This window comes from Lytechinus variegatus, chromosome 2, assembly GCF_018143015.1.
Source record: "Lytechinus variegatus isolate NC3 chromosome 2, Lvar_3.0, whole genome shotgun sequence".
In the NCBI taxonomy this organism is placed as follows: Eukaryota; Metazoa; Echinodermata; class Echinoidea; order Temnopleuroida; family Toxopneustidae; genus Lytechinus; species Lytechinus variegatus.
In genome coordinates this window covers 45,669,450-46,115,547 of record NC_054741.1, presented here as the reverse complement: position 1 = coordinate 46,115,547, position 446,098 = coordinate 45,669,450, and the positions used below count along the sequence as shown (strand labels likewise).

The 446,098-nt window shown below is 35.9% G+C and overlaps 13 protein-coding genes across 25 annotated transcripts; 6 read left to right on the top strand and 7 right to left on the bottom strand.

The window, feature by feature from the left end:
- Window positions 1-20,501: 20,501 nt before the first annotated feature.
- On the bottom strand, window positions 20,502-22,303 carry LOC121406832 (5-hydroxytryptamine receptor 1A-like). The gene is made up of 2 exons (XM_041597702.1): window positions 21,205-22,303; window positions 20,502-20,539 (listed from the first exon to the last, which is right to left on the bottom strand). The coding sequence occupies exons 1-2, from the start codon at window positions 22,301-22,303 to the stop codon at window positions 20,502-20,504; spliced, it is 1,137 nt and encodes a 378-aa protein (XP_041453636.1).
- Window positions 22,304-39,231: 16,928 nt separating this feature from the next.
- On the top strand, window positions 39,232-122,723 carry LOC121408157 (neurofibromin-like). Of its 2 annotated transcripts, none has more exons than XM_041599504.1 (57): window positions 39,232-39,368; window positions 54,407-54,550; window positions 55,736-55,819; window positions 57,449-57,636; window positions 64,009-64,115; window positions 64,556-64,623; window positions 65,251-65,326; window positions 65,977-66,122; window positions 67,516-67,755; window positions 69,669-69,857; window positions 71,576-71,695; window positions 72,302-72,433; window positions 73,203-73,399; window positions 74,082-74,265; window positions 74,874-75,060; window positions 75,519-75,592; window positions 76,361-76,522; window positions 77,183-77,256; window positions 78,677-78,772; window positions 79,045-79,102; window positions 85,006-85,119; window positions 85,624-85,769; window positions 86,736-86,817; window positions 87,510-87,643; window positions 87,965-88,081; window positions 89,273-89,454; window positions 90,128-90,339; window positions 90,826-90,909; window positions 93,358-93,635; window positions 94,462-94,586; window positions 95,237-95,408; window positions 95,897-96,040; window positions 96,351-96,449; window positions 97,092-97,259; window positions 97,667-97,790; window positions 98,597-98,731; window positions 100,555-100,725; window positions 101,392-101,493; window positions 101,886-102,020; window positions 102,733-102,798; window positions 104,381-104,584; window positions 105,477-105,574; window positions 106,468-106,642; window positions 107,133-107,249; window positions 107,622-107,739; window positions 108,722-108,862; window positions 109,382-109,587; window positions 110,219-110,280; window positions 112,615-112,852; window positions 113,428-113,568; window positions 114,139-114,265; window positions 114,786-114,873; window positions 115,441-116,044; window positions 116,463-116,560; window positions 117,047-117,183; window positions 117,781-117,827; window positions 118,250-122,723. In XM_041599504.1, exons 1-57 carry the CDS (start codon window positions 39,309-39,311, stop codon window positions 118,625-118,627), a joined length of 8,355 nt encoding a protein of 2,784 aa, XP_041455438.1. In that variant the 5' UTR covers window positions 39,232-39,308; the 3' UTR covers window positions 118,628-122,723. The 2 variants fall into 2 exon arrangements, with proteins under 2 accessions (XP_041455438.1, XP_041455437.1); XM_041599503.1 differs by having other exon boundaries at window positions 90,826-90,915.
- A 4,541-nt stretch (window positions 122,724-127,264) lies between these two features.
- On the bottom strand, window positions 127,265-135,222 carry LOC121408156. The gene is made up of 8 exons (XM_041599501.1): window positions 135,069-135,222; window positions 133,874-134,034; window positions 132,596-132,632; window positions 132,066-132,174; window positions 130,620-130,691; window positions 130,103-130,178; window positions 128,154-128,230; window positions 127,265-127,444 (listed from the first exon to the last, which is right to left on the bottom strand). The coding sequence occupies exons 2-8, from the start codon at window positions 133,985-133,987 to the stop codon at window positions 127,369-127,371; spliced, it is 561 nt and encodes a 186-aa protein (XP_041455435.1). The 5' UTR covers window positions 133,988-134,034; window positions 135,069-135,222; the 3' UTR covers window positions 127,265-127,368.
- Window positions 135,223-136,610: 1,388 nt separating this feature from the next.
- Window positions 136,611-140,163, top strand: LOC121406831. Its single transcript, XM_041597701.1, has 2 exons — window positions 136,611-138,649; window positions 140,031-140,163. Exons 1-2 carry the CDS (start codon window positions 136,611-136,613, stop codon window positions 140,161-140,163), a joined length of 2,172 nt encoding a protein of 723 aa, XP_041453635.1.
- A 222-nt stretch (window positions 140,164-140,385) lies between these two features.
- Window positions 140,386-149,853, top strand: LOC121408155 (protein FAM210A-like). 2 transcript variants are annotated; one of them, XM_041599499.1, is made up of 3 exons: window positions 140,386-140,431; window positions 147,297-147,793; window positions 149,011-149,853. In XM_041599499.1, the coding sequence occupies exons 2-3, from the start codon at window positions 147,315-147,317 to the stop codon at window positions 149,306-149,308; spliced, it is 777 nt and encodes a 258-aa protein (XP_041455433.1). In that variant the 5' UTR covers window positions 140,386-140,431; window positions 147,297-147,314; the 3' UTR covers window positions 149,309-149,853. The 2 variants fall into 2 exon arrangements, with proteins under 2 accessions (XP_041455433.1, XP_041455434.1); XM_041599500.1 differs by having other exon boundaries at window positions 140,392-140,431; window positions 147,302-147,793.
- A 2,880-nt stretch (window positions 149,854-152,733) lies between these two features.
- On the top strand, window positions 152,734-160,249 carry LOC121408154 (guanine nucleotide exchange factor MSS4-like). The gene is made up of 2 exons (XM_041599498.1): window positions 152,734-152,948; window positions 156,382-160,249. Exons 1-2 carry the CDS (start codon window positions 152,766-152,768, stop codon window positions 156,619-156,621), a joined length of 423 nt encoding a protein of 140 aa, XP_041455432.1. The 5' UTR covers window positions 152,734-152,765; the 3' UTR covers window positions 156,622-160,249.
- Window positions 160,250-162,667: 2,418 nt separating this feature from the next.
- On the bottom strand, window positions 162,668-240,429 carry LOC121408153 (dynein heavy chain 5, axonemal-like). The gene is made up of 74 exons (XM_041599497.1): window positions 240,128-240,429; window positions 230,878-231,012; window positions 230,469-230,556; window positions 227,664-227,696; window positions 226,622-226,779; window positions 226,128-226,268; window positions 225,256-225,471; window positions 224,631-224,807; window positions 224,012-224,128; window positions 223,414-223,521; window positions 221,571-221,880; window positions 221,068-221,204; window positions 220,354-220,439; window positions 216,903-217,224; window positions 215,769-215,975; window positions 215,316-215,487; window positions 214,401-214,546; window positions 213,949-214,108; window positions 213,319-213,597; window positions 212,752-212,936; window positions 212,219-212,336; window positions 210,974-211,110; window positions 210,171-210,372; window positions 208,871-209,106; window positions 208,143-208,361; window positions 207,509-207,810; window positions 204,435-204,675; window positions 203,372-203,571; window positions 202,707-202,860; window positions 202,159-202,322; window positions 201,608-201,815; window positions 201,103-201,264; window positions 200,397-200,621; window positions 199,499-199,671; window positions 198,607-198,785; window positions 197,468-197,655; window positions 196,862-197,056; window positions 195,931-196,065; window positions 194,750-195,158; window positions 193,651-193,892; window positions 193,288-193,428; window positions 192,352-192,595; window positions 191,534-191,676; window positions 191,123-191,257; window positions 190,496-190,618; window positions 189,876-190,089; window positions 189,272-189,381; window positions 187,965-188,251; window positions 187,372-187,564; window positions 186,950-187,080; window positions 186,180-186,333; window positions 185,274-185,438; window positions 184,616-184,842; window positions 184,087-184,309; window positions 183,462-183,563; window positions 182,886-183,128; window positions 182,322-182,450; window positions 181,395-181,481; window positions 180,559-180,696; window positions 178,315-178,442; window positions 176,964-177,132; window positions 176,523-176,678; window positions 175,950-176,105; window positions 175,268-175,450; window positions 174,504-174,747; window positions 174,134-174,248; window positions 172,084-172,274; window positions 171,055-171,342; window positions 170,423-170,652; window positions 169,522-169,674; window positions 168,585-168,827; window positions 167,903-168,195; window positions 166,980-167,502; window positions 162,668-166,087 (listed from the first exon to the last, which is right to left on the bottom strand). The coding sequence occupies exons 1-74, from the start codon at window positions 240,266-240,268 to the stop codon at window positions 165,701-165,703; spliced, it is 14,055 nt and encodes a 4,684-aa protein (XP_041455431.1). The 5' UTR covers window positions 240,269-240,429; the 3' UTR covers window positions 162,668-165,700.
- Window positions 240,430-253,253: 12,824 nt separating this feature from the next.
- Window positions 253,254-323,573, bottom strand: LOC121408151 (solute carrier family 12 member 4-like). 6 transcript variants are annotated; one of them, XM_041599490.1, is made up of 28 exons: window positions 323,407-323,573; window positions 317,264-317,308; window positions 302,395-302,436; window positions 296,970-297,046; window positions 296,518-296,631; window positions 288,992-289,006; window positions 287,292-287,441; window positions 286,584-286,769; window positions 285,098-285,333; window positions 284,531-284,754; window positions 283,045-283,176; window positions 281,695-281,793; window positions 280,118-280,175; window positions 277,984-278,277; window positions 277,359-277,577; window positions 276,756-276,860; window positions 275,891-275,979; window positions 272,306-272,385; window positions 270,534-270,566; window positions 265,521-265,609; window positions 262,839-262,945; window positions 261,245-261,364; window positions 260,312-260,401; window positions 259,189-259,280; window positions 258,479-258,586; window positions 257,327-257,634; window positions 256,190-256,323; window positions 253,254-255,048 (listed from the first exon to the last, which is right to left on the bottom strand). In XM_041599490.1, the coding sequence occupies exons 1-28, from the start codon at window positions 323,531-323,533 to the stop codon at window positions 254,957-254,959; spliced, it is 3,465 nt and encodes a 1,154-aa protein (XP_041455424.1). In that variant the 5' UTR covers window positions 323,534-323,573; the 3' UTR covers window positions 253,254-254,956. The 6 variants fall into 6 exon arrangements, with proteins under 6 accessions (XP_041455424.1, XP_041455425.1, XP_041455426.1 ...); XM_041599491.1 differs by lacking the exon at window positions 288,992-289,006; XM_041599492.1 differs by lacking the exon at window positions 302,395-302,436.
- A 12,348-nt stretch (window positions 323,574-335,921) lies between these two features.
- LOC121408149 lies at window positions 335,922-360,500 on the bottom strand. 4 transcript variants are annotated; one of them, XM_041599485.1, is made up of 14 exons: window positions 360,235-360,500; window positions 356,812-356,956; window positions 353,673-353,791; window positions 352,546-352,645; window positions 352,119-352,252; window positions 349,669-349,829; window positions 348,281-348,405; window positions 347,211-347,516; window positions 346,702-346,929; window positions 344,735-344,822; window positions 342,983-343,698; window positions 340,344-340,401; window positions 337,760-339,582; window positions 335,922-337,112 (listed from the first exon to the last, which is right to left on the bottom strand). In XM_041599485.1, the coding sequence occupies exons 2-14, from the start codon at window positions 356,953-356,955 to the stop codon at window positions 336,975-336,977; spliced, it is 4,140 nt and encodes a 1,379-aa protein (XP_041455419.1). In that variant the 5' UTR covers window position 356,956; window positions 360,235-360,500; the 3' UTR covers window positions 335,922-336,974. The 4 variants fall into 4 exon arrangements, with proteins under 4 accessions (XP_041455419.1, XP_041455421.1, XP_041455420.1 ...); XM_041599487.1 differs by having other exon boundaries at window positions 347,211-347,513; XM_041599486.1 differs by lacking the exon at window positions 360,235-360,500 and having other exon boundaries at window positions 356,812-357,930.
- A 219-nt stretch (window positions 360,501-360,719) lies between these two features.
- LOC121408150 (centrosomal protein of 290 kDa-like) lies at window positions 360,720-374,680 on the top strand. Its single transcript, XM_041599489.1, has 6 exons — window positions 360,720-360,851; window positions 362,162-362,409; window positions 365,512-365,602; window positions 368,763-368,964; window positions 369,394-369,476; window positions 373,850-374,680. The coding sequence occupies exons 1-6, from the start codon at window positions 360,807-360,809 to the stop codon at window positions 374,042-374,044; spliced, it is 864 nt and encodes a 287-aa protein (XP_041455423.1). The 5' UTR covers window positions 360,720-360,806; the 3' UTR covers window positions 374,045-374,680.
- A 3,664-nt stretch (window positions 374,681-378,344) lies between these two features.
- LOC121408148 lies at window positions 378,345-380,702 on the top strand. 3 transcript variants are annotated; one of them, XM_041599483.1, is made up of 3 exons: window positions 378,345-378,383; window positions 378,435-379,095; window positions 379,764-380,702. In XM_041599483.1, exons 1-3 carry the CDS (start codon window positions 378,345-378,347, stop codon window positions 380,045-380,047), a joined length of 984 nt encoding a protein of 327 aa, XP_041455417.1. In that variant the 3' UTR covers window positions 380,048-380,702. The 3 variants fall into 3 exon arrangements, with proteins under 3 accessions (XP_041455417.1, XP_041455416.1, XP_041455415.1); XM_041599482.1 differs by having other exon boundaries at window positions 378,345-378,638; window positions 378,690-379,095; window positions 379,764-380,701; XM_041599481.1 differs by having other exon boundaries at window positions 378,345-379,095; window positions 379,764-380,700.
- A 435-nt stretch (window positions 380,703-381,137) lies between these two features.
- On the bottom strand, window positions 381,138-401,507 carry LOC121408147 (ER degradation-enhancing alpha-mannosidase-like protein 2). Its single transcript, XM_041599480.1, has 11 exons — window positions 401,436-401,507; window positions 396,590-396,712; window positions 393,785-393,895; window positions 391,293-391,438; window positions 390,640-390,765; window positions 388,991-389,202; window positions 387,864-388,005; window positions 387,158-387,282; window positions 385,497-385,641; window positions 382,456-382,574; window positions 381,138-381,723 (listed from the first exon to the last, which is right to left on the bottom strand). The coding sequence occupies exons 2-11, from the start codon at window positions 396,694-396,696 to the stop codon at window positions 381,274-381,276; spliced, it is 1,683 nt and encodes a 560-aa protein (XP_041455414.1). The 5' UTR covers window positions 396,697-396,712; window positions 401,436-401,507; the 3' UTR covers window positions 381,138-381,273.
- Window positions 401,508-419,008: 17,501 nt separating this feature from the next.
- Window positions 419,009-443,773, bottom strand: LOC121408145 (aquaporin AQPAe.a-like). The gene is made up of 3 exons (XM_041599479.1): window positions 442,916-443,773; window positions 423,039-423,119; window positions 419,009-420,807 (listed from the first exon to the last, which is right to left on the bottom strand). Exons 1-3 carry the CDS (start codon window positions 443,534-443,536, stop codon window positions 420,616-420,618), a joined length of 894 nt encoding a protein of 297 aa, XP_041455413.1. The 5' UTR covers window positions 443,537-443,773; the 3' UTR covers window positions 419,009-420,615.
- Between the last annotated feature and the right edge of the window lie 2,325 nt (window positions 443,774-446,098).

Below are 446,098 nucleotides of genomic sequence, written 5' to 3'. Positions count from 1 at the left end.
ATTGAGTCCAGTAAGCCCTAAGGTGGCAACGACTGATGGCTTTGAATTTTCCAATGTAATATTTTTGGATGCTGGAACATTACTTCATATTGATAGGATTTTCACCAAAAGTATGTCAACACCATGAATTTTAATGTTTCCCAAACCCCTTGAGACCAACATTATGTCCTGTCCGAAGATGATCAAGCACCAAGGGCAATATACATTTCGTTTCCAATTAAACTTCGCGATCTGCATTACGACAGAGTTAACCTGCAAAATGTCATATCTCAATCCAAATAATTCCTCTGCCATTTTTGAGTTGGGGAATTCTTCTCTATTTACCCACTTAGATTATTTGTCAATGTAGAACACCTGCTCCCCGATCCATTGTGACGTTACATTTTTCAATAATAAGATACCTTGAAAGTTGTGGAGGTGACAAAATGTCAAGACATATTCCAGGGCCCCGTAATACAAAGATTAACGATGAATAGCAAACATGAGAGAAAACTTCTGATTGGTTCCTGGTCAGTATTTTGCGCCAAATGCGCGTGTAATGTTGATCTTGATTGGTCAGTTCATTTAGCAATTGATCGCTAATCTTTGTGTCACGGAGCCTAGGACGACTGTTTAATTCCTTGTTGATCTTGACCTTCAAAATCGTGTTATGTCCCTCGTTAGCAAAAGGAATTAAAAATGAAACATCAAACTAAATTTATTTTGAAATCAAATTCTATCCGTTTCTCAAAAATCAAGCTAAAATGTCCAAGACGTGAAGCAAAATCACAAATTAATGAAATAGTTTGATTTCTCCTGACGTGACAATTTCTTTCTTAAGAGCGTGTTATGTCACAATTTAGTTTAAAATTTGGAACATGAACAAAGCGTATAATGTTTACACTTCTCATTTTCTTGACCCAGTACGGACCGACAACACAATTAATAAACACAGATGTTACAAAATGCGGCCCCACAGCGAAAACCTTTACATATTGGTATTGGCTATATATCATATAGACATGGGAACAAAACAGAAGGTAGGTATCTATCCGCCAACAATAAGGTTACATCATCCGTTTTGTTGACATTCTTTGATCGAAACTACATGAAATTGCTTTATAATTTAATCACAAGAAACATTCATGTCAGCTTTAGCACATTGGAAAAAAATTGGGTTTTCTTCGTATTCCATATTGCATTTTAGGTCACAATTATATCGGGTTTGTTTAAGATCCTGTTAAACATTCATGATCATAGGGCGAAAGATCATCTCGAATGATCTCAGAGATGATATCGGGACTGAGTTGTTTTCCTCTAGCATGTCTAAGTATAAATCATGGCCCTGGATAGCGGGGGTGCTGCGTGTATAATTTACCATCACGTAGGTATGCTGAAAAGTAGAAATTGAACAAAAATCACTTCATTTTGCAGTGGAACTTTTTTTTTGCTTGATAAATATTCCTGACACAAATCCCAATGCACCTTTATTTGGGAGTGATTTTTTTTTTTTTTTGGGGGGGGCTTCTCAAATATTTCTTCCAAACCAGCACCTCCTATCAAAGTTCCCAAGTCATGCCCTGGTCATTTCCATCGATCCTGTACATTTACAGGTATACACTGCAGCTATCTTGGATTGGTAGTAGAATATGATCTTTACATCTAGAAACATAAGTCGTGATAATTATTGTCATCACCAAAAGTGATAAATGATAGTATCACGTGTATGTATTCTAGATAACGTGTTTTATGTATCCTGAAGTGCCCCCCGAAATTTGGAATTTTCAGGTCATTATGCTATACCCCCCCCCCCCTCGCTAGGACCGGAGTTACGCCACTGGATTAACCAAGGAGTTACAAAGAGGAGTGTTGTGGAGACTGCATGGAATAAGATGACATCACTTTTCTTTAAGAAAAATAGGTCCATAGGGCCTAAAGAGTATGAATGCACTCCTATATTATAAAATTAAATTGTATTTCTTTTGCTGAATGAAAAATAATCATCTTTTTTCATCACTTGACAAATAATAGGGCAATCGGTCCCATCTGTTATGCAAAGTAAGTTAAAAGTTTGGCACACTTCCTTGTTCTCACAATGCGAATGTTAGAATTTCCCATATTCTTCGCCTCCATAATACGTCAGCTGGTATACGTGAGAGTAATAAGACTGGGATTATCACGAGCGTGATTGGTTTGCCTCATCTTACCACTTGATCTACTGTAATGATTGCCGATTCGAAAAGTTAAGTGCCGGACTGGGTTACGTAATTCTACGTATATATTGGTTCGTTTGGTGGATAACTAAATCTGCGCTAAATTCGTGAAAGAATTTATAAATGGTTGTCTGGTTTGACTTCGGCTTAATTGAATGATATACAAGTACCATCGTTCGGTTTCAGCGTATGACTGTGATGTTTACAGGGTAAAACTAGACAAGGACATTTTGGGTATTTATATTATACAGTAACCCCCCCCCCTACACACACACACACACCTTCCATTAACCTCTTATATCATGTCATCGATTCTGTTCTGTCATTGATTTGGCGTCTACTTAAGCATGTTAAGTGAAATTGGACAACGTTAGTATTAAAAAAAGTTGATTGAAATTGTGATCTAGAAAATTACTATTTAATTACTTAACATAAAATAAATTGTAAGGTTTTAGGTGGTTTAAGCTTCCCCATCACCCTCGCCGATCCACCCCACCCCATTCCCAACCGTTCAATAGAGTTAATAGGAAAGCTGAAACCACATCAATTTGGAACATTGATCGATTGCAGACTTGCATCCATTATATAAAGGAAGCATGGAAGAGGCTCATATGCCCTTAAAAAGTGTCCGAAAAAACCTGGATGAAAGTATTACTTATTGGAAGTAAAAAGAAAAAAGGCAAAGGCCTCAAATTTTGCTGAGTGAGAGGGTAGGTAAGTTCGGCACGCATGCGATGGCCCATAAACCACTAAGTAATGACTGTCGCTCCCATTCCACTCAAAGCTTCGTCTTGGGATATTATCGGGGACTAATTCGTCTAATCTTGCGTTTTGATAATTTGGGGGAAGAAATGGTTCTTGACAATTTTCAAGTTGACAAATTAAAAGATTGACAAGCATGCACATGTTTCTGACATGTTAATGGAAATCACATCAACTCCATAATTCCAAACACATTTGATTAATTGGTGCGTGCAAGTATACACGCATACTGATATGAAGAGCAAGATATGACGCCATCATTCCTCTTTGTTTTCCTGATATTTTCACAAAATATTTTTTTGTATTCGTCGGGCACAATCCTTTCACTTTGGATGGAACCAGCGAATCGATATACATAGTGTTTCTAAAAAAAAGGGTAACCGTAGTTCAAAGGTCAGCTTTATCAGAATACATGATCTATTCTTGTGATTACATAATTAAGTAACTAATCAACTTTACTTTAACACCTCCCTTGCGTCACAATTGTCACGGGTCACAGAATTTATGGTCCATCGAAGGCGAAAGGTACAAATCCCACTTTTTCCAAGTTTTGGGTTTTAATCTACATAATTTACATGCACAAAACCCACCTTGTTGTAAGGTCTTTGTTTCATCGGTTTTCCCTTCCAAATTTCAGTCAAATGCTATCTCCTCTGTTATATTATTGTGATTTACTGGCATTTGCATATTAACTGCCTATCTTCAATATGTGTTGAACACGTCACTTCGTTCACCCGTAACTTTTGCACCGACACTATCAACATTTTCACAATACCTCACAGTCGATGCTGTATGTCTTGCATGCTCTTCTAACCATTGCTGGATTGTGGCGAAAAAAATTTATCTTATGCTGAACACGTACCTGTAAGCCACCAAGGATGTGCTGAACTAAATTTGAAGCTAGACACAAGTTTTGCAGCATTATTCGCAAAAAAAGTTTTAAGAATGGTAACTTTTCACTGAAATTTGCAGGGAAAATCTCTGATGAAACGGTTTCGTGCATGTAAATTAAAACCCAAAACTGGGAAAAAGTGGGATTCGTACCTTTCGTTTCGATGAACCATAACTTTGTGGCCCGTGACAATTGTGACGCAAGATAGGTGTCAAATTAAAGTTGATTAGTTACTTATTTACGTAGAATAGCAATCACAAGAATTAATTATGTATTTTTGATATAAGGAGCTTGAGAGTAAAATCATACGTTACTGGTCTTAAAACAGCAAAGATCATACACCCATACCCAAGCCCCTTATTTGCATCAGTGCTCTACTATACCCGGACTGCGGAATAGTTTTTGAAGTGGGGGTTGACCATACAAAACAAATCACAATTTACGATCATTTACGCTTTTGTACAGATTTATTGGGGAAAAAGGTTGCAGATGAAATGAAACTTCACCGCCTTTCTGGAAGCAAAAAAAAATCTGTCAACGAAAACATAAAGTCATCCAATTCTGTTGGGGACCTGTCATGCCCCCAACCCCGGTACGCTAGTAGTCGTGATTCCTCACTCACAATATTGCCGAATGCATCATTTTGGTTATGTAGCCTTATAGGATTACAGAATCATATTTTTTAGTTCCCTCTTCACAATATTTATTGCCCATTTTTGCAGGGGGGGGGGGCAAGATTGGATACAATTTTCTTTCCAAACATTTCCTTTTTCTTAATATAGATCAAATTAAGGGTATCGTACCTATCTTTTCTCAATACATTTTTTTATTGTTTACTAAAACATATACATACAAAGACTATCGTTACAATATACCTGCCCATAGATTGACAGATCGACCACTAATTTTTCTCAATAAATAATATTGTTGCATTGATATGAACAGATATTTTATATCAAGACTATCGCTGTAGCACACACGCCTATCAAAAAATATTTAATTGACCTCCTCAGCAGACGGTCTCATTTTAAATGACTCCGTGAACTTTGAATGTTCGACAAACCTCTTTTTTCTGAATATGACGAATATCTAGTGCTTATGCGCCAGTACTACATAGACAGAAGTCACTCGAAGAAAGAACTGGACCGGGAAATAGGAATGTACTTCCTGTAACATTTTGAAAATGTTAAGTAATTGGGGAAGACATTTTAAAAGAAATAAGAGGGAGAGGTGTAGACTGCGGAGAATATCAATGAAGGAAAGAATGAGAGAGCAGTGTAAAGTGAAAAACAAGAGAAACGAGTGAAAGAACAAAAAAGATCAAAGAGAGGTCTATTTCCGATTCGTCTAATGCCAATTCGTCTAACTGCCAACTCATCCACGTTCATTTGGTCTATCATCAGTTCGTCCACTATCCACATGGTCCAATAGCCATTTAGTCCATATACCACTTGGTCTAATTGTTCATTGTGCAAAATGGATGAAAATTAAATGGATATTAGACCAACTGGTTATTAGGCGAAATAGTTATAGACTAAATGGTGATTAGACGAAGTGATGATTGGACCAAATGGCTGTTCGACGAATGGACGGAATGGTATTAGACTAAATGAAAGTAGACCGTGTGGTGAGTGGACGAGTCGGCAGTAGACGAATTGGCATTTTACTAGTAGAAAGGGCATAGAAAGAGAGGGGAGGAGCAAACAGAAAGAGGGGAGGTGAGAAAAATTAACTCCTACTACGATGTAGTCGCTCTAGCTCGGAAAAAAGCAATCAGAAGATTGATACTATTCATGATCATAATGATGGGCAGACTTCAACACGGAAATTGATTATTGTATTGACATGGTAACATGACATTTGTTGAAGGGGGACAGGTGTAGCAACAAAAGAATGGGATAAAGAGAGAGAGAGAGAGAGCTAGACATGCTAGAGAGGGAGATAGGCAGACAGACAAACATACACAGACATACAGACAAATAGACAGATGAAGAGGAAATGGTAAGTTAAAGCTATACTTTGTATGATGTGGTCACCCCAGTCAGAAAGAGCAGACAGGCGATTGAAAAGATTATCATGATCAGTGAAGGGGCGGCGATACTGGGGACCGGGGGCACTGTGCCCCCTCCCCGTTTTTTGAACCACTGAAAAGTGCCCTTTTTACGCAAAGAAATGCCCCCTCGCGAACGTGTACAGTGCCCATTTCATCGGAAGAGATCCCGTTTTACGTGTTACCAAGTACCGTTTCTCATATAGGCCTAATAAGTGTCATTTTTCCCAAAAATGACCCTCACGGACATGTTCGGTGCCCTTTTCACCTGAGAAGGACCCCTTTTATGTGATAGCAGGTGCCATATCTCGGATCAGTGCCACATTTTAACAAAGAATTCCCTTTCACGAACGTGTTTTGTGCCCCTTTTACCAGGCATGATTGAAGAGGACCTGTTTTATGTCAGAGCAATTGCCCCCTTGTCTTCTCGCAAGTGCCTTTTCTCGGATCAGTGCCCCTTTTTACCAAGGAAAAGTGCCCCCACGAACTTATTCTGTGCTCATTTCACATGAAAAGGATCCTTTTTATGCCGTTAGCACGCGCCCTTTTTGTCAGCTTTTAGGTTCTCCTCTTCGTATCAGTGCCCACCTTTTACCAAGGAAAAGTGCCCCCACGAACTTATTCTGTGTCACTTTCACATTAAAAGGACCTTTTTTTCTCTTTGCCCCTCCCAAACTTTCAAATTCGCTCCACCGCCACTGATCATGATCATGAAGATGGCTAGACAGTCTTTAGCTCAGAAATTATTGTATTGTATTATTGTTACATGATATTCTGTATCATGAGACAAAAAGCAAGAGCATGTCGTATAACCCCCCCCCAAAAAAAAAAAAAATTCAGTCAGGTAATCGAAGTATAGAGCCCTCATCACCCTTCCCCGAAGGCTCTTCTTACCCCCACTCGTTGTCTAGTTCGTATCTTGGTATGTGGCATCTTTTGATTATCATTGTTGCTAGTTCTTCGGAGATGCAATCAAAATGGACATGAAATATCAAACGTAAAATGATACGAATGCCATCTGATAGTAAGAGTATAACTCCTCGTCGTGTCGGTGGATAATGTTTACTATTACCCGGAGGTAAAGAATGCAATATGACAGTTACGAAATTCCTCGCTATTCTTTCAATCGAAGAAGATGAAATTCGTCTTGGCATTGGTGTCGACATCTCTTTGGCTCCCAGAGAAAATCCTTAGCTCTTATTGCTCGCCTAATGATCAAGGGATGTGAAGGACGGTCGGGAAGAGGTGAGGGCAAACGACCTCTTCAGTGATGGGGTTGATTATGATCTATCTTTTATCATTTCTTCGATAAATATGAGTTAGAAAAGGACTGCAAGAGGGAAAACTTGTGCAACGATACAGGCGATGTCCAGACATTTACGCATTCTCTCAATTATACATTCCGCGGTAACCCTTTTCTTATCGTTTAAAAAAAAAACTCCAAACGCATGTTGTAAATGTTATTATCATTCATTTTGCTTTAGAGTATATAAATTATGTGTGGTATTGTTGTTAATCTCAAAATCTTATATCATCTAGTGGGAAGAACAGTATGTACTTTACTGAAAATATAAAACGTCGCGTGCTAAACCCAGGGGGGCCACTTACATTGACGAGTGAATACCATGCGCGACCAAAAAACACGTAAAAAAGATGTGTTTTTTTTTAGAGAGATAGGGCACGTTACGTACGTAACGTGATAAGGGTGTCAAAAACACAAAATTAATGAAAAAGGGTATCTATTTCGCTCGGAAAGTTACGTGCTTAGAGTCAAATTTGTGGGGATGATGAAAGAAAATTACAATGTTTTTAGAGAGGATGTCCTTTTTGCCCCAACACTACGTGTTTAGAGTCCGATTTTCGCGATCGAGGTATGGAAGGTGGGGTCGTACTAAACCAAATGATGTGTAAAGGTAAAACCGACGACCGAAGGACCCGTGACATAACAATAAAATATGACTGTACTTTTTAGAGGTTCAATTCAGGGAATACTTGCCAAGAGTATCGTTTCATGTTTCCAATATTTGTTAAGGGTAGGGTTTTACACGCCAATACTTGTTAAGGGGTGCATTTTCAGTATATGGAAAATACGCGTTTAGGGTGCTTTTCGAGACCCCATGGTCGCGCATGGCATCCACTCGTGAATGAAGTGCCCCCCGGGTGCTATATGAATATATGTGCACATTCATGTCCAGGCACGTGACAATGTATTTCATTGTCACATGTCTGTACATGACTCTTGGAAACAGTGTCATTTGCTTCTATACTACCAAGAAAGGACGTTATTTGGTTTCCAAATCAACCACAACAATCATCTCATCATTGCACAGATGAGATCTTGTTCTCTCCCAGAGCTTGAGGTTGAAAATTTTAAAGTACATATTCTACATGCAGCACTTATTAACACAGCGGTTCCTGGGTATTCGGAGAAAAGAGAGAACTGAAAATGAGCACGACAGATTGAGTAACAGCGCAACGATTATAAGAATTGATATGTTTGTTTTGGGCTCGACACTTGTATCTCCCCTGACATGAATGTGTCTGCTCTGTCGAGGTGATTCGAGTTATCTTATATCCTGATTCCACGTTTGAGTTATTTGAAGGTTAATCAAGTTCGGTCTCACTTTCAGGGTCAACCCTTGGTCACACGGCTAAAGGTCAAGGACATGATCATTGGGGACGATTGTTGTCAATCTCTTGTGATGGGTTCGTCAAAACACGCACCCGAGTCGAAAAACGGCCCGCAGTCCCGTCCAGCCCATGGTATCTCGACCTCTTTTCGAGAAAGTCCGGGTGCGTATAGGTTATTGTTTTCTCGTTCGTCACTACTTTCAGGGATGCCAAATTGCTATTACATCCAAAGTCAAAATAGTTGTCTCTTTATATTGCACTTATACCCTTTTTACACAGACTAAAATTTCCTTAATCCCGTACTATAGGTGGGGCTAAATTGCCATTTAGCCCCACCTATAGTACGGGGTTAAGCTTAGCCCACTTTCTTTTTACACAGCATTTTTGCAAAGTGGGCTAACCCCACCTTTAGTACGGGATTATTTGGCCCTGCAAAAAAGCAGGGTTATCCCAGCAATTGCGGTGCTAAGAGCGATAGTACGGGGTTAAGATCGCTAGTGTAAAACAAAAGTGGGCTAAGCTTAACCCCGTACTATAGGTGGGGCTAAATAGCAATTTAGCCCCACCTATAGTACGGGGTTAAGGAAATTTTAGCGTGTGTAAAAAGTGTACGAGTGAAGTACTTGTACTACGAATGATCGACAAAAACCACTAGTCCGGGGTTAGCGAGTTTCGTGTGTAAAAAGCAAGCATTCCTTATCCGGGGTTAGCAATAACAATTTGGCATGTGTGAACAAAATTGTACGGGGTTAGCGATAGTCCGGGGTTAAGAAAATCCTGTGTAAAAGGGGTATTTGTCACTTTATCTCTGAAAAACTCAAGTGTCCTTGTGGCGTGAGTGCACATAACACGCCAAACATGAATGCGAAATTACAATCATTATTTAATTGTTGAGAAAAGAACTTAAAGATTTTGAGGCTAAAAGAATGATTATTAATCTCAGGACGAGAAATATGATGTGGCAATGACGCGCTAAACTATCTCATATTTTTTTATTTTGATAATATGATTGTTGGAGAAAACATAATCACCGAGTTGCCATGAATTATTTTAAAGCAACGATCGATAGGAAATTTTCGAGCTGCAAGCGTCGACAAATGACCCAAATTTAAGATTGTCTTAGACTAGCTTCTTCTTTCTTTCCTTCTTTTATTTTTCCCTCACAGGACTCATGCCAATCACAAGAAGAACTCTCAGAAGGAAGACTAAAACCACATCTTCCTCTTACTAAATCGGAATCCATAAATGAATACTGATTTTTTTTCCCTGTTCATTATTTTTCGTCAATATTCCATCCATATACTTTTTTTCCACTGAACTGATCACCTCGTATAGCCACCTTGCGATCAGTGACCTTCTGCTTGTTTTCCCGCCAAGATAACGATTCTACTATCTACTGTCTCTATAGTAATCGTCCTTTCAGAGCCAATCGCTTCTCCGCTTTGTTTCCCTCTCTATTATTGTTAACTTGGTCCCTCGTGCCGTCTCCATCCATATCGATATCACTTAAAGGCAGCATCACTTGTGAGTGTGCAATAACAACTACTTCTGATGACATAACTCTTCTAATCGATCACATTAAGTATCACTTTGTATCATCATTAGTCGTCTGACTCAGGAGAGGTCCTCGTGATCAGTATGTGACGTTAAAACTGATCGGCATGGATATTACTCTCCGACCGATCAGTTGGCGTTATAATTATTTTCAATGACATAAGGTAGTATTCACATTGTGACATACGGAGGATAAAAGAAAAGAGAAAATGTATTATTAAACGCCCTTCATAACAAAGTACATCCTAGAAGTCTTTGTCGAATTAAAAAACAACAATTGTAGTTCTTTTCTCGAGACAATCGACACTATTTGCAATTTTTCGTCAGCTCCAAAACTTAGGACGAAACTGGCATTCCGGTTCACCAATTTTCGACAAAATCTCCCAGCTGTTCTTTGTCATTTGAAGGGCATTTTCAGTACATTTAATATGTTGTGGAATGTTCAGAACGTCGTGGAGCAAATTCCCTATTGTTACATCGTCGAAACCGACTACGAACCGATCTATCCTATGTCTTAGGAAATAGTGCAATAGCTGCATTCGGTCTTGATTCGGTATCGTTGCAGTAGATAAGCTTGAAGTCATATAGCCATGAGAACATTGTGGCGGAGTTGATTTACTTCATTCAATGCTTTTGTTGATGTTGGCGATTTTTTTTTTTTTGGGGGGGTTTAGATTGTTTTTTGTAGGATGATAACAGGGGGCCTGATTAGAGGGAAGGCCAATCATTGGTTCAAGGTCCTATTCAAGATGATCCTACGTCATCACGACGTCATCTCTAACATGTCTAATGTAGGTCTGCGAATTTGAAAATTTAGTGGTGTTCAGGAAGACAAGATCACATTAACTCTTATAATATTTGACAATATATTCAAGGAGAAATGTCCTCTCACGGGATCAGTCGAGAAGTGGGCATCCTGTAAACCGATGTGTTATTCTTGATACATTTGTCTTCAAAATCAATTGGAAATCCATCTTTATTCCGCATCTCAGAATATCGATAACTTAGGCCTAAATCTTTTTTTTTAAACAGATTCTCTTCACACTCTTTATTGTGATGTATCATAAGATTAAATCAGATCAGAAAATGCAAAATATAAATATTTCTATTCTGTCGCTCACAACCACCGTCCGAATGTACATTCTGTCTTTAAGTATTGCGCTCGTTAATGAAGTCAGAAAAGATTACTGCAAGGCAGGCAACCGATAGGTGTTTTGAAGGAAGGAATGACAGATAGGCAGTTGAGAAAATGCGAAAAGGAGGATGGGAGAAAGAAGGAATGGAGTAAAGTGGAAAAGTGAGTGAGTGAGTGAGTGAGAGAGAAACAAATGAGAGAGAAAGAAAAATAAAGGCTTTATTAAACTGGGACAATATTACATTAACCGTCATAATTCACACATAAGTAATTTCTTATCACTGTGTCTATAAAAAATGTATACAAACTTAAAATTTTGGGCAACATACTGTCCAATGTTTTGGGTAATGTATGTTAGTGAAATATATATTCTGGGCAATTATTATCCAATCGAGCAAATTTATTAACCAATTATTAGTTTTTATTACCCACTTTGGGCAGATTTTAAACAGTAGTTGTGTAGACAGTATGTTGGACAGGGTTGATTAAAAGTTGGGCATTTTTTTTCCAACTATTTTAGGAGTGTACATATCTTGTGAACCATGAACCATGGAAATATGGGAATTTATTTAACTTATCGGTGTATTACATGACACAATTTGATTGGGCTGCTGGCATGTGACTGTGTTATTATGATCAAACCTAAGCCTATTTCAGGTTAATAATAATAATTATTATTATACTTGCTTTTATAGCGCTTTAGAATTATTATGTATTGTAGCGCCTTTTAAACAATGCAGCACACTTTCACTGGATTTTCGCAGAGCAGCTGTTATGCGTATAGAATAAATTCCTGCCTGGTCCCCATTTACCTCATCTGTTATGAGTGCAAAACAATTATGGATAAATTTCTTGCTGAAGAAAATTGACTACCGGAGTAGGATTTGTACCAATGACCCTTTGATTTAGAGTTGGGAGTCATACACCATCCACACACTCGTCCCTTTAAAAAATGTTTTCATGGGTATGTATGATGTATGAATGGAGACGGGGAGGGTCAATGCAGATGGAAGTATACATTACAAAAACAACAAATGAAATGTCAAATAAATACAAGTAGGGCCTATATTACCAAGTGCGAACTCACAATGATTAGAGGTCAATACTGAAGTTACTGCACAGGAAACATCGTAACGTTGTGTTCAGAATCTAAATGAGTTCATCGTTTATATAGATACTTGATAGTTTTTCAATAAAAATACAATCGGATGCAAAGTCACCTTTTCATGAATTACAAATGTTGTAACCAACTTCTTAGAAATCTTTAGGCACTAGTAAATAATCATCGAAACTTAATAAATAAACGAAGGAAGTAATGAAAGAATGATTGGATAAATTGATAAATCAAATGATGAATGAAGAAATAAAAGGGTAAAACAATGCGTATACCCATGTAAACATAAGCACACACCCTCACCCACATTTACATACACACACACTCATACACCCAGATAAAGAGGAATCATCGATATGAATACGTGTATGAATTAAACATATATACTAGAGATAAAGTGAATATATAAATATGTTTTGCAAATAAGTGAAGTGTAAATGAACAAATAAATGATAAAAATATGATACATAGTTTATCATAAATTGTTAAATGCATGATAAGGAAGAGGCTGTTAATGAAAATAAAATAGTGAAAGATAAAAAAATTTAAAAATATATATCATATCCAGAGCGGGTTTATATGAAAATCTATCATACATTTGAAATCATCTACTGTGATTCATGCGTCTGAGATGAATAAAACTTTCTGACCACCGAATCCGGCAAACACCGGAATTAAAAATAAGGAGAAAGAGAAGTCCTTCTCGAGTGGGGAGCAGATCCAAATATCACTTGAAATTGGACACGATATTGAACCTCCGAACACTCTGTTTTATGAGGAAAAAAAGTCAGTTTTCTGGCGAGATTTATCATGATTTTTTAAGGATTATTTGCATTGGCAGATAATGTACATGTACATGATGTAGTATACTACCAATGCAATCAACGGAGGAAAATTTGATTTCTTTTTCATTGATCAAAGAACGGGGACAAGATTATGTATTTCTTACAAATGATGTGGAAGAAAATTTAATAAAAGAAGTTTGTGATGATTCAGAATATTGAATCGGCTAAAATGAGGGTTTCATATTCCAGGTTCAAAATTAATCAAATATATTTACATCTACATACAACAACAACTGTATGAACTTTATGACCCTTCTTTTACTAAAACGAAAAAAAATGCATGTTTTATAGAAGCGATGAACATTTTAATCGGCAATCGTCCCCTACCTAGTCTAACATGAGATTTTTGTTAGTTTTACTTGTCAGGGAATGTGTTTGCATTTAACTTTTTCCCATGTTCATTTATATTTTGTTCCTCACCCTATTTTTACATCTTTTAAAACAACCTGCACAGTAAAAATGCTGTTTAAGATTTTAACGCTGTTAACTATATGAACCTTACAGAAGTTGTTTAACAGTTTAAACAATCATGTTTAATTTATTGAAGATTAGATATGGAAAATTAAACTTGGTTGTTTAAGATTTTAAACACTTGTTTAAACTGTTTAAACAATTACTGTAAGGTTCATATAGTAAACAGCGTTGTATAACAATTTTAAAAAGCGTTTTTACTGTGTGGAACCATACTCCTATGACAAGAACTGTGTATATAATAGCCTGTAGATTTGAGTACATTTTAGAGTATTTCAATAATTGACGCCTTGTGATCTCAAAAATCAACTCTGGAGAACTGGAAATTTGGTAAGTACATATGGGATCGACACTCGATTATTTTCGACGGTTCTTTATTCTTATTACTATAAACTATTTGGAGAATATTGCCAAACCCAAACAATCGCATGTAGCGGAATGTGCAAAGATGCACTCAGAAAGTGTGGAATGGTTTCACCTGATCGCACTGCCTACAGGTAAGAAATTAATATTATTTAAGAAACACTGATATTTGTAGTGAATGCAATAAGTTGAGGGATTTATTACATTTGTTTTGGTTGTGTAAAGAGGTTGATAAGTTTTGGAAATACGCCGAAGCACTTATAAGAAAATGTCTAATTCAAAATTTTCATTTCATTTATTTCATTTTCAACAAAATATAAATCAAATAAATACAGTCATAACAAGTCAACATTATAAAAAAATATATCAATGTCATAAAATCAACTTGAGAAAGACAAAAATTTCCGTTTGAAGCCTCAGCATATTGTTTAAGAAAAGAAAAAGAAAAAATAATAATTTAATGTATTCTATTTACAAATGTCACAAGATATCATAAGTTACAGTAGTATTATGATTTGGAAATTGTGTTCATATATGTTCTTGGAAAAAAGATATGATAATGAGAGACGTAAACGAAAGGGAAATTTGTATATGAATATGAACAAATTGAATTTAATACTGAATAACTTGTAAAACTTTTGTTTGTGTACATATATATGTATGTATATTTTTATTCAAATAAAGAAGACCAGTACTGGTTTAAAAGAAAAAAATGTTATATTGTAAATAATTTTTATGTAAGGTATTTAGTAAGCAAGTATGATGTTCAATTTGACGATTGACGGTGTAAGGTCATTTCCATGAGACTTCCTTATCAAACGAATAAAGACAGTGTAGCAAGTTGTTTTCGAACCCTTGCCGCTGGCCAGTATGACCGATCCAACTGAGTTACTACGTATCAGTCAATACTGAGGTACCCTATTTACCTCCAAACTTGATGTGGTTCCTCTTACTCTCCAGTTTGTCTATAGATAGCCTATAGCTTTGGTCTTGAAGATTGCGGATTCGCAGAGGGGTGACATAATGGACAAAGTTACAAAAAAACATTTTGTCAGGGGCAGAGAATAGACTAACTTGTATACAATAATAACCCCTTTCCACCCCTTCATTCCTCCTCTTCCTTCCTCACACTGATATTCTCTTTTTATTTATCACTCTCATTATGTCCCCCCCCCCCCCCCCCCCCTCTCTCTCCCTCTCTCTCTCCCTCGCTCTTTGGCTAATATCTCCATCGCTACTTCCCCGTTCTTCTTTTTAATGACCCCGTCCCTACTTTCTGATGCCCAATTCAATATTTATTTTGCTGTGCAAGGGCACGTTATAACAAAGTTCTCCTTTAATTACTTCAATGTTTTTCATTACACACAAGAAACATCATATTCGACGAGACAGACCTGCGATGCATTTGTTCGAAACATGTTCAAATAAAAAGGACATTAATCAAACATTTGAACACATCAATAATCCATCATTATCTTAGAAGCAATCACATCCGTCTTTTGTTTCAAGACAAGCAGTCGAAATCTCGAAATTAAGTGACCAAATCCAATTCATGTCAGAGCGTAAATACTCCATCTCTCTCTCTCTCGGTATTTCTACCTTCTTTCTTCCCACCCCTCTCTTTCTCTGTCTTACACACTATGCTAACACACACCCAAATCACACACACACACACTCACAAACTCTCTCACTCTCTTCTATTTCTTACTTCTTTCTCTCTCACATGCACACACACACCTTCACGCACCCATCCACTCTTTCAAGAAGACCTACACTCAAAGATATACATACATACCCCCCCTCTCTCTCTCTCTTTCTGTCTTTCACTCTTTGTTGGTTGTACAGGGTTTGTTTAGGAAGTTTGTCTCGAGAAGATAGCGATCAGAATGACGGTATTTTGAATAATGCTTGAATGACACAAACAACCATCTATTTTTCCCCCTGTGATAGACACGAAGACATTCTATAAAGGATCGACTACCAAGCAGAGCTAGCAGAACCAACTTCCTGCATACCAGTCAAGAGGGCAAATAAAAGAAGTTTACAAATTTCTGCAAGACCGATATCCTTACGAAGTAACAAGACCGAGTGGTATTTATAAATGGGTAATCCTAAGGCATTCTAAAAAAACAGAGTGATCCATCTATAACAGGCTCTAGAAAACGTCGTAAAAGCTCACCAAGTATTCATCTAGATAAATATAGTAAGCATCATGGAGGAATGGAATGATTCTAACGAAGATAAGTGTCCAATTCGTCCCTGCCATTCAATAAAGATGATAAAAGCTGCAAAAATGTAGATGGGTTTTTATTCCCCCAATAACAATGTCTGTCCGTGTCCATAGAATGATGAATTGGTTACTGGTATTGTTGTCACCGCCCCCATCCCTCCGCTATTTTTTGGGTGATATGGTGTATGTGTGTATGGTCGAGGATTTGAAAAAAGGGATAAATATCGTGAAAACCAACTCCCGCAATATCGAATGCATCTTTTATTCACTATCCTTCACGAAAATGAATTACCCCCCCCCCCCGTGCTTTCGCGCCGTCTGTGCGCTATGAAACATTTTGATAATTATAAATTTTCTACCATTTATCATAACTGCATTGCATTAGTTTATAGCTCTCGAACATGAGTTTTTTTTAACAAGTGTACACCAAGTTGCCAATGATGAATATAGCATTTCCACTTATTTGAAAGCAGGATAAAAGTGCATTGTACATTAAATGCTTTGCTCACGGGCATAGGTGCCGCGGCCGGGGATCGCCTATATAGACCACTCGGCCACGGCATCTCTGGGGTTATTTTGCATGACACGATAATACAGGCCTATATTTGTGATTTTTTCTTTCTTTCTTTTCCCTTGATTTTCTTTGATTTCGTGTATCACTTTTTCTTTACTTTTAAGATACTTGTAAAGACGTCTTAATCCTGATCATCATCCATCCATCTTGTACTGACAAATCTACAAACAATTGTATTCAAGGGTAACGAGTAGAAAAATACAATGAAATGCACAGGTAAATGAATATATAAAAAGATCAATAAATCAATGAATATATTCATGACATGAATACCTAAACAAAACGAATTTATGAAACTAAATTGATAGATAGAGAAGAAGTGCAAACAGTTTAGTTTTATTGTAGATTATAGGTCTATGGTGTGTGAATCGTTTCAAGTGCAAATCTCCGCAAATAACCAAGACAGTGTTCAAATTTGTTGAACCTAAAATATGACCCCATCGTGTGGGCCTTCCTCTACTAATGTTTCTTTTTTCATTTGGCTCGATATCAAAATCCATTATTCATTGCATACTATTTTGGTAGATCAAGTGTAATCCGAAGCTGTGTAGAATAGTATATGGCTTATGTGTATTTCCACGCATTAACATTCAGGTTAACGAGACAGCATATGGTGACAGTCTATGGTAATCACTACAGATCATGTAATGGATGAATGATTGTCCTCGTATACATTCATGATGTGAGGATTGATTCGAAAGCAGAGAGAGAGAGACCGAATCGTGGAGGAAATTAAGACGGGAAATGGATCAAGGATGTTAAACGAGAAGGCTAATTTATAATTCAAATATCATTAGACATAATGTTAGAAATATGTTGCAGCAGGCCCGTACCAGCAGCACCGGCGATTGTTTAGATTAGAATAAGCATATAGCAGAGGCGACATCACAGGGCCCCCGCAGGACGGAGATCATTCTCTGTGATTTCGAAGTGGTGGCAGAAAAACTAGGGGTAATATGAACACGGTGAATGGAGATGAAAGAAGTACAGAAATAACATAAGAAGAAAAAAAAGAATTCGCGGACATAATACTTCATTTCATCTAATTGGACCTTTACCGTTTTGAAGAAAAAAAGTGCGAATCCACATTATCAATGACCTTTCACCTCTTTTCTTCAGTAATCACTTTTATAATAACATTAAAGAGACAATCCAATGAAGGTTTTTTTCATTAATGTTTACGGACATTTCATTAATAGCCAATCAGGGCCAAGAGTTTCCGTAGCTTACAACAATTTTCAATGTATGATCGCCGATAAATCGCACCATGAAACAGTCCCTTGCTAACTTCAGTAGATATGAACTCATTATAAGTGTGTTTCGTAGATATGTCGTTATGTCATCATGCAAAAGCTTTGCAAAGTGATCATTTCTATTCTTAACGAATCTCCTATTCGAACCCACATTCCAAGGACTCAACCAATCTGCACTAATATTCCACGAGGCTTGGATTCAAGTTTTTAATGTAGGCTTGTGTTTTTAGTCTGTTAAAAGTCAGTTTTGTAGCAGCTAGTCTGAGTTATCTAAATGTATATTTGGTATGTTATGGTGGATCGCCCCCCCCCCCTCTCTCTCACACACATATACACCCTGCTCCTCTGTTTACCTATCTCTCTCTCTTACAGACACACACACTGGCACACAACGCACACTCTTTATCTACATATTTCACACACACACACACACACCCTCACCCATCTTCCTCTCTATCTCACTTTGGCCTGCAATTAAGAATTAAAACGGAAATAAAACCAGGTAACATAAGTAGGCATAACAGTTCACTTATCAAAGTCAAGTTAAAAAGCCTGCATATCTGTTATTTCTCAAACCGTCTCACATTCCAGACACTCTCACCATCATGACCATGATCATGTTTTCACACGCTCTAAGTTTAACCACATTTCCATCTAAATTTCCTAGCCTATATTGGCCGCAGATTAGGGCTGCGAGCCTCGCGGCAACCCCCTTATAATTCTTTAATCATAGTTTACGTGTTAAAAAGAAATCCGGTCGACTTGTCAACCGAAGCATGGTATGTCCTGGCGAATGTTTCGCATTTTGAATAGCATTAATTTTTAATTTAAAGTTGACCAGCTTTCTTGATGTATTCATCCCTACACTTGTGGCTCATATCAGGGTTACCACATGTCTCCGATTTCAAGGGACAGTCCCGTATTTCAAGAATGTGTCCCGCGTCTCTTATACGACCCTTCCCGGGGTCCTGTTTTGACCCGTATTCCACGATTTCGAACACATTTATGAGAGAATATTCAAACATTACCTTTTTAAAAAAAATATGAACAGTAGCAAAATGGGGAGAGGTGAAATATTAAAAAGCTTTAATAGTATATCAAATCTAACACAAATATTTGCTCGCTCGGTTCACTTTCTCGAATTTTATCTTTTTAATGATTTGTCAAATCTGGTCACCCTTGCTCATCAATCCAGTCTCTGGCTCATTTCGGTTAATCGATTAGATTAATCGTTTACTGTGCTATTCACCCCCACTGACATTTCTAGTTTGACACATGGCACAGCTCATTATAAGAGATAACGGGCATTCAAATAAACATGTTTGTTCATTAGTGAAAGCTCTAATGTTACGGATTTAATTCATACCATCGATTAGGAGGGACATTACTGTTACGACCCGCTGTTATTTATTTTCAATTGCATGCGAAGAGAGAAAAAAAGAAACCCTTGAGATGTTTTGATTTCGTTATCTAAATCAAACACTGTACAAAGTGTCGATAATGGGTTAGTGACGTATGTTCTCAAGAAGGGGCCTGGATAAATTGACCTGTTACACATTTTCCATTCTCTTCCCATTTTCCATGTATGAACGGTTCTCCTTCCTCCATATCACGATCTCCCCCCCCCCTCTGTTATATCGTATTCTCAGTCTCTCTCTATCCATCCCCTTTATCTTATACCCCCTCTCAACTTCTCTACATCTTTCATTCCTTTTACATAGGCCCACAAAGATAACAAACATTCCTTTCACTCTCTATCTCAGAAATGATTGAAAGAAAGCAATCATGGAAACGTTATCCTTCTTATTCGAATTGAGGTTTGGCTCCAAACTTGCTAACTTGCTAAGATAGTAAATCCTTTTTTTTGCAGGGATGTAAAAGAAATAGTGTAATGATATTTTTGACATTATAAAAACACTGAGAACCCTAAAGCTGTCCAAGCGTAATCTGGAATCAGTAACACACAGTTTACCAATTGTTAAATGGTATTTGTTTACTACTAGACTGGTAAATATTTAGATTTCCATATGTGTCAATCATAAATATGCCTTAAAACTAGTCTTGTCCTTCATGTCCTTGTTTGTCCAACATCAAGCAGAAGGATGAAGGATGGTGGTGTAATCTCGTGTGACAAAAGCCATAATAAATCAATGAAATTCGGATGATCCTTCATTACTTGGAATCAATTTCTACCTAATTTGACGTAGTTTCCATTGGCTTTCGATAAAAGCTCGCATTTTGTTATATTTATCTTGTTTTTAAGTGCATTGATGGGAATCCCCCAGCTTACCCCAGTGATCTTATTCAGAAATATCAACTCATTCAAAATCTTCGTTCACAATCAAAGGATCTTCTCTCTGAAATACGAGTAAATTCCAAGACTTTTTGTTATAGAGCTTTATGGGAAAATGGTAGCAAAATTGTGGAAACATGCCTTATAGAAGATCAATAACAGATTTCAACAGATTTAAATCTGTGTTAAAAAACACATTTTTTTATGAAGCACATGGATTAGCTCTATACAAAGTTAAAATAATTCTACCGCTCGCATAGAGACTATTCATAATTTCATATGCTATTACGCGTCTCTAAGAACTGATTATTAGTGCTATTATTAGAATAAGAATAAACTGGGAGTGTCTGAGGTACGATAATATCCACTTATAACAAAAGCAGCTATTTGTGTTATTTTTTCATGCGCATTCTTATACAAATCATCCTCAACTTGATGAAAATCGAGTATTTTATAATCACTGTATTTTCGGTGTCAGCGGTGGGATGACACTGTAGTTTTTCGCTGTTACCTTTTCCATTATATCACGTGTTTCGATCAACGATGAACTAGGAATTGTTGCATGTTTCTGCCGGATCACAATTCATACATTCTACAGTATACCTATGACTCTTGTCCGTTGATCATGCCAAAATGAGCACATTACTCATTGAAACGAGACCCTATTAACAAATAAATTTATAGACGTCATGTTAACTCTGAACGAACCAGATGAATTTCATCTACATGGAATTTCTCATGTTTATGTGTATTTATTTGGTGGCAATTGGAGACAATGGCATGCACGAATGTGAAAAGAAAGTGCTTTGAATAATAATAATCTAACAAATAAGATGAAGACTCACCGAGGGTTTTAACCGTCTTGACCTCTGTAAACCTCCTCTTTTCACATCTACCTGGTGGATGGAATGTAAATATCGAGGTTCTTATCCTCCTCAACACTGGTTTAGTGACGTGTGCCTCTGTGGCTTTCGGATATCCTTGGAACGCAGCCTCGGCAGATGCCGCTGCCGTCGAATTCACTCTTGCGGAACATCGTGAACTGTTTTCTAACCTGTACAAGTCGGTTCTCCTCCTTGAAGGTGGACAGGAATGTACCTGGTCGTAGTGGTTACGGGTTTGGTAGATAGACTGGTTGTTACCTTTTTGTTGATTATGGTGATGATGGTCATGTAGCTGAGGTGCAGAATTTCGCCTGAATTCGGCGCCTCTTCGAGAGACTTGGTAAATCCGAGTGTAAACTATCACCATGACGAGAAGGGGTATGAAGAACGATCCGCATGACGAGTACACTACGTACAGTTTGTCGATGTCGTACTCACAGAGTTGCGCCGATCTATTTCGGGAATGTGGCCAGCCGATCAGGGGTGGACAGGCGATTAGAAAAGATGCCATCCAGACCAAAACGATCATGACCGCCGCTCGGCGAAAGGTTTGTTTCCTGACGTAATGGAGCGGAGAAGTGATAGATCGACAGCGGTTGATTCCTATGGTACACAGATGTAAGATTGACGCTGTGCAACAAGCGACATCGGTGAAGATAAAGAGGTCGCAAACTTGAGGCCCAAGGTCCCATCTGCCCCCTGATAGCTCTACTCGGACAGACAACGGGAGCACCAACATGGCAATTGACAAATCAGCAATCGCAAGGGAAGCGAAAAAGAAGTTCTCAAAGGTCCTCAGCTTCTTTTCTAAACACACAGCTAGGACAACAAGAGAGTTTCCCAGCATGGTCAAGGCTATCATCAAGCATAAGATGGCTCCTTCGAAGATCTGTTCGGCCGTATCCAGTGAGGTCCATTCTGATCCAGTCTCATTATCGGAATTCACTGTGGTGATGTCAAGCGTGATGTCAGCCATGTCTGACCACAGTGCGTCGGTGTACGGCACCGCCAGGCCAGACTTATCGGTGATACCTAATAGGGTGGGCGAACTCATATCCATTATGCCCTATTAACTACGATCAAGGATGGTACATTCACTACAAGCATACACTTACATGTAGGTAATTGCTGAAAAATCCAAACAAAGATATTGATGAAGTAGTTTTACGAGAAGTATCAATCACTGCTCGTTCATGATCACAGTTGATTTGTGTCCAAAGACTAAGTCATATTGAGTGAGAAATGTTAATAAGGTAGGTGATCTCATCCTTCAAGGTCGATTTTTGCCAAGATTAACTTCCCTTATAAATGAACAAAATCCAGACCAGCTATGAAAATGCGACAATATGAGTTGGTCATGGAAACATTAATCCTCCTCGCTTGGCAAGGTATTAATTCGATCTCCTCTTCTTTCGATAAATAAGGTTTGATTGGATATAATTTCCACTTAAATCCAGTTTTTTTTCGATGTTACCGGTAATATACTTCAAATCCCAGTCAACCACAGAATAATTGATCTCCAGACCGTGCAACAATCTCTATTCCATTCCTTTTCTATACGGTCAAATACAATTGTGTAACCTTTTGTCACCTGAAGTGTAATAAAACGACAGGTACATCAAATGAAGATAGCACTCCTAAAATTAAGAAACTTTGACTTTGATGGACATTATGGCGCCAAGTAGAGTGTGACAATATAAATATTCACTTTCAGGACACTATTTGCCATGAAGTACTTTAGCGGACCTCGTTTCGCAAGATGAAGTTTGGATGATGTTGTTGTTCTGCTGCTCCTGTTTACATACAAGTAGTATGCCATGTACGTCTGGAGTGAGATTCTCACTAACGTACGTGGTTGGTCAGACATCTGGTTGGCATGGAAACTAGAAGATAGCCTCCTCCTCCTTCTCCTCCTAGTCACTTCACATCATTGATTAACATGAATGACACGGAATACCGCAGAGCAGACGACGAGAACGGTCCTTGATTGTGTTTCATGCTCGCACTGAAAATGCAGCAGATTAACCACGCTAGAACCTTTTTTGTGTTCAGAATTTCCTCAGCGCCCTCTTTTGCCAATATCAACATTCAGCGTTGGAAAGAATAATTGTTAAAGGCTCCTTATCTAAAATTCCTCGGTGATTTTTTTTCGTTTTATTGTTGGTTATTTGTGGTAAAGTTTTTTTGTTTCAGGTGTGTAGATTTGTGTCTGTCTCTCCTTATCGATTTTTTTTAAATTACATCACTCTTCGTCAATCTTAATTCCCGGAACCTTGGAGGGGACCAAACACAATTTTCTTTACGACTACAACCACACCTATACCACAATAAGCAGAGCACCAGCGTCTATATCAATTTGTCGTCTTTGTTGGACATCTATGCTGCCGATGTAATCATCATGATCGTCATCATTCATCATCATCATCATTATCATCATCGTCGTCATCATCACCATCAGCAGCAGCAGCATCATTATCCTCATCGTCATCATCATCATCAACGTAATATATATATATATATATATATATATATATATATATATATATATATATATATATAAAACCTAAACCCACCTGCCATGTCAGCTGCATTCAATGACTTCTCGTCCTCATCCTCTTCTTCATCACCATCATCGTCATTTTTATCATACAACCATCAGTCCACCATCGCCACCATCGTGAGAATCTCAGCCAAGGTTAACTTGCAACCAAAATCAGTATTATCTTTTCACATTTATTACATTATCATTATCACCATGTCATTAATAACTATCATCTTCATCATCATCATCATTATCATCATTTTAATGATAAGGATCATCATGATCATCATCATCATCAATATCATCATTATCAACATCATCTATCATCAATTATTGCTACTGACGCCATCATCGTCATTGCATAATAAACTTTGATGAAAGGTATGAGATTCAAGGCGATATTGAGAGCAAATTTATTAAGTCGTGTGGACATTCCCGGTCATCAAATGTAACCCTCATCTACGGACGGTTTCATTAAAATATTATTGTCAAGGAACCGAAATTGTAAACCTCTTTGCGAACTACTCGTTGTAATACCAGATTTAAAAAACCGGTGTCAATTCACCGTTCATAAGGACTATCATGGTATCAATCTTACAAAGATCTAACAATAATCACATCAATCTGCTGTGAGAACGTATTATGGTTACATTATCCAGTCACTGATCTTATAAAAATCGGTCCTTATGGATAGCGGATCAATAGGATCCTATCAATTATTTCAATTGCCAAACTAAAGAGGGAATCTATCCGATTTCTTACAACATGAATTTGTGCCAGAGACAATGTGAGAATGCCTGAACCAAACTTATGAGTTGCTTTGATGAAAATGAATCAGATTGTAAAATTTTCAAAACACACATCCAAGCTTTACACACTGATACCGAAGAGTGAATTATGATTATTTGAACATGGATTATTTTAATGACAGAATATTGTATGAATATGTTGGTAACGTATAAGGAAAAAGAGATGGGTTCGAGCAGAGATATATATTGTGGGATTTATTCATTTACTTCATTTTTGTGAACAACGTTTGGACTTAAGATGGCGGTATTTACCAAACATATCGGGGGCAATCAATCCGATACCCTACATGTTCTCTCCTCATGGCAGAGCAACACTTGAACCTTTTTCCAAACCTACTTTGATTGTCATTTGCATCATGGTTTATGAAATTTGGTGAAAATAAATGAACAAACCTAACAAAAAATTAGCAAATTAATGGCTACCCTACTCAATTGAAATGATAATCAACAATGTCATAAGTAAATCAAGGGAATCCACCATAGTGACTCAATTAAATAATGCGAGCGTAAAGTGCGAGCTATAAACTTTTCGTTATTCTGACCCCAAAACTGCGCATTCTAAGTACTTTTTTGCAACCATGAACATGATTGGTATCTTACTAAGCTTGATGAGAGTGTGATGTGAGTCTTGAAACATTGCAGACCTTTCATTTTTCATTTCATTTTCATACATAATATACCCGAACATTTTGAGCACTTGATGTAGTCATGAACAGGAAACATAATATCTTGTTGAAATAATGATAATATAAAAAAAATCGTATCGCGAGCAGAAAAATTTGTACCTGATACTTGAAAACGAGACGTGTTGCAGATTATTGTTATCTCACTCAACGTACAGACAATGATCTTTACAAGCGCGAAGCGCGAGCAAAATCGTACTGTTACATATAGGATATGCCTATATATTTTTCTTCCTCTCTTTCCCTTATTTCATTCACTTTCCTGCCTCATCTTATCTTTGCCCCCCTTTTTTCTTATTTCTTTTCTTTTCCCCCTTCGTTGTTTTCCTTTTTTGCGCCGCTATCGAGGGGAGTGGGGTCGTTTTGGTCCACCTAGATTGTCCAGTTAACCCTGATAAACCCCTTATGCATGCACCTTCACGGATGCAACAAGGATCATTGTCCGGGATTATCGTGAACTTACCGGCTACTCATTCGGCGTCATCCCTGATGTACAGGCATATCAGGAGAAAAATCGAACATTAAGTTTTTCATCCCGGAGTACACGGACGGATAATCATCTGCGTTCCTCCTCGTAGCCACCTTGTACATCCGTCTAGCTATACCGAATGCATCCCGAGGGCTCCGTGTAAGAATCAGAAAAATCTAGCAAGATGCCACCAAAAAGAAAAGGCAAAGTTCGGGCTCCACCCCAAAAGGTTTCCATTCCGAATCCATCTCCTCCTTCCAATGAACTTGAATCCAATGGCGTATCGTGGGTCACGGCACGGGGGGGGGGGCACGAGCGCGCGAAATGCGCTCAAAGCGGCTCAAAGCCTGTTATACTGACGTTAAAAGAGACGTTTTAAGGACTGTTTGTACGAATTTATGTCAATAATCAAACGATAAAGTTTGTTGTATATTAAGACTTGGACATTTAGCACTGCTTGGATCAAATGATGACATCACCACAGGAGTTTTTTTTATATAAGAAGAAGTTGTGTCAACCTGCACGACAGGCATCTCATTTCAGAGGAACAGGGGCAAAATGTATATCCGTTACAAAGAGGCTAAGCTTTTTTGGCCGTTCTATGGCTAAGAGAGGGGGGTGAACCTCCACCTCGCCAAAATCGCCATAAATCTTGTATTTCAGCAAAACGGTTTAAAAATCAATTACGCATGTATTTTAATTGTTTATGAATTTCGTGGTTCAGATTATGAAAGAAAAAAAAACATGTCTTTAATTAGGAATAAAATGATAAAACCCTGTCCTCTGTTCACGCTCTGTGGAGCGTTGTGGCCCAGTGGATAAGTCTTATGACTTTGAAACAGAGGGTCGTGGGCTCGAATCCCAGAGATGGCGTAATTTCCTTCAGCAAGAAATTTATCCACATTGTGCTGCACTCAACCCAGGTGAGGTGAATGGGTACCAGGTAGGAAGAAATTCCTTAAATGCTTGAGCGCTAAGGCAGCCCGGCTAAAGCCGGTGTAATAATAATAGCAGGGCCCACTGGGAGAACAGTTTTCAGAACTGAAGTGGATACCCTGGGTAAATATACTTACAGTGGCGTACCGTGGGTCACGGCATTGGGGGGCACCAGCAAAAATTTTGAGTCACTTAGGGAGCGCGCGAAGCGCGCTCAGGTGCCAGGTATACTGACCTAATAGAGAGATTTTAAGGACATGCAGTGCCATTAAACAGATATGTATCTCACTGATTAGATAATGCGAGCGCGGAGCGCGAGCTGAAAATTTTTTATTATAAGCAATTTTTTTGTTATCAAACAAACATTGTATATATTGACCCAAACAAGGACATTTTAAGGACTATATTTTAGGAATCCATTTAGAGTATAAATATCTCAGCATAGTCATCTAATGCTAGTGCCATCCTTTGCTGATTTTGTAAGAATTACATCTAAACACATTACGCACTTTTTGTAGTCATTGTAATCATGATTATCATACGTATCTCACTAATCAAATACTGCGAGCGCGAAGCACGAGCTGAAATATTTTTGAAATTCACACCTGAAGAGGGGCATTCTAAGGCTTGTTTGTAGGAATTCACTAAGACCTTACGTATTTCACTAACGAAATGATGCGAGTGCGAAGCGCGAGCTGAATATTTTTTATATTCAGATCAGAAAAATTGACATTTTAAGGACAGATTTTAGGAATTCATGCCGAGCAGACATCTCACCAATCAACTAATGCGAACGTTAGCACGGACAGGAAATGTTTTATATTAAGACCTTAAAATAGGGCAATCACTTTAACAAGTCATGAAAAAGAAGCAATTGTCACTTTATAAAACAATAATAACTCGAATTGCGAGGAAATATATTTGGTGTATATTGATTTCAAAACGGGAGGTTCTAGTACAACAGGATCATACATCCCGTTAAACAGTCTATGCGAGCACCAGGAACAATGAAGACATAGGCCCTGAGCAAATAATTTTTCATAACGTTAAGAAAAAAATGCTTCTTAATATAGCATTTTAATGAACAATAATTTCTTCGTTCCCCATTATGTTTCTCTTCTTTCTCCCTCTTTTTCTCCTTTTCCCCGTTTTTCTTTTTTTTCTTTTTTTTTGGCTAGCCGATTGGGGGGGGGGATTATGTGCCCCTCATGCCCCCCGTAGTTACGCCACTGTATACCTATACTATTATTATAAAGCCACATTTTGGAACAATTTGTGGTCTGACTTTTGTGCACTATAGACATGTAGCGTAATTAGAAATATGAAAAGGCCGTGTAAATATTTTCAGTATAGGTCCATTTCTTTTTTTTCTACCAAGGGTGGATGATGCTTTTATGGTCTATGAAAATACCAATTAAAAAGAGAGAACGGGGCATAGCATTTGCAGAGTTTAATGTTAAATTCATTATTATTAGGAAGACCTTTTCTTCAGATAGAATTTCTTTGAGAAGTAAATTTTAAAAAATCACTAAAAAAGTTTGCCGCCTTTGATTTTTTGAAAATTTTCGGAGAGAAGTAGATAATAGTTCTCATTTCTGAAAAAGTGCCTGAAAAATATTTTTAAGAAAGACATTCACAATAATTGGCTGTCAGAATATGTGCTGATCAGTTTCAATAGGTAGAAATGCATACGCAGCTCAACAAAATATTTTGAAGTTCACAGTAACAAAATCAAGAGAACAACAAACTTTGGGTTATACAAATCATTGGTACTCTCTGCGCTGTTACATGAATCTGAAACATTGAAAATGACAAAAGGAATCTCAATATGCCCTATATTTCAGACTAAGAAGAAGACGGAGAATAATGAAGATAAAATGGCAAGAACACATAAAGAGCTCTTAAACAAAAATGGAGAAATTGAACACGAAAATAATGATTACAAGATGGAAATTTATAGGGCACACATTAAGAGGGAGATCTGCAAGCATCTGCAACACAGCATTGACCTGGGCAAGAGAAGGGAAGAGGAAAGGGGGCAGGCCCAAAACAGCGGCGAACCGTGGAACTTTAAGAAAGGACCATGCATGGCTATGGATGGAGGTGGGCATGGACAGAAGCTAGAGCTGTGTGGCCTCTGATTATAGGCAAAGGTGGAGACGTTCGGTGGAGGCACCATGTGCCACAACATTGCGTATAAAAAAGGGACAGTTTTGAAAAGTCTATAAAAAAAATTGTTTCAAATTATGATATTTCATTTTGATGCTAATAGATGCTCTGGAATCTTATCTTTGAAATGCCATAAAAAAAAATTGTTCATGCTTGAGTGAACATGAGACGTTTTTGTAGGGAGTTCAAAAAGAGGCTTGCGCCAAAATGGCAGAAATGAGAAATTTGTTGATCAGACTTCTTGCTAATCAGCAGGTTTCCTTTCAACCTTTTCAGTATCTTTGCCATGATTTTCGAATTATGCTGTCAGATTTTATTTACAAAATTAATGTATTTATTTAATTGAATTATTTTTTTTTCATTAAAACTTCTTTAACCATTAAATTTTCCTTCATAAGTAAGAAAAGAAAACTCTTGTCAACCCAAGCAAGAAGATTTGCATTATCAATCATGTTAATTGGGAGAACTGGTAATTATTCAAATCGTATGTTATTATGTGAAAAATTATGTTATTGTACCTTGTTATGTTATGCATACGGGGTAAACCTCGAGCCCCCTCCAATCTGTATACCATTGTTTAAAGGCACCATAACCTTTTTAGCACACAATGAAAGGATTACAAAAAAATACACGCTCTCCCATACTTCGGTTTTGCTTAAAGAACGAATATTGAAAGCTAAAAGAAAACATAATATAAAGAAACAACAGAGCAATTCAGGCAAATAAACAGATTTAAAAATGAATTTTGACCGCATAATTTGAAAATTATGGCAAAGATAATTAAAAGGTTAAAAGAAAGTCTGCTGATTAACAAGAAGTCCGATCATCACATTTATCATGGCATGCCATTTTGGCGCAAGCCTCCTTTTTAAACCCAGACAAAAATATTCCGTGTTCGCTCTAGCATGAACAAAATTAATTTTTTTTAATGGCATTTGAAAGATAAGACCTCAGAGCACCTATTAACACCAAAATATAGATGTCATAATTTGAAACAAAAACTTTATAGACCTTTCAAATCTGTCCCGTTTTTTTATACGCACTAGGCATCTGGAGGATAGGTAACAGCTATTTATTTTAATTGATCGGAGCAAGGCCAATAAAACGATTCAGAAGCAAACCAGTGCAACGAAATGTATTTTTATACAGCCTTTTGTTGTGTGTCCGGACAGGATGTGCAGCATGGGTGTCGATCGGTATGCTTGATTGTGGGGGATGATTGACACAAATGTTCTTGTGGATGGGGATATTTCAACATTACCCCCACTAAAATCACAAGTTAGGACATTTGGGAGTGGTTGATATGCATGGTGTTCTTGGAAATTCCTTCATTGTTGTAGTGTACTATACTTGTATAATTTTTTTGAAAATTCAATTTGTGTTACAAGTAAGCCTATTCTAAACCCATACCCCATCCGGTAGCAGAGAGAAAAAATATTTGACAAAAATTGACTGGACCATGTACATAGTAATCTGTTTATTGAGCATGATGTATACATAGGGGCGTCGATCCATTTTTCAGATGGGGGGCAAAATTATGAATCAACGTTCCAAAGGCGCTCGATCACAATATATATATATATATATATAACTCATGAGAAAGAGACACATATCTCACCTTCACCAACAATGCGAGCGCGAATCGCGAGCTAAATTTTTTTAGTATGCCATGAAAACAGGAAAAATGTACCTGTTTAGGTTTGTTTGTATAACTCATGAGGAGGGTCGATACATGTATCTCACTAGAGAGCGAGCTGAAATTTCTTTATATTCTGACCTGAAAGCTTGATATTCTAAGCATTTCTGGTACCAATGATTAAGATGGGTATCTAGAAGAACAATAGATGCGAGCGCGAGCTGAAAATTTTGATATTTTGATCTGGAAAAAAGGACACTTTAATGGAAGATATATATCCAACAAAAGATTATTGCAAAATCAAAGTTCTTTTGAGCCTTAGAATTGAAAACGGGACATTATATTCACCTATATAATCATGAAAAGTATGGGTTTTTGGTACATGATGCGAGCGCGAAGCGCGAGCTGAAAATTTTTATATTCCAATCTGAAAAGCAGACATTTTGAGCACGATTTTAAATCAAAATCGAGTTGGTATCTCAATCTCGCTTGCTGATTTCAGTGTAGCATTACAATCTTATCTTATTTTGTAGTTGCACATGCGGAATTATTGGGGGGGGGCAAAACGATATGTTTGCCCCCCAACATTTTCATTGGTGGGGCGATCGCCCCCTGCCCCCACCCAGGATCGACGCCTCTGTGTATACAACTTCTCTCTTAAATCTAACCTGACTGGCAATATCTTTATTCTTCTTAATGCATGATGATAAAATGCAGATTCGGACCAATTAATACTAGCACATATTACAACCTGTGTGGCTTCTCGTGCGCTATCGGGCTTACCGTCATTCATTTATTTATCTTGCCACCCTTTTACTCCCGTTTATTTTTCCACCCTTTTGAGTTAATGATTTATTTAGATTAACCTATTCGGGGACATCCCGATAGACCGCGGGTCCGATAGTCCGCGGGTCCGATAGACCGCGGGTCCGATAGTCCGCGGGTCCGATAGACCGCGGGTCCGTTAGACCGCGGGTCCGATAGACCGCGGGTCCGATAGTCCGCAGTGCTTGTAAAATTATGATCAGATATATCAAATGTCATCGAGAGGTCCAAAGGTCAAATGATACGAGACCATGGGGTTCTATCAGGTGCGGATCCATGGGGGGCGAGGGGGAACTGCCTCATCCCCCCCCCCCCCGCTCAAAAAAAGAGGGGGAGAGGCCGCGGGGAAAAGGAGAGAATAAAAAGAGAGAGGAAGATGGGAAAAGAAGATAATAGAAAAGAGAGAGAGAGGGGGAAAGGAAAGACAAAGAAAAGGGAGTAGAACAGGGGGGAAGAAGAGATAAAAGAGAGGATTGGAAAAGGAAGAGAAGAAAAAAAAAGCTAGGAGAAAGGAAAAGGAGGAAAAAGAAGAAAAAAAGAGGAAGGAAGAGAAGAATATTTAAATAGAGAGGAAGATGGAAAGAAAAAAAAAGAAAAAGAAGAGATAGAGGAAGAGGGGAAAAGAAGAGAATAAAAAGAGAGAGAGAGTGGAAGGGGGAGGGAGAGAAGAAAAAAAATAAAAGAGAAAACGGGGAAAGGAAAAAAAAGAAAGAGGGATAAGTAATGGAGGAAAGAGGAAAAAAGAGGAAGAGGGAAAAGAAAGAAAGGAAAAGAATTAGAAAAAATAGGAAGAGAATAATATTAAAAAGAGAGAAAGATGGGAAGAAAGATAAGAAAAAGAGAGATGGAAATGGATGTCGAATGTCCCATTGGGGGATTTGAAATCTCATCTTTTCAGGTTGGAATATCAAATTTTTTTAGTTTAATCGTTTAAATATGTATCGTGTAAATGACTTACTTTTCGACCAGTCCATAATATTTAACATTTCTGCTCGCGCTTCGCGCTCGCATCAATCGTTAAATTACATAGCTATCCTGTTCATGATTACAAAAACTGATTGAAATTTTCCATTCTTTCTTTAAAAAAGTTCAAAAATGTTCAGCTCGCGCTTCGCGCTCGCATTTTTTGATTGTTGAAATATGTGACGCCTTCATGGCTAAGTGCAAGCAGTCCTTAACAGGTACCAGTTTAAAACGTATAATTTTTTTTTGCTCGCGCTTTGCGCTCGCATTATTAATACTCATATTTTTTAGGATTTACAAATTATGAATAGAGTGTCTCGTTCAGTAAATATTATAGGACTAAATCTAGAAATTTTCCGCTCGCGCTTCGCGCTTGCTTTAATTGTTTACTCATATACCTATTCTGCTTCAGTTAAAAAAACTGCTTAGAATTTCCTTTCTTTGGGTGAAAATTTCAAAAAGATTCAGCTCGCGCTTCGCGCTCGCATTATTTGATTGTTAAATGCTACTTTAACATGTATCTTTTTCATCAGTTCATTTCCCCTCGCGCTTTGCGTTCGTAGTAATTATTAAGTTGCATACATGTCTTTTTCAGGATAACAAACATTGCCCAGAATCAGTTCAAATTTTAGGAAAAAATACATAAAATTTTCCCCAAAATTAGCTCGCGCTTCGCGCTCGCATCATATAAATGAGGATTATGATATTATGTATTAATTTATAAGAATAAAGCCAAGAAGTGAATAATGAGGACTAGCCCTTTAAAGAAACAAACAAAAATTATCTTCGAGCTGCCGATCGGGGAAAATATGGCTGAAACAAATTTCCGCCCACCCCCCCCCCCCTATTAGCGAAGGCTGGAACCGCCCCTGTGTCCTCCCTACCTTTTGGTATTTATGTATTCATGGATTCTTTTTTCAAGAACACCCTTAAAAAGTGGTCTTTATTTTTTTAAATGTGATTATAAGATAATTTAAGTTAGCCTGGCCTGGAGGGAGTGGGCGCCATTTTCGAAAAGTACACATGGACGCCAAACATCAGGTCAAATTTGCTCCCCCTATCTCCGCTTGAAATCCTGAAATCCCAATTAGGGCAATAACCCCCTGACAACTACTTCAAGGAAAATATTATCCCCATATTTTTTACCGCCGGGGACTGTTAACCCCCCCCCCCCCCACCCCCCGGAAATTTACTCTTCAGACAATTACCCCAGATAATTATGAAAATAATAATTGTGAAAATGCCTTAACTCCGAGGCTCCTTATGGCGTCTAGAGTGCATTTTTCCGGGGGGGGGTGTAACAGTCCCCGACGATGAAAATATGGAGATAATATTTTCCTTGAAGAAAATGTCAGGGGGCGATTGTCCTGTGGGTCATCGTTATAAAACCCCATGGACTCGTATCAATGGCCTTTTGACTTCTTGATGACATGGATTTCACTATATTGTCCTGATCATAATTTTACACACACCGCGGACTATCGGACCCGCGGTCTATCGGCCCGCGGTCTATCGGGCTGTAACCAATTTATTCACCACTGGTGGGATGGAACACCCTATCAACAAAAGTTGATTTTCGTTTCGGTCTTTTTATGTCGTGTGCTAAAAAATATCAGATACATAAACATTTCATTCTTTTTCATCTTGAACCTCCACCCATCTGTTTAATAGTCCTGAAAAAGAATGTTTTTATTTAATAACAATACAAATTGCGAGGGAAACAAACTGATTGATGGCATACTATAATCATCATGATCAAACTTTTCATTTTTTCATCATCATTATTATAATTTTTCTACCCTAAATTATTGGGGGATAATAATACAGGCCATCCCCCCACGTGAAATATTGGGGGGGATATATCCCCCCATCCCCCCTGTGATCGACACCCATGATGTGCAGGCCGCGGAACGGTTTTCAAAGTGGGGGGGGGGCTGAAAATGCAAAAAATCACAATCATAATTATGGTCATTTTTACGTTTTTGTGCAAGGTTTTGGAAAAAAGTGAGGGGACTGAACAGGGGGTGGAAACTCCGCTTCTGCATCCGGTCAGAATTGAAGTAAATTTTGGAGGGTCAAAAGTGCACACTGCTCCCATTTTACATGTACAAGCCAATTGACACCGCCACTGTTTTGGTACACCAGCGAAATGGAGGCGTGGTCATGGAACGTCCTTCGCGCATAGCGTAAAAATATGTAAATGAGCATTTGGTCACTAATTAGCATAATGCGCGACCTAATTTAATATCGTTGGTGTCTGTGATTATAATACATCATGCCACTAGCTCATTCATTCTTAAGTTATCTTATTTTTATTTATTTATTTGTTCTTGCCTGTCACGATTATTACTGCACCTTTGATTTATTTTAGCTGCAAGTTGACAGTATCTTTGCTAAGGCAATAACTGGAAACTTTATGGGAGGGAATTTAATTGAGCTTGATTTGCCCTCTTTTCATACCATTTTCATTCTACTAATTACATTCACTTTTTATATTACAGAAGAGGTTCCCAAAGAAATTGTTGCCATTATATTTTTCCCTTAAATCTTGAAAGTGTTCCTTGCATGGTTGACAATAATGGTTGAATGTAATTACGATGACATCTCTTATGTTTATGAAACCCTTATTCATTTTTCAATCTTTTCTTTTTATACAGAAAACGAAATGAACCTTTATTTCATAATTTGAACAAAAATAATTAGAACAAATCAAATTCTTTTACACAATTATTGTACAGTCTCCAATATAGGTCCTATTATGAATAGCAGTGAGGAGCACTTAATTTTAAATGGCGACTCAGTTCTTTGTCATTATCATATATCAATAGGCAATGACCCAAGTACAATATTTTAGGGAGATTCTCAAAATTATCTAGGCAAGAGAGCAAACCGATCATAGGCTATTTCTTTTTTAATTTTCAACTGGAAATGAATCTGGTGTAATTTTTATAAGGAAAGAAAAATATGTTTAATATAAATGTTCCAATTTTTTTAGAATTAATTCCCCCGCTCCCGTATTCCCATCATGAACAGTAAGGTCTTGTAATTGCTTCTTCCAAAACAAAATGAACTTTCACTAACTGCCCCCCCCCCATCTGATCTCCTGCCCCTTTTCTCTCTCTCTCTCATTTTTCAGAAACTGACACACACAACTATGCATAAAGGCAAACAATTCTCCTGTCAATTTACTCCTTTCCCACTCTGATCCTTATTTCTGATCCTTATTTCTCTTGAAGAATATTTCAATTAACTGCTGTTTGCTCTCATGATGTCACAGTAGCATCATCACATTTCAGTACAGAGTGTAACATCTTGTGCCATTTGTGCATAAAACAATGCGGTAGCATTATATCATCACAATTTAAATGAATCAAAATGACCAAGATCAGATAATTCAATTCAAATTTAACATGTTTATTAAGGAATCCATTTTCTAAAACATTGAAAATAACATAACAATAATAATTAGAGTCTACCAAACATTTAAAAAAAAATAAAGGATTAAGTACATTTTTCTACACTTAAGTCAAAATGTACAATGTTCATTAAAATTTCATTCAAAAGATGTCGATGAGCCTAATAGTTAATATGAGGGATGCATCCAGGATTTCATAAAAAGAGCTTAAAAATCTGTGATATTCTGTTTACTTATTTTTCCACAAAAGTTTGTCACTCAAAAAAAATTGTAAATTCCTTCCAGATTTGCTGATGTGAAATATTCTACTGATGTGAGAGCACTCCTCATAAAAAGAGGGGGGGGGGGGGCATTCCAGATTCTCCCTAAAGAGTGCCTTTCCCAATCAATACATTAGTGAATCATTCACAAAATTTGATATTGTCTACTGTCACTGTGTTTAGAATTCAATCTATTTAAAAAATAGTTTATTTATACATAATTTTACTGAGGTAACCCATTTCAAAAACTTTTTAAAAAGTAAGATTACATTAAATGCAACTTAATATCCCTACATAATTATTCAAGCATTATGAAGACTTGCAATAACTTTGTCCAAGCCCGTTGCAGCTACCATAAAAACCTTGATTTCTTGCTCAGCCCTGTTACCATGGTAATTGTCATAGTGACAAGATTACAATAGTAATAACTTGTTTATGAAATGAGGTCCGGGAGTGATACTAAAATTATTTCTTAATCCTCTGATCACCTTTATTTACATTTATCTACACATGATTTTTATTTCAAAATATAAATTTTTGTCTTGTATACAATAGGCCTTTAAACTGGAAATTATATTTAATTTCACGAAAACTACTAAGAACTAGTAGAAGTATTAAATATCGATAAAAGGTGATACATTTGCCCATTGGAAAAAAAAATCTCTTACTTGTATTTTGTGTGAAATTGTGTATACATTAATGTCATTGCCCGCTGATGAACCTGAACTTGTACTGCATTCTTTTCTACAGATGTGCAGTTTAAAGAACATTCAATGCTTTGTTGATATATCTATTCAAATTAATTTGAAGTAACTACTTATTAACTTGGCCTTCATATTTCTTCCACCTTGGTACTTGTTGTGATACCAGTACTTAAACAGCTTGGGCAGTGGGAAACCTGCATTGTAAAAAATAGAGAAAGAACAAAATGAGCTGCTGATGTGAATTAATTTTACTCATCTAGTCAAGTTTTATTAAGAAGATTTAAACTCTCTTTAATACTTTTGTCACTTTTGTCCTACATCCAGATAAATTGATATATCAATATAACTATTTACTGTAGGTTTTGATAATGAAGAGTGCAAATTAATTCAAATATTCATCAGATGATAACTGTTAATATCATGGTTTTTTATGTACATAGACAGAAGGTATGGTTGGTGAAAATGGAAATACTGGTGAATCTGAATTCAAGCAAATATTAATGGAGCTTTAATTTTACATGATATCTTATCTTGATTCAGCTCAATTGGCCATACACCCCCTCCCCCCCAAAAGAGTGAATATTTATTTATTTACAGTAGACTATTTTTTTTGGGGGGGGGGATGAGCTTAGATACAGCCTGTATTTTTATTAAAACAACAAGCATACCTTGCAATTTTCCAATTCAGATGTCCTGTTCCTCATTAGAGTGTAACTCACACTTGCTGATCTGCATGGTTCTCAATTCTGTCCTTCTGACCGGGTGTGAACTGCTAAGATCTTTGTCCTATTGAATCTGCAATAAAAATTTTTTTGTTTGAGATTATTAGAGACAAATAAAACTACTCTTCTTAAACAATATTAAAAAAATTTCCAGCTGCCCATATCATTGGCCCATGAATATTCCAAACTAAATTATCTGGTCCAAAAACTTCATTCTCTCTATCATAAAGTTTCACAGAGAGGCATACGCATACCAGGTACCCGACTGTTTATTAAAGTAAAATGATTCTAACCACATATTGCTCCAGCTGTATAGCTGAATCAGGACCTGGTCTCTGTTGGTCCTGTATATAACTAAAGAATCACATCACATTTGAATGAAGTAAACACTAAGAACTTTTTCAGAATACCACACCAGGCCCTGCCCAGGGCATCCTGTTCGAATAGAAACTTAATTTACGTCTAAGTCATTTCATTCAAATCTAGCACAAAATCAATTGGATTTCATCATGATTACTCTGAAGTAAAAATTTCTGAATAAAAGAAGCTGCTGAGAATTATAATTATTCATATGAAGAGGAAATAGCGTGGACGGACTAGGCCTAAACTTCAACTTTCAAGCTTGAAGTTTGGGCCTAGGCCTAGTCCGTCCCCGCTATATTCATACCCCATGACTACATCGACAATCTAGCTATCCGGCTAGCACTGCACCGCCGATATCAAGGCCGGATCTCGCTCTGACCAAAATCACAATTTGTCGTTACTAAAAAAGGAGGTCGGAAACAAGTCCACATCTACCCCTGATAATTGACAATAAAACTGAAATACATATTTACTTTTTGCCTAAATGAAGCATTCCGATGAAGGTCTACGACAAAATGAAATGGTAAGTTAGGCCTATCTTTTTGAGAAACTCAGTTACAGATGATTTATTTGGAAGTCAGGCAAAAGACATGGGAGTGTATGGAAATGGGGTTTACGTAGTAAAGTAATACGGGATGGCCCGAACCCCGGCAAACACATCACCATTGCAAGTGAGATCAAAACATGAAAATGATCTTAACTTACTTTTATTCTTATGGAATGTCATTAAATTAATATTGATGTTCCCTCCAAGATTTTCTGCTCCAATGAAGTTCACCCAGAAATCACGATTTCAAACATCAATTCTATAAACAGATGATTAGTCGAGCTATTTCGTTGTAGAAACTGGAAATTCGCAGAGTCCAAAAGAACAACACTTCGCACAGATCTCGTGGGGAATTGTGGGAAGGAAAAATGTGTTTAATTCCTTAGGATATGAATAAAACATTAGCGTCTTAGCCAATCATAGAAGTGCATTTTGCGTAATTTGACGTCATTCTCATGAATTAAACATTGACCCTCCAAAATCACCCTTCAAATTGTCCGCCGGCAGCCATATTAGCTGTGTACAAAACCTATGGGAAATAAAAGCGCGCGAAAAGAGTTACCTCTCTAGCTCCCTTCGGGAGCTTACGTATACGTAAGATCGTATCTCTGTGGGACTGAAGCCTCCCAGCCCCCCCCCCCCCCCCCCGCTTCCCCGCTTGTGTGTCTGGACGATCCGCAATTTTCGGAAACAAGCGAAATTTTATAAATTTATGGTACTAAATGTGAGGAAATATTATAGACAACAAAATAGGAGATGAATACAACTATTGAATTCATATTTTATCCAAAGACAAAAAAGAAGGCTTCCAAAATGTAATGTTTCCGGACACCCGACCCCCCATCCTATATATTATCATCATCATTATCATCACAATGCATGGTCATCATCATCACCACCACCACCACCACAGTAACTAGAGAGGGCGCTTTGACCGAGGAAATTTTCTGAATGAAGTCATCACCGCTGTACGTCTGCCGTCGTCGGCAAGCCCATGTAAATTTGGTCAAAATTATCACAGAATGGCCGCCCAAAGGCCTATAGAATGGGTGGCACTGCTTATTCTACGCTTTGAAGATCAGGTAAGACATTTGATTTCATTCATTGTTTGATTCAACGGTAGAATGGAAAACAGATTTTATGTTAATTTAGTCGACATTTTTTTGCAGCTTCCATTTCCATTTGCATTGACTTTGCATTGCCATTGCCACTGTACACAATTCGCAAAGGGTTGTGCGTGCACATGCAGACACAGTCGCGCCATGGCATTGGCATTGCCAATTGCCATTCATTAGCGCAGCACTGGCGCTGGCTTGAGGCTAAAGTAATAGGGGCCTAGGGCTTAGACTCCCGGTGGGGTCACTCAATATGACTTGGGGACCGCATGACCGTTCCCAAAATCGCAGGAAAAGGGGTCAATTTCAAGGAACGTCTGCGGACAGAACACTCCTCGAAGCGCGAAGTAGTGAAAATATGGGTGCTCACCGTCCTCGATCTGATGAAAATAGGGGTCAGGAAAAAGGGGAGAAACACGATCACGGGAAGTAAAATCCGTCGCCGATGCACCAGCCACAGAGGGCACGCTCATATCAACATGATCAATGTAATCATTATTGCAGATACTATAATCTGTTTAAAAGTTTTCAGGATGTTACTCACTAAATGTTTCTCTGTATTGTTATCAAGTTACCTTGGTAATATTTCTGGTTCCCCATATTTCTCTGTATTTTTGTCAATGTCATCACCACCTCTCCTTGAAATATGGTAAATAGCACTCATTCAATGAACAAGGTTATGATATAACCTTGTTCTCAGTTATATCTCCATGTGTGGCAAAATAAGGGTGGCAATGTTTGGCTTATTTTCTCTTTTTTCTTTGGGGCAAACGCTTGATTTTTTTACACTGACAGTTTCCATTACACCTATTATTCATACAACTTGGCTAAATTTGATTCTTTAAATCATTTTTTTCTTAATTAAAAATAGAGATTAAAAAAATGAAAATTTTCTTGCCATATTACTTTCCACCAATAGAGGGAGTACACAAAAATATGCAAAAAATTCAAGTTTTTGAGCGCTCTGGTGAATACAAAAATTATTTCCAAGTTACTAATGAAAACTAAATTGCAACTGTATGGAAATACGTAATTTTGGTCACAAAAGTGATATTTTAATGAATTTTTAAAGTGTGTGCTCTGTACAACATTGTCATACCATAGTCCTACCTGTAGATTCCCCACAGGCCGGGTGGTAGCAGTGAACAAGTGGTAAATAGGGGTAAGTTTGCGAAATGGGCAAAATTGTCCTTTACCTTTACCCGAAATTCTGGAAGAGTGCTGTGGATCCCAGCAGTCAGGCTTCCAGTTCTGTGCCATTTTCATCCATCTCAATGATTGGTGTTGTGTCTGCTCGGTGTCATTTTGGCTCAGATCTCTACCTTAAAGGGGTTTGCTACTCATATGGTGAGCAGAACCGCTGGTCTGCCCACACCTTGTCCAGTCTGATCTTGAAGCTATTCACAGTCTGAGCTGTAACTACTTCTTCAGGGAGTGAGTTCCAGTCATTTATGACCCGCTAGCTGAATGAATCTTGCCTCAGTTTGGTCAGGCATCTGGGTTTAGAAAGCTTCAGACTGTGACCTCTTGTATTGCCTGCTGAAAGTTCAAAGAAGGCATCTCTTGGGATGCGTTCAAATCCATGAATAATTTTCATGGAGTACGTCTGCGGTACTGAAGGGATGGGAGGTTGAGTGCCTTCAGTTTCTTCAGTCCTTACAATCTTATAATTAGGGGTGTTTCAAGGTACCATTTTACCGCAATTTTGTCCTTGTTTTTCCTGAAAATAGGGGGGTAAATTTCACAAAATATCCTTGAAATTGACTGCAATAGGGGGTTACTTGCATTTGTGGTAACGGTCATACGCGTCCCCCCTCTGTGGGTGAGTGACCCCACCGGGCTTAGACTTAGTTTCTATCACCCATGGGTGCATTACTGCAGTCGTGTACAGGAAAATTGAAGGCACGGTGCATACAATTGCAAATTGTGGCATTATCGTGATATTGGGAACCACCGGCACCACGCCGTTCACTTCATAGTACAACAACAACAACAAGTCAATAGTACAGCAGCGCTTTATTTTCAGTCACACGCACGGTTCCCTATTTCCACCTCCATTCACTAAGTGTGCATATACAAATTGACAAGTGGTTCTCGAAACCACGTCCACGATTTAGCCCAAATTGCAATAAACTCCCGCGAATTTCACAAAAATTTAGGCCTAGTCAAATCAAGTACCGGTACTACAAGACTTACCGAACGATTACGATGTGAAGTCAATTCCCCATGATTTGAATATCCCACAGATTTAGCGTTTATTATTCTTCTAGTCGACAAAATACGGACCCTGCTTCCATCTCCCCAATTTTTCGTCTAATGAGCTAAAGAGGGGCGCGATTTATCTACATATCAAAGACAATACAAGGAAAAATTAGGCACAAAAACAATTTTTCGCGTTACGCAAATGTTACCCAAAACTCATTGCGCTACTCGCCAGGGTGTTTTCTGGTGAAAAGTGTTCCTTTTCCAATTTTACAAATATTTTTTTATACAAAAAGCACATAAAAAAGACCAAAATCGCTTACATTGCCTGGAAAGTTGCTTAGCATGTCTCTTCCACCAGTAGAGGCGCACGGCCAATATGGGAGACTCTCTCCAATATGGGAGATAATTTTCCCATATTAGAGACTTACTTTGCAAAAGAAACAACACCAACAAAAGCGAAATTATTTCCACCCAAATTTTGTCTCTCTGAGGTCAGAAGCCCATTTGCTTTGTGTGTGGATGACAACAAAAATCCTTATCAAAACAAAATAGATGGTGAAAAGGGGTATTTTTTTATGAGGAATCTGCTTATCACATTTTTATTTGCCGCCAGGTAATCCTTTTGAAGAAAATGTAAACAAAGGAAATTGGTCTCCCAAACTGGAGACTGTCTCTGAAATTGGATACCTAAATTCTTTGCAAAAGTCTCTGATATTGGAGATAATCTCTCTCATGGGAGACAGTTTTTCCATATTGGCCGTGCGCCTCTACTGTCCATGGAAATAAAAGGAAGGTCGTTGGTGGCGCTGAAATACAATTCACACCTTAATTCAGCCTGTTGGTATTTTGTAAATTAAATTCTTGATTCATTGTATGCACAATTCCAATGATTGTTTGATAAAATATAGGCACCAATTAAAAAAAACTAGCCTTGAGGTCTCCATGATGATGTTTTTAAAAATATTTTGACATATACTTCTTCATCATGGAGCCTTGAACCGCCTGCCATATTATGCATATATGCGAAACCTCCACATCCGGAGGGATTTTCTAGGCTAGGAAGTCCATATTTGGGCAAGTCCAAGAAAAGCTCACCCGAGAAGGCAAAATTTCATCTTTTATTTAAGAAGTTATGGTGGGGTGAGAAAGCCCAAATGTTGAATTTTAAAATTGTATTAAGAAAAAAATGATAATAAATTGATATGCATATTTATGCTAATTTGCATGATTGGTAAAATGGGCGTTACGTATGGGACAATAGAAAATAAAAAGGTGAAAATGTTATGGACATCATCGACTCTCTCATTTGCATATCGCTGAGTTGTGCATTTAACTTTCTTATTTTACATCTGATTTTGATGAAATTTGCAGTGTTATGTTTGTTTGATTTTTCTCCTTTTTTTCAAATCAACTTTTTGTTGGGGTGGACTTGTCCTTTAATATTAGTTAGCAAGAAGACAGATGCTTCAAAGATCATGAGCCTACCCCCCCCCCCCAACTGGCAAGTCAGCAAAAGAGCATGATTATCAAAGGTGCTCAGGAGCTTGATCTGGAGAGCAACTGATCAGAATGTCTCCCCTACAACTTGCCTCCTATGTATGGACGGGAAGTATAAGTTAGGAGGACACTCCTGTACCTGTTCGTAGCACATCAGACCTTCATTTTGAGGAGCGCGATCATGCTGGCGCTCCTACCGCACTCCTAAAAAAAAAAATAAGAACAGAAAATCGCGCTCAAAAAAAAAAAGCCTTCCCAAAACTTGCTGAAATTTCACATTTTACATCTTTATATTCACGAAATAGGCATCTGTTTTCCATATGTCCTTGAAATTATTTTGATTTAGTTGGAAATACCAAAAAAATGAATATTCACCTATTTCCCGACTCTGATTTGATTTCAAATTCGGTAAATATTGTAGTCCCATATCTAGATTTTCATGGCAACACCATGGAAGTCTACATGTGGGACTACAATATTTACCGAGTGTAAATTCAAATCAGAGTTAAAAAGAGGTGAATATTCTTCATTTTTCTGATAGTTTTCAACTAAATCAAAATAATTTCAAGGAATTATGGAAAATAGTTGGCCATTTCATGGATTTAAAGATGTCAAATGTGAAATTTTAGCAATTTCTTGTGTACAGTATTTTTTTTTTTAAGCAGGAGCGTGATATTTTGTAAACGTATTGACCCAGGCCTAGTTTCACAACAGATTAATTAATAGCTACACAGCTATTGCATATACGATGTTAAGAAAAATCTACAATTTATCGTACATGTATTTTATTGAATTGATTTGAGCTCCTCAAGGAGAGCAATTCTGAGGAGCTCAATTGAGCTTCTCAAGCTCCTCAAAAAAATAAGAAGAGCGATATATTGAGCTCCACAAAATTATAAACGTGAAGGACTGGCACATTAGTTACTCCCAAGGAATAATTATCAGAACTTGTTCCCTGTGGATTTAGATCGGGGCCACCATGCTCCAGGGTAAGCATTTGCCACTTGCCGTGTATCGTGTGTAAATAACATTGTGTCATTATAAATACAAGGAAAACTGAACATTCAGTTGAGACTAAAGAGGGGGACTTCAGTCTGGAAGATGAATGAGAGAACAAAATGTAGTGGAGTTAGGATGATGTAAAATATCAAATTTGTCTAATTGGATACTTGTCTAAAAATGTGAATTTGTGTTGTAGAAGTCATTTTCTTAGATGGCTCCAACATGATTGAGCTTAAACCAGAAATTGTGTGTATTACATTACTTTGTATGACTCTGTGTCCTTGATTATTATAATAGTCAATATGCTTTTACAGAAAACTAAAAAAAACAACACTGCAGTTTTATTTCATGTAGGAAAATTTGTGATATGATACCAAGCTTATGTTACATGTTTTGATTAAAGTCTTGTTACATTGCCTAACATCATTTGACTTAAGCATTAACATTACTGCACTTTAGGTGATCTTGTCATATTTAATCTCTTGTAACTCTTAAGATTGCATTTTACATGTACTTTCCACAAGCTTGAATTAGTTACCAAACACGTTATGTTTATTCTGTGAAGTGTCACTTTCTATCATAATTACTTATAGGCCATATGTACTAATTGCCAAAGGTTTAGGAGATAGAACTCGTCACATCCTTAATATACACACCCTCAATTAAACATGAGATATTCAAAACTATATGTTGCATTAATTACATTTGTGGCCCAGCCTTGACCTTTTATAACCTTAACTCTTCATGCGTTACGTTCGCATTATTGCACATCCGTAGGCGTTTTTCGTTCGCATTTTTGCACAACCACACATTTCCCATAGACATCCCCTGTCCCATTTTTTTTTGAACAATTGCATGCCCCAGAGCGTGCCTAGCTACTATGTATAGCCTGGTGTTTTTGTATACCGTACATGTGTACCGATCGATCGATCGCGCGTGCGACATTAGTTTAGCGTTCGACGGATTATCGTTCGACGGATTGTAGTTTACAAATTACAGAATCGTTGAGTTTTCCCAAAAAATCAATACATCCTGATCACAGCCAGGAAGTTCATTGAAAAAGGAGAGGAGAAAATCAATAAATCCCTCCTCACAAACAATATCATGGCCAGGTTTATTGTTAGGAGTCTGTGACTCTGGCACGAATGTGAATGAGACCCTTTCAATGGAGTACAGTACCTTGACCAGGCAAAAATTTACTCTCTTTTATTTTCCACTATATATGGGCTATTTTTATCAGATTATCATGATTTTGGTATCAATACAAAGCTTATGTAATGAACAGTCCAAGTGGATAAATAAAAATCATGCCACTAACACAAGAACAAAGTAAAAGGGGGGGCTAAATTTTGTTGGAAGTATTAGGAGAAAGCATTTAGAAAATGTAACTTACTATACATTTTTCCATAATTCATAATCCAATAAATTTATATACGATAAGAAAGCCCAGGAAACACTCTACAAGTTTGCTGCACAACATTTTCTTTCAAAATGATCAGATAAAAAGTTATGGCACTCTAAATAACAGAGTGTATTATACTGCGTAGAGGGGATCAGTGCTAAAATAATGCAACACACAGGGGTTTACAGGTGAACGCATGAAGAGTTATTAATGAACTTTAATTGTCCTGGAAAAGTTTTAAATGCCTAGTGATTCAAATATGGGGATTTTATTTCTAATTTGATTTAATTTGATACCAAACATGATATGTTTATGTCACTAAATAATTAAGAGGAATGTAAGAAAGCTGGTGTGGTTTATGATGTCACAAAAATATTCCTCAAGATGCCAAATAAAAGTACCGGTAGCACCAGTCGGATTCTTGATATGCACACCCTCAGCTTAACCTTTGCCAATAGATTCACATAATATCCAACTTATTTGTATTTGAAAATCTGCCTTATCCTCCCTCTCCTACATCTGCCCTATCCTCCCTCTCCCAACCTCCTACATCTGCCTTATCCTCCCTCTCCCAATCTCCTACATCTGCCTTATCCTCCCTCTCCCAACCTCCTACATCTGCCTTATCCTCCCTCTCCCAATCTCCTACATCTGCCCTATCCTCCCTCTCCCAACCTCCTACATCTGCCTTATCCTCCCTCTCCCAACCTCCTACATCTGCCTTATCCTCCCTCTCCCAATCTCCTGCATCTGCCTTATCCTCCCTTCTCCCAATCTCCTACATCTGCCCTATCCTCCCTCTCCCAACCTCCTACATCTGCCTTATCCTCCCTTTCCCAATCTCCTACATCTGATCTATCCTCCCTCTCCCAACCTCCTACATCTGCCTTATCCTCCGTCTCCCAATCTCCTACATCTGCCTTATCCTCCCTCTCCCAACCTCCTACATCTGCCTTATCCTCCCTCTCCCAACCTCCTACATCTGCCTTATCCTCCCTCTCTCAATCTCCTGCATCTGCCTTATCCTCCCTTCTCCCAATCTCCTACATCTGCCCTATCATCCCTCTCCCAACCTCCTACATCTGCCTTATCCTCCCTCTCCCAATCTCCTACATCTGCCTTATCCTCCCTCTCCCAATCTCCTACATCTGCCTTATCCTCCCTCTCCCAACCTCCTACATCTGCCTTATCCTTCCTCTCCCAATCTCCTACATCTGCCTTATCCTCCCTTCTCCCAATCTCCTACATCTGCCTTATCCTCCCTCTCCCAATCTCCTACATCTGCCTTATCCTCCCTTCTCCCAATCTCCTACATCTGCCTTATCCTCCCTCTCCCAATCTCCTACATCTGCCTTATCCTCCCTTCTCCCAATCTCCTACATCTGCCTTATCCTCCCTTCTCCCAATCTCCTACATCTGCCTTATCCTCCCTCTTCCAATCTCCTACATCTGCCTTATCCTTCCTCTCCCAATCTCCTACATCTGCCTTATCCTCCCTTCTCCCAATCTCCTACATCTGCCTTATCCTCCCTCTCCCAACCTACATCTGCCTTATCCTCCCTCTCCCAATCTCCTGCATCTACCTCATCCTCCCTTCTCCCCATCTCCTGCATCTGCCTTATTCTCCCTCTCCCAATCTCCTACACTTGCCTTATCCTTCCTCTCCCAATATCCTGAATAATACCTAATCCTCCCCTCTCCCGATCTTCTACATCTACAGTTCCTTATCTCCCTCCCCCAATCTCCTGCATCTGCCTTATCCCCCTCTCCCAGTCTCCTGCATCTATCTGATTCTCCCCTCTCCCAATCTCCTACATCTACAGTTCCTTATCCTCCCCTCTCCTAATCTCCTGCATGTACCTCATCTCCCGTCCAAATCTCCTGCATCTACCTTATCCTCCCTCTCCCAATCTCCTGCATCAACATGTACCTTCTCCCCTCTCCCAATCTCCAACATGTATTGTACCTGTACATCTACCTCCTCACTCCAAGTCTCCTGCATCTTCTTTATCCTCCCCTCCCCTGACCTCCTACATCTACATTAAATCCTCTTCCTTCCCCTCCCCTTTCCCTATCTCCTTTATAATTAAATACCCTCTCCCCTTTCCCAATCTCCTGTATCTAACTATACATTCTACATGTAGTTTCTAGATCTAGAATGTAGTGACAGTAGCCTAGTCTGTATGTGCATGTAGCTCAGCTCAACCCAAGCCTGAGATGTACATACATGTGCACCAGGCCTGATGTATACTATATTTAGTTATTCGGGCCATGGGTAAAATTGGCTTGCTAGCTTTGGACATTCACAAAGAATATACCTGAAAATTACATGGAACTCATCCAATCTTTATATCACAAGACAATTTCAATCTTCTATACTTCCTTTCCCTCTTTGTTACAATTCCTGCCCACTCCCCTCTTTAGTCTCCTCAATGTCCCTTCCATTTCCCCTCTTCATTCTCATTCTGTCTTCCAGTCATCTACTTTATCTCCTCCCCTCGTACATGTACCTTCTTTCAAAATTCCCTCCCTTTCCGTTTTAAGCTCATCCGGCCCGAAGGGCAAGATGAGCTTATGCCGTGGCGTCCGTCGTCTCTCATCCGTCCACAATTTCAAAATGCTACCACTTCGCCATTTCAATTCAGTTTGCTTTATATGATAGCACTAGGTGGGGGATTCAAAACTTCTACATAGAATTTTGAAATTCATTAAATATGATAATTTATGCGCATTTTTCAAAATTCACAAAAAATGCTTCTTTATTTATTGACCGATTTTGAAGTTTTTGCTTCCATCTGGTAGAGCTTCATGAGGTTCACCAAACTTCTACACAGAATTCTGAAATTTTGACCAGAACAATTTTTATGCTAATTTATGCATATTTTGAAAAATTCACATAAAGTGCTTCTTCTTTATTTGTTGACCAATTTTGATTTTTTTTCTTCCATCTGAAAGAGCTTCATGAGGTTCACCAATCTTCTACACAGAATTTTGAAATTTTGATTAGAACAATTTTTATGCTAATTTATGCAAAATTAATTTATGCATATTTTTGAAAATTCACATAAAATGCTTCTTTATTTGTTGGCCGATTTTGATTTTTTTTCTTCCATCTTGAAGAGCTTCATGAGGTTCACCAATCTTCTACACAGAATTTTGAAATTTTGATTAGAACAATTTTTATGCTAATTTACAGGTATGCAAAATTAATTTATGCATATTTTTGAAAATTCACATAAAATGCTTCTTTATTTGTTGACCGATTTTGATGTTTTTTCTTCCATCTGGAAGAGCTTCATGAGGTTCACCAATCTTCTTTACAGAATTTTGAAATTTTGACTAGAACAATTTTTATGCTAATTTATGGGAAATTAATTTATGCATATTTTGAAAAATTCACATAAAATGCTTCTTCTTTATTTGTTGACCGATTTTGATTTTTTTTCTTCCATCTGGAAGAGCTTCATGAGGTTCACCAATCTTCTACACAGAATTTTGAAATTTTGATTAGAACAATTTTTATGCTAATTTATGCATATTTTTGAAAATTCACATAAAATGCTTCTTTATATGTTGACCGATTTTGATTTTTTTTTCCATCTGGAAGAGCTTCATGAGGTTCACCAATCTTCTACACAGAATTTTGAAATTTTGATTAGAACAATTTTTATGCTAATTTATGCATATTTTTGAAAATTCACATAAAATGCTTCTTTATATGTTGACCGATTTTGATTTTTTTTCTTCCATCTGGAAGAGCTTCATGAGGTTCACCAATCTTCTTTACAGAAATTTGAAATTTTGACTAGAGCAATTTTTATGCTAATTTATGGGAAATTAATTAATTCTTCTTCCATTTTGTAGAACTTTATGAGGTTCACCAAACTTCTACACAGAATTAAGAAGAAATGTTTTTTTTTTTGTTGATCAATTTCAGTTTTGTTTGCTTTATATAATAGCTCGAGGTGGTGATACAAAATTTCAACATAGAATTTTGAAACTCATTAAATGTGCTAGTTTATTCATAATTCATATATTTTCAAAACTCACAAAAATTACTTATTTATTTGGTGATTGACTTTGGTTATTTTTGTTCCATCTGAGAGCTACATAAGGTTCACCAAGGTTCTACACAGATTTAAGAAACCTTGACTAGATAATTATTAATACTTAATTCATATGAAATTTATTCATAGATCACCAAAAAGTGCTTCTATGTCATTTCTTCATCAATTTCAATTTTATATCCTCATTTTATGTCACCAATATAATTCACTACAGTGTCAACTGGGCTGAAATTAAAATTGTGTTAAAATTTGTTGCAAGATGCCGGATGAGCTCCACATCATTGATGTGCTAGTTGTCTCCTTAATCTCCCTCCCCCTACCAACTATTGATCTCCATTTGCCCGTCTCTTGCCATCATTTCAGTCTCCTCAATCTCACTCCAATAAACCCATCCCCCCTTCCCATTTCCAATCTCCACATATCACCCCCTATACCTTCCCTTCCTTGGACTGTACATTTGCCACAGAGCCTGTCAGTTGACAGTCGTTAGCATTTGTGTAAACATCCGGCAAATGTCACGTATTGTCCTCTGTGACCCATTTCCGCTCTGTATTCCACCCACATGCATGTTCCAACATTTTGCTCGCTTGATAATATTAGACTTGATGGTATTGCATCCCTCTCATAAACATTCATTGTCACAGTGAATATCATTAAAATGCAGATTTTGCCAATTTTATTGTGTGCACTTCATCTTGCATACATACACATCTACAGTAATTACTGATATTTACATTTCTCTCTTTGTGGGCCATATTTCTCAAGAATTCTGTAATCGGATTGGTCGATGTGTTTGTTTTTGTACCTATTTTACTGGATCACAAAAATCAAACTCGTAATATGAGCCTGTTTTACCTGTTTGCTGTTTAGCTGAACATTGTTTAATGTTTTATTATGCCCATGCCCAGTGCTGCTTTCAACCACGTAAAATGAGGCCGTATTTACATGAACGTGCGTATTCAAGCAACTCGCTGCGCACTACCACATGTATTTGCGCATCAATTTTAATGGCAAAACACGCATCCTTTTTACTGATTCATTGTCATGTCAGGAAACACTTCTTACAATATCACTCTCAAAATGTAGGGTTTTGCATTTATTTTTAGTTCTACATGTACATGTATTCTATTGATTTCCCTTATTCTGCAATAATATAAGGATAAGCCTACACTAAAAGAGATAAAATCGTTACACCCCTGCTTGTTCTTGCGAAATATATGTACATGACTACATGTACATGTATGTTCTGGTTCTATTTTACGTGAACAAGCAGAGTGTATAGTATCATTTTCAATGGCTTGTTGAAAGCATACACTTCAATTCATAAGTGTTTGTACAAGTGTGTGTACACATACCATTGCCACTTTCATGTACTAAAATAATTTTGATAAATACTTTGAACACTAATTAAATAATCATTTAGGGAGGAAATTTATCATATACTGTACAATTTTGATAGTGATATTTGTGTAGATGGTGATGCTGCATACATTTTGCACTTTGAAAGTGCAATTGTTGTATGCCTGTTAACATGATATGCGCAAATAATTTTCATCTGTACTTTGCATATGTAACAGTGTGCAGTCAGTCCGCAGCACATCTAAAAGGCCTCTATTTTATTCAGTAGTATGCATGGACACGTAATGAGCTTTAATATGGTCTTTCAGATCGGAATTGTTTTTTTCCCTTAATATTGTTCAATTGTTATCGGTCTTATGTTACACATGAAACTAATTTTTTTTGTGTAAATAAATGAAATTCAGGTCTGTCATATTTTGGTGACTGATGTTTGAATTCATAGAGCTCTCATTATTGCATGGGTTGCGGTATGACTGTGTGAACTTGATCGCATGCCGTTTCATTGAGCTTGACTGAAAGAACATAAATAGCACACTTCCCTTTGCCTGGCCTTGGGGATGATGATGCTATGGGGGAGAGAGAGAGATAGAGAGGGGTGCTTCATGACAATACAGCACAACTGTTTTACCCCCTGTGGGAGCCGGAAAGCCACATCAATGGAATACCTTTATTGCAGCTGTATTATGCCAGGAATTTGAGCCATGATCACAAGCTGCATGTACATGTAGGTCAATGAACTCTTTCACCTCACCAGTACACATGAGCTCATTCACACCTTCCCAATCAGGAAAATTATTGGTAGGACAAAGGACTTATGTACCTGACCAAATCTAAATCATTTTAATTGCGATCTACCATATTAAACAAACCATATAAACCAAAATTGACAAGTTTTATATTGGGAAATCTCTTGTTTTACAATTTACATCACATACAGTAGAATACTGTAGAATACCGTAAGTAACGGTGTATTAACCGCACCTTTTTCTCGGCGGGGTAGAAGCAAAAGTCGGGGGTGCGGTTTATACACGGTGACGGGTCTGAGCCAGCCCGCCGTAACCCCTCCCGTACATGTACGATGTCTGCCAGTTCACAACACATCGAGTGGCCGGGCGTAGCCGCCCAGGCAATGTCGTTTAGAGGGGTATGAGCCGCGGGTAATGGGAAGCGATTATTGCAATATTACTTAAATGGTGTCCATAACAAACGCACTCACTTTCATGACACTAATTTTGACTTTATTCTCGATTCAAAGTAGTGAAGTTCCCTGACTAATTTAAAAGAGACGCCAAGCATACTCGGTAATATTTTGTCACCGCTGAGCGAGAGTTGAGTGAGCTTAGAGATTGCGTTGTAATGTGGTCACAGTGCGACTTAAGCTGGCGCTATTCAAAGTCCCGTTTCGCGCCAGCTTGTTTTTTTCTTTCCTGTTTGCTTTTCATAAGATACCATGTAAACCACGCACGAGAGAGACGGCACGAAGCCGTAAAAAACAACTGGAAAAAATGTCAATTTCTTTGTTTCTTAAACCTTCCTATAATCCCGTATCCAAAATTCATGCTAAGACATCAAATTTCTGAAAGTGATTGTGAGATTGTGATGCAAGAAATGTGAATGTTTCTTCCTCCTACGCTGGGAAAGACAGATCATAATTTGATAAGATGTACTGGCATGACTTGCCTGTACTGTATCGTAGTTTGCAATGTAATGGCAGTGCTGTGTGTGTAGACTGTGACTGTGAGGTGAGCGAGTGTGTAAGTTGCCAATATTGGCGGGACCGTTCTTTCTTTCTAACATTTGTAGATGAATTGATCAAGAACAGCATATTTCTGCATACCGGTAATCTCTTTGGATACTTTGAAATCTTAAAAGCTTAGATTTTGTTTCTCCGTACCTCAAATATGCATGTAAATGTGAGAAGATTTTTTTTTTTTTTTTTTTTTTAGTCCAAAGTTGGGGGTGCGGTTAATACACGGGTGCGGTTAATACACCGTTACTTACGGTACATACTGTAGAAACATGTTTGGATCATGAAGACTATCAGCCCAGGGGGGGGGGGGTGCAGACAAATATATTTCTGTACACATGTGTGACTAAAAAATTGTGTTTTTCAGTTTTGGATGCGGGCTGCTAATGCGTTAAGGGTATCAAAAACACTGATTTTCAATAAAAGGGGTAGTCGCAGGGTCAGACATATTTTGGGTCTGTTTTTTTCCAAAGCTTTTTTTTAAAGACTAGCCAAACGTGCTTGATTAGGGTAGTTTTTTTCCCCAAGCTGTTTCCCTGGGGTCCTATTCTGGCGACAACCTGTATAAGGGGCCAAAATGTGTAAAAGAAGCCCACAAAAAACTTGTTTAGGGGGTTATTTTGCACCCAGAGAAAAACTTGTTTAGGGGGTGTTTGAAGATAATTTGGCCACGCGTGTGTACATGTACAGCAATACATTTGACTGGCCCCCACTCCCCCCCCCCCCTCCGGACGTTGCACCTGCTGTGGTGAAAAAAGGTGCATTGCATGTGCCGTACATGACAATCTCTTAGTATAGGAGGTATTTTAGACATTGACAAATGAACAGTAAACACAGATAATCTACTTTATATGTATTCATGTATTGATATTCAGTCTCATTTTTTTGCTATTCATATGTGGGTTTTTTCTATGACAACAAATAGGGTGAGAATTGTAATAATACAAAGCCAATTGGTTTTGTTGGTGATATTTCCATTGGTAAGAATGCTTATGAGTTCTATAAAGCAAGCAACTAGAAGACTGACAGCTTCAGGTCCTTCCCAAGGGACCTCAGAATAATTATGATCATAAGGATGCAAATTTTTCTGCTCATTTTCTGTAAACCTCTGAAAGCTCTGAAAGAGCTATTAAATGATAGTTGACTCTAGTCTATATCAGGGATCCATATGAGAGTATTTGATTTTATCCAAAAGAAAATGCAACCTTCATACATGTATAGACCTGTATAACTTGCACTGATAGGGGATACATGTACAGGTATGTACCACAATTTTAATTGGGGAGGGGGGATGAAGTAGGTGAAAGGTATAGGCATAGGCCAACATGTAGTTCATTTATATGCATGTGTATTGTGCAACGGTTTTCCTGTGATATTAATTCACAATTTGTAAATTTAGGAATATGTACATGTTCTTCGCTGTGCACACTAAAAAAAGCATACAGGTCAAGTGTAAATTTGTAGTTTAGAGGTCTAGGATTGCAGCTCACTGTACATACTATTGGTTTCTATCACATGTTTGTGGAAGAATGTGTGTAATGTGGATATACCTTGTCTCTATGTACATGTAGCTGTATATGTACAATTTCTCTAATGATGACTGCAAACAAAAGTCGACAGTACACTCATTCAAATGTCATGAGTCTCAAACACATAACTGCACATGGACCATGTTTTTGACAGCTTAAATTTTTAAAACCCCTGTCCTGTATGTTTATCTCTACAGCTTCCAGGGCGTCCAGGTGGTCAGGCTAGTCATGCCAGACAGGACTTGGAACGCAACAAAGAATGTTTGATCAGAGTCAGCAAGAATCTGTTCTCTCAGGTCATCAGCGGCCTTGCAACTATTCTCAAGAACCTTGCATCTACTGTAAGTATTAAAATATACCTCTATATTAACATTCAGACATTCAAACTGCGTGTGTATACATGTACATATTCCTTTCTTGCGATAAAAGCCCCATTCTTTTTACACAATGAAGAAAAATATTTAGGGCTAAATTATGCCTGCAATGCTGCAAGCTTCATCAGACCCTAGTTATAGATGTCCTATGTTCTGATGCAGCATGATTTCAGGCCACATCACACTTTACGAATTAGATTTTTACCTGATTTTAAAGTTATGAATCATCATATTTGTACAGTAAAAATACAATAAATGGACATTTATGACTATTAAAGGGGAATGAAACCTTTGGAACAAATAGGCTTGTGTAGAAACAGAAAAATCAAAGAATGAGAATAAAGAAAGTTTGAGAAAAATCGGACAAATAGTGAGAAAGTTATGAGCATTTGAATATTGCAATCACTAATGCTATGGAGATCCTCACATTGGCAATGCGACAAGGATGTGTGATGTCACTGATGAACAACTTTCCCTTTGGTGGACTATAAAATACCCTAAAAATGTCTCTTTTTGCTTTTTCTTATGATGATACAAACTCTTTATCCATGATGCATTCTTAAAAAATATGTATTACATGCCCTCATGTAGAAAGAACAGTATGATTTATGGATAGATGTGATAAAAGAGGCAATTCAAGTGAAATATATACTAAAGTAATGGGGAGAGTTGTTCACAAGTGACATCACACATCTTTGTCGCATTGCCAATTTGCTATCTCCATAGCATTAGTGATTGCAATATTCAAATGCTCATAACTTTCTCATTATTTGTCCGATTTTTCTCAAACTTTCTTTATTCTTATTCTTTGATTTTTCTGTTTCTACACAAGCCTATTTGTTCCAAAGGTTTCATTCCCCTTTAAATTTCTCATCATACTGTTGGTATAAAAGCAAGTTGTATTCATACATGTAATCATAATTACTTCATAGCAACCAAAGAACAAGCTATAATTTTATTAGGCTAATTTGTTCAATTGTTAAAGTTAATTCGATAATTCTAGTAGTTATTGTGAGGTGAAATTGTTATATTTGTTTATAATTTGTTAATTATTTGTTTATTATTTTTTTATCATTAGAAGTAATGCAAAACACTGTTGAAATTGATTCAATGGTTTTTTTTTCATCCTGTTTAATACTTTTGAATTTACAGAAGGGGCTGAATCCAGATCAAGAGAAAAGTCTTTTTCAGTCTCAGCTCATCATTTTAGACACTCTAGAGAAATGTCTCTCAGCTGTAAGTCTTCTCTTACAATTATACCAAGGGACCGTAACACAAAGCATAGTCATTGATCAGACTGTTGATTTGTTTGTTTGATCGCATTTAAAGATCAATGTAATTTAGAGCAAATATCAGCCCTATGCCAAGCTCTGTGTACGGGCCTTCGGTGTTTCTTATCCTCTACCACCTTCCATCCTACACTCCCTTTCCCATTCCCTCTTTCCTTCTTTTGAGTACTAGATAACACAAAACCATTACCCTCATTATTTTATGGTTACACCATTCATGAGAGAGAAAAATGCAAAGTTATGAAAAAGAATAGATAGAACCAGTAAAACTTGAGGATAAAATACCCCCCCCACACATGTATTTAATCCATCATTCTGTGATTGTTTGATGGCCAATGATCCTTTTGGCGGCAATGTCAGTAATTGATCCTACGGGTATATTAGACACTTCAAAAATTCTAATATTGACATTGCAGTCTGTGAATATCATAAACTGATATTTGAAAACTAGATTTATGGGTGTCGCATCAAGTTCATTTCTTTAATTGCTTGTTGAAGTTATTGCCAATGCAGGAAGTAATGAAACTTATTATCAGTAATTCTGTCATTGATTAATTATTGTATTCCTGGCATTGGAGAGAATCATTCAATAAATAAATATGTTTACACTCTAGTTTTGCAAAGTGAAACTTGGGCTACTGGAAATTCCCCAATTGTTCAGTGGTACATCATGTTACCATTATGCAAGTAGATATAACAAAACAACACACTTAAGTCAAGAGGAAAAAGAAACTAATCATCACATTGTCAGATTTTTAGTCATCATTAGATTCTATAGTCAGAATACACCTTCTGTACATGGTTGCTTTCTTTTATGAAGTGATCATCTAAAGACCACATCTACCTACCACAAAATGTCATGGTATGTGTAGGAAATGAAACTAAAATTGCAGAATTTCATCTAGATTAGGACATCAGTAAATGTGTGAAGGGAAGACCCGTATAATAGGAAGTTACCATTTATTTTTAAGTTTGACATTGTTTCGTAGATCAGGAATGTGACATTAAATTTCAAATGCATTATTCCAAATGATAACCAGCTCTTCCATGCAACACATTATGTTATGGTAATATTGATTTTCCTTATTGTCTGTGTAACAAATTCCTACCCTTCTTTGTCATTATTAAGCTTTTGTTGAACAAAAATTATGATCAATTCCAATCACACCTTAAAGGTTTAAAGAATGAAATACTGTAGTGCATCCTTTGTAATCGAACCTACATTTTCATTAAAATATTCATAATACATTCAGACAAGACAATACTGGTCTAGTTCCTTCTGCATTTTCTTAAATATATCCATGTTTATGTATTGTGCAGTTAATAGAACATTTTGTTGTAATTTTTGTAAATTCTTATCAAAGACATGTTACATTCAGACAAATTATACTGGTCAAATCCTTTCATAACACTTCTTATTCACAATTGCATTTTGAATTTTTGACATCTATTCTTATCAAACATGTAGCAACACAAAGAAATTCATAGACTAGGTCATGCTGGTCAGATTCATTTATAATTTTGTGATTCATATAATGTCATTGTATTTTAAAATCAATTATGATCAAACCTGTAGCAACCCAAAGACACGTCTCGTTCCGACGAGACCATGTTGGTCAAATCTCTTCTGCCGGAAATCTGTCAGCTGCTGAACGTTATCTCTGAGAACCCTCTTACGCACCAACTTAGAACATCTGCTTCTAGAGTCCTGTTTGCACTGAGTCTGAACAACTTCAATGCAGTGTTCAGTAGGATATCAGCGAGGTAGGTAGCTCTTGATGAATATGATAGTGATGATGATGGTGGTGATGATCATGATGATGATGATGATGATGATAGGGATAGTGATGAATTAGGATGATTATGTTGGTGGTGGTGGTGGTGATGATGATGATGTTGATGATTGTAGTGATGAAGATGCTATCACAGTGATGGTGATGATATTTTATTGAAACATTAAAGAGATCTACAAACTGAGTGTGTACTACATACACTGTCAATGAATTGAATACATTTGTTATCTTAATGGACCCTCTAACATTATATCATACACATACAGTATTTCTTACGAATGTGGTGCATTTTTTAAAAACAGTATGTAAAAATTCATAATATACAGATTACAGAAATTTAAGTTGTTTTGAAAACAATTCACCCAGAGGAGGAAGGAAATAATGACAAGCATCAAGATCAAATTGCTAATATATATGCAGCAATATGATACTTTCAATGGATACTGATATTTATTATGAAATCCAATACTTCCTCTCTGCACCAGCTTGATTTCATAGTATGATTACTCACAATTGATGAATATATTGGAAACTGGCCCCATTACACGAAGCAAAGCTATTGGTTTTCAGACTGATTTTTTTGCTGCGAGTGACTGCATTTATCATTATGTGTAATCAGTTGTACAGGTCAAGTCGATCAGTTTCTAAGCTTTTTGATAAAGGGTCCTTTGGATAGTATACACAGCAATCACTTGACAAATTATGTTTGAAAGAAAATTTTGAAGACAGCATGATGTGTTTTCCATTTATTTTATAGGAAAGAATATTTGTTGAATTAAGAAACTGAAAGGAGAGAAACAAGAACTACTTCTCCTCGTGTCAAGTGTCCTGTTTATTGTACCCCCGTTATCATAGTTCTATTCACCTTTGATGCTGTGATAAGAAAGGCCCCATAAGTATTAAAAAAGCAATGAAATCAATCAATCAAACTAATAGAAGTATTGCTGAGCAGAGTGCATTTGAAGAAGGAAACTGAAACTAAGGCTTCTCTCATTTGAAGTGTTCTTGTCTCATATCGTATACCCCAAGGTCGTTGCCTTGGTTCTACTTTTAAATACATCTCCATCGAGATGGGTATGACAACTCACACTGCATGTAATAATTTTGTGTTTGGAATGTTGCAAGAATCTTCTTTTTTAATTAATTACAAATTCGATTGAAAAGTGATGGAGAAATTCTAAAGCTTAGTATTAAACTGTATCTGCAGCAAACTATGGTGTCATGATGAGTGGGTCTTTAAAAATCATGGATACTTGTCGTATCCTAAAAGTGTTGATCTGGTTCATAAATCTTGCTCTGTGAAATAAGCTGAAAAAATGATCACATGATTATCAACAAAGATAAGTAGATAAGCATGCATGTGTGGGAGTGTATTGCTATTGGCTAGAATATTTTGTCAAAATCTCAGCAGTAATACACATTTTCCATTAAATTTGGCACTTTGGTGTATACACTTTTCATAGATGCATAACACTTTAAAGAAACACATGGTGCATGTTCATTTATTGAATTATTTACATATTGTTTCCACAACTGCCATTTACGTTTAATGGGGGCAAGTCCACTTTTGTTGCAAGATACAGACTAACATTCAATTGAAAATTGGTAATTAATTGCAAGACTTAGTATTGATTTACATTGTAGGGATCTAAAACGGCCCTACAATTTATTGTAAATTAAATGCGATCTCCCTTTGACTAAAGTGTACATGTCTGGATTTGGAGGACAGATAATGAGATGCTCATTAACAATGAATGGGAGGGAAGCAGATTAACATTGCGAACAAGGTCTCAGAAACAGCTTTAGCAACATCATGTTTAGATATATATTTGGGTCTTCCTGGTGATGGAGACTTGATCGTCCACTTTTAGGAGCAGAATGATATTCTTAGAGGGCTTTTGGGGGTGCTCCACACTGTAGGCCTGTTACCATAAGCTCAATTTATCCTGCTAATCATGCACATAAAAGTTACAGTTAATTTAAGTTCAATGTTCACTTGAAACTTTCATGATTCTTTAATTGTGATTGAACACCTAATCTTGGTTGGGGTTTACATGTATGATGTCACTCTCATCTGGCTATGGGAGCCACACACCCCCTGAACAATCTGTTTGCTGCTTCAATCTCCAGCAGTGATTGCTCATTTAATACTGTTAAATGACAAAGTTACCACAATAATATTTTCTCTTCAACATGTTTGATCCAGATCCAGGAAAATTATGTAAATTATAAATGAGTTATTCGCATGCAATATTGTGTGTTTCTTCATTCGTGTACATATCCAATTGAAGTCAGCATAGGCTTTTTAAATAATGAATACGTGACTGCTATTTCTCAAGTGAAGGTGCACTCTGCTTTTGTCCAGGTCAGTTCATTCATGGTAGAAACACACATGCCATAACACGTGGAGTGGTGCACCCGCTTCGTACACATACATTGAGTATTTCAAATTCGTGTCTGTTCTGGTGTTAGTATTAGAAGAACAATTCAAAACTGCCTCTCCCCTCTAGCTTCAAAACAGAGCTTTTTGAAAATACAAAACTGATTCAAATCACATTATGGATGCATGGTGTAGCTTAAAACCTAGTGCCATTCTTCAGGGGGTTAAACTTCATATTGAGTTAGATGCTATGCTGACATAAAATTTGAACCAATATCAACAACGAAAGGTCCACACCGAACTCGAAATTACCTAACCATGTACATTTACATGTATGCTAAATTCATATCCCATGCTCGAGTGAGCATTTCCCTGCTTGGGCTGATTCAGATGAGGTTTTTTTTTTTTTATTGAGCTTGAGCAAACTTGGGCTGATGGAGACAGAGCCCATGGTTGATTTGGGAAGCTTTCATTTAATCACAGGAAGGAACTAATGACTGATGATGATGATTTTATGAGAATATCATGACAGTTTTTCGGATGTACACGTTAGAGCGATGTCAGTTCTCTTAGAATTTGGAATTGTGATGATCAGTTGCCCACACACATGTCCTTTGAGAATGATGTGTACTCTCTTATATTATAGTTTTTGATTATGATAACGGACAAGTCCACTTACTGTACATGTACAGTGTATTTGTGGACCTAGATCTGGGGCCCATTTCATAAAGGACTTACAACTGTTGTAACTTTTTGATAATGGCAATCGCCATGGCAACAGGGCTCAGCAGCCAATCATAATCAAGGTTACCATGGTAGTTGTCATAATGGCAAAGTTACAACAGTTGTAACTCTTTATGAAACAGGCCCCAGGATGTGAAGCATTAAAGTGTTGAAGTATAGATTTGTTCAATTTTGTACAGTATGAAACCCTTTTCAGGGGGGGGAGGGATGTTGTTTAGAAGGGAGAATAGGGAAAACCCCTACCCCCTCCCCCATGGAATTATTATGATCATGATGATAAAGTGATAAGAAATATGAATGTTGTAATGATAAATAGGATGATGGTGATAACGGTGACAATGATGATGTTGATGATGATAATTATAAAAGCCTGTTGATGTTGATGCTGCTAGTGATGATAAGTATCATGGCAATGGTCATGATGATGACAATGATCCTCCTCCTCCTCAATACTATCATCAAATTGAATGGTTTAAACCTTTTTAGGTGGTCTGTTTATGACAGATCACCTCTTGATTTCGTCAGAATTTTCTTTTATTTCTTTATTTATTCTTATCACTTATGTTTGTCGCCAAGTTTTCTCGGAATTGGCTACATCAATTTCGCTGATTTTTCTGTCATATATAGAGTCTATCATAGAGATGGCATACTAAGCTTTTCAAGGTCATCTGGTCAGGATGACGTCATCTACGCGCCATTTTGTAAAATTCTTAATTTGATCATTTCAACATAACAGATCATCAATAATCAACCATATTTACATCGAATAAACTTTAGGTCATTTTTGTCAAATAAACTTTACTACGCCATTTTGTAAAATTCTTAATTTGATCATTTCAACATAACAGATCATCAATAATCAACCATATTTACATCAAATAAACTTTAGGTCAAAGGTCATCTGTCAATGTCATCAAAGGTCATGTAAAGGTCATGACGCGTGCGTCAAAGCTAAAAAAATCATCAAAATGGCCTATAAAATTTTTTGGGTACGTCTCAGGTCATTTAAAGCATTTCAAAAATTTGCGTGCGCAAAGTATGCGCGCGCGTAACGCATTAACGCAAAGCAGAAACACCATTTTTTTTTTTATATCATTGCCTTGATAATATAATTCTGAGCAATTTGATACCATGATCAACCTTCTATGACCATTAATAACAAAATTAACACCCGTTGAAGTTTGCAGCACGTGTGCGAGCTCTCACTATAGGCCATATATGGGCAAAAACATGCCTATTGAAAATTCACTGTAGCTCTTTTAATAGTCCGTTGACCCCCAATTTTATTTCATATATCGATAGAGTATGAGTTTGTAGATTTGATTTCATGTCACCATTGTCCCTCAATTTGATCATGACATCAAAATTGCGCCTAAACTGAAAATTTAATTTTTTTTCAAAAATGATGTTATCAAATTTATGCAAATGTGATTATAATTCCATAAATATTGATCATTTTTCGCCCAGATTGTGTTTGGTTGTAGTTGAGAATGTACTCTTTCTCGTCAGTTAACATGAATTTTCATTGTGAGAAACTCGTCATGGCGTAAAACAGTGATGAAAAGAGGCATGTCATTTTTCCTCATTTTGCATGTAATCTCTATGGTACATGACTTTTTCTCAAAAACTAGATTCTACATTCCTCTATTTCGTGAGCTATATCTCCATTTCTTCTTGTTAGTTATCCCTGAGCTTTTAGTATGTTTTAGCTGAGATTCTTAGCTTTCGGAAGTGTTGCCTTCATTTTTCGATCAGAGATCATGCCCGTTTTTCGCTTGCAAAATTGGATTTGTAATTCTCAAATTTGCTTACGTGTAATCTCTATAGGAAAATATAATTACTATGGGGAATATCGTGGCTGAATGGATAACACACTTGACTTGCGTTTTCGGGGGCGCAGGTTTGAGTCCTGGGGTAAACAAGATGGGTTTTTTTTTAATTTTTTTTCTTTTTACCACCTCGTACATGATCCTTTATGACAATTAAAGGTATAAAAGTTAAAATTTAGCAAGATAAAACAGATTATAATTACTTTTTTTCATATCACAAGTATTGCCATATATTAAAGCGACCTTTTTCACAGTGCTTTATCATCTCCCGTCTTTCACAAGTATTCCATCCATAATGAACATTTCGTTGTCATCATGAAGATCATATTGATCTGCATGATCATGACGGTGAGAATAATGACAGACCACCTAATTTGTCCGCATGATAAATTTAAATCTTTTTTTTTTAATATGTGAAATAATGTTTTCATATGTGTTTTTCAATTGTATTCTAAACATCATGTACACAGAAACCATCTTTATTTCACAATTCAAGGGGGAAAAGATACACACAGTACTTTGCTTATTGGCATGTACGTGAATCTTGTCAATTATGCAGGCATGGAATTCAGTTTAGAGAATGAACAGATAAATGCCTCTAAATTGTGTTGTAAAAACCATTGTATGGGCTTTTGACGGAAGTGGTTTGTTGATGCATGGGAAGGAAAGAGTGCTTTCTTTTAAGGCATCAGGTTATTTATAAATCTTTCCAATCTAGTGGCCTGCATGGAAAATTGAAAGATGCGTAAGAGATGATCTCATAGATTTATACTTCCTCTTATATTGTAAACATTTTCATCAAGAGCATTCTTTGTTCTAATTATGCTGTGTATGAAGTTGTTCATTACATCTAGGGTTTGATAGATTTCTATAGCACCAGACTTCTGTTGCTAATTTTTGATTATTTGATTTCAGGGTTCACAATGATACTGTGTATTACAATAGAAATTACAAAACAAAATACGTCCATGATTTTTGACAAAGAAAAAAAATTTTTTTGTATATTTTTAACCCTCTCACAATTCATGGCATACATGTACTGCATGTATATTTGTAAAATGCCAAACATGTACCTTTTATGACATACATGTATATATTTTTTTCTGTTTTTGTTTCTATAAAAAAGGGACCTTTTAATGAATCTTATACAGGAGATAAAGCAATCGCTTTGCTTTAGTTTTATTTATTCTTTAAGTATTTGTTTCAAATGTTGTTTATTATTGATTTTGTTTAATTTGATAACATGCCAGTGGTATACTGAACCATAATAGGGGAAGTTATATATTTTTGATTGATTTTATTTGTTTGTATAGTAATACTAAATATTTGCTTATTTGTTATTTATTTAACCAATTGTTTTATATGATTTTTTTCTCTCTTATGTATGTAGACTCGATGCATTGAGCAAATCCAGTGATGAAACATGTGATGAGAGTGATATAGAGCTGATACAACACATCAATGTTGACTGTGCTAGACTTACAAGACTACTCAATGGTAAGGATATATTTTCTTTTATTTATTCATATTATGTAATAAAAAATGTACTTTAAGGGCCCTTTTTCGTGAAACATACTGCCTATTTTATGCTACAATTCTATTGCAACAATGTTGATATCATTAAAAACCTCTTTTTATGAAAGATATTATTTATTCCTATCATCCATTTTATGAAAGAGGCAGTAAACTGAGAAGTCATTAGGGGAAAGTAGGCATATTTGTGCTTTGTCCTATAGGTTCGACACAAGAATAATGTATGACAAGTGCCATGATTTATTGCTCATTCTTTGAAATTTTATGCAGTGAGAAATCAGTCAAGCAGTTGATGATACTGATCAAAACAAATTTGTTTCAGTCATTCATTCCAGTCATTCAGTCAGTCAGGCAGTCATTCATTCATGTCAGATAATGCAAAAACTGTCTTTCTTTCTCTCCAGAAATCATCAGTAAGTTCCACTCTTTGAAGAGAAATGCCATGACGGTGTTAGCACAAAGCCTAGAGAAGGTAAATTCATGGGTCATCTCTTACTTTCTACCTATACATATACTTAAGTAGAACATAAGAATAAATAATAAGGGTTCATTTCAGGACAGAGGAGTCACAGACCCTGTTTAGCTTCATTGTGGTAGTATGGAGGTGTCTGCAGAAAGTGCTGCACCTTTGCTGCATGTTAACTCTAACTGCATCTATCCATTACTAATAATTTTCCGGAATCCACTAATATTGATGTCATTATCAATGACTGGAACATGTTCTTGTGAGATAAATCAGATTCTCAGCCATTACATATGTAATGGGTCACAAACTCTACCTATTTCTTTGCAATACATGTATTTAAATACTTCCTGTTTTTTACAAGCCTTACATTATTCATGTAAATGTTGTAATAAGGTATTTGTTTGTACCACAATGTTTTTCAGAAGTGATCATCAGGAAAACAACAGTAGCATAGAAGAAAGTAAGAATAAAATAAAAAGTAATAAAATGAATGGTTAATTATTTTTTTCCCACAGCCATATGACTTACTACTTTGATACATTAAGTAAGAGAATGCACTTTTTTTTTAAATCCTCATCTGTTTCTGAGAAGCCTCTCTGTTCTATGTTATTTAATCGCTTTAATATTATCCAGGCAATCTGGAATTGGATGGACAACTACCCAGTAGAATTCATGCAACTTCAAAGATATCAACACAGAGACAGTGATGGTAAGCTAATAATCATTTATTGTGAATGTAATGATATGTAAGGAAAGAATTGATTTTAAGTATGACCCAAGCTCACAACAATCCTTTGAAGTAAATCAAGAAAAACAAACCTTTTTTGGGGGGGGGGGCTGTCAAATGAAAATTTGGCAAGTTGTTCATTCATTTTGATTGCTTCTGGAGTTTTAGGGGGAATTCTGGGATATAAACTACACACACAAAAAAAACATTTTTTTGTGTAACTCAAATTGCCCAGAGATGCTGTTAGTGTCATATTTTTAAAATATATTTACAGGCCTATTTTTGTATTTGTCATTAGCGATATTATAAATTCCTTTCAGTATATATATATATATATATATATATATATATATATATATATATATATCAATATGAACAGCCATATTTTCACCCATCAACATGATAAATAAATTCACTTATTTGAAATGAAATATTCTGATTTGTTTGTTGAAATTCATCATGATTTTTTTGTATTGTACATTCTGTATGTATGCAAACTACCAATGCAAACTGTAACTTTCTTTATTTTGTTGTTCATAGTCAGTTCTTTTTATTTGATATTTTCAAGAAAATGAATGAAATAGATACAGAAATAAATTCCCTTTAATTACTCTTTCAAACGTTTCATACAGGTGTGAATTCCCGTCTAGGACTAACCCCTCATCATTGTGCCGAGTGCTGTGAGAAACTCTTTGATCTTGCTGAAAGCCAACAGGAATCCACCAAACGAAAGAGCTCAATGCTTCTTCTACAGGTCATGCTGCTAGTCTTGTGTCCAGTAAGTCTATTTGATAAAGAGATCTCTAATGTGCATTACCTCCTAACATTTGCATCATTCACGTGTGAAATGCTTGGAAATGGAAGACATGGTTTCATTTAGATTTGACAAATCTCACAGCTACCCAACAGCTTTAGAAAAATGAGTAGTGAACATGGAACCAATGTTGCCAAAGGATGCTAGTTCTGAAGGGAGTCTGAACCCCAGTCTGGGAAGGATATCCCCCAAGAATTAATGTCAACATCTTTTCAGAAGAGGCACCAAGTTAATGAATACATTAATAGGGTCAGCGGTCAGGCTATTAACTTTAGGTCCGATGATGTTAGGGCCATAACAACAAATTTTTTGTGATGGAAAGAAGACTTGTGTCCAATATCCCGTCGGAGGAATCGGATGTTGAGGACCTCATTGATTTCCAAGATTTTCGGATTCCGGTCCACAATCTTTTTGTTATTAAGAGAATAAAGGATGTTTATAGCTGTCAATGTTGTAAGAAAGACTTCATTACCCTTAGAACTATCTACAAGCATGTAAAGGAAGTTCACAATAATGGCCAATTAGAATTGCTATGTAGTTACCACTGATGGTAAAAATACAAAAATAATAACTTTTATGCAACAGGCACTAGGTTTTGTGAGTTAAAAAGGTTAACACTACACTGCTACATTGCATGACTTATTTCATTTAAGCTGTGCACCCCAAATGTGTATGAGCCATTTCCATTGTTTTATTTACCTTTCAAAATAAAGGTACAATTTTGATTAATGTATTCATTAACTTGGTGCCTCTATTAATAGGCTAAAGTTAATAGCCTGACCAGAGAGCGAAGTTGGCTCAGTCGGTAAAGCATCTGCCCGTCCAACCAAAGATCGTGGGTTCGAGTACACCCCGGGCGGATGACTGAAGCCAGTGCGTTGTGTGTAAACGTCTCTCCCCTGTTTCATAGATGCAGGCTATGTTACAGTGGAAAACACTCCATCCCTCGGATAGGACGTTAAATGGAGGCCCCGAGAAGAGGAGAATCACTACCTTTGCACGTTAAGAACCCACTGCACTATTTGAATAAGAGTAGGGGGAAACCCAGGTGTAGTGGTCCACCTGCATTCCCCAACCAGTTATCAGGAGGAGAGACCTGCGGGACACAGTTCTGTGTGTGTGCCCTTCTTGGCTAGCTCCTCCAATGCGCCTTTGAATGTCTTTGACAGATATATGGAGCTATACAAATGCTGTGCATCATCATAATCACCAGTGCTGCAGTTGGTCTTTTTCAATCGATCTGGCAGTAACAGGATCATGCTGAACAAAACTGTATATCTCAACTTTTTATCTTGTATAAAAATATGTTTGATAAGTGATATAGAAATTTACACTTGTCTTTTCTCTCTCTTTTCAGGGTCCATTAGCTGAAATCCTCCATTCCAATCACTCCAACCTATCCCCTAAGCAAATGCAGAAGAAGCAGTTACTGGACTCCTTACGTCGGTGGCTAGAATCCCCCGGCAGTAGCAACAGACAACAGATGGAGTGGGCTGTGGTAGCTTGTGTCAAGCTTTGTAAGGCTGCATCTTACCTGCAGAACTCCGAGGGGAATGCCCTCTATGATTGGGTGCTCAAGATGCTGGCAGATCTCAATGTACGTACATGAGGAACATTAAATCATTACAGACAAGTGCAGAGAATTAGTACTCACACATGATATATGGAAGTACATTTTAAGAAGCAATAAGATATCTTCAAAGGTTGAAAATATTGTGTTCAAGATGAACAAGTTGCATGTTTGGAAATGGAAATGGAAATGAGCTTAAGCTACAAAAATGAAGCCACACACAAGGATCCTTTTTGAGTCAATAAATTTTATTCAGTATCTTATAACCATTATTATAGCTATGTTTGAAACTTACCCTTTGGGTGTGACGGGCTTCCACAGAAGCCCAGCGAGTCGTTCACTTAGCTCGACGGGCTTCTACAGAAGCCGAGATTTGTTTGGTTTGATTCGATGAAGTTTTTCAGCTTTTTCACAATAGTTATGTACTAAAACCTCTGCCACTATTTCCTTTATAAACCTATTTCGATAACAGAATGAAAAAAATATACAGCTATGTGGGGAAAAAATCACGAAAATAGGATATCATTTCAACTTTGTCTGATTTTTTTCGTTGGAGTCAGACGGGAAGGATTAATTCTGTGACGAGCAAGAACGCGCGCACACAAGGCCTGATCACATGATTTGTTCTTCAGATCCATTTGGATCCATATTGTTGTTCTGATAGATATGCTAACATTTTTCGGCAATATCGTCACATAATAAGCTTCGCGTTTATTCACCATTTTTGTCTTATTATTTGTTTCATCAAGGAGATATCACTCTAGAATGATATCTCCTTGGTTTCATTGATTGTATTTTCAGAAAAAAGACAAGCTTGTACAAGAGTGATGTCTTGGTACTTTGAGCTGATCTTGGTGCACTTCTGAACTTTTTCCCTCCCCATCATCCCTCTCTTCTCATATTGTTGTTATCATTTTTGTCAACTATTCTGAAAAATATTGCAACTGGAAAACAAATCGAATACTGGTATACAATCTTCAGGAACAATTTTTTTTATTATTACAACAGCGCTGGGTGGAAAAAATAGACTGCAAAGAAAACTATAATTTATGAATAGAAGATAACGAAAGGTGATTTTTAGTGAAACATTGAGGCCACCGTCTTAAAGCCCAGAAGCCAAAAGTCACAAAATAGTTTGGGACTTTCATTGCGCAGTGTTGAATCATCATCATCGTACTTGCAAGGGAATATTCACCCTTTTTATTCATTCTCAAAAGTATTTGGTATGCTGTGATTTCACCCAAAATGGAATATCGTCATAATCATACACTTTGCAAATGATCTCTATACAAGAAGGTAAAGAGACCATTCATAAGTAGCGTGATAATAGGCAATGAAAAAAGCACTAGAGCAGACAACAAAGCGGTATTAATCGAACCCGACCTGTCCGTGCATGCTTATTGCCCTTACGCATTTTTGTACACAGTGCCTATTGACTTGGGGGGAAACGAAGATTTGAAAAAATAACATGACTTTTTCCTCGTAAATTTCTTTACTATTCTGTTGATTTGAGAAGCAAAACCTTTATTTCTAGAAAGAACAATGTCTGATCTTTCATCTATATATATACTAAAAATCCTGAAAAGACAATCAGTTTGGCGCAATTATCAATTGATTCGGAAAACACCGCCACAGATCCAAATACCAGCAACGTACCAAAACGGCTCCGCCGCAGGGACAACTATCTGGATTTGCAGGCCAGCACCCAAAGGGTTAAAGATTGATAAAACAGGCTCAGTTCCAGGTTTGAGAATTCCAAATAATCTTCTTGCCTTCATTTGCCTTGGTTTAGGGCATAGATATACAAGGACAACTCTGAATTGCCCATCAGTATGTGCCTTGTTTACCATGCTGTCCACTTTTTATACTTGTTGTAGCAAGTATGTAAATCCTGACAAATTAATGAAGAGCCATATAAATGTTTTTATTTGAATGAATAGAATCAACTGTTCTGTCCGACACGTTCCCTTCGCTCTCAAGTAGACGTTGAGCTGCTGATAGACAGTGCTGTGGCCTGTTACCGACTCAGGCCTTCTGTTCCAGAACACTTCCGGACCTGCCTTCAGGCACAGTCTCCTACTGTATTCCACCTGGTACTGGCCCAGGCTCTGCATACCATTGTAACAAAGGTATTGACTGAAATATATTCTACTTTTTAAGGAAAAATATTGTAGGAAAGTGATAAATAATCATTATAGGCTTTCACAATCTTGTCATATGTCCAAAGAATATTTTTGTAAATTGGTCCACTGCAAAGGATTGTTCTTCACTTTCCATTATGAGATGATGATAAAACAATAGCTGAATTGTTTTGGCCAAACATTGGTGTGTAGTCCCAAATATGTATTTCTGTGTGTATTGTTTATGACTCTCAACAGCTTTGAATTATTTCTAATCATTTTGGAAATTCCTAAATCTCACAGCATGGACTTCTAAGTGCACCGTAATAACTATTTTTCATTCACTTTGAGATGGTATCTTCTGCAGTGCATTGTCTTGTCCATAAACTATTTTCTATCATGAAGATGTGCTGATTAAGTCATTATCATATAATTGTGATTACTTATTAAGAGGGAAGTCACATTTGGACTTAAGACACACATTCTATGTCCTGAAAATGAACTATTCCTCAGTTAAGATTAAATTTGTATACCATCCATGTTGGTTTTGATGTGGATTGTTATACTGTATGAGAGTGGATACCACAACACTCCAATACCTTAATGATTGTTAAATTTAGGTAATTGTCCCTGATGACATCATCAGAGCTGCCAAGTAGTACGATTTTTCCGTATTTCATACGGAAATCAATTTAAAATACGGCAGTACGCTTTTTCATGATAAAATACGGGAAAAAACAAATTAGAGAAGAAAAGGTATTCCGTGTGTTGCTGCCCTCTACGTTCAATGAGTTATGCTTTCATCAAGGCTTTCCGATTAGAATTTTCGATATCCTGGCGAATCAATGCGGGTGACAAGTTCCGAGCGCACGCACGTAGTTTACAAGCGCAAAGCAGCGGCTGAAATCGCGATAATTTGCGACTGGTAAATACGTCTGTAAAGATGATGACGTCATCCAAGATGGCAACTTACGTTGTCCGACGGAAGGATCGAAGATGACGATGTTTCGATCATAATTTGAAACGAATTAGCCGTAACTGCGGTCTAAGGTACGATATTTCTGAATTTCATACATTTTTCCGTAAATATGGATGCAATTTCTTTTTCATAATGTGACATTTTATGATTTTATGTGCAAAAATACGATCGGAAAAAACAGGTTTCCGTCGAATGTTAGATCTAACGTTACTGCTAATACGTTGTCTGTACGTACGGGCCTCCAAATTCTTCAGTCTATGTATTGGTGAGTCAGCCAACGCAGTTCAGCGGAACAACCAAAATCTAGACTGAAGCTTTCGGTCTCGTGTGCGACGGTGTGGGGCGCAAAATAATGTAAGAAGTGATCGAGCTTTGCCATTATGCATGCATATTTATCTCATGGTAAAAATACGGATTTTTTGGTCAAAATACTGATTTTGGGGGATAAGAATACTGAAAATGCAAAATACAACTTGGCAGCTCTGCATCATACCTTGTTTTTAGATTGCATGTAACATTTTAATTCAGAAAAGACTTGACTTCAGAAAAAATTTGTATTTGATTACATAGTCATATATTTTGTAAACTTTGGCACATAAACTAGAAATGTTGGAATTTTGCCTCTTTGCATACTTCTAGAAATGCACCTGTAGACCACTTACTTGATAGATCATGCGTGATCTTTAATAAAACATTTTGTTATAGTTCATTGATATTTTGCTACATATTTTTGTTTGTCTTTGAATAGTCTCACATGCCTTGGTGGCCAAAGATTGCTCAGCTCTACTGTTTCTCTGAGAACCTAAGGCGTCTCTTTGAACATTATCGGAAGTGCAATCAGAACCACAACACTGCTGTCAGAAATCCGGTAAGTAAGCTTTGTTTATCACACAAGCACGAAGGCAAGGCAGAGAGATTCGAATGGAGAAAATACAGATCCAGTGATATGTTAAAACTTCTATTCATAGTTGAAGAAGATGAGTTCATATAGGAACAAAGAATTATGCATGCTGCTATTGACTGCCATTGGCGTATGTTAATATCAATCATAAGATTGATTGCATCTTCTTTATTGCAGGGTACCGGCATGCAGTTTCAAATTAGTTATTTACTTGTTTTCCTAACCTTCTTAACCATTCAGTAGTTGGGGAAAAAAATTGGGCCCCTTGCACAAAATTTATTAATGTTCTAACTATGCCCGCCAATGGTTATTACCATAGTAATAATGCTCAACAGCCAATCAAAGTCAAGGATTTCAACGTTGGATGGCAACGTTACCATAGAAGCAAATTTTGTGCAACAGGGCCTTCACTTTTTACCATTCTGAGAATTTGTATTAGTGTGAATATGTTACTTTGATCATAAGTTTGATTAAATATTACACCAGTTAAATGTTAATGACTTGATATTTGCTCATTATTTGTATCTTTACCTTGATTAATCAATGTTTCCAATCTGATATTCCCTCTGACAGCCGAGCTTGACAACATTGAAATCCAAGATGCCAGGATGGAAGTCAAGGGACAAGTCTAGTGAAGACTTCCCCAGTGCTGTTCTTCTCTGGCTTGTTAAATTAGTCCATGCTGATCCTAAACTCATGCTGCATGTAAGTCATTGGGTCATTTCAAGTTCAGTGTTGGTGTTGGTAATGGTGTTGATGATTGTCATAACTGAGTAAACTTGGAAATCGTCGGCTGTGTTTGAAATTCCCCAAAGAATAAAAAATAGAAATAATGAAAATTAGAATTGTCATTATCTGTCTAGTTATCCTTTATTTCAAGAATGACTTTACTAGGCCCTAGATAATATGGAGGTTTTGGGGTGTACAAAGGGTGTGTTATAAATGTATCAGTATCCTGTTTGTTGTGTTATTCCCAAATAGTGTAAAAAAAGTCCAGGGGGGCATTTCATGAAAGGACTTGTCGGACGTTTTATCCGACAAGTCCCATTTTATCCGACAGTTACCATAGGAACAGTGCCTCTCGGCCAATCAGAATCAAGGAAAGATGTCAGATCTGACAACTTGTCGGATGAAAATATTGATGAAACGCTCCCCAGGAGCACTGAGCAATCTGCTCCAAGTTTTAAAAAATAGCCTAAGAAAATAGGTAATACACATTCCCAGATGTGGTGATCTGTGTTGGTGACCTTCAGTCTGCCCACTTTTTTTACCTAATATTTATTGTTATTTCACAAACTTATATTTCGTGATACACACTTGATGTAGATCTTTTGATAAATGGATGATGATTGACATTAAGTTTAAAGATTTTCTTATAAAATCATTGTTAGCTGTGACTATATGAGTTTAACTATATACCTGTGCAAACAAATCTGACTGGTCCTTTTCTTCTTGTTGCTTCCTAACTCTCCAGAGCCAAGGATCTGCTGGACATGTCATCCAAAACAACACATACCAGCTGATCACAGGGTTAGTGAATCTCATGTGCCAGTATTCAACCATTCCAGACATCTCAGTAGAAGCCATGAAAGCTCTTCTTACACTTCATCAGCCAGGGAACGTGGAGCTCTGGAACCCTGAGGCACCCATTGCAACGTTCTGGGACATTAGGTATGTGGTTCTTACTTTGAAACTAATCTGAATTTTGTAAAAGAACCCATGGGCCCGAAGTCTCTTTACTTGCACTCCTGCAGCTTAGTTACATGGAGATATGAAACCCTGATGCACCATTGCAACAGTTTGAGAAAATATCAATTGAAAGGTATCCTCAGAATAACTCAAACCTGATAATGTATGGGCTTGATGCATTGAAGAACTTGTACAAATCCACAAGGGGATTCCCCCACTTTTTCTTCTCTCTGTCAAGAAAAGTTCTTTCTGCCCTCTGATTCTGGTGGAGAATGGTGTCATCAAACTACAGTGCAAACTATGTATAAAAACTGCTCAGGGGAGACAAGAAAAGCAGTCTTAAGTTTTATTCCTTTGATACAAGTTCAATGAGAATGCAATTCAAGGGAAACCAAACTCGCCATCTTATAGACAAGTGATCTTATATAGGTTGTTACTCAAGCTGTTTAGAATGTTTCATTGTACAAGAATAACCTGGGGAATATTTCATGAGCAGTTTTGCCAGTTGTTTTCACCTACTGATTTGCTTTCTTCCAATCAAATGCAAGGATTGAAGTAGCTTTTAACAATAGTCAGTGACTAGTTGTTTCATGAAACACTCCCCAGCTCTGTAACCCTTCTAATGATCCTTTGGACCAATTTTCTTTGTTTTATGTTTGTGCAGCTCTCAGGTGTTGTTCTCAGTGGCTCAGAAGCTTCTTACCCAGCAGATTGTTAACACCACAGAGGTACTCAAATGGCTCAGTGAGGTCCTTTCCCTCCGAAACCGATTCCTCAACAAATACAAGGACCATGCAACAGTAGATAGCAACATTCCAAGAACAAGGGAGGCTCAGAACAAGTTAGAGGTAAGTTCGCCCCAAACAGAATAGTGATGCATCTTTTGTTTATGCAGCAGTTACTGTATGGACAATGTATCTAGGCAGTTTACAGAAGTCACCTTGAGATCATTCAATGTAGTCTTGGCTGGACAACTGCACATTGTGCACTTAATGGGGAGTAGTCTAGTCAGTTTCCCACACCGCTGACCAAACTATTCTGACTTTGACATATTGTTGAATACTCCTTTTCCTGGGATGACAAAGGCAAAGTAGTTCTGAGGGTGTCATCGTACCCGAGTTGGATCTGGGAAAAATCATGGTGACGAGATTGGCATGTGTTAGTTGTGATATTGCCTATTTGCTCTATAGACTTGGTGATGGTGCACTAAATTTGCAAAGCAACAGTGATTGATTTCAATAACCGGGAAATGTTTACATAGCTTAACCACTATTAAAAGCAACATCAAGTATAGATGTAATCATGACTATTTATATACACATTTTCAAAGGCTTGTAATAGCGCAGTTGAAGTTTGATATAGTTTAGAACTCCGCTTGCAACACAAATTGTACATTTCTGGCGTAACTATGCTAAGTTGTAGTAACTTATGAGTTTTTGTTTTGTTTTGTTGATAGTGTGTATTCATCATGAACCTATGGAGCTGTGACCAAGAAGCTATGTCCACTGCCCTCTCCTGCCTGGGTCAGCTCTGTGAGGAAGCTGAGATATGCTGCGGCACCGACGACTATGCCCTCACTCAGGTGGTGCCCAACTATGGTGTCTACACAGAGCTAGCCCGCCTCCCGCAAATAGGACCACAGGGTAAGGTTGTTTGTAGCAGTAGGGATATGATGATGCTGGTTGTGGCTAGGATGAGAGGGGAAGTGATAGGAAAGAAGATGTTGGTTCCATGGTTATGGTGATGATGATGATGATGGCAGTAATGATAATGAAGATGATGATGGTCATCATTGGCAAAACTTTCAAATAATGTCGGGCAAAATGACCAAAAAGGTGCAATTTTAAACACATGCAAATCAATAATTCGAAAAAGGGCGCCCCGGAGCGCACCATCATCATCATCATCACCACCATGATGATGATGATGATGATGATGATGACGACAATGATGGTGGTGATGATGGTGGTGGTGATAAAGATGATGATAATGAGGATAAGATGATGATGACTATGGGGACGATGATGATGAATTATGGTTATATTTATATTTCAAATCATGCTAATGTGCACTTTTTTATGCCATCTCTTGTCTTTTGTAGAAAAAGTAGCTAAGCGGAAAAGAATATTTGCATCTTTGAGAAAGATTGAATATGTCACCGATGGCAACAGTCAGGTTAGTTCAAATTTGATATACATTTCGAACTGATGTACACCATTATTGATTTGTTTCTTCATATTTCAGATATGAATGTGTATATGAGTTCAAATTTGATGAAAGCTTTATTCTGTTGACCTCTGAGGTACATTTATCATACCAGTACAAACGAAATTATGTTGCAAAAAATGTGAGTAATTTAAGGCTCATTCAGATATGATAACTGTAAAGTTACACGTTTCAGTGTTCTGGTAGATATGTGAGACAAATTGCACCATGTACGCCAATTAATGTGTATCATATGTTTCAAATTCTAGAAAGGTTCCAAAACTGGAAAAACTGTGACTGTATTGATTATGGTGTCATGACACATTATGATGTCATGATTTCATTGTATCATAACTAATTTTAAATGATTGCAGTTGTTTGTCTTTGCAACTTGGGTCATATGATTTTGTTTCTTGCCCCTATATTTCTAGACACCTCGTATTTTTTTACTTTGTATGCAAACAAAAAAATGCTGAGCTTCTTTCCACCATGTCTGAATAAGCCGTGCATGAACAAGCTTTGGTTGACTTTTATATGAAATTTAAAAAAAAAAAGAAGTGTAGGAGGTCTAAAAAATATCATTTGCAGTCAGTCCTGATTATAAGTTGCAAATTTGTAGTTGATAAATCAGTTTTGATGAGAGCAAATCAGGTTCCTTTCTGTTTAAGAATTGATTTGCAATCAATGGCAAGTCTTGTTCAACTCCCTCTAAGATGAATTACTTTCCATTCTTGATAGGCATGGGATGAGACATACACTCTTTGGGAGAACTCAACACGATCATTAGGATTGTACAAAGGGAAAGGAGAGGACAGTGCCTCACTGGATAGTAAAGGGAACATGCGGCGGACTGGAAAGGCATCACACAGTGTACTACAGCCCAGAGAACAAGAGTTTGAAGTAAGCACTCCATAGGTTATGTACCATCTTCACTATTTTTCTCTCACTAAATTGAAAAGAGTTTCTTTGTTCCTTTGGCATTGCAAATTTAAGTATCATTGTTAACAGTTATCTTAGTAACTTTCTGTTTCATTTTGACCAGAAAAAGGGTCCCAGAAAAATTGTCTATGATATTATTTTTCTATCATATTTAAAAGTTTGTCTTTGCATATGACAATTATTGTTTAAAAAGTCTATCAGTAAAATTGTGTTTCCCTCCATTGGAAGGTTATTCATTAAACACTGAGAGTTAAGAGATTTCATTTGAAAGCAACAACTTACATATTGTTCTTTTTCTGTATTGTTTTTAGTGTAATCTTCAACTTTGCTTTGAGTTTTAGAGTGTTCAATGCTGTATAGATAGGCAATCCATTGCCACAAGAATTTCCATTTTGCAATAATGGGGGAAAAAATGTAATATTTGATAGTTTGTTTCTACTGTAATTTACGATCTGAAATGGATTATTAATTCTTCGTTATCATCTTTTTTAATCCATTTGAAGTTAAGGGCAATTTGATATCTTTCAAATTTTTCTTTAAGAAATCAATTTACATAAGCATTTATTTACTGTATGTAAAGTTGATGGGGATGTTGAATTCTTGATATTTTTTTTGAAATAGGAATGGAAGAACATGACTGGTTTCTTATGTGCATCAGGTGGTATGTGCCTCAAGTCTAGAAACAGGAGACCTAGGTAATTCACTGCTAACTTTCCAGTTTCAAACCCAAGTCTAAAGCATTCTTGTCCTTTAGCAAACACATACATGGATTTCAGGCAATTCCATAAAATGATCAACCTTTTTGTACATCAGATCCCCATTTTTCTCAAGTACATGTACGACGTACATGTACATAATTTATGGTATTGCCCATCTTTCTCACAAGTCTTCTTATAATGATAATAGTTATACTTGCTTATGTAGCCCTTAAAACTTACTTTAAGCACTCTACAATAGTGCAGCATAATTACCCTGACTTTGTCGGAGCAGCTGTTGCTCATATTTCGTTTCAAGCTCAAAGGGTGTGCTCCAGGCTGAAAATGATGTTTGGAAAATATAGAGTAGATTTTGACAAGGGAATCACTAAAATCAGCAAAACCAAATGAAAAATAACAAGGTTATTGAAGTCTAAACGTTTAGCATTATTTTGGTGCAATAATTTCATACATGTATTTATGCAACAAGTGAGGTAATATAATGTTACATTTTTCCTTTCTATTTATTTTTTTGATATCTTATTTCACTTTTTATACATCTATATGTATGAAAATATCTCCCTTGTTGCAAAATAGATTACAGCAAAGATTACCTTCAGCATTAAAGGTCAAGTCCACCCCAGGAAAATGCTGACTTTAGTAAATAGAGAAAAATGAAACTAGCATAGTGCTGAAATTTTCATCAAAATCGGATGTAAAATAAGAAAGTTATGACATATTAAAGTTTTGCTTATTTTTCACATAACAGTGATATGCACAACTAGGTGAGTCAGTCGATGATGTCCATCACTCACTATTTCTTTTTTTTTTTTTTTGAATTATACAATATTTCATTTTTTATAGATTTGGCAATAAGGACCAACTTAACTGAACCATATAGTATCAAACAATGCTAATTCCACATGTTCAGGGAGGAATTAATTGTTGTATCACTTGACAATGAGGAGAAAATTAGAATATGTCACATTTCATACAATAAAATAAAAACAAATAGTGAGTGGATGATGTCATAGTCTCCTGATTTGCATACCAGCCAGGATGTGCATATAACTGTTTTGTGAAACTAAGCGAAACTTTAAAATGTCATAACTTTCTTATTTTACATCCGATTTCGATAAAATTTTCAGTGTTATGCTTGTTTGATTTTTCTCTTTTTATTCAAATCAACTTTTTGTTAGGGTGGACTTGTCCTTTAAATCAGTCTTCAGTCATATCAAGACAGTTCAACGCACTAAAATATGGGTCAGTGATTAAATTTCCCAATGACTCAAAAGTCAACTAATTCATTGGGCTAACAATAGTTCAAATTTGATTAAGTAAAATCAGAGTGCAGAAATTTCCAAAACTTTTCCTAATATCTTATTAACAGAATCATTTTCATGAATGTATATTATTTTAGATTTGATTCACCATGTGAAGCTGGTCCAAGACACATAGGAGCTCCAGTCCTTGCTTCATCTCCAGTCACCGAGGAACCTACAGATCAACTCAAAAAGTGAGTATAATATCTTTCTCCACACCCTGTTTTCATTATATATTCAATTTCATACAAAATCTTCAGTTTCCCATTTATTGGAAGTAAGATATGTGTAGTAAAGTGATGATGTGAAGAAAAAAACAAAAAATCTTTTTTTTTCACTAAAAACGTATCTACCATGAAAGATTAGTTTTGAATTTTGATTTGAGATGGTCTTAACATGTATATAGTTTTGCCAGAATTTCTTTGATTTCATAGTTCTTGCCTGTTTCATTTTCTCTCCCCTTCAGTTTCATGGCCAGTCTATTGAGATTACTTGTGTGCAATAATGAGAAACATGGTGCTAAGGTAAGCACTTTCGAACACCTCTCTCTGTATTTCTTGGGTTTTACGGATGTATTATGAATCAGGTGTTATTGTATCAGGGATCAACCTTTAATATCACCATCTAAAAGAATGAAAGAGCAGTGAATATGGGCCATTCCGGTTAAGGAGAGAAAACGGCAAGGTCAAAATCAAGCCCCTCCCCAAAAAATATATATCAACTTAGGAAATTTGTAGTGAGTGAATTATTATTCACTAGTCCTGTAGAGATAGCAGTAATAACTTCAAGACGCAATTTTTTTTCATTGTTGAGAATTTTACGATTTAAGTATGAATTTCTCCAAAAAATGTACTGAAAATTTGGACAAACAAAATATATACTTAAACAAACTAGAATAAAACAAAAATAAAGACAAATGTGATGGAGTTGGATTACCATAAAGAAGTCCGATGTGTATGTTTGTTGATAATTCCAAATAAATTGTTGACATGTTTTACGTTTCAGAAATATTGCCGTTTGAAAAACTAGTATTGAGACGTTACAGTGTCCGTCCCCTGATATTAGATTCATTAATCTCTTATCATATCGAGCCTTTAAATGATCTTGTCATTCTTAACCTTATCATATTATACACTCATGTGGACTCTTTCAATCCCATATGGTATGATCAGATATTCCATGCACGAGAGATATGAAAATGTACTTTAAAAAATCTGATATTTTTGTCCGTCCACTTCGTAACGTCCCAACTTTCAAGTTTTTACCAAACACACGATATGAGATTCATCTCAAAAGTTCTTGAGCACGTGCGCCGGTCAACTCTCTTCATACATATACAAAGTTTTCCATATGTGTTTCCAGTCACGTAGTCCCAGGGTGAAAAAAAGCATGTCCGTCCTCTCAATCTGTTTGCCGTAACGTCTAAACTTTTGTGCTTTGTCTTGGGTGATTGTTGTGTTTTGGTGTTGATTTATCGTATTTTGTCGCGGTGTGGTTATTGATTAGTGATATTTTTCCGTCCTACCATCATTTCTAAACGTATTTGTAAAGATATCCAATGATTTTCTTTCTTTATTAGAATATAAATTGCATTTACTTGAATATATGTTTTCAAAATACGACGACCTAAATATTGATGATTATTACAAATATTAAGGTTAAATCTACGTAATTCTACAAATGACCGGGAATGTAGTAATCAAGAGATGTAGTCTTGTTGGGAGTTACATTCTGAACACACAAATAAAAGAAATTATATATAGGTAAGGAGATAATCCGGAAAATTTTTCAGATATTATGACGACGTTACTCATTTAATGTGGACATGATTTGAGGGTGTCCACCGTCGCGTCTCAATCTAAAACAGTTTACTTACATGCATAATCGGTACTTTTATTGAATTCTGATCTACAATCATATCTAGTTGGCAAGATTATCAAATTCTTATCCTTCATAATGCTGCAAAATAAAGCAAGAAATTTTCTTACCTTTTTTGCCATGCTTCACCTTCGCTAGGATGTTATTCTGAATCACAAAGACATGTCCAATATTTTATCCAATAACGTCCAAATTGTAAAAACGGCACATCGTACATTATCTACTCTTTTATGGATATAAAGTTGTATTTCAATAATAAATCTTACGACTGCCCATACCTTCCGAGATACTTAAAAATGTTTTATCAATTTTTCATGTATAAAAATGATGTAAAAGGCATTAGAACGAACTCGACGTTATGATTTTCATGAGGACAATGTAGAATTAAATGTCTGCAATATCGTCCTCGTAACAATGATATATTTTACCGTATTTAGTTTTATATATATTTAAAAAACATATCAAAATCTTCTAATCGTTCTCAGAAAAAAAGTTTAAATCACAATCAGGCTTTACGTTTATAAAGTGATCACTGTACATGATGTTTATGGCTGCTCTCTTAACTTTAGACGTTATGATTTTAAAAGACAATGTCTTCCGTAACGTCGCACGACTTTTTACACCATAATTTGTTGGTGGTGATTCTTTAGGTTTAGGTGGTTGTTTTATTCACATGAATTCATGAAATAGTGCTCTTACAAGCAAATTTGATGTTCTGTTTTAGATTAAAAAAGTATCAAAAGATACAAAAACTAAAAATTAGACGTTACGACATTGACAAAACTATATCGCATATATAATGTTAAAAATGCTTGAAATTGTCTTTATTTTCATTTTCTTTTTACCTCGCAATAAACTAGTATTCAAGAGTTGAAAAAAAAGAAAAATAATAATTTAGGCATGCAGTAGTAGCAAGCGATGCACGATGAGACAAGTGTCCTTTTATGACGTTATTTATTCTTCTTAATATTCCACAATGTCTCATAATAACAAATCCAGGATTTTTGGAAAGTGGCGGCTAACTTTTTTGACATCGAGGGCTGCGAAACGGGAAGTGGGGGGGGGGGGGGGGGGGGGTCGACCATGCAAAAAATCACAATTTGATTTTTTTTCTGATGGGATAAAGCCATCCCAGCCCTCCCCCCGTTCTGGGACCCATGGTATCAGCAGCGGTTTGGATTTAGGTGCCCAAATTATGTCAATTTCAAGAAATGCTTTTTACGATCATTCGTTTTTCAATTTTTTTTATGAACATTCATTAGAATTTAGGGCCTATATTTCCTTTTAAAAATATTCATAAGTTTCCTCCCCAATATACCCGATATTAAAATTCTGCAAATCGAAAAAAGGTGTTTTTTGTGTGGCCAATGTTGTAATTCGAATTGTGACAGAATTCCATTTTCTTCTCTTTTGACAATAAAATTATAATGTTGCTGTAATCAAATGCATTTTATTTTTTTTATTTTGGATTTGGAAACAAATGTATTGAATAATCACATTTTAATGGTTCGCTACCTAAAAAGATATTTTATACGGTTTCATTTGTTGCTGAATGTCCCATACGGCAGATCCGGATATGAGAAGGGGTTCAAACTAATGACTTCCCAACTAACAAAATTGATATATTTTGATGTTCTAAAAACTATTCAAGTTGGCTTTTTTGACGTTTAGTGAAAACATTTTATGGGCGTCAAAATGTGGTAAGTTTTAGACGGTTTAAACACCTTTTTTAAACGTTAGAATACCCCCCCCAAAAAAAAAAAAACCTTTATAAACCTTTCGGAAGTTCGATGAGATGATGATGATTGATGGTGATGATGATAATTACAATGAAGGTAACAATGTCGCACAATGAAGATCAGATTAATGGTCGTAATGACAAGAATGATGTGAAATCATTTTAACAAGCTTTCTGCCTTTTTATTGCATCCCCGATTTTCTATCAATTATCTTTCAATTTGTATAAATAATTATGTGCCAACAAATAATATCACTTTTGTTTTAATTTATTAAAATTTTGTCAGATGATTATTTTATCACCCAGTACTTTTAATGAATTTGAAATAAATGCTGAATTTATATTGACAAATCATTGTAGCATGAATAATGCATTACGCAATAAAAAAAGATGGTTCATTGAGGGCAGAAATTCTGTCAAAGGATGCATAAACGATACAAGACTCAAAATTATTTTTTTTAAAAAGACACATCACGCGAGAATTTGTACCTATTATTATTTTCTTCTCCATAATTTCATTCAAGGATTTCATCATGAAATCGTTATTTAAAAAAAAGACACATCACGCGAGACATTTTTTCCTTTTATTATTTTCTTTTCCATAATCTCCTCACAGAATATGTCTAAAATATAACACAACAACAATCAATCAAAACGTTCACAACCTAATAATAATAAAAAAAATTCTTATCAAGCGCTTTTTCAAAGGTTGAAAAGTACATATAAATCAGACATTAAAAATAAATTGATTAGATGTAACTACGTTATTTTGATATTGTTCCAATTTTCAATCAAATTTATTTGTTTATTCTATACATTATATTTCATTACTAAGTTTTAGTTCTTTCATTCAAGTTTATCTATTTCAATTTTATGATTATCAATTCTGCCCGAGACTCCCCGTAATGTTACCGTGTCATTAATTTGCGTTCAAACAGTCACATCGTTTGTAAAGCCGAGAAAATTTCCTTTTCTTTTATTTGAAAATTTGTTCCTTCATTAGCACCGTAACGTCTCAACAGTGGACACGCGAATTGTCTTCACAACTGCGAAGAATTGGTGCACAAAACTCGATGTTTCAGTCTTTTATTTACTAGTATTTCATCAAAGATCAGAGATGTTTGTCATTTAAAGGCATTTTCAAGTCATATTTTGAAATTATGCAATTGATTTCAATATCGCTTAGAGTAACGTCCCAACAGACCGGCGTATCGAAGATTGCGCTTGCGACTGAGCTTGGCAGCGCAAACTAGTGCTTCAGTCACCTCCAAGTTTTTTCTATGATCGACTTTATGCATAAAAACAACGGAAATCATCCTTATTTATTCATTTTTATGCATGTCCACTCGGGAAGAGTAACGTCTCAACATTTTTAGAAATCAGGTGATATTGTGAAATTGACATGCCAGCTTATCTTTTCCATATCTGAACCAGTTTACCAATGTGTTAGCCCATCTAAAACACATGAAAAATCAAGCCTAGCGAGTACTTTATTTTTCGACCCCTTTGTCCAAGTCTTAACCGGAATGGCCCATATAAAGAATGTTGCTCTTTGGCCTGCTACTGCACCTCTCTCTTTCTTTCTCTCTCTCCATCATAATTTGTTTGTTTTTGTCTTTTGATTCCTCTGTCTGTCTATTTCTCGTTCTCCACCACTGATTAATATTTTCTCACTTATCATTCCTGTATCTCTCACTTTATTCCCTTTTGTCTTATGTCTTAACCCTATCTTGGCCCTCAACGAATCGCGTGATATTTTTGCTGTGCAAATTTTTTTACTGCGCCGCTCGCCGACTTTTTACTTTCAAGTCTTGCGCAACTTTTGAGACAAATTTTGCCTCACCCGGGTACGTGGTTCTGCAATACGCAACATGATGTAAGTGCATGTCAGACCAAAAATTGCTCAAAAACGTGGTTTTGTGTACAAAGCAATGCAAATTGTGTTTTCAACCAAAATTCATAAATGTATGATTATTTTTAGTTTTTGCTGGTCTAAATGTATTTATTTTATGCTTTTTATGATCTTAGAAGAGTCCCCAACAAATTTCATTGAAAAAAAATGAAAAAAAGTTTAAAAAACAAAGAAATACGTAAGAAATTGCAAAAAACAATATAATACATAAGAAAATTATTTGATATTGCAATTTTTTTAATGTGCACTTGCTAAGAACACCACAAAGAGTTTCTATACCAAAAATTAGTACATTTGGAGTTTTATTTAGGGAGTTACTGGATAAAATATGATTTCACATACGAATTACGCATGAATTAGCATAATCACGTAATGGCGATTCGCATGAAATAAATTACTATACAATCTTGTAGATTATGTCCCAGGCAACCTGCGTTCCAATTTTCGGCGCAATCGCTTGGTCGACGGCCATATGAACTCCCAAAATACCCCGGCCTAGATAGGGTTAACCCTAAACTGGCCAGGGGGGTTGAATCAACCCCCCTCAACATTTTCTGTGATCATTCCGCCGCACAAAATTTTTTGACCACGCCACTCATAGAGTTTATACTTCTAAGCATTGCGCATCTTTTGAGACCAAATTTACGACGCTCTGGTACGCGGTTCCGAAATTACGCAACATTTCATTGGTGCATGTCAGACAAAAAATTGTTCCAAAACGTCATTTTGTGTACAAAGTCAATAAATTAGCATAATTAATTCATATAAAATAAAATCTCATTATTTTGGAAAATTTTACCATACATCCTTGTAGATTACATCGCACACTGCCAGCCCGGCCTAGTTAGGGTTAAAATACGAACAATTACGCCATTTCTTCATCATGTTTTTTCTAACAGGCTAGAGACTGTGTGAAAGAGATGATAGGAGAGGAGCTTGATCCAGCACTCTATCCACAACTCTTCCAACAAATCAAGGAATATGTTGATAAATTCTTTGACAGTAATGGACAGGTACTGCCAAGTTTCATTATGGGGGAGGGGGAGGGGAGGTGTTATTGAATGAGTGTTGGGGGATGGATGCCAGGGGTTGGTTAAGAGAAAAGTCATGAAATGATGCGCAAGCATTTCACAACGTTGATCAAATTCTTTGACAGCATGACAGGTAATATCAAGTTTCATTATGGGGGGGGAAAAAGGGTTAGGGAGTGTTTAAGAGAAAAGTCATGAAATGATGCACAACCTTTTCACAATGCCCCCCTCCCCAACTATTCTGGTAGAAGAAAATGAATTTACCTGCAAGACTCTTATGACACAATACTGGGCACTTTGTTGAAGATGCTCTTGTGGTAAATTCATGCTTTTGTGCCTTTGGAGATTATATAGTAAGGTAAATGGTTCTTTTAATGCTTGCTAATTATTAAAGTTTATATGCAATAGTCTATTATGACAAATATATTTGCAGTAGTAATTTTCTGTAAAAAAAATGTTTTTTGTTCTCTTTTCTTTGATTAACAGGTTGAAACAACAGAGGCCAATACCTTGTTCATCAAGCATGTCATCCAGGTGCTACGTCAGGTCCTTGGGAATGGTAGCGAGGAAGAAGAGGTAGCAGAACATCTAGGCATCGTCAGTATAGAGGGCCTTATACTCTCTATAACAAGGTATTCATGATCGTGGTGATGGTGCTGATGATAGTCGTGATAATGATGATTAAAAAAATCAACTGTTATTTTATGATAAGAAATACAAGTATACAATGAAATCTTTGTTATAAGTAATAAAATGGGAAAATGCAAAAGAGAGATTCTATCACAAAAATTGTCAAGCAATATTGTATGACAAGTGTTTTGTGATGGTCCATTTTCATCAAACACAAGAATGGGTTTACTTTAATTGGTAGTCCATCCCCCTGCCCTGTTTAATATGTACCCCTATCAACTGATATAATGCATCCAGTGTTGAGAAAAACTCATTGAGATTGATCAGGGGGGTGTGTCCACTAAGGTTAAGTATGACTTGAGAGTAGCACTTAAATGCTGATGCATACATGATATGCAGCACGCAATCTTAAGAAGTTCCTGCCATCAACACCCAGTCTTATGGTTCCCGATCTTTTTGTTCAGCATCCCCTCAACTTTGGAACAACCTACCTCAGAGCATGAAACGAGCAGACTCAACTGACAAATACAAATCTATATTAAAAAAATCACCTTTTCGTTTAATAGATTGTCCTTATCATATGCAGCTTCATCTGTCTACTTTTTACTGTCAACATGTATAATTCAATTTTAGCTGAAATTTCTTGTCTTCTTATTTTTTTTCCTTAAGCGCTTAGAGACATTCTTTGTGTTAAGCGCTATATAAATGATGTTAATTATTATTATTACGCAGTAGTGCACATTCTCTAGGCATGATCTGTCCAATGTGGTCATGCCATTCATAATGCATGCTACTATGCATTTAAGTGCGACTCTAAGTCATTCTTGAATCTTTGTGAAACATCCCTTGGCCTTAATCAATTCAACTAAGTAAATACTTTAAGAAAAGTAGAGAAACAAGTATTGTAATGAATGTGTTAAAGCTTCATGGCATATTATTTTTGTTTGTAATTGCTATCTTCATATCAGGTATGTAAGGAGACTAGATCCCAGCACAGCCAATGAGAATGTTGTGAAGATCAAAGTTCAACTGTGCAAGCTTTTATCCATGGTGAGTACATGAAGCAATCAACATCTTCTGTGTGATCACCTTTCCAAATGGACAATTGCCAAAGACACCTCCCCCAGTCTGTTTGGGAGTTGTTCTCCGTTGAATTATCTTAGAATCTCCCCCCCCCCAAAAAAAAAAAAAAAAAAAAGATAGAAGTGATAGTGAAGATGAATTAATGATAAACATTAATAGATAAATCAATGGCAAAAATATACCAATGAATTAAAAATGATGAATATAAAATCTAATATTAACAATAAATGTACAAGAGTATAAAAACTAATGAAAATGTAGAATATTTATTGCAACACATGTAAATATATTAATTAAATTATGAAAAACATAAAATTCTTAAGTTAGAGGTAGGTAAGTACCAAAAAAGAAAGGGATCTTGTGAATAGCTAACCTATCATAACAAAAAGATAAAACGTACAAACATCTATTAGCGTGAATTGTAAATTTAGTAGTCTCACAACAGACAAAAATACATGTACCCGGGACAAGCCATAACATGTGTACGCCTGACCATGGGACCTTATGGAAATGTCATAAAATGGACTAAAAATTAAGAGAAGTTGGTTTTCAACATACCAAAAGATTATTTCATGAAATTGTCCAGTAGCAAAAGCAAATAGCATAAAAGTGATTCTGGTTGATGAAAATATTTGCTATTTCTTTGTATTTCACTTTAGATGATGATGAGGAGAGATTGTCTATCATTCAGGCAAGAGATCCGTTTCAGGAACAAGCTAGTAGACTATCTCTCAGATTGGATCCTCGGATTCTCAAATGATGGTGCCACTGATGAAATCAAGTCTCTTACAAGGTATGTCATTTTTAAATTAATATCGGACCAGGGCCTAGTCTCACAAAGGAGAGTGATTGATTCTATCAATTTCAACTACTAGAAGCCGGTGCACAACTGATTACCACATTTACATTGCATTTATGTCATATATCATACTCCAGTTCTTATGGCAAGCATGACCAGGCAACAGTTGAATATGACAAAATTAATTAATTTCTGTTCAAATCTTAAGAATCTTAATTTGATTGTTCGAGAATTTCTATTCTGGGTAACCTTACTCTGTTCTTCAACCATTCAGTACCTGCTTTAAATAAAAGTGAAATGTTTTGATAATTACAGAGAGTTGGATGAAGCAAGTATGGAAGCCATGGCCTCTCTGCTGGTAGCACTCCCTCTACAGCCAGAAGAAGGAGATGCCGGTGATATTATGGAAGCCAAATCAAAACTATTTCTGAAGTAAGTTTACATGTCTTGTTGATATTAATTCCATTCCGATAATGCAACTGTTAGATGAAGGGAAATACCTTTTGATTTAGACCAGTCTGTTGATGATGTAATGATTTTATTATTATCCAAAAGATGCTGTATAGGCTCATCTGATTGGTGCCACAAAAGAGGTAGCAACAAGGTTTAAAAGGGGGGGGGGACAAATACCTAATGTGATGTTATTTTTACCAATCAGAATTGATTATTGAAATGCAATTATTTAAAAACCCAAAAGCTACAGATAATTTGATTTTATATCACTGCCAACCTACACTACAATGGGGGCCAATTATGTCTAAAAATGTTCTCTCTGAACTCGGTGTTTTTACATATTGTTAGAATCACTTGATTAATAAAGTTTTTGTGTACAAGAACACTAGTGTATATATACAGCGGACCAAGAGTGTTCGCTTTGTTCACATCCATAGCCATCCAATATAATCATTATTATCTATCCCACCCTCCAAAAAAGAGGAAAAACTTTGATCGAGCTAGTCATGTCACTTACCACAAGCAATTAATATGGCCTCACTTCATAAGATCAAATTTGATCATAGAAGTGATCAAATATTTGCATAAATTGTATTTTTCGTGCATTCACACCTGTGCATCAGACCATTCAATATTGGCTCAATCTGCAGCTTCATTTCTTTGGAACAATCTCCCCGTACAAATTCGCAATGCCAACAGTGTTGATACATTTAAAGTTATGCTTAAAACTCATCTTTTTAAATCTTGAATTGATCATATCATATGTTTATTGGCCCATTTGATGGTATTTCTTTATTCATGATTTTGTGAGAAAGTTGTAAATTGTAATATTAGTTTTGGTACATTTTGTTGTGCAAAGTATTTCTATTTCTATTTCCTTTATACTTCATTTTCCTCTCTCTTAACCGCTTAGAGGCGATTTTGTGGTATATAAAATTGTTATTATTTATTAATGAACAGCAAGTTTTGTACAGTGGCTTATGGGATATCCATCGGATTCCGATCCTTTGTTCAATATGCTCTGGTATTGATCAATTGATGCAGTCCAAAATGCATTTTTGATGCATCACTAAAACAATCTTTATAGGTGATAATTCGCTGTATTACATGAATTCATCTCAATCTCTAAGAGTCTTCTTTAACAGAAGTCTTTTCTTCCCTCCTTGCCAGATATTTTACATTATTTATGAAGCTCTTGAATGATGTCATGGATAGAGAGGAGGAGAAGAGCGTTGAATCAACGAGGTCTCTTCCCGAGACTAATAATCAGTCTTCACTCAGGAAATGTACTATACAAGCAATGTCAAACCTACTCAGTGCAAACATAGACAGTGGTCTTAGACATTCCATAGGTAAATTCAATCTATCTATAGTTTTCACATCCATTAATATTGTAGATGTAATTCATTCATAACAAATTAGATGTGTCCATTGATGTCAAACCTACTCAGTGCAAACATAGATAGTGGTCTTTGAAATTCCATAGGTTAACACAATATTCACTTTTTGCAAACATACATACATGTGCCATGTAGTATTGATTCATTTTTATCACTTAAATTTTGTCAGATAATTTCTTTGAATTCATGTCAGGTTAAGATATTGCCATTTTGTTGTCTATCACTGTTTTTTTCTTGTTCTGATATGCTATGAATATAATTTTATATTATTTATGTATTCAATGTTCAATGATGCCTACTCGTCTCAGCTGTGATTAAGAGCTTTAAAATCCAAAATCTCTATCTTATACTGGTTTCTTCTTCTCTGTGGTAATCCATGACTATGTGTATATCCATGTATTAAAAAATCAATATAATATCATTTTGTTATTACTAACATTGTAATGAATTTGTGAAAATATTTTAAATCTGTTATTTAGAGAAATTTAGCAATGCCTAGCTGATGCCAGCATCTGCATTTTTCACTTTAAATGATAGCACGCCAAACACAATGTTTTGTAAGACTTTTTCAGACTGATTTTGCTATCCCATTCTCAATGCTGTACTTTTGTGCCTTTTTTTCTAGAACTGGGTTATCACCCTGATGTCCAGACGAGAGCAGCCTTCATCGAGGTCCTCACTAAAATCCTTCAACAAGGAACAGAATTTGATACCCTGGCAGAGACGGTCCTTGCTGACCGGTTTGAGAGGCTGGTTGGTCTTATGACCATGCTCGGTGATAAGGGGGAACTCCCAATCGCCATGGCCCTCGCTAATGTCATTGCTTCATCACAGATGGTAAAGTTACATACTCCACAAGTGTTAGGAGTTGACTTCAGAGAGTGATCAAATTGAAAGTTAATTGTCAAGATTAATGAATGTGTTCTTTTTCTGTACAACTGTAGATGAATTGAAACATTTTTAGTCATCTAACTTATTCACTTTTGAGCGTGAATTGGGAAGTATTTATTATTCAATGAGAAATAATTATGAAAGATTTATATTAAATATTGACTTGCCTTGAGAGGGAAATTGAAATGTGCCTGTTACATAATTGTAGAGAGTTGATTGACAAGGGCAATGGGATTCTTTAAGGGCAGCATTTTCAATGTTCCCGGATAGTAGAACAATGTGTTACAGTTTGCATTAAATGGATATGATTGTTTTATCTGTAGGATGAATAAACCACAGGGTGTTCGTTTGTCCGTTTAGTATCCACTGTTGAAGAGACTTCATATATGTTTAATAACACTTGTTAAATAGATATGATTGTTCTATTTGTAGGATGAACTAGCCAGGGTTTATGTGACTCTGTTTGATGCTAAACACTTGCTCTACCAACTGCTGTGGAATATGTTCTCAAAAGAGGTAAAGGTATATACTAGATGTTAAGTGGAACTCAGGTTGAGTATTATGTGTTCAATGTGCATGGATGTTGTGAAACAAAAAGTTCCCTGGAGGTGAATGGGGATCCATATAGTTGAGGGGCAGGGTATACACAAAAGTGGGAGGGGCCTAAGATGAGACTTTTGGGCATCTGGTGGGGCACAAGAATAACCCAAAGACTTTTGGAGAAAAAAGGAAAAGATTCCTTTTTTGGGGGTACTCAAAACTGATTCACAATGTACAAATACAGGTTAAAAAGGGAACAGGTTCTGAAGATTCTTGTAGTGGTTAATAAGTCTTGTGACATCTTAATGCCACTGAAACCTGGAATATCTTCTATTTGGCAAATTCATCTTTGACCTTTTCCAAAACCTACCAAACAAATATATATAAAAAAATCATATTATAATTATAGATTGATGTCTTCATTGAAACCTATAAGTTTTCCTAACATGTTTAGCAATTTCTGTCATCTCTGACTGGGTTGTGGCATATTAATGTCATTGAAATCTGGAATTTCTAGTTTTCTTTCATCTCTGACATCACTCAAATCTACAAGTATCACAAAACCTATAAAATAACCATAGATTGGACAGCAACTGTTTTCTCTGGGTACCTATGGGGATACAGGGAATTTGTTTTTGTATTTTGAAGTGACAGTAGTATGTGTGCGTGTGTATGTGTGCATTGTTTAGATTTTAAAACAGAATTAGTGGGAGAGATAAGGCATACATAAATAGAGATGAAACCTACATTATAGGTTTAACTCAACAATGACTTTATTTTAAAGAAAAATGAAATCAAATTATTCAAACAGTTCCAAAATTTTATGAAATAATACTGTGCAAGACATTGGAAATTTTGAAGCTTCTAAACATTTTATGTGTCAAACCAGAGTGATATTAGGTGTCTTATCAGATTTGAAGGCTATGGGTAGATTGCATGAAAATGTGAATAGTTGTTAAGTGTTTGCTTTTGAGAGGAATTATCAAGGAGTAGAATAAAATTTTCATTTTAAGAAATAGGTTCCAATTTTCCTCAACATTTTAAATACAGTATCAAGTAACATATATATTTTTTTCATATTGTTATTTATATTAGGGTATAGACTTAAAATTATTAAAGGACTGAAATTATTAAAGGGCTAATACTTTGATATAAAAAAGTAGGTTTAGAGGTTAAAATTATTTAGGCAAAATAATAAACTTTAGCATGTATCTCTCTTTTGTTTTGCTAAGATCACCTTACCTGTGATTTCTTGTTTGAATCCCAGCTCTTAAACTAAAAAATGAAGTCACTAACTATTTCATATCAAAGGTAAAGCTGTCTATTTGGATTAAGCATTATACCATCCAATGTTTTTCTACTATCTTTAACTTTTTAATTGTTTGAAAATAAATTGCTGCCCAAGTAACTGATGTAAACTGTCATGTGCAGGCTTGCAATTATGAAAATAAGATGCATAACAAACTGAAACATGTATCATTTAACATACCATTCCTTCTAGGTTATCGACGTAAAATAAAACAAGGCCAGTGTTAGTTCGTGCCCTCCTTGATAATTCCTCCAATCAGTCTATACTGTGTGTCCCATAAAAATGAAACCGAGATTTATAGATGATTTATCATGCCTTAATCGCAAATTCAATAGACAAATGACCCATCATTGTAAAGCTTAGGGTCACCTCTTTCATTTGAAATAACTGAGATTATTCCTTATTCATGCATGAGTGAGCAAAAACAATTTGAAGAAAGGAAACCACAAAGTCACTTGGTTGGCAGTATCTTAGTTTTAAAAAAAAAATCACATTTTTTAAAAGTTCAATATCTGCTCTTTAGTTTGATACCTCAATTACAGAAAACGGTCAAGAAATAAAGTGAAATAAGGCTTAAATTCCAATAATTTCATAAATTTAAGAGGTTTTAGAGGATATCTTTTAGACTTACTCGACACTCCGTTTTGTTGATGATCAGCCATGCAGAAAGTATTTTGTTAACTGTGCGATAGCTTCGGTGGGAAACCGGTGAAAATATGTTTGATTCATGGAATTATGGAAATACAAGCATACTTTGAAGAAACATGACTTTGTTATTTCTTGACCGTTTTCTGCAAATTAGCTATCAAATTAAAGAGCAGGAGTTCAAATTTTTAGGTATGTGATTTTCTGTTTGAAATTTTGATACCCCCCACCAAATGACTTTTTGCTATCCTTTCTTCAAATTGTTTTTACTCACTAATGCATGAATGGAAAAAATTGTTTTATACCAGCTGAAAGAAGACAATTTGAACTTAACAATGGTAGGTCATTTGTCTATTGTATTTGTGATTGAGTTATGATAAATCATTGCTAAACCTCGGTTTCGTTTTTTGTGGGATGCACTGTATATTTCTGAGCACTCCAATTGATACATAACTCGCCTACATCTGCAGGTGGAGCTGGCGGACTGCATGCAGACCTTATTCCGAGGCAACAGCCTGGCGTCCAAGATCATGGCTGCCTGCTTCAAGATGTACGGTCAGAACTACCTCAAGCTCCTCCTCCAGCCGCTGGTGCAGGAGATGATGACGGGTCCGACGAGTCATATCCGCTATGAGGTGGATACTGCTCGCATGGAAGCGCATGAAGAGGACAACCTTCCAGAGTACCAGTCTAACCTTATGCAGCTGGCCAAGAAGTTCTTCATTGCCATTGTCAATTCAGTCGATCAGTAAGTGATGTTCTTGAAGGGGTGGAGACTGTTTCTCCAAGAATTGAATTTGATCTCAGATCGCTCTTAATTATATAGCTCCATGCCATTTAATATGCATCTGGATATAGATCAGATACTATGAAGTCATCACAGAATTATGTGTTGAATATGATGTGTGTATTTACAACTAAGAATAATTTCAAGTTGCAGTTAGCTCTTTTGGGAGACAGTTCCTGGTTTGCAAACTCATATTTTGATTATCTGTAATTGTCTAGTGAAGATAATGCCATCAACAGAAATTATTTTGGAAACCTTTCATGGATTGGCTCTTTCTTATTGCTGCCATCAACATGGTTAACGTTGAACCTAATCATGATGTGGGTTTATGATGAATAGAGAAATGTTTTTAATAGTAGATAATGTGAATAGGTGTGTATAAATATTTGTCATTATCAAAAGTAAAACTAATGAGGCTCTATTTTTCAGCAACATGTACTTTGTAGATGGATTGATTTGAAGAAGAAAAGTATATTTTGTTCTTGCTAGGGGTAAAACTTTCATTACAGCTCCAAGAGTATACAATTTCTGTAGTTCTTTAAGATATCATACACCTGGAGTGAGTTATTACGTGTATGTTGTAAATCTTGAATTAATAAAATACAATGAAGTTGTAGTTGCTCTGACTAAAGATATTTGATATGTTTGCGATGTAACATTAATGATCATTGAAAAAGTGGATTTAGTTGCCTATGGAATCAGGCATATCAGATATGAAAACTACTAATTACAGTATTTTGTGGTGTAATTGACTATTAAATGATTATGCAATCTTGTTTTCATGTAGGTTTCCGCCCCAGCTACGTAGTGTGTGCCATTGCTTGAAGGAGGTTGTAGCCCAGAGGTTTCCAATGAATACATTAGGAGCTGTGGGGAGTGCAATATTCCTCAGGTTTATCAATCCTGCCATTGGTAAGTTTAACCCAAGTGTAAATTTCATGTTGCTATGTTGGAAAAATTCTAAAGAAAACAATAGGAGATTTTTATCACAGCTAATCATATCCTCTTATTGTTATGAAAGCTTATTTAAAAGTAAGGTTCTGATTGGTCAGATTCAAGCTTGTAAAGAATTGGTCACAGTGAACAATGTTCAGCTTTGAAAGCAGAACATGCTTTTTATTCTTATATTTGATTTAGTTGTGGGACTTATACTATCCACTCTACATATGACCTATTTGTGACCTATATGCGACTTATGAGTGACTTTATGTGATTTATGCTTTATCTGTATGTGACTAATGTTTTCCTTATTTCTGACTTATACTGCACATTGTTAGTGTGTTGTTGAAACATTCTATCTGAAACTAAGAATTTTTAGGACAGCCCGGAAAACACTCATGGCATAAGTGAAAAACTTCCTTTGCCTAGAAAAGTTCTCTTTAAAGAATTTGGTGGCTGTTCAGGAGCAATGTGAATTTGCAACCATTGTCATATTTCTGAAATACATTTTTTCTCTAAGTAATCCTTACAGTATTTTAATAAGATATGAGGTTTAAACAGCCCACTGACAATATGTGATTTATATTTGACTTACATGTACATGTACACTTCTTTCCATACAGTATCACCCTATGAGCATGGGATTGTGAACATGAAGCCATCGTTGAAGGTGCAGAGAGGTCTTAAGTTGGTCTCTAAGATTATGCAGAATGTTGCCAACCAGGTGCAATTCAAAGAACAGCATATGATGCACTTCAATAAGTTTCTCAGTGAGAATGCCGTCCGAGCCATGAGGTAAACTCCAGTTTGTTTTGTGTACGCCTCTTCCAAACTGAGCAGATTTCATCTGAATTTTGCCACACACTGGGGATCTTGTAGCAGGCAAATAAGGTCTGATACTTACTCTGCTGCAATTCTGAAGTGGAGTAACTAAGAGTTGAAAACATACGTAACAACCAGTATTAATTATAATGTTACAGGCTAGTAAATTCAAGCAAGAAAATGTAGAAATCCTGTTCGGTACTATTTCCAAAGCTCTACTTGATTGATTAAAGGTTTTAAACATAATATCATGTAAAAGTTTTGATTTGCAGATCGAAATAAGGAACTGTAGGCCGTCTTTGGTGATACTGCATTTCTGATGTATTTCTTTATTTTAGTGGTCCACCAATGGTAATGAAAAATCCAGAGCAATCTCCAGTCAAACAAAAAACCGTTGATACTCTGCTCTGCCACAAAGATTTAGTTATTTGCAATTATTTGTTCTTTTATTCTTTCCATAGATTCTTCCAGGACATTGCTTCAGACTGCCATACCATTGAGAGTGTCAGCAGTACTTCCTACATCTCTGATGCCAATGTTCTTGCCCTTCATAGATTATTATGGAATCATCAAGAGAAGATGGGTGCTTTTCTGTCAAGTAGCAGGTAAGCTCAAATATTTACATTCCTACATTGCCCTATGGTCAAAGTATAATTTTCACTTTTTGCATTTCCCATGACATTTTTAATATTGGGCATAAAAGAAATAAATAAACACAGAAACCAATTAGGAAAATTAAAAAAAAGTGGACAGTCAAATATAATAAAATGGAATTTATATTCAACAAGTAGGTAAGTACATTACTAGCTTTTGTTATTGTGAATAGTGCAATTTTTTCTTCAATGAAGTCATATGAAAATCAGTGATGGTTGTGAGCAGCGATCTCATTCCTGTTTGATTTTTTTTTAAATACAGAGATCATCGAGCCGTCGGACGCAGACCGTTTGATAAGATGATCACTCTCCTAGCTTACATTGGCCCTCCAGAACATTCCAGATTGGTCCTTGATTCACAGTAAGTCATGGGGCAAATATTACCTGGAAATGATATATGTATTGTGATAGCATCCCATTAATTTTAAGGATCATGCAGTCATGGAAGTAAGTGGAATTGAAGATACATGTAGGGGAGAGCTGGAATTTCTTCAAAAGCTTGTTGACTCCCTCCCCCCCCCCTTTCTTTGTATTGAATGTTATATAATTTTGGAGGGCCCATGATTTAAAACTCAGCCAGGGGGGTTTCACAAAGATTTAAGTATGACTTAGAGTCGAACTTCAATACGCAGTAGTGCGCGTCCTCTTGGTATGATATGACCAATGCGGTCATGCCTTTTATACCGCACACAAATAGGCATTTAAGTGCGACTCGAAGTCATACTTAAATCTTTGTGAAACACCCCCAGGTTAAGCACACTTGCTTATAAAGCCCCCAACACTTATCAGAGGTTCCTAACCATCCCTTATAATTTTCTAAAATTGACCATTATACAACATAATGTATACTTGATTACCAAAGTTTATTTGTTGTTGTCTTCACTCACATGTGTGCCTTGAGCTGAGTTTAATAGATCATTATCGTTATGATTAGAGGAGTTCGAATCAGTAATACATTTTCATCCACATCACCTATATCACTTGTCTTTCATTTTATTTTCAGTTTTGGGAGCATGGATCTGACAAGCAGCAGCTTTGAAGAGATGATGGCCAGACGCAACATCTTCAACGAGGAAGACTTCAAGCGTCTTAAATCTCTCAACATCTTCTACCAAGATGGTATCTCAAAGGCAGGCAATCCTGTCTTCTACTACGTAGCAAGGAAATACAAGTGAGTAGGAATTTCAAGTCATTCCCACTATCTCATTCCTTTTCTTTCTCCCCTAGCTCGTATACTTTCTCATTTTTGTTCAGCTGGACAGGGTACAACCCAACAAAGTATTCATAAAGTTTGTAGTGACATCACCATGCAGTCCTGTTACGCAACCCCCATTCTGAATTTTGCGTATGGCAAATGCCTACCACTTTTGGGGATCAAGTTCCCTTTGAGACTGAGACCAAGACAATACACATGACAATAAAATCAGTGTCTCAAGACACCTAACACTGCCATGTTTATGTTGTTTTCTTTTTTCACTTCATCTCTTCTAAATCCCAGTTGTCCTTTTCATGACTAACCACTTGGAGAACTGTAAACCATTTCATTCCCAAATTGTTTTCTGTTCTTTTCTGATTCAGGTGTTCAGAGATAGACTTTGAGCAGTTGATGTACCACATCTTACTCACTCTCAAACCATTTGATAAGAATCCATTTGAAGTCGTCCTAGACTGCACCAACTTTGGACCTGACAATCGCTTCAAGGTATGTCATGTGGGAGACGTTATGTAGCACTATTTTCTTGGTAACAAATGTATTTTGATCATAAGATTTGTATGATTTGTATGGGTATATTTTGAAGAAAGATGTACATTCAATGATCAGCCAGTCTTGAAAGTGTATGTTTTCATGTAAAATGGATGCAAACATTTTGCTTGGTATTTCCATGCTGAAACTTGTACATTTCATTGAACATATGCTAAGAATCAAAAGTAAAGAGTAAAGTCAAGGATCTGAAGGTATTTGAATTTCAAACACACAGTGACTGTAATGATATGGGAAATGGGAGAGTGAAACCTGTATATAAAACCAACCAACAGAGACAAGAAAAGTTGACTATTTAGACAGGATCCATGGACAAGGAATTCTATGTTAAGGGATACTAAATTAGGTTTGAGTTGCATGGTCCTTCTATACATGTGGTTGCTCATGTGGGTTTAAATGTATCACATATTGATTCCTATCAATTTTGTTTATATCACTGTGTCCAGTTAAAGTTCTATTTTTAACAATGTACCTCTCATACATTTTGAAAATATAATGACAATTGGTTCATATCTCATTTATGAATAATGATTAAAGGAGGCGAGAAGCTCAATTGAAAAAGCAGTGGTCTCTTATTTCGATAAGCTAGTGACCTCTGGTAAGATACATTTAGCCTTATTACCAGCTCCCTTGGAAATAACCCTAAGCTGTTGGTCCTCTGGGTGATTTGTAACTTACAAGCATTTATGTTCTCTTAGCGGACAGGAAAGAAACCCACTGATATAATATCTTGTTCTCCTCTGTAGCCCCAAGTCCTTTCCCGTGGTGTTCGTTTCCCTGAACATGTTACTCAGAACCTGTCAGCTGTCTATGTCTACAACTGTAACTCAAGACTCAAGGAATACATCAAGAGGAATGAAAGGGTCTTTGTCCTGCTGAAGGTAAATGTGAAAGCATCAAACATGCCTTTTAAGACTGTCTGTGTGCAACAAGCAGGGAGAATATAAAAAAAAAATTCGGGGGCTCCATTTTCAATTTTTTGTTAAATTTTGGGGGCTCCATTTTCAATTGTTTGTAAAATTTCAGGGACTCCATTTCTAACTTTCGCGGGCTACTTTTTGCATTTCAGGGGCTCTTTTCAAATACATTTTTGTATTTTGAGGAATACCTGTTCACTTATTAATGAATTATTACTTATTTTTTAATATCGTATGATTTTTAAAGTTATTTTTATTTCTTTTATTTCCTCTTTTTTTTAATGATACAATATTTTGTTAATGTTTTGATTGCTTGTGATTGTTTGTGATTTGTTTTGATTTGTTCAAAAAAAAAAAAATTCATGCTTAGAATCTTGGATGTGGGTGTGTTTGTGTGTGGTGACTGTGAGTTGAACTTGGATATAAATGAACTTTTCCTGAAGTTCTTTAAAAACGCAGATCTCCACGGAAATTGCATTTCTCTATGGGGGAGTCTAAATTTCGTGAGAATGAACTCATTGATAACTTAGATATACATGACAATGGAGAAATCAAACTTTATTGGCAGTTTTGAATAATATACTCAAAATGTGAATTCTGTCTGAAACATAAAATCACCATCATTGAGGCCTTTACTCAGAGCTCTGGCAGAGAGACAGAGCTCAGACTGGCTAGCTTGTACAAGCGCGAATGCAATGCGTACGCGCGTGAGCATCCCACCAGCCTTGTAAAATAGATGGAGCTTTGTTTGATGATTTATTGTCTGATATTTACCTCATCCCCTAGAAAAAGAAAACAAATGATTTTAAGTTGTAATTAGCAAGAAAGATAAGTTTTTATGGATGTTACGAGGCCGTTTTGAAAAGCAAACCCAAATGACAACTCACCAATGCGAGGTTACTAGACTCTGGGATTTATTTCCTGTGTAATTTGAATTATTTATCACAGAATTGTGATATCTGTAGAGGAAAATGTGAATTAGAAATTGCACATGGTGGTAGCCATAATGGACCCTTATACATGCAACCGTTTCCCGACCGTTGCGTTGATTTTTTTTCTTTCATACCGTGTGTATGGAAAAACGTGGTGCAGAAAAAAAGACGCAACTTCGGAATTTCAAACTGTGCTCCTCGCTATATTTCCAAGGCTTGTTCATGATTTTGAGTGCTGATTTTTTATTATTTTTAAATGGTAAGCGGAGCTTGAGCATATGGCGCTCGTGGGCCGCTGAGTTGTTCTCTTTGGCACTAAAAATAAAATCTTAATGTCGCCCCCGAAAAGCATTATTTTGGGTGATTTCGAGGGCGACTTAGGCATTTCCAGGGCGAATTCGCCCATCTCCCCCGTGAATTTTTTTCGCTGGAAACAAGAAAAATGGTGGTCTTTGTATCTATTGGCAGGTTGCATTGCATCAGGTTCATAAAAGGGAAATTTCATTCTTTGATGTTTTTATAAAAGCAGAGAAATAGATAACTGTCAGGATTAGGAGTTTATAAAGAGGATAACTTTATAATATCACCCGGTGGCATTCTTTTTCACTTTCTTTATTCATATTGTGCTCATCTCTGTGGACCCAGTCCTCTTTCATGGCTTTCATACTATTTAAACCCCCAAATCATCTTATTTCAGATGATGAATATATCTTGTACAATAGGATGTGCATATCAATACTAAATCCTGTAATCTTAAAAATCAATAAAATCCTTGGGTGATTGCTCATGAACTGAAGTAGTCCTCATTTACATCATCGTAAAAACTCATTAGAAAATATTTTTTGACTCTTTCAGGGTACACGGAAGATCATATTCATTGAGTCCGTAGCCAAGCTGGGTGAATACATCGAGCCTGATCAACAAAGATTGCACAAGGCTACCCTGGGACTGGATGAAGATCTGAAAGTATTCAACAATGCACTCAAATTATCAGACTCACACAAGGATATTAAAGTAGCCATCAAGGTAATGAGAAGTTTTATCAGCAATTGATTCATCTGGAGAAGACTGGCCCTTTTTAGATAAACTTCATGACAGAAGACAAATACAAATTACTTAGTACACAGATTCCCAACATGAACCATTATTGGCATTGCAGTGTATTTTGAAAGTCATGCCAAGTGATGTTGTTAGAGAACTATTTTTGAGTAATTCAAGTTTTGCCCCCCGAAAATTGAACAAATCTTCAAAGAAAATAATTCCTAACTTTGTGTGTTTGTATCTCTGAGCATTTCAAAATTGTGGTTTTATAAAATGTCAAGAGAAGGAGTTTATCATGGTCCCCAGTCCCTTTTGATTAAAAGTGACTAGCCGCTGTAGGGTATGTTTTTCCTTCGACAAGAGAGATTCTAAAAGTTAGATTTGCCAGGTTTCCACAACCTCATGCGATAGTCATCTTGATAATCCCATCATTTCATTACTGCCCAATTCCAATACTATGCTCTTAATAATCGTGTATTTTGTGCTGTTTGGTATTACAATAATTATCTTAAATTGAGATTTGCTATATTTTTCTCTTGTAAAAACATGTTGTATGATATTTTTTATGTATTATTGGATTTGAATAAATATCAAATTGAATTGAATAGGAGTACTATTTACTTTTACCAATGGTTTCTTTGTAATTGTCAGGTTGGTTCTAGTGCAATCCATGTGACATGTATGGAGAAGACTAAGATCCTTGTTCAGCCTGTTCTACTCAATGACATCTACCTTGCTTCAGAGATTGATGAGGTAAGCAATTTTTGATATATTATTTTGCATGAAAAAGTGACCATGGTTAAGTTATATATCACTCTTAAACAGTTAAACCAGGAACACTAACATTGTTGGATAGGTTGCTCTGGTAGATTACCAAGCAAGGTGGCTCAGTGGTAGAGTACCTGCCTCGTGAATGGTACCTGCCTCGTGAATGGTAGGTCGTGTGTTCAATGCCGGTCAAATCATGCCAAAGACTTGTAAAAATGTGATCTTCTTCCCTGTGCTATGGACTCGGCATGCTGATCAGAGAAGGGAAATGTTAACATCTTGTGTAATGCAGGGTCCACTGATAGAGCAGGTTCATAACATAAGTGGCTCCCCTGGATAAATAAAACATTATTTTATCATCATTATTGTTTTGATAGGTTGCCCTGGTTGACGAGAATCAGTTCACGGTGACGCTTCAAGAAGGTCGTCTCCTATCCTTCATGCACCAGGAGTGTGAAGAGGTTGCTAAAGCTATTCAACACATCAGAACAAGATGGGAAAGATCACAACCGGTAAGAGGACAAAATATCAATTCAACGTAAAAGCAAATGTCATGGATTTCATTACAGTATATGTGTGGTCATTTAAACATTTATCTGCATTCATGTACCTTCAGTTATGTCAATAGCAATGAAATGAATAAAGTGTCTGTTCTCACTGAAAGTCCGTTGACAGCATTCAGAGTCTACTTTTCTCTTTCTTAAAAGGTTACACAAAGCAATCCCTTGAAAGCTGTTCTAAGAGGGACTATATTAAATCCATGAAATCTCTTTTGTATATAATCAAATTTTAGCAATCAAGATTTAATAACATGTCCTTAGGTGTGCAACTTTTTGTGATAATTTTTTTTTCTTGTAGAAAGTAATCAGGATTTGTGTATAGGTACACGCCATAATGCAAAGCATCAACACTTTTCTTTTCTCCATCTGAGTGTGTAAGTCAATGCAGATGTCAAGCAAGACAGGCTCTGATAATCAGGGTAAAAACATAAAAGTGCTTATGAACATCATTTTGATATATTAAGCACTATATATGGAATTAGTTTTTTTTTTATTAAAACCTAGAAAATTGTTAAATTCATTGAGAAAGAATGTAGATTTTTTTACTCAGTTATTGAAACATGAATAACATGTTTGCATGTAGTATTACCTAGTACACCAACTCATAGAATGATTAAAAATTTTGAGATTAGCATGCTTTCATTTGACACATCTCTCCTCTCAGCAAGAGACGGTAGCAGTACATTCCAAGATCAAACCCATGGATGTCCCAGGCACACTTCTCAATATGGTATGTCAACAATTCCATAATGATGTCTGCATGGCTGTGTTAGATTTTGCCTGTTTGCCTCTAACCAAGCAAATCTACCATAGTTCATGCTCAATATCATGTTTTGCATATTTGTTTGTTATGAACATATATCCTTTTATACAACACATACCCTACATAGATCCTGACAGCTGATTGGATGAATGCGCATCACATGACATTCAGAGGAATGACCTTTGACAAAGGTCAAAGGTCATTTAGGGTCAATGAACTTAGACCATGTTGGGGAATCAACATCAAATCTTAACCTAAGGTTCAGTTTTTGAAATGTCATAACTTAATTAATATATGGACCTAGTTCATGAAACTTGGACATAAGGTTAATCAAGTATGACGGAACATCCTGTGCAAGTTTCAGGTCACATGATCAAGGTCAAAGGTCATGTAAGGTCAATGAACTTTGGCCTCTCAAGGGGTATTTGTTGAATTACCATCATATCTCTGTAAGTGTATTGGTCTAGTTGAATGAGTTTCTGCACGAGTTTCACGTCACTTGACCAAGGTCAAAGGTCATTTAGGGTCAATGAACTTTGGCCGAATTGGGGGTATCTGTTGAATTACCATCTTAACTTTGAAAGTCAAGTAGCACTGAACATCCTGTGCAAGTTTCAGGTCACATGATCAAGGTCAAAGGTCATTTAAGGTCAGTGAACTTTGGTCAAATTGGGGGTATTTGTTGAATTATCATCATAACTTTTTGTTGGTCTAGTTCATAACACCTGGACATAAGAGTAATCAAGTATCACTAAACATCCTGTGCTCAATTTAGGTCACATGATCAAGGTCAAAGGTCATGTAAGGTCAATGAACTTTGGCCTCGTAAGGGCTATTTGTTGAATTACCATCATGTTCATGTAAGTGTATTGGTCTAGTTCATAAAACGTGGAACTAAAAGTAATCAAGTATCACTGAACATCTTGTGTGAGTTATAGTAGTTTTCAAAGTCAGCACTGCTGCTATATTGAATCTTGTGATGCAGGTGAGACCGCCAGAGGCATTCCACTTGTTTTTGCTAAAGTTTGGACTGAGTAGATGTATGTTTCTACTAGAATTAGTCCTAGTCCTCTTTTGATCTATTTTGGTCATGTGGTCTCATTACACAATGTCTACAAATCGTGTATTGTATTCAGTGTTTTGTCATTCACACGACCATTCAAATATTACAGTTGGTGCAAGTTAAACTCCACAGCCAACTTCTACTTCACATCATTGAATAGACTCACTCAACTTGCAAACTCATGAAATATTTGAATGATCGCATTGATGAATATTGAATATTTCTGTACTTAAAAACAGAAATGTATGATATTTATTGTATTCAAAATTACAACACTCAAACTACTGTGTGTTATGAATGGCTGCTGTGAAACAAAAGTCAGGCAACTCAGGATGGATTTAACCCCATAACTTGATTTCTAGATCACAGCAGTTGCATGTGAAGTAATATTGAGGAAAAATAAATAACATATTCCTTTCGTCTCACCCAATCACCCAACAGGTTAAGAATATTTTCTTTTATATTGCCTTCTTTTTTTAAATATAGGCCTTATTGAACCTTGGTAGTAATGACCCCTGTCTGAGGTCAGCTGCCTACAACTTGCTATGTGCCCTGACTGCGACCTTTAACCTCAAGATTGAAGGTCAGCTGCTTGAGACAGCCGGATTATGCATCCCAGCAAACAACACAATCTTCATTGTCAACATCAGTAAAACATTAGCTGCCAATGAACCACATCTTACACTAGAGGTAGGTCTCAACTGGTGTATTGTCATCGTAAATTTTACATTATGTTCATTTGCTCATGGGCTGAAAGGAATTGATCACAAAAGTTTCTATTGCAATGGACTATATCCAAGATGGTGCACAGTGCAACATGATTTTTTTTTCACAATTGTTTACCATGCAACAAAATTTTAGTTTATGAGGAAGCATTGACATGTTGTATCATATTTAAGATTACACAGCAAGATTCTTAGTAGGTGGAATATAGTCAATTATATTTTAGAATGTAATGTTTTATGTGTCATGTTGTAAGATATGAATTGCAGATTCTTTCTGATCCAAGAATTGAAGAAAAAATACATCTTTGGGGTTCCAAGGAAGCTCAAACATGTCATAAATAAAAATGAATATTTCCTTTCTAGATTTTGTTTTCCTTTCCCCATGTTTTCTAAAACAAATGTATATTCAACCCAGGTTTTTAAAAAAAAATATTTTGGACAGATCTCCCTCTTGCTCCTGTATATCTTTTTTTCATTGCATATTGCTTTTGCGTTGTACCTATATTGCTTGTTCAAGGCATGCGGGCGCGTCGTAGTCTAGTGGTTCTGGCTCTACCTTTCAAACAGAGGTCGTGGGTTCGAATCCTAGCCATGGCATTTTTCCTTCAGCAAGAAATTTATCCACACTGTGCTGCACTCGACCCAGATGAGGTGAATGGGTACCCAGCAGGATTAATTTCTTGAATGCACGAGCGCTGAAAGGCAGCTTGAGCTAAGGCTGGGGTAAAAATAATAATCATAATAGCAATCACCTCGGAATAGATAGTTTCTAGATAAATGACGCTATCCGAATGCCTATTATTATTATTATCTGTATGTGAATCTTAGAGAACTGCTTGTTCCACTCTTTGTTATAGTTCCTTCAAGAATGTATCACAGGATTCAGTAAGATCAGCATTGAACTCAAACATCTGTGTCTGGAATACATGACACCTTGGTTGCCTAACCTCACCAGGTAAATCTCTATATCCTCTGTTTGGAGAAAGTAGAATTTATATTGTGATGATGCTTTGTGGTTTGCTGGCATATTCTTTAGTAGGGTTCAAGATTTAATAATGTAATTTGTTTTTATGTTATCTGGTAACAAAACAGTTAAGATGAACATAGATGGACGTACATACAATACACGATTTAGAATGATAAATTGTAAACTTAAAACATGAAAATGAAATTAGGGGCCAGCAACAAGCAGAGCTTGTAAATAGCTGTCATCTTACAAGTATTGATTCATGCTGATACAATGGACATGTACATGAAGTAACTTGAATACAGGACCACAATGTTTTGAAGATGAGGCTTAGAATTTTTTTTTTTAAGCACCCAGAAACCGAGTTGTGTAATTTGATATTATGTCAAAAGTTTCTTTTCATCAATATGTTTGTTCATTCAATATTCCTCAGATTTTCACCTCTGTATGTAGCCAGGTATTAGCAAAACTTGAATATTTGAATTAATGTGTTGAAGGGCATTGCTTTGATATCTTGCAATTTAACCTGTGAAAGAGTTTGATCAGTGTCATTCTGTATCTGTTTCTGTTTGTGGTAACTCCCGTAGGAACTCGGCAGGACAGCATTTTGCTGGTAAACGCCAAGCTAGTATATAACCAATTACCTATGAAACATTTTACGTCTAGGTTAATCAGTCATAGTGGCTGACGTTATAGACGACAGATATCACTCTCGGGCCTTTTTATCAAAGTGGAGACGATGGCAGAGTTGGGATTCGAACTCACAACCTTGCGATTATGAGTCCAATGCTCTAACCACTGGACCACACGACCCGTGTCATTCAGAGAGGTCATTGAAATTATTATGATCATGGAACAATTTTGTAACACTTTTTGTTCAGGTTTAGCAAGAGATCAGATGAATCAAAGAGATACAAACTGACTGTTGTCTTAGACAAGCTGATTCATATGACCATCACAGAGAAGCAGATGTATCCATCGATTCAAGCTAAGGTGTGGGGTAACATCGGACAGGTGGAGGATCTCATTGACTGTGTCCTTGACAGCTTCATCAAGGTGAGCATTTCTACATCATGAGGAATAGGATGGTGATGAGGAGGATGGCATTGGTGATGATGATGGTGACGATGATGATGATGATGATGATGATGATGATGATGATGATGATGATGATGATGATGATGGTTGTGATGGTCATGGTGATGATGGTGATGATGATGTTGGTGGTTATGATGATGATGGTTTAACTTACCCCTTACTTGTTCACGGCTTGTTATGTTGTAGTGTTGTAGATATCTTTAAGATACCTATAATTATTATCATGATGATCTTGGTGAGGTTGATGATGATGTTGTTGATGTTCATGATAACTGTCACCATAGTCATTTTTGTTGGGTCAGGATGAATGATGTAATTATGAGCATTGTGATGCCAGATTTTGGATGGATAACTGTGTTGCAAATACTGATGTTGATCAAGAGTGATGTTGATTATTAAGATCTTGATTTAATTGCTAAATCACTAAAATGTTTTGTTTATGTTTCAGACAAGTGTATCTGGTGGTGGACTACCCAGAGCTGAGGTTATGGCTGACACGGCGGTAGCACTGGCATCAGCTAATGTCAAACTAGTATCTGCCAAGGTTATCGAAAGGCTATGCAATGTAAGAACTTGACAAGTGTTTTCGTAGTGGGATCATACAAATCTTTGCATACTAGTATCATTTAGATGAGATATGAACAAAGCAAATGAAGATATACCATTATGCTGCTGCTCCTCCTCTCCTTCTTCCCCTCATGATTCTCCTCCATCTTTTTCTTCATCTTCCCCATCTCATCCTCATTATCTTCACCTTCTTCTTCCCCTTTTTTTTCTTTCTCCTCTTTTTATTGTCCTCTTCCTTTGACGACCTCCCACCCTTGCTTGCTTCTATGATCTACCTTCTATGCGTCTTAGAGCTACTGAAAGACGGGTCAGATTTGCCTCAGACAAAAGTATGACGATATCTGTTCCCTCCTATTCTTTTCTCCTTCAGATCTTAGAGAAGACATCCCTGTCACCGACTGCAACTCTTGAGAAACACCTGATGTGGGATGACATTGCCATCCTAACTCGTTACCTTCTCATGCTGTCTTTTGATAACTGCCTTGATGGTAAGCCTCTTGGCCCTACTTTGACAAAAGGAAGCAAGGAACTGTAATTTCCTGTAACATAGCAAAATGTGTGTGCCATTGACAAAGATGCCAATGCATTGGCTTGAAAGAAGAAATGAATTTGTAAAGTGTAAACATATTATATTCTCAATGTACGTTTATTATGTCACTTGATTCCTTTTGTCAAAGAAAGGTAGTATTTATTTATTTTTATGGGGGTGGGAGGATTCAGTGTCCCATTCCATTTTCTCATTTTGAAAGTTTGGAGAATTAAAGGGAGGGGTGTCCTGAAATTTTGAAAGGATGTCAAAAAGCAAACTAGGAGTAAAATATTTTTCGAGGTCAGTTTGTTTTCAAAACTAATAATTCTTAAGAAGTTTGGAGGATATTTAAGAATCTAACAAAATTTAAAATAACAAATCTGATTTAAGATTGTGATTAAGTATTAATGGAGTGATAAGGGTTTCTTTTATATGCATTTCTAGGAACTGTTCTGCATCAAAATGTCTTTACAGGGAACATGATCATCTCTTAACAATTTTTAAAAACAAATTCTACATGTATGTCATCTAGTTGAAATAAAATTTATGTGACGACTTGTTTAGCACAGGGCTGTTGTCCTATGATTTAATCCAAAGAAAGAAAAAAAGCGACCTTTGGAAAATAAAATGAATTAATCCCCAAAAAGATTTTAAGTAATTTCTGTTACCATAAAATGAGTTAATTATTTTGGCAATTTAATGAAACATGTATGTTCATTCTACATGTACCTGAAATGATTTTTTTTTCTATTTTATGTGGAAAGTTGTAATGCTTTGAAATTATTGTGGGTTGAGTAGTTCATCAAGTGAAGTAAGAAGAAATAAAAATGGGATTGGACCTAGGCTTCATTATTTCATGTTTTCCCATTCGTGTGTAGTCTATTTTTCTCCATTATTCAGATGATTCTTAGTTTCATTCAATATGTCTCTTTCCTTTTTAGTTGCCAACAACTTACCAGCTCTGTTTCACATAATCACCATGCTGGTTTCAACAGGACCACTAGCACTAAGGGCATCAATACATGGGCTAGTGATAAACATTATCCACTCCCTGTGTACATGCTCACAACTCAAGTTCAGTGGTATGTATATTATGCATTGTGAATTGAAAACAGATGTGTTGTAAGACTTAAACTATAAAGAATGGATTTTTGTTACAAATCCGTATCAATAGATGTTCAGTTCATGAACATTCTGGGTTTCTGTAAAAAACTGTCATAAGTATAAGTTTTCTTTACCATTTCAAAGCATAGGACCATAAAAAGTGAATAAAAGGAACCAACAAACCAAACCAAGTTTGATGTTTTTGGCTACCATCCTTTTCTCTTAGATTTAAGTCATGTTTTAGATGTTACTGGAATTTGGAATCAGACCACAGTTCATAAGGTTCTTCCTGCGTGAAATTTGTGTCTGCCATTGAATTTAAATTCTTTTACCGAATCATATATATGGTTGTCTAACTTCAGGATATTTTGTAAATCCCTGTCGTATCATCCTATGCAAGTTTGTGTAATATTAAGCCTGTGTTCTTTCAAAAGTAAATCTAGAATTACCATATGAAAACGTTAAATTTAATTGGTAACCGAACCATTCCATTGCAGAGGAGACCCAGAAAGTCCTCCATCTTGCCCTCACTGAATTCTCCTTGACAAGATTCAAGAAGATGTTTGGTATCAGCAAGGTGAAATCAGCTACAGTTGCTGCCTTTAGGTCAAGCTACAGGGAGAGACCGTCGGGTCAGCAGACTGAGATCATGCCTTTGAGTAGCTTGGAAGCTATCACAGATGCCTTGCTAGAAATTATGGAGGTAGGTTAGAAGGAAAAGAGAGAGAAAGAAAAGGTTGGAAGCAAGAAAGGGGAAGTGACCGAGCTCATACCTTTGAGTAGCTTTAGGTTTTCACTGATGCTCTGCTTGAGATTATGGAGGTCAGTTTAGCAGGAGAGAATGGTGTATGAAATGGGGAAGGAGGGTTGGGAGGTATGAATAGAGAGAATGAAGAGGAGAGGGGATTAGGTAGGGATTGGAATACAGAGAGATTCCTTGCTTATAATGGATGGAGATGGTGTCTCTGAGTAGCTTGGAGGCTATCACCGATGCCTTGCTTGAGATTATGGAGGTACCTGTAGGTTAGAAGGGAGGGAGAGAGAAAGGGGAGGGGTAGTGAAAAGATAGTAGCCAGTACTGATCATTGCACATTTTTAAGTCTTTTCTTATACAACATTGAGATGGAGAAGAAGGTGATGTTGGGATAAGGATGGGAGGGAGGGTGTGAGAAGTGGAAGGAGTAAAAGAAGTGGCAACAAGGGAGGGAAATTAAGTACTGTAGTATACATAGAGGATCTTCAGGCTTTTATTCATTATGAACCAATAATACTTAATGCATTGGTTTCAATTCTCTTCTGTGATTATTCAAGATCGTAATTCTTTCTTTCTGCAGTCTTGTACGAAGGACATTCCAACATGTGAATGGCTGAAAGAATGGACAGAACGTACAAGGAAGTAAGTGCATTTATTAGTATTATGTTCACAAAATATGATTTATTAGTATTATGTTCACAAAATATAATTTACCATTCTTAGTTTAATGCTATTGATTCGTATGCATATGAGGGTCAGTTTATAATGGCTGATGAACATATTACAAATTTATTCACATTTGTGGTCGTCAGTGTCACTTTAAACATAGGTGCCTTTAAATGTTTGAAGGCACTTGTTATAATTGAAATATTTGTGTTACATGTACACTGCTTATGTAAGTTTGTTTTTTATTTCTGACTGGCTTCTGTAGCATAAAAGAATTAAGCAACTCTGAATAATCATTGTAAATTTCATTTTGACTTACTTTCAATCCTTGCAGGGATGGTCCAGGCTGGAGATATTTATATTTTAAGAAATAGAGTAAAATTCACCAAGCAAAATGCTGAAAATTTGATCAAAATTTGATAAAAAATAACAAAATTATTGAATTTTAAAGATTTGTATTATTCTGGTGAAACAGTTCTAGGCATGTCTTTATGAATATTCATTAGATGGGCTGATGATGTCATATCCCCACTTGTTCCTTTTTTTATTATATGATATTAGGTTTATTCAAAAAGAATTCTAACATGAACAATTGCATTGACAACTGATTAAGTCCATTAGATATTTATTGCCTCAACTTATTTCATCATAATGGAGATACATCATTTACACACGTATGAAAGTTCGGATGTGATATCATCAGCCCAACTAATGAATATTCATTACAATGTGCATATAACTGTTCACAAAAATATTGACAAAATTTGATCTTCAATAACTCTGTTATTTGTTATCCAGCATTTTGCTCTGTGAATTTTACTCTATTTATTTAGATATAGATATTTTCACCCTGGACCATCCCTTTGAAATATTAGATTGATTTAAGTCATAGGTTTCTAGGATTAAAAAAAACCAGTAGTTTGAAATTTGACATTATGTAGGAGCATCGTGTACTACTGGTTCTAACTCTCCTAGGGAGCGTGAAACAACTTCATGACAGAACTTGTCGGACGTTTTATCTGACAAGTCCCACTTTATCTGACGGTTACCATAGTAATGGTGCTTCTCAGCTGATCAGATTCAACGAAAGATGTCAGATCTGACAACTTGACTGCCAAAAAATGTTGATGAAATGCTCCCCTGTTGCTATCAGATCTGATCAGGTTTACAGTTTTTGTCTCACCTGCATAGCAGAGTGAGACTATAGGCGCCGCTTTTCCGACGGCGGCGGCAGCGTCAACATCAAATCTTAACCTGAGGTTAAGTTTTTGAAATGACATCATAACTTAGAAAGTATATGGACCTAGTTCATGAAACTTGGCCATAAGGTTAATCAAGTATTACTGAACATCCTATTAGAGTTTCATGTCACATGACCAAGGTCAAAGGTCATTTAGGGTCAATGAACTTAGACCATGTTGGGGGAATCAACATCAAAATCTTAACCTGAGGTTAAGTTTTTGAAATGTCATCATAACTTAGGAAATATATGGACCTAGATCATTAAACTTGGAAATAAGGTTAATCAAGTATCACCAAACATCCTGCATGAGTTTCACGTCACATGACCAAGGTCAAAGGTCACTTGGGGTCAATGAACTTTGGCAGATTTGGTGGAATCTATTGAATTACAATCAAAACTTTGAAAGTTTTTGGATCTGATTCATGAAACTTGGACATAATAGTAATTAAGTATCACTCAACATCCTGTGCAAGTTTCAGGTCACATGATCAAGGTCAAAGGTCATTTAGGGTCAATAAACTTTGGCCGAATTGGGGGTATTTGTTGAAATACCATCATAACTTTGAAAGTATGTTGGTCTAGTTCATAAAACTTGGACATAAGAGTAATCAAGTATCACTGAACATCCTGTGCGCATTTTAGGTCACATGACCAAGGTCAAAGGTCAATGAACTTTGGCCATAATGGGGGTATCTGTTGAATTACCATCATAACTTTGCAAGTTTATTGATCTGACTTTTGAAACTTGGACATAAGAGTAATCAAGTATCACTGAATATCCTGTGCAAGTTTCAGGTCACATGATCAAGGTCAAAGGTCATGTGAGATCAATTTGGCAACATTGGGGGTATTTGTTGAATTGCCATCCTATCTCTGTAAGTGTATTGGTCTAATTCATAAAACGTGGAAATAAGAGTAACCAAGTATCACTGAACTTCTTGTGCGAGTTATAGTAGTTTTCAAAGTCAGCACTGCTGCTATGTTGAATCGCGTGATGCAGGTGAGACGGCCAGAGGCATTCCACTTGTTAATTTGGTGTTTACATTGATTCATTCCTGTCCCATCAGGTTTTCATTCCAGAACAACCCCGCCCTTCAGCCCAGGGCCATGGTAGTCTTTGGCTGCATCAACAAATCCACATCACCCAAAGAGATGCGTAGTCTCCTACTCTTCTTAGCTCAAGCTGTACACAATGCCATCAATCAGAAGGATTGCTATGGGAGTGGTATTCAACAGAATAGCTCCTTGTTGTACATAGAGTCTATCGTCATTGCTATGACCAGACTACAACCACTGCTGGAGAAGGTAAGATTTATTGACTTTTTAATCTTTTATTTTCTTTAACGGTCTTTCATGGTCAGAATCAATCTGTCTTCACTTCAAGACGGCAGCAGTTTTGAGAGATAAATTTACCCCCCCCCTCCCAAACTCTCAAAGTTTTGGAAAGGGGATTACCAAGACTAGAAATAAAGAATAGAATAAGAAATGAGTTTTGCTAATGACACAGGCAGCAGAGCACTGGAAGGCAAAAAGCAACATGGTATTAACCAGTTGCATTGAAAGACATGTCACCATTGAAATAGAGAAGAAAGGCGAAATATTTCATCAGGCTAGAGTCAAAGCAGGTGACCAGCAGGCAATGACATTGATTTTATACGGTCTATATAGTTTTAATATGTTGATAGAGCACAAGTCAAAATGAATGATAATTTAGAAATTCAACCAAGAATTCAGCTCTATACCATGATGGGTAGTAGACTTTGAAATGTATATATGCAACTGCTTCAGACAAGTTACCTTGTTTGAGTTCTATGATTAATTAATCTGTTAACTTCACTAACATTTTTTCATGTGGTGGTATTTTGATATTTTCACTCCAGGATTCTCCAATGCACAAGCTTTTGTTCTGGGTGTCCATAGCTGTCCTTCAGCTTGAGGAAGCAGCCCTCTATGCTGCGGGTATGGCCATGTTGGAACAGAATCTACACTGCCTCGATGAACAAGGACTCTTTGAAGACACTGTAAGTTCTTGTACGGTCCAAAGAATTTTAAATACATAAAGGACCTGTGCTCTTTGAAGACACAGTAAGTACTTGTAGTGTCATAAAAAATTAAAGTGCATGAAAGACGTGCTCCTTGGAGACAATGTAAGTTCTTTTAGGGTCTATAGAAAATGAAGGTCTATACTCGTTTATTATTGTAGTATTTGGTTTGTTCTAAGAAAGAAATGGTTCTGTGAATCAGGCAAAAAAAAATCTTGATGCAATGAATGTCATCACATAACTTGGTTTGATTGTGTAAAAAATATAATTTGTAACATTGCCAAATGGTAACCACCATGTTAAAAGGGCTCAACTGGAAATCAAAATCAAGGTGTCCATTGTAGCTACCATAATCGTAAAGTTATGCAATTGAAAGTTTCTTGCAACAAGACTAATGTTTGGCGCTTTCAACTAATTTGCTATCAGCTCCTTTTTTAAAGAAATGCAAAGTCTTGGTGTCTCCCAAACATGTTTGTTTATAAGAAGCTCTGAAATTCTGAATGACGGACCAAATGATGAACCTTTTTACTTTTTATTGTTTTCTAACAGAGTCCGGAGGTTGTGCTGATGGCCGTTAGAGAACCTTTAGATTTCCAGTTCAAGCAAATGGATCTAGCTGTTGGTCTGAGCTTCAAGTACAACTTCAACTTTGCTCTTGTTGGACATCTACTCAAAGGTACATGTAACTAGTTGTAATTCATGCCAAGGATGTCAACTGTATTCAGACATGACTTTGTTTATGATCGGTATCGTATTGAAAGGGGGGGGTCAACCATAAATATTCAGCATAATTCAACCATTACTGGAGATATCTGTGACATTTTTAAAATCTAGCATTGTTGTTTTTATTGGAATCAAAGTAGAAATTAACCTTAGCTATGCCTGGGGGTCAATGACAGAGATCTATCTCAAAAAGGGGGGGGTAGCTAGGCTGCAGGCTGCACCCCTTGGCCATATAGTCTCACAATGACTCTTGTCTAGTTAGGTTTAAAAAGCAACCTTTCTTATTTCTTTAAGATTGGAGAAGCATTAATAGATTTGTAAAGAACCTGAGATGTTTCTATGTATTAGTGCCATATTAAAGTGGAATAATATTGTTACCATTTGTAGCTGTTGGTATAAATATAAAACCTGAGTTGTGTTTTGTGTTATGGTTTCCTTCAAGTATTGATTGACAATATTTTGTTTGACCCCAGGATTCAGGCACCCTACCAGTGCTACGGTATCAAGAACAATCCGTATCTTAAACCTGATGCTAGATATTGTCTGCAAACACAGAAACTGGTAAGAATCAGAATTCAATATTTATTAGGTAAATTGGTATAAAGCCATGAAACTTCACTCATTTGCAAACATCATTCAACCCTTAATTGAATTATTTCTAATGTTTCTTTGAAACAGCAAGTCTTTGTAAACCTTTGCTAAGTAATTTAAAATTCAAATGATTTTAGCAGGCTATGTTACTTATCAACTCCTCTCTGATCCATACATCCTTGTCCTACACCACATTGGGTGTAAGTGAAAAAAAAGATCTCTAGTAATCTAAATGTGAATTCCAAGAGAGCATTTCATCAATGTGTGTTGTCTTACAGTGTGTTACTGTTACTATGGTAAATTTGGGATAAAATATCCATCACATCCTTTCGTAAACTGCCCCCCAGATCAGCAAAAGAGTAAAGACACACCATGCCAACTTGAGGTAATGCATGGCATAGTTGTGTTGACTGTACGTGAGATAATTGAGTTTGCCTCATGATGTACATGTTTATATTCCCCAATAATCAATTAAATAAAATTGGCAACCTGATAGAAAGTTCATAATCTTGTTGGCGTAATTTGTTCTCCATATAGTGACAAGTTTGATGTGAACATGGAATCAGTAGCGTACCTTGCAGCCCTCTTACCAGTATCTGAAGAGGTTAGGAGTCGCTGCAGCATGCGTCGGAACTACCCTAACCTATCCCCAGAGACACTAGAACTTGACAACTCGGTCTTTGTTCAAGTACAGTACCCTTACCATCCGACACCCCACCAAGGTCAACAGCAGAGGTCTCCCTCCAAGAGATTAAGATCCCCGCATAAAACCCCCGGCATCACGAATGCCACTGTCAAAACCCAGCGGAGTTTGGATTCAGCACTCAGACAGCAGCAAGGTCCGGTGACGGTTGACAAGTCTCCATTGAAGCAGTACAAGAGCTTGGACCTGCCACCTCACAGCACGGGGAGAGGGGCTCGCAGTCCGGAGGTGGTGGTTAGCGGGGTGGCTTCAGGGGCTACTGCTGAGGGAGGAGTAGGGGAGAGGAGAGTTCGGCATGAGAGGAGGACCAGTGGGACTGCTATGACAATACCACAACCGAGAAAGGAACGGAAAGTCTCCACACCGTCAGAGAATGTACTCCTCAATGATGAAGTCCTCACAGAGTCGGGTGTGCAAGCTTTGTTGCTAACTGTTCTAGTAAGTCAATAGTCCTAAAAGTAAGTTGTCATGTTATGATATATTTTAAAGTGACTGTTAAATTTCATAATTCTGATCAAAAGAGCACAAGACAAGTGTGCACAGTGTATTCATTATTTCAATGCCCTGAGATAACTTACCTGATTTTAACCTTCAGATATAGAATTTCTATTTAAATTCTGTTTGTAGGGCAACTCCATAGAATATGCATGATGAACCCGTATATTTGGGACTTTCCTGTGATCATTTTCTTTGTTTACTGTTTCAAATTATCATGACTTAGGCAGATCATAAAATAAAGAAAGAATGGAGAAAAATATGGGTCATCTTGCATCTTGGATCTTTTTATATTATATTCCAGAGTGCTTTGCCTATCTTTTCTTTTCTCACCATGATCTTTATTTTCTTACACTATTAGGCTACCCTAGTACGTAATATGAATGAAGGAGATGTAGGCATCCTGTATGAATACCTAGCTGAAGCAAGCCAAGTCTTCCCTCAAGTATTTCCCACTGTGTAAGTAAACTCAAACCTGGAGATGCTTCATGGAAACAGTTCACTAAGAGCATGAGTTTGACAAGCTAACTTGGTTACTCGATCATTTGTTATCATAGTTGAAATATGTGCTTAGAACCTTCAAAGCCCCAAATAGAGAACTAAAACTTTATGCAGACCAATGGTTAAAGGAGGCCATAACTTGTGTTAGCAACTACCTGAGTGGAAGTACTACCAGTCTATAAAGACCTCATGTTTAGCTTTGCCTAAATTATTTTCCCCATTAAAAGACATATAAGGATCATAGGAACTAGCCCTCTCTTGTCTCCCGTGGGTCGTCATCAAACAGGTTTTACTGTATGATGTATTTCTTTGTCCTCTGATTTTGGTGTAGACAATGCCTTTTTAAACTAGGTTGCTAATTCAAGTTGCTGGTATGGCGGAATTTATTGCTGATGAAATCCCACCGAACATGAGTGAATTCAAGTTTTGATTCTATTTCATTAGGTATTCATTGCTAGATTCCAAGATCAGCAATGTGCTGAGAACCTGTGACAACCAAGCCATGTTAGCAGCAGTCCAGAGCATCATTCAGAATACCTTGGCCAGTGAAGAAGGCCAGATACAACCTACAAATCTTCAAGGTAATAGTTTGGTTCATCATCAGAAATACACTGACGAATTTATTAATAAGAAAATTCTTTGATAAATCTAGTGATGACATAATAGCTTGTTATAGTCAAGAGCTTCATTCAGGCTACATGTACCTTGGCTAGCAAGGAAGGACGAATACAATCATCAAATCCGGCAGGTGTTTTATAAAGCTTAGGTTCTTTGGTGCCAAGTCAACTGCATAGGGATATATCATTAAGCACAAGAAAGTAAATCATAACTTACAAACAGCTTTATGAAACACCCACCTGTCAGAGTTAGCCTCTCAGTTTAGTATGATATATTCCAGGTCAATCAAGGTAAATGTAATAAACTGAACTACGATAATTGTACCTTCTTTACTTTCAAGCAATATCACAAACTTTGGAGAAACACAAGAAACCACTGAATAGTTTATTTTTTTAGAAATACTTGAATATTATGTATATGTTCCCAGTAAATTTTAGATAAAATTCATGATAACAGCATTGGGGGTAGGGGGGTATGTAAGATTTGGAGAGGACAAAAATGTTTTCCACTGTCATTTGATTGACATATATGAAAAAAAGTGTATTTCCTTTCCCTTACAGGTATTGGATTTGGCGGCTTATGGCGATTCAGCAGTCAGTTTCCACAGGTGAGCAATGTACATGCCTATGTGTATGAAAGTTATATGTTTTGTAAGTTTGACAAGTTTTATTAATGGCATTACATTAAGTATGTTAACTTCAAGTTTACTGTATAGCCCCAGGTAATTGCATGTCAAATTATTTTCTTTTCAGACTTTCATAGCATTTAAAAAGAAAACAGATTTTAGTGTTCCAATATGAAGTGGACATAGGAAATGGAGAAAACTTTGCAAAAGAAAATCCCACAACCAAATTTATTTTCATATTTTACAAAGCAAGACACAAAACTCAGTTTTAAGCTTTAACCACTACAGAAAACGACACCATCATTCATACTTGCCTACATTGCATAAAATGGTTAATGTTAGATATACTTTTCTCAAGCACTGCTGATGATGATCTCCCTTACTAATTCCCATTCATTTTTCAGAAATCTGAGATCCGAGGTACCTCCGACCACTTTGTGAAACTTCTGCAGGCCATGGCCGAGCAGTGCCGTACAGGAGATGACAATGATTGGCTGTCGGTACCCACGCTTGAGTTCTTCTCACTGACCACGCCCTTAGTGGTAGGTAACCTCTCCAACTCCATGTCATCTCTCTGCTCCTCCCACTCTGCGTCCGATGTTGAACAGCTTTCATCGTCCCACAGTGCTCAGCTCTTTGCAGCGCCATCCCAGCGTCTAAGACACTGCTCGGACCACCAAACCATGATGACCTCCACAAGCTTGACCGGGAATGTCCAGGCCAGGCCGCAGCACCGGAGTAGCTTCAAACGGAAGAAGCAGCAGCAGCCTTCCAACAGGTAGCACTGACCTACCATCAGATGTTTGTATTTATTCATATCATTTCCTTATTTAAAGACTTTCACGATATGCTTCTGCACCTAAGACAAATGTTACAATTCTTGTGGAACTGGGATTTCAACAAAATGAAAATTTAAATGAAAATATGTTTATGAAAAAAATTTATTTATAATTGATTATAGTAAGATTGAAACTGCCCGTAGAAGTGGGGATATGGTAGCACTTAAAAGATGCGAAGTTTTATTTTGTAAATGTATCAGAGTCTATGTATTCCGGTGATGAAAGTTGGACGGGACAGTGTGTGTTGAAGCAGAATTTATTCAGTGTATGTGGTACTTATTGAGATTGATTTTGTATTACTTTTACAAACTTTGTTGTAGTCACCAACAGGGATTGTTCCCTTTGTCAAGAATGGTATGCAAGTCGATACTTGATATGTTAGTAAATAGTCTAAAGTAATTGGAATTAGGAATTATAGCAATTGCCGGCCTTGCTCTAAATGAAGACAAATTGTATCCATTTTTTTTCCTTCTATTTTCGCAAGAGAAATTTTCTGAGAGAATCACGTTATCAGGTTTATCTCATTGCATTGGAAATGATATGTTGCAGCCCTATACACAGCAATAATATGATGTAATTTGTCCAGTAATTTTATTTCAGTCACAGGTTCATAGCCACTGCTGAGATTATGGTGCTTATTTAAAAGGTATATTTGGGTTCCATTAATCAAAACGTAGCTATTGAGCATTGTTGTAGTTTGTTAAATCACTCTGCCGAGTATTTGCTTCATTTAATCAGACATACATTTCCACACCATTTGTCCACCCCTCTGTGCTCTCCTTGCCTCACAGTCCATTGCAAATGACACAAAAACCCAACAAAACCAAGGAAATTTAGGTCAATAAACTTTAATTTCATTTAGATTGGGTAGTGACAAAATGAACTAATAATTAGTACAAGGTTAAAAAATCATATTTCATCTAGCCAGATCCAGGCCCCATTTTGTTAGAACCTATGCTATTATTGGAAAACTTTTGCCTGACAAAATTTAAACAAAGAGGTGGTGCTTTGGGAATAGATTGAGCATTATCAGTAGTGCTGATTGTATGATTGATTGCACCATTTCTTATTCGCAATCAATCATACAAATCAACTATATGATCAGTTGCTGTCAAGGTTTGTGTTATTGGGACCCAATTCTTGTTGTCATTTTTGTTTGAATCTTTCATCATATACTGCCCTACATTTCTTTTGCTGCTGTAAATCATGACTGCCTTCCTATCTGATGGAAACAAGGTTTTGTTTGTCAAAGATATGCACATAAATTGATATTTTATTATGTTTATAGGAGAGAGAAAAAAAGAGCCTTTCCATTGTATGATATGATTCCACTACAAGAGTTCTTGGCCCTGTCTTACAAAGAGTTACGATTGATCCAATAAATCTCAAGTATATGGCAATCCATCGATGGCATAATTTTTTCTTTTGGAAATTGCTCAATGTCCTTTGAAAACAAAGATAAGCATACTGAATTGTCAAGAAAACAGTGAATGTATGATTATGTCATTTCCAGAAAATATTTTGAACAAACATGTATTTTAGATGTTGACGATGATGGCTTCCATAGTTGCATTTGGCTGGATCAATCGCAACCCTTTGTAAGACCGGTCCCAGGTCAGTTTATACAGGTAGTTCATGCACCCATCGCATGCAAGACCTATGGCAATTTTAATAGCTTAGGCAGACCAATTTTCACACAATAGCCCTCCAAACCCTATAAGAAGGCAAGTCTTTCATTTGGGGTCATACAACTGTTGGGAAGAAAGCTTTTGCTTCTGGCAGGCATGAGTGATGAGGGATGTGTTGTGATGAGAAAAAAAAATTGCAATTGGTTTGTATGCAAGATCAGCCTCAACAAGAATTGAGATTTTCAACAAATTTCCATACCAAGGACTGAAATCCTTGTCTGGACCGATTATGCTTTCACTCGGGTTTCCACAAAATAGCAAGTCTTTGAAATGTCAGACATGATGTATTTGAAGGCTATGATATCAATGACATGAGCCATCATCACTTAATTTCAAGTTATAGGCCTATTTGATAGGGAATTACACTGTAAGGATTTATAGATGATTTTGTATAGTAGATTGAGAATACTCTATTGACCGTAGGTAAGATAATGAATATTGCTAGCAATCCACGAGGAATTCCTTTATATATCCATGTTCCCTTTCTTTTATTATGTCATCATGCTTTAGATGTTTGGTAGAAACAAATTAGTAAATCAACAGAGAATATAAATGCACTTTACAAACATACCTCCACATTGAGTTTAGTTTCTTTTCTTTCAGAGGAAGAAGCATGAAATATCGTTTTACATACAGTTTGAATGATTTTATTTTCCAGATGAATATGTTTTGTGTACTGTACATGTAGATAACTAGATACAGAAATGCATATTGAGATGAAGTATCCCTCTTTACACTGTTTGCCTAATCCCAGTATGTAGATCTTTTAAAATTGTTGTAAAATACATACTGTAAAAGGATGTAGAAAGAGTATTGTACAAAATGTGAATATATATATTTATGTACAGGGCCATCGCTACTGGTTCAGAAGCTACATTGTACAATTCATTGTATATATATATATGTATATATATATATACTTGTAGAATTGAACATGCAGATGGAGAATGTTAGAATTGAATGAAATGATATTTGTACAACTTGCCAGAACTATATACCTATAATAGTATCATGATGTATTTGAAAAATATTTAATATGAATATATGCTTTGTTAAATATGCAAAACATGTGGATTAGTTGCCTGGGTCTTCTACAATGTGTTCAAGCATTCATGTATTTGTGTATAGATCACTGTGTTTGTAATCTTTTGCACAACTCAACACACGTTTGTTTGATGTCCAGTGCTTCATGTAGCTTGTTCCCCATTGCCAAATCTTCTTCGATATATGACCAGTGATTCAGTCTCATGGTCCATTTGTTTTCTCTTTGATTCATTAAATCATCCCACTTACCACCAACTTTCATGTAATATATCTTTGTTTTAGTAGATATTATTACCAGATATATTTCCACAAAGAGATTACAATTATCACACCTCCATTGTCATTTAAACCGAATTTTGAAAGATAAATATGCAACACAATTATCATAGATTTGCATTATTTTACAGTGCATATTAATGTTATCAATTGTCAGATTTTTACTAGGACATGTTGTAAGGGAAAAATCATTTTGTTTGATTTGATAAAACTAGGTTTCAACATTGAGGCTTAGCAGTCCAGAAAAGTACTCAAACTTTTGTTTTTCAGTAACAATGATAGCACTCTGTTTCCCTAATTCTAATGAAAATCACTACTCTCTCACAAAAGAGATATTTTGTGTACCAGTACCGAATTCCACTGCTTCTTTCTCTTGAAATGAAGCGTCTAAACCATATCAAAAGGATGACGAATCCCATTTCATAAGGCTCAAAACATAGGAGAGGCAAGCAACCATGCTCCATGACCCCAAAATAGGGACCATTAAGATTTTTTACAAAAGAAAAAGAATAATCTGTCCAAAGTTGCAATAAACACGCAATTTTATTCACGAGTCCACCGTTTGATGAGTGGACTCATTAATTCAAAACAGTGAAGTCATGAATAAATTAGCGTGGATAACCACGGAAACGGGCGTCAACTTGGTGCACTTTGACAAAAGCGCGCATCAGCATTGGACATTTCTTAATTTGCGCACTAAATAAGCATAATTTATACAGGAAATCAGCAGAAACCATGGGTTCAACCGATGGTTTTAAAAACCACCTTTGTGAATTTGGGCCTTTATGTCACCGTGTATGAATACTAGGAGAAAAAGAAATGTTGCCGAGTTTTGTCTCGTCTCGTCATAGCTTTCTAGTTTTCAGGAAACCACAATACTGAACTGTCAACTTCATTTTTAATAGAGATGAAAGGTTCTGGTGCCCATATATTGCTTTGCCTAGAGAGCCATAAATGCCGAGAATAGTGTTCCACATACCCAAGATTAACACCTTGGTCACATTTGTTCTACGGCAGCCGTACGGAGAGTCGAATACAGCCGTTTTAACATTTATTTGTACCAGCTACATTTTAGTGGCTGTTTTTGACTCGCCGTACGGCCGCCATAGAGCAAATGTGACCATGGCATAAGAACTAGTTGCCAATTACATCAGGTGATAGACATACTATCACTTGCTCTGTAATCTGATCATTAATGTTATGTTAGACATTCAAATGCTACTTCTGTCAGAAGAATGTGCACCGATGAATGTTGTTTGAACAAAAATGGTTCCATAAAAATGCTGTAATCATCACCATCGTCATCCTCATTTTTCATCATCTTCATCAGCTTCACTTTGGTAAGCTAGATACATGTACATCTAGATCAGCGATGTCCCACCTTCACTTGTTCAAATTATTTGAGTTCTGTTATTTTTTTCAGCAAGTGTGATCAAGACAGTGTTCTTCTTGACTTCCAGTCATCATGACTCGGCCATTGAATGGTAGCTGCCATGTGAATGATGCTTATGATCTAAATGAAGGATTCCATGGAAGTTGCCATTGGATGGTTAAATTACTATACCGGTAGTAGTCTTAGCCTTATGCCCTCGGTGTATAACATCATATTGTTTATTTAAGATCAATCAATCAATAGCCAGGTGATTTTAAGTTTTATATATAGTGGTCATATCCATGTTGTGTTATGTGTTGTTAATTGTACCCAACTTTGTTGACAAAGCTTGTATCAACTGTCCACAGTTCTCTGTTAATTATGATTATGTATGAAATGGCATATATATTTTGTGCTTATTAAATAAAAAACAAACTAAGAATATTTGCCCTATCTTTATTTCAGTAGGCCTATAGTGTGTACTTTCAGGTGGTTTGTTGTAATTGAAAAATCACCTTTGAATTTTTTTTTTCTCTTCGGGGCCCGGTTGCATAAAAGTTAATATTTATGATAACGTTGCCATCCAGTTGTAATTACAATGGTCATGCTGATTAACAGCCAATCAAAATCAATGAATTGATGCAAGTTACCATTGCATAGCAAATTAACAATAATGGTAACTTTTTTGCAATGAAGCCTTGGTATTTTTCCTATCTACACTTCTGGGGGAGGCCCCCTCAGGCACACACCTCTCTTTCAAATACACTGCCAAGTGGCATTCATGAAAAGTAATGTTGCACACTTTATCAAACAGTTCCCCTGGTAACAGTCGGTCACAGGGAGGGGGGGGTTCTTAGCATGATCTAACCAATGTGGTCATGCTTTTTATAATGCACGCAACTTTAAGTGCGACTCTAAGTCATACTTAAATCTTTATAAAATACCCCCTGTTGATAAAATTGCCCTTGATTTCTTATTGAAAACGTGGGTTTTTATTTATAGAAAATAACATTGAATGAAAAGGAGGTGTCTTTGTCATTCCAGTCTCATCTTTAATATACAAAATCCACAAATAATATATTCACATATATACAAACATATGGATAGATTTACACTATAAAATATCGGGAGACTTCATCTGAAATACTCTTAAAGAATACCAGGGGATAACTTCGCTAAACAAATTTGAATAGTATCTTTGGTCATAAGAGAAAAGCTCTCAACTATTATGTACAGTCCTATGTAAAAATATGCTATACAAGAGACTTTATGCATAGCAGTCTCAAAAAATGTGGAGCAAAGTGCAATGAGATACCAGAATAATTATTCCTTGAATACACAATAGAAGAACATCATTTACTTTGGTCCCACATGCATTAACACTGAACTTTTTTCCTCCATAATATGCCCTAAATCTTCATTTGACAGTCAATAAGTTTATGTGTGACAGGAAGACTCTAAACTCTGAAAGATAGAGGTGGGGGCAAGAAAGGAAAGGAAAAATAAACAGACTTAAGTGGCATTTCATAAGTCATAAGTTGTAAGTTACAAATGAAATCATGCATGACTGGTGACATTAAAGGACAAGTCCACCCGAACAAAAACTTGATTTGAATAAAAAGAAAAAAAATCAACAAGCATAACACTGAAAATGTCATCAAAATCGGATGTAAAATAAGAAGGTTATGACATTTCAAAGTTTCACTTCATTTCACAAAACAGTTATATGCACTTCTCGGTCGGTATGCAAATGAGGGAAGTGATGACATCACTCACTATATGAAATATTTTTATTTTCTCATTGTCATGTGAAATGAAGTTTCATTCCTCCCTGAACATGTGGAATTCCATTATTTTAACATTTTGTGCTTCAGGCAAGGAGGTCCTAATCATCAAATTCGTAAAAATTGAAATATTGTATAATTCAAACAATAAAAAACAAAAGAAACAATGAGTGACATCATCAACTCTTTCATTTGGATGTAACTGGCTCGTTTATATAACTACATGTATTTTGTTAAAAATAAGCGAGACTTTGAAATGTCATAACTTTCTTATTTTACATCCGATTTTAATGAAATTTTCAGCATTGTGCTTGTCTGATTTTTCTCTATTGATTCAAATCAAGATTTTTCTGAGGTGGACTTGACCTTTAAAGATCACTAAACCTTTCTCAGCCTGTGTGTCTTGGGGCAGATGGAGGAGTTACCTCAGCCTTACTAGACAACAATATAATGTTACCCATGTGGCCAATTTTACATCCCTATTGGTATGAAGATTACAACTCATTACAGCTTTCAAGAATATTGGTCTCTAATTGTTTCATTTTGTTTCATTTTGTTCAAACTATAGCCCATCTGCTATTCTGCTTTTAACTCTCACAATGCAGTTGCCATGGGAATGTGCTCAAACAGTTCATGCACTTTCAATCAAACGAGAATTAAAAAAATATCTTGTAAGGAAATAATTGAGTACATACAGTCAATCTGCTTTCAGTAGATATATAGCATTAAAACAGAACATGTCTTTGAAAAGTCGTTGAAAGGTATTGGTCATTCTTATTTAAAAAATTTAAGATGTGCAATTGATTCCAGTCAATAACAACATGAGATCACTTACCTGGTATAAGGAATGGGTTTCGATCAAGTTTAATTGATAAGAATCAGTCTAATTCTTCTGATGGGGCCATGTTTCATTAAACTTTGTAATCAACCAAATCAATGTAAAATGCAATCTTGACCAATAAAATTCCATTACCCCCTCGTAACAGAAGCTTGGACTTTTACATTAGTAATCACATTTTAAATAGCAAAAAACTAATTATATGCTTTTTAGTCATTTATTGAAACATCTACCGCATCAAATACTTTTAGATAATACTGAAATCAAAGAAGTGCAAACAACAAAATTCTTAGGTCTTACTATTGATAACAAGCTCACGTGGAATGCTCATATCAACAATATTTGCAAAACTGTGTCACGAAATATTGGAGTCATCAATAAGCTTAAAAACGTTCTTCCAGCACAGGCGCTATCCATGTTGTATTGTGCATTAATCCTACCGTATCTTAATTATGGAATTCTGGCATGGGGTAATGCCTCTCAAACGAGACTAAATAAAGTCTTCCTACTTCAGAAAAAAGTAATGAGAATAATATGCAATATGTCCTTTAGATCTCATACGGATGAATTGTTTCGTCAGAAACGTATCCTTAAAGTCAATGACCTGTACCGCTTGCAACTATTCCAATTCATGTATCAGCTAGATAGAAATAGTGTACCTAATGTCTTACAAAAGAAATTTATGAGAAACAATACTTTACATTCATATAATACGAGACAATCAAACGACTATCACCTACCTAAAAGTAGAACAGTATTTTCTAGCAAAACTATATTTTTCACAGGACCAAAACTCTGGAATTCTCTGGACAGAGAAATGAAAGAGGCAGCTAATCTTAACCGATTTAAATTACTCATCAAAAAATTTCTTCTGAATTCTTATTGATTCAATCATATATTTGTGAACTTCATACTTATCCACGGTAGTATTGATTATTTTAAAGTCAATATTTAATTTTGTATATAGTGTATATACATTTGTGTTACAGTGTTTATATCTATATAATTGTATAGAATTTTGCTGATTATTTTACTCTATTTGTGTCATATTACCCTTGTATAAAGTTTTAATAGGGGGTCGACATTTTACAAGCACTGCTTTTTAGTAGGCCCCTCCACTTTTTTTCTTTTCATTGTACGTTTCAGTCCTGCATGTGTTATGCATTTTTTTCATTGTAAACATGATTTATCACGAAATGTACTTTGATGATTGTGGAATATGAATTTATCAATAAATAAATAAATGAATAAGGTAAATGCTAGTTTTGGTAACGATATCAAAATGAGTTCCTACAGAATCCGATGAAATGACCACCAAAGTGTCTGTTTGTATAAATAAAACGAATGTGCCAAAGGATTCTGGAAGAAATTGTGTAATTGCTGAGAAATCAGCAAGTAAGCACAGGATTCGGGTATGGCGTCGGGCCCGACGCTCTAAGCAATAATTATACATTGTCCAACGTGCGCTTATCTGTGTTGGGGATCTTCGGTGTGAACATTTCTCAGCGTAGATTTCAAGATTTCACAAAGTTCAGTTAATGTAACTGTACCACATCTAGATCCTCGATGATATACTGACAATTAAGCATTGTTTTACAGACTTTCTCATGAAATCAGTGTTTTCTGCAACTACTGGAATTTCTCTTTAAACCAAATGTAATCTCTCCCCCTCTCTCATCATATCAGGATTTCTCCTTTCTTGCTTCACTGCTGCCTTTGTCAAGTTTTTCTAAGATTTCCTCCTTTTCTTGCACTGTCCTGTATAAGGGTACATGTATGAAGGTGGATGGAGAGAGACAGGAAGAGTAAGGTAGTACAGGGATTGGCAAGATAGTTTTGGCATAGGAAGAAGGGGTGGGGAGGGAGGAGCAAGATGGGAAGATTTAGGTTCAGGTATTGGAGGGTAGAGCATAGGAACAAGGGGAAGGAGAAAAATGGTGAGAGAGACGGTAGAGCGAGATGGGAAGAGTGTAGCCAAGGGAGACGAGAAAGAGAGACAGAATTAGTGAGGCAGAGAGTCAGGAAGTGGAGGCATAGGGGAGGGGGTGAGAAAGGAACAGTGGTTGATTGAGGGAGGCAGAAAGAAGAGACAGGAGATATGGGGGGGGGAGCGGAGAAGAGATATTGGGCATACAACAATAGGAAAAGGGGTGAAAAAAAAGAAAGTAGAAAATTGAGAGAAAAAAGGGGGAATAAAGGAAAAAATCAGTTGCAAAAAGCAAGCATTTTAACCCAATACAGGCCTTGAATTTTGATACTTTAGTGCAAGACCACTTTAACACTTTAAGCACTTTTCTATATTACAGCACAAGTTGGGGGGGGAACACATTGAATCTTTAAGGCAAATGAGAGGGGTTCAAGGTTAGTCAACAGAGCTTTAACGGCTAGGGCCTTGGATTAATTCAAGCCCACCCCCCTGTACCCTTCCACCTCAGCTTAACTTTTCAATTCCTATTCTTCTTCCTACCTTCTCATTTGCTCCACCATTTCAGACAGGAGTTCCTCTTGATTCGATGCTTCTAGAGCTTCACTTTCTATCCTTCGCTACAAGAAACAAAAAATATTCCAAGTAAGAATAACGGGCATATACATCTATCAATTCAGCTCGCTTTGAAACAAATACAACAGAACTGTTTTATTTGTCAGGCCAGCTTTATTATTGTGAAACAAGCATAATCAATGTCTAAAAGAAGGAATTACATTATAGTATGACCAAATCAATTTAGTCTATCGATTTTGTATATTGAGGTTAAACCAGAAAAGCAGGAAAGTAAAAAACGCAGACCAAGCACCATCTCTCAGCCTGCCCCACCACTGGCATTTGTTTGTCCGCATTGCAACAGTTAGACTTCCCTGGGGCGGTATTCTGAAAATAGTGTTTGTGTTATCTCTCTGATTTAACACGCCTCTACATACCCCAAAATCGATATTCTGAAAACCGTGTTATGTGTGTGTTATCTCATTTCGTGTAATCTTAAGCTCCTCCCACTCTGCATCTATTTCATCCAATCAAATGCGCTGTTATAAAGGAAAGATCGCGCAAAATTTTCAGGGAAAAAGGAGTGCGCGCGCGGTGACATGAAGCCTGCATTGTGACATCATTATGTCAGCGCATACATAAATGTTGTGTACTTACAATAGGTAAAAGAATGATGAAATTAATGACTACACAATGACACATGACAATGCCTCACATAATCTATCACAAGTTGAAACTAGTAAAGATTTAGGAGTGATAGTCTACACAAAGCTTAGTTTTGAACAGCACTTTCAGTCAAAGATAAATAAAGCCAATAGGCTAATGAATCTAATAAGAACATTTGTCTATCTTCACAAGAACTTTTTACTCAGTATACAAGCATTGATTAGACCTGATTTGGAGTATGCTCATGCAGTGTGGAGTCCATACTTAAAGAAACATATTCAAGCACTAGAAAATGTACAAAGAAGTGCCACTAAGTTGGTAGCTGAAGTAAAGAAACTTCCATACGAACAAAGATTCAACTAAAACTTCCTACATTAGCATATCGTCGTGCGCGAGGAGATATGATCGAAACATACAAGTTATTTCACAGGTATGACCAGGAGGTAGTGCTAGATTTGGGTCAAGTGCATGGGCCTACTAGAGGTCATGATAAAAAATTGTACATTCCGAGGTCAGTAACTGAGAAACTTAAGAATTCATTTTACATAAGAATGAGGAGACCTTGGAATAGTCTAGGTAATGAAATAGTAAATGCACCCAATGTCCACAGCTTCGAGAATGGACTGGACAAGTATTGGAGATGTGAACCAGTGAAGTACAAGTTTGACGCTGACCTACAATATAGAGTCTTAGACTGCCTTCAGAAGCATCCATAAGTATTCATAAGTATAAATTTCACACTCTAAACAAAAAAAAATTCAACTCTATAGCTAATTCAACCCTCAATTTAAAAATATACCCTCCCCTAAACCTAACATAAAACCCTATTGCAACCCTAACCCTACTACCCTATATCTTTAAAAAAATAAAACCCGGAGCAACTGTCATATCTCCAATACACCTGGCAACTACCTACAGTAAGCAGAGGCATTCAAAAACAAACCTGGGCCCCGTCTTACAAAGAGTTGGAATTGATCCAATCAACCACAACTATGGAATGCCAGCAATGTCAACATCTGAAATGCATGTTTATTCAAAATATTTTCTAGATATGATGTATATTCATAAATTCATCATCCTTTTGAAGATTCAGTGTGATTCTCTTTGTTTACTAAGGAGATTATAAATAATTTCTTGGAGACAAAATTATGGTATGGATGGATTTCCATACATTTTTTAGATTGATTGGATCAATCGTAACTCTTCGTAAGACAGGGTCCTGAAGACAATTAAATTCACTATTGAATTCATTAAGAAAGCACCATACTCACACAAGCAGCCTCCAAAGTGTTGAATTTTGGGCGTTTAGTTACAGGTGCTTTTAGATTCCAAGCCTTGTCAAGTATCCTATACAGAAATTAAAAATTTGTGTCCACAATAGAATTACCATGGAATTGTGCAATGATATCGGTTGCCTTGGATAATTGCATCTTTCTCAACATTGAGGAATACAAGACTAGTATACTTGCTCAAGTCAAGTATTTTGGACCACATAAATTTGTTTAACTTTGGAGAAATTTACTAACAAATGGTATGTTATACAAGATTTGCATGAATTTGTCCCATAAAAAATATGTCGACTTTTGACTGGAAGGTCAGCATATGCAAGTTTATCTGTACTTAATTTTAATGAGAAAGAGTGAAAATCTTTAGGTCTAAATTACCTTCATATACATAATTCTGAAGAAAAAAAAGAAGAGATATAAGAAAGATTATGAAAAACATGTAATTCTCACAGCTTTGTACAAGATTAGGAGTGTTGAAATGATTTCATTTTTACATCCTTACCTCTTTTTTAGCCTATTTAGAATGCCTTGTACATCAACATAAGCCACAGAATTTGTCTCCGATAAAACAGACCTATAGGTGTAATAAAAATTTCAAAATTTGAAGCCATGTCTACCCTGATAATAAGTTGATTTGAATACAAAGAGTCCAGTGCATGCTCTTGATATTTTCTGTTGTTCATCCAAATGAATACACAATAGTTTTTCCCTTGTCACTGAGTTTGAAAAGAAAACGGTGATGGGCATAGCACAGGTGGCATGCAAACAAAGAAGCCAATGATTTTTACACTCACTTTGTATTTCACTTTAATGAAATTTCAAATATTCAAATTCTGGTATACTACCAAGCATCCCAGAGTATAAGCCAACTGAGAAGGGAGTGCACATGTGACTTTTGTATTTGTGATTGTTTGAAGTACATGTACTATTATTTTGAAGGTTTATTTGCACTTGATTTTGAAGTAAGAGATGATGATTTTTTTTGGGGGGGAGGGGGGCAAGAGGTTGGGATGAAGCTTGTAGAAGATTTCCAGAGGGGCATTGTCCTGTATTGTTCATTGTCGATTATACATGTACGCGTATTGATGTAAAAGCATTATGACGTCACCGACATTTGCACAATACGCTGCCAAAGTAATCGGTGATGCCGGATTAAAGTCTTGGAATTTGGAACTAAATATACTGGCTTGGACTTGATTATTAAGTGTATGTGTTGGTGACATAGTGCCAAGTAATTCATACGAACACATAACAGGCATTTGTTATAGATTTAATAATAGAGAAGCTCTAAATTGATTCACAATAAGCATGGTTGATAAATAAAAATATTTTGTTTGTGTAACATGTTTTAAAATACAATAATCAATAATTCAAAACATTTTAAAAACAATTTGAAACCCTTAAAAAAAAACTTTATATGGATTATAACAATCCTGACAGAAGTTTCAGTAATGATGGTTTTACATTTTAACATTAAAAAGGAGCCAAAGCATATCTCACAGCATTGGTGGAATAATGAAATGTCATATGATTATTTTAAAAGAAAAGATGTGTGTATGACAATTAATCACAATCCTAAGACATAAGTGAACCTTAAAAGAATATAACAATAATAATAAAAGCTAAATTTATAAAGCGCTTTCTGCCTGAGGATACAAAACGCTGCTATTATTAACCCGGCTTTAGCTTGAGCTATCATCACCGGCGCTCAGTGCATGCAAGGAAGTACTCCTGCCGGGTACCCATTCACCTCACCTGGGTTGAATGCAGCACAGTGTGGATAAATTTCTTGCTGAAGGAAAACACGCCATGGCTAGGATTCGAACCCATGACCCTCTATTTCAAAGGCTAGAGTCAGAACCACTAGACCACAACGCACCCACCATATACAGATTTCACAAGCACAATGACTTTAATTCAAGTGTTGGTGCCTGTTCCCAATACTCACACGATGGCACTATCGATTGTTTGAACAAGCAATGCCTGAGATGATTTACTAATGGGTTTCCAACGTGAGAAGGTTCTTGCAGATACTGTTCGTTCCTTGAACATATCACCTGATTGCAAAACAAATTCATCAAAAATAAGATTAATGTTGATAACAACAATTACGATAATAAAAACATTCTCTTTTCATAATAATGAAATGGTACCAACTTGTTACACTTTCACTTGTGAGGGTGCAAGCTTTATCACACCTTCATCATAGGTGGCGAAGTCGCTGGTGCAACACGTACAACATAAATTGCTTTTTTTTTAAAAGGTAAAAACCTCATGGCAACAATAAATTGAATGTGAAGAGTAATTTCTAATAATTCCTGGCTGCAAGACTGTATGTTGTTTTGATCCATTGTGACTCTCATTCTATGTACTGAGCTAAATTTCATATATCTGATCACATGATAATCTCACGGTGATGAATTCACAGCTGGGATTTGCGTTTTGGGATGAGGTTTTTAATAGTGTTATGGGACTCACCTTCTTTTAGCACTTTCTTCTTTTTGGGTTTAGAAATCTATTAAATGGAAAACATAATAAAACAACGCAAATAAAATCTTGAATGTATATGCATCGTTCATAAACAAAATTAAACACTTATAGAGTATTCATTTACATTTAAAAATATAATAGTGAATCATTCCTGTTGAATCTTGAACATGATTGTTAAGACTAGTTCACAGTTCCATCTTGTGCATGATCATCAGAAGGTCATTTGAACTAAAATGGCATGATGGTTTAATATTCAATGAGATAAGCACCCACTTTGATGTCTTGATTATTCAATATTACATCCACTGGAAAGCAACAATGTGTACATACATATAAGTTACTGGTTGGCCAAGCACATGTACATTGTAATGGCACCAAACCAATGCATTCAATGCCTTCATCAAATGTTCATTGATGTGCTATTCTAGTTCTGCATCCAGCTATGAAATGCATATTTACATAATATCTTGCTTTGAAATTTGAAATGGAAGGGTCATTTCAACAATCTTGCCCATGAGGTAACTACGAACTGGTCTACTACATGTATTAACTGATATGAACGATTTGTTCCAGCATACTACACAACTGTTGCTAATCTTCATTGCTCAAAGTGACAATCTTAACATAATCATATCTTCCTCAAAATCTGAAGAATACACGTAAAGTCATCGAACCTGGCAAAACAATATTTGGTGTTTACAAGATCAGTGTTGCATTAGAATGCAACTCGTAGCTTGAAAACCGAATGCTGATTAACAAAAAATGATACCAATTTTTAGGAAAGTGTCAAGTGATATCTGTCCCAGCACAAGCACCCACTTTAAGTTTGTTGTTCAGGCTGGTGTAAAAATTGGTCAAACACCAAATAAAACACTGTCAACACATAACTTGAAATCACTCATTGTCACCAAGTTTCCCTTTTTGCATTTCAGCGTTTTTGAAACCATATTTTGGTAGAGCTTGAAGAGATACCTCCCTAACCCAAATTTGGTGGTAAACGGTCCATGGGGTCTTGAGATATGACCTCATGAATACATTGATTTCAATGGGGCTAATATCTAAGACCCCCATAGACAGATTCCCACCTTCTTCTGTGTTGAATTCCTCTGTTTACCTGAGAACTGCAAGCGCAAGCCTTAATTGCAGTACACCAATGTGGAGGTATTTCATCATGCTCTACAAAAATATGGTTTCAAAAACGTTGAAATGCAAAAAAAAGTTTGTGACGTAATCATTTTTGTACTCTATAGCACACTATGTTTATACCTGACTAAGACTTGCAGCTGTTTTAACAATGGGGCTGTCACTGCGGATACTGGAGCTTGAAATCTTCCGTTGCTTGGATTTCTTCTTGCTTGTAGTTGACGTTCTCACTGACATGTTGACTGCTTTATCTCTCAGATATTAAGAAAATAAAACCCTCTAGCCTAGGAAATTTTCATCAATAGAAAGAGTAAAGAGAAGCAATTTTAGAAAGTTCCATGAAAATTGGTTAAAAACTAAGGAAAATAATTTGGAAAAACTAAATTCAATATCCATGACAATCCCAATTTCGGAAATGTTAACATTTTTAAAAATATTTTTTTAGTTTCTCCTCCTAGGCCTACACAGCCATGGGATTTTAAATTGAGTCGTTAAATAGAAAGGTGAATTTGTGACATTTGCTTGTAGGATGGGGGGTCGGGTGTCCGGACACTTTACAATTTTGAAGCTTTCTTTTTGTCTTTAGATTACACTGTTCTCTATAATATTTTCTGACATTTTGTACTAAAAATTGATGAAACTTTGCTTGTATTTTTTTCCAAATTAATTTCTAAAATTGATCGTCCGGACACACAACCTGTCCGGACACACAACAACTGGGTACCGGTAGGCGCACTTGTTCACTGCTACCACCCTGCCTGTGGGGAATCTAGAGGTAGGACTATGGTATGCCAATGTTGTACAGAGCACACACTTTAAAAAAATCATTAAAATATCACTTTTGTGACCAAAATTACTAATTTCCATACAGTTGAAATTTTTCATTAGTAATTGGGAATAAAAATGTTTTCATTCACCAGAGCGCTCAAAAACTTGAATTTTGGGCATATATTTGTGTACGCCCTCTATTGGTGGAAAGTAATATGGCAAGAAAATTTTCATTTTTTGATCTCTATTTTTAATTAAGAAAAAATGATTTAAAGAATCAAATTTAAATAAAAGCCAAGTTGTATGAATAATAGATGTAATGGAAACTGTCAGTGTAAAAAATCAAGCATTTATCCCAAAGAAAAAGAGAAAATAAGCCAAACATTGCCACCCTTATTTTGCCACACATGGAGATATAACTGAGAACAAGGTTATATTATAACCTTGTTCATTGAATGAGTGGGTAGGCGGTACTAGTTCGATAGTCGTGACAAACATATTAAATTTTCCACTAAATTCCAGCTTAGCCTTTGCTGGAGAAAATACTTACCGTATTCTTTATACCCCCTTGTCTTGGAATTTGATGCTTGTAATGTTCCACGTAAAAAAAACAGTGAATTGACTCTTCGATTTTAAAAACCGAGGCGATGAAAGTGGGACTACGATAACGACAGTGGACTTGAGACTGATACACTGGGCACGAATCTGGCCGGGCACGAATCTGGCCGGAGCCGGAGGAGCTAGCTAGCTAGAGCTCGAGACCGGAAGAGGCGCTCGATCTCGAGAAGAGTAATAATGTCAATAATGTCAATCAAAGTCAAGACTCTTTGGATTCTACAGGTCCCTGCACTCATTGTTTCAAAATGAAAAAAGAAAAAGATCGATTGAGAGAAGACCTCAAAGTTCAGAGATCACTTACTAGCCTGACCATGAGCGAAAATGAGAGTCTTCACAGGCAGATGGGGGAGTCTACCAGAGAAATCAAGCAGTTACAAGATCTGCGTTTTAATGATCAGAATCTACTTAAACAGAAAGATCACTACATTCATAAATTAGAGAAGGCTGTAAAAGATCGGGATGATACAGTGTATGACTTACAACTTCAACTCGACTTCATATATGCACAGTGCCTTCAACAAGGAGTTGATCTTATGATGAATGAGAATCCTCCCCTGCAACATACCTCAAAGTCAACTTCTAGAGTCAGAAATGAGCCTAAAGGTCAGATGAAAAGGAGAACATCTACATGTAATACTAGAGATAGAATACCCATCAGGAACTCATTTTCTCCATTGATTGATGAATGCTTCTTATCTGACGATACCAGCTCAGACAAGGCTTCTAACTATGATACTAGTATTCAGGCTCAACCTCCCTTCAGTGTGAAAAAGAAACACCCAGAATTCATCAGAAGGAAACCAAACCATCCATATGTCAGCAAAGGAATAAATAATAATAACAGGAAGAGTCAAAACACCAAGTTTCATTCAAATGAAAGAAGGCAAAGTGCAGTCAACTATAATGATCAATGGCCAGCACAAACAAGTTATGTAACATCAAAAACCCAACAGGATACAGCAAGAGAGATAAACGATATGCAGGCACAGTTTGTATCTTATGCAGACAAGGTTAAAGATGGTCAAGAGCAGAGTAACTCTCGTCATGATACCAATGATTCAGATCTACCTCAGAGAAAGAAAAATAGAAACAGCCACTACCACACCTCTAGGCCCCTCAGCCCAATATCTCTTCAAGAATGCCTTGAATTACAACAGCCCAGGAAACAACAGGATAACAGCATCACGAAAGATAGATCATTAGTCACTCAAGAACTGAATCAGGAGGCCTCCAACCTAACACCTTCACCAAAGCAACAGGATTTTCGGCAGGGCCGAGCCTCAACCGCCGACCACAAAACTCTAATGGAGAACACTTACCAGGCAGTGATGTATACAATAAATCTTCTAGCACTACCCCTATCCACTACAGACCCTGTCATTCGCCAAGCACTGAGAGCCCAACACCAACAAATACTACACTTAACCTCCACAAGTCTCCACTTACTAGAAAACAACAAGGAAAACAACTAAGAATGGGAACCTTCAACTGCAGGGGGGCACAGTCTAACAATGCTTTCATATCACGTCTATTAGAAGAATTGGATATCCTATTAATTCAAGAACACTGGCTTTACCATTGGGACCTTAATGAGCTTGCTAATATCAATGATAACTTCCAAGTCTTTAGTATATCACAGCAAAATAACTCATCGTTACCACTACCAAGAAGGAGAGCAAAGGGTGGAGTAGCTACATTCATCAGAACATCAAGCTCTTGGAAAGCAACAAAAATAGAATCTCAATCACAAAGATTAATTATTACAGATCTACTCCATGAGCCATCAAACTCGCATTTAATTATCTGCAATGGATACTTTCCGTGTGATGTTGATGCCAATAGTATTTCTGAGTATCATCATATGCTCTCTACCATATCCCACATCGAAACAACTCATAAAGAGGCCTTGATTATACTTGGTGGAGATCTGAATGCTGATCTGACAAATGCATCGTGCAAGAAACCTACAAAACGTATTCTAAAGGAATTTCTGATTAGTGAGAACATGATTAACTTGTCATCTCTCCAAAATAAAAAGGAGCTGTACACCTTCCAATCAGATGATGGTTTACGACATTCATACATTGATGACTTTATAATACCTGCAAAACTAGAAAACTGCTTCTCTGACCTTCTTATTGAGCATGATGATCCTCTAAACACCTCTGACCACACACCGGTTAAAGTGACATTTTCACTACCACTTTTAGCCAATTATCAAGTAGATCATGATATACCTGATCGCATTACTGGAGGATCTGGAAAGTTTATACTTCGTCCTAAGATATTTTGGCATCAGTGCAGTGCAGACCAGCGGCACCATCTCTATACTCTTCCTATGGAACAAATATCAAAGAAACTTTTCTTTAATCTTCCTACAATGTGTTTGGATCCGACTAAAATTGACTTGTTGCTTGATCAACTTAGCAAAGAAATGCTGAAGGTATCACTAACTCTACCACACTCGAAGGGCCGTCAGAAAAGAAAAAGGAAAGGGAAAAGAGAGTGGACAAAAAAGGTAGAGGCATGTTATAAACAATCTCAACATTATTGGCGTCTCTGGAGGGCCAGCGGGAAACCAAAAGACAAGGACCCTCTCTGGATCAAGCATATATACACCAAACGTCTTTTTAGAAGTAGCATCAGGCAAGCGCGGAGGATGTGTCACAATAATCTCCTTTCAGAAATTGAGGATGCTAAAGGTAGCAATGACAAACTCTTCTATAGGCTTGTCAAACGCACCAAAGGATCTCGGTCCACCGACACACTGTCTTATAGGGGTACAACGTATGAAGGAGAGGCAGTTTTAGATGGCTTCAACACATATTTCTCAGATCTTGCTAAACCGGATTATATAAATGCCTCTTCTCCGCCTGAAATAGATGAAGCCTTCCCCACTCGCCCGTTCCAGGACAATCTGAATCAACCACTTCAACCCTCTACTTCAAAAGATCTAGATGAAGCTATTAACTCTCTCAAGAAACAAAAAGCTGCAGGACCTGATAATATATCTCCTGAGCATCTTATATATCTTGGCCCAATAGCTCGGAAATTACTCCTCGCCCTCTTCAATCGATGTATATCCCTAAAGTATATTCCTGAACCTTTGAAGTCCGGCCTTATAGTCCCAGTTCACAAAGGAAAAGGAAAAGATGTTAAAGATCCTTCTAACTACCGAGGCATAACAGTTTCTTCAACAATTGGTAAAGTTTTGGAAATGCTCATCAAATCTCAACTAGAAATTCCACTTGCAATAAATGATGTCCCAGACCAGTTACAATTTGGATTCCAGAAAGGCAAATCTTGCCTCCTTACTGCATCCTCACTGGAATTAATAATCCAACTGAACTCTGCCAAGAAATGCACAACATATCTTGCTCTTCTTGATGCACAGAAAGCATTTGACATCGTTTGGCATAAAGGCCTATTTTCTAAGCTTCAAAACCTAGGCCTCCATGAATCTCTGTTATCTACACTGGAAGAATTCTACAATGGTAGTACCAGTAGAGTCATGTGGGAAGGAAAAGTCAGCTCTCCTTTTCAAATCCTTCAAGGTGTAAAACAGGGAAGTGTGCTCTCTCCCACCTTATATACAGTCTTCATCGATGGCCTGATCAAATCACTAAGGAATGCTTGTCTAGGATGCTCTATTAACGGTTGCTACATGGGAGTGATAGTACTAGCAGATGACGTTGCTCTTATCAGTACATGCCCTCGTGAACTCCAATCAATGCTGGACCTCACCTTCAATTATTCCTGTGCCTGGAGATATAAAATTAATCCACAAAAAAGTGCCGTAGTAGTAATAAACAAAAAAACATCAACCAGTGTAAGCTCAATCGAGTGGAAAATGGGAGGAATGACGATCAAGGAAAGCAGAGAGCACCCACACCTTGGCATAATAAAAAGCAATTGTAATATTGATCACACCAATGACATCATATCAAAGGGATATAACACCTTCTTCTCGCTTACTGGAACAAAGCAAGGAACTCTACGCCTGCTGCCACCAATATGTACTCATCTTTGGAAAATGTTCTGCATACCAAGAATGCTATATGGGATTCAGATTATCCAACTTACCAACTACATGCTGTCCCGTCTGAACAAGGCTCAATCTTTTCTTTTTAAAAGAGTGCTTGGTTTGCCAAGGAGTGCGGCTGACGAAATTGTTTATTTATTGCTAGATATCCTTCCAATGGATAAGCGAATCGACTATGAAATTCTTCTCTTACTTGGGCAATATGCAAGCCTTTCAGACGAGCGCACTGAAAGAAGAATCCTATTGAATGGTATAGCAAACAATACACCATTGGTAAGACGCTGGATAAAAATTCTCAATAGTTATGAGCTTCCAAGTCTCACTAACATCCTTAGAGAGCGCATTCCATATAAAGTATGGAAGAAGCTAGCAATGGGAAAAATTTATAAACAACACTATGCAGCCCTTGAAATTGCAGTTGCTAAAAAATCTTCTCTAAGTCTATGGTCGGGCATGACCCAACGTAATAAAAAGAATTATTACCCAAAGCAAGTCTCCAGCCCTCTCTTGAGGGAAGCTATATCCATCAGAGCTCAATTATCCTGCAGTACATACCCAACGAATAGAAGATTATTCTCTCTGAATCAAAGTACCACAACGTCCTGCAAGTTCTGCCACTCCGAAGTGGAAAGCGTTGTACATTTTGTTGGAGAATGCCCAGCGTTTAGCACACACAGGAAAACACTTCTACACTTAATAAAAGAAGACGAGGAACTGCAGTATTTTTCTGTGTATTTCAATGATCAAGAACCTCAACAATTTACCGCTTCCGTCCTGTTTCTACCTGACGTCGAATTAGCAGATTCCTCCAGAAACGACCTTAACCTACTTGTCTTAAATTTCTTGCATAAGATTCACCTCTCTCGATCTACCTTACTCTCACGTCAAAATATGTAACGCTACCATTAATGCAGTATCAAACTGCGGATCTCCGATACAGCGGAGGAAGGATACAGAAGAAGAAGGTACTAGTATACGATCATAGAGTTATTAACTCTAGCTCTATGTATACGATAAAGAGCGAGCTGCATGCATGTGTGCACGTGAGGCTTGTGCAGTGAGCTAGCTAGCTAGCTGCGACGATCGTCGTGAGCGAGAAATTAACCGTACCGGTACGGTACCGTACTATTATTTGCAAACACATGCTGTAGAACAAAATGCTAATGCCAATTTTGTCGGGATCTTGAAATACTTTGAGCTTTAAAGCCTTTGAGTTTTTTAGGGTCTAGTCTCTGCATATCGTCGTACCGTAGGTAAATATTTTATGATTTGATTAATTAATTAATTTTATCATAACCTTGTTCATCGAATGAGTGGATTAATCTAATCCCCTCATTCAATGAACAAGGTTATGAATGATATAACCTTGTTCTCAGTTACATCACCATGTGTGGCAAAATAAGGGTGGCAATGTTTGGCTTATTTTTTATTTTTCTATGGGACAAATGCTTGATTTTCTTACACTGTCAGTTTCCAATATAGCTATTCATCATATAACTGGACTCTTATGTTAATTTGATTCTTTAAATTATTTTTTCTTAATTAAAAAAAGAGATTGAAAAATGAAAATTTTCTTGCCATATAACTTTCCGCCAATAGAGGGCGTACACAAAAATATTCCCAAAAATTCAAGTTTTTGAGCGCTCTGGTGAATACAAAAATTATTCCTAAGTTATTAATGAAAAATAAATTGCAACTGTATGGAATTTAGTAATTTTGGTCACGTAAGTGATATTTTAATGATTTTTTTTTAAAGTGTGTGCTATGTACAGAATTGCCATTGGCATACCATAGTCCTACCTGTAGATTCACTACAGGCAGGATGGTAGTGAACATGGTAAACAAGTAGTGGATTAATCTGACTCTTTATGAAAAGCTTAAAGATAAATTCCAGTTCTGGTAACGATCTCAAAATGACTTTTTACAGAAACCAATATAATGACCACCCAAGTGTCTGTATGAATAAAAAATATGTGCCCAAGGATTGTGGAAGAAATTGTGTAATTGCTGAGACATACGCAAAATAAGCGCGGATTCGGTCACTTTCGTCGGGTCTTTATTTGAGAAATACCGTACACTGTCCCACGTGTGCCTATCTGTGTTGGCGATCTTCAGTGTGATCATATTTCAGCTTAGATTTTATGATTTCACAAAGTTCATTTTATGTAACTGTACCAGATCTAGATCCACGATGATATAGTCATACTTAACCCACTCATTCAATGAACAAGGTTATGATATAATCTTGTTCTCAGTTACATCTCCATGTGTGGCAAAATAATGGTGGCATTGTTTGGCTTAATTTCTCTTTTTATATGAGACAAATGCTTGATTTTCCTACACTGTCATTTTTCATAAACAGCTATTCATTATTTTTTATATAACTTGCCTCTTATGTAAATTCAATTCTTTAAATTATTTTTTTCTTAATTAAATATAGAGATTGAAAAATGAAAATTTTCTTGCCATATTACTTTCCACCAATAGTGGGCATACACAAAAATATGTCCAAAATTCAAGTTTTTAAGCGCTCTGGTGAATACAAAAATTATTCCCAAGTTACTAATGAAAAATAAATTGCAACTGTATGGAAATCGGTCATTTTGGTCACAAAAGTGATATTTCAATGATTTTTCAAAGTGTGTGCTACTACAGCATTGGCATACCATAGTCCTACCTGTAGATTCCCCACAGGCAGGATGGTTGCAGTGAACAAGTGACTTAACCTTGGTTTTATTGACTTTCTCAGAATCTCACGAAATTTTACTTTTACTGCAACTGCTATCATTTAGCTTTAAAATCACTCAGGCCAGGGATTCTGAACATTATTTGAAATATTTGCATGCATTGTCTTTTCTCCACTCAGAATACCGGTAGGATGGGGGTCGGGTGTTCGACACTTTATATTTTTGAAGCCTTCTTTTCGTCTTTGGATTACGCTAAAAATATGAATTCAATACTTGTATCATCTTCTATTTTGTTTTCTATAATATTTCCGGACATTTTGTACTAATAATTGATAAAACTTCCCTTGTAAATTTTTCCAAATGACTTTCTAAAATTGATCGTCCGGACACACAACAACTGGGTCTACATATTATGAGTATGGTGAGACTACCACATATCGACCACCTCTTTTTAAACCGACCACCTTGCGCGCGTTAAAATGATTGCGTATTACAAACAATACGCGCGGGAGAGTAGGTGCAGTGTCCATGCATAGAAACGGTAAGAATCGATTTTACGAGAAAAAAAGAAGCAACAAAATGTAAAAATTTAGTAGAACTAATCAAAATTGCATTGACCAGAATCAAAGTTCCAAACCCCGCTTTAAAAACCAAGAAATCTGATAGGAAACGACTTGAGAACAAATATCCGTCGTCAATCGTCAAATCATGTGCTGGAGCTTGCAGTAGTAGTAGTGAGACGATCATTTAGCATGTTGACATCATAGAACTGATTTGGAAGAGTAAAATTATTTCGCCCTAGGGTCATTCCATGCCAATTCACCCAATGAAAGTGCAATTTTGCACCCGACCCTCTCGGAATTCGTTGTAAATTGGTACACATAAAATTCACCATGGCCCACGCACGAAACAAAAAAAATTAGTCAAATCGGTTTGTCAGTTCTCGCGCTACAGCCCGCCCATTTCTCCTTGTTTTGACAAAAATGGGCGTGACCTTCAACTTTCAATGGCCATTGCGTCGTAACGTGTTAAGTCCAGAAGAATTTCATGTTAGGGGGCGCTAGTGAGCACGCGAAGTGGCGAAACACTTAGTACTCCCTATAAGGGGAAGTTTTCCCCCTCCCATGCAATGCATGGAAGCTCTAACGTTTTCTTTGAATTGTTCCTTGTCTGCTCCCGCTCCTCTTTCAGTGTACATTCTCTGCCTGTTATCGGGGGGGGGGGGCCAAATAATTCCCAGTAACTAAATTTAGAATCAGTGGCGTTGCTAAGATTTCATTTTGGGGAAGGTGGTGAGCACACGATAAAAAATTGTGCGAAACACTTACTGCGCACACGTAACGGCTCTAGGGAGGGGATGTTACCGCTACTTACAGTATAAACTTATGTTGCCTAATTTCACTGACACTACTTAATCATTAAATCCGTTAACAGGCAGAGAACGTAAGAAGAGCAAGAGCGGGCAAGGAACAATTAAAAAAAAGCGTCGGAGCTTCCGTGCTTCACGCGGGAAGGGAAAAACTCCCCTTATAATATGGAGCGCCTTTCGCGCTCATTATTAAGTTTTTTGCACACTTCGCGTGGTCACTACCGCCCCCTAAAATGAAATCCTAGCAAAGCCACTGATACTTACCGGGAAATTTTTTGCTCCCCCCCCTTATAAGAGGCAGAGGACGTACATGTATTAAGATGAGTGAGAGCAGATAAGGAATTTAAAGGAACATTGCACCTTCCGTAATTCTCAAAGGAGGGGGGGTACACTCCCCTCCCTGCACACCCTGCCCTGGGTTTGCGCTTCCCGTACTCACTACTGCCCCTAAACTGAAATCCTAGTTATGCCACTGATTCTAGATGGAATTAATGGGAAATATTTGACTCCACCCCTCCCCCCTCTGATAACAGGCACCTGTTATGCTGCTGCAACGAGGCGCCTTAAACCACTCGACCACTGCACCGGATGAAGGGGGGATAAAGTCGGTCTCGCGGGCTGTTACCGTTTCGAGTGTTCGCGAATTTATTAATGATCTCTTGATCTCGTATGACTCATCATCTTAAAGTCACAAGCATGAGCCATGATTCGGAACACGTTATTAAAATGTTTTGAGGAGCTACCATTTTCAAATCAATTTATTACCATCTTGAGAAATGAACTTTTGATATCCAAGAAGAAATATAAAAGAAGCATTTTCCGACCAAGTTGCAAAGAATTGAGGTTGAAGAGAAGATGTCTATCATCATAAACGATTGTAAGAGAGTAGCGCAGTGATCGCGGACTCGTTCTAGTAATACGGCCTTTAAAAGTTCAAGGCAGCATCCGCTATCACCACAAGGTTGAAGAGAAGATGTCAATAATCGTAAACACCGTCAGAGATAATACCTCGTCTTTCTCCCTGATTAATGCGACCTCTTAATAGCTAGCACCTCAAAACAATCTTGAAACATGTAATTTGATCTATGCCGATTTTTTAATTTTTTTCCTTCAAGGGGCATGATCGAAGATCGGCAGGTGATCGCCGATTGTGGTAAAATCAGATAAAATCGGGAGCCGATTTTAAAATCAGTTACAGCTTTACTCTCTCCAATATGGGAGACAATCTCCTATATTGGGAGACTTGCTTTGCAAAAGATCAAAAGAAACAACATTAACAAAAGCGTTTTGTGTGTGGATGACAACAAAAATCCTTATCAAAACAAAAGTAGACAATGAATTTTTGAAGTAGATGGTGAAAAGGGGTGATTTTTCATGAGGAATCTGCTTATTTGCTGCCAAGCTAACCCTTTTGCAGCAAATGAAAACACAGGAAATTGGTCTCCCAAACTGGAGACTCTGAAATTGGATACCCAAATTCTTTACATATTGGAGATAATCTCTCTCATGGGAGACAGTCTCCCATATTGGCAGTGCACCTCTACTTTTGGGAGAAGCGCTTGGGTAATGTACAATGGCACACGAGAGGGCATGCATCCTAGTGAAAACCAAAAATCAACCACACTAATTTTTACGGCCAAGACTTCCACGATTGCGTAAAGGTCAATTCATTTAGATCTATGAAATCCCAAAATGGATTTCTACATCACGACGCATGCAATATTAATATTGTCATGACAGACATCCCAACCTGACAAGTAACAACATTCAATTCAACAAAACTATCTCTTGTGAAGCATTTTACCTTGGCTGTCCAGACTTTTGGTTTTGTGCGACTTTTTTAAGTAAGAGAAATTTACCCCAATAGTTATTGTTTACCCTTTTAATACCATCAATTTTTCCAGATTAGAAAATGAGGCCACAGAAAGAAGAGATTATTTGCTGATACAATTCAGGTCTTAGATCACATCCACCATTTTTTCTTAAAAGGAATTTGTGTTCTTACATGACCCCATATTTCACTTCCCCATATTTTTGATGCCATGTTCCCTAAAAATCAATTTTATCATAACTACCTCACGAGACACTCTGACGAACTTCACATTCCACTTTACAGAACTTTACTGGCCAAAAATACATTCCTATTCAACGGTCCTAAATTCTAGAACTCACTTGCTAATACTGTTTAAAGACAGTGTCTCCTTAAATTCATTCAAACGTAAACTCAAACTTATCCTGCTTAATTCCTATAATTCTTCGCAACGAAACAAACACTTCATTATCTTGATTATAATCCTTACATTTTTAGCTCATCCGGCCCGAAGGGCAAGATGAGCTTATGCTGTTGCGTCCGTCGTCTGTCGTCGGTCCACAATTTCAAAATGCTACTACTTCGCCATTTCAAGTCCGATTTCAATTCTGTTTGCTTTATATGATAGCACTAGGTAGGGCATTCAAAACTTCTACACAGAATTTTGAAATTCATTAAATAAGCTAATTTATGCACATTTTTAAAAATTCACAAAAAATGCTACTTCTTCTTTATTTGTTGACCGATTTTGATTTTTTTTGCTTCCATCTGGTAGAGGTTCATGAGGTTTACCAAACTTCTACACAGAATTTAGAAATTTTGACCAGAACAATTTTTATGCTAAATTTATGCAAAATTATTTATCATATTTTAAAAATTCACACAAAATGCTTCTTCTGTATTTGTTGAATGTTGACCGATTTTGAATTTTTTGCTTCCATCTGGTAGAGCTTCATGAGGTTCACCAATGTTCTACACAGAATTTTGAAATTTTGTCCAGATCAATTTTTATGCTAATTTATTTGAAATTAAGTTATTCATATTTTGAAAATTTCACATAAAATGCTTTTTCTTCTTTAATTGTTGACCGATTTTCACTCTTCTATCTTGTAGAACTTTATGAGGTTCACCAAACTTCTACGCAGATTTTTGAAATTTTCAGTAGAAAATTACTTCTGCTAATTTATGCGAAATTTATTCAGAAATCACAGAAAATGCCTCTTCTTCTTTATTTGTCGACAGATTATGATATTTTTTCTTCCATCCGGTAGAACTTCATGAGGCCCACCCAACTTCTACACAGAATTTTGAAAATTTTTAGTAGAAAATTATTTGTGCTAATTTATGCAAAATGTATTCATAAATCACAAAAAATTCCTCTTCTTTATTTGTAGACAGATTTTGATTTTTTTTCTTCCATCTGGTAGAGCTGCATGAGGTTCACCAAACTTAAAAAACAAAATTTTGAAATTTTGTCTGGAAAATTATTTATTCTAAATTATACAAAATTTATTCATAAATCACAAAAAATGTTTTTTCTTCTTCATTTGTTGATCAGTTTCACTTTTGTTTGCTTTATATGATAGCTCGAGGTGGTGATACAAAGTTTAAACACAGAATTTTCAAACTCATTGAAACTGCTATTTATTCATATATTTTCAAAACTCACAAAAATGACTTACTTATTTGTTGATTGATTTTGGTCATTTTTGTTCCATCTGAGAGCTACATAAGGTTCTTCAAGGTTCTACACAGAGTTAAGAAACTTTGACTAGATAATAATTAATACTTAATTCATATGAAATTTATTCATAGATCACAAAAAATGCTTCTATGTCATTTCTTCATCAATTTCAATTCTATATCCACAATTTATGTCACTTATATAATTCACTACAGTGTCAACTGGGCTGAAATTTAAATTGTGTTAAATTGTGTTGCGAGATGCCGGATGAGCTCCACGTCATTGATGTGCTAGTTTTTTATAGAGCAAATGTTTTATTTCATGCATAAATTTGCATAATTAATTCATTGAATTAAAAATCTGAATTTGTCAAAAAATTAACCATATAGCCTTGTAGATCTTATCGCACACTACCACTGTGCAAAGTTTTGCAGTGCTCATGCAATCGAAGACCAAGATCTCAGGGGGGCGGAATCCATCCCCCCCCCCTGACTGTGAGAGGGGTCCAAATAACCTGGCTCTTTTAGGGTTAATCTGTATCATCTTTATATTTCACTTTATTCCCCAGGTCAGTTTCTCAGCCGCCATGGCGATAAGTCTGACTGTACGTAGAGTCTGCTTGGAAACTGCAAGACTGCTTCCCAGGGTGGAATCCAGGAATCTCCACCACACCCAGTCCCAGGCCAGACTTGTTCCATCAGGTATTCACCATCATCCTCTGTGTCCTTCTGCCTTCCACAGTGGTGCCATCTGCGTACTAAGACCAGGAAACAGTGCCTCCAAAAGCTTTCACATTTGCCAAAGAAACATCTTCACAAAGTGGTTGCGGACATCCAGTTCTTCATCCAGCTCGTCCAAGAACACCAAAGACAATGAAACTGCTTCCACAGATTTGGACAGCAAGGAGGAGGACTCTATCATACCAAAGACTGATGAAGAGGGCAAACCCCTGAGTAATTGGAAGCGAATGAAGATCATGATGAAAGCCTACGGTTATGTAATCATCCCTGTACATTGGGTGATAGCACCAATATGGTTTGGAGCTTTCTACTACACTATCAAAATGTAAGTCATGTGTAGACATAGAAGGATGTACAAGGGGCAGTCTCCATTTGATATGGAATTGCCCCAACAAAATTTCAATCCAGATGGGTGTTTACTTTACATTACTTTACCAAAAAGTTTTTTGTAAATTAATGATTTAACATGGAAGTGGAACATGTTCTTAGGTGCCAAGCCAGCTTCAAGGGGATATATCATTAGCACAAGCATGGGTCATTCGGTTGCGTGTAAAGTCATTTGTACTGTAATAATAATAATAATAATCCGCTTTTATATAGCGCTTAATCCATCGGAACGACGTTTCTAAGTGCTTTACAGATATATTATTACCCCGGTCATCGGATTCAATCAGTCATTCCCGCACACAATGTGTGCACATCCTCCACTCCCTGGGGAGTATTGTAACTCACCAACTGTTTACGAAACACCCACCTGATCTTTGAAGATACCAGGGAGCCGTTTCATAAAGCTGTTTGCAAGTTAAGAGCGACTTTAAGAACGAATGGTGAACCTTGCTTACGCGCTAAATAATCACCAACGAACATTAATGGTGAATATTATGTACTGCAAGAAAGGATCACCAGTCGTTCTTTAAGTCGCTCTTAACTTATGAACAGCTTTATGAAACACCCACCTGGGATAAAATTTCTCACAAATTGACAGAATGTATTTGTTATCAAGACATATTCAGCATTGGCAGCAAAAAATAATGATCTGCAATCTTGTGGCCTAAATGAACACAAGGCCATCAATTGAATGGCCTTCACTTTGTGCAAACTTTTTAAGTTTTCTACTTGCGCTGTAATGTGATAATATGCCTTTTTATAAAGTGGCCTTTCCATAAAAATATCAAAATTTAAGGCCTGAAAACAGATTCAATATAGTGTCTATTTTGCTTGAATGTGCCAAATCATCCCAAAATCGACTCATGATTTCAGCTGAATTTCAGTCTATTTCTGATAACAAATCTTCAATACTGTGTCCTGTATGCAATGTTTGATCATCTTTTGTATTTTAACTTTTATTCATGCTTCTACTGCAAGAATTTAAATAAAATATTCATGATTATTATTAAATTAGTAATTAGAAAAAAATATCCAGAATCATCATTTCAATATATTATACAGAATTGTATATCTCATTTCTCTCCATCAATCTTTGTACTATTATTTGCTTATATAAAATGCATAACACATTTTATTGAAATCTTGTTTTTGCAGGGGTGTTGACATCGGTCCATTCCTTACAAAAATTGGAGTCAGCGATCACCACGTTGAAACTCTACGCAACTCCAAAGCGAGCACTGCCCTCATGGCCTATGCATTGTACAAGATTTTCACACCTTTACGTTACACCGTCACTCTCGGCGCCACCGAGGTCACCATTCGCAAGCTTAGGAAGTTGGGATACATGAAGCCAACGCCACCGAAGGAAAAGACATATCGAGACTCATTCAAGGAGACAGTGGGGGAGATGAAAGATAAGATCTCAGACATGAGGGAATCTAAGAATTCTTGAGCTCCTTGCTCTTCGGGTCCCTATCTCTGAATAGTGTTGCTGCTTGTAACCTGCATGTTGCTACGTGTGATTATGTGAAAACACAATGTGATGAAGAGCAGTGGATGATGCTGTCTTTCGGTAACTTAAATCAAAAATTCATCAAGACTCAATATTCTTCCAAATGTTCATTCAAATGATTAATTCAGATTATATCTGAAAAATTATGATTACAATTGCATGCAGTACTGTTATGTTTGGCTCTTGAGCCTCCAACTTGAAATTTATATGCCTTGAAAGACCCTTCATATTATCTGAGATTTCATAGCCCGAGGGGGGGGGAACATCCCTGAACTTGTTTTTTATTTTTAAGATAATCTGTTCTGCACTGTCAATTTTTTTTCATAAACTTCAGCATTAAATTTGCCATGAAATAGCACCTGCCATCATCCAAGCACCAGCAAGAGAGTAACAGAGTAAATGCAGTCTATATATATATATATTTATATATACAGTGCGTCCCAGAAAAAAGGAAACTGGGATTCCCATGTCTTTTTTCTTCAAAGGCAAATAAATTGTTATAAGATATTTCATTTACATAATCATATAATTAAATTATTCCTCTTTATTTTGATACCTAACATGAGACGAACACTTCACGCATTAATGAGCAAGACGAGTTTGAAATTTTAATGTCAAAACCAAGTTGCGCAGAAAAGATTGGTTCAAGATACGACGACCGTGCCTATTCGACGATTGGCTCATTAGCATTTCTTTTGTATTCTTTGTTAAGATTCTCTCACTGATCCCTAGAATGAGAGTGGATTCGGATTCACGCATGAATTTCTGTGCAAATTGTTTCTGATATGCCTCAATATTTACTGTTTGTAATCTGCCATGCGTGAACAATTTGCTTAGCTGTTGGTTTCAAATTCGAGATGAGATCCTACTCTTGGCCATGAGTATAAAATTGATAGTAAAAACATATGTAATAATTGTGAAATCGATCTCTGAAAGTGGGTTTCCTTTTTTGTGGGATGCACTGTATTATCATCATTAAGATGTGATTTTAGAATTTAATTAGACTGTAGAACTATAAGATTTATAGATCAGGGGATGTTTTACAAAGATTGGAGTTGCACTTTGATTGCAGTTACATACAGTATATAACCAAGGAGGTTTTACTTTAGCCTCCTTGATATAATGCATCACTGCATTGTCCAGATCAAGTTCATCTCTCTCTGTCTATATATATATATAAATTTACATTTTGGAAAAATTGTCTTAAAATCTTAAAATAAATTCTATTATACGAATTCAATATATTTTAATGAATTTCTTGAGAGATATGCATAAAATGCATGAACATATGAAGTACTTCTCTATTTTTTTGCATTGAAACTGCAACTTACATGTATGGTGTGTGACATTTCTTACAAGCAGGTGTGAATTGAACAGATGCTCATCCTACCCCCTCATATTAAAGACCCAGACCAGACCAAAAGTGAAAATATATAACAATGGAAAGCTCATTAACTACTAAATACAATGTAAGCTTTATGCATTTCACTACTTACAAGCCATATTTTGCTAAAGAATAGCTCCAATTATCAGGCTTTGAAAATAAGCCTTATTTTGCTTTTCATTTGCCTCGACACATCATGTTGTGCTAGAAGCATTGTGATTCCATGGGTTTGTGAAAAGAAAACTGGGTGATTTTCCCGGGGGGGGGGGGACAGTCGAATGTATTGCTGTACACATGTGTGGCCAAATGATTTCTAAACACCCCCTAAACAAGTTTTTTCTCTTTGTTCTGGAGAACAATTTATGATTTTGATTAGAAATAATATAATTTGTATATTTTGAATTATATAGACCCAAGGTCCAAAGCACTATGTCATCATTGGCTTTTCTTAATGATCAATCATTTAATGTATTTCTGCATTAAGTATTTTTATGTAAACTTAGTTATGTAAAGCAGTGAGTAGGGATAGTAGGGATAAACAATATGAAAATATTGATATTTTAAATTGGAACTTCCATCATTAGATAATATTGTATGTACATATCTTCATTGTCACAAATATCTCAGCCTTATAAATTCTTAAACAATGAACATGTATCAACTTTTCAGCATACTACTGCTGTGCTAGCCTATACCACATATGTAAAATTTGTAGCCCTAAAAGTAAATCTGTAAGGATGTTCTTAAGGAAAACTTTTGCGATCAACTTCAAATAACAATTGCAACTACTGGGCAAGTTTAACTGTAAAAAACCTACTGATTCTTTCTGTTGTGGCAGAATTTGACCAACAATATATCACACTTTTGTAATCAATTTATGATTTTCAATCAGTATTTGACTTGCAATTGAATACAAATCTGTTGCGCCTAAGATTATTTATTGCAATATGAGTAATTTATAATTTTTACTGTCCTTTATAGACAATCTTTTTTTTTTGCAAGGATGAGTAGAAGTCCTCCGTTGCATATCATAAATCACACCAAGTGTGCAAAAAAATTATACTGTAATGTGTGGGGTTTCATAACTGTCTGTTGTATTAGAATACCAGGGGGCCATTTCATAAAGCTGTTAGAAAGTTAAGAGCAACTTTAAGAACGACTGGTGAACCTTCCTTATGTGCCAAACCATTGTCAATGAATATACCATTTATCACAAGAAAGGATCACCAGTCATTCTTAAAATCGCTCTTAACTTACTAACAGCTTTGTGAAACACTCACTTGGGTCCCGTAACACAAAGGTTAGCAATTGATCATAGAACTTTTTATACGATTGATTCCATTGAATACAATGTACAATCAATCATACAATCAAACGTGAAAATCAAGCGTACGATCAATCGCTAACCTTTGTGTTAGGAGACTCAGGACTCCGAAACAAAAAGGTTTGCGGGGGTTTGCGATGTCTGCTTCATACAGGGAGTTCTTGTGAAATTTTGATAATAATGATCAGAAGATTATTATTGATGATTATCTGTATAATGGTGATGAGATGATTGATTATGATGGTGATGACAATGATGATGGTGATGATAGTGATGATGATTATGATGGTGATGGTAGTGATGAGTAGATGGTGATAATGATGCATGATTATAGGATTATTCAATGATGATGATGATGGTGGTTGTGCTGGTGGTGATGATGATGACCATTGACATTATTGATTATGATGATGTGATATGCATGGTGTCATGGTGATGATGATGATGATGATGATTGATGATGATGATTGATGATTGATGATGATGATGATGTTGATGATGATGATGATTGATGATGGTGATGATGACGACGATATGGTGATGATGAACAAGGTCCACGCGTGTGACCCAGTACAGCGCCGTGCGCTCCGGATCTGGATCGATACACAGCTCAGGCAGCGCAAGGGATCGGATCGACGGTACGACGCTAGCCGCTGAGTTGATAGCGCATTCAAACTGCCACTCCCATCATGGATACGGACGCTGCCAGAGATTCGAACCATGCTGAACCCGGGGCTGAGCCTGAGGAATCGGAATCACTCCAAGACATATCTGAGCTAATCAAAGATGGGAAAAATGCAAAAACGATTATGTGTGAAAGATGCAACAGTAAAATTTTATTACCAGGAGTGGCTGAAGTAGCGACGAAAGAGGTATGTTTTAGTCCCATTCGTGTCATTTTGTGTAGTGCATAGTGTCCCACGATCAAGTAATAAAGTACGGTGAGACTACCACATATCGACCACCTCTTTTGAAACCGACCACCTTGCGCGCGTTAAAATTATTGCGTATTACAAACGATACGCGCGGGAGAGTAGGCGCAGTGTCCATAGAAACGGTAAAAATCGATTTCACGAGAAAAAAAGAAGCAACAAAAAGTAGAAATGTAGTAGAATTAATCAAAATTGTATTGACTAAACGCAATCCCCGCTGAAAAACCAAGAAATCCGATAGGAAACGGCTTTAGAACAAATATCCGTCGTCAATCGTCGAATCATGCGCCGGAGCTCGCAGTGGAAGTAGTGAGGCGATCATTTAGCATGTTGACGTCATGTAATTGATTTGAAAGAGTAAAAATATTACGCCACCGCGACATGCGACAAGAATCGACCGTAAACTTATATCGCTGGTGGTCGGTTTCAAAAGACGGCTGCAAATGAGCAAATGTAAAATCGTCGCATTCCTTGTTCGTCGATATATACGCGAATTGAATCGGAGTCGTCGAGCAAAACATGGAAATATGATCTGCTCAATTTTCTGCACAAATGAGACGAAAACTGGGTAAAATTGGTGAATATTTTCGCAGATATGATGCTTAGAAGATTAGGTGGTCGATAAGGGGTAGTTCCAACCATACTATTTAGATCTAGAAAGTCATTTGGAAAAATTTGCAAGCGAAGTTTCATCAATTTTTAGTACAAAATTTTAGGAAATATTATAGAGAACAAAATAGAAGATGATTACAAGTATTGAATTCATATTTTTAGTGTAGGCCTAATCCAAAGACAAAAAAAGAAGGCTTAATAAAGGGGAAGTTCACCCTGAAGAAAACTTTCTTGTAAAAATAGCAGAAAAAATAGTAAAAAATATTGGTGAAGGTTTGAGGAAAATCCGTTAAAGAGTAAGAAAGTTATTAGAGTTCAAAGTTTTGGATTTGTGACGTCATAAACGAGCAGCTGTGTTATATGTAGGTAATACCCATATAAAATGCATAAATTTCAAATTTTGTATGGTTCCTGATGACTTAATTTTGTTTTCTTTTCATGATCGGGTGTGAAACAATTAGTCTATTGATATACAAAAGTTACAGTGAAAACCATTTTCAATTTTCTGAGAAAATGACATTTCATTGATTTTTTACCATTCGCTACGTAGGAATGCTGCTCGCATATGACGTCACAAATCAAATCATTGAAATTCTAATAACTTTTTAATTATTTGATGAATTTTTCTCAAACCTTCGGCAATATTTTTCATTAATTTTTCTGCTATTTTTACAATAAACTTTTTGTCAGGGTGAACTTCCCCTTTAAAAAAAAAACTATACAAGTATCGACCACCTATTTTGAAACCGACCACCCCGGGGAGACAGTCAAATATATTGCTGTACACACGCACGTGACCAAGGAATTTCCAAACACCCCATAAAAGAGTTTTTCTCTGTGTGCAAAATAACCCCCTAAACAAGTTTTTCACTGGCTTTATTTAAACATTTTCGCCCATAATTAACTAGTTGTCGGGGGGGGGGGGGGGAACATACCCTAAACACATTTGACTAGTCTTGAAAAAAATCTTTGGGGGAAGAAACATACCCTAAATGCGTTTGACCCTGTGAATGACCATTGACCAGTCTTTCAAAACCACCCTTTTTCTTGAAAATCTGTGTTTTTTTATACCCTTATTAATGAGTCCATGGGTGGACCGCATCCAAAACTGAAAAAACACCCCTTTAAATGCATTTTCTTGGTCATGCGTGTGTACATCAATATATTTGACTGGCCCCCGGGCCAACCACCTTGCATGCGTTAAAATTACATATTACAAACGATACGCGCGAGAGAGTAGGCGTAGAAACGGTAAGAATTGATTTTACGAGAAAATAAGTAACAAAAAGTAAAAATTTAGTAGAATTAATCAAAATTGTATTGACCAGACCCAAACCCCGCTGAAAAACCAAGAAATCCGATAGGAAACGGCTTTAGAACAAATATCTGTCGTCAATCGTCGAATCATTTGCTGGAGCGCACAGTGGAAGTAGTGAGACGATCATTTAACATGTTGACATCATAGAACTGATTTGGAAGAGTAAAAATATTTCGCCACCGCGACAAGAATCGGCCATAAACTTAGTGTATCGAGGGTGGTCGGTTTCAAAAGTCGTATTCGTTTTTCGTCGATATATGTGCGGATTGAATCAGAGTCGCCGAGCGAAACAGAATCTGATCTGCTCAATTTTATGCACAAATGAGACGAAAACTGTGTAAAATTGATGAATATTTTTGCAGATACGATGCTTAGAAGATTAGGTGGTCGATAAGGGATAGTTCCGACCATACCGGTATTTCTAGATCTAGTATGACTATGGTCTATGTGACAAAAAATGAAAATCAAGCTCTTCAAGCTACACTGACTTCTTCCTTCAATCCTGAAGATTCTTGCAGTATTGTAGAACCGGGGACCGGCAGGTGCAATACACCGGGTGAACACCCTACTCTTTGACGAGCGTTGTTGACGAATAGTCGTGATACTGATAGTGTATTGGTTTTAACATGCATAGGTTGTGACTCTCCTATACACGGGACCAACATTTGCATCCTTTCTAATGGATGGAGTATTTTCCAACTGCGTTCACACCTGCACTGAATACAGTGGTGAGGCACGCCAACACACAATGCTATAGCATCACACTTTTTTTTTTTGACGCGTTTAGGCATGAGCGGGACTCGAACCCCTCACGCATCACGTTCTAATGGACTGAGCTACACTGCCTCCTTCTACTACACCGCCTCCTACTACACCTACCCGAACCATAAAAACTGGCTCTCAAAAACTAGTGACAAACTGCATGTGTCACTTTTTGGTAAAAAAAACGCAACAAGTCGTTAAAAAAAAGACATTGAGCGTACTCTACAGTGACTAAACATACCATCGGACACAGACTCGCTCCTTGCCGCCTTGTAAACGTCTCAAAATCGTTGGTTCGAAGCCGGTTTGCAGTTCCTCACATATTAATTCACTGCCAAATCAAAAATGGCAAACGCGAATTGCACTTCGGTGACTACCGCGGGGGGGGGGTCATGATCATGATGTTGCCACCCTCTATATTGACAAAATTGTATTAATAGCATTCCTGGTTGTAAGAGAAATGTTTCGATTAAATGATGTGGTGTATAGTCATTGGTAACAAATTTGCTTCACAAAGTATAATATGCCTATGTGTAGCAGTCACGACAAAGGGGGATAAAATGGCACACCAGAAGAATTATTCCCTGCACTGGCAGGGGAAAAGGGATTTCCCCACCTTCCCCTTTTTGTCATGAATGTAACCTTATCTTTCCTTTTTTCCTTATTTTTCTCTTTGGATAGATTTTCCTGCCACACATGAAGAAAAAGTCGGAGCAAGAGAATGCCACGGAGGGGGAGACGCTGAGTAAGCATTGGGTGGTTTCGGACATGTTCACCTTTGAGAATGTTGGTTTCACAAACACTGTTGGCACGGCCAAGTATCTTCTTTGTGCCGACTGTGAGGTTGGACCCCTCGGATGGCATGATGTAACTGACAAAACAAAGTTCTTTGTGGCCTTGGATCGGGTGCTGCACCAATGAGATCCTGACCGGAGAATCTGTGTACCGTGCGGCAGGGGTCATTGCATGCCTTATATCAACATCTAGGAGGTCACAAAACTATGCTTTTGTAATTCAGAAGCAGTGCATTAAATCTGAGTGCAATTCTACAGACCAATTGATGTAATATCTCATGTTGCTTTAAACTTTTAAACTGTTTAACCCGGGGCTTTTAACTCGCTGGCTACAGGAACCGGGTTGCACCTGCACGAAGTGTATGGGAATAAAAGAAGTCAGTAGTAGTCAATCGGTCAATTCTATATCAGTGATGCCAATCATGCCAATCTTATTCACTATAACTTATCAGTCATTTTTAGGATGATTTTTTTTTAACTTCCTTCCAGGGAGCTTCAAATTAATTCCAGCATTTAGCAATGACTGTAATTTTAATTGTTTGTAGATGTATTTTGATTACAATTAAACACAACTCATAAATATAGGCCAATTGTCAAGTATTGAAAGGAATACACGTATGCAGCAGTCAGGCCAGCAGTGTTTGAATACTTGTGGTTGCTCTAATCATCATTCAACCATATTGTGGAAATGGTGTACTAAATTTGACATTGTATTAAGTTGGCTTGAGGACTATAATATGAAATAGTGTTTTTATATTGCACAGCTTATTCTGCAGCTGAAATACTGTAAGCATAATGAAGTGGACTAAGTGGACTGAAGTTACATGATATTAAATTTATTGCACAAATTACACTTCATGTACATGTATATGACACCCATCACATAATGAGGGTGATGTGGAAGTAGTGGAGGCAACATGTAGCAGCTATAGCTTATTTCAGACAGTTCCTACTATTTACTAGACGTCAACAGGCAAATTTTTGAAAAGCAAGGAAGTGTATTATATACATCAATTAGGAAAAAATGAATTGGTATCATGTATCAACATTTTTAGAGAAAAAAAGTTTATTTTGATTTGGATGGGCTTTGATTTTGATTGTATCGAGTAAGATTTCTGATCTCCAAGCTATTATTCAAACTAGTAATAGCTGTGATGTTGCTGATATTATTTTGTGAGGAACATTTTTGTCACTGAAACAATTGGCATCCATTTGAAGATTGTGTTTCAAATTTTGTTATAAATGCTTACCATCTTCATCATAATCAAAATTGAAATGACAGTCATTTACAAGTGTATATCATTAGAAGCGTAACATTTAGCATATCTAGACTAGACCAAAAGCGGACTCTGTTTTATTGGTTGTTCTGCTGAACTATGTTGGCTCCACTCACCAATTACAGAGACCAAAGTTCTAACTCGATCTGTACAGGGACTCAATGGCCGTATGTTTATGTATTAAGTTTGGATAAACCAGGGAAGTGAAGTTGCACGACAGCCGAACTTAGTCACTGTTTTTTGTCCTTTTAAATTTATTTTTCAGGCCAAAACTGAATAATAATAATCTTTAGTTTGGTCCAGTTCTTTTCATACATTTTTATGAAATAAAGACAAAATCAATGAGCCCCATTGGAGGGATTTTGCATTTTAACCCCCTAATGGCGGCTGCGCGATCACAAGCCATCTGTGTATAAGGAGAAATTTACAAAAAATTAAAAATGTTTAAAAACTTCTCGAAGCAGGCGGCTGCTAGCTGTCTAATCTAGACAAGAAGAACAATAAAAATTGAGAGGCTTTGTGCAATCATTTGCTTTTTTCTATGAACATTTACACAAAAGATGGATTTTATTTATTTGTCCATCATCTACCCTGTGGTTGTTGGATTTGTGAGAAATGTACTTTCTTCTAATTTCTGAACATTCCTGATTTCTTGTCAATGTACTGTATTTTTTTATTCATTCATTGAGTAGACATTTGGTATCAGTGAAATTGTTTTTCTTCAGTGTCCTGCTAACATCATTAAACAATGATAAAAGATTCCTGTTTTATCCATAAGACAATATGCATACAATTTTCTTATAAAACTTTAATAAAGAACCGTTATTATTCAATCATGAAGCCATAATTAGGATCATTTTGTAAGGACTGCTTTTCATTGTTCTCATCATGATTGTGTGGAACTTCTTGTTTGCAACATAATACAGACACACAGGTGACAAACAGGACCTTGCAGCTCAGATTTTTTTTTTTTTAATCCAATCAATATTAACCAAATCCTGGGCAAAATTCAACTGAGAAAAAGTAAATAAAATGTATTGTTTGAATCCGGTCTAAAAAACTACCTTGATTTGGGAATATTTTTACTTTTGGAAATTGACCTCTATGCTGACTTACTTTACTTAAATGCAAATCTTTTAGACACATGTGATTAGTTTAATTTTATTCTTTGGATTTAAAGGTAAAAACATGAAGTTGCATCAAATAAATATTTTATGAGAAATTCTTTAAAATAAAGGTTAATTGTCACCATATTATCATAGATCTATTTTAGATCTATTATATTAATGTGAACTTAACTTTGTGACATCATGAAATCTTAGCTGAAACCGATACCTATGAAGATCACATAAAATCATGACATGATTATTTTTTTATCATTTCTCAGCAATTGCTCATTCTCTGTTAGAGCTATTTGGCATATATTTTATTGTAATTTATTTATGATTATATAGTTGCAAATACTTAGGTGGCCATTTTATTGGTTTCTGTTTGAACTCATTTGAGATTGTTACCACTACTGGCATTTATGTTTAAGGCACATATTCATAAATTGTAGCTGGTGATAAATTTAGAAATGTATATTATTCTGCAGAGCAGAGACTGGGCCTGTATTCTAAAGTCCAGTTTAATTTAGACCATGGTCAAACTTTGTGCTAAAAATATGGGCAGCTCAAAATGTCAAGATTTGGTTTACTTTGGATAATGTGTACTATGTTTATTCCTTATGCATTAATGATGAAGAAAACTATTTTCTTTGTTATTCCCAGACAGTTGAGAATGTAATCTGAGTGTAAAATGAGCCGTTGATTCAAACTTGTGTTGTTACTTGTTAGAGATTGTGTCACAATTAGCTATCCATAGTTAATCCACAACCCTTGACCAGAGTTTACAATATGGGCCTGGGAGTGTAGTTCAGAAACAATATTTAAAAAAATCAGTCATCTTCAAATATATTATATATTTGTGTAATACTTTTTAATGATTGATTATAATATTAATTAACTTTGATGTTGCAATTCAACTTTATCCAGCTGTGCCTATTTTGGTAAAACCATTCAGGGTGTTTAAAAAAAAAAGAAACCCAAGTTTCATGACTTATAGTGAGAACAAACCATCATCAAATTGATAACTTAAAATTTATCACTCAAAAGAAGGACTTAGCAGATTTCCATTTTTTTTTCAAAGGTATATTTATTAGGCTTCTAAGACTTTTTTGTCATTGAACACTACTGTCACTCAATTCTTTTGTTATTCAAGAAGATATGAAAGTTGGTTTTCCTTTTTTTTTGATAACCCAGTACACTTGTGATTTACTTGTTCATTTAAAGATGTACAGTTGTATAACATACTGTAATGTTGCTGGGAATTTCACAATATTCCTGATGAAATTAGTCTTGTAGTGTAAATGTGATGAACTTTTCTGTAAAAAAAAATTGTTGGTGCCAACAACAGAAATATTTGTAAATATTAATGCAACATTCAGTCTAATGGTAGTTTATTTTCCATTTAAATGTCAAGCAAAGGGCATAGTAGAGAGAGATGGGGAGTGGAGAACAGAATATCTCGGAGATTTGGTAACTTGGGGGGGGGTCAATGAAATGGGACATCAAAAAAGAACAGAGAGAGGGAGCATCCACACAGAGATTATTACCAACTCAGAAAGTGGTTTAACCACTACAGTAACCATGGTAACAACATTAAATTAATTTCAACTGATAAATTCCACTATAATATTTCAATTATCAATGATTATTATCATTATCAAAAAAGTATTACACTAAACATAACTTCCATAGTTCTAATTACACTCCTGTCACAAGTGGATTGGCAATCCAAGGGGAGTACATGTAGGACAAGGAGCCCCCCCCCCCCCTAGAAAATAAAAGGGAGAGGGCAGAAAAGGAAGGGAAAAGGCATGGCATGATAGGAGAGATAAAAAGAGAAGGGTAAGGGGGATGAGAAAGGAAAAGGATTATTACAAGAGAAAACGAGAGAAAGAAAAGTATGGGAACGTCAAGAGAAAGAAGGGATAGGAAGAGGGAACAGAAAAGGTAGGATTTAAGAGAATCAAAAGAAAGGAAAGAAAAGGTGAAAAAATGCAAATGAATGGAAAGGGAGAGGGGAAATAAAGAGAATCAAATGCGTTACCAATAGGGAGCTGCTTTAGTCCCTCTGTACCTTTTCACCTTCCTATCTATCAGTTTGGTGCAAGATGAGGTAAAGACTATAAAGGCTGCAAGATTCTTTTCCTTTCTCCCTCTCTTTTTTTAAATTTATTTTACTTTTGTTTATATCTATACTGGAAAGGAGAACCAGCATAAAGACAAGGCTCTTTCATCCCCGAACATCTCAATTTTTTCAATAATTTTTTGCCTTTTTTACTTAATGCCAGAGGGGGCAAAGGGTCATTTCAGCCTGGCCTCGATTCTTCCTTTTCATTTTCCCTTCTACTTCTTTCTCTTGCTTTCTTTCCTCCCATTCCGATTTCTCCCTTCTTTTCACTATCTCTTTCATTTATTCCTCCCCCCCCCTTCTCTCTCTAATTTCACATATAGAAATTTTGCTACAAAATCCCACTCCTTTTCTCAACACCGTTTTTACTGCCTCGGCCATAAGATCTGTCCGTTTCTTGCCAGAAAGTGAAAGTATACATTTGGGCATGGAAATAGTGTAGAATTGTACAGAAGACTTAACTGCCAAAAAAAGATGAGATGAGAAGACAAGTTGTTAAAACTGTATTATTAGTCTAACCTGTCTGATTATGATACAGAAGCTCATTTATTTATTGACCACAGGCCTACTATTTTTATCACTGATATTTTTAAAACGATTCTAAACTTCAAAGTTATAATGCATAAACTTAAATTTTCATTTCAATGATATATGTTAATGTCGGTTAAGTTTTATTCAAATTTATTGATATTAGGCTGAACCTGCCCTTAAACAAATTTTTTTCTTCACATTTTAAAGAGTCGAATTAAAGAGAGAGGGGGTGGGATGGAGAAAAACATGTCATTTCCATGTTTTCAAAGTGCACCTGTAAAGATTGGTTTCTGTGAAATGATTCTTGATATTAGTGCATTACAAAAATGGTGTAATATTCCCCTAATTATAACTTGAATACACGTAGGCCTGTTTACTAGGTGTTCCAATTGTGTTGATTTTCAAATGATGGACAGTCATATTGAAAATGAAATTTGTAATTTATTCTGTTTAGTACAACATTTAGTTGGCTTTTCATTGTACTTTGCCGCTATGTTCGCTAATCCCCTTTTCTCTTAACAGATCTTATAAATCAAAACACAATACAGAGTATTTATTATAAATCACAAGTATTTTATTTAGTTAGTAGTACATCATGGCAAGGAAATCTTGCTGTAATCTTTACATCTATCAAAGTTACAGAAAAAAATGAGTGACCAAAGTAACAGAATTACTTCTCAGGAATTCAAATTGAATCACAATGTTAGTACTCTGCACACATACTAAATACAATTCAACCAAATTTATTTCATAATTTGAATAAAATTTTTAGAAGGCCATTTTTTAAACATTTTTTTGCTTTTAGTCAACCAGTTTCACAAATATATTCTCTCTGTCAAAGATTTAGAGGATTTTCCGCAATTTTAACAATACTATGTATAACTATAGCAATAGTAGAGTGTGTGCTTAAAGCAGTAATGTACTTCTTTATTAGGCTACATGTTACTTGATATTCAATACACACAAATACAGCACTCCAAATTTGATACGTTGCAATAACTTACAAAGAAATTACTTTGTTCTAGGTTTCTGATGCGTTCGTTCTACATAAATATACACCATAGTTGTATAAAACAAAACTACATGTACATACATTACAAACACTGCGCACTGCAAGTTTTGTTCAAACAATTACTACCTTTATTTGTTGTTCATAAATTCACTTTTAATCTTCATGAAAGAATATTCTTAATGATAAAATAAAAAAGACAGTCATGTTCTTTTTGAGCTGAGCTAATGATGAAATACTTAACATACGGATGTACATATTTACTTGGGTTTAAACGTACAGTGCTGTAGATTTGAAGCAAACCTGGCTAGGTCAAATGTCATTAGCTTTGGTTCGAAGGAGGGTTAGATTACAATGTGACGTCAAATATCCCCCTAACCCCAGGAATATGAGACAGATGAACAGACAAGTATAATGAAGTACAATAAGCACATGCATATGTAGCAACCATGTGAAGCTTGGTACACTACTGATGATAAATACATATTAAAAGTATATTGCATGAAAAAAAAGAAAATAGAATTAGGAATGCATGATTTAAAGAAAATAGAATTAGGAATGCATGATTTATTTTCATTGGCTGAAACTAGAAATATGAGATAGGAACATATAGGAATAATTTTAAGAAGTGAATATGCTTGAATATATATGTATGTATATGAAAAATTAGATATTTGATAGGTATGCATAGATATTTAGGCAGAAGTGGTCAAAAATATACATGGGCTGCCAAAAGGAAACAGAATATATCACAGGCGAGTTTTATTGAAAAATAAGCACACACACAACAAACATTTCAAGACAGTCAAAAAAGAAATATATATTAAAACTTTGCAATAATTGGTAACAATTTGTATCACACAGCCAGGCAATTCAATATGAAAATGCTATCAATAAATGATATGATTTGAAGTAAATATAAATTTGTTATCATTGTTCAAGACAATTTGTTCAAGGTGATTACTTTTTAGACAAAGGCGACAAAATGGATTTGAATAATTGTGCATAGGATTTAGAAATCCATTCAAAAAATGATTTCAACTAGAGATATAGATTCAGTTTGACATGGTGATGATCCAAACAATGCACTACATAGGAGCACACAGGAATACATCTTAAAACCAACAGGAAAAAATATATGTGGATAGAAATACTACATAATGACAGGAATGTCTAAGCATTAAAAAATTGATGAGTCTATTTACAAAAATTGGCGACATGATTAAATAGATATATATGTTCATGTAGAGGACTATTAGATAACAAGGAATAGGAATGTGCATGTAATTTTTATATGAATATTGATATAAAACTTGCGATAAAAAAGTGGGTTGAGCTAGACGTTTGTGCATTGGGCAGCATTTTGGTAGATTTTTTTTTCTTTTCATGAGGTATATCTAACAGAAATGATTAGTTGGGGTTTGTCAGTTAAGCAAAATAATTTTCATAATAAATACTCTTTTTGTCTAAATATTTTTCTCAAGTGGGAGAAGAAACAAGCAAAACAACTTGAACATGGATCTGTTACAACTATATAATCTAAACCCTGTAACATACACATTTGTGTTTAATCACAAAGCCGATGATTGCATCGATTAATAAAATGTATAATTATATGATCAACCCCCCAAAAATAACCCTATGATTAATCACTAAGCATTGTTATGGGGCCCCGATATTATGAGCCACTACTGAGCAAAACATAATTTATCTATACAATGCATCCAAGAAAGAAGCAAATGATATTTTCAGGGTTTTTTTAGCATAAGGATAATAATATATATTTGACAAGGTTAAATATTTTCTTGTCTCTATTTTGATACCTCATATATTCATGATATAAAAGATTCACACAGAGCAAGAAGTGTGTCAATGTTCAAATCAAGATGTGCAGAAAAATTCCCAAGATCTTGCATTAGAAAATGACTGCACTAAACATTTTTAATGCCATGTTTATCATTCTTTCTTTAAATCTCTGAATGAAAGTGAACTCACAATCCCAAATGCATTTATTACAGATTACCTTCAGATTTTATTGGTTGTAACTGCCATGTGGAAATGATTAACTCAGCATTTTAATCTTTCAAAAAAAAAACTTAATTTCTGAAAAATCAAATCCCTTTTTTCTACTTGGATGCACCATATAGCAGGTTCATGAAAATGCAAGCTGCTTCAGCTACATATATATACATTCCACACTGCTCATATGCAAAAGCTGATTATATATATAGTATATTCATGAAAATGTCTGCTCATAAAATGTGTGTTAATGGATATGCTTCAGCAATTTCCACATGAAACTGCATGCAAACTCGAAGTAGGCAAAGTTGTTCATGAATATGCACACTTAGGACTATGCTACAGTTGTATACATATGAAGCTATGTCCAACCTACTGATATATAAGACATGATTTGAAATATATACACAAGAATGACGGGGACAACGTAAAAATGTATTTTGTTCATATCATCTGGTGGAACCAGGGGGCATATGCTTTCAGAAAGAACTATCGAACTACTGGCTCAAAATAGATGATATCATAAATTATACACTACTATGATAATACATATTTACATCAAATATAGAAAGCAGGGTATGCATATGAGGGCAGAGTGATACAAATGAGAAGAAACATGCACTTGGAAGTTCTTAGATAGAAAAAAAAGGGTCTAATTGCACAAAAAATTTACTATAGTAGTTACCACGAGAATATGGCTCTGAAAGCTATCAAATTCAAGGTTCTCAAGGTAAGTTACCTTGGTAGTTTACTTCTATGCAATAAAACCCAAGAGCTTCCAAGGAGCATAAGATTCATGTATGAAAATATGATAAAACATGTAAATGTAAATAGTATGATATAAAGATGACCAACGTAAGCATGAGAACATTCTCAGAATGGCACTCGACCTTTGTATCATGACCTCAAGAATGGTTACTCAGAATTATTTCAATGGGGAGGGGTAGATGAATTAAAGTACCGCTTTAATGAACAACTTTGTATTCAAACAAATTTTTTTTTCGAAAGTTGCAATTGGGAGAGACGGCACAAAAGATAACATGCCGAATGAGGCCATGACATCTCAAAGGTCAAAGTTCAAGGCATGAGATGAGAATGAATACATTGAAGAAGATGATGAGGTATGTGACAGGGATCTACTTGATGTCACAGAGCAAAGCCACCCCCCTAAGAATCCAGTGATCTGGGTTCTGGGTTGTCTTCAACTCCACAGCAGCGATGTACGTAAGATCCGTCCTAACCGGCTTCTTATAGATGGGACACTCGTACATGCGGGGATCGCGACCCATCGTGCTGTTGATGGCATATATGTGGATGACCGGGAGAGGCTCGAAGAGGACTTTCGGTTTCGGCTCGATGAGGCGACAACCGCGTCGATCCCAGCTGGCCCCTTCAAGGAACAGGCCATAGACGTAGACGCCCTCCTGCGGCGGTTGGCTGATGTCGTCTTTCAGAAATCGGGTGACATCATTGTGAAGGACCACACTATCCAACGCCCAGCCCTTATGTGCTCTTGTTACCTCCTACAACATGAAATGATTGAATGATAGAGGATGGCAGTGTCAAATATAAGTCATGCTATTAATCTTAGAACATTTACTGTACTATAGAAAACTAATTATTTTATATTTACAAGATGTATTTTTTTCTTTCAACACACAGGTGTATTATTCTTATTGCAACTGTTCAACGGCAATTCAATCTAACTTATTCACACAAGCACTTCAATGTATATTTCCCAATACAATGACTTGCACACCACTCCTTATGCTTTGAGTGTATTTCTTCTTCCCTCAGCTTTGCTGTGTTAGGTTTATATAACTCTATGTGTAAGCTACATCCAGATAAAATTTTCACCAATCACTTGGTATTGGACACATTACAATAAAAAAATTAATCTTCTCACTGTTGCTGTACAATAAAAAAAATAATCTTCTCACTGTTGCTGATATAATTTGACCAAGTTACAGCCTCAGACATGCAGATTTCTATTTCACTGCAGAGATCCCTAAAGCCTGGTTCACACTATGCGATCCGTTGCAATTTTTCAAGAAATCGCATTTTGCATTAAATATAAAAGTTCTAAGAAGTAAAATCATTTTATATAAAGTTTGGCATGATGTTAGGAATACTGAAATCATATTTTTAGTTTGCGGCAAGACCTGTGGTCTGAGTAAAGTCTCAGCCGATGATGACGTCATTAAGATTTGGAATTGAATTTGTTTTTATTCATTCAGAGAGGCTCGAACTGGACTGAATTTCAATATCAGTAGTCCTACTGCTATTTTGAACTCTGATCCATAAGGTTTGTTGGAATGTACATATCAAATGTCACTACAATATCTTTGAAATTTCTGATCGCAATAAATCACATTGTGTGCGCAGGGCTTTAGGGTAGCATTCCCTGGGCCTTACCTGTCTCATAGCAGTCAAGAAACCCTGAGGGTTGAAGAATCCTGTCATCCAGAAGGTGTTGGGCCTTCCGTCAAAGCACCAAGAATGGAACTGCTTGTTCCTGTCCAGAAGCTCTGTAAACCAGAAACCAAGGGTGGACGACGCCCAAGAGATCTTGCTCCACGTGACCGGTATACGCCCGTCGTACATGCTATCCAGCGCGTCACGTAGGTTCTCGTTCATGATGATGGTGCCATCGATGGCGAGCTTCAGATCGGTCAGGGTCATGCGAACAAGCGAGATGACACGCTGCATGCGATCAATCTCCTGCCTCAGGAAGATGTTCATTGGCATCAGGGCTCCCATCTTCTGAAGACGGTCACGCACCTCAAAGGATATGTAGTCGTCTGGGAGTTTATCAAGCATGTCGTCAGCCATGCGGGTGACGGTGACCTCACGGGTCTCTCCTCCTCCACCACCACTGTCCTTTGGTTGGATGCTGAGGATGGTACCCAACACAGTCTTAGCAGTGTTGCTCTGATATCTAAGTAACAAGTGTGTAAGAATACAATAACATTGAATACAGGTATAATTAATGCTTTTGATGTACATTCAATATGGTGGATTCACAAATTAATAAAAGCCCAACAGACAGAACAAGAAAAGAATAAAGCATCTTAAACTAAAAATTGCAATAGATCATCTTCCCATATAAATTTCTATCAGAGGGATTACACACTTCACAGACATGTAGACAATTATGCTTTGACTTGAGCTGGCTACTAACTGTTATAAGTGTCCACTTCCACAAGAAGTTGAACAGCATGGACAGGAGTGGATCTACACACGCAATATGAAAATCAACCCAAAGATTATAAACACATCACATGCACAAGTGTGTTTACATGAATGTCCATAATCATCGCGAACAGGATGAAACTTACGTGATATCAGCATTAGGATGAAGTCCAAAGGCTTCTGGAGTATCAGCAAGAGGTAAGCTATTGATGTACTCAATATACTGAGCGCAATTGCTGCACTTGGGGATGGCATAGCCCTTGTAGAATGCAAAGGTCGGACTGAACATGGCCTCGCTAAACCACACTTTGGCAAAGGTATTGAGAAGCCGTTTGTCGTAGTCGTCAGTCACGCGACCCCCGTACTGGATCTCACCGATCATGTAGCGTACCGTCGACCAGGACACACCCTTCTTGATGTCCATGTCGTCCAAATGATTCTGATCATGAGAAAATGATGACAAAATTTTGATAACTCAATAATCTTTTGCCAAGTGTGAAATGAAGGAAAATGATAACCCAATCAACTTTGAAATGCATATCTGCAAACATTGTTTAACAGGAATTGCAAGTATTGAATGTTCATATTCATCTTTTAAAAATGGAATGTAATGATCACTAAGAATTCAAGAAGACATAACACAATACAATTTTGGCTATGCAGCCTGGCAATAATCAACATATCCTAAATGCCTGCAGTTTTGACAAGATAAGGCCTGTAACTTTCTTTAAAAAAGTTACGTCATGCAAGCCAAGGGCACAGTAATGTACAAGTATAGACTGTAATATGGCAAAATATAGACAAACTTCAACCATTAAACCCTCTTACCTGCATGAACTGGACAGTGGAGCTGAAATCGGCCGCATTGAACTCGTAGGGGATGTTCCACCCAAGGGGGCCAAATTTGCGCCTCTCCTGCACTGTGGTGTGGAGGAAAGCCGTACCATAGAGCATGGGCTTCCACTGGGGCATGTTGGAGACGTCCAATTGGTCTTGTGTGATACCGGCATAGGTACGCTTCAACCCGGCTTTGATACCCTGAGGAGGCTCATTGGTGAACTTGATGCACATCTGGTGGTGACAAGTGATAAAATATAGATGTTAAATCAGAAAGATGTTCATCACTGAAAATAAGGGACTGAGGGTAAATAAGGGTAAATAAGGCTTCTTTTATCAACAAATGACATCTCTAAGTACTTTAACAGCTTATATTATTATCTCGGTCATTGGATTCTGGCTTGCCCACCTACAATGTATGCAATCTCCACTCCCTGAGTATTCTTGTAATAATAATAATACAATATGCAACTCATAGAGTGCACATCGACTCTGCATAGTGATCAGTGTGTCAATTGTTATTATTTCCCTGACTGTTATCTCGACACACAAGCGTTTAAGGAAACGACTATTTAACTATTTCCGCCAAGTACCAATTTAAAATGGAACATTGAAGTCTGGTGGTTCTGACTCTTGCCTTTGAAACAGAAGGTCATGAATTCAAATCCCAGCTATTGCGTACCCTCCTTCAGAAAATAATGGTTCCACATTGAGCTGCACTCAACCCAGGTGAGACGAATGGGTACCAAGCAGAATTAATCCCTTTAATACACCAAGTGCCTTCTAGCAGCTGGAGTTAAAGCTAGGATAATATACACGTATACATTGCCACTGAATAGGCAACTAGATAATCAGCACCACGAAAATGCAAATATCAATATCACTACACCTGGGTGGAGTGCGGCAGATTATGGATGAATGAACAAACCTGTAGAAGACTGATTGGGAAGCTCTTGTGAACCTCTGTGGTCATCCAGAGTCTGAAATCTTCATGGATGGTCTCCGTCTCTACAATGGTATCCATCAGCTCATCAAGGAAATCTAGAGACAAATGGCAGTTCTGCAGCAACACCCATCCACCCTGACCAAAACAAAACATCAATGTGAAGAGAATTTATCAGTCAATCGCAATGTTGGAAATGTATTAGGGCTGGAATGTTTCGGGGTATGGGAATATCAGGGTTTTTATTCAGCAATATGTGAAATAAATAGGTAATACAGAAATGATTTGTATAAAATGAGCTATATTATAAGCAGGAAACAATAGAAATTTGTAGGTTTTTAGTTATTACATATGACAGAAAAATGTTCTGATGATGATGATAAGTTAACCTTGATAATCAAAGGGAAGTTTTCACTGAACAATCAGATTATTCAGTTCTGAAATCTTGAAGATACATGTATTACAACTGTCTGTCAGAGAATATAAAGAAGGATTTGCAAACAGGTAACTTCGCATATAATATATTGGCAAATATATCTGATTGAGTTAAAAGGCTTGTGTTTAAAATGTATTACCTTTTTATCAAATTACGAATGTATGATTATGTGATATATTTTTCTTAACTAATATTTCAATTTATTTTTTTTGTATTATTATGATTATGTAATGCCTCTGTACCTTTGTAAACTCATCGCAATTCGACTTTGTCGAATTGATGTTTTTTATCAATAAACCATTTATCTATCTATCTTGTTTTGCATAATCTGGTCTAAAATATCGCCTCAATTTTGGTGCATATCCGACTAATGGCAGGTTGATATTACGTAATGGCATCACATGCAGTTGTTAATAACTGCAGTTCTGCCAACTTTAAGGGCATACTCACATTAGCCATGAACTGTTGCAGGAGTCTCCTGGCATGGACTTCCTGCCCCTGTCCCATGGAGATGGCACGACAGTCAAACTTCCTCTTCTTGGCCAGACCTTCAATCATGTTGGTTGGGTCTGATCCCATGGATAGGAAGCAGATGAGTGGGTTCCTTGGGTCAGATTCATCAAAGGTTCCCTCCAAGTCAAGGATGACACCCTCGGAGTACCGCTCTCCCATGGAGTCAGCTAAAGGGTAGGACAATAATATCAAGGAAAACAAGATTAATATCAATAGTGCTTCAAATGACAATATATTGCAATGTTTTGGAAATTTGCAATCCCTCCAAGTCAAGGATGACACCCTCGGAGTACCGCTCTCCCATGGAGTCAGCTAAAGGGTAGGACAATAATATCAAGGAAAACAAGATTAATATCAATAGTGCTTCAAATGACAATATATTGCAATGTTTTGGAAATTTGCAATCCTTTACCAATCTGCTTCTTGCAGCAAAGTGCACATACCTATTTGCTACAGCTACAATAGATAAATCAAATGTAAATTGCAACAGTATATTTGCACTTGATTGCAAATATTTTCTTGCAGCACCCCCTCAATCTCACATATCCAAACATCCTTCACTGACTTACCGATATACTTTCTGGCCTGAGCCAACGTCCTGTCCGGACACCAGGACCTGATGAGCAGCAGTTTCCTGAAGACATCCAAAGACTGGTGGTACCCGTCAGGTATTGCCTCCTCCTCAGGAGCCTCCTTGTCAAACCAGTGCTTCCACTGCTTCTCGTTGCGGCTGACCTGGTTGATGACCTCTGTGAAGTGTTTGAGTTTGCTGAGCTCCACCAGGTTGAGCCAGGTGATGTCTAGGATCCACTTGGAAGGCTTGGGTGGACAGGCATTGAGGTCCAAGGTAGCACCACCTAGTACAGACAAACAAAACCAGGATATATGTATACTAGCATTCAAAGATAATAAGGGCTTTCAAATGACAAATTGTGTAGCTGGGAGCGTTACACAAGCTGACCATAGGTATCCCACAATTTGACCACATTACTAGAGCATATTCTTGTGCAAAATGACACTTTAACCAAATTTTTCATGGTGTTTTAACAAAAAGGGAAACAATTCCCCATAACTTTAATAAAGATTTGAAAATTTGCATGAAAATGCTTTTTAATAGCAATAATTTCAGTCTAATAAGATCATATTCCATTTTAAGAAGATGGGAATTAAAAGATTGAGCCTCTTCCATCCAGAAGTCTCCATTATCACCACTATCGAAAGGGTCTATTTTGTAAGTTTACATTAGCACTTACAAAAGCATTTTAAAAAGAAGTTATGTTTTGTAAGTATAAACTACCATCATTTTCAATAGGGTTTGTTTTGGAGGTCTACATCATCACTTTTTTCAATGTCAGTTCTGTAGCATACATTATAACTGTTTTCCATAGTGTCTGCTTTGTAATTCTACATTATCACTGTTTTCAAAATGGTCTGTATACCACTGTTTCAATAGGGTCTGTTATGTAAGTCTAAACAAGTTTTCAAAAGGGTCTGTTTAGTTAGTCTACACAACCAATTTTCAATAAGGTCTGTTTTTTGTAAGCTTACACAACCCATTTTCAGAAGGGTCTGCTTATGAAGTCTACACTACCACTGACCTTTGATGAGGGTCATGAACTCTTCATGTTTGACCTTTCCACCCTGGAGGTCAATCTTGAGTGTGAGTAGAAGTGTGAACATGAACTTATCATCTTCATAGAGACCTCTGGCAGCGTACTTGAAGACAGCAAACGTCATGTAGTCAATGATGTTATTGATACGCTTACTCGTGATGGGACTCTTCGTAGAGCTGATAAAGACAAAATCAATGTTTTGAGTTTAATAGAGAGAATGTTGTTCTGTCCATATAATTTATTAGCATTTATAAAGAAACTAGCTTGGTCAGGAGCTAAGGCAATTTCCTGGGAGGTTGCGTAATATGAAATGCACAGATCTGCTAGCAATTCATATGCATTTCAGGTAGTAGGCAAATAATAACTGTAAACTTATTCACTTAAAAACAAGTTCCTGTTTATATTCAAAGCTTAACGATTGGTTTGCAGACTCATTTTACAATTAATGACATTGATCGTAATGTGCAAGGTATCATGCAAATCAAGTTTAGAATCAATCGCTAAGCTTTGTGTAGCTGGCCACAGGCAGGTGTGTAAAACAATGAGATGTGCTGTCTAGAGTCCCCCATAACAATCAATTATATCTTGTATGTTACAGGTTATTGCTCTTTTTGTAGTGGTTCTGACTCTCGCCTTGTAATCAGAGGGTCATGTGTTCAAATCCCATTATCCTTTGGAAAGGCATCAATCCACATTTTGCCACTCTCCACCCAGGTGCTAAATAGGTACCTGGTAGGATGTGAAAATCATTGCAGCTTTTCCAGCATTGTGCGTGCCTCAATGGCGACCAACTAGAATACTACATAGGGAGTGGAGGATGTGCAATTGTGCACAGGAATGACTCATTTTACCCAATTACCAGGGTAATTACAGATCAGTAAGCGCTCAGATATGTACGTTCTATGACTTTAGAGCCTTGTAAATAATCAGTGCCGGCCATACGGAAATGCTGTTAGCCTCACAGAGCACTAACAGTAAGCCCAGTCACATCTTGTGAAGTCAAAATAGTTATTTCAATGTGTAGGGGAAGGCGGGGTAAGTTGAGCATAGGGGCAAGTTGAGCCACCAGCCCCAGGCCAATAATGAATGAGTCAGACATTGTAGTGGAGTCATGTATTGATGACCCATAGCATAACCCCTAACCCACCACATTGTTTTCCACTTTGAAACAAAAAGTAGTTTTTTAGAGGGAAAAGTATGAATTTCAGCCAAAAAAGTAAAAAAGAGTGTGAAATAGATAAGTGCTTTATACACACACGTCTTTGAATATAGTAAAGACATGATAACAACATTGTTAGTCCAGGTATGGATCTTCATTCTTATTATAGTCTTTTATATGATGGATGCATAATAAATGTGTGGATACAAAATTATCGCACTAAGTTCGGACTGGGGTAAGTTGAGCCAAACAGCATGGGGCAAGTTGAGCCATGGTAATTCTTATGGTAATGTATCTTAAAAAACAAACAAACCATAAAAATCGATTGAAATGCAGGCTGAAAGGAGCAAATTTACATGACTGCTCTTTTCCTTTTAAAGGACGTTAGTATTTATAGAGAATTAGCAAGTGAAAAGACTTTAAACAAAAAAAATTGACATGCTGGTTCTCCCCCCATACATTTTGTACGTAGTTTTTGTGGCTCAACTTACCCCAGACGGTGGCACAACTTACCCCATATATGGGGCAAGTTGAGCCATTTGACATCGGTGTTTTCAAAGGTCACGATGACTTTCAGTGTGGGGGTAGAAAGTTATATGTAGGTGAAAAACATTTCCCAAGAATCAAATTTAAAGGCAAGGTACTTATTTCTACAATAGTACTAGTCATATCAATTCTAACATGCAAAATGCAAAAAGTGTCACAACTTACCCCGCCTTCCCCTATGTAATGTAATGCATTGATGTAACATTAGGCATCAATCCCACATTACCGGTTGTAACAGGGCCTTTGCTAGTGCATTGTTAGCGCTAATAACATTTCTGTGCAGTCGGTACAGTACTACAGATTATTATCATATTTATGAAATATTCTTACTTGGCCATGGAGAGATCAAAGATTCCAAGGAACTGTTTGAGAGATGTCTGGTACATGACATTCACCATACTCATCTCAGTGATCAAGAAGTATAGGATGCTTCCTCGAGTGGCAACTAGACAGAGAGAGAGAGAGAGAGATAAAGATGTATTTCTCATATTAAAAAACATTGGATATCATAACAGAGGTCTTTTAAAGACAATCCTGAATATCACACAGGAAAATTAAACAAACAGTTTTAGCAGATTTTTTTTTTAGATATATGTGATATCCTGTATGAACATATTTTTGTAATCTAAACCATAACTAGCATCTATTTTCTAAGTTTCAGAATAGAAACTAAAAAAGATCACCACAGGGTAATAAATACCTGGTCTGAATTCTTCCCTAGCCAGGTTAATCTTGACCTCAGTATCAGCAGCGATCTGCAGCTTCTGACTGACCTCCTCGGCAGTCGTCTTGGTGACCTGAAGCACAGTGATAAGCGACTCATCATCAACGAGGGAGCCCTGCGTGCTGGTCAGACGGTAGAGCAGGTTATCTTCAAGTTCTTTCATCTTGCGTTTGTTGGCAGTGACGTCTTCGACAAGTTTTGTACGCTCAGCTTCTAGCTCCTGGAGATGACAAGTGGGCAGAAAAGAGATTTTTATCAAGAATCTACGGGAGCCACAAGTTTTCAAAAGAATTTGAAGTCTATCAAAGAGAGGGTGCCAAAATCAAGCAAATGCAGGAATAAAATTGAGATTCTATGTGGATTAGTATGCTGCAAAGGGGTCTGATAAAATCCCCATCAACCATTAACATTCAAAATAAAGAAAATTTCATGACAAACCTAGGAAATAAACTCATACATTGAAATAGTTGTCTCTAGGTAAAGGAGATATCTAGGCTTAAATATCAGTTTTGAAATGTTAATGAACAGACAAAATGGCCACCTTTCATAACTGCAAGAACTTTTTTTGTTCATGGTTGGATATTTTTAATTGCGGTTCCTACACCTGTCAAAGGTCTGATCCTCAATGCATTTCAATAACATTAAATGCCCAATAGGATACATATACATCACGACTCAAGAATCTCAAGTACTCAGGAATCAAAAAGCAAATCCAAAGGGAGCCCTATGGGGCCACTCACACTCTTTTCTGTCAGGATAACTCTGCCCAGGAGCTGATCTTCAAGGCCTTTCATGGTGACAGTGAAGTCAATGATGGAAGTCTTGGCACTGATCTCAGGTGTGTAGGCTGGGTTAGGGAGCTTAGTGGTGACGTAGAGACGGAAGCCATCCATTACGTCCACCTCCTTGTCTCCAACTTTCACCTAGAGGAATACCAGAACAAAATTAGTGAAGAAATCATATCTTTTCAATATGCAGATAACTGAAATGCATGACAAGACAAGTGGAATGCCACTGGCAGTCTCGCCTGCATTATTGAATTAAATATAGAATTAGTGCTGAATACAACTATAAAGATGAATGAATTTTTAAAAATAGAAAAAACTTTATCTGACCTTTGACAATGGCATGGCCCACCAAGTTTGATTATTATCCAATTCATTGATGAAAAGTTTTTGGTCATAAGAAAATTTTGCAGCTGTAGTTTAATATTCGCAAAAGATAATGAATGAATGCCATTCTGGATCCCTCATGCCTTCGCCTCTGGTGGGCGAGACACAGATATTTACCAAACAACATATGGGTCCAAGGAGGATTTTAGGCCCTCTATCCTTTGATCTACAGCCCATTTGCTTGTCCACTAAACAGTGAAACGTCACACGATCAAAGAGAACTGCCTCAGAGAAACACATCACTACTGACCTTGAATGTGCTGCCACTCTTGATGTAATTCTTCTCTAAGACATTGTCCAAGGCAGGATCCAGCTCTTCACCAACATCTTCTATCAACAGAGGGCGTCCCAGAGACAAACAATCCTCCAGATGGGTCCTGAAGTACTTGTGGTTCAGGGAAGTCACCTATTCAAAGGAAATACAAAGATAACATGATTATCCCCACTCTTGATAGAAGCTTGTTATATTTCTTAAATACACACAAAGTGGGTTTTCCATTTTCAATGATCAATCACAATACCTTAAACTGCTAAATTTGGCAAGGTTCCTAACACATCAACATTCTAGTCTTGTAAGATAGGCCCACATGAATATAACAGACCAATTGACTACTCAATACATTCATACTGCCATAATTGTGTTACCACGAAGCAAAAACCCTTTTCCTCTCAAAAAAATTTTAGTGTCTCTATGCAAATAACAATTATAGACTAACATATTCTCTGTATCATCAATAGTTATCTGAGAAAGTACAATTCAAGTCAATCAAAAACCCCACACAGTGTTGGTCAGCACACTTCCCATTTAAGACTGGTTCTTTACCTGCATTTCATTAGCAGCTTCTCTGTTCTTGATCCAGATCTTACCCTGACCTTGAGGGTCTATGAGAAGGGGGAAACGGGATGCCTTGGTGACGATGATACCATTCTGAATGGACAGCTCATCACTGGGAAGACCTTGCAAATTCCACTCTGCAATCTGAAGAAGAAAAGAAATTTTAGGAGAACTTGAAGAGATTGTTTAACTTCAATCAGGATTTAACAATCTTACAACTAAATTGGTAAGAAGATGATTACTACAGTGGACACTGATGTTAACACTGTACACTGTTGAGGGAAAATATCACTTTTTTTACTTACTGTGAAGCATGGAATAATGCTTCTGAAAAATAATTTTCATGGTTAAGCATTTACCCTTTATCAATGAAACAAACGTTGGCAATGACTGAAGATTCAGTGAAAATATAGAGCCTTAAAAACTTACTGTTGTGTTATCAACCAACATCTCAATTAGATTGAGGTTTGCTGTGAAGGGGATCCTCCGAGTCTTCATTTCCTTTTGCCAGTCCTTGAGTAGCTTGCTACGGAACTCCTGGTTGAAAGGTCCAGAGTAGGATAGGAACCCAGTGGCCATCAGAACATCACCAACCAATCTGTCAAGAATCAAGTGGTTACACTTTATGAATGACTGGGCCAGTATTCAATTCAATAATTATGCCAGAATTCTAAGTATTTTACTTAGTATTGTGCTTAAGTGCAATAACTAATCACATTATTTTTATTCAATTGTCTTTTGGGGGGCAAAGAATTTTCTTAAATCTAGGTCAGCCCCTACCCCTTAAGTGTATTGCAGAAAAGGGGAAATCAATAGAATAGAACTTAAAAAGTACAAAACCCTGCATTTTGAGAGTGACTTTTGAAAGGAAGTCATTCATAACACAACTATCACAGTAAAAAGGACGTGCATTTTGCCACTGAAATTGATATGCAAATAGTAGCGCAATACTTGAATATGCACGTGGGTGAAATCAGCACTGGGCATGCATGTAACAATGAAAACAACATTTAAACAACAACAGCTAAACACCAAACAGGTAATACAGGCTCATATTACCTGTTTGATCTTTGACCTCATATCATTTGACCTTTGGACCCCTAGATGACCTTTGACCCATCATCCTCATGGACACACATGTGGTATTAATCAAGGTTCATATGTACCAAGTGTCAACATAATTGATGCAGAAATAAAGAAATGATGGCAAGTTGAACAAAAACTTTGACATTTTTGTCACAGGCCAACAGGAAAGTGATTAAGTCTCCGCCAAATTTTGTGTAGGTGAGACAAAAACATTACTAAAAGTATGGAAAAACTGTTGTAAGTTCCTAAACTTGTACAAAATAATTGGATAAAAGCACATTTCTCATGGAATACTTGCATTTATTTCAAATGAATATTTGGACAGAATGAGGACATGATTGAACAAATGGTACCGAAAATGGTATCACCAAAAATCATCAACTTGATTGATTTGCAAAGAAAGATTTATAAATGAAGTCACCAGATCAAAGTGGTCGCTCTAGCTAACTTTGAGGTAAATCAGCTGAAACCAGCTTCAGTTTGCATTGTGTCAATGTCAGAACAACGCCATACCATGGTATGAAAAGCGAGCAAACACTGGCTATACTGGTAACAAGCCCGGTATGTGTAGGGCAGACTTTTGGAGCAAGCTGGAGCAGAAAACAAGCCTGATAATCTCTGTTTAGACTGATTCATCGGACCAATTTGGTTCTGATGAAGACACCCCTCATGTGTAACTCTTACGAACTCTAACCTGCCAATCTGAGCCTTGAATTCCTTATTTGCCTGTGTCCATCTTTCCTTCTCTCCTCCTAGACCACTGATCAGGGTAGAGGCAGCCTCCATCTTCCTTCGACAGTTCTCCGCATCATCAAGAAGATCCTACAACAAAAGCAAAAATATATTTTTTTGAGAATAACATTACCCTGCACTTGCTGATGATTTGTTAATTTAGGCCATTGGAGGATCTCTTCATAAGATATGGAAAAGCAAATACAGTTTTGAGAATTACATAATACCCTAGATTTGCTTACCATTGAATATTTGTTGAACAAGACCAATTCCTAAACTGTTCATAAGTTATACAAAAGCAAAACAAGTGGAATGCCTCTGGCCGTCTCACCTGCATCACACGATTCAACATAGCAGCAGTGCTGACTTTGAAAACTACTATAACTCACACAAGATGTTCAGTGATACTTGGTTACTCTTATTTCCACGTATTATGAATTAGACCAATACACTTACAGAGATAGGATGGTAATTCAACAAATACCCCCAATGCGGCCAAAGTTCATTGATCTCACATGACCTTTGACCTTGATCATGTGACCTGAAACTTGCACAGGATATTCAGTGATACTTGATTACTCTTATGTCCAAGTTTCAAAAAGTCAGATCAATAAACTTGCAAAGTTATGATGGTAATTCAACAGATACCCCCATTATGGCCAAAGTTCATTGACCTTTGACCTTGGTCATGTGACCTAAAATGCGCGCAGGATGTTCAGTGATACTTGATTACTCTTATGTCCAAGTTTTATGAACTAGACCAACATACTTCCAAAGTTATGATGGTAATTCAACAAATACCCCCAATTCGGCCAAAGTTCATTGACCCTAAATGACCTTTGACCTTGATCATGTGACCTGAAACTTGCACAGGATGTTAAGTGATACTTGATTACTATTATGGCCAAGTTTCATGAATCAGATCCAAAAACTTTTAAAGTTTTGATTGTAATTCAACAGATACCCCCAAATCAGCCAAAGTTCATTGACACTAAATGGCCTTTGACCTTGGTCATGTGACGTGAAACTCATGCAGGATGTTTGGTGATACTTGATTAACCTTATGTCCAAGTTTAATGAACTAGGTCCATATATTTTCTAAGTTATGATGACATTTCAAAAACTTGCCCTCAGGTTAAGATTTTGATGTTGATTCCCCCAACATGGTCTAAGTTCATTGACCCTAAATGACCTTAGACCTTGGTCATGTGACATGAAACTCTAATAGGATGTTCAGTAATACTTGATTAACCTTATGGCCAAGTTTCATGAACTAGGTCCATATACTTTCTAAAGTTATGATGTCATTTCAAAAACTTAACCTTAGGTTAAGATTTGATGTTGACGCCGCTACCGCCGTCGCTGTCGGAAAAGCGGCGCCTATAGTCTCACTCTGCTATGCAGGTGAGACAAATAGTATTTAGAATATTACCCAAGATTTGCTGACCACTTATAATTGTGAACTAAGCCTTATCACAAACTGTCCACAAGTTACACACGAGCAAATCTAGTTTTGAGAATAAAATTACCCTGCAATTCCTGATGACCACCTTGTATTTGTTGAACTAGGCCATTTCAAAAGCTGTCCATAAGTCTCATGTACATACAAGCAAAAAATAGTTTTGAAAATAACTTTTCCCAAGATTTGCTGACTGCCTTATATTTCTTGAACCAGTCCATTTCAACTAACTACTTTTAACAACAGTTCAGAAGCTCTTGTGCTGAACGAGATAGCCTGAATGCATCCTACTTCAATACAGAGCTGCCAATGTGACCAAGAACATTTCAGTATTTTTAAAGCTGAAAATCAGTATTTTGGCAAGGAAATCAGTATTTTCAAGAAATGCCATAGGACAACACATAAAACTGAAACTTGAGAAATCAGTATTTTGCATGAAACCATCAGTATTCTTCTCATTTTTCAGTACTAAATACTGAAAGTCCGTACTACTTGGCAGCTCTGTCAATAGTAACAATTTTTTTTGTCTACATCATCATGTATTTCAGCCAGCATTTTCTCTCTAACAAAGGTATATTGACTCTTGCGCCAAGATAACACTCCCTCCTTCCACTTCTTTCTGTCTTGAGTATCATCCTTATTCATGTTACTGCTTTCCTACATCACTCATCTACAAAACCACATTTACCATGGGAATAAAATAAATCAAACAATCCTAGTTCTTAGCATCCTATCTGAAGGGCTTACTTGTTTCTTTTTCATGGCAGCATCGTACTCTGCTTGGGCTTCATCCAGCTCGGCTTGCTTAGCATCTAGCTGAGCCTGGGCTTTGGCCAGGTCATTGTTGGCTAAAGTAAGCCTCTGCTCCTGAACAGCTAAATTGGCCTGTTGGCGAGAATGAACAACAAATATGTAAACCAAATGATTAGAATTGCAATGAAATGTTGAGAAAATCGGGAAGAATTTATTCCTTTTTTGTTATATTTCAATTAGACATTAATTCAGAATATTTTAGTTGAAAATTCCGTCTGTACAGGCCTTGATAGGAATGCAACAGCTTGATCAATGAAACATTATTTAGATAAAGCAAGTCTATTCTATTAAATTCAAGATACATCTCTCACAAAGTCATGACAGCTAAGAAAATAATGTCTTCTACTTTTAAAGATAAATACCAGTTGTTATTAATCATCTTAAATGACCACCCAAGTGTTTATATAGATAGATAGAAAATACGTTCCAAATGGACCTGGGGGAAATTGTGTAATTGCTGAGAAATGACCAAAATAAACATGACACTCCAGTCAGATGTTTGGTCTTTTTTCCAAACAATAATAACACACTGCCCCATACATGCTTTCATGTGTTTGTGATCTTCGGTGTTATCAGTTTTGAGCAACAATTTCATGATTTCACAAAGTTAAGTTGACACTGAGATACCATATCTAGACCTACAAGGAAATGGTGACAATATACCTTGATTTTTATGACTTTCACAGGAAGTAATTGTTTGCTATAATTGCATTCATTTGTCTTTTAAGACTTTTCTCTTGATCATCTTCATTGTATATTAATTGATTTACCTTGAGGGGCAGTACTTCCTTGTTGATCCCAAAGAAGAATGCCATAGCCTTGGACCAAGAGCACAGACCAGCTACATCTCCACACACCTACAATGAGAATAATAAATACAGGGTATAGAATAGCAAAGTGTGACATCATCAAATTCCTTATCGTTCATTTAAGCACTTTCACGACCATATTTCGTTGCAGAATAATGAAAAAGCTCATCATACCAAATTTGACATGAATTTAATTCTGGTAGCCCAAGGTACAGCTGAATAAAAATGTACTAGGTCCTATTTCAATCAATGCAGATTGGCCTGGTTCATAATACCTTTGAAGCAGCGCATTTGTGACTCATTTTATTGGGTATAAGTTGGTATTCATACAGCCACATTTTGGGCCCTCATGGACTGATTCCCAACAAATTTGAATAAGGGTGCTTTTCATCATGATCTGTCACTATACATGGTTTTAAAGATGCTGAAATGGCCCAAAGAGTATTGCGACATCACCACTTCAGTACTCTATTCGACAATAAAGGGCGGCATATACAATCAAACCTTCATGGGTAATGATATTCATATCGATCACTTTCCTCAACATTCATTAAATCCTGAACAACCCAACAGAATAAAAACAATCAGTGTTTTTAGAATACTTCAAGTAGATTTTCTCATGTATAGCTTTATTTCAATTATTCTAATGTTTACATTAAAGACAGCACAACAAAGCAACTTCTGTATCAAATCTGCAATGCCGTAATGAAAAGACGGATAGTGCCTTCAATGCGATACTCCTGTTAAAAGAAAAAGCAAATTCTTCTGACAAATTGCCTTAATGTGGTGATCCCATTCAAACCCTGGAGCTTGTATTTTTTAAAGACCGGGGACTTTTTAACAGATCTGCAACAAATCTTCATAATCATAGATTTGTGATAATCTTACCTTTTTAGCTGTCTCTAATGTGAAATCTTCCATCCTGAGGTATGGTTCTAGGAGCTCCACTGTCTCTTCATTAATGGTGTCCTTCTGGAAGTTCAACAGACCCTGAAGAAACCCTGAACCTCCCATCAGCTACAGGAGTTAAAAAGATCAATTCTTGATGAGTGCTAAGAATCTCCAAATCAAATGTTTGCCCAGCATTAACCAAGGTGAAATGAGCCATTTCAGGATGAGTGTAATATGCTACCAGGATTTGAGAGTCCAAAACTCTCGGGTGATACTGTTCTCTGTTCAGTTTGGCAGACCTTGAAAAATGCTGTTAACTCTATCAGCTCTGAATTGTGATACAGAGAGGCAATGTCTTTTTACTTACGATAGAAAGAAATATCCGTAGATCTCTTGCATTGTGGTCCAAATCAAAGGGTTTTATAAAATCATGGAGTTCTGTCATACATTTTAAAGTAAAATGACATGTTATGTCTACTGGCAAGTGACAGCCGACTATTCAATACATGTATATTGATAAGCACAAGCACAGGAAAAAGAGAAATGGTTCCAGGAACTAACCTTGAGGGACTCTCCCCACGACGGTGTTGGGCTTTCCCTCTCAGGGTCAGGAATGACTTGACTTATCCTTCTCTGGAAAAGCAGCAGCACGCAGTCCATGATGCGCATGATGAGATGGGGAGGCTTGCCAAGCTTACGCACCGTGGCAATGTGAGCCGGTTTGATGGTGTTGAGAGCTTTCTCGGCTTCCTCCAGGGCTGGTTTGGCAGCCTCGAGCTTGGACTCAGCGGAGGCTTTGTCAATCTTTTCAGGAAAGAAGAAAAAAGGGAGCAATAATTGTTTGTCCAATCGCCTTTAAGAAATTATTTAAAGGATAACATTTATGTATACAAATAATTTTTTTGACTCTCTGCATCAACCTGGGGCCTCTCATGAAGAGTTGTAACTATTACAGCATTGTCATTATGGCAAGTACCACAGTACCAGGGCTCAGTAGCCAATCTAAATCAAGGTTTCTATGGAAGTTATAATGATGGCAAATTTTCAACATTTTAAAGTCTTTATGAAATGCGCCCCTGCAATGTCCTGAGCAAGATGAGCAGTGTTTCGGAGACAGAGAATGAAAAGAGAACTCACATTGATTTCATCTACAATGGCTTGAGCTTTATCCTTGACCTTCTGAACCTGTGACTTGACCTTCTCGGCTGCCTGAGCTTTTACTGCAACAGCAGCAAGAACCTGAAAAACAAAGGTTAGAAGTTAGCAATAGAAAGTTACACAAATGCTTGAGAAGCCAACTGATCCAATGGCACATCAGTAATGCTAAAACTCATCAACCAGTAAGTCAAAATCAGTCATTTCATGTGCAATATTATTTTAAAAAATACCAAGCATCTCCCATGTGCATGCATGAGCCCAGAAGGAAAATGTGGATAAATGTTCTTCTGCAGCCAAAACAAAGTTTCTTCACAGTACACTTAAAGGATTCATAGGAAGGTTGGCTGACATCTCTCATTAACTAACTACACGTGAGGCTTATGAGCATATTCCAATGTCTGCAGTTTACAAGTTATAAATAGAACTTTGTTAAATCTCCCAAACTCACTTAAAATTACAAAGTACATACACATTAATCTGCTCTTAAGACACACTCATTCAAAATGTATATTTATTAAACAAAGTGAGCTGGAATAGACTATTTTATGCTTATGCATTAAAGGATAAATGCATGCAATGTGGTCACCTGCAAAAAACCACTTACTTCTTCTGCAGTCTTGGAGGCCACTGCCAGATCCTTCTCTTTGACAGCCAACTCCACACTGAGCTCTGCCACCGAGGCGGATGCTTCAACCAGCTTGTCCAACCCTGTAGTCATACGCCTCGAGAGTTCATTGATCTCTTCATACTTGGCAGAGTAGATGTTCTTGTAGCCTTCGATGAAGGACAGGTAGGACTTGGGCGTCACGTGAGTTGCACGTCGGAATCTAGATGGGGGAAATCGATAGACATTTCAGAGATCATATAATGGTAAGCTGGATTTGTATATTTCTCTTTGCTAGAGGATACCAAGCGCAACTATTATTACCCCGGCTTCTGCTCTATATTAGGAGAACTTGGTGCATTACTTTAATGAATCCTACTAAGTACCCATTTACCTCAAGTGAGCCGAGTGCAGCACAATGTGGATCAATATCTTGCTGAAGGAAACTACACCATAGCTGGGATTCAATGATTTTTTAAATATTGTTATGAGAAAAACAAAATTTCAAAATGTGAAATCTTGAACTCACCTCTCAAAGTAATCCACACATGACTCGGCCACACCATCTTGGAAGGTACCCATAGCCTGCTCTACCTGTCTCTTGACATCATCAGTGCAGACAATGTCAAAGACCTTCAGGAAGTGGTGGGACACGGCAATGAGGGCGTCCTTCGGCCATCGGCTGAACCAATCCATGGTACATCCTGAGATGAGCCCAGGGAACTTCAGGGCACGGTTCCGGAACTTCTCCCCCACCTAGCGACATGAAGCGCAAATAATAGTGTACAATACCAGACTCTCCAACATTTAATTGCGAGGCAGCGGAGCAACCAACGATGAGGGACATGAGCGACTTGGGGGGTGGGACACCCCTCTCCCCAGTAGGGAGCTTTTGTATTTTAGTTGCTACAATCTGATGCATACCAGTGTTATGATTTGCTCATCCAGAATACAGAAATGGATAATTGAATATATCAAAATAAAATAATAATATTAATGATTGACACACTAATATATGCACCAAAATCCATACTCAACAAACCTCCAAATTAACATTACAGTGAAAAAGTATTTTCTGGGCATTTTCATACTTTTCAGGGCTCTTTTGAGCATTGCTGGGGAAAATTCGCCCCAAGCCCCTATGTATTTTTTTCCCTGAAGGGGGTGGGGGTCAGGCGAATACTTACAGGTGAGAAGCAAAGGACTGTGTGTAGATTCTGCCTAGACCTTGTGATGAAGTAGTCATAGAGGTTCTCTCCTGTTGGTGGTCTCCTGGGGTACTCCCTCTTCATGATCGGGATCAGCTCCTGTTGGATTTCATCAATCTCATCACGGGCAAACAGGTTGGACACCTAGGATGAAAGACAATAAACAGTTACAAATCATACACCCATATTTTGAGATCAGGGGGGTGTTTCACAAAGATTTAAGTATGACTTAGAGTCGCACTTAAGTGTCTAGTTGCGCGTAGTATAAAAGGCATGACAGCATTGGTCAGATCATGCCAAGAGGACGCGCACTACTGCGTATTGATCAGTAAGATTGCGCGTTGCATATCATGCATGCGTCGACATTTATGTGCGACCTAAGTCATTCTTAAATTTTTGTGAAACATCCCCCAGGTATAATTTAAACTCTGGTCTAAAGTGTCTTTTAACTACGGATGGCTAATTGTGACACAAGTCTCTAAGAGTAGAGGTTGAATTCATCAGCTTCTTTGACACTCCAGTTATTTACAACTGTGTGGAATAACAACTAAAATAGTTCATGCATGAATAAAGAACTCAATGAACATAAAAAGTGTACAATGTAAAAAAATATATACATTGTTTGACTTCCCATAATTTTATGTATAATATATTAACATTATCCACTCTCCATCCATGTGGAGTAAATTGGTACCTGGTAGGGAGGAATTCCTTGAATGCTTAATGCTTTGGGGTAGCAGTGCTAAAGCCGGGGTAATAGTATGCAGCGCTTAGCAACATTGTATTAAGTGGAGTATAAATGTTGCCTATCATTATTATTAATATTATTATCGATATTACATTAGGAATGACAGAAAAATGCTTTGTCACAAAAGGGCAACTCACCTCTCCGGATGATAAGACATTGTTGAGATACTCCAAGAAGCTTTCATCTTTGATTTCATTATCTGTGAAGATAAACGTGATACCCTTTCCTTGCTGTCCTGCTACACGGTACAGTGTCTTCAAATCTTCCATCAGATTAGATGTGTTGTATGATCTGCGGGGGTGTATGATCGATATTTGCAATTGATTGCAACTCTCTGTATAAGACTTGCCATTGACTTACAATTACACTTAATCATACAATTGATCGTATCTAATATATTACAGGGCTCTGACAGTGTATGATTGATATCTCCATTTGGTTGTAAATTTCTGTTTATGATTTATGATACATATATGGTCAAGCATAATATTATTTTACGAGGAGTTGTGATAGATTTAAATTAAACTCAAAACTTTGTGAAACCCCTCCTCCTTTAAATTTCTCATTCAATATGCCATATGCAGTCTGCTTTGTGGATACTTTAAAGTTTCTTGCAGAATTTGGTGCGGTATATATATAACAAGTAACTCGCATGTGCCACTATCAACAGGTTGTAGGCAAAGACAGTAAAAGATTCAGCAGCTTCTGACTTTTGTCTGCTTTGGATGAAAAGATCTGACTGATCATGCTGTTGCAACATGGACTTGGAGAGTATTTCATTTCTTAATTACCTATGGAAAAAACAATCTTTCTTCACTATCCTCAATAACATTAAGCAAACTTTGAACTTTCATGTCTGAACTGAAAAAAAAAGCCTTGATGTTATCATAGAAGTAGAGTATCTCACCTTGTCAGAGTGATCTGGAAACTCTTGTAACCAGCAATGAAAGATGCCAAGCGAGTCAAGCTCTGTTTACCAGAGCCTCCGACACCAACCAGCAAGGCATTACCACGTGGGGTGCTGATAATACGTGATATCTACGATCAAACAAAGAGAATGACAAGTATTTTAATTCACTGATTGGGAAGAAAATTCTTCTTAAAAGCAATATGCAATCAATATTTGTCCCAGCCTATTCCGGCTTATTTTAGTTGTGTATTATTTGATTACTGATTATTTCAGCTATTTCAGTTTCAAATTTATCATCAAACCATCAAACTACTTGACACTTTAAACATTGGAGTTGCTGCTAACGGCATGGTACTTGAAAATGCACAGGCAAACTGATGCGCTGCAGCCAATGGATCAACAAGACAAGACGACAATACCTTCACAAGATGTATCATAGCATCCTTGAAGAAGACCAAGTCCATCCCGGCCCCACGGATCTGCTCGTTGTACTGAGACATGAACATCTGCAGTCTCTCTTCCAGTTCCGGGAAAGACGGAATGGGCTCGTATATCTTGGGCATGTCAAAGTCGGCATCGTCAGGCTCATCCCCTGTTGCTTCCGGAGCATCCCTGTGGATTGGGAGAAGAGGGTCCTTGATTAGTAGAGGTGGGAGGCCATGAAGAAAAAAGACCACCGTGATATCAGAGAAACACCTATTCAACCACACATGTCGTCTACATCAAAACATTCTTTTCTTCATAATCTAACTAAACCAGCAGCAATGCCACAAGCTTCCTTGTTGCTTAAGTAGTTGCTGAATCTTGCAGCATTTAGAAAAAAGAAGAATTACTCATTCAAGTAAAATAATTTTCTAATTTCACTTTTTGAAGACCAAATTATTTCTTAGTCATTTAGAGAGAATATACTCTGTTGCCTTTTGTTGGTTTGGGGGTGGCTAATCACATATCAAAATAAAGTTCATTATATCAAAATGATGTTTATCATAATAATAAAATGACGTTAACCAACCTGAGAAAGTCCACAAAGAAACGATCCTCTTGGCACACAGCAGCCATCACATCTCCCAGCTCTTCCTGGATGACACGGCCGATGGTCTTATTGAACCACTCGCAGTCTTGAGGGTTGGTGAAGCGATCTGAGATGACCCGAAGGCACTCGTGCTTCCAGAGGGAGAGTAGAATCTCAGGTTTGGTCACCACCTCATTCAGGGTGTTGATCATTCCTTGCCAGATGCGAGACAGATCACGAAGGTTGAATATGTAGTGGAATTTGGCAGGCGTTGGTAACATCTTGATCTGAAGGAACCAATGTGATTAATGGGATTTGAAGGATTAGTGGGATTCTTGGGATTAATGGGATTTATAGGACAAATGGCATTGTCAGGATTAATGGGATTTAAATGAACGGGTGGAACTCTGAATGTACAGAGCTCTAATGTCCAGAGCTGGGTCCCATTTCTAATAAAGACTTGCTATAATAATAAATGCACAATTTCAATAGCCAATCAGAATGAAGGATTTCAATAGCTTTTAACTGTTATCTACACAATGTTCCTTTCAAGTTGATTTTGAAAAGCTGTCAATGTACAATCATACCTGTGTAATAAGGCTACTCAAGGGAACAGAAATATTTGCCACTGTCAACAGGTGGCCTTTCTTACCAGGTTATACAACATATATTCCTCTCAATTGGGCAACAAGTTTTATGGTCACTAAAGACAGGTTCTTACTATAGTCAGATTTGACTGTACTCACATTTTTTATTTGGGAGGGGGGTGGTAATTCTAGTCAGAGGAGAAAACTATTGAGGTAACTATGCATATGTACAACATTTTGAAGCATGAGCTGCGGTCAACAAGCATTACTCAGCCAAAAAAATACATGGCAGCTAAGAGAGTGATTCTCTTCCTAAACGTCTGAAATAATCCTTGTAATTTGCAGGAGAGCCTCATCAATTGCTGTCACTGAATTTGAAATTAGATCAGATTTTTTAAAATAGATTTTCGCAAATATTATCCATAGGCTTCATAGTAGGAGTCTTAATGCTTAGAAAATGTTCATGTACACAGTGAGCCTTAAAATATTGTAAACTAATATCTATAAAAGTGCTTTGTTCTGCTTTGAAATGAAAAATAAAGTTTCTCTTTTACAATGTAATTGATGAAGATGATGAACAACATTTGCATGGCCCATTTTTCTGTAAAAAGCATCCGAAGGTGAAAGCTCCCACAATATGTCACATATTATTCACAGTGGCTGGTAAAATATAGGTCTTCACTACACTGCTGAAATATTGTGAGGAGAGAGCTTGCTTACCTTGGTCAGCTGCCAGATACGTCTGGTGATAGGAACCAGAGCTTTGGCTAGCTCTCGTACATCAGCATGGAAACCCCTGGCTTCACAGTAATGACCAGTTCCAATGACGCCTAGAATTAAGAGGGATACAAACATCGGTTGATTTTAAGTTCGATGTTATGCAATGGTAGCATGAATCAGAAAGTTCAAATCACTGAATAAGGGCTTATAAAAAAATACCACTTTCAATACATGTAACTCAGTGCCTGGTGAAAATCTCGATTTTTCTTGTTCGAAAAGAAATATGAAATAAACTACTCTGAAAATTCATTTTGCCCTATGGGCCGGGCAACCACTGTGCAGCATCAGATTGACGTTGCTCTATCCCTTAAATCACTGAACGCCAAACAGGATAGCAGCAATAAACATCTTTTAATGTCTTATTGCTCTGACGCGGCGAGGGCTTGAACTCCCTCCCAGTCATTAGACGGCTCCTCTACCAACTGAGGTCAAACACCGGCAGTGATCTTACTTCCAATACAAGCCTCATTTCAAGTTGAGAAAATGAGAGTGATCTGCATGCTAGAACCACTTTCCCCTCCAATAACACGAGGGTTATCCTTACCAAAGATTTTATCGATGGAGGAGTTGGATGGCAGCGTGCAGTTGAAGATGGAGAACTGCCTCTTGAGACGCTGTGGAATGTCGTTGCGACCTCCTCCAGGTTGGATCATGGCTGCCATCATCTGGATGTCTGCTATGATGGTAAAGTCTCCTGGTTTCTCCAGATTGTAGAATCCGCTAAATTCCATCATCTGACGGACAATCTCATTGGTGATCTAGTGGGAGTAAGGAATATAGAGGGTAGTACAATGGGTACTTTGGAATAAGCAACTAGATAAACTGATTTATACATGCTATAATATTGGGATTGTAATTGGCGGACATACATTCAGGGAATGTTTCATAGAGTCATTCAAAATTACACTTGACTTTATGAAACACTGGTATTTGAACTGACAAAAACGTAAGCCCATGTTTTATAAAAATATGATATTTCCATTAAAATAATTCAAATAGACATGAAAATAAAATGTGCAATAAAAATGAAATGTAGAGACTGGGAGAAATTATTTGAAGTCAGTTTTAACTTAAACTCTTGTCTACAGTTGTGCCGTCGTCGCCGCCATCGGAAAAGCGGCACTTACAGTCTTGCTCTGATATGCAGGCGAGACAAAAACTCACCTGATCACCCCATTCATTGATGATTGGCATGTTGATGTCATCAACAAATACAGTCATTCTCTTTCCAGCTGGAGGTCCATAGGTGTTACCTACTCGCTTGTCAACATAGCTCTCGATTGTTCTCTGTATAACACACAGATTACAAAAAAGGAATCATTTTGGCCATCAAACATATAGAACTACAAGAGAGAAGTCGTATTAGAATGTTTAAAAGAGAGAATTACAAGAAAGAAGTCAACTTAAACTACTTGATAGTTAGATTTACAAGAAAGATTCAAAACGTCTCAGAAAATGATTCATGCAAGATCTTAATGATTCAATTTTATTCTTCTTTCTTTTTTTTTCTTTGTTGCATACTTTCCCTTAAACTCTATGTTTAAATGAGAGGGTTTAAGAGTCAAATGAATAAACCTGCCCAACTTTCCATAAGCATATCCAATATGCTTACACTGTTCTCTGATGTATCATATTATTGCCCTCATTTCAATTCAATTCATTTGTGTAACCATCGAGCACTCAAAAAAAATGCAATCATACTGACAACAAAATTTTTTACAAAATACAATGATGGCAAAGAGAAAAATTACTCAATCATTTTAATTCAAAATGAAGTTTCTTATAACAAACCTGGAACATCATAGGTGTTGTGGCTGAAGAGAAGTTGAAGCTCTTGGCCATGTGTACTTCAGGGTTATACTTATCCATGTTACCCTTGATCATCACAGTCTTTGCTGTACCCTGCTCACCGATCAACAGCACAGCCTATAGGAGAGACAAGGGAGCAGCAAAATCATACAATAGCACTTATGCATATGACATCACAATCTTATAGTGCCCTCCTTAAGAGGATATAGGAATGTGCGTAAACCAAGTTGTCAGTTGTCAAAACATTTTTGTTTCCTTTACAATTATAGGCTAATATATTCTCTTTATTATTGATAGATTGCTAAAAAGGTGTATTTTTAGACTAGCCATTCACAACACACTGTCAATGAGAGAACATAAGTAGTATTATTCAATTCACTCCCCCTTACATACCTTAGATTGTTTTCCAATGGTTTGTATCAAGAAGTCAGTCCTGACATTGTCCACGTTGGGCACCAAGATGGATCCATACTCTGGTGTAGAGTCTGATGGATAGACCCAATCCTCTACTCTCTTATCCCAATGAGACCAGTTACCTAGAAGAAACAGAATACAGAAAGACTTTTTTTAATTACAAATCATCAATATACACATCTGAGGAGTTTTCAAAAGGACTTGCCAGACATTCCCTCCGACATTTACCATTATAGCATCTGTGCCTTTCGGTCAATCAAAATGAAGGAAAGTTGTTACATCCAACAACTTGTGAGAAAACATATGTTGATGAAACACAGATCTAATTGCTGTTTGCTTTCTTTATGACAGGGGAGAAAAACTGTAATATCAGAATGACAATCATGGATATTTTATTCGACATAATTTTGTTTGGGTTTGACAGTTACCATAGGATCTGTACTTCTCAACCAATCAAAATCAAGAGAGGTAGTCAAATCTGACAATTTGTCAGACAACAGATGTTAATGAAATGCTCTCCATAAGAGCGAAGAAGTATGGACAAACATGAAAGAAGCTATCAAACTTAGCATGTGACTTATAATTTCTAAGAAAATAACTACAATTCCTAATTCATTATCACATTCGATCTTGGTCCATTTTCACAATAACAACAAAAAAAGCAGTGTACTTTTGGAACAAATTTTGAAAACCAGAAAGAAATACTCAATGGATAGGGTGCTAGAAGTGGATAGTGTTAGAAATTAAACAAAAACATTTCAATGACGAATCCTTAGCAATATAAATCATAATCCTACCTTCACCGTCAACATAATAATCAAACATTGTGTGGTCTGAGGAAGGCGGGATGTCTGGGAGGTTGAGCTTGATGTCCTCGTTGCCCCGGATGAACTGCTCCATCTTGGAGCGATCCTCAAGCTCAAGGAGCGCCCCAATGCTCCACATGACGCAGAAGATGTAGATTTTCTCCAGGTGTTCAGGAGAAAGTCCCTGGTCCTTGTCCTCCTTGTTTGGGATGAGACCTTTCAGAAGATTGATGGCCTATGTTGGGGCAAATTTCAAGGAACATATTAGAAAGCTTGGTGATACAGTAAATGGAAATTTGAAAGGGATTTTTTTTTTTTCATTCAGGATCTAAAAATATTCTTTCCTCTCGCAGCCCCTATTTAAATCACACTTGAAAGTCTTCGGGTCAGACAGGCTTCACTCAAGATATTTAAGCATCTCGGTTGCTTAATTGCTGCGATGTTGATGACAACATGTCCCTAAAACTGTCGGCCATGGAGGGAATATAATCACTTTTTTTACTTATTTGAAAGCATGTAAAGAAGCTTATGAAATAAAATTTGTATGGGTTCCTCTGTGCACTCTTCAATCAATATTGAATACAGAAGTCTACAGGGATAGTAATGATATAAACAGGATTCCAAGCATTGAAGAAAAAAAAATCCCTGCCCTGCCCTTTTGGTCTTTTAATGTACACAATCATAGATAGAGGTCTTATTCAGGTCATGCACTACAGATACTTTTACTGTGGTCAAAGAAGCTACACAAAAAAAATCACAGCCAGTTTATGTTGTTATGATATGCTCCAAAAGTTTGACTGACTAATTTTTATTTTTTGTCCAATAAAAGTTTCCCTGACTTTTCCATGACTGGAAAAGAGTAAAATTCTTCCCCCAATTTCCCTAATGGGCTGGAACCTCTGATCCACATGTCTTGATATAACTTACCTGTGTAATGACCATGCATTCTAGGACATTCATCTTGAAAACAAGATTCTGAACAGCATACTGCAAAATGGCTGCAAAGGATCGGTCAAAGAGATTCCGTAGTGTCTCTGCTTCAGATAGGTTCCTGCTCATCAACCAACCCTGGGTGAAGAATAAAAGTAAATCAAACTTTCTTTAATAAACATCATAGAATTTAGTAGTGTTCCTTTCGGTGGCTACAGTTTGCTTCTGTCATCTGATGTTTATTTTTAAATGAAAATTCTTCACAGTTAACAAAAATCATTGTCACTGAGCATGTATAATAAAGAAAATTTTAAAAACCCTCATAAAAATGTGGAAGTCCCTACTTCATAAATCTCTCACCTCTACAATAGGTTTCCAATCCAGAGCAGAGCTACTCATGTAGACCATACCGTTACGGGACACAGTGGCAGGAGAGGCATTGTCAATGTTATGAGGCTCAAAGACAATCTTGCAGTTAGGTGCCATTGGGATACGATCACCGTTGGCCAATGTCAAGGTCTTGTTGTCATCTAGCACGCTGTTGAGATTCTCGATCCAGATAGCATCCACAGGACCATCCAGAACGATCCAGACATGTTCACCTGAAGAGGGTTATTAAATATTCATTCAATTTCCCCTATTAATTAATGCAACTTTTTCATATGAAAATTACCAAAGAAAATTCAATAAAAAGAGCAAGCTAAACAATGAACAAAATTGTATTTTCTATGACATATTGATTAACATTTTGCAATATTTTCGCTGTGATAAAATTTTTGACCACGCTACTTGCTGACTTTTTACTTTCAAGTCACATGCATCTTTTGAAACCAAATATACGACACCCAGTTATGTATGATTGTTTTGACTTTTGCTGGTCTCAACAGATTTATTTTATGCTGTTTGTGATCTCAACAAGTCGCCGATAAAGTTCAATGAAAAAAAACAATGAAAAACGAAAGGTTAAAATAACTAGGAAATACAAAAGAAATTGCAAAAACAAAACAAGAAATTGATCTGATATCGCCATCTTTTCATTTGCACATTTGCACAGAACATCACAAAGAGTTTCTATGCCAAAAATTAGAACATTTAGAGCTTTATCTAGGGAGTTAAATGAAAAAGTATGATTTTGCATACTAATTATGCATATATTAGTATAATCAATTAATAGCAATTTTCATGAAATAAATTACCTTTAGATCAAATGACCATATGAACTAATTACTATGCCATTTCGGAACCTAAATATCACAGATTACAATCTTTTAAAGTCTTGTCAGATGCTTTTAGATATTCATAACTTTAATTTTCCTATTTTTTAGAGACAAATATTATTGCCTCTAAGAGAAATGTATCAATGTTTGGAAGGAAAATGGGTGAATGACTATTGTGATCTCAAGTTATATTGTACTTCAACTGAATTTAGAAGTCTTGTTAGTCAAAAGAAAATAAGTACCCTTCTTAGCTCGTAGGGTGCGCCTCCACAGGGTTGAGAAGATCCCATCAGTCCAGTCATTGGTGGCAACATCCAGCCTGCCAAACATCTGTGGTGCAGTAATGGCCTTTGGGTTCATTCTCATCTCTTTGTGTGGCTCTCCGCAGTCTGTCATCGCTTTCATCAGGTTATGGATGCAGCAGGTCTTACCGGCCCCGCTGGGTCCTAGGGCCATCATGCCGTGACGGACCCGCTGGGTCTCGAAGAGCTGGATCAGCTTCAGAGTCCAGGGAGGATGGTTGACCAGGCCGGCTTCCTCCACTCTCATCCCGATGGCAGCCTCGAGCTCAGGATAGCCGGCCTTGTCCAGGACAATGCCAGGGAAGAGATCGTTGATCAGAGACAAGAACAATGGCTCATCCTCATCAACCTATTGAATATCAAGACAATAAAAAATCGTAACTAACTTGATGCTTTACACTGGGGAAAATAAATGCAAAAAAAAATATCTATTCCTCTTCCAACTCTATCAAGATTGCAGGTTCCTTTTCTAAAGATATATCAAAGAAAAGGAGAAAGACACATCTCTTCCCTTTGAGATGAATTTCAATTGTGTCATGAGTTTGAATTATAGAAGGAACTGCCTCAGAGCAATTGGAAAATGAAAATACACTGCAAAAAATGATAATTGAAAGATTTAGGAATCACCTTAACTATAAGCCTACAGAGAGTTGAATGCAGCTAAAAATGCATCACGCAAATGTTTCAGCTTGAAAATGACAGTCTTTTTTATTTTTCGATCATAGATTGAATCTAAGGGCACCTATGGTGAACCTTTTAAAAATAAAGTTTTCCCTCAATAACAAAAAAAAAATTAAAGGCTCAACATAATTGTTTCACCTTACCACAAAAATTGAGATTGATCTAACTTTCCCTGTTGGCAATATGTGTTCAGAAGGGCTACTCTTCAATACTAAAAGGTAAACAGCTTTTTCTACTTCAAAATTTCTCTTCTTTTTGCTCCTCAAATTGGCAATAAACAAAATTTCTTATTCACTTTCACTATATTATTGATTTGAAATTAGATTTTCTGAAAATTTTTCATTCTAGCATTAGTGTCTCCTTTCAGTGGTACTGTACATTTATGGTTCAAGTTTACCAATTTACAATAAAATAAAATAGACTTATGATAAGATACTGACCAGTTTAGATAGGTTCATATCCCTGAGGACTCTCATAACGATGGTATTCTCACTGTCATCTGGGTTTGCTCTCTTAGCTGCTCCAAGGGTACGCAGAACAGACAGGATGTTACGCAGACCAAAATCATAGTGAACCTAGTCAAGACAAATATGGAAATAATTACGTACATTGCTAGATCATTTTCAGCTTTCAGAATGAAGTTTACACTCCTCGTTTTAAGGAGCAGGGCCCCAAATAACAAAGATTTACAATTGCTTTGATCAATCGCAACTTCGGAAATCAGTATCGGAAGTATCTAGAATGCGTGTCAGTTCAAAATGTGTTCTTACTGTGATGAATACTCTTGCATGCATCATTTCATTGAAAATCTATGTGCTCTCCTTGCTTCCAAAGGAGCATTGTGTTAATTTCTTGTATGAAGAATTATGACATTGACTGACTTCCAGAATTGTGATTGATTGGATTACTCACAACTCTTTGTAAGACTGGGCCCAGATCAGCAACCCATTGCAAAATCTGCAACCAATTCCAAGACATATAAGATTGACTTTGGGAATCCAACTAGATTTGTAATTGATCGAACCTTTCTGGCAATGCCCCATTTGAGTACAAGATCAGCTCACACCTGAAGATGGACATTCAATGTTGATCTTTTCTCCTGTTCTACAACTCCACTCACCAACTCAAGCCAGCCTCCTCTCATCTCCAGAACCATCCAAGCCTCTAATTTTCTCTGAGTCCTTCTAAGGACTATACTCGTCTCAAAAGAGAATTCTCTACCTTCCAACCTTCCACTTTCTTGCCTCTCCATTCCACTTCTACCTCTATCTACTTTTCTTTTTGTCCTTCTAGGAATCAACACACAGTGTCCCATAAAGCTCTTATGTAATTGATCAATACCACCATGCAAACATCACAAGATTATCTTACCTGTTTAGTAAGCTGCTCCTCACAGAGCTTGTAGAGCGTATAGAACTTGCGGGCCAGGATGATATTATCCATGAAACCACAACTAGCAAGCTTGACACGAATGATGATCTGACGATCAGGAACCATCATGGCCACTGTCCTAAAGTTGATCTTCAGGTTCTCAGGAAGCTCCTGACGACCGGCATAACCAGGGTTCTGTCAATACCATGATAGATTGGTGTTGAGTTTTTTTAATAATAATACATAACATTTATAAGGTGCTTACTACTGGTGTTTCTAACAGCACAGTGTTCTAGTTATGGTTTATACTTGGGATACCATGAAAGAAAGCATGGCTGCTTGTAAGCAAGCAACCAAAGGACAGAGGGCTTAAGATGTTCTTCGAGGACAGAGGGACCTGGTGATGAGGGTAAACACCTTACCAAAGGGCACTAATGCATCAAGTGGGAATCAAACTCAGGTCACTGGAACCCCTGCTCCACTGATCTATCATGACTACAATAACAACATGAATGGACAATGGCATAAAATAATCAATCCTCTACTATGTCCAGACCCACGACCTTATGATTACAAGGCAAGAGTCAGAATCGCTACAGAACTTACCATTGTAAGGAAGAGACCAAACTCTGGATTGAGATCAACGTTGTCACCGTCGGTGAAGATGAACTGCTTTTTCCTCTCTTTCTTGGCGGTGAGAACGATGGCAATCTGCTGGGCAGCAACGGACAGCACAGGGAGATCAATACGGTTGAACTCGTCAAAGCAACCCCAGCTACCTGACTGAGCCAATCCTATGAAAGAAAATAAACTCAGAAATCAATCTAAATGACTATCAAGCATTATTTGTCATGTGAAATTTGACACCTATCAGGGTGTTAACTCATCAACAGATAAACCCTATCACCCTGAGTACAATGGATATTTGTGACCAACAATGGATATTATGTATCTGATTCTCCTCTTTGATTCATCAGGTAAAAGCTATTATCTCACTAGCTCTGCTCCGATTTATAGCCCAAACAAGCAATAAAATGTCTGTGATTCAATTCGATGGGGCAGTTCCTTTGGCTGAGCCACAGGGATGTAGCAATATTTGCTTCTAGTTGCTTCTCGCATAGCTTGGTATCATCAAATTGTAATCTACTTTCCATGAAAGCACAATACAGATTGACAGATATCAGACACTTTGTCTTTCTTGGATGATTGTTCATCATGGAGTAAATCCATTGAGGAAATCTTAAATCAGCCGATCCCCTTTGGCCTTTCCCTCAGTCAAAGCTTTGAAACTTAATATAACAGTGATTTCACAATGATTTTTTTTAGCTATAGTGTTCCCCAAGTACAGGTTACATAATTATAACACTAATTTTTTCTCCTAAACATTGTTCTTTCAATAGTCAAACTGCGGACCCTCCACAAGGAGCCTGTTTTACAAAGAATTACAAGTATTGTAAATTTGTTGTTATTGCAACTTCCATGGAAAGCTTGATAGTGACTGGCTGCTGAGCCATGTTACCATGGTAGTTACAATAATGGCAAAACTACTGTAGTGGTAACTCTTTATGAAATGTGCCCAAGGAGGGGTATACATCTATCTCAATTTATATACTACTTCAACATTTCATTCTATCCAGTTATCGGTTCATTTGTTTGTTTGCCAAATGTTCACTGGTGGCCTTTATACCTAACATATTGTGCTTCTTTTTAGATCACACTGCACGTATCTTTTGTACTCAACCAACCTTTGTAGATACGGCCAAGTCCTCTGTAGTCCATCTGATCCGAGCAGTTGAAAACCACCACATATTTTCCAAGGGATCTTCCCATATCCTTGGTCGTCTCCGTCTTCCCTGTTCCAGCTGGACCAGCCGGTGCTCCACCCATGCTCATCCCAAGAGCTTGGGAAAGGGTGATGTAACACCTTTGAGAGGAGGTTGAAGGCAGTCGAAACTTTTAATCAGCATTTGTACAAAGTCAAAATCAACATAAGTGTTCCCATTTTAGAATAGTGGCAAAACCCTAGCGTAGTGGTCGACTTCCACACCCCCGATCAGTTACATTACAAGGTGAGACATTTAGGTCACAGAGGTCGCAGTCTCCCATGCACAGGTGATACCAAATAAATAATGTATATAAGAATAACATTGTACTATATTTAAAGTGATACTTAGACCCATAGACCATGAGAGCATAGCAAACTTGGCAAAGTAGGCTATTATTATTTATCATTATTATAACTGCATCACTTTGATAAATATCTTAGTATTAATACAGGCGACCTGGGGGCCATTTCATGAAAGTTGTATGCAGTGAAAAGTTGTCTTTCTCTGACAGTTACCATAGCAACAGTCAGAGGCCATGCCTTTCAGCCAATAAAAACCAAGGATTTCACTGAAATAGTCAGCACTGACAATTTAGTCAGTACTGACAACTTTCATGAAACACTACCCGATACCTGAATTTCGCTGACAATTAGTGATTCAAATGAAAAATACCTGACAATTACAAATACTTTTTTTAAAGGGAATTTTGACCCATTTCGCACCCTTACTATGCAGTTTCTCACGCCTTCTGCCTGTGTAGGGGGAGAACAAACAAGTTATTCAAAATGTTTCTGCCAAAGTGATAGTGTACCTGTCAGTCAGAGGGGTAATGACCAGACGTTCCGTGCATCCCAAGAACTCATTCTGATAGATAAAATCAACATCGGTGATGGAGACAATCATCTTGTCATTGTCCTCATTGAAATAGAATCGACACTGCTTCAGCCACTCAAAGTCCGAAGTGGATTTGATATGCATACGAACCTGGTGTGAGTAAAGGTTACAATGAGCATTACATGAAATATTCCAAGCTATTACTCATTTACCCCTGGCAGGAATAAAATGTTTATTTTATCAGCATTCAGTCGCAATCGTCCAAGAGAACAGTAAAGCATCATAAGAAATCACTCTAAACAAATCTTTTGTTGAAAAATGTGTGAATGCCAGAGTTCTCTGAGATAATGTATGTCTCCTATAGTCACTTTGCATGGTTCCCATAATTTCAAGAAAAAAAAATACCCTGATTTTTTCCCCTGATGAAATCACAAAATTCTGTGATAATCATTTCACATTATTTCCACATTCATAAGTTTTCTACGTTGTTGCAGCGAACTGTTTGCTGTATAAAACACTGTAATTTAAAACTAATTAGTACTATTACAAAGGCATGTAATGGCCTCCCAATACAGCTACTTGTACTGCAGTCAAAGAGGCTATACTTAATAATCACCCTAGCCAGTCATCCAATGGATTGTTATTTTGATATACAACAAAATAAAACAGAATCTGACTGACTACTTTCAATTTTTTGGACAATCAAATATAATTCCCTGATTGGCTGGAAACCCTGTTCTAAAAAGGGTGTTTTCTCCTTTTTCACAAAGAGATGAAATAGCTAATAGAACAGGAAGGCATTAAGTAGGGTGGAGACAGCGTTTCATTGATCGTAAATCTTGGTAAAAGATGGCACCCGAGGAGAAGAGACTCACCAAATCATCAAAGATATCCCTCTGATGTACGTGGATGGTGATGAGGGTTTCGAACTTCCGCCTCTCCACCTTGGTCAGGTTACGTGTCGTCTGGGCAATGAGAAGGTTCAGAAGTTCCAGGAATCCGTTGTTGGTCTGCTGCATGACCTTGCGATCATACTTGGCATTGTTGAGGGCTTCAGTGGCATCCCTTGTCCAAATCATCTGGATTCCCAGGAGGCCAATCTACAGACAGAACAAGAAGAGTAAAAAAAAATCATCATCCACAATCTTTCATGATTACATCAGGGTCTCCAGCATTTCAAGAAAACTAAACTCCCTGAATTTTCACTGATGAAGGCTCAAATTCAGACTGCTCTAATTGCTAAGGAATCTAAAGGATTCATCTTAAAACCTTTTTTTACTTTGATACAATGACCACAAAAATGCCTCTACAACCCTGATTTGAAATAAAAGAATAAATTCGCTTAATTCAGAGTTATTTCATTTGAAGACTTTCAATGATTAGTGTCAATAAAAGAGGAATGTATCAAGGAAAACACTTTGCCACAGTTTTTCAGATGTCATGAGAGAATTTCATTAAAAAATATGTGCTTTTCACTGACAATTTTGCTGTGAGCCAATCAGGTGGCAGGATTTCAGCAGCTCATAACACAGAATCAGTGAAAATCACTGTTTAATTCATGAACTGCTCTCCATGTCTCACCTGTGCTTGGTATGTGTTGAGGAACTCAATGATCTCCAGACTGGAATCCTGTATGGCCATTGCAGCGGTTCTGATGACACCATGAAGAGATCTCTGGGCAACCACCATCAACTGCATTAGCCACAGTTCAACGTTACCTGAGGCCATCACTGCCTTGTCAAGCTGTAGATCAAGGACAGAACATGAAGGTGAAATAATCAGTCAGTTACAGTTATCACAGGAGACAATTTGAAGCAATCATTGTAAATCTATGGGGGTGTTACAAGAGACTTGCCAATCAATTGCAAGCCACAATTCACCATTACCTGATGAAGCCATTACTGCGTTGTCTAGCTGTAGAACAAGGACAGAACATGACGGTGGAATACTTGATTGGGTAATAAATAGTACAATGACTGTTATCCTGAGGGGTATTGAAGCAATCTTCATAAATCTATGGGGTGTTACACAAAACTTGCTAATCAATAGCAAGTCAAAACTCATCCTTCCCACAAAGCAAACTTACATCAATGGATTCTCCTTCCGAAGACTGCACAGCCAAGATTCTATCATAATCTTTCTCATGGAACCTGACTGTCTTGGTGTTGTCAAAGATACTGAGAAGATGTGCTTGGATGGTGTGAGAATCGGATGCCTGGCCAAGGATCTCAAGCAGGGCGGGGTCTGACACAAAGAAGAATCGCGGGAACAAGAGACGCTTCTTCTCCAAATATCTGTAAAAATGTAAAGTATGAAAACATTACAGCACATCATCATCAAAATGAAAGCTAGATATGCAAGTAGACTTATTTAATGAACCTAATTCCCCCTGAGGTTTAAACTTTTTCCTGTCAAAACATGTTTCATGATAGCAATGTGTTAAACAGACATATAAGAGATTATCATCAACATCATTATCATCCCCATCCTTATCATCATCACCACCATGAACATATTCATCACCACCATCACCACCACCACCATCACCACCACCACCATCACCATCACCACCATCACCACCACCACCACCATCAACACCACCACCACCACTAACAGCACCATCTCCACCATCCTTACCCTGTAAGTGACTTCTGACAGAGTTCTAGCTGTTCAAGTAGATGAGGTAGAAGCTGTCCCATGGTCTCATCACCCACACAGCATTGGACTACATTGGTGTTCTCATGGGCTCTTGTCATGATCTTCACCCAAGACTTGTCAATATTACTAAACCTCTTTGCTTCCTGAAAGACAAATAATATTAAATAATCAGAACTAATATTTCCATAAACTACCCCCTCTTTTCTTAAAAACCTAACAAACATATGTACGCATTTGATATATCAACTCACGTAGTACTAAACTTTTTTAAGGTGCTGTCACATTGTTCCATGCAAGCCTTGCGGGTGAGTTGTGGGTGATTGCCCGCAATTCATCCGCAACAAAGTTCTGAACATTTTCTAAACTTTTACGCATGCAAATCAGACTTGCGTGCCCTCCTGCGGGCAACTGCGTGCGAGATACTCTCAATGAATGAATCAACAATGGTACGCCAGGCTTTGCGATCTGACATGGGAGTTGGTAAATCATGTAAAAGTCAAACAACATATATGTGGATCGAAACAAACCTTGGGCAGTTGCTTGGCGATGTCACCACCGACAAAGACAGCTTCCAGATAGACCCAGAGGTTCTGGACCTGCATCCACTGTTCAATTATCTCACTGGTGTTTGAGAGGTTCTGCACCCATTGCTGAATGTTCTTTTTGAATGGAGCATTGTACCTAGGGGCCGCAACGGGTGAAAAATATTGCACATCAGAATTTTATATGAAATGAAATCATATCATCTCATCTCTCAGAAAAAAATTAAGTAATAAGTCATGATCATTGAAACATTGCAATTTACACTTCAATGATCACAGAAAGGTATAAAAATGTGCATTATTACAATTAATCCTTCATGCATGACTGACAGCCAGCTTAGAAGTTTTTTGACTTCCAGCATAGTTCATCCACTCATATAACAGGGTTGTTAATATACTATAATTTGTGTCCAGAGGGATACAACGATACAAGTTCTGCACTTTCACTTTGCACATGCAAATTTGTAAATTGGAATTTCTTTACTAATCTAAATGTATAATGCAACACCTCTTATAATGTATACAAATCATTTTCGTATGGTATAATGACGTTTATTCTGTTTTGTTTATTCATATAAGTGTGTTTGTTGATTATTTGAAAATGGAAACAAAGAGAAACTGAAACTGATAGTCTGACACCTTCAATTTACCTGTTACTCATCAGAGAACCAAGCACCATCAAGCTATCCTCCATCAGACCGATGATCTCCGTCGTGTTATCACCCCGGAGGAGCAGCTCTCCGCGATTCTTAAAGTTTCCGAAGGTAAGGTCCCTGGCGCTCCATTCGGCCACGGTGGCCTTCAGCTTGGCTTCAATATCCTTCTCCTTCACGGCCGAGATACAGATATCCTGTGGGTTTGGAAGATGGTATGGTTAGTACATACTGGACCAGGTTACACAAAGAACTTACAATTGATCATAGGACTGATTTTCATGATTGATTTCACTGATCCATTATGTGCTATCAATTGTACAAATCAACTGTATGATCAATCACTGAGCTTTGAATAACAGGGCCCAGGGGCCCGTTGAAGAAAGAGCTGCAATCAATCGCAGCTCTAAAAATCATGCACAACTTGATTTTCAACCAATGAACAGGGCGCATTTGGGACTTGGGATTTATTTTTTTTACTTGCGTTTAAACGCAACTCTTTCTGCAACGGACCCCAGGACTCAAATGACAGAAGTGTAGGGGTACTTTGTTCAAATCATCACTTGGTCTAATAATCACTTAGTATACTTTTTGTCATCAAATAATTCATCTAGTCATTTTGACAAAGTGGGGTTACACGAGTGGTTATTACACAAAAAGGGTACAGCTCAATAGGAAATTAAACTAAATGGTACATGGGCTCCATGGCAGCTTGACCAAATGGTTAATAGACAAACTGGTTGTAGATGAACTAGTTGTTCCCAGCATATCCAGAAAACAAAATTCCCTATTATTTACCTGATGAAGTATCAAAATTCCACAATAATTATTTCAGCTCATTTCCAGTTCCTCATGTTTTCAATGTAGTTGCAGTGAACTCTTTGCAGTATAAAACAATGTAATGTAATTTTTTTTTTTTCGATTTTGGGGCTGGTCTCAATTCCTTAACTTTTCCCTGATTTGAGACATTTTAATCAACTTCCCTGACTGGAAAGAAAATAGAATAATTATCCCTGATATCCCTGATGAGCTGAAAATCCTGAGATTAGTGGCAATTTACCTCAATATCTTCCTTGCTCTGTAGCAGTGGTGCCTCCATGATGTTCCTGAGGCAGAAGGACTCGCTCTCCACTTCAAAGACATGACCAGTAGTATCAGCCATGCGCTGCCAGTGGCGAGGCTTCATTGCCTTGTTCGTCATCAGCTCCAGGAGTGGACATGTCTCGTTGAAATCGTCAATGGTTTTCTTGAGATCGTTAAAGGCGGGCCACTCCTTCAGTGCACGTGGCAGCTTGCGGCATCTTTTGGGGGAGGGTTTTATTTCTTTAGTGTTATTTCATATTTTTAAGTATTTGGCTAATTCTGTGTTTTCATTAATCATATTTTCCAAATTTGGTGTATGTGTATCACTGTTTTTACTTCTCTCTCTCTCTCTCTCTCTCTCTCTCTCTCTCTTAAGTCACATGTGATTTGAGCATAAATTTAAAAAGTGATAAGGTGCTTAACAAAACATATTCATTATCAATATTAATTATTACAATGCACTTTCTATTTCTTTCAAGTTGAAGATTCATATGTGATTTTTTTTTCAATATAACTTCAAATAAAATTCTATCAGTCTGAACAATCTATTTTACCAGTGCACTTTATATCAAAGAAAATCATTATTTTTAAATCTCTTTAAAGGAGTTTCAATAAATTGAGTCACTCAAGACCAAACCAAATAACTAATTTCTCCACAGATGTCATGCCTAGATTATAGAAAGATATATACTTCTAAACCATCAACAATTTATCAAATTATCTAAACATGCAAATTTCTACTATTTACTCTTGGATCAAACCATTATAGTTAGCAAACAGCACATTTTGTTAAAAACCAATCACCAATGTGTGATATTGCATGAGAAGTGGTGCGAGTGACAGAAAATTGAGTTTGTAAAATTGTGAATACCTTCATTTTAATGTACTTGAATTGAAATTCATAACAAGATAATTTGTAAAATTTTTCTGTCTTGCAATCATTGCATTTTCATCTAAAATGTTTCCTATGAGGGTGGCGAGTGTAAAGAGTTGAAGTGTGACAAACAATGTGAAATGGTCCAAGTATATGTCTATAATGTTGAATTGGGATGTAATATTTGAATAAGAGCATGGAAGGGGTAAAGGGTGAGGTGGGGGAATGACTAGACATATGAGAAATACTTATTATTCAAATGACCTTTGCAACAGGGTGTTGCAAGGTGTGCCAATAGAGGAATTTTACACCTTTACCAAGTCAAATAATGGCAAGAACTGTTTACTGCAAAGGGATAGAAAATTAGTGTAATAGAACTAAGCCTGAGGATGTTGTTTCCTCGTTTCACCAGCAATACTGGGTAATGGACAACACCTATTAGTGAGGAGAATTGAAAATGGCGTCAAAGCCCCCATAAAAATGACGCTTCAGAGTCACTGATTATTGTGCGTATGCATGTGAGTATGCAATGATCTACTTCTGAGGGCATTTTCTTGCATTTTACCCAATCGAGGACATCCTAAAACCCGGGCCATCCCGGTCTAGATAGCCATGCCAATTAATTCTTCATCTCAACTGTATCATACAGTAAACCCATGATCTGTAAAAAGTTCCTTTTCTACCAATTAAACTCAAGTTTTGAGTGTAGGGTAGTAGGAAGCGTCCCCAGTTAGTGAACTATCCTCACATATATCCCAAATTAGCTTTTGTTTTTGCACTCAATATTCAAATAGGGCATATGAGATTATTACATTTTAATGTTGTTATAAAAGAATAAAGAAAAGAAGTGTTAGGAGTACCCCTTCAAGAAACAAACAAAAAACAACTTTCTTGATCAGGGAAAATATAGGTGATAAATTTTTTTTGCCCGCCCCCGCCCCCCCCCCCCCATTAGTGAAAGCTGGATTCGCCCCTGTGTGTACATGTATATGTGTGACAAGATGATGTTGACAATGTAAATCATGTCTTGACAGTGATCAACAAACAAGTTAGTACAGGATTTCTCCCACAATCCAAACCCACCACCAATTAGTGCAACAGGGCAAACCAACGTGCATGAAGGAAGTGGATGTTAGAGGGATCTTTGGTGCAAAGACCACAAAGTGACTCCTAAAAGTCTGTCCTGTCTTCAAGCTATTGAGGTAGAAGAATTTTCAAGCATACAACAAGAACAGCATGAAAACACAGTCTGTTGTCACTTGAATGAGTTGTAACAGACCACGATTTCTAGCATGGCTCCTTTGCCTAAAAATTACTCCTCCCTCAATATTTTCAGGCAGACAGAATCACTTTGAGTCTTTGCACTCATGAAGGGTGAAAACAGGTCAACCTTGTCAAATTAAAAAAAAAACAAATTAGATGAAACCTGTGGAGTGAGAAAATGTTAGATTAGAAACTCAAAAGCCTGTATTCTGAAGACCAGTTTTACCTAGATCATGGTCTATCTCTGCTAAATTATTGGAAAAACAAAACTGCCAAAAGTTTGTTTTCATGGTTTTTTTTTACTCATGTTTACTCTATTTCCTCATGGTATAATGAAGAATATGATTTTGGTTATATTATTTCCAGATAGTTATGAATAATTTGTGTGTCAAATGAGCTGATAAATTCAACTTGTACTGTTACAGAATTGTATCAAAGTTGGTTTTCAATAATTAAACCATAACTTAAGACCAGGGATTCAATGAAACCAGAATTCAGAATAAGAACCAAAGTATCAACTAAAATGACAACAACAACAAATCACCCCAAAAGTGAAATGCATGATTTTAGTGATTACTGATTTACTCTAGTGCTAATTACTCCCATCTGAATTCCATACAGATAATTGTTAAGGGTATCATGATACTAGGGTGTGTGATAGAATTAAATCAAAATTGTAAATCAATTGTGCCTTATAAAAAGGAAATATTATCAAAGACTGGTTTGATAAATGTTGATGAACAGATCATGCATCTTCAAAACCAAAAGAACACCTATAACAAAGACAAACCATTTTAGGATGGAAATATCCTTTCAAAAACCCAAACATCTAGATTAGAAATCAATCAATTAAAGTGCAAAAATGTTAATATCAATTGCAAACATGCATCACCTGACACAGCACTCAGACTTACCTGTTCTGAAACTCAATGAGCTCGTTGTTGATCTTCTCAATGTCAACATCGAGCCAGAGGATGTCATAGTAGCCGTTGACGCGGTCGATGACATCGTTGTACAACCCGTAGAGCTTCTGCAGGAGGTTAAGCTCCTTGCGAATCACCAGGAGCTCAGGATAGTCCGTCACAGGGAGACCAAAGAGCTCCTCGCCACCAGTGTAGGTGATGTACTTGCGGTAGAGATTGTCAAAGTGGTTCTGGTAGATCAGGAGACGGTCGCTTGCTTCCTTGGGAGGCAGACCTGTAACCATGGGGCCATTCTGGAAAAGAACGAGAATAGGAGTAGCAAAAGCAATGAATAAGATGAGGCCAAAGTCATCGATTCTAGAACACTAGATTCTATCCATTATGATCAGATACAGGAAACATTTTTCCCCCTTTCATCTCACATCTAATGAAAAAGCTTATCAACATCATTGATACCAAAGTATGTTTAAAAAAAACACACAAATGAAAAAGCTTATCAACATCATTGATACCAAAGTATGTTTAAAAAAATAACACAAATGAAAAAGCTTATCAACATCATTGATACCAAAGTATGTTTAAAAAAAAACACAAATATTTCTTTATAATTACAAAAAGAGCTCACATCTCGGTAGGAGCCATAGAAGTCGTTGCAATCCACAATGAATGTCTGGACATTCTCTAGTAACTCTCCACGGAAGTTTGGTTGGATGGAGAGCAGACGATGGGAGACTTCTGTGGCTTGGGAGCTGAGTTTGGCCCAGCTGTAACGCAGGGTGTCCACACGCTCTACGTCCTCCTTGGCTACCAGCAGCTCGTACTTGTTCAGCAAGGCGTAGGATTCCTGAGATGAAATGCACAGAAAGTATCATGATCACTATTTAATCCACATAACTCATAACAATCTATAAAAAAATATAGTAATACAAAATTCCAGATCTATTCTGCAATGAAGACACAGAACCCCCACACCATGTAATTTTCAGCAATTCAATGAAATACATCTAAACAACTTTTTCATATGTCCAACCCCTCTTTTCTTCATTGTTAATTCACAAGTATTGTCATTGATTTTCACCAACTTATTTTCTCTTAGCCAATCAAAGTAAGGACTGAAAATCACAAAAGAAACTTTCCATGAACTACTCCTTTCTCAATTCAAATCAAAGTTTAGGGACCTATCCATGAGATCAAAACAACTATATATAATTATGTACAAGAGCACAGTGAAGATTCCAAGATTAGTTTAGAACTTCTCAATTCTTGATTTACAGGGTGTCCCCTCATCTTCAAAAGCAGCATAAAAGAACTACAAATCTATAGGGCCATTTAAACCTCTCCTGAATACCCTACCTCAATAGGTCCAATGGCCATGTCAATACGGATCTCATTCTCCCTCACATCCTTGAGCGCCTTCATGGCCAGACGGATATCATCCAAGTCCTTGATAGGACGGTTGAGTTTCTTAGTGGTGTCATCAATGAACTCTATGATACCTTCCATCATGGTGCGGTACTTCTCATTGCAGGCCTTGCCGTAGGCCACACACCACGCCTTGGTCTCAGTGGTCAGTGAGATCTTTAGTTTCTCTGGCAATATTAGAACAAAGTTAGGTGGTGAACCTTAGTAGGTGATTTGTGGTATTGCCATTGGTGGAGCATGGATTAGTGTTAAGTTATTCTTGTTGAGGATGGTGTTGATACAACTCCGAACCTAGCTTAGACACTTTTAAACACCTACTTTAAACACCTAAACTGTAAGTTCATATAACCCATTGAATCACATGGCATGAATATGAAGACCAAATAAAGCAATTAGAAAAACAAACATATAGTATGCACATACTTGAAAAGATATATCAACAATCTATGTCCATGCCAGAATCAGTGACATGTTTCCGCAAAAAAAAATCATTTCTGATACATGCAAAAAGAAAAAGTAGCAGAAAATGCAATGAAAAGAAGTTGTGAAATAGCTTCCTGCCATACCAACAATGTTGAGACAAATCATGGACCTGGGCTTTTCTTCTAAAAAACATTGAGTAGAACTATCACTTCAAGTACTGGATGGCATTTCGTAAACTGTTTGTAACAGCATGACATTAGTATGACAGGTTCTTAAGCTAAATTAGAAACACTACATTGTACGTTGTTGGACCTTTTTTTTTGTCAATCAAATTTTGATAAATATCATACTTTGCATTTAAATATTTATTGAAAACAAGAATTTCAACCTTTCAAATAGGTTACCGGTGTGTTGGTACAGTCAGTAGAGCATCTGTCTCACAACTGGGAGGCTGGTAGTTCAAACCCCAGCCGAATCAGATAAAAAGACATTAGAAGTTTGAAGTTGCTGCGAGCCTGTTTGGCGGTAAACGGTAAGGGATAGAGCAACATCGAACTGTGCTGCACAGTGGCTGCTGGGCACATGATCAATTGGGCAAAATTTTCAAAATATTTCTGTTACAAATTTCTATTTCGAACAATAAAATATGGATTTCATTTGAATTTTAACTAATGCCTGAAAATGATTAAGAATCTGATTAAAAACCCAAGAATAGGTCATCAGTAGTGAGTAAAGTCATGTTGAAGTTAAATACAGCTTTACAAAACACCATCCAAGAGTACTAACTCTACAATCAGCTAATGGGTACCTGTATAGAGTGCAATGGCACCAACATTGTAGAACTCTGGCTCAGCCAAGATGGCGTCCTCCAGCTCCCTATAGTGGACAATGGTCGACTGGAAGTCACTCAGTTTCGGCTGCTGATTGAGGAATTCCTGGACAGTTTCATCCCGTTCCTTCTGCCAGATAGGATGGTAGCGTGCAAACTGCTCCAGGGCAGTAGTCACTTCCTACAGCGGACAAGTATAAGACATTTACTGATGATACTCGGCAATTCCATAAAATGATGAACCTTTTTTGTACATCCGACCTCATTTTCCCCCACTTATACTTCACTCTATGAATGCCATGATGAATTGAGAGAATTAGAACCTTTCATACATGTATGAACTACAACACAGATAAGTTTTTCAGAAATGTCAAACCTATAGGAGGTTGAATGCACATATCTTATGGAAGTGCCCTCATATGACAGTTGGTTCTTGTCCAGTTCAGAGAATCTAAAGCTTTTGTGCTTCATTAAGGCCCTATTACATCGTTCCATGCTATCCTTGCGTGTGACTTGTGGATGACTATTTTGCTAACCAAAAGTGGCCAATATTGACAGTATTTTATCACATATCTCATACATAATTGCCCACAGGAGCGCATGCAAGTCTGATTTGCCTGCAGAAAAGTTTCGAACAAGCTGAACAAGCTTATGATCGTCCTTGTGGGTGATTGCCTGCAAATAATTGCCTGCAAAGGATTGCAAAGATCAATGTTACAGAGCCTTTAGCAATCAGGTATAAAATCACCCACCACCACCAACTCAAAATTGATGACACTAACCTTCTTGGTGGACATGACGCATGTGGAAAGGAGTGAGACTAGTTTGGCAATCTCTTTGTTCTCACTGACATTCTTGAAGTAGTTCTTGACCTGTACCTGGGGTACCAGGTTCACTGAAGCTAGCTCATCCGAACGACCTGAAAGCAGAAACGGCACAGTGGTCTGACCATGAGAGCACCTTTACAGTTTTTAACATTTTGCCCGCTTTGTTTGAATAGAGTAGCATACAGCAGACTGCCAACTTGACTCAAGTAAAATTTCATTCACTAAACACACACACACACAGTGCATTGTACAAACACACATACACAATAATGATGTGTGCATCACATTGTTCAGTACACACACAAAGATTTTCTTCACAATAACGAAATAAAAAATTACTGTGGGTTGAATAAGCATAGTCCATTTAAAATCCCTCTTGAGTTTGCACCATTATATCAAATGTGGCAAAGGAGGGATGTCCATAGTGGGCAATAAGTTAAATTAGTTCAGTCTTGTTTTGCAGCTGTGCAATTCTATAAAATATTTTTTTTTTACTTCCTTTTGTTTATGTCCAACCCCCAATTTTTGTCCATTCTTACGGCACTTCATGAACTCGTCATCCCATGATAATTTGAAAGCATTACAACCTTGCATATGAATAAGAAAACTTAGACAAATCATTTCAAGAAAGTCCCTAGGAGGTCAGCCCAGTCAGGGGAGTGTTTCATGAAAGGAAGAATCAGAAGTTTTATCAGTTACCATAGCATCACTGCTTCTCAGCCAATCAAAATCACGAAAAGTTGTCAGGGGCCCGTTGCAGAAAGAGTTGCGTTTAAACGCAAGTCAAAAAATCAATCGCAAGTCCGAAATGCGCGCTGTTGATTGGTTGAAAATGAAGTTGCGCGTGATTTTTTATAGATGCGTTTGATTGCAACTCTTTCTGCAACGGGCCCCAGATCTGACAATTTGTCAGACAACAGTATTGATGAAACAGTCCCAAGATTTGAATACTTTATAGAATTGGCCAGCTCTGATTGTATATGATTGACTTAAATAATTTATACAGTGATAGAAAAATATCTAAGTGAAAACTCAATTTTGTGAGATTAATGATATTTGATAGCCTCGTTCAAGTATCAAACATAACTCATTTTCAAGTAAGTTTTCATTGATTTTAGCCTCTTGGGACATTTTGTGAAAACAGTGATAATATATTTTCAACCTTCCAATCAAAATGGGAAAGATGGAAGACGTCTTTACCTTTCTTGGTAGATGTGATATCACTCCTAGAGCTTTCAGAAGCAGCCATACTGGAGATACTGCTGCGACGAGCTGAGTCAGGCAATGCTGCAGCACGCATATCAGCTTCCTGTTTAGCCTTCCATTCAACAATATACAAAAAAGATGATCACAATTAGAGGAAAAGCTGATGATTCTATTCATGATAAATCCAGCTGATTGTGACATCATATCATAACAATTTTTACAAAAAAATTACCTTTAAACTTATGTTTTGCCCCCAGTAATCTGATTGTTCAGATTCAAAATCATTTCAATTTCAATGCATACAGGAAAGAAATATGATACAAAATCATTACACACACATGTATAATTATATAAAACTATAAATGAGAATTAAACTATAAACAAATTCATGTATATTCATTAAATTTATGTATAGAAAATCATGTACCATACATGCTATGTTACTTTATGTTCATCATGCCTCTAAATGTCCTTCATCATTAATAAATACAGTTATCCTCATTTCATATTACCTGTCCTGTACATACCTTGGATTTTCGTTCCTTGTTCCACTGTGCAACACCTTTTGCCACTCCTAGAACTAGCTGTGCTGCTTTGTTGACAGTCTGTTGTACCTCATCGAGGGTGGGCTGCATGATTATGTTTGGGATAGCCAGAGCAACAGCGCAGCGGAAGAAAGGACTCTCCTTGCGCTTGTTTTCCCCTTGCTCCACTGCAAAAGTGATTTGAAAGTCGAGATTTTATGCAACACTCAATAAATTCATGAAATACTGGCTTTGGTAACTGCATGGACCTACACCTATAAGCACTTGGTACTGATCTCTTCCAACAGGAGTAACACTAATACGTTATTAATCTGCACTCATGCTGACATGCTGAACGGCAATGCACTTTTCCACATAATTAACACCAAAACCTAACATCCACTAAGCACTCACCAGTGATATGCACCTTCCCACAGAATTAATACCAACACTTGACATCCACTATAAAGCACTTAGCAGCAATATGGGTATAACTGAGTGCTGAACAACACATGCACTTTTATTCAGTATCACCACCAACAGCTGCTGCAACACCCTCTAAGCACTTACCAGTGATATAACTGAGTGCTGAGCTGGAGGTGATCCTCTTCCTGACGGCATCCATGGTGAAGCGGGTGACCTTGAGAAGGGCATCAAGGTTCCGATGGTTGAAGTGGGCTAGGAGCTCCTGGGCAGATTCTTCAAGATGCTCCCTCTTTTCCCGGCGTTTCTTGGCTGCCGTCATGGCTGCGGCAGACTGAGAGCGGGACGCAATGCTTCCCGGACTGCGGGCGCGGCTACGGATGCTCATGCGGGAAGGAGTGGGGCTGGAGCGCTTCTTTTCCCCATCTGGATAAAAGTTGACAGATATTGTTAATTATCATTTGATTTGCCTGTGCAGTAGCAGAGCGTATTGTACACTGTGCCAAAATCTGACAATTTGGCATAGCTTGCCAAAAAAAGTGCTTGTTACCTTTTTGAGGAATAAATTCCTACTGGGTACCTCACCTGGATAGAGTGTGGCAAATGTAGATAAACCCCTTGCCAAAGGACGTAAGTGCCAAAGCAAGAATCATTAGATTGTATAAAATGCAATGTAATTTTAGGCATTATTGGAAGTTATTAACAAAGGGAGAGTTTCATTTTCTAATATTCCTTTCTGAAAGAAAGACAACAGAAAGAAAATAGTGAGATACTTACTTTCATCTTCAATTTCCTTCTCCCTCTCCTCATCCTCTTCCTCCTCTTCTTCCTCTTCAACGTCTGGCTCTGCAAGGAGCATGTTGATGAGCTCATTAGCGGCCTCCTCCACCTGGATACTCTTCACCTGGAGCGTGGTGGCTCCCTTATTACATAACTCCTGCAGGAGATAAATGGGAGAGATGGAGAAAGGAAGTCAACTTTCAAAAAGATATTGAACTTTTTTTTTCACTTTTCAACAATGGATAACAGTAGTAATACCTAGGCTTTATTGGGGGCTGTTGCAAAAAGAGTTGCAACCAAATGCAATCCTGCTCACATCAACTACAACTTGATTTTCAACCACTCATTTAGGACTTGCACTCAAACACAACTCCCTTTGATTTGAGGAGGAGCACTGACTCAAAAAGAGCTGCATATATATTTTTTAATAGAAGTCAGGATGATCCTACCTGTGTTCTCTTTAGGAACTGATCCGTTGTCCAGGACTCATCTTCAGGAAGCTCACAAAGCTGGGTCTCACTCATCTCCTTCAAGACTGCATTGATGCGGAACTGGCACAGATCCGAGGCTCGGTCCATCAACAGTTCCAGATCACCTGGAGGATAATGGAAAGTCAATCATTTAGCAGCATGGAAACATGTAAGCTAATATTTCTTGCTGACGGAAAACACGCCATGGCTGTGAATCGAACCCACGTCCCTCAGATTGAAAGACGAGAGTCATAACAACTATACCACAAAGCCCCCACCATATAATACCTCTGGGGTGCATTCCAGGGGCACATCATGAAAGTTGTCAGCACTGACTAAATTGTCAGAGCTGACAATATCAGTGAAATCCTTGATTCTGATTGGATAAGAAGAAAAAGCCTCTGACTGCTACTATGGTAATGTCAGAGGGAGGTCACTTTCATGAGACAATCCCTGGTGAAGGACTTGTAAGATGTTTTATCCAACAAAGTCTCTTTCATCCAACATATCTGACAATATGCCAGACTGAAATGATAATGAAATACTTGCCCAGTATGCCATTGATTTGAAATCATAGTGATTGTGAATTTGTTATAAACTCTCTTTGTCAAATGATATGTCACATCTGCAAATTGAAAAGACTGCAGGAACCTATTCCGAGGATCTTCAAACCAAATTTTCAGAATCCTTGCCAATGGATGAGCAGGTACAAATGATTTCAAAATAATCAAAAAGAAGAACATTGCCCACTTTTCTACACAACCATATGGGCAAACTTTCCCAATAATAGGGACACAGGGTCAATAGGAGTGAAAACTATTTGTTTTCTTTCCCCAAAGTAGGGAATGCCCGTATCAAATAAGGACAGATGGCAAGTATGACAGTGTAACTTACCCAGAGCTGCATAGACATCATCTACAAACTGGTCTATGTTCATACTGGTCCATGTCAGGGCAGTAAGTCCAGGATCTAGTATTCTATTAAGCTTGTCAGTGTGGGATTCCATCAAGGGCTCAAAGGCTGGCTGGATCTTGCTGCAAACTCGCTTGTTCTCCTCAAGAAGAAGCTGGAAACAAATAAGTATATGAAAATAAATAAGTATGAGATTAATGGACATGAAAATTTGACTGATAAAGCTGGGAAGTGTTTCAAAACTAGTAGTGTGACTTCCAAATCATGCAGAAGTGCTGACTCACACATGATATTTAATGTGCAATGTCATTTACTAATAGGCAGCAGGCTACCAGGCTGCCAGGCCAAAGCCGGGGTAATAATATCCAAGTCCTTTGGAAGTGCTTAGAACATTATATCATAATGTGAATTGTTTATTATCATAATTATAATTACCTTGAGTTTGTTGTAGTTCTCCTTGAAGAGGCTCTGTTTCTGGTAGATGGCCCTGGCTGCGATGGGCACCTCCAAGCCAAGACGGTACATACATTCCGTCTCCTTGATGAGGGTGAGGATCTGAGGGTCAAAGTTCACATACAGCTCCTGGGTCTCTGGATGACGTACCAGGAGGGAAGAGTGAAGGCCGCTCTTGACAGCTTCAACCTGGGTAAAGATTGAATGGAAGATAGATTCAATTCAACTTTATTACACAAGCCAAATAGGCTATTAAAAATACATATGAATACAAATACACATTTCAATGTTATGTAGACAATTGCATACATAGCATGTATGGGTAAGAAAACATTAAATGAAATGATAGAAAAGAAATCAAGAATACGACTAGATTATCAGCCTTTAAAGGATGAATCAACAGCTGTTTGGATGTGCTGGGTTATCTTTTCACTCTCCCAACAGAAAAGACATGGAATGTTGGCTGTCCATACTTTAAAGGTACATGTATAGCACAGCTTTTAAAACCATCAACAATTGCAATCATACTGATTGATCCAGTTACGCTAACCAAAAATAATATACAAATATATTGGGCTTTGAGAAAGTATAGTGGGAATTACTTGTCCAAGGTTTGTCTGGTAATTACTATTTTCCCCCGAGGGAAATATAATTACATTGCCAGCTAGAAGAAAACTATGCATGTGTTTTCCTATTGAAATTATATTTTGTCACATGATCACGAATTGACCAATCGTTCATCTAGAATATCATGAATATTCATAAAAGGGATATAATAAATACTACTACTAATAATAATAATATCCAAGTTTTATAGCACTTAATGCATCAGAATGACGTCTTTTAAAGCTCTACATAAATATCATCACCCTTATCCCAGTCATCGAGTATGGATCCAGGCACAGATAAACTTAGAATGTACCAAAGATTATATTCATGGTCAATTCTGGCAAGCAGAGAGAAAAAAATGCAGAATATTCATTTTAAAAAAACATGATTGGATATTAGACATCATAGACATTATAACAGGATCCTATATAACTATGCTGTTTCTCGATGTAACTAATACAAACATTTAGTCAGAAACAAGAAGGATTTAAATCAAGTTCTATTCACCTGTCTGTACCAGGCACGCTGGTAAAGAACTTCAAACTCCATGAGCACCTTAGCCAACTTATTGTAATTCTTGATGATACGCCTTGCCTCGTTCCCATTCAACAACTGAGGGCGTTGTTGGAATGCATCCATGGGCTCTTGGATACGACGGAACATCTGGCGCGCCCAGGTGATCTTGCCCGAGATGGGTGGCAGGTCGCGGCCGATGGGAGGGTCGTTCTTGTTGCGCTGGTAGTTCTTGGAGGTGTTCTCGATCTCGCGGCCAAAGCGCTGTAGGATCTGGGCATACTTCTCATGGATACCGAGGTTTGGCACATCGACTCTGCAAAGAGAGAAAATATGTTTTCCTAGAACAGGATCATATAGCACAAAATTTAGCAATCGATCATATGATGATATCTACAACTGATTGTACATTATAATTAATGAAGTCAATTACAAAATATGTTCTTTTATCAAGCTCTAAAATTTGTGTTACAGGTCCAAGGACAAGATGATCTTGATGTTAGAAAAAGATATCACAGATGACTATTGCAACATTTTAGCTGCAACTATAACCTACAAGAAGGAAAAAAAGTGTAGATTTTTTCCATGCGTCCTGTCAATGACCTATGATAGAGAGAAATGTGCATCAAAATCAAATGGGTGGGATTGAAAAGGATGAGATGAGGAGGGTCAGATAGATGTGCAGGGTATCATCATGTGAGAGAAAGAGAAACTAAGACCTTCTGCAGTCCATGGGCCTGGTAAGGATAGGAGAGGTGGTGAGAGAGTGAGAGACGGCTGAGATGGTATGGTCATGTGGCTACAAGAAAAGAGATCCACTGCATACCCTCAGATAATACTAAATTTCTCAGTTGCTAAGAAAAATCCACCTGGAAGACCTCACAAGACATGGGGTGATACCATCAAAGAAGATAGAAAAAGAATAATATTACCCACATTGACCCAAATGGCAGGACAGTATGGAGGCGTGCCATCAAGGAAATGAAATGTCCAACCTCACAAAGTGGGAAAAATAGACTCTCAATGTGATGATGATAGTGATTGCAAGAAGTGATCCCTACACAACAATTTCACAGATAACATAAACAGTTCTTTTCAAAAGGATTTTAAAAAAATCAACACAATAAGGCTTTTTAAAATGAACATGTGTGGGTCTGTGCAAACTAGGAAAGAATGAAAATTGCCAAAGGCTTGCCTCACATGGCAGCAGAGTATTTGCCCTCATTTTGTAAGGGGAGGGTTCCTTTCTTCACAATAAGCATGTTAAATTGCTGGTAGCCAGCATTTCTAGAGAGATGAGATAAAGATACTTCTAAATTCATTACAGATATTTTTTTTTACTTTTTTAATGACACAAAAGGTAAAAATATAGTGTAACCAAAAGCTTCCTATCAAAAATGTAATGCATGTACAAACGTAATGAATAGTGCAAACAATCAAACTTGAATTTGATATGAATTCATGAGTGCAAAATAATACAGAAGAAGATTTGAAGAAAAGTCACATCTCATGACTGAAATTCTACAATCTAATGGATATTGGGGACCAATATTGCCCAACATTGATGCTGCCAGTCTTGCTTTCAACATTGCACTAATCCCAGTCCCACATACTGAATTTAATGTGTTTCCTATAAAACCACCTTGTTTCACTGCACTAGCAAACCCAAGAAACCAGAGTCAGGATCCACTCAGATATGACATGAAAAACTGATAGTATCTAAGATGTCACAAAGTTAGAAAATGCAATGCGAATGCTTATCTTATAAACAAAGAGGTCAGTGGTTCCTAGTGGGGCTAAAGCAAGGGTAATATATAGCCTGCTTTGTATTGGAAACTACATAAATCTTGCTTTACAAAAAACAGTATATTATTATTAAGCATGACAATTAGTGCATGCTATATCCTAGACAACAGTGTTTTTGGTCTAAGATTATGAAGTGGGTTTTTTTTTAAACATATACTGCAGGCTCAGGTTGTTATTTTTAATTATGCTAATTTTATTTATGTATCATTGTATTAATATTGTATTTTTCATTATCATATTTATACCTGTTAATGTTACTACTGTAATATAGAACGGAAAAGAATGAAATTGAATTGAAAATTAAATTGAAAATGAAAATTGAATAAAAGTTTTCCTTTCAACAGTTTTTCATGCCATACCAAACACTCTCTGAGTAGAAGAATCCAATATTTATCCATTCCAAGCAACAATCAAGACATTGGCACACTTCTCCTTACCTTGGGAATCTTCTTTGGTCATCATATTCCAATATTAGTAAATATCTTATAAAAAATGTTCAAAAAGGGAATTTTATAACATTATTCTAAAAATTGACATTGCTTGATAACTGCTTTAAGAGATAATAATAATAATAATAATAATAATAAAGGTATATTTACCCAGGGTAGCCACTTCAGTTCCGAAAACTGTTCTCCCAGCGGGCCCTGCTATTATTACCCGGCTAAGCTAGGCTACCTTCTCGGTGCACACAGCTTTTTGAGGAATTACTTCCTGCCGGTACCCATTTACCTCACCTGGGTCGAGTGCAGCACAATGTGGATAAATTTCTTGCTGAAGGAAATTACGCCATGGCTGGGATGCCATGAGGCCACCCATAACACTTTTGAAAAGTTACATATGACTTTATGTGAGACTGGAACATGTTCTTAATATAGGGGGTAAATCAGCTACATAAGCATAGTAAGGATATATATCAATTAGCACAAGAAAGGGTCACCAGTCGTGCATAAAGTCACTTGCAAGTTACAAACAGCTTCATGGAAAAAACTCTGCTGATGTATTTTTATTTTCTATAAAATTGTTTTTCTTCTTTTAATTAAGAGAGCAAATTGATTAAATACGAATCATTTATTAGTGTTGAGTAAGTAGAGTTTAGGTAAATACTGTACATGTACCAAACGATGGATAGAATATAAAAGCGTTTGTTAACCTACAGGAGGACTATTTCACAAAGCGCAAAGAGAGATCAAAGTTGCAATTAAATTCCCAAGTAGCAAACACCTAACACATCACAATGATCAGATAATGATCAGGGCCATTGCAGAATTTGTTGCAATCAAACGCAACTTCATTTTCAAAAGCGCCCATTTATCTGAAGGGGAGCCACTGCATAATCATTTACATTCTGTGCTTGGGCATAAAGCCTGACTTAACGTCAAACTAAACTTTTAAGGAAACACACCCAAGGTCTTTAAAAGAAACCATGAGAATGTCAATACTTAGCCAGAAAAGAAAACTAGATATCAATGTAGTAAGGTTTACCTCTTTTCACAAATAAAGCAATGAAAGGCAAACAAACCTTATTCATCATTCATTATCATCCCACTCACTAGTTTAGATAAGTAATATCCTGAACATATTCAACAGCATATTTGTTCATGCCACCTTAAAATTCCTAAAAATCTATATATCATACTACCTTTCAAACTTGCGTAGAGTCATGAGTGCCCTGGGTACATTGTAGATCTTGTCCAACATATTATCCATGAAATTCTTGACCGATACCTGTAGGAGGAAAAAAAGGAACTTAAATTAGTTTTGATCACATGCCTAGTAACACACACACCTTCAAAATTGATTTTGAATTTGATTACACTGCTGACATTGAACAACCAATTGCAAAATCAATCAAAGTCATGAAGCCCAAATCAAATGATATTTGCTTGTAAATTTAGGTTTTTATTCAAAATTAAATCAAACAGAAACTGGTCTTCCTCTGGCAAGGGAAATCTATTTTCATTATTCTTATTGTTTTCAGTAGCCATGGTATCTGTATGTTCCGTGGCTCACTTTAATGTCAAAATTTAACAAATCTGTAGTACTCAAAGCAAATTCATGGGCTAAAGAATGCCAACACAGACAAGTACATGTGGGACAGTGTATTATTATCATCGCTTGGAAATAGACCCAACAACAACAAGAAATGCCATGCTAATTTAATTCCCTTAGCAATTTATGCATTTTCTACCAGTCATTTGGCACATATCTTTCATTCATACATAGAAACACTCGGATTGTCATTTTATAGGAATCTGTTCAAACACATTTTGAGATTGTCAACACAACTGGCATTTACACTGCATGTCTTATTCAGTACATCATTGTAAGGAAAAGCCAACATGAAGGGTCTTACCAGGAGGTCATTGACAGATCTCTTAAAATCAGAATAGTCTGAATCAAACTCTGCTTTCCTCTGGTCTAATGGATCATAAGGTTTTTTCTTCATGGACGTGTACACCACGGTGAATCGGTTGGCCAGGGAATCCATACCTGAAATGAAAAATAAGTTATAAAACTCACAAAACTGGTCTACTTCTGGATGCAGGAGGCACATATTAGTACCATGGCTTTAGTAGTGTCATTTGTTGCATACAATTTATGGATATCATTCAAACCTGCCAACACTGACGGCAAAGAAATAGGGACATTTCTGAAGAAATTTATAGTAATAGGAACATTTCCCATTCAAGACTACAGACAATTTTCTTTTCCCCCAAATAGATAAAGTCCTATTTCATAGGAACACTTGGCATAGATGGATATTGTAAGGTTCTTTTCTAGTATTTTCATGAAATTTTTTAGCACTTCAGGGATGCTATTAGATGAAGTCCCTGAGTAAATTCCCAATGCACTCACCTTCAATACGAGAATCAGCTAGATGGGAGTAACGTTCGATGATATCAAACATATCAATGATCTTGACCAGGCGGCGCTCAAAGGTGTCAAACTTGCCAAAGATGTACATCTCAGAGAACTCAAACTGGCGCTCCTTGGGCATGCTCTCCAGTTTCTGCTTGGTCTTCTGGAAACAGGCTTGGTACTCGTGATTCAAGGTGATACAGTTCTTGAGCTTGGGGATCAGCTCTTCTCGCGGTTGCTCCCAGATGGTTGCTGTGCCTGCGTCGGTGATGTACGACTTGCAAGATGTGATCATCTGATTGGTAACCTGTGGGGATTAGCAGATGGAGAAAATGTGGTGATGATCAACAGAGAGGTCCTATGATATCATTTAATGAGTGACTGTCCTTTCAAACAGCCGTTTGATGGGTCCAATCGTAAAAAAATTGCAATGAAAAGCAATAGTAGAGGTGCCGTGGCCGAGTGGTCAAAGGCGCCTGGCTATACATGGAAAGTCCGGGGTTCGATCCCCGCCGTGGCACCTACGCCCGTGGGCAAGTCATTTAATCTACAATGCTCTTTTATCCTGCTTTCAAATAAAGGGAAATGCTACATGCATTATTAGTAACTAGGTGTGCACTTGTTTTTATAAAAAAAAATAAAAAAATAGTGCTGGTCAATATTTGATTTCAATGACACTCGATTATCGGCTGAAAAATATTGTCATAACACGATGTATCGCCAGCTCTGAAACTTCATTATATGTGCTCATTATGAGCTGCAATTCCACGAGATCAGGGAAGGGGGATATGAAAGTAAGGATTTCATCAATGCATGTACATAAAGAGCGGGCATTTGGGTATCAACTTACAAAGTCCTGAGTTGGTTTAAAGCAATACAGATTCCTGCTTTTTTGGTCAATAAATAGTGACTAACTTTTCATAATCAGAAATATTTTGGTCACATTGAGTCACCGTGATATATAAACATAATCTAGAAACCCACATCAAATTTCTATCAATTTTTTTTCAGTATCCCTGAATTTTGATAATATTCAAATATTGCCCAGCACTAAAACACAAGTTAACTATAATTCAATGAAATTAGAGCATTTGGACTGCGCTTGACTTTTTGAGTTGTTTTTAAATGCAACTCCTTCTACATTGGGTCAATATATTTAAATCTTGACAACTTTCAATTAGTTAACCGTTTTTATACCATATTTTGGTTGAGCATGATGAAATACCTCCATAACCCAAAGTCGGTGGGAATTGGTCCATGGGGCCCAAAGATTTGACCTCATGAATACTAGTACATAATTAGCCCCATTGAAATCAATGTATTGATGTAGTTCATAACAACAATACACTGACTTCCATGATGCTAATTATGTATTCATAAGGTCATACCTTGGGGCCCCATGGACCAATTCCCACCAAATTTGGGTTGTAGATGTTTTTCATCATGCCCGGCAGAGGTAAGGTATAAAACACACTGAAATTCAACAAAAGAAATTGTGATGTCATCACTTCTTCAGTACTATACTGTAATCACTATTGTATACTACGCTGTTCCCATGAGGCCGAAAGATATTACAATGAATCAAATTAGGTACAACCTTGTTATCTTCAAACTAAAAACTGCAAATGTAAGGTTATAAATGCCTTCTGAAAAGACATGCAGTTACTGATGAAGACTGGCTAATTGAAAGTGGCAAGTCATTCCAGTATTTTGAAGCCAACATGGTTAATGTTCTATCACTGGCACAGTTACTGAATATGTGTCAGATATATCGATTCAAACATACAATCTTTTCCAAATATATCATGACAGACAAGAGTGTATAATCTTGAAAGCAAACCTTGACAAACAGTGATGTCATTCTCTCTGATGTGTTGTAGTATCTGGAGATACTATGAATCATACGAATGGCATTGATTAAACCAGGAATCGTCTCTACCATACCAACCTGTCAAAAAAAGAATACATCAAATATATCAAATCTTCAGGAAAAAAATCTAAGCATCATATCATATTATGGTTGATGTAGATAAGAATGATTTTGAATATTCTGTTTGATTTGATTATCAAGTAATTTGTTAATCAACAGCTGTTCATCATATTGGTAATTTTGTAGTTCTTTCAGCTACATTTGTAAATACAGTTGGTTCTTAGTCATATATTTCTAATTATTCTGTAGCGAGGAAAAACCAAATTTATGTGTAACCACTGAAGACCTATTTTTAGATCATATCTTAGCAAACTCTGTGCATTAAACAGCACAGAGAGGTGGGAAAATTTGTTCGAAGTAATAATGTCTGACGTTACTTCACAATAATGAAAGAAATATGGCTTGCTAAATTGGTTTAGTTTGTTGGAACACACAACTGTGGGTATACTACACAAAACAAATATCACTTTATTCATTGAAGCTTCAGGCTCCATGTCTGTGTACTTACTGGGTCGCTGTTATACAAGGGGTCACAAAACTTCTCAAGGGTATAGAGAAACTTGACATTATCCTTGGCTTCATTGGCAGCATCTGTGATACGACGATCAAGCTCCATCCATTTTTGCTGAAGAGAGTAAAAAAAAATGACATGCATGACATCACAGATCTTGGTCGCATTGCCAATGGGAGGATCTACATGTCATTAGCAATCCCAATATTCAAATGCTCATCATTTTCCTATTGTTTGACCAATCTTCCTCAAACTTTCATTGATCTCATGCTTTGATTTTTCTACTTTTACATAAGGTGAATTGCTCTCCTTTAAAGGGAGTTTAGTTCACTTAATACAATAATAGGCATTTGCATCGTGCCATCTATCTTAGATTAACTATTATTATTACCTGTGTTCTAGCCCGAGTTGGCCGTTTCTAGCACTCAGTGCATTCTGCATTCACAGAATTAATCCTGCCAGGTACCCATTCAACCCACCAGGGTTGAGGGCAGCACAATGTGGGTAAATTTCTAGCTGAAGGAAACATGCCATGGCTGGGATTTAGACCCATGACCCACTGATAGAAAGAAGAGAGTTGGAACCACAAGACTACAAGTGCACATAGTCCACCTACCTTGAGAGTTCTTGACTTGGCAGCTTGTAAGACACCCAGGACAGCCTTGACCTCAAGACCTTTGATCTGCTCTAGGAGATAGTTGAAACGAGACATGCGCTTCTTCCAATGATCCAGCTCGGCCCGTGGACCAATGTTGTCTGCCTCCTTCCTCATTTGTTCGCTTTCTGCTAGCACCTATTTGTGACAATTGAATATTACAGAAATTTACTAGTATCAGCACTGTAAATTCCTATCAGGTTTTTGCAAAAGACATATGAAAGCTAATATGTAGGGACAGTGATTTTCCATTTACAAGTGAATAAAACTAAAATTCCATTTGGTTCTTATATTTTTCATGTAAAAATTCATGGAATTCACCTTTGCAAAATGGAATTCAGATTTTTGCTGTGTACATTTTCAGTGACAAAATAGAATTTCCATTTTTAGATCAAGTTGAAACAGAAATGCAGATTTTCAGAAACGGAAAAGACCATTTTTTAAAATGGAAAATCACTGTCTCTAAATACAATAAAGGTAATATGGAAGCATCTTGAGCACTATAAAAATGTGCAATATCATCATCTTCTTCATTATCATACCGTATATGGGCAATTATTTCTCTGTTAACAAGAGCAATACCAACCTGTTCAATTTGTTTGATCCATCCAGCCATGATCTCTTCCACCTTCTCTAGGTCGTGGGTGCTGTTGGCCACAGCGATGTAATCAGAAGCCTTGGTGAGCTTGGAGACGTCGTAGGTCTCACACTTCTTGAGATCCATGCGCTCTCCCAACGAGTCCTTGGCTCCGCCCAGGATGGAGACGAAAGCCTCAAGGCTAAGCAAGAAATCCTGACGTGCCTGCAAGTCATTACAAAGAGGTTGGAAATTCACATTTGGGGTACATTTCATGAGTCAAAATTGATGAAACACGAACAAATCTACTAAAAATTTGCTGATTTTCATTTTGTAACAATGATTTTGTTGCTTTCATTGCATTGCCAAGTTAATGTGTGCAATGATTAGATAAAGTTAAACAGCAACTATTCAGGGACGGCACCACATACTTATATCAGGAATGGCATCTTTCTATTCACTAGATTTTTTTCTCTTTAGAACCACACTCCAATTCTAATTGATATTACTAGTATTCGGGATAATGAGAAACTAGCTCTATGGCCCGTATTATGAAGTCAGGTTTAACTTAGACCATGGCTAACTGTACTCGAATTATGGGAAGCCAAATGTGTTGAAATTTTATTGACATTGTCATGGTTACTCTGCTCTTTCCCATTTCTATAATGGTGAAGACAATTATATTCTTTATCATTCCTAGACATTGAACAATAATTTGAATGTCGAATTGGTTGATAAATTGAACCTCTACTGTTCAATTTTTATGTCACAATGGGCTATCGAAAGTTAAACCACAACTTTAGACCACAGTTTACTTTCAACCCGATGCCACAATAGAGGCCTATGGGTTAGGTGACCACAGCAGCTCTGATATGACCCACCTGTTGGTTGGCAGGGGTACCTAGCTGCCCCCATCCGTTGGTGTTGGTACGGAGGAATGGTATGATGATTTCAGCCAGGTACTTCTCAACAGCATTCAGTAAACCAACACCATTGGTATCCAGAGAAGTGAAAATCAGCTCCTAAATAGGAAAAATATAGTCAGTTATTATCATACTTTAATCAATTTATTTATCTATCTATGTACATGTGCATATGTATTATCTACTCATTTAATAATTTATCTAATTATTCATTTATTTACTACTGATTTATTAATTCATTCATTCATTTATTAATTCATTCATTAATTTATCAAGTTATTGAATTATTCATATACATGTATATTAATCATTCATTTATTTACTCATTCAATCTATCAATTAACTATTCATTTAGTTATTGTTATACAGGGTAGCTACATCCGTGGTCTCACCAATTTCAAACAATTTTTAAATAACTACTTTATGTAGGACATAAAAGAATTGATGCATACTTTATGAATGGTTTCTTCGCTGACCGGTTTGGTAGTATTGGCCCTGAGGAAGAACACACAGACTCCATTAAGAGGCATGTCAGTACCATCAGTTACATACACCCTAGGTTTATTGTTCTTTGCCTTTGTTCCTTGCGGACCTAGTCTCATTGGCTCACCTGCATGGAAACATTCAAGAAATATGCATGGTTTAGAGTGATTCAAATCTTGATGAATACTCAAGTCCCACACTACAGTACATGATCTGACAATGATGCAATTTTTTTTATAAATCAAATTTTGCATTAAATTCAAAATTTCCAGGAAGTAAAATAATTTCATTTGAAGTTCAGCAAATTGCCAAGAAAAAAAATCTCAATTCCGCTTTGCTGCAGGCCTTGTGATCAGGGGTTTGGAGTTTGAGGTTTACTCAAGCATGAACTGTGCACACTGTAAAATATCAGTAAACTTCTAAAGCAGTCAGGAAAAAATGGTCTCAGAGAAACTCCTGTATCTCATCTTCTATAAAACTTTACAACTTCAAATTTTAACAGTATGATGAAGCAAAATAACTCATATAAGCTAATTTTCTCATTCTTACTTTTTGAAGACAAAATTATTATTATGGCTCTTTACAGAGAACCTTCCCAGGTGAATTATTGTTGGTATGGGGGTGGAAGGCCACGATAAAAACTTAATCAAAGAAAAATCTAGCATTATACTCTATCAAATATCCATCTCACATTCAAATCAATTATACACCCACACTCCTAAAAGTGAAAGAACTCGTGTAAATATGTAGTCAAGAGAAAAATAATACAGACAGAAATTTCAGTAAATGAAAGTTAATGCCAACACCTGCAAAAATACATTTATTGATTGCTAACGGTTGTCATCAAAGAATATTTTCCAGATTGTCACAAACATGAGCATTTTATTGAATAAAAATCATTGTCAATAACAGGAGCTGTGCATGTCAACACCTGCAGTCACATATTGATATAAAATGGTATTTATGAATTATTGATTTTATTCATCCATCATTGTAATTTCTTGTACTCACCCGCACTATCCTGCATCCAAGCATGTTTTCCATCTGAAAAAAAAAACAAAAAAACATAATGGCATTTTGATAATAATGATGCCTCTTTTTTACTGACCATTTTTTTGTGCATATTAAAAACTTTTAACTGATCATTTTTTTTTATAAATATCGTCCTAAGGTCCTAACTGCATGTATTTGGGTATATAAAAACATAAAATAACTTTAGAAGAATGTCATTGACAAAGTAGAGGAATACATGTATATCAAGGTAAAAAACACAAAGGATGGAGAAAAATCATCATAATTATCAAAATACAAACAATCCAGTACATACATTAATGTACATGCACCTGCTATCCAGCATTTGTTATCTTTCTTATCTGTGGTGTCTGACTGACTTTACAAAAGCGTGTAAAAACTTGTCATAACATGCAGGCAGAAGACACAGAAATTCAATGATTCTCTCCTCCATTTTCTATATTGCCCTGAAAATCTACCATATTGCCTATTGGTGTGGCCTTTTTTTCTTCAGTTCTGTATGAAGTTTTTGTCCCGGCCAAACATTGTTGATTAAAATATGGACTTGCTATTAAAAAAAATCTTTTGTTGAATCCCTGAATCATTACAAAAGTTCATACATGTACAAATGAAATGTACAATGTACCCTCAGTCCAAAAAATTGATAATGAACAACAACAAAATCTGGGGCTACTTTTTTTTTTAGCTCACCTGGCCAAAATTTGCTACACTCTATTACATATCAAACTGAACCTACAAGTATGGAAATTTCAGGGGCTCTATTTAAGTTTTCCATGGCTCTTTCTGGTATTTCAGGAGAAAATTTGCTCCAAACCTCCTATCACATATTAACCACTTAATAATGAGACTTGAAGCAAAGGAAGATGAAAAATCCTTCAAGCAACAATTTTCTTCCTCCAATCAATTCAATGCATTCACAATCTATACGACAGGTGGTTTTGCATTCATCAGACGATCCATTTTCCTCTTTTTGGTTTTATGGCATGTTAATGTAAAGTGGTAGACAGGATTGCACAATTATTCATGTCTTAAAAGAATGTGCATCACCACATAACAGCAGCCCTGCTGCAGCTGCCTTGGAAATAAATTACCAATATGTCGATTGACAACCTTGAGACTACATTTTTTTCTTTAATCGCATTCCACTCACATCCATGTACATGGTATTTTATAATAATAATAATCATAATAATAATGAATGTGTTCAGTTTGTTTATTGCACATAACACTTGCTAATTATGTCCCTAGATGTGCGTTATATAAAAAACAGAATTAAGTAACCAACAGAATGTTTCCCACCTGTCTTCAGTATAGCATTCAACAGTATTTTTCAATAAATATGATCACGCCTTATCTACATCTTTGTAGAGCGGTTAATACAAATTTCTAAACACTGCATACCTGGAAAGTTCACCCCAACAAAAAGTTGATTTGAATAAAAGGAGAAAATCAAACAAGCATATTTGCCAAAATATCATGTCATAGAAATTGGATATAAGAAAGTTATGACATTTCTAAGTTTCTCTTAATTTCACAAAACAGTTATTTTCATATCCTGTGTGAACTGGTTTTAACATTACCCTTTATTTCCCAAGGATTTTATCTCATTAAAATGTGAAACAAAATTTGATTCATCCCTGAACATCAAGAAATGTCATTGCTGTAGCATTATTAATCAAGGTAAATCTGCAAATATATTTTATGAAATAATATATACAATAACATAACAAAAGAGTAAGTGTATGATATAATTGTACATCAATTTGTTGTAAATACATAACTGCTTTGTTTAAAATAAATGAACTTATGATAACTTCCTTAAAATATTACATTCAATTTTGATGAAGTTTTCAACATTAGTCTAGTTTGATTGATCTCTTTTTATTCAAATGACATTTTATTGAAGCAGACTTGCCTTCATATTCCCTTCCACTCTTTAAGCTTCACCAATTATATCATTCTTAACAACAACTTTTGCAAGAGAGCCCAAAGAATTCATGATTATGGGAACTTGAACACTATGGCAATTATTATCATCATCATTGATAAATTTGTTTTTTTTTTTAACTGCATTTTGGTCATTGTACATAAAGAACATGTATCTTCATACAATTCACTGGAACAAGATACAACAGGCAGGCATTCGATATTCTTTCTTTTTTAATGTAGTTCAGTCATCTCTTCAAACATCTTCTTAACCTTTGTGAATGGTGTATACTTATATGCCGGATTTTATGAGAATAACTAACAAAAACAAATTCCAATTGATATTAGGTAGCAATGACATGGATATCAGCAAAATATGTGTTATAGGAATAAGTTATATGTACATAGAGAGACTGAGGATGCTTGAAAGAAAAGGATAATATTATGTTTATATATTTGTATAGGTATGGGTGTATTATGTTTAGGTATATCTGTGTATATTTATGCAGTGATACATGTATGTATCTCGCATCTAACATGTTATCCAAGATTGATATTTTTTTCTCTTTGCTTGTTTTTGTTTCGTTTTGAATCCCTACATTATGCTTCTGTTATATTTTTTTTTTCGTATGTTTCTTTGTTTTTGATGGTGATCGTTCAATGTCAGGATTTTATATCAATAAACTTTTGAATTGAATTGAATTATAAGTTCATCTCCGGGGGGGGGGGGGGGTAGGACATTACTGAACTAGAAAGACACTGGTATTGACATCCCCTTCCCTCTCTACATCTGCTCAATGTGGTATAATATGCAATTCATGATAAGAGTGAAGTGGTTTATTTTGAAACTGTACTCACTTTCCCCAGAATCGGGCTCTTGATAGAAGAACATGAGATGTGTACTGACACCAGTCTCAGAATCAAAGAATTTGTTCATCTTCTCAATCTATGTAATACAAAAAGGAATACAGATATAAACCAAAATGAGATTTTATCATTTTAAGGTGAGGAATAGGAATACAGAACAAATGAAAATACACATGTAGGAAAGATAATCAATTACACTCAAAACCATCAAAAGAAGTTCCCTCAGTCTGCGAAATATAGACACTTTATTATTAAATACAGGGAATATTGTATAGATCTGCCAGTTTCAGACTTTCATTATGTTGTCAGCATACATGTAGTCTCACAGTGAGGCACTTTACCATACAGTACCGGACACACATAACTTCCTATGTTTATACTAGTAACCATAGCAACTTACATTATTGCCTTCTAATATGGCATCCTCCACATCGCCTCTCTCCAGATGGAGGGAATCCGCCACGGCTTCCATGATAAATTCATGACGAGCGTCCAGTTGAGCCCTCTTTGCTTCACGCTCCTCTTTCAGTTTTTGCTGCAATATTCATTGAAAAAAAGAGAAATGAATACCATGTTATTATAAACATGAATTATCTTATAAGAGTTCATCTATTTACAATGTACTCAATTTATAAAAATCAACCCTCAAAAGCACCAATTTGAAATAAAAACATGGTGCTGATAGTAAATTCCTTACATTGTTATTCATTTTCAAAAATAGTTTTTTTTATGTTATTGTCAATTTCTAAACCAATTTACCTGTGTGCTTTGAAAACATAAAATTTGCATAAATTCTGAATCCTCAACATGAAATGTCAAAATATACAAATGTACAAATACATTCATATTCAAGGAAATAATTAAAAGTTGTACATATTTCAAAGGTACAAACATGTACATTTACCAAAGTCTACATAAAGTATGCTTAAGTAACACCAAAACAAATGTGTCTTGTTAAAGTTGAAGTTCACAATAACAAAAAGTTTGTAGTAAAATAAGCTGAAAAAAATAATGAAAAATATTGGTGAAGGCTTGAGGAAAATCAATAAAAGATTAAGAAATTTATTATAATTTAAGTATTTTATTTGTGATGTTATACAAGCAGCTGCCCTACATTATGTGAGTGCATAACTTTCAATTTTTTAATGGTTCATGACGACACATTTTGTTCTTTCAGAAATGGGTGTGAAATATTTTGTCTATTGAAAATAATACTAAAGCGGGCCTGACTAAAGGTACATTAAAGTTAAAACCCATTTTCAATTTTTGCAAAACTGACATTTCATTGATTTTGAAAATTAATTGTGATGTGAAACTGCTTGCAAGTGATGTCAAATAAATAAATAAATAAAATTCTAATAACTTTTTAAATCTTTGATGTATTCCTCAATCCTTCACCAATATTTATCCCTTTTTGTTTCTATTTTCAAGGCAAAGTATTGTCTGTTTATGAAATAAATGAATAAAAATAATTTTTATGATAAACCAATCAAAAAAGTACTTCAAAAATATATGACTGGTTATATCATAAAATATTTATCGATGACTGGTCGTCACAGGACATACTGACTGGTTGGGCAAAATTAGTTGCTTTGTTTGGTAAAGTCATATTGCTAAAAAATGCTAAGATGAATAGTTGGGCAAGATAATAGTAACAAACAATAAATGCTTAGTCGTGTTATCTGTATCTGTATGCACTCAACCAATTGTTTAAATCAGATCCATTTCTTATCAGATTTAGAAGTAAATTGTACATGTAACTGTTGAAATAAGCTTTCCAGTGAGGTGTGTTTCAAAGAATGGGATAAAGTAGGTCTTGAAATCATAACAGTGTGAGTTAAATCATATATTATACTGTGCGGAATAGAATCCACGGTTCCATATTAACCACCTGGTATTTTTTTCAATTCAATTCATATATATATAATATTCCAATTAAAAACATACAAATACACAAAAATAGTGGTACCAGTTGGAACATAAACAACACAAACTGACAGATTATCTAAAATAACCACAAGACATAAAATTAGAAAGAGTAAATTTGAATAAAAGCAGAAACAAAGCACTAGGACAGGAGAAATAGAAAGAAAAGTTTCCTGTTAACATAAATTAATTCAGCATTAATCAGGTAAGCAACTGATTTTGAAATAGCCATTGTACTTTTTTACTGTAAAGTAAAAGGTTGTTAAAAATTTTAGAGACATAATCTTATACATTTTTATTTCTAAAGTACATTTTTGTATCACCAATTTACATTATCTCATGCCTTAAATTTACAACAAAGACGATATGAATAATTTATGATTCAATAACAAACTATAGTTCTAATTGAATATTTCTGCTTTAACTTAAGTAAATTAATTGCTTACTCACAAATCCATGTGATCAAGAATTGCATTTAATTACTGATGGTAATGGTGATAGTTACGTACACTGTCATCATGTACAAGTAAACAAGAGTCGGCAGACTTCATTTTATAAAATTCCAACAGACTTACGATACCTTTGTTTTTCCAAGAAAGTGTCTAAATGCTTCTTCAGCATGACTATCCATCATATACAAGATAAATTACATCAGAATAGTTCCAAAATATAATCTCTTCTCGAATCAGAAATATATTCTAAATTGATAAATCCAAGTAATATTCCTCAGGGTATAATTCATATTTCCCTATATACATGTACGGTACGGCTAGATGAATGAGAGTGTAATTTCCTGTATATGGTACAAGAACTGATCAGAGTGAAATGCATCATAAAAACAAAACCCATTTCTCTCGGGTAAAACCAATTTCCTTCGCAACAGAGGGGGGAGAAGCTACATGTGTAAGAACAATGTCTATGAGATGCAGCAATATCACAATGATGATCATTTTAAATTATTTTGATAAAATAATTGTACTAAATTTAAACATAACTTCAGCATCTGTCATTTTATTTTGAGCAAGACAAGAGATTCCATAAAGCTTCAAACATGTTGCATTTTATAGTCATATCTGCAATATTATAAAGATACCCACCGTAAAATGCACAGACCCATCATAAGTAATTCATGCGCTAGGCAGTGTAAATTAATATCGTAAATTGCATTTTTTCAGAGCCCTCAAATTGTCAATACTGAAAAGGTACTCCATGCACGAACGACCTTACTTTGCATTGATACCAATGCTGCACAGTTAATATCAATAATGGACCCATTGTGTTTGCTCTGGCATGCTTTAGTGACTGGGTGTGTTGCCTAGCACCAACAAGCTTTAAGCTTTAATATAAACTAAGGCTCATGAGGTTGATGTGGTAACAAAGGCTATACAGTAAGCTACCCTTGATAAAATCAAGGCATCAACTTGTTTTGAGTAATTGATATATTCCAATTTTTCAAAAAATTTTATGTTTGTATACTCAATATGGTCTAGCCATATACATGTACATAGTAAACCTATGAATGAGGCTGTCCTCACTACGTTTTTAAAAATAGTTTACTGGAAACCAGTCTAACACGTAGTGAGAACGGTCGAAGCGGTCTTGGAAGCGATCTTCCAAACCAGTTGTGAAAACCACCTCACGATGCAGTTTTCACGATCGCTTTGCCCCATTAAACTAGTTTTAGCGTAAGTGAGGACACAACCGTTCTTCGGGAAGCGATCTTCGCACATTTTGAGCGTGCTACTCCATAAGACAGGAGTAGAATGCCTATGCTGTGGTGACACGTTTCACGTGTCACCACACTGAGAACATTTCCATAGCAACAAGAGCGCTTTACATCAAGTGATTTAGAAAACCACTTTCATGTGATCAAATGGGAACGCTAGCAAAGCGATCTTCCAAACTGGTTTCCTGAATCGGTTTCCAGTAAACTGGTTTTAGAAAGCGTAATGAGAACGGCCTCAATGAGTTGGGGTTCAATATCAATCTACTTTCCTAACCAAATTAACAAACTCGAACTCATTATCCAACAAGAATATGCACCCTCAGGTTTAAATTACACATCTTCAAGTGAAAAGTAAAGCAGAGTCTGATGAAGCAATGATCCAAAAGACCAAAACCTACGCTAAGTACTGGTAATGCTTTACTTTTAATGTTTACTTGAAATACTGTTACTCAGCAATCCATTTCCCGAAATATGTTTCACTGGGTGAACTCCCATTAAACTAAATCAAGGCGATCATTGCAGCTTCAAACACACATCGTCCGCCATATGATGCAATTAAGATCCATTCAAACTCACATCATTGAAATTATTAAATTCTACCTCATCTATATCAATTGTAAGTGTATGTCTTATGATATTTTTAGCAAATTTGTAAATGATTACCAGCTGCCCATCCGGCATTCTCTGACTCCCATAACGGCTTTCTGACTTAGGGAAACAAAATCACAAGTGTTATGTACTGGGATTTTTTCAGGCATTAAGGAGATGGTCCGGGCTGAAAGTATTTATAGCTTGATAAATAGAGTAGAATTCACTGAGCAAAATGCCGAAAATTTCATCAAAATCAGATAACAAATAACAAAGTTATTGAAATTTAAAATTTAGTAATATTTTGTAAAAAGAGTCATCATGGATATTAATAAAGTGGGCTGATGATGTCACATCTCCACTTGTTCTTTTGTATTTTATTATATGAAATTAAGTTTATTCTAATTTTTTCCTCCAAGAACTAGAACAATTGGATTGACAACTGATTTAGTGCATTAGATATTTATTGCTGCAACATATTTCATTATAAGGGAGACATATTATTCACACAAGTATGAAATGACGAAAATATGATTTTATGTAATAACATAAGAAAACGGAAAGTGGAGATGTGACATCATCAGTCCACCTAATGAATATTCAGACAATTGTTTTCACAAAATATTGCTTATAACTTTAAACTTCAATAACTTTATTATTTGTTATCCGATTTTGATGAAATTTTCGACATTTTGCTCAGTGAATTCTACTCTATGTATTAAGATGTAAATATTTTAAGCCCGGACCATCCCCTTAAATTGGAGCAAAGAAAATTATATATCTGGTACCATGGCTCTTCTTAATTTCATGATTTCCAAATCTTCTGTTTTCAAACCTTGTTTTCATTGGCATCCTCAAGCAAAACAGACATTAGTTGCTATTGACATGCTATGTGATGCACAAATTAAAAGATATTTGATTACCTCATCAGCAAGCACTCCACAGATCTTGTTGATAAAGAATAGAAAGCACAATGACTCTACAAGAGCTTAAATAAATAAAAACTCCACCAGTTTGAGATTAAATGTTAACCTCCTTCGGTTGTCAGTACAGAACTACAGATTGTCTGTCCTGCAATTCAATTCTTTTCTTTCAGTGATGTCTTTGTGTTTAAGGGTATTGTTAAAAGGCTTAGGAGATACTTGAAAAATCAAGCTTCAAACAAATATTCACCAAAAATGAGATGTACATATGTACATGTAAATGTAATATACATTGTACTAGAGAATACATGTAGATTTTGTAGCAGTGAACGGTGGCAATACTTTGCATTGTGAATGTACATGTACAACTAGAACAAGTGAAAGTTGAATTGTTCATGAGCCTGCTTTAATTTAAAGAAGTGAATCAGATTTTCATAAAAAATATAAAAAAATAATACAATCACTAGAATTAATACCAATAATAATAATATGAATAATAAAGGACGTGGTGGAGTGTCTTGCAGATAATTTTTTTAATAATGAACATTAATATTATAAACAATTAAAAATCATTCATATACGTAGGTCAAATATTTTTCATATTTACATGACATAAAATTCATGTCAAGGGTTAACTGTTATATCATCAAAGGTCATGTAGAGGTCATGACTGCATACATGTATGCACGAGTCAAAAATTTTAGAATGCTCAAAATCTTTTTTTGACTGGAGTACTGTACATTTCAGGTCATTGTAAGCATTTCAAAAATTTCCAAACTTTATTATAGGCTAGCTCCTCAGAATGTCTGTTGACCCCTTATTTTTATTTCATATTCAGATAGAGTATTTTTTATTTGACTCTTACTGTGTAAATATTAGTCAATTTTTGCCCAATTTTCGATATATTGTAGCTGAGGTCATAGGCCTACTCTTTCTGAATTATTGCCTCAATTGGTAAGGCGTCAGACTTATGTGTACATCTCAAGAGGTCATAGGTGCACTAGTTCAGGACTTCAGGTCATAAGCATTTCAAAAATTTCTGAACTTTATTATAGCTCCTCAGTCCAAGGGTGATTTTTTTTCTTTTCACCTTTTTGCACATGATCTTTTATGACCATTACAAGGTATAAAATGAAAATATTGCACAACAAAAGAGATTAAAAAACCTTTTTTCATAAAACATGTATCATACTTGTATACACAAACTTTTCACATAACTTTCTCATTTCTCATTTTCCCCGAGTATTCAACACATTCGTTTCGCAATAAAAGTTCAGTTTTCATCATGATGATCATATTAATCTGGATAAACATGGTGATCATAAATTATGATCATGAGAATCAGAGACAGATCACCTAATTCATCCTCATGACAAATTAAAATTCCTTTCCTTTTCTCATATATGTCTAAAAAGCAACAATTTTAAATATTCAAAAAGTATTTTTGAAGTCCATTCAATCAGAAAGTTGGTTTGAATTTAATGATTGAAGAAAAAATCAAACAAAAATGACACTAAAATGTTATAAAATATTAATTTTGAAGGCATTTTCATTTTTTTTCCTTAATTTTTACAAAACAGTGAGATGACAAACAGGCACATACATGTACAAGTAGGCCTACTTATATTATTATGCAAGTGAGGGAGTCGGCATGATGTCACACACTTTCTGTTACATCTAAGATTTGTTCCCTTTTTTTCTATTTCATAAGAGGGCCTCTACTGACGCACAATATCTTGGAATAGAAAATGAATATTTCATGTACTGAAATTGGTGTGCACTGTGATGTATTGGTTTTTTGTTCTCTCCTTTGCATACCACATTAGTATTTTAAAGTGGTACAAGTACTAGTAATACATGTATGCATAAGTTTATGAGTACATGTAGCTCAGTAGAATAATATAAGTAGAGATACAAATGTACATGTAGAATAGGCAAAACTAAGCTTAAGTTTGAAATACTGCTTAAAATATCTGTATCTAATTTTTTCTAATTTCTTTTTAAATGTTGGGTGCCTTTGCCCCTTAACCTACAGTAAATGGGGAGGTCCATCCTAACAAAAAGTCTTTTTAATACAAAGTATCAAACAAGCACTATGATAAAATATAATCACAATGGGATGTAAATAAAACAAGTTGTGACATTTTCAAATTTATCTTATGTTTCTCAATGCAGTTTAAATTAGGAAAATTGCACACAAAATGGCAAACTACACATGTACTAAAGTTAGCGATCAAAAGATCTGCCTGTGGCAGCTCACCCATTTTTTTGCATGTTTTTGGTCGCTAACTTCAGTCCATATCAAAATTACTTGGGATTCGCCGCAATTTTGATATGGACTTAAATCAAGCGAACAAAAGGGTAAGCTGCCGCAGCCACAGGCAGATCTTTTGATCACTAACTTTAACAGTTAGAATTTGCGCATGCGCCTATCGGTACCAGTTTGCCATTTTGAATGGGAGAGAACGGACACTATTTATCCTTTTTTTCAGGGTCAAGCTCCTGAATTACTACTTATTGATGATAGGGAGTCTGTGAACAAACATCAATAGCATTGAGGTGGGTGCATGATTTCATTTTTTAGTAATTTCGGGGTGTTTTAAGGTATTAATGTGGTACCCCTGCCTCAAGAAAATCCAATCGTATAGTCAAGCTCTGGGCACCCAGGCACTCATCTGGATAACCCTTCATGTAGTACAGACAACAACACACTATATGTACAAATAAATCTAGTAGTCGTACAATGGGTGATTTAATCAAGTTCAGTGTTGACCTTTTGCACAATTTTTACACCATTATAAAACCAAACATAAAATGAAGATGGTCCCAAAAAGTCACTCACTGGTTGTTGTTATGTCAATAATGTGATCTTGATCAGTTTTACAAACTCTGAATAAGTTTTGGAGCGGGAAGCAATCCAAATTTCAACACCAACACCAAGGCCAACACCAGGGGGCATATTCTGAAAATTGTCTCAAGAGAAATATTCTTGTATCTTCAGAGTTAAAATAAAATCTGTATTCTGAAAATTCTTGTATCTTTTCTTGTAAATTTTTTTGAAACTTTCGCTGAGCGCATATGATGTCAGAGCTAGAATTATGCGTAAATTAAAAACGGCGCATAAATATTTATGTGCGCAAGATAACATATCGAGATAACAGGCATTCTGAAAACTCTCTTACTTTTGCGTTCTGTTAACTTCCTTGGAAAATACAAGAAAATTTACAAGAGGTAGGGGGCTATTGTAACTTAATGTTGCATGCGATATTTGTCCGTCTGCAAAATTCTTGCTGCATCCCGCAAGAACATCATGTTCTACAAAAGGAGACACTCCAAAGACATTATAACAACGGATTGGTAGACTTTTCAGCAATTAAAAACCTGTATTCGAGATGATGAATCTTTCCAGAGAAAACACATGTCTTTGACTTTGAGAAGAGCCACAAGTAATTTTAGCACAGAAGCGCACAAGCATAAGCGTCGGGGGCGCGATGAAGTTACGCCTCATATCAACAATGGCTCAAATTATTTTTCAGAAGAGACGCTTCTATTGGTTGACCTAAGCATATAAAGAATTTATTCTGATTGATTTATGATAAAAAATTGGGCATGTCACTGTCAGAGATAAAATAGGGCACGTCCTTACAGAGATAAGACACTTTTCAGAATTTGAGACAATTTTAGCGAGCTGTTATCTTACTGAGTTGCAAGAAAAGTTACAAGAATATTTAAGACAATTTTCAGAATACCACCCAGACTTTAAATTGCCCGATGTCCTGCGAGTCAAGAGAAACACCTTTTATTGTTGAACCCAATATTTTTTTTACCCGACTTCACAATTGAATATCTAAAAAACATTTGCAGAACTTGAACACTTAAAATATGTTCATATTCTGGTCAGGTTAACTCTTGAGCACCACCAACTCAATTGTATCATAAGCCAAGGACACGGACAATGCAAGGTCTGTATTTCTTGGACTAGGGAGAATTGAGAATAAAGTCTTTATTACATGTACAGTACCGTATATGAAATTTCTGTAACTTTTACTTTTAGGCCCTACATGTAAGTAATTTTTTTATTTATTTTTTAGGACTTGAGGATTATTTTAATGTATTTTTATGACAAATTAGTCAGTAATTTTTATTATTTTTTAGGACTCTAGGATTATTTTTATGACAAATTAGTCAGGACTCAAGTCAAGACAAGAGCTTTAATTTTAAACTTTGTTGTCCTACCCAAAAAGGACTGAAGAAAAAAATAATTGACTAGGCCTAATTGACTTAAGCTTAATTATGTTAAATGTTTGATGTGATATTAATTTCCGAATGGTAAATGAATGATGACTACCGTACGGTACATGTATCTTGACCATGACCCAATATCAAACTGACAATGACAGTAGATAAAAATGTGAACATCATCACATGTCATGGGCATGTTGACAAAAATTTGTTGCTCGCACCGTCGCAGCAGCTCAAATCCTTACCTGCTTCTCTTTCAGGTTCTCCCCGGGGGCCAAGGCGGCCAAACGCGTCTTGTTCTTTGGATCAGCACTGCCCGGTCCATGTCTTTTCGAACTTGGTTTTATCCGATTTGCCGTCGTTTTACTTGGTTCTGTATCAGCCATGACTGCTATCTAAAGAATGTTATCCTGTCAAGAACGACACTCTCTCCAAAATGTTCAATATTTATCCTTCACATGCATTACAAAGTTTACAGAAAACAATTTAGGAAGACGTTAAAAGAATTTATCGCGTAACTTCTGCGCCATGTTGAAATCGATTGTGTACAATCTCCAACGAGACCGAAATTTGCATAATAAAAAGTAAATAGACTCGTCGATTGAATCAATAGGTAAAAGTTGATACATTTAAAAACACATCATTAATGTAGTAATTATAATAAAATCAATTTTGATTTTTACCTGACTTTCAATAATATCAATAATCTTCAAATAATCCAAATAAATGGATTAAAGTGAAAAATATAAGGGAATTAATTTATCTAAAAATTGTATTACCCTATTTTAAAGTGAATTCGTCCAAACTCACGTATTGACGTTATCACTTCAATGCTGTTTATTGATTGATTGACCAAAAGTTTTTTAAGATCGGGGCGGCGACAGTAAAAAGTTGCTTGTTAAGCCCAAGGTCTCAAGAAGAAGCCTGTAATAATCGCTTTGGGTATGAATATAGTGAGAAAAATATATGTACTTCACAACAAAGAATGACATCCGTTCGTTATTCTTTTTTTCCTCTCTCAGGCTCACAGTTTGGCATATAAATGCTTCTTGCATTCCCCGCAATACGGTATCTTAATTCTCTATTTTCTTCGATGGTCATGTTTACGTTTTTGTTCACGGTTTTAGAAAATAGCAGGGAATTCAGCCCCCCCCCCCCCCGTTTCGCGGCCCCTGTAATACTCACCCACTCAAGATTCTTTATATTGGTCAATTTACACATACAAAAAAATTGGTTAATTTCCAAACACTAATGGCTTTAACAATAATGAATACACAAAGATGAAAAGTACGATATATCACAACAATATTTGAAAACTATACATGAACAAAAAAATATGAACTTTCTGCAGGGGTGGCGATCCTGGGGGGGTGGGGGAGGGGGCAAAGTCGAGTACCCCAAGACGCTTTCTTCAAAATGGCCGCCTACGAATACTTTGGACGAAATTGTCCAGCATTTTGAAGCACTGAAAGAGTGCCGGGGCGCAAGAAAAATGTCCCCCCCCCCCCGCCACGAACGTGTACTGTGTTTTTTTTTACATGAGGAGAATCCGTTTAAGGTGGTACCAAGTGCCCTTTCACGTATAAACTAAGTGAAAAATATTACCCCGCCAAAAATGCCCCCTCTCGAACGTGTTCTGCCCTTTTCACCTGAGAATGACTCGTTTTATGTGTAAGCTAACTTGTGCCATTTCTCGTATCAGTGCAAATCTTTAACAAAAATACCCCCTCACAGACACGTTCTGTGCATGGACGTGGAAAGCGGGTGTGCTGGGGGCCTGGGGGTTCTGAAACACCCCAAGATATTTCCAGGGGGGTGTGCTGCGTGTATTATTTTCAATAGGCAGCACCCCTGGAATTCTGGTTGGTACGTGTGTCACATAAGAGAAATGTATGGAAAATGATCAACATCTTGTGTTCAAACCCTTTTTATTGGCTTTTCAAATTTCAGGGCGCCAAAACGACCTTCATTTTGTAGTGAAGCCTTTTTTTACTTCTCAGATTTACATAGACGGACCCAGAGGGCCCAAGAGGCGCGGAATTCCCTATTGGCGAAGCAAAAAAAAGGGGGAGGAATTAAAAAGAAAAAGAAGCATTTTTATTGGTGAGTAATGTATACCTCAATAATTTCCTCTATAATAATAAGCAATTCTACAACAAACTTCTTAAAATCCCCTTTTCGTGACATCACGATTTGCGCTCTCATTAATTTGTTAAAAATACGTGATTAACCCATGCGTCCTATTCATAATTACAAATGTACTTAAAATATCCAGTTTTCAGGAATTAATATAAAAAAATGTCGGGCTGTAATAAAATAAATATAAAAAAAAATAATATTTTCACGAATTTCTAATAATTAAATTGTCCTTTTTTTCAGAATGGAATATCTCGCACTTAGGAAGAGGAATAGAAGAAATTCATCATATTCATATGATGACAAAATGTCCTTAGAATGTCCAGGTCCTAGGTCAATATAAAATATCAGCTTGCTCTTCGCGCTCACATCATTTATCAAAAGCGATCCATAATATCCACTTCATAGTTTTCCTAAACATTGCTTGAATTAGTGCTTAAATTGACCCTTTTTCAGATAGGAATATCAAATATTTTCAGCTTGCGCTTCGCGATCACATTATTGATTTTCATGCAGATACTAGATATAGATCTTAAACACACGCATGCATTTTTATTGAGATACACAGCTTATTCTTTAGTTAAAACATGTTTAATTTATCCAGTTTCAGACTAAAATTTCCTGCTCGCGCTTCGCGCTCAAATTATTGATTTAGGATACCCAATTACCCATTCTTTTCATGATTTACAAAATATGAATAGAGTGACCCGTTTTTAGGTCTAAATCTCTTTTTTTTTTGCTCACGCTTCGCACTCGCATTGTTTAGTTTATATGTTCATCATGCCCATGATTACAAAATATACTTAGAATTTCCATCTTTTAGGTTGGAATTTTAAAAAAATATCAGCTCGCGCTTCGCGTTCACAATATTTGATTATTGAATATGTATCGCTCTATATGGCTAACTACAAACAGTCTTCAACAGGTCCCTTTTCGATCAGTTATATAATCATTTTGTTCAGGATAACAAACATTGCCCAGAATGTTCGATTTCCAGGACAAGATACATAAAATTTCTGAAAAAGTAGCTAGCGCTTCGCGCTCGCACTATTTAAATATGGCTTATGAGATTATTATGTTTTATAAGAATCAAGCAAAGAAGTGACTGTTACAAAGAAACAAACAAAAATCATCTTTGAGTGGCCGATGAGGAAAATATGGGTGATTTTTTTCGCCCCCGCCCCCCTTATTTGCGAAAGCTGGATCCACCCCTGAATTTAGGCCTTCTTCAGCACCCCCAGCCAAAAAATCGTTCCAAGGAACCACGTTCTGTGCCCCTTTCACCTGAGAAGGACCCGTTTAATGTTTTAACGAGTGCCCCTTTGGGGAACCGCCCCCACCCCACCTAAAATTTAGGGGGGGGGGGACACGTCCCCCGCTTCCGCCGCCTATGTCTGCATGGCATCTGTATCTTATATGTAAATGTATATATAAACATATTAATAATAAACTTAGAATTGTTATGCATTGTGGATAAATTAGCCCAAATTAGATTTTCCACAATGTCCTTAGTTTTCATAATGAAAACAAGTTGTTGAATCATTTGCAAAGGGTATTGCATTTCGTTTACAAAGGTGTTAAGAAAAATTATATTTTCTTCCTTTTCACCCGACAATGCTGACTGTGTGGGCATTTTCATTATTTTTTTTTTTTTTGGGGGGGGGTTCTTTTCAATTATATTACAAGTCCCAAGGGCGGATCCAGGATTTTTCAAGGGGGGGCATTTTGTAGAGGAAAATTTTGACAACCTAAAAAAAAATCTTCACTACAAAATTGAGGTCAATTGTTGAAGGAAAAAATTGACAAGCCAAAAAAAAAGGCCCCAAAATTGCCTATGCACGACACATTCCACTAAAAATATTATTTGTTTTTGTGCTCTCAAAAGTAGATCCGCCACTGACATGTCCCTTTCAAAACATATCTTTAACTTTATTCAATTTTATGGGCGATCCTCTGTATGTCATGCATGGCTCATTTGGAAGCTAGGGGTGGTTCCATAGCATCGACTGCCTATTCCTTAAATTGCATGCTCTTTATAAAAATTCAATTGATTCACTTACTGAAGAATGTATAGCAGAGAAAATGTACCCGCAGACGATCATGGTTATGCTTTCGAATTCATAAATTTGCATGCTGTTTTTCTAAATTCTAGGACTTGTTTGATAATCATTTTTCGCGAAAATACATTCAAGTGACAAATAATTAAATACAATGAAAAATAACCGAGGCGATCATGGCTATCGCGAAATTAAATGGTCATAGCATGAAATTAATTGATTTAAATGTGAAATTTAGCGGGAAAACCATATTCTATTTCAGTTGATGTATTTTCCATGACGGAATTTCCTGTTGCCATTGCAACCATCCCGTCTAATCAGTGAATTGCCGATTTGTCTACTGCCAACTCGTCCACATCACATTGCATTTGAGTAAATCCGTTCCGAGCAGGGAGGGGGGGGGGGTGAAAGCTATGCATTGACCTCAACATTCAAAATTTTGGGAATATATACCGCCACACGGGGTGTATAACATGATACTACCACCTTTCAGTTAAAGGCCTATAACGATTTTTTTCGATGTTTATATAGGTGTTGGATTGATTTGTTGTGATGTAAAGAAATGAATTACAGTTAATAACAAGATGCGAGCGAGTGAAGATGACGAGCAGATTTTCAGTAATCGGGGAAAAAGGTGTTCAAAAACATCTTTCAAGTGGTGTGTAAGTATAGGTCACGGGCTATGTATACGTATGTGTATGTTCATTACTATCTTTTTGCAGGTTTATCACAATTTTTTCTATGGCTATATTGTAATGGATCTGTTGGGATATAAAGTCGTGAATTACAGTAAATATCAAAATGCGAGCGAGCGAATTTTCAATTGTCAGAAATTCAGAATGATGACCAAAATCATGAAAAACGTCTTTCAAGAGGTGTGTAATTATGGGAGAAATGCAGCGAGTGAGTGTAGTGAGCGAGCCTTGAAATAGTCGCTTCAGTCGTTTGAAATGATGTGTATACATTACAGAGGATGATAAAGGTAAATTATCAATGAATTAAACTTTAGAAGAAAAGGAGAATGAAATAGAGCAAATAAGTATTTAAACAGTCCATATTTTATTCATTGAAAACTCATTTGCTCATTGGCTAAAGGTAAAATAAGAATGAAAAATAGGGATCATGATTATCGGGATTACTGGTGTTTATATATGAACTATATCATATAAACTACATAAAGCGTGGAAATAGCACAAGGATGCACATTAAAAGAAAAAAAAATGCATTAAGGAAAGCTTTTGAATAATCCTTAAGAATATCGGGAGATGATGCAACATTAATATTTTTGAAAAAAAATCGTATTTGAAATATCTATTAGATTGTTCAAGAATAAATGTGATTTAAAATCTCCTATGATATATGGATGAAGTTATAAAGTTCAGGAATATTGCTGTTTTCACTTGCCTCAGTGTTTCATTAACTGCATTGATGTGATCAATATGTCATCAGTAACATATCGTACACAACTTAAAGTTTAGTGTATGGCTATATTTTTTGCCCCCTCCCCATTTCCACAAGCGAGAATTTTTGCATTTTTAGAATGAAAATTTTGGCAAATGTAAGCACATTGACTACGTTATTTAAAATTTGAATTATGTATCTTGTTTTCACCGTAAAAGACCACAATGTGATATGGTGATTCCCATTTCCAAACAGTGAGAGGGACCCGTACCCCCTGGGATTTCTGCCCATTCATTCTGTGGCCCTTTTTGACCACCTGTCATCTTTCCTTTCCTAGGTGTCCTGCCCATCTCAAATTTACTTCTTTAATCTTTTCCATGATATCATTGGTTTATGTTTGTCTTCGAATGTCTGTGTTTCTTACTTCCTCGCATCAATGTAATCCTATACCACAATTACTGAGGCAACAGCGACATTGATTGACAATACATTTTGCAGCTTTATACTAGCTATCTCATATCCCATGTTTGAGATCCAGAGGCGGCGGAAGGGAGTTGATAACCCTTTTTGCTTGTCCAAAAATTTGGTGATCCCTCCCTGAAATCCATCATGCGTCCCCCCCTAAAATTATAGGTTGATAACCCCTTTTTTTTGGCTTGTCAAAATTTTGGTGGTCCCCCCTGAAATTTTTTGCTTCCGCCGCCAATGTTGAGATCTTCTTCCATTCCCCCTATTTTTTTTAGTTTTGATTGAGCAGAATAACAATTGTATGGATATTTAGAAAATAAAAATAAAAAATATGAGAGTATATGCATCTTATCACAAAAAAAAATAAATTAAATTGTTATTAATTTTGAAGATACTGATTAGGAATACAGTTTGAATGTGACCCTGGTATATTGTATGGCACATTTGTTAAATGGTTAATAATTTATGAAACTTGCCTTCCGTTGAAAAATCAAAAGCAATCTAGTTTAATAAATATCTGTGATAAGAGTATAAAAAAAGAAAAAAAAAATCAGAATCATCCTTAACGTTTTAAATATTTTATGAATAATTTTTTAAATGAAATAAAAAAAGAAATACCTTTTTTCTAACTTTCAAAGTATTTAAGGGAAAACCAATGAAACATGGAAACTAATTATTCATTATATCATCAAAAGACACTCTAAAAGTCGTGCTAAAAATATTCAAACTTAAAATTAAATACAAACTTATTCAGTATTCTGATATATTTGAAGCTTATGATAATAATCATTTTGTAAATTTTGGTCAAAATCTTGCCAATATTATCAACTGAAATGGTTCTAAATATTGATTTGATTGTACTGCAACGGGCCCCAGGGGCCCGTTGCAGAAAGAGTTGCAATCAAACGCAACTCTAAAAATCATGCGTAACTTGATTTTCAACCAATCAACAGCGCGCATTTTTGACTTGCGGTTGATTTTTTGTCTTGCGTTTAAACGCAACTCTTTCTGCAACGGGCCCAATTTTAGACAAACTTCTGTTTTACTGTACTAGTGCAATCATATTCAAATTAATGGAAAATTATATTTTGAAAGCAAATAATTTTGTCTTAATCTAAAAATTTACATCTTTCATGTCTTGTAGTTTCTGCCCTCCCCCCAAAAATCAAATCTTGCATTCTCAATCATTTTCTCAGTTATGCTACATACTTTCTATTTATTTTTTTGTTACCAACATATTCTTATTTTACTTAATGACACTTCTGACTGTTCATCTGGCTCATATTCCTGGGTTAGGGGGATATTTGTAGTTACATTGTATCTAATCCTCCTTCGGGACAAAGTTAATGACAACGGACTAAGCTAGGTTTGCTTCAAATCTACGGTACTGTATATTTTCATACCTCTGAACTAAGTGGTGTAATGAGCTAAAAATTTTGAGGAGGCCAGACATAAAGGGCAAGGTATCTGACCAGCTGTGAGCGAGTGATAATTTGGACTTTTTAAATACACCCCCCCACTTTGTAATAGATTTTGACATGATTTTTCAGGAAATGAGACCATATTTCACCCTTATCCCTTTCCTTTTCTTGATTGTGGACATTTTGGATGGTCCACGCCCCATCTTTATGATGTGTATAATATGCCGGTGTCTCAAATGAATAAATAAGGTACTAAATGTTCACATTTATTTTGTTCTTTGTAACATATTGCTGTACACTATGGCCCGTATTCTGAAGTCGGGTTTAATTTAAACTCAGGTTTAAAGTTGTGGTTTAAGTATGGAAAGCCAAAAGTATCAACATTTTTATTAAGTTGTATGTTTCTTATGTTTACTGTGCTCTTTCCTGATTCATCGATGGTGAAGGCAATCATTTATTTATACTTCCTACACAATTATAAATGATTTGAGAGCCGAATGAGCTGAAGTATGATGTCTCTATTGTTAGTGATTATGTAACAATTGGCTGTCCATACTTAAACCACAACTTTAAACCCGAGTTTAAGTTAAACCCGACTTCAGAATACGGGCCTATGTATATAGTTTGAGTCTCGTTTTTTCATCTTTATCTGTTTGTACTGGGCTGATATATCTTTGTGGTTATTTTCATGCATATTTTACATTAAAAAATTACCTCAAAACATTTCTGTTCAATTCTTTCTAATTTCTTTTAATTTTAATTTCCTAAAAAGCGCATTGAGCACTCTACAGAGTTGATTTGGCACGATATAAGTCTTAATTATTATTATTATTGTATTTTTACAGAGGGCCCCAATACGTGCAATAAATAAATAAATAAATAAATCACGTGATATAGCAAGTCATTCGTCATCAGTTCATGACCCCCCCCCCCAAAAAAAAAATGGCGGTAGTGTTTGTACATTTTATTTGTAATGAAGACATCAAAAGCTGTTAAAAAGTAATCTCTGTAGGCTATTACTATGTATTAGACCTGGAGTAATGTATTTGTGTGAATTGAAAATCAGTAACATGCATCCAAAGGAAGTATACTACTGGTTTAAACACACCATTTACTGCTATCATCTAGACAGAAATTATTCATGAAATGGGTCGACCCTTACGAAGCAGTATGACCTTATGCAGATGTTTATTTATGTAATATTTAGTATATTTCAAGTACAAACATTGTGATTCAATTTATGTTCCTTGAGATGTAATGGTTAAAACTTTGATCACTGGTGTTTCTGTATCTTTGATGGATGTAAGATTATATCAAGATATAATTATCATGATTTCACGATGTACTAGTAACTTAATAAAATACTTGTGATTTATGCTTACTACTCTGTATCGTGTTTCAATTTAGATGAAGGACAGGGAGAGATATGATTAGCAAACATAGACAAAGTACAATAAAAACTAACTGAATGCTGTACTAAACAGAATAAATTACAAATTTTATTTTCAACACGGCTGTCACATCATTTGAAAATCAACACAATTAGAACACTTAGTAAATCCATCTGTTAAGGAAATTATAATCCGAAAAAATATGCATACCAATTTCACAATGTATTTAAATCAAGATGCAATTGACAGAAACTTATCTGTACAAGTACATTTTGATATGGATATGGGATGTAAAATGAACTAGCTTGCTTATCTTAAGAGTAGCCAAGTCTCCAGGGGGAGGAGGGTGTTTCACAAAGATGGAAGTATGAATTAGAGTCGCACTAAAATGCCCAATTGCATAGGGTATAAAAGGCATGCCCGCATTGGTCAGAACATGCCAAGAGGACTCGCACTACTGCGTATTGATCAATAAGATATATGCATCAACATTTAAGTGCAACTATACGTCATACTTAAATCTTTGTGAAACACCCCCCAGGTATATGAAATCCTTTACTCATACAATGTGAGCGAACCTCTAAAATCAACAATACATTCCTATGAGCAAAGGTTCAATGATTGCCATGTCATCGTATCAACGAGAAGCGTACTGCATGCACCTTTAACCAGTTCATCTCATTGGCTTTGCATAGGAACCAACAGGCTCCGGTAGGCAATGGGCTAAAAGTGTATATGGGCCTGTTACAAAGTAGTTACCCATCTGTAAATTAGGATATTGTTATTTTGTCTTCTCCACTTTGTAAACATATCATGTGATAAAGGAGCGTTAATTGTACAAGCCGCACATCAAAGAAATTGCATCTCATGACATAAGGAAGGCAAGCACTGCTGACTACTTTTGAGGAATTGCTGCAAAGCTTCCTCTGTATAATTAGACTAGAAAAATGAAGGGAGTTGCCACAGCAAAGGAAACCGAAAATGATTCTGTGCGGAGAGTTGAATAGAAGGTTCAAAGTTGTCCAATCAAATGGTGAAGTACACAGCAATACAAACCACTCATTCATCACTTTGCATAACAGCAGAATAAAACCAAGTATGTAAGACAGATGATAAAACAATAAATGATTTCAATTTAAAACAAAAAAAAATGCTGGAAAAGTCATTACTCCCCCTTCCCTTTCCCAATAATAGTTCAGAAATTTCTTGGTATGAGCAAATATTTTCTATCACGCATTTCACTCATTTTGGATTAAATCTCATTGGATGAAGTGTTACTGGACAAGACAAGTTCACTTTTATCTATTTCTACATGTACATGTTACTGTTTCAATTCAAATGACAACATAGACCAGGACACTGCAAACCGTCCCATGAACAAACATTCAGCTAAAAGCAGGTTTGTATAAAAATAGAACACAACAATACAAAATACAAATCCTTGCAGAAGTTCATTAGCTTTTTAAATAATTTCTTAAAATTGCAGATGAATATTTACAAAAGGTTATTTGATTTAACTTTCAATTTATCTAGTCAGCCTCTCCAAGGTCCCGTATCATAAAATTTGTTATCATTGAATTGGATCTCTCTTAGCAGACTACTGGCAAACAAGTATAGTACAACAAAATCTCATAAATTAGCTCTGAGTTTTGAATGCTACAGCTTTTGGGCTTTTTGACAGCAAAATAGATTTTTCTCCTCACATTTTGTATTTAGAAGTTAGAGTCAAAGAGTTTTAATATCAATACTCGCATTATATTTCCATAAAGGTTTCAAGTCTCACAACTACAAATACATGAAATTATTAACCTACAACTTAAATCCAGTAAAATTGATTTATATCTCATTCAAAAATGCATTCTTTGGAAGAAATAGTTTGATGAAGTTGGTTAGAATTAAATTTTGAATTGCGTATTTCAAACCTTGCCACTTGAGGTTACTTGGCCTTACCGAGTCCCCTTACATAATGATAAAACAGGACTTAAGTACAGATTAAAAAACAAGATTAAAAACGCTACAGTAACTCCAATTACCTGGATTAATCTAACTTCAGCTTCTGATCTACCTTGGCAGATCTCTTGGTTTGCACATTATTTTGAATAATGAATGAAATTGATTCTTTTTTTGAAAGACAAAAACTAGGGATGTGGGAAGGCAAAATTTGAATACATGTAGACTGAAATATATTTGCTGCAGTCCTAAAATTGTAGACATGTGCAGGCAGCTAGTATTCTACTCTCTAAAATTTTTCAAGCAGGGGATAAAAATGACACACAACTCCCTTAGAATGAAATGTGCATTATCTTGATCAAGTTGGGGGGGGGGGGGAGGCATAAAAAGTAAACAAAAATTATATTCTAAGGCTTCTAAAAAATACCTTACTTTTCATTGTTCACTTTGAGGGAGGGAGGGGCATTATCACTCTTAAATTTGACACTTAAATACCATACAAAAAGGGATTCTAAATGTAAAAAAATTTAATGGTCCAAGATTAAAAAAAGAATCCAATTATAAATATCTATCAAATAAAATGATGTACATGGATAATCAAGCTTAATTTTAAATAGGAGAGCATTCCCCCCCCCCCCCCCGATCTAAACCCAAGTCTGAGAAGGATTAAAAGAATCATCTTCTAGCTACATATGGCATTCTAACACTGAATAGATCATATCAATGTAATGGAAATAACATCAAAGCACATGTATACATGAATTAGTAGGCAAAGAGTGAGTTGTTACAACACAGAAAAGGGCAACATAAGATCATATATGCACAACAACAAAACTTGCAAAAGGCAGGTGTCAAGGAGAAAAAAGCTGCCAAGAACATGAAGTTTGAAAAAATTTGAAGACAATATGAAAAACAAAATATGTGAGAAATCTTCTCAATGTCAAAGGATGTTAGAATGATAAATAATCCATTACTGACCTTCAATTGTGCAAAAATCTAGTACCAAAATGTAAATGAAGCATTTCTATTAGAATTGCATATATCATTTCCCTCAGGAAGAACTTCATTAAATGATTAATATTGTTTTGAATAATAAATATTTTTTTTATTCCTTGTTCAAAAAATTCTAAATATAAAACTTAAAAATTCTTTACAATATACAAAACAAATCTATACTATGTAAATAAATTACTCTATGAAAATTTCCGACTTTTTTCAACACAATAAATTAAAAATACAGAACATAATAGAAAGTAAAAGTATCTATCTCACTTAAAAAATCCCAACAATACAGTTATGTACATGTCTGATATTGATACTGTACCTATAAACATGCATAATACTGAGCTATACACTTTCAAACTAAGTTGAGAATAAGAATCCATTCGGGCGAATGAAAATGATGATTTGTAGACTGATGCTAAGTTTGAACTACAGCATATTTAATAATACCATGACCACTTAAGTAGTGCATGCTATCACAACATATAAATGTACAGGAGGTATTCACAAAGATGAAGTGTGACTAAAGGACGTTCCCAAGTTATGTTTTTGCACATCCCCATCTGCGCATATTTTACGGCATGCGCATTGACGTTTCAATAAGTGAACAGGTGAGTAAATCAGCTACAGGTATCAGCTGATTCTTACCAGTCATCGGCACTCAATGTTCAGCAAATCTTGATGTGTTATTTCACGAAGCTAAATAGCTGAAAATAATCTATGGACAAAATTGTCGCCTTTCACACTTTCTTTTCAAAACTGAAGGTGCTGCTACTCTTTAACGGGCAAACGAATAGCAATACGAGTGGATTCTATATCTTAGTATATAATTCTGAAGTATAATGCAAAATTTTGTGAAATTTAGATGGATTTTGACTGAATGATAGATGTATAAACTCAACGTTGTGATCTTGTGGGGTAAAAAATGCAAAATTATTTTTATTGCATATTTCTCTAGACCTTTCAAATGGGTGAACTTAAAAGCTTGATAGCAAAAAACAAGCATATGAACCCATGTTAAATTTTACATATTTGGAATATTTAGGTGCTAAAGTAACTCAGTGCAAAATTTGGTGACATTTCATTTTAACTGTGGAACGTCCTTAAAAGCAAAGTTGGTGCATTATACACATGTCACACATCACTGCATTGGTCAGATTATGCTCATCAATGAGAAAGACAATAAAATATGTGCATTACTTACTAATAAATGACTTTATATCACATTTATCTCCTGGTAAAACCTTCCCAGGTCAGATGAATGTTGCAGAAAGTTTATTTTGCTATGTAGCAAACTCTCTCCTTAAATATTTATTTCATCTAAAAATGATGTCTAATATAAAGGTAGCATTTCCTATGTAAATGATTTCAGAGACAACCTTTAACAATAATTCAATTTTTACCGAAAAGAAAAATAATTTTCTTGCAGATTATTGTAGCTCTGCATAAATTTGAGTGTAACTGACGTCATATATAAATGCTCATAAAAATCAGTATATCGATCTATTATATATTGGTCAAAAGAATTTAATCATATCAACTTCAAGTACTATATCAACAGGCCAAAATATATCTCTCAGCTAATATTTTTTTCTTCAATATAAAAGACTGAATTATATACAGAGCTTTATACGTCAATCAAAAAAACAGCATTGCATATCACAATCAATTTCAGTTAGTATGAATGTAAGCTGAGGAAATCACTGACGTAAATAAACTTCAACTATTTTATTTAAAAAAAAAGAAGACTTGATTCGAAACGTTCTGTGCTTGGCAAAAGAGCTTTAAATTCTGATAGTGAAACCAGGGATAAAGTCTATTCCACAGACTAGTAGACAAATTATGACTAGGATGGTATATAAAATATGAACCCAAGACTGGCATCCCCTTGTGAGAGACTATCTACAGGTCAATATAAAGACTATGGTTCACAGAATGATCTTGAGGAAACAGGTGCTTTGAAATCAATGAAATTCTGATAGAATTGCTTTACCTGATAACCATAATCCATATCTCTATTTCATTTTCATAGTTTATAAAAAACATGCAGTTGCTCAGATGAGTTTTCATCTAACAAAGATTGGATTCTAACTACTAGTATAGCTCAAGAGAATAAAAATCATAGAGATTTTACCACTTACAAACCAGTCACCAGTCATGCATACTTACAAACGACTTTAATATATCTTCTTCACATGATTATATTTAGTTCAGTTGTGTTCTGCAGCTGCTGTGGCTTGTGCAGGGGACCATAACACAAAGCTTAGCAATCTTATTTTTTTTAACGATTGAATGCATTGAATACAATGTATACAATTAATCGTGAAAAATTATGCATACAATTAATCGCTCACCTTTGTGTTACCGGACCCAGGAAAATATTTCTTACCCTCCAGTTTTCACAGGACTTTTAATTGGAATATGGAATAATCTGAAATTAAGACCATTTTGCCATACACACAAGGCGATTTTACAAGAATCAAGACCAATGCAAGAACGGACCGCTATAAGAAGCACCACAAAATGGGAAAGATTCAATCCAAAAATAATGTCCACCAAACGTGACAAAAATCCAACTGCAACACACACTTCATGAAATACACAGGAATATTCCATCCTCATTTATAATCAAACATCTTTGTTACTCAAATAATTTCTTATTTGGACCTCACTTATTAATTGATTTATTCAATACATATCTATATATTAAAAGGATAAAAACTCACACAACTGTCCCCTTTGTTTAAAATACTTGTTGCAATATATTTCTTTAAATGTTTAATACAAACAATTTCTGTAAATACGTTAATAACATAATTTAAGAAAAAAATTAAGGTGGTTTTCATAAATATTTATCATCTTTTAAAGATACAAGTATACAAGGGTTTATAAAATCTAGATAAATTTGTTGCATACCACAAAACTGTAAACTATTTCCCTGTACTAATTAAAGTATTAATTTAAGTATCAGTGGCATGGCATAGTTTATGGAGCAACATTTAATTTTCAAGGGGAAACATTTTATTATAGAAAAAAGAGACATGCCTATAACAAAAGAAAAGATGGTAATAAATAGGACAGTATTATATTAACTCTGAATGATGATTCAAATGCAAAAAGCCCTATAAAGCCAGTGACACTAAGCACATTAAGACACACCATGTAGGTATCTTTGGCATATATAAAGAATCGGATGGATCGCGACCTTTGGTATGTGCGACCTCTGACCTTAGATGACCTTGATGTGATCAAGAGTAGATAGTGATGACCTCTCGTCCACCACCTCTGACCATGAGCACTCGATCCAAACCTTCTGTTAGTACCTCAAGGTATTCCATATCTGTAGGAGGATTGTAGTCAAGGAAACTTGGAGATTTACAACAAACTCATTAAGTTATACTAATTATTCAATTTCTTTTTCTCTATCTTAGAGTCTATCTTATCTATTTATTCATCCATTTAGCCATCAATTATTAATTCATAAGCAGTTGAAAACAAAATAAACATTGTCTTTCTATTCACTGGAAAGTGTTTCATTATTACTCGTATTTTGGCATTTGTTCTGAAAAATGTGATATATGTATTGGTGTAGCATGTTCTGTTCTAAAAGTAGAATCCAACATGAAATCAAGATTACACATGTTTACCGAGAGCACTACGGTTTTGAGCATTTCAGTGAGTATGAAAGAGGACAGATGATGCTCTCCCTATTGATCTACATCATCTCCTTGGACCTATAATAGTGTTCAAACATTTAGGATTAAGCTAAAAACTTACTTCTTTAACTCATTTTATTTATGTTACTTGAAATGTTGTTTGCCCCCCTCCCCCCTTCACTTGTGTGTCTTGAGCATCTCTTATGAGATGGATATGGTGCCTAACAAACTGCATATATTATTATTATTATCATAAACACAGAGCTTAAAAATGAATCACATGGTTGATTTGTATGCATGCTTGCACATAAGTATCAAAGTAATAAAATTGGTTCTATGATCAAACACTACACTTTGTGTTAAGCCAGACACACATGAAATGATCCAATACATTGTGATTTTTAAACAAATCGCATATTACATTGAATGTGAAAGTTAAAAATGTTTTTATTCGAAGTTAAGCATAATACTGGGAATGCTAAAATCAGAATACCACTTTGTCGTAGGCCTTACGGTAAGAGCAAATTCCACATCAGTTTCAAGCATCAGAGCCAATGATGATGTCATTACGATTTGGAAATGTGAAATTTATATTATTCCTAAAGGGAGGTTTAAAGTAGACTGGAATTTTGATCTAATATTCATACCACCATTTGATTGTTAAGATTTTGTAGGTGGAATGTTTATTTCAGAAATGATATCAAAATTTCTTCAAAAGTCGGATCACAATGGATTGTGTTGTGTGTGTGTGGCTTTACAGGGCCCTGTTGTTGTTCACTGAATGTTATGTAAATGTATCTTTTTAATTATTCATCTGAAGGATACAATTCTGTTCTGCATAAGCATGCTTTGGAGGACCTGGAAGATTTAGAATGACAAGATGGGCATCATGGGATTTCTCCACAATCTTCTCATTCAGACGAACAGCTGTGTGCATGCGTCTCACATTTCCTAGTGACCTACAGAAAAGATACATAAAAAAATATATATAGTAAACTGGATGGAAGTTTGAATGGATAATTTCTTAATTTCTTATGTTTGAGGGATGTAACTATTGTCAGATGAATAAAGAAGAAGGAGATTAATGTATTTATTATCAAAGTATCTATGACTGAATAGTGCCTTTCATGAAATGGTTCTACACTACTGAATTTTATCAGCTGGCAATGCTACTATCTACAACTTTTGTACATTGGAATCAAATTATTGTTTTTAGATGGACTTTTCATGGCTACATTCTAACACTACATAATAATTGCTTTTGTCATATACTGTAAAGGGGAGGGGGGTAATTACTGCTTCAAATCATATTGTAAATAGGGCCCAATTACCATGTATAAGTACAGGCCAATCATGTTATTACACAGTGCCATTTTACATCCAGATTGTGTTAGTCTGGGTATATACTCACATTTACAAATTACCCCTTTCTTGTTGTGTGCACTAATTGTAGCCAGAGTGACAGTTTCTTCTTTCCTTTTTTTTTCTTTACATTTCTTATTTTATCTTATTGTTCAACTTTGTTTGATTCTATTTTTATGTGATCTTCGAAAATTATATTTCACTATTCGCTATCGTATGTAACGTCACTTGGGTTGTAAAGGAAGACCTTCGGGTTACAGTTATTTTTTGTTTTTTTTCCTGGCTTAAATGTGATTCTCCTTGTCCTATTGTTTGTATATGTTGTTTATGCATGTATATTGGATTATGCCAAATAAAATAATAAGTGATAATTATGACATGAGAATCATTATGTTATACCATGAGTCATGATATCATAATGGAATCACAAATTATGTTCAAGCAAATTTTTAAGAATAGAAGCATATAATGTGAGTTTCTTCACATAATATGATTTTTTTTCATCAAGCCAGGACATCACCGATAATTCTGCTTAGCTTTTTAGCGCAATATACTTAAAATATGAAAATTATTGAGATAAATGAAACCAAATATATTTACGGTTGCAGGTGCATGTTCTTGAACTCATGTTGTTTCTTCTTCTCCGTTGCTGCTGACCCATTGGCCCCATTAGATTTGGGGTGGGACGGGGATTCATCGGTGGGCGTGTCTTCAAGTTTAACCAGAGGGGTGTCGACGGCTTCTTGATCATCTTCTTCCTCTTCACCTTCTTCCGTTACTATAGCGATATCGAAGGGGGATTCTGTGGTGTTAAGGTCGAAGGACACTGTCTTATCACTAGATCTCTTGCGTTTGGGAGAGGAGTAGCCACTCGTTGTGGAGTGGTGGTGGTCGAAGATGGCTTGGGCCTGGTCAAAAGAATGAAGTCATAACACATGATCAATAATAATCTTCTTAATTTCCTCCATTAAGGGGCAACAATCATTAATCTTTCTATTCATTACACACTTTGAAAAATTTGATATAAAATGAATTAATATTAAAGATACTTTAATTTTGTTGTTGTTGCAAGCTTGTGTTATAACAAAATGATTTTTTCATTTTTTTGTTTTCATGGCATTGCCAATTCGGAGTATATGATTTAGTCAAGTTAAACTGCTTTTTATCAGGAATGGCACCACAAATCAAACCCCATGGCCCATATTCTGAAACTCAGGTTTAAAGTTGTGGTTTAAGTATGGGAAGCCAAAAGTATCAAAATTTTTATAAAGTTGTATATTTCTTATGTTTACTGTGCTCTTTCCTGATTCATCAATGGTGAAGACAATCATTTATTTATACTTCCTAGACAATTATGAATGATTTGAGAGCCAAAATGAGCTGAAGTATGATATCTCTACTGTTAGTGATTTATGTAACAATTGGCTTTCCATACTTAAACCACAGCTTTAAACCTGAGTTTAAGTTAAACCTGCTATCAGAATACGGGCCTATGTGTGATTTCTCTCAGTCAGAATGAAGAGATGTACTCCAAAACTGTCTCAGACACACTGCCTCTACAGGCTCAGCAAGTGTAAATAATAATGGTATTTATCATCATTATTTTCATGAGCACCAAGACCTGAATAAATACCTAGTGTCAAACTGAAATTCTGATAGCGATAAAAACAATTGACCTATTGTGTACTGAAACACTGAATAGCTACGGGAATCACAGAATTCAGCATTTGACTGTAAACTGTACAAACATACCTCCATTCTACTCTCCTTCTTGGACAGTTTCATCTGTTTAAGCATCTCATTCCTCTGTTCCATCCTGAGTGTGCGTTCATACGTGTAGGCTGAAATATCACAGTCGTGCTGTGCAAGACATAGATAGAACATTTTGTTAGAAATCTGACATCATAAACATATATATGTCTACTAGCATTTTGAGATGAATTAGCTCAATCAATTATTCTTAACAGTAGGATGCTACTTTTCCTTTCTAATTTTGAGTGTTTTCATAGGGAATTTGACACTATTCAGATTTCACTGTGAGTAGGAAATTAATGACCAGCAATCATTTGTAATGCCACTGGAGATTGCCTTTGGTAATGTCATTATCTCACTTTCTCTGGCCCGACAGTTGCCCAAGGCTTGGCCAGACATCTTCTCGCTGGTACACCCGAGTTTGCTTTATACTTAAAAAGATGTCTCCATTACAGGTATTTCCAATATTTTTCACAAAGTCTGTGGTCAGCAAGAAATAATTTACTCCCAATGAAAACTAAAATTAACACGACTTTGAAGTTTTGACAACTTTGCACACTTCTTTCATACAGTCTCGTTAAATAAATGCTAACAATGATCTTAAGAGTCTCTGTGAAGCTTAGTAATCTATGTTGATTGGTACATTATGTTGTAGAAGTATCAGATATCGCTTTGTAGGAATGACACATATCAATGACAGAAGCACTCACCAATTCAACTACTTCAATCTCAGCCTCGATTCTAAGATGATACAAGAAAGTCGTAAGATCTTTCTTGATTTGTACACTGTTATCTTCCAATTCTGTAGCGTAAAAAAAAAGAAGATACATGATGAATTACTTCAAAATTATATCTTTGTCTTATAGCATTCAAGAAGGTGCAAACTCATGATTAAATCCAAGTGTAAAATATCACAGACCCTAACACAAACCTTAGAAAGAGTAGCTAGAGTATGTTATAGTATATTATACAACTCCCAAGAATGTTCTGTTATCTGATTGGTCCAAATCGAATCACATGATATTCAGCGAATTGCACTATGGCATCCAAAATGCACTATCCTGCACTCTTGACGTCATACCAAATGCACTAGAATTATCTAGAATTCAGATCAAATATAGCATTTGGGGCAACTCAGTAACATGGGGGAGGGACGGTTGTATAAAACAAACAATGCACGCATTCTTGTGCATAGAGGACTTAAATAATGAACTCAGTGCTTGACTCGCCAAATGGATATATCGCACTCGGTCCTGCAGACTTCGTGCGGTATATCCATTGGCTCTTCTCGCACATCGTGCATGCACATGCTTACGTGCATTATTTGTATATTACACAATTACTGTTTAATGTGCAGCTGTATACCTTTTTTCCATCTTGTAATGCCTAATTTCTTTCCCTTTATTCCATTTTCTCTCACTATTCCTTTCTTCACTGTGCTGAATTTCTATTTCTCATTTACTCTCAATCAGACCCTTTTTTCCTTGCACGGTTGTCTACCATCCTCTCTCATATGAATTATAATAATTTTTTTCATTTCACTTGTTCTTCAGTCTCTGTCTTCAGAGTGTACTAATTTTGCTAGTTTCTTTCTTTGTTGTATTGCAAACACATGTTTATTTACATTTTCTTTCAAAGGTTCATGCGTGTATGTGTAAGTATTGCCAGTGGAGGGCAAATTATACATTCAAAATATGGATTAATGAAATAAATCTGAATATAATGCAAGAATGTAACTTGTAACAAATTTAATTAAGTCTGCAAATGATCTTGAATGGCTACTTCGTACATAAAACTGTGCCTTCAGGCTAAAATCAGAGAAGTAATACTTACGTGCTACTGTGAACACCCTCATGCGGCAGTTCTTCCAAACTTTGTGTTGGCGGAGAAGGAAAGGGAGCAACATAAGCATACCACCATCATCTGGTAAGCAGGGGAAAGTCAAGGTTATTTACAAAATTAAAACACAAAGGGCGGTACTCTGATAGCGGTAGTTTTCCTACACCTGGGTGTGTATGGATTGCCAGTTGTCAACTTATTCACCAATCAATACTATTCTCATCCTGCTGCGAAAATGGTCAAGGTGTGAAATTGAAAGAATAGTAAAATAAATTAGAAGGAACATCATAAAGCCCAGCATTCCTTAGAAGTGTAGTTTAAAATTCTAGTTTAGAACTAGGGTTAAATCATGGTTTCATTATCAGAACCCTACCAAAACAGTCTTATTAGGAAGTCACTCACCCATCAGGTGGTATAGGGTGCAATATCAATAATATTGTGAGTTTTGGCAAATAAAGTGTAGCCAGTTAGATGTTTGGAATTATATCTGCCAAACTTTTGAGACTAGAAATAAGTAGGAATCTTTAGTGAAGTTGCTTATTTTATTGACTTTTTGTTGATGAAAATCATGCATTTCTGGAGGTAAAAAATAATACTCCATCTTCAAAAAGTATGAATAGTTGGCAGGTATGGAATGGATACATAATGTATTCCCTTTGTTCAATGGCAAAATGTTGTAAAGACAACTATTTATCATTTGCAAATGCAATTCGAATGGCTGACAGTGAGCTAGTTCTGGAAATTGTTTATTTGTTGAGTCTTTATAAGGCACGATCCTGAAAGATCTTTTATACAGTTAAATCACAAGCATACTATCCCAATGCTCAGATTAGTCTTTTAACATTTTGCCAGCTTCAACACATTGCCTTAGTTTATTAATAGTTCATCAAACAGTTTTCAATTTTTTTTATAGTCTCTCAAGGATACGGACAATCCACCAGACATCTATGCATCCTGCATCAAGTTTCTCATTGTTGGCTGGGAACAACTGACAATTCTTCACCACTAATAGGGCATTGTGACTGGCAGACACAACTCGAACAGTATCTAGATTAATGCAGTGAAAGCAAAAGAAGATGAAACAATTAATATTGAACAGAGTGAGGACAATAGTATCTTTTATACAGTCAACTTTTTCATAGAGATGTATACAGTTCTAAAATCAATTGGCATTGCATTTATATGCATTCTCCATCCAGGTGTTTCCTCACACACTTGGGTGTCTGATCATGGTAGCTAAAGCTGGGGTAATAATAACATTTTGGAATTGAAGTAGCTACTCTTATTAAATATGATGTGATTATTATGATATAAAAATACAAGCTTATTATCATTATCATAACAATAATAACAGTAATATGTCCATTTATATTGCGCTATTATTATGTGTATATACTCAACCGGCTTTCATACGTGGTATCATAGTATTACTCCGGCAGTAGCTGAGCCGCCAACTTGGTGCTAAAGCGTCGAGGAATAAATCCTACGTACCGCGTACGCATTCACCTCACCTGGGTGGAGTGCAGCACAATGACAATGAAAATAATTCTTACATTAGAATTCAACATAGATGTCATACTAAACCCCTCAAAAAAAAGTTTGGAAATCTGAGTTTGGTCATTAAATTTGATGTCATTCAAACGATCATTTAACTCTCTTTAAAATGATACCATGCTTGTTATGATCATGCCATCACGAAAAGAGCAGGATTCATAAGTGTTGGATGAGGTCGGAATTGAAAAGCTGCAAAACGAGCAGAAATAGTCATGAAGGGTCATTACAGAACGAACATGCTTCTTTTTGTCTGTGTCAAAAGAGATGAAAATCCATTCGAATCAAGCCCCTGCTTCTTCATTTTTTATGTTTTGTTGTGGTTTATGTAGTGATGGTTTTGTGAGATAATATGGTTTGAGTCGAGGTTTGAAATACCCATGCATGTTTGCTTGTTTCTTATGTGTTTGCTTGTGCAGAGGTGTGTTTGATTGCATATTAATGTTGTTAAGGTGCATGAAAACAAAAGAAATCGCTGAGAAACTCACTCATCATCACAGAAAAAAGAACAGTGACATTCAATATTGTGTCATTTTGCAACTTTTGAATTTAGACCTTGCTCCACATTTCAAGGCACTGCACCTCCATGTGAACCATAATCATATCATGTAGGTTATCATATTAAAGAGAATGATCTATTCATTGATATTGATTACACATTGATATTTACTAAAACCGAGGAGGGATTATCGATCAAAGTCAGATTTCCAAACTTTTTTTGAGGAGTTGATTTGTTGCTCTGGTATTTACAAATTAATTTCGGAAAGAAACCCAACTGGACACAATCAAATTATTTTTGTTATGTGTTTGAAAGAAAGAAAGATATTCATGAGGTGGTGCTCTATAAAGCTGCTGGTTGATTTTTGCTTTAAAATCAGATTCACACTTCTGCCTATCTGTAACACTAATTTCTCTTTTTTCTTCCCAAAACTTTTTACTTGGGTTTAATAGTTTCCCTTTAAAAGGTTACCTAAGAACACCTTCCAAGATCTCTCATCGGTGTTATGTCTCCATCCATACGGCCATCCCATCACAACTGTGTTATGCTTCAGACCACCTAAACCACACATCTGAACACTGTCACCAGAAAAAAGAAGAAGATACATGTATTATAGGTAAATGGTTATCAGGGGCCCGTAAGAAGATTCACAACTATTGTTAATTTGCCATTATTTATTGCAACTTCCATGGAAAGCTTGATAGTCAATGGCTGCTGAGCCATGTTACCATGGTAGCTACAATTAATGTACGTCTTATGTAACAGGTCCTAGAGGTTATTCAATTAGGTTTTATTAAAAAAAAATACTCATCAAAAAGTCCGAGGACTAACAATGTGAGTTTACATTTTAAAAAATACATAACAAAGAAATAAATACATAACATGCAGTGACCATTAAAGAAGAAAAAACATTATGTTAAAACTTAATTTAGTCAATTCCATCTAAATAAAGAGTTGGGTAGAAGAAATAGAGAAAAATCAAACAGGCCTAACACTAGAAATATAAACATCACAGAAAAATGCAACATTTTCTGACGATTTAAGGATTTCACAGTAATGTATGTGCACATCATGATCTGCGCATATTTTATGTTATGCACATTGATGTCAACATGGGTGAGATGATTAATCAGCTATACATGTAGGATATTTCAGCTGATTTTTCCCATGATCTGCATTCTAAATGCAGATCCCATGTGTTCTTTTATGAAGCTAATTATATAGCTGAAAATAATACATGGACCCAGTTTTGAATACCTCTACAATATCAGAATACTTTCCTCTGCAGTGCTGCAAAGTATTACAAATATGGCCTCGAGTTTGAATTGATGTGGTTTGGAATATTTCCATACATAGATACAAGGCTTTGTGGTGGATTTTTGGTGTTAAAAAGAAAACTTATTTGCTCCAACAGAATTGCTGATAGTTTGAACACAAGTACATGAACCCTTATTTTAAAGAACCGTATTCATTCCTCTACAACCTGGCAATTTTTGGTGAAACTGACATGGGCTTTGAAAATGGGTTTTGCAATATTTTTAGAAACATGTATGTTTTTGTCATCATTCACATCATTTTTTTTAGAATGGAAGGTGTTGCTAGCCTTAAAAGAACAAGAATAGCAATACAAATGCATTCTCCATAAAGTTTTCAAGTTTGAACTATACTGTAAAATCTGATGAAATTTTCATGGTGTTTGACTGAGTAGTGATCTTGTGAGATTTAAAAATTACCCAATTTGTTTGAATGTGCAATTCTCTAGAATTGTCGAGAACTTGAACTTTGAAGTTCGATAGCCAAAAATCAAGCAATTGAACCCACACTATTATATTTTTTTTTGCATATTTGGAGTATTTAGGTGCTTAATTAAATCTGTACAAAATTTGGTGAAAATGACATGGTTTCATTTTTAACTGTGGGACGTCTTCAACTACTGAATCGAGATGAAAAACCGGAATATCAGTATTCAAGCAAAAGCAAAATGAGATGGAAAGAGTAACAAGTGGAATGCCTCTGGCCGTCTCACCTGCATCACGCGGTTCAATATAGCAGCAGTGCTTACTTTGAATACTACTCTAACTCGCACAAGATGTTCAGTGATACATGGTTACTCTTATGTCCACTTTTTATGAACTAGACCAATAAACTTACAGAGATATGATGGTCATTCAACAAAAAACCCCAAAATGGCCAAAGTTCATTGACCTTACATGACCTTCGACCTTGATCATGTGACCTGAAACTCGAACAGGATATTCAGTGATACTTGATTACTCTTATGTACAAGTTTCATGAATCAGATCCATAAACTTTCAAAGTTATGATGGTAATTCAACAGATACACCCAATTCGGCCAAAGTTCATTGACCTTTGACCTTGGTCATGTGACCTGAAACGCGCACAGGATGTTCAGTGATACTTGATTACTCTAATGTCCAAGTTTAATGAACTAGACCAATAAACTTTCAAAGTTATGATGGTAATTCAACACATACCCCCGATTCGGCCAAAGTTCATTGACCCTAAATGACCTTTGACCTTAATCATGAGACCTGAAACTTGCACAAAATTTTCAGTGATGCTTGATTACTATTGTGTCCAAGTTTCATGAATCAGATCCATAAACATTCAAAGTTATGACGGGAATTCAACAGATATCCCCAATTCGGCCAAAGTTCATTGACCCTAAATGACCTTTGACCTTGGTCATGTGACATGAAACTCATGTAGGATGTTCAGTAATACTTGATCAACCTAATGTCCAAGTTTCATGAACTAGGTCCATATATTTTCTAAGTTATGATGACATTTCAAAAACTTAACCTCAGGTTAAGATTTCGATGTTGATTCCTCCAACATGGTCTAAGTTCATTGACCCTAAATGACCTTTGACCTTGGTCATGTGACATGAAACTGTAATAGGATGTTCAGTAATACTTGATTAACCTTATGGCCTAGTTTTATTAACTAGGTCCATATACTTTCTAAGTTATGACGTCATTTCAAAAACTTAACCTCAGGTTAAGATTTGATGTTGACGCCGCCGCCGCCGTCGGAAAAGCGGCGCCTATAGTCTCACTTTGCTTCGCAGGTGAGACAAAAACAGTGAGGGGAGGAGAAAAATAAACGAAACCAAACATTTGGAATACTTACCATGCAGAAAGTCCTTCAGTCGCATTGTTAGTAACCACAACAGTACAGAAGCCTTTCATTTTTTCTTCATCCATCATCTTCTTCAGTTCCTGTAGAAAATCGTGAAAAAGGGTTCATCAATATCCTCTCTTTCAAGGGCTCAGTAATTTTTCCCATGTTTTTTTTTACAATATTAATTTTCTGATATCACATAAACTTTTGTATCACCTTTTAAAAAATGAGGTTTAGAATTTAACAGTTAATTGACATTATGAACAATGAATAAAAATGAGTAATAGGATTGCATTAAAATCAATACAGGGTCCTCCTATTCATTCAACTTTTTTTGACCAGCTTTAATAAGCCCAGCACATACCTTAACAGCCATTTGTGACAGCAGTATAACGATCAGCTATGACTTTACATGTACTTGGTAATTAATAAAGTTTAGATAGTTCAGTAGTTTTAATAGTTGATTGCATATTTCAGTATTATATTATCATCTCATAATTACATACATCTATATAAGGTATTCAGTATTTCAGTTCCAAAATCAATCACAAACTGGTTAAAAGGGACGTGGTGGACTTCTCGTTTTTTTTTTTACTGATACATGTAATCAACACTACAAGGTTCTGTGTCATAAAAGTTGTCATCAAAAGAAAACACCAAATATCAGTACAAATTCGCTATCAGCAAATCATAACTTAGTTTTATAACAAGTGGAATGCCTCTGGCCGTCTCACCTGCATCACGCGGTTCAATATAGCAGCAGTGCTGACTTTGAATACTACTCTAACTCGCACAAGATGTTCAGTGATACATGGTTACTCTTATGTCCACTTTTTATGAACTAGACCAATAAACTTACAGAGATATGATGGTTATTCAACAAAAAACCCCAACATGGCCAAAGTTCATTGACCTTACATGACGTTTGACCTTGATCATGTGACCTGAAACTCGAACAGGATGTTCAGTGATACTTGATTACTCTTATGTACAAGTTTCATGAATCAGATCCATAAACTTTCAAAGTTAGGATGGTAATTCAACAGATACACCCAATTCGGCCAAAGTTCATTGACCATTGACCTTTGAACTTGGTCATGTGACCTGAAATGCACACAGGATGTTCAGTGATACTTGATTACTCTAATGTCCAAGTTTAATGAACTAGACCAATAAACTTTCAAAGTTATGATGGTAATTCAACAGATACCCCCGATTCGGCCAAAGTTCATTGACCCTAAATGACCTTTGACCTTAATCATGAGACCTGAAACTTGCACAAAATGTTCAGTGATGCTTGATTACTATTATGTCCAAGTTTCATGAATCAGATCCATAAACTTTCAAAGTTATGATGGGAATTCAACAGATATCCCCAATTCGGCCAAAGTTCATTGACCTAAATGACCTTTGACCTTGGTCATGTGACGTGAAACTCATGCAGGATGTTCAGTGATACTTGATTAACCTTATGTATAAGTTTCATGAACTAGGTCCATATATTTTCTAAGTTATGATGACATTTCAAAAACTTAACCTCAGGTTAAGATTTCGATGTTGATTCCTCCAACATGGTCTAAGTTCATTGACCCTAAATGACCTTTGACCTTGGTCATGTGACATGAAACTCTAATAGGATGTTCAGTAATACTTGATTAAACTTATGGCCAAGTTTTATTAACTAGGTCCATATACTTTCTAAGTTATGACGTCATTTCAAAAACTTAACCTCAGGTTAAAAATTTGATGTTGACGCCGCCGTCGCCGTCGGAAAAGCGGCGCCTATAGTCTCACTTTGCTTCGCAGGTGAGACAAAAACTGAAAGTTGAATAAACTTGTCATCAATAGCAAATACCAAAAACAAATTCACCCTCAGAAAATCACAAACAAGTTATATGAAAACGAGCCCAAAACCAGCTTTACATATTATGTCTGTGGAAGCAAATACTGAAAACTGTTTTTTAAAATTTGTTTTGCATCATGCAAACAAAATTTCATTTAATTTGGAAGTGCATTGGTGAAGCAATATGTCATAGGACATTAAAGGTCAAGTCCACCTCAGAAAAATGTTGATTTGAATCAATAGAGAAAAATCAGACAAGCAGAATGCTGAAAATTTTATCAAAATCGGATGTAAAATAAGAAAGTTATGACATTTCAAAGTTTCGCTTATTTTTAACAAAATAGTTGTATGAACGAGCCAGTTCCATCCAAATGAGAGAGTCGATGATGTCACTCACTCACTATTTCTTTTGTTTTTTTATTGTTTGAATTATAAAATATTTTAATTTTTACTAATTTGACAATTAAGACCTCCTTGCCTGAAGCACAAAATGTTAAAATAACGGAATTCCACATGTTTAGGGAGGAATGAAACTTCATTTTACATGACAATGACGAGAAAATCAAAATATTTCATATTTCATATAATAAAATACAAAAGAAATAGTGAGTGAGTGATGTCATCAACTCTCTCATTTGGATGTAACTGGCTCATTCATATAACTATTTTGTTGAAAATAAGCGAAAGTTTAAAATGCCATAACTTTCTTATTTTACATTCGATTTTGATGAAATTTTCAGTTTTGTGCTTGTTGAATTTTTCTCTTTTTATTAAAATCAAGTTTTTGTTGGGGTGGACTTGTCCTTTAATAACAAAACATGATGATTGCTTGTGTAATATTATGTGCAGTAAAATTACTAAAATATCCATCTTTCAGATTAATTAGCAAGACAAATTTTCATTTGCATGGAGAAGAGCACCCCCCCAAAAAAAGTCAAGTTATGAAGTACATGAGAAAAATTGTATGTTTGATTACACAGAGGTTCTTTTTCATCATCGAACAAAATATTTACAATTGATTTCATGGCAAAAATATACAATTAATTATCAAAATTAAATGATCAGTCACTCGGCTTTGTGTTACAGGACATCAAAGATGATATGAAAAGAGAACACAGTGATGTCTTGAGAAAAAATGTGAACAAGAATTTTTTTTCTTTACTTTTACTTACATATAATATAAACTATTCACACTTTTCTAATATGCTGTTTCATGGTATAAACTCCCTTCCCGAGTTCAGGCTAAAGTTAAATTGAATTTAACACTTGCTGTCTTGTTCCTTTTACTGTATCATATATTAATGCATTTTACATTACATGAAAGAAAACTCTCCCCTTTCAAGAAGGAATGGAAAAATTACCAAACACATGATTAATTTGATTTAAAAATCTATTAAGAATCTACAATTTGTTTAAACAGGAACACATCAAATCTGAATTTTAGTTTTGCATTCAATCTCAAAACAATGTTGAGCAAGGTGAATATTATAACATCAAAAAAACACACAAACCAAAATTAGTAAAAAAGTCATGAAATGAAAGTGTTTCCTTACACATTATACTACACAAATAATACATCAATCAAATAGAACAGAATTTGTAGGAATAATAAATATTCAAATGTAACACATTAGATATTTAGCAAAATACAAGAAATATCAATGTATTTTTTTTCATATGAAGGGGACAGGGTATAAACCATAATTTTAGAAACCCTGGTATCTACACTCACAAAGGATGACATTCAAAGTAATAAGTATCACTAGGTAAAAACGTATGTTAAAAAAAAAACTTATATAAAAAAATTGCAGAAAGAATTTCAGCATTTCACATTTTTTAAAATTTATGATCAGCACTCTACATGTCAGCATTCATTACATTAATTTGATTGTTTCTATCATGAATACATAATGAGGTAATTGGTTTTCTCAAATGAAATTGCCTAAATGTCTATTGAACAAATTTCAAACTGCGTAGTTGTATGTATTTTGGTTCTTAAAAGCAGAAATTCACCCATGAATATCATTACACTCCAAGAACGAATCTCAGAAAAAAAAGAGACCATAAGAAGTTTCAGTGAATAATATTAATACATGTATCAAACAAAAGTGAAATGAATGATGATGAATAAGATATTGCAATGAATCATTTTGAATAATTAGATTGTATTTGAAAAGCTTAGTTTTGCTAGTGAGCTATGATTGTGATATATTATACATACAAATGAATGCCATTAAAATGTTTTCTGTCAAAAAGGGCAGAAGCAATAGAAAATGGTAGAATATTTTTCCAGCATGGACAATGCAATTTTGAAATTAGAGGGATGATCCAGTAACAGTTAAATGAATTTCAAGAATTTGTTGAACAATCAAATTTTAGAATATTGATTTTAGCTGCTGGTAAATCAACCTCAGATGGATAAAACATGGATACAAAGGTAAAATTAGGATTAATGTCTTGAACACATGCAATAACATGAAAAAAATTAAATATTGATGCAAGTTATGTTAGTAGTGGCTCTATGTGAGCAATGAATGGATTTGGTATGCCTTTTCATTGAAACTGCATGACAACAGATTTCAATCAACTTTCATCAATCATTTTTTATTCAAAAATGAATAATAATTAGATTGACTTAAGGTTGACAGAATTTTGGGCTGCACAATATCATATACTGCAAATGAAGTATCCAGTTCAACTTTAAAATGATGATGAATAATATCCTCTCTCTCTTTGATACTCTTCTTTCTACCTGTTCTTCCACTTATCTCCCCCCCCACTACTTGGAAAATCATGGGGAAAAAATGGGCAGTTGGCCCTCTGCCCCTCTATGAAAATGACATAGTGCATCATTGGAAAACCAAACATCATTATTCCTTAGTCCGCAGTTCATTATTCCGCAGTATTTCAATATTATTGGATATTGTAAAGCCCAATAAGTTTTGCAGACATGCATTTTCAGTGTGATGAAGGAAACTAATCACCGGTAGAGAGTTAATGCATCAGGTAATAGCATGGATGTTAAACTAAAACTAAAGGTTTTTTTTCCCAACACACAAGTAAAATCTGTTCAACAAAAAACTTATCATGCAAATGAAATCTTGGATGATGGTAATTGTTAAAGTGAATAGAATTTGAACTTTGTTGAGCCAAAAGTGAAGAATGAAATCAGACCTCACCTCCCTGGCGGCTTGTGCTTCTCCGTACCCCATCTGATTCATGTCAGATTTGTGGGTGTGAGGTTGTTTTGGAAAGGAGACATGGTATTCAATACACATATTTATATAATCTCAACTGTTCTTAAAGAAATTCAACTTGGTATTTCACTTGTAAAATATAGAAGAACTCAAATAAAAGTGAATCAATACAAATTACACAAGTAAAATGGAATGAAATACTTTTCAAATATTTTTGTGATTAAGAAAATAACATCATCCAACTCAATAAAAAGACAGTTGATCATGAAATAAATGTTTATCTGGAGAAGAAATTGAATATTTTACATTATGAATTTCTTTTCAACATGATAAAAAAATCCATTATTTAGCAACAGTTATGTAGTTATTTGCATCAATCTAAATTAGGGAAGAAGGGATTTTGCAGGAAAATCTGAAACAACTAACAATTTCTATCAGATAGGACATATAAAATATTTTACATATATGCAAGTTAAAATTACAGAATCAAGTTGGAGGTAGACGGATTTGGAAGCAAGGGGTTTCAATATAAACTTAAGGAAGGTTGAATTATAAACAAATGAGAAACGGAAGAGTTATCTATCTAAATGTATACTAAAGTAGTTCCCATGCATGGTAATTCATGTTAGTAGTATCTTACTGGATGCACAGTGCATAGACAAGAAAACAAATCTCCAAGTCATATACATGTGAGTAGTGAGTAATTGTGAGAAAACCAACCCAACATGGCAGCAAGCAATATTATAGTCTTTAAGCTGCTGGTACATGATTATTATTATTAGAATACTTTGTCATCCTTCATGATCCTTGTTGTCTGCAACAAAAAGTGTTTCTTTGCATGGGTGTTGTAGATCACCTCAACTGCACTCTGCCCAATGTTCAACATTGTATAACTAAAATTCCTCATTCAGACTATAATGCGACAAATCTCAGCACCATTTTTCATAGTGTTCAAACATGAATGAAACCTTCCCTCACTAATGACAAAACATTTGAATGATCAAGTAAAAAAACACCCCTAAATGTCCAGTTTTTATTATGATGTAAGTAGTTATCAGCAAAGAGCAAGCTTATATTTGTATGAGCTAACTTGTTTTAATTTGCACTATTTAATACATTGGTACCTAGTTCTTGTGATCTTGCAACAAATGAAGTTGCTGGCCTCTGCAACACTTTTGGGGATTTTCATTTCATTTTCAAACTTTGCCGTGCCATATCAGAATGGGCCTTGAATTTTCACTTGTATGCTGTATGGCATATTGTAAAATTAAAATTAATCTACGGTCTTCATATGAAACAAATTAACCCACTAAGATTTGAAAATTCATAGTTTCTTCAAAAGAGAAATGTTAACAGGTATATGAGCACAAGAATGATTTTCAAAATATACCACTTGCATGTAAAAAATCACAAGATCACGTTGCATTTAATTCAGCTTCAACACTGAAACTGTTGCCTATAATACCATTAATGGTACACTTACTGTTATATGGTATGACAATCTGCTTATGAAGACAATTCAAGCATGACCCTTTGGAACATACATGTACAGAACAAATATTTCATTAATAAATTCCTTCAGCTTAGGATGCCAAAATATTTATGCAACAGCGTACTGTGTAAGTCAAAGCTGGACATGACATCAAGCTCGATAGCGTCGGCTTTAATTAAGGCATTTGCAGATGTTTCCACAACCATGATATATAATTTTTAGTCCTAAACAAGTACAGCTTTGTATGAGACAGGAATCTTACCTGCTGGGCGGCTTGGGATTCGCCATACTTGGTGCGGAAATCTCCTTCCAAAACAGAACCAACTAGTGTTAAACCCTTGCCTGAGAAAGGGGAGGGGGAAGCAAAAGGCTCATTAAAAAAAATAAATCATTGTTGGGTTTAAGATGTCTGACCAGTTTTTAACTCGAGCACACATCATATAAGATGTTGTTTGTTTCAACTTTATTTTATGACAGAATATTCATTTTTTTTAAAAATTTCTTTAAGCCTTTCCAATTTTTTTTTATTGATTCAATAATGTCACCGATTATATTTGTCCATCATTCAAAATTTCTTATCTTACCAAACTGTATTAGCCACTACATCACATTTCATAAACCAACTCTTGAAAAAATCAGCCTCATCAAGTGCCCTCTCTGGCAATTATATCATTTCTCTCTGTCCTATGAACACAAATTTACATCTTTGGTTATTGTATTTCAGGAAGCCCTAATGAACACAGTATCCTGAAAAATTATTTCAAACCAAAATAAAAAAAAAGCATTTTTCTTTATAATGCAACAGACAAAATACTACTATCTAAAATATATCACATTTCAGATGATAAGTTTCACACAACATGCATCTGTGATCTATCGCCATATTTGTCAATGAATTTGAACTTCAAAAATAAATTAGCTTTACAATTAGCAATACTTTACACACACTTTTAGAATTTCTCTTACGTAAAAAGTTTGTTTCCTTTTAACCTTAAATACCATCAATGGAATTTCTGGATGAGAATGTGAATGAAAACCAGGGAATATCCAAAAAGGAAATGATGCATATGGAATCTCAATCAGTTTGTAGCAATGACATACCGATGTCTATTTAATCTCCCATTTATTCTTATCTTATTATCAGAACCCAACTGTCTACTTGTGAGTAAAGATTTACAGGAGCTATGTTCAGATGGTACTACTGCACCTAAAAATACCAAATCAAATAATTAAGTTAAACAAGAAACTTATAAAACACAACTAAGTTCTTCAAATTTACTTCATATCCAAAGTGTATAAACACAAATGACTCTGTTTACGATTTTCAGGTTAAGGATGAGATTTGATTTACCTTGAAACAAGTTTAGTTTATTAAAATGTTATATTTGATTTCTTTGCTTTTGTCTACAATGCGAGCTCAAATGACAGAAAGATCAAGTGACTAGACTTGTTGTAAACTATTCTTCTAAAATGCAATCACAAAAGGCTGGTCATATAAACAAATTCTTTAGGTTGCAATTACCTGTAAATACACCACAGGTGACACTTGTGACAACCATAAGGTTACCCCCATTTTCAAACTATAGAGTTTAGTAAATATAAACTTTTTGACTTTGACAGATTCTTGTGTAAACATATCTTATTCATATACTAGTGACTTTAAAAATAAACTATTCTACTTTGACAGCCTCTCATGCGAACATATCCTATCTGTAATAAAGATGTGCTATTAGAGATAAACATTGCAACATGGGATATAGCAATGGTAACTACTTCCTGCAAGATATTGTCAGTCAAAACAAGAGTTGAAGGTCACCCAGTGGGCCTGTCACTGCAATCAGTAAATCGCTTTTAAGCAATTCAGGACATGTGAGTTAATCTTGTGATAATGCCAGAAAGATAACTATTCACTAAGTCATCAAATGAAAGCTGTGTATTTTACTGTTTCATATCTGATTACTTAAAAAAAAACCCTCTCTATTCAGCAAGAAATTCTTTAAAGGACAAGTCCACCCAAATAAAAAGTTGGTTTGAATAAAAGGAGAAAAATCCAACAAACACATCACTGAAAATTTCATCAAAATCGGTTGTAAAATAAGAAAGTTATGACATTTTAAAGTTTTGCTTAATTTCACAAAACAGTTATATGCACATCCTGGATGGTATGCAAATGAGCAGACAGATGATGTCACCTACTCACTATTTCTTTTGTATTTTATTACATGTATATGAAATATGAAAAATTCTGATTTTCTCCTCATCGTCATGTGGAACAAACTTTTAATCCTCCCTGAACATGTGCAATTATGAAATATCAAAAGGTGAAGCAAATGGCTATCTGGCAAATATATCTAGTCCTTTAAGAACTTACATACATCACAAGTGGAATGCCTCTGGCCGTCTCACCTGCATCACGCGATTCAACATAGCAGCAGTGCTGACTTTGAAAACTACTATAACTTGCACAAGATGTTCAGTGATACTTGGTTACTCTTATTTCCACCTTTTATGAACTAGACCAATACACTTACAGAGATAGGATGGTAATTCAACAAATGCCCCCAATGTGGCCAAAGTTCATTGACCTCACATGACCTTCAACCTTGATCATGTGACCTGAAACTTGCACAGGATATTCAGTGATACTTGATTACTCTTATGTCCAAGTTTCAAATGTCAGATCAATAAAATTGCAAAGTTATGATGGTAATTCAACAAATACCCCCATTATGGCCAAAGTTCATTGACCTTTGACCTTGGTCATGTGACCTAAACTGCGCACAGGATGTTCAGTGATACTTGATTACTATTATGTCCAAGCTTCATGAATCAGATCCAAAACCTTTTAAAGTTTTGATTGTAATTCAATAGATACCCCCAAATCGGCCAAAGTTCATCAAACTTGCAAAGTTATGATGGTAATTCAACAAATACCCCCATTATGGCCAAAGTTCATTGACCTTTGACCTCGGTCATGTGACCTAAAATGCGCACAGGATGTTCAGTGATACTTGATTACTATTATGTCCAAGTTTTATGAACTAGACCAACATACTTTCAAAGTTATGATGGTAATTCAACAAATACCCCCAATTCGGCCAAAGTTTATTGACCCTAAATGACCTTTGACCTTGATCATGTGACCTGAAACTTGCACAGGATGTTGAGTGATACCTGATTACTATTATGTCCAAGTTTCATGAATCAGATCCAAAACCTTTTAAAGTTTTGATTGTAATTCAATAGATACCCCCAAATCGGCCAAAGTTCATTGACCCTAAATGACCTTTGACCTTGGTCATGTGACGTGAAACTCATGCAGGATGTTTGGTAATACTTGATCAACCTTATGTCCAAGTTTAATGACCTAGGTCCATATATTTCCTAAGTTATGATGACATTTCAAAAACTTAACCCCAGGTTAAGATTTTGATGTTGATTCCCCCAACATGGTCTAAGTTCATTGACCCTAAATGACCTTTGACCTTGGTCATGTGACATGAAACTCTGATAGGATGTTCAGTAATACTTGATTAACCTTATGGCCAAGTTTCATGAACTAGGTCCATATACTTCCTAAGTTATGATGTTATTTCAAAAACTTAACCTCAGGTTAAGATTTGATGTTGACGCCGCCGCCGGAAAAGCGGCGCCTATAGTCTCACTCTGCTATGCAGGTGAGACAAAAATGATGACTTGGCTAAATTTGTAATAAAATTGGTATCTAAAGCATTTGGCAGACTATTGAGTGTGAAAGAAATAACCCTATTATTTTCATAATTACTAAAAGTGGAGACAACCTTATATATTTCTATCTATCAAGCCATGATTTCTCTGGAGTCCATACCTGCTTTAAGTTGACTGGCAAAGGTGAGAAGTCTGCGATGTTTAGGAACAAGGTCATTGTTCAGCTTGCATAGAACCAAAATCTGAGGACTATACAACAAAAATAATGAAAACAAAATGCGAGTGAATTAATCATGACAATGGTGGTGATGAAAACAACAATACCTACTACTACCATTTTTTAAAAAAAATACACCGCGGCTGTAGATAAACCGCACCCCCAATTCTGGACTCTTGAAAAAAAATTTTTAGGAAAATTAATTTCAGCTAGAAATACCCTGTGTCATATTCTATATATATATATATACGTGTATATGAAGCAATATTTTCATATTCTCCATGGAAATAAAGCAATGAAATATAGGAAAAGTGGTTATTTTTGCGTTGCAAAGTGTTTGGGTTCGCCTAAGTATCAATCCTCAAATACAGTGATTTCTTCATTGGAAACATGGAAAGGTAACTTCCAGTTTTGCGCATGTGTGTGGATATGGATTAATGCAAGAATTTTCCATAGGCAATGCAAGGCACGCACAACTACGGTACACCGCCTGACCAAGGCAATCATCACATGCGCAGCAATGTTAACAAAGCAACACAATTATGCATAGCGTATGCAATGGCAGTATTTACCGCCTTCAGATGAGTTCGCCACTGCACAATGTATTATCTGTGTATTAAAAATTTTGTACATTGCTATTGGCACTAAAAAGCGTAGTAATAAAGGTCAAAAGCGTAGTCGTGTAATTTGGTGTGAGAAGCATGAAAATTATGCCTTTTCCTAATAGTTGGCAGCTCTGCATTGGATCATTATATTTCTTCAAAAAGAGCTATGCGACTGAGCAAGACTTAACTAACAAGATACATACCGCCAATTTTTGGTGTGAGGGGGACCTTCCTCAAGCTTAAGTAGACTGTAGCGAGCAGCGGTAAGGGAAAGACCACGCAACCCGTCTCCCCATTCTTTCTCAGCTCTACAAGACAAAAAGCAGGAAGCAGTTTATATATATACCACTGGAACACAAAGTTGTAAAAACACCACAAAAACAGATATATATAGCTTAAAAGTAAGTTCATATCTAAAGAGAATAAATTACAGAAAAAATAATAATAATAAAAGCAAAATTAAACTTGATAAAATTAAATTGGTCAATGCTCCTACACATTGACTAACTTCTTTGTAAAAATATAATTGATCCATCATGTAATGTACGAGAGGGCACACACTAAAGCAAAATTTTCACTGTTCATAAGATATTCCATAAAAGCATGTTGGTTTGAAAGTGGCAATTTTATTTTAGATTTTGATAAAGGCATCAATCCACAAATTGCCACTCTCTACCCAGATGGGTACCTGGTAAGATGCATGAGCCAATGTAGTATCCATAGCAATGGAGGTCAGACACTCTTATACAAAAATATTATTCTACATGTAGTCATGTACATGCTACAGGCCTGACTTGGTTTCTTACCCTTGATACTCGATGTACTTGTAGATGAAAGCAGCCACTGCGATGGCACAAAGGGCATAGTACCAGCTGGAGATGAACATGAGCGCGATGCAGAGGGATAGACCAAAGAAAGACAGGATCCAGTGGTAGAAGCGGAATCGGGGTCTCCAGTTAGGGGTCTTCAGGAGGGTCTGAAGGGCACAGGCCAGGTTGACAAAGGCATAGCACATGAGGAAGAACCTGAAGAATTGAGATAAAAACATAACAAAAAGGATATCAGTACAATTTCAAGGAACCCAATGGAGAAAGATTAACAACAATCTTAACTTAACTCCAAATATCAAATGCAACTTGATTTTCAACCAATAAAAAGTGTATAAAAAGTGTATATTAAGAAAATTGCACTTTCTTTAATTTGCATTCGATGCAACTTTTTCAGGAACAGGCCCAAGCAGTGGTAACATATAGTGTTCCATGACTGTTGACCCAGGGAGAATCGCTACGATAGCACCCACGCCGTACGTTTGTCTGAAGTCTGAAATATTAAACCACACAATGAGCACATAAATCTGAATTGCAAATAGATTAATTTTAATCTTAATTGTGAAAAGATCATCATTATTTAATCTATCATAAGTGAACATACATGGTGATGATTGGAGCAACCAGATCCAGACTTGCGATCAGGATACCAATCTCTGAGATGAGGGCCGTCAGCAGCAGGGCCCATGTAGGTTCTCCCGTTGCAGACCCCCTCCCAAACGGAGACAGGAAAGGGATGATGTTGTCCTTCGCAATGGCCTGGAGGAGACGTGGTGCACCAGTCAAGGATTGGAGCCCCGCCCCAACAGTAGATAGGAAGGCACCAATAAGCACCACCCACACTGTCGGGAAGCATACCTCAGCAGCTATGAGACCTCCACCTATAGCTTGACCATACCTGAGGTAGAACAGATGCGCATACCTTTATCTAAATGTTTTCATAAAATTACATATAAGTGCAGGAAATCTTGTTTGTTAAAGAATTGTCCATGAATTCATTACTGCCTAAACCATTGCTCTTGATTCTAAGGCTAGCAATGTAAACAAGAAAAAATGCAGAAAAAAATTAATTGCATTTGCAATGCTATATGGGTCATCATTCCTTCATGAAGGCTAAAAACTCAAACTAACCAATACACCCACTTAACTGGTAATGAAATGAAAATATAAAGTCGCGAAATGAAAATAAAAAGTCACTATTTGAAAATACACATTGGCAGCATTTTATTAATCAAAATTGCATTCATATTTACTCCTTTTTCATGTTCATATCGAAGTAAGCAATAAGAGGGAACAAGTGGAATGCCTCTGGCCGTCTCACCTGCATCACGCGGTTCAATATAGCAGCAGTGCTCACTTTGAATACTACTCTAACTCGCACAAGATGTTCAGTGATACATGGTTACTCTTATTTCCCTTTTTTATGAACTAGACCAATAAACTTACAGAGATATGATGGTTATTCAACAAAAAACCCCAACATGGCCAAAGTTCATTGACCTTACATGACCTTTGACCTTGATCATGTGACCTGAAACTCGAACAGGATGTTCAGTGATACTTGATTACTCTTATGTACAAGTTTCATGAATCAGATCCATAAACTTTCAAAGTTAGGATGGTAATTCAACAGATACACCCAATTCGGCCAAAGTTCATTGACCTTTGACCTTGGTCATGTGACCTGAAACGCGCACAGGATGTTCAGTGATACTTGATTACTCTAATGTCCAAGTTTAATGAACTAGACCAATAAACTTTCAAAGTTATGATGGTAATTCAACAGATACCCCCGATTCGGCCAAAGTTCATTGACCCAAAATGACCTTTGACCTTAATCATGAGACCTGAAACTTGCACAAAATTTTCAATGATGCTTGATTACTATTATGTCCAAGTTTCATGAATCAGATCCATAAACTTTCGAAGTTATGATGGGAATTCAACAGATATCCCCAATTCGGCCAAAGTTCATTGACCCTAAATGACCTTTGACCTTGGTCATGTGACGTGAAACTCATGCAGGATGTTCAGTGATACTTGATTAACCTTATGTCCAAGTTTCATGAACTAGGTCCATATATTTTCTAAGTTATGATGACATTTCAAAAACTTAACCTCAGGTTAAGATTTCGATGTTGATTCCTCCAACATGGTCTAAGTTCATTGACCCTAAATGACCTTTGACCTTGGTCATGTGACATGAAACTCTAATAGGATGTTCAGTAATACTTGATTAACCTTATGGCCAAGTTTTATTAACTAGGTCCATATCCTTTCTAAGTTATGACATCATTTCAAAAACTTAACCTCAGGTTAAGATTTGATGTTGACGCCGCCGCCGCCGCCGCCGTCGCCGCCGCCGTCGCCGTCGGAAAAGCGGCGCCTATAGTCTCACTTTGCTTCGCAGGTGAGACAAAAATTGTAATAATTGCCAATTTGAATAGTGGAAATTCTCTACCTCTATTGGTTAAATGAACACTTTGCTTGGTGGTATTCTAATGAGAGTCTTTGTGTCAATACCAATTAAAATACCCATCTTATTCATTGGAGAAATTAAAAAAACAAATGTACTATAACTACACGACTACATGTATAATGATGCCCATCGCTAAAGAATGTGCTGTCATTGCTATGCTACAAAATTTCAAAGGAGACAGAGGAGTCATTGATAGCTTGAAATGTAAAGAAATTTATTTTTGAAAACAAATGGGAAAAACCAGAAGAGGAGAACTCACTTGTCGCGCAAGACAGGACCAGCAACAGTTCCAGAGAAGAACAAAACAGATGAAAGATCTAGAAAACGAGGAGGTGGTTAAGGATTGAACACTCTCTTTCTCTTTTATGCAATAACTACCATCAATTTGATCATTTTTGCTCACCCCAATAATCCTTATGATTTTTAATACCATCATTTATCAAAATTGTGTTTCATCATCATGATGGTAATGAATCATGATAATGTATCACTATGTTAATCACCATGACCATGGACCTACTGACCAACATCATCTACTACCTTCATCATTTTTCAAGTACAAGCTGTATGGTGGATGCAGCAGCAGCAACAGTGGCTGTAGTAGTAGTAGGCATAGCGGACCATTTTTAAAACTCTGTTATTTTTGCTTTAAATTATTTTCAGAAGATAGGGTGGAAGAAAAGAAACACAGAGCATTTATTTTTTTCAAATGCAATTTTTCTTTCAAAAGTTATGCGAAAAACAACTCAGTATTTTTTTAAACAAAATCATTGTGTTATAACTGCCCAAACACTTAAGTTGGTAGAAATGTAGACATGCTACAGAGAAATAAGAAGAAATTGGTGTTCAAAATTTTTATTTTTGGGGTAATAAAGCTTGAAAAGCTAAAATTACATATTTATATTCTGGAATAACCCATTTGGTCACTAAGTCAGTTATATCGCAGTCACTCCATTTTGACTACTGCTGCAGCTGCACCAAAAATACTTGAATCGTATATCAAATGAATTGGTATATCTTCAAAATTACTAATCTGATACACACTTTTTCATATCAGAGCAAATTCAGGAGAAAAAATACATTTCTGTACCTCTGAACGTTTTTTTCACGGTCGAGCCACCATCTAGGAAAAATTCGGACATTGAATAATATATTCGAAATATATCCCTGGATAGCTGTTAGTGTTATTTACAGAGTTCTTACGTGTGTCACTGGGAAAAGATGTTAAAAAAGAGCCTTGCACCTCCAATTGGTTTCAAAATTGTGTGATGCGGAGACTAACAGTGCGAATGCACCGTTCAAGCTGCATTAACCATATCGGTAAGGTACATTTCAAGTCATATCTTTTTTTACTTTCTCATGAAAGACAAACATGAAAGCATACATGTCGGGGGAAACATTCCTCTTCCGTAAAAATGGTGATTTTATATCTAAACATTAAAAACATTTAATGAAAAAACATGATTTCACTTCCAATACTCTCACTTACTTCTCAAGAATTGTCAACAAAATATGCACAAGATCACTCGCATGGTTTTAGTCAGCTGAATTTTGAGCAGGCACCAGTGACATGCCTAGTACTAATCAATCACAAACTTCATTTTCAACACCATCATAACCACGTCTTTTCAGCTTTAATTGTAGGTAGACCAAGTGGTAATGAAACCAAGTGATAATGAACCCCAAATGGTCATGAGACCTTCTTGCAATAACACCATGTACCACTTGCAAATAATGAAACACACACCCAAAATATTTCATCCAAACAGCAATATTTCATCATAAAATAACGTAAAGTGTTTTTACACCACACAGGTATATACTATCAAAGGATACAGATCAAGCTGGTTGTTAGGATTGCTCCAATGGTTCCTCTGGGTATTGAATACTGTGCATCCTTGAGGTCACCCGATCGGTTACTACCTGCCATAATACCTGGGGGATGTAACATGAAGAGATACAATCGATATCAACAACTGATTTGTGTACAGATTGCAATAGACTTACAATTGCATCTAATTATAATGATTGTTTTATCTGACGTTTCAGCATACTGATGAATTGGTGGTACCATGTAAAATCCATTACAAAGCAAAATCACAAAGCATGTTTAAAAACAACAAATGCATAATATAAAGACATGATTGATGATGATAAATAGAAGAACTGAAACAAATGCTCCTTCAAAATTTGATCTCCTTTTTAATTTTTCTAAAGATATAGAAATGGCATTGGGGTTGCAATAGATTTCTTGAGGGTATAAAGCAAAATGTGATAAAAAAAATATGGTGGGTGTCTGGTATTTAGGTCTTATTGTACATGTACATATTTTCTATGAGAGCAGTGAGAAGCACAATAAAATACAATGGACTTAAAGGAATGTAGATACTTTAAATCTAACCATGAAACAAGGCATAAGCGATGTTGTCTCGCCCACTTATGAAAATAACCAGAAATATCGCGATTTGCAATGGCACGTAACAGAATTGTATCAAAAGTTTATTGTGAAATACATGTAACTGGGATGGAATAACATTTGTCATAAGAGTCTTGCACGTAAACTTCAACGTTGACCTAAAAATGACCTTTGACTTTGCCATGTGACCTCCAACTGTAGCATAACATGCAGGTCTCCCAAGTACACCTACAACCCAAGTTTGGTTTAAAAGTGACTTACAGTTGCTGAGTTATGTGTCATAAGACAGTCTTGCATGTAAACATGCAAGACTGCTGACCTTTGACAATGACCTTTGACTTTTCCATGTGACCTCCAACTGCAGCATAACATGCAGGTCTCCGACAGAGAAGTGTTATTTATATAATAGACAATAGTATAAAATGTTCATGCTATATCTCTCATTCAGCCTGAAGAGACATATTTAAGTTTTTTATGCCAACCTTCACTTACTTGTAAATTAAATCTATTAATCCATCTGCTCAAGACCACAAATACATGTATATTTAGGTATAGAAACTTAAAACAAATCCATTGAACAAATGCTACAATTAAACAACAGATCGCTTTGCCCAATCAGTTTTCCAATAATTCACCAAGAAAATGGCTAGAAAGTGGATTGTGACAAATCATGACACTTTGGCTGGCACACTTGCTCTCATGAATCAGATGGAGAATTATGTAGCTTCTGAGAGTTATCAGCAAGAATAATTGAGGAATGGTCCACTTACCCGTAACTGAGGGGAAGAAGATGGCTAAGAGGATGGTGAATGATGTTGTGATGTCAGCAACGATCTGATTTGCCTTGCCTTGTTCACCTGGTAACACCTCACCGGCTTCACGATACAGATTCCATGCATTCACTGTGCCATGGCAAAGAATTGCAGAGATTAATACAGTTGATGTAAATTCTTCTCATTCATCCAGTCGTGTTCAATATGAGAAATTAAATCATAGAACTGGAAATCAACTCACCGTTGCGACATTTCGCCAAATATCAATCAGCTTCTTCAAGCACATGTGACAAAATGTCACATGCGTGGGACCAGGCAAATCAAAACATTTCAAGTTGTCTTTCACATGCTGAACATAGTACAGTGTGCACAACAAGGGTATTTTAAGGGCCTCCCCTTGATCAGGATCGTCATTCGCCCAAAGAAGCCTATTGATAATTGGCTCAACGTCGCAACAGTGAGTTGATTTCCAGTTCTCAGATTTAATTTCTCATATTTAGACATTTGATTAGTATGGGGTTGAACATATATAGTGGTGGGTGTGTGTGTGGTGGGGGGGGGGGTCATGATTTCAAAGCCATCCAGTACATGGGTTGGTGATGATAATTCAAAGGAGGAATCCACCTTGAGAATGAAAAAATTATCAGTGGGATTGATTCAAATCTGTCATCTACTTATTGCCGAGTTACTGATTTTTTAATCTGACTTGCCATGGACATGGCGGACTATAAATGCATGTCAAATTAAAAATCAGAGGTACTGAGGTACTTGTTTTTAATTCATCGCGACTGTGCAAGGGACCAGTAATGGCCTGGTGGTAGAGTCGCTGACTGGCAAACAGTAGAAAACGGGTTGGAATCCTGCTGGTTCCAAGATTTGTTCTACTTATTTTCAGATCGAGCAAACGATCCTATTTAGTGGGTGCAAGCCAGAAAATGTATCTACAGTTTATAACTTCCCAGCAAGGCTTTAAAGCCATTCTTTAGTTTTGGTAAATCACCTAAACAGTGCATGATCTATTCCCATTTCATTACAAGGTCATGTTAATGCATTTGCCCCAAAACAGCTATAGTGTGAAGGATATTAGCTAAAAAATATGTTTTATTTGATAAATCTCCAGATTTTACATCAGAATTTAATTTGATTGGGTGCTCTATGAAAATAGAACATCTGCATATTTTGTCTTGTTGATACAAAACTGCATGAAATGGGCTCAAAACTTCAGGATATAACATCTGTCAGTAGCTTTCTAATATCCACTATAGAAAAGTAAGCACTCTAACAGCTATTCTAAATGAATAATGGTCAGGATGATGCTATATTCAAATTCTAATAGGTGAAAAATGTACTCAATGACTATTATGCTTTTGTAATATTGTCATGTTCAATAATACTCAAGTATAATTCACAATTACTGACCCTTTAACAAAGCTTTATAAAGGCTTTAACATACAAATTCTATGTTGAGTGAAATAATGAATACCTCTGAATACATCTGATGTGATTCCTGGTATAGCCTTTTCCCATTTCAGAACTAACTCCGACTCTACGCTGGCACAGTCTGTACCATTAGCATAGGAAGCACACAGTGATTCACCCAACGGTGTTAGAATACGTGTGTTGTTTTCATCTTCACTATACCAACTGCAATTGCTCTCCATGCTGATGTCTCGCTGCATAGCTATATTGCTATTGAGTGCACAGTACCTGTTTGGTGTCAGAGAACAAATGGAAAATTTGTAACTTCATTTTAAAAGCTCAAAGCTCAACACTTGGCTAGATTTAAATAGGAAGTCATAAAATGAGGTTCTTGTATTCTGTTGGTATGCTATTTTATAAATCCATCCTTGACTTAAATATCAAGTGTGGCATAACTTACATTCAGATAAGCTTTCAAGGAACTGCTTTTAGATCAATGCAAGAGGCATTAAGTGTCATGTATCTCGACCTCCAATATAATCAACATAAATTTGGTCAAATGTAATTTGAAACAGTGCTTGACCAGAACTAGACACACTACAATACAAATGAAACCTCAGCATGTACTTACTTAAGATGATGAGGAGTAAAGAAGCCGATATAGATACAGATGATGGTGACAATGACACATCCAAGGAAGAGCAAAGCACATTTGTTGACGTACTTCACCCCAACAAAGACAAGAAGAGATAGGATGATGAGGATGATAGTCCCATAAACCCTCATGTTGTTCAGCAATGCAGGAGAAGCACCACCTCCTTCTGAAGATATATCACCAAACAATGACATCTGAGGGGCAATGTAGATCTAGGATATGGTGGAAAACGAAAGCCTTTTCAGCACTGAATTAACGTTTCTTATGTATAACTCCTGGAGGTATTTCGTGAAGCAGTTCATAGAATCATATAAAATAATCACACACACAAAAAAAACACCATTCATATTACGATATACTACATTCATTGACCCTAAATAACATTTGACCTTGATCATGTGACCTACTTGTCAGTGATACTTGATTACCCCTATGTCCACATTTCATGAACTATATCCATAAACTTTCAAAGATATGATGGCAATTCAACAATTACCCCCAAAATGGCCAAAGTCCATTGAACTTAAATTAAAATGGCCTTTGACCTTGGTCATGTGACCTGAAACTGGCAAGGGTTATTTTAATAGTGATACTTCATTACTCTTTTTTCCAAGTTTTATGAGATAGATCCATAAACTTTCAATGTTGTGATGGTAATTCAACAAATACCCCCAACATGGCCAAAGTTATTGACCCTAAATGACCTCTGACCTTGGTCATGTGACCTGAAACTCGGGCAGGATGTTCTTTAATCTTTCAATACCCTTGCGTTAGGAGTTTTTAATCCTTGATTATTTTCTTCTGGGAACCTATATGTCTACAAGCTTTGCTTTTTAATAGGTTCCTCATATTTCATGTAATTGTATTTCCTTGTTAAATACTACAACTATGTATTTTTTGTCATCATGTTTTCATAATTGTGTTCAAGATGTATGTTTTTGTGGAATGTGAAACAATAAATCAAATCAAATCAAAATCAATGTCCAAGTTTCAAGAACTAGGGCCATATGCTTTTTAAGTTATGACATTTCAAAAACTTAGAGGAAATGAAACCTTTGGCACAAGATAGCTTGTGTGAAAACAGAAAAATCAAAGAAAAAGATCAACGAAAGTTTGAGAAAAATTGAATGAATAATAAAGAAAGTTATGAGCATTTGAAATTTAAATCATTATTGTATGTTTTTATGCTGAATCAGTAATTTTTTTCCTTCAGCTAGTTTGCATTTTTACAATTACTTTGTTTTACACTATGTTAATATTAATGTCTTACACTATAAAGTGCATAGAGAGAGCTTTTTCTACTATGCCCTTAATAAATCAATCTTTATTATTATAATTATTATTCAGTTAGATCTTTATTAGTTTACTGTTGACCATCCCAATGAAAGATGAAAATGTAATCCACTCTTTTACGAGCACATTATCAATTTTGTAGAGTATCATTCTTAATATCAATACTTACCAGTAAGATTTCTATCGCTCCAAGGATGTACATGGCAGAGGCAAATGTTGTTCCTAGATAGAATAGCACCCCCACTGCACCACCAAACTCTGGTCCTAAAGCTCTTGAGATCATGAAATAGGCCCCACCTGCAGGCACTACCCCATTGGTCGCAATGGCACTCATGGAGATTGCAGTAAGCATTGTCTGCAGGAAAATGGAGTGAAAACTGCAGTTGTTTGGAAATACAAATCTAAAGAATGGCTTAATGTAATATCCGTGGGAAGTATTTTTCAAAACACTAAACAAAAGAGACTCTGATGCAATAAGAATGGGCACAATCACTTTCTCTTCCTTGTGATGTATTTTGATTCAGCTTTAAAAATTATTGAGCCAAAACACAAAATGTAGTCATTTTGTCATGACTTTTTTTTAAGGAAAATGTCATTAGATTCGATCAGGTATGCATTCAAGCTCAAAATCCTCTGAAGGTCATTCTAGCCATAATATTGAATTATTAATTTAGCCCATATCCTAGAAATCATTATTTTGTCTCAATTGACACCTACTACTCAGGAATTCCTCTCTGGTAAATATGCAGCCCCAATGGTACATCTTTCGCTAAGAACTCTTTATCATTCAATGCTCTAAGGCCCTTATATTCCAATTCAACATGGTTGTCCATTACTGCCTATATATGGAGTGCCTGTGGAAGGTAAAATGCCTTACCGTAAGACAGGATACAAGAACTATGAAGAAGCACTCCAGACCACCAGCTGTGCCGACCTGCCAGGCAAGACGGATGAAAAGGATAACTCCAAGGATGTTTTGAAGACAAGGCAGGTACACGCCCATCAGGGTGCCCATCTTGGGTGCTTTCTAGAGTTTAGTAGAAGAATGACAATTTAAAGATTATTGTGAAAGAAAAAGTAAATTTTGCATGACATTGACTGAAAATAGTATCTTACTATCTAACACAAAAATTCTGGTACCCCACTCATCATTTCTGGTGACTTTCCAGTAATATAATATTATAATGTAAATGATCAGATGCCAACTGTCACTTTGTATGCTATGCTACGGTCAATCACACTGTCATATGTACACTGTAGTGTGGAAATATCCATACTTAATATCGGAAGAAATGATCATTTGAACATTGCCAATCCTTCCCTTTAAAAAATTAATTATCATTAAACAAATTCAAACTAAACCAAAACACCACAATCAAACAAAAGTAACATTTATGTACTTAAGAATAGCAGGTAATCTGACAAAAATTTTTAGAGCGTTGAGTTTTTATTTAAAACAAGTTGAATGCCTTTGGCAGTCTTGCCTGCATTATGCAATTCAATATACATGTAGTAGCAGTGCTGACTTTAAAGACAGCTATTGAATTATTCAAAAAAGAAAACATACATTGCATAATAAAATACTAAGTCAATAACAGTTCATTGACCCAAAATGACCTTTGACCATGGTCATGTGACATGAAACTCTAATAGGATCTTCAGTAATACTTGATTAACTTTATGGCCAAGTTTCATGAACTAGGTCCATATACTTTCTAAGTTATGATGTCATTTCAAAAACTTAACCTTATGTTAAGATTTGATGTTGACGCCGCCGCCGTCGGAAAAGCGGCGCCTATAGTCTCACTCTGCTATACAGGTGAGACAAAAATGAAACAAAGCACAAAGCTGAAACTAAACAAAAAAATCAGATCTAAAATAATGGTATCTTAAAGGCAACAAAACATATCTTGCATCTGAGCCATAACATTTGTTGCATCATACCAAAATTGTGCAGAGATTTGGAGTGCAATGTCACAATGAACCGAAATTGATATTGCAATGATAAATTAATTTCTTCAACAAAGAGAAGTACATGTAGTGTGAAGGGAAAGGGAATTAGTAAAATGCATATATCATAATACATGTAAGAAAAACACATGTTCCCCTCAATCAACAGGGTATAACTTTCAATGAAAAGCTTTAAGTGTTCCTTCACTTTATATTGTCTGTAAACTACTGTTTAAGAATCTAAATCTTGTGAATTTTGAAAAGTGACAATTTTGTCTTTAATACAATCTCACTCAGACATGACTAGAATGGTCGATCTCATTTTTACACAGAAGTGAAGGAACACTTCAAATGAATCATTTTGCCCAAAATTTATCTCTATACATAACACGCAAATTTTCATTTGTGTCAAGTTTATTTTCTCACAAACACAGCAACATTGTTTATTTCTTTAATCTTATTCCCTGCATACACACGCACATATCTCTTTCTTTCAAAATATAATACAAAAGAGAAATATAAGAGAAACCACACTGCAAACTGAAAGGGTGGGTAGATTTGCTCAAAGTAAATCACATTTGGATAGCATTTGTGTAGGTGTAGGATGGGGTAAAACACTCTACATACCCGCTCACAATGCATCTGTACAGGCCAATGTAAAATGCAATGGATGGAATTAAACATTAAAATTCATGCTCATACATGTATGCTGTAATGGGTGGTTTAAAGTTTTTTATTGACAAATGGTGTTAATGTTTATAGGCTGAGTTTTCAAACTATCCACAGCACCAAACTTGAAAAGAGGCTGTTGCAAAAGTTTTGAGCTCCATATATCATCATAACCTAAGCAGATATTGCAAACCCACCTTTGGGTAGGTTAGTTCAATCCTTCAACATCAACACCATCAACACCAAACTTAAAATCACCCAATGTGTATACACTTTAATAGGAGAAAAAGTGTAAAAGGAATATGAAACCAATATTCTTCTTCAAATGAAAGATACATATAAGCAGGGCAAAAGTTTCTTATTAAAAAAAATATGAAAATTAAACGAGAACTTACCGTTTGAAGTTTAATTGATATTTTATTAGTAATAAGAGGAGGAGATTACGTGTATGAGAGAGCCCGTTACTGCGCATGCGTCAATTTTCGTAGAGTAGAAGGCGACTGTGTATAAATTTTTCGAGAACTGAATTAGCGTTTGAAGTACATGGGAGGGTGAGGAGGGACGTAATCTCCTCCTCTTATTACTAATAAAATATCAATTAAACTTCAAACGGTAAGTTCTCGTTTAATTTTCATATTTTACTACGTAATATCGTAAGAGATTACGTGTATGAGATTTTAAAGCGACACTGTCGCCTTCTAGTAAAACAGGAGTCATATTCATGACACATACCACTTAAGGAATAAAGCAGGACTATCTTGTAGACTACTGGCTTAGGATGGCCTGAGAGAAAGTCCTTCCAGTAACCACTGGTTTATCATAGAAAGTCTTGAAAGTCCTTTCATTTGACCAGCCTGCTTGGCTTAGTATAGCTGATACTGGCAAGTCATTGTTCTTTGCTGCCGACGTTGAAGCCGCTCTAGTAGAGTGGGCCTTGTACTTGACTGTATCAATGCCTGCTGAACTCAGTACATATTTTAACCATCTGGAAATTGTCTGAGCTGAGACCCTTTTGTGTGGCTTCTTAAAACTGATGAACAATCTCTGTTCATTTTTTCTGATTGGTCTAGTCAGCTTCAAGTAGTACTTTAAGTATCTTACAACACAAAGTCTCTTATCTTGGGGATAAGCTTCCAGAGTTACAGATGTATCTAGATTACCTGGTTTCGACTGTTTGAACAGTTCCTCAAAGTGGAAAGAGACTGCGCTGTTAGACAAAATCATTTTGTCCAGTTTCATGAGGTGGAGTGTTTGAACACGTTGCGCAGAGGTCAGCGCAATAATCATACACAGTTTCAGCGTTAACATTTTAAGAGTCAATGAGCTCGCTGGTGAAAGAGAACGTAGGTAATTAAGGACATGGCTGACATCCCAAATCTCTTTATATCTTGCTGTGGGAGGACAAAGATGAAACACACCTCTCATGAAACGCTTGATGAGCGGGTGAGTTCCAACTGAATAAGGGGTGTCCAGTAAATTAAGAAAGGAAGATAGAGCACTTCGTGCACAGTTCAAAACATTATATCCAGCATTGTCCTTGTAATAAAGTTTGCTCAAGAAGTCTAACACAACAGTCACGTCTGCATTCAAATGATCCGAGCTTAATGTTTCACAGAAACTTTTCCACTTCTTCATGTATATTGCATACTGTTTCTTTGTTGACTTGCGCCATGAAGAAATAATAATCTTTACAGTTCCAGGTTTTAGGCCTTTATTTTCAAAGGGTTTGGTGATAACCTGCAACAGACAAGATCAAGGCGAGAATGTAAAGGGTGAGGTTCATTAGTAATAGGTTGTGTAAGTAGTGATTCACTTCTTGAGAGGAACATGGGTTTCCCAATTATCATTTTCTTGAAGAGGGGGAACCATGCTTGAGTGGGCCAATTTGGGACTACTAAAATGCCCGATGCATTATCCTCATTTATTTTTTGGAGGCATTTAGCAACAAGACAAAAGGGTGGAAAAGCATAGAAATCCAGCCCCTTCCAATTGAGGGTGAAAGCATCTACTGCTACAGCTTCTGGGTCAGGCAACCATGAAACATAATTCTCTAACTGTTTGTTGAGTCTAGAAGCAAACAGATCAATTTTGGGCAAACCAAAATGATGCACAATTTGAAGGAATTTATCTCTATTTAGCATCCATTCTGTTCTGTCATTAAAGGATCTTGACATTTTATCAGCTTGGGTATTGAGTTTTCCAGGGAGGTAGGCTGCCGTGACCCAGATATCCCTTTCTCTGCACCACATCCACAAATCTTTTGCGGCCTTATTACACTCATTTGATTTAGTGCCACCCATGGAATTTATATAGGACACTGCTGTGACATTGTCTACACGCACCAATATATGAGTATCGCATAATTCTGAGCACAGAGATTTCAGCCCCAGCAGAGCTGCCCTAGTCTCAAGATAGTTTATTCTATTATTCTGGGCATATAAAAGTTCGATGCTGTTCCATCTGCCACCAGTATTAGATTTTAGATCTGTGGCCCCCCAACCGATACCACTGGCATCGGTACGAATTTCATGTTGTGGTGTGGACCGTCTCAAAGGTGAGAAGGTTAATTGCACATTGTCTATCCACCACCACAATTCTTTCTTGGCTTCTGGTGACAAAGTCATCTTTCTATCAAAATGACCTCTATTCATTTTTAATGAGACAATCTTGTCATTCTCTAGTGCCCTGTAAAATAGTGGACCATATCTTGTGGCAGGTAGAGCAGCAACGATTTTCCCAATAACTTTGGCTACGTGTCTTATGGAAGGATTGGGAGTATGTAGCAATTCAAAGCACAAGCTAATAATGTCTTGGGCCTTTTCCTCTGGCAAGGTCATTATCATTTTCTCTGTGTTGAGAACGAAGCCTAAGAAAGTGATTTCTGTCACCGGAGTGAATACAGACTTTTCTGGATTGATTAAGAAACCAAGTTTTGAGAAACTTTCAACAACAGCCTCTAGGGCTTTCTCATTATCCTGCTTTGAGTCAGCAATAATGAGAAGATCATCTAGGTAGCTCACAACCACATGTCCTTGTTTCCTCAAAACAGCCAACAATGGTTTGAGTAATTTTGTGAACAATCTAGGGGCTGAACATAGCCCGTTTGGCAAAGCTTTGAATTGCCAAAATTGGCCTTGCCAGAGGAATTTTAGGTACTTCCTATGATCTTTATGAATAGGGACTGAATAATAGGCGTCTTGGAGGTCGACTGAAGAAAGAAAAGAATTTTGCGTGATAAGTTGCACCGCAGTATAAATATTTTCCATCTTAAAATGCTGGTAAGGTAGATACTTGTTAAGATCTGATAGGTCTAGAATAAGACGAAGACCACCATTCTTTTTTGGCCTAGAGAAGATATTTGATACATATTCCCCTTTCTCACTTTGACAGGGTTCAATAACATCTTTCTCCTGAAGCTTTTGTATCTCATTTGACAAAGCTTTTTCTTCCTCTCCACTACACTTGAAAGTGAAAGGGGGATAACTTCGTGAAGGTGGTGGTTTCGCAAATTCAATTTTATATCCTTGCGCAGCATTTAGAATGGAAGGATCTGAGGTGATTTCACGCCAATTTTCATGAAATTTTTTCAGTCGGCCTCCAACAGTGGGCCTAAAGGTAGATCTAAGGTAAGCAAATGTGTAATTTCTCACCTCGTCAGGAATTACTTGGTTCTGTGACCTTGTTTGTGGTGTGCACGTGGCACTTGGGCAGGCTGTTTCTGCTTCCTCTGAGGGTTGTCGTGAGGTGGGGACTGTCGGTCCTTCCACCTGGTTCGTTGGTCTAAAAAATGCAGATCTTCACTATCTGGTGGTGGACGAGTTGCAGTGGCTGGTGCTGCACTTCTTTTCCATCCAGCCTTAGCATACTGTGAGTGTGCACCCCGTCCTGAACCCCGACTATAGGGGTGATAGTTATGCTGATGGGATTGGGGTTTGCGATTGGGGCCCTTAATAACCCCTGCAGTAACCTTCTGTTCCTCGTTGAGCTCTCTAACTTGTTTGCTCAAGTTTCCAAACAGCAAGTCAGTGACTGGTGTGGTAGGCTTACAAAGGTGCCTAAAGCGAGGGTTCATGGCAGGTTTTATCAACTCCTTCCTCATGCAATTTATTTCAAAGTTGGCATTGCACAAAAGTGCTAACGCATCTTGCTGGCTTTCAGTAATGTCAGTAGAGGAAAGCATGTGTACAAAGGCATTTAGCCCTCGTGTCAGTGATTTCTGAATTTTTTGAAGTCTCAAGTCATTAGACTTAGAGTAAGTTGGAAGGTTATCCCAGATAGCTGGGTTTACTTTGGGTGCATCCAGTAATCTGCAGTTGTTGGGAGTAGGGTACCTGGTAGCTGTGTCAATAAGCACTTTTTGCTCTAGCTGGTGGCTAAGCAGGTATGTAGTTGACTCCGCTATACCATCATCGACTGGTTCCCCAATGTCTGTAGAAAGGGCAAATTTTGCCGCTATAGGCGGGACAAAAGTTTCATCCGCCAGGCCTGCTCCTCTATCATGATCGACATCAATCTGACCAGACTCTAATTCGTCTGGACTTAAGTCCGGTGAGTCATATAAAATTGGGAGGTCTGGTTGAGCACCGATCCCAGTGGGACCCGTAGGGGTAGGTGCAACGTCAACACGTGGTTGAGATGAGCTTGACTTTGAAGCTGATTCTCGCCCGTGGCGATTAGATCTAGCCCTGACTCCAACGTGGGAATCGTCCACCGGTGGTGGTAGAGCTTGTAGGACTTTAGACATCATGTCCTCAAGTTTATTCATCCTCGAAAGGACCTCGGGAGAGTCTGTGGTATTTGCCGATTTTTGCTTTGCTTTGTTGACGGACCCATTCGAGCGGGCCTGCTTCGGCTTGGTAGACTTCCCGCTCCGCTCCCCCGCAGGGGTAGCAGGCTGCGACGCTGTCTGTCCCCCGCCCGTGGCGGCCTGGGAAGCGGTCGAGGTACCACTCGTGGTGGTTTTGTCATTAGCAGATTTAAGCGAAGATTTTTCCATGATGAAAAGACCTTCTGTCCACAAAAGTGTGTTTGACAGAGGCTACTTCGAAACTAGTTGAATAAACAAAAAAGAAATCGTTGAAAACGATGAGGATTCCGCCGATAAAGGAGGAAATATTCCAAGAAAAAATGGGGCTCAGCAAGCCGCCATTTGCATGCAGTAACGAATTGACGCATGCGCAGTAACGGGCTCTCTCATACACGTAATCTCTTACGATATTACGTAGTAAAATATCAAGCTTCATAAGCATTGTTCCTTTATAAGTACAATAATGTCATGGAAGAAATTGAATAGATTTTAATTGAACAATTCATTCCAACCTCTCTGGTCCAAAGAGCCCATTCAATTTTATTACTGTATGACTTCACACACACAGGTTTGTTTCAAGTCACCCCTAGTAGAGACTCTATTCAAGACTGTACATTGTAAAACCCCAAGAAAAAGACTACACCCCAAATTAATAAACTCAAGAAACAGCAATCCCCCTAAAGCAACTTTTTTTAATGTGCTGGTGTTTGTACATGTATGTGCCACATGGTGAACGAGCAAAAATGGCTTTTATAATAGGTATTTTCTAGTCGCACATGTATGTATTAAAAGTTCAATGGACGCTCCAGGGTTCAGTACAGTGTCATGCACACCCAAAAAATACAACATGATATCGTCATATGAAAAGTTCATTACATACTGTACAATGTAGATAGTGATAGACAGTTTCTTTCTTTCATTCTTTGAAAGACTTGGGTTAGTTGTTTTTTTTTTGTCATGAAACAGAATGATGTACAGTATACAACATCAGTCAACAAACCTGATTATTGCTTGAAAGTACATTAACTACATGTATGATGGATTGCTGTAAGATTTAATATAAATGTCAGTGCCCTTTTACCAATATTGGCACAGTAAAATTAATGATGAAAACTTGGATCTTCGACATATACAAGGGATCGAGATGATAGGATTATCATATGAGTGTCTATTAACATACAGCAGTAGAGAGTCCCAATTATAAAGGCCCTTAAGGGGGGTGATGGTAATACTAAAGAGATGACTTATTGTAAACAGCTTCAAGGGCATACATGTTTTCTAATTAGAGATACCTGTATGATATAAACATGTAAATTGTAATGATGTTCTCTCACCTTGCATGCAAATACACCAAACACAATACAGGTTTTACTAAACACAAAAATAAAAAAATGCAACAGAAAGCATATTATAATGAAAAAATGCATGTAAAGGAATAAAAACAATAAAAATAAAAGAAAAAGAAAGAAAATGGTTCTGATGAGAGATGCCAACTGAATACAAACTACAAATAAAAAATTATAGGAATAAAGGTGAAGATTGAAAATATGTTGACTAAAAGTATGTACAAATATGTACATGTATGTACAATAGGAATTTCCTAATGGCATATCTTGCACGCTTTGGTATTTAAGTGCGACCTAAGTCATACATGTAGGAATAAAGGTGAAGATTTAAAATGTTGATTAAAAGTATGTACAAATAGTATGTACATGTACAATAGACCAGTTCTTAGTTACTTCATGGGCAATTTTGGTCAAATGACCTTTCATTTCTTTCATCATGATAGGCAGATTTCAAAGCAAGATATTACGCAAGCTTGCCTTACATAGCAGGATGAAGAAATTGAATAGACCAGGTGACTAGAATAACACACCAATGAACACTTAATAAAGGTATTTGTTGCATTCCTACTTTGAATGCATATCTTTAGCATGTTGCACAATGTACTTGACAAACTGTGAAATACCAGTCGTTCATGAGCATTGTTGTTTTTTGTTGATGTAAATGAAAACGACAATTCCAAAGAATATATGAATAATCAAGACATCAAAGTTGGTGCTTATCTCATTAGATTTTAAAGCACCATGTCACTTTAGTACAAATGACCTTCTTCTGATCATGCGTAGAATCTTTTGATCATGCGCAGAAAGGAACTACGAACTGGCTTATAGGAAGTTCCTAATGGCATATCTTGCACGCTTTGGTATTTAAGTGCGACCTAAGTCATACATGTAGTTAAATCTTTGTGAAACACCCCCCTGGATACCGGTAGATTACAATCTGAATTAAAACAAAGTAAAAGGCTAAACATGTATGTAGTATCGCAGAATGCAAAATAGACATTGGTAAACATTTTTTTATAGTGTTGAAGACTCAAAAGAAAAGAAGGGGACTTTAACAATGATCGTAACAATGCTATATTTCATGTACAAATGCTCAATATGTAAGAAAACACTTACAATATCACTTCCCTAGCTTTAACACAGCTACCATGACAAAACATATCCACTGTAAGTAATAAAGCAATTTCTTCTTAAAATCTAAAGTCACATCGGTGGAAATGTACATTTAAATCTTGCCTTCCTTGCAATAATGCATTAAAAACATCATTAAAATAAAAAATAGAAGCAAAGAAAGATGAATAGAAAGTTGGAGAAAACAATTGCATTTTCACCTTTATAGCTGTCTTTCTCTTTTCATCTGGTTCCTCTGTATATTCTGGTAAAGTCTTGTAGTTGGCCAGGGAACTGATAAGGGACGACACTTTAGGTCTGTGTTCCATCTCATCCTATACAACCAAATACAAGCAAAGTGACAAGTAACACAGTAAGCAATTTTTTGAATAAAATAAAAGAGAAATCAAGACATTTTTGTTACATTTTACAGTGGTACTTCCAATACCGAATGTGGAGAATCGTTTAATATTTCTACAATTTATTCTCAATTTATCTTTCCAAATTAAATGATAATTACCATGCCTATTTTCACTTGGTTTGTTCCCATTTTCTACAAATTCATAACTTACATACTGTATACTGTCAAAAACTTATTCCAAATGATAATAAGATGGTATCATAAATGCAAAATGATTTGCATATTTTTTCTAATCATCATCTTGTTTCTCACCTCATACAGAGCCAAGTTCCTCTCCTGAATTCCTGATTCCAGAATGGCCACATTATCCGACCTTTCTCCTCCATCGCCTTGGAAATGCAAATAATACAACAACTGGATTAGGATCTTTGAAAGCATTGTGATTTTCATGGAATAAAGACACTTAAATCTTAGTAACTCTCTTATTGCAAACAAGAGTCCTATGAACGTAGAGGCATCTCCCCACACCCACCTTTAATAGCATCAACCCTAGGCCTCGACTAATAAAATTGTCTTCCATTTCTTCTCCAGAATGCAATTTTCTTCTGATTGTGTAGTCTTATCTCTTGAAATTCATACCACAAAACATATTGCAAAGGAACTTGAATTGGTGTACAGGTATGCTTTAAAGTTTCCTGCTTTTCAAATTGATCAAATACATGTAGCAATCACAATCAATGACCAAAATTCACATGACTTTTTTTATTCTGTTAAATACCAAAGGTAAAATCTATCTACATGTAGAGTCAAGAACAGGAGTCTTCAGATTAGAATTGAAAAACAAAATTATATGATACCTATATAAAAGTAAGCAATTTTGAATATGTACTGTATAATTATAATCCAAGTATTATTCATGATAAATAAAATCATGTTAATAAATAGTTTGAAAATGAAATGTTTTTTTTTACCCATTCATTTTCAAATTATTTCAATAGTTATTATCATCTATTTATGAATTATTTATTGTAATCATTTGCACTCTTTTTTTCTTTGGGGGGTATACCTGCTTTGGAAAAGATTGGATAGACCTAAACACATCTCTATTAATTAACTTATCAAAGTATAAGAGTTACATGTAAGTGTGTGTGTATAATGAATGACATGTACACGTGTTGACACATACAGTTCAACGAGTTTGATTGTGTGACAAAATGTTGGAATTTCACAAACACTGATAACTGATTACAATATTAAAAAACATAAAACATAAACACATTTGAGAAAAAGGAATGATTTTCACAGGAACAAATCAAAGAGACACAAAGCATAACTTTTTTAAACTGAGTGATTATAATCAAGGATATTAATAAATAGAGACAGAGGCTGAAAGCAGCTGCAAATTTTCTTAAACTTTTAGTATTAGTTAGAGTTCAAAGGGATTTGACAATGTTAGAGAAGCTTGTACGTCCTACATGTACGTGCAAGGAGCTATGTTAATATGCTGTAATACTAGTAGTAGGTGATATGCTACACTGTACTTGAGTTGAAGCATCCTCCAGGCTGGGAAATTCACACCACTACAAAAAGATGTTTGTCAATTCTTCTTTATGATAATAATAAAATGAAGTTAAACATTCATAGAACTTTATAATAGTGCGTTTCTAGGTGCTTTTGGCATGTTATCATTCTCAAAATATTTCTTGGCATAAAATATACATGTACAATACTATTTATTCAATAAGATTAAGAATCATGAGGTTACTCTTTACACTGTAATCTAAGTATGGAAAATAGATGCCCAGTTGAGGCGGTAGGGAAAAAAGTACTGAAAATTCCACATCTCCTTTACATCACAGTGACACCAGACCTCCCCCTCTGCCATCTAAACACCTTGGTGCAGCCCTTAGCACTGACTATTTTTTGTCCATAATAACATAAAGGGAATTATTTCCTATCAGTCTTAATAATATTCAGCTCTTATACAATGTATAGCACATACCACCTTGTCATCTAAAATGCACTTCCAAATGGAATTTCGATACTATCATTGTGGCTATTATAGCCACCAAGCCTTTTGCAGCACACAAGCATTTAAGGAGATTTAATTCCTTAGATATAGTAGTACCCCATATCAGTATAAAACCATTATTATACATGTACATCCATGTACATATGCATGTGTATATACCTGTATTCACAAGAAACAATAACTTAAAGAAAATTTACAATTCACAAATAAAGTTTACATTATAATTAATGTAAGTCACTAAATACACAGGCCTGAAAAACACTTTGAAAATTTATAGACTTAATTTTTTTTTAAAGGTGAGCCTGTATTGGAATTAAAAACAAAAAATGTCATACTGACCACAGTACAGGTTTGCTGTACTCATTTAGACTGAATTGGTGATAAAAAGGATTAGTTTGTGCATATCCATGGTAATACATTCAGCCATATGGATACGATCATTTGATGCAATTCTCTATATAGTTGTAATGTTGTAAAGTGTAAACTTGAACAGATAGAGGAAAAATGAAAAAAATTGACAAATAATACAGTGACTGTACAGTGTATGCTACAATAAGTCCACCAAAAAGAAAGCAAAAAATATAACAAATAAACAAACACAAAAACAGTAACACTAAGAAAGATATTAAAGAGAATATACCATTATCACACCCCCTAAAAACATTTAAATAAGTATCACAATAAATAAATAGATAAATAAATAAATAAATGAATAAATAAATAAATACATACATAAACAAATAAATAAATCCACTTCAAAACAATTATAATACATATTATTCATGGTGATAATGATAGCAATGATAATAAAAAACATCTCTAAGAAAAAAAAGAAATAAAAACAAAAATAATAAAAAATACAATGAATCCCATAAACTGCCAAATGCACAAAGACAGATAAATGAATAAGCCTAGGCCAAGTATTAAATGTAGTGAAATAATAATATAATGTATTTTTGTATGAAAATATAAAATGATAGTCAAAATGCGTACAAACTACAATGTAACGCTTGCTTTTTCATAGAATTCAACAAATTCTTTGAAAAATTTAATTCCTATATTCCTCAAAAATGTCTTTATTTGGAAATACCATGCTCCGACTGCAAGGTAAATTAACATGTTGATGAATTCGTACACACAATGCTAACAGCTGTTTGACTCAGGGCAATGCTTCAATCTAACAGTGTTAAAACCATTTTACAAGTAAGTGATATTCAAGACTTCAATGAAGAACACATCATGTTCAGTGCATGCACATACAGATGTACACATTTTTATTTAATAAAAAAAATCATGGGATAAACACAATTATCAGCACGTTCTTACATGTATATGATGCTGCTCCATTCGTTTTCTTCTGATTTGATGAAGTTTTCAATGATTTATTTTTATTTTAATTCAAATTCATAGCATATCATTTCAGTCTGAACCACACTATATTTCCACAAAGTTGATTGAAACTGCACAACCAACAATTATGAAAGAACTGAAAGAAGCATACTATTCAGACTATTCATCCAAACATTTTATATTTTCATATTCATTTCTAATTTTTACGCTCCTATGTTTCTTTTTTTTTATCACATGTATATACATGTGTCATGACCAATCACTGAATTGTGACAAAGTGCTAATTCATGTTAAAGGGATGGTCCGGGCTGAAAATTTATATCTTAATACATAGAGTAGAATTCACTGAGCAAAATGCCAAAAATTTCATCAAAATCGGATAACAAATAATAAAGTTATTGAAGTTTAAAGTTTAGCAATATTTTGTGAAAACAGTCATCATGAATATTCATTTGTAGGGCTGATGATGTCACATCTCCACCTCCCGTTTTCTTATTTCATTACATAAAATCATAATTATTTCATTATTTCATACTTGTGTGAATAATACATGTACATGTATGTCTCCCTTATAATGAAATAAGTTGCACCAATCAATATAATGCACTAAATCAGTTGTCAATCCAATTTTTCTAGTTCTTGGAGAAAAAAAATTGAATAAACCTAATTTCATGTAGTAAATTGCAAAAGAACAAGTGGAGATATGACATCATAAGCCCACCTAATGAATATTCATGATGGCTGTTTTCACAAAATATTGCTAAACTTTAAAATTCAATAACTTTGTTATTTTTTATCAAATTTTGATGAAATTTTCAACATTTTGCTAATTGAATTCTACTCTATTTATTAAGCTATACATACTTTCAGCCCAGACCATCCCTTTAAAACTGTATTTCTCAATAATGATTGAAGAGATAGAATAATATAAAATAAATTTGCTTTGGGAATAATCTGGGATTGTTCATTGTACACGTATGTAAAAGCGTATACGCTTTTACATACGTGTACAATGAACAAGAAATGGCAGGGTGAGAAATGTGTACCGGTAATGCAAAATCTGTTATATTTACCTTTTCTTTTAGTGTGTGCATTGTGAATTTGAGAATCGAGCATTGACAATGTATGCCATAAAATTATCATTATCATTATTATTATATATATATATTTTTTTTGGGGGGGGTTGTTTGATTTAATAAGAGACAAACAGAGAGAATGAAGTTGGGTGTTTGAAAGGAAACGGATTGAATTATTGATTCTGTACCTTGTGCCATAACATACCATGTAATAATTACAAAATATAAGTTTTTTTAAAAACATTGTTAAAAACAAATAAAATGGAAATTGTAAATAATAGAGATCTAAACAAAATAGCTGTATGTACATGTAATATTACACAGTCACCTCATACAAAATTCATCAATAAACATTGTTTCAAAAAACAATCCACCAAAGAAACTACATGTATTACTGCATCGTCAAAGAGCAAAGTTTAAAGGGATTCCAAAAACAAAGAAACAAAGTCCTTTTAAATGGCTCAGATAATCTGTTGAGGATGGCCAAGAAAGGTTTGAATAAAATTTGTTTAAAAAAAAAAGAAATACTTTTAGGTTAAGATCACATAACATGCTGGTTATCTTTCAATGTGTTATGATCTTTAAAAGACCCAAACGGCTTCACTTTGCAGAATAACTGAGTATTTTTCAACATAATGATATGAATAATTTTATTTGTAGAATGCCTAAAAACAAGCCCAAATAAGAAAGTTGTTGGAAAATATTTTTTATAAGGTATAGAAGAGAAGGTTGATACGAAGGATAATTCAAAGTGAAAATTCTTCTATGGATTTGTACGATTGTAGCAAAATTTCAATTTCTCCAAGTGGAACAAGATAACGATATCACTTTTTTTTCTTCTGCTCCTACATGTAGATAGGCCTTTATTGCAAAAAATATTAATGACAGAAAAGAAAAATAAATCACACCAATAAAGCTTTAACATACATTTATTATTAAATAATGAACTAAATAAAAAGCAGAAATATAAAAGAAAATCAAGTCTGCATTTATACAAACATGGTACAAGTTCATTAAAATAAAGCTAAAATTTTAACCTTACATTGCAATCTAGAGCCATACGAATCAGAACTAAATTCAAGTACTTAGACAATAACATAAAAATATAAATAAATAAAACCAAAAGATCAAATGTTGTAAATTATATCAATTCATTATTATGCAAAGACAGTAAATGCAACAAACAGAAAGAAAAAAAAAAGATACAATGTGCACATGTCCATTAATATTAAAGAGCATTGTTCTCAGGCAGTCACTGGACAAAAAGTGTTATACTTACCATGTAGCTTGAACCAATTAGCAATGCTATCCGCAACATGCTCTTTGTTACAAAATAGACGTAATTAATGAAAAGGTTGTCAAATATACTCATTCATGTATGTAGTATAATAGTACATTATACTCGCTATCATCAGGGAAACCTTGGAGTTTTAGGCCTTGATGTACAATGTAAAATAAATCTGGAAAAATTGTGTACTTTTATTTGGCATGCAAGTTAATCGTAATGAACTACATGTAGCAAATCAAATGAGTATATCCCAGTTATTAACAGTACCGGTAAATAATAAATCTATGTATTTGAAATAATTCTCTCTATTAACAACATTGCAAGGCAAAGATGCGCAAAGATGCAAAAATATGCCCAATGACTGGCTCTGTACACTTACTTTTAAAAGCAGAAATCTGAATAAAAGGTTCAAAATATGACAGATATTGTACCTATTTGGGAAGACGACTTGTGCTACACTTCCATACATGAACATGTTCTGCACTATAAATTCAATTAACAAAATCAGACACAAATTGTTCCATACACTGTTCTGAAAAAAAAACTATTCCTTCATCATCATCCATGAATTTGAACAATTTATGGATTTAAACAGAAACAGCACCTGGAAGATTCATTACAAAAAATCTTGACTCTGTTTTCTTTTACCATTGATATTCCATCGAATATTCACCTTGTTTTTCGAAATTTTCTTACATGTATGAGAATGTGATCAGAAGCTAAAGAGGGCACATGTAGTCAGTTATGTATTATAGTGGGACATCTCTGTAACATCCACAGGCATCAATGTATTTACAGACATTATAGGTGCTTCACATACTTAAAAAATGGTAACATTTTCTTCTTCTTTTTTTTTTTGGGGGGGGGGAAACAAGCCTCTTTGATAAACTGATGAATGTTCACATAAATGTTCACTGTGCAGTGTAAAAGAGAAAGCAACAAAGCTGCTGATGAAATGAATTCATTCATATTTGAAATTAACTCCCAAGGCAATTCTAATCAAGATTTGCCAAATTAAAATGTCCTTGGCCAAGCAAGGTAATGCTAAGCGATTGATTGCAAAACTACATTCCGAGATTGATTGCAAATTTGCACTTATCCTACATATTGACTGCATGATCGATAGTAAGCCTTGTGTTACTTGGCTTTAGTCGGTGCAAGACCATTTGAATCATGTTATGTCGAAAAAAGGCCTGAACATAATGTGCATCTGACTCATTAAGCTATTTAAATTGAGCATTGTCGGCTAGATTTTCTATGTTTAGTAAACTATTCGTATTAAAAATACCAAGAACATATTGAGTCACAATCAAAACTTTAATTGTATGCAGTTCAAAAAAATAAGAGAAAGTCAGTCTAAAAATATTACATTTTAATACAGGTACATGTAGAAACTGATGAGACACAGGAGAAAGACTGAATATGGAAAACCTTATCCAACATAATAAAATTCAGTCCAATAATGTGAACATTGAACATAAACCCCTCAAAAAAGTTCTGCAACTCAAATTTGAAGGATGATTTTTTGTTACTGAAGTATTCAAGGTGAAACTGGTATCATTGGAAAGCTTCATTATTCTTCTTTATTTGGCATTTATTGTATGTTATCATGAAATGTGCAATTACCCTGGATAAAGGGCAAAGTTTTTAAAACCATTGATTGAACCCATGGTTAATGCATATGTCCATATGCGTGCGGTACATGTACATATGTATTTACGCTTGAATGATCAGGAGGTATTCTTTGCAGTAATGTATTTGGATTTGCGCCAAATATGGCATCACTGCAATGAATGAATCCAGATGTCGATGATGTCATAATCCTATAAGGGTTGCATTAAAATCCATTTCAAAACACTTTTTTGGGTTGTTTACATGTACATTATAATTATATAATTAACACATTTAACAACCAATTCTCAAGTTAATTTCATTGAAAGGGATTTGCAAACATGCTCACTATTAAACTCAGGTAGAATTATGACGTTATTGGCACCTGCGGTTCATTCATTACAGACGTACCAAACTTTGGCGCAAATCAAAATTTATATCACTGCAAAAAATACCAACCGATTATCCAAGCGTAAAGACATACCACATAAATATGCTATCAAATCATTTGGAAGAAGATACTCTTTCCAGACAATATACATTCATGACATATTTATTTTCTTAAATTGGGAATTTGCGTGGTGTCAAGTTTTTTTTTTGACTCACACGATAGTGTATGAAATGATAATACATGTATTCTACTTTTTTAATATCAATACTACAAAATTGAAATATTTGTTATTCCATGATTAAATCATTGAAAAAGAGTATTGTCTGTGTGACACTTTGACTAACATCATTAGCTCTCTAGGGTGAATTGCCAATTTGTCTACTGAAAAAATTGTCCACTCATCACATGGTCTACCTTCAATTAGTCTAATGCCATTCTATCCAACATTTCGTCTAACAACCATTTGGTCCAATCCTGACTTCATGTTATCTGATAACCCTTTCATTTCATAACCAATTGGTCTAATATCTGCTTTATTTTCATTAATTTTGCCCAATTAACACTTAGTCTATTTAGATCAAATGCTATATGGACTAAATGGCTATTGAACCAACTGGTTATAAGACAAAATGGTGAGTTGACAAATTGGCAATAAGGCTATGAGGAAATTGGACGAACTGATGGTAGACCAAATAATAGTAGAAGAGTTGGCAATTTGATGAATTGGCATTAGACCAAATGAAAATAAACCCTCTCTAGTACTTCTCTCAACCCATGTAGCATACCTTGTGAAACATTCAAATTTTGATTAAAATTTACCAGTACTTGCTTTTATGGGTCGAAGTATTTTTTTTCAATGAAATGTAATCAACTTTCTTTTGGGGTGGGAATCAGGACGACAAGATTCATCTTTAATAAGAGATTTAAAGCAAAAGAGAGAGGGGGGAGGAGAGGGGGGGGAGGGGAGGGGGGGAGGAGAGACCTACTTTCAAATTTTTCATTTTTAATATACATGTCGATAATGGAAAATGTTGACAGAACCTAGAGTAAGGCTGAATTTGCATGTAGGGAATCTTTCACATTGTCACTCACAGCAAAGTGTACGTGCAGTCATGAGCCACCACTGGTAAACCTTTCATTTGTTCTACATATTTGCTAACTGCTCTCACTATTTGCAAAAAAAATATAGAAGACTAAAAACTAAAAAGACTTTGAAGAGTTGAACCTTGCTAAACAATGAACACATTAATACACTAATGGCAGTATACTAATCCATACCTAAAGGTAAAGTCCACCCCAGAAAAATGTTGATTTGAATAAATAGAGAAAAATCAAATATTGATGGAATTAATTAGAATATTCAAGCAATTTCTGCAAATTTCAAAATAAAGATCCCAGACCTTGCTAACTTTAAACCTTTCTTAATTAGTAAGACAAAGAAATAACTTTCCTGAAAAGATAGGTGAACGTTCTACTCATTTCCGTTAATAGAGACAGAGAATATTCAAGTCACACCTGACTAACTTGAACCATCACCAAATCTTTATGCATTGTCAATGTGTTAAATTGTTCATTACTATGCATAGTAGTTTTTCTCTTAATATATGAATTCATATTTTTGTGTTGATTGATTACGTTATTATATTCTTTTATCTCAGTACGTCATCAAAATATAAATTAGGATCTGAGTATTCACACGAATGGAAAGTTGTCAGGATTTTTGAAACTGAGGAAACCATGGAGAGGAAGAAAATGGATGAACTCAATGTCAAATTTCTGTATTTCCATTGATAGAGGTGTTAAGTTGGGAAAACAGAAAAAAAATATTAGCCTTAGGCCTAAATGATGTCAGGAACAACATTTTGACTCCATCATTGCATTTATGTTGTAAAATGCTTTAAAAATTATTCGATGTCCTTTTTTATACACAAAATGAGACCGTGAGTGACACGACATTTCGTGAGTGACACGACATTGTGAGTGACACGACACAACTTTAACCTTTAATTTTAGCTTAACCTTAACACATTGGACCAAGTTACTTTATATACAATAAGGTAAGGGAAAACTGTATTTGCTCCTGTACTGGGATAAATTAATTTTTAGAATACACATCTCTAGAAAACTTTTTGTCTTTAAACGTGAGTGACACGACAACCAATTTTGAAAAATTTAAAGATCTATTTTTTTCAGAAAAACACTTGAGATAATTTTTTTTTTGTTATTTAGGAGTTAGATACAATACAGAGCTAGTATCTTCCCAACAAATATGCTTCTAATACAAATTTTATATTGTGATAGGCAATATGTAAATTTTAATTTAAAAAATCAACATTTTGTATCATTAAATTTCCCTTGCACTAATTTCACTGTATTTCAAGACACAATGAATAATTTTACGTAACTGAAATGGAAAAATATACTTTGAGATGTCTAGTTTCAAAAACCATTAAAGCCTACTGATTTCTAGCAAGTTTTAATTTTCACCCCCATGTCCACTTTTGTTTGAGAATGACCATATGCATTAATACACATAAAACACATAGGCGAGTACATCACAGTCCCACATGTGCATTTGTATGTATGTTAATATTTGGTTTATTTCGAAGCTGTGTCTCTTCTAGCCAAAAATAAATTGAAAGCTTCTTTCTTTCTTGTTTATAAATGACTTCTTAAACCACTCTTAAGGAAGTAAATACTTTGGGAAGGCATTTCATTAATATGAAATGTGATTTTTTTCCATCATTTTGTCAAATATAGGGAAGAAGTTTTCCAGATAACTTTTGCCGTATTCTTATTTTTTTCTTTCATTTTTCTTTTAGTGATTAAACCATTTATACCCCTTCCCATTGAATATGCCTGGTTAAAGAACATGTTTCTACTGAATAATAATAATTTTCCCAATTTTTAGATAATTTTGTCTCATTCATTTTTCTTACATTTTCTTTTGTTTTTTTTTCTCAATTTTTTTTTCTTGTTCTTTGTTTTTTCTTTCTTCAATTTTTCCTTTGTTTTATTTCACTTATTCATTTTTACAATTTTGTTTTCGTTTTTCAATATACTATTCTAAAAAATTTTTTTCCCCTTTTACACATTGTTCTAATTCTGCAGCATATTTTTCTGTGATTTTCTCCTGCTATAACATGCTGGAAAAGAGAAAATAAACTGGATTTGGGGCCTGCATAATCTAGGTTTTACGATCAAAAAGGAAGAAAGGAAAAATCATTGTTTTGTAAATCTATCTGAGTTTGCTATATGCACTATTTATTTTACCATTATGAGTGTGTGTCTATACGGAGATTAAAAGTCCACACAACCTGGGAACAATACAATTCTTTTATTCTCTTTCAATCATTTCATATTTACAATGATAGAACAATTTATATATTACCACAAAATAAGCAAAGTAAAATAACAGCAAGCACGATTTACATACAAGATGTACAAAGAATAGTGGTACGTGGTAGTGACTGCAGAATATTTCAGTTTGTTTTATTCATTCTTAATTTAAGTTTTTCTTTATATTTTTCGGGCCACCAAACATTACTAATGGGCCACCAAAAATAATTATTTGAAGGTTTTGGTGGCCCGAATGGGCCACCAACAAATGAAGTTAATGTGGAGCCTTGTGGTACGTATTGCAAAAAAAAAAAGTGAAACGCCTCTGGCAGTTTCGCCTGCATAACATAATTGAATATAGCACCAGTGCTGACTCTGAAAACAGCTGGTGAATAATTATTCACAAAAGAAAACATTTACTTGATTACCTTATGTCTATGTTCATGAACTAGATCCACAAACTTAAGTTATGACAATTCCAAAAATACCCCCCAACATTACCAGAGTTCGTTGATCCTAAATGGCCTTTGACCATGGTCATGTGAACTAAAACTCAGGCAGGATCTTCAGCGATACACCATTACCCTTATGTCTAAGTTTCATGAACTAGGTCCATATACTTTCTAAGTTGCGATGACATTTCAAGACTTAACCTTGGTTAAGATTTCAATGTTGACATCACCCCCGTCGGAAAAGCAGCACCTATAATACATGTAGTCTCGCTCTGCTATGCAGGCAAGACAAAAATCTTGAGTACTTTTCAGGACCAGCACTTGCCCAAGAAAGATACATGGTGTACTGTGAAACCTACTACACTATTCTTCTTCGCCATGGAAACCTTCAGAAGTTACGACAAAAATCTTATCATGCATTTACCTTGCAATCATAATGAAGTTGCTCATATCAAACAAGAAACAAAGTTGAAACAATATTTTAAGCAAGCAGCAATCACGAGTTCTATGTACATAATGTACATGTATTCCATTTACATGCAAGCTCACAATGCTGTAAAATTTGTGGTATTTCTTTAATTCTGTTTATAATGCAGCCGTTCTCTTCCGTTTACATGAATATATCATTTCCACAGGATGCAAAAAGTGCTAGTTTTCTCGGTCAAGCAATCTAAATTAATTAGGGGTCACCTCTGATTGTCAGCTTGTACTGCAGTTTTCTAAACATATCACTGGGCGAAGGTGTGCTACTTCTTGACACTGCAAACAAATGAGCAAAATTTGTTAGAAATAAATGTACAATGTACATGTACCTCAGAGGGTAAAGACATCCTCATTCCTCACAAACTTGAGCTTGAAAAATAATATGCTGATTTGTGATCATGCAATTAGCGGGGGGGGGGGGGGGTAGTTGAATTATAAAATGATACCTGTGTGCCGCACCAAAATTGAAAATAGAGGGCCCTGGAACTAAATTTTGGTCTTTAAGGTCATGTCCACCTCAGAAAAATGTTGATTTGAATCAATAGAGAAAAATCAGACAAGCACAATGCTGAAAATTTCATCAAAATCGTATGTAAAATAAGAAAGTTATGACATTTCAAAGTTTCGCTTTTTTTCAACAAAATAGTTATATGAACAGGCCAGTTACATCCAAATGAGAGTCGATGATGTCACTCACTCACTATTTCTTTTGTTTTTTATTGTTTGAATCATACAATATTTCAATTTTTACGAATTTGACGATTAGGGCCTTCTTGCCTGAAGCACAAAATGTTAAAATAATGGAATTCCACATGTTCAGGGAGGAATGAAACTTCATTTCACATGACAATGACGAGAAAATAAAAATATTTCATATAATAAAATACAAAAGAAATATTGAGTGAGTGATGTTATCAACTCTCTCATTTGGATGTAACTGGCTCGTTCATATAAGTATTTTGTTGAAAATAAGCGAAACTTTAAAATGCCATAACTTTCTTATTTTACATCCGATTTTGATGAAATTTTCAGTGTTATGCTTGTTGAATTTTTCACTTTTTATTCAAATCAAGTTTTTGTTGGGGTGGACTTGTCCTTTAAAATGGAGGTCTCCGGAACTCCTCTTGGATCAACGATTGCTAAAAATGCAATGCCTTGGAACAGCACAAATTCTGTGTTTCGGAGCGTTGCATGAATATGCATGAAATCGGTTATGTACATGCAGTTTCTGCGTGATGAACCCAAGTGTCCGAATTACAGTGCAGAGCTTCGACTCACTGGCCATTAAATGCAGACAATGGCAATTTGCCACTGTGCTACACTGAGTATGAGGGGCAATGGAATAAGAAACCACAAATTTGAGGGTCTCCGTAAAAGAGAAAAAATAGGAATTTCTATTGCTTTCTAAATTGGTGATGCTCTGGAATGGAAATTTAAGCTGAAAATGGGGTCTTGACCACGGCACATACATATCATACATTTATACTAAGTACCCCCCCCCCTCCCAGCAATTAGCCCAAAGTCAGCTGAAATATGCAATCTTGTTGTTATTAAGCACCAAGCCCCAAGCGTGAGCAAGCTCCAGTTAAAGGCAGCTGGAAGAAAGGATGCATCATAAATAATAAGCTCACTCTGATGCTTGTCCTTATAAATGTGCTGTACATATGTTAAATTAACATGCTCTGAAATCGAAAACACCAGTCAGAGGCTCGATGGAAGGATTATAAAAAAGGCCAGACCATGTTGCATAAAAATTACTATTATGGTTACTTTGCCATACAATGGCAACTACCATGGAAACAAGGCTGAACAGCCAATCACAATCAATGTTTTAATGGAAGTTACCGTAAGATGACATAGATAATAGCAACTTTTATGCAACAAGGCTCTGGACTTACATATTTATAATTCATAGAAGTATCCGTTATACATGTACCTGTAGGCAGAACTTGATGTTTTTTTTAAGAATAAGTGCACTGCCCATTATAATGCATCCTTCTTTTTTACCTCTTGTAATAATAACTAATGAAATATTTACCTATTGTCAATTGTGGTATACATGTAAGGCCTATGTAACTTGCTAGCTGTCTGGCAAATGACTAGGCTCTTTATAACAAGCATTCAAAGTGTCAAGTGATTTTCTCTAAAACTAAAGTTTAATTCATTGTTATCATACAGTACATGTACATGACAGTCTATTGTTCAATATACATGTACATGGACACACCTTTCTCCAATCACTCTGGGCAATTACTGTCCAAATAAAGTACATTTTAGGCAATATATGCACAATTGCACATTGACTTTTTCAAAATCCTAACAGAAAATAAGGACACTGTATTTTTTGGTTTAGGTCAAGCACTATTTCAATTGAGAAGCTTTTTTACTTTGCTGGTCAAGGCAATGTGATTTTTCTCAAAATCTTTTTTTTTTCTCTGATTTAATTTTCTTTTATATGAACAAGAACTTGACATCTAACAGGTTTGATACATGTGCAATATTTCACCATAAGAAACCAAACAATTATGCGCAGTATTGACCTTTTTCGGAGAAAGGCATGTACATGATGCAAGGGTGATTAATCTCTTTTTAATCTGACATTCATGCCTATTACAGTAACACCCATCTATTACACCTACAGTGAATCATTTGCAATCAAATATTCATGGCCAGTCTTCATTCAACAGCTGCACTCAGACTGCAAAACACGACATGCATATGTAGCTTTGTCAGAATCATCAAATTCTAGACAATAACATTATTAATAGTGTCCAATACAAAAAAAAAATACAAAAAAGTCCTCTACATAAAAGTCAAGTACATACCGGTACACAGTATCATTTCAATTACTGGTACATACTTTTAAATGAGTAGCTACGTATGACCTATACATGTACTTCTACCACAAACAAGTTTTTTTATAGGCTAACATGTGCCTGATATTAGCAGTTTTATGCAAAATTAATTTGTATATGAATTAGCAAATGCATTCGATGATTACATGTACCTGCATTTTGAAATACATGTAACGACCATCTTTCCATGCTCAAATAATTTTTTCAAATATTCATTACATGTACTCCATATCATTTGATACATTAAAAAATAATTATCAAAAGTAATAAATACAGAGAACTGTATAAAGATGAAAAAATGTTTTTATGTCTACTCACTGACTCTGCAGTGATTTGCAAAATTTGTTCACCTCGAATGTGAAGTGCTCTCTCTCACTGTTTTTTCCACACTCTCTCTCTCTCTGCCTGTCTGCCAGGGCTCCGCTTTGCTTAATGTTTTTTCCTCCTCTTAAAATGTGCACTTTGAGATAAAACGTAATGTTTGTTTGATGTGAAAGGATTGGCAACGGGAAGTTTCTATACATGAATAAAACAATATTCAGACAACAAAAAGTACCTTACAGGAAGCAAACGTCTTGTCAATATTTGTAGGAAATCCAATAAAATGGCATTCATGAACTTTGAACATCTGGAAACTTCTTTCATTTCATGGATTCTTGAAGATTTTTTAAAGTTTATAAAATCAAACTCTGATTATGATCATGAATACTGAAGCATGGCATGTTTAGCAAATCCATATGTGGATTGTAAATGTTGAACTAAACATCATGCCCTTTAATTAAGTAATTCTCCACAAGCAATTGCACTATTTTTTAAAAGAAAAAAGACTGCGGGAATTTCCCAGAAACATGAATATGTAATTTGTTTAATAGATCTTTTCATTCTTGGTGTCATTTTCCAAAAGGAACACTGAACTGGAAAATCAATGCAGTGGCAGATCCACAGTGACTGGGGCTGGGGCCTATCCTCCTACTCAAGAGTTTGTCTTCTTTTCTTTAAGAAACATGTAGCCATTAAAAAGTGTATGAAAAAATTCAAAAAATCGATCCCCACCCCTGCATTGTGATGTGTACAAATGTATAAAGTTGGAATTGAAAGTGGGCGGTTCCAGTAAAAGCAGACATTTTCCAAAAATTCATATTGATTCTATCTAAAATCTGGACCAAACGTTTCTATCAAAACTCATATGGAATTTCATATTACAAAGGAAAATTATGATTAGCCTCAAATAATTATTCTTACGCATCTCCTTATAAGAGAATCCAAACAATACAAAAAATTAAACACATGGGACTACATACATATTCAGGGCTCCACACTAACCCTTTTTTTTCCTACTGGTCCGACATGATCGTGTTGGAGCGGTAGAAAAAATATGGTATTAAATTAAAGATTTAGACATCAGGAAAAACGATGGTGATAGAATTCAGATGGAAATCCACAGAAATATACACATTTCTAATGTAAATGCAAAAAAAGTGAATCAGTCTATTTCAAGGAATAATATTCCTACATGTATAAAACACCCAAAAGATATCTTTAATATACTTTTAACCCTTTCACATGCAAAAAAATATATCAGAATTATGTAGCAACAACTTCAGATTCATACATGAAAAACCTCATGTGAAATGACTTGTTTTTCAACTAGTTTGTCGTGCACGCTGCAACTCGCAAAATATCACATTTTAAGGTTTGAAGTAGAAATTAACAACTTTAATGCACATTCCAGAATGAAATATTTTACAATTTTAAGTATTCTTCAAAGTGTTGTCTTTCAGCTGGGTGTGACAAAAAAAAATAATCTGAAATTGCCCAAAATGACTTTTGGCGCACTTTGGTTTCGCTCTGGCCCACTGTGAGGCACTACTGCCGCGCGCTGAATGGGGTATATTTTTTAAATTTGATGTTAATTTAACAGAAAATTATTAATGTTTTTTTCATTTTCAGTAGGATAATCTGATGGTCATCATTTAATACATCATATTAAAAGGAAATTTTCAAACATAAGTTGCGGGAAAGGTTAAAAAATGTCAAATATGTGGTGCAAGACAAAGTGTAATGGGACTGACTGGAATTTTTCTATCCACAAAAGAAAATTGAAGCTGCTTCCCAAATTAAAATGTCTTATTTGAGACTTCTTCAAGTACATGTATATCTACATGCAAGGCCAAGTAAAAATAGATAGTAGTTGATCGTCCTGGTTTTTTGAGAGCAGTGATGAGGGTGATCCTTACTCTTTTTTTTTAAAACAAGAAGCATTTTCTTGGCCCATTTTTTGACATCAGTGATGAGGGAGGTCTTTACTATTAGTATTAACTATTTTTTGGGGGTAATTTTTATTCAGATGATTGTCAGGCCATGTCAAGCTAATAGCTTGAATTATGTAATCAATGCATGCTCAATATTAATAATAAATGAGTAGAAACATATATACAATTGATTGGAAATCTATGGAAAATGCATTATGCGATAAAATCTATTGATGTATTGCTGATGTATACCAGTACTGTATTGTTGTAAAACAAAATGTTCATGTCAAGTGAATGATTTAAACATTATTCTATATTAATATATACATGTATGTTAGGGTAAAATATGCATGTGGGGGGGGGGTCATTTTTATTACCATGGAGCCATGTTCAGTTTTCAGGGGCACATCTCTTTTTCAGCTCTGGGCATGGTTTCACTTCAGTTTCCAGCTGCTTGTATATTCGTTTACATAATTTTAATACTGTTTATTCAATTGTTATCCATTTTTTTTAAATTGATATCAAATGTTAAATGATTATTGAATTAATTGTTAATTGTTCACATAATGTTGATTATTCAAATATTTGTAACTTTTAGTGTTAGATCTATTTACTAACTGATTTTTACAATTGTCCATCAAATTGAATAGCTCAAGGAAGAATGAAGTTTATCAAATTTGAACAGAATTGGCACTTACTGGAATCCCAATAATGATTTTCAATATTGATAATGAATAACTCAATTGAAATGATTTTTTGAATATTCAATGCATTGCCTGCTGACGTTAGAGAACTCGCCAGAAAATTCAACTCATTACAAAAATTCACATGTCGCACCAGCACAGTCAATCACATCACTCCAGCACCCATGCATTCACCCAACACATTCAATCACCGCAACACATATCGAAGTACAGACGCTCACCAAACCCCCCCCCCACTGAAATACAAATTACGTCATTAAAATTGATTTATCTGTGCCATATTTCCAAAGCACGTGACGGATTATTACAGATTCAGGAAGCAGGGTTCCCGAAAATGCACTAAAAATGAAGAAATCTGTGATATTTTCTGAGTTTGCAAACTTTATTTTCTTGTTAATTTATGATTGTATCTTCAAAATTCCAATAAAAACACAAATCAGATTTTTTTTGTCTTTCTTGCAGTTAATGCGATATTGGACTTTGCAATTGTTTTATGAAGTTGCGAGAGATCCCAGGGCACATGAGAGCAAATCGCTCGCCAATCTTGTGAATTTTTTCCGCTATTCAGCAGCCATAAAAATAGTAAATATCAAGAGAATTGATGCTGCAATAAAAAAGGGAAGCAGGCGCAGATGAGAAACATCACAATTTTTTTTTTAGCCAATTTTTGAAAATAGTAAATAGTAAAAAATTTCATGCGGCGGCAAAAATAAATGCGCACGAGGACAATCAACTACTTTCTTTTTTTTACTTGGCCTAAATAATGTTTTGCATACCTTGAAATTGGTAAAAGTGTTTTATTTTGAAAGAACTAAATATTACAATGTAATCAGTCACCTATTTTTCCATGTCCTTTTTGTGTGTTGCGACTGACTGATTTTCGGGACGTCATGTTGTCCACAATTTATACATCCTACAACCATTCTGTATACATTGTCTTAAAGCCTTTCTTAAGGTATTAAGAAAGACACATAAAAGTGTAATACAACTGACCGTGGAATCGTGGAATTAAAGGTGTCCTGACTTAAAGTCAATATTTCAGTTACACCCGCATGACATTTATATCCACCCTTAAAAAATAAAAATCAAGAAATTCTTTGAAGTTAACTTGTTCAATCAGATAATGATTCATAGTTATAATCTTTTCTTTAAAGAGAAATTCTAGTAGTTGCAGTAAACACTGATTTCATGAGAAAGTCTGTAAAACAAGGCTTAATTGTCAGTATATCATCGAGGATGTAGATCTGGTACAGTTACATAAACTGAACTTTGTGAAATCTTGAAATCTACGCTGAAAAATGTTCAGACTGAAGATCCCCAACACAGATAAGCGCACATGGGACAGTATATAATTATTGCTTTGAATGTCGGGCCTGACGCTCTACCCGAATCCTGTGCTTATTTGCTGATTTCTCAGCAGTTATACAATTTCTTCCAGAATCCTTTGGCACATACGTTTTATTTAAACAAACAGACACTTTGGTGGTCATTTCATTGGATTCTGTACGAACTCATTTTGATATCGTTACCAAAACTAGCATTTACCTTTAAATGTTAAAATATAAGGCATACCTGTCACAAGTTTGCTAGTTAAATTGACCCATGACAACAAATAATGAAACAAGCAAATCTACACACATTCCCCAATATACAGGTGTGGAACATCCACGTGCACACAGTGTAATTTTTACAAAAATGGAATGATCAATGGAAACGATATGATTCCTGATGACTGTTTAACTCCCCATATGATGGAAGGTCAGTACATGTACAGTACAAATTTCAATCTTGCTTCTTGAAAAATATGGTACTGGTAGTCACATCTTAAAACATCTGTATTAGATACCAGTATTAAGTGCAAACAACACTTTAAACGGCATCTTTATCATCTAGAAGTTAGGTTGCTGGAGTGATTAAACGCTATTTGCATGAAATAACAGGCGTAGTGGAAAGGTGCAGTTATTAGCCGATTTTGATTTGAGTTGACCTTGAAAACGCTCAAAGTTGACAAGAGGGTTTCCTGAATCCGCTGAGAAAGTGTTGCAGTATAAAAACTGCCATAACTTTTGAAAATAATCGTGAATCTGAGTGATAAATTTATATTTTTGCAAAGAATGATTATTTTGACTGCTCATCTTGTTCGCTTTGCTGTTTGTGGAGTAAAAATAAGCTCCTTAAAAATAGGAAAATACCCTGTAGTAAAAGAAATATCGCTTGAATTTTAGTTCTCTGACATGAACGAAACAATAAGTCAGAAAGTAATTATTAAGGTAACTTTATGTGAAAAGTCAGTTCTTGTAAACACAGTGTACGAAAAATATCTGGAAATAATCCAACTCCTTGCGAAATTTGTTTTCATTCCGAGTCAGCCCACTGAAAACCATGACGTCATCACCCAACTTCAGTCCCATATACTCACTTTTTGTTTTTTTCTGAAGACGGTGAAGTACAGTCACTGGCAGTGCGCCAGTTCAGTTGCCATAAAGCTACCATGCCGGAGCATGCAAAATCCCAAAAATAAGCGAACTTTCCATGAAATAATGAACTCTGTCTCCACATGCGTGGATGTTACAAATTCAGAACAAATTGGCTGTTTTCACTTAGTTAATTGCACCCGTCCACTAGGCCTGACAAGCCACAACCAGATGCTCTATGAGTATGATTAACCATGGCATGCAATTACTAAAAAAAAAGAAAAAAAAAGCCAAGATGCACAGACTTGAAGCACAATCGAATGAATGCAGATTTGTGTTGAAAAAATAAAACAACTTACTTTGAACTCTGCCAAAATTACCACTTGATCCATCAACTAATCGTGCTGAAATTGAAGCATTAATCAGTGGCATCATGTTTGCATACATGAATAAGAATGTATGGAATCGGGATGGAATGAATTATTAGTCAGTCAAGCTTAATGGATAGGTGTTTACTTGGGATAATAATTTTTTTTCAAATTGGCTGTTTTCTCTAACATGTTCAATGATAAAAAGAAAATTAAAATAAATAAGGATTTTAAGACTGAACCAAACTTTACTGTAATAAATTTCTTATAATGAAATGTCTTGTATCTTTTCCATAAAATGAATTTTTTATAAATTGTAAAAATGGTTTCAATGGGTAATTTACGTTTGAAAATTGATTGGGCTTCTATTAATTGTAATCAATTATTACTCATAAAAAATTAATTGAAATAAAAACATTGGAAAGGTAGAAAAAGTGTTAAACATTGCCCCCACCCTCCCCTTCCCAGAGAACATTGGTAGAGTAATGGAATGTGTTTTTCTAAACTTTAATAGGACATGATAATTGTCAGAAAATATTTTAAACAAGTGGATTGCCTCTGGCAGTCTCACCTGCATTTATACCCGATTCAATATAGCAGCAGTGCTGACTTTGAAAACTACATGTACGATAAAATAATTATTTACAAAAAACACCACTCATATAATGATCCAATACTAATTCATTGACCCCACATGATATTTGACCTTGATCATGTCACCTAAGACTTGTCAGTGATACTTGATTACCCCTAGATGTCCACATTTCATAAACTACATACTTTGAAAGTCATGACAGCAATTTAATGATTACCTCCAACATGGCCAAAGTTCATTGACCTTAAATGACCTTTGACTTTGGTCATGTGATCTTAAATTCGCAAGATATGTTCAGTGATACTTGATTACTCTTACTGTATGTTCAAGTTTTATGAACTAGAACAATACACTTTCAGAGTTATGATGGTTATTCAACAAATACCCCCACATGGCCAAAGTTCATTGACCTTAGTCATGTGACCTTAAACTCGCACAGGATGTTCAGTGATACTTAGTTACTCTTATGTCCAAGTTATATGAATCAGATCCATAAAAATTTTATGAACCACGTCCATATACTTTCAAAGCTATGACGAAATTTCAAAAACTTAACCTTACATGTAGGTTAAGATTTTGATGTTGATTCCCCCAACATGATCTAAGTTCATTGACCTTTGACCTTGGTCATGTGACCTGAATCTCAGCAGTATGTTCAGTAATACTTGATTAACCTTATATCCAAGTTTCATGTAGGTCCATATACTATATGTTATGCTGTCATTTCAAAAACTTAACCTTCGGTTAAGATTTGATGTTGATGCCGACCTTGTCGGAAAAGCGGCGCATGTAGTCTCGCTCTGCTTTGCAGGCGAGACAAAAATGAGACAAATAAAAAAAACACTGAAAATGAATAATAAAGATCATGTGTGATAAAAGGCTGGAAAGATCAACATGAAAAAAAAATCATAAGCAAAGTTGTACATTATTGTGCGTATGATTATTGCCTGAATTACCATTATGTGGTGGATATACTGTATATCTGCTCTGTTCATCTGATTTAGGGTATAAAATATTTAAAAGAAATTATGATAGCATTACACCAAATAATGCCTCTAAGATTCTTCACATATTGTTGGTCTGAATGTCTCTGACCTGTGTAAATAATTTAAGATTTGCAACAAAACCAAGTATCACTTTCTGCTACAAAATAATAGAAGTCACATTTTCTGTTTTTATACAAAAGTAACATTGAAATTAAGAATAACCAAGGAGGTTTAAATGAGATGGAGTAACAGCAAACAAAATCCCTTTGAACAAGCTTCGAAGCCGCCAGCAGAAAGTATGTCAGGCATGCACTTTGCTCAACGGCTCTTGCAATTGTGTAGACAAATGATTCCCGCGTAACTCCGCAGCTATTGGTCATATATAAAGGGAAATATGCTATTGTGATGATAATAATTTTTCGCCGCATCTGGTCTGGTTATATATGTGTACATGTAGTACACAATTCAGAGGCATGCGAAAATAAACTATGCAATACATGTATGTCCTGAAATATGACTCCAATTTCCTCGAATGGGCATGTGCGGGCACTCATCTGGCATATACAATAATGAATAGCAATATTCCATCGACCACTTTTGAAATTTTCATTAGCCGCAAACGATGGGAAAAGTGTTAAAATCTGGTTTCAGTAAAGGTCAAATACATACTTTTTCCACTAATTAAAGGTAAATTGATATAATCTGGGCAAATATCTCAGCGTAATAGCGCTTGGTTATTGATGTCTTGTCATGCGTACAAATTTCTGTTTGTTTATTAATATAAAACATGGAAAATTGATCCAAATGGATATTCGTAAAATTTCACTTCGGATTTCTTCACTGAAACTGGCGGCTTCGAAGGCGGAAATAAAAAAGGTCTTAACTGCCGTTCTATCTTTTGTGCTTCTTTAGAAATGAACAGCTGCTTGAATAAATTTGTTGCCTGTTGGAACTCCTGGCATAGAAACTTCTTGGAATAAATATGAAGATTATATGTCATTGTGGAAAACTGGTGAAAAGTGAAAAATTTTGAAAATTTTCTATTTCGTTTTCAATATTTTTTACCTTTTTATCACTTTTACATACAATATTAATGAAATCACCAAACACATTTTTCAATCATTTAACAGTAATAAAGAAAAACATTCTAGTTTTAATTTGATGATACCAAATTTGTAGTTGAAAGTCAAGAACATGCACATGTAAGCTGATTTATGCAAGATGGACAATTCCATAAAATGATCAACCTTTTTGTATGACCGACCCCACTGTTCTCAAGTTTTACTTCACTTTATAAATTTACCAAGTCATAGTCCTTTGGAAACATTACAGACTTTCATAAGAACCAAAAATCAGAAACAGAAAATTTCACGAAGGTCCCACATTTAAGGGGTTCGACATATATATTTTATGGAATTGCCGAAATGATTAACTGCCAACATAAATTGGAGCACTAATGGGAATATGCCATGCTGTGTCATAATTGCTGCTTGGCACATACTGCTTTACACATGAATAAGTTCTGTCCATACGACTAGGGATGAACTAAAAACTGAACTTAACAAAATAATAGTCCATCACTAAACCAATTAATGGAGAATTTTACCACTTAAAGATTTTGTGTATCATGGTAGACCTAAAAAAATGGGAGCTCGGGCAAAAATTCTAAATGGATATTAAAAAGGTTTGCATACAAGATGTACAAAATGAAAGTAACTTAGAGGTAGTGGCTGCAGAATTTATATTTCAGAAGTTTGTTTTATTCAATTTTTTTTTCTTTATATTTTTCCAGACACCAAACTTTAAAATCGGGCCACCAAAAAAAGTTAATGTGGAGCCTTGCATATGCCATAATATTCCATAATAATTGTGGACATTAATGGAATGACATGACAAGACATTACAAGAAATTGCCATGACAAGACATCACAAGAAATTGCCAGTTTGCAGGCGCAGAGGTCTCCAAATAAGTAAAATGTGATACCAACCCAATTTATGGCATTTTAACCTCCATCTGATACAATTATCTTACCTTTGTCTGCTTGATTTCTTTTCTAAAGCTTTGCCTTTGCTAAAATGATCAGGCGCAAAATAAAGTCACACTTTTTTATGACATTTTTTCAGCCGAGTGCACATTAGATCTAACGTTAGTTGATCGCCATGGAATTTTGAGATACCATCGAAACCCATTTGTTCACTGCAACCATCCTGCCTGTGGGGAATCTACAGGTAGGATTATGGTATGCCAATGCTGTACATAGCACACACTTTAAAAAAGCATTAAACTATCACTTTTGTGACCAAAATTACTACATGTAATTTCCTTAAGTTAAAGTTTATTTTTCATTAGTAAGTTGGGAATAATTTTTGTATTCACCAGAGCACTCAAAAACTTGAATTTTGGGCATATTTTTGTGTACGCCCTCTATTGGTGGAAAGTAATATGGCAACAAAATTTTCATTTTTCAATCTCTATTTTTAATCCAGAAAAAATAATTCAAAGAACCAAATTTACATAAGAGCCAAGTTATAATGATGAATCGCTGTATTGGCAACTGACAGTGTAAGAAAATCAAGATTTGTCCCATAGAAAAAGAGAAAATAAGCCAAAATTGCCACCCTTATTTTGCCACAAATGGAGATGTAACTGGGAACAAGGTTATATCATAACCTTGTTCATTGAATGAGTGTCGAAACCCTTGACCTACACATGTAGTATAGAGAGTTACCGACCGGCCTTGTATTACCGAACGCGCGCATCGTACGCATCAGAAAATAATTTCATACGCTCAAAACTTTGCAACATCCTTCCAAATTGAACTTGAATAGAAAGATGATGTAAAATAGTCAAAAACACATTTTCAAAGTCTTGATATTCTAAAAAATTAAAATATAGTCAAAATAGCTCATCAGTGATTTTGTTGTTTTCTCAAATTTTCCCATAGAAAACACATGTTCAGTAATACGATACCTTTTTCAAGTGACAAAAATATTTTACATGCAAAGAGGGGTCCGATTGGAAGCTAAAATCGTAAAAAAGAAAAATGATTTCGGCAAAATTTTTACATATTTATATTTTGTAGGTAATTGTGTATTCATGGTGAAAGTTTGATGAATTTTATAATGTGTTTGATATGATTGAATTAATGAAAAGTGTTCGGTAATACGATCCTAGTCTTGAGGACTCTGTGAGCATATTTTTCATAAAAAATATGCTCACGAAGTCCTCAAGACTAATACGATCCACTACAATAGCTTATAATTCTATCAAGCGAATTCGACTTAAGATATTAGATATTCATCTTGCCTTCCGTTTGCAATATTGTTTTTGTCAGATATGTGTGAACTGTGTCTGTGAGAATTTTTTTTATTGAAAATCAACTCCATAATATCTAAAATGTGCGCAAATTATGGTCCCCCATCATATAGATCTAGGCTTACACCAGGTTTTAAGACTTAAAGGTCAAGTCCACCTCATAAAAATGTTAACTTGAATCAATAGAGAAAAATCAGACAAGCACAATGCTGAAAATTTCATCAAAATCGGATGTAAAATAAGAAAGTTATGACATTTCAAAGTTTCCCTTATTTTCAACAAAATAGTTATATGAACGAGCCAGTTAGTACATCCAAATGAGAGAGTCGATGTCACTCACTCACTATTTCTTTTTGTTTTTTATTGTTTGAATTATACAATATTTCAATTTTTATGAATTTGACAATTAGGACCTCCTTGCCTGAAGCACAAATGTTAAAATAATGGAATTCCATGTGTTCAGGGAGGAATGAAACTTCATTTCACATGACAATGAAGAGAAAATAAAAATATTTCATATTTTATATAATAAATTACAGTGAGTGATGTCATCAACGCTCTCATTTTGATGTAACTGGCTCGTTCATATACTATTTTGTTGAAAATAAGCGAAACTTTAAAATGCCATAACTTCCTTATTTTACATCCGATTTTGATGAAATTTTCAGTGTTAATGTTATGCTTGTTGAATTTTTCTTTTTTTATTCAAAGTTTTTGTTGGGGTGGACTTGTCCTTTAAGTTAGACATGTAACTTAAGTTTTTTAAGTGAAATATGGACATATCCGGCATGCACCATGCTCACACCAGTCCACAGTTAACTTTAAGTGTTTCACTCCAACATGTATTTGTAATTGTATGGATGGTCATCATGACATCAACCGATTGTAACGTTGCAGCTGGCGCTGGCAGCCGTCTGTTTTGAGGAGTTTTTTAAATATTTGTATTTCAAAAATAATTCTCCTCATATTTGGTGAGTGGAGCCAAAGGAGTTCAGCGGAACAACCAACATAATAGAGACCGAAGCTTTTGGTCTAACTCTAAGTTACAACCGATGGCGATGCTGCTAGCTGCTCGGCCTCGGAGCCGAGCAGGATCGCAAGGCGTGATGCTGCGCCACTGCACTGCACTGCCATGCCACTGGGTACGGGGCAAGCTGCTGGGGAGTGCTGCTCCACTGCCTGGCCCTGCTGGGGCTGGCGATAGAAAAAAAAACCGAAAAGAGATAGGTCTACTCACTGTATTTTGTTGTTGATTTCCCCTCAGAGTCTACGATTTGGATCTTAGGAATCGTGTGGGAGTCATCATTTGCGTCATGGTCTGCATTTTCATCAGTTTTTGTCACGGTAAATCGAACAGAAGACATTTTGAAAGCCTTCTCCCGTAAGTGTTCGTCTCGCGTAGTAGTTTAATCGGATGACTTGATCACGATATCGATCGATATCGCGCAGCCCTATATATTATATTTTTAGCATCCGGTGAAACTTGACCTGACCCAATTTTATAGTTGGGCCAGTCCTATGGTTTCACAGAGTGGCCCGGTGAGTGGGTGCCAAGCTATAAACACAAAAACATTGAAATATCATCCAATTAAGTGTTTGGGCAAACATAATGAAAATGTTAAAATCATTTGAAAATGCATGATTCTCTCATTGCAATAATACATTTTCCTATTAAGCTGCAACATTTCAAACATATTTTCCTATACTATTTTAATGATATTAATGGCATTATATCCTTTTGATGTTTTAAGTGTTCTGGGGTCCATTGCAGAAAGAGTTAAACATAAGTAAAAAAAAAAAAAAAAACACTTGCAAGTCCCAAATGTGCACTGTTAATGGTTGAAAATCAAGTTGCGCATGATTTTGGAGTTGCGACGATCAGGGTGACCAGACGTCCCGTATTTCCCGGGATTGTCCCGTATTTTGCTCTTTTGTCCCGGCGTCCCGACAACCCTTCCCGGGACGCCTATTTGTCCCGTATTTTAGAATATTGAACAAAATGTAGTTACATGTAATACATTTAAAAGTGACGAATTTTCATCAAATACCCAACAGATGACGAAGTATTTTTTTTGTTTTGTAATAGTATTTATTAATCATTCAGTTCAATACAAATCATCGTACAAATACTCATGGTATTAACATAATCATAAACAATGGATAAATTCAATAACAAAAATTAACCATTATTTTATAACCAATATAAATTCACAAAATCATACAATAGTTATGTAGAAAATTTATTACTCAACATTGATTAAACTGAATGAAATTTACAATAAAAAAAAAATAAATAAAAAAATGGAAAAGGGTTTGAGTGCACCCCCCCCCACAGACACACACAGAAGAGACATTAAACAATTATACAGTACAATAACAAAAAATACAAAAACAAATTAAGAAAAGCAGAAGGAAGGAAAATAAAGAGAGAAAAAAAAAGAGAAAAAAAAGAAAGAAAGAAAGGAATGAAGTAACAAGCAAAGTAATAAAAAGAGGACAGATACAGTGACAGACAGACCAGCCCACCCCGCACGTGTGGAAACCGGGCAAAAACCATCCCTCTCTCATCCTTCTTAATTGTTTTTAGGTGTTCCCACTTTTTATAATGCTGTGTTAATGTTTTTCTCTCTATAGCAATTTTCTTTTCTTCTTCTTTACTTTTAAAAAGCTTTACTTGAATCTCTTCGGCAGTTGGTAGTTTATGATTCCCCCTACCGTGATATATTAAAAATTTGATAAGTAAAATGATATGATTTAATAATTGTCTATTTTCTGATGTCTCGTCTAATCCAACATGGATATCCTTCCACTGTATAGAGACAACGATAAAATCGATAACTGTTAACTTTTGCAAGTTCTCTGGTGATTTTCTTGCTAACCCAATACATTGCAAAAGAACTTGGCCTCCTGCCTATGTGTAACAGGCTACTAGCTAGGCATGTAGGATCGGAGCAGATTCTCAATGGTGCAAACAATGACATGATAAACAGTTTTTTCCACCAAAATAATCACAAAATATAATGAATTCTCAGATTACTGATTTTCTCCAAATCAGTAATCTGAGAATTCAAGTTCAAACAAATTATCGAGTTTTCATAACTAGATCTAGTTGTTTCAGCTTTTCGTTTTGAGTCTAGATGTGTATCATGCCGCGATGTTTCATCTAATTAGTTTGACAATGCTTCACTTTGAAATTTTATTCATTTTTTTAACATTTTAGTTTTTTTTAATTAAAAAAATATATTTAAAAAACACCAAATATCATTATGATTTTTGTTAGAGGATTGGATTATTTTTGTTAGTTGAAGTTTGAACTTTTTCCGTTTCTTCCTTTTCTATCCTTCTTTCTCCATCATTCTATCCTTCCTGCTTGCCTTTTTCGTTCCAACTATCTTTATTTCATATCTTTCTTTCCTGATCCTTTCTCTCTCTGTTCATATTTCTTTCTTTGCTTCTTTCTCTTACTTGCTTTTTAAAATAAAATTTCCTGTTTTATTTCATTCATTTTTAATTTCTTTGCTTCCTTCTCCCTAGCTCACTTTCCTTTTCCTAACGTTCTCTCTCTCTCCTTCCATAACTTTCTTTTTTTTCAATCTGTCCTACCTTCATTCTTTCCTCCCTCTCTTTCCTCCTTTCTTTCATTCTTTATTTTATTTTTCCTTCTAATTCTTTTCCCTTATTCTTTCTTTCCCTCCCTTCCTACCTACCTTCCTTCCTTCCTCCCTCCATCCTGTTTTCTTCTTTCTTTGTTTGTTTCTTTCTATCAAAGAATGAAGGAAACATTTTTTCTTTCCTTCATTCTTTCTTTCCTCCTCCTTTTTTATACTTTCTTTTTTTTCTCCTTTATTTTGTTTTTTTCAAACATTTAAAAATTCCTTTCTTTTTCTTTCTTATATTCAATTAAAAAACGACCGATAAATTGTTCTCTCTTTTATTCTTTTTTCTTTAATTTTCCCCTTCACTTATTCTTTCTTTCTTCTTTATTCATCTTTTTTCGTTTGTCTTTTCATTCTCTCTTTCATTCTTTAGTTCGCCCTCCCTTCCAATTCTTTACATTTTTTTCACAAGTCTAACACTGTGTTGCCTTCTTTGTTTATTCTATTTGTGTAGATTGTCCCGTATTTCATTTTGTGAAATCTGGTCACCCTGGCGACGATGGCAACTCTTTTTGCAACGGGCCCTGCAGAAAACGTTTTTGATGATTTCTGAAACCATACAATTTAAATATGATTTCAACATTTTTTGGAAACAAATTTTAAGTTGTTAATAGAATGTTATTTTAATGGTTAGAAAATGTCGCAAGTATGGTCTCTTACTGAGTGTTTCAAGTGAATTAAAAAAAATCAATTAATTGGTTTCAAGTTCAAGTTCATCTTTACAACTCTATCCCATAACCCATATTATCTTATTCTATCCTATTGATGTCTTCTTTGGGTATACCCAGTTGTTGTGTGTCCGGACAGGTTGTGTGTACGGACGATCAATTTTAGAAAGTCATTTGGAAAAATTTACAAGTGAATTAGTTTCATCAATTTTTAGTACAAAATGTTAGGAAATATTGTAGAGAACAAAATAGAAGATGATTACAGCTATTGAATTCATATTTTTAGTGTAATCCAAAGACAAAAAAGAAGGCTTCAAAATTATAAAGTGTCCGGACACCCGACCCCCCCCCCATCCTACTGCCCAATACGCCCCACAGTAGGAGCCAAACGGAAATGCGCAGAGAGATCAGGGGCCGATTGCACGATAAGGGTCTTACGTCGCCCATCTTTTATGATGCGCCATGTGAATTACGCATTTTAAATAAATCATCTGCAAACATATTTCATTCGTCCATTAAAATAAACGAAATATTTGTTTATAAAATGATGTGATATATCATGAAATTGTATAAAATTTGATTTAAAAGCAAGCTAACGAATCTTATTCTTATCATAAATTTTATCAGAAACACCCCCGCTTATTGATTGGGGGTAATTGCAGGTGCAGTGGCGGATCCAGAGGGGGGCGCCCCGGGCGCGCGCCCCCCCTATTTTTGCCGGATTTTTTTTTTTTTTTTGATGGTTATATTTACTGGATTGGTACAATGTAGTCAATTTCAATGGCTAGATCTAGTCAAAACTATATTTTAACTTACGCTCATGGCCTTTGTGTTCGCACAAATGCATCTCTGTCATACTGTATTGCAATATGTAAATTCCGGAATTCCAGGGCGCGCAAGTCGATTGGTTGGAAAGTTGCACCACTTGTAATCGGGAGTTGCAGTGCAGTAACCAGTGTGAAGGTGTTGGATTGGATATCATTTTTTCCCGAAATTTTGTGTTTTTTGTAACATGCGTTTGTCCGTCTTTATGGCAAATACATGTAAATTGTAAGTAACAGATCGCGAGAGAAAGTGTCAACGATGCGAATGATAATGTCTATCCCCGAGATTATTCTTCACTCAAAGATGATCGAAGCCCTATATCGGGCGCCACGTGCGCAGCGCTTATCATTCTGCCTTGGTTATGTACGTTTTCACTGAAATGTATAGGTCAGACATATTTATATTTAATGTAAACTAACTTTAAAACTTTCTGGTAGATTCAGAGGCATATTATCCAGGGCGCCCCAACTAAATTTCGCCGAAGCAATCATTCCAACGAATTATCAAGGAGCAAAATTGTATATTCTCAATCACCAGTCGACCCCACTCCGCGTTTGCTGTGTATAGGCAGCTATATATATGTCAGCGTATAAGGAGCGAAGATTTTATGTGACGGGGGGGGGGGGGGTGGGGGTTGGGGGGGGGAGAATGAAAATACTTTCGTGCTGGGGAAAAACGTCCCGAGGACACATTGTGTATTGTTAAAAAGTAGAAATTGTGACATTAACCCCCCCCCCCTCCCTTATTACCCCATTTTAAATGTTTGATAATCTATAGGTTTGCTGATTACAATATATCTTTAAAAAAAATTGCCAGCAAAATCGACAAAAAATAGTTTTAAAAATCTAGGGGGGGGGCAACCTCCCCCGAAGTATTTGAGGGAGAACACGTCCCCCCGATCGCTGCCGATGATATGCGCGTAAACCCAAATCCATCTGACCAAGGAGGTTGGTGGAAGACAGATTTCGGACAGATTTCCCCCTCCCTGATGTGTTCCTCCGCGCACCCGTCCGATTGACGTGACTTGAGGCAACTTTGTGGTATAGTTTTAACAAGTGCTTCGTAAAAATTGATTAACTTATGTTAAAATAAATATAAATACAATTTCATCCTGGCTGGTCATAAGTTAAGATGGCAACGCGATGAGAGACTGAACGTAAACAATAAAAATGATGAGAATCCCCTTAAGAAGCATTATATTACTTTGAGGTTGTGTAGAATGACTGGATTATTGAAGATGATTTGAAAATAATACGAGGGAAAAGGTTGATTACCAGAAGATGATGTCGTTTTTTCTGTAGTTTGTAACAATTTACTGTGCATTTTGGGGAAAAAAGAACCAAATTTTATGCATGTTGCCATACGACTAAACAATTCTCGTTTGAAACACAATGTAAATACACAAATGACCATAGGCGGCGGAAGCGCCTAAATTTGAGGAGGGGGGACGGTCCCCCCCCCCTAAATTTGTAGTTGATGACCTTTTTTTTTTTTTTTTTGCTTGTCAATTAATTTTCCTACGCGTCCCCCCTATAATTTTTAGGTTGAGAACCTTTTTTTTTTTTTTTTTTTGGCTTGTCAAATTTTTTTCTTGGGTTGTCCCCTCCTAAAATTTTGGGCTTCCGCCGCCAATGCAAATGACAATAAACAGAATGGATTATTCGGAACTTATCGATTACAAGTCTCAGTTTCGTATCATTTAAATTTGACGTTTCAATCACACGATGCAAGCAAGTGAAGAACCTTTGCCAAACGTATGTTTTGAATGACCGCTTATACGCCGGTGTGTGACTGGAAACCAGCTCCTAAATGAGTCAGTATGTGTCTTTTATTCCCTTTTATTCATGAAGTTACAGTGATTTAAGTGTGCATTTTTCTTCTAAAGGTGCTCTCAAAATATGACTTTTGGACATGATTTTTTGAAAAAGTCCTTGCCGTGGGAGGGGGGTATCCCCCCTCCCCCCGCTCGGTCGCTTCGCTCCCTCGCCGCTAGCGCCCTCCCTATTTCAAAATCCTGGATCCGCCCCTGATTCCAGAACGTTTTGATGTTATTGTCAGAATATTTCAACAGCGTTTTTAGAATGATTTTCTTACATCAAATGTATGACATTATAAAGATGTAGGAAAATGTTATTTTGTTTCTCAAAAAATGTTAATATTACATTACAATAACGTAAGAATAAGGATGTTTATATTATTGAAACATTTGTGGAGAACATTTTTATTTCAAAATGTTTTGTTGAATTAGCTAGAAAAACCATAGTTTCATATCACTTCAAGAACGTTTATTATTACTGTCATAATATCTAACAACGTTTTTAACATGCTATTTTTGCATCCACGATCTAACATTATGTCAGTGAAATGTTATTTTGTTTCCAGCTCTTAAAATGTTAAAAAGATATGAAAAAAGTCAAAATTGTTGTTTCTAATACATTTTCAAACATTTTTAGAGAACATCAGCCAAACAAGGCAAAAGCGATTTTGTGTCTCGCCCACGTACGTACGAAAATAACCAGAAATATCGTGATTCGCGAGGGCATATTATCAAAACTTCATTGTAAGACTGGGATGGAATACACTTGCCTTAAGAGCCTTGCACGTAAATTTTAATGTTGACCTGAAAATGACCTTTGAACTTATCATGTGACCTCCGACTGCAGCATAACATGCAGGTCCCCCAAGTCAATCTACCATCCAAGTTTGGTTGAAAAGCACCTTATGCATGGTTGCGGAGTTAGTTAAGGTTGACCTGAAAATGACCTTTGACCTTATCGTGTGACCGTATCGCATTATTCCGGTGAGGCAGTTCTAGGTATGTCTTCATGAATATCTATTAGGTGGGCCGATGATGTCACATCCCCACTTGTTCTTTTGTTTTTTATTATATGGTATTAGGTTTATTAAAAAAAATTCTAAGAACTAAAACAATTGGATTGACAACTGATTATTAAAGTGCATTTGATATTTATTGCAGCACCTTATTTCATCATAATGGAGACACATCATTGTACATGTATAAAATAATGAAATATCCATGATTTCATGTAATAACATTTATAAGAAAAAGGGAAGCGGGGATGTGACATCATCAGCCCACCTAATGAATATTCATGACGATGTGCATATAACTGTTTTCACAAAATATTGATAAACTTCAAAATTCAATGACTTTGTTATTCGTTATCCGATTTTGATGAAATTTTCAGCATTTTGCTCTGTGAATTTTACTCTATCTATTTAGATATAATTTCCGGGCCGAACCATCCCTTTAAGAATGTTATTTTTTCGTCATTTTAACACCAAAATTGAAAAATACGATAAGATGATTTAATAACATTTTTTGAAAAATGTCTTTTACATGTTTTTCTTGTCAGGCCATCGTTATATGCTTGATATTATAATAACATTTATTCAATATTTAACATATGGGAATGTTTCATTAATGTTATGCAAATTTTCTTCAGAAATGTTTTTTGAAAGCATTTCTAGGATCTTCAAAAAATATTATTATAAAGTTATGCATTAGTTGGGTGGACGTTCCAGTTATTTTGGGTACATCATGATCTGCACATATTTTACGTAACAATTCATGGGGGCCATTTCATAAAGTTGTTTTTAAGTTATCAACTAAGAACGACTGGTGAACCTTTCTTACGCGCTTAACCATCGCCAATGAATATACCATTTTTTTCATGAAAGGATCACCAGTCGTTCTTAAAGTTGCTCTTAACTTACGAACAGCTTTTTTATTATGAAACACCCACCTGAATACTTTGTATAGAAACATCTAACTTCTTCCAAGACTATCCAATTTTACCCCTTTCTTTTATCGCAGCTCAACCTCATGGCCGAAGCCCACTTCACCCCCATAAAAAATCTAACAATGTAGGACTTTTTTCAAATACCTTAGTTTTCCAGCCTAGTACTGCTATCATTTACCATAGAAGAATTAAGTTATGTATAGTATACAGTGATGTTTAATGAGTTATGGAGAGAAAAAAAAATGTGATTCCCTGTCCCACTTCAACTCACTCTCCCATTTCATTTATTTATTCAGTCATTCATTTATTCACATTTACTTTAAAAGACAGGGTTGTCTCCTTCAAGCCAATTGGCCTGCTTAGGAGGTTGGAGTTTTTAAACCAATATTGTTATAATTGCTAATCACCATACAGGTTTCACAGGCCTAATTCATTCCCCATAGACTCATGTGATAAATTGACACTTTAAAAAATTCATTAAAAAATAAGAATGAAATTCGGGGGTCGAATGTTTACTACCAGTGGATAGGATATATATCTAGCAATCCATATCTGACCAGAAAAGGGTCCCTCGACCGGCTCATTTTGAAAATAAATTGGCGTGTTTGAAGACACCTTCGGGGGGAGCAGATTCATCACCTCAAATAGCAAAATAGCCCTAATCCTTCCGCCAGTCAAAATATAGTCCAAAATTGGTGATATTTCTTCCCAATTTGGGAAAAGGAAGTTCAGTAATTACCAAAAATAGAATCAGTGTTAGATGGACAATCATATGCATACACTTTGTCAATCAGCCATATCAAAATAAAAAAAATAGCAATGGGTTGGCTCGAATGAATATCTATGGCTTGCCACTAGTGATTAGGCCCGTGTAACCATGATTATCATGAACCCCTCCTAAAACTCAAACCTCCTTTGTGAAGATATTTGGAGTCAGGTCCGATGCCAGAGGGGAGCAGGAGTAGCTGCCCCCTCCATGACTTTTCAAGTGTTACAGGAAGAGGGGGAAACAAAGAAAAAATTGGAGAAAAGAGAGGGCTGGATCACAGATCTTTAACACCCCTCTTCTTTTATTTAAAAAATGAAGTCACCTTTAGATCCAAACTCCATCACCCCAACCCAATCACAAAATGTCTGGCACCGCCCATGAAAGCAGTTTTCATATACGAAGAGGAGGTAATGAATGTAAATAAAGGAAATGTCAAAAAGGTCAATTCTACCCGAAATCAAAGATGATTTGATGTATTTCAGCAACAAAGCTACGCAACTTTTCTTCTGTTTCTTTCACAAATTCAATGAGAAATGAGGTTATAGACATTTAATTTGTTGCAAGAAATACTGTGGGCCAAACAGATTCATTTGAAAAACAGAACACAAATGAAATATGTTCAAGTAAAATAACTTGTGACATCATACATTTCTTGTAACATGATTTATGACATCGTGAATTAATTCATAACGGCCATGAATTGTCTGAACAACTTACAACAATTTGTTAGGACCTGAAGTAAACAATGCATATGAATAAATCTCAGTGGGTCATTTTGATTACCTCTACTTGAAAGTAAAAAAATGCACAATGTAAAAGCTATATCAATGGTAAGAAAATAGATTTATTGTCTTTCAAAGTAAAAATAAAGCGGACTATTTTTCTTTGAAGGCTAGGAAAAAAAAGATAATTTGTCTTATAATAGGCTCTCTTCTTATCTCTTTGTCACAAAATCAAAAAGATTTTTGGCAAATAATAATTCAAATATACATAAATCATAATATGTAATCCAGCACATAAAGAAAATACACAGAAAAAGGTTTAAAATATTACATACTTACACTTTGTTAAGTGATTATCACAAGCCATGCCATCAAAACATTGTAAAATCACATATTTATAATATGTGTCCAGCCATCCCCAAACCAACAATATGTCACCCAAAATGAATGTTGAAATGTTTATGGAGTTTGAATAAGCACATCATGATATCTAACTTGTCCAGATTGATCAACAATAACCCATGGTAGTACTTCACTGAATACATAAAATACTCAGTGAGAGCTTCAAAAAAAAAAAAAAAAATGAGAAAACGACATTTAAACTTTGGGGTTCAATCAAGCAGATGTGGACACTGAGCAATTTCAGTGAAAATTTCAATGCAAAAACTTGTGTCAAAGAAACTTAAATAAGTGATTTTTTCATTTATTTATTTTTTTGCTTTTTGAATACCAAATTAGTAACCTCCCTGTCAACTTGTTGGTTTTGGGTAGCTGGTCATATGGCCTCCTGTGAGCAACTCTTAAAGACCCAGACCGGACCCAAAAATGAAAATGACAAATTATATACCAATCGAAAGCTTACAAGCTACTAAATACAGCAATGTGAGCTTTATTCATTTTCACCCCTTCCCAGCTGAGTATTTTGCTTAAGAATATTCCAATTATCGGGCTTCGAACCCGGCTTAGAAAATAGGCTTTATTGTGCTTTTCAAATGCCTCAAGACCGTGACGTCACGTTGTGTAAGAAGCGTCGTGATTCCATAGGTTTGTACACAGAAAAACTGGGGTTTTTATTTGCTTCCCACATTACGCATTTCATTTTCTTCACTTCCATCACAGAGTGATATCACATATATTATTTCCTACATGCTTAAATTATGAAATCTACAGTTTTGAACTAGTTTTTGCCATATTTTATTTCCTGCTTATTTGGCGTAGATTTCAATTCTATCTGCATTCAGATTATGTATCACAACTTTTCCTGACATAGCAATTTAGGCCTAATAAGAGCCAAACAAAGAAATAAAAAAAAACGGTAGTGAAAAGTTGTAGGTTTCCATCAATTTGAACAGTGAATAATTGTGAGGGCCATTTTCATCTGAAAACGAAAAAAAAAATTGGATTCATAATATAGAAATGGAAGAAAATACCCAATGCTTTTGTACACAAACCTATGGAATCACAACCCTCCAGACACAACATGACGTCATCATTTCCAGGCGACGTGGGGTGCTCAATCGAAGCGTACTTTGGAAGAGCAGTTTTTTTGATTTTTTAAAAATATTTCTAATATAAATGGAAGGAGATATATGGAATATTTTTGGTATATTTGTATTCTATGAATCATTACCTTTCTTTTAATATATGATTGCTTTTACACCGGTCAGGGTCTTTAATAAAAAGAAAAAAAAAAGAAGAAATGTTCACAAATCATTTACAGAAGCAATTATAGGATGGACAAATCATCGGTACTTTTACAAAGTTGTGTTCATTATATATTAATCCCCCTTTGGCTTAATTGTAATAAATAATGTTATACAAGTTAAAGAGGTTTGACAATTAAGTTCAATTGGTAAACTTTCATCAGTTTTGCATTTCTAAAAGTAAACAAAACATGTGGAATGCCTCTGGCGGTCTCACCTGCATCACGCGATTCAATATAGCAGCAGTGCTGACTTTGAAAACTACTATAACTCGCACAAGATGTTCAGTGCTACTTGGTTACTCGTATGTCCAAGTTTCATTAGTCAGATCCATAAACTTTCACAGTTATGATGGTAATTCAACAGATAACCCCAATTATGGCCAAAGTTCATTGACCTTTGACCTTAGTCATGTGACCCGAAATGTGCACAGGATGTTCAGGTATACTTGATTACTCCTATGTCCAAGTTTTATGACCTGGACCAATATACTTTCAAAGATATGATGGTAATTCAACAAATACCCCCAATTTGGCTTAAGTTCATTGATCCGAAATGACCTTTGACCTTAATCATGTGATCTGAAACTTGCACAGGATGTTCAGTGGTACTTGATTACTATTATGTCAAAGTTTTATGAACTAGGTCCATATATTTTAGTTATGATGACATTTCAAAAACTTAACCTTTGGTTAAGATTTTGATGTTGATTCCCCCAACATGGTCTAAGTTCATTGACCCTAAATGACCTTTGACCTTATTAACCTTAACCTTATGGCCAAGTTTCATGAACTAGGTCAATATACTTTCTAAGTTGTTATTTCAAAACTTAACCTTCGGTTAAGATTTGGTGTTGACGCCGCCCCGCCGTCGGAAAAACGGTGCCTTTTGTCTCACTCTGCTTTGCAGGTGTCAGAGACAAAAATGAATTTAATTTCATCCAGAAGACATGATAAATGAAGGTGTAAAATCTATGTCCCTGACTAATTAGACTGGTATCTTTGATATAACAGTATACCTATGTTCAAATATGTGTGCCAAATAAGATTTTTCCTTTCATGCTATCCACACATTTCTGAATACATGAAAGCAAATTACATTACCAATTCTGTAACTGAGAGAAGGGATGTATTGACAAATTTTTTGCCTTTTCACTGAAGTTTCAAAGTCAGTGTTTCAAAGCGGGGGTCTTCATTATTTTTAAGGGGGTAAACATCAAATCATGGCTGAATTCAAATCCCTGCAAATTCTTGTGAATTGAGAGACTTTCTTTCTCAAAGAATTTAACCACGATCTCCTCAAGTAAAATTGATTATTTTTGTACCATAGGAAAGAGTAAATGATACTCTTTTATATTGGTAGTTTCTTTTAAATAAAAATATTTTGATAAATAAGTTAATATCAGGCCTGAAAAGATGCCTCAAACAGAATTTTCTCCCTCCGTTTTCTCTTGTGAATCGTACAAAACTTTTTGTTTTGGGCACAAATAGTATTCATATCATCACAAAGCTAAAACTCTATACATTCTTACAATGTCACTCTTGATATGTGGCATCTTTTAAATGGATCAGCAGCTAGCTTTTTCCATCAAGATACAAGACGAGATTTCTGTAATTTCTGAGTAGCATAAAATCCAGAGTTCTGATTGGCTGAATGTTTTCAAAGAAACAGGTGCGGGTAATTTGAAGAGATTACCACATGGTGAGTGTGACCTTGCAGAGACCCATTGTTTGGAAATGTTGGAATTTGCATGGGTGTATGGTCTCTATGACAAATTAGAGCACCGTATTCTTATTTTTGAGCTGCTAAATCTACTTAGCCGAAGAAAAGCTGGCTGCTGACCCATCTAAAATACCTTCTTATAAAATCTACATCATAGATATTTAGCTTTGTCAGATCATAATCTACAAACCATTTTAGCTCAAACAAAAATGGATTGTAAAAACAACAACTTTTGTTGAAATGAAAATTATTATTTTGTATGTTTTAGATCAAAAGTTTTACCAATTTTACAAAATCTTTTTAAAATCCACACACATGAGCTGTAAGGATGATTTTTCTACTTAATAAAGATACCAAAAACATGAAATTTGGTCAATATTTAGAGCAGCAATGGCCAAATAAAGAGATGTTTTCAAGGTGCTCAAGACAATGCAAAAACCTGTTAGTCATGAATATCACTTGGATAAAAGAAGCTACTTTTTGAGGACCTGCCGACTGACTAGACTACACCCAACTTTTTGGTCCAAACATATCACACATTTTGATTCAGAATTTGTATGCAAAGGCACTTGAAGAGAAATTGCTTGGTGTGAAACTTTCTAACTATTACCAATTAGTACCAATTATTGTGACAACCAAATTATTTTTTTTTCTTTTATGTTATTTAGGAAATAAATTGTAGAAAACAGTTCCACTGAAAGCTATTTCCTTTCCACCACCCTCAGGTTTCAGTAATTCAGTTCTTTGCTGACTCCAGGAGATACTTGGAACACCGGTCAAGTAAAGCTTTTTCTTTCACAGATGAGGTAAAAACTCATTGAACTATTACTCTGAGCCCCTCTCCTTGTTCTCTAGAGATTATCTGCATCTTTGCTAATTCCTAGGGATACATGGGACACCTGTCAAGAAGAGCCTTTTCTCATGCAAAATAAGGAGAATCTTCTTGTCTACTCTCCTTGATGTTCTTGAAGATCAGCTACCTCTTTGCAGATTCCAGAAGATACATAGCACACCAGTCAAGTAAAGCTTGCTCTCCTAGGGATGAGGCAGAATCATCACTAGATGGAAGATGAGTACCATTCAACATACTCTCAGTATGTGTGGATGGCAGGTTCTGTGCAAAGGAAATCAGCATAAAACAAAATATTTTCTTGGCAGTTATAACCAAATAAATATACTTTCAAGAATATATGGACAATAGGGCATTTCCATTAGATGTAAAAATGTGAATTCTCAACAAGTGTTGAAGATTTAACAGCAGTTAAACAGTTTGACTCAATGTAGTTTACAAATTTTAACAATCTAAAAGAAGGACTCAAGAAACTTTGACAAATCATCTTCCAAATAATATCTCATGTGGTGCCCTCTACTTATAAAAATGTGAGTAGAAGGGATATTAAAGTAGAATTACAAAGACTGCTAAGTGTCAGCTTTTGTGGGAGATTAAACACCATTGTGATATTTATTCATGAAAGAGGTGTTGTCAAACACCCAGATTGGAATCTAGTTTTAAGACCAGTAGAAGCTAGCAATGCTCTGTATAATTTCCACCCATTGCCTATCAATTTAACTTGCTTGAGAATGCCTGAATCATCTAAATGAATGATTTGCTGTTATAGTATAATTGGATGAGCTGTGTAAATCCAGGTCTATTACAGATATTCCCAAAATGGTTTCACAAGTCTGGTGTCAAAAGTAATTATTTATCACCCATGAAAGCTTATTAGTCATTAAAACAGCCTTAACCAGCCTTAACCATACCTCATCTTGGTCTTGAGTGGAAACAACTGCATCTCTGGAAGTATCCTTTGTGGCCTTTCTCTCAAAATCGGACACATTCTTTCTTGAAGTTGGTTCACAGGGCAAGCAAGAATTAGTTCTGGTCTGAGGATCAGAACTTTGTTTCTTTGCTAATACATTCTTTGGCTTGAAGGACAGCTTTGTCTGTGCTGAAGGAGGCTTCTTTTTCTGATTTAGAGTCAACTGTCTCATCTGTAATGATCCCATGTATATTTTTGATGGGATAACTGTCTGGTTGACTTGATGCGTTGGCTTTTTAACCACAGTCTCAGACATATTGGGATGCTCTGTAGAGGACAAAACATTAACACTTTTCTCTCTGTGCCTAGTATTCTTCTTCTCAGAAATTTCTACGTTTTCTATGTAAGATTTATCAGGTGGAGTTGATGTTGATGTGTCAGGTCCATCTGGAGTAATTACTCTCGCAGTGTTCACATCCTGTGAATGACCTGGGGGCTTAGTCATCACTCTCAGCGGTGTTGATGATTTACTGGAATGATGATTAGATGTTAGAGTGGGACTGGGCACAGACTCTGGTTGGGTCTCCCTTACAAAATGTTTGCCTGAGCTTGACAATGAAACCCGTCGGATTCTTGTGAACTTCTTCTGAGGAAATTCCGCATTTTGAGTTCCTTCTCCTACTACTGCAGGAGCAGTTTGTGAGTTGAAAGAGAGGCAGTCTTCTGGTGTATCAATACTCATTGGTTCTTCTTCATCAAGATTGTGTGCATCCTGATTGGCACCAACAAGTGCACTGTGCTCATTGTCTTTTAGTTCTCCAGAATCAGTCACTGCAACACTTTTATCAGAAGGTGTCTCATTTTGTGGACATGTATTAGCAGCATTAAGAGCTTTTGTTGACTCACCACTGCTAAACAAGACAGGGGTGACACTAAGGTCAGCTGTTCTGTTGCTATCCCTTGAACTTCCTCCAGAGCTGACAAGGATAACATCAGTCTCCTTGACAGATGCAGTGTTTTCCTGGGTATCCACTGCACAGGATTCAATATCTAGGCTGCCTGATGACAGAATAATGGGAGACAGTTCCTCTGCAGTGTTCTGCTTCCCACACTTTCCTGCATTGTGATTGGGTGAATACGAAGCAGTGGCCCCCTCTGATTCAAACTCTTGGGTGTCCTCAACAACTTGCGCTGTTTTACGTTTGGTTTGTATCATATCCTGCTTGCTGATCCAACCTGACGAGCACAACCTTGAAGCACTTGAAATCTGCTTCTCAGCAGATTCACTGCCTTCTCTTTTTTCATCACTAATGATAGCAACAACAGTGTCTTGCATTGCACCGCTTTTGCATTCTTTCTGAGTAGAAGTCCATATTCTATCACCATTAATAAATGGAACCATATCAATTCCAATAGTTCCATTACCAGAAGCACCATTTTGCTCTTGATCGGCAAACCGGATCCGCTTTCCAATGCTGCCAATTTCCTCTGCATCATCACCAATATTCCTTTGCTTTCGTTTCCTAGAAAACTCTGCAATCTGAGGCGATGCTTCTTTTACATTTCTGCCATGGTCGCATCTGTCTTTACTTTTGCTTCCAGATTCAGTGGTTGCAGATTCTGTTGTCATAAATATTACTTCTGGTGATAGAGGAAAATCGTCACTGCTCTTTGCCTTTTCAGTTTGATCATTTGGTGGCTCTCCTTGAGTTGAAGTTCTCCTCAAACATGCATCAGGAGGGCTGAAGATATCAGAATCACTGTCAGAACCATTATTGCTGTCAGAATATTCCTTATGATCACCCTTGCCACCAGCTTGGTGCTCTGTAAGAGATTAAAAAATAATTTCGAAAGGGACTAATATCTTACTTTTCTATTTAAAAAAGGGGGAAACTTTGCTTTAAAAAAAGGAAAACATTAGAAACTTTTATCATGTCAACTTCAATTTGAGTATTCATTTGACAATTTAAATTGATCCACGATTTAATCATCTCATCAATTGTTTTATTCAAAATTTGGATCTTAAGGCCACTCGTAAGGTTAACTTAAGACTGGGATTTGTGTAAGTACATGTACGTATGAGATCTATAAGTGCAAGACTCACAATCTAATTGAATGTGGTTGCAGACTACACCAATGCCTCTAGGCAACCAAGGAAAACTTCATGGGTCTAGTTTGTAGTGGAAAATATTTGGTAGTATTTAAACAAATTATGTGATCCATCACTAATGAAATTCTTGTATAGCACATAACACATTATGAATAACGTCTCTATGCGCTTCCAAAGGACTTGGATATTATTACCCCGGCTGTAGCTCAAGCAGCCTTCCAGCGCTCGATGCATTTCAATGAAAAAATTCCTGCCAGGTACCCATTCCCCTCACCTGGGTTGAGTGCAGCACAATGTGAATAAATTTCTTGCTGAGGCTAGGCCATGGCTAGGATTTGAACCCACGACCCTCTGTTTCAAAGTCCGGAGACTAATCCACTGGGCCACAACACTCCACTAAAATACACTCAGCATCTTCATTAAATAAAAGTATTAATGAGGAAGCAAGAAAGAGAGAGAGAAAAAGAGAGCCAACCTTTCTGCTCACGGTCATCAATGCTGCATTTCAGTATGGTGAAATCACTGTCCCCAGACTAAACAAAGAAAGAAAAGACAATAGTGTAAAATACAAGAATGAATAATCCATTTTGTATGTAATTAACTCAACAGAGCTCAACTTTTCTTTTTTATTCTTAATTGGATAATTGTTAAGTTTTTTAAAAAGGTGGTTCGTGAACCAATCTCAACTGAGTTAGCAATCACTAAAATATACAATATTTTGTGAGCATAGATGACCTTTGACCTCCTTATCATCCTCAACAATACACATGTGATATTACCCAAGGATCATTTGAACCAAGTGTGATCAAACTGATGCAGAAATAAAGAAATGAGGGCAAGTTAAAAACTTCAAAAATGATGTTACATGACTATCATTTGACCTTTTGACCCCCAGATGACCTTTGACCCCATCCTCCTCCTTGGCACACATGTGGTTTTACCCAAGTATCATATGTACCATGTTGATCAAAACTTAAAAAATTTTGTAACAGACTGACAGACCAACAAGAAAAGTGATTACTATAGTCTCTGCCAAACTTTGTTCAGGCGAGACAAAAAGGATGTTATATAGCATTGCCTAGTACAATATCTGCCATATTCAAACTCTAATAAGGAAACACTGCATAGACCTGGAGAGCATTTCATGAAAGGACTTGTCAGACGTTTTATCCGACAGTTACTATGGTAACGGTGCCTCTTAGCCATTCATATTTCAGGAAAGTTGTCAGACCTGACAACATATCAGACGAAAATGTGGATGAAACTCTCCCCAGGGACCCATTTCTTAACCCTAGATAGACTGGGCTATTTTGATGCTAATTCGATCAGCCGTTGATTGCGACGAAAATTGGCATGCGCGTTACCCATGGCATAATCTACAAACCTATAAGATCAAATTCTGCAGAAAAATCTCATTGCTAATAAGTATGCTAATTTGTGCGTAAAATCAAAAGTTTGCTTTAATTAAATAATGCCCCTAAAGTGTTAGTTTTTGATTCACAGTCTCGTTATAGGAATCTGATCAAATGTACTTTAAAAAAAAATCAACATCACATTTATTTTCTTATGTATTTTATTGTTTTTTTATATTTCTTACGTATTACTCTGTTTCTTTTACTTTCTTTATTGTTTTTTCCCATGGAAATTGTCGGGGACATTATTTTGACTGTAAAAAAAATGAAATTAATTGATTTTAATCAGTAAAAGGAAAAATAAAGACACACTTTATGAATTTTGGCTAAAAGCACCCTAAGTTGCATTGGATTTGAACACAAATTCACGTTTTTGAGCAATTTTGGGTATGCATGCACTTAAGAAATGTTGTGTAATTTCGGAACCGCATAACCGGGGGTCGCAATTTTGGTCTCAAAATTTGTACGAGACTTGAAAGTAAAAAGTCCACGAGCAGCCCCCCCCCTCCCGTCTTCTTAGGGTTAAAGATTTACAATAACTGTAACTTTGCCATTATGGCAACTACCATGGTAACAGGGTTCAGCAGCCAATCACAATCAAGTTTACCATGGTAGTTACAATAGTGGCAAGTCTTTGTCATACAGACTCTAGGAGACACAAGTTGTAGATTATTTCAACTAACTGGAAAAGGTTCTATAACAATGTACGCTTTAATCTAACTGGCTATCCTTTGGCGTGTAGCCAAATACCAAATATGACTGAACACTTTGTTATTACTCTATAAATAGGATAAAAAAGGGCAGCTTAAAATAACCTAGAATAATCATGAGCATCTCAGTGATTTAAAAAGCACTTTCTTGGTTTACGATCAATGACCGTCATCCGCTCATGTGCAAATTGTAATCATGAAATGGCTTATATATATATGATAAGGCAAGAGGCACGTTGTTTGATTCAGTTAATGGTCAATAAGATTATTTCAATGTCTATATGCTCCAAATAAAGTTGTCTCATGATCTTGAAAGGTCGCATATCGGTGTGCTCAAGACAATCTCGATAACGTCTCTTGCTTTAGACAAGACAACTCTGAATTAACTAGAAATAAAAGTAGTAACTTTTTCAAGATAAATTATGTCTCAAGAGACAAAAATTAAATTTGTTATAACATTTGACAGTCTTGGATAACAAACCATTTAAGTGTTTGATACATCCCACAATTCAACAAAAATGAAGTTATTCCACCATCAACAATTTTCAGGAGTTCAGGTACTTATTTTATACCTTAGCAGCCTTTCCACTATCTATTAGGCTAATATGGATGTCCTATCACCTTAACTCTCCCATTAAAGCTTTTTTATTTCAAATCCCTGATACTGTGGTATACATCCTAAGTAGCAAATTTTAAATAGAAAAGTCAAACCCGGTGTCTTCAATAAGTTGCTTTAGTTAGGCTATTCAGGACATAAATATGATTGCTAATTTCAAAATCTGAATTGAGCTGATTTTTTCTGACTTATCAGATAGATAAATCAATGCGATCTGATTTACTTGGTTGAAAGCCATGAACTGTATTTACAATATAATGAAACTACCCCAGCAGGCTTTTAACATTATATGAAGTAAGCTGGTTGCCTAAATCATTATATTTCTTCGCAATAAAGTCTCCAATAATAGGTTTAAATTTTTTTCTCCTCCCCTTACCAGATTTATTACGAAGTCTGACTGACTGGAATCAGACAGGGTTGTTGATGATGTTGATGGCACAAAGGGTCTCTTGTTAGCCAATAGGCTAGGGGAAGTTGGTGTAGGAGACCGGGTAGAGGGCGAAAGTGGCAGAGGTAACTGAGTTTCATCATCATCATCATCTTCTTGACTCCACTGATGAGAATCATCAACTACTATGATGCTACCTTCTTCTGTATGTTGTAACTGTTCTTTTGAAGACTTTGGTTCTGAAGGGACATCATCATCATGGCAAGAGACAACATCTGTAGGTGGTGACTGTCCTTTGGGTGAATTTGATCCTGCAGGGGCAGCATCGTCATGGCCAGAGTCAACATCCAGTACACCTTGTGGAGCACCTTCTGAGGCAGATTCTACTGCATGTGCGCGGTAAGCCTTGAATGGAGTGTTCGCCACAACCTGTCCCTCATTGCCGTCATAACTAAAGTATTCCTCGGTATGGTTGCTGAACAGTTCATCGATATCCTCAAGAACACTCTGCAAGGTTTGTCCAGTTTCTGCAGGATGCTCCTGCATGGTGAAGAGCTTTTTGCATGCTGTCTTCGAAGGAGCAGGTGACAAGGGTTCTGCTCCACGTTTCAGAGTCTCTGAAGAGCTGGGTGTGAATGTTCTTTCTGAGGCATCTGATGAGAGCAGTTGGGCTTCCTCAACACACTCACCATTCCACTCTCTCACTGAAAAATATAGAACAGAAAAATTAAACTTGGTTGCAGCAAACAATAAATCATGAGAAAGTCTTTAAGACAAGGTAAACTGTCACATATCATGGTAGACCTAGATCTGGTTTACATAAACTGTGTGAAATCATGATAATTTAGCTGAAAATTACGACACTGCAGATCACCAACAAAGAGACCCAATATCTGACTGGAATGCCATGCTTATTTTGTCAATTTCTGAGAAGTTACACATTTTCTACCAGAATTAATTGGCACATATTTGTTTTATTCCTACGTACAGACACTTTGGTGGTCATTCTATTGGATTCTGGTCCAACTTTGTATAAATTGTAACCACAACGCTCATATATATCAAGAAATCATAAGAATGTGTATCAAAAGTTTGGAAAAGAACACCACCAAAATACATATATCACTGTAATAAAATACTTAAAACGTTCAAAGGGATGTCAATTATTAGATGATCTCTGAAACCTTCATAACAGATTACCTGTCAAAACAACAATGAGAAAATCTATTTCATACACTTTCTGTGATTTTGTTCTAATCACTCTTGAGCCCATTTACCACTCTGTCTAATATCCCGTTAGGCTATACCCATCAGGGGGGTGTTTCACAAAGATTTAAGTATGACTTAGGTCGCACTTAAATGTCGACGCGTACATGATATGCAACGCGCAATCTTATTGATCAATACGCACTAGTGCGCGTCCTCTTGGCATGATTTGACCAATGCTGTCATGCCTTTTATACTGCGCGTAACTAGGCATTTAAGTGCGACTCTAAGTCATACTTAAATCTTTGTGAAACACCCCCCTGGTCTACTATCCACTTGATCTATCACCACTTTATAGATGAGTAAATTAACTTTTTATGAACCACATAAATGGTTATTAGACCAAAATGAAAGTATAAAATGTGGATTCAGCACAGATAGTATCAGACGATCTGAGACCAGATAGATACCAACTATGAATTATACCGAATGAAGTTCCCTTTTGAGAGTCAGCAATAAACAATGAAAACTTACAACATAGATTATTGTTTGTGTCACAGAAATGAGGACAACCATCAGAGTCATAATCATCGTCATCAAGATCATAGTCTTCAGGGAGGGGCTATGCATGGTAGAAAATCAAGCCAATTATCATTTTCAACATGCTTAGGGAATTCATGAAAATAAGAAAAAATAAGCCTCTATAAACATCTCTTTTCTAATTTACAAAGTTCCTGAACAAAGATATAAGTTACAATAGAACTGTGGTTTATAGCATCTTTTTCAACAATCTCTGTTTGCAGTATATTCAATGGCTTCATTCATATTTCTATTACTAGTATCCAAATTGTTGAAAGAATACAAAGTTATCCATAATAATTCTTCACCTTTACTTTGGATTTTTAAATTATATAAACACATGCTTCCCTTCTGTCTTAAAAATATATATCCTGTAACTTATGTATGGAATGATTCATAAAGAAATATAAAACATGAAGTCATCTGCTCACTTGGCATAGGTGTGTGAATATGAGAGTCCTCATGTTCAAAAGTTGTGAAAAGGTATTAAAGAATGCAAATATTTTGAACATTCATATAGATTCCTGTTCCTTTGCTGATGAAATTGCTATGCCCGTGTCAAAACAGTAGATGGCTATTAATATTGATGTTTCCTAATGGCCTATGACACAGAAGCCTCACATTTCATGGCCACAATAACCTTACTACATGGCACATTTTTCTGACATATTGTCTGTAATATATATATATCACAACATTTAAAAATTTAATATTAATTGTTCCATAGTTGTTCATATATTTAAATATCAAAAGCACCATTCACAATGCTTTCAATAATTAATAAGTGCAGCGCCTCTGGCAGTCTTGCCTGCATTACGCGATTCAATATAGCAGCAGTGCTAAATTGAAAAAATATAGAATCATTCACACAAACCACCATTCATATGATAATAAACTAGTGTGTTCATTGACCCTAAATGACATTTGACCTTGATCGTGTGACCGAAGACTTGTGCAAGACGATCAGTGATACCTGATTACCCTTATGTTCACATTTCATGAAGTAGATCTATAAACTTTCAAAGTTATGATGGCAATTCAGACAATATCCCCAACACGGCCAACGTTCATTGACATTGGTCATGTGACCTGAAACTCACACAGGATGTTTACTGATGCTTGAGTACTCATATGTCCAAGTTTCATGAACTAGATCCATATATTTTCAGAGTTATGATGATATTCAAAAAACTTAACCTTGGTTACGATTTCATTTTTATTCCCCAACATAAATCCTAAATGACCTTTGATCTTGGTCATGGGACTTGAAAATCACAAAGGATGTTCATTGATACTTGATTACTCTTTTGTTCAAGTCTACTGAACCAGATCCATAAACTTTCAAAGTTTGAATGGTAATTCAACAAATACCACAACATGGCCAAAGTTTATTGACCCTAAATAACCTTGGTCATGTGACCTGAAACTCAGGCAGGATGTTCAGTAATACTTGATCACCCTTATGTCCAAGTTTTATGAACTAGGTCCATATACTTTCTAAGTTATGATGACATTTCAAAAACTTAACCTTTGGTTAAGATTTGATGATGAAACCGCCGCCATCGGAAAAGCGGCGCCTATGGTCTCTCTAGGACATCTTTGAATGGTAGTTTGCTTAAATATCATGAGTATGATTATTATATCAATTAAATCAATCAATGCTAACTGCCATATTTCTTTCATTTCAATTGGCTGCTGACCATTGTTAATTAGTAATTTTATGCTACAGGCTGATAGTAATTACACATTTTGATAAATTCCAATCTGTGTTAGACCTACTCTTTGTAAGAAGTATGAGCCATCAATCAAAACTTTACAAGGAGACCATTTGTATTGTACTTTGCATTTCTAAGAACTGAATATTAATATCATATTAATCATAAAAACAAAACAGTGATATGAGGGCATTACTAATTATTTACCTCTACATCTTCCAAGGATAATGTCACAATCTCAGTGGTAGGTAGTTCTTTCTTGATCTTCTCGTACATCAGCCGTTGCTCTCGCTCCAGCCCATGGCTTGGTAGACTCTCATCCTTCAGCACCTCAGGCTTTTTGACAAGGGAGGAGGACTGCCTCTTACCCCTCCTAGACTTGCGCCTGCTGTAGGGGGATTTTGAGGAAGGAGATGCCCGTTTGGCACTCAAGTCCTGAGGGGTAGGAACAAGAATGGTGACTCATCAATATCAAGGAATAACAATGCATTTGCGATATTGTGTCTCGCCCACTAGCGAAAACAACATAAAATATCTCAATAAAATTATCTATTTCGAACTTGCCATGCACCCCAGAATTGAATTCACATCAGGGGGTCAAAATTTACATGGAAAACATGTTTAGCGGGTGGTTTTGAAAACATATGGCCATGTAGTTGAGCGCCCCTCCCCCATGGGTTTAGACATAGTCATAATCTATCAACCATTCCATTTACCTGTGACCTTTCACCCTGCATTCCAATACTCTCATAGCTACTCTCTTCCTCTTCTTCCCCTCTATCTGGGAGTTTCTTCAAGCATTCCGTTACCCTCTCAACCACAGCCTTCATCCTATCCTCCTCTGCATCACTGGGGCACGTAGAGGAAGAGGGGAGACGGACTTCAAAGACCCAGCTGACTAGTTGATCGACGTGTCTCCATTTCAAACTCTCTTCTTCCTCTTTTTGTTCTTCTCCTCCTCCTCCAACTTTAGATGTGCTCCCCTGAGCTTCATCCGGTTCCTTTCTTCCATCTGGGTTCTGCTGAAATAAGATAGTTTAACATAATACTACTACTACTACTACTAATAATAATCTGTTATTGATACACTGTATGCATCTAAGGTCTTTAGAATTGTTATTACCCTGGTCATTGGATTCTATCAGCCACTCCCACACACAAATCATATATGCACATCCCCCACTCACTGGGTGTATTCCAGCCAATCGTCATTGAGGTGAGAACTATTCTGGGCAAGCTGGAATGACTTTCACATCCCACCAGGTTCTCATTTAGCACCTGGATGAAGAGTGGCAAAGTGGGGATTAATGCCTTGTCAAAGGACATTTAAAGAGTGTTTGGCACCACCTTTATCATGTATTCTCAATAAGTAAAGTTAATGTACTCTAATTACCAAAAAAGATCTTCTTGACATATCTGGAGAAGACATCTCCCTGTTCCAGGTCCCTTGTTTATGAAATTCATTATCATGGTAACTTTCCAAAAGTACCTTTCATTGAACCCTTGGTTATTATTTATTTGACATAAACATTGTATATCTCACAAAAGGCTTTTGTGCTCAAAGGAACAAAAAGGACGGCTACAAATATAATAACACAGTATCCTACAGTAAGCTTTTTCTGTGACATGTCACAAAATATTCATTCGGGCAGAATGTTTCTTCATAGAAATCTGTTGTCATTCAAACGATTTTCCTTAATATTAGAGATATGAGCCTTGTTATACCAATGACAATGCACGGTATATTGAGGTCTATTTCAAAAGGAATGAAAAATCATCCACTTACTACTTCTTCTAGAGTAGGATGGTTAGAGAGGGAAGCTGGACCTAGGGGGTCAGGATCCGGTGGGACAGGACCTGGACTACTCATCACAGAACCAACTTTAGGACTACACAGAGACTGGTTGGCAACTGGAATATATTTAAAACAATTTAGGATGAAACTTAATGCACCACATACACGTTTATCTTAGCAGTTGGCTTCAATGCATCACAAATCTAATGACATATAAATGAGGCGATTGAAATACATTTTCAGTTTCAGATTAAAGGGACAAAACAAATACAATTCATAACAGAGGATTTCTAGTACAGTATTTGTAATGGATAAGAGCATAAATCAGGACAGCAACTAAAGACAAATTATTATTCTCATAATTCAAAACAATGTCAGCCTCATTCTAATAATAATTTTAATCTAAACTATGAACGTTAATCAACATCAGTATATTTTAAATTAAAAAAAAAGATTGAGAAACCCTCTTGGCTTGCCATATACCTGGGCCCCATCTTATAAAGAGTTACGACTGATTCAATCAACCCTATTAAAGTATATGGAAATCCATCAATATCATAATTTTTTTGTTTACAAAATTTGCACCAAGTCCTTTGAAAACTAAGAGAAGCATACTGAATTGTCAAGAAAACTGAATGTTTGAATATACATCATAGATCTAGAAAATATTTTCTTAAATATGTATTTTAGATGTTAACGTGGCTGGCTTTCCATACTTGTGGTTAATCTGATCAATCGTAATTCTTTGAAAGACGGGGCTGAGGCATTCATTAACCCTATAAGGACTGTGGAGGGGGCCATCATCGCCCACCCCCCTCAACACTTTGCGCGATATTTCCGAAAGGCAAAAAGATAGCACCACAAAATTTTAAGACATTTTTCTTTGACGTCTCACACAACTTTTGAGATCAAATTCATTACATACCTGTATAGCAGAGACAGATCTATGATGTATATTCAAACATTCGTGCCGAAAATGGCTCCTCTTTGTACTTTGTGTACTTTATGAAATTCATAAAAGGGTGATTATTTTTTGTTCTTATTGGTCTGTTTAATTAATTTAGGGTTTGATTTAGCTGTTAAATGATCTGCAATAATTTCTATTGAAAAAAATAATGAAAAACAAAAGATGAAAAAACAAAGAAATACATGATTCTTTCGCAGTTTTTATACTGGCTTATAGTTATTTGGTAAACAATGCGCGTGCCGAATTTTGGTGCGATTGCGCGCACGGCAGCCGAGATCAGAAGGCCCCCATCCTCAATATATCTCAAATAGCCCAGGCCTTTTAGGGTTAAGTCACGCCTTTCATTATGACCACTTCATGAAAGAATTCCCTGAATGATGGTTAACAAAAGTCAGACAACCTAATTTTCTACCTGATAATTGGCTTTCCTTGTTGCTATTTGAGGACTGTAACATCATTGAATCCTTTTTTACCTCTGCTAGCAGCTGGCTCAGATCGTCACATGAAAAGGGCACGTCAGAGTCGGTCAATGCCTCATTCCCAGAATCCTCTTGGCTGTTTCCTTGGGCATCACTGATAACAAGCAATAAAACAATGTGGCTACATAGTGCTACTTTTCTCCTCTGATATAAAACAAGGCAAAAGCAATTTTGTGTCTCGCCCACTTATGAAAATAACCAGAAATATTATGATTTGCGAGGGCAAGCAACAGAATTTTATCGAAACTTCATTGTGAAATGACTGGGATGGAATCATAATAGCCTTGCACGTAAACTATAATGTTGACATGAAAATGACCTTTGGCCTTACCATGTGACCTCCCACTGCAGCAAAAGATGCAGGTCGCCTGAGTACATCTACCATCCAAGTTTGGTTGAAAAGTGACTTACGGTTGCAGAGTTAGGTGTCATAAGAGAGTCTTGCATGTAAACTTTAACATTGACTTAAAAATGACCTTTGACCTTATCATGTGACCTCTGAATGCAGCATAACATGCAGGTCCCCCAAGTCCATCTACAATCCAAGTTTGGTTGAAAAGCGACTTACGGCTGCGGAGTTAGGTGTCATAAGAGAGTCTTGCATGTAAACTTTAACGTTGACCTGAAAATGACCTTTGACCTTACCATGTGACCTCCGACTGCAGCATAACATGCAGGTCCCCCAAGTCCATCTACCATCCAAGTTTGGTTGAAAAGCAACTTACGGTTGTGGAGTTATGTGTCATTAGATTTGTGACGGACGGACGACATTTGGATCCCTAAGTCTCGCCTTCACCTCTGGTGGGCGAGACAAAACTTGCACCATTACGATTTTTAACAATTTTTCACCTTAAAAATTGTTTAAAAATATGAGAAAATTGTACGGATTGGCAGGAATGATACATGTTCATTCACAGAATTTAAAATTCATGAATTTCACCAAGTTGGAGAATTCAGTCAGGTAGCCTATAACAAATCCAGATTATTTCAAAGTATATTATATCAAAAAGGTAAAGTCAAAACTTTTAAGGGACAAGAACAATAAACATGATGACACAAAAAATGCCTCATGGGAAGTAAGATTAAGACATCCAAAGATCATAATTTTACCAAAAACCAATGGCATGCATACTGTATTACTAATTCATGGAACACACACTGAGAAATGATGTAGAATTACTTTAATCAATTTTGCTAGAATTATCAGTTTTGTTTTTCTTTTTATATCAATCGACTTTCAGAACAAGTCCACCCCAACAAAAAATGCTGATTTCAATGAAAAGAGAAAAATCTAACAAGCATAACACTGAAAATTTCATGAAAATCAGATGAAAAATAAGAAAGTTATAACCCTCCCTCGAAGAATTTTGTCACTACGCCGCTGCACAAAATATGTTGACCACGCTGTTTAGTGATTTTTAAGTCTTTAACCCCATCTTTTGAGATTAAATTTGCGGCGCCCAGATACGCATTTCCAAAGTTAATGCAACCTTTTTAAAGTCCATGTCAGACCCAGAATTGCTCAAAAAATGTGATTCCATGTACAAAGTCAATACAAATTGTTTTTTCATCAAAAAATCATAAATGTATGATAATTTTTTTTACTTTTGTTGGTTTAAATGGATATATTTCAAATTTATGATCATAAAAGGGTCCCTGACAAAGTTCATTGAAAACAAAGGTTCAAAAACATAAAGAAATACATAAGAAATAAAAACATGATAAAATAGAAAGAAAATCAATAATGTTTCAGTAATTTTTTAAAAAAAGTTTGTTAGAAATGTAATAATTTATATTTTCAACCAAAATTAGCATTCTACTAGCTATATACAAAGTGAGTTAAAACAAACAAGTGGAGCCCCTCTGGCAATCTTGCCTGCATTACACGATTAATGTAGCAGTAGTAGATGAAAACTACTATTAAATAATTATTCACAATACACACCATTCATCTAGTAACATAATACTATGTTCATTGATCCTAAATGACATTTAAACATGATCATGTGACCCAAGACTTGTTCGTGATATTTGATTGCCCTTATGTCCACATTTCATAAACTATATCCATGGGATGATTAGTGATACTTGATTACTCTTATGTCCAAGTTTTATGAACTAGATCCGTAAACTTTTAAGTTATGATAATAATTTCATATCACAAGAACATCATTGGCAATAGACTCTCAGGTTTGAGATTGCCATACATCATGTTTGATTATTAATCCTTAGAATGGCACCACCAATGTTTTAAATTAGACAATATTTCAGTTCTGGTATGTCACAAAAATGCCCCCAACCTGATAGAATGACCCCTATACTTGTAACTCATATTTTTCTTATTATACAAAAATTGTGTCAAGGAACAAGAAATATGACTTACATCCATAGCCTTTGGACATTCCACAGCACAGCCTGGCAAGATCTTGCCCATGGTATGCATGAAGTGGTGAATGCTGGTCCCTCACTGGTCCACAAGACAAATGATTCAATACAAACAAACAGCTGGCAATCACACTGAAGACAAAAAAATGCATTTGCAAGAAGAAATTTTTAGTAATTTGAGGACAAAATAAAACAAAACAAACTAGATGGATTCCAGACTAAGACTGTGCACAGTAGAAATCTATGCAACGACTATTACCAGAATCAGATCAGAATTATTATCATGATCATTATTATTATCATCATTATTATTGTCATCATTATTATTAGTAGTAGTAGCTGTACTATTATTATTATCAGGGAGGGGGGGGGGCAAGGGGGTTCCACTCACACTTAACAAGTTTACCGGTAAACACATTACATACCAGTTGCTTTGTAATCTTTGGGATGATTTTAAATTTCTGCAAAAGCAAAACGGCATTTGGAAGATGCTCAAATTCACACCCACTCAATGACTCCTCAAGCCTGTAAAGAATGATTAAAGATAAATACATGTATTAGTTGTGGTAACAATATCAAAATAAACTTCACTTTGAATGGCAAATCAAACCTGAGGAAGAATTAAGGAGAATAGGAGATGTTGAACTTATGCAATTGGAATGAACAAAGTACTAACAAATGAAACAACAAAGCAAGATACAGTAAAGATGTAAACATGTACCAGTTGTGGTAACATTTTCAAAATTAGTTCATACAGATTCAAATAAGATGAGAAACCAAGTTTCGGTATACATACACGTAAATAAACAATATTTGGCAAATTATTCTGGAAGAAATTGTGTCATTGCTGAGGAATTACCTAAATAAGCATGGTATTCCAACCAAGTGATTTATTGATGTAAACAATACACTGACCCACATGTGCTCATCTGTGAAGGGGATCTTCCATGTGATAAATTTTCATCTTATATTTCATGACTTCACAAAGTGTGGAGCGTTGTGGCCCAGTGGGTTAGTCTACGGACTCTGAAACAGAAGGTTGTGGGTTCAATCCCAGCCATGGCGTAATTTCCTTCAGCAAGAAATTGACCCACAATGTGCTGCACTCAACCCAGGTGAGGTAAATGGGTACCTGGCAGGAATTTATTCCTTGAAAGGCAGCGCGCGTAACAGCTGCACTGCTAAAGCCAGGGTAATTATGCTGCATATACTGTAGAGCGCTTAGAGACTACTGACAAAGTAAGTATTAAGCGCTATATAAGCAAGTATAATTATTATTATTATTCACAAAGTTCAGTAACATAAACCTTTGGTTTCATTTTTTATGTTCATAAATTCAATGTTAAATGATCTGTGAGACTTGTTTCCCAATAAATTCAAGTCTCATGAAGAAAGACGCTTATACTTCCACAAATATGACACTCCAAAACTAATCCATCATGCTGACATCACCACCGCCATCAGAAAGTGGCACCTATGTTTCACTTCTGCTTTGCAGGCAAGGCAAACTTTGTGACATCAATCATCACTTAGGTATTCTAATAAATCTTACTTCTCAAACACCTCAATAGCCTCCTTAGTAAAAAGAGCAGTAGTCCTGACGTGACCGTCATGGAAGTCTGAAGATGCAAAAATATCACAGGCAATTTCTCCCAATCCATCAGGACATCCCTATATAATAAAATTCATTCATAAACAAAGAAAATGTAGATAAGTAAAACAATTTACTGCTGAACTTGGGTATTCACAACAAAAGAAAGTATTTAAAATCAAGATTGTTTTTAATACCATATCAATAAAAACAATGTGATACAGTTGAGCAAAGGTTTTAAAAATAATGAAATTAAGCATGTGCAGATATATCTTCTTTAAAGGGAAGGGTCTCCTTTAATAATTGTACAGGCATAAGCTGGGAAGTTACAAAGCCTGAGCTGCACAGCGGCAAGTAGGGGGAAGACTCAGAGGGGGATGTCCCCCTCCCCCCCACATGCAGCCAAATGATTTTGTTAAGACTATATTTCATTTATTTATAATACATGTAAATACCACATCTTGAATCCATGCAACCAAAAAAAAAGAAAAAAAAAGAAAGAAGAGTCTGTAAAAGCGAGAAAAAAAGAAACTCTGTTGGTCTTTAATATCTTTCTTTTTCTAAGTCTTTTCAGAATTTTGTTGACTTTTGTAGTTTCATAGCTTTTGTCAGATATGATTATTCTAATCCTTTAATGCTAATCAATATGAATCTTTAATTTTGGTTAAATTGTTAGAATAAAAAGAGGGGAAAGGGGAGCAAGGGAAGAAGGGAAAGATAAGGAAAAAGGAAGAGATGGGGAAGAAGAATGGCTCTGATTATCATATCTGCGACAGATCAAATTTCCAGTCCATTCTGAGCATATGCATAATCTTTCTTCTTTATTGACATACAGCAGCCAGTTTCATTTCATTTCAAAGGAAGCTTACCTATTATATCCTCCTTTTCCTATCTCATGAATTTCCTCTGAGTTCTGTCTTTAATTACACTTACAGGACTATTGTAAAACCATCGTGGTCTATCTAGGGCACCGTAAGAGAAATCAATGCCACGTCTTGCACACAGGAATTTTCCAAATGTCTTTTGTTCACCAATCTTTGGGTTCCTCAATCGGGATTGCGTGAAAGCCATTGATTGCGGAAGACACTAAAGAGTTGGATTCATAGCATAGGCAACTTCAGTGCTGCTTTTCCACACTCCCCACTGTACAGTGCGTCCCAGAAAAAAGGAAACCCATTTTCAGGGATAGATTTCACAATTATTGTTTTTTACTATAAATGTGCTACTCATGGCAAAACTGGAATCACCTCTCGTAATCTGAAATCAACAGCTAAACAAATTGTTCATGCATGGCAGATTACAAACAATAAATATTGAGGCATATGGGCTATTCCACGGTTACTCACGTTACATTTGGAGACACCTTGACTCATACTTGGAGCTGTAACTCCATTATTATTGACAGGAACTAAACATCTCCTTATCACAACAAAGTACACAGTCTGACTATCCTTCGTATAAAATCAAAACTTGGGAAATTCTATTATGCTCCTGGCAAATATTTGGAATGTGTCGGTTACTCACGTTACATGATTTGGACATGCATAAAATGAAAAGTCAACATAAGTGAAAAGTCTCCTCATACAAGGCTTTTATGAAAGTTGATTATATCCATTTCGAAGAAGTATATTAGGGAGACAAACTTTGTATATAAGAAAATAAAGAACACATGGTTTTTACTTGGGGTGCAGATAATATGGTTACTCACGTTACGGTTACTCACATTACATTTTGTCCATGTATGGTTAACAACACACATGTCATTAAAAATTCAATAATGTGTGTAAAATTCATTGCTAGGAACATCTAAAAGAGATTTTATACCAAAAATTGGAACAATTGGAGCTTTATTAGGGAGTAGGAGGGAAAAGTATGACTTCGCTTACTAATTATGCATAAATTAGCATAATCGCTTAATACCAATTTGCATGACATAAATTACTGTATAGTATTGTAGATTATTCCAAGACAACCTGCCCGCAAATTTTCGGCGTGATTGTGCGGCCAATGTCCCCCTCCCCCCCCACATGCAGCCAAATGATTTTGTTAAGACTATATTTCATTTATTTATAATACATGTAAATACCACATCTTGAATCCATGCAACCAAAAAAAAAAGAAAAAAAAAAAAGAAAGAAGAGTCTGTAAAAGTGAGAAAAAAAGAAACTCTGTTGGTCTTTAATATCTTTCTCTTTCTAAGTCTTTTCAGAATTTTGTTGACTTTTGTAGTTTCATAGCTTTTGTCAGATATAATTATTCTAATCCTTTAATGCTAATCAATATGAATCTTTAATTTTGGTTAAATTGTTAGAATAAAAAGAGGGGAAAGGGGAGCGAGGGAAGAAGGGAAAGATAAGGAAAAAGGAAGAGATGGGGAAGAAGAATGGCTCTGATTATCATATCTGCGACAGATCAAATTTCCAGTCCATTCTGAGCATATGCATAATCTTTCTTCTTTATTGACATACAGCAGCCAGTTTCATTTCATTTCAAAGGAAGCTTACCTATTATATCCTCCTTTTCCTATCTCATGAATTTCCTCTGAGTTCTGTCTTTAATTACACTTACAGGACTATTGTAAAACCATCGTGGTCTATCTAGGGCACCGTAAGAGAAATCAATGCCACGTCTTGCACACAGGAATTTTCCAAATGTCTTTTGTTCACCAATCTTTGGGTTCCTCAATCGGGATTGCGTGAAAGCCATTGATTGCGGAAGACACTAAAGAGTTGGATTCATAGCATAGGCAACTTCAGTGCTGCTTTTCCACACTCCCCACTGTACAGTGCGTCCCAGAAAAAAGGAAACCCATTTTCAGGGATAGATTTCACAATTATTGTTTTTTACTATAAATGTGCTACTCATGGCAAAACTGGAATCACCTCTCGTAATCTGAAATCAACAGCTAAACAAATTGTTCATGCATGGCAGATTACAAACAATAAATATTGAGGCATATATCAGAAACGATTTGTGCAGAAACTCACATGTGATTTGGGGTTTAGCAATGAAAAGGCACTTGTAGGATTCCTGTGTGAAAGATGAAGCTCGACTTTGGGCATTTTTAGCATTGAAGGTGCCTGGGAGAATTTTGCCTCACCTCTTTGGCATTGATGATCTGTGCCACAAAATTATCTGGTTTTGATGCGACCTCCACCTTTCTAGGGTCAAAGGTTGCAAGCACATGTTGAATCCAAGGCTTGCTGAAGTAGTTGTCGACAAACTTGGACTCCTTCTTTGGCATGCTGCAACAAGTACAAAATATGGACCTTAAGAACTGTATGCATGGACTTCAAAGATCTTTGCTTTCTCTGACCGGATGTGCTAACTGCTAAGTTCTTTCATCTGCATAATACCAGCTGCTATTGCTGTTAACTGGTAATTTTGGCAGAGGACAAACACATGAACAAGAATTGGGGGAGAAAATGGGATCAAACAATAAATTTCAAAAAAGTAACAAAACTGCTAAAAAGAGACTAACTTGTGCCAATAAGATTTACATCACTATACAAAATAAAGGGGAACGAAAATGTCTTTTACACAATTGCCAAGAATGTAGATTTGAAGGGAATCCAACCCAAATAAACTTGTTTTTAGCGGAAAAAGAAATATCAGACAAGTTGATAGGTGAAAGTTTGGACAACACCGGACAAACAATAAGAAAGTTATGAAATTTTAAAGTTGTAAATATTGGTAATCGCTATACCCATAGAGACTTCAAATTAGCCGCATATCTGATGTCATTGTGATCAATGTAAAGACATTAAATGGCTCAAGTGTAATTTTTTTCAAAAGTTTTACGTCAAATTGTATTTTGCTTTCATGCGGACATAAAAACAATATACTACCTGGGTTATACTTAGATTACTGACCTAGGGGAATTAGTACTTAGAAGAAAAACCAGGGGGGGGGGGGCGGGCACTTGTATTGACGAGTGCATACTATGCACAACTAAAAAAACACGTAATAAGGATGTCTTTTTCAAGATAGGGCATGTTACGTATGTAACATAATAAAGGTGTCAAAAATGCTGAAATAATGAAAAAAAGGTATCTATTTTGCTCGGAAAGCCAGGCCTATGTGTTAAGGGTCAAATTTTTGAAGTCTGTGACATAGTAACAATTAAAATATCGCTGTACTTGTTTAGGGGTAAAATTCAGAGAATATTGCTATGGGTATCGTTTTGTTTCCAATACCAGTACTTGATAAGGGTAGGGTTTCACACGCCAATACATATTAAGTGTTAAGGGGTGCATTTTCAGAATATGGAAAATACTTACCGGTATTTAGGGTGCTTTTCGAGACCCTATGGTCGTGCATGTAAACCACTCGTCAATGGAACCCCCCCCCCCCCCCCCCCCCGAGAAAATCACATATACCTAATTAATTTTGTACAAGGCCTATGGGACATATTTCGTTGCCTCTTGTCATAATTTATTTACCCAGTTGCCAATATGAAATCTACAGAGTCTTAAGGATCTCAATTTCAAAACAGCCATAACTTCCTTATTGCTAGTCTGATTTCTTTCAAACTTTCCCCATTCTGTTTTATTTATTTTCTCCTTTCCAATACAACATTTAATGACCATGGCTGGATTCCACTTTAATATTAAACAATTTTCAAAATTTTAGTTGAATTTCATTAAGCACACATGATTCTGAAAGGCACTGTTACTTGTCTATTTTTTTTTGGCATGTGTTAATAATGCACTGTAGTGTAGGTAACAAATAACCATCATGCAAACTGTAATTCAAATCCAAGAATTCTACATACTTTTTTTCTATAGATTCTAGATTATGTCCAAGTATTATGAACTAGGTCCATATACTTTTTAAGTTAAGACAATTTCAAAAACTTAACCTTCGGTTAAGATTTTGATGTTGATTCCCCAAACATGGCCAAAGTTCATTGACCCTAAATGACCTTTGACCTTGGTCATGTGACCTGAAACTAAGGCAGGATGATCTGTAATACTTGTTATGTCCCAATTTATGAACTAGGTCCATATAGTATATACTTTCTAAGTTATGCTGTTCTTTCAAAAACTTGAACTTCAGTATAAGATTTGGTATTAACACCGCTGCCGTTGGCAAAGCGGCGACAATTGTTAGTCTCACTCTGCTTCGCAGGCAAGACTGGCATGATAGCCACTATAAATAACCTTGTAAGAAGAGAACGTACGTAACGTGATAAGGGTGTCAAAAACACAAAAATAATGAAAAAGGGTATCTATTTCGCTAGGAAAGCTACGTGTTTAGGGTCAAATTTGCGGGGATGATGAAACAAAATTAAAATGTTTTATAAAGGATGTCCTTTTTGCCCCAACACTACGTGTTTAGAGACCGATTTTTTTTTTTAAACCAAAATTAATGATGTGTAAAGGTAAAACTGACGATCGATGGGCCCATGACATAACAATAAAATATCGCTATACTTGTTTAGGGGTTCATTTCAGGGAATACTTGCCAAAAGGGATGAGTAGGGTTTCACACACCATTACTTGTTTAGGGGTGCATTTTAAGAATATAGAAAATACGTGTTTAGGGTGCTTTTCGAGACCCCATGGTCGCGAATGGTATCCACTCGTGAATGGAAAAGTGGCCCCCCCCCCCGGGGTTGGCTGGTAAGTAAAAATAAGAAAAGAAGAGAAAGGGAAAAGAGTTTAATAAAAAGCAGATTTTCAGCTAGGGGTGGCAGAGAAAGAACGAAAAAAATAAAAGGAAGTCATCCGTCAATTTAGACCAAAAGCTTCGGTCTCTGTTATGCTGGTTGTTCAGCTGAACTCCGTTGGCTTCACTCACCAAATACAGAGACCGAAATTCTAGCATGATCTGTACAGGGGACTCAATGGCCATATATATGTTTATGTACTTAAGATCGGATAAAACGGGGAAGTGAATTTGCGCTACAACCGAGGTAAGTCACTGTTTTTGTTCCTTTAAACTTGATTTTTCTTTGTTTCTTGGCAATTAATGCCAAGAAGGAATATTAATTTGCATTTTGGATCCATTAATTTTCAAAATTTTTAGTCATATAAAGACAAAAATTGAAGAGCCCCGACGGGGGGGGGGGATTTTACATTGCAAGTCCCCTAATGGTGGCTGCACGATAGCGAGCCGTCTGTGTACGAGGAGAAATAAAAAAAAAATGTTAAACAACTCCTCGAAACAGACGGCTGCCAGCTGTCTACCGTCAATAATGCACACGAACCCTCACTTTCTTTCTGGAATACCCAGTTGTTGTGTGTCCGGACGATCAATTTCAGAAAGTCATTTGGAAAAATTTACAAGCGAAGTTTCATCAATTTTTTGTACAAAATGTTAGGAAATATTACAGAGAACAAAATAGATGATGATTACAACTCTTGAATTCATATTTTTAGTGTAATCCAAAGACAAAAAAGAAGGCTTCAAAAATAAAGTGTCCGGACACGGGACACCCCATATGATCCCCCATCAAAGTTGTTGTGGGACTCGATCGCCCAGGCTGCCGGCGCGGCGCTGCTGTTTTCAATTTGTTTACCCTGTCCCTGTTGAGTGTTGCTCATGAATGGCTACGATCTCCAACTTCAAAAATTCAATGCACAAAAAAGAATAGATCTATCTTGTTTTTAAGATCCCGGCGTTAGTTCTCCACTTCTCCTCTTACTTGACGGTCCCAGATTTCTTTTTTTTTTTAAATAAAACAAGAGTTTTCTCCCGGGGGTTTTCTACAGACGATAGTTTGACTTCGAAGACTCAAACACGATCAAAACCACTAGCGGGCAGCAACACAGATCTGTTGGACTCGTATTCTGTTCAGATGTCATGCATGGAAAGTACAGTTTGTGCATATTGATCCCGACGAATGTCTGTGACTGCAGCTGTAAAATACTCAGATGTGCCTCGATCTGGATATTTGGATTTGGCTCTAATTCCCGCTCTAATCGATATCACCAACCCTGTATACCGTACGCGCGCGCCGGCGCGGCCGGTAATTGGTAGAGGGAATTCCCCGTCCTCGGCCTCGGAAGGGGCCGCGGTAACGATCGACTCAGAGTCAGACATGGACATGTACCGGTATAGACTAGTGTAGAGTGATCAGCAAGATTTTGCATGGATATGACAATGGCTATTCCATCCATCCATTCTTGCACACAGGTAATTGGTATCTCACACTCACTGCACTGCACAGTGACTGCAGCCAAGACAGAGAGGCCTGAATTCACAGGTGGTTTTGAAAACCCATGCACGGCCTGGTTGAGACAGTTGAGTCCATCACTCCATGCCATGGTTTATGCAGATTTTTTTAACGCTTTACCGCGTATATTATAAGATGTGGTTTTATTCATGAGTCAAATGTTTTTATTTATGAGTCCACTCTTAATACTTAACTCTTCAATTCAAACAGTGCCAGTGGACTAAACTTAAAGCTCTTCTGGAAACAGTACAGTCCACCATCTGGTGTATTGTCGTACTGGTGAAGTGCAGCGTGCAAGTAAAAACAACCACCATGGGTCTTTTGTACCTCTTGTTTCAAAATGTGTAGAGAGGTACAATTAACTGCTTTGTACTCATGAATAAAATAAAATAGTGTATCTGACCATGGTAACACTAACAGGCGTCAATTTGGCACACTGTGACAGAAGCGCGTATCAGCATTAGACGTTTTTTTATAAGCGCGCCCGATATGCCCTAAATTAAGCGTAATTTATATATTATAGGAATTCTGCATAAAATAAATCATGGATTCAACCGCAGGTTTTCAAAACCACCTTTGTGAATTCAGGCCAGAGAGTCTGAGGCGGCGAGTCGACCAATAGGATGTTTTGGCTGACCTTGAGCATTGATATCGCGTTCAGTCAAAACATCCTATCGCTGTGTTGAACTTCCAGTACACGTTTCCTATTGGATTTGGATTTGCGCATTTTAAATGGCATTGCCATGAAAATCCTCTCATATCTCAAAAAATAAAATGAATTGCTGCCTAGAAATTTAGTTATGAATAGAGTAGGACTTGTACTTTGATTTTCTGCAAAAATCTCAAAATTGATTTTTCAACCAAAATTGACTAGTGCGAAGGTTTGGATGACTGCCGATGATATTTGCCTTCAGGGAATTTATATTTTATCAATATTTACTTTATTTTTTTGAGGAATATTGAAAAATTATATGAACTTTATTGATAAGCACATTTTCCCACAATTTCTTACTTTCGTTAAAAATAAACATTACTTTGTTTTTAAAGACAAATATTGCATGAACATTGGAAGAAAATTAATACATTTGAAAGAGAAAGAAGTGCAGTTGCACGTTAATCTACCAGATTCAATTTGGTAACTAGAATATCTATGCTCGACATATTCCTTCATGAAAGATGCAAATGACTTTTATTGAGGAGCTTTAATTCAATTACACAAGTACACAACAGGCCTAACATATGTGCTCATATTTTGGTATTTACTTTGCAGTTGACAGATTTGAATGAGAAGTTAATGCATCGGCTGAAAAAGTTGAAGAAGCGTAATGATGCCCTCGAAAAAGAACTTTCCTCGATCAACGAGCAGATCAAAATTGAGAATCTACTGAGGGAACACTGTAAGATCAGACATGTCGGGGTCCAGACTGAGCTCAACCCTAGGGGATCATGGCGTGTAATTAAACAACCCCCTCCCCAAACAAAGACCCAAGAGGATAATAGTCAGAAGACTATTGAAAGGTATCAAATCTGCAGTTTCCTACATGATCTATGTAAATTGCATCTTCCTCAAAATAAATAAATTTGATAATTTCTTTCTTTTTTTTAAACATGAATACCCTCCCCCTTTATCATCAACTGGACTAAAGCTTGTACCGCTGAAATGAAAATTAAGAATATGGGCATAATTACTTTTCCTTTCATCGCTATACTTCAGGGTTGGCGGATTTGAAAAAAAATCATTGATTTCAATCATTTCCATCAAAACATGTACAAATGATTGAATTTTTTTGTTTTTTCTTACTCAAAAGAAAAAGATTTTGTCAACTTTGTATCGTCAAAACATGAATAATGCCTTCTAGTCAATAAAATCAGGTTAATTTTGCAAAACCAAAGATGCACATGGAGCCTACATGTATAAGAGTTAACACTTGGACCCCTTCTCCACTTTACGTGGACTTACTTACAATTTAAGTTTCCCTGTGAAATTTGTCATTGTCGATAGTAAAGCAAAGTTCTTGTTTTTATGTCAAAATCCAAAAGTGCTTTAAGAAGACAGTTTTTAGAAAATAAGCAAGTAGTAATGGGTTGTTGGTAATTCTACTTTTCTCTTCACATGAACTACTTCTGCTGTGTCAAATGGAAGATTAATATTTTGTAAAAAGATTTTACGTCTACCGGTAATTGTTATTCCTTCTTGTTATCAAACAACTGATGCTTTTAACAACAAAAAGAAATAAGAATGCAGTTAAAGTCACAATTTGTTGATTAAACATATCTTTTATAAAGCTCTTTTAAGTCACTATTGGCTCATTGCTTTCTCAAAAGTGCTACAAATATTAACAGAAATATTGCATAGATCTGCATTAAATGTAGTCTTGTAGATATATGGAGAAAGCTCTATAAATAAGATTTACAAACTGAAAACAGAACTTGATTTTAGTTCATCATGTGGACAAAATAGGTGGTCTGTCGTCTCAGTTTTCTTAAACTTATATGAAATTATTTATAAAAACCGGTAGGTAGAATGACAAAAACTTCAAGATAGATAAATAGACAGATATAAAGTTTGATAAAAAGTTAGATTTATAGATAGATAGTCTGTTGTCTCAGTTTTCTTGAGCAACGAATATGAAATGATATTTTTACATATAAACTCCTTGATGATCATCATAGTAATCAGAATGAGAATGAATTTTGACCATGGCAATGATGGTCATTGTGAGGATAGTCTTGATAATAAGGATAAAAACCATGATGATGACAATTTTGATGGTGATGATTATGATGCTGATGAAAATGATTATGATGATGATGATTATGGTGATGATGATGATATGGTGATATTTGATAGACACATAGATTCACAGATAGACACACCAACAGACAGATAGATGGACAGACATATTTAAATGGATGAATATATATTGGATGGATAAGCCAGCGCGCGAAAAAAATTCTGTCTTGTCGGGCCAGTAACTTTCAGAAATAGACAGATTTACTGGTCCGACATGACCAGTATAAAAATATATCAAACTAATACAAATGATATTTCCTTCTCTTTTGTTAGTCATAAAAATGGCTCTGGAGTCTCAAAAAATGGCTCTCATTAATTATGTTGTGATTGTGTACTTTGCACAAGTTTGATTGTTTTTTTTTTGGGGGGGAGGTAACAATAAGCAATAAAAAAATAACAGCAAAATAATCTGAAGTTTTTCCAGTAAAAAATAAAAAATAGTTATATGCACATCATCATGAATATTCATAAGGTGAATATAACATAGATAGAGAGATAGATAGTAGTAGATAGATAAATAGGTACACCTGTAGGTCGATAGACAGACATATTTAAACAGATGAATAGATATTAGATTTATAGATACAAATGTAGGTATTACATACAGATAGATAGATGGATAGATTTCCTCATTTTGTGTCACCAATATAATTCCCTACAGTGTCAACTGGGCTGAAATTAAAAATTGTGTTAAATTTTGTTGCGAGATGCCAGATGAGCTCCATATCATTGATGTGCTAGTTTTAATTAGCATATTTAGCATAATCATGTAATTTGCATTCTTTATTATTTATATATGTAAAATGCAACTAATCTTAAACAAGGAAGACTGAAAACATAAGTAATACAGTTTTTCTAAGGTTCCTTGTGACAAGGAATTAATGAGTTTCATGACCTAATTTTTTTTTCATTTTTATGTAAAGTAATCATCGTAATCAGCATAATTTACATAGCTCTAATAAGAATAAGTGTAATATATAGACCTTTTGTGAATGTACCAGAAATCACCAAAACATAGATAATACAGCTCTTTTAAGGTTTTCTATGACAAGGAATTTATGTCCATGATTTTCCTTTTTATCAAGATTTCTTTGTCACTGTTTTTATCTAGTAAACCAGTAAACATGAATAATACAGCTCTTAAGGTTTTGTGATGAGGAATTCATTTAAGACACCAAATTTATAATAAGTAAATTTGTTAAAATTGAAATCCAGTGTCATAAATGAATTCCTCATCAAGAAAAACCCTTCACCGAATTTATTATCATGGTTTTACGCATTCACAAATAAGTCTATATATTACACTCATGCTGATTAGCTCATTATGCTAATTATGATGATTACTTTACTTAAAAATAAAAACTAAGGTCATGAATGATTTTTTTTGTCACAGAAACCCTTAGAAAAACTGTATTTTTTATTTGTTAAGTCTTTTTGGTTAAAGATTAGTAGCATATTACATGTTAAAGTATGCTAATTACATGAATATGTTAATTATGCTAAATTGAAAATTGCCAAGGTTGCCAAGGTGGCAACCGAGCTAAATTTACTTCAAAACCCATCTAGAACACAAATCAACCATAAAACCTTGTATAATAACTTTTCCAGGTTATGTACATGGCCTATGGGGCTGTCTTCTGAACTATATAGACCAACACTTGCTTTGATTGAAAGGTATCATGTAGAGAATATAAGTGATTAAAATCAATATCTTAAAGGTTTTTAAAATCTAATTTTGTACATGTAGGTCTATATGCAATGAATGGAATAATTTGGGGCAGTATGTAATTGTTTTCTGTCCTTGTATTCTAATTTATGTTTCTTAGTTTGATGAAGAATCATAAAAGCTTGATGAGGAGGTACGAGAGAGAGGTCCGAGCCAACACTAAACACATTGAAACAGTTGCATCCCTAAATGTGAGTATGGAATACATTAATTATCCCCCAAAATGGACTAGTATTTATAACATGTGCTCAAAATAAATATTTTGATTGTGTAGGAAAAATTAATGTTTTTAATGAAGGAAATGCTATGTGTTTATATAATGACTGATTTTATTTTATTCATATATATATATATATATATATATATATATATATATATATATATATATATATATATATATATATATACAGTGTTAATATTACTTAGCATTTTTCATTGGTATTTAATCATTCAGATAATATGTATACACGAGTGGATGGATCATAATTAAAAAAAAATAGAATACAATCAATGATGTGAACATCAAATTAAAGTACAGAAGGAGAGCTAGAGAAAGTGAGGGGTGGTGAGAATTGCAGGGGGAAGGAGAGAACTAAAAAAGAGAGTAATATGAAGAGAGGACAAACACTGTAAAATACAAGATATATTATCATGTTCTGAAAAAAAAGACTTGTTGCTATAAAGGTATTTTGTATAATAATAATCACAAACAAAAAAAATTATCAAATATGTGGTGGTACATTATGTAACCATGCAGTTTAAATGCAACATACATTTCACATCAGCCTTGTGTTTCATACCAGTATTTAGAAAAAAAGGGAATTTTTTACTTGCCTTTTAAAGGAATTTTTCATCGGGCATGATTGAATAAAAAAGAGAGTTCCAAATACGACCCACTGAGTAAAACAGTTGTCATTGAATTATCTCTTTGGACTACATAATTTAAATTTACTTCAGAAATATCTGATCCATAAACAAGATATATGTAATATTTTGTTTAGCAAACCTTGGTAGAATTGTAAGACTTAAATCGATTCAAGGGCACCAATCCATGGCCTTGGATGCTCTATAAATTGGCCTAAATTCTCCTCTCATAAGCCTTCAATATTTTTTGGTCCCCGTTTTTGTCTCACCTGCGAAGCAAGTGAGACTATAGGCGCCGCTTTTCCGACGGCGACGGCGGCGGCGACGGCGGCGGCGTCAACATCAAATCTTAACCTGAGGTTAAGTTTTTGAAATGACATCATAACTTAGAAAGTATATGGACCTAGTTCATGAAACTTGGCCATAAGGTTAATCAAGTATTACTGAACATCCTATTAGAGTTTCATGTCACATGACCAAGGTCAAAGGTCATTTAGGGTCAATGAACTTAGACCATGTTGGAGGAATCAACATCGAAATCTTAACCTGAGGTTAAGTTTTTGAAATGTCATCATAACTTAGAAAATATATAGACCTATTTCATGAAACTTGGACATAAGGTTAATCAAGTATCACTGAACATCCTGCATGAGTTTCACGTCACATGACCAAGGTCAAAGGTCATTTAGGGTCAATGAACTTTGGCCGAATTGGGGATATCTGTTGAATTCCCATCATAACTTTGAAAGTTTATGGATCTGATTCATGAAACTTGTACATAAGAGTAATCAAGTATCACTGAACATCCTGTGCGAGTTTCAGGTCACATGATCAAGGTCAAAGGTCATGTAAGGTCAATGAACTTTGGCTATGTTGGGGTTTTTTGTTGAATAACCATCATATCTCTGTAAGTTTATTGGTCTCGTTCATAAAAAGTGGACATAAGAGTAACCATGTATCACTGAACATCTTGTGTGAGTTAGAGTAGTATTCAAAGTCAGCACTGCTGCTATATTGAACCGCGTGATGCAGGTGAGACGGCCAGAGGCATTCCACTTGTTATATTTTATCATTTGTACTGCATTATATATCTGTGCCCTAAAATATTGAAACATTGAAGGTGTGTCACACATGATTAATATTAAACATCTTGATGTTAGCTTAGGCAAGTTTTTTAAAAACATTATATACTAACTACTAAGAAGGGCATAGAATCTGATGGACCTCCAAATTAATCACTACTCTTTTATAACATTCATTTTTGTCTCGCCTGCATAGCAGAGCAAGACTAGAGGCTTTGCTTTTTCTGATGGCGGCGTCGCCAACACCAAATCTTAACCGAAGGTTAAGTTTTTGAAATGTCATCATTGTGTTTGGTCCTAATTCATGAAACATAATGGTTATCAAGTATTACTAAACATCCTACCAGAGATTGATGTCACATGACCAAGGTCAAAGGTCATTTAGGGTCAATGAACTTACATCATATTGGGGGAATCAACATCAAAATCTTAACCAAAGGTTAAATTTTGAAATGTCAGATACTTAGAAAATATATGGGCCTAGTTCATGAAACTTAGACCTAAGAGTAATCAAGTATTACTGAATACCCTGCCTGAGTTTTAAGTCGCATGACCAATGTCAAAGGTCATATAGGGTCAATGAACTTAGTATTTTATTATCATATGAATTGTGTTTTTTTTTAAATAAATTAGTTGTTTTTCAAAGTCAGCACTGCTGCTCTATTGAATGGCGTAATGCAGGCGAGACTGCCAGAAGCACTCCACTTGTTAAGTATGATGGGCCAATATAATTTATTATTACCTGTATCAGACATCTGAGCAGGGCAACTTTGATACATTGTTGCCTGCTTTATAAGACTGGGATCAAATGGTCGGTCAATAAGTTTCTAATTGTGTATCCACGGGCCCAATTTATTGCCCACTCAGAAAAGTCAATGACAAAATTCGTGGAAATTCAGCAGGCAAATAAAAGGCAGCGCTAACATCCGGGTATTCTACACGTTTTTGTACGCGTCCTTGAACCGCGCAGTGCTATACGTCACAATGTTAATCAAGTTGAGACAACCTGGATACTGCATCCCTAAGCCAGGGATGCATCATTTCAATTACATCACAATGGTAAACTTCAGAGGCCCAGTCTGCTGAAGGGGACAAACTAGATCCTCATTTTTAAACTTTGAAATATCTAAATTTTAACGATTTTTGCTCTAGATGTTTGATTTGGTTAATAATAGCAATATTGACTGCCTGGGGGTGAAATGACATATATATTGCCCTCACTAAATTGATATAAATCTAGTTTGGGCGATATATGTCGTATCGCCCCAAGGCCAGTCAATATTGCTTTACCTTTTACCAAAACCTTAGACAGGGGATAGAACGGTTATTTTTGTAGCTGCCCTCTCATGACTTTTCCTATTTACTGTTGTATAAACTTTAACATGCTCCCAATATTGTGTTACAGCTTCGTATACAAGAGCTGGAGAAACTTCTCTCATCAGCTAATGAGCGCGTTCGTCTGCTTGAAGGCCAGACCCAGCGATACACCCCACATGGATGGAGCACTCCAAGGGACCATGCCCAGAATAGATCCCGGACTACGCCTGGACACAGGAGAATGAGGAGCCGCAGCAGACAATCTTACTCCCCAGATAATTATTCTCAAGGTGCATACAGCATTTCATTGATCTAAATATAAATCCATGTCACAACCTATATGTTATAAGCTACTGAAAATCCTTGCATCTGATTTGCTGAGAAATCACTGATAAAAACTCTTCATAAAATGCTCCAAAGTTGTGTTCATGTTCAGAAAAAGTTAAGCAACTTTTTGTGCTCTGTATAATATGGATGGCACAGATCATATGAAAAGGCAGAGGCTGTATGGGCCCTGAATTCATGAAGGCAGGCTAAATTCAGCTCTAGGCTAAATGTAGCCCACCTTTGTATTAGGGGGGCCATGGGGTACTCTAATATCATGTACCTGTAAGAACGTCTGCATGCAAACAGGACATGTTGAGATGCATGATCGTCTCCTATCCTTTCTCGTCCTATTTATTTCACTTCTTTCTCATTTCCTTTTTGGCTTAATACAGAGCTTGAAACTGTCAGAAGAGAAAGAGATCGACTGAAGAAAGACAAACACAAGCTGAAAAAAGAACTAGGTGCTCTAGATGAGGTAAGGTCAATCGATGTAAATTTGATTTGTGGAATCATTCCACTGAAAATGCATGTGCATTCATAACTACAGGTGATTAGTTGAATCTCTTGGGACAATAGAAATCTCTTTGCATTTGACTTAGAAGATGTTATGTTACGATATTGAATACCGAACAAATAACAAAGAAAATTTTGATTAGATTGTTTTTGCTATTTAATTATTTACACAGAATAAACAAAACAAAATAATACAATGTACATATCTTGAAGATTCAGTTCTGAGTTATTCAAAATGATATATATACAGTGCGTCCCAGAAAAAAACGAAACCGAGATTTAGCGATCATTTATCATTACTTAATCATAAATAAAATAGACAAATGACCGACCAATTTAAAGCTTAGATCTCCTCTTTCATCTGATATTACTTAGATTATTTCTCATTCACGCATGAGTGAGCAAATGCAATTTGAAGAAAGGATATCAAAAACTCATTTGGCGGGGGGTATCTGGGTTTCAAAAAGAAAACCACATTTTTGAAAAGTTCAATATCTCCTCTTTAATTTGATACCTAAATTACAAATATTGGTCACGAAATAACAAAGTTCTGGTCATTTGAAATAAGGCTTGAATTTCAATAATTTCATAAAATGAAGAGGTTCTCCAGGCTGGCTTTCAAACTCTCTCGACACTCTGTTTTGTTGACGATCAGCCATGCATTAAATCTTTTGTTCACCATGTGAAAGCTTCTGTGGGAAACTGGTGAAAACATGTTTCTGAATCATTTGTATGCTTTTCTTGACTGTTTGGTCGACAAGTGTGCAATTTAAAATAAGGCATAAGCTATGTTGTGTCTCATCCACTTGTAAAAATAACTAGAAATATTGGGATTTGCGATGGCACGCAACAGAATTGTATCAAAACTTCATTGTGAAAGGACTGGGATGGAATAACATTTGTCACAAGAGAGTCTTGCACGTAAACTTTAACGTTGACCTGAAAATTATCTTTGACCATACCATGTGACCTCCGAATGCAGTATAACATGCAGGTCTCCGATTTGGTTTAAAGGTGACTTTTAGTTGCGGAGTTGAGTCATAAGAGTCCTGAAAATGACCTTTGACCTTACCATGAGACCTCCGACTGCAGCTTAATATGCAGGTCACCAAAGTACCTCTACAACTCAAGTTTATGTGAAAAGTGACTTATGATTGCGGAGTTATGTGTCTTAAGATATTAGTCCAGGATAGGCCCCATAGAAACTTGACCAAACCTTGGTTTTTTATATATACAATATTTTTTTATGGTTTCTTGTCAATTCGAGGGTGCTGATTACGAATCTGGATGATGCCACTCGTGTAACCTTGAGCATTTTCCGCAAATTGGCAAAATCCAATATGGCCGCCAAAATATGCAAATTACCCATAAAAATCCTAAAATTGTCCGCACATTGGCTATGAAATGCATGGAAGCGTATGGCAGGAGTAAAATACACTCTGAAAAAAATAATTTTTGACAAAATATTTATTTTCCTGATATTCAAAATGGCCGCCATAGTCCATTGTATACTCTATTATGTACAATATGAATAGGGAAAACTAATTTTTACAAAAATGAGCACTAAACCGCAAAAAATCGCGATATATGAACGAAGTAATATTATGCAAATCATCACTACTAACGAGATATATCATTTATTATGTCATAAATGGGAACATTTCTGCATTTTGATGTCTAAAATGGCCGCCACTGGCCCAAACAGTATTGCGTACAATGGCAATGGGGGCCAAAAATTCACAAGAGTGAGAATCATGAAATACATATTGACTGTGATATACGAGTAAAAATATTGTCTTAAACATGATTTCTAACTAAATACATCACATATTGGTTGTGGAGGTTATGAATGCTGTACTTTGAAATCCAAAATGGCTGCAATAGGTCCTAAAAGTATTATGTACATTGTAACATTAGACATATAATTTTGACAGAATTTGGCTTTGTTTGACTCTAAATATTGCCTATTATTGTGAATTCTAATGCAAGGGTGAAATATTGTCTAACACATGGTTTCTAACGAGATATATCATAATGTTGTGTATGTAAGGTGATAAACACTGCATTTTGAAATTGAAAATGGCCAACATAAGCCCTTATCGTATAATATACAATTTTAGTGTAGACAAATAATGTTCACAAAGAGGGCATATGGCAGCCATTTTGTATGTTGAAATACAGTATTTATCACATAAATTACATAAGAGATGATATATTTTGTCATAAATCATGTTTTCAGACGATATTTCACTCATACATCCCCAATTGGCCAAGCAAAGCCAAATTATGCTGAAATAATTTGTTCCCATTCACATTGTGTATAATATCGTAGGGCCTGTAGCGGCCATTTTGACTTTCCAATAACAGTATCTATCACCTGTCTGGCATAATAAATGATATCTCTTAATAGAAATTATGCTTTCAGACAATATTTTACTCATAGATCACTAATATCTGCATTTATGGTGCTCACTCTTTTGAATATTGGTTTCCCACTTTGCATTGTGCATAAGACTGTTAATGTCTCTGGCGGCCATTTTGAAAGTAAAAATACAGTATTTAACACAAACTTTAAACCTGAATGATGTATTTCGTTAGAAAATACGTTTTTAAACAGTATCCCATGAATTTATCACATATATATGCATTTTAGTGATCACTCTTGTGATTTTTTTGCCCCTCTTTCTCATTGTGCATAATGCTTTTAGGGCCTTTGGCAGCCATTTTGAATATCTAAATACAACATTCATCACATACATGGCATATTGATAATATATTTCGTTAACAATTATGTTTTTAGTCAGTATTCCACTCGTTTAATCTTAATAATATGCATTTTAGTGATCACTCTTGTGAATTTTTTGGCCCCCATTGCCATTGTACGTAATACTGTTTGGGCCAGTGGCGGCCATTTTAGATATCAAAATACAGAAATATTCCCATTTATGATATAATAAATGGTATATCTCTTTAGTAATAATGATTTGCATATATCACTTCGTTCATACATCGCGATTTCTTTGCGGTTTAGTGCTCACTTTTGTGAAAGCTAGTTTTCCATATTCATATCGTACATAATATAGTATACAATGGACTATGGCGGCCATTTTAAATATGAGGAAAATAAATATTTTGTCAAAATTGTTTTTTCAGGGAGTATCTCACTCCTGCCACACAATTTCATGCATTTCGTAGCTAATGTGCGGACAATTTTAGGATTTTTATGGGTAATTTGCATATTTTGGCGGCCATATTGGATTTTGCCAATTTGCGGAAAATGCTCAAGGTTACACGAGTGGCATCATTCAGATTCGTAATCAGCACCCTCGAATTGACAAGAAACCATCAAAAAATATTGTATATATAAAAAAACAAGGTAACGCCTCTTCTATCCTGGACTATATGAGAGTCTTGCATGTACATGTAAACTATAATGATGTCCTCAACATGACCTTTGACTGCATCATAACATGCAAGTCCCCTAAGTACATCTACAGTCCAAGTTTGGTTAAAAAGTGATTTATTGTTGCAAAGTTATGTGTCATAATGTTTATAGTCTTGCCTTCACCTCTGGTGGGTGAGACAAAAATGACTACCGGTAGTTAAATAAAAATTTTCATTTTCACTTGTAATATGCAGATACCAGTTATTGAAAAGAATGTCAGATCTTTATTTTATTGTACAATGCTTACTTGATGTATGTGAGCAAATGGTAGACTCTGAATGTCGAACACTACATGTAGTACCATTGTACACATACAATCCAAATTGTATCATCCATAATGTACCATTGCATCAATATAAAAAAATCATGTATCAATGCATTGCACTTAGTAAACGCAGGTTCAATTCGTGTAGGGCTTACTGGCTAAATATATAGTTGCTGCTGCAGGTCAGGGTCCCATTTCATAAAGGACTTACAACTGTTGTAACTTTCCCATTATGGCAACTACCATGGTAGCCTTGATTATGATTGGCTGCTGAGCCTTGTTGCCATGGCAGTTGCCATAATGGCAAAGTTATAACATTTGCAACTCTTTATAAAACAGGACCCTGATGTGCAGTTGAGGGATTTTGCTCTCAATAATTCTTTATTTTCATAGATTTTAACATATGAAAATATCAATTATTATTCATATTTTTGCTAACTTCTGAGGTGTTGCACAACACAAATAGGGAATATTCTAATGTGTACAGTGGTGCAACAGTTTGCATTCGGTGAAATCTTGCACCATCGCACTCGAGTCTATTTGAATCAATTTATTTCAGAATTTCTAAAATATATCAGATCTTTGCTTTTCACGTTTGTCATTAACTTTCAATTAATTTATTCAGAATTTCTTTGAAGAGATTGAGGACCTCAAATTTGCTCTCCAGCAGTCGGCTCGACTGAACCAGGAATATGATAAGGCATTAAAACAAGTGTGTGAAAACTTTGGAGCTCCTTTCCCTGTGGATAGTCTTCCATCAAGACCAAAGAAATCTTTATCAGCGTCGAAGAGACCACCTTCAAGTCATCAAACAAGATGATAGTAGAGATATGAAGATTAATGGCCAGGATTCTGGAGTCTTGTTTGACTTAGGCTGTGATAAGTCTTGGCTAAAATAATGGGAAGCCAAATCTGTTAAAACTTTGTTTAGATCTTACATTTCAAAACTATTTTGGTTATTATTCACAGACAGTCATTAATGCATTGAGTGTCAAATAAGCTGAAAATTTGAATCTATAGTGCTAGAGATTTGGGTCATAATTGGCTACCCATGGTTACACCACAACTTTGGACAAGAGTTTGATTTAAACAAGAGTTCATAATTGGTTTGAGCCTGGTTTATGGTACTCCAATCTAGATATTTGTCTACATTTGCCATCCTCCACCTGTATATGTGGCCGATTCAATATTTATTTGTAAATTTACACCTGACTTGACCAAATCCAAAGGGAAGTGCAACCACCTACAGCTGGTGGAGGCATAAATATGAGGACATTCTTGAAGGGGTAGATTATCCTGATGTCAAATGCAAATACGGATTTGGTGTTGTAAGCATTAAATTTCATCTTTTTCAGTGATACATATATGTACATAATTAGGCAATTGTAAATAGTGACATTTTGAGATTCAATTTATGTATGCACTGCAGTATGCAGATAAAATATTTCTTAACATTTCAGAGAAGCACCTTGGAATTTTGTTAAGGTGCCTAGGTTTCAAGAACCACCTCTGAATTTGTTGAGGTGCCTAACTTTGTAGTAAAAGATAGCTTGAGAATTACCAAAAAAAAAAAGTAAAGAAAGTACTGTACAGTGAAGCCAGTCTATAAAGACCACACAACAGACAACAAAAGTAGTTTTTATGTGCTGGTTGGCATTGCATCAATATTTTCGTCCGACAAGTTGTCAGATCTTACAACTTTCATGGATTCTGATTGGTTGAAAGGCACTGTTACTGTGGTAACTGTCGGATAAAACAGGACTTGTCGGATAAATGTCTGACAAGTCCTTTCATGAAACGCTCCCCAGGTTAACTTTATGGCTAGGTTCCTTTAGTACATGTTTAAATGGGGAAATGATCAAAGGAAAATGAAACATGTGGTCTTTATGGATAAGTGGTCCTTCTTTACAGGTTGTCACTAATTTACTATAGAGTGCCGAAGTGTAATGTCATCAATTTTTTATTTTACCATATTTCAGTCGAGCATGATGAAATACCTTTGCCCTATGCCAAAAATGTATTATTGGCCTGGTTCTAAATGATTCGAACCAGGCCAATAATACATTGACTTCAGTGAGGTTAATTATGTATTCATGAGGTCATATCTTGGACCGATTCCCACCAAAATTGGTTTGTGTGGGTTTTTTCAGCATGCCCCGCAGATGTATGGTATTAAAAATGTTGAAATTCCCCCCCCCAAAAAAAAAAAAAATGAGAAGTCGTCACTTAGGTACTCTATAGCAAGTTTGACTATATTGAGATCTCAAAATGTCTCTTAAAGTCAGATTTACCTTTATAACTTGTAGCAATTGCCATTATGTACACATTTGAAAAATCTTTAAACATTATTATACATAAACAAAAAAGTTCAATTTTCATTCCACTGTTTTAATTGCACTTTTTCCATAAGCATTCACATTCAGAATATAAATGTACATAGTCATCATAGCAATTAGTCTGAATAAATTTTCTTTGAACATTTATAAATAACTGAGAAAATTTGCATTTATGTCTTGGGAGTGGGTGAGTGGTACCAATGTACAGCAAGGGCTGCATGATAATATTGACCTGATAAATGTCATTTTGTTCAATTGAATCAAAATCATCTTATCATTACGACTGAATTCATCACTGTTGTCATGATCTAATTCTAGAGGGGGGGGGGGGGCTGCCATTACAAAGTGAGAACCCTGATCCTGCATAAAAGCATGTAAAAGGGCTATTCTTAAAAATGTATGCACATACTGTAAAAAGGTATCAACATTGCCAAATTGAGGAAAAAGGGTATACTTTTCAACCTATAATGAAATGAATTTTGCAAGGTATTATTTAGGGCAGGGAAAAAGCAACAAATTACTTGCTTAGGGTCCATTTTGAAAGTCCATGTCGAGCATGGTGTCTACCTTGTAATGATAGTGCTCAAACAGTGCTTCCACAAAATAAACTGGTAATAATTACTCTTGTTTGTCTACAAAATACTAAATAAACAGGTTCCACAGAATTTAACTGCTCTACTCTGTATAGGCCAATTAGAGCACCCGAGTTGGCTAGTTACACTCACATTTCAATAAACTTTTACTCTGTTGGCTTCAAAATACTGGAATGATTTGCCACTTGCAATTACACAGTTTCCATCACCTTTTTCAGAAAAGCATTAAGTGCCCATCTTGTAGTTTGTATTTTATGAAAATATCATTCCATTCAATTTCATTGGCCTTATGGGAAAAGCACAGTAGAAGTAATGATAATAAACTGATGTAAATTCCTCTCATTTATCCAGTCGTGATCAATGTAATAAATTAAACAACAAAACTGGAAATCATCTCAATGTTGGGATGTTTCACTAATTATCAATTGGCTTCTTCGGTGAATGACGATGAAGGGGAGGCCCTCGTAATGTTTGAGATTGTGCAGATATGGCGGAGATCACGATTACCCATCGCCTTCAAACCTAACACCCTGAGACAAAGACTTGTGCATGTAAACAACAAAGTTCCCAAAGAGAAACAGAGGAACTCGGTATATGGCATCAGACATTCTCAAGAGGATTTTGATGACTTCTATGTGGGTGAAACTCGGCAATCTCTGCGGGTTTGCATGAACCAACCTCGAGCATCCAGCAGGTCTGAAAGCATCCCAGATTCTGCGGTCTACATCCACATCAGTTCTCGCAAACACTCATTTGACAATAAGGAAGTTAATATATTGGACAAGGAATCCAGATGTTTTGAACTAGGATTCAAGGAAGCCATCTCGGAAAGAGTGGAATGCCCATCCATCAACAAGATAGGAGACCTCCGCTTTAACTTGTCACACACATGGGACTGGGCAATTCAAAAGATTCCAAGTCGTATTTCATACGCACATTTCACTGCGCACGGTATCTGCACAATCTCAAACATTGTATAGTCCAGTAGAAGTGTTCCATATTGGGAAAAGTTGTTAAATACAAGGTTTTTTGTGTGATTTGTGTTATAGATGGGTTTTGAAGTAAAATTAGCTTGGTTGCCACCTTGGCAACCTTAGGCAATTTTTTTAATTAGCATAATCATGTAATTAATATTCTTTAAATATGTAAAATGCAACTAATTCTAAACAAGAAAGACTGAAAACATAAATATAATTTTTTTTAAGGTTTCTTGTGACAAGGAATTAATTCATCACCTTATTTTTCATTTTTATGAAAAGAAGTCATCGTAATCAGCATAATTTACATAATGAGCTAATTAGAATAAGTGTAATATATAGACTTGTGAATGTAAATCCAAAAATCACCAAAGTATAGATAATACAGCTCTTCTAAGGTTTTCCAGAACGAGGAATTCATTTATGACTATGATTTTCCTTTTTATGTAGTTAAATTGTCATAATTAGCACAATTAGTATAATTCTCTAATTAACATACATCTGTAATATATGTATTTCTTTGTCATAATATATCCAGAAAACTGAAAACATTAATAGTTATTCTAGGGATGAGTATGGTGAGGAATTCATTTAGGCAAAGGTTTTCCTCTTCAAGAAGCAATGTTTGTCGTGATTAGCATAATTTACTAATTAACATACATGTGTAATACATGTAGGCCTATAGCAGAGCTTCCAAGTCTCCCGGATCCTGCGGGAGAATACTGGATTGAGATCCAATCTCTTGTTCTCCCGACCCCATGCCAAAATCTCCCAGATAATTGGGATTTTTAGCTGTTGATCTGTCAGGATTTTTAGCTGTTAAATTGTAAAATTCATACTAACGACTGTTTTACGAGTCTAGCATGTTTAACTCCCATACACCCACGCGTAACCTCCTTATCACATTTTCATTTTACCCAGTATCTTTTACCAGTTTTTGTATAATCTTACATTGACTTCCAATGTAAATGAAGATAATTTTACGAACAATTGGTGAATTAGTCTAACAAGCCATTTTTTTCTCTGGTTTTGCAATGTGTGATGGAAACACTTTAGTTCTTTAGTTTCTAGGAATCTGCATTGACCGACTTCTATCACAGTGGGAGCCTTTACTTTAAAGAGGAAGTGAAATGTAAAACTGGAAAAACAGTATTGAAAACCCTGAAAAAGGGTTCATCAACTGAGAAGAATGCTAAGGAGGCATCTACAAAAAAATGAAATTCAACAGCGACCGTGAAACTGAGCTCATCTACATCTGCAGGAAAGCAAACTTCAACAGCGACCCTCAAACAAGGCTCTTCAACATCTGCAGGAAAGCAAACTTCAACAGCGACCCTCAAACAAGGCTCTTCAACATCTGCAGGAAAGCAAACTTCAACAGCGACCCTCAAACAAGGCTCTTCAACATCTGCAGGAAAGCAAACTTCAACAGCGACCCTCAAACAAGGCTCTTCAACATCTGCAGGAAAGCAAACTTCAACAGCGACCCTCAAACAAGGCTCTTCAACATCTGCAGGAAAGCATATGTCAATAGCGACCCTAAAACAAGGGTTTTTTACATCTGCAGGAAAGCAAACTTCAACAGTGACCCTCAATCAAGGCTCATCCTCGACTGCAACTTCACAGGCGAGTCTGTTCAAAATAAATTGAAAAGGAAAGAAAATGGACCTCAGAGTGCAGATACATTACGATTTAAACGTCCTCTTCTAAAACCAAAAGCTGGAACCAAACATAGACCATGTATCCAAGAGTCACGTCTTGCCAGGATCCACAGATTGATGATTTCACCACAAACAAAACTGTATTGCCATTTCCTACAATATAGCAACAAGATTTTTGACAGTATCAATCTCCTTTTGCAACAAAAGGAGCCATGTTTGCACATTCTGCATCGGAAGCTCAGTGGTACATACAGGGACTTGCTTCTGAGATTTATGAAGCAAGAGTGTATTGCTGCATGTTCACATCCCGGTGGGGTCACTCAGCCGCAGAGGGGGACACGTATGACCGTTACCACAAATGCAAGTGACCCCCTATTGCAGTCAATTTCAAGGACATTTTGTGAAATTTACCCCCCTATTTTCACGCAAAACAAGGAAAAATTTGCGGTAAAATGGTACCTTGAAACACCCCTAATTATAGATTGTAAGGACACTTTTGCCCATTTCGCAAATTTACCCCCTATTTACCGTATTTCAAGGACATGGCATTTACACCCTTTCCTCATTAGAGGAAATTGCAACACAGGCGTCAGAGTGCTCAATCCTTAAAGATGACCAAGAACCACGTCATACTGATACAATAATCCAAAAGAACTTTATTTTTCTTGAAAAATAAGAAAAGTAGAATTCTTTGTAAAAATAAATGTAGAGTTGTCCATATAAAGATACAGAGCATGATGCGCGCGCCCTCTGCGGCTGGTGACTCGGCGATGGATTTTACTTCACGTAATCGTTCTCCCCTTTTTCCTGACCCCTATTTCCATCAGATCAAGGACAGTGAGCACCCCTAATTTCACTACTTCGCGGAGTGTTCTGTCCGCGGACGTTCTGTGAAATTGACCCCTTTTCCCGCGATTTTGGTAACGGTCATGCGGTCCCCAAGTCATATTGAGTGACCCCACCGGGGTTCACATGTGAACGATGTGTCCGATGGAAAGGAAAATCAAAGGTCAGACAAAGATCTGACGATAGGTACAGAAGCAAAAGAGTACATCAAGAGCATGACTACTGAAGAAGGTGATGTGTCTCTCCAGCTTACCAAGGTTGATCTGGATTATTTCTATCTATCAGTAAGAAAATATTATCAGTCTGCATGTGGAAACGCACTGAAGACCTGGCCCTTTGACGTTAAGTTTCTACAAAAAGCTGAAATGTTTGACATCAATCTCAGAAGGAAAGTATCGTTTTTCTCATGACATTACTTTGTTGCCAGGTTCCCATGTATCCTTGGTAACTCAAGCACCAGTACAGTAGATGAATTGGAGAATTTGTGGAGTGTCAGGTGGAAATTTTGAGGATCATCCAAAAGTACATGTACTTGATACAAAGTTGAGAATTGACAAGTAGTGGAATGTGATTTCAGACATGAAGCAAGTGTGCAGCCCTTTCCCCTCTGGACAATAAAGGTATTTTCATGTTGAATGCATTCTTTTATGAATTATTCAAAAAATCATTTTCTTTTAACATAAATCTACTGTATTGCCTGAACTATATTTTTAGTCAATGACAATTCATGAAATCTCTCTAATGTGCATTTCATCTATCTAAAAAAAAAGTTTTGATGATTTAGACAGATGTCAATTACTATCGAATGCTGTTTCTTAATGTGTTTTGCTACCCAAAACTCCCATCCGTGGGACGTTCCACCGCTCCCTCACAAAATCATACCTCTGCGAAATCTACTGGATTGTATCATCTCAATGTTGGCAGCTCTGGTATAGGCCTACATAGATTACTTTGTCATTTTATATCCAGAAAGCCTGAAAGGCGCTATATCACGGATACAATATCATCTATATGTGTACTGAAGCAATGACATCACAAAAAAGTTAATTGTAAACAAAAAGTTAATTGTAAAAATAGCAGAAAAAATAATGAAAAATATTGCCGAAGGTTTGAGAAAAATTCATCAAATAATTAAAAAGTTATTAGAATTTCAATGATTTGATTTGTGACGTCATATGCGAGCAGCATTCCTACATAGTGAATGGTAAAAAATCAATGAAATGTCATTTTCTCAGAAAATTGAAAATGGTTTTCACTGTACCTTTTGTATATCAATAGACAAATCATTTCACACCCGATCATGAATAGAAAACAAAATGAAGTCACCTGGAACCATACAAAATTTGAAATTCATGCATTTTATATTACATAACAAATGGCGCAGCTGCTCGTTTAATGACGTCACAAATCCAAAACTTTGAACTCTAATAACTTTCTTACTCTTTAACGGATTTTCCTCAATCCTTCACCAATATTTTTTACTATTTTTTCTGCTATTTTTACAACAAAGTTTTCTTCAGGGTGAACTTCCCCTAAAAGAAATTTGGAGATGTCACACTTGGGGACTCTATTCATTGAAGTTTGGTGTCATGACAATTCCAATATCATGACCATAACATACAGCACTGGAATGCAGTCATTCTAAATCAGAAAACATCTCTCCCAATATTGACATCCTGGCATGGAATGGCTGGGCTGAGCAATTGACGGCTGAGTTCAGTCCTCTCTGACTCAAATGTCTGCCGCCATCGCTTGAATCCTCCCTGATATAATTCTGAATCCACTTCAACCGATCTTTCCTTCGGTTTAACGTCCTCAAAGCATGCTCTATCCTGGAGTACTCATCGGTTGCACTGCCGCAGCACGATAGGGCCCCAATGTCTATAGGGTGTGCCTCGGTGTTGAAGATATACCCTCCAGTCCCAAGGAAACATTTACCGTGGGGCGTGTCCACAATTTTGGCTTGGCCTCCATCTTGGTGGATGAAATTGTCCGGGTCAAAGAGAAGGTAGAGATACTTGAGAGTTTCAGCCAGAAAGAAGGACTCCATGCGGTTGTCCAACCTATGGGTCCTGACATCTTTTACCTGTATTACACAAAAGGGGAGCTTTTAATTCAATAGAAATAATGTATGTACATTTTTTAAATTGTGCATAAAAAGTCATTTTTACTGAAAAATGTATGAGCATTACTTTGAAATGTACATGTGAATAAGGAGAATACAAAATTTGAAGAAAATTAATGGAAAACACAATTTACAGGGCAAATCAGTACAACTTATGGGTTAAATGTACGCAACAGTAAGTGATTTAAAATATATTTCTCTATTTAGAATAGCTTTGACATGTTAAAGAGAAATGCCAGTAGTTGCAGTAAACACTGATTTCATGAGAAAGTCTGTAAACCCAGGCTTAATTGTTAGTATATCATCGAGGATCTAGATCTGGTACAGTCACATAAACTGAACTTTGTGAAATCTTGAAATCTACGCTGAAAAATATTCACACTGAAGATCACCAACACAGATAAACGCACGTGGGACAGTGTATTATTATTGCTTTGAATGTGGTGCCCGACGCTTGACCCGAATCCTGTGCTTATTTGCTAATTTCTCAGCAATTACAAAATTTCTTCCAGAATCCTTTGGCACATATTCTTTATTTATACAAACAGACACTTTGGTGGTCATTTCATTGGATTCTGTAAGAACTCATTTTGATATCGTTACCAAAACTGGCATTTACCTTTAACGAAGAAAACAGAATTTGAATGTTACAATTTTTGGAAACCTTGAAATTATATTCAAATTGACGCTTACACTGGTATAGCCACACTCTGTCTTGGTAGTTTCTATGGAAGTTAACACATCTCGGCCCATCTGAAGTAGGAAAGGATCTTTCGTAGCTTGGTATAAATACATCACACTCTCTACAAACTCTAGAAATAAAAGACAAATTAAGATATGTTAAAAACTTATTGAAATTACATAGCAACAGATGCAGACGGTAGAGTGTTTCAAGCATGAGTAAAAAGAGACAACTTAAACAGGAGCATGTCTACATTACTTTGAAAGAAATCTTATGAGCTAATAAATGTCAGATTAAGTTAAAAATCAAGTTGCTCAATCTGATCAATTCTTTGCACTATACATACATAGGAGCATGAAATATGAGTAGAGAAAAATTTAAATTATAGTTGTAGCAAGCTCAAAATGAGTTTGAACAGAAACCACACCATCCCAGTATTTTTTTGTCCACTTGTTCATACCTTCATCAATCCCTCAGTTCATTCACCCATCTATTCATTTCTTCCTTTATCAAGCTGTTTGTTCATTCAATTCATCCATCTATCCACAGAGCTATTTAACTATTCACACAGCACATCTTTTCAAAAATCCAATTATCTATCAATCCATCCATCATTCATCCTGATCCTACACTCTATCCAGCTACCTGGGGAGCATTCCATGAAGAGTTTTGTCATTTATTTTTACTGATTAATTTGTTATCAGCCAATCAGACAGAGACTCCAACTCTCCCACTTTGGGCTGGAGATCTCCTGCCAAGAGCCCATTTTTGCAAAATCGCCCGTTCTCCCGCTTAAGATTCAATGTCTCCTGCCCAGGCAGTGTCTCCCGCTTAGGATGTGTTTTCCTGCCCAAACACCTTTTTAACAAGTGGAATGCCTCTGGCCGTCTCACCTGCATCACGCAATTCAACATAGCAGCAGTGCTGACTTTGAAAACTACTATAACTTGCACAAGATGTTCATTGATACATGGTTACTCTTATTTCCACCTTTTATGAACTAGACCAATACACTTTACAGAGATGGTAATTCAACAAATACCCCAATGTGGCCAAAGTTCATTGACCTCACATGACCTTTGACCTTGATCATGTGACCTGAAACTTGCACAGGATATTCAATGATACTTGATTACTCTTCTGTCCAAGTTTCAAAAGTCAGATCAATAAACTTGCGAAGTTATGATGGTAATTCAACAGATACCCCATTATGGCCAAAGTTCATTGACCTTTGATCTTGGTCATGTGACCTAAAATGCGCACAGGATGTTCAGTGATACTTGATTACTCTTATGTCCAAGTTTTATGAACTAGACCAACATACTTTTAAAGTTATGATGGTAATTCAACAAATACCCCCAATTCGGCCAAAGTTCATTGACCCTAAATGACCTTTGACCTTGGTCATGTGACATGAAACTCTAACAGGATGTTCAGTAATACTTGATTAACCTTATGGCCAAGTTTCATGAACTAGGTCCATATAATTTCTAAGTTATGATGTCATTTCAAAAACTTAACCTCAGGTTAAGATTTGATGTTGACGCCGCCGCCGCCGTCGGAAAAGCGGCGCCTATAGTCTCACTCTGCTATGCAGGTGAGACAAAAACTGGAATTTAATTTTCATATCAAAGCCGATATTCAAGTTGAGTAGAGGGTAAATTAAGAGGGCACAATCTAGCCAGATAGCATCAACCCCCTTGTATGTTGGAATCATTATGCTTTAGCTATACAGTGCGTCCGTGTGCTAATTTTTGGTGCGTACAGCCTGGCACCCCGCTATGGCCATCTTACTCCAGAGATCATCATCAACTAACAGATGAAACAAGATATGGGAATGTCAATTTTAAGGTGAGGTAGTATTTTAATATGTCTTCACTGGTTGATATGAATAAAGGTATCGCAAATCAAGTTCATATGCATGCATGAATAATGATAAACCCCTCAAAAAAGTTTTGCAACTCAGTTTTGGGGATGATATCTTTTTGGTTAATGAAGTATAAAAAATGAAACTGATATCATTGGAAAGCTGAATTATTCCTCTTTACAATGACATGCCATTTGCTGTGATGTAATCATGGAATATGCAATCACCCTGAACATTGAGAAAAGTCAGAAGTGAAATGTTGCAAAATGCATTGATTTTTAACAAGAGTCTCCATTTCTATAGAATTTCCACCATGCAGGTGACAGTGAATGCACTCGGTCCATCCTCGAAACAATTGGAAATTCGCTATTGGAAACGACGCATTTTGCAACATTTCATTTCTAACATTGCTGCGTTATCATGACTGTGTATTTCATGATAACACTCGCATTACAAATGACACATGATTGTAAAGAAGAATAATCATGCTTTCTAAAGATATCACTTTTACACATGATGATGGCACATTAAGAAATTTATTAGCACTCAAACTTGCAGTTTGAGTTGCAGAACTCAAACATGACATGGCAACGAATTTTGCAACATTTCATTTTTTTACATTGCTGCATATTTATCATGTCTGTGTATTTCATGATAACACTAGCATTCCAAATGACGCATGATCGTAAAGAGGAATAATCATACTTTCAAATGATACCACTTTTTCCATATGATGATGGCACACTAAGAAATTTATTAGCACTCAATCTTGAGTTGCATAACTTTTTTTGAGGGGTTTATATGGAAGGAAGTTTTATTAGGGCCAAAATGTATTCTTTGATTCATTGAATTGTTATTTACTTAGTGCCATAATATATTGAAAAATTATCCTGACATAGCATGAGAGAGCATCCAAAACCCTGCACCCCAGCTGCAAGGGACTTCATGCACATCAAATTGAAGTCTCCAGTTTGCTAGGGAATCCAGGTGGGAGAATCTCCATGATCAGAAGGTGCTTGGCATTGGAGTCTCTGATGCAAGGACTTCTAGTAGCTTATAACAATTCCAGTGAAATCACTGTCAATTTGCTTCATGAAACAGCCCCCTTTATATTACCCATCAATCTCCAATCCTTTTCTACATTCATCCACCATTCTAATCCTTCATGCATTGTACAGTTCTTACCTGGCCTGAGTGGATAGCCCTCTCGCTTATCAACTGCCTTACTGTTGACTATATTGTAAAACTCTGGTAGGAATCCCAGCTGCCGCCACACCTGATGATTATTGTGTAGTGTTTTCATGCCGCTGTCTATCTTCCCTATCAGACTCTGGATGAACAGTAAAGCAGATAAACAATTGCATCCATAAAATCAAAATTATTTATAACTAGAAATTTGACGTGTCCAAAGGACGCAGATGCCCCCGCTTAACGCGATCAGAAATTCATTCAATATGATTAAACTTAATATCAATGCAGAAACCAATATAATTTAGACCTTTGAACCAATTCACATATTTAATGAGCTGTGATCTTTGATCGGTGGACTCCAAATTCAAAATTAGCCTGTATTTTGGTTTCATCTACCTACACACCAAAACTGTTTAAAATCCATTAAATACATTTATCGCGCAGAAACAAACTCGCATATTTTATGAGCTGTGACCTTTGACCTGCGGACTCCATATTCAAACTTAGCCTGTATTTTGTTGTCTTCTACCTACACAAAATTTTTTTAAAATAAATTTAATATTTTTCAAGTTATTGCACGGAAACCAACTCCCATATTTAATAAGCTTTGACCTATGACCTGCGGACTCCAAATTCTAACTTAGCCTGTATTTTGGTGTCATCTACCTACACACCAAAAATTTTCAAAATCCATTAAATATTTTTCGAGAAACCAAGTTGGCTGTGCAGGCGAAAGCACAATCTCTCAGAGTTATCTTTGTATTACAAGTGGGGATGTGAAGGAGTAAATAATCATGAGAACTGTGCAGGTTGAGAGTGTGTCTGTGAACATTTCTTTGTAAAAACTCAGAAATATAGCTGGGGGGTTGGCCACTTAGTGCCTTGTATACAATTAACAAAATCTTGAAAGATATTTGTTGGCAAACTAGAAGCCAGTGCAGATCTTTTAAGAAAGAGGTGATCCTTGAAAATCTAGGTTGACTACAGATGAGCCATGCACACACATTTTTACTTGCTGAAGACCCCCGATTTGAGACAAGGGGAGCCCATACAGCAAACTGTTACAACTATCTAGCTTACTAATAACACATGCATGGACAATGCCTTCATCATCAAAGTATTTTCGTATACGTCTGAGGTTGTATATCATATGAAATGACGATTTACACACATTAGTAATATACGTTTCTATATTCAATTGCGAGTCAAAAAATACTCCAGGATTTCATGCATCAGAATTTGGTTCTATGACTGAACTACCAACTGATATCCCGTCAAAAACTAGCTTATTCAGTTGTTTAGATGTACCGATAACTTGCAATTCTGTTTTACTGTCATTTAGCATAAATTTGTTATGCAGCATCCATTCACGTATGTACCCAACACAGTCTTCCAGAACAGAGATGCTCTGCTGCTTAGCAAGTAAGTCTGGTGTAAAAGACAAATATACAAATAGACCATTACATTTCACAATAATAGACTCTCGGGTCTGAAATAATAATACATGATGATGCTTGTTCGCCTATTTTTTTCTGAAATATTTAATGGCAGATATCTGCCTGGGAATGACCCATATGTAAATGTTTTGCATAATCTGGTTCAAAACATTGTTTCCACTTGGGGCGATCACCCTACTTGTACTCATTCTTCCTTACCTGTAAACCTGGCCAATACGCATCTAGAGACTGAAAGACTGGCATGGTGACCTGACCTTTCATCATGTTGACCCACATATACCAATCATCTTTCTTGGAGTACTGGTAGATCACTTTCTCATATTCTACAATGAAGGTAAATAAAAGGTTACAATATGATCCACACTTATCAAATCTTAGAGCTCTCATTTCTGATGAAAGAGTTGAGACCTTTCTCTCCTCATCAGGAACGAGGAGAGTGCCTATCTCTATTTTACACCAACTGATCGCATGAGCTGTTCAGAAGTTATGTGTTACTTAACCCATTGGAGACTGAGCACACATACAAGCGGGTGGGAGTCTATGGAAATCATGTGTTAAAGTGATACGATTTAGTCTCCAACAGGTTAACACATGACTGTTGACACATTCTTTGAGTCTGTGCTTGTAGACTAGCAGGCCAAGGGAACATGGAATTATCAATCCTCCATGAAATATCCAGAACTCTGGCAGATATTTGATATTCCTAGTATAAAATATATGTTTAATCATATCAGCATCAACTGATCTATCACTAATTAGAATACTCATGAATATTCTAGTGGGGATATAATTCTTCATACATGCATCAAAGCAGAAAACTTACTGTCACCAAATTTTCTATTCAGGTCTTTACTACATGCACATGTACTACATGTATATAATTGAATCTGATTCCACATCTCACCTTTAAACATATCCATGAGTTGTTGGTTTCCCAGAAGAAGGCTCCCTTTCACTAAGTACTCAAGGTAAGAGTCAACTCCTGCACCTATTCCAGAATCTAGAGCGGTCCATTTCCCGGTCTGGATATTGACATGATTCCCAACCTATCCATGAAAAATATGATAAGTGTTTATCGAGACTGACATCTAATGCCTACACAACTTGAAATCATTAACTTACTTTAAGTCCATGTTTAAAAGGGCATATTCAAAATTGAAATGATTAACAAAAAAAATAATAATAAAAAAATAGGAAGTCACGTTTGGTGAAATAAGACCTGGTTTCATGAGTGATGTCAACAGGTTGAACATTCAATTAACGTACTGTATAACCTAAGAGAATATTAAGACAATACTTCCATACAAATATTTTTGTGATTTCTTTTAATTTATTCTGCATATGCACAAGTTGTGACTTTCATGATTTTGGTTTTGTTTTCATACCATAGCACTATGGCAATAGATGGGAATGGTAATTTTTAGCAACATTGAACTTCCAAAACAAAAATAATCCACAATAACTATAATTTGTGACTACTGTAAAAGTGGAAATATTCGCAGTGTGGAAATTTTTGCGCATTTCGCGGCAAGATCGGCGAGTGCGAATTTATGAGCATCTATTATAATGCAAGTTTTGAACCGCGGTTCAATTGCGTGTATCATTTTGGCAAAGAGATTGCACAATTTACGCAAGCAAGCTTGAGCTCCAATATCATGTGCATCGCGAGAATTTTTTCTAAAAGCAATGCTATAATTTTTTAACAGTCGCAGACCGATATTTAGATTATGATTTTGGTTGAAATATAAATTGCTTTTGCTGTTTGATTGGTGAGTGTTTAGTCTCAACTTTAGATCTGTTTAGTTTTTGAGAAGACGTTGGGTCGATCGCCGTGTTTGATTGATCCCATGCACTTCGAATAGCCGCAGTCCCGCCGATCTTTACCCAGTGCTCGGCCGTCTATACCAGGCCAGCAGCCTAGCAGCGCGAATTTAAAAACCCGCGAATATGTTTGAAGCCACCCGAGCGCGAAAAATTAATCCCGCGAAAATAACAGCGTTTTGAATACACCTCTGCAAAACAGAAACATACCATTCCCACTTCTGACTTGAAGCCCCAAAGTGAATCCAAAGCCCTGAGAGCCTTCTCCTCAAAGACAGGGTCACCGGTGAGTCGGCTCAGGGTACCAAACTCTACTATGAAGGTACCAATACCAGCGGTACAGGACACCGCTGTCTCTCCTTTGGGTACCCCATGAAGAAGATTCACAGTGCCGTATGGCATGCCAGTGGGGGTGTCAAAGGCTAATATAAAAAGTGAAACAAAGAAGAAATATGACCTATTTTATTTAATGATTCTTTTTATTTTTGATATTCATTTCTAATTTATTATTGCTGATGATATTACTTTTTGGAAATCATTTAAAGCAATGACAAATTTGAAAAAAAAAATAGAAAAATTCTATGTGCCTTGAACAAAACCAGAAGAACAAATTGTTCATTTGTCAACAAACGGTAAACCAAAATCTATACAATGAAAAGACTGAATACTTAACTGGCTCGCGTAACACTTGGCATTGATTTTGCATATAAAATAGTTTGAGTGCGTAGTCTTTTCCATGTAGTGTCTTTGATATGAATATAAACTATGTGTCCTCTTCAGCCTTTCAGGCGAATAATTTCTATATCACTTCTGATATACGGCACTCGTGAACATCAAGAAAAATGATTTGGAGTAATCACAAGAAGGATAAAACAGCAGGAAAGTGACTTCATATTGTTCGGTCAGTTTAATACAATAGTTTAAACCTAAATGACCTTTGACCTTGACACATAGTGTCTTTGATATGACTATAAATTGCATGTCCTCTTCAGCCTTTCAGGCGAATAATTTCTATATCACTTCTGATATACGGCACTCATGAACATCAAGAAAAATGATTTGAAGTAATCAAGAGAAGGATAAAACAGCGGGAAAGTGACTTCATATTGTTTGGTAAGTTTGATTCGATAGTTTAAACCTAAATGACCTTTGACCTTAATAGTCATGTTCTTGAAATGTGCACAGGATATTCAGGGATACATGGTTGCTCTTATGTTCAAGTTTAATGAACTAGATCCATAAAGTTTTAAAGTTATAAGAATTCCACAAATCCCCGCAACATCACCAAAGTTCGCTGACCCTAAATGACCTTTGACCTTGGTCATGTGACCTGAAACTCGCTAAGGATGTTCAGGAATACTTGATTGCTCTTATGTCCAAGTTTCATGAACTAGATCCATAAACTTTCTAAGTTACGATGACATTGCAAAAACTTTACCTCGGTTAAGATTTCGATATTATTCCCCCAACATGGTTTAAGTTCAATGACCCTAAATGACATTTGACCTTGGTCATGTGACCTGGAAATTAGGCAGAATGTTCAGTAATACTTGAATACCCTTATATCTAAGTTTCATGAACTAGGTCCATATACTTTGACATTCCAAAAACTTAACCTTGGTTAAGATTTCAATGTTGATGCCGCCACCGTCGGAAAAGCAGCGCCTTTGGCCAAATTGCATTTCCATGAAATTCTATGAATTTTTTGTTCTCTTCAAATTTGGTATTCTTTCTTTTCCATATCGCAGAAAACTGTGGACTTATAGGAAAACACACTTTAGAAACAAAATTTAATTTTTAAAAATACTATTATTTTTGACAAATAAATAAAAAAAAAACAGATGAGTGTATATACTAACCTGGAAGTAGTTTCCTTGCTACTGTCTCAGCCATGTCTAAGAGTGGACCTTGACATGGCCAACCAGATGGCACATCCATGCCAGCTCTATGAGAAAGAAGATGGGAGGATAGCAGACCACCTACCACTGCAAAAAAATATAAAACAATATATGCTTTAGTCCTCTCAATTAAAGTCATATGGGCGTAAGTAATCATAGGGAGTGAATTGTTATTTGCTGACCCCATACTTTGTGAAACGAATTGGAAATATCTCTTATAGAGATCTCTATGGGAAAGCAAATACAGTGTATCAGTAAGAAATCCTTCAACCAAGTCTGCTTTTAGCCTCCCGCAACTTGTTAGGTCGGGGAAAGTGAGATGACTTTACCATCATTTAAATTACATAACATCTGCTGATCATAAATCTTGTTCTACTCCGGGCGATTTATATCCGCATGTCACATTCCCCATGAAAACAGATGATAATGTGCTTTTAAAGGACAAGTCCATTGCAACAATACGTTCTTAGATAAAAAGAGAATTAAACAAGCATAATGCTGAAAATTTCATCAAAATCGGATGAAACATAAGTAATCTATATGACATTTTAAATTTTGCTTACTTGACACAAATCAATATAAGCACTTATGTATTGCAAGTATCACATATTTACCTCTTATATTGGTCTCAAAAACAGAAACGTTGAGGTCATCTTCAAATGACAGATGATCGACGAGTAAATTGGCAACTCTCTGAAACTCAGTATGGTTACCTAAGATGACCAGTGTATCCAGGGCATCAACAAGAGTCAATGAATAGCTGTATTATAAAGACACAAATCATATGGTGACAAAATGAACTAAAAATAAAACAGTATTAGTGATCATCAAAATTATCAGTTTTCAGCTAAGATTCCATGATTTCACAAAGAGAAGTTTATTTCAATGTACCAGAATATAGATCTATGATAATATGGTGGCATTTAATCTTGATTTTAAAGACAATCTCATGAAATAATTGTTCGCTGCAAATATTTTCTTTTACCTTTAACTTTGTATTATAAGATAACTTATGGGTGACTCTGCCTAATAAGTCAAAATCTCTGAGGACCATAAGGAATATATAACAGATAATGTAAATAACATATTTTGCATCTTCTCGTCTGAAATAATATTGCTTCAATTCAAATTAAATTAAAATTCATTCTATTTCAAGATTATTAATTGATTACAAACATCAAATTAGTATTGTTACAAGAAAAAGAGAACAAAAATATACAGTACTAAAAAGATAAGAAGCCTCCATAAATTTGAGTTAGGCAATTATTTAATGTATCTATTGTCATTACCTTGGGGTTTTTCTTTTGCAATAAGTTTTGCACCCACCCTACACTTGGGATTCATTTCCATTTGTTTTGTTGCTTGCTTTATTTGATACCCATGATTTTCTTTTTCTCTCTTATTATGACAGATTATTCAAAAGTATAATTCTTATTTAACACATGTTTGATTATATGTAGGCATCAGCCAATGTGGAGAACCTCTCATAGCATTTGTTATTCTTTTAGGTAATCCCCAAGCATTGGCTGGTGCTCAATTTCATACAAAAGAATATACAGTACTAAAAAGATAAGAAGCCTCCATAAATTTGAGTTAGGCAATTATTTAATGTATCTATTGTCATTACCTCGGGGTTTTTCTTTTGCAATAAGTTTTGCACCCACCCTACACTTGGGATTCATTTCCATTTGTTTTGTTGCTTGCTTTATTTGATACCCATGATTTTCTTTTTCTCTCTTATTATGACAGTTTATTCAAAAGTATAATTCTTATTTAACACATGTTTGATTATATGTAGGCATCAGCCAATGTGGAGAACCTCTCATAGCATTTGTTATTCTTTTAGGTAATCCCCAAGCATTGGCTGGTGCTCAATTTCATACTACAGTATCCTTTTTTTGTGCGTTATCCATGTTAGCTTTCAATTGTAATCTTGTCATGATTGTTATCATATTGCCTCAAAATAAAATGAATTGATAAAAAGGTTCATATAAAATAACAAGTGGAATGCCTCTGGCCGTCTCACTTGCATCACGCAGTTCAACATAGCAGCAGTACTGACTTTGAAAACTACTATAACTCACACAAGATGTTCAGTGATACTTGGTTACTCTTATTTCCACGTTTTATGAACTAGACCAATACACTTACAGAGATAGGATGGTAATTCAACAAATACCCCCAATGTGGCCAAAGTTCATTGACCTCACATGACCTTCGACCTTGATCATGTGACCTGAAACTTGCACAGGATATTCAGTGATACTTGATTACTCTTATGATCAAGTTTCAAAAGTCAGATCAATAAACTTGCAAAGTTATGATGGTAATTCAACAGATACCCCATTATGGCCAAAGTTCATTGACCTTGGTCATGTGACCTAAAATGCACACAGGATGTTCAGTGATACTTGATTACTCTTATGTCCAAGTTTTATGAACTAAACCAACATACTTTCAAAGTTATGATGGTAATTCAACAAATACCCCCAATTCGGCCAAAGTTCATTGACCCTTAATGACCTTTGACCTTGATCATGTGACCTGAAACTTGCACAGGATGTTCAGTGATACATGTACTTGATTACTATTATGTCCAAGTTTCATGAATCAGATCCAAAAACATTCAAAGTTATGACGGGAATTCAACAGATACCCCAATTCAGCCAAAGTTCATTGACCCTAAATAACCTTTGACCTTGGTCATGTGACGTGAAACTCATGCAGGATGTTTGGTGATACTTGAATAAGCTTATGTCCAAGTTCCATGAACTAGGTCCATATATTTTCTAAGTTATGATAACATTTCAAAACCTTAACCTCAGGTTAAGATTTCGATGTTGATTCCCCAACATGGTCTAAGTTCATTGACCCTAAATGACCTTTGACCTTGGTCATGTGACATGAAACTCTAATAGGATGTTCAGTAATACTTGATTAACTTTATGGCCAAGTTTCATGAACTAGGTCAATATACTTTTTTAAGTTATAATGTCATTTAAAAAACTTAACCTCAGGTTAAGATTTGATGTTGACGCTGCCGTTGTCGGAAAAGCGGCGCCTACAGTCTCACTCTGCTATGCAGGTGAGACAAAAATCACATTACCTGCCCCATGTATCTGTGCCGTCACAGGTCAAAGGTTGAAGCTCATCGTATGGAAAGGCATGCTCCAAGTAACTATCATAGGCAAACTGAAACATTGCCTTGACCTTTTCCCTGCAGTAAATAGGAAAAAGATAAAAGGTCGCATGTCATAAGGTGGTCCAATTTCGCGAACAGGGTAAAAATTGTAAAAAAAATTATTTTTTGATATGTTATAGCTATTACCATTCTCTAAATAATGAAAAAGTTTTAAGTCTCGACTACCTTTTTTTCTCCTTAAAATGACTAATTAACAGCTAATTATTACATAGACATCAATGTAAATGTGAATTTTGAAATGTGTTTTTCTCAAATTTGACCTGCTGCATATAAAATGGTGTCAAAAGTTAATGCAACATTGGATCACCCTAGTAAATTGCAGTTATAATTTTGAAACATCAATAATTAAATCTGTACCAAAAATCGAATAATTATCTATTATTGTATGCATATTAATTATACTAATTAATTAACAGTATTTGATTTCACATTTTTGCCCCCAAAATACCTGTCACTGTATTTATATGCTTGGCAAAACAACAACATCATGGGTAGAAATGTTTGTTTCAATGATACACAACATTTGTGCTAAAAATTAAGATTACAAATTAGATAATTAACCAAATCTCTCCGGTTTACTAATTGATTAGGTTGCAGATCAGACATGTATTCAATTGCTGCATATTTTCAAAATTGTCAAATTTTTATGACATTTAGTTGTTCCCTGCTTTAAAACGCCCAGAAATATGAGGATAACAGTCATATTACATATTATAGTAAGTTGTTAATTAGGTTTAATTAATATTTTATCATTTACCGCATCCACCGGCTCCGCATCCACCGGCTCCACCACCCCTGTTACTTCAAACTTAATGTGCTATAGTTTTTGTTCCTGATATTGTATTGATCTAATTCATAGTAATATATTTAGCCTATAGTTCTAGCTTCAAAATGAGATATTACTCAATAAATTTGGTCAAGATGCTGGGATGTAGCAACAATTTGTCCCTTGCACAGTGTGGAAAATTGTTCATACGCCACCCTTTTTGCATACCCAACTTATGAAATGCGACCAAAATGATTTAACGTCAAGAGCAGTCTTTTCACCCAGTAGTGAAAATCAACAATATGTTTTGAAAGAGCTTCATTAGGATTTGCATAAAATTCATTCTTTTATGATTAACCCTATAAAGACTGGGGGGCTTATTCAGCCCCCCCCCTTGACATTTTTCGCGATAAATCCACCGCGCAAATTTTTTTGACCGCATCGCTCGCTGACTTTTTACTTTCAAGTCTCGCGCATTTTTTTAGACCAAAATTGTGACCCCCGGGTACGCGGTTCCAAAATTACCCAACATTTCGTAAGTGCATGCAGACCAAAAATTACCCAATAACATGAATTTGTCTACAAATCCAATGCAAATTTAGCCAAAATCCATAAATGTTTCATTATTTTTTCCTTTTACTGCTTAAAAAATAAATTAATTTTATCGTTTTTATGGTCAAAATAATGTCCCCGACAATTTCCATAGAAAAAACAATAAAAAACAAAAAGTCGAAAAACAAAGAAATACATAAGAAATTTAGAAAACAATAGAATACATAAAAAATAAATGTGATGTTGAAATTTTTTTAAAATAAATTTGATCAGATGCCTATCTAGAGTATGTGAAACAAAAATTAGCATTTCAGGGGCATTATTTTATTAATTAGAGCAAACTTATGATTTTATGCATAAATTAGCATAATTAATGAGACATGAGATTTTTTGCAGAATTTGATGTTATAGTTTTGTAGATAGTGCCATGGGTAACACGTGTGCCAATTTTCGTCGCAATCACGCGATCGACGGCCGAGATCATAAGGGGGGCTGAATCAGCCCCCCCCCCCCGTCTTCTTAGGCGTCGAAAAAGCCCAGTCTATTTAGGGTTAATAATGAAGTCATTTTATGCACAAATTGACTGTGGCAAAAGGCTCCCGCACCTGAAATATTTAAAGACTCAAAATAACGTGTCCATCACTACAGGACTACACCCAAAACTGTTGGTGCTACAGTTTCAGAGCTGATATTCATTATATTTTGAATATAAAAGCATTTGAAGAGGATTTTTGCTCTATTTTTTAAAATGATATCCTTCCTAAACATTAAAAAAAAATTGAAAGCTCACAGTGATAATTCTTATCTTTAATTCTACTTTTATCATTTCTATAAAACAAGTCCATCCCAACAAAAGATGCAGATTTGACAATAAGGAAGCTCTTCATTGATCCCAATAAATTACAATAATAGTGAAAATTTTGTGTAATGAGGAAAAATGAATACACTTCATATTTCACATAATAAAAAGGAATAGTGAATAGGTGACATTGGTGGTTCCTCCATTTACATAGTGACCAGAATGTGCATATAGCAAAATCTTCCCTTCCTTTCCTTTTCCTTTCCTTTCAACTCATTTAGTTCCATCTCCAACAATTACAATTTGTTTTGTACATTCTTATATATACAAATTAAAGCAAAAATACAAAAATTGTTATCATAAGTATCATATAAATGGGTCAAATAAAATATGGTATTATATTACTTTACATTAATTATTAATTATATTTATAAATTTTAAGGAAATTTTCAGTGATATGTTTGTATGACTTTACTCTGTTTATCAAAATCTACTGTTTGTATTAAACTTGGATGGACTTGACATTTCATATTTAGATTTCATTTCTTAATACATGTATATGATGTTTATCAATATTGTTACAATATCTTACCTATAGAGTGGAAGTTCCTCTGTAATATCACCTCTTGACATACATCCTAAATAGGTTACCATGAGCAACAAGGGCATGAATACCACACTGACTAATGAGATATACATTCTCCACTTTCACAATCTGAATTCAAAATAGACAAACAAAAATCAAATAGCATACCGGTGGTTAAATTGGTAAAAAGAGACTTGGATCATCAAATCAGAAAACATTTGACCTTGATTATGTGACTTGGAACTTCTGCCAAATTATTATGCTTGATAACCCATATGCCAAACTTTCATGAAATAGGTCCTTGTACAATGGATTGGAATTTCAAATATGTAACCAGAGTGAAGATTTGATGTTGACCTTGGCACTGTCATTAGAAAAGTGGCATCTGTATCTCTGCTGCCACACTCTGAAAACTACTATAAATTAATTATTCACAAAAAACACCATTCATATAAGGATACAATACTACGTTCATTGACAATAAATGACATTTGACCTTGATCATGCAACCTAAGACTTGTCAGTGATACTTGATTACCATTACCCCTATATCCAGATTTTTATAAACCATATCTATTAACTTTGAAAGTTATGACAGCCATCTTATAATTACCCCCAAAATGGCCAAAGTTCAATGACCTTTGACCTTGATTATGTGACCTGAAACTTGCACAGGATGTTTAGTGATACTTGATTACTCTTATGTCAAAGTTTCATGAATCAGATCCATAAACTTTCAAATTTATGATAGTCATTCAACAGATACCCCCAACATGGCCAAAGTTCATTGACCTTTGACCTTGGTCATGTGACCTGAAATTCACTCAGGATGTTCAGTGATACTTAATACTCTTATGTCAAAGTTTCATGAACTAGACCAATACACTTACAGAGTTATGATGGTAATTCAACAAATAGCCCCAACTTGGCCAAAGTTCATTGACCTTAAATGACCTTTGACCTTGGTCATGTGACTTGAAACTCAGGCAGGATTTTTAGTAATACTTGATTAACCTTATGTCCAAGTTTCATGAACTAGGTCCATATATTTTCTAAGTTATGATGACATTTAAAAAATTAACCTTAGGTGAGGATTTTGAGGTAATTTCCCCAACATGGTCTAAGTTCATTGACCCTAAATGACCTTTGACCTTGGTCATGTGACCTGAAACTCAGGCAGAATGTTTAGTAATACGTGATTAACTCTATGGCCAAGTTTCATGACCAAAGTCCACATACTTTTTAAGTTATGCTGTCATTTCAAAAACTTGACCTTCGATTAAGATTTGGTGTTGACGCCGCGGCTGTCAGCGGCGCCTATAATAGTCTCATTCTGCGATGCAGGTAAGACATAAATCATTTCTCGTTTTTTTAAATGAATATTTGTTTGAAAATAAGAAATAAATGTCGGAAATGAAGTTCTAGCCCATTTACATGATTTATGGCTAGAATTTTACAGGGAAAGTATAATTTGGCATAGTGAAAATTTTAATGCTGCCCGTCCTGTGTAAGCACACATTAGTGAATGATTTATGAGAATAGAGGAAAAAACTTGCCGATGTTTACATGGCCATCTTGTTCTCTTAGTATGCTACGAGATGCATATAGAGGGCAGCAACATTCATGTAGGCTCCACTACACTTCTCTATTGCTACACTTACCCAACATTCAAGCCAGTTAACTTGTTCTGGCACTCCAAGTGACAAAGGTGTTACTTTGTGTTATGAAAAACTCATGCAACAACATGACCTTATTACAAATGATCAAAAACAAATCTTCTTACATTTCGCCCTGTTTCACTCCTTGTCCATGCTTCTATCAGTATCAAAATTGGTGATTTAAAGCCAGTACAATATCCTCAGACAACGTAATATTCACTGCCGAAGTGCCGATTCCAAAACATCACAATCGCGAATTGCGCATCGGCGAGGATCGCAGCTCAAGACTATAAATATTCATGAGTATTCTTATAGATCAGGATCGTTTCAGTACTTTCACTACTATTTGCATATTCATTAATCAGGTCTCTAAAACTCATAAATATTCATAATCTTGAGCTGCTGTCCCCCACACATGCACAAATTGTGATGTGATGTTTTAGAATCGGCAGTGAATTAATACGTGTGAGGAAATTACTACAGGCTTGAAATCACCAATTTTGAGACCGATAAAAGCATGGAGTGAAACATGGTGAAATGTAATAAGATTTGTTTTTTATCTAGTGATTGCTATCGATAACCTCTAAGTCGCTAGTCCTGTCGATAATGATAATCACATGATTTTCCACTTAGTCATTATTTATAATAATAATAATATAGAGTATTTCTATAGCGCCAAATCCACATTGATTATGTACTCAAGGCGCTGAAATATACTTGGTATATTACTATTACCCCAGCTGTAGCTGAGCGGCCATATAGGTGCTAAAGCATTCAAGGAATAATTCCTACCGAGTACCCATTCACCTCACCTGGGTCGAGTGCAGCACAATGTGGATAAATTTATTGATAACCTTTCTCTCGTTGTCGATACTGTAAGTATCGGACTATAACTGCACCTATTCCTTGGCAGGCAAGAGCCAAAAGTCTGGGTGTGGTTAATCCACAGAGCTAGGTCTGAGCTGAGCCAAACTCGGCCTGAAAATGAATCAAGACCACTACCCGTTTACAACTCGTCAGGTGGCAAAGTGTAACCCCTAGGGGGCAATGTATATTAGAGGGGTATGAGCCACAGGTAAAATTGGGAAGGGACTATGACTACAGGTATCTTAATCAATAAATGTTCATCAAAGTTTGATTACAGTAACAAACGCACCTACCTTCATGAAACTGAAATTGACTTTAAGATTAGTGTGACTTTTTTGTCATTGATTCAAAGCAGCAAAGTTCAGACAGACGCCAATCAACAGCACAGCGCAGCTGAATAAAACCTGCATGTTTATCACAACATCAACATACATGTAAGGTGGTGCTATTCATCTTACCATGGTATTTATTGTTTGACAATTGGCCGTATTTGACAATTTTGTGCCATCAAGTAGTAAGGTACACAAAATAAAGTTTCAGTTTCATGAACTTCATGTCATAATTTCAATTTCATACATTCCATGATTACCTGTATTATTATTTTGATGTTTTCTGTCACACATTGATACGCATTATATCGCGGTCTTCACAGAAAATGGACTGAATTCGCGGAAATGGCCTTCTCAAGCAAAAAGTGGTTTTTCAAACGGAAAATCTTGGAAAAAACATATTTTTCCTCAAAAATGCATAGAACAGCAACAGAAATCACTCCACAATCTCAACAAAATATGAATAAAACAATGAATGAAAACATTAGCTCACTTTGCTACAATTATGACAATCCACACATTGTGACTGCCCACGACTCCATCACTTGATGGTATCGAAAACATAAAAAGCGCAAGCTCAATTTAGTGACACGACCAAAACAAGTACCAAATAAGCAACATGGCCATGTGTTGCTACCCTCTATGTTTGAAGATATAACAGCACAAAATCCAAAATGGCAGATAGACGAAAGTCATTGATTGCTAAAAACATATAGCAAATTGTAATTCTTTGTTTGGATTTGAAATAAATAACATTAACTTGAAACTTCCCCACCCTCCCCTTTAAATATTTGGATTTGCCCCTAAATAGGCCTTTGTGGTAAAGTATCTTTTATTCCATTTATTTTTTAACGAAAATCCTATAGGTGTGGCTTTTAAATCAATTTGTATCGATACGAAACAAAATTGCAAATTTGTCTTGATTGAGGCTATCAAGACTTCCTTACCAACTGGGCGTTGTGGCGTGCGCCTGTAATCCAAGCTGTGGGGAAGTTACAAATTGATGCAGAGGTTCGAGCCCTGGTCACGTCTTTCGGATGGTGACGTTAAAGGTCGGTCCCAGACGTAAATAATCATATCTGATTGATACACGTCTGACAAAACTCAAATACACACACACACACACCAATATGCATTAAGAGCAAAGTTTTGTCGAAACCTCGATTGGTCAGCAGTTCAAATGGGTTGATGAGTCTCGATGGTTCGTGAGATCTTTTTTCTTTTTCGTTTTGTCACTGTCGAACACCATAGACGTAATGGAGGCATCTGGATGAGGTTCACATAGAGAAATTGGTGAGTTTTTATTCATTTTTTTATTGTATTGATGACTTTAATGTCATTTCGTCAGAATAACATTTTGATGCAACGAATCAGTTCAATTATGAACTGATTCGCGTTGATTTGGGCAATGGATTTAGGTAAAATAAGTGATGAAAAGTTTTACAATTGGAAGGCATACAGCCGAGAACGAGGTTATAGATTCTAGGCCTAATATATAGTAATATATATAGTAATAATAACCTCGTTCGTAGAACTAGAAACTAGAAGAATGAGTGCCTCTGCCTAATAATAACACTAACACTAACAGATGAGTCCTGGGCTCCCTGGGTTAGCAATTAAATGCCAACCAAGCCCACTCACACAACATGCGAGGTTAGTAATACTGGCCCAAGCCATGGGTTCGATCCACGGAAATGAACTTCGCTGGTCCCCTGGCCTGGCCATGCCGTGGCCTATCGGCCACGCACCCGTCCCAGGCCCGACGGCGTGTCTGTCAGATCCCGCTGAGCTGCGGCTGCAGAGACTGTGCGAGTGTCACTTTTGTGTGCAGAGGCAGCTAGAGACAAACACAGATAAGTTATGCTACTTGTAATGAAGTAATAGTTTTCCGTATTGATCAAAATGCAATTTAAACAGTAATAATCATGAATAATATAGATGCATAATTGTTTTAACTCTGTATAATTAATACAAATATCAATATTCAAAAGCCCTTACCTCCGACAAAAAGCGAAGTCACAGAATTGCCAAATAAATGCAGAATCGACTGCTTTGAGAAACGGTATCGTTGAAGAGGAAAAAGAAAGGGAAAAAATAATTCATGATCACAGGCCAGGCCCAATCTTCCTTTTATTTCCGGGGGCCCAATCAGTGGCGTAACAGGAGGGGGGGGCGGGCTGCCCCCCCTCCGGCGGATTTAACCGAAAAAAAATATTATAAAAAAAAACCAGGGAAAGGGAGAAAGGGGAGGGAGAAAGAAAGGGAATGGGAAGGGGAAAAGACCCGGGAAAAGAGGAAAGAAGGAAAAAAGAAGGGGAAAGGGAAAAAGCTAAAAAGTACGTAGACTAAGAAAAAAAAAATGGAAAACGGAAGGATCGGAAGCGGGGAAAAGGAGCGAAAGAAGAACATGTAAGAAAGAACAAACCATTCTGAAATAGCTCTACTAATACATTAACATGATTAAGAAGGGAAATGAATCAAAAGATGACAAAATGGCAAACAAAAGTGGGAAATGAGGGCAGAATGGAATGAGCCAAAAGCTAAACTGGAAAACAAAGAAAAGGGACAGGAAAAAAAGAAAGAAGAACTTAATAACACGACCGGGCTGTCGAGGATTGAAAATAAAGAACGGGTAGAAAGATGGACCGTCTGCACATAACATGAAGCGTACATGCTAAATTTTATGCAGTGCAGTCGCAATCATTACTTTGGCTAAATTTGAAGCTACCGCAGGGCTTTGCCCCAGATCCCACTCAGTAGGGGTTTTATCTGTAACCTTCAAAGGGCTCTATACCCCCCCCCCCACTCTATAAACCCTTCCTACATGAAGCTTTACGTTCAATCACTGGAATACAGGGAGGGGGATCTTGCATGGTTCCACACCCAAGGGGATCGAATAAAAGATATAAGACGCAACGTAATGAAATATATGGAAAACAATGAAATATGTTACTTGCTTAATATAATAGAAAAATCGGTCACATAATTTGAATTTAATTTCAAAATGCCAATTTTTTCGGAATTGCTTCGCTCGCTGGCGACTTTTTAATTTTTCCCACATCATGATTGCGATGTTGTGTCCTCTCAAAATGTTTGGTTCATAACGCAACTGCGTTGAATAAATGTTGTGTAAAAGATATAGTGTATATACCGGCGATTTGATTAAAAATAGCTAATAATAGATTCTGAAGTTAAATTAATATTTGATGGACGTCTAAGTCTTGAAGTCAGTCCGTCTATATGGATCTCTCTCTAATAACCAAGAAGTCTTATTTATATCATTAGTTTTGGGGGTGTAATGATTTCAGGTGGGAGTGATCTAAACTTGATCTGATTGATCTACAGGTAATACTGTTTATCAAACTTTCTCTGTGCAAATGACTGGGGCTGGAAGTGTGAGTCATACTTCCTAGAACTTTTGTTCCTTAAGGTTGGCTGACATCACTGAGGGTTGGTCATTTATGGTAAGGGTTTAGGAGTTAAAGGGGTTTTGGAATTCTAAGATGACATTGGGGGAGTTGGTAAACAAGTGAAGGTGAATGACTGAGAGGATAACAGGAAGTTAAATACATACTTCATAACAATATGTTAAGCAGCTTTTTGGCACATGCGCCATACTTTTTTGTCCCCCTTTTTCGCGCACAATCTTGTTCACAGTGACGTACAGACAACCCCCCCCCAAAAAAAAGAGAAGGAAAGAGAAAAATGTGAAATATGATATCATTTTTTTTATATACTATGTCAAAAATCTATCACAAAATTGGATTTTGGTAATTAAAGATGTCAATAATTAAAGATGTTAATAATTTGTCAATGATGTTTACCAGCAAAAAATGCTGTCCTGCCGAGTTCCTACGGGAGTTACCACAAACAAACAAATATTCGCTCGCTCGCAAATTTCTAAAAAAAGATTGATCTTGTCTGTTACGCCATATCTGGCCCCCTTAAAATTTTTGCCTCATTACACTCACTGCCTGTTCATACCAGGATATGACCGGGAAAATTTGGCTCTTGCCCCCCTCCCCACCCCCCCCCCTTGCCATCGACCCCTGTTTTGCCCCTGGGCCCAACGATTGATTCATTGATTTTATTGCCCAGTCACCCAAAAATAAAGCAGCAGTAACATCAGAAGGCATAAACCCGGGGCTTGAACAAGATATTACCCACGAAACTCGAATGCTTATTTCAGTTGGGGTCCTCGAAATTGTTAGAATCTTACTAATTACAAGAAAAATTATGAATTACTATACTGTGTAAGATATAGTGGAAGAACAGGTGTAATAATGATGATGATGATGATAATAATAATTATAATAATGATAATAACAGTGATGATAATACTAATAATAGGAAGAAGAATTCACTTGGAATCTCAAGTGAATGATATTCTTTCAACTTAATAATAATACCTTTCTTATATAGCGCATAATAAACTGAGAGTTTCTCTACGCGCTTTACAATAAAGGATACAAAATACACATTGGCAAACAAAGAAAATAGACTTGTGATTTACAGAATAACTTAACATTTAAACTTACAATTATTACTTACAAAATAATTACTATACTACACCTAGTTATGAGTTTAGGGACAGATGGGTTTTGAGTAAGGACTTGAAAGTTGAATAATTGGATGCCTGTCTGATGTGTAGGGGTAATTTGTTATAAACGGTTGGTCCAGCTACAGCAAATGATCTGTTACTATAAAAGCTTGTGTGGGTTTGGGGAATTTGAAGAAGTACTTGTTTGCTTGATCGAAGGTTACGGGGTGGGTTATAGTCATTTAGTAAATTGGACAAGTATGATGGCCATGCTGAGCCTTAAAAACTAAACAAAGAATCTTAAATGTGATGCGCTTTTCAACAGAAAGCCAATGTAATTTCTTCAGGGTACTGGTAATGCTGTGTTGTCTAGGAGTTCGAGTTACCAGCCTAGCTGCAATATTATGCAGCATCTGTATACGGTGTATGTCTTTTGGGGAAGACCAAATAGCAAGCTATTGCATGAATCGATTCGACTGGTGACAAATGCATGGACCAGGCTTTTTGTTGCCTCTTTATTCAGAAACCCTCTTATTCGACTGATACATCTGATTGCTATCATGGCAGATTTGCAGACAGAACTAATCTGCTCTTTCATATTGATATGTCTATCAAAATATAACCCCTAAGTTTCTAGCATTGGCAGCAGGAGCAACATGATTGTTGCCAACCCTAACCTCAATCATACTTATTTCTGTACGAAACTTCGAAGTGAAATGTATAAGTTCAGTTTTTTTCATCATTAAGAGACAATTTATTTTTGGTTGCCCAACTCCTAATATCAACGCTGCAGGCATTCAGTTTTTTAACTGAAAGCTGGCGATCACATTGATTGAAGACAATATACATTTGCGTGTCATCTGCATATATAGCATTACATCAACACCATGAGATGTAATTATGTCATTGATAGGGGAAGTGTACATTTTAAAGGTAAGTGGTCCGATGACGGACCCTTGAGGAACTCCTTGCTCCTTGCTCCTCCTGATATAGCGTTATCAATCTTGACAGCATGAGATCTGTTTTCTAGGTAAATAGAAAACCACTAGAGAACTCCCTCTGATTCCAAAATAAGTACTCATTCTTTGTAGCAGCAGTTGATGATCAATCGTATCGACTGCTGCACTAAACTCTAACAGCACCATATCACTTCCTTCCGAGCGTCCAGAGGATTTCGAGGATGGAAACTGACGTGTCTGTGATGGTTGACGAATCCAACCTCTGACGAATGCTCTTAATTTTCTCATCAAAGAAACTACAAAAGAACTCTGCAAGTAGGTTAAGAGATTCACGGTTTGGTAGTATTTGGTTTGACGTATTAGGTACTGATAAAGTCTTGACCATTCTGTACAAGGCTCTCTGATCACGGATTTCGATTTTGTTGAGGAAATAGTCCGCTTTGGTCTTGCGAAGAAGTGATAAATAATACTTTCATTTCTCTTTATAGATGTCTTTGTGAACATGGAGACCTGTTTTAGAGATTGTTCTTTCCGCTCTCCTTCGTTCTTGTTTTGATTTCCTATAAGAGCATCTGCATACCAAGGAGTCTTTGGTCTCAGTATAAATTCTTTCTCCTCAAGAGGTGCATATTGATCTAAAACAGCCTTCTCATTTCAGTGTTGTATATAAGTCAGCAAGTTCATAGCAAGCTAGTGGTTCCTTCATACATGTGGACTTCGTTAACAAGCGTGACTTCTTCAAGTCCTCCTGGAATTCTTGGATGACAATATCTTTGTAATTCCGAAGAAGGACTCTGCGTTTGACAGGAGAAGGTCGACATATCGTCAAACCACATAACACTGCCCGATGATCAGAGGGAAGGGAGGAATTGATTGATGGTGGCAACACCAGATCATCACTATCACGAGATATGACAAGGTCAAGAGTGTGGCCGCTAGACTGTGTGGGATGATTTACGTGATTACAAAGATTCAATTCAATTTATTTACACTCTCAATATAAACATGAAAAAACATACATAAGGTACATAAGTAAAACATTGTGGCAACATACAAAAAACATATTTATGAGAATGAGGGGCCAACAAAAAAGAGCAAATAGCCTTATTGAGCGTTGACCCAACAAATACAAGACAAAATCAATAAATATTACAAAAAAGGTAACATAAATGAAAACACATATTAACACATACATTCAAAATATAAAGCGTAGTTTTACAAGCAAATTAAGAATACAAACTTAAAAGATGTAATTTGTAATAACGTTTAAAAGAATTGAGGGTTCGGCATGTTTTAACAGAATGCGGTAAATGATTCCAAAGAATAGGTCCTTGAAAATAAATTGAGTAACGGGAAACTGAGGTACGTACTCGCGATAAATGATAATCAAATAAACTGCGGGTATTGTGTTGATGAATCGAAAAATTAAGGCAAAATTTAGACATAATGGAATCAGGAATGAGTGATTTGGAACAAATATACATAAATATTGCGATGTTAAACCTATTTAAATCAGACAAAGTAAGTAAATGAAGATCATGAAAAAGTGGCAAGGTATGGGCATATAAGGGCTATTACAAATTATTATTACAGACCTGTAGCTCTTTTGCCAATATTTTCTAAGTTCTTGGGGAAAATTGTCTACAAGCGGTTAAATGAGTTTTTGTTGAGAAAAAACATTTTGATCCCTCAGCAATTTGGTTTCTGTAAACACTTCTCTCGGCTTCAAGGCCTTTTTCTGAAGTATATATAATCTGTTTATAAAACAATCAGCGGAGTTTGACCAAACGATATTGCAGTAATTAATATGTGAGAAAATTAAAGCATAATATCACATAATCAAAATATATTGCGGAAAATGTTTTAATCTATATAAAATACCAACACCTTTAGAAACACGATTATTATAATAAGCCATTGCAAATGACACCAATGTGTTCATGCCACGAGAGTTTATCATCTATATAAACTCCTAAAAAATTTTAAAAAATGAAACGCATTGCATAGTTGAATTGTTAAATATTATTTCCACTCTTCTCAATTTTTTTCTTTGTAAATATCATGAATTTTGTCTTAGTTATGTTTTAAACTAATCGATTGTTAATCAACCAGTTACTTAATTTGTCTAATTCATTATTAAAATCATCCTGTAAAGAAACAATATTGTGATGAGACATGAACACACTGGTGTCGTCAGCATATAAAATGAAATTTAATAGATTAGATGAATTGCAAATATCATTAATATGTAACAAACAAAGTAAGGGGCCCAGAATAGATCCTTGGGGGTACTCCGCATCGAATCGGTTTCAAACATGAATTATTATTACAAATTGATACAAACTGAAAACGATGTGATAAATAATTATTAAATAGTTCCCAGAGTAAACCGCGAATTCCATAAGGATATAGTTTTCATTAAAATATTATGGTCTATACGTATCGAAAGCCTTGCTTAAATCGAGAAATAAACCAATCATACATTTTTGGAATCAATAGAATCAGAAACTTTATGAATAAAATCAAGAAGAGCCATCGATGCGGAGTAATCCTTACGGAAGCCATACTGACCATTGTGTAAAATATTAGAAGAAGTGAGAAATTGGTATAGTCTTTTATATAGACATCGTTCAAAAATCTTAGAAAACAAAGAAAGAACTGAAATTGGACGATAATTTGAGACGTCATCTTCACGACCATTTTTGAAAATAGGAATGACCTTTGCTATTTTGAGCTTATCTGGAAAGAGACCTTTGGATAAAGACAAATTAAAAATTGAACAAAGAGGTGAACAAATGATTGGAATTATTTCCTTAACAACATTAACATCAATTTCATCATACCCTGCACTCGTTCCGTTTTTAAAAGAAGATACTATATTTAATATTTAATTTTACAAGTTATTGGAGTAAAATAAGCAGAACGGATATTAGTTGAAAAGTCTGGCTGTTGATAATTACCAGAATAATGTTCAGTATTAGTAAGATTACAACCGATATCAAGAAAATATTATTAAAATATCACACATATCAGCTTTATCAGTAATAATTGAGTTGTTAACATTTCAGTTTGATATATTAGAATATTTTTTACTAGATCGAGACCCGAGAGCTTGATTTACAATTTTCCATGTCACTTTTATATTATTCTTGTTACTGTTGAATTTATTTTTGTAGTAAGCCTATTTTTTTTCTTTTTCATTTCATTTGTGGCCATGTTCCTATATTCCTTATAAACCTTTTTTTCTATAATCAGTTGGATTCTTTTTATATTTTCTATAGGCTTTCCACTTTTTCTTTTTAATCAACTCTTTGTCAATCCATGGTTTAGAAAAAGATTTATTTTAATTCGTATTTTATGCAAAGGAAAACATTTATTGTATATTTCTAGAAATTTATCTATAAAAAAATTGTAAGCAAGATTTGGGTCTTTCTCATCCAAGTTCCAGGATTTTTGCTCTAAACATTGATAAAACTTGCTAATACTAACTTCATTTATCGTCCTTTTCAAAATGTCATTTGTCTTACCCTTAAAAATTAGATTATGACATATACAGATATAGGACGATGGTCACTAATGTCATCTAATATTACAACACTCGACAGTTTTGTTAAATCATTTGTGAAAATGTTGTCAATTAATGTTGCCGAATGTGAACTTACACGTGTGGGATAATGTATCAATGGAAATAGGAATTTGTCATCATAATGTCTAAGAATTTATTAACATGTTGAGAAGAGGAAACCATTAATAGATCAATATTAAAATCACCAAGGAAATATAGGCTTTTATTTTCACTCCTCAAACTATGGAAAAAATTTATTAAGTGCATCTAAAATGAAAACTGTTTGATCTGGTGGCCTATAAAAAAACCCTAATATAATACTTTCATTCTGTGTGATTTCCACTTCGACAAAAATGCTTTCAATATATACATCATTAATTTCAATATTTTTTCTAGATTTAAAGGTCAAGTCCACCTCAGAAAATTTTGTATTTGAATCAATAGAGAAAAATCAGACAAGCACAATGCTGAAAATTTCATCAAAATCAGATGTAAAATAAGAAAGCTATGACATTTCAAAATTTTGCTTATTTTCAACAAAATAGTTATATGAACGAGCCAGTTACATCCAAATGAGAGAGTCGACGACGTCACTCACTCACTATTTCTTTTGTTTTTTATTGTTTGAATTATACAATATTTTAATTTTTACAAATTTGACGATTAGGACCTCCTTGCCTGAAGCACAAAATGTTAAAATAATGGAATTCCAGGTGTTTAGGGAGGAATGAAACTTTATTTCACATGACAATGATGAGAAAATACAAATATTTCATATTTCATAAAATAAAATACAAAAGAGATAGTGAGTGAGTGATGTCATCAACTCTCTCATTTGGATGTAACTGGCTCGTTCATATAACTATTTTGTTGAAAATAAGCGAAACTTTAAAATGCCATAACTTTCTTATTTTACATCCAATTTTGATGAAATTTTCAGTGTTATGTTTTTTTGATTTTTTCTCTTTTTATTCAAATCAAGTTTTTGTTGGGGTGGACTTGTCCTTTAAAAACAAGATCATCCCTAACATATATACCGACTCCTCCACCTCTCTTATTTTTTTCTATTATTAGACAGAAAATTATAACCATCAATATTGCATTACACACTATCGTCTTTTAACCAAGTTTCACCAATTATAGAAAACTTAATAGATAGGTATAGTTGAATAGTGCAATAATATCATCAAAATTCTTCAATATACTTCTGCAATTAAAATGAATCATCGTTAATGTCTCAATCACACTGGTAGTTTGATTATCATGTGTATAATATGACTGATTTTGCCGATATGAATTAATTCCTCTATGAATGTGCCAATAGGTGGTTTAGTCTTACCACTTGATGGCGGTCTGTAGACTACGATGAGACGAAGGTCTGTAGACCCAGAAGACTTTAGCGTCAGGTCGATGTATTCAAAGGATCGAAATGCTGACCGTTGATTTGGACTCACATTAAATACTTCGTGTATCAAAACACCTTCGTGTATTAAAACTTCTTCTTCAAAAGAATTAAACAAAATGAAGAATGAAAGAAAGGAAAAAGGACAAACAGAAAGAAAGGAAGAAAAAGCGAAAATAAATAAATGAAATAAAGAAAGACAGAACGAAAGGAAGAAAAAAAGAAAGAAAGAAAAAAGGATAGAAAAAAGAGACAGGCAAACTAAAGGGTGAATGAAAGAAAGGGTGGGAGGAATACTTGTTACTACCAGTGGTCATCGATTTTTAGCAAGAAAAAAGGCGGACCTCGTAAGATGTGAAAACCCTCTAGCTATCTTAAATATTATCATAAATATCGTAAAGAGATAAGAAAGAAAAAAGATAAGAACGTTTTCAGAATACCACTTATCTTCATTTTGTTCTTATCTTTTAGCGCGCTTTTGTATCATATGCGCGAATTTATAAATTTACGCGCTCAGCATTGGATGGAAAGCAAGATAACTGAGAACAAAAGATAAGAAAAAGATAAGAACGTTTTCAGAATACCAATTTGAGAACGTGACGTAGATAAGAGCAAAATTAAGATAAGAACGTTTTCAGAATACCGCCCCATGCAGGTTTCAAGTTTGTGTTAAATACTGTATTTTGACTTTCAAAATGGTAGCCATAGACATAGATTGTGTAACAGGCCTATAGTGCGAACTGGAAAACCAATATTTACAGGATTAATGAGTACCGTAAATCCTGGTAATAGTGACCTATGAGTAAAAATAATATTGTCTGAAAGCATAATTTCTAACAGGGTTTATCTTTTTTTGCAAGTTAGGTGATAAATATTGGATTTTGAAAGTCGAAATGGCCTCTACAGGCCCTTATGGTGATATGTAGGCCTCAATGTGACTACATGGTGACAAATGATTTAACGGATTGGCTTTGCTTGGCTAAATGGTGTTGTATGAGTGAAATATCGTCTGATAACATGATTTATAACAAAGTATATCATATCTTATGTAATATAGGTGATAAATACTATATTTTAAAATTAAAAATGGCGGCCGTATGCCCTTTTTGTGAAACTGTCCCCATTTAAATTGTACATAATACGGGCCCATATGGTGGCCATTTTTATTTCAAAATGCAGCATTTATCACCTTAATGACACAAGATATGATACATCGCCTTAGAAACCATGGTTTCAGACAATATCTCACCCATACATCACAATTTTCAATATTTATGGTCAAGCAAAGCCAAATTCTATATGTCCAAAGTGACAATGTAAATAATACTTTCGGCCAGACCTATGGCAGCCATTTTGAATTTCAAAGTACAGCATCACCTCCATCATGACCAATATGCAATGTATTTAGTTAGAAATCATGTTTAAGACAATATTTTTACTCGTACATCACAGTTACATGCATTTTATCATCCTCACTCTTGTGAAAATTAGTTTCCCTTAACTGAATCATATTGATCAATATGGGTTTCAACTTGAATCAACTGGTAGGTATACAAGTGAGGCATATTGGTTCTAACTGGTATCAATTGGTTTGATATATTCCAGTATGGATAATGGGTTTCAAGTGGGTTATTGGTGGTCTATGGGTTCCAACTGGTATAGTCTGGTCCATTTTGGTTTATGGGTTTTAACTGCAATCAACTGGTAGATACCAGTAAGGCCTATTGGTTCTAAATGGTAGCAATTGGAATATGGTTAATGGGTTTCAAGTTTGTTATGGGTGGTCTATGGGTTCCAACTGGCATAATCTGGTCAAGTTTAGTTTATGGATTTTAACTGAAATCAACTGGTAGACATACCAGTAAGGCATATTGGCTCTAACTGGTATCAACTGGTTTAATGATATACCAGTATGGTTAATGGGTTTCAGCTGGCATTAACTGGTAAATACACCCATTTAGTTTCTATGGGTTCTAACTGGCATCAAATGGTCTAGTTTGGCTTATCGGTTTCAACTGGAATATACTGGTATGATGGGAGTTTACTAGTTGTGCCAACTGGTTTCAAATGGTACCAGTTGAAACCAGTTGAAAATTCAACTGGTTTCAACTTTTTTTTCTACCTGGGTATGCATGTTATATAATTTTAGGGCTTGTAGCGGCAATTTTGAAAGTCAAAATACAGTATTTATCACCTACATGGAAGATGTAATGCTACAAAATTATGTTCTCAAATGATATTCAGATACAACAGGATTATATGGATGTCATAGTCAAGCAAATCCAAATTCTTAAAAAAAATTACATGTCCCCATTTACGTGATGTATACATGCATGACATAATAAAATTTGCTAATAAATGATGATTTGCACATTACTTCGTTAAGTTCGTTTATAGATCGCTTGCAGTTTAGTGCTCATTTTTATGAAAATTAGTTAAATTTCTCTTTTCATATTGTTAATAATAGAGAATACAAGGGACTATGGCGGCCATTTTGAATATCAAGAAAATAAATGTTTTGTCAAAATTATTTTTCATAGAGAAATTTAACTCCTGCCACACAATTTCATGCATTTTATAGCCAATGTGCAGGCACAGTAAAAATGCTGTTTAATATTTTATACAACGCTGTTTACTATATGAACATTACAGTATTTGTTTAAATGTAAACAATCATGTTTAATTTATTAAAGATTAGATATTGAAAATTAAACTTTGTTGCTTAGGATTTAAACACTTGTTTAAACTGTCTAAACAATTACTGTAAGGTTCATATAGTAAACAGCGTTGTATATACATTTTTTTTTACTGATGGCAATGTTATGGTTTTCAGGGGTAATTGTCATATTTTTGCGGCCATATTGTTTTTTGCAAATTTGCGGAAATATGCTCAAGGTTACATGATTGACATCATTCAGATTCGTACATTGTATATATGAAAAAAAAAAGGTTTAGTCAATTTTCTATGGGGCCTATCCTGGATTATACGTGATTTTCAGAAGAGCTTACATATTAGCGAATTACATAAAATATAAGAAACAGTCATTTCAACTTCAGCTTACCAGAAAGGAAAGATAATATTGGTAAGCCGGATACAAATTCTGGTGAAATAATAACTAGCACATCAATGATGTGGAGCTCATCTGGCATCTCGCAACACCATTTAACACAATTTTAATTTCAGCCCAGTTGACACTGTAGTGAATTATATTGGTGACATAAATTGAGGATATAGAATTGAAATTTATGAAGAAATGACATAGAAGCATTTTTTGTGATCTATGAATAAATTTCATATGAATTAAGTATTAATTATTATCCAGTCAAAATTTCTAAACTCTGTGTAGAACCTTGGTGAACCTAATGTAGCTCTCAGATGGAAAAAAAATACCCAAAATCAATCAACAAATAAGTAAGCAATTTTTGTGAGTTTTGAAAATATATGAATAAATAGCAGATTCAATGAGTTTCAAAATTCCTTGTTTAAATTTTGTATCACCACCTCGAGCTATCATATAAAGCACACAAAAGTGAAATTGATCAACAAATGAAGAAGAAAAAACATTTTTTGTGATTTATGAATAAATTTTGCATAATTTAGAATAAATAATTTTCCAGACAAAATTTCAAAATATTGTGTACAAGTTTGGTGAACCTCATGCAGCTCTACCAGATGGAAGAAAAAAAAAATCAAAATCTGTCAACAAATAAAGAAGAAGAGGAATTTTCTGTGATTTATTTCTACTGAAAATTTTCAAAATTCTGTGTAGAAGTTTGGTGGGCCTCATGAAGTTCTACCGGATGGAAGAAAATATATCAAAATCTGTCAACAAATAAAGAAAAGGCATTTTCTGTGATTTCTGAATAAATTTCGCATAAATTAGCATAAAAATTGTTCTAGTCAAAATTTCAAAATTCTGTGTACAAGATTAGTGGACCTCATAAAGCTCTACCAGATGGAAGAAAAAAAAATCAAAATCGGTCAACAAATAAAGAAGAAGAAGCATTTTATGTGAATTTTTTAAAAATATGCATAAATTAATTTCGCATAAATTAGCATAAAAATTGTTCTGGTCAAAATTTCAAAATTCTGTGTAGAAGATTGGTGAACCTCATAAAGCTCTACCAGATGGAAGCAAAAAATTCAAAATCGGTCAACAAACAAAGAAGAAGAAGCATTTTATGTGAATTTTTAAAAATATGCATAAGTTTCGCATAAATTAGCATAAAAATTGTTCTGGTCAAAATTTCAAAATTCTGTGTAGAAGTTTGGTGAACCTCATGAAGCTCTATCAGATGGAAGCAAAAAAATCAAAATCGGTCAACAAATAAAGAAAAAGTAGCATTTTTTGTGAATTTTTAAAAATGCGCATAAATTAGCATATTTAATGAATTTCAAAATTCTGTGTAGAAGTTTTGAATGCCCCACCTAGTGCTATCATATAAAGGAAACAGAATTGAAATCGGACTTGAAATGGCGAAGTAGTAGCATTTTGAAATTGTGGACGGACGACAGACGACGGACGCCACGCCACTGCTTAAGCTCATCTTGCCCTTTTTTCAGATTCAGATTCAGATTTTATTTCCAACAGAAATAGCAAATATACAAATCATTTTCATACATTTTGACAAATATTTACAATACATTAATGATAATCATGATAAATAACATATATAAAAAAAATACAAAATATTTTATAGAAAAAATTATAATACTTTGGAAAGAAAAGTATCTGTGGAAATGGGGGATTCACTCAAAAGCATCGCGGGCCGGATGAGCTAAAATTTGTTTCTGAACTTCAACCGAACAAAAGCCGTTAATATGATGGCATTGATTGTATTTATTTTTTAAATCTATAATTTTTCTGTGATCACACCTTAGTGAACTATTTTGAATTGTCAATAGATAAATGAGTTTTTTCCCTACCACACTGAAATTAGCCAAATGTGTAACTATAGACATAAAAGGATATAAATCTGTATTATCTTACTATATAGACCCATTTCTATTTTACTTTCAGTCTCTTATTTTTTTTTAAGTTATACGTTCATTGTCATATCATAATTTGTTATAGAGCGTTACCATAATAGTGCTTTACCTTTCCGGCCGTGAGACAAATGACCCATAGAATATGCCCATGTTTTACATTTCATGATCATTAACCCCAGTCTATTAAATGCATATAAAAGCTCAAGCGGAAATCGGTTGTTTGGGGCCGCAGAATATAACCGCCTGCACCGACAGATCCCCCCCCCCCATGCACTCTTAGTCTGTGACAGAAATGGAACACACTGCACCTCGGATCTGCATTAACAAGACGACCCGATGTCGTCTTCGAGCAGGCATGCATCTCCTTGAGCTGAGCAAACATCGCGGGGGAAAAAATCTCTTAACGTCATCACTCACCACTTTCAAACAGGAACACGAGACTGATCAAACCTCGCGCAACTCGAGAATTTTCCCGCCCTTTGGGGATGATCGTCTGTTTGGTGAGGCGTAATTTGCATTTCTCAGATGAGTTGTGAATATTCAGCTGTATTGTGTGGTGTACATAGTCGATGTATATATCAGGTTCAAATTTGCAAGGACTGGGGTCACCCCTGGGAGCTAGCACCTTTAGAAGTACATTTTGGAACCCACTTTGCACCTAAATTCAGATATAAGAGCACATTTGAAGTTGCACTTTCAGAAAGAGGATAAGTTATCATTAGCCAATCATCATCTTCCTCTTCTTCATATAGTCATCATCATCCAGGGGCCGCGGAACGATTTTATTTTCATTTATTTATTCATTTATTTTTTTTGGGGGGCTGACCATGCAAAAAATAATTATTGGATGTTGATTTTTACGTTTTTGTACTCGAATTTGGAAAAAAAAGTGTCAGGGTAAAGCCCCCGCTGCCCCCCCCCCCCGCGGCCCCTGTCATCACCATCAGCACCATCTTCATAATCCTCATCATCATCACCATTCATCATTATCACCACCACCACAACCGCCATCATCATATCTGATAATGATGATGAATGGGAAAGGGGCGGGGCAGATCGACCCATTTCCGCGGGGCCGCCGATTTCGTTTAGAACTGCATTGAGTAGGCCCGTAAATTTGCCTTGTAAATACCATAAATTACAGTATAACAAAATGACAGATATAATATCACATTTCGTTCCTAAAAAATGGGGGGGGGGGGGTCTCGACAACGTTCAAAGTTCCATTATTCCTGATGACAAAGTTTATTGCACATGATAACTAAATAATGCTCTTACCTAGACTATATAAACCTTTTACTTTTATTATTGCATTAGGGGTTGGGACAGTGGTACGATCTCTACACATATATAAACAAGAAGTATACAAGGTTTTAGGATATAGAAATCTATTCATCATTCAACAGGGATCATTTCTGCATCAAGAATGCAATACACAAAACAATTCACTAGATGTATTTTATATACAGGTAAAAAATAATGATCTACAACATTGTTGTGCTTAAAATATGATATATACGTATAGGTAGTAATGCGCTTAGTATATAGATCTATGATAAAATGCAGCTCTATTAAAGTATTTCATTCAATTGCAAAATAAACGATATTGCATTTCATAAATTTCACGTAGGGAATTTTCTCGTAAAGAGAAATCCAGCTTTTTGAACTATTTTGTAAAGTGGACATTGCACATACATTTTGTTATTACGATCTACATGTATGTGTTTAATGATGATTTAAGTGATGCACTCTAAATCACAGGCATTTGAAACAAATCCAGATCGACTGTTAATGGCCAGTCAAAATCTTGATTTATTTTCAATATCAAACGTTTGCTTTGTAAATCTCAAATGAGGTTTGGATTTGAATAAGGATAATTCTAAATCCGGTGTTTAGCTGGTCACTAAGTATACAAACTCCCGTTTCATAAGCCTTGTTATAAAAACAAATTTGCAATAACAGTAGGAAGCTATATACTGAAATAATTCGAATTGATTGGCTGATATAGAATATTTGTTAAAAGGTCAAGTCCACCCAAGGAAAATGCTGATTTGAATAAATAGAGAAAAATTAAACAAGCATAGTGCTGAAAATTTCTTCAAAATCGGATGTAAAATAAGGGAGTTATGACATTGTGAAGTTTAGCTTATTTTTCACAAAACAGTGATATGCACAACTAGGTGAGTCAGTCGATGATGCCCATCACTCACTATTTCTTTTGTTTTTTATTGTTTGAAATGTACAATATTTATTTTTTTACAGATTTGACAATAAGCGTGATAAGTACTAACTTGACTGAACCATATAGTATTAAACAATGCTAATTGCATATGTTCAGGGAACAATAATCATTGTTTCACTTGAAAATGAGGAGAAAATTAGAATATTTCACATAAAAAATACAAAAGAAATAGTGAGTGGATGATGTCATCAGTCTCCTCATTTGCATACCGACCAGGATGTCATATAACTATTTTGTGAAATTAATTGAAACTTAAAAATGTCATCATAACTTTCTCATTTTACATCCGATTTTGATGAATTTTTCAATGTTGTGTTTGTTGGATATTTCTCTTTTTATTCAAATAAACTATTTGTTGGGGTGGACGTGTCCTTTAAAGAAAATGTGCATTTGCTACCATATCAAGTCTTTTTGAAATGGGACCATGATTCGGATGTTTGTTCAATCCATGAAATAAGGATGCAATGATCAATAATGATATGATGTTTGTTCAATCCATGAAATAAGGATGCAATGATCAATAATGATATGATGTTTGTTCAATCCATGAAATAAGGATGCAATGATCAATAATGATATGATGTTTGTTCAATCCATGAAATAAGGATACAATGATCAATAATGATACGATAGTGATTCTGATGAACTTGACGAAAATAATGATTAAAATATATAATGATATTGATAATACAATAATAAATGAATGAATTAATGAATGATGAGGAGGATGATGGCGATGATTATGATGACGATGATAATGACGACGACGATGATGACGATGACAATAATAATAATAATACTAATAATGATATAAATAATACAAATAATTTAATGGCTATGGATAGTTCATTTTACCCATAATAATTCATGTCAGTATTTGGGGGAATTATATACGTTATTTCTACATTTGACTTATAATCTGAAATTTATACAAATATTTATCTGAAATTTATACAAATAAAAAAGTTCGGAGGATACAAATAGCTCCTAAAGATGGGTTACACCAAAACCGAATTCGCCAAATAAATTCGGACCGATTCTTGCCGAATTCGGCCTAATTCGGATGGTTTCGGTGAATTCGAATGTTCTCGATTCCTTCCTGAATTTTCTCGCATTCACGGAACAGAATACTCCCGAAACCACCCGAATACGTGAATTCGGATGGATTCGCAGCTGATTCCATTCCGGTGTAACCTGGGGCGGTATTCTGAACATTGTCTTTTCTCCATATTTTATCTTATCTCAGAGATATGACAAAATCGGTATATCTGGTGGATGTCATAACTTTTGTCACAAACATTATCATAAATTTTGTCACTTCTCTTTAGCGCGCAGCAAAAATACGCGGCTTTAAATGCGCGTAATCCTTTTATACAAGCAAAAGATATGACAAAAGTAATGACAGGGGGGTAGCAGTCATAAATTTTGTCATATCTTTTAGTACTAAAATATCCCGATACCCTGCCGACTGAATGTCAAGCAAACAATTATATTATTTAAATTAGATTGTGGTATTAGTTTCACTCATCTTCCATGACAATTTTCAAAATTATTTTTTCATGTTACAATTAGTTAGGCCCTACATATTTATTCTTCCTTTTTTTCTCTGTTTTCCTTACTTTTATACTTCTCTAAAATTCTTCACAGCTCCCTGTCTCTCTTTGTAATTAAGCGCATCAATATACGCGTAGTTGCGCGATGCCAGCAACTGTTTTGGGGATACGCCCTACTTGCCACGGGGCTTTCCTATTGGCTAGAAGGGCTCCAACTGGGAACTAACGATGATTTTTATTGGTTTGCTTCCGAAAAGATGGGTGGGAACTTTGAGAGAAAAGACAATGTTCAGAATACCGATTTGTGACAATCGTAGCGGTGTCACATCTCGGAGAGAAATAACAAAATTTATGACAAAAGTTATGACAGAGTTACAGAATACCACCCCTGGATTATATACATCAATCCGAATTCTCCCGAATAAATTCGGACTGGTTCTAACCGAATTTGGATGGTTTCGTTGGATTCGAATGTTCCCGAATTAGCTGGGTTCCATCCGATTACACGTATTCTGGTGGATTACGGAGTATTCTGCTCTCCCTCCGCGAATGCGAGAAAATTCGAAAGGGATTCGGGAACATTCGAATCCACCGAAACCATCTGAATCAGGCCGTATTCGGGCAAAATCGGTCCGAATTTATTCGGGAGAATTCGGTTTCGGTGTAACCCAGACATTAAGACAGCACATACTGAATTCTTCTATTCTTGCTTTATAGAATAGGAACAGGGCAGGGGCTTTGAATTAACTTTTGAAGATAGAGCAATGAAGATGGTGTGCTGGTTTTATACTAGCAAAAACTGACAAGCAAACAAATTAGAATTAATCATGAAGATGATTTTGGTCAAGCAACCCTCCCCCCCCAAAAAAAAAATCACTTTGATGCATACGCTGATATTATGATATTTTTCACAAGCTACAACCTACTTAAATACAATAATCTATCTTCATCAATTCATTATAACGGAGGCCGACTTTGTCTGCTGTGTTTGATCAAAAAAACTGTAAAAGAAACTAAAGCAAACGACAAATAAAAACAATTATCCTGGCTCGATGGCCTAATTCTTCGTCACATTATTTGGATATTGGACGAACTATTATTAAACTTGCATAATTCAATGAATAAATCCATAGAAATACAAAACATTACAACCTTGAATGTTATTATACAACACAATGAATTCTGAAATATATAGTTACCCTCTGAACATGTTAAAAATAACTCACAAAATAAAGCTACTGTATGTGTATCCAATTGCATCTCTCTAATGTTGTGCAGAAACTTTCAGTCCTGACTTTCTGATAGAAAACACACACAAAAGAGTGCGTCTGTATACGTGACGTATATATATCCCTGCCAGAAAAAAAGAAACAGTGTCTCACAGTTTAAAAACACTGTGACACTGTGGAAATTGGCAATAAATCCACAGTCGTCACATTGCAAACACAGTGTTCCCAAACTTTTGCTACGATATATATGCTATGATTAGCACTTTCCTTTTTTTCTGGTTAGGACTCTCCTGAACAAGTTTAATTATATAGGCCTCTACTTTTTTTTCCCTAGATATACATATAATTTCTGAAGCGGTCTTATTATATATATATACCCTATGTTAATAATAGTAATGGTCCATTTACAAAGCGCAATTATTATGCTCTACTGCGCTTGATACTTTATAACCTGAACCGTCATAATTTAGGCGCTAAATAAAGTGTTCAAGGAATAAATCCTACGGGTATCCATTCATCTCACCTGGGTCGAGTGCATCACAATATGGGTAACTGGGCTAAGTTATACATTGGTTTAATTTCCTGCTGAAGGGAAACACGCCATGGCTGGAATAGATTCGAACTCACGTCCCTCTAATTCGAAAACGAGAGTCGTAACCACTAGACCACTACGTTATATGTTGACATTTAACAATTATTTAGACATTGGTCGCTTCGATTGTCGTTCGATCGGGACCGCGATCACAACTCCGTCGTCTGCCGCCTCGATTGCGACCTTCCGACCTGCAACAACATGACCACAGCTTAAAAACGGCGGCTTTCTCTGCAAATAGAAATTTGTATACTGAAGCAGCTGAAATCCCGGCAAGAACTGGCGATGCCCAATAAACCTGCAGGATGTGTATAAACAAAATAAAAAATAAATATAACTTTAAATTGATTTAAAAAACGAAAGGATATTGATTTACACCGTTTTTTATTCAACAGGTTAAATCAGAAAATATACGCATCTAATCTAAAAACTGAAAAAAATGAAGGGCAACAATTATACTTTTGTATAAATAGCTGTATACAATATTCGTTTAAAATGTACATCTATTGCATAAAGGCATGATAGGAACTAGAACAAAACCATTTTCTTCAGCATAAAGCTCGTATGGATATACAATTAGGATTAATATTTTTCATCCCCAAAATATGAAGAATAATACATGTCATATTTGCTTTTCAAAAAAAAGGAAATTTCCAATTACGTTAGAAAATAAGAAGAACATTTTTAGCAGTAATTCCCAAAACTCCGAATGGTAGAAATACACTATGAAATCAATAAATATGGTGATATACAGACAAGACTACACAGCAAAAACTGTGGTGTTAACCGGTGTACATAGAGGACCACACCAGTTATTTTACACCGGTGTTAAATTGGTGGTGTTGGTTTTACACCTATAGGTGTTATTACAACACTTTTTGTGGTAACATTTACACTCTTTGGTGTTACGTTTAATCTCTAGGGTGTAATTTTAACACCTCAGGGTGTGGTCCTCTATTAACACCAATTGGTGTCAGTTTTAACATAGCAGTTTTTACAGTGTAGTATTTAAACAAGTGGAGCGCCTCTGGCAGTCTCGTCTGCATTATGCGATTGATAGCAGCAGTGGTGACTTTGAAAATGACTATAGAATATACATTAAAAACATCATGGTGATAAAATACTATGTTCATTTACCATAAATGACATTTGACCTTGATCGTGTGACCAAAGTCTTGTGCAAGACGATCAGAGATGCTTTATTACTCGTGTGTCCACATTTCATGAACTAGATTCATAAACTTTCAAAGTTATGATGGTAATTAAACAAATACCCCGAACACGGCCAAATTTCATTGACTTTGGTCATGTGACCTGAAGCTCACGCAGGATGTTCACTGATGCTTGATTACTCTTATGTCTAAGTTTCATGAATTAGATCCATATACTTCCAGAGTTATGATATTTACAACAAGTGGAAAGCCTCTGGCGGTCTCGCCTGTATATTACGCGATTCAAAATAGCAATAGTGCTGACTTTGAAAACAGCTATTGAATATTTATTTTACAAAACATTTTTTTTTTTTTAGTTTTTACAGTGTAGTATCATATGATAATAAAATACCATGCCCTTTGACCAAACATGACCTGTGGTCATGATCATGTGACCTAACACATGTGCAAAACAATCACTTGTACTTACCCTTATGTCCATGTTTCATGAACTACATGTGTAGATCCATAAACTTTCTAAGTTATGATGCCAATTTAACAAATACCCCCAACACGGTAAAACATCAATGACCCTAAATGACCTTTGATTTTGGTCATGTGACCAGAAACAAGCACAGGATATTCAGGGATACATGGTTACTCTTATGTCCAAAGTTTCATGAACTAGATCTATAAACTTTAAAGTTATGATGACAATTAAACGAATACCCCAAACATAATAAAAGTTTGTTGACCCTAAATGACCTTTGACCTAGTTCATGTGACCTGACACTCACACATGATGTTCAGGGATACTTAATTGCTCTTATGTCTAAGTTTCATGAACTAGATCCATAAAATGTAAAAGTTATGATGACAATTCCACAAATACCCCCAACATGGTCAAAGTTCGTTGACCCTAAGTGACATTTGACCTTGGTCATGTGACCTTAAACTCAAGCAGGATCTTCAGTGATACACTATTACCCTTATGTCTAAGTTTCATTAATTAAGTCCACACACTTTAGAAGTTATGACGACATTTCAAAAACTTAACATTGGTTAAGATTTCGATATTGGATGATTCCCCCATCATGGTCTAAATTCATTGAACCTAAATGACCTTTGACCTTAATCATGTGAACCGAAACTCAAGCAGGGTATCAAGTAATACTTGAATACCCTTATGTCTAATAAACTAGGTCAATATACTTTCGAAGTTATGATGACATTTCAAAAACCTGACCTTCGTTAAGATTTCAATGTTGACGACGCCGCGCCGCCGTCGGAAAAGCGGCGCCTAGTCTCGCTCTGCTATGCAGGACACAAAAAACAAACAAGGTATTTTTGGTAGGATGAGGAATGAACTTCTTCTTACCCAGTGATCCTTCCAATTAAATGCAACTAAAGCTGGGCCGAAAGATCTTGCTGGATTCATACTCGCCCCGGTATATGGTATCTGACAAGACAAGGAGAGAACTACAAAATGAAATGAATGTGATATCGTAATTATACAGACATTCGTTTCAATAAGAAAAAGCAAATGACCCTTTTTTAGATTAAAAAATATATTTCAGACTTAGCGAGGATTTTGAACAGAAAAGAAACGAATGTTTATCGTCGCTATCTTAGGAAATTGAAGGGGGACATTTGATAATTGTTTCTTTAAGACTTTGCAATATCATTATAGTTTATGCACTTTTTCTTTGATATTTGAAAATGCGAATTATAATAATAATAATGACCTATACAAAAACCTTATATGCGTCCTCGAGTACAGTCTGTATATGATCTCGAAAACCATCACCATAAACAAAGAAATTAATGTGCATTTTTAATGATCCATGTCCTTTGTGCAATATTAATTGCAACTAACCCTTTTCCTCTCTTATTTACTTAAATGGGGACGTCCATTTTTTATTATTGCAGAGGGCACCTTGTAAAATGACTATACCGAAATCAATTTTGAACGCCCCCGACGAATTGGCAATCTCGCGAACATCATTATGCAATTTAGTATTGACCTTCCATCGTTAACGGATGACCTTTAGAATGTTTATCAGTAATATTATGAAGCGGGGATATTTTTGTCAAAGATGAGAGACGAGAGACGATTCTCCCTTATATAAAACACATAGGACGGTCGGAGACAACCCGGGTTGTTTATAACATGGCATTTTCCACGGTCCCAATTCCATGTCATCCATGATATCTCGCCACCGGTTTGATCGACGAAGGCATACCTGAGAGTGTGTGGGTTAGGGGTGGGGTGAGTGTTTCATGACGGCGACAATGCTCCGCTCTAAATAATCGAATGACCAACTTCAACCCGAGGTTTCAAACTTTACCCTACCCTCAAACTAACCCTAAACCAACCATACAACCCTATTGCAAACCTGTAAAACCCTACATCTTAGACGACATTAAGCCCGGAGCAATATTTCATTGTCTCAGGAGCAAATGTCGTGTTACAAGGGTGAGAGTATGCAACCAGTATTAGCCCCCAAAAAACTGAGGGGACAGACAGGCGGTTCGGGCATTTAAAAAAAAATTAGTTCAATAATACTGACATGTTTGATGCAAAAATCTATCTTTTATGTCAGATTTTGACGTAATCACATTCGGAACAAAATCTAACGTCACTCTTTTCTTTCACTTTATTTGTTTTCAGTCGTTATATCTTTTTTTATGTACATGTATTTTTTGGGGGGAGGGGGGGGGGTCTTTGGTCCCCAAGCCGACCCCCATCTGTGCACCAGCGAGAGCAACTGTTACCTTTTGCTGCTATATAACTTTCTAAAACAAAGAGAGAATTTCTAATGCGCTATTTCTCATGAACAGTAAAGCATTCGCCACCCTCAATCACTCTATTTTGATAAGTAAACTTCAACACTATGGAGTGAGGAAAAAGCCACTCTCCTGGTTCAATGATTATCTGACTAATAGACAACAATTTACAACTTATCATCTATCGTCAAACATCTTGAAGCCGGAGACGGGTGTTCCACAGGGATCAATATTAGGACCATTGTTGTTTTTTAAAATATATTAATGATATTGTTAATAATTCAGAAAAATTATCCCACTTTTTATTTGCAGATGACACGACGCTTTTATATTCTCATTCTGATTTAAATCAAACCATAGACACAATCAACCACGAACTCCCAAAGCTTGTTAACTGGTTTCAATCAAATGAACTAGTTCTCAACATCAACAAAACAAATTTCATTGTATTTCACTCCAAAAATAAGAAGATCACTTTATGCCCCAATATCAACATTAATACAGTCATAGAAAGGAGAGAACATGTCAAGTTTTGGGGCATTACCTTCGATGAAAATCTGAATTGGAATAACCACGTGAATAATATATAGATTCTTGCATCTCGCATTATCGGAATTCTTTATGAAATAAGAGACTGTCTCCCGCAAAATGTTTTCCTACTTTTATATAAATCATTTATTTTATCATATTCATCATATGGCAACATCGCTTGGGGAACTGGGAACAAAACACACCTAGACTCGATATTATTACTTCAAAAGAAAGCTATTAGACTATGCACAAAATCTCATTATTTATCTAGCACACACAGAGATCCTATATTCAAAAATATTCGTCTTTTAAAATTCACGATATTAATAAATTACAAATCGGGATATTCATGTATAAACTAACACAGAATATGTTACCCAACTATTTTCATTCCATGTTCACACTAAATCGTATATTACCTCATACGACACAAGAAATTCATTCAATTTTCATTTAGCAAATCCAATCACAACCACAGCATATAAATCTATTCGCCAAACAGGTTCAGACACTTGGCATTCTTTGCTAATGGATGGTATAAAATCCTCTTTATTATCTTCATTTAAACAACAGTTAAAAAGGCAACTCCTTAAATCTTATTAATTTACTTACATAACTGTTCTTAACAAAGTATCGTATAATTAAGTGATATTTCATAATCGTTGAAAAAAGTTTTATCCATTTAGTATTACATATAATTGTATTATGTATTCTTTCATTTACTGATTCATATATATTTTCTGGGTGACCTACCCCTGCAAGCATACTGCTTCCATGGGTATCCAATTTTCCTTATATGTATATATAAAACCAAGTATTTTGCATTTATTTTAAAGTATGATACGTCATTTGTATAATGTCTCATTTCTATACTTTGTAATGTTTGTATATTCTTGATTTTGCATGTTTTTAATGGAAAAAATTAATTCAATTCAATTCAACCTTCCAGGAGATTTATATATACCAAAAATAATTAAGAAAGATTTTCGCCGCAAGTTGTATATATTCCGCGCTGGAAGATTAGTCACGTCCATGAGGCATGGCTGAATTGTGTCGATGTTATTTTGGAGGATGAATGAAAAAAAAAGAATATTAGCCTTAAGATATTTAGGATAAAATCATCGATAGCTCAGATTAACATATCAATGTCAGACAATGGTCTCCTTTTTCTCAAAATTTTAGAGAAAAAAAAAGGGGATACCATTTTTTGCGCCATTATCAGAAGATGGCTAAGATATATACAGTGCGTCCCAGAAAAAACGAAACCGAGATTTATCGATGATTTATCATAACTTAATCACAAATACAATAGACAAATGACCTACCATTGTAAAGCTTAGAATCTCCTCTTTGATCTGATATTACTTAAATTATTCCTCATTCACGCATGAGTGAGAAAAACAATTTGAAGTAAGGATACCAAAAAGTCATTTGGCGGGGGGTATCTGGGTTTCAAAAAGAAAACCACATTTTTAAAAAGATCAATATATGCTCTTTAATTTGATACCTCAATTACAGAAAATGGTCAAGAAATAACAAAGTTCTGATTATTTGAAATAAGGATTGTATTTCAATAATTTCATTAAATGAAACGTTTTTTTCACAGGTTTCCCACAGAAGCTATCGCATGGTGAACAATAAAGGCTTAATGCATGGCTGATCATTTTTTGTGGGACGCACTGTACATTAAGATCATTATCATGATTCTTTGAATAATTTCAACACTGGTACAATATTATTGGTCAATATCATAATGTCACAGTTGCTAATTTGCTGTCTATACTACAGTTGTATGCCATTTTATTATTTGATAAATCAAGCTCATTGAATTAATTCGTCACTATATCAAAAAGACGGACTGCATAATAATATTTGCTTTCACGATTCAAGCTAAATATAGATTTAGATAAGTAGAATTTGACCTCAGATAAGAAATAAATATCTGAATACTAACGGCATCAAGCCATTACATGCGTACCAATGCAAATAAAATCATGCTTATTGGCCTATCATTTCAACGTTATCTAGTGGCGTACCATGGGCAAGGCATGGGAGGCACCAGCAAAAATTTGGGGTCACTAATTGGTGGGGCTAAATTGCCATTTAGCCCCACCTATAGTACGGGGTTAAGCTTAGCCCACTTTCTTTTTACACAGCATTTTTGCAAAGTGGGCTAACCCCACCTTTAGTACGGGATTATTTGGCCCTGCAAAAAAGCAGGGTTATCCCAGCAATTGCGGTGCTAAGAGCGATAGTACGGGGTTAAGATCGCATGTGTAAAACGAAAGTGGGCTAAGCTTAACCCCGTACTATAGGTGGGGCTAAATAGCAATTTAGCCCCACCTATAGTACGGGGTTAAGGAAATTTTAGCGTGTGTAAAAAGTGTACGAGTGAAGTACTTGTACTACGAATGATCGACAAAAACCACTAGTCCGGGGTTAGCGAGTTTCGTGTGTAAAAAGCAAGCATTCCTTATCCGGGGTTAGCAATAACAATTTGGCATGTGTGAAAAGGAAAAAAAATAGTACGGGGTTAAGGATAGTACGGGGTTAGCGATAGTCCGGGGTTAAGAAAATCCTGTGTAAAGGGTATTAGTGGGTGCGCGAAGCGCGCTCAATTGCCAGGTATACTGACCTAACAGGTGTATTTTTAGTGCTGTGCCATTACTGATCAAATAATGCGAGAGCGAAGCGCGAGCTCAATTTGGATATTCAAACTTAAAAAAGGGACATCATAAGCAATTTATACGTGCTTGTCTCACTAAACAATGCAGCGTAAAGCGCGAGCTGAAATTTGTGTATAATATTGACCACAACTAAGGACATTTAACGGATCATTTTTTATGAATTAATGAAAAGCACACATATCTCACCATAGTCTTCTAATGCGAGCACCAAGCGCTTGCTGATTTTGTTAGAATTACACCTAAACACATGACATACTGTTTGTAGTCATTGTAATCATGAACGTATCTCACTAATCAAATATTGCGAGCGCAAAGTCCAGGCTGAAAAAGTTTGAAATTCAGATTTGAAGAGGGGCATTCTAAGGCTTGTTTGTAGGAATTCACAAAGACTTATGTATTTTACTAACCAAATGATGCGAGCACGAAGCACGAGCTGATATTTTATTATATTCAGACCATAAGAAGTGAAATATTTTCGGAATTCGGTAAGAACAGACATAGATAACTATTATTATCACCAATCTACTAATGTGACTGTAATCACGGCCTGGAAATGTTTTATATTTAAACCTTGAGACAATAATAACTCGAAGTGCGAGGAAATATATTTGGTTAATATTGATTTGATAACGGGATGTTTTAGTAAAACAGGATTATCCAGAATGTCCTACAAAAAACGAAACCGAGATTTATCATGATTTAGTATAACTTACCATAAATACAATATACAAATGACCTACCAATGTAAAGCTTAGAATCTTAGATTGTTCCTCATTCACGCATGAGTGAGCAAAAACAATTTGAAGAATGGATACAAAAAAATCATTTGGCGGGGGTATCTGAATTTCAAAAAGAAAACCACATGCCTAACAAGTTCAATATCTGCTCTTTTATTTGATACCTTAATCACAGAAAGTGGTCAAGAAGTAAAAAAAGTTCTGTTCCCTCGAAACAATGCTTGTATTTCCATAATTTCATAAAATAAACAGTTTTCACCGGTTTCCCACAGAAGCTATTACACGGTTAACAAAAGACTTAATGCATGGCTGATCGTCAACAAAACGGAGTGTCGAGTGAGTCTGAACACTAGCCTGGAAAACCACTTCATCTTATGAAATTACTGAAATTCAAGCCTTATTTCAAATAACCAGAACTCTGTTATTTCTTGACCATTTTCTGTAATTGAGGTATCGTATTAAAGAGCAGATATTGAACTTTTTAGAAATGTGGCTTTCTTTATAAAACCTAAATACAGCCCGCCAAAGTGACTTTTTGGTATCCCCTCTTCAAATTGTTTTTGCTCACTCATGCGTGAATGAGAAATAATCTAAATAATTTCAGATGGAAGGGGGGACTCTTAGCTTTACAATAGTAGGTCATTCGTCTATTTTATTTGTGATCAAGTTATGATAACTCATCGATAAATCTCGGTTTCGTTTTTTGTGGGACGCACTGTATATCTCATTAAACAGATAATGCTAGCACCAGGAATGATGAATACATTCATGACATTAGGCCCTAAGGAAACGATGTTTCGTAAAGTTCTACAAACAATATTTTTATGTAATATAATCTAATAATGTACAATAATTGATTCTTCCCAAACTACGTTTCTCTTTCTTTCTCCCTCTTTTTCACCTTTTCACCCCCCCCCCTTTTTTTTTGGGGGGGGGGGTATGTGCCCCCCTCTCGTAGTTACGCCACTGAAGTGATTGATTTTATATATATAATTTAAGATTATTCAATAAATTTGGAAAAAAAATCAATGTGCTGAATTTCACAATGCTATTTAACAACTGTATAGAATCAGAGGGTGTAGTCATGCTGGTAATCGTGAACATCATTGTGCGCGTACACACTAAGAAATAAAGGTTCAAAATTGAACCCCGAAAGGTTGATGCAAAATCAGCACCCTATGGGTTCAAAAATTTAACCCCTCATTTGGGGTTCAAAAATTGAACCCTGTGGTTGGGGGTTCATTTTTGCACCCTGCGGGTTCAAAAATGCACCCTAAATTTTAAATTGAACCCCTAGGGGTGCTGTTTTAAACCCGCAGGGTGCAAAAATGAACCCAAACCGCAGGGTTCAATTTTTGAACCCCAAATCAGGGGTTCAATTTTTGAACCCATAGGGTGCTGATTTTGCATCAACCTTTCGGGGTTCAATTTTGAACCTTTATTTCTTAGTGTGTATATATAGGGGCCCAGGACCCAGGGCCGTCCAATTAGTTAAGAGCCCCCGGCATAGTACCTGTCGAAATTTACCGTTTTAAACGCTATTAGCAAGGACATCGGTGTAACACAGCACAAATACTTCAATGCAGCGGCATTAAAGGTCAAGTCCTCCTAAGAAAAATGTTGATTTGAATCAATAGAGAAAAATCAGACAAGCACAATGCTGAAAATTTCATCAAAATCGGATGTAAAATAAGAAAGTTATGACATTTCAAAGTTTTGCTTATTTTTAACAAAATAGTTATATGAACGAGCCAGTTACATCCAAATGAGAGAGTCAATGATGTCACTCACTCACTATTTCTTTAGTTTTTTTATTGTTTGAATTATACGATATTTCAATTCTTATGAATTTGACGATTAGGACCTTCTTGCCTGAACCACAAGTGTTAAGATAATGGAATTCCCCGTGTTCAGGGAGGAATGAAACTTCATTTCACATGACAATGATGAGAAAATCAAAATATTTCATATTTCATAAAATAAAATACAAAGGAAATAGTGAGTGAGTGATGTCATCCGTTCCCTCATTTGCATACCAACCAAGATGTGCATATAACTGTTTTGTCAATTGAAGCGAAACTTTAAAATGTCATAACTTTCTTATTTTACATCCGATTTTTATGAAATTTTCAGTGCTATGATTGTTGAATTTTTCTCTTTTTATTCAAATCAAGTTTTTTTTTGGGTGGACTTGTCATTTAAGAACTAAAAATTGGGACAATATTATTGCATTAAATTTACCTAGCCATATTGGAGACTTTACACAATACGTCATTCCATTTTTCACCCCATTCTCTTTTTCATGCATCCTCAGCAGTCCGGGCTTTTGGTTCATTTTCCTTTCCTTCAGTTTCCAATTCAATCCTCTCTTTTAGCTTTCCGCTCATTCAATTCTACATGACTGTTCTTCCTTCATTCCTCTTGCATTTTGCTTCTTTTCGCTCGTATTTCCACTCTTTGCCGTCCTTTAAGTTTCCCCTCTCTCACTTGATTTTCTTCAAATTCCGAAATGTTTCTTCTTCATCTCATGTTCTCCTCTCCTTCCTTTTGAACCTTGAAGAAGTACTCTTCCCAAAAACCGAACACGCTGTCTTGGAGAGGATTGTGCTGCCAGTGCTTCAGGTAATGTGGTGATCCTGGTGCAAAGTGTGCTTTCCCTCTTTCCTTTCGTTTACCCTGTCTTCTCTTCCTGTTATTTCTTTCCTTTTCTTTTCCTCTTTCCCTTTTTCTTCCTTTTATTTCCCTTTTTCTTCTTTCTTTCTTTCGTTCTTTCTCTCTCTCTCTTTCTTTCCTTCCTTCCTTCCTTTCTTTCTTACTTTCTTTTCTTTCTTTCTAAGTTCTTCCGTTTTCCATTTTCAGTTTATTTTTAATTTTACAGCGAAATTCTCCATGGGGGTAGATTGCTACCCTGTTAAGCCAGTGTTAATAATCAATTACACATTACCATCTTGATTAAGGTGTTTGTGTTTTAGTCGTATAAAAGCCAACACAGATTTCAAATGTAATATCATTCGAAAATTTCAAGAAGATCCCTGAAATTGGAGGCCTACGTTAAGCTTTGAATACAAAAATGCGATCGATGGTCGATGATTTTACTTCTACTACATCATTTCGAAGTTCATAGTAAATCATACTTTTCATAATAGACCAGTTCCTAGTTACTTCATGGACAAGTTTGGTAAAATGACCTTTATCATTTCTTTCATTATGATAGGCAGATTTCAAAGCAGATATTACTTAAACATGCCTTGCATAGCAGGATGAAGAAATTGAATTCATCAGGTGAGTAGAATAGCACACAAACGAACCTCTATGAAGGTATTTGTCATGTTTGTTGCATTTCTTCTTTGAATGTATATTTGAGCATGTTGTTTGTAGTTGGTAATCTGTGAAATTCCAGTCGTTCGTGGAAGCATTGTTGTTTTTGTGAATGTAAATGAAAAACACAATTCAAATGAATATATGATAATCAAGACATCAAAGTTGGTGCTTATCTCCTTAAATTTTAAATCACCATGTCACTTTCATCTTATCATGCGCAGAGTGGAAATATGAACTGGCTGATTTCTGATTTAATGTAGTGTCGCAGGCATTGATAAAAGAAAATACTAGGAGGGATGACAGATGCGACCAATTTACAACACTCTGGTAGACTCAATGAAAAGAAAACTAAAAAAGAAAAAAAAGGAATAACGTTTGAGCCATGTTTAAATTGCACACACAAATCTCACATAACACATTGATAATGTTGTAAATCTAGTTTGGTTTAAGTCTGTTAGTGTCAATGGCGGCGGAAGCAGGAAAAGTTAGGGGGACGCAGAGGCAAATCGAGTTTTCGCCGACAGAGGGGAGCCGGAAAATATTTTCATATACATCTTCCCCGATCTGCTGTTAAAAGATGATTTTGTTTTATTTTCCTTTTAAATACTGAAGTTTTAAGAACATCTTAATTTCATCTCAAATAACGGCCTAAATGAATAATGCGAGCGCGAAGTCCGAGCTTAATTTTGTTGATATTTCATGAATGACACTCTTTCGTGAGATACGTTATGCATTTTAATGAAAATCATAGTTGGGGCGTTGTGCTTTACACTGGGGCGATACTACAAGGGGGAATGAGGGAAATCATCCCTATATGATTATGGTGAAAAATGTAGAACATTTGGAGAAAAGAGAACAAGAAATATATAGACAGAAACGGGAGTGTTAGAAATAGAGATATAGGTGTTTTTTTTACTCCGCAATGCCCGTAATATATGAATAAAAAGAAAAGACGGAGGTGCAGTCCCAAAACAGTCCCAAAATATGATTTGACCCTTGAAAACGTAGTGTAGACACAATAATCAAATCTCTCAGGTGGATTTTCAATACATATGTCATTTTTTTCAGTCAATGTAGTCAATTTAGACTTCATTTGTGGAAGACATCTTAGATTTTTTTTGACCGTACTGGACCACTAGCTGTCCTTGTAACTTATGCCAATGTATTATTTTGAATCGGGATTTTTAGGCTCTGGTGGTCATTTTGGATGCCGTCTTGGATTTCCAGGTCTGTATCAACGACTCATTTTACCCCTTTATAAACCATGAAATATGCACCAAAATTTGATGTCTTGGGTGGCTAATGAATGAGTCATGTACAATTTCTGTGAATGGCAGACATTTTGGATTACGGAAAACCCTTAAAGAGGATTTATGAGGACTTTAATAATTATTTTAGACATATTCCTAGACCTGTCCTGAAATAAATCAACTGGTTTCCAGAAATTTCCATGTTAAACCTAATGCTCTTGGCCTAAATAGCTGAAGACAATCGACTCATTCAACCTGAACTCTGAAGTTCTGTATTATCAAACTATTTACCCTGTATTTACCATGAGTATACCATGTGGGTTGCACGAACTAAACACCTACCTGTATTCTACCGTGAATTTAGTGCTTTGACTTGGTTCAGTAAATCTAAATGGAGTGTTCATCCTCTAACGTTCACAGCATAAGTCTTATAATTGCAGCCTTCAAAAACACGTCGAAAAAAAATACACATCATATTGGGATAAGCCTGCCAAGCTACTAGCACGATTGAGCTGGCGATGTCTTTATTCGATATTAAAGGACAAGTCCATCCCAACAAAAACTTGATTTGCATAAAAATAGAAAAATCCAACAATCATAATGCTGAAAAATTAATCAAAATCGGATGTAAAATAAGAAAGTTATGACATTTTAAAGTTTCGCTTCATTTCACAAAACAGTTATATGCACATCTCGGTCGGCAGGCGCGCCGGAACACTTTCAGTTTTTTTTTTTTTTTTTTGGGGGGGGCAAAATCCCGAAGGGGGCACAATATTTTTGACAGTGTGAGATACCGAAGCGATCGAGCGGGAGAGGCTGTGGAACCCCCCCCCCCACGGTAAGGACTTTGTTTAAAAATGGAGTATAAAAGTTGGGTTTCTAAGAGCATTCAAAAATAAATTTCTTGAGAATTCAACAGTCTTGGAGTTCTTTTTGCTCCTTCTGTTTCCTCCCTTCTGACCCAGACTGGTGTTTCTTCCTGATCAGGGTCGCAGTTCCAGCAAATTACGAGCCTTATTGCAAACGAAATTGTTTCAAACCAATGTAATATAGGCCTTTTAAAGACTTTAAGATGACAAACATGACCGTACGCAGCCGGGGGCCGCCGATCGAGAGGGCAAAATTCACCAAGTGTGCACGAAATCCTTCAATTTTATTCTAGAAAATGTTCAAGCTCCCCCATCACAAACCCCTCGCTCTTAAGTTTCTTCGAAAATTTAGGTCTTGCAGCCCCACCCACTCCCGGATTGTTTTTTTTTATTTTTGCAAACGTCCATGAATAAGAAAAGCTGCATGGGATGAACCAGAGAACATAGCTGCCATCTCGATGTGATTAGTAACAGGTATTGGGAAGTAGTTTTGGAATCTAAAATACATAAGTGCTATATCATATGAGCTGAAATAGTATCAGACAAAACGCCTTCCAATCATGCCAATGAAAAGGAATAGAGGAAAATACGGGGCTGTGAAAATATCTTGAGATTTTTTTTATAGTAGAGCAGTACTGTAACGCTTATTTTTTTCTTTTATATTCGTTATTTACATTTTTATTCATATCTCGGATGATATGAGTCCGGTCAAGAAAGCACTGTCACAAATGATTTTATTTTTTTCATGTCTAAACATTATCTCAAGTTGCTTTCGAGTGGGATTCACCATTTTCACAAATTATAAAGTATAATCCTCTACACATGATTATTCTGCGTGTAATTTTCTGATAACATGTCTATATTGAGTTGAAATGACCTTGGTATTTTCTTTAGGGCACGGACTTGTTAGCACTGTATTAACTCAATTTATATTTAGCTGAAAATGAAATAATTGAAACAAGTTTCTCGAGATGTTATGGTTTCTGGGCTTGAAAGCTATGACATAGATTCCATATGTTGCTCGAGTAGTGTTCACGCGCGTTTGTGATATCGGGTCCGGTCTGAGCGTTTCTGGGCGACCGCGCGTTTGTCAGACGACACAGCCAGCATCATAGAGTTATAAACCTAATCATTGGTGGACCACTATCAATTTGCCATTCGCTTTTAGTCTGAAATGTATTCATTGAAAGGTTAAACGTTATCACACTGTAATAAGATGGAAAAGGGGCTTATCAAAGGTATGTTTCACAGAGGTACTGTTCGTCGAAAGACGAGAGGCTTACTATGATAATGTATTTGCCCCGTCAGGGGCAAAATTTTTTCATTTTTGACAATGGAAATGACAATTTTTAGTCAGAAAAGTGCCTTCGTTTGCTTTTGTCCTTAAATAATTTATCATTTTTCTACTTTCAGGGGGTACATGGGGGGGGGGGGCAAAATCTCCTTTTGCCCCCCAAAATTTTATTTGGGGGGGCAAGTGCCCCCCTGCCCCCCCCCCCGCTTCCGGCGCCCTTGTCGGTCGGTATGCAAATGAGGGAACTGATGACATCACTCACTCACTATTTCTTTTGTATTTTAGTATATGAAATATAAAATATTTTGATTTTCTCGTCATTGTCATGAAATGAAGTTTCATTCCTTGCTGAACACGTGGAATTCCATTATCTAAAAATTTTGTGGTCCAGGCAAGGAGGTCCTAATAGTCAAATTCGTAAAAATTGAAATATTGTATAATTCAAACCATAAAAACAAAAGAAATAGTGAGTTAGTGACATCATCGACTCGCTCCTTTGGATGTAACTGACTCGTTCATATAACTATTTTGTGAGAAATAAGCGAAACTTTGAAATGTCATAATTTTCTTATTTTACATCCGATTTTGATGAAATTTTCAGCATTGTGCTTGTCTGATTTTTCTCTATTGATTCATATCAACATGTTTCTGAGGTGGACTTGACCTTAAATATCCAATAATCAATACGTTCAAAACTATACACTTTTCATACAAATGAATTGCTTCACAAACATGAAAAAACTTTACTTCATCAGTATCTTAAGATATGTCATCTTCATAGGTTTTATATCCTACTTAGTTGTAACCAGTGATATTTAACTCTAATATTTCCCCATCCTATTTGCCCGGGATGAAAAAAGAAGAGATAAAAACTAATAAGCAAAAAACTGTTGTGGAAGGCTAGAATGGTTATCGGCCATATCTACGTCTTTTCATATTTTTACCGTATACGCCATCTTCCAATTATCCAACTATAGGCACTCATTTTTTTCAAGTCTTGTATGAGGGCATACTAATTTGTTTTGATATAACCTACAATGTCCTCTTTGACAGGCCCTATATCTACTAAAGCCATCAATTTGGGAGATATGACGACATGGTTGCCACGGTTACGTCAGTCCCTCATCTGAAAAAATGAATATCCGTTCTGATCGAAATCGAATTCACACGGCGGGTTTGATAGAATATTTTTTAAGATACAGAAAAAGAAGCACCCTGAAGCACGAGTGACATGCATTTAATGGAGAGTTTTTTTTTATTGACATGTGCACGTGGTTTAGGCCTATTTTAACCACCATGGTCTCGGGTGTACTTTTAAGATGATGAAGGCAGGGTGATGGAGACTATTAAAATCAAAATGTGATAAATCGGATGGATCATTTTAGCGTTGTGGATACTGAAGGATGGATAAAGGAAGAGAATGATGAATAAAGCACATTAACAAAAATGATCTATTTAAAGTCTTAAATAACAAATTTAATCAAGCATGGTTGTTTTAATTGTTTATCAACTCCTGTAAATTTCATATAGTAACCAGCGTTTTTACTTGTTATGGCGAATTGAAGACTGACTGATGAAAAATCCGAGATGCATGTTATGACATCAGTCGCTGGAGTACTATACGGGCCTACTATACATGGATCACTGCTTTGTTTCTTTTTGCAATTTGCATCTCTTTTCATTTGTAAATTTGCTGTATTATTGCTGCATGAAGCCAAATGAGGTCCAGATTATATAGGCCTACATAAAACAAAGAGGAAACAATGACATACATTTTGAAAGCTGAGAAAGGGATGGAAAATTTATTCGTACATGGTATAATTCGGACTGAGTGGAAATTTTAAATAACATATGCCTTACTGTCTATAGTGATTTAAGCCGAAGAATATCACCTGTTCTGAAATATTAAGTATAAAAAAGAAAAAAAAATACAATCTGTGTGGATCAGAGTTTTGTTTTCTTTTTTATGTCCTCTGTCGAAATTAAATTTCATAGCTACAGATAATTAAGATAATCATCAACTGCCACGGAACAACCCGCTCGTCCCGTAATAAAGAGAAGTTGTGTATTAAGGCCTGGAGCCCGTTTCATAAAGGACTTGCAACTGTTGTAACTTTGCCACTATGGCAACTACCATAAAAATCTTGATTCTGATTGGCTGCTGAGCCCTATTACCATGGTAATTGCCATTATGGCCAAGTTACAACAGTTGCAAGTCCTTTATGAAACGGCCCCCAGGTCACATCGCCCGAGCGTTGTTGGAGCGGTCGTGGAGCGGAAGGGAGAGAGGGTCGAATTTCGACAACGCTCGTCACCGCTCACAAAATTGGGGATAAAATCGAAAACATGGGCGTTGCCTTAGCGGTGCACCGCTGAAGCCAGCGTAGCTTTAGCGTTGGTTTAACGGTGGAGAGCGTTGGTTTAGCGGTGACTCGAGCGTTGATAGAGCGGAGTTCTGCGCATGCGGGTGTCGGCTCGACGGGGTTTAACACTATGATCATGATGACAAAGAGAGTATACTATTTATGCAGCTACTCATTGTACTCGCCACAATTACTCTGTTAGACAAAAGTGCTATTATTTAACAATGAATGGATGAATGCACCGTTCCAGCGATCCCGTGTCCGCTCCACCAAAGTTTGTGAACCGTTTAATCACCGGCCGGGCAACACTGCATGGCGAAACAGCGGTTGTCCAGCGTTCAAGATTTCTGCGTTGGCCTAGCGGACCCAAGCGTTCACGAACTTTCGTCTAGCGGTGCCAAACTTTGACTTGGCGTAGTTAGAGCGTTAGTCAACTTTGCTGGAGCGGAAAATTGTCCGCTCGGCGTTGCCTTAACGGAGGCCAACTTTGGTTAAACGGTGGTGAACGGTAGCGAGCGGTGATGATTTTTCCCTCCGCTTCACGACCGCTCCAACAACGCTCGGGCGGTGTGACCAGGACTTTAATTACACATATGGTGTGTACAGGTATGAGTATTTGAACACTCCCAACGTACAAAATTGAGTTCCTCTCGCTCTTTGCTTATCGAGAATATAACTCAACTCAACGTGATTGGTGGGAACTCTCAACGAAAGTTTCATAAGCGATTGCAATTGGTCAATTTCACGGAGAAGGTATTGTATTTGCACACGCTCTCGACAAACATGGCAAATTTGATTCTTGTACATGTCCGTGATTATTTAGTGACACTTCGTAACACGTAAATTGCCTATACGTCGAGGCTTGTTCGTCCGAAAACGAAATAAGTATCGTTATTCCGAAGGTTCGTTAATCCGAAAAATGAAATCTGTGAAAAAGCCGGGAAATCCGGAAGGGCAAGCTTGGTGGAGGGGGGGGGGGGGTGGTAGAAGCACCGTTTCATGGAAGGGGCAAAGCCAAAAGGGGCACTTACTTGAAATGTAAAACGGGGCTTTTTGTAGTAATTAAGTTGAGCAAAACCCTAATGAAATGATTTCTGATTATATTGCTTTTTACGCGGTTTGGAAAAAAAATATTTTTCGAATTCTATAAAGCTAGCTTTTTTGTCAGTAATAATGGGGGCTCATTATAGGCCATACTGTTAAAAGTGCATCCTGCGCGAGATGTTGCGATCGCTAATTGCAAGCTTAAACTTTTTGAAATATCAATAAGAAGTTAAAATCAAACATTCCGATACGAGCAGTTCTCATAATCATAAAAAATGTGTATCTAACAAAAGAATTAAAGCGAGCACGAAGCGCGAGGCGAAAATTTATGATATTCCAACCTGAAAACTGGACATTCTAAGCATTTTTATAACCAGAAAAGGTGTGAGTACCTTACTACATGTACATGATAACTGAGGCTAATAAAAAGTGATTTTCAAACCTGAAATCTATTATGTTGCACTTCTGAAAGAGTATTCAATTCCGAAAAAGGGCACATTTCATCTTGAAAAAGGGCATTTTCCCTTTTTGAAAAAAAGACATTATTTCTTACAAGTTTTTTTTTTAATTATAACCAGCAAAAGCTATTAAAAATGACACCCCGCCCCAATCCCTTATCTGGAGGTTATTCACCTGTGACCAACACACAGTCCCCAACATTATCAATCCATTCACCTGATCAGGCAGCAATTGCTCAGAGAAAATCAAAATTAAGATGTGTGATCCAAGCGCTAATTCTTGTTGTAATACATGATTTGACCACACCAGACAGTCAGTATAATCCCTCCGTGTTGAAACTATTACTGCATAATATCCTGGGTTTTTTTTTAATTACAACATATGTGTTGCTAAAATAAATTAATTTTCATTTTCGGAAAAAACGAACCTTATTTCATTTTCGGACTAACGAACCCTCGGAATCATGAATCATATCGTGTTTTCTGACTAACGAACCTTCGGAATAACGAACCCTCGGAATCATTAAACTTTATTTCGTTTTCGGATTAACGAACCTTCGGAATTACGAACCCTCGGAATAACGAACCTTCAGAATATTCGAACCTTCGGAATTATGAATGTTACCCTATTTTGGTATCGTTATTAATGACTAGCCAGAATAAATACACATTGTCTTCGGTCAAAATCGTGCATGTTTAAGAATACATTCACACAGATAATTTCTTCACTATTTGGTATATACTTCGTGAATTAATGTATTTTTTTTAATCTACGTATGTTTTTATTTATCCAGGAAGAGAGACAAATTACATTTTTTTTTATTATTCATAAGGCGCTTTCAGGTTTGCAAGTCTCCTTTGATACGCGGAAAATCGAAACGTTGCTATCACAATGAAATCACTATATAAATAATTAAAACAAAACAATAAAAGCACACTGAGGTCAAATACAGATTTGCCAGGGGTAAGTAGAAAATACATGTATTTTTCTCAACTCTTTTGTACCCTATCAGTTAAAGGCAGGCCTACGGCGTCGACATGCATTTCACTTTAACTGCCTGTTCCATGGGCATTTCCTATCTTGGTAGTGTTAAATTACACGGCGTTTTATTCAATTTAAGTCAGTCATCCCCTCAAATCATTCAATTACTGTAACTGTGGGTTATGACGTCATCTATTTGATACTAGTACCTCGAACAGCCATGTTGTACAAGATAATAATACGAATGCTATACATTACCCCGTATTTTGCAGACTGATGTGATTTTTTTTACTTACTCTCTCCCTTCTATTCAGACTTTAATTTCCACTTTATTTATTTATTACTTTTTTTTACTTTCTTTATTCTCTTTCTTTTTTTTATTTCTTTTAGTACCTCGAACAGCCATGCTGTACAAGATAATGAAACGAATGCTATACATTACCCCGTATTTTACAGACTGATGTATTTTTTTTTTACTTACTCTCTCCCTTTCTTCTATTCAGACTTTATTTTCCCCTTTCTTTCTTTTATCGCTCTATTTTTCTCTACTCATGTATTTATTTACTACTTTATCCCATATCTCATTCATTCTTCATTATTGTTTTCCCCGTACTAATTATACCAGTTACAAATTCTACAGTTTGTTTCGTGCTTAAAGAAATACAGATAATTTTACGCTTGGATTAAGAATATTGGTAATGATAATGTTGGCAACTATTATATTTTCACTCGTGATTGTCATGAAACCTGGTAAAGGAAGCGTACTAAATTCACAGTGATCATATACTGGCGTGAGACAAAGCGAGAAGTTTGAATATCATTAAAAATAGATTGCATGAACTGATTCAACACTATATGGCTATAACTAGGTGGTAGGGTGTGGTAATCCCGTAACTCATATACTATTGCGAATTGTTCCGATATTATTCAAAGTATTCCACTGGTTTATCAATAAGCTTGCACTAAATCTTCCATACCAGCTAAATTTTTAAAATATTATTCACCTTTTCTCTTAAAAGGACAAGTCCACCCCAACAAATAGCTGATTTGAATATAAAGAGAAAAATCAAACAAGCATGACACTGAAAATTTCATCAAAATCGGATTTAAAATAAGAAATTTATGACATTTTAAAGTTTCGCTTAATTTCACAAAACAGTTATATGCACATCCTGGTCGGTATACAAAATAATGAGGGGACCAATCACATCGCTCACTCCCTATTTATTTTGTATTGTATTATATTAAATATGAAATATTTAATGAAAAATGAAAAAGTTTCATTCCTCCCTGAACATGTGGAATTCCATTGTTTTAACATTTTGTGGTTCAAACAAGGGGATCCTGTTTGTCAAATCCATAAAAATTCTTTAAAAAAAACTATTATATAATTCAAACAACAAAAAAAAAGAAATAGTGAGTGAGTGACATCATCGACTCTCTCATTGCATATCACTGAATTGTGCATATAACTATTTTGTGAAAAATACCTTAAACTTCAAAATGTCATAACCTTTCTTATTTGACATACGATTTTGATGAAGTTTTCAGCATTATTCTTATTTGATTTTTCTCTATTTATTCAAATCAAGGATTTTCTGGGTGGCATTAAAAAGGCATTAAATGGTCTTTCAGAATTATTCATCCAACGCGGTAAATTAACTTCACTTTGTCAACCGTACACTATTTTACAGCAGGGTCATATTCATACCAAAAAGAATATGTTACAAAGCATTTAAAGATCACAGCTCTCCTACAAATGAACAAGCCATCAGTCATGATTGTATACCAAATGCCACAAAAAATGCTATTTTTATCAAGTGATTTAGGCTTCAGCCACGTCTATGTGAACATTAATTGTATTGAAAATGTCACCATTACGTTTTTTTAAGACGCTGCCATACTAAAATAGAATAAAGGTCAAAATGTATAGCTTTTTTCATTTATGAGGAATACTTATAGGACTCACAAACACTGAATCCCCAAAAGTATTGTAGCCATCTGATACGTAAACTCAATCCAACTAGCAGCATGTCGAAGGAATAAACAGGAAAACAGTTTTTCTTTCATCCCGAACTCCATAACCAAACTTTATATTTCATATTAAAATTTTCCGTGTGTAATTCATGTTTATACGTTGCATAAATCCTTTAATTTTTATCCTGAATACTATATCAAAGGGGAATCCGACCCAAGTAAAAACATGTTTTATAGTAAAAAGAAATATCAGACAAGTTTAGAGGTGAAAGCTTGAATATCAGACAAACAATAATAAAGTTATTATTTTTTTTAATGTTGTAAATATTGGTAATCACTATACCCATGGAGACTTCAAATTGGCCGCATATGTGAGTTCATAGTGATGTAAGGCAAGGACTACTCTTCCATGTACTTCAATATATAAAATAGCTAAAATATCATTTTCCTGCAAGTTTTATTTCAAATTAATTTTTTCTTCCATGACCTTGTAAACCAATATACTACCTGAGCTAGATTTAGATTTCTTCCCCAGGGAATGGGTACTTAGGAGAAAACCAAAAATCCCTGATAATAAAGTATATGCCTCATGGGAAAGTTGTCCTTGCCCCTTGTCATAATATACTTACAATGTTGCCAATTTTTAAATCTACATAGTCAATGATCTCAATTTTAAAGCGGCTATAACTCTCTTATTGCTTGTCCGATTTCTTTCAATATTTCACCATTCTGTTTAATTTATTTTCTTCTATATCCAACACATCACTAATATGGCCAAGGCTAGATCCCCTTTAAATGGAGAATGGTACCCACCAATCAAGCAAAAGTGATATGCTCAAGCTGTTAATGAATTACCCACATAAGTAATTACCCCCCCCCCCCCGGCCCCCTCCAATCCGAAGGTATACAGGTAGGCCCTCCGGTTAGGCTCTATCATGTCTATAATTATACTCACGCCATAGAGAAGTCCCGTTGCTACTGTAAACCCAATTGCCACTGCAGAAGATCCTTGTATATCTGTCCTCCGAGGGTCGATGGTAGCAAAGACCATAAAAACAAGATGGAAGGTGATCACGAATTCGACCCCGAATGCTTGCCACAACGATACCCCCTCATCGTAATTAATCAAGGTCATTCCGACATTGGTCTGTTTATCAGCTGGGGTGACAGCCCTGAGGATAGCGGCTCCACATACAGAGCCTACGCATTGCGCCACCACATAGAACAGTCCTCTGCTAATGCTGATCTGACGGTAGATGACAAGCGGGATGGTCACGGACGGATTAAACTGAGCCCCGCTGACATGTGAGAAGCACTGGATCAAAGTAGCTATCCCCAGTCCATTTGCTAAAGCTATAAGAGTGTTAGTTGGTGTGTTGCCCCCAGACCATCCCACCGAGGACCCAGGGGCTATAGGGATGAATAAAGCAAGAGCTAAACATTCTGCGAACACTCCCCGCCAAAAATCCACGTTTCCTAAATCATCCTTTTTCCAGCGCGTTTTCTGAGAGTCGTCGTCTGCCGTCTTTGGGATGCGGTACGACACCAAAACATGTCCGACACTGTTGAAAACCATTAGGAATATTATTATTTATTGGTCTAAACAATAAGAAAATAGTAATCACATACACATCTGATTTTTAGGAAAACCACAGTTCAAGTATGTATTCCACAGAATTCAGAGTCGTGAGGTAGCGAAACGGTAGCGAGTCACCAGTCAGGAGTTTCAGAGAGACATCGCTTTATCGATAATCCTCGACAGGCACGAAACTGTGATCGTGCATCCACCGAACACCAAATATCAGATTGACCAAAGTACAGTTGACGATGAACCTTTTTATGCGCCGAAATCTGCTCTGGATTTACATGCTCTGCGGCAGTAGATTCAGGGATCGCCTCAGATTCTCATTCCATCCGATGTGGCGCCACTGACACCCCTGATAGCTATGGACATACCGACAAGAGCTAAACATTTACTTCAAACTATTACTTTGATTGTGTTCAGGCATGAAATGTATAACCATTTAACTTTTCACACATTTTCTTTTTTAATTATAGGGGCCTATTCAAACTTTCACTTGAATTTTGTTCACGTATGAAATGCATATTAACCATTTGACATTTCACACGACAATACTCATTTGTCCTAATATCTGTCCATCAAGTAATCGCAGAAAATGAGAATATTTTCACACATTATTTCAAATATTTTATTTATTCATGAAACAGTAAAGAAAGCGGAGTTACTACTACATTTATACACTAATCCATACTCGTATTCTTTCTAATTTCATTTCTGTGCGTCTCTGAAAAATGTTTCTAGCTTTATAGAAAGAAGTAAACGTAATCATTATTACTTAGCAACATGCTATGCATAAGAAATTCTTAATGAAAATATCACTCTTCAATCACATACTGCATAACAATATGTTTGGGAAAGGAACAATTAAATTGATTTTGATATTTTCTACGGTGATAAACCACAGATTTGCTTTGTAGTTTTAAATATTTTTCGTTTACTCAATCTCCCCTGGCATAGTTATAGTTTTGATTCGTAATATTGAGATATCATGCCCTGTGTGCTTTAACCATAGACTTTCCTATTCAAATATCATCACACTATAATTAAAAAATGACATTCAAGCTACAGATCATTATCATTATTTTGACAAGCTATATATAGTTTGTCGAAATAATGATATGACAAAAATGTATCATCTTCACACTAAGAAATAAAGGTTAAAAATTGAACCCCGAAAGGTTGATGCAAAATCAGCACCCTATGGGTTCAAACATTGAACCCCTGATTTGGGGTTCAAAGATTGAACCCTGCGGTTGGGGTTCATATTTGCACCCTGCGGGTTCAAAACTGCAACCCTAGGGGTTCAATTTAAAATTTAGGGGTGCAGTTTTGAACCCGCAGGGTGCAAAAATGAACCCAAACCGCAGGGTTCAATATTTTTGAACCCATAGGGTGCTGATTTTGCATCAACCTTTCGGGGTTCAATTTTGAACCTTTATTTCTTAGTGTGTTTAATTAAGACGATTATCATAAAGATGTAAAATAAAGGATGTTATTCATATAGAATAATAATGATACCATAAAAATACATCTTATTTCTTTTGTTCCTATTTTTTATGGTTATATTTGACATTAGTCGAAAACTAGACATGAGATAGAGAACAGACTGACATCATTCGACACAGCGAAGACCAGAGCATGAATGATAGATAGAGACTGAAGTCGAGATTGAATTTCTCGTATGATTAAACAGTAACCTTTTCTGTAGCGATACGTGCGTGGAATGAGAAAAATAGAAAGTAGTATGAACATGATGAAGAGTTCCGAAGTAGAAGAAGAAAACGCGCAACAGAATAACATTGACTTATTGAGTTCGATTGTGGGGTCCGGGAAAAGGTTTTAGCAGACAAAAAAAAAACACACACTGATCACTGGCGTACAGATGGGGGCGATCGAGGGGTCATAGACTCTCAGAAGTTTCACGACGAAGGAAAAATAAAAAAAAAGAATGAAAAGGAAATGAAAAAGGGTGAAATATGATATAATTTTCTGAATGTAATCCAAAATATATCAAGGTCGAAACATTTGCCCGCGCGTTTCGCTATCTCAAGGACTTTAAGAACTTGTTCTCATATCATATGACCCATTGAATTTTGAGTTTATCACGCCATTAATATTTATAAGGGAAAGCAATGATAACGGAAGGACAGTTCGCAAGAACAGATTTAAATCGACTTCAACAACAAAATTATATTTTCGATGGATCATTATAACAATTAATATTCCCCTTGTAATTCCTGAAGATTTTCACCCAAAATCAATGATTAAGATTGTCACATATTGGAATAGATTTGATTAGTCTGGTTTCGTAGGTGTGGCCGAGGCATCAAAGGCACATGGTTATAACAATCCTGTCAATTACGGAAAGGTCAAGAAGAGAAAATATCATTTCCACAGGCAAACCACGTCATCTTAGTTGATTTGATTTATTTAGATGTTTCATTCTAGTGTCATCTCAAACATGATCATTGGATGTAGAGTGATGTTTGAGAGTCTAATTTATGATCCAACGTGCCTTCTTAATGAACAGGGAGAGATGATGGATATTGTAATTCT

Bases quoted from the DNA above. Each gene is read 5' to 3' on its own strand.
- LOC121408156 (XM_041599501.1), bottom strand. From the start codon at position 133,987: ATGTCAGTGAGAACGTCAACTACAAGCAAGAAGAAATCCAAGCAACGG. The intron at 132,175-132,595 runs GTGAGTCCCATA...TTTTGCAATCAG, and splicing joins GAAGAAAGTGCTAAAAGAAG to GTGATATGTTCAAGGAACGA. The intron at 127,445-128,153 runs GTAGGAAGAAGA...ACCCTTATACAG, and splicing joins ATGGTGGAGCAAATGAGAAG to GACAGTGCAAGAAAAGGAGG.
- LOC121406832 (XM_041597702.1), bottom strand. From the start codon at position 22,303: ATGGATATGAGTTCGCCCACCCTATTAGGTATCACCGATAAGTCTGGC. The intron at 20,540-21,204 runs GTGAGTCTTCAT...TTTTTAACACAG, and splicing joins CAAGACGGTTAAAACCCTCG to ATTTAAATCTGTTGAAATCT.
- LOC121408148 (XM_041599481.1), top strand. From the start codon at position 378,345: ATGAAATTCAACAGCGACCGTGAAACTGAGCTCATCTACATCTGCAGG. The intron at 379,096-379,763 runs ATCCCGGTGGGG...ACCGGGGTTCAC, and splicing joins GTGTATTGCTGCATGTTCAC to ATGTGAACGATGTGTCCGAT.
- LOC121408151 (XM_041599490.1), bottom strand. From the start codon at position 323,533: ATGTCTTCTGTTCGATTTACCGTGACAAAAACTGATGAAAATGCAGAC. The intron at 281,794-283,044 runs GTAAGTGGACCA...TACATCCCCCAG, and splicing joins CTTCTTCCCCTCAGTTACGG to GTATTATGGCAGGTAGTAAC. The intron at 280,176-281,694 runs GTATCCTTTGAT...CTCGTTTTCTAG, and splicing joins CCTAACAACCAGCTTGATCT to ATCTTTCATCTGTTTTGTTC.
- LOC121408150 (XM_041599489.1), top strand. From the start codon at position 360,807: ATGGATATGACAATGGCTATTCCATCCATCCATTCTTGCACACAG. The intron at 360,852-362,161 runs GTAATTGGTATC...TTTACTTTGCAG, and splicing joins CCATCCATTCTTGCACACAG to TTGACAGATTTGAATGAGAA. The intron at 368,965-369,393 runs GTGCATACAGCA...GGCTTAATACAG, and splicing joins CCCAGATAATTATTCTCAAG to AGCTTGAAACTGTCAGAAGA.
- LOC121408149 (XM_041599485.1), bottom strand. From the start codon at position 356,955: ATGCCAAAGAAGGAGTCCAAGTTTGTCGACAACTACTTCAGCAAGCCT. The intron at 343,699-344,734 runs GTAAGTTTTCAT...TATATTTTTCAG, and splicing joins CACAAACAATAATCTATGTT to TGAGAGAGTGGAATGGTGAG. The intron at 337,113-337,759 runs GTATGGTTAAGG...TCCTTTGCACAG, and splicing joins CCACTCAAGACCAAGATGAG to AACCTGCCATCCACACATAC.
- LOC121408155 (XM_041599499.1), top strand. From the start codon at position 147,315: ATGGCGATAAGTCTGACTGTACGTAGAGTCTGCTTGGAAACTGCAAGA. The intron at 147,794-149,010 runs GTAAGTCATGTG...TTGTTTTTGCAG, and splicing joins TTCTACTACACTATCAAAAT to GGGTGTTGACATCGGTCCAT.
- LOC121408145 (XM_041599479.1), bottom strand. From the start codon at position 443,536: ATGGTTTTCAACAGTGTCGGACATGTTTTGGTGTCGTACCGCATCCCA. The intron at 423,120-442,915 runs GTGAGTATAATT...TTGTCTTGTCAG, and splicing joins CAACGGGACTTCTCTATGGC to ATACCATATACCGGGGCGAG. The intron at 420,808-423,038 runs GTAAGAAGAAGT...CACATCCTGCAG, and splicing joins TTAATTGGAAGGATCACTGG to GTTTATTGGGCATCGCCAGT.
- LOC121408154 (XM_041599498.1), top strand. From the start codon at position 152,766: ATGGATACGGACGCTGCCAGAGATTCGAACCATGCTGAACCCGGGGCT. The intron at 152,949-156,381 runs GTATGTTTTAGT...CTCTTTGGATAG, and splicing joins CTGAAGTAGCGACGAAAGAG to ATTTTCCTGCCACACATGAA.
- LOC121408157 (XM_041599503.1), top strand. From the start codon at position 39,309: ATGGCCGCCCAAAGGCCTATAGAATGGGTGGCACTGCTTATTCTACGC. The intron at 110,281-112,614 runs GTAAGTGCATTT...CTGTCCCATCAG, and splicing joins TGGACAGAACGTACAAGGAA to GTTTTCATTCCAGAACAACC. The intron at 116,045-116,462 runs GTAAGTCAATAG...TTACACTATTAG, and splicing joins CTTTGTTGCTAACTGTTCTA to GCTACCCTAGTACGTAATAT.
- LOC121408147 (XM_041599480.1), bottom strand. From the start codon at position 396,696: ATGTATATCTCATTAGTCAGTGTGGTATTCATGCCCTTGTTGCTCATG. The intron at 382,575-385,496 runs GTAAGAACTGTA...TTTTATTTCTAG, and splicing joins GGGCTATCCACTCAGGCCAG to AGTTTGTAGAGAGTGTGATG. The intron at 381,724-382,455 runs GTAAGCGTCAAT...TGTGTAATACAG, and splicing joins CAGAGTGTGGCTATACCAGT to GTAAAAGATGTCAGGACCCA.
- LOC121406831 (XM_041597701.1), top strand. From the start codon at position 136,611: ATGGGAACCTTCAACTGCAGGGGGGCACAGTCTAACAATGCTTTCATA. The intron at 138,650-140,030 runs GTGGGAAGGAAA...TTCTTGCATAAG, and splicing joins GGTAGTACCAGTAGAGTCAT to ATTCACCTCTCTCGATCTAC.
- LOC121408153 (XM_041599497.1), bottom strand. From the start codon at position 240,268: ATGGCTGATACAGAACCAAGTAAAACGACGGCAAATCGGATAAAACCA. The intron at 188,252-189,271 runs GTAAGCAAGCTC...TGGTTCCTTCAG, and splicing joins GTATCTGGCAGCTGACCAAG to ATCAAGATGTTACCAACGCC. The intron at 187,081-187,371 runs GTATTGTCGTCT...GTTTGATCGTAG, and splicing joins CTATGATACATCTTGTGAAG to ATATCACGTATTATCAGCAC.